Consider the following 576716-nt stretch of genomic DNA (forward strand, 5'->3'; position numbering starts at 1 on the left):
TGCCCGGCTCCCGCTAGGGTCACTAGAGGAGCACGGAGGCGAGGACGCCAAGTCAATGGACAAAAATAGAAGACAGCTTGAGAAACACAAATGGTCTGGGACATCGGGAAGCTGCTGATGGGGTGGTTTCTTCTGTATAAATGCCAATGGAGAGCCCAGGCAGAAGAAGCCTCCGTCCGAGTTGTATTGTGAAAGCAGGGAGGTAGCAGCGGCAGGGGTAATGAGACCCGCACCCCCTTCGTGGCTCCTGCCCTGCATCAGGAGTGTAAGAGGCGAGGTGCTCAAATAGGAAAGTAGCCGTGACAGGCAACCCCTAAACAGCCCCCTCTGGTGAAAGTTCATGTTCTAGGTCCTCTGAATGGGAACTGGAGCCAGGGGTGGGGAGGATCAGGGCCTTGTCCATGCTAGGCAAGTGATCTACCACTGAGCCACACTCCCAGCCCAAGAAGCAGAGACTTTTTTTTGAAGAGAAATATAAGCCATCTCTCTGAGTCTAGACTGTAGCCTGCACCACCCTATAAGAACCTCTGCCAGAAGAGGTTACTTAGTTCCTTAGGGCCGCTATAACAAAACCCCATATTCTGAGCAGCTTATAGGTGTCAGCAGTTCAGTGTCTGATGAGGGCCCACTTCCTGGTCTGCAGACATCACTTCCTCACTATGTGCTCACATAGTGGAGGCAGCAAGGTGCTCTGGGGCCTGTCTATCATGGCAGTATTCCCATTATGAGGGCCTCACCCTCATGACCTAATCACCTCCCCCACGGCTCTACTTCCTAAAACCATCACCTTCACAGTTAGAATTTCAACACACGAATATGGAGAGATGGAAATCAGGAGAGTCTGAGCCTGCTTAAAGATCAGAGATGGCTCACTGGAAAACAAGGCGTCAAGGGCTGGCAGAGTGGTGGCTCAAGTGGTAAAAGTGCCTGCATAGCCAGTGTGAGGCATTGAGTTCAAATCCCAGCACCGTCAAAAAAAAAAAAAAAGCAGTCAGAAGACAAGGCATCATTTGCACCAGGCCTTGTGCCCACCTTCTTCTAATGGTTTCTTTCCACTGTCCTGGGCCTGACTGAGCATTGGGCTGGATTGTGGGTTTTTCATAAAGTCCTGACGCTCACTGCAACTGGCCCGTCATCAGGCCCAGTGCCTCAGGCTGGGGACTAGATGAAGTGTGGCAGGTTTGGGGAAGAGGCCCACAAGGACCATGGCCCACCGTGCATTGCTCACCAAGAACGGGAAGACTGCCATGTTTATAACACACATCCCACTGCCTGGTTTGGTGCTTGCTTTTAGCTGAACCAAACCTTAATCAACTCAGTAAAGCAATCACTTGGCCAGCCTTTCTGTGAACACACACTTCCCCGGGGTGCTCAGGCCCAGCCTCTGCAGGACAGCATCGGCACACCATGGCAAGGAGCCACCAGTGGGAAAGCAGAGCCATCGGACATGGCTGGCTCCACCCTAACACATGACTGCTCTGCAGGCGGTCTTGGCTGTTTGTTGTTTTACTGCTGGAGTAACTAAAATGATTTTCAGAGGAAGGCCTCAAACCTAAAGAATCAGTCAGCAGGTCTCCCTAAATTTGATGTTAATGGTAGGTAACCAAATCTGATTGGTTATGCATTAGATAATGAAACTTGTAGCCACAGAGGACTAAAAATAAGTGCATTTCATGAAATTGTACCACAGGTTGCCAAACCAAGAAGTATTACGGCTGGTTTTCTTCTGTAAGTCGGAAGTGGCATTGTGGTCTTTGGACGTGGTGCCCTGGGAAAGGCAGCCTGTTCTCTGTGTCACACTTGCTGGTTTCCACCACCTGCACGTGGTCAGGAGGGATGAGGAGTGGCTCACTTTTAGCCCTAATGGATTTACACAAAACCCACCATCTTCATTCTCCAAAAACCCAAGACTTCATTATCTCAGTGGCTGGAGCACTCAGGGGTGCAACACCACAACACACAGCCCTGTGCTATGAAAATAATCATTGCTTTGGCTTGTGGGCTTGACTATGCCAGAATTTCCTGTCCTGCACCCCATCTTTGGGAGCCTATTGCCTTGGGTAGAGGCACCACCTACCGCCCAGTGTCCAAAGGTCTCCATAGGGCAGAACTGCTCCCGTCCACAGTGGGGACCTTGAGGGTAATAGGGGGTGGTGGGCTTTCATCATTTTGGGTTTCCTGTGCTCAGAAAGCTCCTGGGGACACTTAGGAATCAGAGTGGGCCAAAGTCGATCAGCCTGCCTGTGATGAAGGAGCAATCCTAATGCTTCTGTTTCTCCTGGAACTTTTCTAATCAGAATGGATCTGGCTGTCGGGAGGCGGAGGCATCAGAAGTGAGCTATGGCCACTATGGCGATTTCCTGGACGTTCTGTCTACTGGAGCTTGGGGCTCTTGTGCTGCTATTTTTTTTTTTTGGTGGGGGGGGTTCCAAAAGAATCAATATTTAAGATTATGCAATTCCATTCCAGTCTGAAACAGCTGCCAACCCAAGGACAAGGGCTGGATAATTTACAATGCAAGGAATCCATTCTTTTTGAGAGGGGGAAGAGAAAAAATCAAGATTTAAGCTTCTTATCCTGGGCTCAACTTTTCTCCTCCATTCTTAATGGCACTGGACGTAAATAAACCATCCATTTTGTTTTGTATGAACGGGCAGTACTTTGCCCAGACCCAGTGGAATCGACAGCTCGGGTTTAGATCCATGACCACAGGCCTGCACTGTGACTGTCTTGTAAACAACACTCATTTACATTTCTCCCAACTTACAGTGCTCATTTAGCCCCAACAAAATCTGCTCTGCTATTCTTTTGCCCCCACAATCAGCAGAGAAAGCCTTTTTATTGTCAGCTACTAATGGTTCTTCTGTCCCATATTTTTAATGTGAAGATTAAATATTTATAAATGCCTGTCAATAGCATCCCATAACCAGGTCCTCACGAAGCCACAGACCATGGGCCAGTGCTCACTCACTCGAAGTCAGAGGTCGCAGTCAAGTGAGCGTGGAGCAGAGGCCGCGGAGCACATCTGCTGTCACCAAGGTCTGGACAATTATTTATGGGGCAGGGTTTGTTCCTTAAAAAGCCCATATCGCAGCTGGGGGAAGTTTCCTTTGTCTCTGTCAAGCTGCTGGGCCTAGTGTTTACTGGAATTGAAGGCTCCCTGAACCACCCTTCAGGTGACCTGCATGGACACTGTCTGCAGTGCCCTTCTGGAGGAGCGAAGGAGACCGGAGTGACACTCTCCATGTCCTGAGGAGTGATGGGGAGAGGGAAAGGGATGCACTGGGTCTGTGCCCCATACTGAGGGCCAGGCTTGGTTGGTACCCAGTGGACAGTTTTAAACAGAAAGTGTCTGCCCTCCATTCTTTGGACACTAGGGTCGGGGGAACACGATTGCAGGTGGCAGCCCAGGGAGGCGCTGCTGGACTATGGCAGTGGAGCCAGTGAGAGGTGGTGCCAAGGGACTAAGCAACTCACGATAGCAGGACACCAGGGACACCGTCACCCCAAAAGGGGATGGAGGAATCATTTCTGCCAACCTCAAGTGCACAATTTCCTCTCACACAAAAAAGCTTGATGACCGCCATCACGCTCCCGGGGTCAGGTGTGGTCAACCTTCCTTCCTCAAAACGACCTCAAAACACCCAAAGAGAGACTGACCTAAATGAGCCAGGTGGAAGTCCCTTCGGATGGTTCACGTCACCCCTCTGCTCCACCAGACAATAAACCTCTTGAAAATAGGGCTGGTTCTTGGGGGTCTCCAGTCTTGGGACCCCATGAACGAAGGAAGGAAGTGAAGACGCAACCCTGGAACGCTAGTGGCAAAGTCAGTCGTCTTCTGAGCTTGGAACACAGGCGGCTAAAGAGCTGCTGGTGACAGTGATACATTGATGACCCGATATCGATCACTACTGAGACGGAACCGGTCAGCCCTTCGCAAGGAAACACAAAGCCAAGGGCGCAGCCGGGGACAGCGCACACCCAGGTGGCCCGGGCTCCGGGGCCGCGGCGGCAGAGCAGTTGTGATGATGAAGAACGTGGATTGATTCTTCAGCGCCGCTCCTCAGCCCCAGAGCACTTCAGGCACTTATTGGAAAGTGCCTGAGACCAAACTGAAGACAGGTGCAAGGAGGGCATTAATCCGCCGCCCAGGGCGTGGGAGGGCTTCCAGCAAAGGGGGAGAGAGAGCGAGAGAGCAGGTGTTCGGCTGCCCCGCTCCGAACACTTAAGGAAGACACTGCCCCTCGCCGCTCAATAGCTACTCCTGCCTTGCCAGTAAAACCAAAATTAAGAGGCCAGAATGGATACGGCGATGGCAGCTGTACCCGGCTCTCAGGACGGAGGTGAGCAGTCTGCAGTCTGCATGCACTAATGCGTGCCGGGCCCCCAACTGTGCTCACATGGCTTGTGCTGGAGCCTGGGAGCCTGAGGCCTTCTGAGGGCCACTTCCCTTCTCCTGGCTGGGGACCCGGAGCAGGCTCAGTGGCACCCTCCCAGGCTAAGCCCTGGCATCCCCGTGGCTGGGCTGCTCTGTGATCCTGCCATCTGACGTCCCAAGGCCAGGCTTCAGGGCACCCCCAGGCTGCCTGGGTGGCTTGCAGGAAGAGCATCAGGTGATACCCAGGCTCTCAGGAACCAAAAGCATTTTCCCCAAAACTGTTAACTTGGAAATAGCTTCTAACACACAGGAAAGTTGTGAAAAATCAAAATATCATTGCTAAGGACCTCTGTCCTTCATCCAGGGTCTGTGCTGTGGATGTGTCACCAATGAGCCTTGAGTGTATTTTTCTGAACCACTTTGTGGGAGCTCAACTCATCACAGCTTTTCACCCCCACTTTCTCCAGGGCATGTCTCTCACGAGGAAGGGCCTTCCTTACAAAATCCAGCGTGGCTCCAGCAAGTGTGATGTCGGCAAGGCATGTCCTGTACCACTCACATTCCGGCTTTGACACTGGACCCAACAAGGTGATTATCCCCTTCCTTCTCCAGCCCACAGCAGCCTTTGTAGTTAGCTGCTGTTGTGGTTGACTCGTGTGTTGAAGGATTGGTCCCAGCTGGTGGTGCTATTGAAAGGTAATGGGCTCACAAGGGTGTAGACCTCATCAATGGATTAATCCAGTAATGGAGTCATAATTTGATGGCATTGTTGGGAGGTGGTGGAAGCTAGGATGAGGGGCCTGGTTGAAGAAAAGTGGATCACAGGCATGACTTTGAGGGGCGTGTCTTGTCCTCAGCCCCTTCCTTTCTTTCCCCACCACAACCCTGCCCCATGAGGCAAACAGCTTTCCTCTGTCATGCCTTTCTGCCGTGGTGTCTCTCCTTGTCACAGAGGTAAATTTCTTGAAAGGTGTGCCACTGTTAGACTTTCAGTAGTTCACTTAAGAAGATGAAAGGGAAGTGTGTGTGTGTGTGTGTGTGTGTGTGTGTGTGTGTGGTAGGGGGTGGCAGGCTGAGGCTCTAGCATGTCATAGCAGAGTCCTGGAGCCACAGGGCACAGAGACCCCACTAGGGATCTCTGTGCAGGATGAACACATGCTGTGCTCCTCAAAGCTACTCCACCCTACAGGGGCTCCATGGTAAAAAAAAAAAACAAAAAACCCCCCAAGGAAACAGGGCTTTGGCAGTTCCGGTGGCAATCTTACAGCACCCTGAGCCTTACACAGAGAGAAGGCACCTTTGGAAAGTGACATCCCTCATGAGCATTCTGTGACATGAACCAGAAAGGGTACAACACTGCATAAAGAGGAATCAGTGAGATTCCACCAAGCCTTGGAAAGACCGACAAAATCAAACACCTGGTGGACTGTTCCTTAAAATTGCCACAAGAAGTCTTCCCTTGGTCTCTTTGGGCATGACTTACCCATGATTGCTGTGGGGACCACACCCCCTCCCTTCAATCTGGCCTCCCCTGACTTGCTTTCACCAATGATGGCAGGGGTGAAGCTGTGCAATGTCTTAGCTCTCCTGACACAGAGGTCTGAGGCCACCATGTGGGGAAGCCTGCTGGAGACGGGAGGCCACATGGAGGACTGAGATGACCCAGACAGCAGTAACCAGGAATGTGAGTCTCACTGACTGGACCCTGAGGGGGACCAGGTGGGCTGCGAGGGGGACCCACCCGCCTAGCCCACCTGTTGATTACGAGAAAGCAAACGACCGAGGGCTTGTGGCTTGTTACATGCTAGGACACCACTGAGATGGAAAGTGAGGTGCTGTGACAAAACCCTAAAGCACAAACCCTCCTTAGCAGGTGCAGGCTGAAGAGCACTTGGGGAGACCTTTGGTAGACTGGGAAGAGCTTGAGCTGTCAGGGCTGCTGAAGTGGGGGATCCTCACGAAGTACGGGCAGTTACCTTGGAAAATGGGAAATGTACCTGAAGAATTTGTAAAATAGATAAGAACATGTCTAGGTAGAAAGCTGAAAGTGCCAATTAGTAGGAAAAGATGTGAGGGAGAGAGAGGAACCAAACTCAAACTAACAGGCAAAACGGTTCAGCTCCAGGATGAGATGACAAATGTGAAAAGAAGGAACCATATAGCCGTGTCACCAATATGATACACAAATAGCCAGGAAGCACACAAATGGTGCTCAACACCACCAGTCATCCAGGGAATCCAAATAAATGGCTGTGCGGTATCACACATGTCCCCTCCATTGGGCTAAGATGAAAAGCAACACTGCCCCTAAAGGCTGTCTGACATGTGACAGCACAGCCTGCTGGTGGGTGTGTAAAATGGTGCAACCACTTTGAAAACCAATGATGTCTGTAGAAGGAAACACAGAGGTCTTCCCCCCGCCCCACTCTCCCGCCCCACAAGCACATGGGGACATGTGATCCCTGGAGAAAGGCAAATGTGTGCCCACAAACAGACATGAACGGGCACATTTGTAGCGGCTTCATTTAGAAAAACCAAGAGCAGGAGACAAGTCAATGGTGGTCAACAAAAGAACGAATGAAGACACTGTGGTCTATTCTTAGAATGGAACGTCAACCACCAATGAAGAATGTGGCTTTCTGATGTGGGCAGGGGCACAGCTGGGTCTCAGAGTGTCACCGAGTGGCTGGAGCCCAGTGCAGTGTAACTCCTTCTCATCCCACCATGCTCAAGGTCAACCTGAACTCATGTGGTGACAGAGGGCAGGACAGGGGTTCCTCCCTGGTGGGGGCAGGAAGGAGGGCAGATGAGATGCTCTGATGTGACAGAAAAGTTCTATACCTTTTTAAATTTATAAAATTCTGGTACAATATACTTAAAATGTACCATTTTACTACGTTTCAATGTCTGTGCTGTGGTGTTAAGGACATTCCTGCTATGCTGCCATCTGTAGGATTCCTCTGTCTTCCCACACCAAAACTGTCCACACAAACACTTACCTTCCACCCTCGCCCCACCTTTCTGCTCTCTGAGCCCATGGGTGTGAGGATCGAAGGACTCTCATATAAATGGGAGCACACGTATTTTCCCCTGTGGCTGGCTCATTCTGTGAGCTTCTGTGGCTGGACATTGTGGATGCCCTCAAGGTTCATCTAGATCAAGGCAGGTCTGAATTTTATTCTTTTTTTAAGGCTGAGTAATTTTCCTCTGTATGGAATTCCCTCATTTTGTTTCCATCTCTCTTTGGCTACTTCGTGTGGTTGCTCCCTTTTGGCTACTGTGGATGATGCTGTTATGAACACGGGTGTGCACACACGGAGGAAAGTTCACTGCGTCTTGACCTGATTGGTGACATAGGAGTGGGGAATACATTTTCAAACTCATTAAATGGTATGCTGACACCTGCAAACCACCCATTGTGTGCAAGAACTGCCACCTTTCCCTTGTGCCCACAAGGACGGGCTTTGGGGTGGGCCCCTACCCCTCTGTTCCATCTCTTCCCTCCACTGTCAGCCCTTCCTGCCTCTTCTCTACTGTGGGACAGGCCTTGCCTGGGGTCTCCTAGACAGCCTGACCTGTCTCTAAGTCAACCCCACTAAGCTGTCGTAGGAGTCATGTTTTGTGTGGAATCAGGTAGGTCCACAGAGGAGGCCCCAGTGGCTATCCCACATACTCACGGTGTCAGGGCCTGTCTGGTCACCACAGACCCTTACTCTCTACTGCTGAGCCCCACAGGCAGCCCATCTCCCACGTGCCCATGTTCAACCTCCTTGTGTGACCTCAGGCAGGCCAGGCCAGACCAGGTGGTAGCCTGTACTGCTCTGGGTTTTCCTGGGCTCTACAAATGGACAACACTGGGCTCTTCCAGCACACTAGGGGTGGGAGTGGGAGGACAAACCAACAATGGAGCTGAAATAGGCTTAAGGCCCTCTTGCTTTTCTTGGAGAAAGTTCTACCTTGCATTAATAATAGACAGTAGGAATCACAGCAAAGACAATAATAAAACAGGCCGGTTGGAGAGGTAGGGCTGAAGCTGGGAGCTCTCTCAGGGTTTGTACCTACTCCTGAGCTATTTCCTTGCTGAAATAAGTTTGATCTACCTTAATCGTAATATTTCCATGAAGATGGCCTGGATGGTGGGAACCCTGATGGTCAGTTGACTCGCAAGGTGGGCGTGGCTTCATTGCTGGGCATCAGCCTCGGAGCACAACTTGTCCCCACAGGTGAGCATGGACCGCGTTTCCCTGCCTTGGTGACGGTGCATGCCAAGGTCCTAGGACAGAATGGGTAACAGCAGAACCGAGGGCACCAGCATCAGCTGAGGGCAAGCCCCTCCCAGGACCTCAGTGCTCCCTCTAGGTGGCCGGTGTGTCCTTGTGTTAGCTGAGGGACGTGGACAGAAAGATGACCTGGGTGAGGTTGGCTGTCTAGTCTGTAGCCAGAGCCACCCGAAGGCCCCTGAGCAGCCCATATTTGACAAATGCTTTAAGTGGGGTGGGGAGGGGGGGAAGGGGAGGGCAATGGTGAGGGCGATCTAACCAATATACAATGTAAGGCTATTTGGAATTGTCATAATGAATTCCCCCGTACAAAGAATATGTCCTAATAAAAATGAAAACAAACAAACAAAAAACAACTCAACACAAAAACAGGGCTGGGGGTGTGGCTCAAGTGGTAGAGTAATTCCTGGCAAGTGTGAGGCCCTGAGTTCAAACCCGATACTACCTAACCCTCCTACAAAAAAAGAATGGTCATTTGATACAGAAAGCACACAATTTATCACTGGTTAATTAATTTGGATAACAGATATGCCAGCATTTTGTAGGTGTTAAAGCCTATACATAGGTTTTATACATTATTTTATACAGTAATAGCAAAATATTATTACGATCAATGCCAACACTATCAGAACACCTTTGACCTGCTGGACTGTAGCAGAATCAGGGTTCAATGTGGAAACAGTAGTGAACGTGAAAATAGTCCAAGGAAAGCCTTTGACTTAAGGGTAAGGATAGAGACAATCCAGTGTCATGGCAGGCTGTGCTGTTCCTGCAAACTCAAGAACCTGTTTTAAATTCACCAATTATATAGAAGAGGGTGGACACAAAACCGTTCATGAAAGTCAGAAACCTGCAGAGCAGAGGCGGGCACGGTGGTCCTGCCCCAGATGGGGGGGGGGCGGCTCACAGGGCTCACAGGGCCACTGGCGCTGCCACTGATGGGTGGTGGCAGAAACGAGTCTCAAACTCTTTAAATCTACAACTGCTGCTGTGGGTAGCCTCCCTGGAGGGGCGGGGGGCTTATACACCCTGCAGTCCCCCAGCGTCCTTGTCTTTTTATTTAGGGGAGGAATGCAGGACTGAAAGATGTGTTGACTTATAAGCTGATTTTATTTATCAGTATCATCATTTCCCCTAAACTTCTTTCCTTCAAATGACCCAGAAGGCCCCGGATTCTGTCTGGCTTCTCACATCTTACTTGTTTTTACTGTAGTGACCATGGACCATGCTGGGAAGACATGACTGTGACTTTGGAGAAAGATGTCAAGTAACAAAGGGTGCTAAGAAAGCAGCTCAATTATCCCCAAGTCGCCGTCCGATAGCATCTCCGTGGAGAGATTCCTCACAAAGGGGGTGGGCAGGCTCGCCGTTCGCCAGCAGAGGGGTGCTCCCGAGGGACCAAGGCCCAGCAACAGTGACACTCAGCTCATCGGACAGAAAACGGTGACTTTGAGAATTAGATTGAAACATTTTTGGAGAACACATTATTTCAAGTTTTGTACTTAACGTGAGACCTTATTAAAGTGTTTTATATTGCGTTATTTCTTTTTTATGTGCTAAACTTTAAAAAGATATCTTATTATGGAGAATTTCAAGCACACACAAGGTAAACAGAGTGGAAAAATGAACCCTGTACACCTATAACCCAGCTCCACACCAGCATTTTGCCTTCCTTGTTGTATCCACAGTCCTGCCTTCACTACTCATTTCCATCACCCTTGAGATAAAATTCACGTACTTTGAAATGCACAAGTCTTGTTGACTGAGTATGTTTGGCAAATCCTTAACCCATATACCTATCGGGAATTGACTTTACGATCAGCCCAGAAAGTTCCCCCATGTTCCTTGCTCCACCCATGAAACCATCCTTTGACATTTAGCTCCCCATGGGTCAGTTTTGTGTTGTCCAGAACATCACCTAACAAGATGAGCTGAGCAGGAAGAATCTGTACTGTCTGTGTTCTGCTGCTTGGCCTTAGCATCATGGCTGGGATTCATCCAGGCAGCGTTTCTAGCTAGCTCATTCCTCGTCTTCTATACAGTACGTCATGGTAGGAGTAGACACACATTGTTCGTCCATACTTCTGCTGGGTGCCATTTAAGTTGCTCCCAATTTTTGGTTATTATGAAGACAGCTGCTGAAGTTTTCCACTTTTGTTATTTTCCAGGGTTGTTTGACTCCCCTTTGTTCTTTGAATTTCCACATAAAACCTTTTAAATGCTGTCAATTTCTATCAAAGGCCTACTGGGATGGTGACAGGAATTGTCTTGAAATTTTAGGACAATTTTTAGAGAACTGAATCTTAACAATATTGATTTCCTAAGCCACGGACTTGGTGTGTCACTCCACTGGTGTAAGCTGTAACTTCTCTCGGAAATGTTTTGCAGCTCTTGGTAGAGACTTACTCACCACTGGTTGTGGCTCTTCCTAAGCACGTAGCATTGTGATGCCACAGTGAATCGTAGTGTTTTACAGTTCCCACTTCTTCCTGTGCATTTGCTGTAGTATAGAGACGCTACTCTTTTTGCATATGGGCCTTGTATTTCATGAGCTGGCTGAATTCATGTTGTCACAGCTGTAGTTTCTTTCTTGTTAACTCACTCAGATTCTCTATGTAAACAATGAAGCCATTGCAAATAGACACAGTCTTCTCCTTCCTTTCCCATTCTCGGGACAGTGGCTCCCCCACCCAGGCCAGCTCATCAGGCACACTGCTCCGGGGTACGGGGAGAGCAGGTGCCCTGGCTATCTGTGTCATTCCCATGCTTCACCATTCTTCATGGCCACGGTGAAGCACTTTTTGTACATTGAACAAATTCCTTTCTATCCCCTGTTGCTGAGAATTGCCACCACGAGTGAATGTTCAAGTCTATCAAATGCTTTTCCTATACCTAGTGAGCAGATCTATGGACTTCCTCCTTCAGTCTTTCACATAGCAAATTCTACTGATTTCCAAGCATCTAACCAGTCTTGCATTCCTGGAATAAGCCCACTTGTTCATTGCTTGATTTGACTTTCTTTACTAGTATTTTGTTAAATATTTTTGCATATGTGTTCATGGAAGATTGATGTATATTATTTTTCTCAAAATATCTGTCATATTTTGACCTCAATCAGGATTATTGAACAATGCTTCAAATTTAACTATATGTAACTTAACTATACACACAGACAGAAAGGAGAGAGGAAAGTCACATCGTATTAAAACAGCGATAGGTCTGTGAGGTCGGCAAGTTGTTCTGATCTGAAGGAGGGAAGATCGGATTAAGATGAATGGTTGGGGGTGTGGTAGAATGAGGCTCAGAGTTGATGGGGTGCTGCCAGTAGTTCTGGGGTGCTTTGTGCCCACAATTATGGTGCCTCTGACTTAACTTCACCACAAAAGTTTCCCCAACTTAATTTTTAGGTGTCATGGTTTTCCAGTTACAGTGGGAGTCACTGGGAAAATTATTATTTTTTTAAGAATTTAGAAATCTGTTGAAAATGAATCATATCAAATACTATTCATGAAACAGAGTTTAAAGGTGACCAGGAGAGTGTCAACACATCTGCATGGGTGTCCTCAGCAGTCACACATTAGGGACCTGCTGTGCATGTGGGGTGCTTCTTGGTGGCTGGGATCGGTGGGCAGTGACTGGCAGCTGGAGTCTGGCAGATGGTGGACCAAAGTCAGTGAGTCCAAGAAAGTGGGTCATAGTCCCATGCAGGACTGGAAGGGCAATGTGAGGGACGGGACCCGTGCAGGTGAGATGTAAAGCAGGGTGGCAGAGGAGTGTGGTGGGTCCTGAGTCAACTGAGGACTTGTGAAGTGGGCAAGGGCTTCGGGACCTCACTCAGCTTCTGGACTGGTCACTTGCCCTTCCTACACTTCATCAGATGGGCTTCAGAGCTCAGGCTGTTGAATGCAGACGCTGAGGCAACCCATCCACAGTTGCCAAGGTAACCACACTCAAGTACAAATAGCAGAGCAAAATTAATCAGAGCCTCATGTGGGCAACTTCCTCACACACCCACGCAGGCCTTCCTCCGTGACAACGTAGGCAAGTTCCACGCACTCATCCAATTAAAAGAAAAATCACAAACCCAGCTTTGTTGAGGACCCCAAGTCTCCTGTCTGGGATTAGGGTGGCTGAGTCCATGAGAGCAGGTGGAACCCTAAGATGGCAGACACGATCCAGCCGAAAGAAGACAGAGTTCATGTCCTCTGTGTTGAGCATTCTGTTTCCAGATTCTGGATCCCATCTTTAGAACTACACGGTGATAGACTCCAGAAATTTCCATGGAGGACCTCCACAGCACTCATCTCTTTCTTTGCCATGTTCTCCAGTAGAAGGGGACCCTGAGCATGGCCCAGGGCTGGACCCTCACATTGGCATGAATTAATCCATTGGCATATAAGACAATAGCTGTTGGATTTTTATAGGTTGAGGGTCCCTTTGAAAGTTTTCAGTTCAGTTCTTAAGACACCACTGAAATTCCAAGAGACTCTAGTTCAATAGCTGCATTCATACCCTCCCCCCTATCATCTACAGTAGTGGAGAAATTTCAGTTCCAGCCTCAGTTTCCCTGCTGTAAAGTGGAAGACACGGTCCTCACTTTGCAGGCCTCTGGAGGGTTCAGTGAGGATACATGTGGCGGATCCAGGACCCTGTGGTCTACTACCAGGGCGGCTTGCTGGACCTCAGATGTGATTTTTGTTATTTAGGGATTTCAAATTTTTTAGTTCTGACAATGCTAGGCATTAGAATTGCAGTTTGAAAACATTGCCTGGGAGAAGTGTTTTGATATCATCTATTTAGGAAAGCAATCTTTCTATTTAGAGTGACTTTCTCCCCTTTTATTTTTTAATTAATTAATTAATGTTTTAGAATGCCTTTTAATTTATACTAGCAACTTATGAAAGGACAGATATGTTAATTATTTCAGGATATAAGTCCAAAAGCCAACACAAAATTGGAAATTTAATTTTCATTCTGAAACCTAATTCATGAATTTGTTTGCCAGTGTTGGGCTTTCTTTTCTTAATTTTCATGTGACTTTGGAATACAAGCAGTTGCGTGGAATCATTAGTGTAAATATTTAGTGCTGGGGGTTGGCAGCTTTTAAATTTGCGTCTTGATCTAAATGTGTCTGCTGATTTCCCATTTGCTAAATACCTTCTTCCAGGGGAAGAGGATGTCTTTGTCATCTCATCCCTGCTTGACCTCTATGTCCCCTCCATCTGAAACAGCACCACTGTATTCAGAAAGGGAACATAGATAGGCAGAAACACAAACAGATGCACACTGGCAACCAGGCAACCATGACAAGTCTGGGAGCACCACTGAAGAGAACTCACTTAACCCAGGGGCCTTCCTTCCCTAAAACACTACCATGGGTGTCCTTCTGTCTCCCTGGAGCTAGACACCCAGAACACAACAGCAGCCTGGGGACCAAGGCCAGCATTAGAGACATTTGCCAGCCATCTGCAAGCATTGCAGCCTCAAAGACCAGGGGACTGCCCAGGCCAAGTGCATGCAGTGTCTGCTGGGCAGCCAGGTGAGGGGAGAGGCACTTGGGCTGCAGTGGGAAGATGCCAGCAGGGAGGCTGGTCCCAGCCCAGGCCTTGTGTCTCTGCAAGTCACCCACTGAATGTCCTTCCCCTCAGGGATGGACTGTTCGGAGTATGGCTTTGGTGGCCAGGTAACGTCTAGAGGCTCTCCCTGGCACCCCTCCCCTTGGGTCCATCCTCTTCAGAACCAGAGGTCATGTGGAGTGTCATTAGTGTACCCCCCCATCCCCACCCCATTCCTTGCGCACACTCTGGCCGTCAATGGAGCAGTGTGTTAATGAACTTGCACGTCCACCATGATAAGCTACTCTGTCTTTACTTTTAAGCCCAAGAAGGATTCATGAGCACCGAGTAGCTTCCTCTTGAGGAAATTTGGCTCTGCTGTCCTTGTGGGAACGCTGCTCCCTAGATTCTCTGGTTGGTCAGGTTCACCAGCAGAGCCCGGAACAAAGGACAGCATGGCCCCAAAGAGAAAGCGTCACATGTCATGCTTAAAATCAAGGCCGTCCCACGAGGAGTCGACCACAGGCACTTGATTGATGGCGGCAAATAATTACTCGCAGTGTTGCTACGAGCTTGCCTTCCTAGAAAGCCAGAGATGAATAAAATATATGGTAGAACATCAAAAAATAGTGCAAGGACAACATACACAAATAGTACATTAAGCATTATGGGGGGCAATAAAGAGAGCTGGAGAAGCAGACCCAAGTTAGCGGCTGGGCTCCGAGTCTGCGTGCAGCCCGCAGCCTTCTCCCGTGGCCCTGTGTTCCTGGGAATATTCCACTAGGTGGAAAATGTGAGCAGGTTCATTCCACCGCATCCCCCTTTTAAAGGACATGCTCCTGGTCCCCGGCGCAGGCCTGGACTTACTTCCCTCCACGCAGAGTGCAGTGTCAACAGAAATGCTACAGTGACATTTCTCTCTCTCTCAATTACTTGTAGGCTCCTGGCTGCCCGTATAAAATACATATTGTGCTCCAGTGAGATCCAGTGTACCGGGGTCAGCAGGAACTCATTGTCCTTTCGTTTCAGAACAAGACAATACTGACATCTGTAAGATTCGCTGTAAATAACCCAAGTGCTATAGGTACAGAGCAAGGGGCAGGGGAGGGAAGAAAGAACAGGATAGGAAGGAAGGATGGAAGAGGGGCAAGGAGAGAGGGGAGAAAAAGGTGGTGGAATTTAATGTCAAACCATCCAGAGTTCTGGTTTGGCCCGGGAGGTTTCACTGCCTGTGGACGATAAGTGGCTATCTGCCAGACACTGACCTCAGAGCCACTGCAGAGAGGCTCTGCCCATGGTGCAGGGTGGTCCCCAGAAGAATCCCATCACAGGGACCCAGGTGGGGCTCCCTGTGCCTGGCCCCTAGAAGTCACACACGCAGAACTCGAGGGCATGTTCTTGAATTCTAATCGGGATGGCAGAAGTCTATGGCTCTGATTAAGTGTGACACAGTCATTTACTTGACAGCTCCAATCGATACATTAAAATGGGGCGGGGGTGGGGTTCCCCCTGCACAAAGATCAGATGCGCAAAGAGGCCAGTAGGCATCAGGGTTGCCCAGCTGGTTGGCCTTCTAAGTCGACATTGTAGAAAATCAAAACCGTGTTTGACAACCAGTCAGGGAGACGCTCTTCTCTGAAGGAGAGATTTTTCATGGAAAGGAAAATTTGGAGATAGGCAGGGGACCGGGCCTGGGATGACAAACGAGGGAGTGACATTCTAAGTGGGAGCTCCCAGAAGTGCCACTTGCTTTTCTTTTCCACCTGTGTAGGAGGCAGCACGTGCACTGCTTGTGTGCACACGCATGCACATGTAAGCATAAGAGGGCAGACTGTGTATGTACACGTGCATATGAGGATCGAGAGGCTGAGTATGTGTGCATGCACACATGTGTGTGTAGGAGGGATGACAGCATGTTTGCATAGGCACGAAGTGTGTGTGTGCATATGTGTGTGTGTGCGTGCGTGCATGCATGTGTAGGAGGGACAGGCTGAGGCCAGTTGTGCAAGCTTGCACATGTGTGCAGGAGGTTCACAAAGCATGCCCGGGTATGTGTGCATGAGCATGTGTGCTGTGAGGAGGGACAGGCCGAGCATGTGTCCCAGCCTGCTCTGTCTCACAGAGCAGATGGTGAGGACCTGGCTTCTGCTGTGTCCGGTGCTGTGTCTCTAGGTGCGAGGGGCAGCAGCCTTCCCAAAGTCACGGGCAGTGCTGATTTCTGACTCTGGCCCAGCAACAAATTCATTTCCACTCGACTTTTTACCCTTAAAGACAAAAATCTCTTCAGCCTGTACCTTTTCCCTTCGGTCAGATCCAGAAAAGTAAGCATGTGATTTCAATTTGAAATTAAAAGTCATGTCTGAATAACAGAACTGCATTCTCATTTCCTAATACCCTGGTTTTTACTACTTTGCATTCAACTGTGAAAAGTCTTTTAAAACTCGGAACAGCAGTAAAACTTGAATGAATTTTTGACCCATTATTGCATAGCGGGTGCGCCTTCCAAGTCGGAGAGAGTGCCAAGTTCCCACCACCTAATATTTCCCTTTAATTGTGCCACTTGAGAAATTTACGTGCCTCAAAATATGGCATGAATCTTACGCTTATTGCAGTATCATTAGCAGTAACATTTAAGCAACATCTGTGTGCTATAGAACTAATTGAAGGAGCAGAAGTGGCAGCTGTAAATCCACAGGAAGATAGCAGTTCGTACCCAGCACTGCTGAGCTGGCGACTAACTGTCAGCCTGTTCCCGCAATCTGCCGCTGAGCACCACGGTACAGGCACACGGTGTCCAAAAAAATACAGCAAGAGGGCTAATGAGCCTATTAACCACTTTGCTGCACCAATTTGGCTGTTTTTCCAGCTTCCTTGTTGAATTTCATTATAAATTTCACCATTCCTGTAAAAAGTCCAGTGTGAGACGCGCGTCTGACTTTAAATTACTTACCTGAGCTGAGAAATGCTCGTCTGGGCTGACCAAGCTGAGCACCGATTTTGTTGTTGTTGTTATTTAGTAGTTCTGCTCATCGCACCCCTCCTCCCCGTTGCTTAAAAATTTTTATCACACATGCTTCTGCAAAAAAAAAAAATAATAACTTCTCAATTCCTTGTAATGTTGATATTTAAAGCAATGGCATTTTCTTCCCATGGACAGAACATTTTCAGTGATCAATACAAGATGGCAGCCGTAATTTATTATTGGTTGGGACGGAGGAAGAGGGTCAGGCTGCCGGGGAGAAGTGCGGTCAGTTGTCTGAGGGCCTGGAGCGTCTCCCCACTGGCTGGCCAGGTTTATGACTCCTGGCTGCTGAGGGAGAGGTCACGACATACTTTCTAAGACTCAAAAGCGTTGACACAGCGCCTGCCTGGCAAGCTCGAGGCCCTGAGTTCAAACCTCAGTACCACCACAAAAAAAAGTCATGGGCTGTTTCGCCCTTCAATATGAAAAAAAGAAAAGCCCAAAACCAGTACTGATTCTTTCCCACAGAGAGCAAGCTAGGTTGCGAGTGGGGAATGACCAGTGTCTCTTCTTGATGGAAAAGAGGGGGCTTTGGACCTCTCGTGTTTATTTGGAATATTTTCTCCATGGAGCACAGCTGGAAAAAATACTTCTGACATCTCCCGCAAAAGCCGGCCCCATTTTGCTTTTAAACTCTGCTCTTGCTAGTTTTTGTCTCGGCAGTGAATGGACGCCCCCCTTGGTGCTTGGCCCACAGACAAGGATGTCACGGGTATCTTGTGAAGCACTCAAGAGTGTTCGAAACGCACAAAAGAAGACCTCCTTCAATCTATGATGACTGCTGTGTTTGCCAACAACCTGACTTCATTAGAAAATTGGCACGTCCACCCAGCTGCCATGTGACATGCCGTTAACTGTGGACATTTGTTGTCTTAATGCTCAAGTACTCAGGGACTCAACTGATAAGGGAGAAAGTGTTTGGAATCTGCCGATCCCCACGCTTAGGGTGGCACGTCACTGCCCGGTATTGGAAATCAATAGTCATGTGACAGCTTAGAGGTCAGGGGTCTCTAGAATTAACTTCCTACTCCTAAATTACCATCCCTTGTTTCTCGGTTTATTTTCTAACAATAATACATTTTAAGGGGGCCTGGTTAAAAGCCACTTATGAAACCCTGCACTGAAAAAGCAGAATCACTGGCGACCAGCTGCCGTTTCTCCCACCAGCTCAGAGGACATCAGGCTGAAAGGATGCTGGGCGTCCCATTGGTCTGCAAGTCTGCTTGTTTTTTTGTTTTTTTAAATCTACTTCTTTTTGGTGGTGGTGTTTTCATCTTTATATAAAAAATAAAAGCTGCTTTGGAAGTTGTTCTTCCCAGACTTATTAAAATGACGCAGCTTAATACAAGTTGGGTGCTGTCTCTGTGTTGAGATGTCGCAGCCAGCACAGAGCAAAGGCATGGAGAGGGACACACTTCTGGTATTCCACTTCAGCTGAAAAACAGATTCCTGGCCTGACCTTGTAGCATCGTTTTCTTTGTATGCAACCTCTGAAAGCGATCCTCAGCACTTTATACCCTTGTGCTAAAAAATGATTGAGGTGTCCAATAGTAGATAACAGGGTGAGTTCTCTCAGTGCTAGCTTACTAACCAATAAAACTGGGAAACTGAAAAATTTCAGTTTGTTTAAAAATAAAAGCCATTCAAAATAACAAATATTCAGAAATCTGTTTTCCAGAGAGGGAGAATCTGTTTTCTAGAAGAGTGGCCTCGTTTTCCCCTCGTGCAAACCGTAACACCTGCCTCCATACAGAAAGCTAGCTGCTCACAGATCCACTCCAGCAAGCATGGTGTGTTCCTTTGGTGGACGCACGTGAGGGAAGCCTTACCCAGATTCGGAGCAGGACAGCGATGGTACTTCAGTAGCCTTTTGAGGAAATCACGGATATTCCTCTTTGATCCCACCCAAACTGGGCTCACAGGCTTTGCTCCAGGTCACTTGCAGTGGCAACTGGACCTTTCATCCTATGGAGCTCTTGGAGTCACCCTGCACCTGACAGAGCTCTTAGCCATGCGTGAGCATGATGTGTCAAGTGCCAGTCAATTGGAGACATTGGTTCTCTGTGATGCAGAAATATAAAATGCTGACACATTTTATCACATGATAGATGTTAAAAAGACACATTTATTAATGTCACCAGCCTTGGCAGAAAAGTCTTAATCTATTAAGAAACTCTGGAAAGCTGGTAGTCACGGATAGGGATTTTTCAAAAATTCTAATTTTTATCCAAAACAAAATTCTTATCTCTGGTAACAAAGACTGTCAGGTATCTCCTTGAAGGGACCACTTATTTCATCCTTGAGAAAAGGTGTTTTTATGGTATTAGGATTTCAACTCAGGACCTTGGGCTTGCTGGCTCTACACTTGAGCCATGCCTCCATCCCTTTTTGCTTTAGGTATTTTTCAAGTAGGAGCTGGCCTGGAATGTGATCCTCCTTTTTACACTTCCTGGGTGGCTGGAATATCAGGCATGTGCCACCATGCCCAGTTTTTACTGATTGAGATGGGATTTCATGAATTTTTTGCCTGGGTCAGCCTCATGCTACAATCCTTCTTATCTCTGTCTTCTAAGTAGCTAGGATTACAGGCCTGAGCCACTGCACCTGGCTTTAAGTACAAGTTTTAACAACTATTTGCTGGGCAGTTGGTCTTTTAACTTGAGATTGTCAAGGACTGTGGTCATCCAGAAGGGCCCTAAACTGTGGCGTTCCCCTGGAGGTTCCACCCGGGCCTGAAAGTGTTTGGGCCCTTGGGTAAGCACCACCTCATAAACCTCTGAGTCTGTGCCCAGGGTCCGTGCACTAAGCCTGGGAGAGGGTGATGGGTGATGTCTCTCTCGAGATTTGTTGTGTCATGCTGTGCTCTGCCATGGTCTGAATTCTGGTCTACGGAGCCAGGAGGAAAGAAAAATCCCTCGCACAACACTATATGGAGTGTCAGTGTGAGCTCCTTCTGGACTCACCCGCAGCACCAGCATGCTGACAGAAAAAGCACACAGCTGTCCTTAATGACAGCCCAAGGACCCACTCACGCTTTTTTAAAATTGTGGAATATTTGATATAAAAAGCAAATATGAGGCCAGAGGTGTGGCTTAATAGAGCGCCTACCTAGCAAGTGTGTGGTCCTGAGTTCAAGCCCCAGTACCATCAAAAAAAAAAAAAAAAGGAAATATGTGTAATGTGTGTGTTGTCAAATAATATTACAAGGACACCCCAAGACCCGAAATGACATCCTGCCAGGGCTGCCCAACCACACCCAGATATCCATCCTCCACCTCTGCCCCAGGCACCAGCTCACAGCAAGCTCCTTGGCTTCTTTAAAGTTGTCCATGCATATTTTGTGTGCTCATGTGTGTTCACTTGTTTCTTTAAAGGGATCTCTACAGCTCATGTGAGCTCACGTGCCTTCTGCCTCCGTGTCTCCCGCGGCTCACTTTGTCCCCACTCCTAGGTTCATCCATGTTTTGCACTCAGCTCCAGTGACTCATCCTCAATGCTGTGGGATTGTTCATCCCATGAACATGCCATTTTGTCTCAACTAGACTTTCTCCAGATGGGCTTGTGGCCTGAGTGCGATCTCTGTGATCACAAATAGCTGTGCTGTGAGTGGCAACTCTCTGTCCCAAGGCTTTCGAGGGGCAGGTGCTCAGGAGAGAAATGTCCAGCTTGCAGGAAACACATCTTTAATGTTACAGGATAACACCCAAAGGCCAGTCCAGAGTCATTGGTCCTGCAGACCAAGTCTCTTTTTCAATGTTTTATAGATGCTTTCCTGGACATTATCCAGAATTCATCCTGGGTATGTGCAGGCATCTGTGGGAGATTCTAGACAGGCAGGTACCGGTTCTGAAGCGAAGGCCTTGGATCAAGTCTGGGTTTCCTGATGTAAAGGCCGTGTGATCCGGGCGATGCACTTTTCCCTGGGAGGAAATACAAGGTCTGGCAGGACAGATTGGTCATGGGAGCTGCCCACCCTGTGATATACTTGCAGGCAACCTTGTGGTAGTGTTGCCTGTGTACCAAACTCTTGCTGAAGAAGCTGGGGAGAGAGATGTCACCATCACACAGACGCAGGGGTCATCCTGCAGAAGCAGGGTGAACCTGCATGTGCAGCCCATGGGAAGGGTCCTGGGCAGATCATCCAGGTAAAGAAGCAGTGTGAAGAAATCATGGCATCAAAGCAGAGACATGGAGGAGGCCCCCAGGTGCCAGCCAGTGCCCAGGGTTCTCTCTCAGGATGGGTGATATGTCCCCAGAAACCTGGGGATGGAGCTCTTTCCAGTATTGTTAGGGGAAAAACTTTTTAAAAATAAGTTAAAAACCAGTTATTTTCAGACACATCTTTTATACTTGGCTTGCCTGGACCACAGGGTTGGGTCCAAGTGCTCCCTCACCACTCACCCGCCAAGGCTGGGGTGCGTTCTGTGGACAGCAGCCGACCAGCTCTGCCTCCCTGGCCTCACCACACAACGCTGATCCTGTGCTGCAGCACGGTGCTTCTGGTCCTGGATGTGGCTTTGCTAACGGGCTGCGGTGTTTGCAGCCGTGAGAAGAGCTTCCCGGGGAGTTCTTCACGTAATCATCACCTTGATCTTAAATGTAAATATTGTCACCGTGGTTTAAAGAGAGATTAATGACTTGCTGACAGCTGCATACATCCCAAGGAAGCAGGGCCTACAAAAAACACACGCTCCGTTGTCTTCTTCCTGGTCACACCCACAGGTGGCAGGCACACCCCTGGAGATGGGAGCAAGCCAAGTCCAAGTCTTGGGCTGGGTGTCTTTATGAGTGACTTACCAACTGAGAATGAAGTTCTCCACTTATCCTGCATCTGCCAGGCTGTGCCCGCTCCCCTTCACCCTGGGGCCTCAGGTCACCCCTGCTCTAGATTCTAGGGTGGTGAGGGATGAGCCTCTTCCTGTCCCAATGCTTCCAACCCTGAGACTTTAGGACAGCTGGCTGGCTGGCCAACACCAGCACCTCCAGCCATCCATGTCTCCTGGACACAGCCAGGCCCACGGCTCTAGCAGGAATACCATGAAAGCATCAGTACCAGGAGGACCTGGCAATTAGACTCCACATCTGAACTTCTTATATTTGCAAAGTGTTCTACACTAATTAGTTAGTTCTGTTAGCTCTAAGGATTAGTAGCTTCTCTAACACGATATTAAGTGACTTACCTAATTATGTAAAACACGGGATGCAAGAAAAGAAGGCACACTTCCCTCCAGTGGGGCTCAGGTCAGCACTGCCTGCTGCGGCACCCACTTGCCTTCTGTTGTCCAGGAGACAGGGACAGCCATCAGGGGCTTCCTGACACTGTAGGGGCCTAGGCAAGTATGCCTACTTGGAGCCCCTGGCTTCTCCTCCTCACAGTCAGCTTCCCTGCCAGGATTGCAGGGACTCTGTGTGCTGCCTGGAGAAAGGAACAGATTAGGAAGAGAACCTGCCCCAGGGCAGTGACAGGCATGCTGGTCTGGAGGGCTCCCATGGGGTATGCGCAGAGCTTGGCCACTGTGTTCCCTCCACCCTGAGGACTCAGGAATGATGACTGCCTTGTGCTGTTCTCTTGTTGGTCACCATCTGAGATCTCACATGCTCATGGCAAGAGGCCACCTCTGCCCACCTCACCATCCTCTCTTGGTCCCCTAGTGGCTTTCCACATCCTCCTCTGGTCTTTCTAAAGATATCAGTTGTTCCTTCTGCTTACTGTCCTGCCAGCTCCCACAGGAGCAGCTCAATTCCCAGTTCCTCCAGGAAACCCCTCTTGATTTCTAGTTCATCCTCTCCATACCATGACTGCCCCTCCTGGGAGACTCCTAAACTCAAGTTGGTATTGACTTATATTGGTATTCCACAGCCCTTTTAACTAGAGTCTGACCGCTTTTGCACCCCGTGACCTCACCTGGAGTGCGCTCACTGGCTAACCCTGATAGAATGAGGGGCACCAACCACCGGTCCCCTTGGAACGTCCGTCAGGCCCCTGCACTCATCAAGTGCTGTGCCACACTTTCATGATTCCAGTCATGTTTCTGTTGCAAAATCTGGAATATACAGTCAAGCACAAGAAAGAGAAGATGACTATTCACAGTTGCCTTGTGCTAAAGATCACCTTCTCAGCTTCTTGTTCTGTAGATGAACTTTAAAAAAAAAGTTACATAATGGTTTTGAAACAGAACCATGGATCCTGTTTTCAAAGTGACAGCACCTACTTTCTTATAATACATTTATAAAAATCAAACATGGGAAAGTAATTCAACATACACAGACACACGCACACAGCCCCGTGCCCCCACAGCTCTCCCTGATTCTGTCTGTTGAGATATCACCATGTAAACATTTGGATGAATTCTCTTCTGCCCCTTGAGGGTTTACCATTTGTGGTTTTACAGAGCAACATGGATTCAACGGATGCCTCACCGCCTGCGCAGCTGTCCTGTCTGTTGTCCCCATCAATAGCATAAATCTATGTCTCCTCTTACCAGCAGAACTGTCCTATGCTGTGTGGACATCAGGATGGATTTGGTCAGTCCCATGTCCATGGGAGCCTTACACTGCTTCCCGTCATCACAGGCAACCATCCCTGTACCACAGCATTGTAAATCTCTTTGTAGGAAGATCCCTAAAAGTGGCGTGGCCTGGTCAAATGGTGCAGGCATTTGACACATGTAGACATGTTGCCTAACTGCCCTCTGAAGTTAAGAATTAAGTCTGTTTTACACGTTCAGCACAGATCGCGGTAAAACATTTCCTTCTAGTTCAACATGCGACAGATGCCGTGATCGCTGGTGAGGAGGGCTGTTCCTCAGGGGATCCCGGCAGACTCTCTGTGCTCCCCCTCTGTCTTCCCAGAGGCTTCTGGGGGCCGCTGCACACCTTTTCCTCTGGGTATGGCCTGCCTGTGTTCTGTGCTCACTTACCTTGCCTGGTTTTTTTTATTGTGATGCAGAAGTGTTTTGGGTTTTTTTGCGGTACTGGGGTTGAACTCAGGGCCTTGCACTTGCTAGGCAGGTGCTCTACCACTTGAGCCACTCCACCAGCCCTTGTTTTTAAAAAACATATCACAGATACACTTTCCTTGCTTTCGATGTGTTCTCTTATGTATCCCCTGTCTACTGTTTCCAACTTCTTATGTGGTCACACGAGTGAGTCTTTTCCTCTTTGGCTCCTTTCATGTCCTGAGATGCCTGTATTTTCATCTGGTATGATAGCAATTAAACACAAATGTTTAGGTCACAAAAGTCCCTGGAATTGTGTGTTTGTGTGTTTTAAAAGCTTGGCCAGCCATCCTGACACCATGGGATAGTCTGCTTCCAACCTGGACCGAAATGGCCTGATTGTAACGCTCTAAATTCCACGTCCTAGTGGCTCATCTGCAATTTGGCTCCATTGATCACTTGTCTGTGTTGACATCAGCCACACGTTGTTTACTACGGTGGCTTTAAGACCCTTCTGACGTCATTAGTATTAAAAACACACCTAGCTGGTTGGAGCCAAGATGTATCCTCCTTCCCTGCAGGACTGAGTAGGTCACTGAAGGTCCCACAGCCAGCAAATGGGGATGAGAACTCAGGCTTGTTTGACTTTTAGATCACCATCAGTATAGAGTGCTTAGTCCATGCAGGGCAGTGGGCTAGGGCTGCCCACAGCTCCCCCGCTATGACCTGGCACTGGCTTTGCAGCAGTGTTCAGGCACTCACAGGCAGTGGTGGTGGCCTGGGTGTCCTGGGACTGCTCCTGTGGAAGGCCACCAACAGGCTTAACACAGAAATTCAACCCCTCATGATTCTGGACCCAGAAGTCTGAAATCAAGGTGTCCATAGGCTGTGCTCCCTTGAAAGTTCTGGGGAGAAGCCTTCCTTGTCTCCTCCAGTTTCTGGCAGTCTTCTCTGCATCTTGTCATTGGGTTTAGGGCCTAATAGGATGATCCAGCATCATCTCACCTGGGGACTCTTTTTCACGGGTTCTGGGATTTGGATGTGGACATGTCTCTTTGGGGACTCCTTTCAATCCACAACAGAAATGCAGCATGCAGGCTGTATGGATAACACCAGGACATACTCTGGGGTGTGGATGAGCTGGCCTCTGATCCAACTAGACAACTGCAGACCGCTTCCCCCATAGCAGATCAAAGGTCCTCAACTAATGGAACCTCTGCAGAGACAAAGCCCACACATGCTCCTGTCCTCCGAGCACTGAACCCTAGAGGTCACAGTGGTCTCTGCAGCCCAAGAGTTCACAGTCTGTGTGACGGACACAACCGAGGTGGGGCAGGGGAAAGGGAGTGGGGGCAAGCCAAGGGCCTGGAGGAAGGAGTGGAAGCTCTGGGGACCTCCTGGTGGAGGAAGTAGGGGAGGAAGGGATGTGTAGCCAAAAATGTCCAGACTCACAGCAGCCAGCAGACTCAGGCCCAGCACACGACAAACTTCCATCTTTTCCTCATGGAAAGTCTGTTTATCTACATCTGAGACCGATTTGCTGGAAGCTACAGAATACCTGTCACATTGCTTCCTGGCACAGAAGTGGGATGTTTGCATGGAAGAGTACAGACAGCTACACACCTCTTAGTGTTGTAATATTTAGACGTGTCGTTCCGCATCTCACAGAAGCGGCTTTAAATTAATGAGTGTTCCCAGCTCAGTGCGAGTCCCCATTCTGGAGACCAAGCAGAAGCAGAAACTGCTGTGGGTTTGCAGAGCTGTCTTGTGTATTTTTCTCAAGTTCATTGCCAAGGCTGCCATGTGTCTCAAGCCTTTGGTTTTAAGTCACTTGAGGTCCAGGTGTTGGTGTGTTTGGAAACAGGACATGCAGTGCCTAGGGTCAGAGGGCACATACCTTGAAGTAGGCCAGGGTTGGGCTTCTCCATAGGCTGTCTACCAGGGAAAGACTGCTTCCCACCTGCTGGATTAGTTGGGTCCTGTGGCAGGTGCAGGGTGCCAGTGCCTCAGAACAGGGGTAAAAAGAGTGCAGGCATTTTCCCTTTGGGAGAAAGCGTGAGACTTAGCAACAGCTGCTCATGGCACTCAAGTTTTCTCAGCACTATTAATACACTTAAAATCGCTTTGTATTAAGTTTAACTTGACCTTCTTGTAAAATTATGCATGGTTTATCTCAACAGAATTACAGAACCCTGGACTGATTGCTCCTTTACATTTAAGCTGCTGACCCCAGGCTGCTTTGCCACTGCCGCCTCCCCTGGGCATGGTGATGACTCCTGCTTGGATGTGTGTGTGGTCACTTCCAGACTGCAGACATGTGGGCTCATGTCTGAAGGCCTCCCGTCAGGGTGGTAGTGGCCAGGGTGTGGCTGTACCTCCATTTCTGGGAACAGTATGGAATTCAAGGATGCCTCATGGGAAGAGGGGTGACATGTCTTCCATAGGTGAAAGCTTCGCTGTAGGAAGGCAGGAGAGGAGAAAATGGCCCCATCCTCATCAGACACACCGAAATAAAAGAGACTGTGACCATGCTGCTGGAAGTCCTGGCTTTCACATTTTCTGACCCCTTGCTGGCTTTGAGGGTGGCAGAAACCTGCTGACTTTGCCTTCTGTCTTACAAGAAACACATCCCTCCCCTCTCCGGCCTTCAGGTATCCTCACAAGGCAGAGATCCTCCTGCTCCGTGCTCTGAGCTCCAGGAGGCTCTGAGAAGAGGTCCTGAAGCATGGCCAGGCCCAGTGAGGGCCCACGAGGGGCCACCTGCTCCTGGACAACCCGAAGCTGTCCAGGAGCAGGATTGGATTGCCCGTGACCTCATGCACCCCTGACCCCACGCCTGGCATCTTGTAGAACTCGTACGGCTGAGAGACTTGGCTTCTGCCAGTAAGACAGCACCCAGGTCAGCCACACACAGGGAGGGAGCAGTGATTGCTGGCCAGAACATATTGCCATGTTTGCCCAATGCTCTTCCAGAATCAATTGAGAGTAAACGAGGCTGGAGAGTGATGTCTGGATTCCTCACCAAACATATTTTATCAATCTGAAATTCATAAGCTGAATTCTTAACTGAAACAACAGTAATCATGTAGAAGCAATCATTCAGCAGAAGCTACAAGAATGACTATAAAAAGCAGCCCTCCTTCCCCATTTCTTGAGTGGTTTTTGCGGACACATGCCAGGCCTCCATACTTCCTCTTGGCCTCACAGTGGTCACACAGCGCCCAATTGCTGATGTCCAACTCCACAGGCCTCTGGGCATCTTGACAGTAGGAGGACACTGGTGCCAAGAGAGAAAGGTCTACATCCTGGATGGCTTCCTGCATGGCCCGAGCTGCTGCTGGAGGAGTCAGATACAACCACGAGCAAACATGACAGAAAAGTCCAGTGTCGTGATGTGCGCACATTGCAGGCACACAGGTAAAGCCACCTCCTCTTCCCCCAGGATTGTGAACCCTAATGTCGCCCTGGGTAAAGGAGGCACAGAGATGGGGTAAATCTGCCTCAAGGGGTTTCTCAGCCCCCATAAGCCTGTTACTACTACAAGTGCACACCTCAGGTCACCGTAAGCCACAGACGTCCTAAGGAAAACAGAGGCACCTACCTGTCTGAGGAACTCGGACGAGCACATGATACACACTGCATGGCGTTCACTCTCTGACCTGGTCCTTTTCTACCCAGTTGGACATTGGCGTAAAAGCATCTCTTTTGGCAATACCCTACCACAATTTCCACCCCCAAGGAACACCACATTTTCAGAGGCTCAAACCATCCACCCTACAGCCCCAGTTGGCCGATTACTCACAAGCCAATCTCCTCAAAGCCACGCCACCTGCTCAGACCCATGGTTTTCCCGAGGAAATGAGCATCTGCTCTTCAGGTGGGGTGCTCATTTGATGAGCACAGGGTTGTCTGGCAACTTGGCTTCCATACCACCTTGATGATCCAGACCTCTTCAGCTGCCTAAAGCCAGATCCCTCGCATGCGAGCATCTTGGGATTCAGGATGTCCCCTGCACTTGGGGGCCACATAGACATGACCCTTCCTCTCTCCTGAGTTTTCTTTGCAAAAATCGAGAATGTCTTTTCCCATTCTTCCTTCGTAGCACGCATATAGTGTGATGAAGGATTTGCATAACGGATACACCCATAGACATGTTTACCTAATATTAAGAAGGCAAAATGCTTATAGTCCCCTCACTACATCCCTCTGTGGCCCTCAGTATCACCAGCAGCCAACAACGTCCATGCCTCCTCTTTTCACCTGTAGGAATATTCTGGATTTACTCTTGGACAACCTGTCTAAGGCTATATCTTCCTAAGCTGAAAAGTACTCCCTATGGGGTGGGACAGAGACACTCAGGTGTCCTGGTCCCTGGGGGAAACTCCAGGCTACAGACACCAGGCTTTTGGATCTAGTCACAGTCACAGCTGTGCTCAGGCCTGAGATAGTAGGCTCGGTGAGGTTTGGGACTGAGTGTCCCCAGATGGGCTGAACCTGCTACCATGGGTCACAGTCCTGCCTAAAAACTGGCTTCAAAAGGTAGCAGGAAGCCTTCAAAGCAAAACTGGGGCATGCCAAGTGTGGGATGTATGCAGAAGTTCTGGGAGTAAGGGGTTCCATGGCTGCCCCCTTGTCCCCTGCTCCTTGAGACTTCTTGGAGTGGCAGTTATCATTCTGAGTTGCAGCTGAAGGGCCAGAGTGTCCTGAGTGTACCTTCCCCACCCCCCGCCGACCTGACATGTCTGGAGCTTGTGAGGACCCAGACAAAATACTCACGGTGCAGGTTCTTTGGGGAGGTGACATGTCCCAGTTTGCCTTGGTTCCCTGAAGATAAGGATCCAGTGTGATGGTCTGGGGCGGGAGTAGAGGCAGTGTGTGTCCAACTGTGGCCACATGAGCTGCTGACCTGGAACCAAGATCAGAACTTGGGCTTTCTGACAGTGTGATTTGAAAGCCTCTGGTTGCTGACAGTATGGAACTGGGGACTGGATCCCCAGAGGCCACAGATGGCGGGTGCGTGGCCTGGGAGACCACCTGCCACAGCTCCTGTGGGCCACAGGAAGGTGGCCCTCCTGAGGCTCCAGAGAGAAACAGCACCAAAACCTTCTGGGGCAGCATGGGAAGCTGACAATGGCCCCTGGAAGAGGGGACTTCTGATGAGAGCTGGGGAAGGTTGGGTCCTTCTGGCCTGAAGGACCTGCTCCACCTGCAAGGAGTGGGAGAGGCATTCTGTGCACTGCTGTGCGGGCCATGCAGTTGCCTTGTCTGGGAACCCACAGCTGCACAAATTGACTTCCAAATGGGGTTAGTAGTGCTGACCCTGGCCGGTAGCTCTTCCCTGAGAGCTGGCTCCAGAATGATCCAGGTGTGGCCTAGGGCTTCTCTTCTATCAGCTTACTCCTAACTGGAGGATCCCTGAAGACTGGAGTCCAGCCTTGGGTGCACTGGACAGTGAATGGTCTGGCAGGAAGGAGCCCATGCTCCAGCCACATCAGAGGTCCAGTGAGGGGTCCAGGTGAGATGAGGATCCAGGGCAAGACCTCTGCAGCTGCCATCCAGGGCCACTGTGCAGGCTCCTCGAAACTTGGCATTAGAACTACCACTTGTATCCCATAAAAAGCTTGTCCCAGAAAAAGTGGCCTAAATGGGAGAAGACTACTAGAAAATGCTTATGTCCTGGAAATAGTAACTCCCAAGAAAGGACATTTTAGGAACATTTGCCGAGAACAGGCTCATCTGTGTAAAGCCAGGGGAGGGCTGCTCAGCCTGGTGTGCACGGTACATGCTGGCTTCAAATGCCTGCAATGCAGTCCCTTTGCAGGTCCTAGGGGCATGCCCTGACTGTAAGTGCTGTGCCCCCTTCCCCAACAGCATGGCAGGATGACTTCCTTCTACTTCTTGGTGATTGTGTGGCTGGGAGCTCTTGGTAGGGGCTCAGGTGAGCAGGGCTGTGTTGGATAATTAAGAGACATGCATGTGTTTGTGCTTGTTAAATGTGACTGCGTGGCGACAGGGTGGCCCTTGGAGCAAGGGACCTCTGCTTTTTCCTTCTAGAGGTTTGGGCAGTCTTACCCAGCAAGCCACATCATTTTTGCAAAAGGAAGGATTCCAAAGGCTGGGCAGAGGCACCCTGAATGCTCAGAAGGGAGCAGGTGGGAGACATTTGCACCGGCCTAAAGAAGCCACCATGGGCTACAGGGAAGTTGGGGCCCTGTGCCTTCCAGAAAACCACACCAAAGCTGTGTCAGCACTCAGGCAGGAGTGGGCGTCGAGGGCACAGGTGTGCTCAGCTCACTCCAGCGACTTAAACCCTGACTCATCTGACAAATGTTTTCCCCATTGCAAGCAGAGGAAACATCTCAGGAGAAGGGACAGCAGTACCTCTGAAACTGAGCTGAGAGAGGCCTTGGGGATGAGCAGGAAGGATTGCCCAAGGAGGGCTGTGGTTTGCATCCAAGGACATGATGGCTGAAGCCGCCATGCTTAGGTGGCAATGGCCAAGGTGAAGCCTGCCGCAGCTGCTCACCCCTTCTCTGCAGACCACTTGGAGCATCTTAGGCAACCTTCCTAGATGTGAACCACAGGGGTGGCATCTCGATGACGTGCCGGTCCTAGGATGGGGAAGAGCTCTGGCTGATGGGGCTGTAGCTCCCACACCTGGAAAAGGAGGACTTTTGTTTAGTAATAGGGGAAGATGCGTCCGCTATGGTTTCTGTCTGGTAGGCTATTGAGGCTCTCACCACATTTAACTCTCTGCAGGGAGAGTTTCACCCCCAAAGGAGGAGATCCGTGAGGAGTCACCAAAAACTGCCTTGCCTCTGTATAGGAACAAGACACAATGAAACACACTGAAAACTGTTGAGCAGTACAGGATGGGGAAAGGGTGAGGAAGAGTATAGAGGGGGTTACACTGATTAAGTTCAATATGTTTACAGGGAAAATACCAAGACAAGGCCCCACTTAATAAAGGACAGGAATAGAAAACAGGTCATGTTAAGAGAGGGCTCTAGCAGAACAGGGAGGGTAAATGAAGAGGGGGAAGGAGGGTGAATATGGTTGATGAATTTTCTACATGGGTGTGAATATGGAACACTGAAACCTGTTGAGGTCATTTTAATGAGGGATGGGGGAATAGAGGGAATAATGGAAGGGATGACCCAAACCAGGGTACATTGTGTGTACAGAAACCTTACATCGAAACCCCCTATACAACTATTATACATTAGTAAACAGGTTTAAAAAAAAGTGTGAGGAGCCCCACTCGGCAACAAAGCCCCTCTACCTGACAGGCACTCACTCACAAGGGGCCTCTCTGGTCTGGAACACCTCAGGCTCAGCGGTGTTTCTTGTCTATTAGAGGACAAGGAGGCCACAGCCAGGTCCCATGTCCTCTGGAGCCCTTCTCGGAGGAGCCAGGCCAGAGTGCAGATCCCCACAGAGGCCTAGGGAGTTGGACTTCAGGGAAGGGGCCGTAGGGCCAAGTTCGCGCCTGCTGAGATGGAACCGCAAGCCGCAGACCTACCTGCCAAGTCTCACACGTGCGTTCACTGCTCCCGTCGCCGTGGCAATCAAAGCGTGCAAAAGCAACACTTTTGTGCAGTATTACATGTTGCCTGGTGTTTGGGCACTGATATTTGCTCCAGCTGGGTTTCTCTTAAGTCAACAAATCAATCTGGAGGCACACATACTGCTCATGTGTGAACACGGAACAGAGATGACGTGTAACGGGAGCCTTGGGGGTGTGAGAGGTGCTGTGCATACAATGGGGGTGGCTCCGGCCCTGTTCAGCACAAGCGGCGAGGACACACTGCTTTCCAGCCCATCTGTTTCCCCTGCCTGGCCCCCCGACACACGCACCATATAGACCTCGCTCAGATGCGCTCTACAGAACTAGCTTGGAGCTGGCAGAACCAGCCAGCCTCTCTCTGGATGCTTCCTTCTTTCCTCCAACCCACTGGGTCAGAGGTCATGACAAAGAAGGCTTCATCCTCAGGCTCCCCCGAGGCTGGCCACCTTATTCTACAAACTGTGCCTCCCTTTCCATGTTCTCCGAGTCACACAGGGCTTCCTGAAGATGGCAGCCTGAAAATAAGTATTTAATAGGAGGTTTCTTTTTTAAGGTTCCCAACAACATGGGTACCATACAGTACAGGATCGATCTTAATTACCATCCATGTGGAATTTTTTCTTGTGGCTTTTTTCAGTGAAAAGAACATTAATGAGAAACTTTAAAGGCTTGTTAACAGTGTCCTTTCATCAATCAGAGAACTGTCAGGCTGGGCTCTGCTGTCAATTTGCACCTCGCCACACAGCATCCACTTCCTACTTTCTCATCCACTCCCCGCCCCGCCCCCACTGCAGTCCCTTGTCGGAGCCGCCCTGGGTGATGGAGGCCAGACCTTCTTCATCTGTCAGCAGCTGGAGCCGCAGGGTCCGGGGGACTCCGGACGCCCGCCCTCAGGCACCTGGAGACACGTTGGGACCTGCAGTTTCTCCAGGCTCAGGCCTTGGCTTTCTACTTCCACCTCCCCCTTACTTCACACAGACAGACAGACAGACGCTGCTGGGCAAAGTCCCATTTAAATCTGTCTTTCGAACTGATAAGTAAAACTGATGTGAACTTCAGCTTTTTTTTTTTTTTTTAAATAAGAGACAGGGTCTTTGCTGTGTAGCCCAGACTGGCCTTGAACTTACAATCTTGCTGCTTCAGCTTCCAGAATAGCAGGGACTACACATAAGTACCTCCCTGCTTGGCTAACTTCAGCTTCTTGAATGCAAACTTTTAATCAAACACCGATGAACAACAAAGAAAAACACAGCCTGTGGGAGGCCAAACAAATTTAACCTCCCACTTGAGGCCTCCAACCACCCTCTGTGACCCAGTACCGCAGCAAGAAAACCCATGCAAACAAGACACATGGAGACTGGCTATGTCCCAGCAGGTGGAGGCTGAAAGCAAAGGGCTTAGTTTCCTGACTAGGAAAATCTTTAGATAAAATAAACTCCCCCACTCGTGTTCTCCGTTAAGTCGATTTGTCTATCACTCCAGAGTCCTCCTGTGGGTCGTTTGAAACCCAAATAGTGCTGAGGTCTCTGCCTAGGTCTGGAGGGAAGTGAACAGTTTTCGCGTGGATTCAGCTGTGATTTCCTGCCTGTTCCGATGGTGGTGAGGTCCATGCTGGTCCATGGTCACAGCTGTGTGCACACTGGTGGACAGGCGGGCACATGGTCGATAGGAGGCGGAAAGGCAGATGTGGCTCCCAGTGCTGTCACATCCTTGGGGTTCCAATGGAATCTGTGCAAAATCAACTTCCTGAGTGTACTCCCGAGGTTGTCCCCAGCCACAGACTACCGGGGTCACAAGTACGGTGGGTTCTGAGCAGTGTACTCACAGGTTTGTCGTCTTAGTGTGGACTTTTCTAGGAAGATGCCTCTAGAGAACACTTAGCTCACAGATACACTAAAAACAAAGGCGGGTGGTTTCAGTATGAATGTATCCATGCTGGATGTGCTTGGCCCCTTGGAACGGGATGTAATAGGGAGTGGCAATAGTGGGAGAGGTGTACCAGAGACACTTGCATCACCAAGGGACTTGGATCTGTAGCACGATTGGGCCCGAAGGGTTGTTTAGGAAGCTCTCTCTGCTGCCTAGGAAGTATCTAAGCACCCCAATCATGCCACCCACAAGGCAGGCCTGCCACTTTCCCTGAAGTGCTGGCTGACTGCAACCGTTGGCTTCTAGAACTGCAGAAGAATTGACCCTCCATCCTGCAACTCTTCTCATGGGATCCTTTGCATTTCCAGATTTCGCAACAGCCATCACGACAGCCACAACTGTGGGTACGACTCCTCCACTGTGGCCACAAAGAGGCCAGGCTTATGCTGCGTCACTTCATCACTCCATGCAGACACAGGACACGGTGGTGTGTGGTATTTGCATCCCTGATGGGACAAGAACAGAGACAGGCACACCCGTCACCAGGCTTGGCCTCTGACCTGGACAAGGGTGGCCATTTCCAGGAATCAACACAGGCTCTGTGCCTTGGTCTCTGGAAGTGGCGAGATGGTGGCTGGGAGGGGCTGCTGTATAGCAGGGGCTGACATGCTGCTTTGGCCGTTCAAAGCACCTCAGCACAGGACACAGAGGCCTGACAGGTGAGGGGGACCTGGGGCCAAGGCCAAATAACACAGCCTTCTTGTTTCAACATTTCTTTTCATTTGGCAAATATTTTGTAATTCTTTATGCCTTTCCTCTTCCTCTTATTTTCACAAGCTGCGCTGCAACCTCGAGCCAGAGCGGCTTCAGGCGCCCGAACTGGCGTTTCATGTCGGCCTCTGCAGAGCTTGTCCTTGGAGCAGTACACGGCCATGGCAGTGAGTCCTGCTGCTCTGTCAACGGCCACCTCAGGGCATCTATCGAGCCTGTTATGACAGCACAGAGGAAACCCTCAGAGATGACAAGAGCAGACATGGTTTTTGTATGGCTCCAAGGGCACAGCCCAACAGGCCTGCATGTGGTTCCAGGCTACATGAAGCTGTTGGGCAGGGAGGGATGGGAGTAGGGGGCCACCCTGGTGGCTTTGATAGGGTGGGTGCTGTGGCCACATGTGGCTAACCCATGCCACAGGCTAGGTCCCTTTAGCCTGGCCTATTGGCAGCCTGCTCATGTGCGAGGGTGGAAGTCAGCTTGCAGGACAGGTTCAGAGCCAGCTGGACTCCACCCTGCAGCCCATCTTCCTTCAAACCCATCCTAAAGCTGAGCAGAGACTGGGGTCTCCCCACGGCACACTGCAACCACAGCGCCCTCTGTTGGAACACATGCAAACAGAAGGCACAGGCGGCAAGAGGGCCCAGAGCGGTGCCTGTGAGAGCCAGACAGATGCCTGTGCTGTGCAGGCAGAGGACAAAGGCAGCAGGCAGCAATTTCTGGTGAGTCGTGTGTGCGTGCATGCGTGTGTGTGTGTGTGTGTGTGTTTTGGAGGGAGGTGGGTTGTGCAGCACAACTCATGTGGCTCGATGTAGCAGGCACCCTGGCCCTTTGCACACGTCTGTCTGGCCATGTCACAGATGACTCCTCTGCTCTCTCAGTGACAGGGGGTCAGAAAAGGTGCAGAAAACAGGCGGGAAAGGCAAACAGGAGTATGCCGGCATGCACAGCCCTGGGCTGTGTCCGGAGATCACATGACTGTGTGACTTGTATTAGCACAACACCCTGCTTCATGATGACTAAGAATGACCAAACAGAAGACAGTAGGGGTGCTGGTCACTTTATATTTCAGGAAAAATCTCCAGGAATTAGCTTGTCTGATGTGAGACAGGACAGAGTAAGTTGTAGATGGGGAGAAAGGCCTGAGGATTGTTTTTGTTGGTGTTGATAACATTTTGCATTATGAGCATCTTCAAGCCGTGCCCATGAAGAAGCTGCATTTCAATCCGGGTTTCGATGACATGTGCAGAACAGTGGAGCTCCTGTGCTAGGTTCACACCACCACAGAGAAGCTGTGATGAGAACACAGCTTTCTGCTGCACAGTCAGTGCTTTGTCTTCCCCACACATCTTGTGCTGTTTTATGTATCCACAGCCGGAGCTACAAGTTTCCCTTTCCCTTTTTGGATGAGTCAATTTTAAAGCTAGAAGGATGATATGATGATGAAGTATCAGCACAAATACGGAAAAGAGCAGATCTGCCACTGGACTTGGACTTGCAGGCTCCAGACTGGGGAGCTGTGAGGCCCTTAGAGGCCCCTGGTTCTCCCCCTCCTACCCCACCCCACAGTGGCTGCATTTTTCCTCACCTGCTGCCCACAGTAGGAGGAGGGGAAAGAGGCTGGGATCTGTGGGTTTAGCTTTGTATTAAGCTGGACCAGCTCACCAAATCCATGTCCTAAGACCTATGCATTGTTCTAAATCTTTTTTTGGAAAATGGCTATTTTCCATCCAATTGATGCAGACCACAGAGGATGCAGGGGGCTCTCTGGCAGTTGGAAAACCAGTGGTAGAAAACCTTTAAGGAGCATCTCCTTCCAGCCTGCTCTCCTCCTCCAGCCAGACTGAGTGTGGGATGTGAAGAACTGAGTGTCACCATCATCTTGGCCCGGCAAATGGCCAGGAGGGAGGGAATGGTGATACAGGGGCCCTGGGGTGGGGTCAGCTGTTTAGGATGGGTGGTCTGGGGTGGCCAGCTGTTGCCTGTAGGTGCCAGATGCTTTTCCCTTCCCAGGCAAGGGCCCTAAGGCTCTCCAGGCCTTCCCTACTCTCTCATTCCCATTTTAATGGACATTAAAAATGGAACAATAACTGCGTTAGAGAAGGGACCCAACGACATGCACCATGGCCGGTCATCTGAACTCATTCTGCTATAAAATGTAGAAACAAGAAAGGGCAGACATGCTGCGTCCCCCAGGACACATCTGGTTCTTTTAATATAGTGGTGCCACCACACATCCTGCTTCCACCGTGGCATAACATTTATGTGTCACTCAAATGTTTACTCCGAATACAAACACTCAATTTCGGCTAGTATGCTGGGAGCAGGCGGAGTCACTGGCTGCACCCAGCCAGGTCCCGGCTGGACCCAACTCCCCACAGCCAGGCTTCTCAGCCTGGACGCCTTCATGGGCCAGAAGCCACTCTTTCACAGCCCGTCCTCCAGAGTAGTTGCCCATGGTTCCATCACTGCAGATCACTCTGTGGCATGGGATAAGGATGGGGACCTGAAAGACAGGAGGTGCCATCATTAGTCTGGCTCTGGGCCAGTGTGACTTTGGGTGCCTAGAGCAGGACTCTTTGACAAGAACTGTCCAGTGCCACCAGGCCGGGCTCAGGCCAGGCAGGCAGCTGGCATGGAGGCCGGTGCTGGCTGGATGAGGGACACAAGCCCTGAGGTGAGAGGGATATGGGCCTCTTGCAGATAATCACCCTAACACCAAGATTTGGGAGGAGAAAAATTGATTTCATCTGAGGAAGAATTTGTCATGTACACTGAGAGAAGCTAGAATTACATTTCTGAGATCTGTGTGGGATGTCACCTAAGACATTTCCAAGCGGAAACCAGAAGCTTCAGGTATTCATGCAGGCAAAGTCCAACCCAGGGGCTTGTCAGCTATGCCTGTGGGCAAGCTGCTCTCTGGTTTTGTAAATAAAGTTTTATTGGAACACAGCCATGCCTTTGGCTACATACTGTCTGTGGCTGTCAAATCCTAAAATAATCCCTGGCCCCTCACAGGAAGCACTGGCCTGGCCCTGCTTATTCCTCCCATGGATTGGGATGTTTTCTTTTTCTCTCATCTTCTGGGAACATGGAGGAATCTGAGGAGTACCAGCCTCCATGCTGTTCCCCTGGAAGCTCTTATTGCCAGCCCCGCCACCCCAGGACAGGCACAGTCAGTGGAGATCACTCCATCACAGCAAGGCCCAAGGTTTCCCTCCATCTCTTGAGAGCCAAGCTGAGTACTGACACTCTTCTTAAACTTCACTTAAACAGGGCGACTTCACTCAGAGAGAGTCCACCTCACAATGGAAACAAGCCATGCCCAGTTGGTTGTCAGAAGACTCCACTCATGACAGTGGTCAGGCACATGCATGAGCCTGGGCAGGGGTCTGTGTGCTCTGAGCCATCCACCTAAATTCACCTACAACACCAAAGATGCCCCACCTGTCCCGGAGGTGGGGCAGGGCTGGCATGATTCCAGAGAGTTCCCAATTACAGGCATTTCTTCCTACTGACTCTGATGAGCCCAAAGACAAGCCCCTGGGCACAGCCTCATGGGCCTCCAACAGCACCCAGCTCATGATATTCCTGGCCTGGAGCAGTACTTAGTGCACATTTGTGACTACCTGGACACCAAGTACTGGATTCTTGGGTGAGGGGCTCTGCTCACCTCTCCTGCAGCCACAGAGCCCATGATCCTCTATAAACCAGATTCCTTCTCTAGTCCCCAGCCACCAGGAGGAGGAAATGCTGTCCTTTGCAGAGGGCATAAGCTTCCTTCACCAGCGGCCCTCAGGAGACAGTCTGCCCTGGACCTCATGCTGGTAGCTAGGCTACGTGGAGGCTGGGGCAGCTGCTGCTATGGCCCTTCCTGCTTCCTCTGCCAGTCTGTTCTCATCCCTTCCTCATCTCACCCTCCCCCTGCCCAGGACAGGAAGGGATGAGAACAGCCAGCTCAGTACCTCACAGTTTCCTACAGGTGACTTGCCTGTCCCCTGGTGCTTGGTGCTCTGATTCCTCTTGAAAAGGAAGGCACACAGCTTGGCTGGCAGTGGGGGTCTGACCTCCACCAGCAGAAGGAAATTACTGGGAAGACGTCATGGCCATACCATCTCCTCCAATCTTGCTTTCACCCTGATAAATTAACATCTTGGCATCCTTACCCATTCCTCATTTTGTTCAGAGCATGGATAGCAAAGGCAGGCATGTAATTTATGACCCCTGAAGTCCAGAGCATGGAGTTACCTCTAGGTGCCCACCTCTCTCCCCAGGCAGCAGTGGGAGTAGTGCAGTGTCCTCAGCCCACCAAGGGCAGCTCCACACCTGGGCCACCAAGGGGCAGAATCCACTCACTACCATTGTCCTGATGGCTCTGTGTGCACTTCCTCTCCAGGAAGTGGGACTGACGTGGTGGTAGGACAGGTAATAGGGATTGGGAAGGGGGCACCTGGTTTCCCTCAGCTCACAAAGCTCACCCTGGTTTGGTTTGACTACAAGTTTGGGTTACCAAAGTGACACGTACAGAGCAGTCTAGGAATGGTGGGAGGATGCTCAGCAGGGTGATGACATGAAGGGAAAGACAGCAGAGCCTTCATCCCAGGGCCACATGGTGACAGTGGAAGCCTGTCACGTGCTGACTACAGCTCTGACCCTTGACCTCAGAAGCATCCACAGGAAACAGTAAGAATGGAATATTTTCTCTGATTGACGTTTTTCATCCAGTACAACAGTTGTGTTAACAATTAGTTCAAGGACAGTGTGAGCTAACACCCAATTCTCAGTTTTGACTGATCATTTCATTTTCCTACTAAACAGCTGATTTCATTGAGCTTTGATTTTCTTCCTTCCCGCTTAACAGGTTAAAAAAAAAAAAAGAGTGCTACGAACCTCTCTCTTTCCCATTCATTCTGGGTGCACTTTCATATGGCCCCTCTCATATGCACTTTTGGATGTGGTAATGGGTTCAGGCAACTTCCCAAACATGCACTATTTGTATCTTTTGAAATGGACCCCAGCTTCTGTGTCAGTTTGGTGGTAGGTTTCTGAATACCAGGAACAATGAAACCCACTAAAATTTATTGGGGCCCTACAGACATTTCCAAAGGATCCATACCCCCTATGCCCTCTTCTTTAAAGCCTGTGCTGCATAAAATGCGATTTTTATCAATAACCAAGCAGCTCATGATATCACAGCCACACTGAGATCTTCATGCTGTGAAAGCTAATTCATCCAGTACACGGATCCATCACTTCCGCAGAACCGTTCTCAAATGCTATAAAACTTCCAAGCTCATAGATTTGTCTCCAACAAAAATAACATGAAGGGGCCTTCCAATCAATAATGGAATCCCTCTGATTCTGGAACTGGCGGAATATTTTTTTCCAACTTCGCCTTTGTTCTTCTGGGTAGAGCCCACAAGGGAGAAAGCTTGTTTTCACTCGCAGCCTCATCAATACCTAAATCCTGGTGAACAAGTGACACCGAGAAGTTGTAATCAATAGCTCCCTGTGCGTTTTTTTCTTCTGGTCAAATGGTTCAGCTCCACTGACAACCCTGACACTCAGAACATGATGCTAAATCTTTATCACAGCCATCTGGGTGACTGGCAGAACAAGGCTCGGGGGTCATCAGTGCTTGTGGCAATCTGCGAATAAACTAACTCCTTAGGAATGCGTTTGTTTAGAAAAAGGTGGGAAAACTCTCCGTGCACATATTGATTGCTTCTGAACTGCATTTAGCAAATTCTGTCTGAGGATGAAGCAGAAGGGGGCATCGTGTGGGGGGATGGCCACGAGGAGTCTTCCATTCTGCATAGCAAGAAGCTGGCCATGCCCTCCCTCCTGATGGGGTCAGGGAGCCCACCTGGGAACTTGGGAGAAGTTAAGCTCTAGGAAGGAGAAGACCCCATACTTCAAAACCTGGTGGGTTCGTGCTACTCTGGAGGGAGTACAAACCCACCAGTGGCCTGAGGTGAATGGCATGGGACCACGTGTAGCACCAGCCACCCAAAGAATTGGTGCAGGGCGAGCTTTGTGGTGTTTGTGGCATTCTAAATCCACTTTCCACTCAAATCCATAACCACTCTGCCCAGCCTGGGCATGAGAGATGCCTTCTGTGAGCCCGTCCCAACTTGGCCTGCCAAGGCAGAGGTGATATTTGTGGCCCTCTGGCTGGGCCTTGCTGTCAATGTTGTTGCCAGGAGACACTCTCTGAGGACATGGATGCCACTGCCCCGTGTCTTTTCTCCCTCAAGTCCGTGCACCATGTTCTGACCCTCCCGCCCACTCAGGAGATCCATAGTGACCCTTGGTGGGGCTCTACCATCCCGAGCTGCTGTACAACATGCAGCCTCAGGTCACCCTGTGCAAGCATCTCGGCACACCCTTGGGCAATTTATGGCAGATCCTGGCACCACTGCAACCCTCTGCTCAAGGCTAAGGTTGCTGTAAGAGTCAAAGCCACAGAAAGGCCACCGAGGGCTTTGCCATCACCCAGGCTGCCCATGACCCAATGAGGATGTCCAGAGCAAGGCAGGTACCCATGGAGCCTGCCTTTTGATTTGGTGCTCCCCTGGGGGATGTCTGAGGTGCTTTAACACATGATGTCTGTATGTGCAGCTTATGGATACTAAGAGATTTAAACTCTGTGAATCCCTACTTTATTAATTTCAGCCACTGAAGTTGTATCTGAACAGAGACATTTATGGAGATAATAAAAGGAGATACAGGTGAAAGAGCCATGTTGGTTTTCAGAACAATAAATGTGCATGAGTGCTGTCATGAGCAGGTCGCTAGCCAGTGGCAGCATTTCCACTGCAGACAGAGAAAAACCACTGGTGTCACAGAAGAGGCATGGGGTGCTTACCGACGTGAGCACATTGGTGAGCAGAGCCAGTTATCAATGCACAGGAAGTGAGTTGCACGTGGCCGAGGGCACAGTGGTGTTGATGCACTCGAATGGCTTCCACCTTCAAGGGTGCACACACAGGGAACTGTGCACAAATTGAAGCAACTTTGTTCCCACTATAAATGACTAGCCAACTCAGACTGATGTGCTCAGTGTTCTACTGCAGGACTGACTGACCAGGGGACACATGGCCACCTCTCCTCTGATGCTGGAAAGAATCAAACCTCAGTGGGGGAGAAGAAAAAGACCCACTTGACTCAAGGAACATAAAGATGAGAAGTGCTGCCTGAAGAGTCGCTGCACTGATGTAGGAGGAGGGCGCAAAAGCCAAGAGCTTCCTGTATCTCTCAGGCCATTAAATGGAGCCCAGCGCGGCAGTGTTTGTGTGGCTCTTTGTCTACAGCAGAGTTGGACGGATGCCTCAACAATGCCACAGCCCAGGAGGAAGGTGGCCTTCCAGAGGACAGATACAGAGTGAGCTTTCTCAGGAGACCTCAAAAAAATTCTTCAGAAATTTGATTGGGAAGCACCCATAGACACTGTGACGAGGGCCTCAGAGCATGGAAGATGTTTCCAAGGGGGGGAGTGGCAGAGAGAAAGAGAGAGAGAGTGTCTGAGCACCCTGCAATTAACACACAACAGGTGCCACCAGCCACAGTCACTGAAACTCATGAGAGGAGCCCAAGTGTGGTGTGTGTCCGCACTGCCTCTCACTCTGGATAGTTCAGGGTATTCTGACATGGCAAAAAGGTTGAGGGTGCACACTGGGACAACACGGCCTGCTGCAAAGCCGCAGAGCTGCTGCTTCAAGGACAGCAGGGCAGTCTGCGCAAAGGCTATACAACTGTCATCTCCTAGAAATCAGAGGCTCTGCCCTGGGGCTGCCGGCACATGGCAGCAGCGGCTGTGGTGTGAAAAAGCTGGCTTCTCCCCTGTGAGCGGGATGAAAATGGTCCCAAAAATACAGCAAAGCCACAACAAGTTTGTAAGAAGTGGGGTTCATATGATTTATCAATTTCCCATCCCAGGATTCGATATCATCAGGTTCTCCTGACCACACTGCATTTTCCTCTGGTATTAGAGATGTCTTGCTTTAGGGAGAAGCCGTCATGATGTGACGGCACAGCCTTGCTGCTGACGTGTGGGAGCATGAGGTCATGCACTTGAGGTTGTATGGGTTCTACCGTGGGTTATGAGGATGAGGCACCCTTCCTGCCCACTCAGGGTCAACAGGCACACAGGGACTTGTGTGTGACTTCCTGGTTCACAGTGGATGGAAGGGGCGTGACTGGGGAGCCAAAGAGCCCACTGTGTTCCTGGACTACAGGCTGCACAGTGTACCCCATGTTGAGGTCTGATTTGTCCTTGGGAGCATCGTCTGGGAACCTTGTCTCAGTAAATCCTGATGACAGACTTGCAAGAGGGACAAGAACGCTGAAGAGCCTGGGGGAGGGACTGTCCCTGGTGACATATCCCCTGGTACTACCCAGCCATCTGTGTTACTAGGTCTCAGATGTCCTGTGCTCATGCCCCAGGGACCCAGAGAACCCAGGCCTCAATGAGAGAGCACAGCCCCTAGGGGTATGGGGTCACACTGTCTCGTGTACATCCTACCAGAATGTCAGTGCTGTGCTCCTGTTGCTGTGCTCCTGGCACCTGGAAGAGTGTTGGCACCTGGAAGAGCCAACAGCAGGCACCCAACAGAGGGAAGGCACAGGTATGTGAGTGGGTTAATGGAGGCTTCCCTCTCATCCACTCGCTCCTCCAGCTCCTCTGGGCTCCCTGCCATGACAAAGTGCCCACAGAGCCGGGGCCCCATGGGCTTTGACACTCCAACAACCCAGCCGCACAGACTGCCTCTGCCACACATTTAATCAAATGCCACTTGGCCCTCCCAGGGTGGGTCGGAAGCCCACCCGACAGCAGCTAGCCTGATGTCTGCGACTGCAGAACTTACGGGATTGCTTCTCATCGCTCCTCCCACAGCGCGGGCTGCTTTGGGGTTGCCTGCCAAGGCTGCTAATTGCTGGTAAGAAACCATTTCTCCGAATTTCACAACCTTCAGCAGCTCCCATAACACCTGTCTGGTGAATGAATCTGAAAGGAAGAATACAGAACGACGTTATTCGAATACCTGGCTCCAACAGCTCTGATCTAAGTAGCTGCCAGTCCAGGAGCAGAAAATGCAGCAACACAAATAGAAGTGTTATACTCAATTACGACACGCACACACAGTACCCTGCTGCCGTGTACAGGGAAAGAGAAAGGAGCACGAGGCAGCACAAAGAGGCAGCCCTTTGGAAGGTCTCCCAGAGTGCAAATTTCCTTTCTCCTCCCCACCTTCCATGCAGGACTACATGTGATGCCCTTCCCATGAGTGGGCAGGCGTGCATTCTTGCACAGTTGAATAAGTAAGCCTGGGAGTCTCTTCCTGCCTACCTCTATGGAAACCTTTTGGACTGTGGTTCATTTCTAGTTTCAACTAGGACACAGAAGGAGAAAGCAGTCTGGGATGGGCTGTGAAATCACACTAGGTGTCTACACTCAGCAGTGAGCAGGACCATCTCAGTGCCACTCTGCCAGACACTCTGTGTCAGGGTAAGTGGTGGCCTTGGCTACAGCCATCTTTAGTGAACAGCACTGCAAATATAAAACGATTTCTTCCTGTTTTCACTGACCAGCCACACTGAACTGCAGGAGCTCTGCTCTTGCTGTGGGAATGACTGGTGGATGCATGACCACCTCCTCTCTCTCTGCCTCTGGATTCTGGAATTCTTTCCTGGGTGTGGAGCGTGCAGGGCCAAAACCCAGGCACATGAAGGAGACCAATCTGAATTGATATCCATTGTCTTTCCAGAGGGGACACATGGCTCAGGAACATTGAGCCTGCGCCATGTCCTCCATCTTGGGGGCGCCAACACTCCAGGGACAGGAGTTTCTGAATGGCTACAGCAAAGGGGAGGACTCTACGGGCAGATGTGACATTCCACAGTGTCCAAAGGAGCACTTGGTACACTTGGTGCCATGCTGGCAAAGTGTGATTTGGTTCTTAAAGGAAACACAACCTTATATGCATGTTAAATAATAAAAATCACTTCTTAACTGAAGGGAACGATAATCACTTCACTGGGAAAAAAAATCTGTTTAGTCTTTATTATAACATTAAGCAAATTAAACATCAGCATAATCCAGGTGATACCAGAAAAGGGTCATCAAAGAAATTAACTTTGTTGTTCATTAATTTATGTGGATTAGCAGAGGGCGAAAAGATGGCAAATGTGCTCTAGTTTTTATGATATAATTTCAAACTGTACACCATTTGTGGCAGGAGGGTGACTTTGGGGTTAATCAGACTGATTTGTCCTTTTAATTGCTTTCTATTCAAAGAAAATTCATTAGATAATGTTCTCTTCAAAATTCATGAATCAATTTAACTGAAGAAACCGCATTAACAGCTTTGGGTTCATTAGCACAGGGTTGTGAGTGGCTGAGAGCTGGGAGGGTTTTGTAGGCAAATAGACTGTTTACTGTCTTGTCTTCAAAAAGGGGCTTGGAATCACAGTGTTAATCATTATTGTGGTTACTGTTGTTGCTATGCCTAACTTAAAACAAGGGAAGGGAAGGAGGGGAGAGAGGCAGGCAGCCTGAGGTCACTTGGAGAAGGTCTGGGGGCTGTCTAGGGAGACACAGTAAACCTGGCCCTGGAGGCTGCATGAAGCACAGGTCCAGCCCTGTCATCCTGAGAAGGTGCAGAGTTGGTGAATTGTCCCGCATCCTCTGACCCAGGGAAGGACGTGGTCAAGGTCTTCTGGGAGAACAGCGTGGAACTTCACGAAGCCTGCTGGCATGAAGCAAGGGGCAGGCTCACTGAAGTAGAGAGCGGTTCTGAGGAGCCGTGGCCCCCTAACCAGGAGGTGTGAGCGCTGCTCTCATCAAGGACTATGCAACTATGCAGTGCCTTTCTCTCCACATGGAAAAGCTTTGTGCAATGGAAGAATTACCTGTCCCTCCGTGTACGAGCAGAGTTCATCACCATGTTCAGCCTCCCTGTTGGTTTATCCTGGGAATCTGTGTCCTGGCGGGCACACTCCAGGCCATACACTAGGCAATGTGGCTCAAGCACCTCATTTCACAAATGCATCTGAAAACTCCATTTTACTCTGTAGGGAGCTAATGCATTAATTAGCGTGAGCAGATCTTTGAGGCCCAACCTGTGCTTAATCAGACCACTGCTCTGCACCTACCTGCAAGGAGGGGACAACACTTTGTGGCATCAAGGCTTACCCTAAGATGTATGAAAATCTACTCATAAAAATTCTTGCACCATAGTGGATGTAGCTCAGTGATAGAGCACTTGCCTACTACACACACACACACACACACACACACACACACACAAGTTCCCATTTCAGCAAACATTATGAAACATGTAACACACACTAATGTGGAAAACACAATTTCTTGAGGTTGAAGTGACCATGTCAAGTCCTCAGTGGCCGCTCAGTGATGGGTAGCCAAGGGACACCTGAAATACCATCCTTCTCCAGTATGGATCTCCCTGGAAAGCAGGCCCACAAGCCTAGGATGGTGGGCAGTGGCCTCTGAATGCCATGTCCTGTGTCCCTGCTAGTCCCTCATCTCTTGGTTTCTTTCAGATCACCCTTTCTCCAGCCTGTTCCTGGTCCCCCAGGACCTTGGCTGTGCTAATTTGCCTGGGGTTCAACATAGGCTCTTCCCAAGGCTGACATGTATTTCAGAGTTCCCTCATCTGGAGAAAATGGCTTAAACATATTCACTGCAATCACCTAACAGAAAAAAGACTTACTTTCTCACTTCTCTCTACATGGATTGCGTATCGTTATCTGAGAGGTTGGATGCCATTTATCCAATGCTGGCCCCGGGAGAGCTGTGCTATTTTGTGGACACCAGGTTTTCATGAGTGTTAGGGGAGCGGCAAGCAGAAATCTGGGGAGAGCGGGCTGTCTTCACTGTACTTGGACCAATTCAGCCAAACTGGCTCTTTCCTGCTGACCTTAGGTACCATCTGGGCCTCTATTTCCCCACTGTGAAAAACACTGTAAGAGCTGCTTCAACAAAGCTGTGCTCCCCTATATGCATGGCCAGGTGTGGAGCAGAGTCACCATGCAGGTCTGGTCTAGAAGCCAGCTCCGAGGCCTGGGCTCTGCCTCTCCCTTGTGGGGAAAGCACTGCATATCCACAAGCCTGGGAAGGATCTTCTTTTTCTTACGCACTAAGCCTCTTTTGCAGAGGCATACAGCTTCCAAGGGAGGGGCTAGCCTTCAGCAGCCCAGCCTTGACTCCTTCTCAGTCAGGCTGCATGTGGCTGCCACAGGGCCCTGCTCAGGAGCGTCCACAGCTCCTGGTTTAGCTGGCCATGGGGAACAGTGCACAGTTCCTGAAATTTGCCCATGGGAGCAGCAGGTGGTAGGAAAGGGGCTTCCCTGATGCATGGTCCCCTGGACCATGGCACGGGTCATGGTTATTTGCTCTCCTGCTGCCTGGCCATCAAGAGTAGCCAGAATAAGCTTTTGAGGAATTAGGCTGAAACACTGAGATGGAGGGCAGCAGGTTCTTGTTCCAGGTCAGTTGCAGGAGGCACTGGGTCCCTCCTAGTGAATGCTGTCACAGAACCTGGCAGAATGCAGACAGCAGCTCAGTGAGGGCCCTGACAAGCTAATGGAAGTGGCAGACGGAGAGGAAGCACCACCAGAATGATGGTGCCTGGACTTACTACAGCCCATGCCCTGCAGGGAGCACCCCAGGGGCTTTAATCTATCTGGGGAGGAAAGAATACCTACGGCATCCAGAGAGCAGGGGAATCACCCAGGCTCCTGTGTGTCAGTCCCCTGATGGAGTGACATGGCCTCAGGAGCCGAAATGTCCTTTTCTGATAGCTGGAGGTGTGGTCCCAGGAGGACCCTGAAAAACCCTTTGCTTTTTTTTTTTTGTCTCTATCTTTCTGCTGCTTGGCTCCAGATCTGGGCTTAGTCTCTGGAATTCCTTAACAGAGTGGGTTAAATAAAGCCCCAGTATTGTATATACTGAAAAAGGCCAGATGGAACTTAAGAACCAAAACTGACCAGGCTGATTGCCTCCTAGAATGGAAATATCCACATTATCTGTATGATTTATGCAGGACACAGAGTCTCATGACATTCAGGATGTTCAGGCTATGATCCCATACTACTATGTTTGCAAATAACGAGGGAACTCTCTCTTAACCTGGAGAAAGACATCAACTGTGCCAAGACTGAGCTGATGCAGAAGCTGGAATCATTTGACAAAAACTTTAAAGGACGTGTTACAAAAATGCCAAAAGAAGGGAAGACACTTTTGAAACAAATTAAAGACACAAAGTCTCAGCAAAGAAAAAAAAAACATAAATAATAATCAAGTGGGTGTGGCTGTGAAAGCCTGGAATCCCGACACTTCGGAGGCCGAGGCAGGAGGATCTCGAGTTTGAGGTCAGCCTGGCTACATGAGACCCTGTCTCAAAAAAAAAAAAAAATTATGTGGGAAGTTTAGTACTAAAAAGTAAATAACCTAACTTACAAACTGTTCTTCATAGAGCCTATACCACAATGGAGGTGCCAGAGAGAAGGGTCAATGGACTACAGATGAGCCAAGAGAACCCCTCTCCCCAATCTGAACAGAGAGAAAATGTTCCTAAGAAAGTGAGAAGAATCTTGTGGGTGTGTGGGATGACAGGTCAAAGCAAAGCTATCACATTGAGGGGATTTTCAACACAAACAGATGCAATACTAAGGTCTATATCCATATTGGAACAGGTGCACTGGGTCTGCTTCATTTGGCCTGGAACCACAATCTTATCTTCCCCATTTCAGGGCCTCAGCTTCATTCCTCAGAGACACAGGGTGTATATGGTGGTGAGGTTTCTGCACCTCACTCAAAGCGGTAAGACATCGATTCTAATTTCACTATGGAAATAAGATATACTTAAGTATTTTTCTTCAATCTGAAGAAAAACTATAAAAAGCGATGTAGTAAAAAAAAAAACATAATGGATAAACTAAACTGAGGTATGAAAGCAATGTTAAAACAGCCCAAAAGGAGGAGGGAGGAGGCCACAGGGAAGGAAGAAGGCAGAACAAACAAAACAAACAATAACATGCTACAGATTAATAATTGTGTTGAGTGAAAATGGTCTAAGCACATCAGTGAAAAGGGTACTGTTGAAAGATGAAAAAGTAAATAAATACTATATATAAGAAATCTACTTCAGATCATAGTCACAGATAGGCTAAAAGCAAATTCTAATATAAAGACAGTTAATATAGAAACAAAGCAGACTTAAGAACAAAGCAAACTTAAGGCCAAAGAAAGAGTAGCTTTGGAAAGACAGTGTACCAATTCTAAGCACTTCTGTGCCTAACCACAAAGTGTGAAAATACATGAGTTTTACACAAATTCACAATTACTCAAACACAGCTCTCAGTAATCAACAGAATTAGTTGACAGAAAGTCAGCAAGGATCAACAACCAAAAAATACCATCAACTACCCAGACTTTATGGATATTTATTTTGAACCACTCACCCATGCTCAGCAGAATGCATGTTCTTTTCAAGTACACATGGAACCTTTGACCAAGACACACCATGCACTATATTCTGAGTCATAAAAACCCTTATATGTATAAAGTACATAAAATCATTCGAGTTGTGTCTTTGGTTCTTATGGAGCAAGACTCGAGATGAATAAAAAGATAACAGGAAAACTGGATGTGGTGGCGCACATGTGCCATCCTGGAACTTGGGAGGCTGAGGTAGGAGAATGGGGACTCGAGGCCAGCTTGGAACACTTAGTGAGATTGGTCTCAAATAGGCAGTAAGAAAATCTCCATTCTGACAGTACACAAACCACTACTAAACAAACTGTAGATCAAAGAGAAGGTCTGAAGGGAAATTAAAAATGTACCGAACAGAATAAAAATGAAAATCAGATACTAAAATTCAAGAAAACATAAAGTTTATGGGACCCAGATAAAGCAGTATTTAGAGGGAGACGCTTGTATTAGGAAAGGTCTCAAACTAATAATCTAACCTTCCATCTTAAGAAATGAGAAGAAGAGAGCAAAATAAACCCAAAACCAACCGGAATGAAGGAAATAATAAAGATAAGTGCAGAAACCAATGAAACGAAAAACATAATTTGTTTTTAGGGGATTGCACATTAGAACAATGGCGTATGACTGCACACCTATGAGAATGGCCGCATCCCCAAATTAACCAACTGACAAGGATGCAGAGCAAAAGGGATGCTCCTTCATTGCTGGTGGGAATGCAAAATGGTACAGCCACTTTGGAAGACATTTGCTGGCTTCTTACAAAGCTGAACAGCATCTTACCATGTGGTCCAGGTACTCTAGGCATCTCTTCATCCGGTTTGAAAACCCAGTGTCCTCACAAAACCTAACCTGTTGATGTTTTTGGCAGCTTTATTCATATCGCCAAACTGGGAGCCACCAAGTTGCCCTTTCATAGGTAAATAGACAAATTGTGATATACCCATACAATGAAATATTAAAGTGAGTTATCAAGCCACACAAAGACACGAAGGAACCTTAAACGAGTTCAGCTCAGTGGAAGGATGAGTATGAAAAGGATACCCGCTGTGTGACAGTGGAGAAAAGGTAAAACTATATAAACAGAAAGAAGATCACGCTGCTTAAGGAGAGGGCTGAACAAGTGGAGCACAGGGGAGGGTTTGGGGTTGTGAAGCTATTTTGTGTGACACTGTGCCAAGGGAAACATGACATTACACACATGTGAAAACCACAGAACTGTACAGCATCAACAGTGACCCTAAGTGATGCATGCAAATAGGTAACAACGACACAATGCTTAGGAGACTGGGGCTCTGGGGAAGGAATTTCGACTACAAAAAGAGAATCTAACTGTATTGCAAACAGAACAATCTCACTGTAATAGGGAAATGATGGAGCTGCACACAGGCACTGTACTCTACCTGATAATGTTCATTTCCAAGGGTGTATGTGCTAAAAATTCTGACACTGCTATACATGTACACTGGACACAAACCATCAAGCACATGGAGCCTGGTTTCTTAGTGTGAATGAGAGTTCACAGGTAAGAAGGGCAAGGAGGGAGCATGGTCCACCTGGTAAGAGGCTGGAGTTATGGACGCCATGGGAATGACTGCTCAGCTTCATGAATGGTGCCCCATGGAAGTACATGTGCACACACATCCACTGATCAGAGGACAAGATTGGGAGCTTCATCTCAGCAGCAAGGAGCATCCCCAGTGTCCAGATTTTGGTTTCCGATAACATTTTATAATAAAAAGAACTAGGACTCTTTCAAGAAATAGTCTTTTTTTCCCCCTAAGACTTGAACAGAAAATATTCCTGATGAACCTAGAGTGTCAGAAAGTAAGGATGCACTAAAAACCAAAATGAAACAAATCAACAAAAATAAATCTCAAACCACAATGATGCGACTGTATCAAAGGGATAAAAGTTTAAGGATGCACTAAAAACCAAAATGAAACAAATCAACAAAAATAAATCTCAAACCACAATGATGCGACTGTATCAAAGGGATAAAAGTTGAGTGGATAGCTCCCAACAGCCAAAGCTGGGACAGCATGAGCAGCAAAACTCAGTATTGGATTAAAACCCAAAAGAAGATAAATATTCATGAGTCTACAATCATTGAGTAAATGAGTGGATAAGTAAATAAATGGAGGAGTGTAACTCCCCTTCCTTCTGGGAGCTAAGCACAGTGATTTCCTTTGAAAGAGGAGAAGGGGAAAGAGTGGCTATATGGAGAAAAAACCTGACAAATACTACCTCAGGTGACTACCATCCACATCAACAGAGATAGTCATGACATATGACTGGATGGAAGTGGCACTTTACTTCTGTGATCTTCCTCCATAAAACTTGTAACTCCAATCTAACCATGAGAAAAGTATCAAACTCCTAAACATGGCCATTCTACAAATAGTTGTCCCCTACTCCTCAAAACGCTCTAGGTGGTCTAAAATAAGGAAAATCTGAAAAACTTGTCATAGGGAAGACACTGCTCGAGCTGGTGGCAGATCATAGCATTGTTTATGTGATGTTGGTTTTGAAGGCGTGCAGAATGCAAGAGTTACAGGGTCATGGAGGTTTCCACAGAGATTTCAAAAGAAGGCCTGGGAGGCCAGATAATGTGGAGCAGGACCAGAGTCCCTGTCAGAGTGATATGTGAAGCTGTAAAGTGAAGCATAGCCACAGTGAAGATCCCAGGATGCTGGAGATTCCAGGAATATGGAATATCTGCCAGGGAGAGATGCAGGCAATGAGTGGAGCCATCTCAAGAAAGAGGCCATGTGAGCTCCAGTCAGCAAGGCCATAGAGGGAAGTTGTCTATGGCCATTGAGCTTACATCAGAACACCAATCCTAGATGCTGGACTTAGATCTACAGGATTTGATGTTTGTCCTGTTGAGTTTCTGTCTTGCTTTGGTCCCATTTTCCCTTTCTGTGCCCCTAGTCCTCCTTTTTGTAACAGAAATGTTTACTCCGTGCCAGTGTATATTGGATGTATATAATTTCCTTTCTGATTTTACAGGGTTCATAGCTAACAGTTTGCCTTCAGTCTCAGAGGTGACTTTGAATTTGGACTTTTGAACAGTGTTAGAACTGTTCAGAGTATTTGCACTCATGGAGATGTCTGCATTATGAGATGGACGTGAGATGGAGAGTTATGGTCTACAGGGATGTGTTTAGGTGTCAAGTTGACAAGGGGTGCACTTATGATGGTTAATTTTCATTGTCAACTTGACTGGGTTGAGGGATGCCTAGGGGATCAGTATGACACACCTATGGGTATGTCTGTGATGGTTTTTCCAGAGATGATTTGCTCATGAGTGCTCTGACCTAATGAATAGATGAGTGCCTTGATGGAGCGATAATGGGATGGCATTATTGGGAGGTGGCCAAAGGTAGGATGTAGGGTCTAACTGGAAGAGGTAGGTCACTAGGGTATGTCTTTGGTGGCCATATCTTGCCTTGGTCCCTTCCTGTAATCCTTTTCTGTTTTCTGGCTGGCACGACATGGGCTGGTCTATTGCACCACACCCTCCCTGCCATAATGGACCAAAATCTCTGAATTTGTGAGCCAAAATAAATAAATCCTCCTTTACATTGTCCTGCTCAGGTATTTTATCACAGTGGTGAAAAAAGACTAATACATCATCACAACAAATATAAATGGCATAATTAGAAATGGGTAAAATGGATAAAATGTATACAGGATATCAGGGGACTCTGTACTAACTTTTCAGCTTTTCTGTAAATCTAAAATTGCTCTAAAGTAGTCAATTAAAATTGACATTATCTACTATATTAATATTGTAATGAAGAACACAAATTCATATCAACTGAGGCAGAAAAATTATTTAAGAGTATTCAAATGTCATTCATTATAAGAGCTCTCAGCAAAATAGAAATATAAGTAACATCCTCAAGCTGATAAAAGTATCTACAAAAATCTAGCTAACACCATACTTAATTGAGAAAAGATGAATGCTTTTCTCTCAGGATTGAGAACAAAACAAGGGTATCTACTCTCATTCCTTCCATTCAGTATCTTAGTGGAAGTCCTAGCCATTGCAACAAAACAAAGGATACAAAAGTCATTCATTTTATAACAAAGAAATAAAACTGTCCCTTTTTAGAGACACCATGATTACTTATAGGAAAAAATCCAGAGATTCTCCCTCCCCCAGAAAAAGTCTTAGAAAATAAATGAATTTAACAAGGTCATTTGATACAAGGTCACAAAAATAAACTACATTTCTATGTGCCATAGATAATGGTGCCAACCAAAATTAAATACTCAGATGCAGACTTAACAGATATAACAGATTATATGCGAGACATGTTGAAAATTACAAAATGCTGACAAAACATCAAATAATACCGAAATAACTGGAAAGATATACCATGTTCATGGGCTGCAACTCTCAATATTTAAAGATCTCAATTCTTCACAAACTGATCTATACATATATTGCCATTTCAATAAAATCCTAGGAGGCTTTATATTAGCCACAGACCAGTTAATTCTAAAATTCATATGGAAAGGAAAAGGATTTAAAATAGCCAAAACATTTCACAAAGAACAAAGAAACCTGGAGAAATGACAAGGACACATTTTAAGACTTACTCTGCTGTTACAGTGAGTAAGTATTTGCAAAGGAACACACACCCAGATTGTTGCAGCAGAACCGATTTCTAAAACAGATTCACTGACATGGAGACAAGTGTTTACTGACAAAGGTGTGAAGGTATTTTAATGGAGAAAGAATGCTATCTCCAAAAAGTGGTGCTGGGAAATTAGATACCCACAGTCGAACAGTTTAACCCTGAGTGTAAATCTCATTAATTTAAAGTACATTGTAGCTCTAAATGTGAAAGATTAAACTAAAGAAGTGTAGATGAACTATCTATGAGAAATTCATGATGACCTTTGGCAAACCTTTGTTACCCAAAGCATGAGCTATTAAAACAAAATGGACTTTGAGGGAGGTTGAGATCAGGAGGATTGTGTTTGAGGCTAGCCCAGGCAAAAAGTTAGCAAGACCCTCATCCTAACTAATAAAAGCTGGGCGTGGTAGAGCCTGCTTGTCATCCCAGCTAGCTGGAAGTATAAAAGAGAAGGCTCTTGGTCCAGGTCAGTCTGGGCATAAATGCAAGACCCACTCAAAAATACCTAAGGCAAAAAGAGCTGGTGGAGTGGCTCAAGTGGTAGAGTGCCTGGTTGGCAAGGATGAGGCCCTGAGTTCAAACCCCAGTACTGCTTAAAAAAAAAGGCTTCATTAAAAAGGAAAAAAAATTAGCCTGTGAAAGTCAGTATAACGAGAATAAAAGACAATTTACAACTAATTTGGGGTATAATACATATATACATGGAAATGCCATTAGGAAATTTCCCATATAGATCTTAAACAAAGATACCTTCTTCCAAAACAGGACAGGAAGGTAAAACTTATCTTGTCTGGGGGTTGGTACCAGAGGGAGGAGGGAGGATATAATGAAAGGGTGAAGGAGGGTGAATATGGTGGAATATTATGCACTCATGCATGAAAATGGAAAAATGAGACCTGTTGAAACTGTTCTAAGAATGGGGGGAAGGGAAATAAAGGAGAGCGATGGAGGGGGTGAATCTAAGATATATTGTAAGCATTTTTGTAAATGTCACAATGTACCCCAGTACAGCAATAATACCATAATAAAAATTTGATAAAAAAAAACTTTACAGAATGAAGAAAATATTTGGAAACAACATATCTAATGAAGGAGTTATACCCAAAATAAATAAAGATCACTTCAAAGTCAGCAGTAAGAAAGTAAACCACCCAATTATAAAAGAGCAGAAGAATTGAAGTAACACTTCCTTAGAGGGGATAGACGTACTGGTCAGCAAGCACACAAAAAGATGTTAAACATAAGCAAGCCATTAAGGAAATTCGAATTTAAATCATGAATAACTATCTGCTAGAATGACAGAAATGAAAAATAAACACCAGATAAACAAGGTGTATCCACATAGTGGAGTACTACTCAACAGGTAAGAGGACCACAGTGTAGACACATGTGACAACTTGGACAAATCTCCGAGGCTGAGTGATGGAAAGCAGCCAGGATTGAAGGGCTAAATGCTGCCTTAGATGATAGTCTTGAAAACACAGAACCAAAACCTGTGGCAGCTAGTCTGGGGTGGGGCTAGGTAAAGCTATGACAGCTAGGGGGCAGCACGAGGGAGCCTGGGTGGTGGGAGGGACTCCTTTGCACTCTGATTACAGCGGTGGTCATAGAAATCCAGACATGCACACCACAAAAGCCAATTACTACTCTATTAATTTAAAAGAGCAAATTTTAGAAAAAGATAAAGGGAAACAATTTTTCCAGTCACATTTCCTTCAATCAAAGGGAGGTTCCCCTCAATCCAAGTTCAAGACTCCAAGAACTAGTACTTTCCACTTAAGATGGAATCTACGTCCAATTTCCTGCAAATTCCTTCCCTCTGTGACCTTCCCTCCCTCACCCAGTCCCTCACGTAACACTGTCACCATGGAAGGCTCTTCTAGACACACATTACGGAGGACAAGATGTCTGCCTTATGGTCTCCATCTTGACGTTCAGCACTGTGGGGACCAGCACAGGCTCCAACTGGATGTATAAGGGGTGTGTGAAGGGGTGAGCGGCAAAAGGCATGCAGTGGGATGCACCATCTTCTGAAAAAATGACCGGGGCCTGGAACTGAGCACCTGTGTGTTGATTCTAACCTGGCCAGAAGGGTCGACAAGACTTTTGCACATGCTGGGCTGGGGTGCAGGCCTGTTAGGACCTGCTAGTGCACGCCTGTAGCCTTCAGCCAATGCACACTGGGTTCTTTGTGCCAAGGCCTCTGGAACCATCTTTTCCACAACCATCTCAGGCCCAGAGCAGGCCCAGTGACACTGATGGCTGTAGTACTGGGAGCCATGAGATGGCTGGAGCCCATGAGACAGCTGGAGTACCATGAGATGGTTGGAGTACTAGTCTGAAGAGAGATCTGCCAGCCAGAACTGGCAGCCTGGGGATGGAGGAGCTTCTAAAACCCAGATCACTCATTCCAAAGTTTCTGAAGGTGGGGATCATGACTGACATCACACATATTGCCTGGGGCATGGTGACATGCTCTGCCCACTGTCATGGAGCCCACTCTGTGACAGCAACTGCCAGCAACACTGAAGCAGCTGGGGTGTGGCTCCTCCTGGGCCCCTGGTTCAGAAGACCAGGAAGTAGATCCTCTGTGCTTGCTGGGAGCAAGATGGGTCCACACTCATTGTCTCCAGAGGCCAGGCTTCCCCCAGCACACAGCAGGACCTTGATGGAGCCAGAGTACCTGATATGTAGGAGGACAGGTATGGTCACCATCTCTGATTTCTGGAGTGCATTTGGGATGAGTTTTCAAGCATGCTTGGGAATGAGCAGGCACAGTTCCTCCTGCTAGGTCGATGTTATTTATTCCCTGGGGAGCACAGGTGGTCCCCACCCTTCTGTGTCTGCAGGGCACCCTCCCCAGAGCTCTTGCAGCCCACACTGAGTACCAGATGAGCTCTCTTCCAGGAAGCCACACAGTTTAGGGGTGCGCTCCTGAACAGTTCACTCAGCTGGGGATGGGGTAGGCTCTTCCCCACCTCTAGACCAAGAATAGAGCAGGGACCATGCAGCTCCTGGGACACAGGACTCCTGCAGCTTAGCTGGTGTCTCCAGACAGGCAAGAGCAGGTCATGCTACACAGGCATGTCACATACTATTACACAGGTATGTGATGCAGTGGTTGTGGTATGCCATGTTGCTTAAGTGAGAATAACCAAATTTATTTTAACATGTCAGCGGTGACCTCTATGACCCCATAACAAAACAGGAAAAGCTAAGAGAGAAGAGCTGACAGGTCACTAAGGTTTCAGGAATCAATACCTACAGTGTTTTCATGAATTGGCCCTGCCAAGTCAGACCACATATGTTAAATGTGGGGATTTGAGAACGTCAGCTTACAGCACACGGCAGTGTGAGCTTCCAGAGTGGGGAGGGCAGCTCCAGATGTGCAGAAATGCATAAACCTCCCTTAGAATTGTGAGCCAGGTCAGGAAGGGACAATGCCACCAATGGCATACCCCTGCCACTAACACGGCTGCACCCAGCTGGGTCAGGCCCATAAGAGCAGAAAGAGATGCTTCTGACTCATAAAAAATGATTAGTGGCTACTATGGGTGAATCAAGCTTCAGGCCATCACTTGTTTCTGCCATACCATGAGATGTGCTGCAGAGAACTGGGTGGCATTGACTGGTCGGCACTCATAGGATCCCTCTGGAGTGGGGAGATGGTACAGGGCAAATGTTGGAATGGGATAGACAGAGGTTCTGGGTCTTGAAGGATGAGCAGGAGTTGGTAGGTGTGGAGAAGATGGGCATTCCCAACAGATCAGGGATGAGCCCCCAGAGTCCACTGTGCGCCACACAGAGTGGCAGAGGGACACTGGGAAAGGTGGCTCACTGGAAGTGTGTGCCGACATTTGCAAGAGCTAAACATCCAGCAACCACTGCCCAGCCAAGGAACCTGGCACCGTGGCCTTGTCTAGTTCCAACTGTGTGCCACCATCACTGTCAAGCATGTTGAACACCTGGATCTCACTCACAAAAGCAAGACTCTATCTTGGTGGTGGCAGCTCCTTCCTCTTGCACATGAGCCTGACATACCTCTCAGCCAATGGTGGGGTTAGCTGAAGCCATGCACACAGGCAGAACTCATGGCCATGGTCCGATGAGATTCAGGAAGATAGGGAACCATCTTACACTTCCATGTGAGGCCCCTGGCTATGGAGGAGGGCACTCAGGGCTCCCCAGTGTGGCGGTTATGCTAATTCCTCAGATGGCCAGGTTCCCCTTGACTCCCCCAGAGCACAGCTTGGTGCTCTCCATCAGATGGTGGGACAGTGGGACAGTGGCACTGAGGTGGCTGGCCTGGCCACACAGCTCTGGGAACCTGAATTCCACCACATAGCTGCCACTCCTCTGTGAGGATCACTGATGTGTCACTGCACTGAGGCCTGGTTCTCATATTGCAAAGCTGACACGCTGTTGTCATTCAACAAATAAGGAGACCTGGGCTCAGAGCCACTGCCTGACCTACTGGTCACTGGCTGCCTCAGGGACCATAGCTCCATCCAATGCTCTTAGGCTTGGAGGATAGGTGGCTGATGCAGGTTTTGGTTGCACCTCTGGCTGCAGGTCAATCCCAGTTTCAGTGGCTCTGCTCTGGGAATTTCTGGTCTAGATGAGTCTGTGCACTTGAACTCTTCTGTGCCTGGCCACCCTCCCTCTGAGAAACAAGCCAAACATGAATGATGACAATGGAAGGCCACCTCTGTGGTGTTAAGGGCAAACAACAACCATGCTGAAAAGACTAATTCCTGGCCGGCTGTGGTGGAACACACTTATAATCCCAGCACTCGCAAAGCTGAGCCAGGAGCTTCTCAGTGTCCTCTTGTGAGCTTGACGCTCATGTGAGCTAGACTATATGGCAAGATCCTGCCTCAAAAAAAAAGAAAATAAAATCCATTCCTCCTGAATGGAGTTTTCATGGGCGAAAGTGTGTTGCCTTTCAACATAACCTTTTGGGAAGAGCTACCATGTTTCAGAAAACAGGCCACTTCTTCAGGTCCCCTCTGCTGGGCCAATGGACATCCTGCAAGTAAAGGTGGCTGTGCTACTCTGGTCTCAAAAGAGATCAATTTCTGCAGCCTGGTCACTCAGAGGAGTAGACTGAATTTTGGACATCTTTCCAAAAGTCAAATCCATACTTGGGTAAGAAAATTTGCTGACACTGAGTGTTCCAGAGCACTTAACACAGGTGGCACTGGCTCACGAGGTCTATGCAGCACAAGCACTGGAGACCACTCTGAAACCCAAGTTCCTCACATGTTCTGAGGAATGCTGGAGTAAGAGGGGCATGTGAACATTTTAAAGAAAACATTACTTAAAAGGCAATGGTCACAATAGTACATGCAGACCTATTGTGTGCAGGCATTGCATGGTGTGATTTCTCTGTGTGTTCCTCAACACATGGTGCTACCATTTGTCCTTCCTGCAGGTGACAAGTCCCCAGGCCCAGAGATGGAGTGCCTGTCTGCGTCATAGGCGAGAGGGAGGGCAGCTGGGCCTGAAGTGTGCATGCAAGTCTGCACTCCCCACACCAGGCGCCCTGAGGATCTGCTTCTGCAGTTGTCCTCTTTCTGCATCTCCTGTACAGGGAGGTTTGAGCGATGGCACATGCTGCAGAAAGGTTACCTGAGCTCACCTGTGTGACAGCACTTCATGGGGATAAGGGCCACACAGATTTTAGGGACTGACTTTCCGTCCACACTCCTCACGAGGCATTCTTAACTTCAATGCAGCTGGGGAGAAGGTGGGAGGCCCAACAGACCTTTGTGCCCTCTCCCGGCAGAACTGTCCACAGATAGCCTCTCCAGGGATTTAGAAAGGTCTGTTCTCCATGGCTGCCACTTCTGGGACAGGCATTCTGAGCTGGTGATGTACTCTGGGCAGGGCATGGTGGCCAATGACACCACAGTGTCAGCAAGAGTAGGCGCCGAAGTGCACAATGTGTGTTAGCCTCATATAAAAGGGCCCTCTCGGGGACAGGACTTCCGCTCTGCTAACAAGAAAACATGGCGCTTAAAACGGTTGAACATTCCTCTGATGACTGATTATTGAAATTGGGCAGGGGGAGGAAGTCCTGTGTGAAAGGGGTCCATCCTGGCCTTGGTGGCCACAGAGATGTTCCATTTCTAGTCCTCCCGCCTTGGGGACATGTGGGACTCAGGCTTGGTTCTGAACTGGCCAATGCCGGGCTCAGGTCAGCAGGTGTGTGAGGTGGACACTGAAGGACAAACACCACAGCTGCATGCATCTCCAGGAGAGACTTCTACTGCAACTTCACAGAACAGAACAATAGGAAAACCAGGAGTTGCAACATTAGTCATTTTCAGCAGGTAAGAGATTTTTAATTTTTTAGAATAGTGGTCCTCAAAGTGTAGTATGGGAACCTAAAAGGGATTTGTGAGATCCAAATTATATTCGAAGTGATGCTAAAATGCTGACTTGCTCATTTCTCATGGTCTTCCAGTGTACAGAGGAATTTTGGGACCTTGACCTGCCACCACTACAGGTTAAATGGGACTCCGTCTTCCAGAAAAGCTGGCATTAAAGGGACACAAAATGTGGGAAGTAAAGGGAATGTGGAAAAATGCTGCTTTTCTCACGAAGTGCTTGCCTTGGAAAATAGTTTTCATAAATACAATGCATGGTGAGCTGCAGTGGATTTATTGCCGTTTCTAAGTAAGTTAACCCATTTAAAACATTCTCAGGTTTAATTTTCAATATGATAAATGTACATAGATAACACCTCATTTCCAAGGTCCTTCAGGGTCTTTGAGAATTTGAAAGTGGGCCACAGGAATCCACGGTCTCAAGGGTTAAGTCTGCTCCTTCTGAGCCGGCCAGGCTGTGTAGGGCCCTGACTCATGAATAGCAATGCTCGGCTCCCCTGTCTGGTCCTGGCGCCCCAGAACACAATCTCTGAGCTCATCTTGCAGGCGGATTACACCATTAGCTCTCAGAAATGAACCTTCTGCCTCACCGAGGAGCCAGAAGCAGCCGTGGGCCTTGGCAATGAGGCAGCACAGTCATGGGAGGCGAGGTGGGACACCCTCCCAGCTCCACCTGGCTCTATTTGCATTTACTTTTTCAATACTTAGAGCTTCCCAAACTTATTTAACAAAAGAATTATGCCTAAGACTTTAAGCACAAACTTAAGGAAGCCTACAGAGAAATGATTAAACTGTGAGTGTCCGGGTATGAATGTGAATAATTATATGTTAACACCCTCTACCATTCAAATAATTGTCATTCTGCTCAAAGCTGAATGACTGACTTGAACAGGGGTTAATGGTTTCTGAACAATAGCAGAAATACAGAGAAATACACTGTGTAAGAAAAGAAATCAGAGGGGAGGGAGGGCAGGAAGATGGACCCTGGGTACTTACTGTATTACTGAGGTTAACTTGCCAAAAAAGGGAGATCAAACCAAGTCTGAGGTTTCCTGTTCTAATTCACTTGACATTCTGGCCTCATGCACCCTGGTTCTGTTTGATGCTCGGACCATAAACTAGCCATTCCACAATAGGAACAAACTCATTTCACACTCAAAGGGGCAGTGTCCCCTCCAGACACACTTTTTCATCAAAACAACACACGGGCAGAACATCATCATAAGCATGTGTAGAACAAATGTTTTCTGCCACTGATGTCTGTCTTCCTGCCCAGAGTCCACAGCAGCAAGGCCACCGTCAAATCACACCTTCCCTTTGCAGGCTTCTGTGTGCCTCAGAGCAGGCATGATAGCTGGTGAATCTTGGATCCCTGTCATCTGACAGATAAATACACTAATGGTCTTAAGAACACATCAATGTGCCAAAAGAACATAGGTACGCAGGCCCCCAACACCCAGTCTCATGCCTTCCATCTAGAAGCCTTCCTAGCCTTCCCTTCTCCTTCACCTGGGAGGGAAGAAACCATTGCCGTGTGAGCAGAGACTCCATGTTGCTCCCACAAGTCTAAAAATAAGCTTCGTCTCCAAGTGGGGCAGTGCCCGACCTGCCCTCCCAGCCCTGCACACAGACACCTCACAGTCAACGTCACCCAACTTAATTTCCGGGAACACTGACAACCTAGAGGGGTAGGTGCCATGTGCCATCCCCACCCAGGTGGCTTCTCCAGCTTGTCTGGAACAGCCCTGAGGTGTGCTGAATAATTTTTCATTGATAATCATGCTGCCGTCGCCATTAGCTAACTTTTGAAGACCAACCCAACGGAAAGGAGCTGAGCCCTTAATTTCTTAATGAATTATTCTCTACCGCAGGACGGGGATTACGCCATGAAGCAGGCATATCATTACTGACAGAGCTGTCAGAAGGACAGGCAAAAGGAAAACTGGCAAGCTTTAATTTCTCTGCAGAGAAATGAGGGACTCTTTGGGGATTAATCTCAGTATCAACATTGAGCCTTTGCCTCAGGGCAGCTGAGGAATTCAAAAGAAGTTGTGACTGCATTTTGAGTGATGGAATCCAGCTCAAATTGTGCAGCTGACTTTGGTTTCTCACCTATTCAAATGAGGACAAGGCTGTGCAGGTGTGAGTGGAAGGGGCACACAGGGAAGGTAGCAGGCGAGTGCTGGCAACAGGGGTCAGAGCGGCTGGCTGATTGGGAGAGGGTGGCCTGTGCTACGAGCCCTGTGAGGCCCAAGAAAGCCCACAGCATGTGGGAGCAGGATTCAGGTCCCTCTCCCTCCTGACGGGAACCAGGGCTAGGGCGCAGAGGTCACATGCATGGGTGGCACCTCTGGTCTCTTAGCTTTTCCATCAGGCATCAAATCCATTCCCTGGGCAAGGGGCTCAACTTCCACTTGCACTTGAAGATGGCACTGGCTTCTCCATGGGGTCCTGTGGCTGTTGTAACCAGCTCACTGCTGCTACTGGGGAAAATATGGGTAGATCCTGGTCTCCCCACTACTCTAGAAGCCAAAGGGAATCACAGACGTGGTGTTCCCAACTGGGTTACCTTCCTTCTATGTGGGGAAACGGACCCAGTATGCATGTGCTCAGATTTATTAATTTCTTCCACATTTACTCAATAAACATTAAAAAAGCAGCTAGCACATGCAGACGGCTGGCAAATACTGCTCCTCAAGAAGCTGGGGTGTGGTGAGCAGTCCTCACAGCTGACTGTGCCAAGAGCAGGGATCCAGTGTACAAGGCATAAAGTTAGACTGTGGCCAGTGATGGCATCTGGAGCTGGGACCTGCAGGTAGGCAGTGGTGAGAGGGAAGGAGGGGCTTCTCAGGAGGCAGGGAGCAGATGAGACCTGAGGGGATAGGGAATCAGGCTTGTGCCCTAACAGCACCAGGAAGTGGTAGAGAGGATAAAGGGGATGAAACACTCAGTAAGGCCTTACAGGGGGCAGGGAGACATTTGCATACAGGTGAGAGCCCCAAGCTCCCCCAAAGGTGACCACCACCATCAGCGAAGCCTGCTTAAACTAGCCCAGAGCTGCACTGCAGCTTCCCTTATTGTCTGCTGTCCCAGATACACCACAAGGCATCTGCTGCTGGCCTCACTCACTCCAAGGCCACCTCAGGATGCTCCACCCGGCCAGGAAAGCCAGTGTCCAATAAGACCTCCCTTCAGCCCTTTCTCTTCCTCATTTCTGTGGGTCCTTCCATCTCTTCCACACCACTGACCCCACAATCTGTCTCCAATCCTAAACGTCCTACTTCTCTTTTTATTCTCAAGTGACCACTGGAATTTCCAACTGCCATTGTGTGCCTCTGGTGCCCCTCAAGGCTCATGGGTTGAAGGCTTGGTCCCCAGTCTATATAGTGTTTTGGGGGAAGGGGTCAGAACCTTTAGTTGGTGAGGCCTGGGACGAGAAGGTGAGGTCATTGGAGTATGCCCTTGAAGGGGGCACTGAGATCCTGGTGCCTTCCCTTCTCTCTCTGCTTTCTGGCTGTCATGAGGTGAACAGCCTTCTCCACTATGTACTTTCTGCCATGATGTCCTGAGCTACCATAGGCTCAAAGCCACAGGGTTGAAACCTCTGAGACTGAGCCAAATAAATCTTTCCTCCTCCTAAGACATATCAGGTACTTGTCACAGAGATGGAAAGCTGACTTACCACCAATTCTACATTGTCCCTGGCCCCACCCTCACCTCAAAGCCTGTAAGTCCGAGCTGCCCCAGATTCAACAAGTGCTTGGCTTCTTCTGGTTCACAGTCTGGCACCTCACTCAACACAGCACCCAACAAAACTCTCACCTTGACCCAGCTAGCTCCCCCTCAAATCTCCACCTGCACAGCAGAGGCACAACTACTCTGTCCCCAGACAGGAGACCCCAGGTCCACTCAGACTCCTGCCCCACCTGCGTTTGGTCTATCTGAAGTCCTCTGGATTCCACTCAGAGAATCTATTCTGTCCCCCTTGGCATTCATGGCTACTCTGCTCCCTCCTGTGGTCTCCTGACAACTCTGCCACCTTCCTCCCCTTTTTGTAGCCTGCACCAGCTGCAGCCAGGACTCACCCAGCATTCCATCTGACCACACGCCACCTGTCCATCACACTGGGGACACACTCTCCAGGGATCCCTGGGAGCAGGTCTGCTCCCCTCACCTGTGTCATCCTGGTGGCCTCAGCCCACTGGCACACATTGAGTCTGTGCCTGGCAGTCTTTCCTCCTGGATCTTCTGTGGCTTTGTGCTCTGGATTTCTCCTGCTCTCAGCCCTAGTGTTATCTCTTTGAAGCTCACTGATCATCTGAGACAGGTGTCCACCAGTTCACTTTCCTTTGCTTCAGGGCCCTTGGTACTAGTGGATGGTGTTACCTGCTTAAGGTGTGGAGATCTGTTGCCTCCAGAGCCCCTGAAGCCCCACCTTGTCTTGTCCACCTTCCCTGTATTACTGTCAACCTCCCTCCCCACCAGTCGTGTCTTCAGGGACCCAAGAGGCAGGAGCACAGATGACGCTATCTTCATAGAGGCCAGTTTTCATTGTCGTTCCCCAAAATTTGCTTTCCAAGAATAAAAGCCCCTCTAACATTTTATTACAAAAAGGTTCAAACATAAAGAACTAAAAGAATTTTACAATGAACACCCATACAGCTACTACCCAGATCGCATAACTAATGCTTATACTAGTTTCACCTCAATCTTAAAATTTTCACACATTTCAAGATTAGCTGTAGACATCAGCCTCTTTCCCCAAGTACATTAGCTCATATCCATCAATTAAGAGTTCAATGTCAATTCAGTTCCTTTTCCCTTTGAGGAAGAATTTATATACAATGAAAAGCACAATCTTCAGTACCCCTCTTATGAGTTTTGACAAACACATATACCTGTGCAACCCACATTGTTAGGATTCACGCCTCCTTCCTGGGTAGTTACTGCCTGCACAACCCCGCAGGCTCACACTTCTCATTTTTTCCACCCCAGTTCAGTTTTGCCAATTGTAGGGCGCCAATAAATAAAGCAGTCATGCTATGTCTGGCTCCTTTGCTTAGCATGCTGCTGAGACTCATCTGTGTGGAGTGGGGCTGCCGTCACTCCTTCCTACTGTGGAACATACAGATAGAGATGCAGCTCCATGTGGACACACCCCCATTGATGTAGCCATCCTCCCACAAGTGGGCACCTGGGCAACCCCATTGTTGACAATTACTTGTGCTATGGGGAACACTGTTCCTGTGCCTTTGTGGATACAGGACTTCATGTCTCCTGGGTGAATACCTAAGAGTGGAAATGCTAGGTAATAGGGTAGGGAGCATGTAGTATAAGCAGCTGTTGGACCTTTTACCAAAGAAGTTATAGCATCTTACACCCACCAACAGGTATGGCAGGTCAGGACACTGCACATCCTCAGACAAGGTATTTCAGCCTTTCCAATCTCAGTCATCTCAGAGCACAGACAGCCATGGTTCACTGAGATTTTAATTTGCATTTCCCTGAGACTGATGGCACACAACACTTTTTCATGTATATTCTTTTGTGAAGAGAGTAACCTTGACAGGTATTTATTGGGATGTCTCTTTACTGTGTGACTGCAGGAACCAGTCAGATAGTTTGCCTACAAGCCCTTTGTTTCAAAGATAATTTTGTAAAAATTTCTCTTATGTCTATTTATTTTCTTAATGGTGACTTCTGCTTCAATTTCCTTCATGGCTTTATCTTTACAGCTATCCAAACCACAAAAGTACTCATGTTTTCTTCTGAAAAAGCCTTACAGTTTCAGCTTTAAGTATCTGCTATATAGCTCAAGTTAATTTTTGTGTATGATGTGAGGTAGGGGTCAGGGTCAGTTTCGAAGATGAACATCCAGATTTTAACCACCATTTGTTGAGGACTTATTTTCCTCATTGATCTATCTAGCATCTTCCTCAAGCCTAAAATGACTACAAAATACAGGTCTTTGTTTAAGTTTGGTCCTCATCACATTGCCCTGATTACCATATGTTTTGCACTGTACACTTCTTCCTTTCAAAGTCTCTGTGTCTTATAAAAAATATTTAGTAAGGTCTGGCTTTTTTTAAACCAATCTATTTATCTCTGCCTTTTTACTGAATCTAAACATTTACATTTAGTGTAATTATCAATATGGTTGGATTTAAGTCTACCAGCTTGCTATTTGTTCCAACTATTCTTAGTTTCTACTTTTCCTACTTAAAAAAATAGTATTGTGCTTTATCTTCTTTAGTGAATTATGAGCTATACATTTTGATTTTTAGTGGTATTTAAAAATATGCATCCATGAGTGATTCTCAAATAATATTCTACTTGCTCACAATGATATTAGAAACATAGCAATATATTTCCATTTACCCAGTTGAGTCTTTTATGCTACTATTGCTGTGTATTTTATTTTTACATATAAAACCCAAAATACAAAGTAATACAAAATTAATTTTACTGTGAACAGTAATCAAGTTTTAAGGAAAATAACACTGACAAAATATTCATTGCCCTCGTTCACCTATTTTCTGGGTGTAATGATGTTCATTCTTCTAGAAATTGCTCAACACTCAAGTTCCCTGTAGTTCTTTGCCTAGCGTCATGTGGTTTCATAAACACACGTGGATTCTACAACAGGCTCAAAGCGCCACCACGCAGACTTCTGGAATTCTTTCTCTGAATAGCTCCCTCTTCTCCAGTGCTCTGCCCACAGATCCCAGCTGGCTGGAACACTAGGACACAGACTACAATATGTGCAGCAGCCAGCATCGATTTAAAGGTGAAAACTGAGAACATAAAAGTCTACTGACAGAAGGATAGGAAACAAATGATGGTTCCTTTGTGACATGGGATTCTGCAGTTGTTATGAGTAGTAAGTCATCTCTATAGTATTCAAAATGCCTGGCTTCTCAAGCATCTTGATCCAAAGAATCAAGTCACAGGGAGATACTGGTATCATTGCATTCATTTAACATGTGGGGCAGGACCCAGGGTGGGGTGAGGAAGGGAAAGGGTGGGGCTGGGTCAGGACCCTTCACAGTGCTGGCACAATTCCATTTCTTATACCTGATGCATGTATGACCTGTCATTTATTATCAATAACTCACACATCTATCATGAATTTGTCTGAAGTAAATAGTTCATAGTCAAAATAATTAAAGCATCAGCTAGCTAACTGCTCACTAACTACTCCCAGTGAAGCCCATGACTTCTGATAAAAGTGACACAACAGGTACCTTCATATGACTTTCTTGAACCCTATGATGTGCAGCACAGGAGTGGGGTACAGAGGAGACACCCATGCACTCAGAACCTATGCTCTTTGAGGGACCTGTAAGTAGGTGCCTTGGTCTGTGCTCACCCTCATGAGCACAGGTCCCAGGACATTCCACAGTGTTCTGAATGAGGGTGGACACTGCTTATTCATTACTCAGTGTCACATATTCATTACTTAGTGTCACACTCACAGGGATCTGCCATGAACTAGGTCCTGCCCTGGGTGCTGGGATGGGGGAGGAGACCCTCCTGTGTAAGCTCCTCTGGCAGTGTGCTCTTGGTGTACTTGGTGCTACCACAGTTGAGTCAAGTGACATTCAGTCCAGTACTGTTTGTCCCTCCTTTGCTGTCCCCCTGAAATGTATTCTGTCCACTACACACTGAAGAATACCTCTGGTAGGTGCTTAGGAACTACCTGTGAGTCAAGAGAGCTGAGAGCCAGGTGCAGTGGAGGACATGCAGAGAATGGTGACCCCCCCAGACAGGAAAGCTGAGTGTCCCGTGCCAAGTCTGGGAAGAGTGACCCCCATGCGTGGAAAAGGCCTGTGAGCCCTGCTCCTGCAGGTGCAGAAGCCACATGTTGGGGTAGCAGGAGGACTAAGCCTGGTTTCAACCTGCCTAAGTGAGCACATGCTGCTGAGACCTTCTCATCCCAGAGGCCTGAGGTCCCTTGAGGTAGCCAAGTATCATGGCCTAGAAGTTAAAAGTCAGCAGGCAGAAGAAATGGTAGGTTGAAAAATCTTCTTTTTCCAGTTAAAATACTAATTGGCTCCATTACTTATTTTCATGTGAGATACTACAAACCAAAATGCTCTCTCTGGACAGCTGTGACCTTGTGGCAGTCACGCTCCTTATGACCCATGACACATGGCAGAGCTTACACAGGGCGTCACGGCAAGGACACTGACAGCAGAGAGCAGCACTTCAGGACAGTGGCCGAGTCCACTCTGAGTTCACAAAGTGGCAGAGCCCAAAGCTGAGGGTGGCTGGGGCTCTGGGGAAAATGTGTCCCCCTGGATAAGCAGGTGTTTCTTGTTCTGAGCCTCTAGTGGCCTTATTTCACTCACATGACAACCTTGAACATCACTACTAACTACTGTCCACACTTGGGTTGGAGGGATGAACTGTGTCTCTCAGAATTCATAAACAGTAGCACATGTGATCTCAGAAAGTGACTGCATTTGGAGAGGTTCTTTAGGGAGGCCTTGAAGTTCACATGGGTTGTGAGGTGGGCCCTAGCCCCACCTCTTCTTATAAGATAAGAAGCTAGGGTACAGAGAGAGACACTGGGGATGAGAAAAGGCCCTGTGAGGACACAGCAAGAAGGTAGCCATCTGCAAGCCGTGGGCAGAGGCCCGAGAAAAAACCAGCCCCACTGACACCTTGATCTTGGACCTCCAGCCTCCAGAGCTGTGAGAAAGGCATTTCCCTTGATTAAGTTGCCTGGTATGGCAGCACAGCAGACCAACACAGAGGATGAGAGCGCTTCCCAAGGTCATAGAATAGCCAGGGACAATGCTGTCACCAATACTCCGTACCACAGCGTGGCAGCTTTCACAGGCTGCCTCCAGGCACCACACAGGTGTGGTGTACCACCCAGTGGCCCTAACACAAAGGCAGATCCTCAGGTGGAGACAGGGCCCTAATCTGCCACAGGGATAGCTCCCAAGTGCCTCGGAAGTCACCTGCCAGGAAAGGTCAAAGGAAGGACACAGGGCTAATCTGCCTTTATTCCCTCAAATACTGGAAGAGCCAGGGTACCTTGAGGTAAGGAGGCAAGGTAACAGTGGAGAGCCACAGCTGCTTGAGCTGCTCCCTGGTCAGCTGAATGAACATGTGCCCTTGACATCCGAGGGTGAGCAGGGCATGGGTGCTATCCTCGCTCCCCAGGAAGGTGGGTGCTGCTGCCCTGCACTCGGCAGGGCTATTCTTTTCTTTTTTGGGGTGGTACTGGGTTTGAACCTCCAGCCTCCACACCTCCAGCCCTTTTTGCTTTAGGTTAATTTTTAGATAGAGTCTCACTTTTTTACCAGGGCTGGCCTGGGACTGTGATCCTTCTGATCTCTGTCTCCCTAGTAGCTGGATTAAGGATGTGAGCTACCAGATTCATCACTGGTGGCAGTGATGAACCCTTTGGAATAGGGCTCTGTTGTAAGAGTTAGTCCATGGGAAAGGAGTCACCAAAAGAAAGGCTGCTTTCTTAGCCAAAGTCAAACGCTCCCCTAGAACTCTCAACAGCTAGAGTGGAGCAGAGTACTGCGGCTGGCAGCAGCCGTGGTCACGCAAATGACACACATTTTGGAGGGACTGTGAATCCTGACCTTAAAGCCAAGATATCATCACAGAAGTCAAATCAAAGTCAAGTGCGCCTGTGTGGGGGTCGTACTGTGGTCAGTCCGGTCAGTCAGCTAACACAGACAGAGCTCTGTGCATCTCCCTCACTGCCAGTTTACATGGAAACATCCCAAGAAGCAAAGCAAGACTGCTGCTGACTTATTCTATAGGCAGCCCCAGGCCAGCACCAGGAACAACTGTAACATCAACACTGGTGAGCCCAGCTTTTTAACACAAATTGGGCCATTAATAATATTTAAATGCATTAGCTTTAACACAAATAAACAATATCCCCAATGAGAAGTTGAAAACAAATCCTGTTTTTTAGAAAGGCAAACAGGCATCACCATCTCTCACTGTCCCCAGGTGAAGACTCAGTCCCCGGCCAGGTGTTCAGCATAGAGACACTGTGGCCAGTCATGCATGGGTCTAAGATGCAGGCTGTAATGTACATCAAAAGGTGTTAATGGTTTCAATATTTATCTGCTGCAGGGAAGCACTCTAAAAAGAAGACAGAAAAAAAATTCTGCTAATGGCTGTGTCTTTGCCATTAAAATGAAAAGCTTAATGCAATCTTATAATCAGAGAACAATTTGCAAATCATTAAGAGAAATGTAAAATTCCATTAAAATACAAATCAAGAGACTCTCCCCGGACTAATAATCTTTTTGATATTATTTTGCATTTCACCACTTCTGTTCCAATACCCAGGCCCCACAAATGATCAGCTCCTGATGCTATTTACCATAGCCTACTTCTTTAACGAGAGATGGAGAGAGGGGTAATCTGCTATTCAGAGCAGGTACTAATGAAGAATTCCATATATTCTGAAATTTAATTAAAACCCCAAAGATTTCAAATTAGATGCAATTTGAAATGCCTGGGGCAGAAATACATGCACTTGCGTGGCAAGGGTATCACACCGAAAGCTGATACCGTAATTGGTCTTGATGTATTTTTGTGTTGCTGGGCTGAAGCACAGAACTCATAACCATATAAAAATTCTCTGTAGATTACCTGCTCATTGAAAATGCCATCACTCAGGTAGTCCTCTACTAAATTACCATGCTACTAAAATGCACAAAGTGATTCGCAGAGTACAGTGGCACAGCTGGTCGACGCTGTAGATGAGTTATGCATGCGTCAACGCCGCCTTTTTTCTTAGTAAAATATGCTCAGTTGAATATTAAAATATAATTGGCATTCAACCTAAGTAGCTTAAACCATTTTGTTATCTTCTTTTAAACCGATTTGGCTCCTCCACAGTTATTTTCAAGGATGTGATTCACAAACTAATGATACCATCATATTCAGCTAGATTTGTGCTGTCTTACATTGGTCATGAGTAGGTAACAGTTTCCACAGCCTTCTAGGGACAGCCTTTCATATTAGCTGCTCTTGAACATCAAAGGCCCAATTCTTGGGGAGAACAGAAAAGGGGGGAGATATGCCATTTATGTTGGTTCTTGCATATTTTATTCTGAAACGAGGAAGAGATGTGAATTTACTATGAAAAGTGTGTCTTGGCGGCAATAGGCCTCCTGTCTCCTGAGTTCAGTTGCTAGGTCTTCCCGAAACCGTGTAAGTAAGGCAGACTGAAGAGAAAATCGCACTGGGAGAGCAGAGCAGCCCAGTCCAGGAAGAAGCATGCATTTTTTAAAAAAGCAGACAATGTGCCCATGCATGTACACACGTGTGCATGCGCACACACACACACACACAAGTTTACGAATGAGTTCTTTTCATACAATATGCATCTGTGCCCCAATTAACAGCAGTGGCCAAGAAGAAAAAGTAGTTTCCATAGTAACGGAGTCATAGCACATGTTTACACTGGCCAAGGGGCAGGGCTCACCTGAAATACTTCTTCCCAAACACTGCCAATGCCTGCCTTAGGATCAGAGAGGTAGAAAAACCCTCACCTGGTCCTAACCGAATGATATATTTAAGAACATGCAAAAAAGATGCCCTTTTCCTCTATTTTGTTCTTCAATTTTCTTCAGAAGTAATTTACCATATGACAGACATAAAAGCAGGACACAGGGCTAAACATGTCTTGCTGAGCCCCCCGGGAGTTCTGCCTCCTGGGGGTTTTCCCTGTCTCCATGTGGCCTGTCAGCCACTGGTGGCCATGCAACTCAGGAAGAAGGGATGGCTTTCCTCTATGTAAATATTTGATTTCTCCTTCTGCCACAACCTTTCGAGCTGAGGCTCATAAATCTCGTATCTGGAGTCAGCAGGTAAAGACCGTGTGTGCTAAAGCATTTAACACAGCCAGAGTTTCTGTACTTTTGGCTCCTAAAATCTATAGTTTTCTGCCATTAACTTTATACTGATTTTTAATATATGGATAACTTACAGTATGATTGCATGCATATTTTTTTATAATACCATTTTCTCTAGACATGTAAGGGATTATTCTTCCCTGCCTGGAATAATTTCAGATGCACGAACATTACCGATAAATGTGAACATCTTATGTGACTATCTTACGGCAGTGAAATATACTAATGTAAGCATTCTGTTTGGAAGTAGCTCATGTTGTGCCAATGACAACAGTGGGAGGAAAATTTAAAGTAAAACAAGTTTGTCTCTTAAAAATATAGACTTGATGGAGAATTTGTGTATTTTAGAACCTGTTTCAAATGTAAAACCATCGAAGAAAGTGGTGATGTAATTTACATCTCCTCCTGCAGGACCCCCCAATCCTTACTATTGTTGGAGGGGAGCTGCACCCCAAGTCCTGCACAGGGTTCTCCTAATGTGCTGACATAATGAGGGGTGAGTATTTTCAATAGAACCTTTCACAGGTTTATGTTCTGCTGCTAAGCTAGGGGTGGCTATATTTAATGTATCATCCCATAAAAGCAGCACTCCTAACAACTCAACTTCTGTTAAGTCCCTTTTACTGTAACAGAGGCCCTACCTATTTTGAACAGTGTTTGTACATAGCTGACTTGCACACAGTCCTCTTGGCTACCCGTCAAGCTTGGTCAGTTGTGCTGTGTGACCCCAGCAGACTAGAGCAAGCTCTTCTCAAACTCATTTCCCTCTTTCATGACCTCAGGGACTGAGGCTCTGACCACCTTATAGATGATTTCAGGTGAAACTTTCAGGTCAGTAGGCTTCCTGGTGCCCTTGGAAACTGGTGATTATTCAAATGAGGTCTGGCAGGCTGTGATTCTGTTCTAGCCACTAGTGTGGCTAGACCCTGGGCCACAATTCCTCCACAGGGAAAGTCATTTCACTACAACTCTCCCCCACCAAGTGTGAGGTGTATTTAAACTCTCAGCGACCTGGGACCGGGTCTATTTTGACAGGACTAGTTGACATCCAGTTCCTAAAGCTACCTCTCTCTGCCTGGCCACTTTCGATACTCATGTCCTCTAGCAGAGTCTATAGTGTCCCTCGTCTGCCTGTTTTAAGGACAGATGCCTATTGGCCAAAAGTACTGAATGCCCCCTACAGGCTCTTTGATGCCTCTTTTTCTGCAGGTGCTTTGAGAACTCAGAAGTGGAAGTGCGGACAAGCAGCACATTTGGCTCACTCTTCCCGAGTCCTCCTCTTGCTAGGCCAAGATCAGGTAGACACAGGCATGTGTAATCTAGGACTCGCTTACGTTGTCAATACACAGCAGCAAAAAAGTGCATGATGCACACAAAACCAATGTTTAGGAGTGGTGAATGCAGTGTGGGGTGAAGCACACAACAAAAACATTCTTAAGAGCTTGTTTGTTTTCTGCTCCCAGAAATCAAACCTGGTCCTTACACATCCTCCACCACTGATCCACGCTCCCAGCCATGGATCCACTTTAATAAATTCTATAGAGCAATAATTCTCAAAATAGGATGTGTGTTTGCCTGGCTAAGGCTTTGCTGTGTTCTGCGGGGGAGGGTAAGAAGTAGACATTTGTACACATAATATTATAAACAAGATTTCTAGAGGATTCTGATATATAACTCTCTCCTTCCTCGTAGCCCACAGACGACTGAAATACAAGAATAACTTCAAAAAATGTTGCATGAATGAATCTAAGTTGAAAAACTCTCTCCTAATCCAAGATATTGCATGGTACAAAGAACAGGACAAGTACTAATGACAACTGTCAGGCATTAAAAAAAATGAAACAATGAACTACTGTGTTCTGAGTTAGGCACTCTGGCCCACAAAATTCACCAACACACCAGTAAAGATGTAGCTGCTCAGTCAAGGTGATGGCCAGGACGGAGGGGCAGAATTCTTACTGAGCCAGAGGGACTGGACCTGCATGGACATGTGGAAGGGACCAGAGCAGGCTAGGAGAGCTGCCACCTCCTGGGGGCTCAGCAGGGAACTGCCACTTCTATGCTTTTCAGTGCTTGGGCTGGGAGCCCCAGCCCAGAGAAACCCTCCACCCAGAGCTCAGGATCTACCACCTCATTCTGCTGAAGAGCTGGGAGTGCTGTGGATATTCAAGTGTGAACTGGGCAGTCGGCCAGGAGGTGCTCAAGGCCTCGTGGGACTACTTCTACCAGGAAGGGATGGCCCAGGTTTGGGTTTGGCTTCCACAGGTGAGGGCTGTTCCCAGTGAGACCCTCTGGAGCAAGTGGTGTACTCCATGTGGACAAGGTTCTGAAGTGGAAGGGTGGTGGTGCAGACCTGGCCTTCCGCCTCTGGGGACGCCCTCCTTGGGACCAGGGTGTCCAAGCCTTGCTAGGTTGGTGATAATGTGAATGTTCCTGATGAAGCTGGTGGTTGTTCCTGCCTCGGTCACTCCAGTATTCACGCCACAACTCCACTGTGCACACCCCACGGAAACTTTGCTCTCACTCGTTCCTGCTCCATCATTGTCTTTAGACATCCCTACCACCTCTATCTTCTGTTCTGCTCTATATACGGCACAGGCACATGCTGGGCTCTATCTCCACAGTAATGACAGGGCTCCTGGCTGTGGCCTCCACTATGCATGCAAGACTCCTGAGAATGGTCCCACCACCTTCGAGTTCACTGATCTGCCATCTGCTCACAGGCTTCATGTTGGCTTTTTTTTATCCCTACTTTTCACATTTTTGGTCTCCGACCCTGATTTCCAGATTTGCTGTTCCTGAAAAGGAGCTCAGCAGCTGGGGTCGACAGGATCATCACATTCCCACCAGCTGCTTCTCCCCCACTTAACGTACGTGCAGTGTTGGAAGGAGGCCTACGAACTTCCAGCTCCATCAGGCGATATCTCAGCTAGGTTGACAATTTTTTACAAGCTCTTGTTTAAAATAAGGGAGAAGAGCGATGGCTCCCAAGCAGATTCTGAATTTAGAGACCACCCTCTGCTCATTGGCCATTAGTTTTAAAGGTTGAGATGAAACAGGGAAGGGCCTGAAAGTAGGAGGCCATCCTCTGCTGAGACCCACTGGAGGCTCCAGAGAAATGCCCCTGTGCTGGATGTGACTGAGGAGTACCACACAGTCCAGGGAACGCAGGTGGAGGACTTGCAATCTTCTTTCTCTTGAGACATGTGGTGTGGGATGGGGTGCAGGTCAGGGACACTCTTTCCCTGCCTTGAGGACACAAGAGCCATACTGCACCCATGGCAGGAAGGGGCTAGGAAGGTCAGCCCTTGCTTGCCCCTCCGAGGTGAATTTTTGAAGGCATGACTCCCCCACTGTCATCATCTGCCCTCCAGGACTCAATGCAGCTCCCACTGGGGACAGGTGCAGTGGGAAGTTCTTTTAGAACACAGTGGAAAACTAATTCACCCCAAAGGACCCCTCCCTAACTCTCTGGCAGGCTTTTGTGAAAAGCCCTTTTGAAATGAGGCACAAAGGGGAGACTGTGAGCCCTTCCCAAGGCTCTGTGCAGGAGTCACAGCACCCACTGCAGCCAGAGGTTTAGAGAGGTAGCTCTCACTGCCACCACACGACTGGCTTTCATAGCTACAAGCTAATAGCTGTGACAAAGGAGTTATTAAAGTGTTAAATATTTCATTTAGAAGGGAACCTTGCAGCCACTTTAGAAAGAAAACTCAGAACTCATCTGTGGAAAGCTGCCATCTGTAGAAGGCCCAGGGAGGACCAGCTGGGCGCTCCACTGGCATGGGTGTGGTAGGTGAGTAGTGCCCTTCCTGACCAGATGCCCCCAGACACCTGGCAGGAGTGGCAGAAAGGCCCAAATCCAGGCCCAAATTCAGTGGCCTGGGGTAAGCAGCCCCACTGCTTATCTCTAGGGTGGTCCAGGCTGTCCAGCCACACTGATGGGGTCTGGGGGACTCAGAGCAGGCACATCCTGTCCACACTCACTGTGCAACTGGAAGTCCATCTCAGTGTTGTGTGGGTCAGATGGTAGTCTTGGTATGACACTGCCTTTCTTACTTTAAATGGTCTTGCCAATGATCACCAAGCCAGGTTATACAATGAAACATTTTAAAATAAATACATAGACATCAGGAAGCATCCAGGAGAACAGTCCAAGTGATATTTCATGACGAAAGAAACGTTAAGATGTACTTCAAGAACAATGGCTTCATTAAATAGGCATTGCTTGAGGAAAAACGAATTCAAAATAAACACAGGGCTGACCTTTGCAGGAGGTTTATCGTGAGAAATTGACCTCCGTAGAACACTTCACTGTGTGGTAAGATTGCCAGGTCTCATCAGTGTAGTTAGGAAACTGATTCTGCTGAAACCTCTAGCAGGCCACAACAACAAACCAAAAAAATCAAGACAGAAAACTTGGACTAATTTATTTGATGACTACTGAATGGCAATCTGACCAGAGTGCAAAGTGCAATGAGTCCCATGGCTCAGTTTTTCTTTCAGTGCCTGTAACTGGAAGGGGCGCCTGACTTCAGGAGCAGGCAGTCTGCAGCCTCCAGACACCCAGCCAGGGAGAACGGCCTAACGCCCCTTCACAGAGAAACACCCAGCAACTAATCTTACAGCTCTCCAAGACAAGATGGTGAACCACACGAAATTTCCAAGGCTTGATAATTCTTTAGCTACAAAATATGAACTATATTTCATATAGTTCAACATAACACATACTTTTGAGGCTTGCTTTAAAGGCAAGCAAGATAGTCAAGAGGCACATGCCTTGCAGAAGGATCCTGAAAAGGACAAAGAAAGGCCTTGTCAGCAGACCGAGTGAGGCAGGGATGAGAGCCTGGCACCGAGGGTCCAACGCCTGACAAGCCAGGGCTTTAGGAAGGAAAGATGCCGTAGACTGGAGGACAAGCTCAGTTATAATCACCTTTAAAAAACTGTCCAGACTGCCTACATCTCAGAAGCACAGGATGAAGGAACAATGCATAAAAGCATGTTAAATACACCACCAAATTAAAAGGCAGAGAAAGTGGAGCCTGTAAGTATTAAGTTCATGTTAAAACAGACCCACTGCACCCACTCTGCAGAGGATCCACTCCTGTGGCCTCACCCACTCTGCACAGACAGTCTCTACTAGGGCTCTCAGCTGCTTGATGGCATTGAGATGTGGGAAGACTTCCTCTTTCTGGGACTTTTCCTCTCACTGTTGATGGTGCTGGAGTTATAAGATGCAAGCTGGACAGAAAGGGGGTGTTACACATCTGGGGTAAAACCAATTTGGTATGTGTCAGCAACTGTATTACAACCAGCCCCACCTCCTTGAAACTGTAAAATCCACACACCTGGCCCCTGCCCAGGAATAAATGATTGCACTAAATTAAAAAAACTTGACTTGCACATGCTGCTGCGTGGGAAATCCCAGGCCCAGCGGCAAGCACTGTCATAGGGAGGCCTGGTCCAAGAGTATTGACAGCAGGCCCTGGAGCTAAGCACCCTGGGTCCGTGCCAGGCTCAGGGTCCCCAGGGTACCAAGACACTGAGTCCTGCCCACCCCCAAACTGCTGGAGTAGATGTCCTTCCAGTTATTAGGGACCAGCTGCACTGCAGGGCTGGGGGGTAGCCACATGGCATCACCCTATCCTAATGGTTACTGAATGTCTTCCCCAGACCTACCAAGACCTGCTAGCACAGGACATGATCTGTGTGCAGGTTCCAGAGCCAGGGCTAAGTGCAGTCTCCAAGTGCTGGGGATGTGGTTCATGCATCCTGGGGGCAGTCCACTGGGTCAGGGACCAGTCAACACTGTGGGGGCAGCAGTGAGGACAGGAAGGCTCAGCACTGGTTCTGCTGATGTGGAGGGGCATTTTGCAGAGCACCGGACTGTTCTAGGATCACCCCACCTTTGCCTGTCAGCAGCCGCAGAGAGTTCCTTCTCCAGGTTTGGCCTGGTTTACATGAGGGCGAGTTGCTTTCTGGACCTTGGTGAATCTAGGCCAGCAGGCCCCACTCTATGGCTAGTACCACTATCCAGCTTGTAAAAAACCAGTGATCTCCTTGCAGCTTTGGCTTCTGCATTTTTTCACAGAGTCACACAACAAACCTCAGCCCCCAGCCATAAAATGATGTAGATTTTTATAAGTTTTCTGTTCTGAGACTTTAAGCCCCACTCCTCCTATTTGCCAGATTTAGGAGAAGAGGCCTGCTGGGCAGCTCTTACTTGCCTGGCAGGGCAGCAGCCACAGATGGACATAGGTGTTAAGAGTCCCCTGTTCCAACTTGCCCAGCCCCCACTTAAAAACCAAGTCATCTCTCACTTCCTTGGACTCCACAGAAGCAGGTCTGCCCTGTGCTGAGGAGATGCTGAACAAGCAGGGTTGCCTGCCCTCAGCCCACAACTCTCGTGCTGGATACAGGTGAGGTGGGGTGCAGCAGCAAGACGAGGTGCTGGGCAGGGCTGAGGTGAGGGGGCTGGGAAGCACCCTTGCCTTCAGTTCCTCATGGGTGGAGGATGGGAGGGTGTCTTTGGATGTGTATGATGCCCTGCAAAGCCCCACCCATTGGAACCAAGGACCAGTGTTTAGAAACTCTGGAGTCCTTGTGAGAGAAGCCTCCCAGAGACAGTTCTGAATGATACAGGGGAGACAAGGTACCCGGTTCATGACAGCTGTCATTTCAGTTCATTTTGCACACAAAATGTTCATGGAGGGATGGTTTTATCCATCCCTCGTCTGACCTCGTTAGTGAACTCAGTCAGGTGACAGTCAACCTCAGGAACCTCTGCACTTCCTTCGCTGAAAACTCAATTCCATTTCTCAATGTGATTTTGTAGGAAATAAGCAGCAATTCAGATGTCTTTAATTGTACTTTAAGCACCATTTCAAAATTCAAGATTCAAGATTGCTTTAAATTCACCATATCTAAAATCTCAAGGTAGTTTTTTTCCTTAAGGATATGTATATATCTACACATATACACCTGTATATTCATTTAGCTTAAAATGATTATTTATAAAAATCACCATGCAGAATAAATTTCTGGTATATGTCTAGAATAATGTCAGCCTTACAATTAATTTCTGTGTTGAGCAGATCAAGTAAATGCTTTAAAAGAAAATAGAACTTTTTTTAGGCTATTGGAAACGTTAAGTGCTTTTAGTATACTACATTTAAGCCAGAAGTTCTGAATTCACCTCTTCAGAAAATATCTAACTATGGTAAGTTTGAGAAATTAAATTTAAAATTTATCAGAGAAGATACACTGTGGCTACTGACTGTGATGTAGATGTCACCAACTGAGTTTATGGAACTGGCTAATTGTCTACATACAAGACTCATTTTCTGTGCTGTTGGCAGGCAGATAGTGTAAGTTAACAATAAGCTTATTGAAAAATTTACTGCCATTCAGATGAGTTCCTGTTTGAACCTTTCAGCCAGCACGAGTCAAGAGTCGATCATTTTTACTGCCTTTGCCAAGAGTTATGTGACCATGTGCCAAAACTAACACACTACTTGGAATGGGCGGAGATGGTGAGCTCTACTACTTCAGCTTGGCCACATGCTGCCTGCGTTTAGATGAGGTGAAGATACCAAGTCGGTGCAGTCAATGAGCAAGCTGTGATGTCAGTTAATCAGTCAGGGTCCCCAAAGGTAGCACTTGTGAGGCACGGGTACCGACCTTGCTGGAACACAGGATGGTGGAGAGCAGGCAAGGGGAGCTCTTCCATGGCCGCAGGCTTGTGGAAATAGGCATCCAGCCAGGCTGCGCACTGCATGAGGGGCTCTGCTGTTCCCTCTGGACCGCTGAGAACCTCAGGAGCTGATGGGGTCTCTGAGGGGCTGCGAAATGAATAACAGGGACTTAGTAACTTCTGGGCCTGCCTCTACACACATGGAAAGCACACTTGCATCTCACTGGGCACATCAATAGCTGCTCTCTGGGTGTGCACATCTCCACCAGCTGAGCGGAAAGGCCCGACTGAGGGAGGCCTGGCTCGAAGATGCTGGGGTCATCACACCCACCCTTCTACCTCCAGGCTTATGAAGCCCAGAGAGGTCCAGAAAGGGGTTCTGAGTATCCGCCGGCACAGTGTGGAGCATAGGCAAATGAGACAGCAGGAGTGACACACAGAAGCAGCTCACGTGAGAGCGTGTCCCCTCTTTTGAGGCTATGGACCATAATCATTGAGTAATTGTTATAAAATATTCTCCAGAAACACTTCAAAATAATTGTGGTGTTTCTCACCACCCACCCCAATCAACAGCAGAGGGTGAACCTCATGCCTTGGGTGGCTTTGTGCTGCTCAGGGGAGTGCCTGAGCAAGAATTCAGCCCACACACTCCCAAGCACCAGAGCGGCTGGCCTGTGCTGGAGTCACCACACTGAGTCTGGTGCTTCAATGTCAGCACTATGACTTTCATCCTTGGGACATCTACTTGGTCCTTTTTCGAATCCTCCTTCATTCTTTCTGGCACCATCTCCCCTTTAATGTGCCACTGTTCAAACCCAAACATTTCAGAGCAATTCCAGGTTGTTTTGGACGCCACTGCTCATCTTCAGTGGGGTCTGTCTTCTGGGGCTGAGCTCTGCATGTTTCTGTTAAGAGAAGGGTACTTCTGGATTCTGAGCCCTAGAGTTCTGTGGCAGGTCCAGGTTTTATTCCAATTTCCCGGGACAACTGGAAGCCCAGGCACTGGGTCTGCTTTCTTTGGTGACTTTCCTTCTTTCCTGACTTCTGAGGCCCTAGGCAGACAGCACACCTGAGTATAGCTTCTGGGCCTGGCAGGCCCAGCTTCAGAGGCTCTCATTGGGGAAGAGCTTATGCCATACAGACACAAGAGGCTCCTTGAGCAGTGAGGCCAACAACCCTCCTGGGCACCCATGTCCTGTGAGGCTAGAGTGTGCTTATGTTCACACATGACAAGAGGGGATGTCTTCATTCATCTGGAAACTGGGCCCAGCACAGGTGCAGCAGGTACAGCAGTGCAGGTGAAAGGCCCAAGAGCACAAGTGAGACAGGCTCCACAGAGAGGAGCCACCTGAGGCACCTGAGGACAAGAGTGTGAACAAAGACACAGAGAAATGCAAGGTCTGGTTGCCAGATCCAGGGGCAGGGCAGGAGGGTCTCAAGTTGCAGAAAGGAGGACATGGTCTGTGTGTGTGTCAGGGCAAGAAAGTTGCTTTGTACTAGGGGCAGGAGGGATCTCATGAGTGTGATAGAGAGGGGTGTCCTTGACCAGAGGCCAGAAGGCCCTGGCTGCCCCACACAGACTGATGGTGTTAAGAACATGGCTGGATCCAGAACTCCAGAACAGGACCACATCAAGGGTTCGGTGACTGCCCAGATGTGGGCACTGCCCAGATGTAACATATCCCAGGCTGGTGCCAAGAATTGCAGCCCCAGCTCAGGAGACCAGTTTCACTTTAGCTCAGGCAGAATGGGAGGCCGGGTTGGAGATGATGTAGCCAGAATGTGTTAGAGTACCCCCTCAATCTGGAGCTCAGGTGGTGTCCAATGGTTAGTCCTCACTCTCCTGTAAGGTGGAAACTGAGCTTGTGTCCATCTACAGTCAGGACTACACAAAGACTACACAATGAGGCAAGAAGTGGAAAGCACTCATACACCTTCCTTCTAGTCACCAAAGTGACTCTCTTTCAGTTACAGCAGAAGCAAAGCTAGGTGACGGTGAAGGTGCTCACACCTCCAGCCACATACAACCTCTGTGATGAAGATGGCACAGGCTTTGCAGGTGGACATGCCAGAACGTTCTCTGTCTCAGAAAAGCAGGTGCAGAGCCAATGGAAATGACTTCTGCATCCACCAGCAGCAGTCATGCTTTTTATAAGGGACCATTCAAAGTGGCAAACCTGGGTTCTGGGGAATCTGAGACATTCCTGTGATGTTTCACTGCCATGGGAACACCTGCAGTGCCATGTGCACAAGGCAGGGCAACGCTGTGGTCAAGGTCAAGGCTTATGGGGAGAAGTTGCATTTTTAGTTTTCATACAGAGCCATGCCAGTCCACAGCAGGAGGCTCTAGTGATCTGGGTGTGCAGGCTCTTAACTCTTCTGGGCACTGCAGATCTAGTCCCACAAGAGCAGCGCTGGGAGACAGTCAGCAGGGTCTTGCGAACAGGCCTGTGCTACAGTCCAAGTGCCCCAGATGGTATGTCTGTGAGAATTCAGGGTCTCTATCAAATCCTTAGAACTTTCCAAAAATGAACTTCCTTGATTGGGTTGCACACGGGGTCTCTTCACACTATTTTCAGAGAGGACAGGAAGTTGGTCAAAGACAGTCTAAGTATGCAAACACTAGTGACCATTATAAAGGAACCAGGGAATGGATGGAAGGAGTCATTAGCTCACAGGATGACCAGTGAGATGATAACTCAGCCTGAGAATTAATCTCCATAGAGCTGGCTAATCCTGTCAACATTACAGCTGGACAGAACAGGCCCAGGGCTTTGCCAAGTGGCCGCTGAGGCCCAGTGTCCAGAGCAAGGAGCCTCAGCCTGAGCTGCTGCCTGGAAACTCTGGCTGATCCAAGGCACAGGGAGGCCCCAGGGGTGCCGGGCCTCTCCACAGGTAGAGAATGGGCCTCTCTCGTGAGTCTCTAGGGGCCGGAAATGCTGCCTTCTCATTGCCCTGATTTCTTTCCCTATTAGCAATGTCTGATTATGGAAAGAAGAAGCTCTGCCCCATGCTTGGCTTAGATATTATTCAATTTTAGAAACATATTTTCATTCTATTCTTCCTCTGTTCCTCACTGACCAAATAAACAGTGTACCTCCAATATCTGAAAGGAAAGATGGAAAACGTGTAACATGCTTTGCCATCCTGATCCAGGGGATGGTGGGAGAGGTGGGAGAACAATGCAGCAGCACAGCGGCCTCTGGGGAAAGGCAGAGGGGCTCCCCCCACCCCAAGAGCATAGCAGACAACGTGGGACCAACATCGCCTCAGGGTTATCTGTGCCTGCTCAGGCAGCCAATGAAGCTCAAAGCCAAATGCACCGACTCTCATCCAAGGACACAGGAGGGTGGGGATCACCTCCAGACCTCATGGGAAACAGCCTGGACCTGTACTTTCTGAAGCAGAGCTCAGGTGACTCCTCACAGAGCCCCAGTGGTGGGTGGGACAGGTGTAAGTCCGTCAAGCAGGCATCAATAGGCAGTGCCTCAAGGTCAAGGTCAGACTAGCCTTCAAGAGTTGTATGGTCTGGTGGGTCCTTGGGCTCCCCAGGGAAGCCAATATTCCCCATGGGAGATGGGGCATTTTAAAGAGAGATGCAGGGGCTTCACTCAGCCCCGATCCTTCCACAGAGGCACCAAGTGCAGGGCCTGCTAGGCCTCCCAGACTGCCCTCACTGGCCTTCCCTCCACCTAGCTGAGGGGACTGAAATGTGAGCTATTTCTTAGCATTTCCTGATCTTAAAAGGCTATGTGAAGATTTTTATAATAGTAAAATTCATCTTAAATTGATTTTTTATGCTTGTGCTAAAGACCTCACCTCTGATTTGCTCTCCTTTTAACTCTTTCTCCATCGGCATCAGACAGCTAGCCATGGGTGAAATGTAATTAAACAGCTTTGATTCTGAAGCAAGGATTTATGGAACTACATTTAAAATGAATGGCATTAAACACACACATAAAACCAGATTTTTAAAGCCACGACACAAATTTCCATTCCTACAATAAAATGAAATTTATTCTCCTGCCCTGCCCTCTCCTGCAGCCTTACTTGACTCTTCCTGGAAGAGCTGTGGTGTGACAGCACAGCTAACAGCCGCTCTTATGACGGAGGAGTTTCTCCAGACTTTCCTGCTGACGAACCCTGAACTCCAACAATTACGGGCTCCGTGGCCTACACTCTTTTAAATCCTGCATTCCAGTCTTAACTGCACTTCGCCTGGAACCAAAATGCAAATGTCTGTGGCCTTGGGAAAGCACTGCTGCTCAGGACACAGTGGTCCAGCCCCAGGCACCAGCCAGCAATGTGGCCAGGATGACAGCTGGGCAGGAAAGCCATACTCCAACATCAGCTGGTGATGCAGGGGGGCACTCCAGAGTCACATCCCCCTAGGCCTCTCCCAGGATGTCACCTGTCACCATAGAGTCATCTCCAGGTAAAGATGTGACAATGGAGCCCTTTTGCCATTTAACCTGGCATGAGCTCATGGCTGAAAAGGCCTCCTTGAGCTTCTCTCCAGGGAACAATGGAGAGCAGGTGTCTTAACACAGCTATGCTGGGGTCACTATCACTTACTTGGAAGGACTGTTCAAGAAATTAGCAACTGTTAGCCATCCCAGGGTCAGCGTCCTTCATGGACAGACAGGACAACAGCATACAGCATACTATCCAGGGGCCTGGGTGAGAAAAGCCCCAACCTGCTACCCTTCTGGGACTTTGGGAAAGAAGGTCCCAGGGGGCACTGCATTTCTGATTGGTTTTGATAGAAATGTCCTTGGTTTGAGCCCCAAACAGAGTAGAGACAGTGGTTAAAACGCTACAACACAAACTTGTGCCATCTGAGAAATACTCTAGGGAAGCCGTCCTCCCTTCTGGCATAGAGACTGCATTTCAAGACACTGACACTGGGAGCTCATGAAGGAAGAGGGGTGATGGAGGATGACTTAGCCAAGTCCAAGTGAGATAACCCTGGTGGACAGGACACGCCTCCACAGCATGGAAGTTCTGCCTTGCCCTCGCGGTCTTACCTCTGAATTTAGCCAAGTTAGTTAGGCACTGGGCAGAGGCCAGAGAGAGCAGGTTGTTCACTATAGGCCTGACAGCTTGCTGGCTGGCTATGCTGGGTTGAAACCCTAGCCTTGCTCAGGGTCTAGTTCATTTTTTGTTTCTTTTTTTTGGTGGTATTGCAGTTTGAACTCAGGGCTTTGTAAGTACAAAGCTATCACTTGAGCTATGCCCCCAGCCCTTTTTGCTTTAATCTTTCAGTCAGGGTCTCATATTTTTGCTGGGCTGGCTTTAGACTATGATCCTATCTATGCCTCTAATATAGCTAGGATTATAGTACCCTACCATGCCTAGCTTGTTTGTTGAGATGGGGCCTCACTTTTGCCTGGTCTGGCCTCAAATTGAGATCCTCCTGCTCTCTAGCTGGGATTATAGGTGTGAGCTACTGTGTCCAGCTCAGGGTCTAGTTCTTCATTAATTACTGACATGTGCCAGCATGACATGAGAGAATAATAATGGGTGTGTCTGGTGCCACCTTCAATCCTTCCTAGCTTATAGATGTATCTAACATTTTAGAACATAACCAGTGGGGGGTGATTTGGGTATTAGATCTTGGAGTGTTTTGGGGTGGCAGGTAAGAATCACTAAAGGCTCATTTTTCAATGAGTTCTACTTTCAAGACACTAAAATATAATGTACTTGGCTTAAATTTGATGTAAGAAAATAGGTCACGGTTCTTTATAAGTTCCTCTTTTCTGCTTGGTACCATGAGTCACAGCTAGTGTCTGTGGGGAGACCGTGAACCATTCAGAATGAGGGACTACGTGCACACAGTCAGGACTTCTATGACCCTGGACGTCCAGTTTCTCTCTCTGTAGGATGATATTTTCATCTTACGGCTTGCAGAAGTTAATTGTGACACCAGAGGGTCACCCGACAAAAGCATACCACAGACTCGAGTTCCTCTGGGTTCCTGTAGAATCTGGTGTGGAGCGGACACAGGCTGTGTCCTTCAGCAAGGTGTAGTGGAGGCTGTGTGGAAATGAGCAGAGATCCTGGCAGGGCTCTGCATGGGAGAAGTCCCACACAGCATGCCAGACACTGCTAGATGAGAAATATTTCTCTAGCCGAGCTGGCCAGCAAACCTCGGCCCCTGTGGCTTTCAGGAGGCAGCTTGGAGGGCAGGAGAGGCCTCCAGGACTGAGCACCAGATTTCACAGGCTCACAGAGGTACACAACTGCAGTAGAGGTGACTTTATAAACACTGTGTGGAGACTCTTGCTCGGTCTCACTGGCATGTGCACAATTATGTCCAATTTAGAAGATCTCTAGCAGAGTTGCTGTGTTTGATGGATGTGCCCTGCATCTAATTACACCTTCTTGCTGAAGCTCAGATGTTTTTCTTTCAGGGTGGGATTGAAGACAAGAAACAAGCTATGCTACCTGCTATCAATAAAGACTACTCTTTAATGAAGCGAAACTGAATAAAGTCTTTTAACTCTTCATTCCAAACCAATGTAGGTTTGATTCCATTCAAGCACCGTGCACGATGCTTACTGGGGAGAATGTAGACCAGGTGGTGCCTTCCTCGGGCACCTAGAGCAGATAGGGAATGTGAAAGAGACCCATAGGACGTCAGTGACTTTCAAGTGACCCTGTGTTTGAAAGGGACCGTGAGGACCCCTCTTTCTCTGATCAGGATATTCTTCTGCCAGGTGATGATGAGCAGTGCATGCGATTATGGCAATGCCTGGTGGTTGCCACTGCCAAGGCAATTATCACCAGGTAGCTTGTATGATTTTTGCATTGTTTGCATATTCTAGAGTTATTTTAGGAAATAGAAGAGAAAAAGGAAAAATTAAAAAGCTGGTGGAAGTAATGAGAAATACTGACTTCAACAATGAACCTGAGTCAAAGATGAAAAACCAGAGGTACAGCCAGAGGAGTTCACCCACAGACACTGGGGCCTCACCTTGCTAACGGTGACAGTGGAGGTGATGGTACAGAACATGCTGTTCTCAATGGTTTATACGTATTTCCCTGATTTCTTACCCCACCCCAAGAACAATATTTTTGACAGTGAAAGTAAAGGGCGAAAACCTCAAATAACCATGTATGAAAGATTAATATACTTATGCATATATAAAAATGATAGGTGCAATTAAATTTTAAAAATGACACCCACCCACACCAGGCGAGCTTACTACTTTGAGGGTCTGGCTTTAGTAACTGCTATAGTTTGGCTCTGAAATGTCCTTCAAAGGCACATGTGTTAAAGGCTTGGTCACCAGCCTGTTGGTGCTGTTGGGAGGTGGTGGGACCGTTAAGAGGTGGGGCCAAGTGGGAGGAAGTGAGGACACTGAGGAGTCCCCTTCAAGGGGACATTGTCATCCTGGTGCCTTCCTTTCTCTCTCTGCTTCCTGGCTACCCTGGAGTGATAGCTTCCTCCACCTGTGCTTCTGCCATGATGCTCTGCCTCATCATAAGCCCAAAGTGACGGCTAAGTGACTGTAGACTAAAACCTCTAAACCATGAGCTAAAATAAATCTTCCTTCCCTTTAAGTTGTTTAGCCCAGGTATTTTGTCATGGTAGTGGGAAGATGACTAACACAGCATCCATCAGTTTCCTTTTATTTTTTTATTTTTATTTTTTTGGTGGCACTGGGGTTTGAACTCAGGGCCTTGCTAGGCAGGCACTCTTACTGCTTGAACCAGTCTGCCAACCCTTTTTTGTGATGGGTTTTTTTGAGATAGATAGGGTATTGAGAACTATTTACCCAGGCTGGCTTCGAACTGCGAGCCTCCTGATCTCTCACTCCCGAGTAGCTAGGGTTGCAGGTGTGAACCACCTGTACTTGGCTAGCATCAGTTATCAAAGATGCACTTTGTATACAGAGAAACAGGAAATGGAGGAGCCATTCCTTGCTCAAGCAGAAGGAAACAAGAGGCTGGGGGAAGGTGGCATCTCAGCTATCCCTGCAGCAGGGCAGGCCAGGAGCCCTGGCACCTAGTCAGCATGGCCTCATCTCACTGCTCCTGTGTGGCTCATGGCAAAGACTGACATAAACACCATCCCTGCCTTTATCCCTCCAGCCCACCCCAACATGCATTCTACATTTATGATCCTGTCACAGGCCACCAAATGGTTCCTGCCACAAGGTCAGTGATATGAGGGGAAAGAGGCAGGGTAGAATTTAGTGTGGTTCCAATGCATTCGCTTTCTGGGTGGTCGTAGGTATGTTGCTAAAATTGATATTAATTTTTAATAAGTATCCCAAGCCCTCAAAATTTAAGGCTCAAATTAATGCCAGAACCTAAACAAGACCACAGAGGAATTTAGTACAGTGCTTTTAAAATATCCACCAAAAATACAGAGAGAATTTTATATAAATATTAAACTCCTCCTAAGAACTGTGTATTTTTTCCTCAAAAAGTGATTCTCAAAAACACATCAGTAATAACACAATGTATTTTTAAAAAGACAATTTAAATAGTATACTTGGTAGACTGGAATGCTTAAAAAGGCCTATTTACTTTTACACCTAAATGTATATCATTAAAAGAAAAACTGTATTTTATCAGCACTTTAACATATCATTAAAAGTCTCTACTACTTGATAGATGAAGATAAAAACACCCCAAAACTATAGATGAATGACCAGGTCCCTAATGATTCCAAAACAATTACAGGATGCAGAGCAATCTAGTTAAATTTTATTCAAAAGCTGGCTACACTTGTGTTTTCTTTTATTTTTCTATCAAGAAACCCATGAGGCTTAAGCACAATTCATTATGCATGAGACCCCACTTGCGGTGCTCGACTGTTGATTAATAGCAAAGTTTGCTGTATGCACATTTGCAACATTAGATGTATACAGTATGCTAACTTATTCTTTCACTGAAACTAATTATTTACAAAAATGACTACTTGAGACTACAATTTATTAAATGCATGCATCCAGTCTCAATTTGGCCCCCAAAGACAGCCTGGAATGAAGATCTTTTACTTGATGTGACAACTTCTAGAAATGCTGTTATTAATATTGTAAACGTGGCAAATAAAGAGTTCAAATAGCCTTATGTCTATGTTGTCTTTGCTTCCCACCACTGAGCAGTGAACAAAGAGGCTTTTTAACGTTTCAGTTTCGACACATACAAAAGGTACATTCCTCACTTCCAGTTTAATTTAGCTTCTTAAAAACAAAATGCTTATACATCTGTAAAAAATATAACACTTCTAAAGAGTCCTTCCACTATTATCAAATTGTTGAGACTTCCAAAAGGATACATATTTCCCAAAGGACTTTTGGGACTAGGTAACTTTGTATCGGTCAATAATTCTCCTTTCCAGTCCTAGAAAAGAGGGAATTGATTTATAGATAGAGATTACTGATACACCTCATATTTGGATGTGGATTTCAAATGGGGCACCTGCTCAACCAGTTGTATCTTTCAGGCTAACTCAGTAACTCACATGACCACGATCAGCAGCCACCTGCTCTGAACTTGGCTCTCCATTCTGGTCTCTCAGAACAATCTGTACACATCCTGCAGTATCTTCTTCTGATGCTCATAGTCTCTGCCCTGGTCTTGCAGAAGGTCATTCTGTCTTTGAGGTTTTGCAAGGATACTTAAGACAAGACAACATGCATTTCAAACAAGGGCCTGTGCTGGAGCATTGAAGTTTAGCGACTGAGGAACTGAAACATCAGTGAGAGGACCTTTGCTCACTACAGTGAGAAGTGTTAAGAGAAAAAGTAAGCTTCAGAAGGATGGGGAATCCCAGGAGGGCTGGTCAAGAAAGATGACTGGTATAGTAGCATACAATTCCATATCCTGGCTTCCTTGGTGACAAAGCTCCTATCAGCCAAAGGCAGAGCAACTAACTTCAGAGGTCTCAGCAGAGTGGACATCCCCTTCACACCTCACCAGATAGAGCCATGCTTTGGAAAGGTGGGGTCCACTGAACAAAGCTGAGGATCAACTATGCATAGCTACTGAGACCTAATGTTCAAAAAATGCAATGAAAGGTTATCTTATTTATCCTCCTGATAACCCTTGAGGGAGGCAGAGGTTATTTAATAATTACCAAATGCACAAAGGATGGAACAAAGATTTGAAATAAAATCAAGTCTGAAGACCTCAGTTGGGACCATCTTTGTGAAACCAGACACTCTGGCTCATCTCTTTGAGATGGAAGCAAATAGTCACCTACTTATCATGAAAGTCTTCTTCACAGGCTCTGTTCTGGATAGCAAATATTATATACAGCATACGACTTTATTCTTTTTTACTTAGGTAACTTCTATATACCTCTTCTTAATCCACAAGACTATTATCAACCCATCACCTGCCTTTCTATTCTAAGACAATGGGAATCTGAGTATCTGACCTAGCTGTTACACTGTAGAATCTTCCAGACAGAGAGACTAGACGCCCATACTACACAGTCTCAGTCCCCCTGACAGCCGTCCACTTGCCCTGAAGAAAGGCCATGTTTGTGTTTAAGCAACCCAGTTCCCAGGAATCCTTCACACAGGTAGGAGATCTACTCCTTGAACACCTCAGGCTCAATAATTTCACAATTTTCAACCTTCCAGAAGTGAGGCCCAGAGTGACTAAACTACAACACTGTCGTGTGTGGCATGAAAGCCAGCAGGTAGGGTGGTACTGAGAAAGGCAGGGAAGGGGCTGTAGGAAGAAGTCTGATGATAGGCTCTGCATGAGGGCTGCTCCAGGCAAGGTATCTGAACAGTAATGTGCAGTCATGAGACTGGATACCACTGTCTCCCAGCCCTCAGGTCCTATATGGCAATTTTTCTGGGGGGCTGAGTTCTGGGGATTGAAGCCAGGACTTCTGAGCCACTGTGTCATTCCCTCAATCCCTTTGCTTTTTAGTTTGTTTTTCAGATAGGGTCTTGTGTTTTTGCTCAGTTGGCCTCAGACAGGGATCCTATTAACTCTGCCTCCCAAATGGCTGGGATCATAGGTGTGGACCACCATGTTGACTTGTTTTTGAGTTAGGGTCTTGCTAACTTTTTCCTGGGCTGGCTTTGAACCGTCATCATCCTATCTCCACCTCCTGATAGCTGGGATTACAAGTGTTTGCCACCATGTCCGGCCCCCATCTGTTATATTCTTGAAGCTCAATACCTGCCCATGGAATGAATGAATAAGGGGGATGCAAGGGTGCTGAGGTGGCCACCACAGCACATGCACTGGAAAACACCTGCATTTCAGTCTTCACTTGTCCTGTGAATGATTTGTTGAAAACCACTTCATAGGGAGAAAAACCCATACAGATTTTTTGAACAGCAGAAGCCACACTTCTTGGCCCCACCAGATTTCACTACAGACTGAGAATAACAGAGTTTCCTTGGCCCCGGGATGGTCTCACTTTCAATTTCACTTACTCTGATAGATGCTACAGTGAAAGTCTGGAAATGGGCCAATTTGAAGACACAAAACAAGGGGTTCTTTCCTTTGCCCACTTAATCTAAGGTATTCAACTGCATAATGATATGAAAGAAAAGAAAGAAGCTACTAAGAACATAACCAGGAGCCTAAGCTTCCTCCTATAACTGCAGAAACAGTGTCGGATTCCTGCAATTTCCTACATGAAAGCCACTTTACCACACCTTATCTTCTTTAGGTTTTTCAGCCTTTCAAGAGGACTGAAGGGATCCTGGTGGGGAGAAACCTGGCCACTGTCCATGACATGCCAAGATCAACTCTGCAGCATCAGCAGAGGACAGCTAGAAGACCAGGAAAATGGGCCAGCCTCTGGGAAGTATAAAAGGCATGCTGCATGCTTGTGTATGACTGTGTAGTGGGCAACAGGCAGGGAGCCCCAGATGCAAAGCACCTGCCAGGGGTGGAAGGACCCCCCCCCCCCGCCACCCAGAGTCCAGGAAGCCTGAAGCATCTCTGGGCTCCCTCCTCTGTCTCCAAGCAGGAAATCGTTTCAGAGTTGGTGCCCTCCTTAAGGAGCAGGCTTGCTTCGTCCTGTGAATCCACACAATGAGGAACCCTACATTTGGTACTAACAGGGTGAAACCCACCACCCCAATAAAGTTTAGAAAACAGATCTCCATACGGCTTACAGACTAACTCTGCCATCGTGCGACTCAGGAAAAAACATTTTCCATCTTTGCCATGGAGTATATAATTTTAATTTTTAAATAATCACTAAATATGCTGAAGACATGGCCTCTTTTCTTTCCAAAAGGCAGGGATTAGACGAGAATTGACCTCTGTGGGGTTTAGTCCCATTAACTTGTATACTGGGCTCATTAATAAATAATCCTGCCACTAAATTACCTGTCTTGTAAATTGGTTTGTACAGTTCTAAATAAATAATAGATAGTCCCCTATTATCAAACACAGTGGAGTCTTTACAGAAAAGCTCAGCCTATGATATATGATCGCAGGGCAGTTCTCCCTGGGATGGCCTTCTCTTCTCACTTCTGAGAAAGCCCTCGTGTGTCCCACGAACTGCAGCTGGGACACGTTAGCTGGAAGGCATTGCCACAAATACTGTATTTAATATCAGAGACGCAAACTGACTATGTGTTAGTGGCCAAAAATCTTAAGCAACTATTAAACGGAGTCAATGTAATTGTAGTTTAAAACACTGAGGTCATATTTAACTTTGAATTGAAACTCTTAAAATGCACTTTCTGGCAAGAATACAGAGTAATAAAACAACATTAACTACAGAAAAAAAATCTAAAACTCACATTATTAAAACAGATCTTTTTTCCAGAGCACTAGTACTTGCAAGAAGTAGATTACAAGAAGCAGAAAACATTTGTGCCTTTTCAACAAGTAGTGTCACTGGCCCTAGGAGATCAGGATTTTCAACCAGAGGGATGATATCACTCTGAATACGGGGCTCAGCTGTGTGCCCACCCTCCCTTTAGTCTTGGCGCTGGCTGCTCTCCCAGGACCTCTGTCTTCCATCCAGGGGCTCAAACTCCATTCGGTTACACCCTCAGCAGTTCCAATCAGAACTCCACTGGGGAAGAGCTGGGTTATGTTCCAAAGAGGGAAGTCAGAGTAAATGGGGTGGGAGAAGTCTACAAGAACAAATGAGGTTGAAGAGGAAGAGCAAGAGAAACACCCTCAGTGCAGAGAAGCCCATGCAGTCCCTTTAGGAAGATCCAATCCTACTTCATGCTGGTTGCGAAGCCAATTTGATATGCCTTTTCCTCCTCTTCAGACACTAGTGCAGCCCTTTGGGAGGCTGTCACATCTCAAGCAGGCAGGCTAGGTCTGTGGACTGTGAGCCTGGACCAGATCCCAGCACTCCCCAGGGAAGAGAGGAGGAGGGGGTCACAGAGCTTCCTAGCCAAAATAACCAGCACTTATTTGCAGGTGTTCTGACAGCCAGATAAGGAAAGGCTCCTGCATGCAAACCTTGAAGGCAGGGACAGTGTTTCTGAGCCCTCTGCCTTGCTTTGACCCTGAAACTCTGTAATTGGTGCCAGGGAACAGCAAAAAGGGAGGGGCGATCTGCTGAAAATAGTTTCTGGAAGCCCAAATGTGCATCAGCTTTACTTTCCTGGCACATATGCCTGGGTCTTACCCCTGTACCATAGCACTGGTGACATGGTTTCACCAGTCCCTAGGAGAGACTGTGGGCCTCTGGCCACCTCTGTGGGCCCAATCACTTGCACAAGAATCCTTCCTCTATGAAAGAATAAGGGTTGTTGGATGCTTAAGAATGTTCCAGCTTGAGAAACAAACACATAGAAAAGAGAATTCTTATATGAAAACATCTTTCAACTGAAAATTAAAGGACATTTTATCTTTATAATAGAAAAGTATTTCAGATTTCAGTTACAATGAAAACACAACTTTTACAAATCACACAGAATTCACAGATCCCTGGAACTGTAGGTTTTACCAGGAACAGACATCAAAAACAGGGGTGTGCCTGCTTATCTGTCTGCCTCCCTTCTAGGGTCCCAGGCCTATTAAAGCTGACTTAGGAGACCATAAGAGGCGCAGGTACAAGAAGAACCAGACAGTAAAACCCTCAAGGCAACTTCCCTTCTGCTGATGTGCAGTAATACTACAGCTTGGAAGTACATTGCTTATGTTTGTGTGTTAGACTGACTAAAGCTCACTCCTTTCCCTGTCAGGCTTTGCTAGAAAGCTGTTTAGTCTGATAGCCTACAGAGGTGCTGCATCACTGCCACACTAGGGACAGTGGATGAAGTGGCCACAAGATTGGGGTACTGCAGCCCTGTCAGCGCAGGCACTGGTTGATGCTACCCCACAGTGCATCTCCATTTATAGGAAAGAGACTTTATGATTTGACAGGTGAGGTTATTTTTATTCCAGAATGTGCTTTGAGACTTTCTTCTTCTTTCCCCTCCCTGTACCCTCCCACCTCCAGCTGGCCCCTGACCCCAAGGCTGAATGGGGCCAGTACAGGAGCTTCTGCCCATGTTCCCATTGCTCAGCCCAAGTGCTCTGAACCAGCATGCTGGCTCTCATCTGTCCCTGCACAGGGTTCTCAAGGCCTCTGCAGTCAGCATGCCCTCATGGGCCAAACCCACTGCTGCCTGCTTTTGTAAATAAAGTTTTATTGGCACTCAGCCATGCTCATTTGTTTCTGTATACAGCTGCAAGCTCAGTGGGGACAGATTGCTGGCCTGCAAAGTCCTGGATGTTTCTCTACTATCTGGCTCAGCACAGGACACAGCTGTGGGCTCCTGGTGTAGACTCACAGACCTGAGCTTGTCTCTTCCTGAAGACTGATGCTACCTAGGCTCCCCACACCCTTCCTCTAATCCAATTCAACCCCTCTGCTATTCTACATTTAGCCACCCCAGCCAGTGCACCAGGATGGCACTGAAGAACCAAGTCACTTCAGTAATGGCAGCTAGCTGAGCACTGGCCAGGTCCCAGACATCCCACACCCCCACAGTAAGACAGGATGAGCATCTGGATTCTGGTTGTACTGATGAAGACAACAATGCTTAGCATAGTCAGTACCCATCTGAGGTCACACAGCTGTGATGGGGTGAGCAGGGATTAAAATCCCAATGGTTTGCCTTCTGCACCTGAGCAGTGGCCTCCCAAACCCAGTCTCTACTACATTCTTATCAGGCCAACACATCACACATATCCACTTGAAATTTGCCTTGCTTCCGTCTGCCTCCCCGATCCCTGGCCAAGGCTTTGCAAGGATTTTCCAGCTTTGGGTGTAACTTGCTACAAGAATCCCTTGAGGACAGACACAGGCTTACCACCTTCAGACATTTGCCTCTGCCACCTGTGCTGAAGGCCACCAAGAAGTCAGCTATCACCTCCAACTTGAGAGGGACTACCAAACCCTGCTGCCTCCCAGTTCAGGAGCATCTCCTGGGCTCCCCGTTGCTGTAAATAATGGCCCTATATCTTGCCCCTGCCTACTGCTTCTGCGTTGTGATGTTCATCTCCCTTCCCTCTAGTGCCACCCCATACATTCCCAGACTGACTGATACCAGAGCCTTGGAGCCATCCTGTTCACACTCCAGTCACATCCAGAACAACTGCTCTAACCACACACATGTTCTAAGACCCTGTCTGGTTAAGGTCACTATCCTGCTCATCCTTCCATCAGTGTCTGTGTCCTCTGCAAACAGAGTCATCCAAACTCTGCATCTGACCACCAAGTCCTTAGTATGGCCTTGGACTAGGGTTCTGCCCTAGATGGATAAAAGGCTGAGGTCAATGTGGCCAACTTACCCTTCCCTGGCCTGCACAATACTTTCCTTCTTCCCCCATGCCTGCAATGAGTCTCCTCAGCCTGGCCTCTGCCAAGTGCACAGCACCCACTGGCTGATGCCTCCCAGCTCTCCTGTGCCAAAGGCTTGCTCAGGAGCTTGTAAACACCATTGATCTATCCATGGCACTCCCTGAAGGCTTAGCATTTGGTGCCTTGCACTGGTCTGCCTACCGTCCTAGGCTTCCACAAGTACAGCCCACCTCCTCGGTCAGCTCTGTGTCACTCATGGTAACGGACTCCTCAGTGCATTTTGTGATGTGCTCAGAATGTTTGGTGAATTGTCAGTGAGGGGATAGTGAGAATTTCAAGATGAGGAAAGGTAGGGGCAGAGATACTAGTGAATATATATAATGACTGAGGATTTGGAATAATTATAATTATTTTGATATATTTAGTTGCCTTATTGTATTCCTGTTAAGATTTTTTAGCGTTTTCAATTGACTTCTTCATGCATTCTCAAAAAGGCATAATAACTGAACTTCTAAACTCAGACTGGCTGAGTACACGCAAGCAACATGTGATGTAAACTAGCAAAGCTTCTGCTGCATGTCTCTGTGTTTTACTCAGAGTGAAACAGTTCAGAGCTGGCCATCTGAACTACATCCAAGGGACAGAGGGGAGTTTCAGTCCTATCAAGAGCCCAATATTCAAGACATTCATGGACTTGAGATCTGGGTGGATGAATTTTATAACTTAATCTTCTTATCTCTCTATATGCTGCAAGCCCAACCTAATTTAAATACTACATAGTTTCAGATTGGTCTCAGCTCATCAACTCTCCCCTCCTGGGCACTGCTTTTGGTCTGGCACAGAAATCACTGGGAGGCCAAGGCAGCCGAAAGCAGACTTGTCAAGCCCCACCAACTGACCCAAGAGCAATGGTGAGCTAAGCCAAGAATCTTCTAACCCCTCCAACAGAGATGGCCCTCTGCCTGGGAGCACATAATTTCCAAAAGAACAGCACAATCACCCAGGAAGACAGACTAATGCCATGGAAGGGGAGCATGTGCTGTGTCAACCTCAGGACCTACTTCACCACACCAGACTCTTCTTTGAAACAGCAGAACTGAGGACAAAATCCACAACTCTCAAGTCAGTTGTCTCAGTCCCAAGGTCCCTCCCTCTCTTAGTTTAAAGTGAACATCCTTCTGCTAATTATGCGTGTGACTAAAAAAAGACCCCAACTCCTAGTTTCAAGAATCAAACCAGAAATGGGGAGGTGTTGGGCCTGGAGCTGTACCACTAAGCTTGGAAAACTGTAGACTGTCCTGTTTGTCATTTCCTGGGTTTATTCTACAGGAAAAAGTGAAATAACATGCATAAACTCAAAACAAGTGACTTGATTATTAGTAAATGACCACAAGGAAACAAATGCTTAAAAAATCAAAACAAATCCCCAAATTATATACTCATGTGCATTCCTGAGTTGCAAGGCAAGGAGGCCCAGTACCCAAGTGAGATACTGGGCAAACCCTCTTTTGGCAGTTCTTGCAGAACTTCATGGATTGGCTGGGCTGCCTGAGGATGAGGATGAGGAGGATGCTGCATCTGGGGGACAGACCCACAGTCAGCGGGATTCTTGTCCCAAGGCAGATGCTACGAGCAATCTCTGGCACTGTCCACTCAGCTGCATGGCACTCACTGGCACCAGCCTGGAGGCCATACAGCTCACACTTTCTCGGTCTTCATCTGCCCTTCAAACTCATTACTTCTGTTTCCTGAAATAGTATTTGTTCATGAGATCTCCCAAATAGCAGGCATACAGAAAACATCAGTGAGGACAGGCAGTCTCCTTAAATTGAAAAATCCTCATTTAATAAGGGAGACAAGGGCTCTTGTCTTTCTCTCTTCCTCATAGAGCATCTCCTGGTCTGCTTGACAGCCTTGGAAGCCCATGTAGAGTTAGAAATCTGTTTTTTTGCTGACTCAATTTATTTAAAAAGTGAACAATTTTCTTTACTTTAAAAAAACAAAAACGTGTTTCTGTCCATTTATGCAGTCTGCACCTCCTAATGTCTGCTTCCACTACCTTGGACATTAAGTCTGAAGAGCTGCCAATTTTCTCAGAAGAGATTTAAATAACCTTCTGAAGCCAGAGGAGTAATTTTCTTTATAATTGACATTAAAAACTAGCATGAAGTAGATGAAGGATGGTTGTTGTGCACAGCTGCCACTGTGCATTGTCTTAAACTTAAGAATAATCAAGGGCAAGGGGGAAGAAAAGGTTTATGGGCTAGCCCTCAAAACTGGGGACCAATTAAGTACAACAGCGCATAAATAAGAACACAAGTAAAAAACAGCTCTTTTCAATTAGGAAGGCAGGTCAGAGAAAGCTGTGCACATACAGACAATTCCTCAGGAAAACAGCAGAGACTTCACCTTCTGTGAGGTCTACCTGCTCATCTCAAGAGCCAGGGAATGAGTTCTTGTCTTGCAATGATTAGGTCTTAGTGACACATGTTCTTTGAAGGGGCCCAAAGACAGTTGGGGGCTTGAAACTCACTATTCTGAAAACACATGGTATTAATTCATCTGCTTCCTGCAAAACAAAAACTCTTCAATGAATTACTAGTACGCATCATTTGATGGGGAGGGGCAAGCTGGTAAAACAGAGGAAGCACACTGAGTAGAAAGGACCCAGAGGAGGAGCCAGTATGTGGCCAGGTGAAGGCTTCCCAAAGAGCACAGCTGAAGGGGGACTGTGGGGACCAGTTCTGCCTTTGTCCCGGGAAGACTTGAGGTGTGATGCAGAAGTGAGGAGACAGGTCTGGCTCTCAGACTCAGGCTACTACAGTGCAAGAAGGAGTGGAGAACCTGGAAGGCCACCTTGGCCAACCAGGAAGCTCAGTGGACACTGTTAAGAGTTTGTATATGACCATCGGTAACCGAGACTAACGTCTTATCCACGTGGTTACTTGCTTCTATTTAAGCTGCTGGCCTCTTGCAAAGCACAATTCATAAATCCTATATAAATGGTAAATGGCATATGTGAAAGTCAGAAGATTGAATGTTTACCTGACTTTCAGTCAATCACTTGCTTCCCATTTAGTTGACCAACGACATGGGGTAGAGCTCCTGACAGAAAAAACATTCTAGAAACCTTCATGTGATGTCAGCCTCACAGACTGACCCAGGTGGGCGTGCTAAATCTTTTCCCATGTATCACTTCATCAGCTACGGAAATCTAGCTTCACTCCCAGGACTCAAACCCAGTGGAATAAAAAAAAATCCAGTTACTCCATCAACCTCTAAGAGCTGTGCACCTGGACTTCCCAGATGTGTCCTGCTGTGAACTGTGATCCATATAAGAAACCTAAGAACTATTTTTTTTAATTTTATTATTCATATGTGCATACAAGGCTTGGTTCATTTCTCCCCCCTGCCCCTACCCCCTCCCTTACCACCCACTCCGCCCCCTCCCTCTCCCCCCCACCCCCTCAATACCCAGCAGAAACTATTTTGCCCTTATTTTTAATTTTGTTGTAGAGAGAGTATAAGCAATAATAGGAAGGAACAAGGGTTTTTGCTGGTTGAGATAAGGATAGCTATACAGGGCATTGACTCACATTGATTTCCTGTGCGTGGGTGTTACCTTCTAGGTTAATTCTTTTTGATCTAACCTTTTCTCTAGTTCCTGGTCTCCTTTTCCTATTGGCCTCAGTTGCTTTTAAGGTATCTGCTTTAGTTTCTCTGCGTTAAGGGCAACAAATGCTAGCTAGTTTTTTAGGTGTCTTACCTATCCTCACCCCTCCCTTGTGTGCTCTCGCTTTTATCATGTGCTCATAGTCTAATCCCATTGTTGTGTTTGCCCTTGATCTAATGTCCACATATGAGGAAGAACATACGATTTTTGGTCTTTTGGGCCAGGCTAACCTCACTCAGAATGATGTTCTCCAATTCCATCCATTTACCAGAGAATGATAACATTTCATTCTTCTTCATGGCTGCAAGAAACCTAAGAATTCTTAACGCCTATACAGGACTGACGTTGAACCCTGAGGCATTTCCTGTGGTCAAGATCTATCTCAGTACCTTAAAAGCAACTGAGGCCAATAGGAGAAGGGGACCAGGAACTAGAGAAAAGGTTAGCTCAAGAAGAATTTACCTAGAAGGTAACACACACGCACAGGAAATTAATGTGAGTCAACTCCCTGTATAGCTATCCTTATCTCAACCAACAAAAGCACTTGTTCCTTCCTATTATTGCTTATACTCTCTCTTCAACAAAATTAGAGATAAGAGCAAAATAGTTTCTGCTGGGTATTGAGGGGGTGGGGGGAGAGGGAGGGGGTGGAGTGGGTGGTAAGGGAGGGGGTGGGGGCAGGGGGGAGAAATGACCCAAGCCTTGTATGCACATATGAATAATAAAACAATAAAAAAAAAGATCTATCTCAGGACACCAGCAAAAGGTCTAGGGGAAGTTATTTGCCTCATTTAAAACTCACACATCCATCAAACTGTGTTTTCTTCCTTTCCCCTTGAATCTTGTCAGCAGGAGTTACCACATGCACAATCACCTGTTTGATTCGGAGACTGAATGAGATGCTTCTTTTAAGAAATTATGAGATTTGAAGACACAGAAAGAGATAAACTTTGAGGAAGGCTCAAATCAGGTGAGGATCTGGGATTGTAGAAAAACAAACTTCATCTTGCTCAAGTGCAAGACCCTAACACATTTTTCCCATGGCCTGAGACTTGTATGCACCAGGACAGCTCTATGACTTCTCCAGCTACCCCAAATGAAAGTGGAGCTGAACGATATCTCAAAAATCCCATTCACTGCTTGAAAATGGGACTCTCTGGCATATACATTTCCTAGCAGTGCTTGATTTATGTGCCCAAACCCTCCAACCCACCAACACAACAATAACAATATAGGCCAGGGTGGAAACTGGCAAGAACACTTTCTCATTCCACACTAGGTGAAGTGGTTTAGATGGCTGTCACTAACACCAAGGGGTTTATTAATAGGCAAAAATTAATTGTATGCAGACTGAATTAATGAGATGGAAAAACATGCATATTTCAGCTAATACAGAGGGGACCGTCCTCTGCCGAGCGCTGGTAATGAAGTGCCTGGGCCATGGGAGGCAGCGAGGAGCAGCTACCAGCAAGCCAGGGTCCTTTTGTAATCACGGGGGCTGGAGGTACTGTTAAAAAAATACACTGTGAAATGTAAACATCAGGCAACTGTTTTGAGCACAAAGTTGACCCCCGACGCGTCTTCTGCAGACTGCCATCTACAGATTTATAAATAAATGATTAGATGGAAAATCTCCAGAGGATTTTCCTTTTCCACAGCAATTACAGGAGCAGATTATTACCATTCAAGTGGGGCTTCCAGCGGAAGTTCTTGACTGGCAGGAATCACTCACCGCTGTCCTCCTGCCGTAAGTCACCATGACAGGAAATTCAATGTTCGCATGTACCGTGAACATTTTAACAAGCTGAGTCAATATGCACTGAACGAACACATTCTCCAGTTAAAATATATTACTGTCAATAACAGACTGAATTAAGAAAGCAGAAGTTTCAAATGTGATCAATGTCAGGAAGAAGTTTTCCACATTTCACGTCTGCTCATTGTTAAAAGTTGCTATGTGCGTGGAAGTCTAAGATTCACTTGGACATTTCCCCTTTGGCTGTTCTTGGACAAGTTTTTAAGTCATTTAAGCACAAGGTAATGAGGCGAATCAAAGAATAATCAAATGAACACAGCAAGTTCAGCACACATTGTTCTAGTCTAAGAGCTTCCCTTCTTCCCTAAATTGCAGGGCTGTGGGGGTGTGAAACCATCTTCTACCTTTGGGATTCATGTTCATTACCAGAACCACCCCACCCATGACACTGATGGACACTTACATGCAGATTTCCAGGAGTCAGGCAGCACAGCCCAATCCACTCCCCACTCTTGACCATTTCCTTATTTTTTAAGACTGGTACGTAGCAGAAATGGGCTTTTAAAAAATCTTTATTTTTAAAAATTTCTTAAGAACCGTAAGAAAATATGAAAGTGGGTATGATTCCCATTTTGTCATGCGGTTTTCCCAAATGATAAGCTTTTATAGGATCACAGTATGCTGTCAAAGCCAGGAAGCTGACATGGGTACAATACTGCCAACTTAAATGGCCTATCTTGTTTACATGTTTATTTTTTAACTACATTTTTCATAAAATTAAAAAAATGATGTTTTTTGAATTAAATTTTACTGCATGTTTAGCTTCATATACCCACAACCCCAAGCAAGGTGCAAAAGCACTGCATCACACAGACACTCCCTCACACCACCCTGTGTGGCTATGTCTTCCCACTCCTAGCCCCTGCCATCCTAATCTCTTCTCCGTCCTTGCAAGTTTATCATCTCACAAGTCTGATATAAAATCCTGCCTGTAGGACTGGTTTCTCTCACTCAGCACAATGATCTTAGATCCAACCACATAGTATCAGGTATCAATAGGTCCTTGATTTTTATTGTGCTTTTAGAAGTATTCCATTTTATGGATGGACTACAGTTTGTTTTTTCTAGACTATAGACCAAGAGTGCAACTTCTGACTCAGCTGGAGACAGGTAGGTTGAGTTCATAAGAAAGGGCCATGTAATCTCCAGGGTGACTGGGAGGTGAGCTGTGGCACCACACCAAGGCTCTGAGTTGCCTTTCCCTGTTGGTCACATATGACACCCTTCCCTTGTTTGTTGTTGTACCACACATCCTCTTTGGGGAAGTGTCTGTTCAAATCTTCTGCCCATTTTCTAACTGGAATGTTTATTTTCTTTCTGTTGAGTTTAAACAGTTCATTATATATTCTGAATACAAGTTCTTTTTCAGATACGGAATTTGAAAGTATTTTCTCCCAGTCTGGCCCGTCTATACCAATCCTCTTTTCCAGGGTCTGTTACAGGAATAGAATTTTTAAAGTAATAGAAAAATCGACTCTTCTAGAATTCTCTAATTCTGACAAACGTTCAGGATAGGTAACATTTGTCAGAGCTGAACAGTCAGCCCTGCAGTTTGGCAGTGGATGTTGTCAGAAAACCCAGAAGCCCCACAAGAAGCCGCTTCTATGGGGTGGGAGATGTAGCATGCTTCTGAGGTGTAGCAAGAATGGCTCCTCACATCACGACAGTATTTCAAACAGAACTTATGTTACCACTCAGACGAACATTTACAATGCAATCCAACAAATCTGCTGAGAACATACTAATGTGAAGCTACAGTGTGCAAGCAAGGGGCTGTGACAGGATACCACACGGGTAATGACTTGGTCTTCATGGCACTTACTGTCCATCCATTTGTGGGATATGACATAAAGCAAGGGGATCTGCTCTGGGGGAGCAATTCTGGTGGGAATCTGGTGCCAAGGATCCATATCCCTTGGTGATGGAATGCTCACTGCCAGTCATTCAGTGAGTGCTGGTGGGTACCCCAAAGCATGTCTGGCATGGTGCCAGCTTCAAGTGGCATCCTTGTATGGGAAGGGATTAGAGAAGGAGTAGCCATGTCCCTGCAGGGGCGAGTGAAGGTCAGGAGAGGCTTCCCAGAGGGGAGAGTTAGAGAAAATTCTTGAGGGAGTAGGAGTGGAACCTAGACAGGGAGAAGACGGGCGGTCTTTCAGAGTCAAAGGTGAGCACCTTGGAGCTCCTGGCAAAGGGGTGTGAGTGGGCCTGTGGATGGATGGCCCCAGACTCGCAGGGTAGCGGAGAATTCCCTCAGAGACACTGGGGAAAATTAAAAATGAGCAAAGAGAAGATTCAACAGCACAAACAGCCCCCACCTTTCTGGCCAAGCAAGCTCTCTATTTGATAGCTGCTCAGACTGCAGAGGTCATGTACCTCTTCCGGGAGGTTGTCTGCACATCACAGCGGTGCCACAGTGGCCCTCTGACTGAAACAACCCTACTTCCCTCTTTGGAAGAATGCCTCCTGCAATGCCGGGGCCATAGGCAGAATCCACGGATGCCTGCCAGGACAGACACAGGCAATGCCCAATGTTCAGCCACCAAGGTAGAGCAGCAGGAAGAACAGCCCTTGGGATACTGATTCATGGCCACTCTGGCCACCAGGCATGGGACCAAGGTCTACAAGAGCTTCAAAGAGCCCAGGAAGGCTCTGGTCCTTGGTGTCTTCCTTGCACCTGTGGCTGAGCTGGTATGGAAGCACCTGCCCATGGGCCTCCAAGGATGGTGCTTTATTTCAGCAGGGAGTGCATCCCAGAAATGGCATGTGAGACGGAAACACAGGGAAGAGCACTTCCTGGGGCCAGGCTCCTGACTTACATGCTGCAGTGCTGGGTGTCTAAATGTGTAGACATGGGACACACACACCTAGCAGAGATGGCCTTTCTCATAACCCCTGCATCCCTGAACCAGCCCTGTTCCAACACAGCTAGCCTAGTCCAGGCCATGGTGGGAGTCTCATCCCATGGCCCACACGCAGTAGGTTTTGACTGCATTGGTGTGGCTTTGCTCAGCTTGTACAATTCACCAACATTAATGAAAATTCACAGAAAGTCTACAAGTCATACAGTTAAAAGCCCTCTTCCTTGTACTACAGGAGCATGTAATTACTGTCGCGAATCGATAGGACATGAATGAGGCAACACACAACGTCTGTGGTGCTGCCTCCTCGCTCAGCTCCTGAGTCACACCAAGGCCCAGTACCACTGCTTGCTGGCCCTGCCTTTCAATCCAGCCTCCACATGGGAACTGCAGGGTGAGGAGCGGAAGGAAGTGTGGAGAGGCCGATGATCTCAGTCACAGTAATTTGGGGAAATTCATTTTTAAAATGCTGTGATGTTTTTATGCCTCCACGAAGCATGCAGGACTTCTCTATGTAACTATGAAGATGGTGTGTTGTCTTATAAACACAACACTTCTGACTAACTGGTGAGGAAAGGCATTGGGCTCGTAACTTATGGCTAATTTTTTTGTGTCACCTGCACAGAGTGAACAAAAGATAGCTACAAGAGCACAAGGCACCAAGGCTAGGAAGATTACAACCTTTCATTCCAGGGTGAAAGTGTAGAATAGGTTTCTTTGCTAACTAGAGTACCCAGCCAAACACATCCTAGTACATCCCAGCTTTAAGCTCTTGAAAGGACATTTTACCACTTTATTAGAATGCTCAGCATCCAGAAGGTTTTACTTGTAGCAGAAAAGTTTTGGAAATACTTCTCTTATCTAAGACAAATTCCCACTGAAATAAACCCACAACTCTAAACCTACTTTGTAGGCCCCTAAAAGTGTATAGGATGTCCACGAAGGTTGGAAAAAAGAAAAAGGGTTTACTGTCATATGACACTGTGAGGCCTGTGGCGCTCTGCCCTCAGCCCTGCCCCTAAGACCGACTGGCCTTTTGGATTAGGTCTGTTCAGCTTTGTCTGGTCAACCCAGACTTTTCCAAATTGTTCTGCTTTAGAATCCCAAGGCACAATGGGATCTTACAAAGTTTTGGAAACAGAGACATCAAAGTGTGAAATTTACTCAAAGTTTTGTACAAAAACAAGAGGAATTCAAGTTGCTTTCTTGTGACAGCTTAAAATAAAATCATACAATCTTATGATCAACATTTCCTATACTGAGGATGTTATGCTTCTTTTGAAGATAACTTTATTTTTGCGGTACTATGGCTTGAACTCAGGGCTTTCACCTTGAGCCACTCCACCAGCCCTTTTTTGTGAAGGATTTTTCAAGACAGTGTCTTGTGAACTATTTGCCCAGGCTGGCTTCAAACTGTGACCATCCTGATCTCTGCCTCCTGAGTACCTAGGATTATAGGTGTGAGCCACTGGTGTCCATCTTGAAGATGACTTTTAATTGCCAATTATGGCTTTGCAGCTCATGCATCAATCCAGGTCTACATGTAGCACACACACCTGGCTGATCTGATTAATATACTTTACCCCACAGGTGTCATTGTAACACTAGGAAGTGACTGTCCCCCAGACAGTGTTTGATTACATTTTTATATACAGTTAGGGTTTGAGAGAAAAAGCTTTGTTCCTAGTGTCCTAGTTGAAAGATCTATTTCCTAGAAAAGATGCTTGTTTGGTAGGTGAAAAGTCTTTTCCTCATGCTGAGGTACTTGGAGGGGACACCTGCGATCTACCACAACCCTGCCACAAGGCATGACCAGCCAAACAAGACTGGCAGAGTGTCACACACTGTGCCATGGGACAGCCCTCTGCCTCTTTCAGCACATGCTCCTGCTCAGACAGGGAAACAGCACAGCCTTCCAGAAGAGCTCTCCCCCCAGCAGCCGGCTGGTTCCTGTACCTGCAGGGATTAAAAGTATACAAAGAAAGGGAGACCACGGGCAATGGCCCTACTCTGGGCTTTGTAGTAGGGCACTGCATTGTTCCATCCTCGGGGTTAAGATAGTAACCTCAAAGCCCTTTCTTCCTCCCACTCAGAATTAAAAATAATGGGTCACCACATGGAGCTATCACACATTCTTTGCTCCTCTTCTGAATTTTATGCCCAACCTCCCTGAGAGAAGTGTTTCCTGGTTGTAATGAAGGGAGATGTGAGGCAGCCTCTGGAGTAGTTATTGCAGGCTTGGTATTCCCAACCTGCCCAGGTAGCTTTCTGACCTCACAGACAGTTGCTGTAATTCCAATAATTACAGCAGACACCAAAAGAATCTACATTTACCATCGCCCCTCTTAGGGGCCTGGGCTCTGGGTAAGGCTCCAGCTGAGGTGGTACCACAGAAACCAGACCCCACCCACCCACTTCCCCTCGCCAGGCCCACACCCTTCATCCCTTGGTGGTAGCCCTGTTACTGTGGTGCTGGGGAGTCCCTCTTCTTGGTGGCCAGAAGCACCTGGTGGGCCATGAGCCACACAGATGCACTTTTAGGGAACACAGTGGGCAAGAAAAGGGTACTGACTGGCAAAAGAGTAGGGGCCAAGAGACAGGCATCAGTAAGGACTGCTTACTAGGCAGGGAAGCAGAGAGAAGGACATGGCTTACCAGTGGACTCAGAGGAAAGGCCAGGCCTTGACTCAGTGTTCACGTGGTCTTCTCTCACTCACTGTCAGATCCAGGTACTGCTCAGTGTTGCACCATGACTTCCCTTTCAGAGAAGCAGACAAAGGTGTGCTCTCAAAAGCCCACACCTGGCTGCTCTCTGCAGTGCAGAGATGGATACAAAAGTTGGGATCTGTGGATGAGGAAAACGTAACGTGCTAGCACAGGTCAAGTTGGCCAACTCAGAAGGAAAAGGGTATCAGGTAAAATCACCAAAAATAAGTAAGTATAGGTACGAGAAAATGATTTCTGTCTGCAAGGGCAAGAATAAAGCAAACACCATAAAACTGGAATGAAAACATGTGCATTAAAGTTGTTTTCTTAAAAAGCACATGTTCTGTAAATCAACCCCATCAGTCTTGTCATGAAGATCTGTTGTTTGCCCTGGACCATCAGAGATGCCCACACAACTCAGGGCCAAGGCTAAAGAATCAGCCGCTCTCCCTTGGGTGGTCACCATTAAAACACTGACAATGACCTTGGTATCCCAATGTAGCCACTGGTGAAATGATGATGATTTCAGACTTAAGTAAAACAAGGACCTTGAGGGCTCCAATTAACTTTATTTTTTTCAATATTTTCCCAAAAGTAAACCACACTCCCGATACTCAGAATTGTATGGAATGGAATGAATTTTCTGTGCTTAAAAAGTGAAGTTGGTGAAATCACTTCACTTCCACAGTCTTAATTTAATGCATCTGTTTGCATACTTACCAAGAAACTCCCAATGAGATAGGAAATTTCATTTCCTCATGCACTTTTTCAGCAGAATAGTCTTCTGTAATGTAATGGTTTCTTTCATTTAAGAGAATCAATTCATCATTTAAAAAATGATTATAATTATCAAATGGTTACTTTCTATTAAATATACTGTAACTCCAGCCGCAAACTGAGCTCCACATGCAGAGCCTGAGGTGGCCCAATCCCTCTCAGATCTGCCATACTGTTGATCTGAGCCCCTTCCACAATGACTTCACAGAGCAAGTGCTGAAGAATGGCCTTCATGGAGAGCAGGGTTGAAACCAGAGGCTAGCTGTGCTTGCTCTTTCTTCTTCTGATTGGGGAGATGGCCCCTCTACTTATCCCTCCATTGGCCAATGGTTTCCACTGGCCTGTCTGTGCTGATGTCTGAAGAAAGATCTAGTGGAGGGTGCTACCTGCCAAGCTTGGCCAACCAGATGCTCAAGGGGTTGGTTTACTTCTCTGCTGGAGTATGGAGCAGAAGCACCCTTCACCATGGAGACAAGGGCATGGGGTGTGGGAGGAATGGAGGACATTCAGTAAGAGCGAATTCTTAGTACTGTTGTACTCTCAGCATGGGTCCCAATGCGTCCTCATAGGAGGAAAGATTTGGCCCAGGGAGGGGCTCTGAAACAAGAAGGCACACTCAACACAGAGTTCAGAGGATGCTAATACTGTGGACATCAGCTCCTCAGCCACACCCTGTGCTGGTGTCATAAAGCCACTGAGGTTTTCCCACACTCCCTAGAAAGTTGTCTAACTTTTACTTTTCCTTGGCAAACTTCTTTCATTTTTCAGTACTGCATCTTATTTTGGCATTTGGATAGCTAAGGAGAAACCCATTTGTATTTCCATTAAGGCGCTGCCTTCAAAGACAAGCAAGGGGTCCATGTGGCAAAGGGACTTTAAGAGGCCAGACAGATGAAGCAAGGAAGCAGACTCCCACCACAGATATCCTGGGAGCCACTGGACAGGGGAGTAGTGGTAAGGAGAGTTTACTCAGATAGTGGATTTGATACCAAATTTGGCACAGTGGAAAAGAAATTAGAAAATTCAGTGGATCATGCAGATAAAATAATGGAAAATAATGAAGAGATAACATGAGATTCAGAAGATACAGGGAGTTCTACCAGATTGTAAATGAGTTGATGGAAGGAAATGAGAAAGGTGCAAAGCCATATCTGAAATAATAGATGAAAACATTCTAAACTGATGAAAGTCAGTGAGCTCTGGATTCAGGGAATCCTATGATCTCATCGCAGGAAAAGACTTAGTCTGAGGAAAGGCATTGCCTTGAATCAAAACTGCAGCACCTGTACCAGCAGCTGGGTTCTCAGGAATGCTGGAAGCCTGAGGAGAAAGGCACAGCATTGCTGGAATCAGAACAAAGTAACCACCAACCCAGAATCCATACCAAGGAAAAAAAAATTACCATGTGAAAGTACTTAGTGTGCTGATAAGTCCAGAATCCATACCAAGGAAAAAAAAATTACCATGTGAAAGTACTTAGTGTGCTGATAAGTGTGTCGTGGCATGCCAAAATATGTGTGCATGAAGATGTGCCTGCTTTTAAACCACTTCTTCTGATATAAGGGATGTGTAGCACAGAACTTATAAATAAAACCTGCCATACTCTTTACTGTAAGGTGCACACAGCTGTTGATTTCCAGTGTGTTTGCTGACTGCGGAACTCTTACCTGAGGCTGCAGGTGATGGTCTTGCAGCTCAGCATGGATGCTAACAGGAGGGGTGACCTAAGGGACTTCTCTGCTGAATCAGTTTTAGCAGAATAGCTCTGAAAGAACTATTTGATCTAGCTTTGGAAGAACAGCTAAACATCGGTGCCATTCAACATGCAAAGGCTGCACACATGCCACTCTCAACACTGTACCTTGCTAAAATCTCCCCTTCCATGCTTACATCTAGACTGACTGGAGGGTGCCAAAGACTTTCTTAAAGGGCAAGATGGTAAATATTTTGGGTTTTGTGGACATATACTCTCAGGTACAGCTACATGTTTCTACTATTGAGGCCTGATAGCAGACAGACAAGATACCCACAAATGGGTGTGCTATGTGACGAAAAAAGTATTCATAAAAAAGATGTTGAGACTCAGGCTATAATTTACCACTCCCCTCACCCCACCCTGGTTTAGACAATGAAATAAGTGAAGCTCCAATCAGTAGCATTTGCTGACTTGTGTTGTGTAAAGGCTCCCACAAGGGATGGCTTCTAGTCCAGCATTGTACCGAGATCTCAGTAGCACAGCAGGACAGAAGCACAGACAGTCACAGTACAAACAGGACAAAAATCAGGGGATGAATTTTGAGTACGAACTACCTCTCCAAATGTAATGCAGCTAACTGTAAATTTATATAGTTTAATTTCAAATAATGAATGTGCTGACAACAAGCTTTCAAAATCATTGCTAATTAAAGAAGTGACTCCTCTGAGCTCTTGGAGCTTGTGTCAGCTGGCCACTGCTTAAACGGTATTCTTTAGGCAGTAGGAAACTGATCAGAAAAAGAAGGTGAGAGGTATGAAAAGGATGAAAAGGAACCTGTAAATACAGGATGAAAGGAATGGTAAATACATATGCAAATCAACATGAATGTCGCCAGCATTACATGTTTTATAGTCTGAGGTACAATTGTCATATAGTAAAATCCTCCTGTTTCAGATGTACAGTGCCACAAGAACTGACCTAGGGAAGGAACATCATCTCCACAGCAACTAAGACGCTGACCCAGAGGGAGTGTGGGGAGTGTCTTCAATGATTCTGTCCATTCCATGTATGGTCCCACGCCTATTGGAACTCTTGCTTATAACACGTCCTTATTCACCTCTTAATGTCTGTAGGATCTGTACTCATTTCCCCTTTCAAGGTCAATTTGGGTAATTTCTGTATATCTGTTTCATCAGTCTGGTTCGAGTTTTAAACAACAACAAAATGAAATATATAGGATGTTTTGCCAAATAAAGGTCGTTATGAACTGGAGGAAGAGTGACAAATACTTTTGTGTTAACTACATAAAAATGACTAAAATACACCATTAATAATAAGCTATATTTACATGTATCATCAACCTAATAATAAATCTATTGAAATACATGAAAGACCTCTGTAAGGAAAAACTGTAAGTCACTTGAAAAATTAGCACTTCAATAAATGCAGAAATATAACATGTTTAAAGATTTGATAATAAAAATTTTAAAGGTGTCAATTCTTAAACCAATCTATAGTGCAACTCAAACCCCCAATTCAAAAAGAAAAGACATTTAAAAAAATTTACTCTGGCATGTGAGAAATCGATTTTGAAATATACACGCTAATGGAAATGTCTTGGTCAAAAATAACCAAAACCACAATGTCTTGCCAAAAGAACAAACTAAACACTTTCACTACTGTTATAAAAATATAGTAAGAAAGACAGTGTGGTATGGAGAAAGAATGCGTAGGCCTATAAAATGAAACAAACAACTCAGAAACCCATTCATATCTGACAAAGGGGTCATTGTACAGATGCAGAGAAATTAACAGGTAAGGCCATGCCTTACACTACAAACCAAAACAACTTGTGCATAGCAGCTATACATATGAGAGCAAATGACTGTTGCTTCAAGCTCAGAACAGCCAAAATACAGCCTGCAGACCAACTATGGCCAGAGCTTTTACACTTGTAAAGGCTGTTTAAAAAGAAACCCCTATACATGGATTATGTAACAGTGATGGTCTACAAAGATGAGTCCTTTATATAAAAGTTTGCCAATCTATGTTCTACAAAATACAGGAGAATATCTTCTTGTTCTTGTGGGAGAAGACTTCTCAAACATGACAAAAATGCACTAATCATAAACCAAAAACTGAGAGGATCAACCACCTTAACAGTAAAAACTTCTGCTCCACAAGACACCATTAAAGGAGGGAAAGGCAAGCCACTGAGTAGAAGAAACTTTCGACACACATGGCCAACAAAGGGCTCACATCCAGAATACAAAGAGCTCTTACATAAATCAGCAAAAAGGCAACCAACAGGCACATGGAATGACAGTGTTGTACAAACCCTTCAAAAAAAGCAAAACAAATGGCAAAAAAACATGTAACTATGGGGTCAGTGGAATTAGTGCAGAAATGCTAACCGAAAACACAATGAGATACAAGAACACAAACACAAGAATGATTAAAATTAAGAAGTTTCTAATACCAAAAGTTAGCCTTGGTTAGGGATACCAAGAAATCCCAGACATTGTTGATAAAGAGTTTGCTTGGCTAAATCACATTGGAAAATTGCTTGGCATTCGTACCACAGACAGGTATACCCACACTATGGACTGGCAACTCTTGTGCTAGGGCCTGCTCAATGAAATGCATGCATATGTGCATTAACAGCACACAGGGATGACCCAGGAGCATCGTTTGCAAAAGCAAGAAAACTGCAGCTACCAAATGTCCTTTAACCCTGGAAGGGACAAATAAATTACAGCAGACTCCCATGATGGGACACTACGAAACAACAAAACTGACTAAACTGGGGCAACATGCAATTGTGGATGAGCCTCACGAACAGAATTCAATAAAGTAAGTAAAAATGAAGGCCTATTTAATATAGATGATGTAGGATTTATTTTACATGCAATTAACAAAAAACAGAAGCAGAATTGTGGTGTTGAGAGTTGCATGCTTTGGTGATAAAAATGTATAAAAAAGCAGAAACCAGGATAGAGGTTGCCACAGGAAGAAGTGAAAAATGGCTATAAGGAGCACAAAGTGGGCTCCTGAGGGGCTGCCACGGTTGGTTTCTTAAACTGCATGATGGAAATATTCACGATTTGCAACTTCTTTCCAGGTGTACTTTTCAGTAACAACAGTCAGGGTTGCGAAGAATGAATGACATTTCAAAAACCTGATTCCCAAGAGAGTAGGGATAAAATTTCAGTCTTCGGTTAGAGTTCCATAATACATCAGTCTAAGTGAATCTTAATTATGTAAGTTTAGGGAACTTTTAACGTGTGATGATTTTCAATAAGTCATCAATATGCCTCGGTGGGAAGCACATGCTAATTAATATACTTGATAATAGCCAAACACCAAAATTACCATGACACAGTAATTCAACTACTGTGGATATATACAAAGAAATGACACTATTACATCAAAGAGACATCTGCACTCCCATGTTTACCGCAGCACTTTTTACAGCAGTTGAGACGTTGGGAACACACGAAGAGTCCATCAAAGGATGAAGGGATAAGAAAATGTACTATCTACATATGCTGGAATATTATTCAGCCTTAATAAAGGAACTAAATCCAATAATTTGCAACAATGTGAAATAGACAAGGCCCAGAAAGACAAATACCACGTGATCTCATTCATTTGTAGTAGGACACAGCAAAACAACTTCACAAAGAAGAGTAGACTACTTGAGGCTAGGAAGGGAGAGGAAAGGGGAACAGAGAGAAGTTAGACAAGAGGTACCAAAATATAGTTGATAGAAGAATTAGTGTTCCACAGGACTGTAGGGAAACTACATCTACAGTAATTTGTGATGTATTTCAAAATAGCTAGAAAAGTGTTCAAAAGTCCAAACAATAGAAATGATAAAAATTTGAGAAGATGGACATAATTTTACTCTGGTTTGATCATTACACATTGGCTATCAAATTATTAGACTGTGCCCCGTAAGTATGGACACATATTATACGTCTGGTTAAAATACATTAGGAATACAAACTTCTACACCTGGTTTACTCTTAGCGCTGTCTATGGAGAAAGTATAGATATAAATACTAGGAAGAAAAAAAAAAAGGTCTTTATTTCCAGATATGATTGCCTGAGAAAAGCAAGGAGAACTCACTGATTTTAGAACTACCCAGAGAACTCACCAAAATTGCCAAATACAAGATTCAACTGCTCCTGTGTCAAAAACTAGACAGAAACGCCAATGAGATAAAAAGAACGCAGTACAGTTCTAATGACTAAACTTAGCAAAAATACAAGAGTTGCATGAACTAAAGCATGGAATTTTATGAAGAACATAAAAGAAGTGGTAACTAAGGAAACAGTAGAGTCTTGGACAAAATAGCTCCTACAGCCCATCGCTGTAGTTGGGTCTGGACCATGTGTTGGAGGCTTGGTTCCCAGTCGGGGAGCTCTCGGGAGGTGGTGGAGACTGGAGGAGGCCAGTCCGAGTTGGAGAAAGTCGGTCATTGGAGGGGTGCCTTTGAAGAGGATGTTTTGTTCCCAGTTCTCTCTCTGCTTCTCAGCCACCTTGATGAAGCAGCTTTGTTCTTTCCTGCCCTCCTGGCCATGATGCTCTGCTTGCCACAGGACCAAAGCAATGGAGCCAGCCAAGCAACCATGGACTGGAACCTCTGAAACCATGAGCCAAAATAAGTCTTTCCTCCTTTGAGTTGATTTTCTCTGGTATTTTGTCATGGTGATGCAAACCTGACTCATACCCATCTCTCAATTTTGTGCACTCTATGGTGAAGGGTCTGTTCAAATGTTTTACCCATTTTAAAACCTGACTTACCCTTCTCTTCCCAGTTCTGGAATCATTATCTTTCTTCCTCTCATCTTCATTGTCATTCTCACCCTGGGCTCATTTTCTACCCTCCCCGCCCCAGTTGTTGGGAACAGCCATTTCTCCAGAGTTGCACAAGATCCTTGCAGTGGTGAACAGTATTTTGGAAATAAGATTGGGAAGTGGATGTGTTCTTTGTTCCCGGGGTATCATGGCTTCTATGCCTTTTCTATGCCCTTCCAGCTCAGAAGAGGCGTGCACATATATACGTGCTTCAGATACATGGAGATCATGCTGATGGCACCAGTTCAAATCCAACTCCACTAGCTTCTTCTGCAGTCTCCCTCCCATACCACACCAGGGTCTCCTCCTCTACAGGGAGGACAGGACCACGCTTCCCAGATACCAACAACATGTATTTAGTTGCTTAACTTACACATAAACACAAAAGTTTTATACCATAATGAAAAACAAATTATTACACAATTGAGTGTATAGTCAGAACATGCATTAGTTCCTTGCCTAAGGCATGGATACGACAGTCATTTGTCACACCATTAGCAGCTTCCTAATATTGGGCTGCTCCTGCATTCCTGGACATAAATCTGTCTTTGTCAAGGTATGCCATTCTACGAATGAAGTGTGGGAATCTGACCACTAATATTTTATTATTTAGGAATTCTGCATTAATATTCCCATGTGAGATTAACTTTTATTTTTGTTATCATGTACTATCTATCAGGTTAGGTTCCAATTTGTACTTCATAAACATTTTGAAGTTTCCCTCATTTCTTATGCCTTTAAACAATTTATGTAGCATTAAATCTTTCTGTGCAAAAGTTTTAACAGAATTCCCCTACGAAAGCAATTGGGCTGGGTACCTTTTTGTAAGGTAGTTCCTTGAAAATGCTTTCCTTTTCTTCCATGTAAATTGACGTACTTAAGCTAGCAATCTCTACTGGGGTTAATTTTGGTAAAACTGATTTTTTTCCTAATTATGTACTTCAAATATGTTTTCATATTTATTTGCAAATTAGTCTCTTGTGTTTTTTTAGAAAACTACTTCTATATCAATACTTATTTCCCTGTTACCATTCTTATTTTTGCATATCTTGGTTTTTAAATTTTTTCCTTAAATAAAATAGCTAATTATGTGTGTTTTATTTATTTATTTTTCAAGGAAACTGTTACTTTGATACTTTTCCCTGCTCTACTTCATTATTTTCGATTTTTATCCATATTATTTCCTTTTTGATAGTTTTTTTTACCTTCTCTTAATTTTTCCTAGTTTTCCCAATTTGGTATTCATTTTAAATTTTTCTTGACAAAGTGTCTTCCTTATCATTGCATTAACTATGCCTTTGATACTTAAGAGTTCTTATTGTCATTATTTTACAGAAATGCTAATAATGGTTTATAGCAGCACTTTCACACTCAAGAGTTTTCCTAGAAAGCTTTTAAGTCTCTATGTGCTTATGTTTGTTAAGAATGTCTAGTTTTATTGCATTGTAATTATAGAAAACGTTAATAATTTTGTATGAAACTTGTTTTTTTGTGTGACCTAAATTTTAACAAGATTTTGTAAATACTCCATTTATGTTAGAAACATTTGCATTCTCTACTTACAGCATAAATTTTAACACATGTCCACTATCAGACAAGTCATTGGGCTGTCTGTATCATTTCTTAGTTGTGGTTACTTGATCTGTCTTTTATTGAGAATGTTGTGCTCAGATCTCCTAACACTTCTGTGTTTTTATCTATTTCTCTTTGCATATGTTGTAGCTTCTGCTTCACATGTGTGGTTTCTGGGTTCCAAGTGTTCTATCTTCATCATGCATGTGACTTTGACATTGTAAAGCATGCTAAGTTGTCTTTTATTGACTCTCTGGCCTGGTTTGTACTTGATCTAAAGTAGGATATCAGTCCCTGTTTCCTGGTAGTTTCATCTGCATACTAATCACTGCCCTTCTCTTGTCTTTTTCCTTTCTGAACCATCGTGTTTCAGGTTTGCAGTTTCCATGTGCAGAGCTGAGCTCTGCCTTACAAGCCAACTTGAAATCTCTTCATTTTCACTGGCAAGTTAAGCCCTTGCGTTTACTGCTATGGCTTTACCTTTGTCAATCATTTCATTCCGTAATTACTGCACCATCACTGTTTCTCTACCTTAGTCTTCTTTGCTGACTATCTTTTAGGTCCTTTAACATTTGGGAAAGTGTACTTTTATTCTGGTAGTTGCCTTTGTACTTAAATCTTTCAGGGTGCCTGTAATCTAGGGTGACTGACTTGTCCCAGCTTATTAAGCATGGGGACTTTCCCAGCGTTAAGACTGCAAATCCTGTGTTCTGGGAGCCCCTCAGGTACAGGCAGGATGAGATGGTTGGTGACCTTGTTGTAGCTCCTTTTCCTCTTACCTAGTCTTGAGCTTTCTGGTCTGTAGGTTTGAGATAATTCCTTGGACTCCTGTCACCTATAAAGCAGTCTTTGATCTTATTCTACTTTTCCCCCTTTTAAGTTATATTATCTCTATTATTTCATATATAGGCATACTATCTGCATGCTATTCTTCCTCCTGTGCCCCTATCACTAAATAAATCTTTGAAAAGAATGACAGCCTACCCCAGACCCACATATGCAGGAAAGTCAAATAAAAGGAAGTGGACATTCCAGCCCAGAAGGTAAATGACAAATCCTATGGGTAAATGGTGTGGAAAACCTCATTGCCCACCTACCATCTAGTGTTTTGTTTGATAGCTTCTTATAGCAAACATATGATAGTAATTAAAATATGAGTAAATTAAAACTCTTAAAACAAAGCCATCAGTAAGGGATAGTAATTTTTGCAATCTTGCAGTAGTAATGACGCTTCAAAGCAAATCTCAATATCCACAGGCTCCTACTAGAGGGTTATTGAATGGACTGCATAAAACCTCAAACTCCAGCATACAAAAGGCTCCTTAAACAGCTAGAAGAGACAAGAACAATATGTGTCTTCTCAGACAGAGGGACAAAGGTCCATAACATACTATAGTTATTAAAATAAAAATGAAGAGAAACAGAAGAAGAAAACCAAAGGACATGTATAAGCAAATCAAAGAAAATGCAAAAATAAATCAAGAGCCAGCAAACATGAAAAAGATGCATGCCCTCAATAGTTATCAAAGACAAAGTTTTTGTAGAATTAGAAGTTATTTTAGAAACCACATGTTCATGTAAATAACGGGCAAGCTGGTGCAGCCTTTGTGAAGGGCATCGGGCTCTACCACCACATTTTAAATGAAGGCCCTCTGAACAGCGAGTCCTCTTTTCCAAGTCTAGCCCACAGAAGTCCTCACGTATGGATGAAAGACAGACACACGAGGCTCATGTCAACACTGTAAAAGCAAGAAAAGTAGGAAATGCAAATTTCTACTGAAAATAGAAAGGGTTAATAAAAACAGTAACCCAGAATACAGAACGATATTAGGCTAGAGGCCAGGACATACTAGGAAGGTCAGGTCCTATTTTCAAAAGAGGGTACCGTGCACTTTTCTGGTAAAGGTGGGTAAGAACAGGAGATGTATTTACACCAATAGAAACACACTGACAAGTTCCACGACAAAGGATTCAGGTTGTATTGTTATTCTACCATTGGGAGGTTTTAAAATAATAAACTCATGTTACTTTAAAAAAAATTCAAGCCAAAGAAAGGAAAAACAAAATCAGCATTGACCACAGCATTCCAAGAGGAGATAGTCCCCACCCCAGCAATGCAGTTGTTGAGGGGATTTTCCTCCCTGTGACCAGAAAAGGTCGTCCCCAGTGACCTCTGCAACAGCTTTGATTTCATATTATGGAAACCCAAGGCAGAGGCAAGAGAGAAAGGTGGATTCACTCAGACACTGGCAAAGGGCACTTCCTCTAAGCATGCCCAAGAAGAAGGGCGTCCTTCTCAGCTGACAATCTGCCTGTCCAGGCTGAACCTCCCCGCAGTTCTAGGTCCCTTCTGCGGTGCTCTGTACGTTTTCTTTAAATTGAGAAGGAAACCAGCTTCCCGAGGAACAACTACGCATGTTTTCCAAGAATGTTCCATGTTAGCTTCTTCTCTTTTCCCTTGCAGTACTGGGGTTTGAACACAGGACCCTGTACTTGCTAGGGAGGTGCCCTACCGCTTGAGCCACCCTGCCAGTCCAAGAAAAAAGTCTTTTTCTTTTCTTAGTTTTTGTTTTTGCAGTACTAAGGAATGAACTCAAGGCCTCATGCTTGCCAGGCTGATGCTCTACTGCTTGAGTCACACTCCAGCCCCTCATTAGCCTCTTCTGAAATGGCTACAGGATGCCCTCAACCAAGAAGCTCAGAGAGGTTCTTGGTTCTACTCAGAAGGGTATCACTACTCCCCTACTGAGACCATCCTTTTATCCTACCTACTGAAAATGTTAAGGTCATATTTCACCTGCAAAGAGTCACACTACTGTGTGCCCCAGAATTAAAGAGAAGGGTGACATGTGAATTCTCAAAAGAACCTATACTGGGCACTGAGGCCAAAAATCAGAATTGAGTAAAAGTGAAAAAAGAGAAAGGCAGGAATCACGGACTTAGTTCTGAGAAGATCAGTGGTTGTTGGAATGTGTCTCCCGAAACGCTGTGTTGAGGGCTTGGTCCCCATGATCCAGTCATGGGGATGCTAACTTAATCAATGGTTAATCCATTGATGAGTTCACAGCTGAATGGGCCATTAGATGGTGGGACCTGGTTGGAGGAAGCAGGTCTCTGGGGGTGTGCTTTTAGAGGTGTACCTTGTCTCTGCTCCTTCCTCTCCCTCCACTTCCTAACTATCTTGAGGTGTACAGCTTTCCTCCACTATGTCCTTCCGCCATGATGTTTCTGTCTTGGCACAGAATTAAAAGCAATGGAGCCAGTCAACCCTGGACTGAAACCTTTGAAACTCTGAGCCAAAATAAACCTTTTCTCTTTTAAGTTGTTTTTCTTGGGTATTTTGTCACAGTAACAAAATGCTGACTGACACAGAATGGGTTGCAAAAAGACAAGTGATGCACAAAATGGTTGTTCACGATTTCAGAAGAAAAGAACTGAAGGCCCATCAAAGTCCCTCACCCGATAGGCAATGAAAAAGAGAACATGGTCTCATCTGTTGGCAGTTTATGAAGCCATAGAAAGGTCAGGAAGGGGACAGCAAGGATATACAACCAACAATCCCTCTCCAACATGTGTCCAGATATCAGGTGCTGACCACACAGCTGTTTTTGCTGTTACTCAACTTCAAAGGCTATCTTCTAGTAGGACTTCAGTTCGATTTAGACTTTTTTGCTTGTTTCTATCTTCTAGTAGGACTTCAGTTCGATTTAGACTTTTTTGCTTGTTTCATGGGTCAGTGTATTGACACTAAAATACTTTTCCTGAAGTTTAATATCATTTCCAAAGAGCTTCACTGGCAGCTACTAATGGATTATTTTGGGCTAAACTGCTCTTCAAAATTTCATATGCTCATTCATGGTTAAATAAATAATGCTGGTAGCTTGGAGCTAAGATGCAGGATGTGAGATTTCCAGCTCTTTTCTCATGAGCAAGGCTGTCGTCCGTGCTCTCCAGAGAGCTCGACCAAGCTGCTCCGCCAAGCTGCCGGGCCAGGGCAAGACCTGTTCTCTCCCGCAGCAAATGCATTTGGAAAATCAAGCAGGCGGGGTAGCTTCCTGACACAGGAATTTAAAGGCATCACAAATAAGGGTTCCTGTTGTTTTTGTTGCAACCACAAGTCCAAAGCACAATAGTAAGAGAACCCTGAGTGAGGTGGATGTCATAGATGGAGCTACAGATCACTCAGGGAATCATGGTGACACGTGGAGGCTGCAACTCATACGTATATAGATGGAAAAACAGTCAACTTGCCGAGAGGGCCTGTGTAGGCCTCGGGATGGTGGTGAACAGAGGCTAGACCCAGCAGGCCAATTCTGTTAACAAATTATGACACGGAAATGCAAATGAATTTCATGTCCATCAACTAAACCTACCTTGTTTATGGATAAGTCCTTCTAGGACATGTAACACACTGTGAACCCCCCCTCAGTGAGTGTGTGAGGTCCTTGCCTTGGGAGCAGGTGAGCCTCAGTTCCCAAAGCTGGATGCATTTGGAATTGCACCAAAGTAACAGGAATAATGTGGACCATTTAAATAACACAGGGGTTAAAAATCCTGCTGAATTAGAACCAAGTAAGGATCCAGAGACATTTGAAAGCCAACCAAGCTCATGCCAGGTGTGCTGGGAGTCACCTGTCATTATCATTTTGGTGTCGATCCCAACACATACTTTGTGAAATAAGTGGAGTACCAGGTCCACACAGGCTACAGAGGGCAGGAGGAAGCTTGGTTATCCCTTACTACAGAGTGGGTGCACACTCCCTTCCATACCTGCGGGGCTGTACCTTCCTGCAACAGGGACAGCACAAGCCAGGCTTCCATTTGGCTTTCTTAGAGTCACAAAGAGGATGGGGGGGGGGGGAATCCCACGCTAAGGTATTAAAAAACCAGACACACACAAAGAAACAAAAACAAAACAGCATAATAGGACCTTTTGGTTTTGAAAGATCCCCAAACGTTTAATGAACTTTAAGGCAGAGGGAAAAAAATCCTACCAATTTCAACACCACATTAAATATACTTTATAAGAATTTTCTAAGCCCAGGTAAACAGTAGAGAGATGGCAGTTAGGGGAGGGCTAGCTCAGGCTCTGAACTCCTGGGGGAGGGCTCCTCATTCACAGCATGGGGAATGCCTGTTCTCAGCATCTCCGTGGAAGAGATACTTCATGAAATCAGGCCCAGGGTAAGAGGCAGCAGGAAGAACACCCCCCTACCCCACTCAAACCCGTCCTTTTAGGTCCTCTCTGTATAGGATGGAACACCTAAGACAACGCCCCCAATCCCTCATTCCTGCTTTGATTCAGGTACCTGGCTATTGGAACTGTGTGTGTCTATTCTCTTTCCTGCCCATCTCCAGACAGGATTCTAGGCAGTCTTAGGGCAAAAATGTTCTCTGTTTGTTTGTTGGAGCCCCATATCCCTAGAACACAGTAGGCTCTCATTAAGTATTTATGTTAATCAAACAAAACTGGTAGCTCTCTGGTCTACTTCACAAAGTTACTTGCCACTAAATAATTTGCCCCCTTCATATATTCCTGAATTTTCAATGGAATTTACTTGATAAGAAAGTCCTGACAATTTACAGTACTCAGAACAGAGGAGGAGAAATGTCAGCTCTAGGGCTGAGAGTCTGTCAACCATGAACAGGTAAATATGCTTACACTCCAGTACACGATGTCTGACCCTAGATGAGATAAGATTTGTATTCTTAGAGCCTGTGTAGTTACTTGGCAAGTCTTTCACCTAATTCACAAAGCTAATCTAACTCTTGGATAACTTAGAACCTGAAGTGTCACTATTTTTGCTTTCTTCTGGGGTAGAAACTCTTTTCAGCCAGCTGAGGAGCCACGCATAGGACTGTCTCCGTGGGACACTAGGGTTAACATTCATGTGTGGCCTGAGCTGTGGGAAAACTCCCTTCCCAGAGAGGAGGCACTGACTACTTTCTCAAGTGCTTGCGGTGAACCAGTCTCCCAGCCTGTGGAAGGTGGAGCGAAGCCTGCAGAGGAGACCCTCAACCAGGGAGGCTGTGCTCAGGGCTGACTGGAGTGTGTCCTGTGCCAGGAATGTGAGCAAGCACATGGCAGCTCTCGGTTCCTGATGTGTGAGGAAGAGACCATGTCTTGTGTGGGATGGCAGTACCCTGGAGTTCTGGAGGCCTGAATCCTGCCTACCATTGTCTAGCATGGTTTCCTGAAGTGGTTCATGCACCTCACTCCTGCCTTTTCAGGGCCCTCCAGCCAGCCAGGTGAATTCCATCTCATCTGTGTACCTCAGTTGGGACTGTGTGTAGCCATCAAAGGCTCAAGGTGGCAGTCAGAGGAATTCAAGCTCAGAGTTGCTGATAGTAAGGAATTTATATCCATTCAGTACAAGAGCAGACAAATATTTAGAGAACAGAGGCATTCTTGATTTCCTCCTATCTGACACAAGCTTCCAAAACAGCAAGGAACATGTGGTAGTTGCCAGTTCTCAAGCCCGTGTGCCCTGCTGGCCCCAGGCTCTGCCCCCTTCACTCCTCCTCCATCCTCATCCTTCATCATGGTTGATCTTTAGAGCTTCCTTTTCCAGTCCCTGAGTTCTTGCTGTCTTCTCAGGAAAAAGTCCACAGAAGAATGACCCTCCTTGTCCGGCGTCCTACCTATCTGTCCAGTTACTTGAAAAGCAGGGCAGGAAGCAGACTCCTTGACTGAAGAGGATGGAGGGAGGTCCAGCCTGGTGTCACCAGATGTAGCCCTTGCTCTAGGCCTCCACGCCAGCTGTGCCCCATCCAGGTCACAGCCTTGTCAGAGGTGAGGAGGTATAACACCCACTTTACCATACCCTACAGGACAGTTTTCTCTTCATGTCCCACTACCTGTGGCCCCTTTACGCCCTTCATACCTGTGTGCATTTGCCCCACATCCCAAACACCTTGGACCATGGGCCTGAGCAATGCAGAACAGATATTTTTTTAACTCCATGACTGGGCATCATGCTATCTGCCTGTGGCCTCACCTCTGCACACTGGCCTATGTTCCCAATTTGTTCTTGTTTGTCAGAGGCATTTCCTACCACTCAGTATACTTTATAAGCTTCTGGAACCTTCTGTGGCTCGTCAGATCCATAGCTGACCAGCATTGAGGACCACAATCAGGAGCAACTCAGATCATCCTGGCCACTAAGGGTGGCCAGCTTTTTTGCTGCCTGTGCTTCCCAGGTGGGCTGTCTTGGCAGCACCCCAGCCCACAGGCTGCTCAGTGTTTCATGGAGGATCAGCCTTGACCAGTAATTAGACACACTCCCAATTACAAGATGGACTATGGGTGGCTTTAGGATGAGTAGAACGGAGTTAGTACTGCTAACAGTCCAGTCTTTCCAAATCAAGGGGATACTGACCATGCTCTGGAGATGAAACTGGAAACACTGAGTTTCCAATGTGAAGGACAGACACTTGAGAGTATGGCTCTCAAGGGCTGTAATTTAGCTTCTCTGATTATTTTAACATTAACCCCAAAGAGCTCAGCCGATGGTAGATGGACCATTGCCCGTTACTATGTCAACATGAAGTTGCTAGAGAAGTGGGCTCCTGATGTTTGAAAGGTGCTTAGTGGTCATGACAACAGGAGCTGTTTTATAAACTGGGCCACTTTTATCTTTTGTCACAGTCGACTGCGTAACCAAGTGACCTGGGACAAGTTAGCACAACTCCATAGCATCTGGACAATGCTGTAGGTTTCTGTGAGGACGGCAGATCCTGGGCTGGGCATTGTGCTGGCGAGTCCAGCCAGGCCATCTGGGAAAGAGCTTGAGGACAGCTGACAGCGCTTCTCTGCTTAGTCCCAAAGCTCATGCAATCTACCAGGAAGAACTCAATGAATATTCAGAGGCGGTCAGCTCAGTGGCCACTGCTGGCATGAGTAGGTATACAGACCAACGTGGGACACCCTGGGCACCCTGCACCATTGGGCTGCCCTCTGGAACCCAGCAAACAGAGGTCCTGTTGACAGTGGGGTCCTCTCTCTCAAGAGCACTCCCTCCACACAGGACAGAGCCAGCTCACAGAGTGCATGCAGGGTCTTGCAGCCAGTATGCTTCTCACTCCCTCCTCCCCTGCAGAGGTGTGATCAGCTGTACAGAATTCTGCTCTGGAAGGGGAAGCTTGGGCTCACCTGTGAGGCTTTCCCTGTCTAGCCTGTCCCTTAGTCTTCTGAGGAGGGTGGAGTCCCCTGGAGCGTGCACAGGTGGCAGCTCACCTTGCTGTCAGCGTCCTTTTCTCTCCACTCTACTGGAACTCTGCCATCTCTCATGGCCACTGGGGGCCAAGGAGGGACGTCCAGGCCTCCCAGCCCAGAGACCTCACCTGGCTCAACAGCTGCTGGCTTCCCAGAGTTGACAGAACCCAGGCCAGAGACAGGCAGAGGTGTGGGGGAAAGACCTGGTATGCAGTCATCTCTTCCTATGGTCTTGAATCTCTACTTTATAATTCTTACCACTCCCCCACACACCATCACCGCTATTCTTGGAAACCACCCACATTTCCACCAGCAGCCTCCTTGGACCCTTTCTCTTGGACATGTGAAGCCATTACCCCACGCTGGATTCAGAAACTGACACGGTTTCATGCTGAACCCCCACTGCCATCAGCTTCCATATAACACCTACCCAGTTTTTGGTTAAGCCACTCAGGGAAATTTAGTTCAATGTGGGGTCAGTGCAGCTCAGAAACCCTTTTTCCTTTCATTTAGATTAGCTTACAGATCTCAAAACCTGGAATTCACACATAGCAGGGTAATTTCTTTCTTTTGATGAGTGAATTTCATCTTTAATCAAACCATATTCTAAATGAAAAACATCTGGGAAAACAATCAAACAGAGCTAGGGATGAGAAAGTCCTAATTTAAATGGCCTATATGAACACTATATGTGAAGACTCTCTCTCCATCAGCTGTGACTATCACATAGCTTCTGGTATTTCCATGTCTTTCAGGTTGCAGAAGATCTAGGTGGACAGATATATAAGGCTAAATGCAGAGAATGAGGACAACTGTGGTCTGAAAAGGGGGAATTTGTTTACTCTACTCAAAACCATTTAATATTTTACTTTGTCACTGAACATTTCTATAAGATACTTTAAAAAAAGATTTTTCTTAAAAGCATCAAATGACCTTTAAAAAAATTCACTCACACTACTGCCTTCTTTAACTTATTAGCCACTGGGGACCACCATGTTGCTAATTAATGTGAGGAAAACGCTATCCAAAAGAGCCTGTGCTGCAGGTTTAGATGAACCTTCAGAGGGAAGGGGGGCATGGACAGGATGCCTGCTCTTGGACAGGAGCCTCCTGAGCCGGGGTGCATCACCCCCTCAGGGGTTTTCAAGGGTGGCCTGCACAGACTTGCCTCAGATCATCCTCAGTGAAGGGCAGAGGAATCTCTGCAAGAGTGGACAAAACCACCCAGGAAGTACATCAGACAACCTTCTCTGGCCCTTGCCAACACACCCCGCAAATGTAGAGCACAGGAACCATGGCCTTCCTCAACAGTGCTTGTTAGGAAGGATAACTTAACTGGCACCTCCAAGGTCCTCCAAGAAGGTGGCACTAAGACCAGCGCTCACTTTTATAGAATCCTGCAGATGGTGAGGGATTCCAGAGTACAGTGGAAATCCTGGCTCCCTCACTTCTAACTTTCCAACTCCATTAACTGGCAATCCACAGCCCCTCCTTCCAAAAGAACAATGGGGCTCAGTAGTGGGGTTCTCTTTGTTTGTCACATTCTTCAAGTCACAGCAAACCGGCTCTTTTGGGACAGCTGGTGGGAAAGCCTTTGCTCTGTCAGGCACTGATTCTCCTGCCCAAGGGTAAGGGCACTGCTGGCTGGCAAGTGGCTTCAGGTGACAGACTGGCCTGCTTTCATGCATCCTTTGCCTTGATTGAGATCTGGGAAGACTGGCATTGCTTTCAAAGAGATTCCAGAGTTGCAGCAAAGTATGCATTATGGCTCAATGTGGTGAACTAATGCAAATCACAGAAGCATATCAAGGCTGGGAGGACTCCCCTGGGTAGCAGCCATCCTGAGTGAGACCACGTCCACCAATGGTCCTCTCACCACATCTGGAGAACTGCTCCCCTGGGACTCCTCATCTACAGGTCACTTGCAAGTAGAGCATGAGGGTCAGCTCAGGCCATCGGCCACTGTAGGCCTACACTTTTGTTTCTTGCATGAATTAACAATTATTTAATAATATAAAAAAATTTTCTCACTGAAACCTTCAATGGCTGCAATGCCAATCCATATAAGGAAAGGACTCTAGATGCCAAAGAGGAAAGAAGTAACATGAAGACAAAAAAAAAAAAAAAAAAAAAGAATCCAGGCAGACAGAATGCAGGGAAGATAAACAGCTTAAATATTGTAATTGCCACAATAAGGTTGACAAAATTCCCAATAAAATAGTCTGTCCCATTTAAAAATGAAGACGATGTGTCATTTAACATCTTTATTGGTGCCTTTTGCTGTGTTGTATTGACACATCTGTTATTACACGCTCATATTTCTCAAATGCAAATACCACCTCCCAATGCAACTTTAGCCTAATATCGTTCCTTTATTTACCTCTTCCAGATTTACAACTCTTGGCCCTGCAATCCTGGTCCCTGAGTCAGTGTCTTTCTCAACCAGAGGGGATTCAACTCCAGACCACAGATGCCAGTAGTGTCTTTGATGTGACCAATCACATTTCATAGGTTCCATAAAGAATTAGTCATTAGTATTTCCTGATCTCAAGAAAGCCTCATCCCCTTAACACCACTGACAAAAGCCATGCATCCTGTGTTTTCTCCAACTCTGGTTTTTAAACAATAGCTCTCCCCTATCCCCACCTCTGGTTGTAAAAACTTTCAGCACTATTTCCATTTTATTTTATTTTATCTTTTTTTTTTTAAGTTTGTATCACCTTGCTGCCAGAAGAAGAGACAGCAACACAGAATGTACATCAATCACAAAAAGTGGTCCAGCTGAAGCCATCCACTCGACACAGTTAAGGGGGCAGAAAGCTTGTTCCCAGTCCCCTGAGGTGACCTGGCTGCAAAAACTCAAACAGATAACAGCCGAGTTCAGTCACTTGAAGTAATCCTTTAGTGACTAAAATGACTGGAATGACAAAACAGGGGGCTGTGATTTATGCTTCTGGACATTAATAAAACTGGATACTGGAGTGTTCTATTGAAGGGCAGACATGGAAAAGGGTTTTGAAAAATCCCACAGCCACAGGAAAAGGCAGAGGAGCCACTGGAATGGAAACCTCACAAGCGTGACAACTTGACTCCATTTTCCATTGTGCTCAAGACACCCTCCGCCTAGACCACGGATGCTTTTAGCCATCTTAGTGGGGTCTGTGCTGTGGTGTCCATACTGTTAATTAATTCAAGAGGCTGAAAGTTTTCAGGAGGCCACAGCTTTGGAGATGATGTTTGGAGACTCTCTAAAGTGGTATCTAAATACAAGCTCAAGCTTAAATGTTATTCAGTTGCTTTTCCAATCCAAAGGAATACGCAAAAGTAATACAGGCCAATCTTTCAAGACTCAGATAGGAGGGCATAGTTTTTTCTTTGGAACACAGCAAGAGGAAAAAAGAAAGAGGAAAGTAAAAGGAAGAAACTTAGCTGCAAAGTCAGAATTATTTCTTTTAGAAATCAATGTTAAACCGAACTACTGAAGAGAGAAATCATTTAATTTCTTCCTTGCATATTTGTTATTAAGCTTCTAACAGTCACTGATTCTACAGACATACATCATACACATTTTATGAATCTGGTTCTGAGCGCAACTTAAGCAAGAAAGGAAATTACTTTCAACATAAAAATTTGAAATGCAAAGTCTGAAAATTGAATTATGGGTTCATTTAAAATGGTGTCTCAGAGGAATTAAGCTGTAAAAATTACCTGCAGTAATTTGGAAACATTTAGACGCTTTAAATGAATTGTTTTTTATGCATGATTTTACACAGGGAAAATTGTGCTACCTTGCACACTATATTCATTTGTGTGAGAATATTGAGGTCAAAATCTCTACAGACTGGAGTTCGCAGTGCAAGATGAAATATTTTCCCTTGACAGCAAAAGGTGGAAAGTGTAATAAATAAAATATTATGGAGATGTGTTTCTAATATTGTATTGTCACAATCAATTTCCCATTACCTATCTAGATTTTGATATATACTATATTATTTCTTCCAGAAATTCACTTTATGAAGCAACTGACTCCAGTTTACATATAAACTGCTCTGTGAGCTGAAAGCTTGAGGAAATGAAAAGCCTATGGCTATATTTATGGAATGAAAAGGGCATTTAAATTACAATTAAGTTAGTATGTAAACAGCACAGAGCATTTATGTTCCTTCACAGACTCGCAGGCTTTATGTAAAAGAACATTTTTGTCATTTTCAGTAAAACACTGCAGAGGGAAATTGAATCAAATGGCCTGCTAGAAAGCTGATGAAATGAGCCGTTCTGTCAAATCAAAAACCGTAAGACATGATTGTCATCTGTTGGTAGGAGCAGGAGAAAATCACCTAAAGACACTCGTGTTTCTGTTGCAGCTATTTAAATTGAACAGACACAAATTAGACTCTATAAAGGGAGATGAACTGTGTTTTCTTCTTGGATTTGCAAAGATTATTGTTTGAAATAGGCTATTATTTTCTATTAAGCCAAAAAATGGCCAGCATCTGCGGGCTGCTTAAGGGTTCCACTTCTTGGGTTCTGGCAGAGTCTGGCCCTTGTTACGTCCAACATTTGGAATTTGACTTTTTGCAAACTAACCAATGCCACAGGGGGACAGCAGCCAATCCCTCCCCCCTCATTTCCTAAGTGACACACACAGCCACAGTGTGTCAAACTACCAGCAACGCCATCTGGGGATCCTCGGCACTGCCTTTAATTTTATGCATTTAACATATTTCTTGATCTCCTGTGGCAAACGACACACTTGAGTGTGGGGTGTGCACAGAAGGGGCTCTGATTACTGCTGGACGTGTAGCCCTGGGTCCTCCCCAGCTGCCTGCAACCCTGGGCGGGTGAGCAGAGCTAATGAGAGCAACCAGCATTCCGCAGAGCCTCCACAGAGCAGGTGAAGTGCCTATTAGGGCCGTCACTAGCAGAAATCCCCAGTAAATGGGACTTGGCGTGGTGGCTACTGGGGCTGTGGAGCCTCGCAGAGACACCGGCTTCCAGAGGGCGGCAGACAAATTGACATGCGCCCAGATGGAATGGCCAGGAGGAAAATGAAAGGGAAACACACCTCATTTCCACATCTCAGGTCTAATCACAGCTCCCAGGTGTTCAGCTGCAGGATGGGGTTTGGAGGGGAAGAAGGCAACAACATCTACAAGTCATTCACCAACAGCCCAGCCTCCTTCACGGACTGCCTGGCTAGCAGCTATGTGGCATCACAGCCCCAAACAAAAAGAAAGTCAAGCTCTCACTTCCTGACTCCCTGGGGCCAGTGGACAAGACACAAGACAAGCCTCTGCGTTCTCTTCTGCTCTCCAGTGCTTCCCAGAACAAAGTTTCTGACAGACAAGCAGCTGCTGGAAGGGAAAGACACAGTTCTTGTTTTTCATTTCCAATAGTGCTGTAAGGATGTCACATATTAAGTGGAAACTTCTAGATAAGGTAAGCTCTGGTGCTTTACATCTTCCAACACAAATAGCCTAAGATCTATGCTGATACAGAATTGCAAGTGTTCTCATTTCTAGACTTTACAATGTGCCCAGTTGGGATTTTAAAAAAAGTCCTATATTTGACTTTTTAAACTTGTATTGTAACCTGTATTTGGTTATAGTTACACCACACAAGCTCTTTAAAACACAGAATACAGTATAAAGTTTGAGCTCTCCACAAGTGAATGTTCTGAGTACCCACCCTCCTTTCTTGGGCCCGGTCAAATCTCTGGCTCAGAAGTCAGAAAAAATGTCTTCGCTACCTCTACCTACTCCAAGATCCCAAGGTCATCTGCTCTCACTTCTGCCCAGTCAAAAGGTGATGTCTCAGGATAGCTTTGGGACTGGACCCCACCTGTCTTCCCTCCTGCCATGTGGACTCTTGACAGGCTCTTCCTGTGAAGACTTTGCCAACATACATCTGACTTATGACTCTCACATCCTGATTTTACATATCAGGTTAATGAATACCAAAGTCTACTATTAATAAGTGCTGAGCAAGCACTGAGACCAAAGAAGAGCTAAGGAAGCATCGTGGAGGCTGGATTAGAAGGTAAATGCAGAGATGTAGATGAGCCACAGCACCCAAGGCCAGGGTCCTGCTAGTCAGCAAGACACAGTGCATCTGTGAAAGATGCACTTTTTAGTGTGAAGAGAGGAACCACAGCTGACCACAGAGTATCTTTTGAGTGGATACTTTGAAGAGGGCAGTTTTTCTGGAGCAAAGAACACCTGCCATTCCCTTTCCTGGTAGAGACTACATACTGTCCCAGAAAGTCATCAACAGGCCAGAAAGCAACACCATTGCTGCCCCAGAATGGGTTAGGGGTGAAATAAGGACAAAGAAATGGCCAGGAATGACCTGTAGTTACAATATTGAGTTCAGATTGGAAACTTCCATCTGGGTACACACGAAGCCATTGTCTTCTACACATCTGCTTGGAGGACGAACATCTCAAAGAATGAAACATGGTGAGATTATAACAGACAGACGACTGCATTAAACACAGGTCTGGTTGAGTCTATCCTCTTCCAAGTCAACACACTTCATAGGGACTAAGCATGCCGTCTCCTAGATAAGACACCTGGGATGACGGTCAAACCCAATCTAAGGGGCATCTTAAGATGCAAACTGTGGATCTTCAAGACCAACACACAACAGGGAGAACAGGCATGAAAACTCCACTAAATAACAAAACTCGGGCCCAGCCTTAGTACATCTGTTCATTTCATGTTCATTGCTCAGAAGCCTGTTCCTTGCCTGACCTGGGAGTAGGGTGGATAAGACACCCAGGTTCTGCCTCCCTGGTACCTGTTGTCCAGTGCAAAGACATGCAAAAAGTAAAACCCACACAAGTTACAGCTACAACTTGAAGTAAGTCCTATAAGCCCAACAAGCAAGAGGCCGATGTGCAAGATGGGCTCTACTCACCAGAGTCCATGTAGGATGGGTGAGGCACTTAACAGAACTGTGGCTTTTTTTTCCTAATTGCATCCCCCCTATGAAGACAGACAAGGAAAGGAGGAGCTACATGCCTTGTCTAAAGTGAAGCAAGATTAGAGATCCATACCTGGTGGCCTCAGGCCTGGCCCTTCTACTGGCTTCCTGCCACCCTGAGGACAGAGCCCAAACATTCTGGATCAGCTTACAGGGCCTTTCCTGTAAGGGAAAGCACTTATTGTGCTCACTCCCTGCCTCTACTTTCCTTCCAGTCTCTGCTGTGTCTACTCCAACTCATATCCTCACTCTGACCTTTCCTAACTCTAGCCCAGAGGAGTTTCTAGACCTGAAGGCCCCCAGCCCAAAACTACAGTTTCTATCACTCCACAACCCTCTTAATGGCACTGCATTTTTAATTACCTGGTTCCTCAGAAAGTCATCATCTGTATTCATTCATTTCATCGCTCACTCAGTGTATACTTACTAAGCTTCCACCATGTGCTACATAGTGTCATAAGTGCTGAACATCAGGAGCCAAGATAGTCAAGAAATGATATCCCAGAATCATTTATTCTGGGATATAGAACAATGGAACGGACCTTAACGCCCCAAGAATGAATGAATGATACAATGTAGTGATGATCGCTACCAACAGGTGACAGGCTGGATAGTGACTGGAAGAGGCTGGATAATGACCAGAAGAAGTCCCTCTTCAGAGAGGGTGGTCAGACAGGGGCTCTTTGACCAGGTGATATTTGAGCCGAGACAAGCTCCCAACATCTAGGTAAGGTCCAGCGCACAGGTCATCCATGTCATCTGTGTGATGGAAACAGTGGGTAAACCCAAGATTGCAAGGCACTAATACACTTGTTGAAAGATGGAGTAGCTCAGGAAAGATAAAACAAAATCCTAATCAAAGTCATTGCTACATCAAGAATAGGTCGAAATTTTGGTTGTGGAATTCTGTTGAATTTCTAAAACAGCAACATAACAAGCCTACTCTCTACACCTTGATTTGTAGCTGTTTGCTAGGGTCACATACAGGGATGCTGTGAACTCACCAGGAAGAAATGAGCTACAAGTTTCTTCAAATGCTGAAGATATCACTGCTTCTGGATGCATGTAGAAGAAACTCATATCCTGGTACCCCTTCTTGATGACAGGACTCACAGAGCTGGACATGTGTGGAAGCCGCCTGGGAGGTGGAGGCTCAGCTCCCAGCCTGCTCAGCTGCTGTCCACCCTTTCTTAGCAAGTCTGTGCCCTGCCCCAGCTCAAACGGGTTCTCTGCCTTTGAACCTTCCCTCTGGATTTGCTAGCCCCCAGGGAGTTCCTGGCACATCAAGATCATGAAACTCAAACCACTGCAACTCAAAGTTACATTTCCTTTCATGTTTTAAACATCTGACTTCTCCAAACTGCTTACTCCAGTTTTTCTTCCTGAACCAAACTTTCTATTCTCTGTTAGCTTTTACCTGCAATTGCCAGGCCTCCACCTTCCCTAGCACACAGCCTTACCTGCCCAACCCCAGGGACTCCCCAGTTAGTTCCAGCACTGACCAAAAGATGAAGATGACCGGAAGTAAGCAAGATGAAAACATGACAGGGACTTTTGGTTTCTAACAGGTTTCATTCAGCTACAAAGCTCCCTTCTTGTCCCTAAGTCATCAGTGACCAGTCAAAGAAACCCCTCTACATTCTAACAGTTCAACTTTCCCTACTAGTCACAGTAGGCACTTTAACTAAGATGCCTGATGTTATTAGTCCTGTGTCACTTAATGACAGAGACACAGCCTGAGAGACGTGTCATTTCATGCTTTTGTCATTGTGCAAACATCACTGTGCAATTACACAAACTAAGACAGCTACATCACCACTATGTGTCAGGGACTGCCATGGCACATGCAGTCCTTTGCTGACAGAAACAATGTTGTCCTGTGCACAACTGTACTTTTCTAAGTTGCTGACCTGTGGTTATCAGTCAGGACATGCGCACACAGCTACAGGATGCCTGGAGAAGCATGGAAGCATTTGAATCTCAGTGACGGGGGCAGGCCCTGGCATTAGTGAGGACACAGCTCAGAGACTGACTTGTGTGGCTCACATGCCTTGTGTGTGTCCAGCGAAGCCCTGAAGCCAGGCAAGCCAACTCAAGAGGGCCACAGCAAGGTGATTCAAAACTGCCCACATCCCATGAACAAATGCTTCTGGTGCCAATTTAAGTCACCCACAATCTCAACAGTCAGAGACAACTGCGATAAACAGCATATTCCTTTCAGTCTATTGTTCTTTTATTGCTGTGCTGGGTGGGGATACATTGTGGCTTTTTCAAAAATTCTTACAATGTATCAAAAATACCATACTTGAATTCACCCCCTCCACCACTGGCCTGGAATCATTTTTGCATTTACATACATGTGTACACATTTTTCAGGCGATTATTTTTAATGATTTAATTTTTTTGGATAAATTCAAGTGGAATTTTTTCAATAAAGATCTTCCTTTGCAATAATGATAACTAGGAAAATCATTGTTAAAAATGGAGAATATTGCCATATGCAAATAACCCTGAATTTGCTTAAAAATTTCCTGTTTGTGGGCATTTGAATTGTGTTATTTTTCTTAATAATGCAGTTCCTAGGAATAAAATCCTTATCACTGCCCGCCTGTGTGTGAAGGTGCCATCCTATAACTAGTGAAGAGCTGCAGGCAGCAGGCACCTCTGGCCTGCAGGACGTGCCCAGAACCAGGTCTGCCTGGTCCCACTGCACTGGCTTTGCACTGCCCTACAAAGGTCTCATCTTCTATTCAAGGTCCTATTCTTCAAAAGTGGCCTTAGCAGAATTGAGAGCAGAGTGCCTAGGAGGAAATGAGCCTTCATTTGTCTTGCAAATTAAACTCTATTAACCCCACAGGCTGCTCCTTGAACATGCTTCTAATATTAGCTACGCTGCATACATTATGCGGCTTTCATGTTTTCAGTACTGCATCAGATACAAAATATTTTACAACTGAAAGGCTCCTAATGTTCCAACAGTGGGGAAGTTTGGAGGAAGAATATGTTGGTTAATTCTGAGGATGCTCAGTACCAGACTGTAATTGTCAACCAAACAGAACAGCAAACAAAATAATTCCAGTAAGTAACTTCTTTGCTTGTTTCTTTTTCTCCCCAAGATATATCATGCACAAAAGTGAAAATCGCCTTAATCTGAAATTTTTTAGCTTCCATCTTTCAAGCTATGACCTAAGAGAAACTGTGAAATCCTTATATAGTACAGACTCCTGAAGGGTCACTGGATAGCTGCTTTATCATACATTTATCTATTCTCTAGCAATGAATGGTCAGAAACAGTCTTGGAAACATTGTAAAAACTAGAACTTTTCCATATAAATTTCAGGGGAGCACATCAATTTCTACTGTGATTTTGATTTTGATTTCATCGAATCTGTTCGATTTTGGGACCCTGGCCCAAGACTTAACAATATTGAGTCTTCCAATCTAAGGCAGGTGTGATCCCCATTTACTTTGGCATTCTTTTCTTTCTCTCCTTAAGGCTTTGCACTTTTCAACTTATGTACGTGGTAAATATCACTAAATACAAACCTATGGCATGTGCTCTTCTACTCGGGTAGAGCACCTCTTATCCAAAATGTTTGCACCATAAGTGTTTCAGGTTTTAGAATTTTTTTTTGATTTTGGAATATTTGAATATATTTTACCAGTTGAGCATCCCCAATTAAAAATTCAAAAAATTTTCTATTATGTTATTGTTGCACTGGAGGTACACTGCTACATTCACAATATTTCTTATAATACATCTTAAATTTACCCCCTCCATCAATCTCCTTTATCCCCTCTCTCCCATATAACAGGTCTCGTTTTTCCATTTTCATGCATGAGTACTAATATTTCCACCATATTCACCACCTACACCCTTTGCTTATATTCCCCTCCCTCCCACTGGTACCAACTCCCAGACAGGACCTGTTTCACCTTCCTATCTATCCTCCGGTTTTTTTTGCAGCACTGGAGTGTTCCCCATTTTTGAAAAAAGACACTTTTGTTTGTTTAAGGTAGCTACACAGGGAGTTTCCTTGTGACATTTCCATGCATACTTGTATTATAACCTGAATTGGTTCATCCCCTTTATTTCTCTTCTTCCCACCTTAGTCTCCTTATGGTGATTTCAACAGGTTTTAAACTTCTATATTCAATCCTGTATAGGAAGTACATCAACCATATTCACTTTCTTAACTTCTTTCTTTTACCCTCCCTCTTTGGTTAGTGACCTCCCCTTAGCATGATCCATTTTTCATAATATTGCTTGTATTTATATTAGCTCTATCTTCCATATATGAGAGAAAATATGTGGCCTTTGGCTTTCTGAACCTGGAGATGATGTTCTCCAGTTCCATCCATTTACCTGCAGATGACAAAATTTCATTCTTCTTTGTGGCTGAATAAAATTCTATTGTATATAAATACATAAAAAGCCCAAAACCTTAAATGGTTTAAAATCCCAAACTTTTTGGGCATGATGTTGGTGCTTAAATAGTTTTGGATTTTGAAGCATTCTGGATTAAGTTTGCTCAACCTGTATTGTAAATGGAAATAATACACCTAAAATTTTAATTTCCAACTTTCTTTGCTAGTATGTAGAAATATAATTTGTTTTTATATATCGAGCAGTTTTGTAGATTTTTCAGGGGTTTTCTGTATGGACAGATGGTTTAAAAATAGATTCATTCCTTTTCAAAAAATTTTTTTGTCCTTTTTCTTGATGTACTGGGATAACCAGGACCTCCAGTTGGAACAGGTGAGGTAAGAGTGGATATCCTTACCTCGTCTCTGACTTTAGAGGGAGCATTCAATCTTTCATCATCATGTATGATTGTGACTAAGCATATTTGATTTGTTTTGCAGATGAAGACAGCTCTTTTTGAGATCACTGCTTATGCTCACTTTTCCTGTTGACATGGTGAGTTCACTGACTTAAATATCGAAGTCTGGTAAGATAAACTCACCTTGGTCATCATCTACTACCATTTTATAGACTGCCTGCTTTGGGTTGCTAAGGTTCTGACTTTTGCATTTATGTTCATGAGGGATGTTGATATGTAGTTTTCTTTTCAAGCCCTTAACTTGGTTGTGGTATCAAGGTTAAAGCTGATGTAGTAAAAAGACTGGGTATTTCCTATTGAACTGGTATTATTTATTCCACAAATTGTTTTATGGAATTCCCCAATGAGAAGAGCTGAGTCTGAATTTTTCACTGTGGAACCATTTCTTCCATAAATCCAGTGCATGTGATAGACAGGACTACTGAGGTTCCATGTTCTTCTTGCGTCAGCTTTCGTGGTTTGTGCCTTTCAGTTCCATTTATCTAAATGTCAAGTGTAGGACTCCACTGCTTGTGTTATGTATGCCCTTCTCAGTGTTGCTAGGATTTGTAGCAATAGTCCCTCTTTCCCTTTTATTGTTAATTTTTTGCCTTCTCTTGGTCAACCTGCCAAAGATAAAAAGTTTAATTGATTTTTTTTGACAAAGCAGATTTTTGACTCATTGTTTTTGTCTATGATTTTCCTGTTATCTGTTTCATTTACCTCTGTTCTTATCTTTACGTTTCCCTCCTTCTGTTTGCTTTTATTTTCTTGGTTTCTGAAAGCAGCTTAGATCATTGCTTTGAGACATTTCCCCCACATCAGGAAAATTTAACACTATACATTTTCCTCAGAGCGCAGTGTTAGCTGCAGCTCACAGCTTTGCATACTCAGGAGAGCAATGTCTCCTAACAGTCTCTGAACTGAATGTAGAACTTTCAGATACTGTGGACTTTTCACTCTATTGTTGAGTTTTAATTCTACTGTGGTTCGAGAATAAACTGCATAATTTGAACAATCAAAAATTTATTCACAAAATATGGTCATCTGCACATGCTGCAGATATTCCTACATCTGCACTTAAAATGAATGCGTCCTTAGCTTTTGTTGAATGAAGTATTCTACAGCTATCAATTACATCAAGTTGGTGGATGATGCAGTTTAAGTAGCCTATATTCTTATTGATTCCATCTTTTGATCACCATTTGTAATCATCACTTTGAAATAGTAGACTTACCTACTTCTCCTTTCCATTTGGAAGTTCTATTGTCAGATTTATAACCATTTGAGACTGCTCTGTCTTCTTGGTGGGCTGATCACTGTCTCACACACAATGTCTCTTTTTCACCCTGGTAATGGTTTTTGTTGTGTAGTCTACTTTCTCTCACATTAGTACAGCCACTTCAGATGTATTCTGATTAGTATTTGCATGGTGTATGCTTTTCATTCTTTACACTTTTAACTTAAGACAGCATATATATAGATCTTGGTATTTTTCCCTCATCACAATTTTATAGTTTCTGTGGCAAGTATGCTGACAGCACTTAATACTTGATATAATCATCAACATGGTTGGATTAAAATAACTTCTTGTTAGTTTTTCTCTGCTTGTATTTCATTCATTTTTTTGTTCCTTTTTTTCCCCCTTTCTGCCTGATTTTGGATTAATTTTTCTTATGGTTCCAGATTATCTCCATTCCTGGGTTACACTGTGCATGCTCTGAGATCCTTCATGTCATTTCCATAGAGATTTTGTGACACGCCCGAAGCAAACCTAACTTTTCCACATAATGCTAGATTTGTTTGCTGATTATGTTTGACTGTTTTCATCTATCTTAGTGAATAGACCAGACCTGCTTCTTGGGCCTGCCTTCCAGGTGAGGGGGCTACTGACCTCCAAGAGAGCTGGGGGAAAGTCCACACTCACTCACTCCTTTTACTTCTGGGAGTTAATGTGAGTCAGGATAAAGTTCTCCAGACATGGGAGGGGGGTCACCGTTAAAACTGAGCAAGGACTTTTTTGTGGGAGGGTTTTAATCATTGCTGAACCACTCTAGAGTTCTGGGACACAATCATTTTTTTATGCTACACTTTTATAGAAATTGTGTGAATTTTGTGTGGGTCTTCAAAACTTTAGCATAAAGTGTGTTTTGTTTACTTTTTAATCTTAAACTCATAATTTTAATTTTCATTAGTAATATTTGCACAAGTCTTATTTTTCTTTAATGATTTGTTTTCCTTTTAAAGAACTGATTAATGGCTTTTGGATAATTTTTTTTTTTTTTTTTGGTGGCACTGGAGTTTGAACTCAAGGCTTCATGCTTTGCTGGACAGGCACTCTTACTGCTTGAACCACTCCAACAGCCCTGGGTTTTATTTGTTAAATTTCTGTTTCATTAACTTCCATTATTATGTTCTCTACTTTTAACAAAGGTTCATACTGTTGGAATTCTAACTGCTTAGAGCAGATAGTTCCACTGCTGGAGGCCTCAACAGCAATAGCATTTACATATTATTTTACTTGTCCTTTATAAGCCATCATATTTTGCTGACACTGTTGCTCTGTTTTACTTGTCTTATTACTTAGTGACCCTTTGTTCTAGAATCTATTTAAAATAGCACCACGGTTAATCCAGCCTTCTGTTTTGTGCTTTCCTGCTTTGCTCCTTTCTGTTTACTTATCCTCAGAGCTTGGATGCCCCTAAACTTGAGGTAACTGTTGTAAATGGAACATAGTTATATTTTATTTTGCAATCAATTTGTCAATCTTTGTCTTTCTTACTTGTTAGTTTAGTTCATTTACACTTATTGTAATTATTAAGGTCTAACTTTTTTAAAGTTTAAGTTGCAGCACATACAGCTGTGTTCTGTTTCTTCTCTTGATACTTTGAAAACACTTCCACATGGAGTGAAATCAAGATCACTATCCCTTTACCTGTGCTGTATTGTTGTAGAATTTTCTATTTTTAAGCTTCTCTGAGGTATGTCTAAATACCAATTTCTCCTGCCTTTAACTCTTTGGTGCTTTTTTAAACCTTCTATTATGAGATATTTCATGTTTTCTTAATTCTATGAAATGTATATCCATTATTTCTACAAGTATTTCTTTCTGGAGGGAGTGTGAGGCAGGACACCTCAGTCTGTGATCTGACCATTGTTCTTTGGTTCTCATGGGGTCCTTGTAAGACAAGTAGCCCTTCCCTAACAGGGAAGGCAGAGAACCCTAGGCTTAGACAAAACTCATCACACACTGCTATAGCTCAGAGGCTTAAATGCAGGTGAGCAAAACAAGTAACCTGATTCCTTTTGTAAATATGCAACACAAAAAATACTGGGTGACTGCTCCCCTTCAGCTGGGGAAACATCTATCTAGAACTTGAATGAGACTGGAGGGTCACAGGGTCCTCTCACACCCTCGGGTATCCAATTCCAACATTAGCACTTGCTGTATGCACTTTCACAAGCCATCATAACAAAGTATGGATGCTCCTTAATTTATGATGGGTTACATCCCTTGTATGTTGAAAATACCCTGTTGAAAATGCATTTAACCAGCCAACCTCATTTAGACATGCTCAGAACACATTATTTTAGCCTATGGTTGAGAGAAATCATCTAAGACCAAACCTACTTTGTAATAATGTGCTGGCTGTCACCTGTGGCTGACGGGGATCTGTGGCTCGATGCCACTACACGGTATCATGAGAGCACTACACATGTCACTACCCTGGGCAGAGATCCACATTCAGAGTTTGGCTTCTACTGCATTCCTGCACTTTCACATCACCCTAAAGATGAAGAATCATGAGGTCTAGTCATTGTAAATTGGGATCATCAACAACAAAGACTATGTGGCTTGAACAACAGACATTTTCTCAGTTCTGGAGGCTGCAAGTCCAAGATCAAAGGCCAGCAGGCTTGGTTTCTTCTGACATCTTTCTCTGTTGCTTGCCAGGGGCAATCCCTGTGTGCACACTGAGTCTCTGTGTCCTGACTTCTTCTCATAAGGAACAGCCAAGATGCCCCACCACTGACGAATGGATTAAGAAAATGTGGTATTTATATACAGTGGAATTTTATGCAGCCATAAAGAAGAATGAAATGTTATCATTCGCTGGTAAATGGATGGAATTGGAGAAAATCATTCTGAGTGAGGTTAGCCTGGCCCAAAAGACCAAAAATCATATGTTCTTCCTCATATGTGGACATTAGATCAAGGGCAAACACAACAATGGGATTGGACTTTGAGCACACAAGGGAGGGGTAAGGATAGGTAAGACACCTAAAAAATTAGCTAGCATTTGTTGCCCTTAACGCGGAGAAACTAAAGCAGATACCTTAAAGCAACTGAGGCCAATAGGAAAAGGGGACCAGGAACTAGAGAAAAGGTTAGATCAAAAAGAATTAACCTAGAAGGTAACACACATGCACAGGAAATCAATGTGAGTCAATGCTCTGTATAGCTATCCTTATCTCAACCAGCAAAAACCCTTGTTCCTTCCTATTATTGCTTATACTCTCTCTACAACAAAATTAGAAATAAGGGCAAAATAGTTTCTGCTGGGTATTGAGGGGGTCGGGGGGAGAGGGAAGGGGCGGAGTGGGTGGTAAGGGAGGGGATGGGGGAAGGAGGGAGAAATGACCCAAGTCTTGTGTGCACATATGAATAATAAAAGAAAAAAAAAGGATACTAGTTAGATTGAATCAGGGCTCACGCTAACAACCCCATTTTATCTTGAATTTTTTAGTGGTTCTATCTCCAAATACAGTTACAGTGAGGTACTGAGTTCCTAACATGAACTTTTCGAGACTCAATTCACTCGTACAGCCAGAGAGCCTCTATTTTTAAATCTTGCCCCCCAGACAGCTCTGGCCTCACCTCGTCCCAGCCCTACTAAACTCCTTATAACAATCACTTTTTATGATTACAGGAGTGCACCACCACGCCTGGTCCCTTTTTTTTTTTTTTTTTTGGTGGGACTAGGGCTTTTGAACTTAGGGCTCTGAGCTTGCAAAGAAGTCACTCTAACACTTGAGCCACACCTCTAGTCCATTTTCCTCTGGTTATTTTAGAGATGGGGTCTTGCAAACTATTTGCCTGGACTAGCTTCAAATCATGATCCTCCTGATCTCAGCCTCCCAGGTAGCTAGGATTGCAGGCGTGGCCCACCATTACCCAACTCTCTGCTTTTAGTTGGCTCATTCTGCCAGAAAAGAAGAAGTAGCTAGTATGCATGAAGTCCCTACATGATGACTGTGTTGGGAAGTCTGAGCCCAAGTCATCTCAACAACCATGAACACGGAATCCCAACAATGAGGGAGGAAGATCAAGGTGGTCGGAGGGTACAGCAGGCTCCTGAGACACATGTCTCTTTCACTTACCTCAAGGTCTCTTCAAGGTCAGGCAGTCTCCTGGGGAATGACAACCCCATGCTCAAGGCCCTCCCTCAGAGGTGTGAGCATCACAGTTACCCCCTATGCTGCTTTTCAGGTAAGCCCTACTTTGTTGTTACAGCACTTCAATTAGTGCAAAGCTGCTCCTGACTATGCAGGTCATGGTTAATGTATGGGAGCATCGATACCACCTTTATTAGGAGAGGGTGACACAGGCTCTGGTTTCAACAGCTGGAGCCAGCTGCTCTGTGGACTTAAAGCTGGCTCTGGGATGAGAAGCCAACTTTCCATGCTCACTCAACCACTTTCAAATCCAAGTAGCTACCTTTTCAATTGCAGTTTCTTAGTTGTTCAAAAGATGACCTTTTAAATTTCTTTCATTAACATATGCTTCCCATTTTCTTACAAATGCAAATGTGAAAGCAGCCTTATTAAAAAAAGAAAAAAATAATTTCAAAAGGACTTTCATTTTGGGATGTAGATGGGCACCTCCAAAAAATCAAGATTTACAGTAAACAAAAGTGAAATGGTTGAAGCTTTTTTTTTTTTTTTTAATTTAGCAAGAAGACAAGAATGCCTATCATCACAAATTCTAGTCAAAGCTGTGTTAATGGCCCAAGGCAGAGAGCCACAAGCACAGGAAACAGCAATGCCCAGTGAAGAAGCACTAGCTCCAAGCCTGCTTTCAAAGGTGGTGCTCAGAGGTGCTACACAGGTGTGAATCATTTCCTACAGGCCTCTTTCCATGGAATCACACCAGGAAAGTCTCTTAAGAGTCAATGTTGTATTCCATCCCTACAACAATCTGGAGACCAGGTCACCATGCCAATGTTCCAGGCTAGACATGGGTGAAAAAACACCCGGCACTTTGGGGGCTTTTCCCCTATAAAATTTATAATCACAGAGGAAGACACTGTGAAGCTCAACAACTTATTTAGAGATGAATTTCTGAGGAGTGAAAATGTTACCAATCCTGAACTAAAAAAGAAAAAGTGAAAGAGGGTATCTTAGAAAATTGGATCTACTTTCCCTCAAATAGATTGTCCAAGAGTACAGACTATGGACCGAGAAGAATAGGTAAATTTTCCAGTCCCAGTTTTTGGGGTATAGAGAACACAAATCCACTCTTGACACGTGCTTTGGTACTTCACAAAGCACGCACACAGTGTGATTCCCTTGTAGCCTCTGGGTGAGAAACAGGCTCATTCTTTTCTCTGAGAAACACAGGTCTGGTCTTCACGCCCCAACCCTTCACATGGTGGCTAGTCTGTACTACAAGAAACATTTGGAGGCAAAGTGATATTGGTTGACAGAGATGGCTACTCTGCCTCAGAACAGTGCAATCATCAGAAAGTTCAGCATATTTTCTTTTAAAACTTCATGTAAACACCGTAATAGCACAGCTTTAAATTTAAAATTTATACCTTAACATTATTTTTTTCAGACACTTGAGTACTTCGGTTCCAGAAAGACAGACTAAGTAACAGGGACAGGACTGATCAGCTAACACATCCAGAAAGAAGAACACAGATAAAAAATAAACACAGCGTCAGTTTTCAAGACAAAAGAGGGCCAGCAGCTTCCAAGTGCAGAGGGCCACTGGAAACCTAGAGCAGACCCAGGCAGGAGGAGTTTGCAGGACAGAAGCCTGGAAGGAAATACACATCACAGAAAGAAGAGACTCCAGAGATGCTGTGGTGGGCTCCTGCAGGTGTTCAGCAGAATGCTGACGAGCATATCATGTCAGAAAACTATCTGAGTCTGAAAAGAACATCCCATGGGGATGACAGAGCAAGGCTAGGACCATGTCTGCTGCCAGAAGCCAGACTGGACAGCCTCCTTCAGGGAGCACTGAGGTAGGGAGAGCTCCAGAAGGGCCTGTTCACAACAGGCTGCCCTGATTCTAACTAACAAATCTTAAACCCAAGACCCACAAGAATCACACTCTTTCCAAGTGATTTAACTGCACCCCAGGACAAAGCTCAAGAGTATTTACTGGGATGTAAAAATAACTAACACCCAGCAGGGTAAAATTTACAATGCTGATATCCAGTCAAAGGTGACCAGGAAGGACAACACAGCCCATGGTAAAGAGAAACCTCACCCCGCTCAGACCAACCTGCAACTACCAGGATGCTACCATCAGCAGACCAGAACACTAAAACTTACTATTATGGATGTCTGAAAGGTAACAGATTACAATTTCTACCTAGGTCTATTTGTTAGAGATGAAAACTTTAAAAAAAAATCTAAGTTGAAAGATACATTGGATGGGAGTAACAGTTTAGACATTGCAAAAGAAAAGATTAGAGAACTGAATGAATATACACAGAAGCTGTCCAAAACGGAGGTCAGAAAAAGAAAAACAGAATCAAAAAGGAGGAAGGAAGAAAAGAGAACTGGTGAGCTGATGGACTTCCTGTGTAACTGGAGTTTCTGAACATGATAGGGGGAACAAATATTTGAAGAAATAAAAGTCAAAATATTCCCCAAGTGATGCAAACTGTAAATGCATAGATGCAAAATGTCAACAGAACTAAGCACAAGAAAATTAAGGAAACTTCAGCAGGATATGTCATAATCAAAATTGTTCAAACTATTTTAAAGAGCTACAACCAGCCAGAAGAAAAAAGACAACATGATAAAACGACAAAGAGAGAGGATTCCAAGATGGCAGCTAGAGGGAGGAAGCAGAAAGCATGCTTCCTAAAGTAAAATCTTGGAGAGATGCTGGAGATACACCTTACAGGAAAAACAACCTAGAAGAGGCAAAACTTTGACCCCTCCATACCTCCAGCCTGCACAGAGCATCTCAACTTCACGTTAAATGGAGAAACCAGGAGGGCCCCCAGGCCACCACCAGACACCAACGCCCAGACGGCTTGAGAAGACGTGGACCACAAGGTGAGCTAAGCGGGATGCAGTACTCCTACAGACAACCCTGGGCCGGATCAGCATAGCCCCCTGGACAGACTGACCCCCATCCAGGGAAAAAAGAAAAAAAACTGAATAATAAACAATAACAAAAAAAAGACACATAGCAAAGATGGCGGGGTGCCCTGAGCGTCGAAAGGGGGGGAGGGGAATCCCTCTCAGAACTGTAAAAAAACAAGCCAGCCAGAGAAGGCAGGAGCAGCAGCACCACCCAGCAACCAGGAGTGGGAAAGCTTGTAAAAGTGGAGGAGGGAGGAAAACTCCACAGGAGATGGGGGAAGACCCACATCCCACGTGAGCTGTAAACAAACACGCAGGCCTGGCAACGAGGGGCAGTGTCGCCTTTCCCAGTGCTTGGAAAGGGGAAAGCTTGTAGCAGTGGCTCCCACACAGGAGAAATTGAGCAAACAAAGCCTGCAGGGCCAGGTGAGTGCTAAGCTCACCCTGAGATCTGCATAAATAACGCCTCCAGCAACAGCAGGCTGACAGCAGCGGGCAGGCAAGCCACAGCTGCAGAAACCATTCTCAGACCTGTCTCCAGACTCTTTTTTTTCTCCCTACCTTTGATGAGACAACAACCGAACTACACCTGCATGCTGAAAAACTTACTGAAACTGTATTGCATTTGAACTTGGGACACTTTGTGGGGTTTCTTTTTGTTTCTTTTTGGTTTTTTTCCCCTTTGATGAGACAACGACAGAACTACTTCTAAGACACCATCTCCAGGATTGGAGGCTGACGGACTAACACTAAAATTAGGAAGACTGAAACTTTATTCCATTTGAACTTGGAGATTTTTAAATTTTTAAAAAAAATTTTTATTTTTATTTATTTTATTTTTTTTTCTCAAATCTGTCTCTCTAATGCCTGTTCAGGTTACTGTTCATTAGTACACTATCTCTCCCTGTTTATATCTTTGAAACTTTTGTTTGTTTGTTTTGTTTTTCACTTTCTTTAACTTCTTTGCTTTCCATCTCCTCTCACGCTTCCATTCTAAATATCACCATTGTTATTATTACAAGCTAGAAAATACTTAATTGCACAGTACAGGGACAATAACAACACCAAGGGCAATGACGGGAAGACAGAAAAAACAGGGAAACCAGTTTCCCCTCAGCAAAAAATTAGTACAGGAACCAGAGGGGAATGAAGAAAACAGATACTTAGATCCAGACTCCAACAAAATGAAGATAAACTATGTCAAAGAACCCAATGAAGCCCACAAGAATAATCTAAAAGAATACTACAAGTAATCAATGAGAATTTTATAGAGATGATACTGGATAGGGTCAACCAAAATGTACAGGAGACACTCAAGAAATTCCAAGACAACAAAAACAGAGAATTTGAAAAAGCACAAGAAGAAATAAAAGAAACCATAGAAGCATTGTATAAACACCAAAGTGAAACAGAGAACACGATTAATAAAGAGATAAATGAACTCAGGACGAAAATAGACAACATTAAAGTGGAGACAACTCAAGATATGGAAAACCTCAGAAAAAAGAATGAAACAGAACTGCAAAACAAAATGGAAGGCCAATCCAGCAGAATAGAACAAACAGAAGACAGAATCTCAGAACTCGAACATGAAATGGTAATTAAAGGAAAAACCAAAGAACTATTAATTAAACAACTCAAGACCTGTGAAAATAAAATTCAAGAACTCACTGGCTCCATCAAAAGACCAAACCTGAGAATCATGGGCATCAAAGAAGGAGAAGAGGTGCAAGCTAAGGGAATGCATAACATATTCAACAAAATAATAACAGAAAATTTCCCAAATCTAGAGAAATCTATTCCCATATAGAAGCAAGAGGCCTCCAGAACATCAAACAGACCAGACCAAAATAGATCTACCCCATGGCATATTATCATTAAAACAACAAATACAGAGACCCGAGAAAGAATACTGAAGTCTGTAAGAGAGAAAAAACAAATAACATACAAAGGTAAACCCATCACAATCACAGCAGACTTCTCAACAGAAACATTAAAAGCAAGAAGAGCGTGGGGTGAGCTCTTCCGGGCACTGAATGAAAATAACTTTAACCCTAGGATACTCTACCCATAAAAACTATCATTCAAAATAGATGGAGCAATAAAAGTCTTCCATGATAAGCAGAAAGTAAAACAATTTGTGACCATAAAGGCACCACTACAAAAGATTCTTCAAGGGATTCTGCACACAGAAAGTGAAACCCAACATAACCATGAAAGGGCAGGCAGTACCAAATCACAGGAAAAGAAAAAGCAAGAAAGTAGAGAGTAACCCCAACTTAGGTACACACAATCAAACCTTCAAACAACTAAGACAACTAAATGACAGGAATCACCACTTACCTGTCAGTACTAACGCTTAATGTTAATGGACTTAATTTCCTCATCAAAAGGCACCGTTTGATGAAATGGATTAAAAATGAAGATCCAATAATTTGTTGCTTAAAACAGACCCATCTCACCGACAGAAATAAGCATAGGCTTAGGATGAAAGGCTGGAATAAGATTCACCAAGTCAATGGCCCCCGAAAACAGGCAGGAGTAGCAATACTTATCTCCGACAAAGTATACTTCAAACCTACATTGATCAGATGAGATAAAGAAGGACATTCCATACTAATAAAAGGGGAAATAGACCAAAAGGAAATAATAATCATCAACCTGTATGCACCCAATGTCAACGCACCCAATTTCATCAAACATACCCTGAAGGACCTAAAAGCATATATTAATTCCAACACAGTGGTTGTGGGAGACTTTAACACCGCATTATCATCAATAGATAGGTCATCCAAACAAAAAATCAATAAAGAAATCCTAGATCTAAAATATACAATAGATCAAATGGACCTAGTTGATGTCTATAGAACATTTCATCCAACCTCTACACAATATACATTCTTCTCAACAGCTCATGGAACCTTCTCCAAAATAGATCATATCCTAGGGCACAAAGCAAGCCTCAGCAAATATAAGAAAACAGAAATTCTACCATGCATTCTATCTGATCACAATGCAATAAAATTAGAACTCAACAATAAAAATAAAGACAAAAAACATGCAAATAGCTGGAAACTGAGTAACTCATTGCTTAATGAAAAATGGGCCATTGATAAAATAAAAGAGGAAATTAAAAGGTTCCTGGAAGTCAATGAAAATGAAGTAGTCCTAAGAGGAAAGTTTAGAGCCATGAGTGCATATATTAAAAAAGACTGAAAGATCCCAAATCAATGACCTAAAGAAACATCTCAAACTCCCAGAAAAACAAGAACAAGCAAATCCCAAAACAAATAGAAGGAGAGAAATAATAACAATAAGAGCTGAAATCAATGAAACAGAAACAAAAAAAAACCATATAAAGAATTAATGAAACAAAAAGTTGGTTCTTTGAAAAAATAAACAAGATTGACAGACCCCTGGCAAACCTGACTAAAATGAGGGGAGAAAAAACCCAAATTAGTATAATCAGGAATGCAAAAGGGGAGATAACAACAAACACCATGGAAGTCCAGGAAATCATCGGAGACTACTTTGAGAACCTATATTCAAATAAATTCAAAAATCTTAAAGAAATGGACAGATTTCTAGATACATATGATCATCCAAAACTGAACCACGAGGATATTAATAAACTGAATAGCTCTATAACACAAAATGAAATTGAAGCAGCAATCAAGAGTCTCCCCAAAAAGAAAAATCCAGGACTTGAGGGATTCTGTGCTGAATTCTATCAGACCTTTAAAGAAGCACTGATACCAACCCTCCTTAAACTGTTCCACAAAATAGAAAGGGAAGGAAAACTGCCTAACACATTTTATGAAGCCAGTATTACACTTATCCCAAAACCAGGCAAAGACACCTCCAAAAAGGAGAACTATAGGCCAATCTCCTTAATGAACATTGATGCAAAAATCCTCAACAAAATAATGGCAAACCGAATTCAACAACACATCAAAAAGATCATTCACCATGACCAAGTAGGCTTCATCCCAGGGATGCAGGGGTGGTTCAACATACGAAAATCAATAAACGTAATAAACACATTAACAGAAGCAAAGACAAAAACCACTTGATTATTTCAATAGATGCAGAAAAAGCCTTTGGTAAGATCCAACACCACTTCATGATAAAAGCTCTAAGTAAACTAGGAATAGAAGGAAAGTACCTCAACATTATAAAAGCTATATATGACAAACCTACAGCCAGCATTATACTTAACAGAGAAAAACTGAAACCATTCCGTCTAAAATCAGGAACCAGTCAAGAATGCCCGCTATCTCCACTCCTATTCAACATAGTACTGGAATTCCTAGCTAGAGCAATTAGGCAAGAAGAAGGAATAAAAGGAATACAAATAGGTAAAGAAACTGTCAAAATATCCCTATTTGCAGACGACATGATCCTATACCTTAAAGACCCAAAAAACTACTCAAAAGCTCCTAGACACCATCAATAGCTACAGCAAGGTAGCAGAATATAAAATCAACATAGAAAAATCATTAGCATTTCTTTACACTAATAATGAGCAAACTGAGAAAGAATATCTGAAAACAATTCCATTTACAATAGGCTCAAAAGAAATCAAGTACCTAGGTGTAAACCTAACAAAGGATGTGAAAGACCTCTACAAGGAAAACTATACACTTCTGAAGAAAGAGATTGAGGAAGACTATAGAAAGTGGAGAGATCTCCCATGCTCATGGATTGGTAGAATCAACATAGTAAAAATGTCGATACTCCCCAAAGTAATCTACATGTTTAATGCAATTCCCATCAAAATTCCAATGACATTCATTAAAGAGATTGAAAAATCTCCATTAAATTTATATGGAAACACAGGAAGCCACGAATAGCCAAGGCAATACTCAGTGAAAAGAACAATGCAGGAGGTATCACAATACCTGACTTCAAACTATATTACAAAGCAATAACAATAAAAACAGCATGGTACTGGCACAAAAACAGACATGAAGACCAGTGGAACAGAACAGAGGACCCAGATATGAAGCCACACAACTATAACCAACTTGTCTTTGACAAAGGAGCTAAAAATATACGATGGAGAAATAGCAGCCTCTCCAACAAAAACTGCTGGGAAAACTGGTTAGCAGTCTGCAAAAAACTGAAACTAGATCCATGTATATCACCTTATACCAATATAAACTCAGAATGGATCAAGGATCTTAATATCAGACCCCAAACTCTAAAGTTGATACAGGAAAGAGTAGGAACTACTCTGGAGTTAGTAGGTATAGGTAAGAACTTTCTCAATGGAACCCCAGCAGCACAGCATCTAAGAGACAGCATAGATAAATGAGACCTCATAAAACTAAAAAGCTTCTGCTCAACAAAAGAAATGGTCTCTAAACTGAAGAGAACACCCACAGAGTGGGAGAAAATATTTGCCAGCTACACACCAGACAATAACTGATAACCAGAATATATAGGGAACTTAAAAATCTAAATTCTCCCAAAATTAATGAACCAATAAAGAAATGGGCAAGTGAACTAAACAGAACTTTCTCAAAAGAAGAAATTCACATGGCCAAAAAACACATGAAAATATGCTCACCATCTCTAGCAATAAAGGAAATGCAAATTAAAACCACACTAAGATTCCACCTCACCCCTGTTAGAATAGCCATCATTAGCAACACCACCAACAACAGATGTTGGCGAGGATTCGGGGAAAAAGGAATCCTCTTATACTGCTGGTGGGAATGTAGACTAGTACAACCACTCTGGAAAAAAATTTGGAGGCTACTTAAAAAGCTGGACATCGATCTACCATTTGATCCAGCAATACCACTCTTGGGGATATACCCAAAAGACTGTTACTCCAGAGGCACCTGCACATCCATGTTTATTGCGGCACTATTCACAATAGCCAAGTCATGGAAACAGGCAAGATGCCCCACCACTGACGAATGGATTAAGAAAATGTGGTATCTATACACAATGGAATTTTATGCAGCTGTGAAGAAGAACGAAATGTTATCATTCGCTGGTAAATGGATGGAATTGGAGAACATCATTCTGAGTGAGGTTAGCCTGGCCCAAAAGACCAAAAATGGTATGTTCTCCCTCATATGCGGACATTAGATCAAGAGCAAACACAACAAGGGGGTTGAACTTTGATCACAAGATGAAAGCAAGTGCACACAAGGGAGATATGAGGATAGGTAAGACACCTAAAAAATTAGCTAGCATTTGTTGACCTCAACACAGAGAAACTAAGGCAGATACCTTAAAAGCAACTGAGGCCAATAGGAGAAGGGGACCAGGAAGTAGAGAAAAGGTGAGATCAAAAAGAATTAACCTAGAAGGTAACACACATGCACAGGAAATCAATGTGAGTCAACTCCCTGTATAGCTGTCCTTATCTCAACCAGCAAAAACCCTCGTTCCTTCCTATTATTGCTTATACTCTCTCTTCAACAAAATTAGAGACAAGGGCAAAATAGTTTCTGCTGGGTAGCGAGGCGGTAGGGGGGAAGAGGGAGGGGGTGGGGGGTAAGGGAGGTAGGGGGTGCAGGAAAGGGGGAGAAATGACCCAAACATTGTATGCACGTAAGAATAAAATAAAAATTAGAAACAAAAAACAGAAAGAGAAAGATAAGGGTGTAGGCAAAATTCTTAAAGGAAAAAGAGAAGTTTTCCAACTATTAAAAGAAAAAAACCCTGCTAATTTACATTTATATACCCAATGAAAATACCTTCCAACAATCAAGGAGCAATAAAGTTTGGTGGGCATATAGAAAATGCAATAATTCATTTCTCCCCAAGGACTAGGTGTGGTGGTACAACCCAGGAGTCCCAGCTCTTGGGAGGCCAAGGCAAGAGAACCACAATTCAGGCTGGGGTATGTGGTGAGATCCCCGTCTCAAAAAAATAAAAATCATTTCCAGAAGACTAGTGGTATTAGAAACTTTCATTTACATTTTTTTTTTTCTGTCATCAACAAGCAGAGTAGTGGAGACATAGACTAAAATCCTTACTTTCTGGCCCTTTGCAAGCAGCATTTGCCACCCTTGTATCAGACAAATCTATTGTCGTTTGAAATGATTTGTGCTTTATAATTTTTTTTTATGCATCCATCTGCAAAGAGTGAGTTCAGGGTTTAGGAGTGATGTCCACCAAACTTCAGCACTGCTTATTCCACACTGCGGGGCAGGAGGCGGTTTGCTGGCAGTGCTGGGGTTTGGAACTAAGGGCCTTGCATTTGTCAGGCAGATGCTCTACCGCTTCAGCCACACCCCCAACATGAGTTTGTTATTCTTTACTTTTCCCATATTGCTTAAAATTTAAAATAGAATTTGGCATTTTAATAAAATGAAGCCATTAGTTATTAAAAATAATAAACTCGCGTTACACAAAAACTTAAAAATACAGACAAGGGAAGTAGAAACTACCCAGTCTTCATCCTGGAAGGGCCACAGTCACCATTTCCAGCCCGTGCTACCTGCTTCTCCCGCACGGCTGCACCACAGATCTGTCTCCCACCTTGCTCTGACTGCCTCGGTCAGTGAAGCATCTGCACACTTCCCTCTGCACAGGCTCACGGGCGCTTGCACTAGGTCCCTGTTGTGGACATTTTGTTCTGTCTCCATTTTTCACTGGAAGAGAAGCTGGGATGCACAAAGTTTTTCTATATTTTAGATCTTCTCTAGAATATTCTTTCTTGAAATGGGATTCTCAAATCTTGACAGTTTTAGCATTTTTTGCCTGTAGGACAGCAGTTTATAGCAGCAGAAAACTCCAGTTTCAGCCAAAACAGTTCAGATCTTTACTTATGCTTCCCCCCAACTCAATGGTTAAAACCCAACACTTTGTCTGGGTTTGCATCACACTTTGTTCAGAAAATTTTGAGCTATGAAGTGTAAAGCAGTTATTTCTCAAAGGATGTATTGAAGTGATATTTCGCCCTTTATTCTTGCTTATCCACTGTATCTGCATATTTCTCCACAACACATCTCCTTCTCTTGGCAGCAAGAGGCAAGGAAACAAACGTGGTTGAGGAGATTGTTAATGACCTTTAAAGACACCCCATGATGTTCAGAACAAAGGCAAGATAGAACCCACCCTGCAATGGGACTGGATGCACCACTGTCTTCTCCAAGACCCAACACGAGCACAAGCACCACCCCACCCACCAAGAACCATCTGCCCACCCAGTGGAGTAGCACACAGCATCTGTCTTGTTCACTGGAACCCAGAACAGTGCCTGACAAAACCATGGTTGAAGAAATGAAGGAAACAATGCTGTTAAGGTAAAATCCAGCTTGGCCTTTGATCAGGGTAACTCCAAAAGACTATCATGTGCTTTCACCCATATAGGGGAAGATTATATTTTAAAATATCCACTGTACTCTTTCCTTTGTGACACAGATGACTACTGCTGTCCTCTCTGCCCTGCATAGGACCGTTGTGTCAACCACTGACAGATGACAGTAGAAGTACTTCATCAGATTAAAGCAACTCAGGAACAACTCACTTCTAGAATGTAACAGCCACAAGATTTGGTACAACTAAAAGTGAAGATAACCTACATAATTGCAGAGTCTTAACGAGTGTCAACTAGATTATGATACATCCATAAGGTCAGCAGATCCAATAAAAAATCAAAAGGCTTGCTATAATGTATATATTGGTGCAGGAAAAGGCTTGTCACGTTATAGTAAGTGCAATGACAAGAGGCCCATGTTCCCAGTTTGTATGTTGTAGGCACAAAGATCAAACTACCAGGACTGACAAAACGTAAGAAAGTCAAATCTGCAGTGGGGATACAAATACTTACTTTCTTGTGCTTTGATTTTCAACCTAGAACATGAGTACCTATGTAACCTTCAAAATGATCAAGCCACATAGGCAAAGTAAACAGTCATTAACAATACAGTTTCAACAATCTTGAAACAGGGCAATTTCCAGAACTGTACGTTGTTTGAGTCCTTTATTCTTCTTTTGTCTCATTATTAAACAAAATGTGGCAGGATGGGTGACACAGAGTCAGTCAACAAATTTTGACTTGACTTTTTACTGGGGTACATGAAATCAGAGCTAGCCCATCCCCATTTCTTGCCCTTAAATGGGAACTTATAAGCCCTAAGCCATGTTGTTACAGTGGAGTTAAAATTCCTGTGAAGTGGAATCTTAGCTACTTAAAAAAGAAAACCAAAATCAGATTGACCCCACTAACATAAATGAGTCCAGAAACAGCCCATAACCTAGGAACGTGGACAGGTGAGAAATACAGAACAACCTGCTCTCCTTGCTGTGCTCCGTAATGCTGTGGGATCTGATGAGGTTGGGGACTTCAACGTATTTTTCCTTCACTTTTTTCATTAAAAACAAAACATGTCTATGGGCCTCACCCATCCACATGTAATCTCTCAGGCACTGATGAAGTCAAGACAATCCCAGTCTCTGGATGTATTTTAAACACAACAGTGAGTCCATCTTCAAGGGTTGAGGAGTTTTCTGAGAATGAAAATGTTTCTCCTCTGAAGGCAGAAGGAACAGTAGCAGGTAAGCTCAGTCTGCAAGACAGTTTGTTTCAAAGGAAGGGTTAACATCTTTCTGCACATCCAGCCATGAACTACACCAAAGAGCTCTTCACGGCATGAGATAGGAAGACATTTCACTTGATGTTGCTCAAATCCAACTTTTAAATTGCCCTTCAGAGGAATCTCCAGGCAGACAAGCCGACCTTGTACAAGGAGATCAAAGGGAAGAGGAATCATAGTGGCCAGGCCCTTTCATCTGGACGGACAACACCAGTGCCGGGTACCTGTTGCTCCTAAGGGGGTACGATGTTGGGAGAATTGCATATTAACAAGGCACGTTGGGTACCTGGTGCATGCACAAGGTGGATGCACTGCGAGCAACCAGACAAAGAACACACTTGCCATCTCTCCACGGCTTCTAGTCGACATCCTTTCAAAGGCCACTGCTCTGGTGCAGATGCAATCATACGGGGTGTTGCAGACATTTCTGACATGCTACCTAACCTCTCTGTGAACAGAAACAATCACTTTGAAGTAGTTGCAACAATAAACTGCATTTTCCTTTTCAAACTTTTGGATAATTTCATGTACACAAAGTTATATAGGTGGAATTTCCCGAGATGAGTCCAGGAAGGATGCGTCCATCTGGCTTGCTACACCTTCCTCTTCAAGCCTCGAAGCCAGGCCTCCCTCCTGTGAACATTTCCACTTGGGGCTAAGCCAAGGTCACGAATGTGGTTTATTTGTGAGCAGGAGTGTGGACAGACTTAACTTTTCTCCACAGACATACAATGTGAAGGTATAGGCTTACAGAACCAGGTGACAGTGCTCAAACATGGTGTCAGTCACACACAACGCCACCTGCTGTATCCTTACAGTGAGGGAAGAAGACCCCATGCTCCTCCAGAAAAGCACTTGAAGGAAAATTCGCAAGTCGAAGGTGTGGCATTAGCCACGAATAGCCTATAGCATGCGATACACTGGAAATACATGGGAAACAAAACATTCCATGAACAGCTACACAACACACATGCACATTTTGAGTACAAGTGTGTTTATGTAGATGTGGCACTAAAATTTAAAGCAAATGATACCTGTTTCCACCAAAGTCAGCACTCAGAAAGTACTTCCACAGCCTCAGATCATGGAGCACTGAGAGTTGACATGGTTTGTTTCATAGGTAAGTGATCAGTCCACTTAACCTCGAAGCACTCACCGTACAGTACCTTCAAATAATGTACCCAGTTGAAAGAGAAACTCCTTCTTGAGGACAGAGGCCTGGGAAGGTGAATGTGGTGTGGACCAGTGGCCCTAGGGGGGTTGATGTCCAGGGGAAGTGGCTGGGAGGTATGTGGCATATAGGGACAGGTAGACACACGTGCCTGCAGGAGACAAGTCTTTAGGCCCACCATCTTGCCACTCTTCTGGAGGAGGCATGGCAGTGGTGGTCTTTTAGGGTAGGGAGAAGCCTTGGGTGGTATGTTTGGGTTCTGATTGTTTCAATGGCTCTTATGCTTCTTCTGAGGAAGGCCAAGGTTCCACCTCCTGGAGATGACAGACTCCAAGTGCCATCATCCTTTTGTATCTTGAGAAAAGCCAGAATGAGCAGAAGAAAAAAGGGATGAGGGAAGTCACCTTAAATGGGACTTTGAGCAAATTTCTTAGAGTATTTTATGGGCCCAGTGAGTCTCAGTTTTCATCCCATTGAGACTCCTAAAGGTCAGATTTTGCTTTTCCTTGGACTTACCCTTCCAGGTGTACTCCAGCCCAACCCTGGTGTCTTCCTCATTTCTGGAAACGGTGGATATCATGGGGTCCCCCACATTAAGCCCCACATTTTGCCAGATGACTCAGCTTAGTGGCTAGGTTCTAGAAAGGTAACATGGTAAGTAGAGATACTCCGAGGGACCCTAAAGGTCAATGTCCAGGGCAGCAGCAGACCTGAGGGGCAGGACCAGTCGGGCAGAAAAGCCACCACTGTTACCACACAAAGACTGAGATGCAGTTTGACAGAGTCTACAGAACATCCTGCAGCAAACAAGACCTAGTTGTGAAACACGGAGAAAAGGATGGCTCGCTGAGGTTATACGTGTTCCCTTTCACTCTTTCCAAAACATATGGTGTCTACCACGAATGAAGCTTTTTGAAAAATAACTTACAGTTAGCTCATCTCACAGAAGCAAACTCCATTAAGTTACAGCTGTTGATGAACAGAACAGCACGAAAAAGAAAAGCACGACCACACTTCTACAAAAGCGTCTCATGGGAATTGCCATAAAGCACCCCAAAACTGCTTTGAAGGTGATGTTTCCGTTGTGTGCATACTGAAATTCTTCACTAACCAGACTCAAATGTATTCACGACCAACAGGAATTTAAAAAATTAAGTCTGGCATTTCCAGACTCATTATCAGGTCACCTCTGCTTAATAACTTTCAACAACAAATGCAAGCTCTGAACGCAAACGAGGACATAAACACAGAATAAAGCAGTCATGACTTAATCTGACCCCTCAAAACCTAACTCTTGGCCACATCACAAAATTCTTTCTGTACTTTCTGCCAGCTATAGGAATAAAATAAGCCACTTAAAGGACAACAGAGTGTCTCTAAAATAGGCAACAGCTAAAACTCCTAGTGGAAACATGCCAACATTCACACAAGAGCAAAACACGAAGAAAAATACAGTTTATCTTTAGAGACCATTCCAATGAAGTTACATGGCCACAGGAAGGAAGCCTTCTGTAAGGCCCCTGGGCACACGTTTCTTCTTATACTCACTGTGAGGTGTCAAGAGCCAAGTGCTAGATGAAGACATGAAAAAATAAAAACAAACAGACCCATACTAGGAGCACCAAAGCTCACTATGACTGTAAACAACTCTCTCTTTTTTTTTTGGTGGCACTGGGATTTGAACTCAGGGCCTCACACTTGCTAGGCAGGCGCTCTACCACTTGAGCCACTTCACCAGCATCACTATGACTGTAAAAATGGGGTTGATAAACAATTTTTTAAGGCAAGAGCTACTATATTTGGTTATTTGGGGTGGGGCATGAAGACAGGATAAATTCTGTTTTCTTCAAGGTTTTGTTTATGTTAGAATGGTTCCAGAAATCCTAGTCTCTCCCTGGGGAACCTCAGCTTAGTTTAGTCTGTCACCACCTTCAATTAATGAAGTCACACAAACCACACAGATCCACCTGAGGAACAGTCACTGGATGCTTCAGCCATGCCTCTCCCTGAGTGCACACATCTTCCAACAAAGGGGTTTTCCACTGACCACTCATCATAAGGCTGAGCTATTAACTACTCTAAAACCCAGTGGAACCCAAGGGAGGGCATGTGTCTTGCAGTCCTCCTTCCCTTCTCCAGGTCAGGCAATGATTTGTGCAATCTGCCTCTGGAGTCCACTGAAAGCTGTTTTGATATCTTCCAAAGCTGGGGATCCTAGAGTCCCAGTCACCCACCCCCCGCAGAAGCAGATGGCACCTGTGGACCCTCCTTGGCGGGGGTTAGGGGAACACTTCTGGGAACCCTACCTCCTTTCCTGGCCTGTGTTCTACTACCTACCCAGAGGGAAAGTACTTCCTGTCCTCCATAGTCAAGTTTACAAAACAACTTAGATGTGATTTTGTTGGGTTAGTAGTCCCAAAAAGAGTAATTTTACGCATGTTGAAAAAACGCTGTTACTTGACACAAAAAGCAGTTCTCCATTCAAAGCTGAGTGTGTGCTTTGTAATGTCCTGGGTAGAGGGCATCTGTAAAGCTGGGATGGGGCCTCCTTCAGTGACTCCAGTAATGACTCAAGTTATCACTTGTACCTGGGGCCACGCAGCTGGCCAGGCCTGAAGTAAATTAAATCAAGGTAGGACAAGCATTCCAGAAAACCCAAATATATCCTAGCTTGTACTCCAAAACTCTGGGAATTCAGATTAAGATATTCTTGACTAGGAAACCAGACGTGAAGGCTAATACCCTGCAGGCTTCACTGAGGGCCACTGGAGACCAAAAGTGGCACTGGGCTGTAAGAGTCTGGCTCTTGTGCAACCAGAACTAGGGTCTGTCTCCAGCTTAGCTTTCCATATGGGAAAGGAAGAGCACCTGAGAGGCATCCCAGAGAGAGTGTGATAGAGCTCTCTGCCACCCCCTAAACCCCACCAGCTTAGGTATTGGTCTGACTGCAAACCTCAAAAGGGGATTTGGAGGAAGGAGTGGGGATGATTTTGCCCAGAAAATGTGCTAAAGGTATAGTATTGGCAGTTGCCAAAAACAACCAACCCTGATTAATATTAGAGAAAATATGGAGAGAAAAAGACAAACTCATGGGGATAGACATGGTCATGCCATGAGTGGATGTTGAATTGTGTCAAATGCTTTTTTCCTGGTAAGTACTGAAACCATCAAAACTTCCCTCTTTTTTGCTCAGTGAACATGGAAATTTTCAGTTTTTGAATGTTAAATTCAACTGTGCATTTCTGGGACAAATTTCACTCAAATAATACGTATTTTTCTTTATCATGGACCTGACAACCTAGTTTTCAATTAGGATTTTTTATGACAGCCACTGGTCTCTGGTTTCCATTTCTTGTACGTCAGTGCCTGATCATGGCACAGGGTTCTGCAGGACTCAGGACACAGCTGGGAAGCAGTCACTCTCCGGCTCTTCCTCGAGCGCTCATATGAGATCGGCCTCACTCTTCCTTGTGTAACACATGGGCCTGGATTCTTTTAATTTTCAATTTCTTTAAATTAAATTGGTAATATTTGGAAGGCAATTCTCATTCTGTCTAGATTATCAATCTTGTCAGCATAAAATTTTCAATAATATCCTCTTATTATCTTTCAACACTTGAAGAATCTATATATAGTGAGGTCTTCCTTTTCTTTCCTATCGTTGGTTATTTGACTTTTGTCCTCTCATCCCCATCAGTCTGGCTAGGAATCTTTTCAAAGAGACATGTTTTGGGTTTGGTGTCTCTGCTGCGCCATATTCTGTTATCCTGACATATGATCTTACTTCTCCCGTTTCCTTCCTCTGCCTTGTTTACAGTGACTTTATCAGGTACTCACTCAGTCACACCAGCCATTTGACAGGTGGCATCTGCCCAGCACACCTTTCACACTGTGCCAAAGGTGTGCCTCTTCAGCATGCGGCCGGACTCTGTTCTCACAATGTGACTGTCTCTGACTTTTCAAACAAGTCTGGATTTAGTCTGTTGATGTTAAAGCTGTTAGGGACATGACCAGATGCCTTGCTACTTAGGTTCCACTTGTCTCTTCTGCCATTTTTGCTTTTGTCTCCCTTTCTGGTCTTCTCTTGGATAAACCAAGTTGTTATTTCACTTTTTCCCTCTACTGATGTCCTAGCTACACGTTTTTGTTGTTTGATTTTTCTAGATGAATGATATAGATTATAATCTATACCTGCAGTCTATTACTGTCTTAAAAAAGAAGACTTATCATCACTTCACAACACAAAAGCTTCACATCAGCATAACTTCATTTATTGCCTCCCCACTCCTCACCTTTCTCACTGTATTTTATTTTGCTACAGACCTATATGTAGTTTTCCAAAGACCCTTGGCCTGGGGCCCTAGCGCAGTGAACACAACAGGGAACTTTAATAAGCCCAGTTTGCTTCTCTTAGGTGGGCTCTCCTACTTCCACTATGAGATATAAACTGTCCTTTGAGGATAGAGGACATTTCATGGGGCTGCTGGAATTTGGCCTAGTTGGGGTATGAGAGATGTGAGATGCAGGCCCCTTTCCTGGTTAATCTTAAAGCTGATCAGTAATTAGCAACCCACGACATCCCATGAAAAATGACTGAGGACAGGGAAGGAATATCAGGGAAGGTTCCTGAAGGCTCTTAGACTATGTACCTCATGAAGGTGGATGGACCTTGGAGCCTCAGTAGCCCAGATTGGCAGGTGCTGGAGAGGCCATAGAAGGAAGACTGCTGTAGGAGTCAGCAATGATGAGGCACCTGGGAAGAAGCAGGTGCCCCACTACCCTTGACTGAAATATCAGAAGAGATGCAGTTAAGTAATTTCTTGGGGAGGAGAGTTTGGGAACCACCTTGTCCTCTAGTATGCAAACACAAGTACCTGTTTAAAAGGAAATGCATTGGAAACTGCAAAGAAAGCAATGAAGGCCAAGCACACACCACAGTGCCCAGGTGTGAACAGGATCCACTTCCTAGTCCTAGAAAGCAGTTAGTCCAGTAGACGGGCAACTGGCCCCACCTGTCCCATCTCATCAACTGACACCTCGGGCCTCTGCTTTAGCATTTGCCCTTCTCTTCTTGGTGCCAATGCTGAGCTGCTGCAGCTCTGCATTTAACTGTTTGTGATAGGTGTCTGTGTCCTCCCTTCAGAGAGAGATCTGATGGTCCTGAAGTGCAGGATCCACAGTGTAAGCACTGCTCATACCGGAATACACTGCTGTCTTATTTGCAGATTTAATACACTTGGTTTTGACCAAGTATGGTAAACAAAACAAGCAAATCAAAAGAAATTTCAAAAACAAAAAAGTTCAATTCCCTAGTGCATATCATGCAGCTCAGCTGACAGGGAGAAGCTCTCAGTCAGTCCTGCCTTGTCAATGGCTGTGTTTAGACTGTCGTGTGTCTGCTGAGTGTTTCCCTGTCCTGCACTTTGTGAAAATTTGCTTCCGTCCGAAACAAGTGGTGCCCATTCAGCAAGAGAAAAGTTATGGCAACCCTCCCACGCCAAACAGCGCCTGTAATGTGCTTGGATGACTAAATGAAAATTTTAGATTTGTTGAAAGGTGGCATGTCTTCAGCAGAAGTTAGGTGGCATTGTGGGAAAAATGAATCAAGCATCCACAGCACAGCACTGGGCTGTGCATCCTGAGTGTGTGTGGTCTTTTCTCAATGGTGTACTCTTTGGAACCATACCTGTGGACACCAAGGGTCTCCTGTATCTGCACAGCACTGGTAAGTTATGTGCGCCATGGTGCATACTGCATTTCTCCACTGAGAGGTATGGAATGACAAAGTAAGCAAGTGAGGATGGGAACCTAGGATGGGCTGGTTCACCAACGGAGGAGAAGTCAGGGACAGAGTCCGGTCAGTGGATGCCCCTCACAGAGCTGCGGATGTCCTGCCAGAAACACAACGGGCTCACTCACTTGTACAGGTCAGAAGTTGCTCAACATTCTGATGGCTATAAAGATCTCATTCGATCCTGCAACCAAGTCCCTCAACCTACTAGTTCAAATACTGCAAGAAAAGCATTTATTGAAAGTCAGCATTACGTTTAACCATAATACACAATACCATCTTCCTAATGAAACTGTAGCAAATCTATTTGGATACAATCCAGAACTTCAACAATGAAGCACACACAGGAAAAAAAAGAAAAAAAGAAAGCAAGGATGGATAGAAAGATGGAAGGGAGGACAGAAGGGAGGAAGGGAGGGATGGAGGGAGGGATGGAGGGTGAGAACGACAGGACAAAGAAAGAGCAGAAAAGGTGGCTCTATAATGTTTGTACTGGACATTAAAATAAACTTTCAGTCTGGTATCAGCAACTAGGAACTAAAGTCTCCAACAGCAGTTGGCCTGCTTCCCTGAACAGGTAAATACTCATCTCACATGTGAGGCCACAATGAATGCAGACAGTGGGGAATATTACATTAGAATCTGCTCTACTCACTCTGCGTGAACTAAAGAGCTTCAGGTTCCACCACTCATTACTCCACCAAAAGCTGATGCCACAGTAATTCAACTTCAAGTCAAACATTCTGGATTTCAAACTTGAGATAAACATGTGATTGAGAATTACTTCCAGAGCTTTCAGGGTGGAGCCACATCTCTGCTTGAACACTACAACATGGTAAAAACTGGTGCACAGAGGAGCAAACACTCAACTGTGCAGGGTTTTGGGGCAGGATAAGCAATCTTTCCACTCAGATGGTCAGTGGCAGAGAAGCTGATGAACAAATGAGAAAGCTTTCACTTCTTGGTGTGAAACACTGTCTGCTCCAGAAGATGGAAAGGGGAAGTTAAGTGAGCCTGTGCCATAAACCACTGCTCCTAATCAAAGGCTGTAAAACAAATAAGCTGTTCTCTCTAAAGGGACAATGAATAAATACAAGGATCCATAAAAATAATCACCTCTACATTACATTTTGTCTTCTCCTCTTAATAGGTTACAAATTCTAAGAGTTAGATGGATAGCTGTACTTACACACAGATGACTCACAAAAGTCACTGTCAACTGACATTTTCTAATTCTGATTAGACACATGGGTATGATGTTTTTAATGTCCAGCAATTTTTGAAAAGCAAACTGAAGCCAGTGAGGTGGCTCATGCCTATAACACCAGCTAGTCAGGAGTCAGAGATCAGGAAGATCACAGTTTAACACCAACCCAGGCAAAAAAATTAGCAAAACCAATAAACTGAGTGTGGTGGTATTATCTCAGAAATGCAGGAGGCATGAATAAGAGGACTGAGGTCCAGACCAGCCAGGGCAAAAATATGAGACCCTATCAAAGCAAAAAGGCTGAGCATGGCTCAAGTGGTAGAGCAGCTGCCTAGCAAGTACAAGACTCTGCATTCAAACTTCAGTATCACACCAGACAAAAGAAGGGAGAGAAGAAAAACAAGTTGAATTGGAAATGGGATGACAGAGTAGGGTAACTTCGGACAACCACATCTGATGTTGATGTAGAGCTCTGCTAATACCAGCTAGGGCATCACTGCAAAGATAACTCAAATTCAACTACTTCTTAACACCTGCCCTCCCATCTGTTCTAAGCCACTATCACCTCTACCCATGAGGCCACTTCAGACAACCACTTACTGACCACCTGCTACCCAGGTCCCCTGTCCCCACCTGGCCCATCTCTGCCTACAAAGCAGCCATCCCTCCTCTGGCATTCCCATAGGTTTAGAACATCAAGATGGGTAAATAAAAAGATTTTCTCACTTTTAAGTTCATTCTAAATAACTGTTTCTAAACATTGATTGTTTAAAATAAAAATAACAATAAATTTTGAAGTTTATAACACGTAGAAATAAAATATATAATACTCAGCAAAGGACAGTGAGGAAGGAGCAAATGGAAGCTTAGTGTTTCAAAGTTCTTGCATTATATGTACATCTCAGGACAGCATTTCAAAGTAAACCGTGAGAAGTTACAGGGGCACATGGACACCCTACAGTCACACTTCCAACATGGTAGCAAACACTACTCCCAAGAGGAGAGTTACATTTAAAGTACTTGACATTAAACATGATCAAGTGCCGAGCCCAGGTTTCCTTGGTTGCACTAGCATGTGTCAACTGCTTGAGAGCGCCTGTGGCCAGTGGCGGCCACACTGGATGATAGCACAGGGACAGCACATCTCCCCACTGCTGGGATTCCTAGTGGACAGTGCTTCCAGGGCCCAGCCACTCACAGCAAAGGTGGTGCTCATAAGGCAATGTGCTGAGTAAGTGAATTTCTCAATCCAAAAGGCACCAGTAAACCGGGGAAAAGGCAACAGAACAAAAGGTACAAATGGAAAACAGTCAGCCAAATGGGATGCGAAGCCCACCTACATGGCTGGCACATCAAATGGAAGTCAGAGGCTGCCACCCCGGGTAACTAAAGAAATGCTTGAGAACTGAATGAGTAAGTGTGTCAGAAGCAAAAGGACAGACAATGCAAAGACAAACCACAGGACAGTCGGAAATATCAATATCAGATAAAGCTAACTTCAAAATAAGAAAAACAGCCAGGGATAAAGGAGATATTTGAAAATGTTACGAATTTAATTCATCAAGAGAACCTAACAACCTTACTGATTATGCATCTAATAACAAACCTTCAAAATACAAGGGGCAAAGATTGACAGCACTATAAACAGAAAGACAAATCTGTTTTTTTCTCTCCTCTCTCAGTGGTTGATAGAACAGGGGGACAGAAGGTATGAGAAGATATGAAAACCTAGGAGACACACTGCACCAACTTGACCTAATTTCACTACTGAACACTGCATTAAAATCTGCAAATGTGCCTGGTACATGTGCCAGCATGGACCACATCCAGAAGCTGAATGACATGTTTCTAAAGTGCTTCCAGGTCAAAGAAGAATCACAATGGAAAGTATTCAAATACTAAATTATTTCAAAGAGAATGGTGGCAACAAATCACATCAAAATTTGTGGGATACAGATAAAGCAATGCTTCGAGGGCAATTTATAGCTTTGAAGACATATATTACTAAACAAGAAAAGTTCAAAACAGTGACTAAAGCATCAACATTAGGAAGTTAGAAAAAGACTAAAATATAAAAAAAAAATGGAAACTAAATCAATAAACGTAACACTGAAAAAGTTTTAAAAAATTCAAAAAATGCCAAACTGGTCTTTGGAAAAACTGATAAAATGGATAAACCGCTGAGATGACTTACTTAGAAGGAGGATGGAGGGAAACACTAAATTGTGGATGAAAAAGGATAAAGACCTTAAAAGGATAACAGGATGGTCCCTAACCCTAATGACAGGTATTATGAACAACTAATGCCAACAAATTCAACCACTTGGAATAAATTAACTCTTTGAAAGATAAACTACCAAAATTGAGTCATGAAGAAATAGAAAATCTGAATAGTAGTGTATATAGTTTTAAAGTTGAACAAGTAATAACTTCAAAGAAAACCCAGAACCAATGCCAAATAAGTAATTTTAAAGAGAAAGAGAGAGAATACTTCTTCCAAGAAAACTGCAGATCAACAGCCCTCTGAACACAGTGTTCTTAAGAAATTACCAAGTACATGACAATATTACTTATTACTTCTATGTATGTAGAATTAATGCTGAAATTCTACATACACATATACAAAGAAATGTATAAGTGTATTTATTTTCAAAAGTGAGATCTATGACAGTCAAGGTTTGTTTAAATATTATAAAATCAATTAACACATTTTCCCATATTAGCAGCATAAAAAAACAAAAACCACATAAACATTTCAATACATACAACAACAAAAAAAAAAGGTACCTGATGAAAACCACAAACCATTCCATGATAAAACTCTTGGCCTTCAAGAATACAGGGCAACTTCTTCAACTTAATTAAGGGAATTTACAGAGGACCTGCATTACATTTAATCTTAAATTCTGAGTGTTTTATCCCTTAGGTAAGAAACAGAGGAGAAAAGACTGTTGTTCAATACAGTATAGAGACTCTAGCAAGTGCAAATAAGGCAAGAAAAAGGAAAAAAGTGTATAGATATTGCAGATGAAACAGTCATCATTTTCAGATAAGCTGATCAGTATGCGGAAGACAATAAAGAATCCTCAAGCTACAAAACTAATGACTGTTTTCAGCAAACTCACAGGAAACAAGACACATTTACAGAAGCTCCTACTCACTTGCAAGGAAATCTTGGAACTTGAAACTAAACATGTTTCTAAAAAATCAAAAACACGAGTAAAGCTTATAAACTTAAGAATATATTTAAAAGCGTTGTATTCCAAAAATTTACAAAAACTGTCAAGGAATATTAACAATGACAAACATTGAGACCATCATCACAGATCAGCAAGAACTCCAACTATAAACTTATCTAATTAAATAGATCTATAGATTGAATGCAATCCAACCAAAATCATGAGACACTTTTGGCACAAACTAATGAGCATATTCCAAAATGCGAATGCAAAAGTCTAGGGACATCAAAAATGGTTTTGAAAAGAGGGGAAAGACTGAAGGTTTTACACTACAGGACACCAAGACTTATGATAAAGCTATGGTGAAGAAGACAGCGTGGTGCTGGTGAATGAGTCCTTGGATGGAAGCATGGGATTTGTAATCCAGGACAGAGCTGTGCATACAGGGCCAATTTGACAAGGGCACAATATTCCTTGAAATGCTTGTGTTACGTGCTGGTGTCAAGGGTCCTTGCCTTCATAGGCCAGAGAATTGGCTCTTGAGGCAGCTGAATGATAAACCAAAGCCAGTATATAAAGTGGGATTTATTAGAGAGAAAGGAAAGGCTACACCTAGGGAACTGCAGCGGAGCCTGGAAGCCGGTGGCTTGCTGCACAGGTGAAGGCTGGGGTTTTTATGGAGGTTTTAACTCTGGGTTAGGTGGGTTTTTCTCATTGGCCTTGCGTATCAAGGGCTTTCTCAGGTGAACTGGTTTGGTTAGCACCTTTATTGGTGGAGGGGAGCATTTTGCTCATCAGCCCTGTGGCAGATGTGTATCTCTCCTTTAGGATGCAGGAATGCAGGCCTCCATCTCCTCAGGATGCAGGAATGATATTGCCCTCCATGGGGGATGGGATACTCACTCATCTGCCTTAGGTCTCTAGACCAACACTTGGACTTCCCAGCACTCAAAAATTTGATCAATGGAAATCATGTATCAGGAAAATAAGATAGAAATCCAATTTTTAAAACATTCTCTTTTAAAAAGGAAGAGACATTTTTAAAAAGCCTTGTAAGAATACCAGGAAATTCCTTAAACAAAACAAAACAGAGAAAATCTAGTTTCTCTTTCTCTGAAAACAAGGGCCTGACCCATTCTGGATGCAGTCCTTACCATGCCCTGCAGCAGGACTCACACAGACAGGGAGGGTGGGCACAGCTGGGGTTGGGCAGCAGCTCTAAGCTAGGGAGGGCAGCTCACAGCACTCCTATGCCTATGCCTCAGGGGGTGCTGGTGAGCTGGGATGGCAGAAAGCTGACAGGAGAAGCAAGGTTGGCTTTGTGGATCTGCTCAGCAAGGGGCAGAAGCACAAAGCCTTAACTGGGGAGAGGTGACAGACCAGCATCTCTGGGAGCAACAGGGACAATGGGAAGCACACACCCAGGTTTGTCTCCTGATCTTACCATTACACACAAGTAGCCAAAGAGACCTGGGTGTTTTCCCTCCTGAAAGACTCACCAGAAAATATCATAAGGAAAACAGGGGCTCCCCAGAAGAGAAAATGTATGGAGACTCACTTCTGTCTGCAGGAACAAGATGACTCTTCAAGACCTTAATTGGAGTCCTGTACAGTTCCTGGTTTCACCATTGCCCCACTGAGGAGGGAAAAGCTGCCCATAAGGGTACTCCAAGATTGGGGGTGGGGAGGGTGGGCTGTGCTAGAGAGGTGGGTGTTAGGGAGTAGGCCTGCCTTCCATCCCAATCCTCAGCTTCCTTCTCCCACCCACCTGGAACATCCTCCCCCGAGACTACCTGGAAGGGACCAATACTGGCCCTCCTGACCGCTGCCCTTTCTGGTGGGCAGAGCTTCCCTGCAGGCCTGCAGTGAGGAGTTCCTAGCACCAGAGTGGTGCAATGTGTGGCATGGGCAGGTGAATGAGGGTGTGTTTGCTGCCAGGCTGAAATGTCAGTGGGACAGAACCTGTTCTCTCCTCACTCTCTCTCAGGGAATGTGTTGTAAAACTCCACTACCAACTGGTTCCTGCTGCAAACCCAACATCCATCTGCAAACCAAAGACATCCTCTTGACATGTCATGGCAGAAGCCTGACCCCTCCCAGCCTGGAGTCCATTACCAGAGGAAGTGCCTTCCTTGGCAGTCATGTCCCCTGCCTACATGTGGACCTTCTGCACCTGGCCCTTCACTCTTCTGTCTCCGGTACATTCCTGGTGAGCCCTCTCCTCACACAAATGCATTGTATCTGAAGGCCAGGTCATGTTGCTGTGTTGGATCCAGGAGTCCTACAGAAGCCGTTCCTATCCCCAAATTCATGGCAGCGTACGTGGTGATTCTCTCAAGGAAACTAATGCCTGGCCAGCAGATAAACACGCAGCAGTGTGGCACATCTGAGACTGCCCAGCTTGCACAGGAGCTGAGAAACGCTTCTCACAGGTAACAGGTGTTCCCATGAGACAGGCTGTGCTGGTCTGATACCAAACAGACTCTCCCTCAAGGAAAGGGCAGGGGATATTACCAACACCAGACGTTTGCGGGCCGCCTCTTGGATGACGTCAGATATTATTTACAGAAAGTTCATTTTACAGCTTAGAGTTCTGGATAAAATCGCCCTCCCGGTTCCCACTGGAAAACCAGCATGAAGAGAAAGAATAAAACTCTAGCTCTTACACCTGCTGGGCCCCGCCCAAACCCACACAGGGCTGAGGCAACAGCTAGAGCTCCTCTGATACTGTTTCTTCCCTTATAACGAAAATCACAACATGCCTAACTTCTAGGAATTCCAAACAACCGAAAATGACTTTCACTGAAAATCACGGCTGCCAATATAGGCATTTCAGTCTATTATGATAGAAAATGTCACTTATGGCAAAAGGTAAGAAACACATAACCATTTTTTTCCTCTTCCCCATTCCACACACACACACACACACACACACACACACACACACACACACACACACACAAATTCCTACACAACCAAAAGCATTAAAAATCTCCTTGAGAGTGAGGCTTAAGATGGAAGGGGTCAAGAACCCCACATAAGCTGGGAATGTGGACACTGTGCAGGAGAATATGCAGAAATGCTGCAAACTGCTTAAAAGGAGCTTTACTAACCACACGTTTGAACGAGAGCCTCCAGCGCGGCCTGAAATGAACAATACACTGAAGCCTGGTGTCAATTTAAATGCATTGAACACCAGAAAAATGCCCCCAACCAAGGCTTCAAACTTGTACAGCACATTTCCACTCAACCCAACGAGATTGCCTGTCACAGCTGACACGGCTCGTCAAAAGTTATCCTTCACTGCTCATGGGCAACATCGAGGGTCAAAAGACCAAGTACAATGGTCCAGCCCAGCCCTGTTTTTTCCTTCAGAGCAGCAGAACTCTAAAATGACAAGACAGAGCAGGTTGAAACGGCTGCCAAAGAAGCGGAAGCTGTCCAAGGCCGCTGATCTGAAGGAGAAAAACTACCCGACGTGGCGTGTCAGGGCTGGGACCACACTCTGACAATCCACACAAAGAAGCCTCAGCAAGCAGGGGGACATTGCGGGGACCTTGGGTCCTGGCAGTACAGTAAGCCTACATGCCTGGAAACCTGCAGATGATCACTACAAACACTGGGCCATGCATCTACTCTGCACCTGAGGATAAGAAGAGGGGTGAAGACAGCCTCCTCTCTTACAGAGGATTCTTTCAAAAAGCCATGCAGCCTGAGAAAGGAAGGGGACTCTGACCCACGCTATACCATGGCTGAGCATTGAGGACATCAGACCAGCAAACTGAGCCAGGCACAAAAGACAAATACTGTGTAGCACCCTTAGCTGAGGTTCCTAGGATGGGCAGACTCACACACAGAAAGCACCCACAGTTGACGAGAGCAATAGGGGGTCACTATTTAATGGGAACAGTTTTGATGTAGGATGAAACATTCTGAAGGTGGATGGCAGGAATGGCTACAGGACAACGGGAACATGTTTAATGCCACAGAACTGCTTGCTTAAAAAACAGCTAGCGTTCTTTCAATATCACATGTTCGTCATGGATTTGGAAAGTAGAGGTCCTGACCTGATCTGTAGCTGGGTCCCTCGTGCACACCGGCATCCAGGTTTCTAGAAAGTGGTAAGAATCAGACAGGAACCAGGCTCTGAGCTGGAGGACCTTGTGACAACAGCAATGTTCTGTGCTGAGGGACACTGTGGCTAGAACAATGCTCTGTGCCAGACGGCCTTGTGACGAGACTGAGACCAGGCCCGGGCCTGATGAAGCCTCAGGAATCGGAATGAAGGGGCCTGTGGAACAAGATAACTGACATAGCTCCTGCTTCAGACCTGTCTTACTAGAACACGAATATTCAATGGAGCTGGGCAGGAAGCAGTCATGATTTCAAGGCAGATAATGACACTCCCCAATGTGACAATGTTCTGGGGGGTCAGCCAAACTACCTGCAGACCCTAGAGGCAGTGACCTTCTCGGACTTGGGGACCTCAGGCATCAGTTGAACATAGGCTTGCCCCTGCCTCTGACAAAACCTTCCCGAAACACAAGGACAGGCAATCTCTTGGGAAGGACCCACCTAGAGCCCAGCCCAACTAAGTCCCAGGGTGAACATTCAAGCCACCTGGAAGAATGTGGGTCAAATCCTGGGGTTTGATTTGTTTCACTACTTAGCTGGCAGAGAGCACATGCACCTATCTGATCACTGCAATGACCTCCTTCTGGCTTTCTTCTTCCAACAGTCCTCAGGGACCAGCACTTCCCTATCGGACCCCCATACTAAAAAAGAAGTTTCTACTTTCACTTGAACCTTCCAGAAGAGATCCTTGGGTCCTGGCTGATTACGCTCTACCTTGTATTCTAAAACAGCCATGGGAGTCGACAGAGATTAAAAGGAAAATGTTATTTTTTGAGGCAGACCAGCCTCAGAAGGTCAGTGGCCATGTGTCTGGATACAGCTATGATATGTTGTGTAACTATCTTACAAAGTGGTATCACAGGATGTCACCACAACTCTGACTGGACCACGTGGGGACAGAATGAGTGCTTGGCAGCCTGATCCCGAGATGAGGGTCTCCCTCGATAAGCTAGGTGTTGAGTTTCTCCCTGGCACTCTCACCCCACCATACCACAGCAGCCTGATGAAGCCCTCCAGTACCTGCATTGCACATTTCCAGCGAGGCTTCATGATGAACATGACTGATTCCTTCTAGTAACTGTTGGTGTCCACAGGGGGTCACTACCCAGCAGGGTGAGGGGAACAGGACCCTCTGCCAAAGGCCCAAGCCTACCTTTAAATTCCTGAATGACCTAACATGTACCGACTTGCATTCCTGGGCCTCCGCATCGCTTCAGTATAAAAAGGACTGAAAACACTTTTATTCAGTACTTAAACTGTGGAGCCTGCTGGACCCCTCCCTCCTCAGGTCTGCACTTCACACCCCAGCTCTGGGGGTTGACAGGTACCTCCTTCTCCAGAACCCTTGTGGAGTCTGGCCCTGAACCCACTGTCTTCTGGGGCTGAGGTCTGGCTGATGTGGATAGCAGGCCAGGCTCCTGGCCTCAGTTTGGGCTGACTTCTAAAGGCCTCTTCAGGGAGCATCTGAGCTCCCTGCAGGACTGGCAGGATCTCAATTGCAACCAAGCCACAAGGCAAGACTCACCTCTCCTGTCCAATCTTGGTGTCTGTCTCTGCTTACAAAGGCAGCTCAGCCTCTGCCACAGTCATCTCCAAGCAGGTTTGCATCAGAGCCCATTTCTGGGGAACTCAGAGAAGCACCATTACTTCTAAGATTCAATGCATTAATCCATTCTGTGGACCATAAAGATTGCAGAATAAGGGGTCAGGTGTGGTAACTCACACCTGTAATCCCAGCTACTTGGGAGGCAGAGATTAGGATTGTGGCTTGAAGCCAGCCCAGGCAAAAAGTTATTAAGACCCTATCCAAAGAAACAAGATAGGCATAATGGTACATGTCTGTGATCCCAGCTATGAGTGAGGTCTTAGGTAGGATTGTGGTCTGAGGCCAGCCCTGGGCAAAAATGAGAAACCCTACATGAAAACTACAGCAAAAGGTCTAAAGGCATGGCTCAAGTGGTAGAGTGCCTACATTGCATGCATGAAGCCCTGAGTTCAAACCCTAGTACTGCCCCCTCAAAAAAAAAATGCAGAAAATACACCTAAATGCCGAAATAACAAATGCAAGACAAGATTAGAGGTGAAGTGAGCTATAACCCACCATCCCACTGGCTGGAGCACTTACATCCATTCACTTATTCACTCAGCAAATATTTCTTGAGAACTGTATCATGCCAGACACTTGTCCTGGGCCCTACAGAGAAGGCAGTGAGTCAAACGGACAGAGGATCTGTCTGGCTGAAGGATGATTCCAGAGGTCCACGGAGGCAAACAAGTCAACACATTAGAGCTAATTTAAGGGTTTGCAAACTTTCCGAAAGGACCAGACAATACACATAGTATTTTAGGTTTGTGGGTTGGACTGTCTTGCTGCAATTATCCAATCCTGATGTTGGAACAAGAAGCAACCACATGGAATCAAATGTTCATGGTTGTGCTCCAATGAAACGGCATTTACAACAGCAGGGGCCAGTCTGAGCACCAAAGCTGCCCAAGCCCTATTCTAGAAGTGGACAGCAGACTGGGGAAAACAGTGAAGAATTATATGGTAGGGGTGAAAGGTCACTTGCAAAACCCAGAGCCACAGAAGACAATGAAGAGCCAGCTGTGAGGATGGTTGGGGTAGGAGTTCCAGGCAGAGGGAACAGTACATGCAAAGGCCCTGGAATGGAACTTGGTAAGTTCTAGAAACAGCCAAGAGGACAGCATGGTGGAAGTACAGGGGCTGGGGAAATGGGAGGAGGCAAGCAGAGAGGAAGGTTCCTTGTAGTCAAGGTGGCCCATCAGGCATTTCCAAGGCCTTTGGCTTTAATCTAATCATAATTTAATCTAATTTAATTTAATCACGGTGAGCATCACAAAGGCGAAGGAGCAACTGTTACAAAGGTTTCAATGTCTTGAATAATCAGTATCTTCTAACATTAAGTTTTCTTTGGCAGTACTGGGATTTGAACTCAGGACCTGGCACTTGCTGAGCAGGTGCTCTACAACTTGAGCCATGTGACCAGTGCCTTTTGCTTTAGTTATTTTCCAATAGCGTCTTACATTTATGCCTAAGTAGGCCTGGACCTTGATCCTCCTATTAATGTTTTCATATAGGTAAGATGACAGGTACACACTACTACCTCCAGTTTGTTGGCTGACATGGACCCTTGCTAACTTTTTGCTTGGGTTGGCCTTGAGCCATGATCCTCCAAATCTCTGCCTCCTGAGTAGCTGGGATTACAGGAGTATACCTGCATGCCAGACCTAAATAACTCTTAAATATTCTAAGCCTTTGAAAAATCTTCATTCACGTAGAGACTATGTGGTCTCCCTAGCTGGAAATCTACTGAGAGAAGTCCCATCAGGGAGAATCTACAGGGAGTCCAAACATATTCCTAAATCACCCAAACAGTGGTCTGTAGCTATCACAGAACTCCTTCCACTCAGATGCTCAGTACTGCCTGAGGCTTTCAGTTCTCCTCCTTTGCTTTCAACAGAAAACTGCAAACCAAACACAAGGTGCCCAGAGTCTCAGGCCTCTGTTATTCCATCCTGGTTCTACTGCCTAGCCTTTCTCAGACATGGCCTGCATCCTGACCTGCACCTCTGTAGCCCCTTCACACACATGTGAGATACCCCTCTTCTGTGCCCATTATGCTCTGCACCTCACTCAAGGAAGTGCTTTCACGGAGTGCCCTACTCAGGCTCAGTTCTTACTCACCCCAGTACTGAGTCCAAGCACCAGCTGAACACTCCAAACCCGACCTAACCTGACGCTCATGTCACCATCACTTGGCAGAGAGTCACCTACAGAAGGACTGCCGAGAAATAGTTCACTGTTGCCACAGGCAGAGCAGCACTGTGCTCAGTCCTTCCACAGAAGACATGATGACAGACAGTGCTGTCATCAGGCCTGGATGGGGATCTGGATAGAAAAGGGTGATGAAAGCCAGGTGATGTCCCTGCACTGTGCACCTGACTTGCCTCAGAAAATCATCTCCTGCTGAAGCTGTCACTGTGGTCACGGGCAGAGCCCATCTTTCAGTCATTTGCTCAGCCCAAACCTGCCAGGAGAGGGCCTGGGTACTTTGGCGTGGGGAAGACGCGGGGCTCCTTATAGCCACCAGCAGCTGACATGAGTGCAGGCCCCACAGGGACGTGTGTTAGTTAGGCACGCTTTTTTCACTTAAATCAACTGCTATGTCTCATTGTAAACAGACAGCCCAGGAGAAAATCCCTGGACTCCAGAGCCATGGCAGGGGAAAGTGGAAAGCTAGAGAATGGAGCCCCAGCCAAGGGGCCAAGGTGTGTGTGGGGGGGTCTCACCTCTTCTGGATCTGCAAAGTTTCTGTGTCCCCACTCCCACCTCCCCCATCAAAAACATTACTGAAAAACCACTGAGATAATTCCTGCATTTAATATTTTTATGGAGTAACAAAGAAATAGGCAAAAAGGTGAAGGAATAGACCACTAAATAGAAAAACTCAATTGGAGTGTGCATAATTTTAAGCAAAGAGATTACACCTTGTTTTAATATAAATAAAACTTTTTAAGCATGAGATAAGAAGCCATGCCTCAATACACCAGTTTTCCAACAGAATAATTCAATTTAAATGATTCTCATGATTTCAAAACAGTGTTATTTGCTTTATTTGAGAAGTCTTATTATTTATACATTTACAACAGGCAAGAGTAAAAAGGTTCAGTACATTTTGTAATGAGAACTCGGGCCCCCACTGACGTGGCTGCTAACTCAGAATTTCTCCCTTCCATTACAAATCCAACTCCATGGCTAACTTCAGCATGCCCCTCTGTGTGGAGACTATTCTACACCCTGCTCCGGGCTAAACATTCTTCTGTGTATATACTAGTGAATTCAACAGCCTCTTTAACATCTGAGAACGAATTACTGACAAGTCATTTTTTCGCTCCATATTGCAAGTCAACGTGGCAACCCTGTTTTTTTTCTATTATAAACATGTACTATACCCCAGCTCCAAGTCGTTTTGGATGCTGATACAAGATTCATAATGGCTGTCAGAATCTGCAATTTTCCCTTTTGTTTTATGAGGTCAGGCAATATTACATGCACTGATATATTCCATTTTCCCAGCTGAAAACCTTCTCATTTGAGCCCGACAGGTTGAGGGAGTCATGATTTTGCAACCTCGCATGTGAAGCACGGTATGAGGGGGCAGGTGGCTAACCCCACATTCTCCTCTTGCTGTTGTCCACTGGCAACAGTAAATTAAACTGTCAAAAATGGAATTGTCCTGTCATCAACAAAGCTATAGCTTCACAAGTATTGCAACATCAGATATATGTCTAATTTTGCATTTCCCTGCACCTGTAATTTCATCAGAAATTCGCACTGGACCATGGTGAGAAGCTGTCCAAGGGACACTGGCATTGTGAATTCCTTTAGAGGTCTGACATGGCATTTCAAAGACAGAAATTAATGAACAATTCTGGCAATTTGTAATATATATAAAAAGGGTGTTCAGCGTGAGGGCTTGACCTCCAGCAGGACCCTTGAAAAGGGCAGAAATGCTAACGTGGCTATGACATGCCATGTAGCACAGTGAGAAGAAATTATACACAAGTTACTCTGCAAACTAACAAAGCAAAACATGAACATCCTGGCAACAACAACCCACTGAAATTACTCAATGGTCAGAGTCTGGCTGCTGGCCTGGCCTGCTATGAAAATTGTTTAGGATCAGGGATGCAAGAAGACTGCCTTTTTGATGACATTTTTGTGAGAGGAAACTGTGGCCCTTAAGTTAAAATGTCCTTGGACAACCCATTTTAACCTCAGGTATTTTGAAACAATCCTGATTTCTCCTGGGAGATCCTTGAAGCGCCAAGCTGCCTCTCTTTCTCAGGATTTAAATGTGGTTCCAGACTTCTTTTCTTGATGACCTGCCTTTACTGCCTCCACCTCCCTAGACTGCATTTCCAATAGTTTCCCCCTTATTAGTGGAACAGAAGCCAGTGCGCCGCCCTCCCCACCATGTGCTTTGCCCCACCCCAACAGACAGCTGTGGAATCCTCTAAGCGCTCCTATGAACTCACATAGTAAAGAGGGCCTTGTTGGTGCTTTCAAAAGCAACATACAGCCATGAGTCTAGATGTTATTAATTAAATATTGGAATCAAATATTGGTATATATTATCCCTACAAAAATCCATTGCTTATCAATCATTCTGCTCAAGACAGAAAGTTAAATTGAGATGAGGAATCATTTCACAGCTTAATACAGTCAAAGTGACTCAATATTCCTTTATTAATTCTCATTTAATATCACTTTAAATTGCTGCCATTATTATCCTACGGTAGACGAAAGATTCTGTGTAATTAGTCTGTATTAAGCCCTTTTTATTTATAAGGAGCCAAATAAACAAACCCACTTTAATTACCTGGGCTCCACAATATTGATCTGAGCATCAAAATTTAATATGACTTTATTTCAAATTTCCATATGACTAGTATTTAAATTTGTTCCAGCAATAACAATTTTGCAGGCACAAATGACTTTCATTCAAAGTATGTAAATGACTGCCCGCGCAAGGCTCAGGCTGTCTGTGTCCACAGCATGTTTACAGAGACCTCAGGGGCCTCGCTGCTGTGCTCCAAATACTGCAAGAAAAGCCACCAATTACCAAAGGAGACAAAAGTCAACGAAGACAGGGAGTCTTCTCCCTCCCAAACCGTGTTCTCGCCCACTTCAGTACACGATGTTAACGACATACAAATTTTGAGGTCATTAAGTATACACAGGAGCGGAAAAGCAGACAGGCAGGACGGCGCGATGTGCTCACGTCAGCACCTCGAGTACTCCCTAATCCCACAATGCAAGTTTCAGCATTATTGTCTCAATTTAACTTGCATTAGTACCTAGCACCTTGATTACACTGTTGGGTGGTAATCTTTGCCTGCACATGCCATCATTACTTATGTCAAGCCTCTTGAGTTGTTATGAATACTATGTTGTTTTACGAGAGAGAGGAAATTAGAGCCAGTCCCCTAGAGTTTTGGGTGCTTAACACAGAAGCACTGCGCGGCCCTTGCAAATCCCACAACAAATCCTTGTTTAGTGCCACATGGAGATAAGGACTTTGCAGCAACACTGGAGCATAAATAACTCATGTCCCTCTTTATTTGTAAATGTCAAAAAAAAAAAAAAATCACCATTCTTTAATGTTGCTTTTCACACAAACACAGCAGACTGCATCTTGCTCACTGTGCACACACCAGTTGAGTGAGACATTCTGTATTAGACCGCAGGACCACGCTAACACACAAAACAAAGAGATGTCCACAACATGCTGGAGGATTACTGTAAAATGCTGTTTTGGATGTATTTTTAATAAAAATGAACTTATCAAATCCAGGGAAACGCAGGGTAGCAATGTGGGCCTTTCCTCTGGAGTACAATAAAGTAGAAAAAACCGCTGCTGTATACACATTGCCTTTTCTATGTATTTTAGACATGATCCACTATGTTGTTGAAAAGAATTATTTTCTGGCATTGTAGGGATCTTTGCATTGTCTGATTATTCTGTTTACACAGCAAATGAAACCTACAATATGAATAGGTGAAGTCCCTGGAGAGAAAAGGAAATTCAGGAGTGATATACAGATGGGGCAGGGGCCATGAGGAGGGAGGATAAATGAAGGCCGTCGGCAGACACATCTGGAAGGGAACGGGCCAAATAAATAATTTTGACATTAAAAGAAATTAAAAATCAAGCACTGCAAATAGGAGAATAAGTTTTTCAAAAATATCATTAGTTTACAATATGTTTGAAATGGCATTTAAAGTAATCAATATACACTCCAAAAATGGGGCCTGGATGCATTTTCTCTGAAGGGCTAGTCATAACCTATGTAAAATATCATTCCACAAAAGTCCATGTTTTGCCTTTTCAAGCTCCTTTTTTTGAGTTTGGAAATAAAATGTACTAAAGTTTTACATTTTGAACTTGCTTGCGTTGAATTTAGCAAAATATTAACAGAATCACAAAGGCAAACAAATATAACCCTATGCTTGCTACATGGTGGGGATGCTGGGGCCCAAATTCAAGGGCCCGACACTAGGGCTGTCCTTCTGCTCCCTTCTTCTTTTGACCCCTTAACCACTTTTATTTCTGCAGCTTGAGGCACAGTAAACAAAAGAAGAGGGAGTCTTTTGAGGCTGGAGTCCAGGGTGTACTGGGTACTGCATTATGAAAATGATACAAGACCTGGAGGTCACAGCCTGAAAACCAGGATGGCAGACTTGGGGTGCAGATGAGCCTGCTGGGGGTACCCCGATCCTCCTAATGAAGCTTGGTAGCCACCCCCACTCATATACACCCAGGGCGGATGCTCTTTCAGGAGCCACTCTGAGAAAGTGGGCGCCTTGACATGTCCGCAAATGAAGCCAATTTTGAAAAATGGCTTCTGACAGCCCTATAAAACTTGCATGAAGTGACCAAGTGGGTGCTCAGGAGCCCACGGACTGACCAGAGCCGTGTGTCTGAGTAAGCACACATTAGCTCGGCTGCGCTCTGTGCATGGGTCCTTGGCAGCCTGGCGAATCCACTGCCACCAAGACTTCACCGTCCACTGCATATGTAAAGAATGTTTTCTTCAGAAGGTAAAATATTTTTCCGAGTGTAACAACAGGCATGACTTATTTCAGAATTAAGTGCTAGGCTCTCAGGTGCTTGGGGAAATGTAAAGTACAATTTTTACTCCAAATCCACAATCCACTTCACTACCTGGTGCTCTCCAAAGGCCCCGAGCAGCCCCTTCAGATGCTGACATTGAGGAGAGCGCTTTGGTAAATCATGCAAACAAGGAGGAGCAGGGAGACAAAGCCATTTCTCTCCCCATTTCATAAAATCAGTAAATTGATTTATAAACTGCTTTGGGTAGAAAATAAATACCAAGCTACAAACGTATAGCACTGAGTTTTAAAAACCCGACCTCCAGCGCTTACAGAGACATGGGATCAGACAGAGGGCACCAGCACCCCCACCCCGCCACCAGGCCTCCACTGCACACTCGGCAACAAAGATAAGGCACCCTCAGTGCGGGGCACAGTTATCAGCTGCAATCTGGTAGTGTGAGCGGCACCTTTCAGACTGCAGAATCGTCTCGGTTTCAAATTACATAAAAATAATTGATGATTTCAACACAGCACTTAAATAAAAGAAAGTTTGATGCCTCACAGTGTAAGTGCTGGTATTTTTTGTACCCGACAAGCTGCCCATACAAGACGCAGTCGGCCTAATATTCTTGCCAACAAAGGCATTTGAAATTAGCAATTGCTTTTAGAAACTTTAATTACAATTTTAAAATGCTATTTCTGCTCTATAATACATTCCGATTGTTTCAGTATTATCTAGCTTGCAAATAAAATCCACAGTAGATGACAATATTCCCAGGATTAATCACTCTTGAAATTCTAATATGCTCTTGAAATACCAAATAAAAAAGGCAGCAGTGTTGTTGATGTGCTGAAAGCTTCTTGCTTTTTTGCAGTTTGGTATTATTATGCATATCCAGGTAGAAAGTTAATTAACCCAAAGCTTAAGCTAATTATGATAGCAGAATGCTATCAACCCAGCGCGCTCAGTCAGACAGCTGTCCGGAATTTCATTTGCTAATCATTTGTCTTTTGGCTGAGCATATGGTACATTTTCATGCTATCAGAGGAACAACAAACAGCTGAAAATCATTAACTAAAAACAATGTGCATAAAATCAGAAGCAGTTTTTTATACAGCTTTGTGTCAGACAAAAAGCCAGATCCTTGCCCTATAAAAATTAATGATTATTTTGGTTCTTGTCACTTAAAAATTTTAGCTGATAGTGCAATAAATATGTGACAAGAATTTCAGTTGCGTCAATTACCTGTGCATATGAGTTTGCAGAAATGTTTTATAACAAGGGCACTGTAAGAAATAGGTTGGGATATAATTATTATTATAAAATACATCCGTTACATGCCAAAAGGTTTAAAACTACCTTCTAAGAATGACCTCTTTGTTTCATGCCAAACCTGGGTCTCAATGTACTGGCATCCTGAAGATGACTTTTGCAACTGCAAGGTAAAATGTATGAAATGTACTCACACACATTTCTGAAGCAGTATGTGACATTTCTGAGACCATCCAGAAATCTGTGTAGGCACCAGAAAAGCTCATAAATCATGGCATAAAGTTCGCCTTGGTGTTGAAAGTGACAAGAGGGAGGAGGAGGAAGAGAAGGTGGCGCCTGTGAGAGGCCAGGCCAGCTCTCCTTCTCAGTATCTACCTGCCAACCACTTACCCTTGCGTCACAGCAATAATTACCTGAAATCTGGAAGAAAAGAGAGAAATGCTAAAGCAAACAGCGTGTCTGCTTGGCTCTGTGTGGCCACTTTGACACACATACCTTCTGATCACAAGACTTGCAAGCTGACATGGCACAATAAACTCCCCAAATCTGAACTTAATCTGATGAATCTGCTCAGAGAAGATGAGCATGCAAACGACCTTCACAAACGACCTTCACTCTTCCTGAGCCACTAAGCTGGCTCATGCCACTTTTAGGATAGTGTGTACCAGTGTGCCCATTGCACATGGAGATCTTAGCAAGTGCATTCCTCTTCAGCAGTTGTCACTGGGGACATCTTCTACAAACCAGTGTTACAATATTACTTTATTTCTTCAATAGCAATCAAAGTGATGATTCGAAATGTGCATGATTCTGTATCTCACTTACTCAGGTGAAATTTAAATCTTTCTCCCCACAGAAGGAGTGGGTCATTTGATGAAAAGGTAAATGGCCTATAATGTGAAAGTAAACTTTTTTCTTCTTGGGGATAGCTGAGCTCTAACTTTCGCATGAGGTGACATGTGCAACTGCCTCCAGTCAAAGGCTTGCAGAGCCTGATTAATTGTTGGCCCTCGGGGATTTCTGCTGGTCACAGACCGGTGAGCCAAAGGGAATCTCCATGGCTGTAACATTGCACTTTGACAACACTCCACTCTGCTCTTACTCAGGGTCCACACAAGGAGCAGGAGCCCTCGTATCACATTTCCCTGCTGGGAAAACTCAAGAGGCCTTGGATGCCACCCAGTGCTTCTCAGGACTGAAGGTGACATGGGGGGAAGTCTCACTGGTGGTTTCTCCAAGGACTTGTATTTTGGGCCAAAGTAAAGAGAACTGGAAAGGCCACGACACCTCTTCCCCACCTCCAGGAACCTAACCATCCTTGGGTTATCTGTCTCTGCTGGGGAGGCCTGGGAAGAAGCCCGCATGTAGAGTCAGGATGAGGGCCTGTACCAAGTCCCCACACAATGGGCAGAGGGAGCCAGATGGGCCCTTGTAATTACACTATTAGTTAACCCCACATGGGGAAGGTTGGTAACTCCTTCCAAGGACAGCTCTGAACCACTGAGGTCAGTGCCACGGCTTCAGACACCTCAGGTTAAAGTCGTCAAATCACTAGAAAACCTTGTCAAACAAAAAAAGAAGCCAAGTCCAAGCAGCTCTGGCAGTGCTCATACTACCCACTCAGGCCTGGAAGGAAAAAGGATCAGAGGTAGACCACTGCTGCTGTTGGCAAGCTAGGAAAGACTGCCCAAAGCTCCACTGGGAAGATGGAGCCTAACCTATTACTTCAGTCATAAAGGCTTCATCACTTGGAGTTCAGATGCTGACGCCTCTTCCAAAGCATTGGAGTTTTACATCTAAGGTTTTGAGTTAAAAAAAAAAATGCTTTCAGATGAAAAATGCTGCCGCCAAGGGAAGGCACGCGGGGGCCACTTAAATCTGGTCCTTAAAGCCTTCCCTTTCTTCCCAAAGGCTACACACTCAACACTGATATTGATATTAATATTAATTTGTCATTAATACTAATGTTTCACTAACCAACTAGGAGTAGTTTGAAATAACCAATTTCTCCGGGTAGCTAAAGCTCAGGTTCCACTATGAAAAATGTTTTCTAATTACTGACTTCTAGCAAGCCATCCGACAATGCAGCTAGCTTTCCTATTAATTCAGTGATTTCATACTTGTATGGAGAGCCGGCTGCATCTGAGTTGGCCACCTTGCAGGTCACAGCCAAACTCTGCACTCAGGACACCGTGGTCCCAGCTGATAGCCAAGAGGCTGAGGCTCTGAGGGCAGCCTGCTGGGGCGGCAAGAAGAAATGCAGATGTTCATCTAATTTCATTAATTTAATTTAGAAACAAGCAATCCAGTTAAAGTAACTGGTGTTTTTGCTAGCTCACTGAGCAAAAAAATAGGCTTGTAAACTACCTGCCAACTTCCCTCCTTGCAGAGCTGGCTCCATGGTGGGCATGGCCACCCATTCCAGTAGCTCAGTGGGTACCTTTACATCCTTGGCTGTACTTCCAGGATAGGAAGGAGACTGTGGAATGCCACCTGCCCAGTGCTTCCCTCCCACTCTAAGAGAGGAGGAAAACATTTTCAACTTGTTGCCTCAAGGTCTTCTACCTAGAGGACTTTCGAGCACTGATTGTGGTTTCCCTCAAATGCTGGAGCCTAACAAAGACGGCGAGAGGCTATTCCAGGACCATGGTTGTGTGCAAGATAGAAGCCACGAGTGGGTGGACACAGCAGTGCAGGCCAGAAAAGTTGCAGCCACAGTAGATATGAGGTATGTCCTGGAGACCTTGCTGAGTTAGAGGTAATTCTGCCTGCAGTGTAGACAGGGCCCCAGGCTTTGTTCCTAGATCTTATCCTGATGTTCCCACAGTCTCAGGGAGAGAACCAACATCCAGAAAGACCAGTGGCCACATAAACAAGCAGCCTGACCAGGGACAGGCAGGCACACTAATATGGCATCTTCTCCAACACTGTCAAGTTATCACACTGTTTTCCTGGGGAGGAAAGGGTGGGGAGATGGGAGCTGTTGATGCTCTCTTGCTCATGAGAACTTACAGTGAACACAGGGGTGTGTGCATGTGCAGTGTTGTCTGTGGGGTGGCTATGAGGCTTATATTGTTTTGGGTGAGAGAGGGAGGGAAAATAGGACAATGGTTGGAAATACTTTTACAGCTACACCTTGGAATATTAGATGACTAGGAAAAAGCATTGAGTAAAATCTGGAACACTGACTGGGAGCGATGATATATGAGAAAAACAAGAAACAGTGTGAAGACAGCACAGTCCTACAAAGCTTTTTTGTGAACCAATGAGGCCATTAACATTTGCTAAGGAGACAGGGAAAGAGGAAGAATAGGAGGAAGGAGGGAGGGAGGAAATAGGAGGCAATAAGCCACACTAATAGAGGATCTTTAAGAACAACTCCCCCCACACACAGACTCTCACTGCTGCAGGGGCTCCAAGGCCGAAAGGGGCAGTGGCAAAGCCAACACTCTTTACTTTGTAATACTCAAGAGCAACGCATCAACACCCATTAGAAGCAAAGGCTGACATTTTCGTGTAGAAGCATCTGAGACAAATGGAGCATGGTTTAACACTGATTCTGGACTTGACCCATGTCTGGCTTCCTTGTTTGTGGCTTTAGATCCTTCCAGTTGTTCATTTCAGACAGCAGTGTCCATCCTCAACTTATGGGTACACAGTACCACTGTGGGGGACAAGGCACCTTGATGATGACTGAGCCTCAGGTCACAGCAGGATAGGTTGAGTGTGCCTCCTCGGGACTCCTCTTACCCAACCTACAGTGTCTACTGTCACCCTTACAGATGACAACTGCAGTGCAGAAAGAACAAGGCCAAGGTTCCAAGGCTGGGGTGTGGCTCAAGTGGTAGAGCACTTGCCTAGTGAGTATGAAGTCCTGAGTTCAAACCTTACCACCACCAAAACAAAACAAAACAAAACACCAGCCAAGTGGTGAAGTGACCTAGCCAGGGTTCAGTCTCAGGTAGCCTGGCCCTATGTTTGTTGAGAAACACGCTGGCTTCAAGACACACAGAAATCTTGAACTCATCTTGGACTACCAAGGATACCCTATCCCATCTGCACCCATCCACAGTTGCACATGAGAACAGGGGCCTTGCCTTTCTTCCAGGCTGTACCAACGACACTGGGACATGTGGTTGGCACTCAGTGCACATTTGCTTAGTGCACACACTGAGTCTCTGCACACCTCTACAGAGTCAAGTGGGCTGCTGAGCCCTGGGCCATGCTGAGCTGCTGCTGGCCTCTGCACAGCCTGACCACTAGACAACTCCTCGTAAGGCACACAATGCCCACACCATCTTTCAAAGATGAAAACCTGTACCACTCCTCAGTCTGTGTTCAGCCCTGTGGAAAGGCCATCATAAATGACGTTCTGCAGAGGGCCAGACAGGAAGTGGGGGCATGCTCCAGGCTATACTCGGTCTCATTCCTTATTCTTTGTTTCCTACAATCCTTTACAAATGTAAAAACCAACTTGCTCAAGGTACACTATGTTCATCTGTAGAATTATCAGGATGAAACCCCACTATTAATGCTATTAATGTATGCTAAATTAAAAAAAGAAAAGAAAGGTGAAAGCCACACTGAGAGTACTGGCAGACTGGAGCTGGGCCAATGGGCCTGTTACAGGGGAAGGGTCAAGCCCTTGGAGCACTGCCATCTTGGGTCTTGGCTGATTGAAGACAAGAGGGGTAGGAAAGGCCACCCGGTCTGCCAACTCCACACGGGTTCCTTTTACAGAAGATTCAGAGAGGATCAGAACACAATGACAATGGCACTTCTCTTTCTTGTTTCTCTTTTTAGAGCTACCTGACAAGTAGGTAGTAAAAACAATGAAACTAAACTTGAGTTTTTTCTACTCACCAAAATCTGAGTGAACAGAGCCCAGTGCATTTCACTCAATTCTGACTGTGCTGTCTGGGAACTCCCCAAAGGTCCCCGGCTTTCCAGTGGCAGCTCTGCAATTTCACGCGAGGGTGAGATCCAGATGAACTTGCCAGCAGAACACCAGTCACAACAATGGCGCAATTTGTGAGGATGGCCCTGTGTGGCCCTGGAGCTCGGGCGTGCACTCCCTGGGCCTCCAGACCTCTGACACCCAACACAGATGGCCCTGTCCCCATGCGCTGCCCCCTCTACAAGGCCAGGCCAGGCCGCAGTCAGCTGAGCAGCATCGCCCGGCCTATTCCTCTTCGTAGGAGAGGACTGGACTGAGGTTCAGAGACAGTTCCTGGTCCATGCCCATGCTAGAGCCTTTGACTGTGGCCTTTCCTATCCCAATGCCCGTGTGGCTCGCAAGAGTGATATGAGTCCTAAGAACATTTTACCTGTTCTTCTGCCTCCAACCCACTGGAAATCGGCTGTGGGAGCCAAGATGGAAGATCTATTTGACTCCGGAGTGGGATCAGAGCCTAACGTGAGCTAAGGGACTCCCAGGGTCAGCAGAAGCTCCATACAGCCTCACCTCAGCGTCCCTCCCCCAAAGGATTAGTCCTGAACAGAGATGCGAAACTTTCATGCAGTAGGCACCTTTCAAGCTCATTTTGGTTATCTTGGATATTTTTGTATACACAAATTCTAAACATTAAGTAAAATATAAAAGTTAAATGTTTAGCTAATGACTGTAATAAATGACAAAGAAACCAACTATCCACATGCAACTTAGTGGGGAGGTAGATAAATTAAACATTAATTATCCTACTCTATGACACCAGATAGATATTGGTTAGCGTGTTTTCTGTTACTGTAACAAGATCCCAGAGGCTTGGCACTTTATAAAGAAAAGAGGTTTATTTAGCTTACAGTTCTGGAGCTTTGAGAGTGTGGCAACAGCACCAGCTTGTCCCTGAGAGGACCTCCAGGGTGATGCCATCACAAGGGCCAGGGAATGTGTACAAGGAGAGATCACAAGGCTGGCAAGACAGGAAACCAGAGGCTGGGGTCCCATGAAATGAGGCTCAATCCCTTCCAAAGGCTTACCCCAATTATCTAATGACCTCCTGAGAGGCCCAACTCTATAAAGGGCCCATATTAACAGTTCCACAATGGAGCCCCAGCTTCCAGCACACGAAGCTCTGAGGTCACACTTGAACCACAGCAATATCCCAATGCAAAAGAATCCCACCAAAGAGCAGAACTTACCTCTCAGATGTGCTGCCCTTGCCTAGTAGGGAGAGGAAGGATGGCAGGAAGATGCCGCACTCGGGGAGCTCCTTCATGGCTGCACTCTGACTCCTGCTTATCCTGCTGAAGCAGGTTACTTTCATAAGTCCCTGCACCACCTCCCCCAGAGAAGGCTTGGTAGAAACTTTCCAGTCTCAGAATTAAACTCCACAGTGTTCGCCTCATTCTCCCACTTGAGTGCCAAGTAGGTGGCACTTCCCAACAGCTTGTTTGTAACAGGTCATTATTCCAATATTTACCTGCAGGATGGTAGACGATTTTAAGTCACCTGACATGCCAGCATTAGAGACTTACTCAAAGGACAATGTAAGCTGCTAACATTGTGATTCTAAACAGGATTACAGAGACTTTGTGAGTTTCTAGAAAGCTATGCACCCTCTGAGATCACGGGACTGCTACTGATTTCAAATTCATTGAAAAATACCAGGCCTACAGGCAGAAACACTGTGGCACTGGTGATAAGACACTGGTGTCACAGGTCAGCCATGAATGCCGTATCACCTGTGCCAGGTTTACCAAAGTGGGTTTTCTTGGAGAAGTTCCCTCCAGGTTTCACTTTGGAGCCCTAGCTCAGAAGAGAAGTTCCCAGGATTTGGTCAGTGTGAAGATCCCCCATACTTAGTAGGAAGTGACCATGCCATAAGACTTGTGGATGCTCCCTGGGTTTGCTGGCCTTTCTGCCCCAGTGGTCCCACAAAAGGACTTGAAATGACATCACCCTTGTACAACATACAGAATTAACTGACACTGACCCCAGCACACTGGTCAAGATACAAGATCACGGGGAGAAGTCATGCACAAGGATCCTGCAGACTCCACGGGTGAGTGTGTGTGGGGTTTCCATGGCCAGCTTCCCTGCCCTTGTACAGAAGATGCAGGGACCTTTTCAGCTTATTAGGGAAATGGGTGCAGGCTGAGTGGGTGCTGCCAATGGCTCTCAAACATCATCTGGATGTATACAATCAGTAGGATTTCCCTGTGTTGGGATTGAAGGCAGACTGGTAGAGGAGCATGTTTGCACCAGCACATCCCCCAAGGTTCTCGCATCTGCTGCCCCCACTGCTCCTCGGCTGGTGTTAATGGGAGCAACTGCTTCCGTTCCTCTGGATGTCAGCAGGACAGAGGTGAGTCCTGGTGGAAGTTCATGCCATCACAAACCATTTGAAGGGCACTGGTGCTCTCAGTCCACTCTGTGCAGCTGTAGCAGAATGCTTGCAACTGGACAGTTTAGAAGCCACAGAGTATACTGGACTCACAGCTCTGGAGGCTGCAAGCCCAAGAGCCTGGTGCAAATACCTGGCAAGTGCCTCTGTGCTACATCCTCCCATGGCAAAGGGTAAGAGAACATGAGAGAAGCGTATAAGATGGGGCTGAACTTGCTTGTATAACAGGCCCACTCCTGCAATAACCACCCCTCCTGGACACCAACATCCATCCACTCAACAAGGGCGAGGACCTTGTGTGGCCCCCTCATCAGGCTCCACCTCCCAGCAGGGATGCACTGGGGATTAAACTTCCAACACATGAACTTCAGGGGCACATTCAGACCACAGCAGATGCATTTCAAAGAGCTGTGTAAGACCCAGCTCTCCAAGGCAAACCCTCTGAAGCCTTTTAGGAGAGGAATTCAAAGTTTCGAAGGACACAAGAGAAAAACGTAAGATCGAATATCTCTAATTACATCTTAATGATCTGATTTTTTTTTTATGTCCAAGAAACTTGTCACTTGAGCTCCTTGCACCTTCCAGGTGCAGCTGCCACCTGGTTTGGAATCAAGGCTGTGTCCTGGGTGGTGAGAGCTCACCTCTGAAGCAGAGCAGGATGGCATTTCTGCTACTTCCCAAAGCTTAAGAGAGTGGTGGGATGTGATGTAACATGTCTGTTCAAAGCAACGGCCCACTCATTTTTGAGGTTATCACCTTTGCGATGCCAGCCAACTGTGCTACAGAAAGGTTAAAGGAAATGAAGGACAGGAATGTAAAACAGGTCATTTAGGCGAAGGTGGGGCGTGGGGAGGGGAATGAAGAGGGTAAAGGTAGGTGAACATGGCTGATGTACTTTCTATACAGGAATGAATATGCAACCCTGAAACCTGTCAAGTCCCCTTAAAAAGGAGATGAACCAAGTAGGGTATAAAACATGCATATACAGAAATGTCACAACAACCCCCCCCCATATAACTATCATATACTAATATAATATTTTTTTTAAAAAAAAAAAGGACAGGAAGGCAAAACACGTCTTGGCTTGGGGGTAGGGTACCAGTGGGAGGGTGAAGGAGGGTGAAGATGGTGGATGTATTTTGTATTCATGTATGAAAAAAGAACCATGAAACCTGTTAAAATTGTTCTAAGAAGGTGGGGAAGAGGAATGAGGGACAAAAATGGAGGGGTGAATCTATGATATATTGTAAGCACATATGTGAATGTTGCAATGTATCCCCATACAACTATTATATGTTAACTAAAATAAATACAAAAGGAAATGTTAAGGAGTCAGGAGAAGAGCCATCAACCCAAAAGCAAGAGCCACAAATACACCCCAAATAGCTGCTCAAAACCCACCTTTCTCAGCTGTGGCCTCTGAGCCTTGCTAGCAATTTCCCCTACAATTACGACTTCCAAGATACCAGGAAATCCCAACAAAGCTCATAGTACACAGGAGGGAAATCTTTCCTGACAAACCATCCAGGGGATGGCCAGAGCGCCACAAGTCTAAAGGTCTTCCCTCCAGACTGAGGAAGGACACAGGAGTGAGAGGAGCAGGGGCTCTGGGGCTCAGGTTGAGACCAGCACTATAGAGAAACTCAGCCTGGGGCGCAGCTCCAGTTCCGAGGCCTGCTGGGCCAACGTATCTGTTCAGAGCAGTGGCTTCCACGCTTTTTAGTCACACCCTTCAACATTACTGAGGACCCTAAAGAGCTATTTCATCTAAGTTATGCCTACTGAGAGTACCCTACTAGAAATTAAAACAGAAACTTTTAAATATTTGAGTAATTCATCTAGAAATAATTATAAACCAATTTTATGTTACCACAAATAACAGTTTCAGGAAAACTTTTTAAAAAATGTGTGTTTTAGAAAATAGCTAAGAGTGTTTTTGTTGTACTTCTTTGAGAATCTCTCTGCTAGCTGGCTGAATTAGAAGCAGGAGGGTTCCCCTAGCTGCTCCTGCCTTCAATGTCTCCACACAGGATTCTGGCTGAAGCAGATGAAGAAAATCCCGTCCAGACTGTTGTGGGTATTCTCTTTGATCCTAAGTCAGGACTCAACAAGGGCAGTTCCCAAAAGGCCAGCTGCCATATGATTGTCAAACTGTACCAATGAATGCCACACAGTGACATTAAAACCCAATAGTCCATCTTGCATTTTTTGAGTTCTACCCAGAATTTGCAATATCAGGTAGTCATTTGGAAAACACTAGTTGGCTCAGTTATGCATAACTTCCACATACCTATGTATTTCAGGAGTTTATACCCAAAATTTATGTCAGTTAATGTAACGCTAACATCATTCAAGTATTTTTAAGTACTGAAAGGCCACCAATCTCCTGGTGGCAGATACAAGTTCCCCACATTCTCAGGTTCTATCATCTGTCACTGGCCACACATGTGGTCAGCTAGTCTTGAAGTGAGAGGGTCACTTTCAAGAAAACTTCTGCTGAGACTCAACAGGCCATCAGTGGCATCTTCAGTGGTGGGAATGGTGCTCCAGGAACAAATGCTCTTCTGGCTGGCCCTCGACCCATGTACTCTTCCTCAGGGGCCCCTGCTTCTAAGTATGGCAAGCACACTAACTCCTGCACGCCTGCCCTTAACAAGGGAAACACTCCAGAGGCAGCATTTCACATAGGTAGTGGAGGTTATTGTGCTCGAGAACATTCCTACAGGATGTTCACTGTCTTCACTCCCACCACCATGTCCTGGTGAGGAGCAATGGGACCGGACAGTTGTTACCATGCCTGGGTCTGAGCTCCGGTGCAGCAGCTCCTCACCACTGCCTGTGGACCAGTTGTGTGAACGCCACCGTGAAAAGGCGGGCAAGGTCTTAGTATTGTCACAAGAACAGTCTGGGCTAGTAAACCCTCCACAGCTAGGGGACACCTCACTGAAGAGCCGCTCTTCCAGAATGTTCCAGTAGAAACCCATGTCCAGAAGCAGTGACGGGGGACATCTGCCCAGGCACATGGAGGCCTCAGAGGAGGACCCAAAACACAGGTTACTATTTCACTCCTTCCTCTGCTTTCAGTCTGTTCAAGATCATCTTGAAAGAACTGTTTGCATATGTCTGAGGGACAGCAAACCTGCCTTGCACATTGTCACAAAGGGATGTGTGACATTCCAATGGGATGAGAAGGATGCTGTCCACAGTGCACAGCCACAACCCAGCCCAGTCTTCCTTCTGCTTGGAGCACCATGACAACGACCCTAGCCTCAAACCCTCCACCAAGAGGCTGCCTCAGCTTGCTTTTCTATTCCCATTGATGGCCATAGAAAACACAGTGTTCGACCCACTTGTGGCTTATTCACAAACACCTTCAACCAGCACCTCATTTTCTGACACTTTCAGACAGAGCGGTCATTTTGTGGGAGCCAAGCACCCCTTCAACTGGGGCTGTAATTGAACCACTTTCTTCAGTTGGCATGGGAGGCGGTGGCCTGCACACAGCGCCGACATATTCCTCATAAGGGGGTCCCTTTTGGTAATAAAATCAAGATTGTGATTGCTAGCACAAGATTCATAGCATTTAGAGTGCCAGTAAACTGGAGGCTGTGAATCCCTTAAATGCGTGTATACCCTAGCCTGCTGTATCCTAAATGCTGATATCAGAATTTTTATGGAGAGTTCCTACCCTCTCTCAGTTTTTCATTAGACTGTGAATGGTAAATGACACACTTTTCAAAGTTTACGTTCTTCTCTTTGGCTGCATCCACAAAAGTAAGGTGCTTGCTTTCTCGCCTCTGCCAGTAATTCCATGGCTAAAAGCTATTCAATGCAAAATAGAAACAGATCCTTATTTTACTCTGATACAGATTCACCAACTATAAAGGCAAATTTGCTCACATTGAATCCAGTCTCTTTGTTTATTAAAATTTAAATAGTGCTGAGTTGCCTATCTAATGACTCCCAGTTTCAAACACAAAGTACACAAGACCTTGCATGGAAAACCATGGGCCTCAGGAACTTTTCGGGGAAAGATACGGAGAAGAAGCACATCTCTGCTTACTAAATGTGCTCAGAGTAACTACAAGGTGAACTCTGTTTCGACATTGCACTTATTTCATATATGGAAGGTGGGCTTCCCAGCAGGAAACAGCCAGATCTAGCGACCTGAGAAGGGAACAAGCAGGTGCTCAATGCCTGCTCGCAGGTTTGAGTCCTCACCATGAACAGGCTCTGGGTGAAGCTGTACCCCAGGGTCATGGCTGTTTTAACAGATTAAGCTCTGGGATACAAAAGGCTACTTCCACGGTCAGGGGACAGGCAGTGGAGAAAACAATGGCAGAGAGAACTCTACTTGTTGGGAGGGGTGAGAAAAGTGATACACAGGACATGGGATTGGGGACCAGGGGCCTTGAGAAGGGACCCACAGGCAGAACTGGCCTGGGGCGAGGGTGGAAGAGGCTAAGCACATACTGAGACTTCAGGAGCATGGGATACTGGCCAAAAAATGTCTGCCTTCCAGGTCACAGTACATTCTTATTCTCTATCTGCCATGTTAATCACTAGGAAAATGCTCCACAAGATATTCCAATCTGGCTGGGAATAAAGAGAAGTTTTCCTTTGGAGTATTTTATACATTTAGGAAAGGCAACACCATAGTCTCCTAAATGTTGACATTTTTTTCTCACTCTATGCAAACCACAGTGTGAGCAGGAAACCAAGTTCCACCTGAGTTTGCCTACAAACCTCAAGAAGCAGGGGTGGGCAACACCCATGCTCTACTGTGGCTTGCATGGGTCCTCTTATGCCACTGCCTGGTGGTGAAGTGACAGCATATGACAGGGACACACTGCTTGCACCCCAGCTGGCACAAGGAGTCAGGCTGCACTGACATAAAGTGTGGTTCACTCCTGAGACAGAAGGTGGTTGACACACAATTCTGGCATGTCCAGTGGTGGGCCCGATTTCTGTGAGAACTGACACTTGACCCCTCCTCAGACGCCACTTGCAGCTAAACACAATGCCTAGTGCTCCAAAGAACCTGTCTACTAGAAAGAGTGGTGGTGGCTTCTTCTGGCCTTTGCAGACCTGGGCAAGGTGATTAGAGCCAGGAGTGAGGCAGCACCAGAGCACTAGGTTGAAGGCTATGGCTAAAGACACAGACAAGACAGTTTTCCTCGCTGACAGTCTGGTAAGCACATCTTAAGACTTCCTAGCACATCTCCCTGCTCACTGAGCTCTGCACATGAGTGAGTATGTATGTGATGTTTGGCACAGGATGTGCCAAGACAACAGCCCCTATTGCTGAGCACTTCTCAGTAGTTTGCAGGATGCTGGATGTTTTCCAGACACTCTGCAGCCATGGCTCTTTCCAGAGGATGGAGTGAGGGCTGAGTGGGTTCACCGTACAGGCAGGGCTGCAGTGCAGGGTTCCCGACTCGACACACTACTCACGCAGAAGCATCATGAGCAAATGTGGAAGGAATATGACAGAAGTTGTAAACAAGCTACTTACAGAACAATATAAAGTCAGAAGTGGCAAGGTGTAAGGCTGATTTTTAAAGTTTCTAAATGATGCAAGAAAATGCACTTTGCATTACCTCTTCTGCTGCGTGACATATTGTCATACACCTGATGGCTTAAACCACACAACTTTGCTCCGTAATTTCCACAGGTCAGGGGTGCACACACAGATCATTGGGGTCTTCTGCTCAGGGCCCTCTCCTTAGCTCACTGTTTGCCGGCAGGGTGCATTTCCTTTGCAGCTAAAGGATTAAGGTTCTGTCCCTGATTAGCCTTTCACCAGAAGCTGCCCTTTCAGCCTTACCTCACTGGTGTGGATTAATTAGTCTCAGACTAAATACCACTCCAGTTCCCACTGGTGAATCTTAAAAGGAAGATCCAATGGGTCAAACCATTTCCCCGTAACTTAACCCGCATCCCAGAACAGAAGTTGATAAAAAAACAAACATATCTAGGGCCCAGTCATGTAAAAGTTCCCGTTAAGTCATCTGATCAGTAATGATAGGGACAGTTTGGGAGGACCAGCAGGAGGGAGGAGAGGGAAAGGAAAGGGTACTGGGAGGGGAAGAAGACTGGAGTCCATTACATACATTAGGGACAATATACGTATGTAATATACATGCCATATGTGCATACAGAATATATACTGTACATATATGAAGATAGCAAAAGAACCCTACCAAAATTCTGTTGGAAAAAGGGGAGAGGAGAAAGGTGGTTAGAGGGAGTTACCTTGTTCAAACGACACTGTAGTACCCATGGAACTGTCACAATGAAGCATATTTGTACTACTAATGTAAGCTAATACAAGTAGTAAAAAAGAAAAAACAAAGGTCAAAAAATTACCATGGAAATGAAACACTACATAGAGGGGTAAAAAAAAATCAAGACAACCTAAAGCTGACAGAGATGGTAGGATTAGCAGATAAGGACATTAAATCAGTCTTTACAACTGAATTCTATACTTCAAAAAGGTAAGAAGGGAACTATAAGATGTGAAACTAACACAAATGGTGCTTTTGGAGATGATGGCTATAATGTCACAAAAGGAATGGCACTAACAGTGGACTGGACACTGCAGAAGGGAAACAAGAGAACCTGAAGACATAATACAAACTACCTGAGGGGAAACAGAAAATATTAGAAAATAATATTAGGGAGCTTTGAGACAACTTAAAACAGCCAAATATATTATGTAATTGGAAGCTGTGAAGGGCAGAACACAAAACCCACAAGAAACATGAAGAAAACTATACCAAAGCATAAAACTAGGTAGCTATCAAAAGCCAGTAATGAAGAAAAATATCTAAAACTCAACCAAAATATGGAAATGGTACATATATGAACAAAAATAAGGATGACAGCAGATTTCTGGTCAGAAACAATGCAAGTCATGGATAGTGGATAGAGATCTTTAAAATAGAGGAAACTCCCAACTTAAAACTGTATACATAACAACAGTATCTCTTGGATGTTAAAATTAAAATACTTTGTCAGACACAGAAAGAACTTATCTTACCAGCTGACCCATACAAGAATGTGAGGTCCTCCAAGCAGAAGGAAAATGGCACCAATGTGAAAAGGAAGAAGGTGAAGAACTGAGATGCTCTCAGCTGTTGGAGGTAAGTACAATGGTGCTGGCACTATGGAAAAGTTTTCAATCTGTTAACATGCTAAACATCCACCAACCACATAAGCCCTCCTAGATGTTTTCCCAAGAGAAATAAGAGCTATGTCCCATACAAAGACTTTCTGATGAATGTTCACAGCAGCATTATTTGCAATAGCCAAAAATTAATGGAAAAGTCCTCAATGCACAACTGGTGAATAAGTTGTGGTATGGCCAAACAGTGAAACACCACTGAATCAAAAAAGTAATGACCTGATGTTGTATACAATAACAAGCCAATGCTGGGAGAAACCAGACAACAAATGGATTTTATGATTCTGCTTGTGAAGTTATAAAATTATGCTTATATAATATATATAATCCTTATATTTATTTTCATAACACTGTATAATAATTAACGCATGTTGTGATGACAGATCAGAGATTGCCTAGAGATAGGGAGGATAGCAAAGGAGGGAGAGAAGGAGACACAAAGAAGCAAGGAAACGGAGGGTGATGGAATGTTGTTTTAATTGTGGTCACACATGTCAAACTTTTATCAAATTGTATACCAAAAATATTCAGTATTCCATTTACATCTAGTAATGCTATTTTTGACAAAAATAAATCACACCCAGGTGCCCTCCCACTCCTGTCACCTGTCACTATCAACCCCATCAATGCCCTATATTGAATAAATACCCTGCTCACTATTCTTAGCTTGATGTACAATGAGATGTTGCTTCACACTCATTAGGATAATTAAACTAAACAGGAAAAAATGCACAGCGAGGGTATAGAGAATTAGATCCTCTACACTGCTGACCGGAATGCACAGTGGCGTAGCTGCTTTGAAACTAGAAGTTTTTCATGACGCTCAATATGGAATTATCTCAGACCAGCAATTCTTCCCCTAGGTGCATACCCAAGAGAGATGAAGACACACACACACACACGAATGTTCACAGCACCCTCATTCACAATAGCCAAAGGTGGAAACAACCTACATGTCTATCAGGTGGGGAGTGGATCACCAAAATGGTCTGGCCATCTCATGCAACATGGTTTAGCCACAGAAGAGAGTGAAGTAGTGACATGATACGATGTGGGTGAACGCTGAAAATGCTCAGTGAGAGAAAAGCCAGTGTGTAGCCAGTTTCCAGGGCTGAGGCAGACCTGATAAAACAACTTCAAGAGGAAAGATCATGCTGGCTCATAGTTTCAGAGGTTTTGCGCCAAGGTCAGCTGGCTGCATTGATGTAGCTGAGGTGAGGTGGAGCAGCATAGGAGTGGGAGCGAGTGGTGGAGAGAAGGCTGCTAGTCTCATGGCAGCCAGGAAGCAGAGAGACAAAACAGAGAGCAGCCTGTGCTAGTGACTTCCTCTTCTTTCCATTTCCACTCCATCCAGGGCCTCAGCCTATTGGGTGGTGCCATAAACATTCAGGACAGATTTCCTCCCCTCAGTGGCTGTCTAACATATCAATCCTATCTGGAAATGTCCTCACAAGACACACCCAGAGATGTGCTTTACTGATTCCTGGGTATCTCTCTATCTAGGCAAGTTGCCAGTCAAGATTACCTATCACAGCCAGTTACAAAAGGTCACATATTGTGTGATTTGATTCATGCAAAATGTTCGGAGCACACAATCTATTCAAGCAGAAACAGACTAGTGGTGGCCTGGTGCCAGAGAGAGGGATTGAGAAATGGCTGCTACATAAGTACAGGGATCCTTTTTTGGCGGGAGGTTGTTAAAGTGTTCTAATTTTAACTGAGGTGATGGATACAAACACGCTTGTAAGGAAGGCAAACTCCACTTCCTCCTCCGCCAACCACAAATGCAACATGCCATCAGATCCAACGTAGGCCTGCATTTAACAAAAGTCAGTAGCTGAAAAGTACCTGCTTCACAAAAGTACCCGAAAGATAATTAGCTTCCTTTGTCCCTTTATAAATGTCCTTGAGAACCCCCCAAAACTGTCTCTAAACACAACAAATTAGGTACTTGGACGTCAATGAGAATTTCACTGCCTTTATTTTCTTGTCAATTTTAGAATAATTGTTTTTGTGAGACTGGTTAAAACATTTAGCTAGTTGAGTTTCCACCTGATGTTAATTAACTTATTACTCTAAGTTAGATCAAGTGCACCCAAGGTGGTTCCACAGCGGCCTCCAATTCTCAACTTACTATGCTTTCTCCTTTCTTGCAGACCTCTCTTCTCCCTGTTGTTATGGAGGGAATCAAGACATCCTATCAGAAAGACATAAGTTTTTCCCCCTGAAGATCGTTCATCTTTCGTGTTGGCAATCTGTCTTTTGGGAAAGATGGAATGAAGCCGCTGTTTAGGGACATCAGCACAAGCATCTCTCAAAACCATCATCGATATTCTCATGTTTTTAGCACTGTTTTCAGTCATAAATACCCTTCCTCTAAAAGAGAAGTCATTCTCTGCTCGGTTGACAGCATCTGTTGTTGATATGCAGGTGGCAAAGTGGCCTCACAGCCTGGTGAGCCTGGGCACCTGTCTGAGGAGTCAGGAGCCCACTGTGGTGTTAAAATCCGCATGACTGCTTCAAAGAAGGGAAAAGGTAGGAGCCTTTAGACACCAAAAAAGAAGAAAAAAGGGAGGAGGTGGAGCCTGAGCCAATCATTTAGAGAAAACATGCAATATCCTCTAACAGCTGGGGCAGCACTGAGATGGAAGTTTAAAAGATACACAATGACATGTCTTAAAAAGTAAGCGCAGCAAAAGCTGTCCAGGAAAGAACTCCTAATGTTTCAAATGCTGTCACCCCCATCACCAGCACAGCAGGCAAATACCTGGTGCTGTGGTGTTGGGACTGTGACTAGAGGCTACTCTGGACAACTCAAGGCAGATCATCAATTCCTTCAAATCCCAAAATGGTGGTCAGCTTGGCCTGCAGCAGGAGGCACTAGACAAAGCTGAGCAAGCGTCCAGGTTGAGAGGGACATCAGGGACACGTGGCCCACAGCGAGGTAAAGGGCTTCCCATTGCTTTAGAACAGATCTCTTGTGATGCCTTCATACAAACTAGCTCCAAACTCTCCTGTTCAGGAAGGAACAGTTCTAGGTGACAGCTAAAGTGGACACTGAGTCAGGGACACTTGATCCTGGAGGCTCTACTGACAGAAGCAGCTGGGCACATGCTGTCCTCTCAGAGCCTTAATGCTGATGGCAAAGTGCCTTCCACAGAAGACCAGTCACGCACCACTGTGTTGACAGAGAGCTGACCCACTAATCAATGAGGACTGACACTGTTGAAGATAAGTTACTGCATTATAATACTTCACCAGGGGACCCCAGAAATGCCTGGGCCAGTCCTCAGAGGACCCACCTGGACACCAAGATGCAGGTTGAGCATTATTATAAGGACCTCCTTTTGTGGATAGGCTGGGACACCCAAAGCCCGGATTTGATGGGCTTCTGATTTTCCAAACAGCCTGAGAAGTGACAGCACTCAGGCAAGCAGCAAACATGCTGACCCTGGCCATTTCTACTTGGGTGTCCAGTTGTCTCCGCATGCGTGGCTCATGGGAGGGTGAAAACGTGGTGGAATGTATTTGCTTATAAAGAATAAACAATTCAGATACAGGATGCAAGTTGACCCCAGGTCGTGGAGAATCAGAGGGAGTCCTGTTCTCACAAACCCCCACCCTAAGGAGCAATGAAGTGACCAACATCATGGCACCAGGACTGGGACCACCCCCACTTGCTTGCAGACTTTGGAAACACAGGTGAGCAGTTCACTCTCCCAAAGGACCACAGAGGCGGGAAGCCGAACTCAGCCACATGGAAAAATGGAGGACATGTGCTAGTGCTGCCCACCCAAGGTTCCCAGCCTGCCAGTGCACACTGAGTTGCCCTCAGCTTTACACCCACAGCAGCTGCCCCATTAGTGCTTGTCCACGAACACTGTCTGTTTCCCCTTCTTGGTCCTACAAAATAGCATCATTATTTTCTCAGTGTCACGTACTGACACTGCTTTGTGGTGGAACATAAATTAGCCACAGACCTCCTGAACTTACTTAGATTCCTCTGCCCTGTCTTCCTGGAACTCAGCAGTGGCTCCAGAAGACAGTCTGCCCTTGGCCCTGGCCTGGGTTTGGCAGTGTCAGGAGAAGCATGGCTGAGGAAGCAGCATATGTGTGGTCAGCTACTTACATTCATTTTCCTCTACAGCCCACAAACTTCCATTTATAAGGCTACTAGGCCTCAAGCAATTTAATCCGTCCAGAGACAGCTGTGACCTTTGGCGAGCAGGTGAAAAAGATCTGCCCTTCAGAGCCAGAGAACTTTAAAAGCCAGGAGGAGGGAGCTAGCCCTCACGGAGCCATGAACCTTGAAGTTAAGAACTGTGGTGCTGGAGCCCTCCCTGAAGAAGAGACCAGATGCTGTGTGAGGTTGGGCCTCACTTATCCAAGAGCCGGGGACTCCTGCAGACAGGAGGACAAGGAGCAAGAGCCTGCACCGGTTTCCATACCCACCCCCATGTCTGCCAGCTGGGCTGCTGAAGCCTTACCACCTGCCAGCATTTCAGGAACTGATCTCTGTAATTCAGACTCCACAATAGATGGTGCGAGTCAAATTCTGTCCAAGTTCATTCCGATTAGTTCAGGGAAGTACAGGATGGAGGGAGACTCATCCACTTTCACTTTCTCAGTGGCTGGACACCTCCAGGAAGTCATGGCTCCCTATGCACCTCTGTTCACTTTAGATCTTTGTTGCAAATACTGTCCACTGATAGCTTGGCACCCCTGGCAGACAGTGACGTTTCTAGGAATGGAAGCTGTGTCCTGAGGGGAGCATCCTCACTCTACAGGTCTCACTCTGCCTCCTCTGCAGGCCATGAGCACAGGGAGCATTCCATCTACTGTCTTTTACTTCTGACAGTCACCCTATGAAGGAAGCATAACTATTCCTGTCTCATAGAGGGTCCAAAGCTTGTATCCTTAACCACAATCTACCCTACTGCCAAGGACTAAGTGCCATTCTGATGTAGGTAGGTTATTAACATACAATACTAAACCTCCAGAAAAAGAAACTCAAATTGCTAGCTGACACCTCCAGCATCATCCCCTTAAAGCACGGGCACTCAACTGAGTTAGCAATGCTACCCTTCAGAACAGAGCTTGTTCCAATAAAGCTGTCCTCCCAGAATCTCCCTGGGACAGGGTCCTTCAGAAATGACAAAGGCAGATATCAAGGGCAAAACCTGGTAAACACCCCCATGTTAGATATCTATCAGGAAACAGAAGGCCAAGCTATACCTGGTGCAGTCCTGATCCTAAAGAAACTGGTCTGAGAGGAGCTGGAGAGCTCTGGCCTGCTACCCACACAGAGCAAGCTCCATACCCATGGACTACAGGGGCCTGGCACAGGTATAGGCCTGGCACAGGTGCAGGTAAGCATAAAATGGTGGTAGTGCCACACGACTGCTAATGAGAGTAGTAGTTTTGCATTTTCACTATGGTTGCATAATTAGAAATCAGAAACTATGGCCATTTTTTCTTCCTAAACATTTTTAGAAAATGTTTAGCATATCTTCATCTATCTTAATTCAATGTGGAAAATTAGTAAGATCTGAAATCCTCCTGTTTAGGTCATCAGGTAAGAAATCTTTGAGTTTTAGCATACCTGGGACACTACCAAAAATAAAATAATTGCTCCTAATACTAGCTGCCTTGGTGCAAGTTCCTGCCATGTGGAAGGCAGTCTACAAACTCTTCTACCCAGGACAACTTTGTGAGTTTGCCTACTACTCCCAGTAACAAGGGGCAGGGTTGCAGAGTAGGGTTGGGGAATATGCCATATCTCCCATCCCCAGTGACCTCCAGTTAGTCAGGGAGGCCACAGGGCTCCACAGCCAAAAGCCACAGAATCCCAGCCTAGTGCTTTTCATCTCCAGGCATCAGAGGGCTCCAAGGCCTGCCACTTCCCTCATCATCTATCTGCTGGAAATGAGAGTCTTAGACTTGAGAGAGCTGAGAGGGAAACTGGTTTGGAGGCAGCAACATTTTAGCCGTTTTTAAGGCGGGAAAACTTAGTAGAAAAAGCTGGCTTGTGTCATAGACACAAGAGCCCAAGTACCCGGCCCTGATTAAAACCCCATGCTGAGCTCCCATCACAGAGGGGCCTCTGGGAACCTCCCAAGTCAGTGATGTTATTCCTTGTATAGGCACCTTTGGATCACACAGGTAGAGGGTGGCAGAGCCAAGATCAGAACTCATGCCTGTATGCAAAGCAGTACTGCAGAAAACATTTTAATGCTTCTTTTACCCCAAACTATGATTTATGCACATGTATTTAAAGAAAACTAAACTTATTAACAAAACATGATAGTGGTATATGAATCAAAAATGCTGAATTACTTAGTATCTTAGCAAAAGTTTTCTGATTCTTAGAAAACGGCTCAATATATGGAGTTTGTTATGGACTAGAAGCCAACTGCAGAAAAGAAGAGCTATGGGTTAACAGCTAAGGGCAGACAGGGCTGCCCTGCCTGAGGCCACACCTCGTCCAGGGATCTTCTCTGAAAGGCTGTGTGATTCTACTTGGCATAGCTTACTCTTTGTAGAGGTCTTTCAAAGTGAGGTTTTTTTTTTTTCCCCCCAAAAAAAGTCAAGATGCCATGGGTGGAGCTCAAACCATTTAGTGAAAATTCACCACATGAAATTCTCTACCTGAAGATAATAGGTGTACATAAACACCAGGACCCACTATGTCAGACCAGCAGTGACAAAATCAATCCCTGACTTCAGGGATTACTTGGTGTTGGGTCAGGGACAATTCTGGTCTCCATGTATCGCTGCAAAGCTCAGTGTCATGCTGGCTTAGGTCTTTCTAACTCCTTCAAAACAATTTGGAATTATTTAATGATATAAAAATACAACTGCCATAATGACAGACACATTTATTTAAGGATCTAGGAAAATATTCTAAATCCAGTAATCTTAGAAGAATTTTAATATAAGTATGAAATGACTTAGATGTTACACTATTTGAAAACTATTCGTATGTTAGATACCCAAAGAGAAATGAGACGGTCAGGGATTAGTTACAGTCAAACAAGTCAGCAGGCAATCTTTTCCTTCTTAAATTTGCAGATATGTGTAATCAAAAAGTGTGTGATTCAAAATATATTGAAATTTAGCTTATTATTTGGATGAAAATAAAAATGGGCTTTTACCCAATGCCTTGAAGAAACACAATTCAAATAAACCAAAGATGAAAATGTGGAAACTGGATCAAAAAAGTGGTAGAAACCTACTTTTTGATAAACAGCATCATTTTCAACGACAAAAACGTTAGTAGAAAGAGCTTTGTGCAAACTGTCCATGATCCTAGAAGTCACATGAAAAGATGAAGAGACTGGATGACACCTGTACCATAAGTCATGAACAAGCACTACCAATGTCTTAATTTTGACAAATTTGTACCATGTTACATAAACTACATTAGGACAAGCTGAGAGATGGATGTATCAGAACTCTGTACTATCTTTACAACATTTTGGAAAATTTAAAACCATTACAAAACTAAAAGTTTTAAAACTCTGGCCACCTAAACAGTATGGGAAAAAGATTCCATGGACAAACTCAAAATAGAAAATATGACCTTTCTTTAACATGTGAAAAGTTCTTATAAATCAGTAATTGGACAAAACAACCCAAGAGCAAATAAGTAACTGTTTTGCCAAAGAAACACAAGACACAGGGTAAAATGCTCAACCTTACTGAATTAAAACACAAAAATATAAGATCACAAGCACAGCAGCAATCTCAATTTTAAATGCTCCTCAGAATTTATTCTGCATATCCATGCACAAGTTCAGAAAGATGTCTGTAGCAAACTATGCATAATTAACTTGGCCTTGAAACAGCTCCACACAACAACCACAAAAGGGTCAATGAAAACCTAGAAAGCTAAATGTCTGCTAACAGGGGCTTGTAAAGATAAATGTTGATGCTTTTGGGTATACACACATACACCATATATACAAAATATAAGGCAGCGATTTGGAAAAATAGCTCTTTTGGTCATGCTATGGAACAACTGTTAGATGACAGTCTCTGTCCCAAATTGTCATAATTAACCATGACTTGTGTTTCAAGATAGTTTTCCATATGAACACAATTTAGTGTTAATACCTACATGAATCTAAAAGATTTCTGATTTGTCAGTTTATTTCCATTCATCAGAATCCACAGTAATTTCAGCATGCCCTACTACTTTGCTGCATTATAACTTCTGATAAAACTGGAAAGCCCCCCTCAAGCATGTAGCTCAGAACCGTGTCTCGTGAACGGTGGCCAGAGACTCATCCACACATCCAGTACTCCTATGTAAGGTCACTATGGAAAGAGTCAATCAAAATTAAACCAGGGTCTCTGTAAACCAAATGATTTAAATTGACTTCTCTGAAACATACCTTGTTTGGAAAAGTAACCTTAGTGAGTTATCTAAGATTTGAAGGAAAAGTGTCAGGGAACATAGAATAATCATACAATTACAGGTTTTCCAGGACAAGTTTTGCTCAAATTGTGTTTTTGCCTTACAATTAACTATTCCTCACATAACTCGATCCTAACAAATACCAACTAAAAAATTTTAACTGGGAATGAAATCAGTGTTCTTTATTTAAAGCTCTCATATCTGCACCATTTTTTTAAAAAAAGAAAAAAAGCAACCCTTGGATTATAAGCACGGTTTGGATGTGTTTATCAATCCCAGATGTACTGACGGTAGGAAGATTATAGCTTAATTAAAGCCCTGGCAGGGTCAGTAACGTTCATATGCAAGATGTTTCTACAGAGTGTCACTTGGGTACAATCAATTAAAATGCACCGTGAATTGTTAAATGGAAAAACCCAAAACAAGAGGCCTGTCGTCACACTGAAGGTTCTCGCATGCATTAAGAGGTTAATTTATATTTGGTTCCCATGCATGCATATAAAAGTGATATTTATATCAGATATTCATAGCTTACTTAGATGATTGATGTCAATTTCTCTTCATAATATGACCAGCAAATAAAACATACGGTGGTTCTAATATAAAGAAATAACATGTGACAAGGTGCCCTAAAACATTTCTACTTTGGACCTCACAAGCTAAATTGCTTTTGCTGGCCCCTTCCACCTCTCAGCATGGTTGACAGACAAATTGATCGAAACATTGGAAAATAATATGCTTGCAAAATTTCTCTGGGTGAGTTTTCAGTCTTTTGAATTTTTCATACAAGAACAAAATGAAAGATTGCCTTCTTGATTTTCCCTCCATTATGCGGCCCGTCTTATACTACACGAACATACAATACTTCAAACAGCAGCAATGCGTTGTAAACAAAATGTATAACATTTTTCATAAAACACCCGGCCCTGTGAAGTTAAGAGACTGGGAGCAGGCATCTTTGCCCTGAAGATTATGTTGTTCAATTATAATGAATTCATACATTTGAAGTTGCCTCAGGGTCTCTCATTAGACTTAGGGGTGTTTATTACAGGAAATATGGCCTGTATCATTTGAGAAGTAAGAAGCCTGGTGATTTGATTAGAAATGTGACAGGTGAGGTGTGTAAAGAATGTGTCATTCACTTCAGCTCTCCAACTTCAATATCAGGAGCCTTTATTCTTCATGAATTCTTTGCAGCCCTCTTTGAACCCAGACACGAGGAACCAGAAAAACTTCCCTCAACAAGCCCTGCACTCACTCACCGTGGGCCCCAACTCCTGTGTCACTTGCTACTCTGAAGTGTACTGGTATGTGTCACAGGCACAGAGATTAACATATCTCTAGGTCCTAATCATGCCCAGTCACATATAACCAAAAACACAGAGAAAACATAAAATGACTCCTGTGTTACTGCAACAGGCCTTGCCCACCAAGTTAACCACCAGCACCGCTCCGCTTTCTGTTCCTCAGACACCCTGGCCCTAAGGCTCTTATAGGATTTTTAAATTAATGTCTACGGTACCACAGGACAGGCAGAATCCTCATACATTTAAATTTACACCTCATGAAAATTCTTATTAAGTAAATTTTTTCCTCAATACTCGCAGGTCAAGAATCAATGAATAGTCAATTTTTTTCAGTCAAAATTAAACAAATCATAAAAAATGACATAATTCTCAGCATTGCAGATTAGATTTAGTGGGTAATATCTGCCAGATATGAAAAACAGAACTCATTATGTTGCACTAAAATAATTTTCACTGCAGTATTTTTATTTCACTTCATCAGTTTCAGTTTTGATAAGTTCACTCCAAGATTTTACGAAATAACTTCAGTTGGTAAGACTTTGTGCCTCCCCCCAACTCCTGGTCCTGATGCCTCAGCAGGTGACATGTACCACGTGGGCACTGACCATGGCTACAGGTGCATGTGGGTGGGCCCTGGATCTCAGGCTGGTCACCCCTTGATGAAGCAGTGCTCCTCAGTGATCTGCGGACGTCTGGCTAGACCCGGCAGGTAGATGACTCACAAAACACCACAGGAATAAGGCAGCAGGATTCATGGCTTTTTGTTTTTGACAGAAGCCATGTTTAATAAGACACAGGAACATAACATCCCTTTGTGCCTACTCAAAACCTTTCATTCTTGGACCAGCTAGACTCACCTAGACTCATTCATTACTTAGTGACCTAAGACCAGTGGCAATACTGCAGTGGGCGGGCACTTGGGGGCACCTGGCAAGTGGTGTGGCCTGGGGAGACAAAAATACCTCGGTAGAGAGAAGAGGAAGTGTCCCCTTTCAGAAAAAGGAGACATGTTTCAGTGTAAGTTCTAGAGTCAGTGCACAGATGGAGGGCAAACTGTGTTCAGGCAACAAAGAAAATAAGAAAATCCCCCGACAAAATCAAAAGGAGAAAAAATTTTGTGAATATTTTATTGTTTTGAAGGCAAAAACCAATACAGCCTATACACCCACCCTTCAACCTGCAGTACCTACAGGGTCCCCTGCGCCAGTTTGGACCAGGTGGTAATGAGACATTTCCTATCTGAAGAGGCTCTGCCCACCAGGAACAGTTGGTCTTAACTCGAAAACAGTCCAGTTTCATTCCCTCTTGTCCCCTTTCCTGGTGCTATGTGGAGCACAGAGCCAGGAAGCAAAGGAATGTTCCGTTAATGTATCTATGGCCCACCAATGTCACCAGCTTTGGACCCAAAACAATAGCTCTCTCATGGTGGAGACCCAGGTATGACAGACAGATAACTCACTGCTCAAGTCAGCGCCCAGTTAAGAACAAAGGAGGGTAAGGTTCACTTTAGGGCCTGGCAACAGCAGGAACTGACCTTAGAAGGCTGGGATGAGTGGGATCTGACTCAAATCTCTGGAAAATCAGTAACTAGTTACTCCATAACCCTTTAAGAGTACAGCTAATCTGGAAGGCAATCTGCTGGATTCATCTTGAGTCACGTGCAAGCAAACACCAAACAGGATGACCATGACAGCCACTGCCACTATTACTCCACCACCGCATCAGGAAACTCACAGCAGGCACCTATAGACCAGACGCTTCATACCCATCAGCACATCTCAACCTGGGGGCCAATAAGGAAACCACTGCTCAGGGAAGTCAGACAGTCAGATGTAAGCAGCAGTCTGGAGTTGGGGCCCAAGAGCCAGATGTAAAGCCCATGATTCAATACACTGTGGGGAGATAAACAGCTACAAGACATGACTGAGGCCTGCTCCACTCCATCAGAATGGAACACAAACCCAACTAAAAGCAACCTAGAAGGACTGCCCAGGAAACGCATGTAATGTTTATAAAAAACAGAGCCCAGGAACCTGCTCTGGTCCACAGGATAAGGGGTGCTGTACTGACCTGCTGCAGACAGGAGGCAGGGTGCAGACTGGGGTGACAGTGGAGCCGTATATCCTGCTGTAGAGACCCTGGCCCCCTCCAGGCCCAGGCGAGCTGCTGCACAGAGCAGCTCAATCAGTCACCTCCCACAGGTCTCCCAGTAACTGCGGACTTGAAAAGAGACTTGGCTTTGGTATTTTTGCAATGGTCTAAGAATTGGCCACCAATGGCCAGTATCTAGACTGTCTCCCATGCATCCCAAAAAGTCCCCTGTTCTTTAACTATCACATAATCAAGTTTTGGACTGGGATCAATTTTTTCACTTGGCATAGAGCATAGGAGAAGCTCTTTGGTGTCCTGCTGGAAACATCTGATTCTTCCTTGCCTCTCAAATCCCAGGACATTTGTTCCCCTGCAGAGCTCCCTGAATGAGGCTTCCTGACAAAGGGGGATGCCAGGATAAAGAAGGCCCAGGAGGCCTGTGACATTACTATTGTCCTGAGCTGGAACCTTGTCCCTGTCGGGATAGCACCACTTCAGTGCCTTGAATGTTGGGAATAACATGATAATCACAGACCTTTTTAACAAAGCAAAAACCTGAAGTGTATGCATGAAACCCACAATGCCAAGTTTCACCTTTTAGATTAACTCAAAGGCTCCCAATCAAAAATTAAAGCAAACTGAATATGGCATGTCTATGTGAAAACAACCAGGGCTTCTCAGCCCGTTCCTGACTTGTGTTTTTAAATGGCTGGTTTGCATTTAAAACATGAGTATGTTTCTCTCAATGGTTTATTTTGTTTTAACGTGCCATACAGTACAGCACTGCCTAATATCTTATATAAAAACTACAGCGTGGAACAGTAGAATTCTTAAGTTAGGAGTGACAAATCCGAGAAAACCTCTACAATTTGGCTTCCATATCTCTGAATTGGTATTTCAATGACAGATGTTTGTTGCGGCAAAAACCTCTGTCAGAACAAAATTAGGTGATCTATCATTTTAAGATATGGTCTTCATATACTGTTTACTCGGAGATATCACTTGCCTCAAGCCAATTTTGACCAAGAACATTTTGTGATATGGAAGTGATTTGTATATCATCATTTTTGTGATAAATGTAGCTCTTGAACACAAAATAACCCACCATTGCACGGCATTACAGTTAAACCCCACACCAGTAAATCTGTAGCAGCTTTTATTACTACTAAGATACTAGGCCTGGACTCCAGGAGGGTTTTCCTTGAATAAGGTTGCCACTTGCTGCCTTCTCACTGGGAACAAGATTTTTAGTCTACTCTGGGGGCACCCCAGCCCCACTACTCCCAGTTTCTGAGTCTTCTTGGGGACACTGTTCTTTCTGGGGAGCTCCTGAAGTCCCAGGTATCCAGTTGTACTAACAAGGCACCCACTGTTTTTTGGCAGACCCACACGCAGGCCAACAGAGCCATTGGCTACCCAGAGACACCTGTCTGCCTGTTTCTACTGTGGTGACGCGGCATGGAGTGGGTGGCTGACACCAGTTGTTTTTTTGGCTCTTGGAACAGGGAGCCATTTTCCTGGGTGGCCACAAAAGCTGGAGGTACCAGCCATATCTCTAAGCACAGGCTTAATAGGGGTGGGGCCCAGTAGGTCTGTGGTGGCTGAGACACACTCACATTTGTTGCTGTTGAGAAAGGAAAGCATTCTGGTTCCAGGCTAAGAAGACTGTTTCATAAGACCCAGAGATAACACCAGCATATCAGGGCCTTCTCCTGCCCTGTGCCCTCAACACCTATGCCGGCCTAAGAGCCACTGAACAGTTGTGAACCATGGAGTAGGCTCGGTCCTGATGCTCACCCTTGTGTATGCACACTTTGAAGTTGAGCACCAGCACAGAATCAACAACAGGACACATTACATACCATGTACTTCGTGGTGCCTCCTGTAGGCATGTCGTTCTGTGGAGCACTAAGCCTTTGCCTCTACAGAAGCCACAGCTGGCCAGCCTCTCCCGGGCCCCAGCTGAGGAGTCACAGATGATGGCAGGTGGACATCCTGCGGTGCTCAGGGCAGCAGGGAGGAGTGGGAGGACCCTCGGCTTCTCCCAAGCCTCTCATACTCTGGGGCCAGCATGGGTGGGCTTCTTCATATGATAGTCTCAGGCTTCCAACAAACAATCTGCCAAGATCCTGTGCCACTTCTGCCACCATTCCCTAACCAAGCCAAGTTCCAGGCCAGCCCAATTTGCAGATATAAACTCCATCTCTTGATAAGAGGCACAGGAGTTCACAGATGAGCCTTACACTGCCATCCTCAGAAAAGTCTCCTCGGAAGAGCAACCATAGCCGGAGTCGGGCACTTGGGCTTGAACAGGGCTCCACGGTCCACTGACAAGAGGAGCTCAGGAAGCCCAGCTGTTGTACGAGCCATGTGCCTGACACCGAACCCTGGTGTTGCTCCTGTGAGTCTGATTTGTGGGACATGCCGTGCAGAGAATGTCTGCACCAGCAAGTCCTGATGAAAATCCAGGTGATGAGTCACCCAGCAAGGCCTCAAATGTGCTTCTGCCACCTGCTGCTGGGGAGCCCAGCTGCGTTAACAGACAGGACTCCAGAAGCTCTTGCCCAGCTCCCTGACTTCCTTCCAGGCACTTTTCCCTTTGCTGTAATGACAGTATGGGTCTGACCACATGGGGGTCCTGTGATTCACTGACAGTGGGGGAGATCTTGTGACCCCCAGGCAAAAAAGTCGGGGGGAAATCACAGTCCAAAGGGGATTTATGTACAGAACAGGAAAGGCTCCGGCCATCTGTGCCACACATGGCCACACAGACCATCCAGAGAGACAGAGAAACTGGGATGGGAAGGAGAAGGAGGAGCAGCTACCAGGAGGGGACAGGAGGAGAAAGTGGGGTCATATCGCAAAGCTGGGCAGCTGCAACTCACCCTGCTAAGGCCAAGTGAGAAAGGCAGTGAGTTTGTATGTTAGCTTTCTCATCACTGACAAAATACCTGACCCAAACAACTTAAAAGGAAAAAAAAAATATTTAGGCTGATGGTTTCAGTCCAAGGTCTGCAGGCTCCATCACTTCTGGGCCAGTGATGCAGCTGAACACCATGGCTGGAGGCATGTGGTAGAGTGACACAGCTCACCTCATGGTGGGCAATTAAGAGAAAGTAACAGGAAGAGGTAGGAACAAGGTATATCCTTCTAGGTCACACTCCCATGACTCACTGCCTACAATCAGGCTCCACTTTGCACAGTTCCACTACTTCCCAACAGTCCAGTCAAATTCTGAGTTCATCAATGGATTAGTTCATTGATGAATGCAGTGACTCCTGATCCAGTAACTTCTACAAAGCCCCACTGTGGTAGGCTAAAGTAGAGAAAGTTCAGGATTCACAGAAAAATATTATATCTCAGATTCACCAGGCTTTGACTCAGGAACCGCCCACGCCCCTACCCACTCATTAATTAGTGGGTGGGAATCTCCTTGTTCTCCCCTTCCCTTAGGTTATCCTAGGGTTTAAAAGCACCTGAGGGGCAGAAACACGCTCTCTTGGCTTCCAGCTTCTACCTGGGCCTCACCATGCTTCCCTTTGTATTTCCCTTCCTTAACTTTTAATAAACTCCCTTTACACCCACGTGTCCTGCCATGGATTCTTCCACACAGGACACAAAGTATTAGGAAGTCTTCTGATCACAGACGTACCAGCACCATTAACACCACCTGTGAATGCTGCTTGCACTGAGGACACCAAGCCTTCAATGCATGAGTCTTTAGGGGGTGGGGAGGACACTTAAATTCAAACAATAACAGGTTGGAATCCCAGAACAAGAGTGCCTGACAGCAGGAGGAGCTGGAGAGGGTGCAGAGCTGGCCCTCCAAAGAACTGAGAAAGATCTCAGGCCTGCAGTTCCAATCCACTGGGGACCCAAGCAAAGGGCTAGTGTCAATCTAACCTCAAGAAAACCACACCCAAAGAAAAAATAGTGAAAAAATAGAAAAGCACTAGGCAGTGCGGAGGCTCCAGGTCTTCTGGATGGTGACATCTCAATGGTCTAAACCTCAAAATGAAGATCTTGTAGCATTTGAGCACTAAATTATTTCAGCATCTCACATTAGGGCTACATTTCCACCAGGAGACGGGCTGCATTAGGCTCTCTTTCCCATGTCACATTTAAAACTCGGGACTGAGGCAGACATGCATCAGCTGCATCAGAACTTACACCACACGTCATGTGTGGCACCAGATACAGGTGCGTGCCTGCATCTGTATAATTAGCAATGTGTCTACAATATCCACAGGAACAAGAAATTATGGCTGGGCCTAACAACTTCTAAATTTCAATATTTTACATTCATTTTCAATATATTTCTCTCTCAACCATGAGATATGTACAGTTGAAACCTAGAGAGCATATTCATCATTCAACAAGATATATTACGACACTCATCAAAGAGGCAGAGGGGTCCACACACCAATGCTACATTTTCTAACGTCTCCTGCATATCATTCAAAGTGATGCTTTCATGGCCTTGTAGATCAGTTCTCACGGTAGACTGTGTCTTTCACTATTTTTTTTACTTTAACTGTCACTAGCTCAAGATACCTATAATTCTTTAAATTCCACATGTATGAGGAAATTACACCACATCATGACATGTTCTTTGCAATTCTGTTGCCAGCTATGGTTCTGTCCAGGTTCTGGTCTTGCACCAGGCCAGCAGAAATTCTCGTACCAGGCACTAGTTTCTGTGCTGTGCTGCCCAGCCTGCGCTCTCTTGCACCTTCTGTGCACACAGCCTGTGTGGAGACCACTACACTCCTATCCAGAAGGCGGCAGTGTTGCAGGGAACCTCGCAGCAGCCCAGTCTTTCTTTATGATAGCTCTAGTCTGGGAGAGACAGGGAAGATGAGGCAGCCTTCAGCCAAGTGACAGCCTATGATAGGACATTCTCTAGCACAAGTGGGAGGAAGAGACCTGAGAGCAGTGGTCACCAGCAGGAGCTGGGCAAGTCAAGACGGTGATCCAAAAGGGCCAGCTCAGCCCTAGGTCTGCAACAGGATAGAATGTGGCCTGAAATAAAGCTCCCAGAAAAGTTAGGGCACTGTGAACAGCATGAGAGAGGAGGTGGTGAAGAGATGGGAACACAAAAAGGAAGAATATGAGGAAGTGTCATGGGGACCCCTGGAGAGCTGGGCAGGGTCCTATGGATTGGAGTGTCTCATCCATCTATCCTTGATCTACCCAGGTCAGCCACAAGACCTACGGCCACCCTGTCCACTGGCTCACTGCTTCTGGTTGTTTCCCTGCAGGAGGCAAGAGGCACAGCAAGCCGGACAAAGAGTGAAGACTCCACCTTCCCTGGACTTGCTGCAGGCCAATGCAAAGTGGGAAAGCGCTGAGCGACAGGGCTTTCGGATCATTAAGACGGCCTGTGCCCAACGGCACCAGGATAGTCCATCCTCCTAACCATCACAGGGACTTTTGTGAATCACAGGTTCAGTCACATTCTAGGTAATTTTAAGGTGATGTATATTTAAATGTATTGTGGTCCACAAATATTAGCCGTCCATGAATGACAGAACTCTTTCCATCGGTACTCTGATGTCTGACCTTGCTGCCCCATGGGATTCTGGATGCTCACATGGCCAATTATTTAGATTTTTTTTAAGAATTTAGTTTCCATGGCAAAATTATAATGTGTAAATTAATTGCATATAGCAGTAAAGAATTTTAAATACACAAATGAGATAAAATCCTCCAGGGATGAGAACACAGGTGACTAGAAACAGAGTAGTGAGGCCACAATACTGACCTGGGGAGAGACATACCCCCTAGAGTCCATGGAGGACTCATTTCAGGACAGTGGCGGGGTGGAGTGGGCCAGGCACAGCAAGTGTCCCCTTGGGTAGTTTCAGAAGGTGGCCACCCACACCAAGCATAAGTTCAACACGTGCACCTGTGTTCTTACTTGCCTCTCTCCAAATATAAGCAGACCCGAGGCTGGAAACATGACCAAGGTCACATGACTGGTAAGTGACAGAGGCAGCACAGGCTTCTGGGGCTGTAAGTTGGCGGCATTCCCTTCTCTAGCCAGAATCACTGCACGGAGAAAAGTGAGTCCTATTGCTGTCAGAAAAATTAACTCCCAGCCTGGCTAACCCCCACCACTGCTTTCAGGATTCAGGTTTTTATGTCTGTCACAAAAATGCCCATCACAGTTAATGTGGTTATCCCAGGAAGTTTTCTTTGCTACAGAATTGCCCATGCAACTGTACAGAGGAAATCACGGCTGTGATGCTCCATCATAATCATGTGGGTCACCAACAATCACAAGACAGGATGAAGCCAAAGGTAGGTGAGATGCCAGTATGGACCAAGCTGGCCAATAAATACTATTACATGGAACTTTTTTTTTTTATAATGCTGTATCAAGAGACCCACAAGGTGCTTAAAACTTAAGCTTATAGGGTTCAGAGGGGAATGGTGGCAGAGTGTTTTCAAGGATTTTGGTCATGAAAAGTATGTAATTTTTTACAACAAGTCTTGCTCCAGTAATAAAATACTTTATTCACCCACGCCATCCCCCTGGTTGGAACATATAGGAGGCCTCTGCTACAACAAAGTGCTATTTTGCATCCTACCAGCCTCTTATCTGCCAGCTAAGCTGCTCTTGGAAGCTGTGCTCTTCTTTTACATTTTGTTGGAGGGTCCGTATTATACAGCTCATTACAAGTGTTCCTAACTCTTAGACAATGACTCCGTGGAGTCCACGACGTGGCTAATGAAGTATAAAGCTGTAACAACAAATCATTTACAAGTCCTGGGTGTTGTATTTCTAATGGAGGAAGTTTTTAATCATAAGCAAATGTAATCATTTATGTTAAGCAACCCATAGACCTGGTCAATGTAGCACAAACAGCCATTAAGCAAAAATTACGACAATAAGGCAAGAGCACGGTAACATTGCAGACATAGCAGTTTATGGTATTTGTAGACTCTTAATAAACTTTGTCTTGGTAAAATGGAATGGACCCGTCCCCAGGCATAATTCCACGCTTCAGGGTAGACTCCATGTCTCCAAAGATGACTGTGACTTTGGCTATCTCAACACCAAATTGATCCAACTGTCAGAATGGCAACATGTGACATGTGGCAGACCCTTTAACATCTTGGAGCTTCTGACCCTGAAGGGATGGGAACAGCAGCAGCCCACATGGGGGCTGGTGGAATGGGCATGGAGGAAGCACACAACCCTTACCTGGGCCCTAAGCTCTCCACAGAGCAGGCTCCGTGTGTTGGCAGGACAGGCCTTGGCCTGGGACATACTCTGGCCACCTCTGTCTGAGGCCATGCCAGGGTCCCTGTCATTGCACAGCCTAGGCACATCCTCTCCTCCATCATAATTAATCACATGGTGAGAAAATCAGGTACATGAGATCCACTAGTGGGAGAATCGCTGCATGACAATCCAAAATCATCAACTGCACACAGGGTGTACAGGACAGTCTCATGCTGTCCCCATGTGAACAGAGGGCCACAGACATTCTCATGCTGTCCTTCTCACAGAGACCTGCAAATGGAGCCAGATGAGAAAAGAAACATACTCTTTCCTGAAACAGGCTAGAAAAAAGAAAAATGTCTGAAAAGCTCTGTTCCAACAAGAAAGGCTAATGTTCTATGCTGCCCCCACATTTAGATCTTCCCATGAAACTCAGCTGCAGCAATGAGGACAAAGGAAATCCAGAAACAGACTTCAGCTCCAACAATATTGTGTTTTAGTGGCAGAATGAAGAGCATCTGTTGACAGACCACCATAAAAGATGCTCCACTGATGAGTGCATCACCGGTTAACTGCTCAATAATTTATGTTTGTTTTGAGCTTTAACACTGAAGTGGCGGGACACATAAACACTCAGATAATTTAATGCAAAATGTCTGACTAAGCTCTGTGCACAAAGTAGGCACTGTGCCATTTGCTCTAACTTATAGAGAGTTGGAAAGTAAACTATGCCTTGTTTTGCAGATCGGAGTCAAAATGCATAGTAAGTTCAGGCATAAAGTGAGCGCCAACAAGACAGAAGACATCTCACCAATATTTTCAGATGATGCATGTGGGGACTGTCCCCTCGGAAACCCACCACCACCCCAAGACAGTGTATGACTCAGACAGCTGTACCCAGAATGCCACCATAACTCACCGTACAACTAACAGGTGTTTTTCCTATTTCAAAATAGGGAAGCATATTTTCCGAGATTTCCTGCTACATCATATGCAAGGAAAGCATGTCCTCGAAACATCCGAATGTACATTTAAATAACTCCTGTTTTTCTATGAAAACTTCACCATGCGCTCTGAGAACTTACAGTGCAAGGTCCACGGTGTCGGTCAGGAACCCGCCGCACCCTCCTCTCGGGATGATTAATGAAGGCACCTTTCTCACAGAATGTCAGGCTCTGCCTTTTTAACAACTGACCTTTCATAGAATACTACTGAACTCATAATTCCACTTTTGTTCAGTTTCTTATTAGTGGAGTTAAAATTAATACTTAAGGGAATGACGGCTGAGGAGTGCACAGTAAATCCTCGGCACGTCAACCTGCCGTGCCGCTGTCTGAGGGTCCACACCATCTGTCTATGGCGGAGTGCGTGGATGTGCAAAACCCTTCTGTCCTTTCCAAAGACAAATGAGGACAGGCCACAGACCTTCTTTGAGAACAAAGATGTATATTTTGAGAAAGACTTTAAAAGTTTGTAGGGTTTTTGAAAGGACTTAATAAAATTGCTAATTTCAATCATAAATTTAAAAGAATTTACCCTTACTCATTTTTCCTGAAACAGCCCTGATGACTAAGATGATATATGGCACAACATACTCTACAGCCCACATTCATCTCTGAGGAGTGACAATTTAATAACCCATCAAGGCAACACAATACGCCCAAACTACTTACCTTACAGAGGGATCACATGACAAGGAAGAGTATCAACTGCTAATACCTCATGAAATTGCCCCAAATAGTAAAAAAAAAAAAAAAAAAAAAAGAAAGAAAGAAAGAAAGAAAAAAAGTGGGTGGGGGATTGGGAAAAGAAGCTAGAACAGGGCTTTCTTCTAATTATCACTGGGAATCACAAATTACTTAAGAACTCAATTTTTTTCACCATCTAGCCATTTCCATACTCAGACATACCTAATTTCTATGGATCCCTTAGGGGCCCAAACTACTTTTAGCTTCAAAGATCTTATGGGATCGCAGGGCAAGGTAAGAAGGCTTCCGTGCATTCAATTATTCATTCTTATTAAATATTTGAAAGCAGTCATTTTGAATAAATATTGGAAATATAGAATACAGGAAAGCCTGGGGTCTAAGTTGACTCACCACGTGCCATTGTTTTAACCACACTTGCTATCAATGAGAGTAAAAAATTTAGGCAAAAAGACAACGCCTCCAAGTAAACAAAGATGCCAACACATGGGCCATGCCTCATTCTAGCACAGGAATAACACCCTAGATATTGGCAGTAGTCTGGGAGAGTTGGGGTACCACCTCATTGCTCTGCAAAACACCTTGCAAGACCAAGCACTGCTTACCTGAATCCCAAATGCCAAATCTGATCAGGGCTGCCACCACAGTCATGGTTATAGGAGTGGAGTGCCAGCACGCAGTACACCCAGCAGATGGGCAGGGCCAGCATCAAGCTGAGAGTTCCTAAGAAGGGTGTCCAAGATCAAAATGAAAAATAAGAGAAAGTTGAAAGAAAAGGAGAAATGCAAAAACGATCAGACACACTTTATGAAAACCGCCAAGTCAACTACATTTTCATAAAAGAACAAAAGCCAGGACTGTAAGACCAGAGGCACCCAGGTGTCTCTCCTGGGCATGGCGCAGAGTAGCAATAACAAAAAAGTCACAGAAGATTGTCACAATAACTGACAATGAGCTGGAACATGATTTCCAATCTCAAGAATGAAGTGTCAAGGAGAGGGAAAGCTATCACTTCCATTTTAAAGGGAAAAAATAGAAATTAGCTGACTGGGGCAAAAATAGCACTTCCATACCAGGCGATGGGGCCCATGGCATCGGGAAGGCGATGCTGGGGCCACACTGTGAGCGTCTTGTAATAGACACAATCGACCTGGCGAAAGGCCATAAAACATTGATATTCTTCACTTCTGCAAAGAGAACAACAAATTCATGAAGGAAAAACACCCACAAATCTTCTCATTTGCATTCTGTAGCATCTTTCCTAAGCTGTGGCTCCTTCTCCTGTTAGATTTACTCAAACAGGCAGTATTTCAATACAGCTTTCCTAGAAAAGCCCATCTTCCATTTCATCACAGCCTATTAACCAAGGTGTTACCATTTATATTTGGCCATTTATCAACAGTGGATCAGCTTACGATTTTAAAAAGACTCCAAAGCCCAAGTCCCAGAAACGCCCCTCCCATATACATGGCTGGCTTGCACAGCTCCCCGTGCATGTCTGAGGAGGGGCAGCCTAGGCAGCAGAGGCCAAGTGGAAGTCTCTTCCTGGAGTGCACACAGAAGGAGGTCAAGGACACCTACCAGAATCGGGGAAGGCACCTTAAGACAAGTGGGCATGCCAATCCTTTATCATGTGCAATTTCACATCTGTGCACTAGTATTTTGGAATATGTGCTCTTTTTGCATATATAGCTTAGTTCAGTTCAACTAAAAAGTTGAGAACAAACCCACTCATCCAACCTAATGGTTCACTCCTGAAAACCTGAGGGAAGGTTCCCATTACTTCAAGTGGGAAAGATCGTGGTAAGTTTCTTTTATATCTTAAGGAAAAAAAAAAAAAAAGCAAGCAATGATCACTAAGATACTTGTCAACAGCTAGGTAAAAAGTCAGACTTCTGCATAATCTGAATCATTTGCAACACCATTTAGCTAACAGTTACTAAACTCTTCAGTCACATTTGTGGGTAGTTCTCAAGGTTATGGGATAATGCTGGAAGCAGATTACTATTTATACTATGGAAGAAACACAGACAATATAAATCAACATTCAAATACCATTTAAAGATCCTAAAGAACCACTGAATCCAACCTGGATTCCTGGCGGAGCAGACAAGGGGACACAAGGTAGACTAAGCCCTAAGAAAATGGGGGTGAAGATGCAGAGGGAAATCCCCACCTGTTTGTTCAAGAAAAGGGTGTCAGGGGCATCTAAGGAAGACACACGCAGAACATTCCATACCAAGGGCAGCCTGAGGCCCTTCTCACTGGCCTGCTAACACAGCAGGCTTTCTGATAGGAAAGAGAGGCTGAAGGAGAGAGAGGAATTTTGTGATTTGTTATTGTAGTTGGAAAATGAAGAAGTGGGGGCAACCCTCTCTACCTCAGGGCCATGGACTAATAAAGACAGAGACTATACACCCAAGAAGAAATGACTGAGATGGAGGAAACGCACTACCCATGTGTTCTGCAGTCTGTGAACAGTCACAGCCTCCTTCTATAAAGGCCAGTTGGGGAAAACTAGCCTCCTAGGCCACAGGGTCACAGAGACAGCCTGTGAAAGTGGTGGAGACTCAGAGCCAACACTGCTCACCAAAGCTAGCTTTTATTATGGTTAAGCTTGTGTGTTTTAAAGCTGGATGACTTCTCAAACTTCACTTTTCTTGCTTAAAATTCATAACCCATGTCCTGAAGTTTCACATCATTTTTGATTCTCCAAACTGGGGGTGTCTAGGAACACAGAAGGCCAGGATGACCGTCACCTTTCACCACACTGCATCTCCACACAATGAGAAAGTGACTCAGGACTGCACAATAACTTGAGATGTGCTGAAAGTGTTGTACCACGAGTGAGAACTTCTGTGACAAGGACAAGACTGGGCGTGGCCATCCTGGAGGCCAAGTCTGACACCAAGGTATGCAGGCAGGGCAGGGTTCTCCTGGGGTCTCTCTCAGTGGCTTGGACAAGGGGTCCTCTTTTGGTTGTCTGTGTGTGTGTGTGTGTGTGTGTGTGTGTGTGTGTGTGTGTCTGTGCCTGTCCCAATGTCCTCTTCTTATAGGGATGCTAGCCAGATTGCATGAAAGCCCTCCCCAACAACCCTTTGTAAACTTAGTTGCCTCTTTGAAAGACCTCATCTCCAAATACAGCCACATTTTGAAGTCCTGAGGGTTAGGACTTTAACATATGAATTTTCGGGAATACACCTCAGCCAATACAAAGTGCTCCCATGGGACCAGAGTGGACGCAAAAACAATGAAACACCTCTTGTCCCAACTGATGAGACAGTGTGGAGGGTCAGACAGTCACAGTGCACAGCAAGACTCATAGAACGTGGACTCTCTGTTTAAGAAATTCAAAGTCCCATGGAAGCTGCTGACATTTTAAGAGCCAACTGTCCTTTCTGAGGATGTCCTGTCCTAGGGCAGAGCCCCTGAAGGTTCTTGGAGGGCCTCCCTTGAGAAGGTGCAGCCACCATGAGGCTTCCTGGTCCCAGGTATAGTTCTCACTGCCTTTAGAGAATCCCAATGAATGTGACAACCTAGAATGAAGAACATGCACTTCATTCCGGTGGCACTGGGTAAGATAAACCCGAGTTTTAGGTTGTTTCCTGCCTTCAAGCTCCATAGCTGTGTCACTGCTCAGGAAGCACACTGAGGCCATAGGTCCCCGACCCGACACTGAGGGAGTATCTCAAGGTCTTCTCGGCACCCCATGGGCTCTACACAGTGATGAGTCTTTGGGTACCAGCCTTAGAAAGCAGGATGGTGAGGACCCTGACTTTGAGGAGCTCAAGGACCAGTAGACACAGCAATGAAGGAACCAGGTGAGGATGGATCAACTTCAAATTGCCAGAGAGGCTCACTCAAGGGGTCCTGGTCCAAACCGGGGTGCCTGAGACAGTCCCATCCCAGCACAGGACATCTAAGAAGCCAACAGTGAAATGTGTGAGCGTGGTGGGGGAGGAGCTTCCCAGGTGGAGAAGGAAGCTGTGAGAGACTGGGCTATCTTAGGATGTGTGGTAACAGCACTCTTACTGTCACCATCAGTTGGGGGACTTCCAAGTGGAAGCAGCAGATAGCACTCACTGGGTGCTCACTACCCAATGGCTGATGGCCATTGTTCTCAAAGTCCATGCGGTTCCCCACCAATCTTATTGGCAGATATTATGATCCCCATCTGCTACCCAGGGAATGTGGTTTGCCCAGGTACAATTGTGAGTTGGTGGAGCAGTGACTCAAAACCCAATAACCAGCCCCCAGGGACAGTGTGCAGAACCTGGAGCCTTTTGGTGAGCATCAGGAAGCACAGGACAGCCAGAGCTGGCACTGAGGGCTGGGAAGCAGAGCTCACACTCTCCCGTCTTTAGAATGAGGGTAAGGTTGGATCTCAGGACAGCTCTGCAGCAGGGAGGGAATGGGAGGAAAGAGCCCATGCTAAGGAAGCATTCCCCATGCTTCCCAAACTGTTCCTGGGGCAGGGGGGTGCTGACCACAACTGATGGCAGCAAATGACAGTGAATATTCACCAGGCCAGAAACCACAGCAGGATGGACACAGACCTTGAAAATGTGTCATGCTTTAGCAAAATTTTAACATCAGAAAGTTCTTGAAAGGTGAAGTTTTAAAAGAATTTAAAACTGATTTTGAACACATTGATTTGAAAAGCTAGGATTTACATTAAAAGGTTATCTTGTGGTGACAGAATTGAGTGGATTTTATTTCCTCTGCATTTGTTTCTGCTTGCTAAAATGAGCATAAATTTCTCAGACAGGTTGCCTCTGGCTGCAGCCATGTGATAAGGACACATATCAGGTGTTCAGAGGAATATCAACCAGTGGCCAGGCCGTGGAGGACCCAGCTCTTCCCTTATTTGTGAGCAGGAGCAAACTGTCTTCCAGTAGCCCCAGCTCTATCTCCTCATGGTCAGAAAATGACTGTCTCTGCTCTAAGAATCACATCTTCACATAACTGTGTCCAAAGATTGGAGAGCAGAGGGCATCTTCTTCATGTTACTCTTTTGATGAAGGAAAAAAACTGTCTCCCAGGAACAAGCCAGTAGGCCCAGACTTCTCCTGTCTGCAGAAAGACCAGAAGGCCAGCACCTGGCACTTGGCTTTTCTAGTGGGAGACAGGAAGACAGAATGGAGAGGGAGGGCAGTCTCCCCAAGAAACCCTCCCCAGTGCCATTTATACACAATGCTGGTCAGTCGTTCTGTTGCGCACAGGTGGCTCTTTGTATCCATGGGCTCTGCATCCATGGATTCAACCAGCAATGGATGGAAACTATTCCAAACTACTCCTTGTTGGGATTCCCTAAACAATACAGTGTAACAACTATTTACCAGGCATTTGCATTGAGACAGGTGCTTTAAGTCATCCAGAGGCAACTTCAAGTATGTGGGAGGGTGCCCATAGGCTATGCACAAGTACCATGCCATTTTAAATAAGGGACTTGGTATCTGTGCATTTGGATGTCCTTAGAAGGTCCTAGAGCCAACCCCCATGGGCACGGAGCAATAGCTAGCTTAGTTCTGTTCTCACTCTGTCATCTGCGTGACTGCTCACCAACATGTCCGTCTCCCCTACCAGACAGCATTCCTAGAGGAGAGGCTATAACTTTTTATTACTCACCCCAGGCTACCACAGACCGGATGCAGAAAAGCTCAAGAGTGTCCACTGAGTCATGCTCAAAGTTTAACCCATTTGTCTGCTGAGTTTATTCAATAAAATTATTCTGTGTGCTGCATGGGTCCTCAGGTTTCCACACTCTGGGTGAACACTGTTCACCAGGTGTTGGGACCCCATGCTCCAGCCAGGACACATGCCACCTCCCGGGATGGCCCCTGAGGATGTAGCTCCTAGTACTGTCCTCTACCAGCTGGGCCTTCGCCACGAGTGAGGGAAACACAGAACTCTGACAGTGTGAAGATAATCTGTCTCTCTCACTTCACCTCAACGTAATGAGTATCACTAGTACTAGATTTAGCTCTAGAAATATCAGCCTCCCAAACAAAGAGTCTTTGACCCAAAATATCAGAGGATATTAAATTGAGGAATGATCTACTGATGCAAATCATTAAATCTATTTGCATCTGCCTACTGAAGCCCATCACAGAAATTAAACGACACGCGGCGGGGAGACTGGCTGTGCATGGTTAAGGGGACACATTGTGGAGGATCCCAGCTCTATGTCATTAACTTTCCACTTCCCCTCATTAACAAGTAAAATGTTTTTACTGCTTGAAAAGTTTTAATAAATAGAAAAAAGCAGGGCAGCTGACATAGTTTTTAATGTAATATACAAGGGCTTTTAATATTTTTACATACGTTAATGAACAGCTAGGAACGAGGCTAAAAGGTTACACATATGTGGAGAATGAGAACCGCCTACAGAGAAGGTTGGGGGTGTTTTCACTCCCACACTTCAGATTTCAGCATCTGTGTAGTGTCCTTAGTGGGTATCCAAAGAAGGGGCAGCTGAGGGTCCTAGCCTTGCAGCCTCTCACGTGCCCAGTACCAAGGTCTTGGGAACCCTGGTGTGGAGACTACAGAGCAGTGCCACATGTGCCCAGACTGACCGGGCTACTTGCATATAAACAGAACTTCCCCCAAATCCAAAGCAATCAACAGACACAGCTATGGATGCACAAACTACCGTGTGTGTTCCTCACAGCTGAGTGACATCCTTGTGAAAGTGCCCTTGGCTTGGGTGAAGTCTCAAACCTTCACCAAGAATCAATGAATGTGTAGCCACACATTGCACATGGACATATTGATCAGTGATGGACCCTGTATGTCACAACGGTCCCTTATGAACACAGTGGACTGAAAAATCTACTTCCTGGTATTTTCACTGCCTCTTTTCTCCTTGAGGTAACACATACTTACCTTTGTGTTACAGTGGCCAGCAGTACTTGGTACAGAGCAGGCTGTGCAGCTGGGTAGGTGTAAGCACACTCTGACATATGATACCTATGTGTAAGTATACTAAGGACAATGTCACCTAACAGTGCACGTCACAGAACATGTCCCCATCAGCAAACCACACTTGACCATGCAATTATCAGTGGGCACTGTTCTACTCTGCTGGTGTACCTCAATTGTGTGTGGGAGGCATGCTTGCCTCACAGAAGTGACTGGGCATTATTCCTCACTACCGTCCTCTATTTGAAGTTAGTTGTGCCATAAGAAGGGTGTACTTGAGCTGGGGATGATGGCTGCCAGCTACTCAGAGGCAGAGGTAGGGAGATCAAACACAGCCTAGGGACTGTGTAAAAAGCAAAGTATAAGCACAGGACTGGGGCGTGGCTCAAGGAGCAGGATACGTGCCTAGCAAGCATGAGGCCCTGAGTTCAAACCCAGTACCGCAAACAAAAGAAGAAGAAGAAGGATAAGCTCACTGTTACCCATTCAGCTAATGTTCATCTGACCAGACACCACAGTGACGGTGCAGCCACACCCGGTCCAACTACTCAGGCTGGCCTGATCAGTCTTCTTCTGACTGGCCACTGCCAGGGCTCACCCTCATTCTGCAACAGTACAGCAGTCACTGGCCTCTTCCTGGTGGCCAGTGCTCACACCCTGGGGTGACAGGCACCTGTGGCTCCTGCCCACAGCACTCATGGTCCTTGTCTCCTGTACATGGGTACAGTGCAGGCTCTGGTGTTTCTCTTATGAGATCCTTCCTAATGGGTTGACTTCCTTTGTTAATTTAAAACAGCGAGCCTTTTTAAACACATAACCATCAAATAGAAGAGTTTCTCAGTATTTCTCATTGTGACCCTGGTCATGACTACCAGCCTACTGATAATCGCCCCACCTTAAGAGTGCTGAGATGGAACATATACATTGAGCCTAGACTTCTGGGGTCACTCTCAGGAGGTGAGGGGCAGCATTTATACAGGGAACCAGGTCTTGCCAACACATGCTCCATGAATCCCTAGAGGCATTCTGGGCTGCTCTGTTCCTTCATTATAATCACCACACCCAATAGTGGTCTATTTAATAAACAGAGCAGGAAGAGTTAAACGTTAGTACAGATGAAAACACCTTGGAGAAACATAAGGAGCTGTTAATCAGTGTGCAGTAATAACCCCCGAAACTATGCAAACACCCTAAAAATGAAAGAGCAGTCCAGCTCCACCTAGAATTGCCAGGCTGGGGGTAGGGCTCCCAGAGCGGTGGCAGCAAGCATGGGGCCTGCTTCTCTTGGAGTCCTTGGAAGAAGACTGGGGCTCATGAGTGAGAAGCAGGGCCTTTCTTCACATGGCACACAACTGCCCAGGCATGCAGAATTTCACACTTACTCAGACCTCCCTCCCATTTGTCACATAGATCTCATTGTACTGGCTGCAGGAGAAGGAGGTGCCACTGACCCTCAGCTCTGCCTCCCAAGAGGATGGAAAGGCCTGGTCTACAACCTCCTCTCATGTGTGGGAATCCAGTGTCAGCACAGTAAAAGGAAGGTGGGTGCCAGGGACTGAACAAGGTGGGGAGGGGAGTACTTGTGCCATGGGGACAGAGTTCAGCATAGAAAGGCAAGAGGGTCCTGGAGATGGATGGGCAGATGGCAGCACAGCAGGTCTGTACTCACAAGCAGCTGAGGCATAAGTCTTACATGCAAGTGCCTTGATACAGAAAAAGGTGCAGCTGGGTGGAACCAACACCAACCACGCAGGCCCAGGAAGCAATCGGTCCCCTTTACCAGCTGCATCTGTGTGACCGCACTATCCCAATACAACCACCCACTGAAACGCACACGGGCCACTGCCTGACCTGGGCAGGAGAAAAGTTCCTCTGATATAGGAAAGTGTCTTCTGTACCCACGGTGGGCACAGAGCCTGAAGGCAGATCTTAAAAGTAATCTCATACATATTTCGGTTTGGTCCATTCAAATGGCCATAATGCCCCTTCTAACTGACCTTTCCAGGCTCCTCTGTGGCCATGGTCCTTTTACATACACCACCAAACTCAAACTTTGTCAAAATATTTTACCACCTCTAAACTACTTAACAGCAAAGTGGTCAAGTTTGCAGACACAAGTAACTTTTTTGGGTAGAGGCGGGTATGGAGGTTTGAACTCACACTTGCTCGGCAGGCGCTCTACCACCTGAGCCAGTTCCCCAACCCCATTCAAGCAAATTAATATCCTTAGACACAATTTATCAAAAAGAGGAAAAGAACCTATCAACACCATGTGCTAAAGTAACTAAGCCTGTAATAACAGATGCAGATAGGACCCACCTTAAGAAAACTGCATTGCATATATTTTAAATTCAGGAGGTTCACAACTTTGAACATGCCTCAGGCCCTCAGATATTAAGGCTGAAATTCTAAGTTGTTTGTCAATCTCTTCCCCAGATGGCACTCCACCTCTGATGACCCCCCCTACGGCACATGGATCTGTCAGCAATTGAAGACTGGGAGTTCTCAAACACTCAGAGGCAGAAATCCAAGATATCACACAATTCATTAGCCCTTTAAGAAGAGGTTCCAGGGGATAGCCTGGTAACATTAGAGAAGAAAGGCTGCAGAGAGAAGGAGAAACTTATGAAATGGATAACTAAGTCTGAGAAAGAAACTTTGTCTTAATTCTGATTCAGCTTAGGAGGCAGCATGGGAGGGAGGAGACATAAGACCGTGAATGACGTCAACACTGTGAAATGAGAAAAACTCATTTCTTTCCTTCAACATATTTGCTAAACTTGGGAAAGAAATGAATTCTAACAAGAAGTCCACCAGCTCTGGCTCGTCCTGCTAATCACAGCAGTGACTGTGCCTCCATGCTCAGGCCCCACCCATGCTGGGCTCAGGCAGCCACTCCCAGCTTCACTGCCTACAAGCTGCTTGGTACCTGGGTCCACAGGTCCCAGCTAGCTCTGCTCCTTTCCCTCCCTGGCCTCCCTGCCATTCTCCATCCTCCTCACAGGGGCACAGCCAGCCAGTCACACAGCACACTCTGAGGGTGACAGCCCTCGGTCCCCATAGGCTGGCCATCTGTCCTAGATTTTGCTGCACAGCACCACCTCTCATGTCTCCTCCCACAGTCAGGGAGAGCAAGGAGAAGCTAGTGTGGAGAAGCCACAGAGGCCATGTGAGGTGCACCACCCTAAGCAGACAGAACAAGAGCTGTGAAGTCACTGAACCCTCATACCTGTGGCACCCACAGTGACCAGAACAGGATCTGCCTCTGGGGCACAAGCCCATCTAGTGAGGGCCTCCTGAGAGAGCAGGAAGGCCCCCTGGCACAACCTCTAGGCATGGCCAGCCCGTGACTCTCTATGCCCTGGGCTCTGGCTTCCTCACCTGACTGGCAGCTGGATCTGCCACAGTCCTTCCCCACCTGGCTGTCTGGGGTCTAGGAAGCTCTAGGGTACCCTTCGGGGACATTGGACTGCCACCAACTAGAATCCTCAGCATGTGCCTGGCACCCCTGGTTACTACTGATATAAACAGCAGTGTTTTCCATTTTCCTAAAAATAGCTGACACTTGCATGGGAGGTGAGGGATCTCTGAGTAGACCCAGGAGCCATGGGTCAGCCCAACCCCCATGATGGCCTGAACATCCAGAGGCACTGGGTGTCCTTCCTTCTCCACATCCTTTCCATCTCCACACTGAGGTTAAGCATCCCCATTGAGCAGGGGACCTCTTCAGATGACACCACACGGAGACCCAGTCTCTTCACATGTGTCCATGGTGAATCCCTTCCATGCCAGACAGGAGACCGAAGCCCTTCCCCACAGCCAGCCCAGCCCCTCACAGGACCAGCACCCAGCATTCTCAGAACCGCTGCCTGTGCCAAAGGTGTCACATCTCAAAATATTATTTCCAATAAAAGTTTTGTTTACCTAGGGAAGATTTAAACACACCAAAAACTTTGAAGGAAATAAGTGGCTAGTTCTTTTTAATAAAAGCGGTGCTTGGCTATACAATAACTCTTCCTGGTGGAGCTGGTGAACTGGATGAAATAAAGATCAGAAAGCTCGGCACTTTTCCAGGAAAAACCTCTGTTCGGGAGGGGCAGCTTTGGGGGATCTAATAATTCAGAAGGATGATAAATAATTCCTTCTGCCCTGTGTATTTTGAGTGGAAGGAACATTAAAGAAGCAGAACAGAAATTTCTAGAATGCACTATTAAATGGGTACACACCCCCAGATACACTCCACATGAAACATTTTTCTATGTGAGACACTGCACACCTCAAGTTTACATTCCTGTTACACCGGGCTGTGGTAAGAGCACGTTTGTCCTCATAGTTCCATCTTCCTACAAGGGTTTACATTTCCTTTTCAGCTGTCTAAACACCCACAGGAATCTGCAGATGGACTGTGGGCAACCCATGCAAGGAAGCTCCCATCCAGAACCCGCACCAGCACTGAGGGAGGACTATGACAGGAATGACACACGGCTTCTAGAGAATGAGGACGACTGTCGGCTCCTCACTGTGCCCTCGGCCTCCGTCACTGTCCAGTCCACCTGACTAGCACAGGCTGCTCTGAAGTCACCTATGGGGGGAGGAGAAAATTGCTTCACCAGCCCAAGGTTCCCATGCTGTGCCATCAGAGGCCAAGACTGTGCCCCAGGTCACATGAAAGGAACCCCGGAACAAGCGTTTTTTAAGTGCTCCCTCCTCCTGCCCCTGACAAGGAAGGAGGCAGGGTGACTTTCTGGAACAGCTCTGAAGTGATGACATGACTCCATCAGATAGCACCTGAGCAGGAAAATTGATCCCACACTCAGAACAATCCCCACTTGTCAACAGATGGGACCAGCCCAGGAAGACAAGGCCTTCCACAGAGCCTCTGACCAGCAGGTCACGCCACTTAGCGGGTGTGGTTTGTAAGGATCCCAAGGCACTGCTTATAGTTCTTAGGGACACTGAGCCAAGGCAGAGGAGTCCTGGTAAGAGAACAAGCATTAAGAAGTCCCAGTCAAGCCACACAGAACCCTGTAGAGAAAGATGGGGCCGCTTCTCCGTGGCCTTTGAGGTGAGACTGATTTCAATTCCATTTGGAGAGAGTAGCCCAGGCTAGAAGGAAACTGAAGTCTCCCGGAATGGAGGAAGGTGAAGATTCTCAATCGTAAAAAGCTGCTCTTAGGGCAGACTCTCCTTTCCTCCGTCCCTCCATAGTTGCAGCCCAGCTGTGGGACACTGCATGGGTCCATTGGGTTCTGCCTCCCCACAGGAACACCCCCACAGCTTGCCTCAGGCCAGGCACATCAGATTGTATATGATTTGGTTTGGGATGGAGCCCAAACCATTTCCACATCAGACACATGATGAGAAAACACCACTTGGCTGGCATCCAAAAGCCAAAGCCACGAAAATAACTAGGTACAACACGCAGATCTCAAAGAAGGCTGGTGTCAAGAAAATTTCATCCTCAGGACATGAAGAAAACTAAAAGTCATAGCACACATCCCAGAGTCCACTGGGGGAGCACAGGCCTCAGAGCAATGCTACACGACACCACCTGCCCCTCTGCTATCCACCACCCTCCACTCTCTCCTGTCCTCTACTGCTATCTTTCTCTTTGGTCCTCTCTGGCACCTCTTCTTGGCCAGCTCACAGGTAAACTGTCCAAATCCTTCCTGAGCTCTCTGCTGTTCCCTGCCTGCCTGTATCCCCGGCCTGGGAGACAGGGCCACACCTTATCAACTGTCCTACCCAGAGCCCACCTCCACTATACACCCTCTCCAACACCCACTAGGTGCAGGGCTACTGAGTGTACTGCCAAATGGTGTTCCAGCTCAGTTGGTCCTACCTGTTCTACTGCCAGTGCCCTGGGCTCAGGTCAGCACCATCTTCCAGCCTGGTAAATCCAACAATCTCTAGGTACACATGACAACCCATTTTGCAGTTCCCCACACCAGTCTCCCTACAGGCTAGGGCTGTACACATTTGTCCACTGTATCTCCAGTGCCAAGCCTGGGACATCACACAGCCTCTCACACATGGCAGGCACCTCATGTTTACAGAAAGAATGAGTGAATAAAGGATGAAATCTAACTGAATTCTTAATTTATTCACTAATGTTTTTATGACAAAAAGATCTACTTCCGTCACTTGATACAGCAACTGGAAATAAAAATTCTGGGTAAATCTGCCACAAGACAATGCTTCAGTTCAACTCAAAAATTAAACTCATTTAACCCTCAGTGCAATTTAAATTCTGAACTGATTGCATGCAAGAGCTATCCTGTACGTTAGCACATGAAGCCAATCCAATTACTGATACAGTTTTAAAGGAAACAATTTAACAAACCAAGTACACTTTGAGTTTAGACCTTCGATGATATTAACGTCTTCACAACAACTGAAGCTTATTCACTAGCTGTCAGCAGCTGAAATGGCAGAACATATTAATGACATATGAATTAAAAAGGTTTCTGGAAGCCACATTCCAATGGCCTTAGACAAACACAGTTGTATTTGACAGAAGCCACTGTGGTTTGGAGGGGGAGTCCACAAAGGTGGCTGAGAAACTGTGGAGTAGGGTGTCATCCAATGAGCTCTGTGCACATCGTGGCTTTACAGTGACACCCACAGCAGACAATCACTGTATTCCTTTTTTCTCATGTTGTTAAGTTTGGGCCTCAATTTCCCAACTGGACATTCCCTGGAGAGCTTCTTTCCAGTCACTGGCACTCCAGCACTAACTCGAGCTCCCAACAGGTACTCAACATTTAGGGGACTGAGGCAGAGCCTCACCTGGGGTTAGGTCCAACTCCATGAGTGGCTGTCTGATACAAAATTTAAGTAGGTAGAAGGAAGATCCTTCAAAATCTCCTCCTGAGACCCTTCCTGCCTTTCCCGGGCCCTACCTCCACTTCCTCTTATTGGTAGTGACTAATGCCACTAAAGGTTGCTGGGCTGGGATGGATGGAAGGAGAGCTCCTGGATGGGGCAGGTCCACTCAACAGGAGTCTGCCCACTGAGTCCCTCCTCTTGGGTGGCTGTAGCCCTCTGCTCCCTGCAGAGGCCCCAGGAGAAAAGTGGCTGCAATGTCATAGTATTGTCATCACCGCCTCTCTGCTCTTCTTATAATCAGAACAAGCCTGTTAACCAATTTTTCAAGTCCACAGCTAATTAGAAGCAGAAATTGGGATGCAAAGACTGTGAGTCAGGACAAAGGCAGCAATGGGATGAAAACAAGCAGCCATGGGGCACCAAGAGGATGGCCACTGACCAGAAGGACAGCAGGCTTAGGTGGCAAGTACCAGGGACCAGCTACACAGGTCCCCCGGGCCATCAGGCCAGAGCACTGTCATCTTGGCCACTTACATCAGAAATGACCAGAGCCAGAGATGCCACATGGTGGCACGGTCCTCCCTCTCAATTCAGCAGACATGTTTGTTCCTTTATCTTACCCAGGCCTGGAGCTGCCTGCCACTCACATGCAGGCCTCCTGAGCAGCCCAGCTTGATTCCTCAGGACCCTCACTGCCTGGGAACAAGGGTCCCTCATGAGGATCAGTGGGACAGAGAAGGAACATCAGGCTTCCTGTGTTGAGCCGTCAACGTGAGGGACAAGGCCACCATCTACTACTGAAGGACCTGGGGCTGTCAGAGTGAAGGACATGCACAATTTGTTACTGATTATAAGTCAGGGGAGCAGTTCCCTGTCCACTCCTGGTAACTCACCCCTAAATCAGACCTGGGAGGACTGGTCCTTTACATTGGTGGCCTCACCCCCCCCAACCGACCAATGGGGATGCAGGAGAGGGCTCAAGACAGGTGGGCCCAACTCCCCAGGGACTTCAGCTCCCCTGATGATTTCTGTAAAGCCAAGAGGCACTGGCAAAATCTTTCTCACAGAAGCATGCTTAACTGACTCTAGAGATCTCCTTAATGACGACTCTGTAAGTAAAATCATTCTTTTTTTGGGGGGGGGGGGTCATACTAGGGCCTCATGCTTGCTAGCAGGTTTCACACTATATAGTTTGGTTAGACTACACAATTTTTTCAATATTGTACTGCTATATTTTATTAAAAGATTTACATGAAAATGGGGGTGTCAATCTTTCATAAGTGGAAGATGAACCACATATGGCTCCCTCCTGTGTCTGAGTTACAAAAGTTTACCTGCTACTGTTTTTGTAATGTTAAGTATGACCCAGGGCCTACAGTCCATTCTTTCAAGTAATTAAACACTGCAGTCAACTTTATGGAACACTAAACAAGCCTCAAAATAACATTAGGAGAATAAACATATGCCACAACCCTTCTCACTAAATCTAGACATTGCAGGGCATACTGACGAGGTCAAGGCCCTGTAGCCACAGAAAATGGCACAGGGGAAACTGGTCAGCTTTTGCAAGGCCAAGTTCTCTTACATATGACAGTCATTAGTAGAAACTTGATGCAGGCAGGAAGTTATTAAATGAAAACCATTGTACTGCCTTACAAACTGATGCTCTTCACCCAAATATTTATGCTCTTCACCCAAATATTTTAGGAAGAGAAAGATGAGCAATTAATGCAACGTATGCAACGTATACAAGAGAGAAATCACCAGGTAAAGTCATAGGTACAGGTACAGGTAAAGCCAGGGCACAGGTAAAGCCACAGGTGCAGGTAAAGGGACTGATGTGGGAACAGGGATCAGACTTATACAGTAGCACAGGCAATCTCACTGAAGACAGGCATCAGTGGCCAGCCTTTAATTTACCTACCAAAGGAAGCAACAGGGCTTTGGAGGAAATAAAGGGCAACAGGAGGATGGTCTGCTCAAGATCCCCTAGGGATCCCCTTGGTCAGCATCCAGGGGAGCCTTCTGAGAGCAAAGCAGGAGTGGGGTAGGAGTCCTAGAGGTAGACGATGGCAGCACCTGATTGTTACAGAAGGAGCTCTAAGAACAAGCACCAAATCCAGCCAGCATCACAGGTGAATTCATCCAACAGTTCAAGGGAATCAGTAACACCAATTCCACACATTACACTTTCAGAAAACAAAACGAAAGCTTCCAAACTCCTACCATGTCATCAGAACAACCCTGATTCTAAACTGTGACAAAGACATTTATACACATAAAATAAATAAAGTGGCTCAAAGGGACACAGCCCAACCTTTCAGAATTAGTTTAACATTCAAAACTTAACATATATCACATTTAACATATAAAGGAGAAAAAAATCACGTGGCTGTGTCAGTACACACAGAAACCGTGTGACAAACTCCAGCAAGTTGCAGGACTGTTCTCAGGTTCTCAGTCTAAGGAAGGACACACAGAAAGCCTAATAGTGTTGCCCTGACTGGAGAAATACTGGAAGCACCCCATTTCTAGAGCCAGGATGTCCACTGACACAGTGTTTACTGAAAGTCAAACTGGTAGGTTCAACAGCACAAGTAAAAGGCATAAAGATCGCAAAGGGAGAAGCATATCATCTCTATGCACAGATAGTGGTTTTTACACAGAAAACCCTACAGAATTGAACAACAACCCCTAGAAATAGAGTTGTCTTTCCCTGTCTCCCAAGGACACTGGTTTTGGGACCACAAGGACACTAAAACCCAACTCAAGCCCCTGGTATGAAGTGGTGTGGTGTTTGCATGTAACTATGCACACCTTCCCTAATACCACAAATCACCTCTAGATTGCTTCTAATACCTAATACTCTGTAAATGGGACATGAAGAGTTGTTTTGAAGCATTGTTTAGAAGATAACGAGAAGAGAAAAAGTCTCACCCTTCTCCCTGTCATGATGCAGGATACTTAAAGGATACTTTAGAGCTTCTCTTTGACGTACCTGCATTGCCCAGCTCACTACTCTTGTGATTTGGGGCTGACGGTCCTTGAATACAAGCCCTAGAATAATTTCAGCAGTCAATGTGATAACCAAGACAGCTAAACATATACAGAGTGGACATGCTGGACTCACAGAAGTGTATGAGCATGACAGAGGTAGAGCATGATTTCATTATTCTACACAGAATGGCATCAACTTAAAACTTGGGAAGTGTTTCTTTCTTGAATTTTCCATTTAATATTTTGGAGCCCAGTTGCTCATGGGTAACAAACAGTGGAAAGTGAACCCACCAGAAAGGGAGGTGGGTACTGCTTATCAGTTTACCCAAGATTGCAGATGGAAGATCAACATACAAAAATCAATTGTTATGACCAGCAGCAATAATTTAAAAGTTAAAAAAGTTTAAGCATACATGGAATACTATCAAGAACAAAGTAGTTAAAAAAATCAATCTTACCAAAGACATGCAAGGTATCTATGCTGGAGACTACAAAGCCTGCTGAGGAAAATGAAAGAGAACCCAAACAAACGCAGAGATAAGTCAAATCTCAAACTGACCAAGTCAACATTGAGAAGATGTCAACCTGCCCAAAACTGAAATAGACAACTCCCAGTCAAATCCCAGGAAGCATGTTTGCAAAAATGGCCACCTTGACTCTAGAGGTAATATGCTAAATTAAGAAACCTAGAAGGCAAAACAATCTTAAAGCAGCCAGAGGACTAGTCCTACTTGATCCAGACTTTGTGCAAAGTTCTGTGGCCAACTCAGTGTGGAACAAAAAATAAGGGAACTGGACAGAGCACGCAGCACAGCACCTACACATGGCCAGCTGAGTTCTAATATAACCACCAAGGTAATCCAATGAAGAACGGGAAGTTTGTGGAATCTTTTCCAACAAGTGATGAAACTACTAAATAACTGTATGAGAAAAATTAACTGTGCCTCACAATGAACTTGTATGCAAATGAACTGTACCAAATGGGTAGCATATCTAAACACAAAAAAACTAAGGATAAAGCTTCTACAAAGGAATTATAGGAGAATCTACTGATGAAATTACAGCAGGCAAATATTTCTTAAAGACAAAAACTGCTAAACGCGAAAGGGAAAATTAATGAACTGACTGCCTCGAAGTTAAAAACTTCTCATCAAAAGAAACTACTAGAAAAAGAAAATGCAAAGAACTGTGAAAAGACATCACAGTCCACAGCTCTGACAAAGGACTTATATGCAAAATCACAAACCAGGAACAATAACAAACATAAGAAAACATGCCTTAAAATGGGCAAAACACAAGTACGAATGAGATGACCCTTCACACCCACCCAATGAGCTAAAATGTTAAAAACGGACACCACCAAGGACTGGCAAGAGGTGGAGCAACTGAACCTCTCATATGTGGCTAGAGGAAATGTGAAATAACAACTCTGGGAAACATTCTGGCAAATTCTTAGAAGTTACACACACATCTGCCATTCCAATCAGTAATTCCCCACTGTACTCAAGAGAAAGGAAAGCAGAGATCTACGAGAGGCTTGACCACAGACCCACAGCGGGATGGACTTTAAAGAGACACAAGGCAACTGTCTGGAGTGTTGTGGATCTCAGTGGGGTGGTATCTATGCACCTGTGTTTGCTTTTGTCAAAACTCATTGGCTCGTACACTCAAAATCTAAATTTCTCTATGTAATTTTACCTCAGTTGTTAAAATGACAAAAATGTTGAAAACTGCTACTTCTGAGTATAGTTTTTATACTGGTCTCAAGCTTTTAAGTGCTCCCTCAAATTAATACACACACACTGCTTGTCCCAAAAGCCCAGTTTCCACCTCTCGCTCACAGACTGCCCAGTCTCAGCCATGCCTAACAGCCCATCCTTCCTTGCAGAGTCCTGGGCCATGGACAAGAGCCTGCTGTTGGGAGGCGCACTCCCTCCATTCTGGCTCCTTCCACCTGCAGCAGCCAGCTAGCCTGCAGTGCCAGGGCTAGGGCAGAAGCCTCAGTGGAGAACAGAGGACAGCTGGATGGTGTGTGAGTCCCAGAAAACCATTCTGGGCCAGCCCTGCCTCCACCGTTCACCCAGGAGCTTGCCTTCCTTCCTGAGGAAAGTTAGCTGCCTCTTATTCAGGTCATTATTTGGTGACTGCGTCCACTGCCAACTCTGCTCCTTGATACAGAAAGTTCATAAAGTAGAACAAACTCAAAATTAAGCCCCTTACTTGTTCACATGACCCATGACACGCACTTGACCAAATGCATCTTACAATGCCTGTTTCTGACTTTTTCTTTCTCAAATTTGCTGTAAGGTCTGTTTTTTTTTTTCTTTTAGAGAAAGAAAAAACCCCAGTACATAACTTCTATGATTTATTGTGCAACTGAACACGCTAAGAGACAAAGTGACATTTTCCCCTACAAATTATTTGGTGCCTGTGATTTTCTGAACAGCACAGCCAGATGGTTCTCATAGAAACTGAGAGAAGCGTATTCATATAGTTCAAAGGTTTGCTTATTTTTTAGTCTTAAGAAAGAAGATATTGATTGTAACACACAGCTCTACAGGAAAAGCCTGGCAAAGGATATTTATTACTACACTGTGCTCATTATGACCATCTCTGACAGGGGTCCATTAAAATCAATTTTTATGTTTCTTATGTATTTTCTTTATCTAATGTTCTTGGCATTGTGTTTATTAGTCAGTTAAGACAAACACTGAGCACAGGAGTGGGTGGGTTTTTTTCCCTGCCATCAGAAATAACAAGAACTGCAATTTTAATACAACTACGCACAATCAATGAATGGGGAGAATTAAATGTTACATTTCAGAACAAAGTACTAGGGACGGCTTTAATTTTTTTATGCTTTTACAGTTAGAGACATATTCTGAGGAGCATGCAGAGAGACACACAGCTATTTGGAAACAGTGGTCCTAAGTCCTGTAGGTCGGGTTCAGCTGCACCCGCAGACCCAGAAAGACGCCCCCAGGAAGCAGCAGAGCCCCTGGTAAATGTGGAGCAGCAGATGGACCCACCTGGTGGCCCTGACACACAGTGCAGGCCTGTCCTGCTTGAAAAACATCAAGGGGGTCCCACAAGTGCTGGCCACCAGATCTCCAGTCATCCCCGGTGCTCACAGGCACTCAAGAGCTCTGTGACAGTGCACAACAATAAAACCTCTGGAGTTGCCCTGAAAGGTGTGTCATAATCAACAATGAAGGGTGCCTGGGACAAAACCGCTAACACCTAAAGGCAATCGGCAGACTGTTTTCTGTGGTGCTAATGTTTGTGGTTGTGTTACCCGTGACCAATGTGTGCCTCCCCCAACTGCTTTCAGCACCCACCAGGCACTTGCACTTACTCAGTGCTGGGGCTCCCCTTGCCAAGGAGCTTGATCCCATGCAGGCCTCGCTCACAGCCGGACAGCTCTATCTTCCCCAAAGGGCTGGCCAACATCTTGTATTGCATTTTGCAGGTCTTGTCCATTCTGCCAACTACCTAAAGAGAAACAATTTCTAAGTCCAATAGGAAAGTGTGTGTAGAAGTGTTTGGTCACCCATCAAGCACAATACAAATCACCAGTCATTTACCACACAAAATATATCCCCAGCTTTTCCCTTACTGTTGGAATTTAATCATATGTCAATTTTACAATACAGTCACTTTCAGGACAGAACATTAGACAATTATCTAGAGCAGCTAGCCAATAACTCTTCCTTTATTTCCTTAAATTCCTACACCTCTGCTCTTCTCATCCATCTGTAACCAGTGCAGAGTTGGAGGAAGCTGAGCTGGTGAGAATTCTTTTCAAGTAATACCTAGAGCTCAGCAAGACAACTGCCAGCCAATGAAAACAAAAAAACTATTCTGCATTTTGAATAAAGCACATTTAAAAGTGAAGTATGAGGTTACGGGTGTAGCTCAGTGGTAGAACACTTGCCTAGCATGCGTCAGGCCCTGGGTTCTCTCACCTGCACTGCAAAAACAGAAAGTGAATCATGTATGAAATGCCCTACAGAAATGGTGCAAGACCGAGCCCATTGCTAAGTCAAGGGCATTAGTGTGAGCTGGTCACTTTCCCTACAAACTTAACTTACACTAAAAAGACATGCAAGTGCTGCCAGTCAACATAGCAAGAGCTAAAAACAAAAATGTACCTAAGAGCAGTGAGAAACCTGTAATGGGGTTTAGACAAACTGGTATCTTACGAAAGACACCCTGATCCAGAGGGAGGGAAGACAGTGTGGGGGAAGCAGATAGAACCCTTCCATCTCCTCTTCCTTGTAATTCCTTCTCCAGTTGGAAGGAAACAGAGGGTCACCACCTCCTTGAATACCAGCGATTCCCTGAATTCCACCTGTAACCCCACCCACCAGGAAAACCTGACACCTGGTGCTCCACCACCACTCCCCGCCCCAAACTTATTAGTTGGACTGCTTCCTACCCTCGCTTCTTTGTTCTAGAACTACCTCAAACGATCTTGCTCACAATCATCACCCGGCAAAAAACCAACCTCCTACATGTAGTGTTTTACCCAGGGGCACTATCCTCCCCTGTTCCTGCCCTTCTCAAAAGCAAGACGAGGAGCTTCTCTCCCACCTCACCACTTTACGCACCTGTGCTGCACAAGCCCGGAATCTTGCTGTCATCAGCTTGTAAGCCCACCCAGTCCTCATGGACAGCATGGGCAATGCCTTCCTCCTGGCCCCATTTCACCTGGGTGCGTCCCTCTCTGTAGGACCAATCAACCGCTAAACCACACTAGGGGCAGAGCAGAGTCAACAACCCTGGCCAAATTGGGTTCACCATCTGTGTGCAAGTCAAATTCTAGTGAACACAACCATGCCACACATTTGTTCACCTACAATTTGCTGCTGCCTTGGTTCTGCGATGGTAGAGATCACAGTAGGTAGGGATGGAGGAAGGCGGTCTCCACAGCCCATCACACTTGCTCCGCCCCATCACAAGGGTTCACCAGCCCTTCTAAGGCCTACTAATTGGTACCACTGCTGTCCTAATCCCATTGCAGCCTTCTTCAAATACGGTGCTCCTGGGCCATCAATGGAGGTCCTCCCCTGCCTGTCCACTGCTGGACTCTGGTCTACTCTGCACCATGCTGCCTAGAATCTCCTGCATTGTCAGGCCATCCTCCATCATGGCATCCCATTAGTCTTTCTGTGCAACCCACATGCTTCTAGTGGCCTACACTGGTTCTCCCTACTCTCTTCATTAGCCAGAGGAGAGAGGCACATCTATGCCCTTTGGGGAGGCCATGTCACACCCACCCTCAACCACAGGTGCTTTGTAAGCATTATGCTCAAGACTCAACCCTAAGCTACCAGACCCCAGAGCTGTCCAGAGCAGCACCCCTGGTCTGAGCACACTGGCAGGAACTTGAATCCATTCTCCTCCAGGGCCCCAGGTCTATGGGACTTGTTGGGTGACCACAGCTTTGGGTCACAGGGAAGAGAGGGCATCTGACCACCTATTGGAGCTCCCCGCTGCCTGCAGGATAAGCTCCAAGCTTCCGAGAAGGGAAGGGGAGCCATCTGGGAGCAGCTGCCCCCTGCCACTTCACCAGATGAGGGTGGGGTACAATCGTGGCCTCCTACCCCTGGTCTATTTCTTTGAGAAAGTCACTTAAACTACTTGCACTTAAATAGTGGTTTTTATGTGTAGGGTAACTAATACTAAGGTGGAGAAGTCAGCACAAGGGTTAGAGGGGATGTATGCAAAACATCCTCTAGAGGATGTGTTACTGTCTTGCCACAATCGACCTTCTAACAAATGACCCTTGGAGGACCTGCCTTTTCCCCAGAATCTCATGCAACAGCTGCAAAATCCTGCCTGTTCTCAAAGGTGACTGTCACTCCTTATCCCACCACTCTGGGGGGTCCCTCCTTTCTTTGGTTTGCAGATGCTTCAGCACAGCAAGTGGTCATCCCGCTGAAGGCACAGGGATCACTTCCCTAAAGGGGCCTGTGGTACATTTGCTGAATGAATTCCCTATTGGTTGTGTATGCTGGCTGGATTCTGAAGTGCCCCCGCAAGAAAGGCTCAGATGTTGAAGGCTCTGCTGCCAGCTGATGGAATTTTGGGAATTGATTGATGATGAGGGTTCTGACCTCAACAGTGGACTAATTTGTTGATGGATTCACAACTTGATGGCATTATTGGCAGGTGGTGGAAACCAGGAGGTGGGGGGATCTGGTTAGAGGAAGTAGGTCACTGAGGGCATGACCTGGAAAGATATACCTTGTCCCTAGCTCTTTCTGTCTGTCTCTCTCTGCTAAAAGATGAGCAGCTGTGCTCCACCACACACCTCAGCCATGATATGGGCCCAGAAACGATGGAGCCACATAACCATGGAAACAAATCCTTCTTTGAGTTGATTTTCTCAGGTATTTTGACACAATCATGCAAAGATGACTAACACATGTCCACCCTCCAGGTCAAGTGTCCATGCCAGCATTTCCCAAAACTTGTCTACTGAAGACACCACTCAGAACCAGAATGGGGTTCTGAAACAGTGGAAAGCCTGCACGCTCTCCCCTTTTGGAAACTCCCCTGTAGGAAGTAACTTAAAGTCTGCAAGTGGTCTTATAGCAAAGAACCCAGTTGACTTTTGCTTATCTCAGACGCAACTCACGATGAAGCCATGTTTTCTATCACTAACCCATCCAGGGCCCAGCTAAGGCCTATCTCCCAGCAGGGCTGGAGGCAGGAGGCCTGGGCTCAGTGCTCAGTTGGGGCAAGACCACCACCAGTGCCAGTGACAGGAAGTGCTCTTACTGGTACGCAGCAGAGGCCGATCCCACCCAATTTCAAGTACAAAGGCACTTCACTGAAAGGCTATTCCCAAACTCACAGGACTTCTGGGAAGGCTGGAGGAGCAGGCCCAGAAAACAGTAGGAACCATGACTGGCCACTATTCAACCTGAGCCAAAATGGAACCTCAGGAAACATCTGTGAGGCCAACCAGGACATCAGACATGGTGACTGGCACTGTTGACACTGTTGCCTTGGAAACAGGATGTGGCAGCATGGCCACCCTCATGCTCTGCTTCCCTGCTTCCAGTTTACCAGCTCCTGATTCAAAGTCCAGGCAGGAGACCAACTTGAGGCTGAGGCCAGATCAGCACAAGGTGAACATCAGGTGGGGGAAGGTGAGGGATCAGAGATCCCTGAGAGATGGGAACACCAAAGCTGTAAGCACTGAGTCCCCCAACTGTGCCCTGCTACTACACATGGGTGAGACAAGAAGTGCTTAAGGTGTTTCAAGTCGGTGTGCTGAGCTAAGGAACTCCTGTGCTCTGCTACCAGAGTCATCCTAGCTGACCTGCTCTGTACTTCCAGCACAAAGAATAGTGTCTGCCACTCCATAGGTGCTCGACAGATATCTATTGAACGGTGATCTGACTGTATGAACTATGCAATTGTGACCAAGGTAGGAGCTCAGGAGGTAACAGTAAGATTAATGGGAGCCTTAGTCAGGGGCTGATAGCCTGAGGAGCACAGGAAGGCTTCCTAAAGGAGGTGCCAAGTCAGAAGGAGGGAGCAGTTTACCAGGTACACTGAGACAAGAATGGGGAACCTAGGCTAGGCAGGTCTGCAGGGGCAGAGGGAGTTTGAAGAACTTAAGGAGGCAGCCTGGCCACCAGGAAGGGAGGCCCCATGTGTGGGATCGGCTGTGGCAGTAAGGACCACGTGGGAACACAAGGGAGAGCAAAAATGGTGGCACGATTCCCAAGAATGCCAAAAGCAGGTAGGAAGAGGTGTTGGGAGGTTGTACCTAAGCCATGAGAACAGGGTTATGGTATGCACACAATTCACGGTTGTGACCTGCTGCGGCTCAGAGAATGCTGTGAGCTTTCCCAGCCAGAAAGAGAACTCAAGGCACCTCCACAAGCTCAGGTTTACAGCTGAGGGAACCAGTTGCCCTGGACATAGGAGCCTCAGGCCTGCCTACCTGGAGGCCACCAAGGCTGGAGGGAACACACCTAGGGCAAGCAGTGTTCTCTCAAACCCAAAACGGCCAGTCTCCAACTTGCTGCTGGGGATCACATGGAACACCCAGATGTGCAGGGCCTTGGGGATCAGAGCAGAGGGTCTGCTGCAGCTCTCACACCTGGTGCTGTGAGTGTTCACCAACAAGTAGGAGCCACACGGCAACCACATATAATCTTTCCCACAGTCCTGAGCATGCTACCTGGGCTGGGGTCCAGGTGGACACCCAGTGAGTCAGCCTGGATGCCCAGGATACAGGCTGGGCTTCTCACTCCCCGCTCCATAGTCTGGTAGCACCATTGAGCCCCGTAGGCTTCTCCCTACATCATCACCATGGCATCCACCTAAAGCCACAAGAGGGGCTGACATTAATTGGTGGCAGGAAAAAATTGATTTTTCATGGCTATTTGGAGACCTCTGAAAAATGAAGTGAATTTCATTTCATCTCCCTTTTAACATGAATGGCGTTTAAATAACAATGTTCTGAATTAAGCAGCTGGCGCCAGAGGCCAGTTCCCACTGCATTAAAATGGAGAGGCCAGAGATAGTAACTGTCTTCTTTCTCCTCTAAGTGCACTTCTCCAGGCCTGCCACACATGCCTAAAAACCGACATTCCAGAACCATCTCTGCAAGTCTGTGCCTTTCATTTTTAACCACTTCCATGGTCAGGGTCCTAAGCCATGAAAAAGCTCAGAACTGGCCAAAAGGAAGAAACTGCCCACTTTCTCTAGAAGGTGCAACAGGGCCCAACCCAGTAAAGGGACAGTCACCTGACCCCACAAAGCCAGTGGGGAATGAAAGCATGTTGGCAGGTTCCCCACTGAACAGGGAAAAATAAGAAGTAAGAGGAGGCGTGGAGAAGGAGCTTTGTCCTCAGCTTTCAGGACCTCAGGCATGGGAGTATTGTAATTAGGGAAAAGCAGATGTCAAAATACTAGAAGACAGAAAAGTCTACATTCCCACTACCTGATCCTAAAGATGGCCTAGGAGGTGGGAGCAGAAGTGAATGGGACTGGCCCCACCAACTGTGAAGTTCAGAAGGAAAACACTGGGTAGAAGCAAGTAATAAGGACTAAGAACCAGCCCGCAGTGCCTTCCAGGACATCCTGAAATCGCATGACATCACATTCAACGGAAGACAGTAGCACTGCTGTCTTGGCCATCACAAAACAGACTCAAAGGTGCTCAAAGACATCGCTCCAACGTCACCTGCATGGTCTTGACAGACAGGCTGCTGCAGAGAAGGAAAATGATCCCCTGCTCTGTTGCTACATTTCTGGGCAGCCACGAGCACACACAAAAAATGCTGCATTAGAACAGTATAATGACAAGGGGTTGTGATGGCGAGGTGGCTTGTGTCTAAGCCCCTTTCCATCCACACACATCCTGCTTAGGCCTCACACATGTGGACATCCAGGGTGTGGCAGCAGTGGGACCATGACATATGCCTTTTGGTGACTACCACCGGAGGCGGCTCTCACAGCAGTGCACCTTCCTGACACTGGAGCTTCAGCAGTGAAGGACCTGAAGCTTTGAGGAGAGGGCAGATCAGGTCCTTGCAGCAAGTCCCGGAAGCACCCAGGCCCAAGAGTCTTGTTAAAGAGCTCCAGGCAGTCACAAAGAATATGCTATGTGTAGCACATGGTAACAGCACATGAAAGCACCTGCATATCCAAACCAAGATGGAGAGGGACAGCTGAGGAACTGGCTCCCCAGCCATTAAGCCAAGTGCATCTAGACATGAACTGGTACTGCCTATGTTTAAAAATCATACTGAAGATAAACCTGGTTTCCCTCCCAACTTTTCACCAGGTTAAAAGCGTCTGTGGAGCAAAGTGCAAATGATGCCATGGGGACGTGGCACAATCAAGAGAAATCAGGGGTGGTGAGAAACCATGGCTGAGTATGTCTGAGTGTATGTGTGCAAAACAAACAGATCGCACACAGAGAAAAGGGCAGAACACATATGTGTGTGCAGATTTAACAGATTGTGCCACAAATCCCCCGGAACTTCAAGCACTTTGAGAAATGCTTCCAGATGACAGCTACCACTCACATACCCACCCCAACAGTTCAGTTTAGCAGTCTTTGTCTAAGGAGAAACTGGTCTGTAAGAAAAGAACACGATAGAGAAGGGCCTCGGTGAGTCTTCTGGGAGGTGGAAGAGGAAATTCGCTTGTTTCTTAAAGGCTTTCCTCCTGTCCACAGCCTGCAGGACACAGTCCACATCTAGAAAACCTTGAACTCGATGTCCCAGAGTTGGGGGTATTCACGTCCACCATGCACATCACAGGGGCTCGACAGTGGGTGGCAGGAGACAAAATCACTGCATAAGCACTGTCAATCCTCTTGCTGGTTACTCATATAGAGGAAAACATCTTTATACCAAAAGGCAAATAAAATGGAAAAATCACCAGATTTTTAAGGTAAAACAGGAGACTTGCTATGGGCAGCTCCAGACCCAGTTCTTGGAAGGAAGTCACTTCTCTTTGCTCAGAAAGTCATTTTCGAAAAAAAATGGGCAAAGTACTATTCTAAGGCATTGTGTGTTAAAGTAATTTTGCTTTGCTTACTTCTCGGTAATTCACTAAAATAAGAAGTTGGAGTACTCAGTGAAGCAGAAACTATCATTAATAGAAGATGTGCCCTCTGCTAGCCAAATACCCAACCTGCAGATGAGAGGAGGAAGGCAGGTGACAAAAATGAAGAAACCCAGACCTCCAATAACAATGCAGATGGCAAAACAGCAATGCATCCACGGACTGCCAAGCAGTTCTGAAATGAAGCAATGAATCCTTTGCTTGGCAGAACATCCAATCTCCCTAGTCAAAACCACGGGGGGTCTCTGACTGGAGTAGGTATGATGCAGTCGTCCACCAGGGACCTCCAATGCTAGTGGAGCTGCACTGCCCTGCTCACAAGGGTGGGTCCAGCCTGTGCAGCAGGACCCCTCCAACCTGCTGGCTAGGCTCTGAAAGCCAGTGCCAGCAAGGCTGTGGGACCTTGGGAGGGCCCTGGGAGAACAGGTAGACAGAGGAGACCAGCTCAAGCCTTAGAACTTCTGGACTTCTCATAGCAGAGCCAGCAGGGGCAACAGGCACCAGCTTTTGGTTTTAGCAGCTCCCCGGCTGTTCTGCCTTTCCTACACTCTAGGCTCAGAGGCTTGCGAGGAATGGTGAACCTTCCTAATTGCACCTTGTCCTCAGCCCAGCAGGTCACAGGGACACCTGTCCATCAAGAGATGCTCCTGACAGGCATCTGAGTGATGCCCAAATCCAGACAGTCTGTCGCAGGCTGAGGAAACCTGTCATAGGAGCCCCACGCTAACTCCAGCACTTGGCTCCTGGTGCTCGTGATGTGGATAGACATGGTCCCAAGACTTCATCTGGGGCCTGCAAAGTAGGAGATGCCACAGCACCCTCCACTAAGAACAGGAGGGCGACCTCCTCTTGTACTCCTGACAAGTTAGTAAGACAGTGGCCGCTTTGTTTACAATGAAATAGTGTTCCTCCACCTTTGATAATGGAGCCGTTCAGAAAAGAAGAGCTTCATATCCTGATCCTCGGGAAGGAAACAGACTCCAGAGAGAGCACCCCATTCCTGCAAGACCAGGGGAGCTGTGCGCTCACTCCTACACTCCTGGCCAGCACCATGGATCTCAGGAGTAAGCTGACACCCATGCTCAAGATCCCGCCTCCCCCTCATTCCTGCATGGCAGGTTCACATTCTGGACTTCAGTTTTGATCACTGATGATTCATTCATAATTTTCTGTGAAAAAAAATGAGAAAATGCCATATTTTCCCTCATTTTAAATTACCCCTGCTAGAATTCCCTGTGCTGGCACCAGAGATAGCACTGAGCATCTCAGGGGAAGGACAGGACATTCCCTGGCTGTTTGGTCTGGAGGGACAGTGTGCACCCCAGGTTACCCCCACATGGTCTCGCGTCTCACACTGCCAACAGCACATTCTTTCCTCATGGGCTGGAAACCTTCTAACACTTCAGTTCCAACTAACTACGGTGCTGCGTGTGACAGCCTGTCAGGAAGAGAAAGAGGGTGGCATGCTGGTGCTTGACGCAGTGTCAGTTCTTACAGCTTTTACGACTTGGGAAGCTTCAGCTTAAATATGACACAGCAGCAAGTACCTGTCCTGCAGAGCCTCACAGGTCGGGAAAGTTAATGACTTCCTAGGGAACCTTGTGTAAGGCACAGGGCCAAGTGAGGGCTGAGGGAGACGCCACCTTTCCCAATTAGGACAGCACCAAAGCCAGAGAGCCCCAGCAATGGGCAGGTGGCAGCCTTGGTTAAGGGGACACTCCTGGGGCAGACAGCAGGGCAGGTTAAAATCACCCATCACAAGAGGGCTTGTGATAGTCACATATCCTGTGCTTGTCTTCAATTACACCATGGGGGTAAGTGGCTAGCAGAATTGTCCACTGTGTGTGGATAGGATACTTCATTAAAAACTTGGCTGTCCATGTTGAGTGCCTCATTAATACTGGGGACTCACTGGAATGCACCTTTCCAGGCTCAATACCCAGACTTTGTAGTTGTGTGCCAACTCACAGGGCAGTAAGCCCCATTAGACTCCACCATGAGCCTTGGGGCCATCAATCCCCAGCAATGTCCAGGGGAAACAGACTCCCTTTGGGATGGGAATACACTGCAGCTTTTAGAGAGGCCCACAGGTACTTCCTGCTGCCTGACACAGGGCAGATGCAAGCTTCTCCCCTCCCCCTGGCTTCTGCAAGGCCCCCACTTCTTCACTAGCACCTCTTGGGTGTGTTCCTCAAAACCACTGAGGAGCTCAGGCCAAGAAGATTGAAGTAGCCTGGTGTGCTTCTCTGTGGCAACACCTTAGCAAATTCTCCCCCTACACAGCATTTTGGTGGCTCCTTTACTGTTACCCACCATCTCCCCAGACTTCCAGCAGACTCATAACCTACCACACACAGGCGCATCCAGTATGCACTGTCCTGTTTGTACTGAGTCAGGCACGTCTTTCAGAACACAATGCCCATCTGTGTCTGCTCAGCCCTAGGCCACTGGTGAGTCCATCATCCTCCCAACTCAAGGCCAGCAGTGAGCAGTTATTTCCCACAGTCCACTGGCATGCTTCCTTCTGGGTACACAGGCCCCAGTCTTCACATGGGTCTCTGTGTGAGGCCTCCCAAATCCTTCTATCCCACCTGTGCTGATGAACAAGTCCAAAGTACTTGGCCATGTCAGAAACTCACCCACCACCACCTCTGACCTATGGTCTCAAAAAAGATGCAGTCACAAAAGTTTCCTGGAATTTCCTCAAGCACTGGTGTGAAGAGCTCTCCTGTCCCCTAATGCAAAGTGATGCTGGCCTGCCACTGTTGCCACCTGCTTCCTAGCATACAGCCAGCAGAGTCAAGTCCTCCTTACCTTTAATAAAGACTAAGCTCCACGACAGTTCTGTAGTGAAGGATGCTTGGGTGAGGAGCGTGCAATGATTTATGACTCGGCGTCCTGAATGGAAGAGCCTGATGTTCCAGACACGCTCGGTCGGCCTTAAGCATGCCAGGCCTTGACGGCACCAGCTCTGATGAGGCCTGTGTTCTTGGAGAGACAGCCGCCATCCGACACCAAGGCCACCCTGTCACAGAACTGGACTCACTGCCAAGTGATTAACCCAGGCTCCAGTTCACATGACAGGAAATTCTATATTCTAAATTAGTTACATTATATCCAGAGCCTATATAAATTAGTTACATTATATCCAGAATCTAGCAGCCACTTGATAACTTGAACATATAATTCTATACCTTTTACTCCTTAAACAATAATTCAGTCTGGTCCTGCAACTGAAGCCAAGATTTCCAGACCAAAAGTGCACTTTCCATTTGATTAAATACTAATAAATGCAAGAATAAGGCACCAATCTTTTATCTTACAGTAAATTCTTCAAAGACCATATACTCTAACAATTAATCTCTCCGCTGTAGCAAAGGGACAGGTCCTTCCCCTCTCAGACAGCCTTGCAGTCTAAAGTCTTTAATTACAACAGTTAAAACATAATTTATAATAGTCCAGGGCTTATAGAAAAATGACATCATAGCACATGTTCTTGGATTCTAGAAGTGACCAGTCAGTTCCCAGGCCTCTGGTGGGGTACCCAGGACAATTGCTGATTGACAGAAAGTATCAACACGGTCCTCTCTGTCGGTGCTGAGATCTGCCATGTGCACAGAGCCACAACCCTCAGCAAAGCGTAAGAGTTACCATCATCCAAACAGAAGATGCCTATGAAAAACTTAAAGTGTTTTTCTAAGTGTATTTGATTTTACATTTTATAAAATATCTTAGGCGCAGTTTCACACACTTGTAATCCCAAATGCACAGGAAGTCGAAGCAGGAGAGCTGTGGTCTGAGCATGGCCCTGTGCAAAAGTGTGAGACCCTGTCTGAAAAAAAATAACTAAAACTAAAGGGATAGGGGTGTGGCTCAAGCAGTACAGCATCTGCCTGGCAAGCATGAGGCCCTGATTTCAAACTCGAGTACTTCCAAAAAAAATTATCACATATCTTCAGGTAGTTCACCCATTAAGAGAGTAAAATGCTATCAAAGAAGGTGGCAAATTTCACAGAACATTCTATTTGTTTCCTATCATAATGACAGTATCAAGTCAGGACATAGAGACTAGACCATGGAATATTCATTTTGCACATGCATGAAAGTGGCAGGTGGTAAAAGCAGCATGGCCTGCCACATGCCCTATCCATGATAAAGGACGGAGTTCTCCTCCAACAGGACACTACCTACTGCAAGCTCATAGAGGGTTTAAATAGCTCCAAATAAATAAGACTAATATCGTTTCTGAATAAGGTCCTGTTTTCAATTCAGGTGACAAAGAATCCATCCTATTTGAAAATTGGGAAAACTGTTGTGAGAAACCCAGGGAAAAATATTCATTCAATGAGCAATCCTGGGCTGTGGCACTGTACATTTGGGAATATGCTTTCACATAGAGTAGCAGTGGGACAGTCAGGAGTTGGAGAGAGGCAAGCCCAGCCCAGGCTTCAGGTCACCATGAACACACAGAGACATGTCCTCCCTGTAAAAGGGAAACTGATGGCCAAAGACAAGAATAAGATAGCACCCAGCAGCCCTCATGGGCCATCCAATCATTAGGGAGCATTCTCTTGTATGTTACATCATCAGAGATCAGCTCAAACCACGCAAATGGTAAAGGAGCATGAAGGTTGATTGGTCTCTAGCAGCCAAAGGGTCGACTGAGGTAGAGAAATTGCCAGAGCAGCTAAATGGACATGTGCAAGCACTAGCTGAAGGTGACAGAACTATGAGAAGCAGTAGGCAAGGCAGGGAGGAAGGTGGCCAGCAGGAAGTGGACATCATAGAACAGATGCATAGCCAAGCAAACTCATGAGGTCCACTGGAGACCTCATCTGAGGCTGGGTGACTGGTTTACATTTCCTTGTAAGAATATAGAACACCATCCTTTAGCTATTACTGGAAATAACAGAGCACTATCTTCCCACCAAAGCAACACCAAAGGATGTTGAGCATACACTGGAGTCATCAGAAGACTGCCCCTTGCTGTCCAGAGTGTGGACACAGCCCATCTGAGCTCCAGGCGAGAATCACCTCAAAGATCCTCAGATGTCCTGCCCATGAACTCAAGGCACTGAAGACTTCTCCCCTCTGTATCCACACAATGCTGTTTACCTCCTGAAGCTCAAGTTGGAAGTACAGACATCCAGAAAGCTGACCACTGAGCATATACAAATTTATTTCCCCTAAAATCCCATGCTCCAATCCTGTTCAGGGAAGCCCATCTATAGTAACCCTGACATTCAACAACAGCAGGTATTTCCATTTTGGTGCTTTGTGAATTCTCAAGTCTCCACTTTCGTGGACAGCTTATTTCCATGTTGCTATGACTGCATATAGTATTAGTGACCCATCAAACTAACAGCAAAATTCTGGTAGAGCTCCCAAAAGGGAAGAAGATGAGTAAGTATCAAGAAGGTTGCTTCTTGGTAACACACATGCTTAGGAAATTAATGTGAGTCAACTCCCTGTACAGCTATCCTTATCTCAACTAGCAAAAACCCTTGTTCCTTCCTATTATTGCTTATACTCTCTCTACAACAAAATTAGAGATAAGGGCAAAATAGTTTCTGCCAGGTATCGAGGGGGTTGGGGGGAGAGGGAAGGGGCAGAGTGGGGGTAAGGGAGCGGGTGGGGACAGGGGGGAAGACAGTGGGGAGAAATGACCCAAGCATTGTATGAATAATAAAACAATAAAAATTTTTTAAAAATTAAGAAAAAAAAGAAGGTTGCTTCTTTGATCTTATTATGAGGAGGAAACAGTGGACATGAATTTGCAGAATGTTAGTGAGGGGATGGTGGTTATTTTTCCACATTGATTGGAGCTCTCTATTAAAATTAAACTGATGAAAGCTGGATGTAGTAGATGTCCATTTAGGAGAAATTCTGTACCATTCTGGGGACTGAACCCAGGGCCTCATACATGTTAAGCAAACATTCCACCACTGAGCTAGTAACCCTTCCTACTAACCCTTCCTAGCTCTGCTCAGTAAGGCATGAAGTTCCAAGCCACAGCCTCTAGAAAGAATTCTGTACTTCATCATTTCAACTATGAATGTGCTGCCTTACAGCAACACATCTCCCACCACAAAGCTGGATGTCAGAAATGATGAGAGCCCAGGAAATTGACTTGAACTTCAAATGCAGCAATAAAAACAGCAAGGGGGCTGGGAAGACAGGGTCAAACATTAAAATATTTAAAGAACTAATATAAAACCTGTCCAGAGATCTTCCTTGAACATTAAGCCAGGAACTAACATTGAGTTAGGTTGCCCCCAGCCAACATACAGGACCATTCAGAGAGCAATAGTTTAAAGACCATGTTGGAATGAATCTTGTGTCCTGGGTGATCATTATTCATTCATTAAAATAAAACACAATATCAAACAGACCCTTTAAGGAAGGTCTGCCTTACTCTTTTAGCTTGCTGTGGATTTCTTAGTAGGAAGCAGTGATATTTAAGTGTACATTCATTAATACAGATAACTGCTCTTGTAAGTCGCACCTGCTGTGAACTACCCACAGGCTCATCCTATGCACACTGAGGTGTTTTGGCTTAGAGGGGTTGAGGGATTGAGACAGGGTCTTGCTATGTAACTCAGGCTGGCCTTGAACTCACAAAGTTCCTGCATGAGTCTCCCAAGTCCACCACACCTGGCTTAATGCTGAATTTTTACCTGTTATGGTCATACCACTCACAGGAAGATATAGAGACCTCTAACTCTAACTTAATGGTGGCCACCACACTGAGTCTGAGCCAAATCCAAAGTCTGGTGCTCTCATCCACACATGAACACAGAATATTCTACCAGGGGACTGTCACTATCACTACAGTACCAATTTTCCTTTAATGAGCCAACTTAAGGACTCACCTTGATACACGGCTATAAAGTAATGAACCAGGAACTGGGCACAGGTGATCTGTGCACTTGACCTAGAGGAAGAAGCCCTGTTTTGTAGCAAGTGCTCTGAAACCCCTCGTACCTAGGACAGTGCAGATGGAATCACCCACATGGCACCTCACCTGTTCTGACCACCTCCTGGCTGGACCATGAGCAACCAGAGCATGCCAGGGCCACAGCTGCCTCTCCTGAGGGGGTTTTGGCATGAAGGGGAAGAAACAGCCATAGACCATGAAACTGCCCTGTGTTCATGTCTCTGAGGAAGAGATGACAGGCTATGCTATGTCTGTAGGTGGAGTTGCTGCCGGACAGCAGCACAGGTCCTCAATCTCCTTTACTCATCTGTCCTTAACTGTCACGTGGCAAGAGAGAAGGATGGATGCAAATTATTCCTCAGACTCTGCCAGTCTTCTGGGCGCAGGTCACAGTAAGATGGCTCCTGATAGCAGGCCAGCCTCAGGGGATTTTGGGAACATGAGCTGCTGTGTGCTGATCAGCACCAAAGGCAGGGCCCAGCCTTCTCACTGCTCACTATTTGAGTCCATTTGGGCTGCTTAATCAAATACCATAGCATGGTGACTTATAAACCAGAGAAGTTCATTTCTGATAGTTCTGGGGACTGAAGTCCAGGACAAGGATAGACGGAGTGTCTAGGGAAGGGCCGCTTTCTCATAGGAGGCATCTTCTTGCTGCATCTTCACACATGAAGGCACTACTCCCATTCTGGGGACAGAGCACTTGTGACTGAGGCACTTCCCAAAGGCCCCATCTTGAAATACCATCATTTTAGGGTTAGTCTTCAACTTGTGAATTTTCGGGAGAAGCAAACATTTAGAGCACTGCACTCACTACATGCAAAAAAAAGGATGAAGGTACCAGATTAAACTAGGAGGAATTTTATTGGTTTAAATGAAAATTTAATGTTTAATATAGAAAAATCATTTTTGTCTCAAGTTATTTGATTTGAGATACTTGCTATACACAGGGAGAAGATATACATAAAATCCACGTTTATACACAGAATCTGTGCTTCAATGAAAACAAACACCAACCTGTAACCAATTTATCCACAGATGACAAAGTATTGTATGAATATTCTTCCTTGGAAATAAGACATTATTACAAAATTATATGTGAGCTATACCCAATCTTTGTTCAGATAATTGAGTAATATAATTATTTCTCTCACACTGATATATTCTTACTACCATAAGGAAAACCTCGATAGTATATTTTGAAAACCTTGAGAATGTTATTACACAATTTAGCAGGTACATTTTATCTAGATTATAACAGAATGAATTCTTCAACTAAAATCCACAGATGACAGTCTTATGGATCTGAAAAGCTCATTTCAAAGGTAACTTGAAGTAGAATGGAAATCCAGACTGTCAAGAATGAAAACACTTTGCTCCTTGACTGCTTCTTTAAGCTCGATGCTGCTGTGTCCTCCTTTTCAACAAGACCATCCAGAGGCCCTGGCATGCCATGGGCACAAAGGCAAGTGTCAACAGTCACTATCAGGAAGGCAGAAAGCACTCTTGAACTGACTTCCAGAGGTAAGGACAAGGGTCCTGGAAGATAGCTCTGAGCTGTCACTTCCCCTTGTTTACAATGTCTTTAGAAAGTCAGCCATTCCATGTCTCACTGTTGCTTTCCTACACAGAACACCAGGCCAGGATGCTGTGGTCCTGGGGTGCAAAGAAGCCCTACTGGCGATACGCCCACCTTAGATAGAGTAAACTGTGCTATGGGGGGGGGGGCTGTCACAGAGCCACATCTGCCGTCATAGACACACTGTGCTCCAGGGCCTCTGCTCTCACAGACACACACTGTGTTCCAGGGTCCCCGCTCTCACAAGGATGGGGCTGTCCTCACACTGACACACTGAGTTCCGGGACCCCAAACCAGGGCTATGTGTTGAGGTGACAGTCCACCCAGCTCTCCTGTCCAGAAGACTGGGCAGTGCCATGCTAAGTGACTAAGTACATTAGACACAACACCCCAAGCATTCCTTTTGTTGGAAAATTATGATATAAATTTTAATTGTGGCAAAATACATACAATATTTATGTTAACTGTTTTGTAAGTATACAAATTCAGTGGCATCAAATATATTCACCATGTTATATAATCACCACCTGTGTCCATGTCCAAAATGTCCTCGTCACCTCCATCAGCAAACTGGTCCCCTTAACAGCCACTGCACCCTGTCCTGGTAACCACCAATCGTATCTGACTCTGCCCCACTTTAGGGACCCCAAATAAGAGGACTCGTACAGCATTTGCCCTTTGTGCCTGGCTTGTTTCTGTCAGCGTAATGCCTTCTAGTCTCATCCATGTTGTAAGCATATGTTAGAACCCCCTATTTAAGGCGGCAGAATGCTCCATTGTGTGGACAATCCACATTTTATCCATTTGTCCCCCAATAGACACTTGAGTCACTTCTGTCTTGGGCAGGAGTGATTAATACTGCTGGGAACATGGGAATACAAATGTCTACTCAGGACCCTGCTTTCAGTTCCTCTGAATATAGACCTAGGGGTGGAATTCCTGGATTGTATGGTAACTCTTAACAGTCTTCTCAGCAGCTGTACCATTTTTCACCCCACCAACAGTGCTAAGGGTTCAGTTTTTCCACACCCTCACCAACACTTGCTTAGCAATCATCAGATATGCTTACATTCAAGCTCTGGAATTCTTGAACAATTCAACTTTTTTTTTTTTTACATTATTAAGCACAAGTCCATTTAATTACAACTGAGTAATAATCACTGTTTGCAGGCTTTTAGGGCACCTCCTGTGTTCCAGGCCCGGGCCAGTCCTCCAATGGTAGAGATCTAAAACTCAAAGGCAGGAGAGTGATTCTTTCAGCCCCGACATGGGACGCTCAGATTGCCACTGGTGGTGACATTTGTTCAGATACTGGTTTATTGGTCATGGATGTGAATCAACATAAAATAAAATGAGCATATCAAGCACTTGTTTCCACTGTAAGTAAGAAAGGAGTTGCCATGAGGAAAGCATGAAGTCGGCAACAGGGCTGGCTGTCCATAAACTTGGGAGACCTGGGGCTGAGCCAATGTCACCTCAAGTGGATGAAGGGAGATGATGCTGATCCCTTGCAACCCCCTCTACAAATGTGGGTGGGCAGCATCGAGGCCTGCTTCTCCTACCTCTGCTGCAGCCCTGGCAGATCTAAGGACACTTGGTACACTGAATTCACTGCCCTTTCTCAAACTGCCTGAGCTAGATGGTGTTCAGTTGGTGACATGGGATGACAACAGTCAGCCTTCTCCCCAGTAAGGAGCAGAAGATGGCCTGGGGCAAGAAGACCCCTCCACCCAAGAGAGTGCTGTGGCCCCAGGGTGACCAACAGACCAGGTGATGCTATGTAAGGAGAGGTCCTCTGCCCTGGGGACATGACAAACCCTTTTCTGGTCCCCAAGTATCCCAAGAAGGCTTCCATCTTACCCTAAAAACTTGACGGTTGGGTGAATATGGTTTTGTTCAACAGAATCCACCAATTAGAACCTAAGTGGTTCTAATTCTTAAAGTGGATAATTTGGATCCCATCCTTGTTGCCCACTAACAAGCTAATTCCTGGCCCAGGTCAAGATGTTTTACAGAAAACCTGTGTCAGACATTTGGTATACTGCACTGACTTTATTTTTCTGCCCTTAGTCTGAGCCTAATTATGTCATCTCTTTCTTGTGCATTTTTCATTTTGATCAGTATGTACACTTAAACACCTAAAATTCTTCCTTGGTTCATATTGGGTGCAAATCAATAAAATTACTAAATTAACTGAAATAACCAGTAAGCCTGGGATGTACAACAGAGCCTTAGATCTGCCGGCCATATTCCCAATATAGCCAATACTATATCCCCACACATCAATCCCAGAGTTTCCCTCAAGACGGCGGCTCCCATCAGACTTCCCAGCAGCCTCAGCACTTCTCTGAGGGTATCTGCAGGCTTCTTGCTATGCCACCTCCCAGGTGTGCTCTGCTGTGGTGCAGCCCTGACATGTTGCACCACAGCTACTCAAAGTCTTCTTCCACCCATCGTACACCTGGCACCATCCCCATCCCCATCCCCAAAGCCAACACCCGCCTTGTCACACGCCTGAGGGTAGGCACAGGGGAATGGCCTCCAGTATCTCACTCATTCTCACATATAGGTACCACAGTCTTCTCTCCCAAGGTATGTGGTATCCTACAAAAGCATATATTTTTAACAACTGTATTCTATTTTAGCCCCTAGGAAATACTCAATAAATATTCTCTAAGGGATGGCTTCTGTGTTGCCTCATATCAAAGCTTCCTTTTCTTACATGAGTCCCACTTGGCACTCCTGGTGTCCTCTGGTTCCCTGTGGTCCTTCCAGGGGTCAGAAAAAGAACCACTGGGCAGAGGGCAGCACATGAGGGGGATGGGAGCCATGCCAAGTCATCTGAGTAGACAGCATACCGGCCTGGCCGACAATCGACAACTCTGCTCCCTCCCACCTGCAGTCTACACTGAAAGCTCAAGCACCACCACCCCCCAAACACACACACACACTAAGCTCACACATTTGGGCAGGCCTCGCCCTACCTGGGCACACGGGCTCCCAGCTGCTCTTCTTCCCAACTGCTGGTCCAGAGCAATTTAGCATCACACCATTCATGGGACAGGAGAAGCTTTTCAAAACCAGAAAGTTAGATTTTTACAAAAATATGCAGAGAGATTTCAATGAACCAGGCAAACTTTACATCCCAGGATCACATAACCACGGAAAAGCTAAATTGGCAAAAGTCAGAAAATACACTGCCTGGCAAAGCAGAAAGACTTGTCTGAAGTCACCTCTAGCAAAAGTAGAACACATGTGCCACACAGTACCTTGACATCATCCTGCAGGGGAATTTCAGCTGAACACCTGGTTACTATCAACTTCCTAAGTAACTTGGAACTAAAATAACTACCGTGATTGTAAGTTGCTTTCTCCTGTGTAAAACACAACTTCCTCTACAGAAACTGCAGAGTGCAAGGAAATATTAATGTGCCAGGCAAACAGGGCCAGAGCCAAGGACAGTGAAGAGGGAACAGCGTGTGTAGCTGAGGCTGTGTGTGGATGCGTAGGCAGAGGCAATTTTGAGTGTGATCTCCAGGGACAGGCATTGCCATGTGTGTCATGTGAACAACAGCTAGCACACTATGAGAGCGCAATAAAAATTAAGCCATCACAAGAGGAAACTTTACCCCATAGCTTAAAGCACTATCTATGCTACACACTTTTGGGTGGCAGTAATAAACATGTCATAGAGGAAAGGCAAAACTTTCAACCCAAAAGGAAAAACCACATTGCACTCTTATAAATCCAACTGAAAACTGGCTACCCAGGGAGCTTGGCAACCAGCACCACGCCCCAGCCTGGCAGATGTCCTCACTTGGAATAACTGCCCAAGTGATGAAATTGTGCTGACTATGTCATTCAAACAAGTGAGCAGCACTAACCACAAACCGTCTTCATGACAGCAAATACTACATTCATTTTTGTCAAGCACATAGGCAGTCTGGCCTGAGATGTGTATTTAACTTGGATTTCCAAATTACCTAATTGTTCTACACTGAGGGGCCAGTGCAGCTCATCCCCACGCACTTGACATTTCCGTTCTGGAACCCAAATCTGCGTCTTCACCTCCCTGATAGTCACTAACTTCCCTTGTAGTGTTCTGCCCCTCCTCCCTCTGTCAAGCCCTCTGATACTCAGCAGTACCATCCCCCATGGATGCCATCCACACTCATCACACACGGGGCTGTTGTCAACGGCAGGGCCTCTAGGGGTGGCTGCCAGAGCCACCTGGAAGATTCTACTAAATGTCCTTTAACACTGCAACTCTGGAATTCTACCCTCTTGGCATCTGGCCATGAGAAAGCTACTGCCACCTGCGGGACAGGCAGGCTGAGAGGCACTTCTGGGCTCACTGCAGACTAGAAAACCTAGGGCCAAAAACAAACAACAAAAAAAAAGGTAAACTTGATGAGAGAAGCAGAGGGCAGATGATATCTCAAAAACAAAAATCCCACAGAACTTCCAGAAGGGATTCCCACCCTGCAAAAGACTAATATCCCACCCAGAACCTAGTAGCTTAGTAAATGTTTTATCTCAATTTGAACTCTAAAGATCTGGTAGAATATAAAGACAAGCTTTAGGATTGATTCCTGCCTGCTAAAGTTTAACAGATAAAATGTATTGAAAGCAGATCCATATTTATTTTGTGGATGAAAGGTTTCTCCATCTCACAAGTAACTAATACAATCAAAGCACTCACAAATACAGTGGTTCTCAGAAGAAATACACTATGAGAGTGGACAATAAAAAGTTGCACAGAAACCATTTGTCATTTTGGCCCACTCACCAGAGGCTCTGTGCACATGCTTCCAATGTCTTGGGTCATAAATCCCCATCTTGTGCCCACTCACAGGACTTTCTTCCCCAGACACCAGAAAGGAGGACTTTCTAGCTACTGGAGCACTCATTCCTGGGGTACTAGCATCCCCAACTCAACAAGACCCTCTTCAGAGGAGGACTGATGACCATGTGTCTTCCATCAGGGCCTTTCCTTCCAGAAGCCTGCCCTAGACGTGGCACCTGACTCCAGGGTGGCAGAAGCCAGCTCCAAGCCAGGTGGTCTTCACCCAACAGGGAACATCTGTCATCCACACAAGAATACCCTGCATTGCTAGTCCAGCTCTGTCCCTGATAGCATGATGCTGCTCCACGTACACAGTGCCAGAGATGGAAGTGTTAAGTCAACAGCTGGAGTAAATGAGTATAAAACAAGGGGACACTCACTGCTTGCAGGGAGACAAAATCAAGGGCTTGGGTTTAGAGCAGAGATGGTAGCACAGTGAAGGTGACACAGGGAGGGCTGGCACCAAGGTATCCTGCCTGCGGGCTCGCCATAACACTAGACAGGGCTCTTCCCACCGTGTCCTCACTGACCCCTTCTCGCCTCGTCCTCACTGACCCCTTCCCACCTTGTCCTCACTGACCCCTTCCGACCTTGTCCTCATTGACCCCTTCCTACCTCGTCACTGACCTCTTCACGCCTCATCCTCACAGGCCTCTTCTTCCCATGTCCTCACAGGATATTTCCATGTGGATCTCCACTGTAAGCCTCAGTACACGACAGTACCAGAAACTCATTGTAGAAATAGAAAAGTCAGGCTGGGATCCTAAGTAACTGGACCCATGACACACAACCACTAAACAGCAGATTGAAGATGGCATCCTATTTTGCATACAATGGCTAGAGGCCTATGAGGATGTGGTGACATGCCTTCAGGACCCAATTCAGGTTCCTCCAATTAAGTCCCTATGTTTCATGAAGATTCCCTGAAGAACAAGATATTCAAATTCAAGGGCCAAAGAGAAGTTTAATGGGAGGAATATGAATAAGATTTAAGAGGAGTAGATAGGGTTTTTAAATGGAAGGAACAAAGTATGCAATGTCACCAAGAAAGAAAAACAAGAAGAATGCAGTTCTACCAACTGCAAGTAGACTCATGGATGGAGCAGAGTCTGGAAGACAGCCCCGTAGGGTGCCAGGCTGGCTGGTGATGTGAAGGAGGTCTGAGGATTAGGTACTAGGCGGTCAGCAGTACTGGCGTGAGAGCGATGGTCCAAGTGGATGCTCAGAGATCACCCGGAACTGTGATTCCCACTGAATGGATATTTCACTTGGCCTATATAGCTTTAAAAGGAACAAAGAGGTGGTGGATTCTCAGAAACCCACAGAACTAGAACGCTCTATTGCTATGAGGGGTCAAAAGGGGTAAGAAAGAGATGGAAAATGGTGCCACAAGGATGCTGCTTGAGAGGATGGGAGGTCATCAACAGAAGTAGGGTAAATGTGGCTGAGAACCATCCAGGCTTTGAACAACTTACACAGAGAACAATGAGTGGCCTCAACTATGGCTGATATTTGGGGCCAGATAATTCTTTGTTTAGTGGGCTGTTTTGTGCAATGTGAGATATTCACTGGTGTGCCTGTCCTCTACTCTCTGGATGTCAGTAGTGATCCCTTATCTGGGACAACCAAAAACATCTCCAGTGAGAACAGACTCCCCCCGACTTGCAAAGAGATGCAGAGAACAGTGAACAGTAAGGAGCGAGGCACAGTGGCAAAGGTGGGCAGATCCCGTAGAGCCAGGCCACAACCTCCGAAACTTCATGGTGCCTGCTTCGGTTGGTGGGCTCAGCATCCAACTGAAGGGAACACAACTGCTCCAGACCAAGTACAACCACCTCACGATTCCCATCATGCTTATAAATTAACAGTGATGGTTTCTCAAACACAATGTCTGGTACATTCGAAAAGAAATCAAGAGGGGGAATGAGCAAAAACAAACAAAACAGTGACAGACCCACAAAAATTGAGACTTTGGAATTGTAAGATACAGACAAAAAGTTATTCTTAACGATTTTTAAAGAAATGGGGCTGGGAGTATAGCTTAAGAGTACCTGCTTAGCCTGCAGAAGGCCCTATCCAGGCAGTGTTGGGGCTGACTCCCTGTGCACAGATGGGATGGCCCAGAGACCTTATTAAGAGTCACCAGGAAAGAAAGCTCCTGATCTTCTCACAACATGGATGACATGGGAACGCCCAGAGTCTTCTGCAGTTCTCAACAGGACATACTGGAAATGCTGAGGGATTTTCTGGTCGTCACAAAGTCTGTGGGAGCTATTAACATTCAAAGGGCAGGAATTAGGAATGTTCTGGCATATGTCAGACCATCCGGACTATGGGATCATCCTACATCCTTGGTCATTTTCAAATATCCTGCAATATATTCCAGTCTAAAATTAATCAGACGCTAAAGCACATCTCCATTTAATAAAGGGAAACACAGAATTGTTCGCAATTTTACTATTCATGACTTTCAGGAATGCAACTACAGAGTAATTCAATGGAAAGATGGACTTCACTTATTTTATAAAATGACCAAAAGTTGTTTATCCACCGTTGTGGCAAAATGATGCCCCTAATGTCACGCAGCTCAGATGAGGCCTGTCCCATGAGGGAGCTGCCTTCACATGTAGATGTCGTGTGCTTCTAGGTACGTACACCTGACGACCTCATTAGCTCTCCTAGCACAGCCCTGCCCAAGCACTCCTGTTCTAAACCTGGGTTATTATAAGTTATGCTCTTTTCTTTCTTTAATTTTTTTGAATTGAATAGCAGGTATAGGAGATGCTATCCATGAATTTCATTTTAGTATTATAAGGGGAAGGTTATAACACGTATTACCTGACACTGTTGAAAACCATCTGGCTACAATGAGAAAGTCCCAGCACACAAACTCAAAGACAGGAAAACAATATACACTTTGAAAACAAACCTTCCTTAAACTTCTTTTTACTAACTGTAATATCTAGCCTTTCATATCTAAGTGACTTAATAAACTATGGGAAAAAACAAAGAAAAAGGCCCATTCCCTTCAGACAAGGAGCTCTGCTACAAAGAGAATAAACCACCCAAGCCCCCGATGGTCAGAAATCCAAGTCTGTTTCTACCTGTATGTTGGAAAAGCTGAAGCCAGAAGCCTCTAAATAAAAGGTAATGCAACTAGACTTAACACAATAAAAGATATTACCTTCAAAATGCATTATTGTTGCCAATTATAAGAATCACTTCAACTTAATTTCAAAAGCACAATCACCCTGCACAGAAACAGTCTCTTTTTTAAATTTCAAAGAGTATTACATTAAGGCAATAACTCACCTTCCAGCCATAATATCGCTCTCTCTTATTGCAACACCACATTTCATAAATACTTCTCATCGACAAGTCAAGCTAATTCAGGTTAATTTTATTGTATTTTGGTGCTATCTCACATTTGTGTGCAATTACCTTTATCACTTTATTGCCAAGGCAGAAAGTAATCAGAACAATTATTTGGAAACGGGGGTTTGTAAATTCTAAATCACAGATGCTGGCATTTTTGATAAAGCAGCAGCTTTATCTCGGGAAGTGGCAGGGACAGGGGATAAATCATGTATCAGTCAAGTGCAGCTGACCCCCAAGTGCATCGCACAGTATCAGAAGTGCTTCCAAAGAAACTTTCCTGCATCATCCATCACTCTTCATAATGCTAAAATAGCTAGCTACACACCTGAAGGATAGAAGCTAGAGGGTAATAAAAGAAATCCAAGTAGTGTAGGCAAAAGCCATTAGCTGCTCTCCTTTCACACTACAAGATGTGGCCTGGAAACGGGGCCACGCACATAAACAAATATGACTTCACAGTAACTCTAAATATCTGTATTCATAATTGTCAACTCACGTTTAAATATAAGTGAAATATGGAGCACAGTCATAAATAGAAAAAGTACATCTCTGGACTACAGGCATTTTTACACGTTTGGGGATGGCTGCTTTTTCAACTCAGCCATGGCTCTTGGGTTTGCACAGACCACGCATGTGCCCCCACGCACACTCACCTGGTATGCCCTGGCATCTTCTCTAGTTCTTGTTTGGTCCTATAGTTTATTACTCAAAAAAGAATGCAACTTGATTTGAAAGAAAATAGTAAAAGGAGAAATCCCTAAATTCCAATATGTAGTTTCTCCCAAGTTAAATGACATACAACAGGGGTGTGGGATTTAGGAAGGGAGGTCACCCATTCTGGTCACCCATCATCACCCAGGACTTTAGCTGCAGCTTTCCTTGGGGACAAATACATTTCTGGCATACAGTCCTCAACCTGTTTTAACTTGTTTTTATAAGGCCAGCTGAAATAACTATGTGATCATTTATTTCCTTTTCTTATCAAAAAGCAAATACAAAAAATTCTGTTCCCTTAGGCAGGTGACCTCATGCCAGAGGGCTACTGGAAGGTCCAGCTGTAGAGGGGTGGCCTGGCCCTGGACCAGTGCTTTACAGACATTGTCTCATTTACTGCTCACAGCTAACCTGACACAGATCAAATTATCTATAGATGAGAAAGCAGACAGGAAGGTCAAGGGACTAGTCCAAGGACACAGCACAGAGTGGCCAGTGGGTATTCAAGGTCAAGTCAGCACACTTCAGAGCCTGGATATTGGCCATGACTCTCAACTCTCTCCTGGGCACAGACCCGTCCAGGCTGCATTCCTGCTAAAAGCCAGTATGGGTATGGGTTAACCTCCAGCCTTCAGGTGGTGGCTCTGTCACAGTCTGCTTCCATTTGTGGCATCTCCATCTCCTTACACAGCAGCAGGAGGACCAGGGCAGGAGAAAGCATGGACAGCTACATGCTGGCACTTACATACTCCTACCACCCAGCTCCAAGGGGCCACTTCAGCTCACACTGCACTGGCAAATCTAGGTGGGGTCCCACCACTGCAAGGGGATGGTGCAGTACAGTCTTCCTGCATGTCCACCAAAGGAGACGTGAGCAGATTGATCAACACTACCTCCCAGGACTGCCACAGAAACCAACGCTGCAAAACTCTAGTGTACTCTCAAAATAAACTACTTTGTGTCAAGCATGGTGGCACGTGTTTGTAATTCCAGTACTTGGGAAGCAGAGGCAGGAAGATTTGTGAGTTCAAGGCCAGCCTGAGCTATATAGGGAGTTCCAAGCCAGTCTGAGCTACTTAGCCAGACCCTAGTTCAAAAAAACAAAACACATCCTATGCTCCTTTGCGAAGCTGCCCACCACTCTATTCCCTTTCAATGGAGTTGGAATAATCTTTGTTTTTTTCCTAAGGAAAAAAAAAAAGACAGAAAGGAAGGAGGGAGGGAGGGAGGAAGGAAGAAAGGGAGGAAGAAAGGAAGGGAGGGAGGAAGGGAGGGAGGGAGGGAGGAAGGGAGGGGGGGAGGAAGGGAGGGAGGGAGGAAGGGAGGGAGGGAGGGAGGGAGGGAGGAAGGGAGGGAGGGAGGGAGGAAGGGAGGGAGGGAGGAAGGAAGGAAGGAAGGAAGGAGGAAGGGAGGAAGGGAGGAAGGGAGGAAGGAAGGGAGGAAGGAAGGGAGGAAGGGAGGGAGGGAGGGAGGGAGGGAGGGAGGGAGGAAGGGAGGAAGGAAGGGCCTGTAATTGCTCATTATATGGCAGATGGAAATGTAAGAATGAAGAATGGGTGGCTGCTGATAAATGCAGAAATTCATGAGGTAGACAAAAAGGAACAACCATTGTAAAAGCAGAACAGGACACACCAGTCCACTAAAGTAGTTAAAAGCCTGTCTGAGACTGAGAAACTGTTGACATTACCCCATGGGCCACCCTAAGCACATTTTCCAAAGCACTGTAAAACAGACAATACTTTCTCAGTTTGAAAGTGATGGTTGCTGTCCCTCATACAGGAGACATGGGCCAACCCCCAGCCTGGAGAAAACAAAGGGGCCCTTTGCCAGCCACAGGCAAGACAGAGCAGAGAGGAATCAAGAGGCCAGAGCCAGAGTGGAGAAGAGGCAGTGGTGCTGAGCCCTGAGTACAGAGCAAACCTCCCCTTGAAGCCCTTGTTGTTCACGAGCACATGGACAGAACACTGCCCAAGTCAACCTCCACCAGCGGAGCTAAGCGCAGGAAAGAAGTTTATAACGACTGTGATGCAAGGGGGAAGGGGCTCTCAGAGCCCCTTTATGAGCCATCAGGGAACCCTGCCACCTGGAAGTGACCAACCCAAAGTCACTAGACTTACTATTGTTGTGTTACTTGTCTCTCAAAGTCTGTTCAACTCCAGTGTTCTATAATTCTACTTAAATTTATGTGAAAGCTGTCAGTGAAATAGGAATCACACTGATGAGAGCTACCACACTGTCTGGGTAAGGTTATAGTATTCATAAAATTGATCCTTAAGATAATCCACCAAGAGATGTGACATAATCCAGACATCACAGATGAAGAAGCAACACCAAACACAGTAATTTCCCTGAGGTCACATTTCTGGTAAGTAACTGAAGAGCCTAAAATCAAAGCACTGTATTCTAACACAGGAGCCCAGCCTCTCCATCACTACGCTCTCCTGTCACCTACAAATGACTGAACAGAGAGCCTACCAGAGGCATGGCTTGCAGGGCTCCACCAAAGTGCACACATCTGCGGTAGAAAGCTAGGCAAAGCCAAAACTAGGAGCAATGAGGACCCTCCTGAATACATGCCACTGGTGACCCCACATAGTCTGAGGAGTTTTAAAACCCCAGTCAGTCTTAATGCGGTTTCCAGTACCAGCATTTACAATATTGGTCCACACTTAAAGATTTGTGCCAAAAAGAGTATAAGAAAAATGAAGATATGCTTCAGAAAGAATGAATTAGGGAATACCTAACCTATTAATATGCAATAAGTAAATTTTCAGGACAATTAACTCCAAATTATTTTTCTACTGTATTCAAAAGCAAGATCTAGTCATGTCGTAAGTACCCCCACCAATTGCAGTATTCCTCTGATGAAGACTGACGGTAAATCTGTATTTTCCTTAGCAAAGTCTCCTAGTCCACTGCCACCAGCAAAACCCTTTATGAAGCCTGACTCTGGTGATAAGGTTATGCCTAATATAGTATCAATAAAGACAGATGACACTTCAAACCTGTTCACCGTGAATGCTACACAGCACGCCACACCATTCACCTCCTGACATATTAAAGTAAAACCGGGTTTCTTAAAGGGTTTTATGTTAATCTGATGATGTATTTTCCGTATTTCTGATTCATGACAAGGAGAATTAAGAACCATAATGAATCACATGTAGGTAAAAATTACAGAGTCCATAAAATGGAAATCCTAAGAAAATAAAATGTATTAAAGAAAAAAACTGAATTAATGAGAATGCTATGAAAAGTAATTGTTATTCTTCACATAAAATAAGAGGACTGTCCTTGCTTTCTTTTTATTTGTTCTCAACATGCAACATTTGGATATTTGAGAAATAAGCTAATTAGCTAGTACATCTATTTGGAAACATGCCATCTAGTTTGAAACAAAATGATTTCATTTTTCTCTCCATTCTAGTCCAAATGTCAACTCTGTGTTCCTAACCATGTTTACAGAAGAATTCTGTAGAGTGGAGCCTTTTCACCAAGGAAGAACAGGAAACACTCCTTCACAAGCAGATCTTCACCTACCAGGCCATCTGCATCTAGAAACAGGAACAGAACTGATGCAGGTTTCAGCAGCCGTTTAAAAGAAGCCTTTATCTGAGTAAATACACTGCAGACTGCCAGAACCAGGTTTCTCGCTTGCACAAGAAAAAGGGCAGAGGCTGGAATCTAGAATCCTCTGGTGCTGAATTCAAATTAGAGGCATCAGGATGAACTCCTGCTTGTTAACATGCATGCGGATGACAGAAATGAAGACCAATGCTTGTGAACACACAGGTCAGCATACAACATAAAGGCCTAGTCCTGCGCCCCACCCACTGAGGAGCACCAGGAGCCACAGCACCTCAGCACCAGCAAGCACACCCCTCACCCAAACCTTGGTTTCTAAATATCATTTTCCAGTTAAAAGGCACTGAGACCACTTGGAGAAGGAGCTGAGTCCAGAGCTGGGAGGGGAAATAAGACAGGCCCAGGTTATACCGTGGTACCGGAGAGTAACAAAATGCTAGGAAAAGGATAGACACAAGAGCCAAACTCAAGAGCTTCTCAAGAGGCAAAGTGGCAGTCATTTGAGTGACCTTCCATAAGATAAACATTCACAAGTCCAGACTGGTGTAAATAGTTCACTGAATAATTGAATAAACAGAGAAGCGGGAACAGCTCTTAAGAGTAATCTCAATCAGTATACGAAGAGAGTGAAGGAAATACAAAACCTTCACCAACAACACAATAATAACTGTTGCAGGTGGGATGCACCCATGGTGGGTGGATACCTGGGGAGACTCAAAATATATCCCCCCAAAATATTTATTAATCTCCAGGGAAGAATAGTCATTTTAGTTGGAGAATTGTGATAGTGTTTACCTTACCCAAAGGACCAAGGTCAACAGCAGCAACGGACAGACAAATGGATGCATGCATCCCATTACAGGACACCTGAAGAGGACACATTACTGTAGTGCCTTCCTACCAAAACCTCACAATGTGATCATGAGACAGTATCTGCAAATCCAAATGAGAGACGGTCCATACAATAACTGGCCAGTGTCCTTCAAAAGAAGCCAGGTCAGCCATACGCCAGTGGTTCACATCTGTAATCCTAGCTACTCAGGAGGCAGAGATCAGGAGGATCACAGTTCAAAGTCAACCCAGGCAAATAGTTCACAAGACCCTATCTAGAAAAAACTCAATACAAAAAAGGGCTGGTGCAGTGGCTCAAGGTGGAGGCACTGAGTTCAAACCCCAGTACCAAAAAAAAAAAAAAAAAAAAAAAGGGGGTTGGTGAAGGCAGGTCACAAGAGGAACTGCCACAAACCAGACGTCTTAGTCCATCTGGGCCACTATGACACACGCCTTAGACCGGGTAGTTTATTAACCACAAAAATTCATTCTCACAGCTCTGGAGGTAGGCAGGATCAAGCTAAGATCACAGACTGGGAGAGTCAGTGTTTGGAAAGGGTCAAAAGTATCCCGGTTCATGGATAACACCTTCGTTCTGTGTCCTCCCTAAAATCACCTCCCAAAGGCCTCACCTCCTAATGCCACCACATTAAGATGAGCACGTCAACACACGAATTTCAGGGGACACAAACATTCAGATCATCACACCAGAAAAGACAAAGGAGAGACAGCAAGGTTTGCAGTGGTACCAGCATGTCAGTGTCCTGGATATGCTAACTGTGCTCTGGACAGGTAAGGAGCTAACACTCAGCAAAACAGGGTGAAGGTTGTTTGTTAAGATTTTCTGTACGACTGGTACAACTTTCCCAGAAGTACAAAATTATCTAACAATAAAAGTCCAAAAAAAAAAAAATATCCCGTCATCTGTGTATATGCAGGGTCTATTCTGACCCCATATCCCTGGCTATTCAGAAACCAGAGAAATGACAAGGGATTGCATGAGGAATCTGCAGACCCGTCTCATCCCCAGAGAACCGCAGCACAGCACATCTGATGGAGAGGATGGAGCCAGGCATCAACCTGCAGTGAGAAGCCCCCCAACTTGTGGCCCCAGACCCATGACATTGCATGTCTGCCTGAAATAGGCCGAGGCAGAGCTGAGGACGAGTTGCAGCAGGGAAATAAAAAGGTTAAACAGATCATAAATTAGGATTAGTGTCTGCTGGTCAGCAGCTTTATATCTCATTATAAATTACATCAAGAAACGAGGCTCCCCAGTCACAATCAGAAACCGATCCCAGTGTCTGCTTCATAGCCTCTACCCCAATAGGCCTTTCTTACAAAAACATTAACTAATTAATAACATGCAAAAAATGAATATATCAAGACCCCTTTTAACATACAGTAATTAAGAGGAGAAAAGGTACAGATTATGTATTATTTTATTAAATGCAACACTCAACGCTAGCTACCTTGTAAGGTGCTTCTCCCTGTATTTTCCCCAGAAACATCTAGTCCAGTACGGCTGGCCTCTGGAGCCTCTTCTCAGACTATCCAGCTGCTCAGCTAAAGTGGCTAGAGCTGGGGAGACCTCGGTCCAGATCTGCCCACCCAGAGAGGGATCTGGGTCAGGCCATACAGAGCAGATGGAACTCACAGCCAGAGACGGCAGCCAGTATTTTATTTAGACATTTTTATAAGGAAGCCAGAGGTTGCTAGCACCGCCAGAATAGCTATACAAATTTTGATTTTACTAAAATGTTATGTCCCTTGAGCCAAGCTATTAATCTTGTTATAAAAGTAGTCTCTCCTCTTGCTGGCCATTCATTAAACTTTCATAAATTTTAAAATGTACTTATTGTTATTGGCTCATATGGAAAAGGCAAATAGAAAGTGTGTGGTGCTAAGGTAGCCGGCAAACCAGATCTGGAGAGGTGGCTGCAAGAAGAGACACTTTCATGAAAATCCCAGGCACTGGGGATCCTCAGGCATTCAGAAGACACAGTTTTCAGTGTGCAACAATGTTTCATCTCAAAGGAAGACATTATCTTCTTTTTTTAAGAACGAGGATAAATTAACAGAAAAATATCAAATGGAAATATTAAACCAAAACCACCTCCCATAACTATACTCAGAAGACAGCCGTGTGTACAGGGAGGTCTGCAGTGCCCATTCCCAGCCATGAGGGACCCCAAAATGCCTGCTGCCACATCAATCTTGTCAGCTGCATGCCACTGCCCATAGCCCACTGGACACTGGGGAGGCCACCAGGCTCTGGCCTGTGAACAGTCTGCGAACAGCAAGGGAGCCTCTGTGTGCAGACCAGGTGCATGGCTATTTCTGCAGAAACTCACAGAGGATGAAGCTCCGATGTCATTTTAACTATGTGAAGCAGCAACGCCTAGAAAACAAGGAAGAAGAATTCTGGCGCGAGGAGATAAGCCCATGCCAGGCCAAATTCCATATACGTTTGACAGGGAAGGCATGTCCGTGTTATCATTTCTCCCTCTTTGACTATGTGATACAGCATGAGGTTATGATTATATAAATGGTTGCAGAATTTTGGAGTAGGCTCTATCAAAAGAGATGAGAGTTTTCTTTCCCTACAAGCAAACAGGAATTTAAAAGTTCAGGAGGCCATCTATCATCTGAGATGAGTCATAGTCAGAAATGAAAGGTGCACTTTCATTACCACTCGCCCTATAAAAGCTTCCAATCCACAGGGTAAAAAAACACACTGAACTTTAATAAGCAGTCCATTATAACAAATAAAACCAAACACCTAATTACCAAGTGACTATTTATAATCTCTAAAATAACTTAACCCAGTTTTCTAAAGCAGATATTTTAAGATTCAAAGAAAGGTCTTCATGAAACCAGCATTAGGTACTACATCCATTCTGCCTAGACCCAGAGGACCAAGAGCCCTGTAACTCTAAATTGCATTCCTTGTACCAAAATAAAAATTAGTCTCATTTACAAACAGCAATTATTTATAGTAGAAAACTGGATCATAATTTAAATTAATTTTGACAAAAATTTGAAATGTGGTTAAAGGAACATTGCAGAGCAAACACAGCAGAGTGCATCTTTATGTAATCAGTTTTGCAATGCGAGCTATTGCCAACAAAACCTTTTATTCTTCTCTCCCTCGGCCTATCTTAATTGTTAGCATCTTGTTTGGGCAAATTCCTCTCCCCACAGAGTGCTGTCCTTATTGACACAGCAGAGGGAAAGCGTGAAACCTGGAACTGCACAAAAAGGCCCTCAAAGCAGTCCTGATAACACTAAATGCATATAAACAAGCAAAGAAACCCAGATGTCAGACTTGGACTAGACTCTGAAGACCAATGAACACCATTTAACAAAAAACACTGATGCTTTGGACACTACATTGCCCATACAGCAGCAACTGGCCACGAGGCTTCTCACTTAAACTAATGACGTTATCCATATTGGACAGCACACACATAGAACACTGCTATTTTGGCAGAAAGTTCCCTCGGACAGCCCTGTGACCCTGTAATTGCACCTACTCGGGTAACTGAGGCACAGGAGGTGTTGAGGAGTTGAGTCCCTTGCTATCACAAAGCAAGTGACCGATCACTGGGCATGTGCCATTCAGTTCAGCCCAGTATAAACCTGAACATCACAGAGTTAGGAACTTGTCTGTCCAATGCAGTCGGAGCCTACACACCCCACACCTCGGAGGCCCAGGCATCCAAGGACACCACAGAGGCAAACCGAGACCCCCGACCAGGCAAGAGGCTTAAAAAGGGGGAGACGTGAAGACACCCCATGTTTCCAGGCAGAGACAAACCAACTGCCCCCTGGAGGAGGGCAGAGAAGGCATCATTGATTGAGCTCCTCAGAGGTCAAGCAGATGGAGCTCCACCCAGAAGAGCTCATATTCAAACAACTCACCAACCTACGGTACCAAGTTGTCATACATAAGAGTCACAGAAATGACAAACAGGCAAAAAGTACAAACCCTACATGCCACCATAGGGTTTCAGATATTCCAAGATGCTGGTAGAAAACATGAAATAAGTACTTATGAAATATATAAATGAATAAAAGTTAATGACGGGAGAAAGAACAAGCAAGGAGCAAGAGGAAATGAAAACTGATCATTCATATTAAAGAAGAATTGGATTTCCACTGCATACTATAACAGAAATTAATTCCAAATGGTCTACAGACTTGACTATGAAAAGGAAAAGTGATCTTTCTAAAAGGAAATACAGAGTGATATTTTTATTGCAGGGAACAAGGAAAGGCTTTCTGAAACAAGATACAAAATGTGCAAACTATAAAGAAAAAAAAATCATAAATTCAATTTCATTCAACTATATTAAAATTAGGAATCCCTGTCCATCTTAAGACCCTATAAAGAAAATGAAAAGGTAGGACATGGCCAGGAGATCACTGTAGCCCAGATGGCTGACAAAGGATGAGAATCCAGAATATGCAAAATGCCCCTACAAATCAGTAAGAACAGGACAACCCAACAAAACGGTGAGCAAAAGGAGGCACAAAAAGATATCTCACAAGAGAATAGCCGTGAGTGAACGTGAACTGACACTCACCCTCAGAGATGATCAGAGGAACACAAACCAAGACCCCGTAAGTTGTGACATTCTGCCCAGTAGCTTAGCAACTATTAGGAGTTGGTAGCTCCCCGTTTTGGTGAAGATGTGATCAGCTGATAGGAGTCTAATCTGCTTTAGTCGCGTGCACAAAGCGGTTACTGTCCTATAACACTGAACACTGACAGTCCGACAGTTCCACCCTGGAGAATACACTGAGGAGAAACTGTCATACTCATGCACTGACAGCCTCATACAGTGATCACAGCTGTAGATCCCAGCACAACCTGGGACCATCCAAACAGCCACTGACAAGACAGTAAGAAAGCTTACCATCAAACTATCAAACTGCACAATAGCCACACAAGGAAAAGCCACTGCGCACAGAAAGCGGATGGACGACGGCCAAGGCAGCAACTTGGATGAGCTGAGACACAAAACTCTGAAAGCAAGAGCAAGTCTGAGACGCGCAGCACAATTGCCTTTTGTAAAGATCAAAATAAGCAACAACAAGTGGCCTGCTGTTGAGAAACATACAGGTATACAGTGAAATATGGGAACTTACAAGGCAAGAGAGCAAATGGTGAATGCAAGTAGCAAATTTCAGGAGAGTGATAAAATCGGGTGTAGACAAGTAGGAAAAGTCCAGGGCTAACCAGGAGAGGAAGCCAGCTCACAGGACCTGCAATGCGTCGGTCTCCAGTCAGTGACCCACAAGTGTCCATCCTGTCATTTTACTTCATAGCTTGTGCATCCCCACGAATCCTTTATTGTGTCTCAAACAACATGTAATTTTGAAAGGAAAAAAGGAAAGGACGGAAAGAAGAAATGAGGGAGGGAAAGGAAAAAAAAAGAAAGAGAAAAATACAGAAGATCAAATTCATACAGTAAAGGACACTGAAGTGAAAATTCTGTAAAATGAAAATTAGACATAACCTAAAAATGTGTGTCAACAATTAACAGAGTAAAAGCAATAAATATTTCTCCCAGAGACTGAATATTATGCTCAGATAAACTTTCGGAATTTGATCATTTGAGACTGAGAAATAGCTTGTTTTCCTATCACAAACTATATATATTCTATAAGTATAGTTCTATAGAGACAGATATTCCTTTTGTGGGGAGGGAGCAGGTGGTACTGGGGTTTGAACACAGGACCTTGAGCTTGCCAGGCAGGTGTTCTACCAGTTGAGCCACACCCCCAGCAGTTTTGCTTTGGTTATTTTTGATAGGGTCTTGCTTTGTGCCCAAGCTGGCCTGGATCGTGATCCTCCTATTTTTGCTTCTCTTGTAGCTGGAATGACAGGTGAGTACTACCACACATGCCTGTCATACTACTATACTGGTTGAGATGGGGTCTTGTGAACTTTTTCGCTGGGCTGAGCTTGGACTGCCACCCTCGTAATCTCCACCACCCAAGTAGCTAAGATTACAGGTGCAAGCCACTGCAACCAGCCAGTAATTTAAAATACTATTACACGTATATAGATGTATATACACACATCTACCCCTTAACACATCTGCCCCTCATCTATAATAAGAATTACACTTAGCAAGCTGGCTGTGGAGCAGTCAGGAGCACCTGCAGGCCTTATGCTTACGTGGACACCACAGAGTAGGACAAGCCATCCAAGAGGGCACCTGACCCTGCACACTCACACAGGACATGCACTTGTTCTTACTTTTCAGTGTGCTTGTGGCTGCACTGGTGTGCTGCTGGCTCACAGCCTCACTCAAGGAGGTACCCAGGACCAAAGACAGCTCTGGATGGTTCCTTCCAGGCAGACAGCAACTCAAGGGTTTAATGCTATAACTACCTTCTTAAATTTAACTGATGAAGTCTGGGCAAACTGCACAGCATGTGAGTTCTGGCAGGAAAGAGCCCACCTTTCTTCCATACAGTCTCATCTTGGAAAATGTGAAAATGACAGCAGAGAAAGTTTCCAGTGATGACACTCCAGACTCAACAGCAACAAGAGAAAGTAACCTGAATTAATGAGTTTTCTTTGTCCTCTCAGTTTTGGATTCCCTTCATATGGAGTTGGACTGTTCCTTCCTTGGAGCAAAAATACACATGAAATTCTTTATATTTCTGGACAGAAAGTCCACTCATACTAAAGTCATCGAACACCTGTGATCTAGAACTTAATTGCAACTTCCTCAACAGATATGAGGAAGGGGAAGACTAGCAACCACCTGAATTACTGGAAGGTGCACAGGAAATACAACTACAAATGGATCTAGTAAAATTGTACCAAATTTAGAAGTAAATTATTTTTCTTCTTTAACATTGTTTCAGGAGAAACAACAGTGACAACAAAGCTGTCTACTATATCAAGTCCAATGAGGAAGATGTTGATTTTGACATCTGTGAGGGCCACAATTAGCAAGCAAGGAGAATGCCCTTAGAAAACAGCCAATGAGGCTTTTCACCTGTGCCTGCCTTATGAGCCCAAAGCCTGGGGTGTGGACCAGAGGACTGGGAACATGAGCAACTTCAGTCTTGTATAAGTGCAGCTGGCATTCCTTCTGTCACAAGGCTTGTGTTAGAAACTTTGTGGGAATTTACACTTCTAGCCATGATGGAGTAGCTAGGAGAAAACTGAACAGGCAAAATATAGTTTTCTAAACAGCTCTACCAGATGTAAGAAGCTCAATGAAATCCAAACAGAAGAGATGAAAACTGCTGAAAACAAATGACAAACAACCAACCTCAAAGGTGGCCAGGATGGAGACTAAGGGACTGCAGAAAGAAATACTACATTAAGGTACTAAGTTTAAGAGTGACAGCCAACTGCTCCTCAGAAGCTATGCAAGGCAGGATACAATGGAACATCTTTACAGCACTGCGAGCATTAAAAATGACCAACCTACAATTATCTAAATAACAATCTACTTTCAAGAATTCAGGTGAAATAAAGGCCTTTTCAAAAACAAAAGCAAGACAACTCATACATCAGCGGACTTGAACTTAAGAAATTTGGTACCAACAGTTATTCAAGCAAAAAAAAAAATTTTTTTTAACAATACTAGATTGAAATTAGGACCTATACAGGGGAATGGAGAGCTCAAAAAATTGAAAATGTGCAAATAAATAAGTACTGAGATTTCTTTTCTAGTTTTAAACTCCTTAACTGTCTACAGCAAAAATAACAACATATTTTGGAGTTCATTATTTATGTAGTAATAAAGTGAGTAAGGTAAAACCCTACACAAAAAAGGGCTGGCCGAGTGGCTCAAGTGATAGAGCATCTGCCTAGCAAGACTGAGGCCCTCAGTTCAAACCCCAGTACACCCCAAAAAAAGTGGAGTGCAAAATAAAGGCACTCCAAGTGAATTACATCACTGCATGCCAAGTGTATTATGTTATGTGAATATAGACCATAATAAGCTAAGCATGGACATTACATACTCTAGAGAAACCCTAAAAAGAGAGGAAAAATCCTAATGGGCCAGTAGTGAACATAAACTCTGAAATTAGAATCATAAAAATATATTCAAGAAATCAAAAAGAAGGCAGGGAAAGGGGAGAGAACAGAAGAATAGGATGAACAGAAAACAAACAGCAAAACGGTAACCCTAACCCCAGTCATGTTAACAATATATGAAATGTAAATGTATAAATTTTCTGATTTAAAAATACATTGTTAGAATAGATTTTAAAAATTTTTTTAAATGCAAGAAACCCAACTGTATCTTTTCTACAAGAAACACACTGAGTGTCAAAGAATAAAAAACATTAATGATGGGAACCGATCAAAGGAAAGCAGGAGTAGCTATCTTCACATCAAACAAGTAATTTCAGAACAAGGACTATTACGAAGGCTGAAAAAGACCTTTTCCTAGAAGGAAAGGTAGACAGGTAATCCTCCAAAAGGACATAAAATTCTAAATTTGTGCATTGTGTACCTAGCCAAAGAGTCTGAAGCAGACAAAGCAAGAACTGATAGCATTCAGTGGGGAAGTGCAGAAATCTCCAGTGATATTTGGAGATTTGGAAAGAAATAATAAAGACCATAAATCAATAAAATAGAAAAGAAAAAGAGAGAGAAAAAAATCAATGATAACAAAAGTTGCTTCTCTGAAAATAAAACTGATTAAACCTCTAAATAGACCAATCAAGGAGAAATAGAGGAAATGCAAATTACCAATGTCAGGAATAAAAACAGATGCATGAAAATCCTACTAATCTTAAAAAGATAACAAAAGAATATTAAGATATTAAAGAAATAAAGCCAATAAATTTAACAACCTATATGAAATGGTCAAATTCCTTGAAAAACACAAAATCTCAAAGTCACTCAAGAAGAAATAAGAAAACTAACAGTCCTATATCTACTTAAAGAAAAAGCTGAATTTCTGGTTAATGATCTTTTCCCAAAGAAAACCTCACATCCATTGGCCCCGTTGTTTTGGTCCTGTAGCAGGGCAGCACATCATGGTAGGGATCCCGGATGGAGCAAAGATGCTCACCTCATGCTGGGATTCAAGAGAGAAGAAACAGGGGGCAGGGTCCCACGTTCCCCTCCAACAGCACGCCCCAATGACCAGAAGTCCTCCCACCAGGCTCTACCTCTTTAAAGTTCCACCACCTCCCAAAAGCACCACACTGGGGACCCAGCCTCCAATGCATGGGCATTGGGAACACCCCAGACTCAAACTATGCCAGGCACCTACGGAAAGCTATGGTTAACAACATGCTGAGTGGTGGAAGACATGGTGGGAACGCCGTGGTGACAACCACTGTCACCTTCGCAGAACAAGCCAGTGACCCCAAAGCACAGACTCACTCTTCCTCCCAACACACACCCAGCTGAGGGGAAAGCCAGGCTCCTCAGAAATGTCCTCTTGAAGCAACTAAACTTGTACCTCAGTCATTGTTAATACTCTGAGCAAATGGGAAGTTCAACAAAGCACTTCTGCTGCAAACCCAGGACAGTCATCAGGATAGCACTGTGCCTGGTGGGGACTTGAGATTACTTTTTTTAAATTTATTTATTTATTTTGCAGTACTGGGATTTGAACTCAGGGCCTCACACTTGCTAGGCAGACACTCTACGACTTCAGTCACTCCACCAGCCGTGGTGGGAACTTGAGATGGACTAGCCAAGTTCTCCTTAGAACAAAAGCCCCTCTTGTACAAGTTACTAACTAACGATGGTTCTTCTGACTTGCATATCTGCAGACATCCCTCAAAATGAACAACGTGAGGCTGTCAACATGAGCAACACAACTGACAGCCTTTGCTACTGCTGCTGCAGAGGTGAGGACTTCTAGCTGATGGCCTAAGGGGAGTCTGAACCCACCACCATGGCCCCCAACATAGCAGACCCTCCAAGAAGAAAGGGAAGTGGTGCTATGGACAGATCTGATCTCAGTGCTGTGTTATGGAACATGCCTATATTTGGAACTCAATGAAGCAATGTTTCCCACAGACAGACAAATGGCATTACAAGACCATTCAAGGGGCTGGGCACACCAGTAGGTTGTCACACAGCTCCTGACTAAGGCTCAAGCTCCACACTGCAATGGCCTTCAAGAAACTGCCACCTGGCACTGGGCAGAGTATGTACACCTATAATCCCAGCACAGGGAAAGATGAGGCAGGAGGATCACAGCTTTGAGGTCAGCCTGAGCCACAGAGCAAGAACCTGTTTCAAAACAAAACAAACCAAAATAACCTGCCACTTGTCCAATTATGATGGAATATCTGAATAACCATACATATCTGAAAAGGATTAAAAGATTAAAGTTCTCTTTTCCAGCTACTCATCTTAGTGAGGTCAGATTCTCTTGAAAGGTTTGAACCAATGCTACATATCATGAGTGACTTAAGACAGAAGCAGGTGTGAGAATCTAACTGACTTCTATTAATCCAGACACTGAAAAGATTTGAAACAAAGGAAAACTGGTAACACCCTTCTCACTAATTGCTGTTTATGGAAATTAAAGCTACTTTTCATTTTAAAAAGTTATTTACAAAAAATCTAAAGGTCTATTGTGATTTACATGAATAAACATTTTTTAATTTCACAATGTTAATTTTTTTCATCCTAGAGATTGAACCCGGGGACTCGTGCCTGTTACACAAGCACTCTACCATTTGAGCCCAGCCCTTTTGTTTTTATTTGGGTTTTTTGGGTTTTTTTTTTTTTTGATAGGGTCTCAGATCTCACTACCTTTGCATGGGCAGGTCTCAAATTTGCAATCCTACTGTCTCTCCAGCTGAGATTGCAAATTTCCAATTTCTACTGACTAGCTGAGATTATTGGCGTGCCACCACACCAGTTCCCAATATTGATTTTTAAAAGCCATACAGTTGGGTGTCTGTATCTTCACATTCAAGCACTCAATCTACCATGGATTGAAAATCTGGGGAAAAACTATGTCTGTACTGAAGATGTACAGATTTTTTTCTTGTCATTATTTCCTGAACAATTGTGTTAGGTATTATAAGAAATTTAGAGATGATTTATAAGTGAGGATATGTGTAGGTTGTGTGCAAACATTATGTGTATTTATATAAAGAGTTGAGCATCCTTGGGCTTTGGAATCTGGGAGGAGTCCTGGAACCAGTAACCTCAAGGAAACTGACAGACCACTGTATTAACACACACAGGCTCTTTGTGAGTCTTTAAGTTTTAAGCACAACAAGCTCCAAGACCAAACAGTGTGAGGATCTCCAGCTTGGGGGAGTTTACCAGCCATCTCTAGGATTCTGTAACCTGCAGACCTCTTGAGGACCTACTGCCCCAGCCACACACGTGACCACCTGAGAGGGACCTGAGGGCCCTGTCTGCTGACATGGGAAGACAGATGTCCATTGTCCTATTTTTTTAAAATGCTTCTCACTACCTCCACCTATAAAACCACCTGCACAAACCTTTCCACAAAAATGTGATTAAATCTCTCGGGGCAGGGGGGAGGGCAGTTGAGGCGGGGAGGTGGCCCAAATAATGTACACACATGTAAGTAAATGCAAAAACAATAAAATAAAATAAACCTCTCTAGGAAACTTCCTCACCAAGCTCCACTGGACAATTGACACTACATCACCCCAAAGTTGGGATTGGAAAAAAAAAGAAAGAAAGAAACCTATGGCAGAGCAAGTCAGTATAGGAATACAGTTCCATATGAAAACATTTAAAATACAAATATTTTGGTCAAGATGAAAGACAAAAAAATAATCAAGCAATCTATTCTAATTGGGTTCCCATGGTAACTGAACAATTGGGTTTTTTAATATAACATCCCAACGGCCCAATGCACACTTGTAAAATACACTTCCAACAGCCCACATTGTTTTTACATTACAACACTCCCAGGAAGATCAATTACTATACATCCCCACCCTAACCATTAGTGGCAGGAGACTTTAATACTGTTGGCCACATTAACATAAGTCACGTAAGGAACACTACATATCACAGTAATTATATAGAACTAATAATACACTTCGGATTCATCCAGCATGTTCTGAGTAATAAACCGATAGGAAGGTTGTCACGGAATCGTGTTTATGAAATGCGAGAAATCAGGCCCAACTACATACTGAGCCATTATGCCTCCCTTATTGATTCTGAGGATAAGCAGAATCAATCATTAATAATTACATTATAAGATGACCCTCGAGGTTAATCATATTCTTAGAGACTCTCCTTATGGAATTAAACAACAAACAGAGCTGCTAATAAATAAATAAATAAGAAAATTGAGAAGAATTCAAATCCACACCTTAAATATTAAGAGCATGACCCAGGGGATGCCCTGGGACTCTGGCTTTACCACCCTGACCACAGCAGTCTCTCCCAGGCCACAATGGGCTCCCTAAGCAGTGTCCAAGGAAAGTGGTGTTAGTCTATAGTGTGGGGGACAGAGGACCAGGGTACTCAGAAATGGACAAAGATGACCACCCCAGTTCTCTTTGCAACAACCCTAAAAGTCTCCATGAGTTAGATACATTTTGTAGCTCTACAACTGGTGAGTTGGACAGAAGTAAATTTAACAATCTCCTAACTATTTAGGTTGCCCATCAATGGCTAGATGTAACACAGGCTGAACTGGTACACGTATGAGCCAGCAGCCTTTCAAGAGGAAAGGTTTGATAGGTCCCCAACTTGACCAAGATCTATGTTTCTGGGAACTAAACCTGGTCTCTAACAGGATGATCACATGGCTGTGCCAGTCCTGGATCCAGTACTCATTACAAATATCAGGTAGCATCCTGGTAGCAGCCTCTGCCGGCCTCCTTGCTGTGACCCAAGGAGACTTGGTCCCACCGGCACCCACCAGTGCTCAGAGTCCCGCTCAGCATGGAAAGTGACGGCAAGAGAGGTGCAGGGAATGTGTTAATCAGCACATGCAATGCCCACGCCCAACATCCATCTGCCTCGACAGCTTAATCTGATGCTCACACAATGGTGACAGAAACAAATTTTTCTGCACAATAAAGAATAGTACACATGGGTTTTCTCGGGATAGCTAGCTAAATTCTGTAACTTTTTGAAATATATCATTTATTTTCTTTGCCCATTACTCTAGAAACTTCCCCTTGAGTGCTAAAAGCCTTACTAATAAGAGCAACGGTGTACTCTGAGCACATCTCCTATCACCACTGTGCTAGAGACATGACACGTATTCTCATTTGATTCCCTGTCACCTAACACAAGTGCAGCCATCACTGCTGGCATTATTTTAACTAGATAGCAATCTCAAAACACTATGACTCTGAAGCTCCACTTCAGAGGGACTTCCCTGAGCTCTGGCTTTTAACCACCATAGACCTGTCCAGGCCAGTGAAGACAGGTGGCCTCAAACACTCCCACTTTGACTTCATGCTGGGTCCTTCTGTTTTTCCTTCCAATACACTCACTTGTCACTCACTGTTCAGGACCCCTCAGCTGCTGTTCCTCCCCAGATCTCCTGTGGCTGCCTACCTCTCATCCCTAAATCTCTACTTAGAAGTTAACTTGTTCAGAGGGGTCTTCAACTCTGGCAAGGTTTGGATATGAAGTGTCTCAAGAAAAGGCTCAAGTGTTAAGGCTTGATCTCCCACTGGTGGATCCAATCATTAAAAGGTGATTGGATCCTGAGCACTCTGACCTAACTGATGATTCCATTACTACTAGAGAAAGTATGTCACGAAAGTCATGCCCTAGAAAGATATGCCTTGTCCCCAGTTGTATCTATCTCTCTCTGTCTCTCCTTTTTCTGCCCCCCACCCCCACTTCCTAGCTGCCACGAGGTGAACAACTGCACCATCACATCCTCCCCCCATGATGCACTCCCTTACCACAGGCCCAGAAACCACAGAGACAGCCATCTCTGGTCTGTAACCTCTGTGAGCCAAATAAATCCTCTGTCCTTTCCAGTGACAAAAAGCTAACACACACTGAACCATTAGCTAACCCCCCAACAAAAGCCAAATTCTCTTCCAGACACCTTCACTAGCACCTGAAATACAAATGTATTTCATCTCCCCAACTATGAGAGAAGCCCCTGGAAGACAAGATCTGTGCAAACCTGCTGTGGCTTGAGTGAGTTTCCCAAAAGTACATATACCAAAACCCTAACTCCTTGGTGCAGCAGGACTGAGAGGTGGGGTCTGGTGGAAGAGGTTTGGGTCATGAAGGAACAGATTGCTGGCTTTATCATAGAGACTGGTCAGTAATTGCAGGAGTTCAGCCCTCTTTTCCCTCTTCTGCAGGTGCTGGGTTACCCTTCCACTCTCTACCATGAACTGAAGCAGCACGAGACCACTCTAATCTCAGACTTACCAACTCCAACACTGTGAGCTGAAATAAACCTTTTCTTAGAAATCACCCAGTCTCAGAGAATTTTGTTACAGCAACAGAAAACAGACTAAGCCAGAGTCTGAGGCTGGGAAGGAGGCTGACTCAGGTATCCCTCAGAGATTATCTGCTGCCCCAGGGATACTGGTAAGCCCCTGCAGAAACACATTCAGGTGTGCCAGCCAGCTAGAATTTTCCATGGTCTTTAGCAGGGGAAACGAAGCACACACTTTGTTTTTAATTTGCATTCTGATGTGACTGTACACCTAAAACTTGACGATGTGATTTTAAAGATTGCATTGCTACCTGCAAGATGTACAGAGTACCCCCCATGGAGTGCAGGCTGGGGGTGGAGGTGCCTCTTAATGAGCTGCCTTCCTGCTGACATTCCTGCTTGAACGAACAGTTACAACAAGGCAATCTTCCCACCTCAGAGCCCAAATGCCAGGCAAGGCAGAGGGGCTTACTTACCCTTCCAGAGCCACACAATGCTCCCTGACTTCCCCCAACATGTGCTTTCTAATATCCACACAAAAAGCAAATACACCAACCATTTGCTTCTTTCTCTATAAGAAAAATGATGCAAATGTAGTCATAACATTTCATAACTAGCCTCTACTCTCACCCACATGCACCACTCAATCAGCAGCCAGCCAGGCTGGCACAGCAACTTCCACAACACAGCCCCCAGCCCTCTGTCAGTCCTCCTCTTCCCCATCTGGCCCACACTTGGGCCAAGTGACCAGTGAGGTAAGCACTGATAGCCTGGAGTCCCTCAAGCACAAAGAGCAAGCGGAAAGACCATTCAGCATGTCACTGGGGTCCTCCAGGGACTGACCGCCCACTGCTTCAGCCTTCCTCTCTAGCCAATGTCACTCCCTACTCAAACTGAACTACTTGCTGACAGGTCCCCATGTACCCTAGAGTTCACATTTCCACAGCTTTGCCTGAAATGCTCCACCCTTGGGCCACTCGGACAACTCTCACAGCTGCCCCACGAATCCGTGTATGCAAATCAGGCAAGAGCCCCTGGCCCACAGGGATGAGGCAGGTGCCTAAGTCCTGGAAGGTGGCTACACTTGGATGCTGCCCAGCCTTCCTCTGGCCCTACAACACTGGTCCTGTACTCTCTAGTATATTGTGGGGAAGACACAGCAACAAAAGGCAAAGAACCCACAGGCAGGGTCTTATCATCACCAAGTCTGCACTGTGCTCACCCCAGTTATAGTCCTGCATACTCCTCAGCGGGGTCCTGAGCACTGTCAAGCAGGGACACACTTGTATGCACTGTTTTTCCCACAATGATAGGGAGGCTTTAGACCTCCCTATCTTTGCAAAGGTGGCACAAATGATAAAAAGCCTGCATTAAGTTACCAAATGAATCTGGATTAAAAACAAAAGTCTACTCCATCCCCTGTATGCCTCACACAAGTCACTCACTCTCTGAAACCCAGCTTCCTCACATGCAAAACAGACACTAACAGTCCTTACCTCGGCAGGTGTTCTGCAGGATTTAAAAGGATGGTCTGCCTAAAACAACACACACCATGAGCCTTTAATAACACTACAGGACAAAAAGAGCCACATGAGCACAGACACCCCAAATAAGACCCATTTCCCCTCACCACAACACACAAATTACTGCAAATCACTGAACTTTGACCAAGGTTACCCAATGGGCCTGAGCTCCCCCCTGCTGCTGTGGCATGAGCTGTCACACCAGACAACACTGCCACACCCCCGTGTCACTGCTGGCTCCTGGCCACTGCCATCATGGGAGATTCTGTGTCGGGTCCTTTGGGAAGTTCTTTTAATTTAACAGACTAGTAATGTCAAGCCCCCTAAAGACAGTGCCTGGGGCTGTGTGGGACTGGCAAGTGCCACAAAGAATGCACAGGAAGCCCACCTGCCTGCTCCAGGTCACAAGGCACTAGTTTGCCCTAGGCAGGATATGCCTTTACAAAAAGCACTTGACTACCTAAACAGGAACACTTTGAGGCCAGGCACTTCAGCAGCTCTCAATAATGCCTTCTCTTTAAAAAAAAAAAACAGGAAGCAGAGCAAACCACCTACCACCTATATAGACTAAAAGAATTTAGAAATCTAGCAAACGGCTGAGCAACGCCAACTGTCATTATTGCTAAGGGCTCAACAGTGCTGGGCCTGGTGTAGTCCCTCAACACAATGCTCTCATCCTACACAATGACCATCGTTAGCTGTACCTTGGGGAAAACCAAGTCTTGCAAGCTGAAGGAAATGTACAGGTCACAGGTAGCAACCAATGGAGCCAGGTCCAAACTGGAGAAGCCCTGTCTCCATGGCTACCACCCCATGTGAGGGTTTGGAATGTGTGAACCTACAGAACAAGGTTTCTGATTGGACTGGAAGAAAACAAGGATGCTCACTAAGGGAAACAAGCATGCTGATTGGGCTGAAGGGAAACAAAGATGTTGAGTGGATTACAAAGAAACGAGCATGCTGATTGGACCAAAGACAATGAAGATTCTAATAGTTCTTCACTCTCTTCCAGTTTCATCTTTCTATGAAACTGTGGCTTCAAAATAAGATTTCTATCCAGGAAAAACTTTTTATCTGACAAAAAAATCTTCATTCATTCCGCCAAGTGCTTCTACTTCCCCAGGTGGACAGAATAAGCTGGCCATCTTCATTCAATAGATGAGCGTAGGGTGGTTAACAGTAACCCAAGTCACCCAGCTGGTGAGTGGCACTGTCAGTGTTATGCCCATCAAGTCTGGAACTTGTTGTATGAAAACCCCATATAATTCCACACACAAAAAAATTTTATTCACGTATGTATTTGAAAGTTGATCCCCACCTGAGATTGGAAATGCTTCCACCAGACTGGAAGAAAAGCAACACAACCCACTGCAAAAGACAATGGGGAGGGGAAGCACACTGGCTATGCATGCCTCCCATTCCTTCATAAAACTGACGCCAAAGTCTTGGTAACACCTCCATCTTTTGTCTCAACCACAAAACTGAAAACTACCATGCTATGAGAACAAGTTTGGGTTTGAATTCTGAAGAGATTCACATCTCTAAGAAGTTACAAAACCATCACAGATACACACACATGGGTAACTATGAACAAATCCAGCTGGAAGGGGGACTCAGTCTGGGCTGGAAGGCGCTCCTCACAACTGATCATAAAGACTTCCTGGGGTCTACCGAAATCTCCTAGGAAGCTTGAAAAGATGTAGGTCTCCAAGCTCTTATCCTGCAAGTCTGTGGCCCTATGACCTGCTGTGGCGCCAGCACTCTCAGAAATTCTGATACCTGCAGAGCTCACACCACCTTTGGGACAGAGCTTCCTACTGTTGCCGGTGAACGTCCCATCACACAGAGAGCAACCAGTCCCAAAGGCTGGCGCATCTGGCCTTGCTGGAGCCTTAGTGCAGGAAGGACCCTTACAAACTACACAGTAGCAGTCATACCTGAAAGGGACCATCCTGGCTCTTGCCTGTGGTCCTTTGGATTGGGCAATGAAACAAAGCTACAAGTTTACAAACGAGAAATGACTACCTGACACTTAGCCCATCTCTAATGTCCCATTTCCTACTTCTCCCTGAGACTCATCCCTCTCTTTACCCATCTCTGAAGTCCAAGGCTGGGATTACCCAATCCATCAATAAGGTAAGAGTTTCCTAAACTACTATGCATATGACTCACTTTGTCAGTAACAACTACCACCAGTGCTGTGCTTGCAGAAAAATGTTCATAAATGCATTATTGCAACTGGCAGATCAATGTCTATAATAAAAACAAACAGATTTAACAAGTGCCTGCTTTTACAAGCCACACCATCGATGGACTCTGCATTCAGTGTCACCCAGACTTCTGGGAACGGACCAAGGGCTGGGATTGGATACTGTGCAGATTTCACAAGTGTTATGGGCCAGAAATTATTCTAACAAGAGAATTTTAGAAGCAGTAGAGTGGACACACTAGGCAGTTACTGCTCTTTCAAAATTCTTCTCATGGTTGCACACATACATACAGAACAAAAAATTTAACAGCCATAAGAAGTTGTTTTTGTAGAATTTTTAACTGCTTTTACAACACCTGCACTCCAGGCCAAATAAGCTTAGTCCAGCTGGAGGTGTAAGGGGCATGAGACTACTCCTTGAAGACAACTCTCTCTCCGAGGAGCCATTAGAAACAACTCGGGGTGTAGAGAACAAGTTTCAACGTTCAACATGGGGCTGACCATGTTGCTATTGTGCTTTTGGCCCCCAGGGCCACATTTAGTTATCTAGCTGCGACAGGCTGACCTAATTGCCAGAGATGCCTGGTCACTTGGCAAGACATGGTCTATGGCCCCTTTACACGAGACCCACATCAGCAAGGCCAATGATCCCTTCCTTTCAAGGTCATAAAAGGTCACAAAAGTGATTTACTTCTTATCTTAAGACAAAATACTTTAGCGGTTATATGAAGGAATAAGTCATTTGTCACAGTCCATGTATTTATTCATTACCTGATTTCCACAAAACCATGCAGCCCTCTTCTGTAAGTTCTTTATTATTGCTAACGTTAAGTCAAAAGAAAACAAGACTTTCCCATGAACCAGCAGATATGCAGTGCTTACTCAAATGCTAACAACACACACCACACAATATTAGGCCACAACAGTGGGTCTCCAATTTTTATCTACTTATGCCCAGGACAGGCCTCCAGAGCAAACAGAATGGAAAAATCATGTCAAAGAGGACCCAGCCTCCCCCAAGGCTCTAGCCACGCCCCTCCATAAGCCTTTCCACTTTCACTTCAAACCAAAAACAGGGTGTTTATTTATCAGAGTGTCTATGAACAGGCTAATAGAGCCTATGCTCACCCAGTAGAATGCACCGCCTATGTCTCTGATTTAAAACCTTCAGGTTTTGTTTAAGTAATTATCTGAAAGAGGCCAGCTCTTTCAGACAGTACTGTACTAACAGCTACCCCAGAGCACCAGGGAAGGCTGTGGCAGGGCCTGACGAGCTCAGTGCAGACAACTGGAATGACCAGAGACCCAACTGGAAGGCAAAAGCCTGGGGCTTCTACAGGAGGGTACTGGACAGGTCAGAGCGAAGTGTGAAAAGAAAGAGGACGGACAATCCCCAACTTACATGATCCAACTCGCAATTTCTCTGCTCTACCATGGAGTAAAAGGGCTATGCATTCAGGAGATGGCATACTCTGGATTTTAAGTTTGGATCTTTCTTGGGTGAGCAGTATGGGATATCATGCAAGCCGTGGTCTCACAGATATCAAGGCAGCTCCCAGCCAGGAGAAGCAGGAGACACTGTGGTGCACTGTGTTTCTGAGCTGGGATGCTCAGGGTCAAGCATGTGAAATGCAATTTTGACCTAAAGAATTTTCAATTTACAACCAGCTAATCAGGGATACAGCCACATCCCAAGTGGAGAGGCATGTGTAATATTCACAGATGGTCAGAAGAAAACAGAACTCAGACAACACTGTTTGGCTTCCACGGTTTTCTGTCAAGGAAAATAGACAGAAAATCTGAGAAGGGCATTAACACCAAAGAAAGGGAGTTAAAAGTCTGGATGGATTGAACCACTCACTGGCTCCTAAATGTGTGTCCTTTACAAAACAAAAAAAATAACAATTAAGTGAGTTAATTTTATTAAGGAATGCAGTGAAGAAAGTGTTTTGGTTTCCCAGAAAGGATGAAGGCAAGTTCTTCTTACCTCTCCTTCCCCTGCGTGAGGGTCACAGGAGGTTCTGGAGCTCTGAGAAGGTAAGCCAAGGGAGGAAAGGCAGGTGTGGTCCCAGTGATCTCAGAGCAGGACCGTGACAACCTCTCCCTTCTGTCTCAGAGGAAAGAAGGCTTAAGAACCTTAGCAGCTGAATAAGACAAGAGCTAGTAACCAGTGTGTACCCAGAGTTCTTTTTCTTCAAACCTTGATAATGGTAAGACCTTTCTAAAGTAGCGCCTCATAATATTAATTAAATCCAGCTACTGTAATACAAATTTTTTCCAATGAAAAGAATATTTACATACAGAAGTACCTTAGTGTAGCAAGTGTTCTTGAGGCCTGGTTCCTCCAGCCCCACACAGACTGTAAAACTAGTCTCTGCTGTCAAATTCTAATACAAGATTGGGAACCCAGAAAGAGAGAAGAGACTACCACACAGACCTACTTTCCTGCCACTTGCGGGCTCTGGGTCTTTCCTGGCAGATACCCTTAGGATGATGGTGACTACCAGGTGGACTCCTGACATGACTTCCTTCCACAGAGTTCTAAGCCTTTTCATCTCCTTGAGGGTTCTAGCTATTAAAAGACCCATGAAAACAAGGGGACCATCTCCTGATCATCTGTCACCAACAGGGGAGATAAAGAGGGGGACCTGTCCAGCAGAGACTCCACAGCCTTATGTTTGGGTTTACATTTGAACAACAAGTTTTAATACTTACCTCTTCAACATTCTGCTGGGGACAGAATGTCCCCCCCTTTGGACCAAGCTGCTTCCCTGTACCTGACAGGGTATTTGTATGAACACACTCATACAAATCTTGCTTTTCAGAACAGAAAGCCAGCTAGTGGGCTGAGGCAACCCAGTGCAAAAACCATCCTGAGATCTCAGGAAATGGTGAACCCAATGAGTTAGGAATACAAAGTTTAGAATTACTCTACTGTATTATCGCCGACTTGGGGATCATAGTGCCAGGTGTAAATGGCTCTCCAGCTACACTTGTTTACTCTGAGTGTTTGTGGACGCAATTAGGGTGTAATGTATACAGACAGCAGCCATGATAACCAGAAGAACTTGGTGTCCTATCCTGCAAAAAGGAAATACGGGATTCTGCACGAGTTGCGCACGAAAGGCTTGCTGCCAGGGTCTGGGGGAGGCTTCTGGAAGTTCCCCGAAAGACAGGCGGGGCAGCACCCAAGGCACAGGGTGGGAAGAGACTCCGCAGGGTCCAGGCCAGGGTCCAGCAGAGCCTTCAAAGCGTTGGCCATCTGGAGGTGTGGAGGGGGCTGCCACGACCCCCATGCCAGGTCACTCTCACCGCAGCACAACTTGTTCTGGGAACCGAACCCCCAGGCCCACGGGCAGGTGAGGCACTCCTGGGGCCTGTCCGAGAGGGGTGCCCTTGGGCATGCCTGCTCTCCGCAGACCCCGGCACCATGCCTGGAGAGAAGCAACTCAGTCACGCAGTCACTCACCAACTCGCAAACGGTGCAGACGACTGGGCGCGCACGCGTGTGCTCAGAAGCGCGGGATGCCCGGGCAGCACGGGCCGGGGGCGGGGCCGGGCGCGCGGGGGCGGGGCCTGAGAGGCGGGGACGCAGCAGGTTTGCGGACGGCGTTGGGCGGCGTGGGGGCGGGGGCGAGGGGCGGGGGGGGGGCGAGGGGCGGGGTCTTGGCGGGGCGGAGCCAGTCCGAGAAGGAGGCGTGGGCGGGACCTGCGAGGGGCGGGGACGCAGCAGGGTTACGGACGGCGCCGGGCGACGTGGGGGCGTGGTCGAGGTGCGTGGGGCGGGGCTTTGCGGGGGCGGAGCCTGAGGCTGCCGGAAGTGGGGCCGAGAGCTTGGGGCGGGCTCCGGCAGTCCGAGCATGCCCAGTGCGTGGCGCCCGGCCTGCCAGTCTGCGCAGCCTCACTGGGCATCAGCTTCCAGGGCTGGCGCTCCTCCCTCCAGGCCGGGTGCTGTCTCTTGTTTGGCTCCGGGCTTCTTCAAAGCCTGTCCTGCGTTCCTGCCCCCGCAGCCCTTCCAGCTGCTGGAGCTGGGCTGCGCCTTCCTGCCTCGGCGCCTTTCGGGCTTGCTGCCTCAGTTTACCCGCTCGTGACACAACCGCAGGCTCTGTGAAGCGTGCTGGAGAGGTGATGGCGTTCCAAATGCACCCAAGGAGAAGTCTGAACCCGGGTCCCGGGGCTGTTCTGAACCCAAGGCAGTAGCTGCACCTGAGGGCCATTGCTGCACACCCATATGGCCAGGCCAGGACAGGCTTTAGTGCATCTGGCCGGTGCTGGCGGGTCTTCCTTACCCTGGCAGCTGGGATTGGCTCAGTTGCTCCTCAGTGAGGACAGGTGCCAGGACATAGGAAGCTGAATTGTGTTCACCAGAAAAGCCATGTTGTCATCCTAACCTCTGTACCACAGAATATGACCTTGTTTGCAGATGGAGCTTTCACAGAGGTTTCAAGTTAAAAACGAGGTCATGAGTTAGTGGCACCCTAATCTTATAGGACTGTTGTCCTTGTGAGCTGAAGGCCTCTTGAAGACCGCTCTTGGAGGAACGCATGTACAGGCCATGCACACCTGAAGCCACCAGAGGCTGGAAGAGGTGAGGACAGCTCCTTCCCTAGACCCTTCAGAAGGAGTCCACTCCTACCACACCTTGATTTCAGATTTCTGGCCTCTGGAACTATGAGACAATAAATTGTTATTTTAAGTAAGTCAATTTGTGGTATTTCATTACAGAAAACGAATACAGAATCCATTGTGTCTAACTTGATGGGTGTAACAGCCCTAGGGAGTAGGATCATCCCCAAAGCTTCAGGGAGAAGCACCTGTTGGTGATCCCAGGGGTCCCATCCCAGCCCCACCACATGTTCTCAGCACCATGCTATGGGCCGTCTAGATTCTGGGCATTTGTTTGTTTGTATCTGTGTTTTGGGTTTTTTTCATGGAAAGAGAACTCTACCTTCCCAGCGTACAACTCCCTTATGGGGATTTGGCTAAAACTCCTACACTGCGTCTATGACCTGCAGAATCCAGCTTATTAACACCATTAGTAAAGGTTGCTCAGAGGAGAGCTCAGTAAGTTTTCCTTCGCAATGAGCAAGTGAAAGCCCAGTGACTCACAGAGGCCATCCGTGCTCTGAAGGTCCTCACTCCGGCAGTACCTTCTCAGGCATGTGTGGAATAGCTGCTGGTGGAAAATGAACTAGGCCCTGGGTAAACAGTGACGATCAAATCGAGGCTCACTTCTTCTCCAGTGAGCCTAGATACAGCCTCAGAATCCTTCTCAACTCTGTGCTCCAAGCAGCCACAGCATTTGAACTCATATAGGAGGCAAGATAAATGCAAGGGCCATTGGTTCTGTTCTTTTCTCTTGGCTCACTAAGAGACTTTAGGAAATTCATCCCATGTCTCTGATCTTCAATTTTTCATCTGTAAAGGAGTTCTGTAAGAATCTGCCCTATGTACATAGAGACTATCCTTGCCTATTAGGATGCATACATCAGGGTAACAGCAACAACAAGCTACGAGTAATGACCACAATATACCAGGTTTCATAGTCTGTTACTACTGGGGCCCAATTAGAACTGTGATCCTAACAGTGTACTCTCAGATAGTTACATTAATACACAAATCTTACTCTAAAAAATGTGAATAGCATTTTAATGTGAACTTCTGAGTGTGTCAGTCAAGGATTCTTATTGCTGTGATAAATGCCTAAGAAAAACAACTTAAATGGAGGAATCATTTATTTAGGCTCATGGTTTCAGAGGTTTCAGGCTGGCTCCGTTGTTTCAGACTTGTGGTGAGGGGGATGTGGTGAAACAGAGCAGCTCACCAAATGTCAGACAGGAAGCAGAGACAGAAGGGAAGGGGCAGAGGACAAAATTCATCTTTCCAGGCCACACCCTCAGTGACTACTTCCTCCAACTGGGATCCTCCTTACTTTTTTACAACCTTCCAATAATGCCATCAAATTATGAAACCATAGAGGTCAGAGCCCTCAGGATCTACTCACTTCCCGAAGCCCATCATATGGAAACCAAGCTCCCAATACATGAGCCTACTGTGGTCAGTTCATATTGAAACCATATCACTGAGCTACTCGAAAAAGGCAGTAGCTGGTGTTAGCTTCTGAGTCCCAACCCAGGAAAGCTAGGTCACTGTGGCAAGCAAGGCCCTTAGGGTAGATTCTGTTGGATCTGGAGGGGGAGGCTAGAGAGACTGAGAACAGTGCTGATGTCCAGGGTAGGTACACAAATGTGGTTCTGCTGACAGGACTCTGTCATCCTTGCTGGAGAAGAGGTAAAGGACTGTGTGTAGGGGATTCAGGATCAGGAGCCAAGAGGAACAAGAGGGAGAAGGAAGCTACCCTTGACCACCAAGGACTGGTCCTAACAAAGACAAAAATTCCAGAACATGATTTCCTGGACTTTGTTGTGAGGAGAACTGAAACCCATCCTTCCTGTCCTTGTGGCCACTGCAAGTTCTGCCCATCTGTGGGGTCATGTCCATCCAGAGCTTCCCACTCTTCTTTCCCTGGGCCCATTACATGTTTGTCCTCACTTGCATGCCCTCCCTGTTATTAAAGGAACACAGGATGCTCCAAAGCAGCAAAGTGACCTGATGTGGGGAACAGTAAGGAACGCAGGACAGATCAGATCTAATCCGCAGTTGTCATCCTGTCCCTTGCTAGCCTCCAACTTCTCGGCAGGATGACAGCTTTAGACTGGAAAGGTGGTTTCCCATCTTCAGATTAGCAAATCATGTTCCCCATTCTTCTCTGGGCCAATATTCCCCTAAATAACTTCTTATAGAAGAGGTGAGAAAACCGCAGAAGTTATACTCAACTCTAGTCTGCCTTCTTCCAGAGGCTCCCTGGATTTTCTTTAAAATCATCCAGCTTTCTTGTGGGCACTGGGAACAACGTTAATTTGCATAGTTTCTTTAAACATCCAAATGGATACCTTTCGGGTTAAGCAAATGAACATGACATGTGATTGCTTCTAATGACTTGCAACCCAAGAAATTTGTTTAATAAGCCTCTCTTTCCAAGCTACTTTGTGACATTAGAGACCATTTACAACAAAGCTGTCTTCAGTAGTCAAACTTAATCCTTACTACCCTACCTTTGGGAAATGAAGGGATTTTATAACGATCACATAAAACCTTATGTGGTTTGAAAGCTCCAAACTCCGGACAAACGTGCAGTGGTCGTGTAACAAAAGAAACACATTACAGAGCTCCCCACGTAAGTGTTTTACATGTGGTTTGCTTTTAGGAAAGCATTGCCAGTGGAGCACTCCCCATTTACACAATTGATTTTCTTAGCCCCAGTGTTCCTGTACAGGTTGGAGCAAAGTGCGAGTCAGTGCCTAGGAGCATTCTGGAGGTGGAAGTCTGAGATGGAGAGGGGCCTCCAGGCCAGGATGGGCACTGCCTCTGGGTATACCCCCCTGTCCCAGCAGCTTTCCCCAGTCTAAAAGACACCAGGGTGTCATCGCAGCAAGATAAGCAGGAGGAAGGCTGGGGCTTTGGGCTCTGCCCTTGCACAGGTGCGGGTGTAGACTCCTTAACTCTTGCAATTCTTCAAAGAGGCAGAAAATCCTTGTGTCCAGGATCTCCTGGGAGCTTCCACTGAGCTCCTACACCCCTTGGCTCTTGTAGGATCAGGAAGGGCAGGGAGCAGGGATCTGCTTACAGAAAGGAGCCAGCTAGAGGGAACCCAAAGACTTTCAGAAAACTCACTGCCACTACCTTTCATGCTCTGGTTGGTAGGCAGACTGGAAGCATTTTTAATGAGACTTGTTGCAGTACCTTGGAGCTGACGATTTGAGTCGTACCCAGACAAGGAAATAGAACCCTCTATGCATCTCCCCACAGATATGCTGAAGGGGTGGGGGTTGTGGGTGCACTGGGAGCCCCTTCCTGTGGCAGAACTCCATCAACAAGCCCTTTCCCCAGTCCCTGTGTGCCCAGCCCATGCAGTGATTATCCTCTTTCCCCACAGCACACACACAAAGCAGACGTGCTGAGCAGCCAGGATGTCTATCTAGCTTGGAGGACTGATCTAAGGGGCAGTCTTCAAATGAGAAACACCCATAGATCAGAGCCACTGGAATCTGAATCCAGTTGCCCAGTACTTGTCAGACAAAAGGCCATCCTAAACCTTATCCAACTCTTCCTTCCAAAATGTGCTGACTTTAGAGTTGCAAGTAAATAACAGCCAGTTCTTCAGGTGTATTTATCTGGATAAGTCAGCTTAGAGAGCTACTTCTGCCAGTAGGAACAGTGTGGGGATAGCTTTCCCAACCTGTATGGGGCCATTTGAGCGCCAAGCACTCAGAATTGGGAAATTTGTTAGATGTTGGCCCTTTTGAAACTGGCTCCTGCGTTCATTACAAAGTGTTTTTGATCCATTTTCGGGAAGGGCTTTGTTTGTAACACGTTGTTGGCAGCTTGGGCAGAATCTTTTAAGTGGTGTGAAGTACGGGGGGGTGTGCACCTGGGCGCCAGGAGGAAGTGAGTCTCCCCCCAGCCCTGCCTTCTGGGATGAGCTAGAAGTGCCTATTATTTTGTGACTTGGAAATTAAAACTGGAGACATGGGGATTTTGATGCTGAGACTGTGATTTGCCATCATTCACTTCTGACTGGGAACCCACAAATGAGAATTAAGAGAGAACAAATAGCCATGCCGAGTGTTCTGTCTCAGCCACCAAATAGGAACGGAAGAAGTGGTGTGTTCTCCCTGAGGGGAGCATCTTCAATCTAGCCCTGGTGCATTGGGCCTTTTCTGCCAAGTAACAGAAGGCAAACAGGGGAAAGGCAACAACCACCTGCACAGAATTGGAGAGGGTGGTACTGCCCGTTGTCTGTGAGCCTGAGACAGACTCATTCTACCTGGGGTGTCAGGATGGTAGAAGGTGAGGTCCAAGAACGGTCCCTTGGTCTGCCTGACTGCAGTCGCTGGAAATGAAGCCCTCCTTGGCTCAGGAGTTGAGAAGCTTGAGTGGGCTCACTCCTTGGAGAGGGCAGTGCAGTCTGCCTCTACAGTGAAGGAAGCCCAGCCCAAGGTACCCCAGCCCCAGGGCTTTGATCAGAAGGTGAACCAAGACAGTTGGAAAGGACCAGGACAGCAGACACCCGGGCCATCTCTTATTCTCTTCGCCCCAGGCTGGGCTTCCCTTTCTCCCTTCTCCGGCTCCAGGCAAGGTTTTTCCACTCATGACCCAGGGTAATATCCTTTCAGCTCTGTGTCCCATGCTTGAAACAAATGCAGCTCTCACTGGATAAAAAGAGCCAGAGAAGGGTTCTGATTGGCTCATCGTGGATGATTGTAGCAAACCCTGGACCAATCACAGTGGCGAGGGGCATGAGGTAATCCCAGCCAGTCAGTGGTCAGGAGTAAAGAGCTCGGGATGGGGTGGTAAGGTCAGGGTCATCATGAGGTAGGTGGCCACCAAGGCTATATCCTCCTGGTTCACCATGTGCAGCCCCCAAGCACTGTGTGCTGAGCACCTCACACTCAAATACTGTCTCTTTGATCATCACAACTACTCATCTACTAGCTGTGTGGGGGGCACAGAAAGAGGTGGCAGTGAGGAATGGGAGACACTCTGCTTCCTGCAGCCTACTTCCCCCCAGGTACTAGAAGTGTCTCTGGCCAATAAGTCGTGTCTTGGTGGATGCAACTGCAGTAGAGCTTTTTACAGTCTGTTGACAAGGTGACAAATTTTGTGAGGCTGAACCTTGAAACAACATGGTAGCAGCCCAGGGTGCCCCCGAAGGTTGCCCACCCCCAGAGGCCAAGCAAAGCATTGCCAAATCTGTGCTTTGGCTCTTGGTCTTAGGGATTAACCTCAACTAGCACCTTCATTGGAGAGTCACTAAGTTGCTAAGGAACTAGAAAGACATTGATGCTTATTAGATGACAGATCCTGGGTGAGGTGCGTGACACTCCTTGTCTGTCTTTCTGAATCCTCAAAAATACCACCTAAGTTAAGTAATATCTTTATCACAGTTTTATGAATGAGAAAACAGAGCAGCCCAGTAGCTTGTCGAGATCACACAGTGGAGTTGGAATCATTTACACCCCAATTTACTGCCTCTGCAATTTGTAGGAGCTATAGGACACTGAGAGCTGGTATTCCCTGTGCCTCCTGGGGGACATTTGTAGTTTTTCCCTGTAAGCTCTATTCTGTCTTCACATATGGCAAATCTCCCATCAGTCACAGCAGTGGACAATCAGAGTTCTTGCTCAGATGGATGTACAGTTTTTCTGAGAGGAGCCTTTTCCTGCTGGGATGGAACCCAGGGCCTCACACATGCTAAGCAGGTGTTCTATCTCTGGGTCACATCCCTAGCCCAGGGAGGTGAGCCCCACAAACATAGAAAGAAACGGAACCCAGACCATGGGACACAGCCCTTGTCAGGGTCTGAAGGCAGCCAGGTCTGGGCTCCTCATTTCTCTGTGACAATAAATTCTCTTGTTGGAATACATACATTCTTTGGTTTGAGTTGGGTTATTCAAAACCAAGACCATGAAGTAGCACAAGGGTCTCCCATGTATGGACAACGTCACACACTGTCCTTTAAAAAATTCACAAGTTTGTGAGATGAGAATTGTGACGCACATTTTACGGGTGAGGAAAGTGGGGAGTAAGAGTTCAAGGTTACTCAGCTACGAATCCGGACTCACCTGGAACTATTGACCCCCAGGCACCAGTATTCCTAAAAATATTCCCAGTTCATAAGAATACAGGATCAGAGAAGAGAAGCGAAGAAGCATAAAGGAAGAAGAGAGGAGGGAGGAAGGAAGGAAGAGGGAGAGAAAGAAGAGAGAGGGAGAAAAGACTGTTATTTTTTCTTTCTTAGTGGCACCAGGGTTTGAACTCAGGGCCTCACACTTGCTAAGCAGGCACTGAACTACTTGAGCCATGTTCCCAGCCCTCTATTGCTTTAGTTATTTTTCAGGTAGAATCTTGTGTTTTTGCTGAGGACCAGTCTCAGATCTTGATCCTCCTACCTACAGCCTCCTGAATATCTGGGATCACAGTATACTCCGTTCTGTCTGTCTTGTTGTTTGAGATCAGATCTCACCAACTTTTTGCCTGGAGTTGGCCTCAAAACACAGTCTTCTTGACCTCTACCTATTAAGTAGTTGAGATTACAGGCATGAACTACCTTGCCTGCTTACAGAAATGTAAGCATTTCTGAATTGAAGAATTTAAAAATCTTCTGGTGGCAAGTTATGATGGTATATTTTTAAGACTTAGGAATCTTATCTTGCTATTTGTTCTTCAAATAAAAGAATCGGAGTTGCTGACTTAGTTGAAACCAACTCCATGGACTGCAGAGTTGACAGCTGATTAAAAGCTTGTGTTTCTTGGTTTGAGAAGAAAATAGTAGCTATGGTTCCCCTGAATGCGTTGCCTCTTGCAAATTTGATTTTTGTTTGGAGCACGTGAGAATGTGGGTGATTGCAAAACTCTAACTTGATAATGAACAAGCTAGAAGTAGTAACAGAATTCACTTTGGCATCTACCCATGAGTGTGAGATAAAAATAAATTGAAGAAGTCTAAATGTGAGTTTAAAGGTGATTCTGAAATCATTACTCTTGCAGCTTTTCTGGTTTCCCCATGCTAGGGAGCTCATGGGCCACATCCAAAGTACAGTGGGCTCCGAGATGAATAGAATTTCCAGATTCTAGGAACGAAAGGGAGATTTTGGTCAATGTTCTTTGCCAGTGGTGAACCGAGCTTGAGTCTTTTTAGAAGTAAAGATATTCTAGTGACTTTTCTTCTGCATTCTTCCAGAGACGTGCAATCATTTCTAACGGTTAAACCTATATTAAATTGCATTTTTCAAATCCTCGTTGTTTCATTTCCTTTCAGTTCTGCTATCTAAAATTTTTTTCCACCTCATTTTTCCTGATCGTGTGTTGCTTCATACATATTCTACCAGCCAAGTGCCCGTGGTTGCCAAGCACTAGGGACAGCTGATAACAGGGACCCAGTGATTTTCGGGAAGGAAGGAGTCAGTCTCTCCTAACCTTGTTAGACACGAAAAGATTTTAAGATTCCCATCAACCGAGGAATGAAACTATCAGAATTTGGCTCAAACCTGCATTCTTGCGTCAGGAAATGGGTATTGTGATTGCTGTGTTGAAATGTGGGCTCAGATGCATTGGGAGTGGGGTACCATGATGCAAACTTCCAGAGAGATAATGTCAGAATATTTCTGAAATGGGATATGAACATCAAGATATACTGCTCCAATCAAACACATCAGGCAAAGCGTAGAGCAGGGCCAGGCTTGGGAGGCAACTAGAGAATTCACATTTCCTTTGTCTGTGTCTTCAGCCTGGTAACTTACCTTCTAGATTGCTGTATGGCTACAGGAGAAATTCTCAGTAGAATTTCTTGTGCTATCCTCAGCTCAATGTTCAAAACCAAGGAATTAGACATTCCATAGTTTATGAAACTGCTTATGAAAGGATCTTTTTCGAACTGATCAAAAGTCCAAATGGATTCTAAACTTTGACAGTTTAGGATGACAGCATGAGGGGCCGGTGGCCTCCCCTGTGCTGCTTTGGCGTTGAGGCTCTCTGGCTGAATGCAATTTCTTTCCCAAGAGTTTACTTTTGCCTTCTTGAAAGGATTTCTTCACTACAAAGTAGCTGACAAAGGTCACATTATGAATGTGTTTCTGGGATGATAACATTTTGATTAGATATGCAAGAATCTTCTATCCTTCCCTAGGATGTCAGATTCGAACATTTTCCATTATTTTAAGAAAATCCTTTAGGTTGATACTATTCTGCAATAAGAACTTGAATTTTGTGGCTTATTTTCTTTGCTGTAATGTGCCCGCACTGTGGGCATCATTTCAGGGAACAAATGACTCTTCCCCAATAAACCAAATGCCTAAAGAAGCCCCTGGAGGAGGAGGGGTGTCCATAAAAGTTGAAATGGATTTCATAATATAGCATTCAATTTAGTATAATAAGTAGAATTCAAAAATAGTCTAATCTTCCAAAAGAAAATACCTCTGCTGCTAATCGAAGGGGGGTAGGCTGAGTTTCTACCAGAGGCAAACATAGACAGCTTAGTATACACCAAGATGTATTTATGACATTATTTCCTCTCCTCTCTTTAAGTCATTAGTTACCTGGAAAATTGAAGAACTCTCTCTTTCTTCTCTCTCTCTCTTTAAGCTTGAAAAATTAGCCCCTTAAAGACAACTACGAGAACGCGTTTGTCAAAAGGCCAGTCGTGTTTCTGCACGTTATTGAGAAAAAGTGCATGTGTGCCCTTCCACAGCTCCACCTCCAGGATTCCCTGCAACAGAAGACATTTCATGGATGAAGCAGTGAGCTGACCTCACTGCCTGTTCTCCAGTCCTGGGCTTGCTGTGAGAAATAGCACCAGGCTCCACATCAGAAGGCAGAGCGAGGAACTGTTGAAAAGTCTGAAGGGTGACATCACAGTGTGCAGAGGTAAAAGTGGGTGCTGGGAGGGAGGCAAAAACTCCCAGAGAAGCATTCCACGGGTGCCAGGTCCTGTACCACTGGGTTTGATGAGAAATCAGCACAAAGATAAGAGAGCAGAGAGAATGAAGAACGATGAGGGACCCTCAACCCACGAAGGTGTTAAACCGGAGTTTTGACAAATGTGATTCTTTAAACGATGTCCCCAGAAATCAAAATGATCTAATAAATGCCACAAAGTACATATTTGCCAACATAAAACTTTAAATCTCATTTTGGAAACTGAAGGTTGGGGAATTTATTTTAAATTTTTTTATTTTATCCCTAAACTTTTAATAACATAGACATGAAAATAATTGGCACATAACTTGATACAGCTCAATAGTTGCTTTCATAAATCTTGTGCATTTGCATCTTATGTCATTCTTAAACAAAAAAAAATCCCTAAGCAGTAAATAAAATTATTTGAATGTCTAATTGAAAGGATATTTTGAAAATAAGATTTTTTTAAAATGCTTTAATGATCAACCAAGTGCTCATTTTCCTAGACACGTCTCTTTCCTCCCCACCCAGGGTCCCCAGCTACAGCCGTTGTTTCCAGGCTGTGCCTGAGTTCTTTGTTTAGTGATTGGAGCTGATGGATTGTAGTTTCCTTTCAGCCAATCTCTGCCAACAGTCTCAAACTTGCCCTTTGTTACTGAGCCAAAAATAACCTTTAAGAAAATTCCTCAGCTTGTTTTGGTGACAAGGGAAGACAAAAGTGACAGCATGGTACCCCAGAGATGACTCTAGAGACCACTTGAGTGTCCCTTACTTCTGGCTCTGTGGCCTTCTGCAAATTCCTTACCCATACCAAACCTCAGTTTTATCATCTGTGAAATGGAGATAATAATTCCTACTTCACTGGGAAGATTTGCAATGGAAGGCGCTAAGGTCTATGGAGATACCCACCACAGTAACTGCCCCACCTGAACCACCCCCACAGGGGCCCATGGCTTCCTCTGGAAAGGACTTCACAGCGCTGGCTGTAGATTCTTGGAACACTCACGTTGTTCCTCTCAGTCGTTCAAACATTTTCACATCAGCCATTGATTTTTCTCATAATAACTTCAAAGTCAGTGTTCGTCCCTCTCCTGACCTCCAGGCCTGGTATCTAGTGACCTGTTTTGTATCTCATTGAACCTGCCTTCCTCTGGAGTGCCAGGTCTTTTATCCCTAGCATCCTGGCAGCTCTGTGCTGCCTGATCCCTGGCACATAATACAAGCTGTTCTTTGCAGACTGCACACTGTCACGGACTCATTTCTGCAACTAGACCATAAGTTCATTGACAGCAATAGTAATTGTAATGTTGGAGCTCTAGCCTGGGGTCTGGCATATAGCAGTAGCAATAAATAAAAATAGTTGATTGACTATTTGATTGCTTACAAGAATGAACCGAAGGAAAATGGTCACATTTATGGTAAGACAAAATTGAAAACAAACTCTGGTAGAAATCCTCTTTTTTCCTGTTCTGATACCAGCTGTGGTTACTTTTTTTTTTTTTTTTAAACTGTAGTACTAGGGTTTGAACTCATAGCCTACACCTTGAGCCACTCCACCAGCCATTTTTTATGAAGGTTTTTTCCGAGGTAGTGTCTCACAAATTATTTTCCCAAGCTGGCTTTGAACCATGATCCTCCTGATCTCTGCTTCCTGAGTAGCTAGGATTATAGGCATGAGCCACTGTTACCTGGCCCTGGTTGCTTTTTAAATAAATATGAGGAGACATCTGGGGAGCGTTCTTTTCTCTGTTCCTACCAGCACCCTTTTTTTTAAAATCTGGATTGCTACAGGGGATGCTTATGGTCTCTGCTGCCAGTTTTCCTCTCCAGACCATGTTACTTGCACCCATGGTTCACCTGATGAGCGCTTACTCTCGGTAAGGATCCAGTCCTGTCCTCTGCAGGTTTCCCCCCTAAGCCTGCCCAGAGCCTCAGGGCTCCAGCCAAACCCTGAATCAAAGCAATCATGTGTGGTAACAGGGTGTCCCTTCCCCACACCCATGCTGTGTGGGAATGGTCCAATCCTCTGAAAGTTCAAGGCTGTGAGTCTTTGAACAACATCTGACACAGTGCTGAGTTAACATTGACAGGGAAACAGGTGGGCCAAAGAGCCAAAGAAACCACTCAGAACTAATGCTGTGACAGAACTAAGCGATGAACAGCATAGGCTTGGAGCAGGAAGGGAACTGGGCTGGAGGAACAGAAAAGTCAGGCAGGGAGGAAAGTGGGGATTCTGGGAGGGGTGTCTGCAGGGATTGGGATGCCAAGAAAGCACTTGGGCTCAGTGTGGCAATCAGTAGTGAGCCAACACAGGTCCCTGAGGCAAGGCCAATGTGGGAGACAAGGGGTGGGTGCTTGGCGCCTATGTTTCCAGTCTAGGGCAGGGCAGGTTCTACAAACACAGGGACGAGGGACAATGGCCAACTCATTCCAATTAGCAAGGAAAACCTTCAGGCTGCCAAGACTGGGTATTGTTTATATAAGGGCTGTTTATCTATGTATTGATCTGTCCATTCATCCATCCATTACCTATTTATCTATCTATCTATCCATCATATATCTATCATCTACCTATCCATCTTCTATCTTTCTATCATCTATCTATCTATCTATCATCTATCAACTATCTGTCTGTCTGTCTTTCTCTCTGTGCCAAAGCTGTGACATACAGTAGTTATTGGACTTTACTAGTTTATTTTTAATTTTAATTTTCTTTGTTTTTTAATTAGGACTTAACTCCCTCTGAAAATGGCAGTATGCCAAGCAGGGAGAATTTCCATCAGAACTGGATTCTCCTGTCTATCACTGCACTGCCCGTAGCTCCAGTGCAGACTAAAGGGCAGAGACTCTCTTGGGAAAATGTCTCAAAGCTGCTGACAATATCAGAGAAACACCCCTGGCTTCCACCCGTGGGTCTTACCTAATTCTTGAACTGGAAGAGCTTACAGTTAATATGAGACTCTTCCTAAATTCCTAAATTCTTCCTAAATTAGAACCACCACTTTTAAAAGAAAGCTGTGGCCAATTTTCTCTATCCTAGAATCCGTTCCATTCTCCAATCACCAAGTTTTCAAACAGATTTTGTAAATGTGCAAAAACTCAAAGCAAATCTTTTTTTTTTTTTAAATGTCAAGCTAAAAATAAGGAAAATCAGAAAGGGAGATAGGCAGACAATTTGTCAATGCCCCACCAGTCTTCACAGTGCCCAGTCTTATGATTAACCTGCTCTTGTCCCCATAAACTCTAAATCATTCTCACCTTCCCAGGAGTTTGTAAGCCAGACAGTTGTTAAGGGGAGCAACTCATAATATTACTGCAAAATTTCACAGCTGAAAGTCAAATAGCAATGATTTTGCTTTGCCAGCCTGACACCACCTTGACCATGTGGAAGAAAGTCCCTGGGCAGTGGAGGCACTCTGCAAAGCATTGAGAACCATGTGGGTGCAAGTGACTGTTCAGCTGAAATGTGCTAGGACGGGGTCACCGAGGGCCTTTTCTTAATCAAAATTCCATACATTATGGTAACCAGAGAATTAAAGAACACAAAGGCCCCACTGATCGTGCTGTGTGTGAGGCTGTATTCACCAGAGACAGAGTCAGTATATATACCCCATTCTGTTATAAGAAATGTAGCATACACTCATACACAATCTATATTTTTATGATACACATGTGGGTGTGATAAATATCATAATATGAGGAGTTATCTCATGTGATTATGGAGGCTGAGAGTTCCAGGATTGACAGTTGACAGCTGGAGATCCAGGAGATCCAATGCTGTACTTCCAGCCTGAGTCCAAGTCAAAGTCAACAGGATACCAGCACCCTAGCAGTGGCTCAGGTTTGTGTGCCCCGCTATTTCAGAGGCTGGGGCATGAGGATGGTGACTTCAAGGTTAGTATGGGCTACAGAGCAAGAGCCTGTCCCCCAAAAAAGAATTCCTTGTTACTCAGCCTCTGTTTTCTTTCTTTGGGCCTTCTATGGTTTGGAGGGCCTGCCCACGCTCATGCCCACATTAACAAGGGCCATCTACTAGACTCCAGCTACCAGCCACGACTTAATTTCATCAGAAATACCCTCACAGACACGCCCACGTGGTGTTTACGTAAATATTGGGGTGGCCCGGTCAAGTTGACACACAAAGTCATCCCCCTTCCTGTGCCGGTATGTAAAGGCATAAAGGATCCACACAAGTGTGTTGACTACTTTAGCTCACATCTCTACCATCTGCAACTCAGCCCGAACGTCTGACACCCTGAGTACTCTGCAACTATTTATTTATTTTGGCAGCACTGGGGATTGAACTCAGGGCCTTGCACTTTCTAGACAAGCGCTCTACCACTTGAGCCATGCCCCAGTCCCTTTTGCTTTAGTTTATTTTTCAGATGGGGGTCTCATTTGTTTTATTTTGTTTTGTTTATTTTTTTGTCCAGGGCCAACCTCAGACCATGATCCTCTCAGCCCCACCTCCTACATAGCTGAGATTGTAGGTATGCACCATCATAACCAGCTTGTTTATTAAGATAGGGTCTTGCTAACCTTTTTGTCTAGGCTGGCCTCAGGCAGCACTCCTCCCATCTCCACCTCCCACGTAGCTGGGATTTCGGGTATGCAGTACCACACCCAGCCCTATAACTGTCTTGAAGGTGTTCCCGCAGGCCTAACTCTGCCCCAGGTTTTTTGCACTGACACTCTGAAGAGAACTAAGGCTTCTGTTCTTTTCCCTGCATGTGTGCCTTAATGCAGGAGCGCCACTCTGATACTGAGCAGCATGGGGGTTGATCTCTGAGAGCATCCTGGGTTTATCTTCGAGCCCCATGCTTGCTCTCTTCTCCCGTGCCTCCCTTCTCCCTCTCCATCTTCACATCTCACCATCATGATCAAAGAAGACATGAGAGGAAGGGGGAGGAAACTGCTTCCTGGTGTACTGTCCCCTCCTTCATTCATTCATTGTCCACCACCTCCGCTGGCTCACACCTCTTTAGAGCTGGGAAAATCACCTGTCCTTCCGTGGACAGGAGGAGATGGCAAATCTGGACACATCAGAGTGGAGAAAGAGACCGAAGCTCAGAGTTATTTGTATGCCAGTGTCAAAGTGGCACATGGGGCGAATGAGGAATGGCTAGGAATGGCTATCTGGCCGCGGAGGGAGGAGTGGGTGTGAGGTACCAGGGCTGAGGTCCCACACGGGGAGCAGCCCAAGGAAAAATGGTGACCAGGAGTCAGAGAGAGGCTTAGAGCACCGGGAAGGAACACCAGGGTGTGACATCCCCGCCACATGGAGCTAGATGCAGACTGGGGACTGCTGTGGCTTGAGCCAAGGCACTGTGGGCCCCTTCCCCTTCCCATCTCCACCAATGGTTCTCCATCTTGTCCCCAATTCTTTCAACTCTTAATTTTAAATCTGTTTTTTAGTTTTCAAAATGGTGGTAAAAGATACATAACACAGAGCTTACCATTTTAGTATTTTTAAAGTATTCAGCTCAGTGTCATATGTACATTCCAGCTGGTTGTGTAACCACCACCAACCTCCAGAGCTTTTTCATCTCCCAGAACTGAAACGCCACACCTACGAAACACTGACTCCTCGCTTTCCTTCTCCCTATCCCTGGGCAACCTCTATTTTCTGTCCCTTTGAATTTGACGCTCTATGTCCTCACGTAAGTGAGGGTTTGTCTTTTGCAGCTTGCTTATTTCACTTAGCATAGCGTTGTCAAGGTTCGTTGGTGTTGTAGCACCTGTCAGAATTCCTTTCCCTGTTAGTGCTGGACAGCGCCCCGGTGTGTGGGTGCGTCATCTTTTGCTCACGCGTTTACCGAGCAGTTGTTCGGACCCAGGCTTGTGAGGGTGATAGGACATACATTTATCTAAGTTCTGGTTTTCAATTCTTTTGGGTCTATACCCAAAGTAGAGTTGTTGACTCACATGATAACTATTTGTTTAACTTTTTGAGACGTTGTCATATTATTTTCTGCAGAGATGGCACAATTTCTCCACCTTCTTGCCAACCTTTGCTATTTTCCTCTTTTTTGTTAATAGCCATGCAGATGTGTGTTGTTCTCAATTTTGTTCCCCAGCATCCAGGCTTGGATTCTCTCCTCCACATCTACCCTTGTCCCTTGGTCGTGCCATCCAATCACAGGGCATTACAGAATATCTGTTTGCTAATGACCTCCAGGTCTGTACCTCCAACTGAGATATCTCTCTTGGAGTCAAGACTCCGTTGCACAGCCATCTACCTCCCATAGCCAGAAGACACCTCCAACTCCACATTTCCAAACCCAAATTCCTGATCTTCCCACTCTCACCTCCACCCCAAACTACTTTGCCCACAGCCTCCCTTCTCAGGGTGGTGAGTCCATCCTTCCAGGGAATGCTGCCCTTAGACCTCAGCCCTCGAGACACTTCAGGGGACTCCTTCCTGTGCCTATGTGCACACACCGTTAGTCACGAACACATGGGTTTTGGGCTGGCAGTGCTAGAGCATCTGCAAAGCTCTGAGTTCAAACCCCAGTACTACCCTCCACAAACACACAACAAAATCCATGGGTTTCAAGGCTTGGCATTGGTGCACAGACACTCCCCCCACCAACCCACTGCCTCCCAGGAGCACATCCACACTACCGGCCTCACACAGTCATCACAGAGGTTTGAGCTGCCTCCAAGCTGGAGGCAGACACTGCTGCTAGGTATAGGGGGATCTGAGCAGTGAAGAGAAAGGTGAACATGCAAGTGTGTCAGACCCTCTTTTAGGTGGGCATGCAGTAGGCTCTTGCATGGTGAAGTGTAGCTTCCCACGAGCACCCATTTTCTTACTTGTTTCAGGCTCATGCTAGTGGTTGCATAGGTCCTGTGGAGCAGTGTGGCATTCCCAAAGTGTCAGGTGGCTTCTGGGGAACCAGGGCTTGCAATATTAAACAATGCCTGACCTCAAATTTGCATGTGTGTGGGTCTAGATGTAATCCATGCAAGACGAGATGCCCTTTCTTTATAGCAGCAGCACAGGCATGGTGTATGTGTTATGTATTTTGAGCTGTGGCAAATGTCTGAGAGAAACAATTTTAAAGATGGAAAGATTTGTTTGGGCTCATGGTTTCAGAGGTTCCAGCTCATGGTTGGCTATCTCCATTGTTTCTGGGCTGCTGGTAAGGCAGGAAATCATGGCAGAAGGGCGTTGTAGAGTAGAACTGCTTACCTCATGGTGGCCAGGAAGCAGAGAGAGACAGAGGAAGTGTCTCTAGGATGAGATCTAGCCCTCAAGAAGACACCATCAGTGCCCTGATATGGAGGATAATCCATAATTATCCTCCTTGTCCTGACATTCCCACCAGCTCTCACTAATGCCATCAAATTATGAATCCATCGATGGATTAATCCACAGATTAGGTCAGAGGCCTCTGGATACAATCACTTCTTAATGAAGGGATGTACTAGCTGGGGACCTGGTGTTTAACACAGGAGCCTTTTAGGGGACACTTCCTATCCGAGCTATAGCAGCTGGGCTGTTACACTGTCCAGAAGAAACACAAATGTGTCACTTCATCTAAATATTTCCCATGACTTAATGAAACTTTCAAACATTTAAATAAAAGTTTCAGTTTTCATTAAACATAATTCCTTAATTCAAATTAGCGACATACCTGGCAGAGTGGCTTAAGTGGTAAGAGAGCTTGCCCACCAAGCCTGAGGCTGAGTTCAAATTCCAGCACTGCCAAAGAAAAACAAAACAAAACAAACTAGTGTTATGCTTTTTTATTTTCACAGCCAATTTCAAATGTTTTAGAGGCAAAGTATTTTTTGTATTTACCTTTAATTTACATTTTGACAAAAATACTTTCGATATTGGTATGTTTGCAATTTTATTTGTGATCCTTCCTATCATTACTGTTACTAGAAGACAAATTATGTGATAATCTTGCGTGGACAAGAAAATTAAGGATTACACTGAAACAGGGAAGAAAAATAAATTTTATGGAAAAAGTAGATGCTAATTGATGAGTTATGGATGTCTTTCTTTTTTTACTTATTCGGACATTGCTGGACACGTGCACTAAGCATTTAATTCTCTTGTTGGTGTTTTGCTACCTTTCAGCCCCATGAAAACTAGAGCTTTTCTAGTCTGTTATTATGGAAGCAGGAGGACAGTCAATATTTTATTTAAGTTTGGCAGCTCAACTTCTGCTTTTTAAGCATTTAGACTTTCTGTTGGGGGCCTCCAAGTGTGTCCTGGTCAGGCCCCTTGTGGATCAAGGGCAGAGCTGCTTGCCTGGGCTGAGCACAGATGGGAGTCACCATTGGCTCTTCTCCTTCTTCCACACCCCTTACTGGATGGCAGGGAACCCTTCTTCTGGAGCTCCATGTCATCTGTCATCAGGTCATTGCCTCCACTCCTTCCTCTCTGAAGCCAAGGTGGACCTTCAGGGCAGTCAGCTGGCACCAACTCCACTCTGAGCTCTCTCTGTGCCTCTCCACTCCCATCCTAGCCCAGTCTTCTGCTCCCTGTCTCCAGCCCACAGCCACCCTGACAATGTCTTCCTCTTTCTTTCTCCCAAAACTCTCAGGAACTCACCCATGCCAGGGCTCACCTTCAAATGTTCCATGCGCACCTGCACCCCTCCCTGGATCCGCATCCACTGACATCTGCTCCAGTTTTTCCCACAGCCCGTTCCATCTTCTAAGAGTCTCTGCAATTGACTTAGTCAGTATAGGTATTTTCTGAGCCTTCTCACTAGAAGAAGCTCCATGGGGGTGAGGGTTTGTGTCTGCCTCCTTATTGGAGTATCTGGGCATATGACGCTTAATAAATACATACTGAAGGAGCAGAAGTAGGCAAAAAAGCATTCTTCAGCAGGGAGCAATGTCAAAGCCTGCAGAAGGGGCTTCAAGGGAATTTGGGTCAGTCAGTTCAGTGGGTTGCAACAGAATCTGAGGAGATGAAGCACCTGTCTCCAAGTTGGAAGTCCAGGTGTAGATAGACCGGGCAGCGCTAGAATGGTGACTCAGGAGGCAGGCACATGAAGTGCTGGGCTGGTCCCAACCCCCACACAGCTTTGAAGTCCAGGAAACCCGAGCATATTGGCCGAAGCCCGGCGGTTGCTGCCACAGAGCCCTGTGGGCACCTGGTCTGACTTCCCGTGTGCTCTTTCTGCTCCCCTTCTGAGGCCTCCATGCTGGACCCCCAACACCACACAGCTGGGGAGCCCCATAAGCCCCCAGTTCCGGTGCAGTGGAGGAAGATACTTCCAGGACTTGCTGTTCAGGCATCTCAGGATGGAGAAAGACAAGAAGATTCTCCCCATACCCCCTCCTCCAGTTTTGACTTGATTGGGGATCATTCAGGCCCAGGGGTTCCGGGTAGCCAACCCTGTTCAACACCCTAATGGGGCCTCCCAGCATTGCCAGATTTAAAAAAAAGAAAAGAAAAGAAACCAAGCTGTCTAGTTACACTTAAATTTCAGATAGACAAGATTTTTAGTATAAATATGTCCCAAATAATGTATGTATTGTTTATCTGAAATTCAAAATTCCCTGGATGTCTGGGGAATTGTATCATGTTGTATCTGGAAATCCCACTTCCAGACCATTGTGAGGGGGCAGGGCTGGTCTCCCCAAACCATCTCCTTCCCCAACTCTTCTTCAGCCCAGGTAAACAAACCTGTCTCCCCTCCTTCCCCTCCTTCTCCCGTCCCCTCCTCCCCTGTCCAGGCTCTTGCTCCCACTCTTGGGCTTTTCAGCCATGGTGGAGTGGGCTGGAATCCAGGGCAAATTCAAGCATGGAACAGAGACTGTAACTTTTCCTGGAACAAGGATCCCTGCTCAGGGATGACTGTTCTTCCTGAGGAGAGGAGAGAAACTTGGACTCTCTTGTTCATCCATAGCAGTGGAAAGACAAGATACCAGTTATTTCACCAATAATTGACCCCATTACACTGTTTTAAAGAATTGGGCTAGAATGGAACATACTTAGAGGGAAGTCCTGGCTGATTCTGAATGCACGGTGTGATCCGACCTGACCCATTATTAATTTGATCGCAGGGCAGGTCCACAGACAGGACTGCAGCACCCCTCCTAGGAATATGGAGTGGTGGCGAGCTTACTCTACCAGGAACACCTTGTGATCAGATGGCTTGTGTCTAGCTAGAGTCCAGTGATAAAAATGAATAGTTTCTTTCTTTAGCAGGAAAAAAAAAAAAAAGCATTTTGCTAAGCAGAAATAAGCTCATGTTGCACCACCCAACTGCACCTTGTCTCGTTCCTGGGGGGCCAGCTGCGTTTTGGTCAGGCCAACCTTGACTGATGAGGCTTTTTCTCAATGTGTGGCCTACTTAGCCGAATGAGTTGAGCGCATCTATAATTAGAATTACATGCAAAATGAAAAGACTCTTTAAGGAACATTTCTGGGTCCTCACCATCTTAAGCATCTGTTGCCATGGAAGCCAGTGAGCAGCTCCAAAATTCTGGAGTATTAAGTGACAATTGCCCACTTACCGCTGAAGGGCTCCTTTAAATAAAGTTGCCTTTTCTCTTTGGTTTCTGAATAAACATCAACCTGGTTTTTAGTGAAAAATCCTGATTTCAAGGTTATTGATGCCATACTAAATTAATACAGTCTGTGCAACAGCACACACCACCCCGCAAAGCCGGGGATGCTCCTGTCTCCTGAAAGCTTGACATTTGTTTTTCATCGTGAACTCAAAGGTCACGAGCTACAGATGGATCAGGGTACCTGCCTGAGTTTACATTTACATGCATTTTATTTTATTCCCACACGTGCTTCTTATGAGATCCACGACTGAACTAAAACTGTAGCTGTTCTGTATTCTCCAGGCTGGCTAGACTAGGAGAGTTGTCAAGCCCCTGTCTCTACATAATTTGAATTAAAATAAGAAATAGAGGCTGATTTGATATTTCAAATGCAAAGGCTTTAAGTTTTACTTTGGCTAAGTCTAAGTCACACAAATTTCTTAACAATACTTAAGCATCACCTGAAGGAACACATCGACAATAGAATCTCATTCCATTGTATGCTTTTTATTTAAGGTCACAAACCTCTCACTGTCCTGCTAGCCCAAATTTGATCAGCCAATGATCAATTCACTCATTCTCTCGTCTTCATAAACGATTTTTTTTGGTTACGTGTTTCTGTTCAAGCATGACACTTGTGCTACTGTATTTTTTCCATGCCCCCCACCTTTTTTTATGATACCAAATAACATTTTATATTTTTGCCAAAATACCTGTGGAGTTGACAGAACATGATGCATCCATTTTCCTTGATTTTGTAGTGAGGGAAAAGGCTAGCATGAATAATTCAAAAATAATGCTGAGGCTGTTAGGATTCTGTATGGGAGAGGTCATCACAGTTGGGAGGAATGAGCTGGGAGACTATTACTGTTCCACGATCTTTGAATCTCAAGGTGACATCATTATTATTTCTCTATATCTATATTGTGGTACTGCAACCAGCTTATTGCTGTGTTTCTCATGTAGGAGAGAAAGATCAATTACATACAGACCTCAAAATGTGAACCATAAGCATAGTACCCAATAAAACTGTCGTTAATAGTCCCCACGATCTTAGCGGCATGCTTACAGGTCAGGCTGCTTTAAAAATGGTAACTGACACTGAAAGTTTGAATAAAAAGCATTCATTCTAAAGGGAGCCATTTCTTAGCCAAATAATGGGGACTCCTTAATAACCCGTGCTAATTTCCATCTGAACCGCAAAAAGCACCCTCATGATAAGCATAGCATTGAGGACCCTTGGAAGAAGGTGCAGAAGACTCAGCGTCCACCCTTGAAAAATAGGTTTGTTACAGATCAGACATCAACAGCAAGCACTCTCGAGTAAGCACAAAGCAGTCCCATGCAATCACATTTAATTTGTTCCTATTTTCAACCAGAAGCAGAAAGAGATCACCAAAAATAAAATGCATGCTAGAGTAGTGTTTACAGCGTTCCCCTCGCCATTCCTTACTGTTACACAATCAGCAATAAATCTCTTTCCCTGCAACAGGATTAAAAAACACCTCTACATTCAAAAATATTAAAATGGAATAGAGCTATTACTATTGCAAAATCCCCCATTTTTTCTACCCCCAAAGGGTCCCTGCATGTTTAAAACATCGTCTTTACTTCACAGAATTTTACAAGCCTTCCCACCAGCTTACTTTTTAATTAAAATGTTCCTGTGAGTGTCAGAACCCTGGAACATCACATTTGGTTTAAAAGCTTAACAGTTTGTAGCATTTGCGATTTTTTGTAAGAAGGATACAAAAGTACTATAGATGTCTTCTTTTAAGAGATACAAAGCTACTATTTTATGCCTCCTGATAAACCTAAGAGGCACATCTGGTGTACTTGTCCAGCAGTTGGACCTTCTGGTTCCTGGAGGTAGCAGCTCACAAGGGGTTCCTAAACTCTACACCCAAAGCCATGCAGGGTTTTGTCTTTGTTTTGCTTTTAGGTAATTTTGATAACGGTGAGTTCTAGCTGTACCTGTCATCTAGAAGCTAGTGATTTTCTGTCTTATTTCCCTAAATTTTATTTAAAAACTTACATTTTGGTTTTTATTGTGGAATGGTGGTCTATGAGATAAAATGAAATATGTGTGTAATTGTCTCGGCTGGCTGACTTCCTAAAAGACATCTCTCTTCTTCCTCCTTTGTCTTCCATCTCTTTTTCTTCCCTACTCTGTTTTCTTTTCTTCTTCTTTCTTTATTCTTCTGTTATTTTCTTTTTGACATGGGGTCTCACTATGTTGCTTGCCCAGGCTCGTCTCCATCCTCTGGGTTCAAGTGGGTCCTCTTGCTGAATTCTCCTGAGTATCTGGGACTACGGGTGCACACTGCAGCACCTGGCTCTCCATCTTCTCTTTGGAGCCACACAGGATTGCTGAGAGCCAGCCCAGGGCCTGCTGTCTGAGAATGCTCTGCTAAAGGATAGAAGGACCCACCCTGAATTCTGTGGATGTTACCAAGTTCCTGACCTACCTCCTCTAGAACTGTTCTGGTTTCCTTTGTGTGTAGAAGAGCCCTCATCACTGAGCCACTTTTAACCCATTCCTAGACCTTGCATTCAGTTGCATCCTGAACGACAGGGCATGGAAACATGGCTACACTGCATAAGGCCCCCCCAGATGAAAGCATGGTCAGTCAGTTCCTGTGGCAAGGACTACAAAGTGGATGTGGCCTAGGGAAGGAAGGCAGCAAGGATGGCATGAACCACATTCTGTGCGCTTGGCTACATGGGTTGAATGTGCTGCTGGTTGGTAATGTTTAGTGGTAATGAAAGGGTGAATTCACTCTTTTGAAAGCATCAATGGACAATTAATGACTGGTGTTCTGGGGGGCTGAAGATAAAGGCATAACAGAACAGAAATATACACTCACTGCACGCAGAGTGCATGAGGGGTCTTATCCACAGACAATGCTGTAACCCCCTGTGTCCTGACACCCAGACTCTCAAAAGTCTTCCCCACTCTGAGAGTATTGGGTGGTTCCCTTGCTTGTCATTTCTCTCCCAGTCAGCTGTTCAGTGGACCCCACAAAATGTCACTTGGTCTCTGTATTGGTTTCCAGTGTCTGCCATAACAAATTGCCACAAACTTTGTGATTTAAACAACAGAAAATTTGTTTTCTACCAATTCTAGAGGCCAGAAGTCTGAAATCAAGGCATTGGCAGGGCTGGTTCCTCCTGGAGACTCAGGGGGAGAACCTGCCTTAAGCCTGTCCTAGTTCCCGGAGACTTCCAGAAGTCCTTGGTGTCCTTAACTTGTAGCTGCGTCTCTGTAATGTCTGTACCTGTCCTTGCAAGGCTACGCTCCCCATGTCTCTCCTACACATTATGTGCTCTGCTCCATGTCTCTGGGCCCCAGAGGGACCTCCCTATTTCCTATTCCAATATGATGCAAGATTCTATCTTCAAATAAAGTCATATTCACAGTTACCAGGAGTTAGAACTTGAATATACCTTTTGGGGGACACAGTTGTACTCACCATCATTATTCCTTTTCAAGTAAATATGTAGCTTGTAGTGCTGTAGGTTAACAATGGGGCATCAGAAAGCCACCCTGGCATGCTGTCTTGGTGTCCACAGCTGTGGCCTAAGTGTTCAGCATCCTAGAGAGGATTCGACAATGTTGAGTAGGCTTTGAGCTTCTTCCACCCCTTCTCCCCAGTAGCTGTGATTCTGGGTCCTGCTCTGGGAGTGTGGCTGGAGCAGAGGGGTGGTTGTAGGTCTGTGTAGATTTTCTGGACCGGGTTGGGATGGGCAGCCACCCAGGAGCCCAGGCTCTGGTCCCACCATTGGGGTTGCCTTTGAAGTTGGCAGTAACTCTTAGAGCACAGGGATGGAGCAGAGGAAGGAGACCCGGCAGACTCTGCTCTCCCCACAACACTCTGTTCAAAGAGAATAGCTTGGGCAAATAGCTTAGCAAATAATGAATGAGTGGCAGAGCCTGGGCCAGCCCAACAGGAGACCTGCTTACAAGGCCCATCCTTCGACAGCTTGGGCCCCCTGCCTGAGCCAGGCAATGTTTAGGACCAAGCTAGACAGGGAGGCAGCCCCTTGTCTTTTTCTTGTTAACATTTCATATCTGCCTTGCTGCCCTGAAGATGCTCAGTAGTGGTTCAGGCAGTGTACCAATGGGCAGCACTGGCCTTTGTCTTATGTGCTCACCTGTGCCTCAATGAAACTAGAGACGGACCAGGTATCAGGAGCCATGGGTAGGGAAGGCTTTAACACACTGAAGGCATCTGTCTCCAGAGGCTGTATCTCCTTTTGGTCCATAATCATAGCTAATGGGCTGGCCACAGAGACATCGGGGCATAAAATGGTCTTAACACTACATTGACTGTAAATAGCAAAGCCATAAGTGACATTACTTTGCAGATAAGAAACAATCATATCATTAAGCAAAGGTGTTTAGTGTATCAGTCACCCTAACTTTTATTTATTGCAAGGCATTTGTCTGTCACCAGCACAATGGAAGCTATAACACAGCTCAAGGGCTTAAAGAGAAAATTAAGATGAATATTGCTGCTAGCACTTTGGTTTGCACAGATGCAGAATGGGTGGGCTTCCCTTGCTGCCTGCAGGGCTGGCCTCAACCCAACTTCCAGGCCCGGAGGCTAAAAGACTGCCTACAGGTGGCAGAGAAGTTAGCCCCAGGGGCTCAAGGCTGGGGCTGCCCAGGGCAGAAGGCAGTGACAACCAGGAAGGAAGAGTCCCCACAACCTGGGCTTCTCCAAATGGAATAATGCATTCCAAATGCCAAGGCTTTCCCCTTCATTGCAGTCCTTACACCAGAAACACGGAAGGGAGGCAAGACTGGAGTTATGCTGAAGAATGTAATGTATTAAAATGCAGGCTTGCTAAACACAACTCCTATATCCAATTCAATTTTTAATCCAGCAAATAGTTTCGGAAACCTGCTGTAAGTCAGGCACCGAGTCAGGTCTGGGAAGTCCAATGTAGGTAAGTCAGTGTCTGTGGACTCACAGCAGCACATGGCAGGCAGTTCCTGTGGGATGAATGAACTAGGTGGCTGATGAATGGGTGAGACAAGAGTGAGGCTGCTGAAGTGATAGGGGTGCCGTGGCTAGGGGCAAGAGGGGTCACAGTAAAAGGGATGTCCCTCTCCTTGGGGAGGTTGGGAAAATAGGGCAAGGTGAAGGAGGATCTCAAAGAACCATTGGAGGCTGGAGAGATTCTGGGCCAGAGAGACGAGGATGGAGGTTTTCCAAGAACATGGTGTTGCTTGTTCATAGATGTGGTGTGTACACGTGGGACCAGCTGGGATGCAGAGTTCCAGAGAGGTGAGTCTTGGAAGAGAAGAGGCTGGGAAGAGTTGCCTGACATGTGGGAGGTCTTGGGAGTATGGGTGAGGAAGCTACCCTTTCTCTGATGGGCAGCAGGGCTCCTGAAGGCTTCCCCCCAGGACTAAGTGTGCAGTCTGACCTGGAGAGTGATGACACAGGGACAGGGACTATCATAGGCTGAGGATCATGTTCCAGGAGGGGCAAGGAGAGGCTGGCCAGGTGGGCTTCCTGGACTGTGTTGGGGGAAGCCCCACCCTTGAGGATCAGGCAGCTGGTGCTGGGGTGCTGAGTCAGTCCCTGGCTGGGCTGAGGTTGGCACCTAGTTCTCAGGGGTCAGGTGCTTCAGGTGCTGAAAGGAAGCTTTGTGAGTTCTGCCATGGGATGGGACCCTGGGTCTGGAAGTCATCTTCTCAAGGGTGGACTATTAAAGAGAGAAGAGAGAGAGAAAGAAAGAGAGAATAAGGGCTGGGTGTGTGGCTCAAGTGGTAGAGCACCTGTCTGGCAGGTGTGAGGCCCTGAGTTCAAACCCAGCACCACCAAAGACAAAGAAAAACAAAACAAAAAAGGAGAGACTATAGAATTCATCTTGGTTCACACTGTGGTTATTAAATGATTAAATGTCTCATTGGAAATGAATGAAATGCTAAAGTAAGTGAAAATATTTCACTTACTTTAACAAAAGAATTGATCAATCATGAGTAATAATTAAATCAAGCAACTGTCATTAGTAATCATTAAGTCAATCAATATTCTATCAATCAATCAATCATGTATACTCCCTACTCTGTGCTTCACCTCCAGGGGCCCAGTGGTAGGTGAAGGAGTGGACCTACTCAGGCCCCTCCTGCATGGAGCCCCCAACCTCATCCTGCAGGCACCTCCTTCTTCTGTCCCCCCCACCCCCCCACATCAATTGCTCCACAATGCCTGGAGCTCCTTCCAGGAGACTCCTGTGCTCAGGAGACATTGAAGCATTACGGCACTGCACACTTGTGCACAGGGTAGGTTAGAAAGTCTAGCACTGACTCAGGAGGAGGGTGGACCCATGCTTCCATCTTGTAGGTTTGGGTTGGTGATGCCACTGCTGTGACAGTCTCTTAACCACTTTCTTGAAAACACCATGGAAATCTGAGCAGCCTCAATGGCTCATTTTCTGTCAACAGCTGTTTCAAAAGAGACTCATTTGATTTGATTTGCAGCAAGGTTACAGCAAGGCTAACCCAATCTCTCAGCTGGTGTCACTTAAGCCATGCGGGTCAGCCCAGGATAGAGAGACCCCTCTGCGTGATGCACTTAGTGTTTAAAAGAGGCCTGGGGTGGTGGGCTCATCCAATGTGCACTGCGAAGCCAAGCTGAGGGCCAGGCACATCCCCACCTCTCACGGGGAGTGTCCCCTTCCTTGGGGTCTGGAACACTGTCGTGGGGTGGCAGGACAAAGCAGGGATGGGGCATGGGGAGCCAGGTCACCACTGTTCTGCTGTGTCTAGGTCCCTCAGCCCTGACTTCAGGTGTCACAGCTGGAAACATATCCGTCAGCTACCCAATATCAGGTGAAGGGTGCCTCCTACTCACACAGAGCCTGGTGAACAGGGTGGTGCACCACAGCGTAAGGCCCTTGTAACTTTGGCTGGTATCTATCTCAAGAATTCATTCAGGTTTTTGGTAATCTGAATATCCATTTTCCCAGTAAGCCAAAGAAGGCCTCAGACTGGCAGGATAGTCTTCAAAGCTGAGGGACCTCTGACAGCTGGGGAGTGAGTCCCGTTCTATTCTGATCATTGCACTAGTTGTTCTGTTGAAAAGTCTACCCTCAGTGCCTGGCTGAGAGCCACGGTGTCACCCTTCTGATGTCCCCTCCCCTTCATGGTCTCAGGAAGGGCTGCCTTAAAGGATTCCTGGGTCTCAACTCTCCCCGCTTTGCTACCTTAAGCAGCATCCTGGATCTTCTGCCATTCCTGGAGGTGTAAGCACAGCGTGGGCTTCCTGGGCCACCAGTTGCCCTAGATAACAACTTCCAGCCAACTCCTGAAAATAAAAATTTACAACTTTGTGATTAAGAGGACTTGTTCCTCGGGGAGGCATGGAGGAGGAGTGGATGAGTGAATGGCTGCCCTAAGCCACTGAACTGCAGCCTGGAAGATAACCGTTGCTCTCCCATTGGCTGCAGTGGAGAGGCTGGGGGCTCACTAGCATCACCTTTAGAAGGTGGCACTCACCAGCATTCAGATGGAAAGGTTTACCACCATGCCAGAGTGACACATCTGGCTGGTGAGGAAGCCAGAGGAGATTGACTGCAAGCTGGAACCAGGAAGAGGGTCAGCAAGGATGTATTTCCTTGGCACTGCTTCAGCCCCAAGAGTTCTCAGAGTGGCTTCTGGGAGGACATCCATGCAAGTGCAATGCCAGTCTCCTCAGTTCTGTAGAGAAGCAGGTGAAAGGCATGTCCGGTGGTGATGTTTCATATCACCAGTGATTCAAATTAATGTTTGCTTTCCTCACTTGCTTCTCTTCTAATTCTACAAGCCGACTTCATACCCAGTAGAGCCTACATATATTTGTAATCTTGCTGCTTACACTCCACTGAACAATAAAAGAACAATAAACTTAATAAAAAGCCCAAGTGATTGGAAATTGCTTTGGGAATGGCAGTCCAGTATGAAAGCTATAAATTTACTTGTGTGCTCCCATGACAATGTCAGCTAATTTTTATGAAAAGCCTATCACAGAACATGGCACCCAACACTGTGATCACTTGTGTGTCAGCCCCAGACTTCTCCTGATAACAAAATGGAAAATGCATCATAAAATGATGTCGCAAGTCACAAATTCATCCTGAAACGCTCACTCCATCCAGGAACATTTCTCTTCTGACCCTGTCTTTCATCTGAACTTTCAATTAATCACTCCTTTTCTATATCGTGGCACAATACCCACTGGTACCATCGTGGGGGGAGAACACCTAGAAAATAACTGTCAGAGATATCATCCCACGTGACGAACTCGGTTCTCGAACATTAGTAAACCTAAAGAAGATGTAATTAGTCCACGGGACAATAGCAGTCATTTGAAGGCTGAGGACTTCATCTGAACACCATTGTCTCCAACAGCACACTTTTAAATAAACCTTCAGGGGCCCATTTCTCACCGCGCAGGCCCAGCGGGAGTACACAGTTGCTCGGTTGTCCTGAGGGAATACAGTGGGTAAGAGATCGGGCTGCCTTTTGGTGTTTCAAAATATCCTTTTTGCCTAATCATTTATGATGGTTTCTAACCCAGACTTCAGATCTCAAAAATATTTCTCGTGTTCTAGGAAATCAGGTTTGGTAAAGTAAAAATACTTTGGCCAGATGATTGAGAGGAAAAAATAGCCATCCTGAAGAAAAATGCTCTGTGTAAATGAGCAAGGTATCAGCCGTGGTCATTTATCCCCTGGCCGTGGAGAGTTTGTAAACTTTATGGCTGTGAGCTGAGGAGAGGAACCTATCTGTCCTGACTTTGTATGATTATAATCATCGATAGATAATGCTTTAACATTTATGGTCACCCAGGGACGAAGGGAAGGGCAGAGGGAAGAGCAGGGAGTTTAGAACTAACCCAAAGATGGTTGCTACATGCCGAGTTCCCCACAGGGGTGGCTCATTCATCTCAGTCTCTCCATGAGGCACTGACTTGAGTCAGGGTGGGGACATCTCTGAAACACACTTTGCTGAACGATAAGGTGGGTAGGTTCCAGGCCTCAAAGGAGCCCTTGCTGGGCAGTGGCCTAGGCTAAGGATGTAGTAGGGGAGGTTGGGGGTGATGGGAGTGTGGACAGAGGAGGAGGATGTGCAACAGAGACCCCAGCCCCCAGTGCTCCCTGTCCTTTGTGAGCTCTTGGCTGGCACATAGCCTACAGACACACCCTGGGGACCCAGTCCAAGGGTTGCAGAGCTAACTCCTCTGCCTCTGCTGACTCTCCTGTGGGAAAGTGACTATATCTGGAGCCATTTCCCCAAAGCTGTGCCTCTGTCCATGACCACATCACAACTCTTAAACCCATAGGGAGCAGGAGAGGGCTCTGGAAGTGGAATCAGACCCTCGTCGCCTGCTGGAAAGTTACAGCAGTTTGCGACAGGGCTTTGGGTTTCTGGGGGTCTGAATCTTCCAGGATGTGCAGAGTGGGGGTGCCTGAGAGGTTTTTTTTTGTGTTTGCAGATTTTGCTGCTTTGCTGTCCTCCCTGAGGATGCTGAGTGCCCCATCCTTCCCCAACAACCAACTCCTGCTCACCCTTCAAAGACCAACCAAGATGCTACCTCTTCTGCAAAGCCATCCTGGACCATTCCAGGTAAAGCAGATCTGTCTAGTCAGTTTGCAAAGCTCTCAAGGACATCAGATTTCAGTTACCTGAGTCCCCACCTGCCTCCCACTCCAACTGTGGAGAACCTGGGCTGAGGCCTGCACCCGAGCATCTGTGCTCTGTTCCCAGTGCAGAGCCTGTCACAACACTGTCCTCTTATACATTTGTTTGCACAGTGTAGTGAAACACATTGTGCATGTTGTGTTAAAAAATGGAAATCTATATCTTCTATAAAATGACACACAGCTTACAATTTGGATAAGGAGTATTTGGTGAACAGTCTGCTAAAAAAATATACTTGGTGTTTATTTTTCTGGAATGCACTAGCATCACACAAATAAAATTAAAGTCACTTTACTAATAGCTAAAAGTTAATTCTAAATGAATCAAGCCCTAATGCTTAGCAATACAGCATTTTTTTTCCCATTTAGAGGGTATTTAATACTTAAGAGTTGGTGCCTCTGTGTGATTAATTACCAGGCTCTGCAGCACTGGAGTCTTAGGACAGTCCATTTATTGCAAGGAGGTAGGCTACAAGAAAGAGTCTCTGTAGACTCACCAGCTGCAGCGTTTCCTGATTCCTGTTGGAAGCAGGGCTGCAACTCTACCTGCCAAGTGAACCTGACCAAGGGAGGAAACACAGCTGCCTTCACCTTCTCCAGACACATCGACTCTACAATGCTGCACCATTTCATCAGCTCAAGACCACAGTATTATTGTGAACTAGATGCATGTGGCTTCATTTCGTCCTCCAGGCTGTGGAATTTCGCAGGTCTTAGAGGATCCAGTAGGATCCACTTTGGTCTTCTGGGTACAAAGATAGGCATTTAGCTGTAATCATTAAAAAAAAAATGAACATACAGAGGGATGGGTGACTGATTTATCATCCATCTCTGTGTAATTAAAACACAGCTTTTGATTTCAATGAAATGACAATTGCATAATGGCTTTTGAAAGCAAGATAAGCATGAGGAGGAAGTGACATTTATGAAGTACACAGGGAGAGAAGTGGTGAGATTTATTTTACAAGTGATAAAACATCATCCAGCCACAATATTCGCTTTTATGGTTACAATTTGCCAAATGATCTCAAATCTTGTTAATTAAAAAAAAGAAGGAGGGGGTGGAGAATGACATGGCTAGAAGCCTAAAAGATGTCTTTTGTGCTTTGAAATGGAAGGACGCCCACTGGTTTTCTTAGGACCAGCTCACCTAGAGAAAAGCAATTGCTCAGAAATATTTAACCAGTGAGTATTTTCCCCACTATTGATCGTTCTTCTATATACCTCTAGTTATTAAAACTTCATTTATAATAGACTATCAAAATATTTGAGCCTTTCTTTTTTAAAACTTTCTTCTTCTCAGTACTTGATTTCCAGAGTCTTAAAAAAAATGAACTGGTGTAAAGCAACATGATTTTTTTCACATACAGTGCAGTTAAGGGAGCACTCTGCTTCTTACCCAATGCTTGGCTGGAGTTTTTTAAAATTAAGCGTTTTTATCTTGCCCGCAGTAAGTAGAAGGGTGAGAGGAGAACAGAGATGTCTATTTTGGCTTAAAGCCAGCCCAAATTGGCCAAGAGACAAGTTTCCTATAATTTGAAGATCTGCAGTAAAAAATGAACCTATTGTTTGTGCCAGCCTTTATTTAGCTGTTTGCAATAAAAAAAGTTTCTATATTGCTTTAAAGAAAACCATTCTTACAACTTTTCAATTCCACGAGACAGAGAAGTTAGTCACGGTGAATGACTGAATGTACAAGGTTCCTATATGAGATTTCTGCCTTGGTAGTTCCAATATCCCGCTCTGTGTTGATAAAACTAAGACTGCTTGTCTGCTAGAATCTAATGCCCGCCCCTAAAAAATAAAAAAATATACTCAGATTCACTGTGATAAAACCCAAGAAAAACACAAGTGATGTTTCCTATGCAGTTCCCTTGTGGGAGTTGCCACTAGCTTGTTTTAAATATGGTTTACGTAACTAATCTCTGAGCTGAATAAAAATCAAGATGTAATAAAATAAAATGCAACCTAATTTTAATATAGAAAACATTATAAATGCACTGACAGATGCTGTGACAGTTTTATCTTTTGATAAAACTTGGAGTCACACATCTCACTTAGGGTTGGTGGCAAAGATTGATTCCTCTCCTCCCGTACCTACTGTCACTTCCTTTGCCAGTGATGACATTTTAGGGGTGCCTTAGTGCGTGGAATGAAGATGGCAGCTCCATCCGCCTTTGCTGCTTATTGAAGCCACATCAAGTCCCAGTAAATGGGATGTGGATAGTTTCCTGGATCTAACTGTAAAGAGAGAGTTAGGTCCTCACCACCATGATAGTTTCCATAAGGGCACAGCAAGGAGGCCCTCGGGACAGTGGAAGAGGGCTAACGTTTGAGGGATGGCTGTGGCTGCTTGTTTGGCACTTCCTGCCTGCCAAACACTCTTCCAAGTGCTTCAGTCCTGCCATCTCACGACAGCCTTAGGACATAGGCTCCACCACACCCCCATGTTACAGATGGAGAAGCTGAGGTACAGAGAAACTGACACAACCAGTAAATGGCAGAATTGAGCCTTTAATCTGGGCAGCCTGGAGTCAGAGTCTGTGCTCTTGACTGTTCCAAGACTGCCTCTGTAGAAGGGAGGACACTGAGAGCAGGGCCTGGGTCCCTGCACCCCGAAGCCAGCACATCAACCCTGTGCCACCCAGACTGTTATTTTGTTCCCCCGTTATGGCAGTCAGACCCACATCCTAACAAACGAAAAGACGATGACAGTGCTCATGATCTGATTGGTTAGGAAGTGAGGCATATCCCGTCTACATGTCTACCTGAAATGGTGAGGCAAGAAACCCACAACTAAAAAATGTCCACACAATGCAAACCCACCCTTCACTTCCAGGAGCTCCGACACCCAAGAAAACACATGCATTATGTCTTGGTTCAAATCTTGCAAGACCCTTGGATCCAGGGTCTTGCTGAGAGGGAGACTATGCCTTCCTGAGAGAAAATCACCTGTCAAATAGTTTTTTTCTGGAATTTATCTTTTATCATTTTTTTCCTCATGGGTAGTAATGTGTCCTCTACTTAACAGAAGACTAACCCTTCTCCATGTAAAGGTAATATGATTGTTGCATGGTTTTTTTGGGGGGGGAGGGTATGAGGTAGATTAAAGTAATCTTTGTTACTATGATTTTGCAAATATTGTTTGGAGCTTTTTACTGTCATTATTTTTATTTTATTGTATTTCCTGAAGTTAGCGACTGCATTTTTTTTTTTTTTTTGTGGGACTGGGGTTTGAACTCAGGGATTCATACTTGCAAAACAGATACTGGAAAAGCAGGCACTCTATGGCTTGAGCCACACCTCCAGTCCATTTTGTTCTGGTTATTTTGGAAAGGGCGGGGGGGGGGGTCTCATGAATATTTGCCTGGGTTGACCTCCAACCATGATCCTCCTGATCTTAGCCTCCCAAGTAGCTAAGATTACAGGTGTGAGTCACTGGCAATGTGCCGACTGCCTTAGTTTTAAATTTCCTATTTGCTTCATGCCTCAAATCTGCCTGGGTTATAAAACTACTTTTAACACCGTTACAAATTAATCAGTCCCATTTTTTTTTAGTGACACACATTTTTTTTTCCCCAGACTTCTCTCTCCTACTGCAGCTTCCCAGTCACGTTCTAGGAAAAGATACCTCAGATCAGTCTTTAAGACCTCGCAGAACTGCACATGTTGGCTCTACCCTCACACTGGACCAGCAAAGCCTATACCACTTTAGGTGTATATAAAAATCCAAGCTGTAAATGACCTTAGCATTGTGAAGGCATTATTTCCTTGTCACTTAGCATCCAGGGTTACCCTTGAGAAGCCTAATTCCTGTTTGTTTATCTTTTATCCGTGACTTATTTCCTCTTCATCTTGGCAGGAGAGTTTTGGAGTCAGTCTTTTATTCCTGGTATTCTATAAGCTCACGATAATGGACTTTAGTTACAGGACTGTTGGTGGCCACCAAACTTTACATTAGGCGGATAGAAATCTAGTGGCCTATGGCCTTCAGTCCTAAGGACGTTTTTACAAAACACTTGTTAGCCATCCGCTCTGCTTTCTCTCTATGATGCTCTTGGCATGTCACATCTCCTTGAGTAATCCTCTTAAGCGCTTTTCTCTCCTATTTTTCACCTCTTTAACATTCGCCCTAATTTTTTATCTCTTCAATGTTATCTTCTGAATCTTCTATGGCATAAAAAACTTTTTTAAAACCATGCTTTTTAATTTATAAGTGCTCTGCCTTATTTTCTGAATATTCATTTAAAATAGATTTACATGGTTTTGGTACAAGTCTCTCATATCTGAGAATATTAATTGCATATTTATTTGACAGTGGATTTTGCTCACTTGGTCCTCTGTTTCTTAAGAGCTCTCAGTCCCACTGTTTATTTTGACCTTAGTCTTTCAAATCAGTGGTTTTCCTCAAGTGCGGTGCTGGTGTGAGGCACTGCCAAACTGACTGGAAACACTGTCCATATATGAGTGGGGCTTCTTTTTTTTTTATTGTTTTATTATCCACATGTGCATACAATTCTTGGGTCATTTCTCCCCCTGAGTGGGGCTTCTTGATAATGGCTTACCAGCTAGTAGTCAGATCACACTGATGTCATGCACTGGACTGCAGAGGTCTTCCTTTAGGACCATTTCTATTGGGTGGGCCAGTTTCTTCAGAGAAAAATCTCCCACATGCCTATCTGGAGACTGTAGGGTTGCAGAGCTGAGAAGAGAAGCCAGCTGGGCATCTTTGTGTCCAGCACGCAGATATTCACCTTCCTGCTTTCAATATGGTGCCTCTTTATCACCCTGGGATGGTCTGGCATTCTACATCCAGATCGACCAGGGTGCAGCCTCTCCAGAGACCAATCTTCTGCCACTGTGGAGGGGGAAACCTGGTGGGGGAGAGGCACCTGTGGTGTCAAAAGGGCTCTTTCTAGAGCCTTCCAATTATTTCCACCTTGCTGGCCATTTCCTGTACTGATGCCTTCAGGGCTACCAGGTGCCTCTCAAACTAAGCTTTTCTGGACTTCTGCAGCATAAATTGACTTAGTGCTTATTAGGAAAGCTGGTTTTGGCTATCTGTAATTTCCTAAATGTTTATATACTCATCCATCTGCTTTCTGTCACCCACCACATGATATCTTTCCTTATTGGCTGTCATTTCCTATCCTGTCTTCTTTGACCTTATTAGTTCACCGCTTTTTCTAATTCCAGTACTGTCATTTCAGTGGTCTTTCAGGAAGGGGCAAAGAGACAACAATGGGGTTGTCTTCCATAGTGAATGAGAAGTTTGGTGTTTACTCTTTATTTTTATTGAATAATTATTATTTTTAGTGGTGAAAAATGAAAACACATGAAAATTTTTTTAGAAATAAATTAATTACTTCTGCAAGGTAGAAAGAGAATATAATGAGGTTCTGTTCTGATTTTGTCTTTTTTATTACGCTAAAGGAAACACAGCTATAGGGACAAGAGCAGTTCCTACTCCAGAACAGCTCCCCACAGAGATGTGCCCCTTTACTCACCAGCGTCTCCTTGGGTGCAGCGGCGTTTGTACCTGTCCTCAGGTGGCGTCATCTCCTTTTGTCCAGTCTGGATGACCCTTGAATGTCAAGACTGCGTCTCACAAGAGTAAGTTTGTCTACTTGCACCTCTGACCTATGCTGTGTTATTTCACATTTCCATTTTTGAACTGGTAATATGACTTGGGCCAAATGCTGTCATGTATTTAGATAATTCTTTATATAGGATTCTCAGAGAGCCTACAGAATGTACAACTGTTTCCCTGAAACACTTGAAACATTTCTGTTGGTTCAGGTGGTCAGCCAGGATCAAAGGGCAGGTCTGTCCCCTCTTCACATTGGCTGGGTGGGAAGGCCAGGCTTTTCCCAGGGTGGGTGATGATCCTCTTCACCTGCCTCAGCAGCTGTCCTGGGAGCAACACTGGAAAATGCACTTTCACTCAGAAAACAAAACTTCCCTTTAATGATTCTGCATTCTCAGATATGCCATCTTAGGTACACTTTATTCCAGCATCCTTTTTGTGTCAGGAAAGAGTTCCACATTCTTCCACAAAGATGGGGCCATAGGAGTGTGAATTAGGGTCTCCCCTGGTGGACCCAAGTTCTAGGAGCTCCAGAATTTTAATCTTCATTTGGATAACCTGATAAAAAGTGCGTCCACCCTTCAGAAAGTGGCCAAGCCTCACCCGCAAGGGAAGAAGGCCTTCTGGTAGGTAGCACAGCTTAGTTACTGGCAGACCAATGTTCATTCTTCCTTCAGAAGCCATCTGTCCCCAGTGGCAGAAGCACAGGGAGGAGACTCGACACAGGGCATGAAAGCAGCTGCAAAGAGGAGGGAATGCCATTCCTCATGTTCTTCACAGTTCCTAAGTTCTATAAATAGCTTCCTTATCACTCCTGACTTGGGAAAGGCGCACAGAAAGACTTCTCTGAAAACATTTATACACAATAAAGCTAATATAAGACACGACTGGCTTCCTTTTATCATAGGAATGTCAGAAAACAGGATGCCTGTTAGATGCATTGAACCCTCACAATTTGTGTAACTGTCACGTGGGTGTTTCAAGCCTTCCAAATGTTTTACGTCGTTCTATCATTTAATATTTATGATCAAAATGACTAGACTTCCTCTTCCAAGTTCTCTGGGCAGTCTGCCACCTGCCTTGTCTCTATGGATTCTTAGGTATTTGTGTTATTCCAGGTCACCTCTCACTTTGCTGCCACTTGCCCTGAATCCTTTATTTTTCACTTTTTCAGTGTTTTCATTAGCACATATTAATTGTATAAAATAATGGGTCTCATTGTGGCATTTTCATGTATGTATAGCATGTATTTTGATCATATTTACCCCTTTATGACCTTCTCTGTCTCCCTACACCTCCTGCTGCTCCCTATCCTTTTCATGAGTTGTCCTTCTAGTTCAAGTCTCTTTTTTTTTTTTTTTTAAATTTAGATTCCACAAATGAGAGAAAACATGCAATATCTGTCTTTTTGAGTCTGGCTTATTTCACTTCACATAATGATCTCCAATTCCATAATTTCATTCTTCTTTGTGGATGAATAAATCCCCATTGTGAATAAATACCGAATTTTCCTCATCCCCATTCATCTGCTGATGGGCACCTAGGCTGATTCTGTAACTTGACTGTTGTGAACAGAGCAGCGATGAACATGGAGATACAAATATCGCTATTGCATTCTGCCTTTGATCCCTTCAGATACAGGCCCAGGAGTAGTATAGCAGGATCACATGGTAATTCTAGTTTTCATTTTTTTGAGGAACCTCTGTATTGATTTCCATACATTGCCCTGAATTCTTGCTCTGGGCCCATTCCCAAGGCCTTCGGCCCTGCTGGAGAGCTGTCTTCTCCTTCATCTCCCCAGAGGTCTCACTCTACAGTGTTGTGACCAGCTGGCTTGACTGAAGATTAGGACAAAACAGACTGTAGTCACCATGAGGACAAGGGAACACGTCTGTTTTGTTCTCCTGTGCGTCTACAGATTTGAGGTGGCGGTGGCACAAAAGTGACACTATGTAATTTTGGTTAAGTGAATAAATGAATTAATTTAAAGGACACATAGATTATAACTCATGTGTTTCTCTTTATCATTTTTTTTTTATGGTGCTGGCTTTTGAGCTCAGGGCCTCATGCTTGCTAGGCCTGTTACCACTTGAGCTATTCAACTAGCCCTTGCTTTATCTTTTAATAAGACAGCCAGACATAAAGGTGGATCTCTAGAGTCCTCGAAACTTTCCTGAACAGTGCATCATCCCAGAATGTCACTTTGCTTCTGCAGAAACTGACCAGGGCTTACCAGGTCCATCCGATAGATGATGACTCTGGTCCTGTTTCTTAAAATTCTTTGGAGCAAAAAAGTTCATGAACTTACTGAGTTTGAGAACTTTTTAAAAACTATACCTACTTCTTCAAATTGTCACCAAAGAGCTTTTGCTGTGTTCCTGCTTTTTGTGAGGTGTCCCTTGGATTTAGTTATAGGATATAATTTTATTCCAATGAAATAAAAACAAATTTATACTGCCACATAAGTGTTAAATCTTTCTCCCCGCCCAGAGTTCCTCAGCATAGTTGTATCAACTTGTTTAATGAAGCAGAAGAAAGGTGCTCTTTGATGAGAAAAATTTTAACATCAGGATGGATGTGTTTATATCAGCAATTATAAGGTCAAATGCCTTGTCGCATACTCTTGGACCCTGGTGACACTCACCTTGCATTGTGTTCTCCTCACTGAGAAACAAGCATGTTCACTGTGCCCATTTATGACAAGTGACTCAACTGAACTTCAGTGAAATTAGTTGGTTCATGACATGGAAAATCCCAGCTCTGCATGGCTGGGTCTCTCTCTCTCTCTCTCTCTCTCTCTCTCTCTCTCTCTCTCTCGATCTCTCTCTCTCTTCCCCCCACCCCAGTCCCAGTCTGGCTCTGTTCTGCACAAAGCGCCCTCCACAGGACTTGCACAGGCCCTCAGCAGCAACCAGCTCCTACGTGTGGCCCTTAGAGCTTGAGCCACAGGTCGCAGAGGGAAGAGGGAGAAGGTTCCAGATGTTGTGCGTTGGATCTTTGGGAACCTTTCGTTGACCTATTCACGAGCACGTCTGAACCAGTAACCATCCCAGGGAGCAGAGAAAGTTCAGGAGGAAAAAAAGAGCTCACAGCCCAAGGATGCATAGTGGCACTGGCTACCTCTGTAGCAAGCGGGGCTTCGTTTGCCATGAAAAGAATCTTAGGGTAGACTTTCAGGCGACAAAGAAGGAAACTTTTCTCCAGTGGGTTCTTGTCCTACTGGTCAAAGGTGGCTCCAAGGAGTCATCTGCATTCTCACAGGCAGTGCTTGTGTGAGCACAAAGCAGGTCTTCAGAGGCAGCCTGGGGCAGGAGGAGAGAGGCGCTGGGTACAGACCGAGAGGTGATGCTGTCCCCAGGCATAGCAAGGGTGGTCACAGCTATACACAAGTGGATGGGGCAGCACTGGCTGGAATTGTGCTGGGAGAACATACAGAGGGAGTATGTGGACGGGGACACATTGTCCAGTGGTCACTTACTGGAGACCCATGCCCTGTCTGGAAGCCTGGCCTCTGTATCACGAAGCCTGTCTCTGCTGAAAAGAACAGAAGCGCATAAAACCAGAGAATCTTCCTGTTTGGATGTGCGCAGGCCAACAGACAGCTTAGTGTTGACTAACCTTTTGTTGACTGTGTTCTCTTGAGTGGTATGTACATAGAAGAAATTAACAGAGCAGGTACAAACACTAGCAAGGAGCCAGTCCAGAGAGACTTCACTAAAACCAAGGATTCTGAAGGTCCTAGTCATTCTACCTCCTAGCAAAACCAATACAACCACCATCAGTAGCTGTTATAGTTGGTAAAACTGCATAATGTTCAGAAGTGTATACAGAAGAAACACACTAAATGCAGCTAAGTAAAGTACCTGAACCCAGGAGGGAGGGCAATTGCTTCTGCACTGCAGGGTTCTTCCATACCAGTCAGAGCTCAGGCCAAGACCAGGGGAGCCAGGCACTTATGGGTACAAAATTAAAGGGTCCTCTGAAAAACTAAAAAAACAAGATTTATAATAGTTGAATGCAATATTAAAATCCAAGATAGTGTGAAAAACTCACTATGAATCAAAGATCAACATTTTTCATAAAGACAGTAGCAGTATCTCTGATGTTTTCCTCTATAGATTTAGATGTGCTGGTTAAATGCATTGATTTTAGTTGTTTTTGTTTTGTTTTGTTTTGTTTTTTGGTCAGACTGAAGTTTGAACTCAGGGCTTTATGGGTTCAAAGCAAAACAGGTGTTTTACCACTTAAGCCACTCCTCTAGTCCATTTTGCTCTGGTTATTTTTAAGATGGGGATCTTGTGAACTATTTGCCCAGGCTGGCCTTGAACCACAATCTTCCCCATCTCAGCCTTTCAAGTAGCCATGATAACAGAGTGAGCCACCAGTGCCCGGCTTGATTTGGATTTTTAAAAACATTGTGTACTAATGGTAAGCTTTTTGATGCACGAAGAAATTGTGTGCCAAAGCAAATGGCTCCCTCTTCACCTCACCCTGGCCTTGCTGGGAATATCACTGGGAAGCATCTAGACCTGTCACAGATGCTTGGCTGCTTGGACCCATGGTGTCATAGGGTGTATCTGGGATTAGTCTTGGTATTTGTATTACTCATTATTTCATTTTGACAAGCTCTACAAATGAGTAGAAACTTTGATCTTCAAAATGTCCACTAAGGTGTTGTGATGCTACCACAAAGGTAAGCAAGAGGGAGAAGTTGCAGGTGGCATGGACAACCCTGGGCACATGGCCCCATGTGTGTCCACCTGGTTGGGTCACCTTCTACCCATCAGGAGATGGTGGTGGAGAGGTGGTCCTGGGCTTTGAGTGTGTGCTTGGATGTCCTCGAACCTCAGGCATGAGCGTAGGAAGAGGCCCATGGGGAAGGCAGCAAGTGATTATACTCTATATAATTGTAATTTTCCTACATTTTCTTTTGGAGACAGGGTCTCATTGTGCAGCCCAAGCTGGCCTCAAACTCATGTCCTCCTGCTTCAGACTCCCAAAAGCTGGAATTACAGATGTATACCACCATGCCTGGCTGCCAGTGGTTACAAGTATCTCTCTGATGGGGAGATGATGCTGATGGAGTGACGTCACAGAGACGTCAGCTGCAGCCCGGGTGTGTGGGCATGATTGAAAAATGAGGATTCCCATGTGAGGAATGGGCCTTAGCAAAGGGCACCTGGCACTTGCCCCGCATGTCTCCCTATGAGGAATGGAGTCATCTTTTACCTTCCTGCCTGAGAGGACGCTGCAAGCACTCAGGCCTGGCTCCTTGGCTCACCCCAGCCATGAATTTGCTGCTTCTTAATGTAAAACCTGCCTTTTCTGGTCATTGTGCCATTTTATTTATGGCCTGTCTTTGGGGGGCTCTTGATCAATAGATTTAGTCCCGACGTATATTTCTTCCTTTCAGTTGTTCTTGGTTATATTTTTAAATTACACGGGGCTACTAATGACTGTGCTGCTTGCCCTTGAGTGAGCCTGGGCTCTGGCTGCCAGGCAGCCAGCTTTTAAAGGCCTCATGGCTGCAGATTAATACTGGCTTCCCAGATGAGCCCGTTCTGGGCTTGGCTTCTGCATTGTTAGATCGGGGTGCTGGCCGCCAGTTCCAGGGTGGGCAGGGAAGGAGGCAGGCAGTGATGCTGGGATTGATCCCCAATCTCAGGTTTTCCATCTCTGTCTTTGCAGTCAGAGTTGAGTCTGGACAGTTAGGATTCCTGAAGCTGAGGTGTTGAGGTCTATCTGTCTGGTGGCCCAGGTCTCCCCAGGTCTGAATATTTCCAGGGCAGACTTGCAAGAATCTCCAAGCTAGCATCCACAAAGCTCATGTATCCAGGGGAAGCCTGAGAGCATCACCTTTGGGCACGAGCAGAACCCTGGCACAAGGGGCGTTTCCCTAACAACTGTTAGGGACCACAGTCAAAGCTATGATTTCAGCCTAATTTGAGTCCAGACAACCCGAAGGCAGCTGATTTGTGTGATTCAATTAAATTATTGTTTGCATTTTCATGCAAATGAAGGTAAGTTCTTTTGGCTTGTGAATTGTATGTTTAATAAAAGCTGCAGTTTTGGGGCTGCAAACAGAACCCTGTCAACTTGGGTGGCTGGGGGTGGTCCTGGAGCCATACACTTCCAAGAGCTTCTGCCGATGGGAGCCTGGCAATTCCCACTGATTCAGTAATTCATGGGCAAGGTATTCTCACACCTCCCCTTCATTTTCCTCTCAGTATTCCACAGAGCAGCCTTATCTCCACCTATCAATTACGGCAATATTAATTTATTTCCCTGTGTCTTTCTCCCTGTGCGTGGTGGGGGCATGCTCACTTAAAATATATATATATTTTTTTCTCCCCTTGCTGGAGGCTTTCATGAAACAAGGCTAGTATTTGGCACTGGGGATTTAAGCCGTTGCGTCTCACAAAGTTTGGTTGTATTAATGAACAAAAACAAGAGGCCAGAGAAACTAGAAAATTAGCAGCCAGCAGAGAGCATGCAAACAGGAAGCTGTCTGATTATGTGCACGGGTGCAAAATTAGTAAAAGAATTCAAAATTGTCTGGTGCTCGGAGATGCTATTGTTCTCAAGGAATAATTCCATCTATTTTAACATTTTCAAGTGCAAGTCCATTGGTAACGCTCTTCCTTTGATTGTGAGGGATGTTAATTGAAAGGTGTGGCTTAGCGTCTGTTTTGGCAGTTAGACTTACAGCTTTTGTTTAAAAACTCCAAGTGCTGGCTTTCCTGCCAGCCTCCCTCCGTGTTTCTGTTTTGGTGATGTGATGACAGGCTTACAGTGTGTTTCCTTGTGTGTATGGTAACAGATGTTTATGTGAATAACAGACTTTTTTATGAAGGCATACACTTTATAGCCAAATACTAATTAAAAATAATTGCATGTAAGCATTTTTGTTTATTCCCTGTTGTGCGTCTTTAATCATTCGAAATCACCTGCAGTTGGAAATTGAGGCAAAGATTTGATACTGCAATTATAAGAGGCCATCTGACTATATATTAGGTTGAAATAGCAACATATTTGAGAAAAAAATATTAGAGGAGCTGAGTGCCAGGTCATTCTGAAGTCTCTTGTATATTGGGTCAAAATACTAATACATTACTTTGTTAAACTAATAGGATTTTAAGGCATCATTCAGGCCCCCAAACAACTGCTTCATGAATAATATCCTGTACCTGACACATTTTGTGCACTAACAAGCCCATTACAAGTAGGTTTTAATTAGAGGCGTAACAGATGGTTCCCAATAAACGTGGGCAGTGGCAACTCCCTGGCTTTTTTTTTTTTTTCCTTTCCTTTTAAAGATAAAAATTTCAAGTAATTGAGAGATGAGACCTGAGTTTGGGTTTAAAAGTATGTGTTCAATGAAAACAAAGTGTCAAGTGCCAGCAATATGGCTTAGATAGTTGAACCAGGATAAAAATCCCAGGGTTGGAAGTGCTTTCTCTGCCGGAGTGGCAAGGATGAGCTGAGCAGCCACCACCCGGTGGCTCTGCTCTTCTCGGGCTTTGTTTTTGAGCCTTGCTGTCAATGCGTTATGAAGAATTAACAAGATGTTTGAGAGTGGTCTTGAACTGCAGCACCGCACACTCTCACCACTGTGACATTTAGCAGACACTTTTGAGCAGAAAGTAAAAGAGATGGTTCTAAAAGCCACCGTGCATCCCCGCACCAGCATTTTACTACTCTGTGGGGGCTGAGAAGGAAGAGGGCAGTAAGTTCCACTCGGAGAGTTTTCATTTTAAATGAGCAGACTTGACATTTGTGATCCGGATGGGGTAGGAATTTGGTGAATCTTGCATAGGAAGAAGGCTTATGTTCAGAAGTGAACTCACATTCTTAAAAAGCACCTGGTATGAAGAAAATGCTTATGTATAAGGAAAACTCCAACACACAAAAAAATTAAGTTTAGGAATAAATGTGTAAGAATTTAAAGAAAGCATCAGTTCATCTACTTTTCTTTTAAATATGCACCTTAAAAAGAAAACAAAAAAACAAAGGTGAGTGCTAACTTGAAACTGCTAATGAAGGTTGGTGGCTCTGAGACCTTTCCTTTCTATCTGAATCCGTCCTTTTTGGAACGATAGCATTGTCACCTCCAGAAGCAGCTCGTCACCACTCCGGGTCCACAAAAAGATTTTTTTTTTTTTTGTTAAGAGAACGCTCCCCCAGAATTTCAGAATTAGCAATTCCGGGAGGAGGGCATTTTCTCTGGCTCCATCCCCCTTCCCTCCACCGTGTTTTTCAACTGCATTTCTCCCTGCACACTCAGTGCAGCTGCGTTTCATGGTATGCCATTGCCTGGAAATAAGGCCACTTCAGGTATAAAATATTCCGCCCATATTCCCCGGGGCAAAGAGCTGACATGCAGCAACTCTTCAGACGGGAGCCACTAGGCCGGCAGACGCGTGCAGGTAGTCACTCAGCAGCGTGGCGCTCCGAAGCCCAAAATAGCATTGGTGAGACAGTGCGGGCTTTAATTTCATTAAGAATTTTTTTGACAGCATGACACCCCAGAGTCTTGTTCTAGTTGTTTCTTATCACTTGAGGGGTGGGGACTATGGAGGAGGGAAATAAATCCCCAGGCTGGACTCTTAAATTTCAATTTAAAGGTGAGGAGTACTGCCTGATACTCATCAACTCATACGCACTTGTTTGGAAATTCCGTGGGCATCTGTGGGAAAGCTGAGCTGCTTGGGCAGGGCTGGAGGCCACCCCGCTTGGAAGGTGGGCACTGGAGGGTGTGCTGATGAGATGCCTGGTGTCTGAGTGTCACCAGAGTGGCGTGTTGACTAAGATGTATAGAAAGATGGGCTGTGACATTCTGTGTGACTGCGGAATGGAAACAGCCAAGCTTCCATTCAGCAGATGGAATGAGGACGTGCTCGTCAATAAGCCAGTGAGCCATATTAGATCTGGCAGAACCAGCCGGGTTCTGATAGTGGGCTCCACGATCTCCAGCGACAAGGTTGTATTTCAGCTGCCAGGCCCTTCTCGCTTCCAGATCGTGCCCCCTGCCCTGCTTAGGACTGTTGACAAAGACTACACGGCTGGCCCTTGACAGTTAACGACCAGTCCTTATGGCTGAGACAGGCTGTCCTGCCTCCAGTGACCAGGAGGCCAGCGGAAGAGTGAAAGTTATTTCTTACTCTTGAGATCCCTGAATCGCAATGCCCCGAGGACCTCCAGTTGTCAAGGCCCCTAGGGCTCAGGGCTGTCACCCTTCATGCTTAACTAGTTCCTGGGGACTGTAGTGAAGATTAATAGATGCCATGGCCTTCATTGTCATCAGGGCAGAGATGAAACCCAGCCACACATTTGACAAGGCGAATGGCCTGGTGACTGAAGAGCGCTGGAGTGGAATTCAGGCGGTCCTGGACCTTTCCGGGCGTCACCATTGACTGGTTTCCCTCGGAAAATCATTTATTTCTGTCCGGCCCAGCTCTGTCTCCTGCTCTACCCCTCTGTCTAAAGTGAGGCTGTTCTACTGGGTTTTCTGATGGCTTTCAGAAAGTGCCAGTGTTGGAAACAAATGAACCAGAGGATGGCAAAGGAGTTTCCTTTTCCTCCTCACAGGCTTTTCCCTGGCCAGTCCCACTTCCCACTATACCCAGGATGGGCTCTTAAACTGAGTGCTAGGCTTTGGATATTTTAGGTTTCTCAACCATGTCTAGACACAGGGCTGATACCAGTAGTGCTCCTAGCGATCTCATTTCCAGCTGGAGCATCTTCCTTGCAACTCCAAGGCAGTTCTTCCCAATTTGGTCCCCTCAGCCAGGCTTGTGGGCCTTGTGTTTAGCTGAGATGCACTGGAGCTGCCATAACGAGCAGGAAAGTTGAGTCTGGGAAGAGGTTCACAGAAGCCTTTGTCCTTTGCTCTTTCAGTTTGTAATTTCAACTTGTTTTTCATGAGATTTTTCTTCTGTTTCCCCAGCATGCAGAGCCCCATCTAATTTATCTGCCCCACCAGCCAATTAAAAAAAGAAGTGCCAACAAATCTCTGATTTTAAAAAGGATATGGGTTCTATTTAAGGAGCTTGAAAAATGACAACGGTGTGGTTCATTTCTTTAAGAACTGACTTGGGTTTCATGTTCTGTGCCTGGCTCTGTGCACAGGCTGAGGGCAAGGAGGAGGACAGTCAGGACCCCTGCCCCAAACCACCTGTGCCCAGCAGCATACCATTGCAGTGTCTAATCTGCACCAATACTACAGAGATGCAGGCAGGCCTGCCATATGTAGTAAGTTGTGCTTTAGGTCCACAGTTAGGTACACGCACACACAGCGGATCTGCAATGTACAGGCTTGCCTCATGCATAGCCACTTATTCATGCCAGAAACAGAAGCCTGTCCACAGAAACTGGGTGGAGTGGGGATCTCTCTGGAGTTGCCTGGGCTCCCCCTCCTCCCATTTCTCAAACCCCAGCAAGGCTGCCTCACCTCTCCAGCTAACTCATCCAAGAGAGTGGCTGCCTCACTTCAATTAAGTTTGAATTAATTCTTGCTGGTTTCCTTTACAAAACATTTAGGTTTTAATTGTTTCGCCTAATTACTGGACTGCGACCCAGATCCAAGACCTGACACAGGTGAGAGGAAACGATAGGTTTCCTGGGATTATATTCACTCTTTGTCTCAAGAGCATTTTGGAGCAGAATATTCCCCCCTTTTCTACTACTCATTTATGTGCCTGACCCCCACACTCTCCAGCCAGATGATATCTCCCTATCAAATGAACACCTACTCTGCAAAAGACCATACCTGACATTTAGGATCAAAATTGACTTTAATTGCCCTCCAAGTCAGACTGCAATTGTGTTTTTTCAAGTGAGAAGAGTCTGCCCTTCGATCCACAACTTTTGTATCTACCCAAATTATGCAGGAGGCTTAAAAAACAGAGACCCGCAAATTCTGCGGATGCTAATTATAGTCTTCATTTCTAGCTGCATATTTGCATGCAAATATCAGCCTGTATAAATCTGGCATTGGAAGTACCCCAAGGCTCTAGCCTGGCAGATGGGTATTGGATCACAATGAAACTTAACAGTACCTGGGGGCTTTGGGGCCAAACAGAGGCTCTGAGCAACAGGAGAGCATCCGTCTTCTGTCTTCCGAGATGACAGTGTGGGCTTTATACATTGTTCTGGCCAGAAAATATTTAAGAGGTGGTTTGAAAAGACACTTTGGGCACCTAGCCAATTTCCCTTAATGTTCTGCAGACAGTCTGTAGATCTTGGGAAGTAGGGCATCTTTAAATCACTTTATTTTGCTTTATTTTAAGTTGAGGAGTATCAGCCTAAGCCAAGGGATAGCACAGCCCCACTCCACGGCTTCGTGGAGCCTCTAGTGGGAGGCAGGAGGCAGGTGCCAGAAGAGGGCTGCATAAACCCAGGGATCAATTTTCCATCTTTTTTTTTTTTTTTCCATGAGGAGCATCGCAAAGCTTGCGTGTCCTTATCCTTCCTTACTTTGCAAAAGAAAAACAGTCTTCCAGAAAATAAGGTGAAATTAGTGCTTTTCAGGGATTGAGAGGTTTTTGAGACCCTGTGGACAGGTAGGTGCCCTGGCTAGGGCCTGGCCTGTGAACAGACATCTCATCGTTTCTTTGTAGAGAGGATGGAGTTTTGGATGAAGCACAAGGCATTTCTTTTCATGTTCAGCTGCAGATAAGGGCATGGATACACTCAAAATCAAATGCAAGAGATTTAAAATAAAAACAGGAGCCAAGGAAGAAGGTGTTTGAAAAAGCAGCCTCTCCCCACTCCATGTCACAGGCACTCAGAGTTGGGGCATGGTGGACTGACCATCACACTAGAGCTTATTACATACAAGGAGGACCTCTTTTTCTGCAGCCTTGATTTATATACTCATGCTTGTGGGACGATTTCAGTATCTGTCCCCATGTAACTGGGCTTAAAGGGTCCTTTGAACCATGAAGGCAGTCTGTCTGGGCTTCTGAATTGCCATCCTTTAAGGTAGTGATATGAAGTTAGGAAAACAACGCCCACCAGACTTGCAGCTGCCGGGAAATACAGCACTCTGTGGCCTTTGATTCTGTATCATTTCCTTGAAAACTTCCTTGCCTCGAACTGGCTAAAGCAAACATCTCTGGTTTTTCCAAAGTCTTGGGTAAATGAGTAAAACTGGGTAAAATATCAAGTGTACGTATTTTAATTTGTCACAGTGTCCACAGCAGTTCAGAAGAAAGAGCCAAGTTCCTGTATGGCCCAGGATGCCCTGCATGATTTGAGAACATCCTCCTCTCCAGGGTCGTCCTGATCTTTCTCCCCACCCTGATTCTTCTAGTGTGTGTTTCTGCTTTGGAACCTTCTTACTATGCTGAGTAGAATATTAAAAAAAAAAAATTACAAAATGAAACAAAACAAAACACCCTCAAAAAATCCTGTTTTGAATTCTCTAAGGGAATACCTTTTAAGACACAGAAACTGGCTCCTTACCCCTCCATCCTCATCCCAGGCTCCATGTTCAAATCCAGCCCTAGTACCACCTTAGTCATCCAGGGGCCCAGCACCAGGGGACCACATAACCCTTTCTAGGTGGGGTGGTCTTGTTCAATACGGGGCTGGTACTTTTGTTTTGCTCATTTTGCAGACAAGGAAACTGAGGACCAGAGTGACTCAGGGAATTGAACCAAGGTCACCCAGCCAGAGTTGAGGGCGAGGCTGCAATGCCCACACTCCTCTCAGAAAACAGAACCACTTGTGAAGCCTGGAATAATTGTGCCAGAGGCCACCAGGGAGTACGGCCATTGCCACTGACCCTTCCTCACCTTCAGCTCATAATGATCTCGGTTTCCAGGCTCGTGGTTGTAAGCAGCATCAGGCTGGAAGGAATCTGAGAGGACTCTGAGAAGATGCCATGGTTGACAACAGAAGTGATGGCTGACAGCCTGACGCTGGGGATGGAGACAAAGCTCAAAGGCAAACTAGGGGGTGGGTACTATGTAGTCCCAAAATAGTTAAGTCCTGCCTCACTAAGAAGCGTACAAATTCTTCCAGATCCTCCCTTTGAGGAGCTGAAAACTCTTGGTGAGTTAAAATTGCCCTTTGTCTTTACAGGCATAAATGACAGTCATATGGAAAATTAGTTTCTTTGTAGCCAGCATAGGAAAAAGCAGGACCCATGTCTGCCAGGTGTGCCAAAAGGAAGTCTCCACCCCGGGGTGGATCCAAGGCCACTGTACTCAGTGTCACTTGCCTGAACTCGTGCCCAGGGACTCATACTTCCTACTGTTGCCCATCTCAAACTCACTCTTTAATTTTCTGTGGCTTCCCCACACTTAGCTAGGATACAAAGTCTGTGTGTTACCTTTACCTTTGTCTTCCAGAACATTTATTTGTGGTCCTTTTAATTAAAAATAAGCAAAATAACATTTTATTCATGCCCGGTTATCTAGAGATATTTTAGAGGCTCAGAACACAGAGTATGATAGAGAATCATTGAAGGAACAATTTTTTTTGGCAGTACTGGAGTTTGAACTAGACTTTATACTAGCTAAGCAGCTGCTCCATGGCTTGATCCATGCCTGTAGCCCAGGAATAAATTCTTGAGAGAGTTTTCAAGTGATGCTACTGATTTTCTCTTGAAGCACAGGAAAAGGGTTTTTGTTTGTTTTTAAGATGTATTACAATTAAAATGGGTTTTGGGTTTAGATATTGATAAATTTTATTTAGTTTTTAGTCATTAAACTTATTTTATAAATTGGGAAGTTTTCACAGATTCTGAGGTATCTTTAGTTGATAAATTGTTACTGTTTTCTAGTTAACACTGGGAGCTTAACTACTTCAGGTGGAAGGTGTTGTCTTGGGGTCTTAGACAAATTCACAGTGGCTTTTAGGATTTAAAAAGGGACAAACCATAGAGACTCTTAACCAGCACTGTCACTAAAGGCCAGGAGCCTGGGACACTGGCTGGCCTGGGACCCGAGGCCCCGGCCTGGTCCTGACCTTTCTTCTTGGGCTCTTCCCACTAGGTGTCCTCCTACTCATTGTCTCCGGAAAACATGCAGTGGTCAGTGTCTTCAGTACCTATTGCGACTTGTTAGGTCACAAACAGTTATTTCCAAGTGGGGGAATAGAAGGACCATCCATTCATTTTTCAGTGATCTCCTGGTACTGTTTTCAGAACCCATCTCTTCCTTCTGCTTCCTGAAAGACCCTGATTTCTACTGGGGTCCCTGCAGCACAGGCGTCTGGTACATAAGACCTAAACCAAGCCATCTCTACATTCATGTCAGGGCCACAGCTGTTAGAACTGAGGCAATCAGGTGATCTAACCATCGTCAACAGAGCGCCTTTCAAAAACATTTGCTAGAAAATCTGGGATGTGTACAGTGTGGTGTGAAGACAGAGGCCTGAATCCTTTATAGCCACTTTGCTGTCATGAGGCAAGCCCACCAGGGGAAGAAGTAGACTAATAGAGGTGACAGGGCTGGGAGCCCCACCACTAGACGAGCTCATGTGGTCTTCAAGATCAGTAAGACAGGGTGCTGTGCCCCTGGCTGTCCTGGGAGATATCTGAGATGCTAGACAGGGCCACAGCACCTGACCAAACCAACACCAGCTGCTCACCTGTGCTACTCCTGGGTCTAGGACTTCATCCCCACCAAACGTAGCTTTCACATTTCTCTGCTGCATGCCCCGTTTTCTAACGTGAGGTCCTTTTTATTGATCCGAGGATAACCTTTACGTATTAAAAATACTCAAACAGATGTTGCAAAGAGGCTGTTGTCAGTCAATTTTTTCTGTTCATGAGAGTTTCTGTACAGGATTTTTACTTTTTGTGTAGCTAAACTGTTTAAACAAAAGAGAAAAATGATGATATGTGAATTTCAATTCAACAATGGTAATAACAAGATTTAAAATTGACAGCATGTTTTCAATTTTGAGAAAGGAAAGCAGTATAGAGAAGTACCAAGACTAAGCGGGATCAAGAAATAAGATTTCGCATCATTGTTCCAGGCTTTTAGAGCTGTAATAACATTAAAAGTGGAGAGCGAGGATCCTCTGTCACCATCCCAGGCTGACACACCTGTCCCCCTGTGCACAATCTCTGTAGTGAAACTTCCCAGGATCCGAGGAGGTTGTCTGACATTGGTTAGAAGCACAGTGAGAATAAAAAAAATCTAGATTTGCTTTGTTTGCATGTCACAGTCAAGAACGGTATCACACTGTAGCTCGAGATTCAATTTACTGATGCATCAGTGGACACTTAGCTTGTCCTGTTATGGCGACTGCAGGTGAAGATGTGGTCAACTCCAGCCACCAGGAAGCGCTTCTGCAGGCGTTCTGTCAGGAACGCGGGTGCCCTTGGCTCTTCTGAGAACTGACATCCATTTTCCTCAGATGCTGCGGCAACGGTCTGTGCTGTGTCTGCTTCCCAAGTACCTGCCAGCATTTGATGTTGTCAGACATGCATTTTTTTTTTGCCAGTGTGGAAAGTGTATTCCTTCCTTCCTTCCTTCCCTCCTTCCCTCCATCCCTTTCTTTCTTCCTTTCTTTCCTGCAGGGTTTTGCTATATAGCCCAGGGTGGCCTGAAACTCCTTATCCTCCTGCCTTAGCTTCTGAGTGCTGGGATTATAGGTATGTGTCATTAGGCCAGGCTTTTGTTTCTCATTCTGATTTAGTTTTAAGATCCTGCAGTATTAATGGAAATGAGCAACTTTTTCTTTGCTTAATTGACTTTTTGACTTTCTTCATTCAGGAAGAACCTGTGACATGTTTTGTCACACTCATCTATTGACTTGCTTGTCTTTTCCTTATTGATCCTCAGGTGGTCTTTATATAGGTGAGCTCCTAATCTCTCTGTGCACTAAATCTACTTTCCCTTCTTGACTTCTGGATTTATAAAACTTCCTCAACCCTAAAATCCAAAAATGTCTGTCTGGCTACTATTATATTTTAAATTAGTTGAACCTTGTAAACATTCAGAATTAAATTTAGTGAATGATATGAAGCATGTATGTATCTAAATACTTTTTGTTCAAATCAAGAGCCAGTTTCCACACCAGCACTGTGACAGAGTGTATTTCTTTCACTGAGTTCGAAACCACAGTAACAGGTGCCTCCTGTGCATCTCTGAGTTCTTGCCATTGGTCCATCAGATCTCTTGGGATAATGTCACTACTTTCCATTGACACTGGCTTCTGATGGATTTTGACTTCTTATCAGACAAAGGTTCCATTATTATTATTGTTTTAAAAAATTTCATACCTAGTCTTATTCTTTTCACCCTTCAAATGAAATTAAAAGCCAAATTGCCCTCTTGCCCTGTTGGGATTTTGGGTGGAATTCCCTTTTATATTCTTGTGGTCATTGAGTCATTTTGTTATCTTAAAAACAGAAGACTAACAAATTGTTACGTTATTTTTATATTTTGGTGCTGATGCCATGAACGCAACATGGGGATGTCTGTTTTGGAGGAGTCCACTCGTGCCTGTGCTGGTGGCTCTGAGCATTTGCCCCAGGCTGAGCAGGGATAGCAGAGGCAGAGGGCTGGGGTTCGGGAGATTTTCTGTTGGCTCACTTCGGCGCCTCAGGAACACTAGGGAAGGGAGGATCTCAGTTTCTGCTGTGACTCCAGGCTCCAGCAGTAGATTCCAGGAAGGATCCAGGGAACGTGTGCAGCTCGCCTTGGGAATATGGCTGGTGCAAACAAGACCTTGCTTCTTCCCAGTTGGGAGCCCCTTCCCTGCGTGCAAGACCACCGGGATGCTGCCTTTCCTCCTTTCTGCCCCATCACTGCGGTCCCTCTGGAGGGCATCTCTGCCCCTTCTGCTTCTGTCCTTTGTGAAGGGTTCCTTCCCTAGACTCAGTGCCCCTCGGGCAAAGTTTCTTTCATAGATTTCCCTTTGGTGGTGCATTTGCCCTGGGGACAAACCCATCCAAAGCCTTCCCAAAGATGGCTTTCGTGAAATCCTGCGCTGCTGGGGAAAAACAATGACAAGGACACACGACAACCAAGACCCTCAGGCCGGCTAACAGCACGATATCACTCTCCTGAGGGCTGTGCTTCCAATCCCAGCTGCCTGGGGGGACTGCAAGGCCGGCATGCCTGATTCCTGGCCATCAGGAGGCCCTCGCAGGACTCTGCTTCTTTGTGGCTTGGCTGACCTGTGGTGAGTCTGCTCAGTTGCAAATTACAGCCAAACTTCCTTTAGATGTAGCTTTGAACACTGGCCTTCCAGACTCTTCTGAAACATCAGCCTTGTGAAACAGAGACCGGCCCACACGCTAATTCACTGCCAGCCTTGCTCTTCAGTCAGCTTTGGCAGAAGGGAGAGGGCACCTCTAGCAGTGGGTCTTTCTCACTTTTCAGGCTGTGCACTGTGGGTATTTTGCAGCTCCTGAGGAGGAGCAGGTGCCTTTCACAGACGGACACACTGTGACAGCGCTCTCAATGCCCTTCAGTTGTTGTCTCTACTATGAGGTCACAAAGGTGAAACAGCCCCTTCCCAGCTTCCTTTGCAGCTAGGGTGGTCACAGGACCATGTCCTAGTCAGGAAGACACAGAAGGCGATTGCTGCCCCCTCCAAAAGTTTTTGTTTCTTGTGTATAAGTAGATCAGGTGTCTTTCTTCATGGATATGATGTCTGGACCTGAAGCAGCTATCTTGTGATCAAGAGGGAGCTACCAAGAAGGCCTCAGGTTCTTGGCTCTGACAGGACTGAGCTGCCTTAGCAGGGCTGGCCCAGCACTCAGTACCCGCGGGGCAAGTCTCTGTGCTTTAAACAGCTGCTGTTTGTTGGATGCAATTTGAAACAAAAACTTCCCTAAATAATATGCAAGTTGAAAGGCCTTCAGATAAATGTAACCAGCCGACCAGACTCTTTCTTAGATAAGTATTTGCAAATTTAACCTCCACCTCTTTCCTAAAAATAAAGGAGAACATCCAAACAGAGACCAAAACCAAGTTCTGTGGGTTTGAACACCACCACCATGAATGACTGGACACTGGAAGGAGAGGGCAGGACTGTCCTTCCAAGGCTGGAGAGACAATGGTCCCTGACCCTGACTCTGAGCTCTTCTGGAGTCTCCTTGTTGACCTCGCTTTTGTGTTTCGGAAATGGCTCTCCTCCCTTTGCCTCAGAGCAACCAAAGAGAGCAGATGACAGCCTTAGTGTGGGGTGAAGCTGAGTGTGAAGTAAATGAAATTCTCTCACCTCACATGTGCTTCCTCTGCCAGGTAGCCTTTCTGGATTTTCTCAGGCAGAAGGCATTTGTCTTTCTCCCACAATCCTGCTGTCCGCTTCCTCCTGCCTGCTGGGACCTGCTCTCAGAGGAAAGCCCACAGGGCTTCATGGCCAGTTGTGCGCTGCAGATCCTTATTGAATGGATGTGGGAACCAGGGATGTCTTATCTTGACGCTTGGTAGATTTGTCAGGCTCTATCCACTGCCATCCTCCTCCACACGTTCCATGCCACACGTCCTGGACATATGATGCAGAGGCTGTGACTTCTGACCCACCTGGCACAGCTCGGCACCCAGCTCTCCTCTCCCCTGACTGTGGACTCCCACTCATGCCGCTTCTCTGGTGGGGAGCATTTAGCCTTTCTCTGGCCGCCCACCCCACCCCATCCCTTGCTGGCTATGCGTCAGGCCTGGCCTGTAGTCCCCAGCTGTGGCCCAGGGCAGAAAGGCAGCAAGACTGAGGTGTCTACAGCAGTGTCTGAAGCCATGCTCAGCTATTTCCTTAGCATCGCTTCAGGACTTCTCCTCTAGATTCTGTGGTCTTGGGAATTGAGGCCCTCCCCAGAGCCCCTTAGAGCTGTGATGAGGCCAGCTGTCCCCAGGAGGACAAATAGATGAGCTGGGGACATCGTAGATGAAAGGTAACTAACAGAGTCAGTCTTCCCTATCCAAGGGTTCTATGGCCATGGATTCAACCAGTCTAAGATCAAAAATATTCGGAAAAATTGTGTGTGGATTGAACACACAGACTGCTCTTGTTCTTATTGTCTACCCAATGTGGTTTAATGACTACCCAACTATTTGTTGCTCATTCATTAGGTATTATAAGGCAACTAGCCAGGTGCCAGTGGCTCACACCTGTAATTCCAGCTTCTCAGGAGGCAGAGATCAGAAGGATTGTGGTTCGAAGCCAGCCTGGACAAATAGTTTGTGAGACCCTATCTTGCAAAACCCCTTACACACACATACACACACACACACACAAGGCTGGTGGAGTGGCTCAAGGTGTAGGCCCTGAGTTCAAACCCCAGTACTGCTAAAAAAAAAAAAAAAAAGAAGCATCTAGAGATGGTTTGAATTGTCTGGGAGGGTAGGCGTCGCTCACATGCAAACACTACCCATGCTCCATAAGAGACCTTAGTTATCCTGGGCTTTGCTGCCCTCGGGAAGACTCATAAGGCAACTCCTTAGAAGACACTTTAGGCATTAAGGGTGAGACGAAGTGAAGCTAGCAGTCGCCATTCACAGAAGCCTGTTCCTTTGGCAATGCTTCTCCACTCTCTTCTGTCCCCCTGGACCCTGTTTGTGCGGTGTGACCCTGTCCTCATCTCCCTCCCTCCCTCCCAGCCCCATTTAGTCTCTCGAGGCTGACTTTTGGGGTCTCCTCTTCCCTCCTTCCACTGTCATGGCTGCAGCTCCCCAGCTGCCTCCGCAGCCGTCCTCTGGAGGAATGGACCTCTCTGCTGTCACCGTCCTCGTGGCCTGAAGACATGGTTTTCCTAATAGAGCGTTTCATAGCAGCAAAGTGGTTGTCGATAAACCCTTCAGGTCGAGCAGATCTTGCGAGTCAAAGGCGATCGGCACATCTCATTGAGCACTGAATGGCTTGTTTCAAACTCAAGTGCAAGCCCGGCCCGGGAGATTATTATTACTGATATTAAGTCCTCCTGAACTTCTACCGAACATCTTATTAGCAATTTGTGTAAGCGTCTGCTCGCGGAGCCAACTTTGCTCCTACCCTGTTGACTCTAATCTTATAAATGCGTACAAAGTGAGTAAATTAAGCGGTGTGAACCCTGCCGGGGCCCTGACCCCACAGCCTGTGTGCAGACCCCGGCCTGCTGTACGGCATAATGATTACATTACAATCTTGTGATATTATTCAAAATGACTTCAGATAAATGAATGATAAACTAGGGGTTATAATAAGCTGCCTTTATTACAGAGCTGATACGACAGCTAATCAGTGTCCCAGTGTATGTTATTACATAAATTATGAAGCTGAGTTTGATGTGAATTCCCAGAGAGGCGGCATTGGGACATTGTGTGATCGAGACCATGGGCTGAGCTCTGGATTCTGAAACAACAGCCCGTTGTGCTCTCATCATTTCTGTAAATTACTAATAGATACCGTGGGAGGCCTGGGGAAGACATTTGAATCCACTAGCAGACTTTCTCCATGGTACACCACCCACACTTTTCTCTTTCAAAGACTCGTTTCAATCCTTGTGAGAACATCCATTTAGCAGGAAGGGTTTCTTATTCCTTAAGCTGGCGTGTGAAGAGGAATACAGACTGGGGAATGACTGGTCAGTATGAATAAGCACAGAGCATAAAGCACCAAGTTCTAATTCTGCAAAGCTACTTTAGGGTGGAAGTCAGGACTTCAGGGTGGAGGACCAGGACTTACCGGCTATGGTCTTAGAGTGGACACAGGCTGGTACAGGAGAGGCCTCCCTGCAAGTCTGTGGGTAGATGAATGAATGAATGAGTGACCTTGTCATAGAAATAATGCTCCAGTTACAGGGTTTCCACTGGAGAAATTACCACAGAGCCAGGGGACAGCAGCTCAGTGCCACAGAGGTAAGCAGGTTGGGTGGGAACCAGATACGCCGGCTCTCAATCTTGGATCCTGGCACAAGTTGCTTAAGCTCTTTGACCTGAAATGTCTTTATCTACAGAATAAGGAAAGATAACACTCACGTTCACCAGTCGTGAGGGTTTCCTGAGACACTGGGGCACTCTGCCAGTAATTTCTACATTTAGAGTATTTAATGAGCACTCCACCACTGAGCACTGCTGTTATTCGTGTCGTTGTCATTGTCTGTGGAAAAGGCATGCAGTTTTAGCTTTCAAAGGTTTCTCCAGAAGTCTGCAATAAGAACTTGATCAGGGAAGTTGTACTTCTTGTCTTACGTCCCTACTGTTAGATGTGTTAATGTATAACTTATCAAATTTCAGGAATAATTGTGTCTTTTCTCTTTGCATTATAAGATGATGTCATATAGGATGACATGGTCTAGGAGTGCCACTTCACCTGCAGAAGCCAGGAGACCCCTGCCCCAAGTGCCTGTGGGGAAGGCAAAGAGCCCTGACATGGCACACCAGTCAGGCAATGCCACCAATGGACCCTGTGACCCTGAGGGCATCTTGTCACCTTTCTGAGCCTCTGTAGAGTGGTGCATGGTATGGTAGGAGGATACTGAAATGTCCTTCGGCTCTGCCAATTCCAAGTTTTTAAACAGGTTTTTATAGTGACTGCCTCTTCAGGCTATGCGTGTGACTTTTAGAATCATACATTTATTTCCAACAGATCCCAAAAGAACCAAACTGGCATTTCACCAGAAGCCCAGTGGCTATGGGGTTGACATAAGGAATGAGGAAGGTAAAGCTTGGAAGATTGGAGAGGAACAAAGTGCTGGAGTCACAGGGCAGAGCCCAGTGAAAAGACAAATAAAATGGGGGACAGTAAAAAGGTTTTGATTGAATTTGAGAAATCAAACCAGGTGGGAGAAGAGACTCAACCATATTAAGTTCACTGGAAGGAAGAGGAAAAAGAATGAAGGGAATTTGTCACATCCAAAGATGGCAATGACACAAGGAAGGAGACTAAACATGCTGTGATGCTTCCTGTCTCACCAAGGAGAAGCCCTCCCGCCACTGTGCTAATCACTGAGTATTTGGGTGGACCCATCTTGCACTATTCATTCATCAAGGGGCAGAAATAGAGCTGGCATGATATATCTTAAAGCAGTTTTACAGTTAGACCTATATTGCTTTTTTATTTTATTAGAGACAAACTTAAGACAGTTCCCTGGTAAACTGTGTGTGTTGATTTCCTTCCTCTGTTGCAAAGTATCAGCCAAGAGTGCTAATAAAAGATGGGAAAGCCAGGCACCTGCTCACTCAGCACAACCTCACCTCATCCGGTCACCACTGTCCCAACCCTGGTGTTGGGGGACAGGCCATGTGTTTGGCTGTGATTGCAAAAGTATTAATGAATCTGGATATTCCAGATACGTAGTCTGAAATACACCCTAAGTTTAATTAGTTTACCAAATATGTTTTTGGAATGACTTGCTAAAACACTCAAATATAGTTTTTGGAACTCTAGAGATTCATTAATATCCAAGAAGTTAGATTATAAAAACAATAAAAGATAGTTTTTAAGAAAGTTTATGATTTTTCAGGGAGGCCAAAGGAGAAAATTAGATCCAAGAATTATCGTCCTCATTTATGGAGTTTAACTGGGTTTAACCACTACTGAGGCACTAGGCAGCCCTAAATATTAAAACGCAAAATGCCCGGGTCTTACATGGTATAAATGCTCTTATTTGTCTAATAATACCATCAGAAGGAATCAATCAAGAAGTCACCCCACATGCAGGTTGAGACTCAGTGTGACAAATTAGTGCATGTATTCTATATACACTGTGTATCCCTGTAATATGATTTTTACAGATTCAATATGCTGGACCACATGGTGCCGTGTGCGGGATCAGAACTGTGATGTCTGATTACGCCGTGGGGTCCATTCCCAGCTCTCGCCTTGGCCGGCCGTGAGCACCGAGAGGGACTTCCCTGAACAACTCCCCGCTTTGTGTCTGTTTGTGGGCTGAGCCTAAGCACAGATAATTGTACTCCCCAAAGATCTTTTTTCTCAAATTTTGATAAAGTCAAAATAGAAATTAAACTGGAAATCTGTAGCCAATGGTATTTATAGTAGTTTTTACTAACACAAATGTTATGATATTTTAAAAATGAAGAAAATTGGCTTTTCTCCCAGAAAGGCAATGCAGGGAGAAACTGGCAGCTGTTGAAATGTACATTTATAAAATAAAAGCAAGCAAAGCAATGATCCCACTCCTCCTCACACACACACACACACACACACACACACACACACGCAAACACACACACATGCACACACATATTCACACTTTGCTTTGGAATGTTCAATGATTGAAAAGCTCTCTTTCTCTTTTTTGTGAAATCCCTGAAGTTCAATTTAACAGAATTTCTTAAATCATTGCCAAAGCTGAGTGGAATTTGCAAGTGCAGAGTTGAAATGTCTCCAAGTGGCCACAAAGCTGATTTCTTTTCTAAATGTGCCAGGCTGTTGTGTGAGTGTGAGTGAGTGTGTGTGTGTGTGTGTACACATGCACACGTATGCCTGATGGATGCTTATTTGTTGTGTTTTCAGGAATCCTTGATCTGATGTTTTTGGATCTTGGTGCTGAGTTTACCACACACACCAGACCACGTGACATGATGGGACAGTAATTAGCTTAATTGTGGCAGCCATTTCACAGCGTCTACCTGTACCAAAACATCATGATGTACACTGTAAGTATCTACAATTTTTTACTTGTCAGTTGTACCTCAGTAAAGCTGGACAAAAAAAAGTTATAGTAAAATGTTTAGGTTGAATTATCTGTGTCTATATAGACCAGACAAATCACATTCATTCATTCACTGAACAAACTGTCCTGAGGCACTTGTCCCATTGCCAGCCTCCCTTGAAGGGCAGAGGGAGATGGCAGAGCTCTGATCTCTGGAACTCACCACTTGGTGAGGGATGCTCCCAGGAGGCAGCACCAGGAAAGGAATGCTGGGGCAAGGGGGTAAGGAAGGAGTGTGACCTGGGATCCCATGGGAAACTTCCTGGAGGAAGCGACATTCGAGCTAAGAGCTATAGTGTTACGTTCCTGGCCAGGGATCTAGACAGCATCTGTCTGGGGGAGAAGGGCAGAGCCCTGCACAGAAAACAGGCCAGTGAGACTAAGTGCAGGACGTGAAGAGGCGTGCCTTGCAGGGACAAGCCAGGTCTGTGGCCCTAGGTCACGCAAGGCTTTGAGGTGTGTGCTTGGTTCTGCAAGGGACTGGATAAATACAGAAACACGAAGACTTGCCAAATTCCTGCATTCTGGGGGTTTGGTTACCTTTGGCTGTCCCTTTGGGGACCCCAGAATCAAATGTCCATGAAGTTCTGCCTCATTTCTCTGTGTTGGCCAAAGAAGCAGAACGCTGTCAATAACAAGCTCTCTAAGTGCCTGTGCCCTTTTGCTCGCCCTAGCCTGACTCCCCCTCTCCTCTGCCCTTTCAGGCCCCCAGGATCCCCCTTGAAACAGCAGCCTAGCGCTGGGGATTCTGTATTCCCTCCTCAAAGGGCATCCTCTCCCAAAGGATGGGCACTAATGGCTGTAGGAAATGTGAGAGGCACAGCCATGCTTAGCATCTCTGAAGCATCCTTCCCTGTTGACCATGACCGTGGGTGAACCACAGAGTGGGGGAGAGGGCCCAGGTGGGAGCCTGGGGCTGCCTGAATGTGGATTAGAACCCTAGCTCTCCACTTACCACCGATGGGACCTTGGGCAAGTTACTTTTTAGAGCTCTGGTTTCCTCACAAATAAAATACAAATAACAACGATCTACCTCAGACAGTGTTGTCAGGATGGGAGGAAATTAAGCAAGCACACAATAAATTATAACCATACATATGATAATGGCAGGGTGCTATAGGACAATGACCTGATTTGTATTATTCAGATGAGAAAAATATAAGCATGTTTAGGAGCAAAACTGCAGGCTCTCTCACACACATAGTGAACACAAACTTACCAACAGAAAATGAAAACACACACATCTCACAGTGTCCCAACAGTACCGATCCTCCGAGCACATTAGGAAAAGCAGGACGCTCCCATCATTGGAACGCTTCCTATTTGTTTCCCCTTTGGATGATGATAAAGTACACGAGCCCGCACAGAGACGGGCCCCTTTCCCAGTAACGTCTTGTAAGTAGGCAGTAAAATATGGCTGGAACTTTGGTTGGTTTCCAATATGAGCACCATGGAACCTGCGGGAAACCTTGGTGACAAACAAAATTCAGGAAGGGGACGTGTGGCTCCCCCTGAATAATCGCTCCTGTGTCTGTAATCTGTGTTCTTCCCGTGACTTCCATTAACTGATTGCCATAAACAGGCATCACGTGTGAGTCCGGCGTGGGAAATGGGGTCTTGGGAAAATCATGTTTGAATATTTGTTTCTGCATTTACATGCTCCATTGATGAATGAAATAGTAAATATTTAAAGCCCGAAACTCTTTTCATTTCTCCTTCAAAGCCCGGCTCCGAGCCTGTCTTGTCGACGTGGCATTCCTACTCACCAAGTCATTAATCACTCTTTGTTTGGGCCGGGTTTTATTGTTCGGAATTGTCCAAGTCCTGCACCGGATGGGAGAACACGGAGGCATGGAGTTCTTTGTTCCCCATGCGGGTCCTGTAGACACACCTGGGGGCCCTGGGGCTTGCGTGAAGGGCAGCGCATGGCGGCTGTGTTGCGCATCTGAGCACAGTTCAGAAATCGTGCCTACCTTTCAAAATACGAAAGGCAAACATGTAAACAGATCGCCTGCAATTATGTGGCTTGACAAATACCTCGCTGTGATTTTTGAGATACTATCATAGGAATGATTGCTTCTTAAGAACTCTGCCTAATTAATTTTAAAACACATCTCAAAATCGAATGAGAACGTTTTATTGGTGACCGATAATTTCTGAAGATTTATTTATGTACTGAACAGAGGAGCAGATCGATCTGATTGTGTGATGTGCTGAAATAAAAGAATTACCAAGAGCACTTGATGTTTGCAATTTAATTCACAACTTGGAATTATACAGTTAAACTCAGGTCCTCAGAGGCCCTGCAATACGATCCATCATTAGGAAATATTTAGAGACATTATTGGAGAGCTGTGATAGTGTATGGCTTTGTGGCTATGTTAATGTGATTTTGGAATAAAAAATAATAACTTTCACCCCAAAATCATATAACGTGAAATATCTTCTGTCAGCATATGATTTGTAGGCTAGCATCCCGTGTGGCTATGTGGGGATAGGCAGTTCTTTATCAGATGCATAGATTTTTATTTTGTTTACCAGGATGTGAGGTACTAAAAAGGGTTTTATTTGAAGCACACACTCCAGATTTACAATATGATATTCGAGTATATACATTTCCTAGTAACAACAACAACAAAAACCCCTCCTCCTTTGTATCCACACCAGTGGCAAATCTGCCAGGAAGTGACTAGTTGATATGCCTTTCTACTACCACAGCTGCCATGTGTTTTCTACTCAAAATAAAAGAAAATCACAGGATCCTTAAAGTAATAGCTGGCAGCAGGTAGTTACTGGGAAATGCATGTCCCTGACTCTTCGCTTTGTAGCATCCATCCGGATGGCAGATTAGAGGCTGGGATCTGCGGGTTGGTGACAAATACACCGGTAATAGCATTCAGCTTGCCTAACTGTAAAAGTGAATTCACTAGTCCTCTTTGTTTGATTGTCGACCTGACATGTCAGATGAGAAGGGCCCTTTGGATAACCTGACAAAACAACAGCACAAATAAATGCCAGACACCGTAGCTGCTTGATGTCGAATTACAAACATTGCTCCCATCATCGATTCAAATGGAGCAGATATGTATAAAGCCCGAGCTGTGGCTGCCTTAGATGGAGGAGGCTCGGCCAGCCCAACTGCACCCAGTGGGGTGGGGCTGGCGGGAACAAAGTGCTTCTTGGTACCAGGCTGCTCATTTTCCTTGGGCGAGATGGGAGACGGGGCTCTGCAGACAGGATGGCAATATTTAGCATTCATTGGTTTTCTTATAAAAGTTCTCTGATGGTCTGATGTGACAGGCTCAGGCACTGGAGACGCTGCGTCTCAAATTGCCTCCTGGAGCATCACTTGATTCCAGCGAGCGGCAGTTCTGGGGAGGAAAAGAGTCAGAGGCATGCGTCCTGTGGCGTCTCTTTCTTCCTGTGCTCCCTTTGCAATAGACGGCGCCCTTGCTTTGAAGGTGGCGATCATGGGGAGGGGGAGATATTTATTGCCTGTGTCATTTTTAGGTCCAAAGACAAACTTAACAGGGTTCTCACTACATTTCTGTCTTATGATGAAAACAAATCCCTACAATTAATGGCAGGCTTCCTTGTGTTGAGGGTTGTCCTGTTTCACCGGATACATGGTTCTTCAAAAGCAAGTAAAAAAAAAAAATTATTTCTTAAAATATAGGAAAGCAATCTTTTGTGACACTTTTGAAATTTCGTGCCAATCCATGATTTTGAAGTACTCCACTTCAGAATGGGTATGCTAAAATTATATTGTTTGCGCACCTATGCAGGCATGAAAGCTGCAGGGAAAATGAGTCACACAGACTTGCCCTGCATTTGTGCCTCTGGGGTGGCACTCTCCAGGGCGTAGGGGCTGCATCCCCACTGTATTGACCAGTAGTTAGATGCCCGCTGTCACGGCCTGCCTGCCCCTGTCCTGCCATCTGTACCAGGCTCCAAATGACCTATGAGTCAGAGTCTGGGAGATATCTTAGACCCAGTATCTAAATGACAGTAGTGCTCAGGGAAAGACTGTTGGTAGCAGCTTTGGCTCACAAGATGGCATTTAAAAAACAACGTGCACATTGAAAATACACTGTGATTTAAAATACATACTCTCTTTTTATTTAACCCTGGGTTTAAATTTCCTCCCAAAAAAAGTTTTAGATGATTGTAGAATATATTTCATTGATCTGAATTCCTCAAAATGTGCATCAGGAGGACATGGATGGTGATTTCAGGTCAGCAACCACCCCCAGCAAGGTGCCTGGGACTCTGATTTTTCCAAAAGAACACCGCTGGGGTTTATGGGTGACTGTTTGACATCTACAAAAATCTCACAAATTTCTTAACACACTTAATGATATGTCCCTTTATTTCTATCTAAGGGGAGACTTTCAGCATCCCAGTGACATCCTAATTTAGCAAATAACCTTCAGAGAGCTACATTTAGGTCTTTGCAAGGAGGTTATAAATGCTAATTTTTCTGTTGCCAATATTGGTGATTAAATCACCCTAATTTTCATTGTCTGGGCCAATCATGGAATGATTTATTTACCTGCTATGTTCACATGAAGTAGATAGCAACAATTAAGTTTATTTTAACTGTAGTTATTAGAAATACAGTAAATGTAATACATGCCAGAAGCAAATAAACATATTAGCAGGGAATGTTTAAATGATCTAAGTCACCCTACGAGCCTGCATAGCAGGTGGTGACATCCTGTTTTTAAATTACATTTCAGCAAGTGAACACAATAAATCCTCCCGTGTTACACATTTTGCTGGTAGCGACTTAGACTCACATTATTCTGTTTGACCTCATTCCTGCTAATCACCCTCCCAGTTTTAATAGCTGCCACAGTGAGTGAGACAGCGAACGCGGTATTTCTTGCCGAAAGAGTGCCTGTCAGGCTATTGATGACAAATTAAAATTAATCAAGAAGATCTGTGTTGAATTTGAGGGAATGGAAGAACCCTGTGTCCACATGACGGCCGCGGCCTCTGGGGTGCTCTGTGAAGAATAATGTTTTTGGTGTTCGTGCATTGTCTTGAAAGGAACGTTAAAACTGCCAAATCTTTGCCTGGAAGACTTCCTGAACTGGAGCTGTATTCTGTTAGCCCTCATCACATGTAATTCATCCCTCAGAGGGTTATTTCCTGTTCTGCTCACCTTAGCTCTTGCTGTAATAATAATATGTTTCCAAGGTTCTACAATTTTATTTACCTCGGTAAGAACCTTTACAAGAACAATCACGTACACAGCGGAGTCCAAAAACACAGTAAATAAGTAAAAGTGCAATACAGCTTTCTGCCTAAGCATCTGCCTCTGTCGCAATGGGGGCCAGCTGCCTCCTTAAAGAACCAGTGCCGTGGTTTGTTGCAAAAGCATTATGTGTTTTGGGGTCACTCTTTCCTTTCTTACAGAAAATGAGGTCTGATCACAGTGAATTTATCTTTTCAGTGTTGCCAAAACGATGAAGCAAAAGTCTCCAGAAGACAAGACTAAATACACTGAATGAATTTCCCACAGCTAACGTGTTTGTCACATCTACTTATAAATAGCATGTTCATTAAAAGGAAAAAGAGATCCCGTTGGGAAAATGGGAGGTAGTGGAAGGTGCTGCACCACCTGGGGCTGTTCAGAGAACATGGCAAGGTGGCACCATTGCACCTGTGCAGACAGTGGCTGACATCCCTCCGTTGGCAGACAATAGTTTGACTGTACCCCGAGGACTCACTGCAGGAGCTGGGCTGCCTCTTTCCCAAAAGAGATGGTTTGGTGGGATCAAGGTGCAAGCTGTGGGCAGTGGCTCAGCAAGTGCACAGCTGTGGAAGGAGGAAGCAGAAGAGAACAATGACTTCCAGACTCCTGACGATCTAGAGAGCCCCACAGTCATTGCCATCTGCCACCAAGGAGGTATCATAGAGCTCTGACTCTTTGGGAGTCAGGAAACACAGTTCATACCTGGGTGGCCTGGGACCCATCCAGCCCCAGGTGGAGACCAGATTTCTTAGGGTGTCCTGTCTCTGGGCTGCCAGCTCTAGGGTTCAATGGAAATGAAGAATAGTGGAGAGTGGTTCTTTCTTGAAGCTCCAGGGTCTTGAGACAAAGACGTCCATGCACAGAGACCCCTTTGGGGCTACCCTGTCCCCTCTCCAGCCTGCCCTGTGCTCCTGATAGAGAGTGCTGTCTGGCCTAGTCTCCTGGCTACTCCCTGACGTGGCCCTACTGTACTCATCTTTCCATGGTTCAAGTCCATCAGCAGTCTCTGTGGACCACCCACCCTGCTCAAGTTCAGTGGGCACCGGGAGCCTTAGTGGATGGCACTCCGTCCCTGAACTGGAATTATTTTGGGTACAGATAATCTGAGACTTAGCCATTCACTGAAGGGCCTGAGCACGTTGCATGGACTTTCTGTCTATGCTTCAAAGAGCAGGCTCTGGGCTGCTCCTGGCCTTGATATGATTTCAGGCACTTAATGTTTAGGACAAGGATAAAAGGAATTTTGAGTTTAGTCAGATACCACAGCCTCCTACCAAATTTCTAAACCTCTGTCTCATTTCTGTAAAAGCTTATGCAGGGGCTCAATCTGAATCTGGCATTGCAAATTATGATCTGAGGCAAGCTAAGAACTTTTCACCCTTTGCCCAAACATTTAATGATAGTGTGATATGTTGTGTGCCTCGTGTCAGTGCATCTCACTCTTACATCAACGGCCATCCATTAACAGGTGTGCAAATGACGCCACACATTCATCTCCGTCCTGGAATGTGGAATTGTTTTAATATAGGATTAAGAAGGCTGACACCTTGAATAATTGAGAGGAGGTCTTTGCAATTCAGAGGGTTGACATCTACTAGTCAAATTGCTCTGTCTCTGAGTTGTAAAATAAAAATAGAGAAAATGAGGAATTAATTCAATTAAATATTTCCCCCCCTACGTTTTACCTTTCTTCCCTGCTCTGGGGAATAATTTATGAAATGTATATCACCAGAAGACTTATTTTTGCCATTATTTTTAGCTTAATGAATATACCTTGCACATCAGAGGGAAGGAACAAAGGTTAAATTTTACATTAACGGCACATTGCAACATGGTGTGGAAATATCTGTATGCAAATATGAAGCCCTTGGAAGATAAATGTGTTATATTTTTAACCAGTTAACTATGACTGTGAAGTATTGTGTGAGATATTCAGTGGTTTCATTTTTATATCTTTCTTGTAAATAATGCATAAAGTATGTAGATGGTGTCAAAATATGATTAAGCTATTAGCTTCATAGTTTTCATAGTTAAGAATGTGTTCAGCATGGAGCCCTAATAACTCATTTCTAAAGGCAGCCACCATTATGAAATATTTCTTGTTCAAGTGAGTGCTATCATGTGACATAATGATTTTGCTTAAAACCAAGTTAAATGAGGAGTAAAATTAAACAATATTGCATGAATTGTGTTTGACTAATTTTGTGTCACATTATATTAGCCAAGCTTTCAGAATATGTGTTAATGACAAATAGTGTAAGCCCCCAACAATACTTTATATGTCTGTATAGCCACCCTTAAGTCATTAGCTCTTTAAAGGTTCATTTTGTTTGCAGTTTTTGTAGCCGGTGGCTTTTCCTGATTACTTTTGCCCATAAAAGTAGATTCAGTTCAGAAATAAATTTTACAAACGTAGTGGGGACTTAATTTTAATAACAAGGGCATGGTTTTTACAAGGGAGCCACAGCCAGTCATCTGAAGGCTTGAGAACACCGCGGACTCTCAGTGGGGCAGGTGGGAATGCCTCCACGAGGTGCTGCCCTAAATTAGATGTCATAATGACTTTTTAAGTTAGGAGTGACAGTCTTAAAAGGGCTTTCCTGTCACGTGGTGGAAGGCTGAAATATAATGTGTTGAGAAGGCAAAATGGTTATCAACTTTGCAACCCCCTGCGCCCTCTTCCAAGGATAACAACGTCTTTAAGCCGTTATTACCAGGCTGACCTCTTTGCTGTGGGATGTCGGAGGTGGCCTGAGGTTGTTATTGGTAAATTCCTTGTGATTTGGCCTGCAGGACCCCCCCCACATTCCACCTGCCGAGCACAGGGGGTGAGGGGGATGGTGCTGCCTGGCGAGCCTGCCATCAAGGAAGCGAGGCCTGTGTCCCCTGAATGGCAGAAAGGAGGGTGCGTAATGTTTACCCTTGCTGCCTGGAAGGAGAACTTGACCTTTACCCAGATCCGTGGCGACCCCCCTGTCGTCCTAACTATGATCTTTGCTGCTCATATAAAGGGATTTAAAGTGTTGGGAAACACCATGTATGGGGTAATAAAACTGACCAAGTATGAAACAAACATCGTGTAGGTGTCGCCGCTATTTTCCCCAATGTTTGCCAACTCAGGCTTTCACGACAAGCGGTGCGGCTGACAGAAATGGAGCACCTGCTCCCGTGCGTGTGTGAGTGCGTGTGGCAGAATCGGGGCTGGGGGACACAGATCAGGGATGCACGTGCTCCGTGACAGGATGAGAGGTCTGAGGGACAGTGGCACTGTGGGCCCAGAATTTCCCCGGGCCACCATGTTACTTCATAACAGCTGCAGTGGAAGAGCTCCTTGGTGCCTCAACAGGCCTCACTTGCAGCTGCTGGCCACACTTGCATTTCAGGCTTTGCTGTGCTTTACTAGGTGTAACCAGAGGAAGCTGGTGTTAGGAAGCGGGTGGTGACTGAGCCATGGCTATGCTTGGTGGTGGGACAAAGGTGACCCGCAGGCCGGGTGGGACCTGGGACCTGTAGCATCGAGGACTCAGGAGCTGGCAGAGGACAGTGCTGCACAGAGAATGTGAAGAGGAGAAGAAAGACCCATGTCCTCCCACTGCATGCCTTGCTCAGCGGTCCAGAGCTGGGAGACTGAGGACTCCGTAATGGCTGTGGTCACAGGTGGGGACAAGATGAAACACGGTGTGTAATCTCCAGGCTTTCTTTCCATGGGAGGATGACTCTGGCAGGAATTGGGACAGCCGCCTGGGGGAGAGTGTTTATTCAAGCATCTTCATTTTCTGCTGCTTCTTCATACTTAGCTTTGCTTTATTACACGGAATTTATTCATTTTATAAAATTGAGATGAACAAGAGAAAAATAAAATATCCCATTACCCCAGCATCCAGATAGATAGATAACCTCTGATGATAATAAGGAAAACAAGTTAAAAATAACACATACACATGGTTGGAAAGTGAACAAAAATGAAGCATGGAGGCTTTACTCCTTTATTCCTCTCCTAGAAATAATTGATACTAACTTCTTAAATACTTGTGTAAAGATAGCTCTGCATATCTCAGCACATATATGTATAATTTACACATAAGGAATCGTGAGATATAAGCCATTTTGCTTTTGTCACGTAGTGTATTTTGGATGACTTCCCATGTTGGCATAAATGTATAGACCTCCTTTTAAATGTGTTCATGTGTTATCTTTTTAGCCAGGCCTTAGGTTTTGGCAAGTCCTCACCCTATGTTAATTTTATAATCGGTAATAAACACAAAACTAAATGGGCTGGGGGCTGTAGCTCAATGGTAGAGGACTTGCCTAGCATCAGCAAGGCTTTGGGTTTCATCCCTACCATTGCAACAAACAAAAACCAAAAATCTAAAAACAAAAAATCCAATCAATATGGGTTGCTTTGAGAGCCTGTACAGGATTCAGTTTCTTTCGATTTGTAGGGCACAGATAGATCCTAATAGCTCTGGCTTTTCTTTGGTGAATCCCAGATCCCTCTGTCTTCTGTGGGTCCTTCTGCGGGTCCTTCTGCATCAGGTGACCCGGACTTGTGGGGAAAGCAGTTTTGCACTGCAGCTCAGAGGCAGGGAGGCACACACCCTGTGTCTGCACCTTCATGTGTTTGTGGATGGCCTTGGGCAAGCCACTTAGCTTTCCAGGTTTGGGGACTCTGCCTGAAAAGGAAGGGCGTTGGTACAGTCCATGTGTGCCTGCCTGAGGGGAAGGAGAGTTCCTGAGACCTCTGAGCCAAGGTCCCAGTCAGTGCTGAAGAGCCAAGGTCCCATTCACTGCCAAAGGAGCACTTACCTGTCCTGGCCATTGAGAGTTTCCATGTGACTGGGCCCTGGGATTCTAACTGTTCTCAGAGGGTGACTGAACCACTCAGGATACCTGCTGTTCCCCTGCAAAAGCTCCATGTGCCTGACATCGGAGCTCTTCAGGCCTCTTGTGTCCAAGTGATTGTTTTTATTTTAAGAAAAGTCAAAGGTGCTCACTCTGAAACATTAGGCTATATGAGGGAAAGGCACCCCTGTATCCTCTCCTGAGGGGACCTCCGTGAACAGTCCAATATGTCTCATCAGACCGATCCTAGCCTAAGCAGTGTGCACACATCTATCTGGGTGTGTGATGGCTTCTGTTTGTTCAAGTGGGCCCTCGTCAGCAGGCTTGTCTTCTCCACTCTCTGTAGCACATGTGATACCTACCCTTGCCCTGTTCACAGCTGTGGAGCGCTCCTGAGGACGTGCAGGCATTTGTGTTTTATGGTCTTTTACTACCATAAGCAAATTCACTGAAACCAATACCCACATATGTCCACATAAATGAGGGGTTTTGTGAGAGTGTTTCTGTTGGCTAACATGGGATCACGTGACCAAAGGGTTGATCATACTGAGTTTTATTGTATATTGCAAAATACCCTTCAACATGGTTTCCAGATGGAGTCTAGCCATCAGTGATCGAAATTTCTGGATCCACCCCAAACCTCTATCAACACTGTGTTTTATCAACCCTTTAAACCTCACCAACATGATTCATGCACACGAGTGTTGCCTGTGACTCTTTGAAGACTCCTTTCCTGTCTCCTTGTGTCCTGGAGGTGCTGGTTTCTGGCTCTTCTTCACTCCCTGACCTGGGGGGCTCTTCATACCTGCTGACTTCCAAGTCCATACAGGGAGCCCTGGTCTCTCCCGTGGTTCTGACATAATTTTTGGAGGCTCTCCCTCACCCTGCACCTCACTGCTGCACACTCCACATGTCAAACAGGGATCTTCCATCTGCCACATAATCTTGATTTACAGATGTGGACACTTAGCAAGTATTCATTGAATGATTACAAAAATAAATGCAAGGATATCAGGACACAGAAGAGGCAAGATTTAAGTTTTTCTACTGTATTATATCCTGTGTTAGATGAGGTATGATGTAACCAGAAAGACGTGAGAACTGCCTTTTGCTCTTACAGAGCCAAATTGATTTGGCACAATGAACCATTATTTAACCAGTGCTCATTTAAAAAACTCCCTCATGCTAATTTAACATTTAGAAAAAAACCCAAGTAAATAAAAAGTGTTGTTTGTAAAGACAACACATTGCACACAGCTTCCCTTCCTGTGTGGAGGGGAGGGGCTCCAGGAGTCTGTGAGCCTCATGTCTTCTTTTCTGCAGGATCTCAGATTTGAGACAAAACTGGCAGTATTTGGGTAAAACATTTAACTTTTGGAAAATGCACAAATATGTAACAAAGACAGGAATTGTGATATCACTCAATCCAGCAATTGAAATGAAAAATCAAGCAGAATGATATGTAAAGTAAAAAAGTGCTTAGTAAAAATTGATGCCCAAGAGTAGAGTGTTGGTTGCTTAAGTTATGATACAGCCACCCAGTGGATTATATGCAGTCATTGCAAATGCATGTATGCATGATTGTGCTGTGTACCACACACAGTTATTATTAAATGTATAGATACGTATAGGTACATATATTAATATAAGAAACGTTCACAATATGGAAAACGCAAATTTTAAAACATTATGGAGCATGACTCATTTGCCTGAAATCCATATTATTACGAGTCTGTGCACAATAAGTCTAGACAGATGTATACAAAAATATCAATTATGGTTACCTGCTAGCATTTTTTAATATAGATTTTATAGTCTTTCTATTTAGAGACTATGCAAATTGTGTAAATAATAAGTTATTGATTTATATAAAAGGTGCCCAGAAAGTATATTATCAACAAAGCCCTCAATGTTTTGGCCTGCTGCAGGGCTGCACTGTTAACCCTGCCTGGTCCCCAAGGTTGAACAAAAGAAAAAAGATGTCACACCCATTCTTTCCTCAGTCTTGTGTTTGGTGCCAGCCAGTGTGCTATTTTCCTCATGCCTTTATGCACTGAGGCAGGATTTTGTGCAAATGGCCTCACCACAACCTGCGTCTGCTGCCCTTGGCTGAGGATCCAGTAAAGACCCCCAGCTGTCACACCCCAATCCTTCTTTGCAGCCTCATCTTGCTCTGTCCCCTTGGCAGTGGGGACCACTCACCTGTAGTTTCCTTGTCCTCTGGTTGGGTTTAAGCACATCCCTCCCAAAAGATGTGTTGAGTCCTCACTTTTGTCCCTGTGAATGTAGCTTTGTTGGAAAGAGTCCTTGCCCAGATGTAATCACGTAAAATGACGTCATGTTGCATCAGCATAGGCTTGACTCAATGTGATCGTTGTCTTTAGAAGAAGAGGAGATTAGGACACAGACAAGCAGAAGGAAAATGGCTTTGTGAGGACAGAGGCAGAGCCTGGCGTGATGTTCCACAGGCCAAGGAACATGTGGGAACACCGGGAGCAGAGACAGACTGGGGAGGGTCCTCCCCTTGAGACTGGAGGGTGTGCGGCCCTGCAGACACTGTGCATTTGGATTTCTGGCCTCCAGAACTGTAAGAGAAGAACTGCCTGTTGTTGTAAGTCCCTGGTTTTTAGGAATTTGCTAGAGCAGCCACTGGAACTGATACAGCTCCTGAGGCGTGGATGATGGTAACACCAGTCCTGATGGCCTTAGGTCACCTTTTCTTTGTGCTGAGTATATAGGAACACATGTAGGCCCCATTTCCATCCACATGTTTAGGAAATTCAACCTTACTGTGAATACGAAGTAAAACTGTCTTTGTCTTTGTCATTTGGCCAAGGCAAGACCTGTGTCTTGGGCATCACTATCTTGGGAGGACCATGGGGGAAGCTGAGTCACCAAGTCTCACCAAGAGCAAAGAGCTTGCGGGGCACAGCAAAAGGGTCTGTGGGGAAAACAGGCCCTGTCTGAATTTAGGCTCCATCCTGCAGCCAGAGGAATGCAGGCCATCAGGTGAGGCCCAGGAGCAAGGAGAATCAACAGAGAATAACAGGGAACCTTTTAATTTTGTCTGGATCCTTGTTTCCCAAAGAAGGTCCCTTCCTGGGGCTGACACTGGCCTTACTCATCGTGGTGTCCCAGGAATCTTCACCCAGTGACATCCCCATGAGCACAGTGGAACCAGTGGAGAGTGATTGTTGAACACTTGGTGGAACGACAGGGGCTCCAAGCCTGCTTCAAATATTGCATCCTTGCAATAAGTGTTCATTTAAAATGACAGCAATGGTTATTTCAAAACTGAAACCATACTTCAATTTTCAATAAAGAAAATTTGAGCAATGCAGGAAGACACAAAGCTCCTTGATCCTCCCGCCTGCAGCCCTCCTCCAGACACCAAGAGAAGGCTCTCCACCAAGCACCTGCAGTCCTCTGCTCTGTGCTGCTGTAACCACGAGGTCTTCCCTGAGCCCTGTGCCACCATGGTATCTCCCTCCACCTGCTACTGCGAGTGACAGATGAGCCACTCACCTCCCTTAGGAGAGTATAAGCATGAGAGTAGAAATGCAGTTTATTTCGCTTTTGTTGTGCTGTTACTATTTTGCAGTTGGAACTTAGAAGAGGAATGTCTAGGTCAGTGGTTCTCAAAGTGTTCTCCAGTGGTCCTGGAGTCTCCAAGACCCTTTCAGGAGTCCATGAGGTCAAATCTATTTTCTTCACACCAGGTCAAACCTTGTTTTGAAACAGCTAAGAGATTGTTTGCTTTCTTTACTTTCACTCTGTCTTGAGTACACAGTAGTTTTCCAGTGTCTACATGAGTGTGACACCATAAGAAACTGACTGCTGAGGTACATATGAGAATCCAGCTGCCTTCCATTAAGCTTGACTTGCAGAGATTTGCAAAAATGTAAAACAACGCCACTCTCTATGTGTTCTCCATATTAACATGTGGATGCATTGTTATTTATCTTAAACAGGAATTAAGGAAGAAATATTCTTTAAGTTATCTTTTTTTTGTGGTACTGGAGTTTGAACTCAGGACCTATACCTTGAGTCACTCCTCCAGCCTTTTTTTGTGATGGGTTTTTTTGAGATAGGGTCTTGTAAACGATTCGCCTTGGCTGGCTTCAAATCACTATCCTCTTGATTTCTGCCTCCGAGAAGCTAGGATTATAGGCATGAGCCACTGGCGCCTGGCTCATTTTTTGTTTTTAATATGATGAATATCAATAGATAAAATCCACATAAACAAAAACTCTGTGGTTCTCAATAATTTTAAAAAATATAAAGGAATCCTTGAGGCCAAAAAGTTTGAAAACTGTTGGTCTAGACCACTGCTGTTGCTGCAAAGTATTTGTTATTAATTATGTTATTAATGATGAAAGACTTGATTGAGGTCCTTTTTCAATGCCATTTCCAGTTTCCGTCACATGGATTTAACATTTCTATATTTTTTCTTTTGCTTTTTTTCACTAAAAATTGAAACTAAAGCCTATTTTCATGATATAATAAATTCTATACAGTTAACCCTGGGTGTCCCTTGGTGATTGACTCTAGGACCCCCAATAGATATCAAAACCAGAGTCCTTTATATAAATGTTCACACCCCTTACATAAATGGCTTAGTGTTTGCTCAAGACCCTGATATGGGACCCCCACTAGAATGTTAACAGTGGTAATTTTGGTGTAAACAGATAGCCCCCACCCCACTTCAAGCTTCTACAATAAGTATTTACTTTCCTGAAATCAACATGACTTAAAAAAAATAGACAATAGTTTTTAAGGCCCCAGGTTTTAGGGAAGACTGGTAACAGGACAGGTTAGAGTCACTAGGCAGTGAAAGAGCAAAGAGGTTGGAAGGATGGAGGAGGGTATTCCTGGAAGAAAGAGCAGGTGCATGAGGCTTGAGGTGAGTCCACTTGGTGTCCACGGTATGTGAGGGCTCAGCACTGAGGGTATGTGTGCAAGGTCTGGCCTCCAGGTGCCACAGAAACCTATAAAACAAGTGTCAGCAGAGCACTGCCTCAGGCTGAACCCAGCCAACCTGTTCCACAAATAAAGTTTTATTTAACACAGCCACACCTGTTTGTTTGCAAAGCACCTGGGGGCTGCTTTGGAGCTGACATACAGGACTGGACTACAGAGGCAGAAACAGCATGGCCCACTGAGCACAAGACAACTGGGCCCTTTGCAGGAAAAGTGTGCTCACCCCAGACTAGAGAAATCTGATTTCCAGATGTTAATGGGTGTTTTCAGAAGACCTTGGTTCCTGCATTCCAGCATGGAAGAAATGGGTGTAAATGGGGTTTATTAAATGCTGGTGGCTCATGCTTGGAATCTTAGCTACTCAGGAGGCAGAGATCAGGTTCATGGTTTGAAGCCAGTCCAAGCAAAATAGTTTGTGAGACCCTATCTTGAAAAAAACCCATCACCAAAAAAGGGCTGGTAGATTGGCTCAAGGTGTAAGCCCTGAGTTCAAGCCCCAGTATTGTAAAAAAAAAAAAAATTAGGAAGGGAAATACAAAGGGAACATGGTGGGCGCACATGGAATCTGCCAGCAGAGGGAGCATGCTTTTCTTTTTCAGGTGCTTTTAAAACCTATGCTAACCCATGGGGGAGGGTGGACCCAGGAGATTCCCACCCAATGATGAATGAGTGGGGAGGGGCATGGGTGGTTCCCAGCCAGGTGCAGGTGGTCTAGACAACCTACAGGAGCCCCAAACTTTTCCAACTTCTAGCTGACCTTGGGAAGACTCCTGGGCTGTTCTCTGAAACTGGGATGTTGTCATCAAGACTATGGGGGCCACTGACCAATGTTAGGGAGGAGGGTGACCAGAACAGATGTGTACTGGGGAAGATGCCTCTGGATATGTGAGGAGCATAGCTCACCAAGGACATGGTGAACATGGGGTTCACCAGGAGTGTGAGACTATCATAAAACAGAGCTGTCTGGTTTGGGGAATGGACTATGAGAAGCCTATGAGAACGTGACATAAGCACAGCTGTGCTCGATGATCTACAGGCTGAGTTTGGCATGGCCCCAGCCACAGAAGAGTGCAAAATGCAGCACAGCTGCTTTTCCTAAGTTGTTTAAGTTCAGAGAAAGAAGTAGGAAAGCAGGTTTCTCTTGTTGCAATGTCACGCCCCTCCCTGAGAACTGTTGCTCCACCTCCTTGTTTACCCCTGGGTAGAAAAGACTTGCTGAAGGAAAAAGGGGAATTTTGATTGGCTGGCTGTGGGCTGCTTATGACACTGTTGCTGCTGTTGGCTGTGTTTCCACCACAGCAGCTTTCTGCACTGAGAGCTTTAGAAAAGCTACGCTGGAGAAAAGCTAAAGAGAACTTGGGACAGTGCAAGTCTGAGGATGGAGACTTTAAAAAATAGAAAAGAAGAAAGACTTTAGAAGTACGGTTTTAAAGAATAAGAGAAAAGAAGCAAAGTAAAAGAAGAGAGTAATAGAGAAAAGAAGTAATGAGGCTATTGTGCGTCTCCATCTGAGCACCCAGCGCATCTGGCCCCAACTTTTTGCATGTTTGTCTATCCTTTGTCTTTTCTGTATCTCCAGTCACCCTCAGTTAGGTCAAGAGGACAGAGCTCAAAAAACCTTGCAACTGTCTTGGTCAGAGGAATCTCTGTGGGATAGAGAGGCAAGGCCACCAGGGACCGAGGGCTAGACCTAGCATCCCTTGTGTGGGGTGGTCCAGCTGAAGGCATGGGATTTGCTGAAGGGTGCTCAGAAATAAAAATGGGTCCGGGCTTAGAAATGAGAATGGGTCCGGGACACAGGAGGAGGAGGCCTTGGCATGGGTGTGGTGATAAGGATGAGGGCTCCAGGTGACCATGTTGAGTGTGAGGCTGCTGGAGATTGAGCCCGAGATTTAGGGAGACACTTGACTGAGAATTCAAAAGATGGCAGATATGAACACAGAGGAGGGGAGCCATCTGGCTGGAGCCCTGGGGATGTTTGTGAGAAGACAGAAAAAAGGGGATTGGGGAAATGTGGATCTCAGAAGCCAGGAGGAAGAGGGTACATGTGTGCATTCTGTGGAAGTGGAGAAGGAGAAAAGATATTGGTATATTGTTTTAGCTGCCAGGAGGCTGCTGCTGGTAGCTCCTTGGGGAGATGTGAATCTGTCTATCCAGGGATACCGGCACTCAGCCCTTGTGTTTTCTTACCGAGTGGGCCTTCTTTGCCTCCAAGGTTGTTGGTGGACAGGGATCATGAGGCCTCTGATTTGGCTTAGGCTGAGAGGTCTCTGGTGACTTTGCCAGCTTGAGCAGGGATATAGCAGGGCCTGGGCACAGCCTGCCTGTGGAAACAAAGAGAGGAAACTGCTTGCCAGCAATAAAGCAAGTCCTTGCCTATCTGCAGGACTGGTCCCAGGCAGGGCAGCCACAGGCCACTTGTAGCTGTTGAGAATGTTCCTTGTACAACTGAGGAAGTAAATTTTACACTGGGTTTATTTTGAGCTCATTAACATTAACATTTAAATAGCCATATGGGCTTAGTGTCTCTCCGTATTGAATGGCACAGATGCAGACACATTTTTTAGGGGTGAGAGTTGTTTCTTTAAGATAAGAGTATATGATGGTAACTTCAAGTAATTACTCTTGACATGCCTCCTGCAGGGTGCTGAGGAAGTACATGAGCCTGACACTCAGGTGTGCTGCACAGCAGAGCAGCTATGTCGCTCTGTTTGTCTAAGAGGTCATTGAGACAAGCTCCAAGTGTGAAGGGATTTGCAGGGAGGTTTTACCCTGCAAATCAAGTTTTTGCAGGGAGGTTTTACCCTGAATTCCTTGAATCAACCTGGAAGATGGTTACAATCATATCTGAGCACAGTCTCTATCATGCAATGAAGGAAGCCTGGATGCCTGTGGCCTGAGCCCCTGCACTAGCAAGGTGGCTGAGGTCATCAGAGATGGACATGGTGACCTTTCAGGGGCTGCCCTGGCCCTGTGCTGGGGATGCACAGATCCCTCCACACTCGGGGAAGGATGACGAAGAGGCCCATTCTTACCATCTTAGGGGCAGCTCTGGTTCCTTATCATCCTCCGAAGCTGTGTGTTGGGCCTTGGGGCAGTTCGCATCTCCCCTCCGTGGGCCTCTTTTTCCCAGAGACCCCAGGACTGAAGTTCCTCTTCAACTCCAGAGCATGGCTAACTTGGCAAAGAAGGCCTTCTAAGACGTCTTCATTATTTGCCTGTGGTTTCCCAACGAAGTGAATGCTGAAGGGTCCATTTTGCCTGCTCTGTCAAGGTGGGGGAAGGAGGGAGACTGCTGGCTGGGTTTCAGAGAGGTGAGATCCCTTCCCTGTGCCCACCATCACACTGGCACACACCTCCTCCACCTCTTGAACTCAAATCTTAGTGCTCAACTCTACAAAGCTTGGGAAACAGAGTCCTTTTCACATCAGGCTCCCAAAGTCATTGGTGACCCAAACTGACTGGAACTGGCATGAGATTCCTTATGGCCTTTGTGGGTTCACCTTATCAGTACTCAGATAACTGCAGAAGTATCCAGGGTCACTCAGGCCTAGGTCTAGAGTGAGGCTGCTGAGGTGCCCAGGGCCCGGAGGCTCCTTAACTCTCTTCCCCTAAGCACCTCTCTGGCCTTATGCTGGTCCCACCTGGTGCCTGATGTTGCTCTGGAGTTCGTTAGGATATTCATGCAATATGTTAAGGTATTTGTTAGATATTACATACACTGTCATATCAACATACTTGATATGACATAAGGTACATGCACTACTTTACCTTTTTAAAATCTGCAAATTTTGAATTTCTAAGCCCATTTGGCCAAAAAGTTTGGCTTCATTCATATCATCTTTGCCCGTTCCCAGCATGCACCAGTGTGCACAGCACACAGTAGGTGCACAACAGTATTTGGTGTATGTTGGTGGAGTGAGAGCATGTGTTCAACCTGTGTCTAGGGACTTGGGTGGCATGGCCCACAGGTGAAAGATCTCAGCCTGACACAAGCATGGAATTGGAAGGGTGGAGGCCAGAGCGCTCTGATCGAAGGCCCCTCTCCACCAGGAAATTACCAGATTCGCTGAGTACTGGCAGCAAATTCAATAGCAAGCAAGGTCAATACCCAGAAGGTTCAAACTCAGAAAGTTTAAGAAAGGTACATGTAAGGCTGGTGGAGAGGCTCAAGTGGAGAGTGCCTGCCTACTGAGCATGAGGCTCTGAGTTCAAATCCCAGTACTGCCAAACAAACAAACAAAAAGACGGTCCATTTAATCAAGACAACTCAGGTGACAGTAGGGAAACCAGAAACCAAACTTGGTTCTAGGAAGAGAGTCTGGGGCGGGGTTGCCAGATTAGTGGAGAATAAAACAAGACAGTTAATTTGAGAACTTTTGAGTATAAGAACATTTCAAACACAATGCATAAATAAAGTACTGAGCTACACTTACAACAAAAAGATTCATATTTTATTTGAGGTTCACATTTAACTGGAATCCCTTGTTTTTTGTTGGGCTGGAAGGGCAAGAGGTGGCAGCCCTGGAAAGGAGCCCAGTGGTCCAATGAGGGAGTGGCCTTAGGCCTCTAGAGCCTGCCAGAGGCTCAGACCACACTGGGCTCCCCCCATGCCCGCTTCTGCCCAGGTACGAGCTGGAAGGTGCAGAGGTTCCTTCTCCATGTGCATGGAAGAGGGGATTCAGGTGCACCAGGCCTGCTCCATGCTGGCCCAGGGCCTGGACAGATGAGTGGTCTACATGTAGCATCTTGATGGTCAATTATGGGGACAGAAACACACCTGCAGGACAGCTGGCAGAACTTCAGGTGCTCTGCACAGGTTGGGAGACAGGGCTCACCCCTCACAGACAGCAGGGAGTATACCCGCTGGAACTGGTAAGGTGAGGCCAGAGACATCCAGCTCCTGTTGCCTCTGCCCGGAGCACCTGTGTACAGGATTCCTCTAGTCTTTGCCAGAGCTGAGCCTGGCCCACTTAAATTAGCTGACTTTACTCAGCTAACTTAACATTGTGTGTGTGTGTGTGTGTGTGTGTGTCTAATTCCCATGTTCTAGGCAAATTCTGTACAGCCAATATCGTTAGCCTGAGAACCCGAGATTGACTGCACCTGAGCATTTTCCTCTCTGTTGCAGAATGTAATTGCAATGTTAAGTCAAAACTAAACCCTCGGCAGAGTGTGTCTGTCAAGCTGTTTTAAGGCTGTCCTCAGAGCCAATTTAAATGCCTTTGCAAGTTACACGCAAATAGTCTGGGTTGATTTTTCCAGATGGTGGTAGCATTTTTCAGAAGCACCAATGTTAAATTGATATTGTATGACATGGTACAAAACCTTAGGATGTCTTCATTGAAGTTACAGAAACTCAGCTTACCGTGGGGACTTGATTCTGCCCAGAGCAGCGTGGAGCAGGCGGCCATCGTGTTTGTATGAGTCTCCCAGGCTCCATAGACAGAGGGCTGCTCTTTCACGTGGCGAAAGAATGGGCTCCACTGTCTCTGCTCTGGGCATGAATCTAAGACAAATGAACAAAAGCCCCATTCCCTATGATTAAACCACATCCTCGGTCCATCCAAAGCCACTTCTGGGATGCCCTCGACGATGCATCTCCACCTGACTTGTACGTGTGGTACCTGTGGGCTCAGCCTGGCAGTACCCAGCACGCCAGAGAAAAACCCACTGCTCTTCTGTGCTCCAAAAATGCATCCCACCGTCCCTGTTTTCTACTACCCCGCTCAGGATGGAAAATGTGGCTCTCAGGAATAAATTACTGTGCCTCGCATACCTCTCAAACCATGGTGGGGACAGAGATTCCTCTGACGTGTTGTTTTTATGTGTCCAGGAACTTCCTGCATGTTGGGGCAGTGTCCTCCTCTGGGATGCAGTGACATTATGATTAAATGGCCAGCCTGGTGTGAACAGGAAGCATAAGGCATTTGGAGTCGCTGCTTACAAACCAAAGTGTCCCTGGGTGAGACCTCACCGAAGAAACACAGGCCAGGCTTTGAGAAGGAAGAAAGGCCTCAGAACATGGCAGTTGGAGTGGTGAGTCAGGTCTTGGAAGGGCTGGGCCTCACTGGAAGGGCACCTTGGCGTTACAGTGACAAGGTCCTTCTCAGAGCACTAGCCTTCACCACCAAACTTGCGGCCCTTCCTCTCAGCCATTCGGCCTGCAAGCTGTGCTACCCTGTGCAGGAGGCCAGGTTGTGTGTCCCACACTGCAGTCCTTACTGGCTGCCAAACACACACTTTGTCACAGGTGCACCTGTGAGGGCTTGAGGACACATGAAGAAACCCCTCACTGCATGTGGCCTGAACACCGCGCACAGCCATGTCCAGCTCAAACCTTTGCCCGCTCCCAGCTAATGTTGGCCATTTCCGGGTCAGAACTCTTGTCTAGTCCTCATGGATGGCAACCCTGCCATGTAGCTATATGTTTTGCAGATTTTTCTTGTAAAGCAACTTTTGGCTTACAGAAAATCGAGTGGAAACATAAGTTTTCCTCCCTTAATGGAGTCTTTCCTGTAATTAACACCTTGTTTTGGTGTGGTGCATTCTTGCAATCCATTGATTGGTTGTTAAAAGTCTACATTAGTCTCACTCTTGGTGTACAATTGTGCAACATTGTGTCAGACACAATACTTTCACTGTTTTAAAGAATTCCCTGCCCATCGCCTGGCTATCCTGCTTTCCTCCACCCCTGGTAACCTCTGACCTTTCCTTTTCTCCATAGTTCACCTTCTCCAGAATGGTAGAGCCAGAATCACTCAGAACCCTTTCAGATTGGCCTCCTTCCCTGAGTCACATGCATTTAAGACTCCCTGGTGGCTTTTCGTGCCACCAGAGTGTGTCTGCTTTCATTGCTTATGAGTCCTCTGAAGGGATGTACCCCAGTTGTTTATATGAAGTAGCTATTTAAATTTTTATTTTATAAGTAAGGGAACTGAGACTGACTGCCACGCCATCCTGGAGAAATGTGAGATTTGAACCCAGCCCAATTCTCTTGACTCCAAGTCTCCCATTGTATCTCACTCCATCCTGGACTGGGGAAGTTGACACTTGTAATTTTTTCATTTTTCATCATCACTGTTGAGTGTCACTAATGGCCATCAATATGCCTTTTTATGTTGGTTTTCTTTGTAAGATTGGGTATTGGTGGCACTGCCAGTGCACTTCTAGGGGGTGAAGAAAGTGTGGGGCCACCAAGCATGCGCAGGTCAAGTTAGTTTCAAGGGTGAGCCCTTCTATCCCCCTCCGTGCCTCTGCCACCCCCAAGGACCCGTGTGGCAATGACACAGTGGCAATGACCATGAGGGACAAATGACTGCCCGAGGGCAGCTGTGTTTCCCCGTGACTGCTTTTATGTGATGCACGGGGGCAGAAGATGGTTTCCTCTCACTTAAGCCTGAATCTCATGAATTGGCACCAGAACGTCCCCTTTCCCTTTATGGAGAGCCTCTGGACTCGTTTTGCAACACACTCTCTCTCCTTTCATCCCGCTTAAGATTGGCGTGGTGACCACCACCTCTGGGAATTTGTATCAGGGACTCAGATTTCACCACCTAGAAAACCTCTAAGTATTTTAGCAGAAGGCTCCTGATTAAATTGATCTCAGCACCGCAGCCTCCCCCCTCCTGCGCTGAGCCACAGAGACGCTCACGCTGGGTAGCTGTTTGTGGATGTCTTGCGGTGTGTGTTTCTTTTGCTTTGCTCAACCACCCAGATATAGCTATTTAAGTTTCCCTCATAAATCAGCCACTCTGAGCACCTTAATCATCTCCTTCCAGTTTGTCTATAGCTCCCTGCCCTCCAAGAAATAAATTACCCGCAATTACTTAAAGTTAGTAATTGAATTTATTTTAGTGGTAGAGAGAAAATTTATCCATTTTGCTAGTAATTTGTAGTCATTTTTAGTAATTGATAGTAATTTTCTAGTAAATACTAATTAAATGTTTTGCTAAGAACAAGAAGTATGGAGTAATGTATTCACTAAGCATTAGTATTTCCAATTTATCTTCATACCAGCAAGTGATTTAGGTCGAGTTGATAGAATCTAGTGAAATTGTTCTCATGTGTTAGGCTCTAAAACAGACATGAAGAAGCACAGGATGCATGCTATCGTGTTACAGATGGGGAAACTGAGGCAGAGAAAGACCAAGGTTCTAGTCTGGAATTAGCTACGTGGTCAGGGGAAGGATGAGGCAACCAGGCCTCAGACTTTGGCTCCACCCAGACTCTGAGAGCATGGGATCAGATGCAAAGAAGTGAACCCCAAAGCAAGGGGTTCCTGGTACCCTGCTGGAGACTGGGATGGCCCACACCTTGAGGCCTGTATCCTGCCCACGTTGGGCAAGTCTCGTACACTGTGTATTTATCTGCGTCCAGGTCCAGAGGAACTTCAGTGGTATTTTGGGCTGCTGTGAAAAGGTGCTTATGTTTTGAGTGGCTTGGAAAGTGAAATTGATGCTGTGAGCAGAAGTATTTATTTCACCCACTAAATCCATCAATCCTTGATACATGGCAGTTGCTTACTTTTTAACCAGTGAGTCATTTTTTCCATCTAAAATGAGCCTTGGTGAGCTCTTCAGTGAAGCAAGCATGGTACACCCAGCATCACCTATGTCACATATTTGCTACGCACTCTGCAATCGTTTTTTCCCTTCTCTGTTTTTCTGGTAGAGGCTCAATGCATGTTTGTTGGGTGAAAGAGAGAAGTGGTGTTTTCCCCAGGACGTGCTCCTGGTTAGAAAATAATATCCCTCTAGAATTAATTAATTAATGGGAGTGTATACAATTAACAAACACCGAGTGACAAATTCTACAGAGGCGCTATTCTCTAATTAGAGCTGTGGCTTTGAGCTGTGCAGTCTCTTCCCTTTCAACCCCTGACCAGGAAACGAGGGGTTAAATGAAAATTCCTGCTATATTTATCTTTCTGTTTTTATTCTGTAAGTAGGAAAACATCATCTGAATGTGTTTAAAAAACATATAATACACTGTTACGAAGGGTATTTTGAAAACTAAACAGACAAGTAAGGTATTGAAAACATCCCCAAATGGGACTAAAATATTAGCTTAATCACATTTTGGACTTATTTCTACCCATAGGTTAGTTTTCTTGGTTATAAACAATCAGAATATAAAACTTCAACTGGTTTTATTTTCCTGTACCGATATAATACTTGAAAAAACTATAATCTATGTAAATACAGTTTTTTTAATGATTTCATAATATTCCATCAAATGAAACAACTATAATTTGTTTAGCCATTCTGTGTGTGTGTTTTTTAAAATATTTAGGTTGTTTACAAAATTATCATTATAAATAACACTTCTGTGAACATCTTTATAAAGCTCTTTATTTTGAATTGTTTTCTGTGGTTAGACTCTCAGAACAAAATTATGAGGTCCAAAGACTTAAATATTCTAAGACTCACTTTTCTTTTTGCCAGATCATCTTACAAAACCATTTTCCTGGTTTATCCTGCCCTCAGCAATGTGAAAGTTCCAGTCTCACCCTTCCATCCTTCCTTTGAACAATATCACTACAAGTTTCTGCCAGTTGAATGGGCATAGAATCGTGCCATGTTTAACATTCACTTTCTGATGAATCGTGTAGTTAAATAGTTTCTTCAGATTAAAATTTATATTTTCTTCCCTTGGAATTGCTTGTTTCTGCTTGTTTCACATTAGTCTAGTGGGTGTTTGAATTTTTCTTGCCCATTCTTATGAGCTATTTATATTACAAAATTGTCAACCCTGACTCAGATTTCTGCACATCCTTTTCCTAACGGCAATGATTTCTAAGTTGGTTTTAAGATCATAGCAATTCTTAAAAAGGACAATATGGCCTTTTTAATTTCTTCTCTTCTGTTGAATGCCAAGTTTAGAAGGATTTAAGCCAACAAGGCAGAAAGCGCTGTAATAGAGACATTGGGTGTTTTAAATATCCATGTGAACCTGGCTTTCAGAAACCTTTCTTTGCTAGCCAAGGAGTCCTCATATGAATTAAATATGAAACTTTCTTCCCTCACAAAGTAAACATATCGTGATATACTTCTTGTCCCCATTACAAATCTGAGGGGAATCTGCTCTCTGATCTCACATAAAACAGGTGACTCTTCAATTAAACATAAATTTTCAATTAAAGCACATCCCTCTGGGTGGTGGATTGTAGTCCCCACCCCAGCTGGGCAGAGCCTGGCTGGGCAGCCTCTCAGTGTCCAGCTGCTGCTGGAGAAGACAGGCTCCCTGGCGACTCCCAGGAGCGTGGCTCAGCCAGCTGCCCGCCAAGCCAACGCCTGGGCAAAGGGGCCTACAGCCCTGCCGTGATGCCCACTGTGCAGGGCAGAGCTGGAACCTTTGAAGACCAAGGGAGAGCTCGCTCCTTCCACCCCTGCAGCCCAGAGTCAGGTCAGCTCAGCATGAGGCTCTGAGGTTACTTGCAAATGCTGCCTTCCTGGGAAAGATCCAAGGGCTGCAGGATTCTTAGGGCACATTGCATAGCATTCAGGCCAATCTTGGACCCTTCTCATTCTTTTCAGCAATAATGATCTGAAAAAGAGACACGTTCTTTTGTACAAGAATTTTGAAAAAGTTCTGTAAACTAAGAAACTTTCCACAATCAAATTAAGTCATATCCTCCTGAAGCCTGTCTGCCTCCCTGATCTCGTCCCTGGGTCCTTCTCTGAAGGAACTGCTGACATCAGTTTTCTGTGTGCCCTTTGCTATGGTAGGTCTTCACATGAGAATATCAGCAAACCTAGAAATACTGTCTATTTGCCTGTGCTGGTATGTGCCTAGCAGGGTGTGTGCAAGCGCGTACGTGCACGCAGGTATGCGTGCTTGTGTATGTACATGTGTGTATTTGGGGATGTGTACATGCATGCATGTGTGTTCACATATGCACAAGATACATGCACATCCACGTGTGATGCACGCACGCACATGTATGTACACATGCTACACGCCAGTTACTTAACCCACGTGGAGACCTGTCCACTTCACATCCAGCCCTTTTTTGTTTTTTGAGACAGGGTCTTACTGTCTTATGTAGATCAGATTGCCCTCAAACTTGTGATATTCCTACTTCAGCCTCCTAAGTGCTAGGATTGCAGGCATACAATACCACACCTGCTCTATCTAGCCCTTCTGTGGCTCCTGTAGGGCTGAGAAGTCCAGGTTGGCTTTGGCAAAAACAGAGCATGTGAGACCCTTACTTGGACACTAGACTCTGTAATCAAAGGTCCTCTCTCCCCTTTTGTATTTTAATGTTCTCATCTCTGTAATGACTCGAAGGCATGTCCAGCTGTGTGATTCTAGATTGCACATAGTAGTTTCATGGCAGAGTTTAGAGAGTCAATTGTCAGGGAGTGTTGAAAATACAGATGGTCCCAACTTACAATGGTTTGTCTATAGTTTTTCAACTTTACAGTGATGCAAGAACATACACACCCGTTATGTTTTTCACTATTGTTGCAGTATTGATTAAATTACACTTGTTATTCCACTATTTATTATAAAAAAGCTTTGGGTTAGATGGTTTATCCCAACTGAAGGGTAAGGGTTCTGAGAACGTTAAAGGCAGGCTATGCCTCTGCAAGTCACGTGTATTAATGCATACTTGATTTAGGATATTTTCAACTGGTGAGGGGTTCGTTGGCAACCTAACACCATTGTAAGTTGAGGAGCACCTGTATTAGTGGGCTTATTATTTTAAGACTAAGAATGACAGCAATCACAATGTACCATGGGTAGCACTGATGGACTTTCCAAGTTTTGAATCAGTGACCTGTCATGCTACCCACGACAGGAAGCAGTGGGCTCTGAGACAGGGCCAGAGGGAGACTGAGAGGACCAAGTTGGAGCTGGGACCTCCTGCTGGTCACGTCAGTGGACGTGGTCCTTGTCATGTCCCTCTCCCAGCCTCAGGTTCCTCATTCTGGTGATGGGAAGGTCTCATGCTGGAAGACTGGAATGAAGTGACAACCAGTGCCTATGTAAACTCTGAAAAAGTACAAATGACAGCAATTACTATGCAAAAGCTGCAAGTCTCAGCGTGTGTGGTGAGGAGGAAATGAAACTGACCAGCAATTGGGAGTTTCCTCTCACGATGCTGCAGGAAAATCTCAGTACTTCCAGTTTTGGCTGCCTGCATATCTGGCTGCCCAGAAAGTTCCGGGGTGACACACTTGCCTGCCATCAGCCACTGTGTTCTTGGAAGATATGTTCTCACTGAGGAGCAGCACCAGGGAGCCTCTTTTGAGATTCTGAGCACTCTTGGTGTCTGCGATGGACGCTATAGCTGTGTGGCTGGAGGAGTGTGGACTTCACACTGTGGCCCTGATTGGGTCAGGCCTCTTGAGATCGTCTGCTTTCAGCACAGATGCTGGTGGGGGCTGAAGAGCCAGCAGCCTTCCTTCTGGGATCTGCTGGCATGGCAGTACCCAAGCAGAGTCATGGTCCACACTTGCCCCATTTGCAGGGTTGGTTGTCTCCTGGTCCATCACTCAGGAGCCCCAGGTGGTGGCCTGGGGACTCTGAAAAGTAGCTACTGTTCCCATCAGCAATTCTCTCTTTTCTGTACAGATTTTCTGGTTTCAGTGTTTTTTGTTTTTTTTTTTAATCCTTGGTACTAGGGATTGAATCCAAGTCCTCGCACATGCTAGGCAAGTACTTTACTACGTAAGCCATAGTTCCTGCTCCTTCTTGTTTGCATGTTGTTTTGGAGACAGGGTCTCACTAACTGCTCAGGTTGACTTGAACTCTTCATCCTCCTGCCTCTACCTCCTCAATAGCTGGGATGTCAGTATGAGCTGCCACACCCCACTATGGTCTCTTCTTGTGATCACTTCAAAGAATTTATTTTAAAAAAAGGTGGTGGAATGGGGATTGTGTTCATTTTTTCTTCAGAATATTCTGTTATATGTAAAGAAAGTCAGATCAGAAGGCAGGGAAGATTGACATAATTGCAAAAGGAAACGTTGAAAATGCACACAAGGAAGTGCTCTTAAGAGCTCAGTGGGTTCTTAAAAGGAGCTGAACACTATGAAGATTTGAAGGTTAACAAACGAATGTGCACCTTAGCCTTCCTGTGAAGGCAGTTCTTCAAAATTGAGCCTCAATAAAGTGTGGCGTTTAAAATTCAACAAAACTCATACAGGATGGGCTGAGGCATGTCTAAGAAGATCTACTTCATATAAAGATTTTGTATTTAATTAAGAAAAACTAATATCAAAGCAGGTTTTTTTGCATTTAAAATTCGTGTTTAAACTTCTCCTAGATTAAGTGAGCTTAAACCGTCACAATTCCCGACTTTAACAGCATTATAAAACACATTAGAGATTGAGAGGATGAAATTCTGCCGTGTTAGGTTGTCACCTAACTGCTATTCGCTGTTGTAAGGAGTACTAATGGCGCAGAGACAAGATTTATTGTCGCAGAGACATTTTGCCTAACATTAGCCTGTCATTCCATTAATAATGACCGCTTATGGGCTATCTCCTTAGTATCTCTGTTGTCCTGAAAACTTAAAACTCACAGCACAATTCTTTACGACGTGTTACACGGCCTCCTCTGGGCATTCCTGACCATTACTCCATTTGGTTATATTCAAAACTGCTGCCTCCGGAGAGAGCATTAGGGCGACCTTTCACCTTCCAATATTCTTGGTTCAAATGGCGTAATAACATGTAGTGAATATTTACAAGCACACTTATACTCTAATAGAGTACTGCTGTGAACATTAGCACATATTTTCTGCTCAATCAGGCTTTGATGTAGAGCTCGCCGCGCACCCCAGAGAAATGCCGTTCCCAGTAAGCTGTGCTAGCGAAACACCCTTGAACCTAAGCCGCTTACACAACATGACTGACTAGATGGAGATCAGCAAGGCTACAGACGGCTGAGATCCTGAGGATCCGGGACAGCCCAAGTCCCATGTCGTTTGACCCACGTGCAGACCACTCCTGGCTGCAGGTAGGGGACCTGGGTACCTGGAATTCCGAATGGATTAGCACAAGCTTCTCAAGATTAAAGGCCATGAGTCATGCTGACATCAGGTGGCCTGGCGACTTTCCCCAGGACTTTCAATTTTTTTAATTAAAAATTTTTATTATGAAAAATGAGATACCCTATTCTTAGGATAAATTGTAAGGTGCTTCTGCCCGGTACCTCCATCCCACATCAAGTGTGCCCCCTGTGTAGCCCCGCCCCTCCAGCCCCATTCCTCTAACCGGTCCTCTTTTTTCGCTAACTTTACCCCTTAATTGTGGCCACGCCCATTGCCTTAGCCACACCCCTTCCACAGTGGGCTTTCGTCTCAAGGAATTTTCTAGCTCCTCCCCGTACACCTGACCACGCCCCCCAGATATCCCCACCCCTTCGCCGCAAGCCCATCGTCCTGTCTTCCTGAAGCTTTGATTTTGAACCCCACCTTTCTCACTCAGGGGAGCTAGGCTCTCCTGCTCCTCTTCTCTGACACTGTAGGACTAGACATGTCTTCATGGAGCCTGCACCACGGGACAGAGGGTTGTTGGCTTTGTGTGGCCAGCCAGTTCTGGCCTGAACAGCCTTCAAGATGAGAAAGGAATTATGAACTTGAACATGAAATGCACGCACATGTCTGTCTGTCCGTCTGTCTGCTTATAACTTACTTTTTTCCCTTTTTTTTTTTTTTCAGCGCTAGCATAAATAAGAGTATTGGATTTTTCAGGCGATTTCTGCCTCGCAAATTCAAGAGGTCAGAGGCTTCTAATAAGATTCCTATAATTCAAAGGAACCTCGTTGGAAGGTCGGCCGTCAGCAGTAATTGCATAGCTGTCGCGGGGCCTGTCTGTCATGCGCTCTTTGAGATATACGTTTAAATTTGCCATTGCCGGAGGGGTCTCCTTCCTGCTCCTGTGATCATGAATAGGGCGGGACAAGGGGTCTCTCCTGCAGGCCTGGTCTTGGGAGCATGCAGACCGTCAGCCTTAGGTAACTTGGAAATGAGGTTTTCTGCTTGGTGCTTTTAGGGTGGGCAGGACTTCAGCCTAGATGAACAGGAATTTGCCACCACCAGTGGGACCCAGCTTGACATCCTTTTGGTCCGTATCCAGCACCACACAGTGTCCCTATGTGTGTGTGATAAATGCACTCTGGTGGTCCATGTGTGTTGCAAGTCATCAGTACAAATGGCAGAGTAGACAAGAGACAACCTCCTCTCCTGGAAATGGTTATTTATGGTAGGAGAGAGTTACAATACAAGTCATTAAACAGACTTAAATTTACCACAGGTTAAGCCATGCGTCCTCTTAAACAACTATGTATAATGAAAAGCTGATATGTATGGTTAGGTTATAACACAGCATTACTCTGTCTCCTGGTTTTATTGCTGGGTCAGCGTGAAGGTGGGCTGAGGCATCGCTCCTTGGTGGGAATTAAGAAAGCCTTTTGGCATTTCCTGTATTTTATCCTCGTGTGGTATAGGGCGATGCCTGTGTTGAGTTTCCTCCCTCTCCTTGCCTCCTGTTTCTTTTTCTTAATTTTCCTGCAGAGTGACTTCCCTATCATTCATTCAGTTCTTTTTATGTGCCACATGCTACCCTTAGCATTTGAGACCGGACATGCTATTTGGTTTTTTGATGACTCCAGGAGGGAGCTGGCCTTCTCCCCACCTGGTAGTTGAAGAAGCTGAAAGTTCAGGTCCGTTAAGGCTCTGCACAGGCTCCCAGGGCTGGTGAGCAGCACAGCTGTAACTCCAACAGCAGAATTGCGCTCGGTGTCCAGGATCTTAAAGGTCATCACAATCGGTTTTGATAACATAAAAATATCTCGAGGTTTTGATGAGACAAAGCGCAATTATCAAAGTTTTTCCTTTCGGAAGTCCTGTTTAGGTCTTGTGTCTCCTAATTAAGTGCCAAGTACTTAACTATCGAGGTCATTCTTGGGTCCAAAATCATTTACCAAGTAACTACTGTGGAGCCTTTGTTAGCTGCCAAAGTGAAGATGGTCTAATTCCCACCAGACCTGGACAGAGACCACTGAAGGTCTGAGTGTTTGCATCCATGAAGAGGATTTATTGGGGGTTTCAGAGGATGGAGTTAGCCTAATTCCTCCAGGGGACTTCAGGAAAGGTAAATCCGGCTGGTACTTTATGAACAAGGGAAAAGACTTTCTCATGAACCAGTTTTTCCCAAGGACAACACCAACAATACAGATGGTACTTGAACCAAAGGCAGGTGAAAGATCACCTAGGGTGAGAGGACCAGGTGGGAACTGAATGGGTCTTGGGATATGTCAATACTCAAAGGAGAAAGATGAGGGATCCAAGTTGTGTCAGAAGAAACCAGAGATGTGAGAAGGAAGCCAGAAGATGAGGGAGGACAGTGGTACAAGAGGGAAGGAGAGGTTAGAGGAAGGATGCTCCCAAGAGGTTGTGGATGAGGATGGCTCTGCAATGCCCATCGGACATGTGAACTGGATGACCATTGCTGACGCTGCTGGAGAAGTGGAAAGCCAGGGGGCAGAGCCAGGATGTGAGCCCCGCAGCCTGAGGCTGTAGGCAGCACATGCAGACTCAGTGTGAAGGTTAGGGATGTAGAGTCAAGAGTGGGTTTTTGTTGTTGTTGTGTTGCACATTTATTCAAGGCAGAATCTGGTAGAGAGATTAAAAATACAGGAAGGAGTAGTAATGATGTCTGTATGCATTAGTTAGCCTTTTGTCACTGTGACAAATACTTAAGAGGAAAATTAAAGGGAAAGGAAGGATTTATTTGGGGTCATGGTTTCAAGGGTTTGCATCCATGGTTGGCTGGCTCTACTGTTGTGGGTCTGTGGTGAGGCAGAGCATCATGGCAGAGGGTGTCATGAACCAGAGCTGCTCATCTCAAGGCGTCCAGGAGGCAGCAAGAGAGAGAGAGAGAAAGAGAGAGAGACAGAGGAGAAGGGTCAGGGACAAGACACCTTCAAAGTTACGCCCCCGGTGACCTACTTCCTCCATCTGCGCCCTGCTTCCTAACAGCCCATGCATCTATGAACTCATCAATGGGTTAATCCACTGATGAAGCTGGAGCCCTCATTATCCAATCCCCTCTCGATAGCGCCACCAGCTGGGGACCCAGCCTTCAACACATGGGCCTTTGGGGGTGCTGCATATCCAAACCATATCATGGCACAAGGATTCTTAAATCAGGCAGTCTTTTATGATAAACAATACAACCGAGAAAAGTTTCATGTATTGAAACCTCTTCCCTAATGCAGAGTTGGCCCATTGTCAGCATTTGAGAAGTGTGTAAGAGGTTTTCTTGGTCATGTCCACATGGCCTGGCTCTTCTTGCGTGGCCAGCTGTCGTGGGCGTGTCTCACTGGCTGCATCCTTTCTGCCTCTTCACCCACCTTCCTGGTTTGCATTGACAAAAACCCCAGCGCCCATCCACTCAGCCTTTCCAACCTCCTCCCTCAGCATCCCACCTTCTGCAGTATCATCGATGACCTTCAGAGTGAGGCTGTGCTGTGTTGTGGTTTTGTTTTCCTGTTGAAAAGCTTGTCCTGGAAAGGACCTGATATACAAAAAACCCCCCCAAAACAAAAGAAATTTCAAAAGCAAAAATTTTAAGCCTCCCGCATGTGTCACGCAGCTCAGTTGATGCAGAGATGCTCTCAGTCAGTCCTGTGTTATTGTCACTTGTGTTGAAATCCTACCATTTCTCTGCCCTTAAGTTTGTGAAAATCTGCCTCCCAAAAGCAGTAGTGCCCCCAAAGCAAGGTGAAAGTGAACGTGCTTAATTGAAGTGATAAAGTGAAAATTTGAGATTGTTGAAAGACTGTGTGTCTTTAGCAGAAGTTGGGCTCCATTGTGGAGAAAATGGACCAAGCATCCCTAGTACAGCTCTGCAGCCTTAGCATTCATGGATTTTCCTCCATGGAGATCTCCTTGGAACCACAGTCCTGCGGATAACAAGGGGGACATTTTCTCTCCTCTCTGTGACACATTCTTAGTCACCAGTGCTCAGCTCTGCCCCAGAGAGCAGTCACACATAACACACATATGCAAGTATTTGTGGTTCTGTCCCCACAGAACTTAGTGATAGACACTGAAATGTGAATTTCATGTAATTATCACGTGGTGCAAAGTATTCTTCTTCTTGGGACCTTTTCAAACATCTAAAAATGTAAACTATGCCCTTAGCTCCCAGTGATACAAGATGGGCCATAGGCTGGCTGCATTTGGCCTATGGACAGTAGTTTGCTGTCTTTCCTAAGGAGAGAGTATGTGATGTCTTTGGGGTGGCGTCCTTCATTTGAGCTTTCCATTGAGTAAAAAAGTGAGTGAATGATTGCTTATGCTAGTATTTCTCATTTCTAAGATGTACTGAATGGTGGAATTCCTCTAAGATGTAAGGTTAATTTTCTTCTGGTCTTCTCTTGGCATATCTTAAGGGAGTACACGATGTATCCACATAATGGATGAATGGTGGAGAACTCCACCCTTTCTGACATCAATCAGGCTCCAATCAAGTTGAGATACCTTCCGCAATAGAAGACAAGCTTCTGGCCTCCACTAATTACCCCACAAATATAAGCATTGAATAAAATTTAATTGTTCTTCCTGTTTCTTCACCAAGCATTAAAGAACCTCTGTGTATACAGAAGAGGTATTTGTATGCACGTTTTGAGTCTTTTCACAAGTGAACAGTGTGTCCTCTGCTCAGTTCATGGACGTGCTGTGTGAGCTGACTGCACAAGGTTAAGGCCTTCCCCCAAGTCGGCATGCCACACCTGAGCACCTGCCCTGCTGGTCTCTATTTCCAGGCCCTGCTTGCTTTGCACGTCTTACTTGTGAACAGAGAGACTTGTGACTTTTCCCTGTCTCCCTCCTTCCTGAGTTAAATTCTAGACACAAATCACTTTTCACTAATTTCCTTTTACTATCAGTATACCAAGAAGTTTTTTTATACTAACGAAGTATTTTTTATTTACCTGAAGCTGAAATCTGAGTGGCTGCCCTGTATTTTACCAACCAAATCTCACCATATTGTGACACTTTTGCCCTCTTGAGTGACTTGTGACTCTCGTATTAGATCCTACCCCATTTTTCTTCATTTCCACCTCCCTGTGTACACGTAGGCTCTGGGTGATGCTTGGAGGGAAACCCAGTCCTCTTTCATTACTTGCTGAGCAGGAGGCTTTGTCCTGCAGGCGCAGAGACTCCTACCTTTCCAGTCCACTTCTCCAGGGGCTCCACAGAGCGCCCTGACCCACAGCTGTGAAGGGCAGCCCCCTCCAACCCCAGCACGCCACACCTTGCTTCACTCTTCTCTGGAGAGCCCCTGAGGCTAGTGACATCTGAATATGTGGGCTAAATGCATCCATATTTCAAAGAGCTTGGGAGGTCACCTCTGGGGTTCCACAAAGCAGAGGCAGCTCGGCTGTAATATGGCTTCAGTAAATATATCTCCCTCCTTGCTCAAGGGATCCCCTGAGAAGTTTTTGGACACAGATCATTATTGATATATTGGAAGTGTCTTCAACCATATCAGGTGGGGGTGGGGGACCAGGATGCCAAATGGCTGATGTGTCTAGGCCAGTCATCTCGGTGATTGATGCCCAGGCCTCCTGCCAAGGCAAAGCTCGGCTGTGCCCATTTATCTAGCCTAAATATGGATGCATATTGACGTACCCATTAAATGATGCAGGCTTCGGAGACAGAGGGTCAGATTAGATAAGCCCCTAAATTTCTTCTTCTAAAATATGCAGAGCACAGGAGTTCAAAATCCCAAGTGCTGATGAGGACTGAGAGTCTAGGAGGAATTGACAAACATTGTGGAATTCAGAATTAATGCTTTAAACTTTCGGCTTCTTTGGCAATCAATAGAAACACAAAACCTCATTAATGTTCACAGGGAGAGGAGAGGGGAGTTAACACATGAATATCTCAGTGGCCCATTTATTTCCGAGTCTTCACAGGGGTCGCGTGCAGGCTCTGTTCTGTGGAACAGACGGGAGGCAAAGAGCAGGACATTGTGTCACAGAATTTCATCTGATTTAGGCTGAAGTGGCTGCATTTTTATCTCCGACCAACTGCCCCTAAATCTGTCTACTGCCCCAGCTGACAGCAATCCAAAACAGACCCCAGAGATTTGCAGCCTCCTACTCTCACCTGGTCCCTGACAGGTTCAGGGGGCTCTCCGCCGTTCCGTGTCTTTCTGATATGAAAAGAGGGGGTGGGAATGGTGGGCGACTAGCCCCCTGCCAGCCCCAGCCCCTGACTCACAGCCTCTAATTTATCATAAAAGGTTACTGGCTTTCCTCAGCCCACTCTGTTATTAATCAGAGGGCTTGGGCGGTTTGAATTTCGTGACCCTATAAATATTCATCACACTTGAACTGCCTCACAAACAACACATTTCCTCCTGTTTCTAGAGAAACCTTTGTATCATCTTGACTTCCTGTCCATCCTGGCTGAGGAGTAAACTAAGCTGACGTCCTATGAAGAAATATGGGTCACTTTGTCAGTGGTAGAGTTGTCTTTGTGGTCACAGGGTGTCTGCAAATTCAAGGCACTGGGTGTGAGTAACAGCAGAGGGACCAGGCTATAGACAAATATTCCCACCAGACAGACTTTTTAGTCCACTTGATGAAAAAACACTTCTTAAAGTTCGGGACAAGAACAGGAAATATGGGACAAGTGTGCATATACTCACCATCTTCATCAACCTTAGCACTGTGGATGAAGTGGACTTGTGCCGTCTGTGATCACAGCCCGCTCCACCCTCAAGCAGCCAGATCGATAGTCACGAGTATTCATCACTCCTACTGAAGCCTTGACTTCGTGTTTGTGTTTCAGCAATCTTATCTGAGAGTGATTTGCAGGGTTAAAACCATGTCTGTGGGCACTGTTTCTATGCTTGGTTGTTTCACTCACATGTTTCCAGGTTACACACATAGCTCTAATTTATTTAACTGCTCTGTGCTGTCTCATTGTAGGGCTGATACAATGTATCCATCTCCTATCAATGGGTACTATTGTCTTTTCCATTTTCCTCTAGAATGTCGTAATAATGGACATTCTTGAACTTGCCTCATTCAAATTTGTACATGTGAGCAAGAGTTGCTGCAGCAAAATCACATTTGCTACGTTGTATGGTTAAATATGGTCAACTTTGTTAGATACTCTTGAATTACTCCAAAATTTTGTACCATTGTGCCTTCCTACCAGTGGGTTTGAAAATCCCTCTTTTTTTTTCTCCCTCATATGAGGCCAATAGTTGAAATTTCCAACTTCAAAAATGTTTGCCAATCTGATAGGTGAATTGGCAGTTTCTGGTTTAATTTGCACACTTCCTACTACTCAGGAAATAAAGCAGCTGTTTGTCTGTTGGTCACTTGGTTTCTTCTTTGGCAATGTGCCTGCTCATCTATCTGGTCACTTTTTATTGGGCTGTCTGGTTTTTTTTTAATTTGAAAGAGATTTAAAATGAAACATGTATATTTAAGTATAGCAATTTTTCTTAGTGTATTATACATATTTAAAACAAGGCTATGCCTTTTTGTTTTATTTAATTAATTAATTTATTTCTTGAGATTGGGTCTTGCTATATAGCTCAGGTGACCTGGATCTTGCTACGTAGCCCCAGCTAGCCTTGAACTCATGATCTTCCTGCCTCAGCCTCCTAAGTCCTTGGATTACAGGCATGCCCATCTATGACATTTTTACTGTGCCTTTTGAATTGCAGATGTTTAATATCCATGCTCTCAAATTTATTTATTTTTGGTGCTGAGGATTGAACTCTTGAATGCTAAGCATATACTGTACTACCAAGTTACATTCCCAGTCACAATATAATCAAAGTTATTAATCATTTGCTTTACATCTGTGCCTTCTATGTTGTAAGAAACATTTCTTTCCCATAAGACCTTAAACACTTCTACCGAATGTCATTATACAATTGATAAGGTTTGCTTCCCAAACTTGGATCATGGATACACCTGTGATGTGTATCCTGCACGCACAAAGCAGGCGGTAGTCTCAGTGTCCAATTTTATGCTTTTCCTGTGGATAGTGAATCATCACAGCTTCATTCAAGTCCACCATTTTATGATTGTAATTAAAATGTTTTGTTGTAAGATTTATACAAATATAAGAGGGACACAAATACACACAGTAGGGGTCATCATTTGGCAGTTGGGCAAAATAATAAATCAAAGCCGTGCTACCTACAGTACATCCAGCACCTCAGCCATTTCCACCGGTCCTCCTCACCTCATTCCCTCCTCTCCCTCCTCTTTCAACTTTATGTAAATGGAGGTATACTATACATATGAGTTTTTGACTTTCATTCTGTTCCATTTTTACCTTTTATCTTTCCCTTTGGCAAGAATTCATGCTTTTATAGCCTTTATAATAGCCTTGATACCAGAGAGAGCAAGTATACTCACATTGTTTAGTTGTTTCAAGATTCTCTTGACTGTTCGTATCCCCTTTGCCCTTTCATTTGAATTTCAAAATAAATTTGTAAAATTTCATGAAAAAACCCTGTTGGTATTGTAACGGTAATTACACTGACTTTATGGGTTAGTTTTGGCAGGTTTCATATATGTATGACATAGGTATGTCATCCTTATCCATGATACGCTCTCTCTTAACTTAGGTCTTGTTTATATTCTTTGAAAATATCTCATGTCTTTTTGATAACAAACATGTTTTAGGTTTATTTTCAGGGGACTTTCACATTTGTTGTTTTACTATAGCATTTGTATTTTATAATGGACATGATTCTTGCTTGTTGATTTGTGGGTTTTTTTTCCCCTATTGATACTGTAAAGATGTCACAAGCATGGTGTTTTAAAACAATACGAATTTGTTATCTTGCAGTTTTGTAGGTCAGAAGTCTGATATGGGACTCAGTGGCAAAAGCAAATGTGTGCAACTTCTGTGAGACTCTGGGGAGAATCTGTCTCCTTCCCTTTTCCACTTTCTAGGAACCACCTTCATTCCTTAGCTCCTGGTATCTTCCTCCATCTTCAAAACCAGCAGCAGTGCAGGTCTCCCACCTTCTTCCATGGTCACAGCACCACTTTTAAGGACTTCTGGGACTAGACTGGGGCCACCTGGATCCAGAACACGCTTAACAACTCCAGGTCCTTTGCTTTGATCACACCTGCAGAGTCCCCCCCACCCCCCCTTTGCCATATAAGTAAGCAGAATCACGGACGGGTCTGGGGATTAGGGTATGGGCATTTGGGGGCCTGTTCTGTTTCCTACAACTTCATAGCCAATTACTATGCCATGTTCTCTCTAACGTGTACCTTTAGTTTTTTTTTGAATTTCCAAGGCAACTGTCAGATCATCTTATCCTTTGCTATTTCTAAAACAATTTATTTTTCTTTTCTTACTGCATTCACTAGAACCTCCAGAGCAATATTAAAAATATGTACCAACAGCAGGAATTCTTTTACAATCTTTTATTAAAGTGTACTCTATGTTGCGGGTTGTGAGTAAGTGCCCTTTGTCATGGTAAGGAAGTTGTTTATTATTTCTAGCTTATAGTTTACAAATATTTTAATCATGGGTTAAAAAATTTATCCTTGTAATGCTGCCAGTTTTAAGGCTATAAGATATTAATGTCTTCTTGATTTTTCCACTATGATACAATGTCACTATTTATGGATCTTAAAACATTTTGCCTTAAGTAATACTTTCATTGTATTAATATAGCTAGCATCCCATTTTCTTTTGGGTAACAGATGCATGTTATATACTGTTCTTTATTTTCAAATTTTCTGGGTGATTTTGTCCAGTCTGTGATCCTTGTCACATATACCTAGGTTTCTTGTAAATCCCCCAATTTAATTGGGTAACGTGATCTTGTAATGTACAAATTTAATCCACTAACATTTATTGTGAATGATGAATATATTTGATCTTATTTGTGCCATCTTTTTTGGTTGTTGTTAATGTAAATATGAATTTCTTTCTCTTTTTTTTTCCTGGTTTGTTTATCCTTCCCACCCAGTTTCTTTGCCTCCTTTTCATTGTCTTGAAAATTAAACAAAATGTTTTAGGATATATATTTTTTTCTTCTACTTTGGAAGTTATAGGTTGTATTTCTATTTTTGTTGATTATCCTTAAAATTTTAAAGCTATTTAACTAAAATATTTCTACCAGGGGCTAGAATTGCTTAGTATCGCTACTACCTATCTTCTGAGAACAATAGGGACCTTGGCTGATGGGGAATGAGCCTTTATCTTGTTTATTGCTTAGAGTGCTTTACCACTATTTTTTAATATGAAGAGCTGACATTTTCTAGGTGATGGTTACTTTGCTGCTGTATTTGACCCATTTTCATGCTCATGGTGGCATGCCATCTTCCACGATTTCTTTCTGCATCTTCTTTTTCTTCCATGAAGAGCATGCTGTCATAGACTTGTTTTTATTGATGACTTACAGATTGTAAATTCACTAACCTTACTATGTCTTAAGATTTCTTTATTTTGCTTTCATGCCTGAGTGGTAGTTTGCTGGTTTGAAACTTTTGGTTGAAGTTATGAAAACCCACCCCACACTTTACCGACATTACTTCATTGCCTTATGGACTTTTGTTGCTGCTGAAGATAAATCTATTGACATTGTAACTATCATTTCTTTATGGGAAATCTCTCCTTTGGAAGCTTTTGGGATTGTTTTCTTATTTTTGATGTTCTGTGTTTGTGTACACTGTGTAGGCATAGATATTTTTATTTATTCTGATGGATTACTATTGAATCTGAAAACTCCTTTCTTTCTCTGTTTCTGTAAAATTCTTAGGAATTATTTATTTTAAATCACCTAATATCTCTTTATCCCCCACTGTCAGCTTCAGGAACTCCAATTTGATGAGTCTTAGAGCCTCTCAATCTTTCTCTTTGTCTAGAAACAGGGTTTCAAACATATAATAATCATCACTGCTCTTTGAACTTGGTGTCATGCTCAGCTTTTCCCTCCGTTTCACTGTGTCCTGGACTACATTGCTGCTAGAGTTCATCCCATTGGGCGCATTTAAAACCTTTTTTGTGACAATGAACTTATTTTAAGCTGTTTTAACTGGACAGGCTGTCTTTCCTCTGCTGCTTTTCTTACTTCCTTTGGCTTTGTACGTTACTTATGCAGACGTGAGATGTGTTACTTATCCTTCAACGTTATAAACACACTTATTCAAAGTCTTTGCCAGGATCCTTTGTAAGACTCCTCTTAACTGCAGTGGGTCCACACTGATGTTTTTATTATGTGTCCTTCCTTGTAAGAGGTTTGCTTCATGTGTTTTGGAATGGTGGTGTATGCTCTTTTGAGTGAGAGGCTTATGTTTTTGCAGCATGCATTTCTACGCTCTGTCTTTGCCTCTCTATCTTTCTCCTTCCTCACTCTCCAGTGTTTTGGCCGTTTTCTGGTCACAGCCCATATCTCCAATGCAGAAGGGGAACTCTGCTTTGCTTTCACTTGGGGTGCATTGCTGATGCAGTCACAAAGCTGAAAGTGTAAGATTTGACCTTGATCCCCTTCCAGCATCCTCTTATGAGTGGAGGGAGAGGGTGTCCTACCCCACCCTCCTGTCAACAGCTGGCATCTTGGCTTCATGAAGTTCTGGGCCCTGTCACTTTTTTCAGTCTCCTTCATGCCTCTGGCATTTAACTCCTGAGGGCACTGCCCAGTCCTGGCCTGGAGCCTGCAGCCTTTGTCCTCCTCCACTCTGCCTCTCCAGTGTTTGTCTCGTGAATGAGCCTGCTCTGTGTCTTTGGTTTTTGTTGGGGTATTAAGTGCTATCATATTGAGCTCCTCCTAGAGGGCAGCTCCAGGCTGTGGGGCTCTTTATTTGGTCAACACAAGTCCTGGCAGGGTCAACTTTTAGGTTGAGTTTGATATTCAAGTTGTCTTTTCTGTAGGAAAAGTAATATCTAATTTTGGCAACTTATTTTTCTGAATTCCTGGTGATCATCTCTACCATCTGTATTTACAGCTTTGTGTGACTTTTGCAGGTGCTCCCTGCAATGCTGGCCTCCCTGGCTATGTGTCTTTCATGTCCAGTGGTTTTCTTATTTGACAACTTTTTAGTTTTTTACTGACTATATCTTGAAGGCATACTATGTGCCACACAAATGGGCACGCCCTTGCTTGTGCTCTCATCAGAACTGCCAAAGCCCAGCCCCTCCCCAGCCCTGCTGAACCAAAACTGCATTTGCAGCAAGATTTCCAGGTCCAGGTGGTTATGAATGCAAAAGTCTGAGAAGCATGCCTTATGTTTGGTGTAGCTATACTTCTGGCTTGTACTCTGGGCCTCCTGTTGGCTCTACATGTTGACCTCTTTAGAGAATCAATGGTGATTAACCTCTTTATGGTGAACCACAGAGACCTCACCTTCTGAAGTCTTAGGACTCCACTGAAGACACACCTGCATTGTTCCCTTGGAGCACAAGGAGAGACAGACTTAGGCTGGAGTGGTGGTTTGTACTTATGCACACACAGAGGCAGAAAGTGCTTCACTGTGGCCAGAGTCTGTCTCTGTTCTGTCCTCAGAGAGACCTGTTCTCAGCTTTGTTTTTGCCTCATGAGCTGGACAGTGCTGGACTTGTGAGGGGGCTGTCATTCATTTTTGAGCCAGCAGGAGGGCATTCCTCAGGTGGGCAGATGCAGAGCACTCTCTCCTTTTGGATGGAGCTGAACTGGTGATGCCCTCAAGGGGCCAGGTGCTGCTCTCAGCAGGCTCTTTTCGCTGTAGTATCTGGTATCTGTAAGAGTACCTGGTGCCTGCTGGAACAATTCACCACAAGCTGGTGGCTTAACACAGTGGGTGATTCCTCTCCCAGCCCTGGAAGCCAGAAGTCCTTCAGAATCAAGGTGCTGGCAGGGCTCCACTTTACTGGTGGAAGATCCATCCTACCACTTCCAGCTTCTGGTGCTCAGCACTCCTGGCTTGTGGCAGCATCACTCCAGTCTCCGCCTCCATATGCACACGGCCCTCTCTTCTGTGTCACATCTCCTTCTGTCTTCACAAAGGACAATTCAGAGTAATCACTTTATTTCAAGATTCTTAATGGAATCATATTTGCAAAATCAGGGATTAGGATGTGACCATCTGTGGGGGACCATTTTCTAGCCCCCCATGACATCCAGAAGGAAGTGTGCGGTATCACCAGGCTTTTCCTATCCTGACAAGCGATATGTTCACGCATGACTCTTAACGAGAGTTTTAAGTTTTTTGGTTTGGCCCTCTGCTCATGTTGGCTCTTCCCTCCTCCTTGCTGTGCTCCTATTTTGTGCCTTATGTCACATTGCCCCACAGAGCCCCACAGGGGTCCAGTGCTATCTTCTTATCCTGCAGGTGAGAAGACACAAGGCTGGAGCCACTCAGCAACTCACCCCACACACCCTGCATTTGGTTGGAGCGGCCAAACTGACTAGAAGTTAGGCTGTTTCCCTAAGCAGGACATTTGGGTTGCTCAGGAAGAAGGAGGGCGGTGGTACAGGGTAAAAGGATGGTGGCAAAGAGGGAAGGGGGTGGGAACTCCATGAAGGGAAGGGTGTAGACTGGAAGCTGGAGGACTGGGGTTCTGACCCAATTAGGAGAGGCTGATTTGGGGCCTTGTGCAAGTTCTTTCCTTCCCTGTTTGGGTCTCATCACCTGTGAACTGAGGGCTTTATTCTGGATACCTGTTGTGTTAATCAGCCTTTTGTCTCTGTGACAAATTACCTGAAATAAGGAACTTAAAGGAGGAAAGACTTATTTTGGCTCATGGTTTCAGTCCATCATTGTCTGGCTCCATTGTTTCTGGGTCTGGGGTGAGGCAGAGCAGCTTGGTAGGAGTGCATTGCAGAGAGATGATCTCATGGCAGCCAGGAAGCGGTGAGACAGACAGAGAGCGCTGGGCTGGGGACGAGATACACCTTTCAAAGGCACACCCCCAGTGGCCCACTTTCTTTAACCAGCCCCCACTCCTTATAGTCCATTCAGCTATGAATTCCTCTGTGGATGACCCATCACAAAGTTAGGGTTCTCACGATCCAATTGCCTCTCAAAAACCCATCAACAGGCAGCCATGTCCTCTCCACAAGAGCTTTCAGGGGCATTTTAGATTAAAACCATAACACCTGTCTATGGCACATCCTGTTATAAGGGCAGGAATTTCTTGTTAGGGTGAACAAAAAGGCAGTCATGCTAGAACTGGGCCCCCTCCCCCTTGAAGGTAGCTTACTGGAAACTCTCCACCTTCCCATAAAGAAAACTAGACATCCATCTTTAGTCATTTACTAGAAACTCCCCACCTGGCTCACAAGAGTGACCTGCCCTAAAGCCATCATCTCAGGAGTGTCAGTGGGCTGTTGAGGATTTTCCCGCCCAGTGACCTTCTTGGAACTTCTCCACCAACCTCCTATATCTATCTCTAGTCTATAAGTAGCAGAGGGCTCCAGCTCTCTTGCTGGGGACCCCCTCCTTTATTTCTTTCTGAATAAACCCTGTACTGGTGTTTGAGTCTGTCTCCTGCCTATCTATTTTGTGAGCCTTTCAGCCTAACGCTTCTCTTGGGACACTTAGCTAGCATGTGTGTCCTGCTGCCCACAGGTCATCCATTCACATTGGAACAGCCATCCCACTGTCTTCCCAGTCTTCAAGGAGGATTGCTGAGCTTGGACAATTTCATGTTTTCTCCCTGCTTTCCTCTTTTAGCATATGAGAACTTTCTGGGGAGCTCCGCTTTCATTGCCCCTGGCTTAGGGATACTCCCTTCTCTAGGACTGCAGCAGATTAAATTAGGGATGGAGTGAAGGACACATTCCAGGGGATTTCTGGGGTGTATTCTGAGGGCAGGTTTTTGAACCACAATAAACATACCTCTGCATTCTCCAGTCCAGGTAGATGAGGACCTGTGCTAAGTTTTGTGGTTTAGTTCAAAATGGAAAACCAGGATGTAACCCAGGTCCTAGGGCTGCAAAAGCCATGCATTGAAATGGGAATCTAGGTTCTGGCATGCTCCCACCTGGCACTGAATGCAAGCTGGGCTGTTCTGTCTGCTGGGAAGAGGCTCAGAGTTTGGAAGGGGCAGGCTCCTGTCAGCCACCTCCTCTGAGACACCAGTCTGGGGACAGAGTCCCTGGGACAAGGATCCCTTTGCCTGCCCCTTGCCTTCCTCCTGGAGATGCTGTCTGTTCTCTGAGCTCCTGAGTGAGCCCTGTAATCGGCTTAGAAGGCTGCTGCACATAGCAGGGGTCAGGGTGCACCAGTCCCTAGCAGGACAGGTCCCTGGTCTGTGGACAGGAAGGGTCGGCACTGTCCTATCCCCCTCCTTCTTGGTTGCTGAGCTCCTTAGAGCCCGCACTTTGGCAGCTGGGCAGACGCATGGCTCCTCCTCTGAGGACGGTGTGGACTATAAATTGTGTAACCCTGGAGAAAGGTTCACTTGATCACTGTGTTTTACACTTTTCTCTGTAGAACTTGGTGACTTAATTAACCTAGTTGTAGACGTAGCAGTTGAAAGATACATTTCCTGATGCATCACCGTCTCTTTCTCAGTCATCATATACTTAAATTGCAAATTGTCATGAACTGTAACCCAGTGTCTTATGGCTCTTGATTCTACATTTCCCTATAGATCTTCCATCTTCCAACGTGTCAAAGTTAGAGCAAGTGGCTGTTAGTAAAAGGTATAGCTATATTAAGCCTCACAAAAAAACTTCAATTGAAATAAAGCTAAGAAAATGGCTTAATCTCCCTAACAGCAGACAAGTCTTAGTCTGGGTTCAAGGCCTGTGGTTCATCCAGCACGACTGTGTCCTGGTATTGGAGAACCACTCAGGTTTAGGTTTAGAGGAATGGACATGTCATCCTTGCATGCAGGGTTCATTCTCAAGCAATGTGACCACTTCACGCTCTCCCCTTTCCTTTCTTTTTCAAACCTCTGCTCCCTCCCCATGCTTTCACTCTTTATCTTCTGTCTCCTACAGACCCTCTATCTGTGATGTTAGAAAGGATTAGCTTACAATTTAAGGGTTTTTTTTTAAATTTAGAAATAATTTGAGGACAGAAAATATCTGACTTGTGATCAAAACCAACAATACTGATTTGAATACAATTGTTTTTACTTAAGACAGCTCAAGTGATATTTGCAAATTCTCCCTTCTCCACCCCGTCCCGCCCACAAATTGGATCTTTTGAGTTCAAAACTTGTATCATAAGCACATTTTTTTTATGGCTAAGAATTGGGGCTTACAAAGCGAAAATGACAAGCTTATAACTGGCACACTTGGTATGAAAGTTTGCTTGCATACAAGAGATTCATGCTCGCAATTTCATTTTAGGAAAACATTGCAAGCATCTCGAGAAACCACAGGAGGACAAGGGCTGTGGGAAGTCTCTCCAGAACCACCTGGCTTCAGATTTCATCCATAAAAATTGAACCACATGCAGTTTCATTCTAGTTCTCTGAGACCTGTGGATATTTTCCCCCAACTGGAAATGAAATTCCAAGTGTAAACATGTAGCTGCTGGCATTTTCTGAATGCATTCAGCATTGTATGAGAGTTGTTGGGGTCTGTATTCGGGGTTCCTAGCTATGCTTGGGCCTTTTGATTCATGTGCTGGGTGTCTTTGGGGCTCAGCCACAGCCTGGAACATCTCTCGGACACACAGAGGACAGCGACATAGGGTTAACCAGAGCGAAACACAACTCAGCTTTTTGTCAGTATTATCCTCATTCTTTCTCCCACTACCATCACTTTGGTTATCTTCAGAAAATTTCCCTCTTTGTTAGTTAAAGACAGGGACAAGATTTTTGCTTTGACTGTTGGCAAATATTCTTCTGGCTTTAAATCTTAAGTGGAATATTCAAACAACACCAAAGTTATAAAATGAGGTCAAGCATGATGGTTCATACCTGTAATCCCAGCAATGTGGGAGGCAGATACAGGAGGATTGTGGCTGGAGGCCAGCCCAGGAAAGTTAGTGAGATCCTATGTGAAAAAAACAAGCTGGCTATGATGGTTCATGCCTATAATTTCAGCTAGGCTGGAGGTGGAGGTAGGAGGATCACAGTCCATGGCTGACAAAAAGCCTAAGACCCTATCTGAAAACTGAAGTGAATGGGTTGACATGTGACCGAGTGGTAAAGTAGCTGCACAGCAGGTACAGGATCTGAGTTCGAACCCCAGTCCCAAAAAAAGAAAAAAAAAGAACGCAAGAAGGAAAAGGCTACAATTAAGCTCATTTTCTATCTCTGTACGTGCGTCTGTATACCTGTCAGCCTCTTTTGGTCTCTCTGAACAAATCTCACACACACACAGTGGTTTGTAGGCTGCCTCCCTGCTCCCCCTGCCATGGGCGTTTTCCTAGCTGCCTCGTGGTTGGTTTGCACTCATGGACGCTGCACGGCTTTCTCTCTTCCAGGCCCCTGATGGTGGCTAGCTTGCTTGCACTCCTTTGCCTGCGTTAACTGAGCCCAGGGCTGTAAGTATTGCACTGGCTTGTGAGGGTGTTTCTGCAGGAGGCGTTCGTGGACATGGAGCCTCTGGATGGAGGGACCAGGAGCAGGGACCAGGACTAGGGCTGTCCCTGGGGTTCAGTTGCAAGGCGTGGTCTGTACAGTGGGCTTGAGGAGACACAGAGGGAGAGCTGGGCTTTGGGCTGGAGTCTTCCTAGATTATCTCACTTAATCCTTTTGTGGTCCTGGGGGTTGGGAGGTGTGGTTTGCTTCTTACAGATGATGAGCTTGGGGTTATTTGTCTCAGGCATAAAACATGGAAATAGCTGTCCTGGCATTGGAAGGAACACCTTGAAGACTTTTCACACCTTGTATGGAGTTCTTACTTCTACAAAACCCATCTTTGCTGATGGCCTTGTATGGTTCAGAGATATTCTGTGGTTTAATCACAGCAGCCTCTTACAGGAGGCCCCTCAGAAGTCCTCTTCCCTGGGAAGAGGCTGCGTGCGTCAGAGCTTCATTCCCACAGAGAGGATATCTGGCACCACTCCTCCTCACACAGGGCCCTCACTGGCATGGCATGCAAGTTAGCCGTTGTCCTCAGCACCGTGGCACCTCCTTGACTTAACTGGGGCTGTGTCTGTACAGAGTACTCCTGGGGAAATACTCTTTTCTCCCTGCCTGGCCTTGGGATTGAAGCTGCAGGAGCTCGGGGTTCAGAGAGGGCGGTGACCTGGGACACATGGAAGAAGGGCTCACAGCTGTACAAGTGCCTGTGCCATCAGCAGAGAACCCAGAGAATGGTAGAAGACTAACTATTCAAGGTGCGTCCCTCCAAGGTGATCAAGGACTGCCTATAGCTTCAGAGCACTCCAGGGTTGGGGAACGTCTGGCCCTTGCCTCCTTCCTATGCTTACTTTTCTCCTGGGGTCTTGAAGCAGAAACCAAGCCTTTTACAACACTTAGCAGTAACTTACAATTGGGTGTGACATGACTTCAGGTTCTCCAGTGTAGGACACAGGGACACTGAGGAGAGTGAGCATCCTGTGTGGATGATACTATCTGTCCTAACTCTTAGTGTGACCAGAGTCTTAGCCAGCATCCCTGGGGACTTTACCCCAGGTGGTCCAGGCCATCATAGCTTTCCAGGACTGGTCCAGCTTTCCTATCCACCCGCTCTGCCGACTCGCTCTCTCAGGTGGAGGTCTGATGGGGGGGGGGGTAGGTGTTCCCACCCAACTTGGAGGCTCAGGTGGCCAGAGGCTCAGGCCAGATCTTCTTAGCTTATCAGCCACTCTAGTGCCCAGCCTACCCCTGGCACCCATAGTCAGTTTTGGCCTGAGTGGTGGGGTAATGAGGCAGACACCTCACCTGTATGATGAAAATCTGCCTGTTAAGGAGCAAGCCAGGGGAAGACAGTGTGTAGACTTGGGTGAGGTTTCCAGGTACCCACTAGACTCTGGGCTCTCTTCTTCTGTGTGCAGCCAAAACGTTCTCAGATATTGGAGGCTGGAGGAATTGCAGCAGTATTCACTTCACTCATTTCCCAAGTTTCTATGGAATAGCCACTTGGTGCTCACTTTGCGGCAGACTGGGGATACACAGGCTGGCAAGGCAAGGCTCCAGGACTTCAGAGTCACAATGGAGTGCATAAGTCCACATGCAGGTCAGTATGGTCTCCCAGTGAGTGGGGCTGGCTTCCCTGGGGAGTGGGGGCCTCACACTGGCCAGAGGGGGTGGTTTCCTGGGACAGGTGGTCCCCATAGGCTAAGTGAGAGGCTAAGGTTGAGACAGCACCCCCTCACAACTCTGAAGACCTTGGCAGGATGATCTTTATGGATTCCTTTGATTCTCACAATTTATGGTTCCAGGAAAGAGCACTTTCAAGCACTTGATGAAATGGGTGGCACTGGGCTCAGTGATGATGAGCATGCAGTACCCAGGCCTCAACTGTGGGCCCTACTGATAGGAGCTGGGGGCAGCAGGCATCTGGTGGGACCTGGGAGGAGGAAGGCAACTTGAGGGTCAAGATCCTGGCTTCTGGAGCCAGCAGTCAAGGGGGCCCTGCTGCTGCCACGCCGCTGATGGGGAACTCCTGTGACAGCCTGGAGGATGGAGTTTTAGCTTCATGGGCAGAATTAACTTTCTCTGTTTCCTTTTTTTTCTAGACTCGTAATCAAGTGCATACACATTTGCCTTTTCTTTTTAAAAAGCCATTGTGTTTCAATTTTTTTTGCTTTTGTACTGTCATTCCAAAGAATCAAACAATTTTTAATAATCAGTGTTAGGAGTTTAGGATAATATTGGTTGAATTTTTTTACATCTAGAGACAAGGTTCAGCCTTAAACATTCGCCAAACTTTAGTTAATTTATTTCCTCTTTAAGGACCTAAAGGCAATCTGAATCATTTTTACTGTCATGTAACATCCCCAAACAATATTTTATGAGGCTCAGTTTAGTTAGTGGTTAATAGATTCAGGCTTAGTTAAGACTTGCAAGCAGGCAGCTTCTTGTTCTAGAAATGTCTGTTTATTATCAGTTTAATGCAGATGAAACTACTTATTCACTCTTCAGAAACCCTTTATGACTCCTAATTAAAGTCTTTGTCTGAACACAAAATAATTAATACATGAAATGAAGCCACGGGAAAGAAGCAACTGTGATACAGTCTCTCGCTTGTGTGTGAGCAGTATTTAATCATTAGAGCAACACAGTGTTTGCACTTTTGGAAGGAAAACAAGGCTCAGACTTCATGATTATTTAACACTTTGAGTGGTTCTTCTTGGAGGTATGAAATGAATCCTATGGAGTGCCACAACCGTAAATCATATGTTCTGGAAATTACAGGGTCTTAAACAGTAGTGTCATTTTAAAACTAAATAGTTTGGTGGTGCTCCAGCATATAAAACTGACCTCTTAGAACAACTTGAACTGTTTACCCTGGAACACAAGGAACGGGAATAAAAACAAGACATAAAACACAGTGCTGCCGGGATGTCGTTTCGTCCGCTTTGCTTTCGGCCTGAAATCTGATGCTTCTGAGGGGCAGGAGACTGTTCGGTGACACCAAAGAGGCGTCTTGTTTACACCCCGTGGAGCACCCCAGTCTCTTCTGCCCCATGAGAGCTTTTCTGAATGGGCAGAAAAGCATGGGTCCTTCAAAAGGTGTCCATATCAGACGGGACCTCATTTGTGGGCACATGGGGGCACATGAGGCCTCACAGCAGGCTCTTTTTGCAGACTCATAAATAAAGGAGCCTGGCCTGCCTGGGGATTGGCTTTGGATTGGTCCTGGGAAGAGGAATTTTCACCTCTGGGTCACCAGCCGGACCTCCAGGGAAGCATTAAGTTCTCAAGAGGGGAAGAAGAGGGTGTGAAGTGAGGAGCTGGGCTCCAGGGCTACTCACCACTATGTTTGCATTTGCGGGTTCAAGGTCAGGCCTTGGAGGGGGATCATACAGGCAAGGTCCTGTGATTTTACCTGTGACCTTTGGCTCAGTTTGGGCTCTGAGTTAAGGAGACTGGGACTGAAGAGCAAGAAGGAATCAAGGAAGGCAGAGGACGGGGTGTCCAGGCCCCTGGCTTCTCTTTGCCTTTTGTGTGACAAATATTATGTTTTGCTCCTGCAGGATGTCATGTGCAGCTTCTGGATCCTTGGCTGTCAGTGCACTTCAGCGTGGAGCAAAGCGTCCCTGTGTAGTGTTCCTAGTGCCCAGTAGTCCTGTCCTCTGCCCACCTTGCATATTCAATTTAGAAAAACTGGGCACATAGAAAAGCAGAAATTGTAAAATAAAAATCACCTGTGGTCCCCACCCAGTCAGAGCCATGTGCAACACTGTGGTCACACGGCACGTGCTGCCTTCTCTTTCTCTGACGGGATGTCACGATATTGTTTTGAGGGTTGGTTGCATTCATATTTAGCCAGTCCCTTACTGTTGGATCCTTGTGTTGCTTCCAGTCTTGTGCATCTGTAATTCCAGGCTCTTTTTGGTTCACCAGCTTCTCCTCTGGGACATCACCCCTGCTACCTGCCACTCTCTCTCTTCCTACCCTCATGGCTATTTCTGCCATAACCTTTAGGCACTGCATGTACCTGCTACTGACTGTTCTGGGTAGAGCACAGGCCTTTGCAGTCCTCACTTGGATCTCCGAGACAACAGGCATTGTCTCCTACTTTCTGGGTACCAGGCTGGGGGTAGGGAGGGCACCGAAGGGTGGGACACCAGTGGCTCCAGAGAGAGAGGAAGGTGGGGCCTATGTTTGTGACCAAGGTGACTGCCATGAAGGAGCTACCTGTCTCTGCTGGTGCAGAGAAGGTGTCACTAGAGGGCTTGAGATTGAGGGAGAAGGATTTTGGGGGCCAGGTAGTGGTTTCATTAAGATGTGCAGAAAGAGCAAGCATGCGGAGTGCAATGAGAGCTGAGGAAGGGTCTGCTGGGGAGTCCTCTTCATGTCAGGCTCTGAGACTGGAAGATGCACGTGCATGTGGCAGCGTTTGTGAGGTGGAGCTCAAAACAGCGCCGGGTCCTGCATGAGGAGGTCTTACTGGCTCAGGTAAGAAGGTGACACTGCCACTGCTGAAGGGAAGTCCTGAACATGCTCGGGTCACCTGGGAACTTAATCAAAGGGCACAGAAACCTCGATGGAATAGCGTGACTTGCAACGATGGGTTTTGTTTAATCCTTTCATGGTTCCTAAGTACCAAGTCATTTTGTGAATTTCTTTGGGTGCTATCATGGTCTTTCTTGGCCGTCTCATGTTTACCACTTAGGAGACAGTGTCATTCCTCGAGGGCCTGGGACTGGAGGTACATGGTGACAGGCTGGTATATCCTGTTGACTGCTGGACTGCAAACGAGGTGGAGACAGCCTTATTTGAAGTCAAGGCTCGTCCTAGGTAGCTCTCTTTCGAGAGACCTCTCCAGGGCTCCGTCAGGGTGGACTGCTCTTTCTATGGGAGAGAGCTCAGGAGTTTTGCAAAGACGACAGGAACCCAAAGGACCAAGTTTCCGAGTAGGTGTCCAGGAGGCCGAGAGGACCTCGATGGCGTTCACTAAACGTGGACAGGGGCACTGCACGGCTACTTATTAATCTTAGGGAAACTTGACCCTTCCATTAACTGAGTAATCATTGCATTGTGGACCGTGAAAACTCTGCATTATTAATGAACACTTAAGGTCAACACTCATTCGCTTCACTTTACTGTCTGTGATATTTATCACTTGTAATATGACTTCCTGGTTAATTATACAGAATCATGCAGCATTCACTTTTGATTAATGTGGAAAGTTCATACAGACTTTGTTAAAAAAAAACATTTATTATGTGTGATGTATTGTAATAAACCCTTTTTTCCCGAGATTTGTCCTATGTACATATGTTTTCAATATTTAGAAAATTTTCCTGTGCAGAGGAACTTCCTAATACATGAAATTGAGAAAATTTAATAAATCATGTTAGCCACCTGTGTGATGCATGTTTTTTTTTTATTGTGATACGATCTTCTTGTGGGAAGGACGGGGTCATAACTTATGCAAGATGATAAATGCATTTTAAGTCGAAGGAGCTGCTGTGCAATCGTATTCCGTTCATTGCACAGGGGACAGCAAGGGGGACTGGAAGGAGCATGTTCTCGTCGTCCCAAGACTTGGGCCGTAATTAGCTGTGTGACCTTGGGCAACTTACTCTGCACCTCGTCATCTCATAAATTAATCTGTATTCATTGATTAATACCTCCCCAGCCTCCCGTACAGAGTGAGTTTGAGGATCAAAGACTCCAGAGCCTGCAAGAGGGCTTTGTGCAGTGAAATATGCCCACCAGGTTGTCGTGTGCACTTGGGGTGGAATTCTCTCCAATTCCTCCAGTTCCTGACACATTGTCACTTGTCATTTCTTGGCAGGTGTTGTTTCCAGTTGAGAAAGCCAGTTTGGTAATGAACTTTGTGTGTCATAAATAAGCCAGAGAACTACTTGCTCCTAGAAATGGAGCTGGGATGCAGGATGCTGGCATGGTATAGGATGAATGGCTCTCCACAAATCCATAAGGTGAAGAACTCACCCCCAGTACCTGAGTGGGACTGTATTTGAAAGTAGGGCCATTAAAGAGCTAATTAAGGTAAAATGGGGTCATGGGGGGCCCTTGTCTAGTCTGAGCAGTGTTTCTGGAATAAGAGATAAGGACACAAGTACACACAGGGCTCAGCCAAGGAGAGGCTTCAGAAGCAACTGACCCTGGCGACATGTTTACTTGGACATTGAGCATCAGAGCTAGGAGACAATGCATTCCTATCGTCTAGGCTGACCCTGTCTCTAGTATTGGCCATGGCAGTCCGCTAATGTAGTGCACATGAGTGGGAACCATCTGACGGCTGCTGTACCAGCACAGATAGCCTTATTTGGCTCTGTTGGCACAGTTAGAAGGCATGGTCGGTAGGGAGCCAGGAAGATCCGGATATTTTTGGAGAAGGACATAGAAGACAGTATACAGGGGTCTCCTGTGGATCTGCTACAGGTACCATGGGGTGAGGGGGAAGAAGGGTCCCATTCCCCACAAAGGCTGCCCTTCCCCTGGGCTAGGTCCAGCTGGGGAGGAGGTGACTGTGCACAGTGTGCAGTGACCTGGGTCAGGGCCGGTCATGGAGGTGAGGCCAAGGCTCAGTGATCAATCTACAGTCAGATGTCTCATTATGCTGGCCTTGGGGACCTGGGCACTTGTGAGCATTGAGGACCCAGTGTGCTCATTGCTGCAAAATTGTACAGGGCTTTCAGGCACAGACACTCCAGCCAAGGGCTTTATCCTGTACCCGTTCAGACAATGACAACAAAAGGGTTCCCAACTCTGATCTGCAGCAGCAGGACTGACAGTGAAACGATGGCTGCCATGGTCACTGGGCACTTGCAGGGCAAACGATCCCTACACGGGCCCCCTGAGCACGTTACTTGCATTGTGGGAGGGTGGAGGGAAGTGACTCTTGTTTTCATCTTTGCAAAGGCATGCTGCTTTGTACATTCACATGTCAGAGGAGGCAGAAGACATTCTGAAAGAACTGACGTTGAAAACTCTATTTCTAAGGCTCTTAGAACACAAGGACCATTCCAGAGCATTGTGCCCAATCATGTGTTTTATACGGGGAAGGAGAGCTCCTGAGCGGTGACCTCCTCTCAGCCATCTGCATGAAGGAAGGTGACCACCATAAGGACCTGTGGCAAGTCTTCTAATCACATTAGGAGCAGCAATGTGAATTTTGGTGCCATTGGCTAGGAAGGGCATGGAGGGTGGAGTCTCGATATGTAGGGTTTGTGGATTTTTTGCCAGTCAGGGATAGAGCAGTAGCTGTGGGATTAGAAACAAAACTATATGGTAAAGAAGGACTCAGTGTATAGAACACAATGGAAACCAGACACTGGAAATGGAAGGCCTGATTGGAAGAGGACAGTCAAGAGGGCTGTGCTCTGACACAGGACGGAAGTGTGTGGGGGTCTAGCCTTCCTGGGTGTGCATTTCAGCACTTAGGGTAGTAGACCCGAGGACCATACTCAGAAAGAGGGGCCTTATTCTTTTGAAAATCAACTTTTCTGGCGTGAGGAAGCTGAGAGGCATTGAATTGCTGTGTGGAGGGAGTCCCTCAGCACTCCCTTGGGCCCAGCCCAGCTGGTCTGCCATACTGTCTTCCTTCCCCTGGATTTGGGTCCAGTTGTCACAAATAATGCTCGACCTCTTTCCTTGAAGGTATCTGTCCTGTGGTTCAAAGGATAATGGCTAATTTCCTGAGCTACCTCAGCCACAAAATATGTTGTTATTTAAAACATCTTTTGACAAATTATCTGTCAATAGTAGATGAAGTTAACATTTCTTCTGATCAATAAACTAAACATTGAGGCTATGAGCTATAGACTGCCTACATTTGTAAGGAGTCTTTGCAGGCTTCAGTGGTGTTCATTTTCTTCTAGCCCATCTGCTTTAACAAATTCTAACAGAGCTGTTAAAATTGTCATTCATAATATATGGTGGGTTTGTGCAAATTTCCTCCTTGTGTGAAGCTTACTTAATGTCCACATTCTCAAATTGGACTTGGTTATAAATAATGCAGCAAGAAATGTGAAATGGTGCACATTATTTCTCTGTGTTGCACCTGTCAGGTCAGCAGTTGCATTTCTAGTATTTGTCAATAGTTGTGCATAACTTGGAACCCAGTTCACTTCTGGCAAAGCAAAAGGACTCTTTATCTCACTGTGTGCAGATGAAAAACCTTTAGCCAATCTGCGGTCAAAAACTAGGTAGTAGAAAGAGTTTGTAGACTACATGTATTCTGCATGTGCATTAGTGGGCACTTCCATTTTTCCTGGAGGCCAGAATCCACTTGGAAATTCATGTTTGATAAATTCCCTGGCTTTCTGAGTAATTTAACTGTCTATAGGGCAGTTGATTCTCTGAGTGTATCATTGAACCTTGGGGACTTGTGCACCATTTCTGCATATCCAAGTTCAAATATATGCTCAAGATTGGTTTAAATTTTAAGTTGTTGATCTTATTTCTGATAGATCTGTTAGCTTATCCTCCATTTCATTTCTCAAACCTGCTCCTAATCCTCAAACACTCTTCTTAAACACATCTTCGCTAAATTCATTGAGTTTGTTAGTGAAATGTATATTGCTGACTTCATTCTGTTGGTTATCACTATGAAATGCAAGCTGGGTCTATTTAAAACAAATTCTTGTTATATTTAACTTTAGAATTCTTGACATTTTCTGATTTAACAAATGTTAGGTTTTCAATTAAATTTTTAACCTGATATTACTGATAAAGTATTGTAAATGAATTTTTTATCCCCAGATCATTTTTAAAGGGAATTTTTAGCATTGACACTAAGTGACTTAATTCAGCAAACACTGAATCTGAAGTATTTGTTATGTTCATAAACTATTTCTCATAGCACGTCAAGACTCCCAAAGCCCTTTCTGAAATTGTGACCTTCTCGCTCACCTTGTACTGTGATTTGAGTCTTATGGATGAGGAGACTGGCTCAGGTGGTTAGTGGTTGATAGTTGTAAGGCAGAGAAGAGTCTAGAAGCCAGCTGATGACTGTTGAATGACATTTGTCTTCCCAAACTGGATTGCTTTTATCCTTCTGAAAGCTTCTCTTTCTATGTAGTACATTATGATTCAGATCCCAGAATGCCTTGTGTTTCTTCCCTCCTCTGCTGAAACCTCCCTCTGCAGGGAAGCACCTGAGTGACCCCAACTCTGACTTTGCTGCCTTCCAGCTCACTTCTTCTCATATGTCAGCTCTGAATTTTAAGGCTTTCTTCCTTTATTTTTTTTCCTCTCCATGAGGAAATTAGTCTAAAGAAAGAAAAATCCTTCTGTGTGGCCTGTTTAGCAAGACTTAGGAACTTCCTTTCCTTAGTTTCCAGGCCCAACCGGACCTGCAGTGCCAGAATTCCAATTCACAGTCTCTGGGGCAACATTTTAATAGAGTTTTTGCTGGTGTTAAAGCTTAACTCTGGTGTTACATTCATGCTCCACCATGGAGGTTTAACCACCCAATTTTATTAGCAGCAAAATAAAAGTATCAGGAAAATGAAATCTCAGTGTTTGTGTCACGGGAGGGAGCAGCCTTGCCCCCTTTTCCCAATGGTAATTTATATCTTCTTGGATCATGGTGCACGCAAACTTGGAGAACAGTAAAAAAGAAGCCATTTGAGAACATTTCTGATTTCAATGAATTATGTGCAGGAAAAGAATACCCAGCCCACATTATCTTTGCCTTTTAAGGAAATGAAGCTTTGATAGCAGGAGAATTCCATACAGTTATGCACCCTGGACAAAGACTATTTTATCAGCTCAATTAATAGATCTGGAAGGGGACTAATGAGCCTATCTCATTTGGAAATTTCTTTTCAAATTATTTCTATTCGCAGCTCTCTGGCCTTCAGAAGGGTCATGGGTTCTGCACTCCATGGGTTCTCACGGGGCATCCTCTTGCTACAATGGGCTTCTGTGTTATGGACTGTGTGGTCTACCACGCCTGGAGAAGAAGAGACTGATATCGCCTGGACCACTTTCATTGCCATGCTGTTGGTTTCAAAGTGTGAGAAGGAAATTGCAGTTGTGGATTTTAAGAGCAGTTAGGTATGATCAGTTCCATGGCTGAAGACTTGTCAGGGCTTAATTTCTCCTTTGAAACAGAGAGTCCTGGACTCAGACTCAATGTTCTCGCCTTGGCTCTGTCACTAACTTTCTTAAGTCACTTCAAGCTCCATGACAGACAGTTTCTTCTGTCCATGGTGTGGGGATAATGGTGCCCTAGTTCTGGAAGGAGGATCTGGTGAGAGAATGAGAGAGAAAGTGCTTGCAAAAAGATAAATGCCTTGCAGTGCTCTGCCTCTGGGAAGGGCATGTCACTCAACATTTCTCACCTGCCCGGCAGGCTCCTCCCCTGCCTGGGGACAAGATGGAAAGAACCATCACCCACCTACACTAGGGATGCTGGATAACATATCAGGCACCTGTTACATTGGCCTCTCAGAGAGACAGGAAATGTTTTAGTATAAGTGTGTGCTACCTGTTGCATGGGATAGACTTATACTAAAAACTACTGCTGCTTATCTGAGACTCACATTTAACTGGGCACCCTGTATTTTCGTGACTAGGTTTGGTGCTCCTGGCCTTGTTGATTTTGCTCTGGCAGGGCTCTCCATCCTTACTTTTGCATACTCGCAGGACAGTGGCACAGGATAGGTGGCACCTGGAGGCAGGGAGAGCTGTTTAGTTATAGATATTGATTCACACTAGCACATGCTTTTCTATGTGGGTCCCCAGCAGGTCACTGAACCTTGTTGAGGTAAAGTGATAGCTATGAAAGTGGGTATCAGAGCTCATGTAATAGACTGCTGGAAGGAAACAAGCAGCTGATGCAAATTTGGGGAAGCCCAAAGCCCTGGACGTGGTACTGTTTCTGCAAACCTTGCTCTGGGAAGCATAGTAACACACACTTGACTGCTGGTTATGAAGGGTGGTCAGGTGGTCATGAATCATCCCCAACCCAAAGTGGCTATGTCCCTATTCTCTCCAATTCAAGCTGTCAGTGTCGTTCCTTGGCTTTACGTGCATTATTAATGAGTAGTTTTTACTGGCTTTGTCTGTTGTTTACAGGAACCAGATTTCTGGTTCCAGGTCCGGAGTAGTCACTGAGATAGGTGGCGTTTTAGGGAAGAGCATAGGAGTGAGCCCCTCCCTAGACAGGGCTGTGTGAGTTCTCTGTCCCCAGCTGTCACAGAAGCAACAAAGCATACCTTAGCTAGTTCTGGAAGATGGTGGCAGGGAACCTGGGCTGGGAGAGACAACCCTGGCTGGGCACATGTTCGCAGTTGGAGGACAGTGACCAGGCTAGTAACTAGTCAGGCAAGATGGCAACCAATGGTGGCAGTGGCCAGGCATGGCTAGTGCTCCCCACCTGTGGGTTGTGTCTTTGCCCTTTGCCTCAGCACTGTGTAGATCCCCACAGCCCGACAAAGCTCGAGTCTTCTCCCTGCTTCTTTGTGGAGTCAGAAGTCACTCTCCTAGTTCCTTCTCACTCTGGGTGCCTCCTTTTCATTTCCTGGGAAAGAAAAGCTTGATGTGTTTTCTCCTGACTGCAGTAATCCTCCCTGTCGAGTGTGAGTCCTCTGCCTCCACTCCGCCGGGTCCACGTGGACCGACACCTTGTTGACTTTCTTATTGGCTCTTCCTCTCAGCTGCACTTGGCCTTCTGATGCTTCTAGCTTCTTCTGCTCTGGTGGGGCTATTTGTAAGCCTTCCCCTGGGTCCTCTGAAGTCTCTGCTGTTTTTCACTTGCTCCATTCTCCTTACTCTACTCTCTCTGTTTTCAGTTGTTACAGAGGTTTTCCTTGAAAGGTTACAAGTTTTCTTTTGTTTTTTGCCTGATTTTGATTATACTCACCAAGGGTAGAGTTTAGTTATTTATCGTCCTCAGTGTCTGATGGAAAAGAACATTGCACCATTTGATTGAGATACAAAAGAAATTAGTGCCTCACCATAGAAAAGCCAAATTAGCCATCAGAAGTAGATGCAGAGAGTATTTTAAGAGTTTTTTGATTAATTCTCATGATGCAAGGCCTTGTGACACTAATTTTATGTGCTCTGATGTGGGAGGAGGAGGAAGTGGGAGTTCTGCCACTTTCACTTTTACCCTGTGTGAATTTATTGGCCCACTCTTTTGTAATGAAATAAGGGCACTGCAGATCTGAGAGTGTCTCCTTTTGGAAGGAATAATTCCCGTGCGTGTATGTTTGCATGTTTTCTTGAATGGGGCTCAGAATTTCAGGATCTAAGCCAAAAAAACAGTAGGATTTTAGTCAAAATGCCTACAGTATGGAAACAAAAGAGCCAAAGGGAACCCTTCTCATTCAGATAGGTGTCACTCAGCACCTGTAAGTGACAGCCAACCAATTCTTTGATCCTCCATGCAGGAAAAGAAAACCCTAACTTAACAGAGTGTTGTTAGTAGATAATTATTAACAAGAAACATTTTTGACAGGGACTCATTTGTTCTAATTTTTAAAATATAGAAACACACTCTGTTCTGCAAACCTGTTCCCATATTGCATCATTCAGGACTTAGTTTTTTTTGCAATCTGAAATCTAACCTGCATCATTCTGGCAGTAACTGTTTACTTCTTGTCTTCTGAAAGATGTGTGACAAAAAAACACTGCCATGCTGAAGGGTAGGCTTGTGGAAGGCTTCCTTGGCTAGACTCTTGAATTTCGACTTTAAAAACAAGGTCTTTGTGAGTTGACTGTTTATGCTGAGGTTTATTTGACCTATATGGATGAACACACAGCTACCCTGAATTCAGTGTCCTACCTTATAGACAGGAAGTGGTGTGGTGTAGGCACTGAGCTTGCTCCATGATGCTGCAGACATTTTTTTTTCAGTTAGTGGAAATTCTCTTAAATGTCTCATGTTTAAATATATATATTTTCTCACTGACCCTAATTTACAAATGTTTGTAATCAGAAATCATAATTGACAGAGTTGGATGTAATATTTCCTTGCAGTCCCAGGGAAGGTCTGTTGCTATTTCTGACTAACTTAGCTGGGTGTCCGGAAGTTGGGGTTTTCTTTGTCATTTTTTCCTCTGTGATGAGAGGCTTGACAGATATACACATTGTGCATTTTCACTAATCTGTTAATCAAGTTTTAACTTGAATGAATCATCTGAAAGCAGATTAAAACAGTTGTCCATTTCTTTTGTTTTAAAATTGCCCTGACAGTGTTTTCTCTTGTCTCTTCTTTCAGGTTAAAAAATCCCAAGGTGCACAGGAAACCCCATCCACTGCTTCCTGGTCTTTACATACCTCTCCTTCCCACCCATCCCCCTCCCTGTTTTGGGAGAAGGGGTGCAGAGAGCAGTGCCATTTGCCACAAGATGGAGCTGTGTAGATGACGTTTTGTGAGCTTTGTGGAATAAGATCTCAGTTCTCCGGGGTGCAGAAAGCTCCCCATTATTTTGCAAGCCTTCCTTGTGCATGCTGTAGGTGGGGGTTCCTAGCTGTGCTGCTTGAAGTTCACACACACAAACACATACAAAATATGGCCCATGGAGAAGGAAAGCCCTAAGAGGCCAGGGAGCAAGTGTTGCTGGGGCTTTGATAAGCATTTTCACCTAGAATCCCCATTGCCCTGGGCGGTCTAAGCAGTGATAGGCAGCAGACTGGGTTTCCTGAAGACTGATTTATCCTTGTTTTGGGTTGAATACTTGGGAGTGGATCACGTCCATTGGAACACATTTGCCTGTGAGTGACACATGGATCTTGGTCACAGAAGGAGAGCGGAGGCTTCTTTACTTGAGCCTGAGCTCTGTTTGGGCTTGGTGAGCTGGTGTGTTGGGTGTATACAGCTTGATGCTCCCAGCGGCCCTCCCACAGTCATCCGTGGTCCATGCAGTGTCTGGGTGGGAGCGTCCCCTGCACACCAGAGCTGAGGCGAAGAGGAGCGTTCAGCGGGCCGGGCTGCTCCAGGCATGAGTCGTAGGGCCTGGCAACACTGACTCATGTCGGAGGGATCAGCTTTATGGCCACAACCATGGGAGTAAATTCCTTAACAAGAGAAGAGGAAGCCAGCGCCAGCCCTGTCCTTCTAGACCCAGCCTGTAAAGCACCACCGCTTCACTTCTCGGCCCTCTTTCTGAGGGCAGCATGGGGAAGCCCTCCAGGGTGCTATCCCTCTGGGGGAAATTCTTAGCTGCAGAATTTATGAGTTGCACATTTATTTGATTTGGCGTTTGGTTAATTCTTTTTCTCCTCTTGTCAACCTGACAATATGAGGGCAGACGGACGTGGTCCCCACAGAAGAGGCTGTAAATGGCACTGCTGGAGGCTGCTTTATGGAGGCCTTGGAGGCTGCCCTTCTCCTCCCCTCCTGTTCCCCTTCTCTTCCTCCTCTATTGCCCACTCAGCAAGGCTCACACAACCAGAATGCTTCACTCTAAATAAATAAATCCTGAAATAAATATGGACACAAGTCTCATTAACATTACTTGTCAAATCCCAAAACACAGAACCCCAAATGGCCTCCTGGGCCTCCCAGTAATTTCTGGAAAGCACATAAAAAAAGACCATCCATGGGTATCTTTGTAGAAATCATTAGTGGAGTGGGGGGAGGATATGATTATAAGTCAATAATTCTTTTTGACATGGCCTTAGCTCTGGCTGTATGGTGGCTCTCCTTATTGGAGGAAAAGACATATGGCTTGAGTCTTATGACAGATGTCAGGAATCAGGGAAGGCGGCACAAGGAAGATCTTGGTTATCTTTTTTTCCTTTAACCGACATGGATGTATGGGATATTTTGTCAACCCGATGACTGTTTCTTTTGGTTCCTCTGGTCATGCTGTAGCAGGAAAATATAGTGACCTCCTTTTTAAGGGTGGTCAATATAATTGAAGGCAGGATTTATGTGAGAGCAAACACTGAACCTGAATCCTTGGAATCCTATGGCATTGGATTTATTCCATACCGCCTACACAGTGTGTTAATCCAGAGCTTGAAATTCAGCCTGGGAAAGTTCCCATGTAAGCTCTCTCTAATGGAATGTTTACGGCTCATACCTTGTTTGTTCTGGAGATGGTGGAGTTAGTGGTTCTCTCCCAAGGAGCTTTCTCTGCTATTTTGCATGTTGGAATTCCTAAGTAGACCCTCAGCAGATGTAGTCACTGGAACCCAAGAACAAATGAACTGCCAAAGTGGAGAGGTGACAGGCTAGCTGGTGACGAGGCACTTCAAAACTTCTTCGAAGGGGTGCTACCAAGTAAGATGGGGCAGAACGCAAGAGAGCTAGTGATGGGGTTGTGGGGAGAAGGCTGAGGGAGTATCAGTTTGGAGAACACAGTGCTAAGGTCCAGCCAAGGAACGATGGTGCGGGCATGCAACCATTTATTACTCTTGGAAGGGGCCACAAGGCCCTTGAATTATACTGAAAACATCAGCTGTAAATCAAGCCATCAGCAAGGAGTACTTTTTGGCAGTGCCCAGTGCTTGGTTGGAAGTGGCTGTGTTCTGGTCCTCACCTTGGTTTGTTTGTAAGTAGAAAGGATTTCTCAGCCAGCACCATGAAGCAGTTCATATTCTCTCTCTCTTTCTCTACTCTCTCCCACCCACCGTTAACACTGAGGCAGCACTTACCACTTTCCCCTGGCAAACATTGTCAAAGTGACCCTGGCTACTATTCAGTCAAGAGCAGCGTTTGAGCACTTCTAACGGTTGGCTGTTGACGCCATAACTGACTTGCAGACTAGGTTTTATTTACTTATTTTTGGCAGTGTGGGATTTGAACTCAGTGCCTCATACTTGGTAGGCAAGTGCTTTACCACTTCAGCCACTCTGCCAGCTCCAGGCTAGGTTTTCCACAGTGGCATGGGACATCTCTATTTGAGCCTTGTTCCTTCTTTCTCCAGCATGATGGCTCACTTTCTTCCCAAAGGCTGACTTGCCTCCCACTAACTTATCTTACATGTCCACCTCCAAGGGCTGTTCTCTCGGTCTTCACCTCCACCTGATTCATTTCCTTTTGGTCTTTCATTGTTCCAAGCCTTGCCAATCTTTCATCTCAACAGTGCTGCAGAGAATGACAAGTGGACTTGGGTTTTTGGAATCCTGATGGCACTCTGAAGAATGGCAGCACAAGGATTCTTAGGCGGTGGGAGGTTGACCAGATGTCTTCCTGCCCAGCCTCCTCTTTGCCATAGTTGGTTGGGCCACAGATGAGCTGGATGAAACAGAAAAGTTGGAATTGATTTTGAACCTCTTCTAAGTTGTTGAGAGTTTGTTGAGGTTTTCACAATTGCCATCAGGGTTTTGGGTACAGTAGTAACAGTCTTTAGCAACGAACAGTAAGAATCCATTAGCCTCTCAATTTAGGGTTTCTACTCCCAGAATTGAGGTTAACTGGGTCATTTGGAATGAGCAATCTCAACTGAAGCTTTACATTTTATGGGGTAATTTTGAACATGTAGCCAACTATAAGTCAAAGGGCAGTCGAGACTAGAAATTCCACTTAAATTTTTATTTTCTAATTCTATTCAGGTTCCCACTTCTAGAAAGTTTACATTCTACATTTTACTTGCTCACTTCAATGGAATTAATTTTTTCCCCAAAAAGAACAACTTTTGTTTCTTTTTAAGTGAATGACTTAGCTATCTAATGGAATTTTTGATGTAAACCTTCTGTAAGAAATAGGAAAGAACTTAAGTCAAATGGATAGTTCTCTTGTTATGAGAAACAGTTCTACCCGTGCAGGATGGGTCCTTTCCCAGCTTCCAGGCAGATGCTCACATCTGCCATCCTGTACACTTTCAGTGAAACCTAGGTTAAATGACCTGCTTTGTTCATTGTGTAATTATGTTATTTTACTATTCCTGAGAACCCGACATAAGGCAAATTTACATTACCATGATCCTAATTAGCCAATAGTCCTCAAGGATTTGAATGATACATACCCAAAGTAATTTTCTTCTTCACTGTAATATGAATTTTCTTTCATCCGGTTAAGAAGATGGGACAATGACAGAAGGCATTTTGGTGATGACAGCCCTCAACAGGTCTGTCCACTGAGCCACAATGTAGTTGGTGAAGATGGGCTTCCTTGTTCATCAGATGACAAAACCCCTTGTAGATATTTCCTCCCATTTTAAAATGAAAACAACTGTGCATTTCTTTGTTTGGAATCCATACTCTGCCATATCTGCTTTACACTTTTGGTTGGAAACTGGTTCTTGTCATCCAACATAGGACACACAGCCATTCAATTGGCACCTTGACTTGCTGGGTTTACTGCAAAGCCTGGCTCTGAGTCCCATCTCTGATCTGTCGCTGTGACAATCATCTCCCCTATCTGACAACATCTTCCTCATCACTTGCTGTGTTTGGTGGCTTCCATGTGGCCAACTACTGCCCCTACTTCTTCCTTCCTGACAAGACTTTATTTTGTCCAGCTCTCCCTGGTCATACCCTTTAGGGAAGGTGGACCATGGCCTAGAGGAAGGTCTGGATTAGTCTCCATCTCTTCAGAGTTTCTTCTCCAATTCTTTGTCTCTTTATCTAGATAATAAAAAAATTCATCCTATGTCACAGCACATGCAGAGTAGGTTTGTGCATGCTCACATTTTCATTTACATATGGACTCAAATTTTAATTAAAAATGCTACTCAATTGATTTTGCCTATTTCAGTTTACAATTCATAGTCTAAGCCAATCATTACAGTTCCATTCTCCTAGCTAGATTAGGTAAAAACATGTGATAAGATTCATTCCAGCCAATAACAAATTGGGGAGGGAGCTCTATGACAGGTGAGAATGACTGACAAGGAGACAGAGCAGTAAGTATCCCTTTCTGGGGAGATGACCTGCTGGCTGCATGGTGTAACCGAGAAGTGCTCAACCACAGATGGCAGAGGGCAGGGTGACTGCAGCTAGGTTCCTTCCTTATGTTAGAGAATTTGTGCTCTGTGAGGCTGGTCTGAGGATTCTGGTTGTAAGATAAATGTCCCCTTGTTTAAGCCAGTGCCACCAGTGTGTTCTGTCATTGCAGTCATCTTCCTGCTGCACTTCTCTCTTTGCAGGGTGTAGGAATCGAGGATTCTCAGCTGGAGCCTGGGTAACTTGTCAATAGGCCAGGGTCATATTTATAGTTAAAAGAATAGGATGAACTGGAATTCTTGTTGACATGTTAAGTTGACTGAATATTTGTGGCTTTCATGGCCCTGGGGACTGGTTCGGGAACCTGACTCTGCAGACCACTGGAATTTGTGCTTGACCTTTGTGGCTTTGGCTATTTCTAGGTAACCCGAAGGTCCATGATATACAGTCATTTGTCGTTTTGCCGATCCTCCTCTGTGGATTGTGTATGGCATGAAATGGGTTTTGTAGGCCACGAATGCATAACCACCCACCTAGAGAACACACTTCAGCTTTACGATGGGGCTTTGTGGTTCTCCTCTTGTCTTTGTGGACTCATTAATTCTCAAAAATTCTCCCACCACACCACACACACATTCAAAGCTGTTTGCTAATGCTGGAAATGTAGAGAAAGTGAGGAAAATGGAGATCAGGAGCCAGGAAATGGAACGCCAGACAAGTTGCAAGTGAAATGCTGGTGGACTTGATGTAGTACTTGAACAGTCCTCAGCTATCTGGCAACAAGCAGAAGTGACCTGTGATGTTGTGGCAACCACCCTTCACCCAGGGACATTACTTGCTTATGAGGGTGAGCATCAGCCAAGTTGGGGGTGAGTCAGCATATGATGTACACAGACTGCAAGTGCACCTGTAGAAATTACATCCCTTGATGTCACCAAGGGATCTGCAAAGGCCTCAGGACATCTGTATACATGCCAACACCTGCTGGGTGTGAGTAGGGTGGCAAAGGCTGTACTTTACAGGAGATGGAAGTCACTCAGTGTTAGGAAGTCATGGTAACTTTTTATTCTAGATGGTCTTGGGTAATGGTCTTCCCACAGATTTGCCTGAATATTCTATCTGTTCTCCTGCAACTCATCTTGGCTCTGGGACAGTGTCTCAGGTCTTTCAATTTGCATGGTGTTATTGAATTACAATGTATTGGACTGACTCTGTAGAATAACAGCAATCAGAGACAGAAGGTGGTAGGTGTGGAGGGGGCATAGTGAATCCTTTGGTGATGATTGTGGACTAAATGCTTGAGTCGGGATCCCGCCATGTGCCCTAAACACAGGGCATCACTTTACACCATAACTCAAGTGCTCTCACAGTCAGAACTGGAGCCAGAGACAGCATCACAGCCTTCCCTGTAGACTGAGAAGTGAGTTAGGGCTGATTCCACCCCCAAGGGGAGTGGGAAGGTTTCAGACACATGGCTCTATCTGGGGTAGTCTCAGTGGTCATGACCTATGTGCTTGCAGTCCTAACTGTAGTGCAGCTGGTGTCCTTTAGGGACACAGCAAAGAAGACAGGGACAGAACAGCTGACAAAAGCTCCATGGGAGGAGAGAGGAACATGGAAATTTCAGGAAAAGTGCTATCAGAAGACTTTGGGAAGGATGCTGCTATTGACTTTGTGAAACAGGTGGAAGGTGGTTGCCTTGTGAGCTGCCAGATACAAGAGAAAGGGTTGTTAATACAAGGTCTTAACGTGTGCTCTGGTTAGGACACCGTTTGTCTCTGTGAAATTCATGTTGAAATTTGGTTGCCATTGGAGTAGGGTTGGGAAGCGGGGTCTTTGAGAAGTGATTAGGTCATTAAGAGGGACTGATGCCTCTCCAAAGTGGGGCTCACTACTACCGGTAGTGAGCTCTGCAGTACTAGATTAATTACCTTAAGAATGAGTTGTCATAAATTCGGGCCACACCTTCTGTTTGCCTCTTCTTCCTCTTATTCCCACTTGCCCTGCTTTTTGCTATGTTATGAAGCAGCATGAAGGCCTCACCACACGTGGCTGTCCAATACTGGACTTGCAACTCCCAGAACTGTGAGCCAAAATAAATCTCTTTCCTCGTAAGTTACCCAGTCTCAGGAATTTTGTTATAGCCACAGCAAACTGACTAAGATGATGCCCTAATCATGAGTGGCAGCTTCAGAGTTGCAGATCTGGAATTTATCAATTGCTTATTAGCAGAGACATGTAACCCTCTGGTGCTATGCTCAAGTTAATTAAACTCAATCAGAAATTGGTTATTTGATTTTGAATAGAAAAATTGGCAGCTGCTCCTGATGAAGGCCAAACTGTTCCTAGAAGAGTCCAATCAGCACCCAAAGCACGGACTGTACACAATGCCTCAGTGTCAGCATGTCTGAACATGGGACTGTGTTCTCACAGTCTGTTCTTTATGCTTCTCACCTCCCCTGGGGGCGGCTTGTGGGTAGTGGTCAGCTACAGGAGTCTCTGTCACAGAAGCCCAGACACCAACAATTTGAGGTTTGTTGAGCATTATTTTCTCTGATGATGCATCTGAAATTTCTGTGAAAACCCTTGGTACTCCCTCGAGGTGCTGCTTAAGCTATAAAATCATTTGCTTTGGGGAATCTTATTTCGTTTATTCATCTTTCAAAACCGAATTGCCAGATCCATAGGCGATAACAGTTGAACATAAAGTGTTTTGTAAGGACTTCAGCTGAAAGTTGGAAACATGTATAAAAAGTAAGCAAAAAGCCTGGAGGAGTCATAGCTTCGAAGCTAAAATCATTCCCATATGATTGTTTGAACTTGCCTTCCTTTCAGCCTTAAAGGATGGGAGTCCTGCCAAGATGCTTTCTCTTCAGGATGACATGGTAAGTGTTTTGGACAGGACAAACTTAGGGAATTTCTTTAAAAACACTCTCATAGGTTCTAAAATATTCAATGGCCTTGATTTCCTAGATATGTGTTTAGGAATGGTAACTGTGAGCCAGATGTGGTGATGCGTGCCTGTAATCCCAGAACTTGGGAGGCAGAGTCAGGAAGATTATGGGTTTGAGGCCAGCCTGCAGTACAGCAAAAACCTGTCACACACACAAAAAAGTGACTGTAGAGTTTGATGTTTGTAACACTGATCACTCTGTACGGTGATAGGACTCACGAAATCCAAATGCTGTCCCCCTCATTCCAGCCCCATCCAAGTTTCAACCCTGCAAACTGACAACACTGCCATTAACAACTCAAGGTTATTGTAGAAGACAGCAATTTAACAGGATGAAACTTTAAAAAGTTAGAGCTGGTGAGACAATTGTTGACTGAAATGGTTGCGAGATGTAATTTGGAACTTCCTTATTTAAGGGCACTGCTGCCACTGTACCTGAGCTGCATGGACGGCAGGAGTCTGCTTCCAAAGCGGCTTGCTGACCCCGAAGGTTTTCAGTGTCATTTGCAAGTTCTCTGAGCTCTTGGAGGTATTCAAATGCTTGCACACAGTCACCAGGCAGAATAAGAAAAGATGAAGTGTGAGGGGCAGAAGCAGGTGACTGTCATTCAGAAAGAAAGCTACACCGGGTAAGTGCAACCCTTTACACAGAGGTTGTAATTTCTCATCCAAAATTTAGGCAGCCAGACGGTAATGGTGCAATTCTTCCTAGCGTTGCTACAGAAGCTCTCTAATGGTAATCACGTGCTGAACTTGAAACCACCCCTAATTAAACTGTCTGCGTCCGCCAGCGTTTCCCGTAATGGTGTCACACCGTGTAGCAATTAGTTGCACCTCTATGAATGTAAACACTGTTTGTAAATCATATAAACTTAACCTGGTTTGCTTATTGAAAAATCGCCTAAAAAGGAATTAATTAGCTTTGCATGTTTTGGAATCGGAATTTATGACACCATTTTGGAATCTTTCGCTGAAAGTCAAGTTAATTTCTTTTTCCTTCAGATGCATCAAATGGGCCTCGCTCTCAGACTGCAAAGGAAGGAGGAGAACAATTTCCTTCATCTCTGTGTTATTTCTGCAAGAACCGCTCAAGTGTGGAATTCAGGACAGGGGTTTACTGAGTTAACCCAGTTTTCGGAGATTTTTCTCAAGAGGAAGGTGTACATCATGTGAAGGTTGAATCTTGCTGGGATTTTCTGCTTCTCCAGCCAGCATGGAGGGTTGTGCTCTCATCCCCACGTGAGCTCCAGGCACCAGCACAACCTTCGCAGTAGCGTGACGTCTCCGAAGACCCCAGCTCCAAGCTGCGTGGTGACAACCTGGGAGCAGTTGTCGATGACGAGGGAAGTGGCCAGTTCCAGACAAAGAAATCGAGCAATCGAAACGAACACTCAAGTGTTTTAACTCAGTGATCTTTCCCCTGCCGACAGGGAGCACAAAAGAAAAGGCAGCCAAGTTCAACGCCAGCAGCCTTTGTTGCCGTTTTCTTGCTGAAACCTTGGCTTTCTTGGCAGTGGTTCACCTGCGAGTCAGTTCCCCGGCACATTTATGGTTATTGTATTTTACAGGTTGATAGATTTTTATATTCTGTCCAAGCCAGGATCTTACACCACCTGGTTTATTATTTAGTAATTTACAGTGCAGTCAGGCATGTTTGCCTTAATGTAGGATAAACTTATAAATCTATTGTTCGTTCAGTTGCCGCCGCTGGTGTGCAGTGAACTACAGAGCTGACTGCGTACATACATTTCAGCTCTGCTTTTCTCTTTGATACGGAAGCAGGCAATAGATAACACAGTGACAGTAGCATCCCAGGGGACAGCCGAATGTGAGAGCAGCACCACGTCAGGTTAGTAGGTCATTATTGTACGAGCCGTGAACCATTAATGGACTGCTACGCCCAGCTCAATCTGTGTCAGATTATGGCTTGGCAGGAGAATTGTAATCTAATAGCTAACTTTGCTTCCTCACGGTCATCCTATTAGTTCCTCTGATAGAAATGTGCACAGGTATGTATTAATAGGGGACTTCATTGGGGAAAGGCAAGATCTGGGATCCCCTGTCACCCCCATCTCTGGAAATGATGCTTCTATGCTGATTGAGCTGGGTAGTTCTGATGGAATAGAGTTCTTTCTCAGGCTTGTTTTGACCTCTTATAAAACAGATAGCAAACATGTAGTGTTAATTACTGCAGAGTCTCCAGTATTAATATATCGTGTTGATCATGTAAAATGAAATAGTGGCAGGGAAGGAGAAGGTAGGGAGGCTTTACCTTCTAGTGCCACCCTAAGTCTGCAGATGAGAACACTGACATACTTTTAAATTCTGGCAATTAAGACCACCTTTCTCCAAGTAATACCAGAAAAAAAGCACTGACTGTATGATATTATGTAATTTTTATTATTTGTAAAACAGAGAAGAAAAACATTGTTGTGGTGTGATTTCAGATAAAAGATGCATTTTTAGGAAGTGTAGGAAGTACCTGGCTTTTGAGTTACAGTGGTAAGAAGTTTATAGTGTATATTTGGGGCATCTATTTAAGAAGTAGGATCAGGGCAGTTTGTTTTTCTTTCTAAGCCCATTTGCCTCTGCTTCAGGGTGCATCCCCACACAGAATTAATGAAATGAATAGTTTCAAGATTTTTTCCAGCATGGACGAGCGTTTGGTGAGTTTAGACTGAGATTACCACCTTAAATGTCTACCTGTGATTTTGCAAATCATTTGTGGAGATTCTCTGTGATGTCAAGAACATGAAAGGCTATCCATGAAAATGCTAGAGAAATTCTTTTAGCCAGGTGGGTAGGTAGCAGATTAGCAGGGTGATGGTGCAGAGGGAAGATAGGAGTGGGGGAGACGCAGCCATGTGTGGACTCAGACCGTGATCAGTGCTGCCACTGGCCCTTCATGACACATGGCTGGCCTGGGCCGACGAGCAGCCCAGGTGGCCACAGCTGGTTTGTTGCCCCCTCTGGCTTGTACACTTGACACTTCCCAGCAGCAGTGGCTGAAGGAGACCATGTTTTCAGCTTGCTGAGAATCCTGAGGGCATGGAGTGTGCTTGGCAAGGTGGTCAAGGTAGGTCTTTGGTCAAGGTAGGTCTTAACAGTACTGCTTGGTAAAATGGCCTGGTTTGAAAAACACCTACATAATAATTAATACCCAAATCCGTTTGAATCCAAAGCCAGTTATTCGTCTTGAGTGCATTGTGCATGATATGTGTTCATATTTTATGCAAAGGATAGGTTCACCCTCCCCTTCCCACAAACAGACACTAGCCAGGGAAGCTGGATTCACCTGCATTTCTGTACTGGCCTATGACCTGGCTCTGGGGTCTCCCTCCACTTCCTTCTGACTCAACCATGGATTTGAGTTTAATAAAATGTGGAGCATTGTGAAAAATTACACATAATAATAATTAACTCCTCATTTGCCTTCTTGGATAAAAAACACTCAAATCACTGTAGTTCACTATGAAAGCTCGACTTGTTACCTCTATAACCATCTCTTTGGAAGCCAGAGATCAATTTAATTACTGGACACAAGGAATTTCAGGAGTAAAATCTTGGTCATAAGGAAGAAAGCTAATATATGAATTGGAATACTTTAAAAATTCTGTCAGGAGAAAAAGAGAGAGCCACTGTCCACTCACTGAAATGGCTAAAATTCAGAAATCGACAACACTGAGTGTTGACAAAGACTCAGGGCAGCAGGAATGCTCACCTACAAAATGGCGCCGCCATCTAGCGAAACTGGGCAACATTTTGCCAAGTTAAATATACTACCCACTATCCCATTTCTTGGAATTTATCCCCAAATGAAAACACATGTTTATGCAAATGGCTTGTGCACAGATGTCCATAGAAGTATTCATAATAGCAAAAAAGTCATACTAACACGAAAAAAAAAAAATCCAACAGTAACAGCAAAAACCCCAACAAAATTGGAAGCAACTAAATATTCAGGATGTGAATAGACAAACAGGTCCAGTAGATGCACATCTGGAATGCTACCCAGCAATAAAATGAAAAATGTTGCTGCTGCATGCAATACAATGAACGAATCTCAAAAATCTTACAGTCAGAGCAAGAAGCCAGGCACAAAAGAAAGAAATACGTGAACTCATTTACATGAAATTCTAGGAAAGGAAAACCATCAGAAGGAGACAAGAGGAGCCCTGGAGTGGGACGGGGAGGATCTGACTGCAGAGAGGCACCAGGGAAGTTTCTGGGCTTAGGACAGTGCAGAGGTTGTTACATGACTGAATAAAATTGCCAAAACCCATCCAACCGTCCCATTAGGCTGGAAGGCTGGGGGTTATTATATAAATCATACTTCAACGCAACTGGAAAGGTAGAGGCGATGAAATATTTAAAATCAAACTCATTCTTTAGAAAGAAAATCACCAAGTCCAGGAGCTGTCTTGGAAGGAGTGATGGTGTCTGACCACATCTTTGAGACTGAGGTAAAGTTAACAAAACAATGGCTGGGGATATTTGAAAACTATGATTGTTAAATTTCTACAGACCTAATACAGATACAGCAACATTTTGAATCCAGTCACGCTAAGGGGAGGTCACATATGAGAGAGGCAGGGTAAAAGAAGGAAGTAACAAAGGTGAATGTGGTTGATGTACTTCTCATACAGGAATGAATACCAAACTTTAAAACCTGTTGAAATCACATAAGAAGGGGACTAAGGAAGAAGAAAAACAGAGGAGATGAACCAATTTGGGTTGTGTAACTATCCTAAACAAACAAAATGCCATTTTTTTTTTTTACAAAATTGGAGAACAGGTGGGTTGGGGCAGGGCTGGCACCAGTGGGAAGAGGAAGAAGGTGGGGAAAGGTGTGGGAGGGGGACTATGGTGCACATATTGTGTACACATGTATGTAAATGGAAAAATGAGACCTGTTGAAACTGTTCCAGGAATGGAGCATAGGAGATAAAGGAAATGATGATGAGGGAGTGAATTCAAGTACGATATATTTGATATATCGTAAGAATTTTTATAAGTGCCACAATGTACCCTCATCCAGCACAGCAATAAAAAAAAATACCTTACACACACAAAACTCCCTCATTTAAAAGAACATGACATGAACGTTAAAGCAGTGGAAAATATCAGATGAAGCAATTTACCTGGTGGAAAAGCATCTGGTGGAGAACGTGATTGCAGGGGCACTCCTGTCACTCTCCGTGGAAAGTGCTTTGTATGTCAGTTAAGGTGTGACAAACACACGGTACGTTGTACCTATTTAAGGTAAAATTTGATAATCTCCGACAGTTATATGTTGCTAGAGCCATGCCCTCACCGTGCTGAGTGCTCATGCCCCTGTGTTTCTTCCTCCCTCCCTCTCCTAAGGCCACCACGGGTCTCTTTGTCTCTTGATACATACCAATTTGCATCTGCTAGCCTTTTAGAGAAGTGGAGGCACACAATACCTGCTTCTTTAACTCAATGTGATTATTTTAGACATTCACCCACATCGCATGGTTGTCAGCAGCTCATTTCTTTTATGTAAAAAAGTTCATCCTTTTTTGTTGCTGGGTAATACTCCATTGGATGTGCATGACCCGATTTGCTTATCCATGCACTTGAAGATAGAAATGCGGATTCATTCAAGTTTTGGGTTTGTGTGGACTCTGTAGATCAATCTGGGGAGAAATGACGCCTTCTCAACTCATGAGCACACAGCATCCCTCTGCTTAATGGAGGTCTCCTTCAGTTTCTCTCAGCAACGAATTTTGATTTTCATCCAGCAGCTCTTGTCTATCTTTTGTCAGATTTATCCCTAAATATTTAATGTATTTTGATGCTGTTGTAAATGATGCTATTGCTTTTAAATTCAAGTTTTGTTAGTTGCTAGTCTACTGAAATATAATTGATTTTTTGTAATTTTGAATCCTGCTACTTTCTTAAACTCACTCAATATCAGGACTTTTTTGCAGAATCAGTTGGGTTTTGTACATAGAATAAACACAGTTTTGCTTCTTTTTAATTGGACTTACTTTTTTTTTCCTGCTTAACTGCCCTGGATAGAACCCTGGTGCACAATGGGTGGGAACAGACAGCCCTGACTTGTTACTGGTCACAGGGAAAAGAGCCCAGTTTTTCACATTAAAGAATGTCAGCTGTAGGTTTCTCCCAGGTGCTTTTACCAGATTTAGGAAGTTTTCTTCTGTTCCTGCTTTGCTGAGGCCTTTAGCAGTAAGGATGCTGGATTTTGTCACGTGCTTTTTGTGTTTCTTGATTAATCTGGTGGATTTTCCTTTGTAGTTTGTTCAGATGGTGAAACATTTGTTTTCAAATGTTACCCAACCTTGCATTCCCGGGATGAATCCTACTTTGCCATTCTGTATTGTCATTTTTTAAGGGCTTTGCATTTATTGTTTCATTTAGTTTAGTAAGAACTCTATGTGATGTGAATATTATTTTTATTTGTTTGAGGATATTGAGCCATGGATGGCTTTACCCCTGGACCAAGCTATATAACTAGTAAGAACTTGGGCTTATTTGTAGTGGTGGTCTAAACCTAAGGGTCAACTCCTCTATTTCTGAGTGGAAATGCAAACTAGAGTACTGAGGACAAATTTTGTTGTCTTCAGAGCCATGATGAAGCAGAGTAAGAATATGTAGTGCTAGGAAAGGAGTGGACAAAAAGACACTTATTAACTGCCTATAAGAAGATGCATCAATACATCCATACAGGCTTTTAGGAGAGACTTTATAGGAAAATCTTTCAATGCCTTTTATTGCTGCCCAGGAAACACTTTTAAAATTTTGAAACATGAGTAGACAGAATACTATGGATCTGTTAAAATGATGATTTTTTTTTCTCCTGGATTTTCCCCCTTTTGTTAAATATTATGAAAAAAATTAGACTTGTCAGCCAATGTATATATAGTACAATCCCACCCTTATTAAATGAATCGAAATAGTTATACTTACACATTGAGTTAAGAGAGAAACTGGAAAGAAAGGACCCCCTAAGTAACCACAGTAAAGTTATTTTTGTGTTTGGTGGGGTAGAAAGAGGGAAGGGGTAAAAAGGAAGCCAGCCAGAAAGGAAGATCGACAGGTGTCGGAACTTTATACTGTTCCCATCTCACAGCAACTATGCCATGACTTCCAAAGGATTGGAGTTCACCGTCGCAAATGGCACCAAGGCTGTCCCAGGTCCAAGAGCCACAGGGGAGATGCAATGTGGACTCTGGGGTACCAGGATAACATAAAGAGAATGGTGGGGTGGCCTATTTGGAGTAAAATTTATCCTGGAAAAGAAGGACACATGTTTAATAAAGTCACATACTTTTTGTTTTGCTGTATTGTGGCTGGACCACCACTGGCTGTAGACACAGAATCTTCAGTCCTGACGAACATTTCTTAAAGTGGATGTCCTCACCACCTCCATGAGATTTCCATGACAAAGGGTCCCCTGGCTCCTGCTCAGCCACTTCCAACAACCCAAGCCTGTGGTGTTGCTGAGAAGGACCCACTGCTCAACCGTTGAGTCAGGTAACAAAAAGCAGTTTCCCCCAGAGACAACAGGAATCTGCATCCTCCATATTTGATCCATGGTTAACCAGAAAGACTCATCTGACAGTCTGACAGAAGAGACTCTTCAGTCATCTTGATGGTTGGTCCACTTCCTCTGCCCTGCCTGTCTTGATGGAACACTCTCTGTCCTTCCATACTCTCTGTTCTGGTTTTGGAGCCTTTGTGTTGCTTGGGTTGCCTCTTTGGGAGGGAATCCCCAGGATTTGTTGATGCTCTGAACACAGCACAGAGGTATAAGTGTCCTCTGATCTGGGCCACCTGATGGGTTATGGAAACCAGGCTTTTAACCATGGTGCTAACTCAGCTCCAAATTTCACGAACCTTCCAGAATAGCTCCTGAACCTCTGCATATTGTCTACAGTGGATATCACTAGAAGTTTGTGTCTGTTTCTTGTGATCACTTTCCTTCTTTCTATTTGCACTATGGGAAACGTTTGCTTTTTCTCTTTAATTTTTTTCCAAAAGCTCCATGTTTACACATAGCAATCTGCTTTCACTGGGTAGATCTTCCTGTCTGACACATATTTTGAAGAACTACTATTCTTGTAGCTGTGAAGGTGACTCAGAGGAACAATGGGGGAAGGACTGATTCTTCTCACAATTTTAGCTAATTTCCTTTGAGTGTCTTGTATTCACTTTTGTGCTGGAACCATGAAAAACATACCTGTAAATTTCTGTATGTGCTAAGAATAGAGGAATTTTGGGTATGCCATAAACATTTGATTTTTTTTTTTAGGTATCTGATTTTATTGTTTCTGAGAGTCTCTTTGTTTGCAGTAATAGGGTTAGTATTTTGAATGTAGTGAATTCACTCCTTCCCTCAGAAACACCTTCTAAAGGACTAAGTCTTCAAGGAAATTTGAGTCTTATCAGTTTTGAGTACCTAAATCCCCAAAATTTAGCCCAAATATTCTAGTTTGCATGTATCTTCCAATAAGGATTCACAGTGGATTAGGTGTGAATAAAGAACTCAGTGTCACTTACCTGGAACTTTCCAGCTTGCCCTTGGCGATGCTAAGTGTACAGCGTGTGGCTGGCTGATGGCTTCTCCACTCATGCCCCCCATCCTCCTGACGCTATGTAACACCCCTGCATTTGCCACTGGATGGACAGCAGCTCTGAGAGCAGAGTTATATCTTCCTCCTCTCATGTTTCTTGGGCCCTGGGGTGAGTTCTCTGCTCATAGTAGGACCTCAGTCCTGGGCCACACAGGGGAATGGTGCTGCCAAGACGGCTTTCAGTGAGAGAGTCAAGGGTGGCTGATACACACTGACCAGCTCCAGGGTCCTTCACTCAGAAATCCCTCACCAAGAAAGGCCCGCCATATTGGTTTCCCTGCAGCTCTTTCCTGGAAGGGTTGCTGGAGCTGTCCCATGGGGAAAGAATGCCACCAAACCATTATTTATCTGTTTATTTGTTAATTCTCTACTTGGGAAGAAGAGTGTAGCTGAGGAAAAGAAAATCAGTTCAGACTGTGACCCTTGGCAGTTGTGCTGTATGAGAGAGCTGCTTCTGCCTGGGCCACGTATGATGCTCTGAGTGCTGTTGATGTGGGATGTTCTCCAGGGACCCCGACCCCACCTCATGAGCATCTTCATAAAAATGCAGAACTTCTGGGTAGGCTACATCACGCATGAGATCCATGAGCAGGTACAGTCTGAACTCTGTGGTATGTTCTCTCAAGTCTTTGATAGTGAATTCCTGTGGTGAGATTTTGAGCAAGTTTCTTCAGCATAGGGATATTTTATTTATCAGTGACACACACTGGTGTTGCATGAATGGTGATGTTTAAAAAAAAATCAAGTATTAATTGGAATAAGATTTAGAGAATGCTATTACTTTTGTGCTCTGCTCATGAGAACAGGGGCCAAGGAGTCTCCCGGATGCCCAGGACACCACTGAACATTAGGGCTCTGAGGGAGGGGAGCATCTTTGGAGCCAGACCTCTTATCCCTCTGTGCACCATACCTGCCCTCCTTGGCTTGAAACTCATTCTAGCTGGCAGCTGCTCCCAACAGCAGGGATGAGGTTGGCTTCTTTGTGACTTTTACATTGAGTCTTCACAAGCAGTACACCAAGGCTGAGCTAGTAGATTCCACAAGACTTCGGGGATACCCTGCCCACATAGTGTTCAGTGCATCAGTGACTCTGTGTGGCTGTGGAATGGTCCACATTACTAATGAAAAGACCCCCCCCCGCCACCCAACAAACCAGTGCCCTCCTTGTTGGGGTCAAGGTGTGGTGAGCCTGTTTCATTCATGCATACCCATCCAGTATGCACACATGGCTCATCTCCCTCATACACTGTATGGACAAATTTCCACTGCAGGTGATTCCAATCACTCCATGAGCTCGATTCTATAAAGAATCCTCATACAGATACATGACCACACCCCTATTTATCTACTTTGTCATCTCTGGTTTTCCAAGGTGGCACTGACCAGTGCACGTGCATGGGTACCTTCTCGGCTCCCTCATTTCTTCCATGGTAGGGCTAAGGGCAAAGAGAATGCAACCATGGATCTTGAGTTTTGGGGGGAAAATATGCTATTCTCCCCTCCACTAGCAAAACCTTATTTGTTTTTCATTTAGCTGTTATAAAATAACCTCTTTGCCTCAAATTCACAGCTCTGCAAGCATGTAGGTGGTTGAAAGCCACTGGCCTGGAGATCCATGGGGCAGTGATGGGGTCTTCTTGGTGAGGTTGGCCATGCCCACCAGAGGGATCCAATGGTGTTGCTGTATAAAAGTCAAGGGGAGCCAGGGCCTTGGCCCTGCTTTCTGCAGTCTCTATACTTAGTCCCTCTTTTCCCTCCCCCTAGCTCCTTCTGCACTGTGTGCATGGTCCTAGGTGACGATGACTTTTGTGAGGACCTGGCTGTGTAAGGCTCATGCGTGTGCCACACAGGCCCCTCATGGATGCAAACTGTCGTTGACTCAGAAGGCAGAAGAGATGTTTACAGTGTCTCTCCATCCTCCTGTAATCAATACCCCTTAAGTTGTTTAAAGAAAGAGAGTACAGTCACCCTTTTGAACAGGGTTACAGCAACATGATCTTCAGAAGCTGAAAAACAGCTGGTGCTGTTTGAATTCTAAATGCATTAAAACAAACTTTGAAGTCAATAATCTGAGTTTCTGTTTTCATAAATTACAGTGATAACATGTAAATTTCTCCATGCAGCTATCTTGAACATAAGCCCTTTTGTGTTTCCCTCTCCAAAATGTGAGCCTGTTAGAGATGCTTTCAAATAAATTGTAAGTATACTTCTCTTTCAAAGGAGAGGCAATAAATCTAGCTGCATTTAGCTAATATAATCACACAGCCCAGAAAATGTGCATTGCTTAATATTGCCTGCAAAAAAAAGAAAAGAGAAAGAAAGAAAAAAAATGTAGCCAAGTTCCCCCCCCCCCTTTCCCTTTAAAAAAAAAAAGGCAACATTAACTGTTTCACAAAAAGTTACTTGTTTCCTCTGGAAGGCCTGTGACTGAGCTTGGGGGATTAGGGCTACATTTCACCTATAGGTTACATGAGCTCTTGTTATTTGTTTTCAGACAAAATAAACCGCAAAGCTCTTGCTAATGTACAATTGTGCAGAGTTTTGGTGGGAATATTTCAAAAGTAGTGTGTATTTTCCCTTGATTATTTCCCCAGATCCTCGGGGATACAATTCAACGGTGGTGTACTCCCTTAGGAAAGTATGTTTCATTTATAAACTTCTTTTCCCCTATGCAATGCAAACAGCTTTGGCTTAGCACGCTGTTCTGGCCAAATGACGTGACCAAGTTCTGCGGAAATGCCGACGGCCCACCCTCAGACAAAGCAGTGGTTGGGCTCTGAGCGCCCCTGGTGAGGGGAAGAAGAGGATTCCTAGCCAGACTTTTACCGCGCGTGCCCTTCCCCACTATACCAATATTTAAATCTTGGAGTATTTCAGATTGAGCATACAACATATAAAGATACATAAAGTTGCAATGAGCAGAGCCTAATAGCTTTTTTTAGACTCCAGAGAGATACAAAAAGACACAAATATAGATAAATGATCAAAAAGGAATAATTGCTCTAACAACCCTTTCCCTTGCAGTAGTTAACATATATTCCTCTTGCTCCGGGTGCACGTGGTTCTAGAATGTAAAAAGTAATTGCGTTTTCCATTCTTCTTCCCTCTTCAATACACAAGCACCTCTAGAAACCTACTTGTAGAATATTATGTAGGTTTCTCTGCTTCATTTAGCTGCTTTTCTCTTAGGAAAACACATTATGACTTTGTACACGCCTTGATCGATTTCTTAAGAGGCCTTATCTGATTGCTTTTATATCCTATTGATTTTTCTGAATTAAGTTTTATGGCCCTCAATTATTTTCTTGTATGATTGTTCACATCTACGTATGGCGTACCATATAATTACACAGTGGCGTGATTATGTTCTAGTTGATAATCCCATTTTAATATACGGCACTTTCCCTTTTTATGGAGATTATCTTCCATATGCAGACCGATCTGTTGAATTCCGTGCAATGAAGATAAACCCACATTACAGAAGCTCTTGCTCACTGTAGAGGCCACGATCGTGCATTCGTGACATCTTGACAGAAGCGTTTATTGCAAAGTGTTGTGATCACCAGCTTCATTAGGAAAGCATTTAGCAATCACAGGAGATGATTTTTATAAACCTGCTGTTCTGCTGACTGGGGGATCCCACTATCACAGCACAATTAAGTTTCAAATGGGTTTTGAACGCTGATGGCTAATATAATTCAGCCCTAGCAGTAGACTGTTGCGTTATACAATCATTTATCATTTGAGGGGAGACTCTGACAGTGTGTGCACATCGAGGCCTCGATTAAACTGTCTCCTTTTACATAGTCTTTTGGAAACAAGCACAGTCTCCTCAGGTGATGTCTGCAGAAGAAGTTAAGACAAAAACAATTGGTTGAAGAGAAGTTTAATCAATTTATTAAACGAGTTGAGTGCTAGAAGATATTTTTCTTATATAGTACATGTCTATCAAAGCTGTCATAAGTGACAGTGCAAATGTCGGAATGCTTTATGGCAAATAGATGGCTGCTATTGTTCTAGGCGCTTGGAACCCTTTATGAATATAAATGTATAGGGAAGGCATCAGAGGATCTGCTTGCCCTCCTAAAATAATTTATATTCTGCACAGCACATGGCTGACTGATTTCCTCCTAACATTACAAAGTGGTTGTGTTATTTCATATTGCTAAAATTTGTATTATTATTTTTTTACATAAGAGAAGTCTTTTGATCTGCATTTATTAAGGAGAAAGAGATGCCCGAGCTTAACCCAATCTGACGTAAATGCTGCAATATGTTCATTTTCTTCCACTACAAATTCAATACATTCATATTCAGAATCCTTTATCTAATAGTGTTTATTAGATTGTTTTGGCTACAGCTGAAAAGCAATATATCACTGAAAAATAATAGGTATGTCTTTTCCAGACAATGATGTGATTTGCTTTAGCCAGGCTAGCATGAAAATCTGTACCATTTATTAATAAAAGACTATGTTAGATGAACTAACCTGCTTGACAGTCCTGAGAACAAAAGAGCTAATTTCTCTTTTGTTTGTTAGTACACTTCAGTGCTATAACAGGGTTATGAAGGGTCCTAGAGTTCGAGGCTCACAACTGCTTCCTGCTTAATGATTTGTTTTACAGTGTCTAATAAATTTTCAGACATGCATCAACATATTTCTGGTAGAGAATCTGGGAATGCAAACACAGATGATTTCTTGTTTAAGATGTGATCAAATTTTTATTATCGAGTCCATAGTCCAACCCTTTAAAAAAAAATTTTAACAAGCAAAGCTGGGAGGGGTGGTGTGTACAAGATCTTATGTGAAATTCAAGGCTTCTCGAAGTCTTTGAGCTTGCTGTAAACAGTTGTAAGTTAATGGTTGCATGGATTTTTCAGTCATTGTTCAGATACCTAAGATGCCTCATGCCTAATGATATATGACACTATTACTTTCCAGGAAAAAACCCAAAGACCTTATTTCTTTCCTTGTAAGTAGAGTGAATCTTTATAAAGAGACTTTTTTCCTTGACCCGGGGAAGTCACATAGACTTCCCACCACGAGACATCTGTTCCCAAAATTCCAGGACTGCTACAGCTCAGTGTATGCAGATGCATCACATCTGTGGGGCCACAACCTGGGTGGTTGCTAGCGGGCCTCATGGTGGGGTGAACCCTGGACCAGCATGGCCCTGGGTTGTTCACCTCCTCAACTTACTATTACTTCATCTTCCTTTGCAGGCTAGCAGAAAATCCCTGCTGATGGAGCACTTTTACGATGGCTTTTCTCAGCTGCATGCTTGGTGGGGATTTGGAAATGACTCTGTTGGAGGGCAGAGCCACCTCCTTCCACCAGGGCCACATGACCTGCTACCAAGGAGGCATCACTCACATGCAGGAAGCTTTGCATGATGCTTGGGGAAAGACTGCCCTCGAAATGCTGCTTTTAAATGACTCAGAAACAAAAGTGAGAGTCCTCAGGAAGAAATTCTTTTCTGGATTAGGCTTGGAAACCAGATCCAATGCATCCTTTATGTGCAAACCAGCTTTTATGGCTGGGAGTTCACTTGGCTTTCTAGAGGCCAATGAAAACAAATGGAAGCCTCCAATAAAAGCTGTGTCGAATGGTGTTAATATTAAATACACTTAGGCACATACCAATAATGAAATACTGAGGGAGGAAAACAGTTGCTTAAATATATATCCTTTCTATGAACAACAGCTGTGTAATTTCTTTAAAAAAACACAGCAGAATGCAATGCTTTGCTGATTTTCCAAGGAGAGTGCAAAGTGCCAGATCTAACCCCCATGAGGGAGGGATGTGCCACGAAAGCCAGCGTGCACAGGGGTACAGCAAGTACGTTGGCTTTTGCTGCTGCACCGTCTTGTCTTTTCTCTTGAGAACCATTTGGTTGCCTCACTTCTCCTGAGCATGATGGAAGGTGACTTGATCTGATTTCCTTTTCTTCAGGAGCTGTTATGTCATGAGGGTTTCACCCTTGATGAGTCCTTAGGACAGCTGAAGTCTGTTGGGCCACAGTGCACAGGTATGGCAGAAAAGCCGGCTCCTTTGCCTGGCTTTTCATGTGTCTCCACGTCTGAATTTTGAAGGGTGAGCATGTTTGTCCTCATTAATTAACAATTTAAGGCAGATAGGGTTAGCTAAGAAGGCTCCACCTAGATATGTAGTTCTCTTATCATCTGTTTCCAACAAAAATTCTGGGTAGATTTGTGGGGAAGAAGAGATTGAGCGAGTAGTCTCTGAGAACTGAGCTGGAGTGGTGAGCCAAGGGTGCGCCTGAAATGCAACAACCATAGATTCACCCAGCTGTGACATGAAGCAGCAAAGGTGGATGACATCACCTATCCGTGTACTCCACTGAGGCATTTTTGGGTGTGTGTATGATGATGTTTAAGGTGAGGCTGAAAACTGAGAGAGAACTTTGACCCGGGGGAAGCGTGCAAGTGAGCGCAGTTCTGGCTGTTGGTTACTGCTTTCAAGAGGTCCAAGGAGAGCTAAGGAGGTGCCCAGAGGTCACACAGTACCCTGGAAAAGTGTCTCCTGGGTTGGCAGTGGAATGCCCACCCCCATGGACCAGTGTCCTGCCATTCTTTCTCCGCAGTCATCAGCCATTGAGCAGCTGCAAGCTTCCCTCCTCCAGGGTCTGCCTGGGTGTAGACAGAGGAGCCCTGTGTACGCCAAGGCTGATGGGAATGGTTTGCTCCCAGGAGTGATGGGAGAAGACGTTGCGTCTCTTGAGTTCCCACAGAGGATCTTTGAGAGGTTGGACTCTGAGCCAGTTACTACAGCATTCAAATATTTGGAATAAATAAATGATATATGAGTTTGGCTCACATTTGTGGTAGAGAAAATTTTATTGCTAGATCAGGTCATTTGGAAAACATGTGTTGAGATTCTGTTAAGTTAATCTATGGATTGTGTGTGTGTGTATTGTTCCCCTTTAGAAATATGTGTTGCTAGAAACTGGGAAAAAATAAAATTTGAATTTGTTCTGTTTTCAAGTTAGTATACTTGATTATAGTAATTAGTGTTTTATTTAAATCTATCAAAACCATAGATTATGGGGACTTAAAATACAACTGTCCTGTCATGCTTGAAACTAATCAGCAAATTTATATGCATTGGTGTTGTAATGCAGCTAGCTTCCAAGTAATGAAATCCTTTTTTCATTTAAAAATAAATTGTGATTGCTGTCATTTTAGGAAGCAAAAAGTCACAGTTAAACTATTCCATCTGAAAATCTTCCAAAGAGGCCAAAAAGTTAGAAAAAGAAGTAGGGAAAGGTTAGGGATGAGGCCAAAAAATCCTGACAATAAAGGGACAAAAGCACAAAGTAGCAATATTCTGACTTTTAATTAGGATGGCCTGAGGAAAATGCTTTTAGTCGGTACAAGTTCCTTGTCCATTCACCATCATGAGGCAATGGTATTTCAGGTGTGAACACATCATACTTTTGCCCATTTTGGGCACTGAGAACCCTCCCAACTTTTGTCTGTCACAGAGAGGACTGAAACGTACATCTGTGTAGTTATTTTTTGCGTGGTCACTTCCTTAAGACAAATTCCTATATGAAAACTGTTGGCCAAAGATGTAAACATTTCCGAGTCTTTGGGCCATTTATCAAGTTGCCTGTCATATTATATCTGTTGCCTCAGAAGAGGTGAGGAAATTAGAGTTCTTTATCTCTGACCTCCTTCTCCAATCCACTTCCTGTTGTTTTGTATCAGGAGACTTTTAGAGTGAGTTTGTCATGAAATTATAGATGCTTTCACATCTTCACAGTTTCACTTTTTGTAAATACTATTTTAACTTCTGTGATTATCTGGTTTCATTGTTTATTCTCTTATCACTCGATTTTAGAATTCTTTCCTTCCATATTATGATTTATCTTTTAGTTGGCTGGAGAGATGTTTCTGAATACAAGTTTTCTCTAGTTTTGTAAATAATATTCTTTCTAAGTGCTTGCACATTTGAGATAATTTTCTTGTGTTGATTCTGTCCAATTATTTAAGGATGACTTCTTGTTACTGAGTTTTAAGAGTTCTTTATATGTTCTGGATATAAATTCTTTAGTAAATAGATGATGTACAAATGCTTTTTCTTAGACACTGGCTTGTCTTTTCATTTGTTAATGTCATCTTTAGAAGAGTGGAAGTTTTAAGTTTTGGTTAAATCCACTTTATTGGCATCTTATCTTTTTGTGCCTTTGTATTTTGTCTGCACTGTTTTTGTCTATCCAAGGTTTCATGAATTTCATCACTGGATCTTTGGTTCATTTCAAGGTATGTTTGTATATGGTATTAAGTGAGAGACTGGTCATTTTTTTCCCACTTGAACATCTGCTTGTTTTTGGCCAACTGATTGAAAAGGCTGGTCTTTCTTCAAATGGTTTGTATTTGCCCTTTGTTAGAAGCTGATCCTAGAGATAACAGTTTATCTCTGAACCCTCTTCATTCCGTTGTGTCTACTTCTACACTCAGGTCAACACCCCCAGTGCTTTCTTGTAGCTTTCTAGAAATCTTAATATCAGGTAGATGAGTCCTCTCACTTTTTTCTTCTTTTAAAAACTTACTTTGACTATCTTAGATCTTTTGCATTTTTCTATAAGTTTTAGAATCAGCTTATCAATTTCTCCAAAAAAGTCCTACTGGGATCTTAATTAGTACTGCAATGAATTTATAGATTAGGTTGAAAGGAATTGCCATTTTAATAATGAGTCTTCCAGCCTACCGATGGGGGGAGGGTAGCTCTCCATTTATTTAAGATCTTCTTTAATTTACGTTGCTAGAAACATATAATTTTTAAAGAAAAGGTCTTGCATATATTTGGTTAAATTTAACCCAAGGTAATTTATGTTTTCAATGTTATTGCCAATAAAAAACACTTTAAGTTTTTAATTGCTTGTTGCTAGCATTAAGAAACACAGCTAATTTTGGTATTGTTTTCTTTGTACTTTGTGATTTTCCTTAGGATTTTCTACTTCCTCCTTGCAATGGTTAGGATCCCAGTACAGTATTGTACTGGTGAGCATTGTTTTGTCCCAGTCTCAGGGGGAAAGTTAGTAAGTACTTCAGCACAAGTGTGATGTGAGCTGTAGGGTTTTCATGGAGGACTGGCATTGTCTTTCTGCTGTGTACAAACCTAATTTTGTTAATTTTAATAAAACCTTTTCTTTTATGCTAAGTGTTTTTTTGTGTGTCTGTTTAAGCAATATGTTCCTACCTTAAAATATATGCTTCTATACTATTTCCTGGAAGTGTATTGTTCTACCTTTTCCATTTCTGTGGTTCTAGTGTTTGAACTTAGGGCCTTGTGCTTGTTAGGCGGTGCTCTACCACTTGAAAAAAGCCCTTTTTTACCTTATTTATATTTCAGGTAGGATCTTTTTTTTTTTTTTTCTGTGACCTGCCTAAAACCATCTGTCTCCTACCTGTGCTTCCCAGTAGCAGGGATTATAGGCATGAGCCACTAAGCCTGGCTTGCTTTACCTTCTGCATTTACATCTATGAGCTATCGGGAAATGATTTGTTTCGTCTCTATAGTGTGAGGTGTGAGGTATAGGGTGAGATTTGTTTTTCCATATAGATGTGTGAGTGATGCTGTGTTATCTATTGGGTAAAGTACCACTCCATTAGCATGTCTCTCGTATAAAAGCTGTGGCCACGAACGTGAGCACTGATTTCTTCATGTCACTCTCTCCACTGAGCTGCTTGTCTGTTCATGTGCCAACACTTCACTAGAATTAAGCAAGATGCTCACAGAACTTCTTGACTGATACTTCCGCTGATTTTGTTTTCCTTGTACAAGACTATCTTGAGTCCTCATAGCCTTTTGTCTTTCCATAAACATGTTAGAATCAGTTTGTCAGTTTCCACAAAAACAGTTTGGATTTTGATTGGAATTACATTGACTCTTTAGATAAATTTAGGGAAAATCAATAACTTTTAAATAATATCAAATAGTCCAAGTTATAACTCTTCATGTGTATGGGCTGGCACCAACTTCTCTCAATAATGTTTTTAAAGTTTCAGTGCAGAAATATCACAAGTTTTTGTTAAATTTATTAATATTTTTGTATTTACTGATGCTACTTTAGTACCTTTATTTTTTGTTTTATACTTGTTTCTTAAGTGTATTGAATGGCATTTGATTTTTATTGGCTGAGACATGTGAAATTATTCAACTCCAAAATGGCATTTCATATGACTCGATCTGTATGGCGTCCCTCAATCCGTTATTAATGCTAATAGTTTGTGTATAGATTCTTTTAGATGAAGCTCAAAACCATGACATATGAAACAATAACAGTTGTATTTTTCTTTCCAATTCCAACATTTAATTTTTCTTTATGGTTTATTGCTCTGATTGGGACTTTTGGTGCAATATTGAATAGAAGCACTGGTGGCAATGTTTGTTTATGATCATAATTAGAAACACAAATTGACTCATGGATATTTATTTTATTCCCTGAGTTATAACCCAGTGCTGTCCTTGTTTATTTGTTGCTTAAGTTGTCCCAAGTTTGGTCAATGAAAGTCTTCTATATTGGCAAGCGTGCCCCTTCGCTGTGCTCTCTTCCTGGTCTCTTCTTCCCTTTGAGTACTTATTTCCTTGCTTCCCCAAATGTCTCAAGCTCATCTTGGATTTCCCCAGCCCAAGCTTAAGAATCAACCATGCTTCCAAGGAACCTGGCCTCCACATGCATCTTCCATTTTGCATTCCCACCCACAATGCAGGAGAATTTCAGTTACTCTGTATTTTCTCCAGCACTTGTCACTGCCTGACTTTTCTTCTGAAAGAATATCTGTAAGTAATCCTGTTGAGACTTTGTTTGGTACTGCACTGAATCTGCAGTGCAGAGAACTGACACCTGAACAGTAGCAAGGCTGACAATCCTTGAAAATATGTCTTTCATTGATGGAGCTCTTTTGTTTTGCTGTATTTTAACAGTGTTTTGTAAACCTCAACATGCAGAACTTGCATAGAATTTATTAGATTTATACCCAAGTATTTCGTTTTCTGGTGTTATCTTTTTTTTCTTTCATCAGTACTAGGGTTTGAACTCAGGACCTCATGCTTGCTAGACAGATACTCTACCACTTGAACCACTCTGCCAGCCCTTCTTTGTGTTGAGCATTTTTGAGCTAGGGTCTCTAGAACCATTTACCTGGGTCAGCTTTGAGCTGTGAGCCTCTTGATTTTGCTTCCTGAGTAGCTAGGATTATATGTGCCTGGCTCTGGTGTTATTTCTGATGGTGCTTAAGAGATTCAATGTCTAACTATTCATTCACAGAACAATTATGTAGAAAGAGTTCATTTTGTGTGTTAACTTACTGTTCTGTGACCTTGCTGAAGTCAGCCGTTATTTCTATGAGCCTCTTTGTAGACTCAGATTTTCTTCGTGGACAACCGTGTCTTCTCTGAATAGAGGGACTTTTTCTCTTTTCAGTTAATCTGTATTACTTTTATTTCTTTATTTCTTTCTTATTACTTTTATTTCAGTTGATCTGTATTACTTTTATTTTTTTCTCTTGCCGTATTGTGCTGTCTTCTGTTATGAGGTTGAGCTGGAGTGGTAAAGAAGACATCCTGGCTGGATTCCAATCTTGGGAAAAGCATTCAGCTTTTCACTCCTTTGGCTGGAGTTTTGTTTAACTTTTTAATTTTTCAGGTGCTGTTTATCAGTTTCAGGAGCCTCTTTTCCATTGCATTCTTTAGCAGGCATTCAGGCTGAATATTTTCAATTGCTTTTCCTGCATCTATTGAAGTGGTCATAGGGTGAACTAATTGCATTGTTGCAATCTCAGTTCTGATTATATAAGCCTCAACCTGAGATACACACCTGTCCTTAGGCCTCAGGAGTGTGACCTTGATTCTCTGCTGTAATTGTGGCCTTAGTGTGTGACTCTGCTTCTCCCCCAGTATTTAGGGATTTAATAGGGTTTTCTCTGTTCCTTTCCACCAGTGGTATGGGGTACCTTTTCCCACACAAATTAAAGCTTGTATTTCTCATGGAAAGTGGGAGATCCCCGAGGACTTTCTTGACCCTTTGCACTTCTGCATTCCTGTGACCCAGGGTTGCATACATAGTCATTTTTTAGGATGTTGGGACCTCTTTTGGGTGAACACAGGGCTTGTGAGAAGCTATGGACATTGGCACCCCAAACTGCACAATCCCCCAGCAGATTCATACTGTCACCTGCTTGCACAAAGACCACTAAATTGCTAACTGCTCTAGCTCATTCCTCTTGACAGTTTTTGGTCACCTCTGTTCAAGTCATTCCAGACTGGATGCCTTCTTTTCTGCCTGTGGTTCTGGCCCAAGTATTTGTTGTTTGACCTTCACTCTCTGAAGGGCTCACAAAGGCTGGGATTGAAGTTTGTCACAAACAAACTCATTGCTGAGAGTGACAGCAATGCTCCTTCCAGCCTCTAAATCTCAACATGGAGCTGTAAGTCTCTGAAAGATTTTTAAAGAAATTATGAATGCATGTAAAATGTTGTCTAATATCCATATTAGACAAATACATGTATATATGCATACACACGCAGTGTGCATGTATGTTTTTATCTACTTAGAACAGGAAGGAGGTCCTGTCTAGGGGTTGGCACCAGTGGGTCAGGGGGATACAAGAAAAGGGTGTGGGAGGATGAATATGATGCAAATATTAGTACTCATTTTTGAAAATGGAAAAATGTGGCCTGTTGAAACTATTCCAGGAATGGGGAAAGGAGTGTAAAGGAGAATGATGGAGGGGCGAATTTAACTACGATATGTTGTGAGAAACTTTGTAAATGTCACAACTTACCCCCAGTACAATAATATGATAATAATAATATAAAATTTGACACAATAACAAACTTACAGGAAAATGAGCGGTAGCATTTGAGGAGCTCAATCACAGACATGCTCCTCCCCATCCCTGAACATTTCAGGTCAATTTTTATAACTGAAACTCCCTTCTTTACAGCATTAAATCAAGATTTCCACATGGCGACTAGTACTGCCTAAGCCTGGCAACCTACCCAGGCTTTGCAAGTATTTCAGTGACGCCTTTTATACACAGGATCCGTCTCCATCATGCCATGGCCTTGCCGGTGTCTTGATCTCCTTTGTCTTGGGCAGTCCCTTGGTCCTTCAGTGCCTTGGTTATTTTCACATCTTTGCAGGTTGTCACGTGGTGTCCCCTGTCTGGATTGCCCAGTGTCTTCTCATGATGAGATTGAGGTTCTGCCTCTCCACAGGAACACTGCTGTGTCCTGTAGCACCCTGTGAGGTGACCATGGCTCCACTTTGCTCATTGCCACTGATGTTCACAGTGACTACCTCACAACGCCATGTCTGCTGGGCTTCTCCACTGTGCACATAACATCTCCCCTTTGTCATCCTAAGCACTTTTCAAGGAGATGCTTTGAAATTCAGGATACCCTGTTCCTCATCAAGGCTTAACTAATTTCTTAACTGGATTCTGAAAGGCCCATGGTATCTGGCTCCTCTTAATGGGATAACAGCTCCTAACATTATGTACCTGACTGATCAAAGTGTCCCCAGTCTGCCCAGGGTGAGCTCGCTCAAGCTGGCTCAGACGTCCATTGGCTTGGCCCTCTCTTCTTGGAGCACTTTCATGCAGTCTGGATAACAACTTTGCCTCTTCTAGTGCTTTCTCTGCCCAGGGCACAGAACAAACTGTTTTTCTGAGGACCCCTCCTTTCTTGTAGTGGAACATGGTATTTAGAAGCTAAGGTCTGCCATGGGGTGTGCATTACAGTTGGGGTGTTGCTGGCCCCAGGCCCTCTCAGGCAGAGCTAGGTAGCATGTGCACATTGAAGATCACATAAACTACATATGTGTTTCTGTGTATGCATCTGTCTGCATATGTCTACATACAAAGATACAAATGCTGTGGATTACGTGCCCATGCTTGTCTTAATGTATCTGTGCATCTGTTATGCATCTAACTCATCTGTCATCTGATCTGTCACACTCCACTAGCTCACACCAATGCCCCTCATTCCACCAGCACCTCTGTCTCCTTCATTTTCTCCCTTTCTGTATTTGTAGCCCTCTCTCTCTTACCTTGGGAGGACCAAAGCTTTTGTTTCCCTTCAAATGTTATTTCATTTGCCTAATTCAGATGACAGAACTGGTCTGTCATTCTTGCCACCTGCCCTCGCCAGGGTGGATGCCCTCCTAACTGCCTATGTCTTCCTCCTTCTCTGGCACCCCCGAAGGACCATCTGGCCTCTTTGTGGATTTTGTCCTTGCTCCTTCAAATAGCTGCAGGACAGAGTTGTTCAAGAGAGGAGGGGCATGGAAGCTGAGGCATATGTACTGATTTTTGGATGTGAACAGACCCCTTCTCCCGTGCATTGTTTGGATAAATCCCACTTGGAATTAGTGTGCTTTCCTTCTGGTCTTTGGTTGGATTATCAGTGTTGCAATTCTGTTTAGTGTTTTGTGTCTGTGTTCATAGGGCCAGTAGACCAGTGCTCTCCTTTCCCACAATTTCCTGCTTTATCTGATTTTGGCATAATGATGGAAATTATCTCCCCAAAATGAGTTGGGAAGTGCTTCTTTACTTCTAGCCCTTGGAAATGTTTCTGCAAGATTGATGTCATTTTCTCAAAAACATGTAGAAGAATTTAATAATAAAACCATTTGGGTCTGGAGATTTTTTTGGGGGAAGGGAATTGTGAGGAAGTTAGTTTACAAAGTAAATTTTGTAAATAATGTGAGACCATTTACATTTCTACTTCTTCTCTGACCAGTTTTTTGTGCTGTGCTTCTGTTTCATAATTTCCCAATCAAACTGTAAGAACCTAACCTACATAGAATATCCTCTCGTTAATTACCTCTGCCATCCCTGTAGCTTCTGTGGTGATATTCAACTTTTAATTCTTTATTTTGATGATCTGTGCTTTCTTGTCCTGTTTTTGTCCAGAGTAGTCCCTTTAAGAAATTGTCAATTTACTTAAATCTTAATAGGAGAACCATGTTGGCTTTATTTTTTTCTCTCTGGTTATTAATTTGACATTGAAAGTGTTTTTTTAAAATTTATTTTGCTTTGTTTTTACTTCTTTTACTAATTTACCCTTCTTTTTTTAACTTCCCAAGATGGACACTTTTATCATGGATCTTAAGCCTTTTTATTTCCTTATATTAGCTAAAGGCTATTAATTTCCCTCCACACATGGCTTTAGCTGCATCCTATAAATTTTGTGTATAACACTTTTGCTATCCTTCAATGCAAATTTTGCTTTTTTGCTTCATTGGCTATTTAGAAGTATATTGCTGAATTTCCAAATATTTTGAGGATTTTCTATTTCTATTTGTATTATTTATTTCTTAGGTTATTTCTTTCTTGGTGTGAGGCTGGACTTGGAGTGATTTTCATCTTTGTAACTTTGCTGTGGCTTGTCTTATGTGTTAGGACACAGCCACACACCATTTCTTTTATGTTTATCTCTTCTGGAGTTTTAGTTATTGGATCTCAGACCTTTATTTTCTTTCTTTAAAGTCTGTAGTTCTTCTCATTCTCTGGTTGTGTCATCCCTTTCCTTCTGTTTCTTATACAGTGCCTCAAGTTATTTTTTGATTTTTATGCATGTTCTGTTTGGCATTTTACTGCTTTTAAAGCATATCAAATTGATTATTGGATTTTAGCTTTTAAATATTATCTTATTCCCATTCCTACTCCCTTTTCCTTTTCTACACACTTCTCCCTTTCCCAGACTGTTACCTAATGTCTCTCACTGACCAGTACCTCATCCTACACTCCCTCAGAGAACTGCAGCCTCAGGGCAGCTCTCGACCCTCAGAAATGAAGGCTGTCTGTGAGCATCACGTGAAGTGCAGGCGCTGCCATTAGTGACAGTGGTGCTCTGCTGTAAACACGAAAGCCTGAGAAGCTGCAGTCATGGGAAACTAGAAAGTCACAAAAGCCACAAGTGATCCGTGGCCTATGGCTTTCTCAGGGGCACAGGTGTGTCTTGTGATTGTTTAGATTTTTATACATATTTGGGGTTTAAGCAGGAAAGCAGAGAGGACTTGGAAACTTGAGGGTTGAAAATATAGAGGTCTTGCTTACCGGATTCACGGGAGGCAGTGCTTGACCGCTCTGAGCAGAGAACGGGTGTGTTGTACGGTCATGGAAAGTGGCAGTTATGTAGCAAATTAGCAGACAGTTTTCCCCTGTAGCCAGTAGGACATTTGTGTTTCTGCGTGACATGGCACTCTTCTGCAGACAGCATGTGGTGACACTTAGCAATGCCACAGAGTGGAGTAACTTCAGCAAGAAAGCCATTCTGTAAGAAGGGACAGGGTCTCTTTATGTATCCCAGGCTGGTCTTGAACTTTGGATTCTCCTGCCTCAGACTCCTGCGTGCTGGGATTACAGGCATGACTACCATGCTGAGTATAGTATTTGTCTTTTCTTATTTCAGTGTATTATGTAAAATTGTTCTTTCAGTTCTTCCCCCTGATTTTCTCATATTTTTTCTTTTAAAATAATATGTCAATTATTATGGTACAACCAAACTTAGGATCTAAATAAAAGGAAATAAGAACCCTTGTATTGTGCAGGATTATCTGCTTTTTTCAGTAGGTTACCTAGCTCCCCCATCTAAGGTTCTTTGCTTTATATTTTCTCAGTTGTTTTTTGCTTAAGTGAAATCATGCCAACTGGTAAGGTTACAAACTAAATTAGGTTGTAAATAGATACATCAGGGCCCCATCCTGTCTGTCTGTCTGTCTGTCTCCATTTTCAGTGGAGGTCTTAGTGTGCATGTAGACTTGGAGCCCTCTTAGTCAGAAAATGAGACTGGATATACAAATATCCAGTCCAACTTGATCCCATGGGGAAAGAACCCACATTCTTTCCCCAGTTATTTCTTAGACCCAGTGCAGTGCAGGACACAAAGAAGATGCTGTCACCTGTGTCCCCACTTCTGGATGTTCTGATTGTCATTCTTTCTCCTGTGTGTTTCCTTTTCCCTTGTCTTTTTATTGAAGGACAATTCTGGTTGTCTTCATCCCTCCTTCTCTCTCTCCTTCCTTCTGTCCACTTATTGATTTAGCTTATTAATGTCCTTGTGACCAAATGGTCCTGGGGTCAATTCCTAAATTTGCTTTGTACTAATTGTGTAGCTTTGGAAAGAATAGCTAAGAAGAAGAAGAATGCTAGCAGCAAGTGGAGTGCTAAGCCTGGTTTTTCATCTGTAAGTGAAGATGCTCTGAGCTACCCCACAGATTCTGACACATGTAAAGAGCACAACCCAGAGCTTGGCACATGGGAAGAGTTTAATAAAAGGTAGTTGTCACTTTAGCAAAGACTTGATGAGCTCTGGGCCTGGGACAGTATCAGGTACCATTAAGAAGCAGAACTGTTCACCTGTTACGTGGACTGGAGAATTCTGTCCTCCACTGTCAGGTCCTGCTGCAGTCTTGTTTGGAAGTGTGTTAGGAAGCCTTGGAGCACCAGGTGCTTTCCCTCCATCACAGTCAGGAATTATTTCTCTTTCCCCCTTTGAAATGAGAAATATGACTGTACGTAATGTTCAGCTGGGGCCCTGGGAGGGATCTGGAAGGGTTCAGAAGCTGGTCTGTCTGGAATGTGAATACTTGTTTTTTCTTTTACCTTTATTGGAGTATAATTGATTAGCAGCAATTGTACGTATATGATTTAAGGTGTAAAACCTGATGTTTTGATATATGTACACATTTTGAAATAAGCACCATAATCAAATTACTTTTCACATCCCCACCTCCTGTGGTTACTATTTTCATTTTTTGTGAGATGAGACTACTTGAAGATACTCTGTCAGCAAATTTCAGGTTATAGCACAGTTAACCACGGTTGCCATGATCTGCCCCGGGTCCCCAGAACTCACTTGTCCTATCATGGAAACTTTGAACCGTGGCTTTCTCCCTTTCTTCTCCCTCTGTTCCCAGTAACCATGCCTCTGTTCTGTTCTATGAGTTTGAGTTTTTGGGGGGCTGTAGTGGGGTTTGAACTCAGGGCCTTATCTTTGCTAGTCAGGCAGTTTTCCACTTTGGCCAGACCCTCTCCTTTTTTTTTAGGTTATTTTTCAGATAGAGTCTGCCATCCCCCTAGTCAGCACTGGATGGTGATCCTCCTATCTACGGCCTCCCAAGTCACTGAGGTCACAGGCAAGTGCGACCAGACTTGTTTGAGTTGGAGGTTTCACTAACTTTTTTGCCTGAGCTGTCCTTGAGTTATGATCTTCCTGTTCTCTGCCTCCTGAGTAACTGAGATTGTAGGTATGAGCCACCATGCCTGCCTTGTGTTTGACTTTTTTAGATCCACTTATAAATGAGATCAGACAATGTTTGTCTTTTCTGTTTGGCTTATTTCACTTAATGTAAATGCCAACATTCCCTCCATTTTTCAAGGCTGAATGATATTCCATGTATGCTACATTTTCTTTTTTCTGTTCATCCATCCACAGACACTTAGGTTGTTTCTATGTCTTGACTATCGGGGATAATGCTGGCATGAACACGGAGGTGTGACATCTTCATGAGAGGTTGATTTTATTTCCTTCGGGTATCAGACAGAATTGTGTTTCCTTTTATTTCTCTCTATAAGGCCGAGGACAAATTTAGCTGGGCCTCCCCATGTCAACCCTTCCTTTACACAAAGACCAAGACAGGAGCTTTCCTTTATGGCTGGGTCACATTCTGAAGTTCCTGCAGTGTGTGTCTGTCTCAAAGAGGGGCCCCTGATGACACCATGGTCTACAGAGCAGAGCAAGCAGTCCCTCGTCCTGCCCTCTGCCAGGGCTTCCTTAGGGACACATATAGTGTGATAGCTTAGTGACAGCTATTGTTTGTATGCAATGACACCTACAAAGACTTTCTGTTTAATTTTATCATCTGTCTCATTGGGTATGCTCTTTCTTTGGGGTTGGCAAATATTTTATCATCAAATAATTCAAAGGGTTTTTTTTAAGTCATCTTTGTGAAATGAGTTATTGGTTAATCTCTGAGAATCATCATCAAACTACCCCTTTGCTCTTTATGTCTCCCTGCAATATTTCATACTAATAAACACATCTCAAGGAATCTTAGAAAGTTGTTTAACTAGTATGAGTTTAACTTCATTAATTGCTATGTACTTATACACATACTTGTAATCACTCTGTAGGTTTATAGTAATATAATTGTATGCTACTGATTACAGAATGAAGTGCAAATTGCATTAATTATTCTGGTAAGGCTCAGTTCAGCTTGTCTGTCATGAGCAGCTTTAATAGTTATGAACTGCATGGAGTTAGGACCTTTAGGCAAAGGCGAGCTCTGGGTGATGTTGCTGGCCTGCTTCTTCGTCAGAGCCTGGCTGTCCTGTCTTCCTAGAATATCACAGCTCTGGTCCTCCCACTCCCTCTCACCACCGCCATCAAGTTAAAGTCCCGGTTCCTTCCTTCCTAATAATCGTCAGCTCACATGCCACCTCTTTCATGAAGCTGCTCTGGTGGTCCAGATGGAATTAATCTCTCTTGGTTTTGTACTTCTTCAGTATTTTGTCTCTATTGTATCAGGTTTCTTTTTCTGCTTTGTTATAGTTATTACCATCTGTCTGCCTCCAGTTGGGCAGTAAGATTCTTGGAGATGGGGGACAATGTCTTCTTGTTCTGTCTGTGTCCCCTGGGCCTCCAGGACCTGGCACCATGCCTGCTCAATAAGGGAATAGTTGAAGGACCCCCAGCTGGCCCCTTGGTTCAGCCCTTCCCTTCAGGTATCAGTGGTGTGTTTCATAGATGAGCCACCTGTGCCCATCCAAGAAGTCAACTGACCTGCATGTGGCAGAATTAGGAAGTCCAGAGAACTATGGAGACCTTGTACTCAACCTTGACTTCCATTTTGTTTGTATACCTTTGGACAGTTTGCAATGATCAGGTCTTTCTCATGCATCCTGGTTTCTGATGTGTGGATTACTACTTGTATACCTGGAAATAATTTTTGATGGCTACTTGATATTGAACTTATCCCGGAATGGTAGCCATCTTAGAAATGATCCCAACACAGTGGTGTTGGGGGTTTAGTAACTGACACTTGACATACTTGAAAAATAAGAAGCTCCCAATTTGTCCTTCCTTCAGTCACTGAGCTGAGATTTCATTCCTGACCTTGTCTCTGGAAAGATAATTTTGGTGTGTCACTTGGTCACATGATCCATTCATTAGGGAGTGACGGTGAGCAGCCATTCTCGGAGGACCCATCTCCTTGTCTGCTCTGCTCTTTTCTTTCCCATGGTGCCTTTGATCATGGCACATGCCACCTGGCCTGGAGTGTACTGACATTCTGATAGTTCAGGCCACCGCCTGTGTTGCTGGGTGAGGGCCATGTAGACCCCAAGGGCCCAGCTGTGTGTGCAGCTCTCTTTCCTGTGACGAGCCTTCATGGATGAGTGAAGATCTGGAAATTGCAGTAATGACCCCTTGTAGTCAAGGCCATTTGGGCTCCTACTACCTTTGCTTTGGTCCTGTCACCTGTAGCTTTAGAACCCCCACTAAACGAGCAGAATTATCTAAATTTCCTTTTGACATTTTCTTTTACAATTGTTCTGACATCTCCATTTGTAAATTTCTTCTCTTGTTAAAGGTAGGTTGGAAGAGTGAATTTTTAGGGGAGCTCACCTGGCTGGCAGCCCAAGGACTGATGCTCAGCCTGTTTAATTGGAGAGCATTACATCCAGTCTCTGTCCATCAGAGGGGAGGACAAGTCAATGGAGCTCTGCGTCCCAAATGCCATTCTCCCGGGCAGATGCTGCTGTCTGCCTTCTTTCTGCTAGCTTTTGTTGAGGGGTCAGGTAAGGCCACACACCTGAGCTCCACTGGTTCTGAACCCCCATTCCACCCAAGTCCCTGGGGAAAGTTCTACTGGTGTGATGAACACTGATACAGGGCATCTCGGAAACAGCCACACAGGTGGCCCTGTTTACATGCCTTGGAGGACACAAACCAATGTCCTTCTGTCCTGGTCATAAACACCTGGATTCCATCAGCTGGCTTAATTTTCTTCCAGTAAATTAACTACATTTAAGACTTGCTGGTGTTGTCTGAGTCTGTCCTTCCTACTGCTGCGTAGAGTCTGTGCTGCTGGATTCTAAATGTGTCATCCTCTTCAGAGAGGATGATTTTGTTCTTCTAAAATGTTGTTTTTATATAAAATCACATTGCAAGAGTGGATATTTCCACAGCAAAAGGAGGTTGGTGCTCAATTTAGGTTCACAATAACACAATTATCTTTCCTGCAGGAATTTCAACCATAAAATTAATTCTTCTCACTGTTAGTGTATTTAGGCAAAGCATTGGAATAGACTGCCTTATTTCTTCTCATTCTTAACATGCCGAATTACTTTTCCACCGGAAGCTCACAAGTTTGTTCTCAGCAAGGAGGACCCATGGCTGCTTCTCAACAGTTCTTTAAATCACTGTACAAAAGAAACAGTCTGGGTCCCTGTGCCTCCAAAAGTCTTTCTGTTGTCAGCCTGCCAATCATTCTTTTCATTCTTTTTGATAAATTACACTCCCCCACTACTAATACTGATACTTCGTATACTTCATCTCCCTCAACTTCCCCACTACTGCGTGTGGCAGGTAGCAGAGTCTTCCTCGCGTTTTATAGGTGAGAGGAATTACTTAGAAAAGCCGACTTGTCTAAGCCAAGTGGAAGAGCCAAGATTTCAGCCCACAACCCTTTTCTTGAGTGCCCCAGTCATTAGGTCACATGACACCAAGACTTGTGTGGCAGACTTGGCTGTCTTACACAAGTGTGCATTTCTATTCTTTATTGCAAATCACAGACAGTATCGCTCTATATAACCATCTGCTATTCTATTGATTATGACGTCTGAGAAGCATTCTGCTCGGGGAATTATCACCTGGTTTGAAAAGTTACGAGTACTTTCTTCATCTGTAGCAGTATCACTGAATGTATAAGCCAATTCAAATTTTTGATAGCTTAGTATGGAACATTTCAAACTCATACAAAGTAATCAATGCTATAAAGGATCTCCGTGCACCTATGGCTCAGTTTCAACCATTATGGACGGTCTGCTGTCTTTGTTCCACCTTGCTCAAATCGCCCTCTACCCTGACTGAATTACCATTACTCAACAAAAAGGTTCTGTGAAGTTGAGATCGACACTGAAATACACACGTTTCAACCACACAGCCTGAGACTGGCTCTTACTGGCTTTGTCCCTCTCTTGGCAGTTGTCCACACTGCCTCCACTGGACCACATTCAGGCTGCCACCCAGGTGGCCTTTCCCACCTGATATCCTGCCTATTCTAGAACCTCCTATGAGTGGAATCATGGCGGTGTGCTTTTGTGCCCTTGCTAGCTTGTGTTGATGCTGAAACGTGGCCTAGCTGTGAGTGTCGTAGTTCTTCTCCTTCTGTTACTGCTCAGTGTTTTCTGTTCCACATCTTGTCCATCCTTTCAGTGAGAGATGATAGGGGTTCTCCAGTTTCTGTTCACCACGAATACTTGTACTCTTATTTTCTTTTCATTTTTATTGGATATATTTGTTGTACAGGGGGATTCATTGTGCCAATTTCAAATAGCCTTACATTGTACATTGGTTAGATTGTCCCCTACCTTCTCCCAGACCCCCGCAACCCCCCCTTTGCCTTATTTAAAGCAATTGCGGGAGGTTTCATTGTTCTATCTTGTATATGTATATTAAGCCTATCAACCATATCCCCTCACCTTCATCTCCTCCATTCACTCTCCCCCGCACCAAGTACTACTCCCCGCAACAATGCCTAGTTCACAGTCCTGTCTTGTTATTAACTAAAGTCAGTGTTCAAAGGGGTTTCTCAAAGTATCCCAGCTGTGAGTGTACTTTTCTTTGGTCAGTTCAACCCCTTCCTTGCTCTCCCTGACCCCTTCCCTCCCAACCCCGTTATTCAACACTTTCAGTACACATCACCACGCCCCCCACCTGCACAGATGTAATGTATTTCGATATTGTTGACGCTCTATCATTCCCTTCTCCTTTCCTTCCTCCCCTGAGTGCCACAGAGTAGTTCCACTGTTACAAACCTGTTCCACATCTGAGTCTTATATGATCATGCTTGTTTGTGTGTATGTGTTTATCTTTTGGCTCTATCTTCCACATATGAGGGAAAACATGTGGCCTTTGTCTTTCTGAACCTGGCTAACTTCTCTTAACATGATGTCACCCAATTGTATCCATTTACCTTCAAACCCATGTCATTCTTCCTCATGGCTGAGTAAAACTCCAGGGTGTTTTCTTGATCCATTCATCAGTTATAGGGCATCTGGGTTGTTTCCATAGCTTGGCTGTTGTGAACACTTATTTTGTACATATCTTTTAATTTCTCTTGGAGAAGTACCTAGGATAAACATACCATTAACCTTATCTGAAACTGCCAACACTTTTTTTCCAAAGTGGTTGCATTTTACACTTTTTTCAGACATGGTGAGAGCTCAGGTTATTGCTCTGGTTTTTGGTTTTCTTCCAACATTTGGTTTTGTCAGCTTTAGTTTTGCCATTCTTGCAGTGTGTGGTGATGTCACATTGGGGTTATTACATTTCCCAGGCGATAGCGATGTTGAACCCAAGTTTGTATGACTATTGATCATTCATGTAACTATTTGAGAAGTGCCCGTTCAATGATTTTGCCTGTATGTTATTTAGTTAGGTTTGCCTTTCTATGATTAAGTTGTAGGAGTCATCATATGTTTTGGATATAAATATTTTGTCAGATGGGTGTTTTGCGAATACTTGTGGTTTGTCCAATTATTGTAATGGCGTCTTTTGATTGGTATTGGTTTTCAATGCAGGTGTATCTGCTGCACCATCTTTTTCTTTAGAGCTATTAATTTTTCTGCTCTGTCTGAGGAACTTCGCCTGGCTCCAGGCCACATTAGGGTATCTTACATTTTCTTCTAAAAGCTTTCTAGATTTAGTTTGTTTGTGTAGGTCTCTGATGCATCTTGAAATGACTTTGGATGGTGTGGTACTCTTAGGGAGTCAGCTCGTTTTCCCATGTGCCTGTCGGTTGCTCCTCACCACTTGCTGCATTTATCTCTCTTGCGAATTGTCTGGTGTCTTTGTTAAAAATCACTTGAGTACATCAGTATTGGTCTCTTTCCATTTTTTGATTCCCTTGATTTGTTTTTCTATCCTGGTGACAATTCTATGCCATCTGGATTACGATGGCTTTGCAGTGTGTCCTGACTTACATAGTGAAGCTCGCAGCTCAGTTTTGCTTTTTTGACATTGTTTTGCTATTCTTGAGGCTCTGCGTTTCCACTTAAATTTAGGATCATCTTGTTAATTTATATACAAAGACTGTGAAATACATGCACAGGATTGTATTGAATCAATGAATAACTTCTAGAGAATATGTCTTACTAATATCAAGATCATAATTTCTAATTGTTTACTTCTTTTAAACAATTTTCAATCTGGTGTTGTGGCACGCACCTGTTATTCTAGGTGTGTGAGAAGTGTAAGTAGGAGGATCACAGGGTGAAGCCAGACCCTGGACAAAAGTGCAAGACCTTATCTGAAAAATAACTAAAGGAAAAAAGAGCCATGGCTATGCCTTAGAGCACCTGCCTAGCAAGTGCGAAGCCCTGTGTTCAAATCCCAGTACTGCCAAAAATTTCTTTTTCACAACAGAATTTTGTTTTAGTTGTAGAGGCTCTTTGTGTCTTTTGTTAAACTTGCTCCTACATAATACTTTTGTTTGTTTGCTTGTTTTGCGATACTGGGGCTTGAACTCAGGGTCCACACGTTGAGCCACTCCACCAGACCTTTTTTGTGATGGGTTTTTTTCAAGATAGGGTCTCGTGAATAATTTGCCTGGGGTTGGCTTTGAACCAAAATCCTCCTGACCTCTCTGCCTCCTGAGTAGCTAGGATTATAGGACCGATGCCAGCATAACATTTTTGAAGTTATTGTGAATGGAATTATATCCTGAAACTTCAATCTGTAACAGTTGCTGCTGAAATATAGAAACTGTAATGGTTAGAAGATGTTATGGAAGTGCAAGTGACATACAACAAACCACATATACTAAAATTTGAAAACTGTGACAGATGTGTACCCGTGGCTTCATTCTCAGGATCAGGATAATGAACACATGCATCGCTCTAGAAAGTTCCACTGTGCCCTTCGGTAGTCCCTTCTTCCCCCTTCTTCCGCCCCCTCTTCCCATCTGGAGTGACCTCTGATCTGCATCCTCTGGCATCACACACGCACATTCCTTTTTATCTGGCATCACTCACATGGCAGACTTAGTTTGAGATTCATCCTTGTGGTCACCTGGAGCAATGGCGTGTCCTTTAAATTGCTGATGGTTCGGTCATCCCACAGTCTGTTGATCCATTTACCTGTTGCTTGGCATCTGGTGAGTATCACAGCTAAAACTGCCATCCACCATGGCACAGAAGTCTGTGTAGCTCACGCTTTCAATTCCTTTAGGTAAACATCTAGAAGAGGAAAGACTGGGTCGTGTGAGAGGTGTGTGCTTAGCCTCTTAAGAAACTCCCAAACCGTTTTCCACTGGTTGCACATTTCTCATTTCCACCAGCACCGTGGGAAGGTCCGATTGTTCGACAAAGTCGCCAACATTTGATGAACTCCGATTTTCAGCCATTCCAGTAGGTATGTGCAATAACGCACAGAGGCTTAATTTAAATTTCCCTTATGTCTGATGAGGCTGAGCACTTTCAGTGGGTTTAAATGCCTAACTGCCACCCGTAAATCTTCTTTGCTGATGTGTCTGGTAAAGCTTTGCCCAATTCACAATGGTTTGTCACTGGTATATGGAATAAAACTGATTTGCTTATAAAGAGCTTATATGTTGAAGCTTTCCTAAACAAAAATTATTAGTTCTTGTGTCTTTTTTTAATTGGTAGGTTTTATGGGGTCTTCTACATAAACAATTATGTTTCCTAAAAATAAACATTATTTTCTACTTCTTCCTTTCTAGTACATATGGCTTTAATTTCTTTTTCTTGATTTCACTGGTTAGAAAACTCTATACCTTGAATCCTGCACACTGAGCAGAGAGCACAGAGGAAGTGCTCTGGTGTCATTCCTGGTCTTAGCAGGAAGCACGTGGCCTTTCATCATTAAGGATGATGCTGTAGCATGAATGCCTGTGGGTGGGGGAGAGAAGTCCTTTTTATTTCCTCATTTCTTAAGCGTTTGTAACAACGATATATGTTGGGTTTTGTTCTACAGCCTGGGGATGACTTCAATTTTTCTTTTTCAGTCTGTGAATCTGGTAAATTACATTTGATTTCCAAACGTTAAACCAACCTTCCCTTTCTGGGCTAAGTTCCATTAGGCCGTGAGGTACTATTCATTTATCAATTTTATACTCACCTGTTAAAATTTGCTTAAGAATTTTTGCATATTTATTAATGAGGGACATTAGTTCACAATGTGTTTTGTTTGTCTTGCTCTGTTTTTCTTTTTAGGGCATTATGGGTTTCTGGGCAGTTGAATAAACACAAGTCCATGGACCTGGGCTCTTCTGAGCTGCTCTTCAGCATAGTCAGTTTCGGTATCTGAAAAAAGTGCTCATGTCATTTGCTTATCATTCCTTTAATGTCTGTAGGATTTCTCTGCCATCGAGTTTATTTCTAATATGGGTAAGATCTTTTGTATTTTTCTCCCTCAATCTTTTGATGAGTTTATCAATTTTATTAATCTCTTAAAAAACAATCTTGACTTTGTTAATTCTCTTTATAGTTTTTAAATTTCCATTTTATTGAATTTTCTCTTGCTTTTAGAATTTTCTTCTTTTAACTTACTTTGATTTTAGGTTATTTGCCTTTCTCTAGCTTTTTAACATAGAAACATAGATTCCTAATTTACTTTATTTTTAACTCCAGCATCAGCATTTAGGACTATAAAGTTTCCTTTTATGCCTGCTTTGGCTGTCAACCACATGAGTGATAATCTAGCACTTTCACTATCACTCGGTTTAAAACCTTTTCTAACCTCCCCTTTGCCTTTTTTCTTCATCCATGTGCAATGTATAGAAATACACATACATACAGAAGTATATCCAATTTCCATGTAATGGGAAATTTGAAAGCAATCTTATCATTCTATATTTCAAATGAAATTCTATTGCATTAAAATCCAGGCTCCCAGACAGCCCATCCTCAATGCGGTTGAAAAGGTTCTGTTGCTGCTGACTTTATTCTTCAATAAATGTCAAGCCATATTCTATGTGAGTGAAACCTTGTTTTCTGCCTTCTGCTGGTCTTGTGTCATCAAAAGGATGTTGTTGAATCTCCAACTATGGTTTTTATTTGACTTTTTCTCCCATTTTTTCTGTCAGGTTTTGTTTCTTATGCTTTAAAGTTCTGTAAATAGGAGCACACACATTTGTGATGGCTATGCCTTCATGATATGGTGTCCTTTTATAATTATGAAATGTCCTTTTAAATCTTTGGTGATGCATCTTTTCTTAAATTCTATGTTGCCAAATAATTTGTCATATTAATATTAATATGACAAAAAGTAACTTATGGTAAAGGATATTTTGCTTGGTATAGTCGGTGCATCCTTTTATGTTTATTATTTGTATGGCTTATGTCTTCCCATTTTTATCTTCCACCATTTGTGCTTTCCTACTTGTAGTGCATCCATTTTAGCCATAGTATACTTGGGTCTTGGTCTTCCCTTACCCTTGTCTTGTAGAGCTACATTTTAGTTGGAGTTTTTAGTCCATTTACATTTAATGCAACCATTATATGGTTAGATTTAGGTCTGCCTATTTTGAAGAAAAGGTGGGAGCAGACATATATTGGTTTCTAGGTTCAGTGATGGGAAGATGGCAGAGTGTGGATTTTACTGCTGCATCCTCCATGAGTCACATGATAAGGTCATCAGGGAGAGAGTATAGAGGAAAATGTGTCAGAGCTTGAGAAAAGAAGAGACTTATGAGACTTACTGTGATGAGTGAGAAAGACAGCCTTCTAGAAGTCAAAGTAGGTTAAGAGATGTTTTGGTTGTCATTCCTTCGTTGTACATTAATTCAACAAATCCACGAGTGTCTCTTTTGTTGATGAAAGCAAGCTTCTTCCCAATCCCAGAGAGCGATGAGACTGCTTTCATTGACAGATATTGGTCAGGTAATCACAGTAATATGCACACAGGTAGAAGTTAGAAAGCAAGTGCTGTGAAATAGCAGAAATGGTTGATTCTACAGGAATGACTCTCAATGGAACTTGACCTTGAATAGGTGGAAGGAAGAGAATGTCAGAGCCACTGGCCTTTGAGTTGAGAAGTCAGTGTGGGGTACATTGGCGGAGGGACTGTTCATGCTGCAGAAAGCACATAGAGAATGGAGAGGGGAGAGAGAGGGTGACAACCCAGGATGGGATGACACTGGGACATGCTAAACTTATTACAGTCCTTTACCAATAATGAACTTGAAATCAAACCAGTTTGTTATGTGGTATGTTTCCCTTTAAATGGAACCTCTCTTTGATGTAAGTTAAGTAGAACTGATGAAATTGGGCTAAAATGAATTATCAGAGCAATCCACAAAATGAGTCATTGCCAAATTTTCTTACAGTCAATTTTATTTCTATTTGAGGGAAAAGTAGGTAATTAGGGAACATCAGGCTTTGCTTCCAGGTTTCAAAGTGGCTTCCATCCAGCCATGGGGAGGCCCACAGCACAAAACCAGATGTTCAAATAAAGAACTAAGTGGACAAATATGAACGAGGTACATCACACAAACACGTTACAGAAATCTTTCATGGTGGTTAAGAGCAACATTGATGCCTTTAAAGAATTTGTATGATCACCTCATCGTTCCAGAAGCACTAATGGGAGAAGTTTAAAAGCATTTGTTGGGCATGTTTGTGAGTTTCTATCTTCAGTGTGAGCCAATGTATGTGGAAAATGAGAGTAATGGGATTATTTGCTCAGTAGACATTCCCTGAGTGCTTTCCAGGTGCAACCATTGTGCTCAGTACCTTGTACTTGGCAGTGAAGGATGCAAAGCTGAATTTGACAAAAAAATCTCTCCTCTGTGCAGGGAAGCCAGACTTCATAAGAGGAAATAGTGAGTCTGGTTAGGAAGTGCAGAAGCAGAAGGGAGGTCAAGGTAGACCTTAGACAACTGAGAAAGGAAAGGTGCCCTCAGGGGTTGGAGGTGGGGGGGAGACTGGAACTTTCTACTTCTTTTTCCTTTTCACATTTAACTATTCTTTTTATAATGTGTGTGCATTTTTTAAAACAGGAAGAAGGCCTAATTATGAAAGGCAAACATGATTTTTCATCTCTGCTTTTATAGGTTTTTGATTCAGTAAGCATTTCCTGAGTGTGTGTTTTGTGCCATGTCCCATGCATGTCCTATGCTATTGATGACGCCAATTCCCATTAACATGAAGGAACAGGTCGTGAGGATTTGGGAAAAAGACAGAACCTTATCCACAGCAGTTGTCTTTGTGGTTTTGAAGCATTTCAGAGAAACGTTGAAAGGCCTTGGACCACGGTCCACTTCTTCAGACAAAGAGGCCCCTCTGGAGCCGGGTGCTCACTATGACCTAGCTGCCCCACACGCAGTCCATGCCTGGGAAACTCTGCAGACAAATTCTTAAGTTGAAAATGCACATTGCTAAATTCTTTAATACAAAAAAAATAACGTTTTAAATTGTACTTTGGACACAATGTCCACTTTTTTGGCTCAACAAACAAACCCGAAATTGTTTTTAGCTTTCTGCTCTGGCACTCACAAAGTTTTGCCTAAAACCCTTGGAGATTTGCTGAAAAAGATTTATTTGTGTGCATTCTGAAGAGCGAGCCAAAACCCTGCTGCCTCATGTTTTTCAAGACTCCTCTAAATTAAAAAGCTGGTGTGTGCACGAGGGTAAAATGTTGGTTTAGCTATTGTACGCAGTAAATGTGTTTGTTTCCAGGAAGGGAAGAGTGGGGACTGGATGGGATGGCAAGGAGACAGCCAGGCAAAGGATTTCTGCCTCTCCAGACTGGGTGCTTTGCTCTCCACCCAGTCCCTACTTCTACTGAAGGAGAAGCCAAAATATGTACAATCTCTCTGTTTGGGGGCTGCATGTCGTTGATTTTACACTAAATTCTATGGGCAGACTACAAGTGGACAGAGCCACCTACCTACTTCACCCACAAAAAGCAAAGAAGAAGTCATTGCAATGACAAAGAGCTAAAATGACCTATTAAGTTCCAGGTGGTCGGCAGCTCAATGGAATCATCCAGATCAAAGAGCGAATGTTTGTGCAGAAACACGAACACACTGAAAATCTCAGATCCATTTTCCCTGGAAGAACTCTGTTGATTATGCTTTCTGTGACCATGGAGCACTATTTACATCTTTATGCATTGAGTTTGCTGATTGGAATACTATTTATAGTGTGATATAGATTACCATGAGATACCTAAACTGCACTGGGGTCTAGAAAAATGTTAAATAAATAGTTTTCCAAGATACAGACAGACCGAAAAAAAAATACTAACTTTTGTTTAGTTTCACTATAAAGCCAGTGACAGGTCCTTGGCTTCCAGCAAAGTCAGAATCCCCCGTGTGCCCTCGCTGAGCCCCCTCTGATGGCCCAACCGCCATGACTGATAGTCCCTTCTGTAGCAGGATTTCCCCAGTGCTTATCTGATACAGCCACTCTCCTAATCACTGCACTTTTTATTTATTTATTTACATGTGGTTATGAATATATATTACATTGGAGAAATGGGCAGAAGAAAAATAAGGTTTCAAAGTGTAGAAAAACCAGAGACTGCTTGTTTTCATCTCTGCCCTGATCTTATGCAGTGACAGGCAAGTTGGAGCCTGTGGGGCTACAGGTTGAGAAATGCACCAGGGGCAGTGACAGAGCCTAGGGTGCTTTCTTGAATTACATGTGTTTAAAAGCCTTTTACAGAGTGTGATAGTGTAGGACTAAGCACAGCTTTGTCCTACAAAATTATGCTAGGTATTTCCAAAGTCGTCAAAGGTTTTCAGGACGAGTAAAAATAATACTCTAGAAAAGTACTTCTCTACTCTAGCCCTCCACTCCCCTCAGTAACAGAGGCATCAGTAAGTCCTTCTGAGGTACACAGCGGTGGAGTGCAGAGAGGGTGATTGATAGGGTCACAGAATACTGATGAAACAGCACTGTGGCTTGAATGTCCTTTGCATCTAATTGGGGAGGGGCAGATGGTGTTGGAGACAGCACAGTGTGAAAGAGCGAGCACTCCTTCCAAATTATGGTCAGAATGACTAAACACAGGCCAGGCAAGTAACTGCACCGGCATTTCAGCCTTGAGTGTTGGCATGTCATCCACAGTGGTACCTGAGGCTGAAGTCAAGGCAGAGCTCATGGTCTCCACATCCACCCTTTTCTCTTGCGGGCTCACCTCAGCAAAGTTTGCCCTCTGCCCAGGAATCACACTTAACTCCTGCTGCTTCATGGTGCTGTCAACCAGGCAGCGAGATGGCTTGCAGACTGAATGTCTGCACCCCCAGCTAGCACCCAGCTCATCCGTGTGCTGTCATCCCCACCACTATGAATTGTCCAAGCCACCGGCACAGCTTGCAAGGGGGCTTCTGCCCAAGGTGCTTCTCTGTTCCCCAGTCATTCTCCTAGCAGTCAGAAACTTTTGCGAAGTCAAGTCCAATGTCACTGCTGAAACCCTCTCCTCAGGATGAACCCTGAACGTGACAAGGTCCCCATGGTTGTCTTGGCCACATTCCTCCCCTCTTGCAGTTTCTCTAATGTCTTTCCACTGTCCCTCTTGCCATCTTGGATTAGCTTTGTCTTTCATGTCGTCTGTATCTCCTCTGTTCCTTGCCAATTTCTATTCACTATTTGAATCTCAGACCCTTAGGGGTCTTTTTCTAATTCCTCCCACCAAAACTAAGGTAAGCCTTTTCCTCATACAGCTTTCTGATCCGATTTATATTTTAATAATTATTTATTTGCATCAAATAGCCCTTCTAGACTTACTTTGTATCCATTAATTGTATGGTCAATATTTATAGAGTTCAGCTCCAGCACAACATAGATTTGTTAAATGAATGAATTAAATCCATTTGTTGAGCAAATTTTTTTTTTATTGAAGGTAGACCATTAAACAGTATCGGAAACTATTTGAACACAAAGTTAGAACAAAAAGTGAAGGTCTGTGTATAAACAGTAGCCTGACAAAAGTCACAGCACAAAGTGTTGAATTGGTGTAAGTGCAAAATTCAGTGGTAGGAGCTGACAAATGACAAAGGCTTTTTCTGTTGTTAGGATACTCTCTTTGGTAAGCTAACTTGCCCTTGCTTCCTTAAAAAAGGAGCCTCTATGGTCATAGGGGTTGGTATACTCCAGTAATTCCAGCAGTACTCTGTAGGCTGAGGCAGGAGGATTCTGAGTTTCAGGCAAAACCTGGACTACATAGTGAGACCCTGACTCGAAGAAGAGGAAGAGAAAAGGGTATGTGTTGGCAGTTGAGCTGTGGTTGTTGATCCTGTGTGTGGTGGAGATAGGGCTCACTACAGCCATCCTTTGGGTTTCATTGAGATGTGGGGTACAGGTTGAGTTGCTGAGCTGGCAGAAGAAAAAAGTATCCCCAGCGAGCTGCTCAAGAGGTTATCTAGTCTGTTTTGAGACAATATGTGACCTTTTGAATTATTGCCCAACCCAGACATGTTTGAGAGTGGAAGAAGGCTCTGTTCACTGCATGCTGGATCAGTAGGCAAAACCTAGATTTCCCTGGAACACCATATGCAGAGTTACTCCCAATGAGAGAAAGACAGACAGAGGGATGCTTCCTCGTGTGCAGAAACACAAGGCACAGGGTTTATGGATCCCGGTAATGAGGAGAAGTGGGAGGAAGCCAGGGAGAACAACCCAGGGTCTTTTCCCAAGCAAGCTGTCACAGTGACCCCCTACATTAATTTAAAGGGTCAATGTAAAGAAGTGGGAGACCATTCATTCCCTTTGGACCAAGTTACACCTACACAGCTTATTCTTGTTCAAAAATAGTGCATTCCTTCACTGTGAATTACAAAAGGTTCCTGCTTAGTGACTTCTTCACAAAAATTTTGAATTGCCTTCAACAATTTTAAAATAGCACTTTCTGGGCACTCCCTGGAAACGAGATAGATTAATGCTAGGGGAAGTTCCCAGAGTAGTGGCTGGGACAGAAGTGGCTCCCAGGTGCAGAGGGATGGGCCTCTGGTGATGGCTTTGGATGCTTCATGCTGAAGGTTTCCTGAGTCAAAACTGCAGAACAGAGATCTGGGGATGTTATGTGCTCTTTAGAGAGACTCAAAGAGGTGATGTTGGGAGAGTATGCAGATAAACTAAGAATAACCTGGATCATGCCTGTTTGAGGCCCAGGCTAAAGTGAATGCAGATGGTGAAAGTGGGTGGGTGAAAGCTGGAGCAGATGGTGCCCTGTGATGGGGTCCTGTTGCTCAGTCCTGGAGGAAGGGCTCCTGTGGATCCTGTGGGGACAGGGGAATTGCAAGTGACGATGACCATGTAGAGTGACCCAGATGGCAGAAGAACTCAGGACACTGACCCCAGGGTCAAGTGCGGGTTTCCCCAGGGCTCACGCTGCATTGTGCAGGTGAGGACCTTGGCCCGCTGGACCTCCCGGACTAACTATTGGGCCAGAATCACAGGTCCACCTTTCATAGTCTGAGTGTTACCTTATCCCTGTTTTCTACAGCTGCAGTTACCTGAAGCCAACCGTGGTCTATTCAACAGAAAAATTCCGCAAGTAAACAATTCATAAGTGCTACATAACTTTTCTTACAGTAGATTGCTGTTACCTTTTATTATTAATTACTGTTTTTAGTCTCTCATAGTACCTGACTTATAAATTAAATTTTAGCGTATGTGTATGCATGTATAGTAGGAAACATAGCGTATGCAGGGTTCTGGGTTGCTCATGGTTTCAGGTCCCTCGGAGGTCTTGGAAAGTATCTCCCATGGATAAGGGAGGACTACTACACTGAACAAGTGAACTTCTTTTTTTATTCTTTTGAATGGTGCTGGGGAGTGAACCCAGGGCCTTGTGCTTGCTGGGCAAGTGCTCTGCCCCCAGCCTGTTTTTTTGTTTTTGAGTTGAAAGATTCTGCTGTGTGCTAAAGAAATGTCTTGGGATCTAGCTCCTTTGGCCAAATTCATTTCCTGGGAGGTCAAAGGCAAGACACAGAACACTCTGCAGATCCCACCAAATATAAAAACCCTGCATGCTAACAGAGCCAGGAAATGACTGCAGTGTGTCTATGTCTGATAAATTCTATCCCTCATGTGATATAAAAGGTCACAAGGTCAAGTTGGGGACAAAAGATAGAAATGAATCTGTGCAAGCCCACCTGGAATAAGTGGCACAGGTGCAACACTCAGGGAACTTTCCTCTGTGACTCTTCTGACTGAGGCCTGAGGGGGCCTCTGCCCTCCTCTCTGGCTCACCTTGCACTCAGGTCCCGGTCGGTCTGCTGTTCCCAGTGACTCTCCTGGAGGAGGAGAGCTCCTGTGGTTTTCAGGGGGATCAGTGCAGATGACTTCAGTGACAACGACTCCACCTGAACTCTTTGTGCCCTGGGCCACTGTGCATTGTCTCCAGGAGTCAGATTGTCTCTCCTATAGCACTCAGCTAGTGCCAGCATCCTCATCTCCCCCAGCATCACCTCTGTCATCACCTCCTGGACACGTGGATGGGGGCGGTAGGAGTCCTGTTTGTCCTGTTCCTGCCCCAGCCTCCTGCACATCTGCTCACAGACCCTGCATTGCCTGCTTGGGGAGCCCATGCCGAGCTCTCTCCCCTTCCTTCCACCTCTGCCACCATAGCCGTGGTGGTCTCAGTTTCGGTCACTTTGGTGTGACATAATTAGGAGGGTGTCCACTTGGTCCCCTACCTGTGCACTCAGTGTCGGAGGATTACTGCTGAAATACTGCTTTAGATGGTGAGTTTCCTCTTTTGACTCCTGCCAGCTTCAAGATTAGGATCAGGATCACACTATGCTCTGCCCTATTTGTTTCCTTCCCATAGATACGACCATACCCTCTTCTGCAGACGCCTGGCCCTCTCGTCCTAAGGATTCTCACTTGCTCCTTCCCTCTGCTTTTCCTGACCAGCCACACTCCAGGTGACATTAGGGACTGTCAGCCAGGACTTCACACGAGCTTCTAGTCGGGAGGAGTGCTTCCAGAGCACTCTCCATCCGTCCTTCCCTCAGCCTTTCCCACTCATTGCCATGTTTTGTTAGTTTCCATTTCACAAACATTTTGTTTGCCCTACTAGATTTTCAGTATTTGGAAGACGGGCATTATGTCTTAACTCCTAACCACAATGGCTGTTGTGACACTAAAGAAAGCATTCCTGTGGCTTATGCAATCCCCATGATTATGCTTGTTAGAACAAACACACCCTCTTTGAGGCTGTTAGTACCCAAAGCGGGTACAGTGGGGGAGTTGTAGAAGATCCGCATGGGATTTTTAAAAAAAGCAAATTAGTTTTACAAAGTTCTTATATTTCAGCCCACAAGTTCATTTTTCTCTAGACGTATACAGATTCCCCAGTGTTCCAGGAAGAGCACATCTCTGGAATGGGGCAGCCTATGTGCATGCGTCTTGTAAACCTAAAGCACTATAAAAGGATGAAATTTATTGCTATTGATACTAAAATTCCCTTACATTAGCAATAACCCCAGAGAGAAGAAAAAAATTAGTAATTATGTCATGTCATTCATATAGCGGGAACTCATCTTTGCTGGACAGTGAAGAGTATTGTGTTTGCTCTTTTCCCCCTGATTCCCCCTTCTGGGAAAGAAGGTTCTTGCCAAAATCATGATTTGTGTGAGAGCAGCGTGTTTTTGTTGCCTGTTGATGGAGACTGGAGTGGGTTTTCCTGGCTGCTGGCAGCCCTCTCATTATTGCTGTGTTTTGGGGAGTTATTTGAGTATTGCATGAAATTGACAAAATAAATTATTGGGGTCCTCTCTATTTTTTTATCCACTGTTTAAAAAGTTGAAGTTAGTTGTTTGCTTAAATTCTCCAACCCAATGAGGCATTTCATTATCTCACCATTAATACGCTCTGTAAAATGGAATCATTGGAGAACAGAACTCATTGAAGTGTAAACAAGTGAATAATTTACATTTGCAACTGGTGTTAAATAAAAGGTTTAATCTAGACAGGGATCTGACAATAAGTACTCATTTCTAATTTCCAGTGAGTAAACTTTATCTCTTTTTAAAAGCCTTTTCATTTGATTTTTTTTTCCTGGAAGATAATGACAAATTTGACATGGGCACATTTGGGTATAAAAATTCCCCTCTGGTCAACATAGCCATGAGAAGTTATTATGAAAATCGAAATTTGAAATAATTACAAACATTATAATTAGTAGCCATTTCAGGACTGTTACAAACTGCTACCCACATGGCTTCCGGCACAGTTTTCCTGGGGGATGTGACAGGGAAGTGGGGAGAGGAACCCTTCTCTCAGTGGGCACAGTCTCCTGGATGCTTGCCAGGCTGGACAGATGCCACCCCAGAGACAGAGGACTGTGTGAATTTTACCCACCAAGGTCCATGTGAGCCCAACATAGAAGCAAGTGTGACTCAGGACTCAGACATACCAGGACAGGGTACCAATGGACTCTGGATGGTGCAGCCCTACCTGTCCCCAGCACCCTGCTGTCCTCTCCTGTTTTCCCTTCTGTGAACATCAGAGAACCAGCCCTACTTCCCTGTTCATTTTTTTTCTATTTTTAAAAAATCACTAGCATATTGCAGTTGCACTGGGTACACTGTAACATTTACCAAATTGCTTACAATATTTCTTAAATCCACCTTTTCCACCTACCCCTACCCCTTTCTTAGAACAGTTTCAACAGGTCTCATTGTTCCATTTTCATACATGAGCACATAGTACTCCCGCTATATTTGCCATCCATCACTCTTGCTCCCTCTCCTCTCCCACTGGTACCAACTCTTGGAGAGAATCTGTTTTAAATGATTTCCTTGAGATATAATTTATATTTCCATATTTATTGCAGCACCATTCACAATGGCCAAGAAATAGCAACAACCTAAGTGTCCATCAGCAGATTAATAGACAAAGAAAATGTACTACATATGCACAATAGAACACTATTCAGCTCTAAAAAGATGAAATCTTATCATTTGCAACAGTGTGGGTAGAACTGGAGATCTTTATAGTGTGTGAAATAAGCCGGGCACAAACGTTACATTGGACTTACAGGTGAAATATAAATAGTTGATCTCATAGAAGTTGAGAGTAGAATGGAGGTTACTAGAGGGTGGGGAGAGTGGGGGTGGGTGGGGATGGGAAAAGGTTGATCAATGGCTACTGAGATACAGTTAGAGAGGAGCAGAAAGTTCTGCTGCACAGTAGGGTGACTGTGGATCACAGCAATGTATTGTAGTTTTCACAAAGCTAGGAGAAAGATTGTTTTTGTGGTACTGGGGTTTGAGCTCAGGGCCTCATGCTTGCCAGGCAGGTGCTGTACCACTTGAGCCACTAAAATAGTTTTTTCTATGCTTTAGCATTTCTCAGGGTCTTGTGCTTTTGTCTGAGGCCAGCCTCACACTACAATCCTCCTACCTACGGACTCCAGCATAGCTAGGATGACAGTGCTTATTGGAGGAGATGGGGTCTTGTGAACTTTTTGCCTGAGACTGGTCTCAAATGGTTGTCCTCTCAATCTCTGATTCCCAAGTAGCTGGAATTACAGACTTGAGCCACTGCACACAATCTAGAAGAAAGGTTTGAATGTTTTCACTATAAAGACATAATAAGTGTTTGAGGAGGTAGATGTATTTACACAGACTTAAATATTACACAACATGTAAGTATGCAGAAACATCACATAGCACCCCATAAATATGTATAATTTGTTTTAGGTACTATTAAATAAGGTTTACAAAATTCTAAAGTAAGATGCATGATTTCAAACATGTGTGGTTCCATCCCGATGTTTGAAGGCTTCAGGATGGCAGAGCTGAGTGAGCCAGGAAAGCTCACCAGGGAAACTTCTTGGTTTCAAGTTGAGAGAATGACCTCAACTCTGTACCACGTGGGTAGTGGGAGTTAGCTGGGCCTGGGATTCAAGGGAGATGGAGGCTTCTCAGGCCAAGAGGAGGCATGGGCTCCAACAGAGCTCCTTGAGTTGCTTCTGGATTCAACATGAACCCTGAAAGCTTGGCCCTGGAGGTGATCTGTTGGCAGCTGCTGTTGTTGGAGTTGTTCATGGCTTCATTCAGCTGTCCACCTTAGTTCATTTCTGTAGAGATGAGGCTGTGCCTTGTGCTGTCTGGCTGTGTGTACCACTGGCTTATACACAAATTAGGACCCACTGTTGCCCTGTTTTATCCCCTCCTGTCCTCTGTTGTTCACTCTTGGTCACACCTTAATTTTCTTTCTGTCATCTGCTCTAGAATCAACCTCCTCCCTGCCCAGACCGGCTCTTCTCAGGCCACCCTCACTTCCAAGACAGCAATTCTGCAAGGCAGGCACCTCTGGGTCCTGGGAGCATCCTCGGGGCATGCTGGTCTTTCTACTGGGTATCAGAGAGCCACACCCACCTTTTCTGACTCTTTCCAATCATGATGGAAACAGGTAGTGTTCGTTCATCTGACCCAAGGTATGTTTTCATCATTCCAGTCACAGAATTTTCATGATCAAAACTATGCAAACTGAGTTTCTGAAAGAATTTCTTTTTCTAATATGCAATCTTTTGTTCATAGTCCGATACCAGATTATAAACAGATACATTTTCTCAGAACATCTCCAAAGGGGCCATTTACAAGCTCTCACTCAAAGAGCAAAGTGTTATTACAAAGAATTTTGTCATATTCAAAGATACTTCAGACCAGTGGATCAAATCCTCACATAATTATCCTGATTAAATTCTGCTGACTAAATCAATTGTGTTTATCTGAAGACGATGAACACAGACCATAAAATAAAAAAGATCTTTGTATTTAAAACTTGATCATTAAACTCTCTAACTCCCTCCTCTGACATTTCAGGTCACTGAGTAAACATGTTTGATCTCGAGCTCCTTGCTAAAATCTATTATGTCTCTTATCAAGCCAAGGAAATCTATGCTAAGTGTTCTGGTGGTCCTAAATAAATATATAAAAGTCAATAGTAATGTTGCATCTTTGACATAATCAACTTAATTAGTAGAAAAGAAATGCCATTCACAAAAATGATATAGAATATCAAATATTTAAGAAAGATATTAACAATTTCCAGAAGTTTCTTTGTTCTATTTCATATAAGTATATGAAGTACATCAACCATATACCCTCACCTTAATCTTCATTCACCCTCCCCTCAAACGAGTACCCCCACCCTACTCATTGTACCTACAATATAAACCTAATTGGAATTGCCATTATGAGTCCCCCCATAAAACAAATATATCCTAATAAAAATTTATTAAAAAAGAAAAATATTAGGAAGATTAACAGGGAACCAAAAGGAGAAGCTACAAAACTGATGCAAGAAAGAAAGATAAAAAATTATTAAAGATAAGATTTTAACAAATAAAAGTCATATACTATGTTTTGGATGGACAGACTCAATGTGGTGACTATCAGAGATAAACTTGCCTATGTTCTTAGGTAGACTACAGTTTAGAGCATGTCTATCCCATTTAAAGATCTATCAGACTGTGGTGTTTGAGCCACAGCCTTGGTCAGCCTTCCCAAAATGCTTCCTGAAGTCCAAGTAAGTGAAATAACGTAGTGGAGGATGAGAAAGCCATGGGAAAAACAGATTCTCTGGGTGGCAGAGAAGCTCCTGCCAGACCCCAAGCACAGGTGGCTGTGGACAGAGAGCCCTCAGCACAGGGGAGAGGTCAGCCAGCAGGAGCTGCTGTCTTGCCCTGTGACCTGGGGAACTGAAAGTCGACCCAGGGCAAACGCCTCCCTCTGGATGTGCAGGTCCATCCACACCAGACAGACTGAGTTCTCCAATATGCACAGCTGCTGGGGACCAGAAATGGCTGCACACACGGGCACTGGGGTACCCAGTGACAGTTCAGCGTGGGATCTCAGAAGGGACGAGCAGATGTGTTGGGAGAAGGGGAGTCGATCCCTCCAACTGAGGGAAACTGAACTACAGCTGTATAGGGCAGGCACAGAGGGAGAGAGTGGGGCACTTAGCAGAGAGGAGGCCCCAGGATCCAGTGCACATCATTCAGCCAAACCCGACATCCCCAGGGAGGGCACTGACCTGAAGATCAGACCTGCAGTGGGGTGTGAACCCTGAGCTGGAGCACAAGCTCCCTACACTAGGCTGGACCTGAGACCACCTGGTGGCTGTCTAGATGCCTGGCTCTGACAGTAACAGCAGCCTGGACATTGGTGTGGTGACTGGCTGACTACCTGTCTGAATCCGGATAAAGCATCCTGTTCCTAACAGGCCAGAAGAAACCACCTCAGCTAAGTAATTTAGCCTCAGGCAACCTAAAAGGGATGTGATTAAACTCTTTTCCAAGAGACGCGGTGACACACTTGTGACTCAGAGGAGAGAAGATCACAGTGTGAATGCACTACTGAAAATTAGTGAAACTTAATTAAGATAACGACAGGAACTTTGAAAGAGCATATAAAACAGAATTATTAGATCGGAGAAATGAAACAGAAGAACAAAAGGGGATAGAAGATAAGAATGATGGATCTCAGGAAGGATTTAGAAGAAAAAAAAGAAAAATTTCAGAAATAAAGACTTAACTGGAGGAAATGCAGCAATAAGTATGGACACAGAAGGCTCAGAAACTGAACAGAAGAGAGAAATGTGAAGAAAGCCTAATGGAAATTGAAAAGGAGGTACAAAGTGTCTAAAAGGAAATGACAAAGGAGCCAGACAAAGGAGATCCAAAACACACTTAACTGGAGACTCCCCGGACCAAAATCAAAGTGACAGTGCCAAATGAAGGTGTAAATTATAATTTTAGTAGAATTGTCTTGCGATAAAAGAGGTTTTTATGTATTCTAAGGACTTTCTATACATGTGCAAAGTGACTCAGGATAGCATCCATAGATAGCACCTAGAAAAGGCATTGAACTTCACAGATAAAGAACACATTCTTTGCGAATTCAGGCAAAATGTCCAAATAACTTATAAGGGAAAGAAAATGAATGTGACCATCCTTCATCTCAGAAAACATTTTCTGCAAGAAAGCACCATTTTAAAGATTATCAAGACAGGGAAATGTGATTGGAGGTTTTCCTTCAAATATAAAGGTCATGAATTACTACAACAAACATTCTACGTCTAGGAAGCCTTCCTGTGAGCCCTTCCTGAAAAGGAACTTCAGACTGCCATGAAGTGGTTAGAAAACCGCAAAGCGCTGGAGTGGTCACGGGATAGGTTTAGCTGCAGATCTAAGAATGGAAGAAAGGTGGCAAAGTATTTTGTGATGCACATAAAGAGGAAGGAAGTGTCCAAGTCTTATTCTGCATTCATGGAGCGTAACATCGCCTATGTGCCGCTGTCGGTCAAGGTCAGGAGTCTTGTGTGTGTCAGGAGTACAGACACGAACACGGATACCAGTAACTGCTAACCTGGCGGTGGGGAAAAGGGAGAGGAAAGGAAACAGTTCACGTCTGTTTTCATAACACACATCAGGCATCTTAAGAAATTCAGCCACACAGAAAATGATTCAATTTTCTTCCTTCTGTTAAGGATGGTATTATCCACATGCTAGCTTAAATGCTTAAGAGATGTTATTTTGTTTTCTAATCAAAGCCCCGTGGCCCAATTCTCTTGCCAAATTTGGTTTGAGATTGTTGGTCAGTTGATAAAAGAAGAGATGAAAGCTGTCATATAAAGATCTTAATAACAAGAGAAATGCTAGAAGAAAAAATCTAAGCCTTCCTAAATACCAAAATAAATACCAGAATAACGCATGTATACCTACCTACATATATACAGCTATGTGTCTATAACATGACGTAGAATTACAGGAAGGAACTGTAGTCTGGTATCAATAAATATTGAAGAATTTATTTCACTGATTAAAAAGGTATCAGATAAGCTGATAAAGCAAATCAATGCTCAAAGGCAAAGTAATTGACAGGGATGAGCCAGAGGCTGGGTGGAGATGCAAACACTAGCAGAAAGAAAGCAGGTGTTGCCACAGGCAGGACACAAGAGGACATTTTGTGACTCTCAAAACTACAGTTTACAAGGCAGATATGAAAGTTATTAGTATCAGGGCAATGCATGACACAGAAGTGGCCCTTATGTGTCAGAAACTATAGGGGAGGGAAGAAGGAATAAAAAGATACCCTGGAGTAGGAGAAACAGACAGTACAGACAGCAAGACATTGGCTTCTCAGTCCTCAACAGTCTGCTCCCTTCTGGACAGACTGAGAAGGAGAACAAGTCGTCTGCCCTACTATTACATAGCTGCCCTAAGCAGTGTAGAAAGAAGACAGCTTGTAGATGTGACCCTCTGACAGAGAGCACTTTCCAAGTGCACATTCATGAAAAGTGACCGAGTGTTAGGCTACAAAGAAAACCTCAGATGCCAAGAATAAAATACAAACCACCCTTGCTGAGTAAATGCAATCAAACCAGGGGTTAAAAAGAAAACAGGCACATCTACCTGGGGAAACAAGACTATCTATTGAGCAACTCTCTGATCAAAGGGGAGATAAACAAACTTGCAGGATTTCTAAATTGTAAAGAGAACAACATGTCAGAATCTATGGGTTACAGCTAAACTAGGGCTAAGAAGAGAAAGAATTATACCATAGTGTGCCTATGTCACCAGAAGTTGAAAGAAATGAATTGCATATGGAACTCAAAGACCAAGAAAGAGTAGCTGAAAACAAAAGAAACGGATGAAAGGTGTCTTCTTGTAGTGTTGGCGTCCATTTCTTCCTATGTCTGGGTGCAATCTCAAGGGTACGTTAAGGACTCATCAGACCCACAGAAGATGAGGTGGGTAGGTTTGGTGCCTTTCTCCAGTTCTTTTGTAGATATCGGTGTATACTGGTTTTCTACATTTTTCTTTAGTCAGTTGTGGAACATTCAGAATTTTGTTGAAGAAAGAAGAAAGCTCTCCATTTAAATAAAAAATTTTAACTGTAAAGTTTTTTGGTCCAGTTATACATTGCATTGTCTTCATTGGCAGTGTGTGGATTTATGATTTCCAAGCTCTTTGTCTTTTTCCTTTTTTACTTGAGCAGACTTAAAACATCTTGGCTATCTTATTGGCCTTTTCTAAGAACATTTTTGTCTCTGTTGTTCCAAACTTCTTTGAGCATTGACGTATTTTGTATTTTTTCAATTACTTCTTAACTTTGCCCTCTTTTGTATTGTGAAAATTATACATAGATGAGTGAAAAAAAAAACACACCACACATATAAATGTACTTGCACTGTACTGGGCAACTGACTAGAACCTTCCAGCCGTCAGAATTTCCTGCTCCTTCCTCCGGAACTCAGCCTCTTCCTCCCTCCAGAGGCAACCACTTCTCTGACTTTTGTGATAATAATTTCCTTGTGTCCCTGGAAAATGCCACGCATATTTACCTGGTATTTTGAGCTTGTATTTTGGGATTGGAGTCATACTGAATGTCTTCTGTTTGTCTTTGCTTCTTTCATCAATGACATATGTGAACTGTATCCATGTTGAGTGTACAGTGGTTTTGGGATCATTTCTGAGACTATATATTCCTCTACTGTAAATATTCTAAGCTATTTGTTCTCCTATCACCAGGCATTTGGCTATGTAACTTTTTTTGCTACTAAAAATAGTTCATTTCTGCACATTCTTGCTGCTTTTCCTAGCGTAGGGGTGTGTGAGCGTCTGTGAGAGCAGAATGGCAGGCAATTTACTAAATATGGATGGGGGTCCTGGCTTCTGATTTCTGTCCCACCTGAACCTCAGAGGTCCCCAAACTATCAGACCTCTTAGTCTAAAAGTAATTTTGGTGCTCTGGGGCCTGGCTTAGCTCTCTGAGTTCTCTTTCCTTAGATTGGGCACCGTTATTTACTTGTGGGGTGGGTAACTTTCTCACTCCTTTAAGGGCATTGAAGTTACCCATGACTTTTACATGGTTTTGTTTTTCTGGGGGAGGGGTTGATTCTTTTGATACTAGGAGCACACACCTCTGTTTTTGACAGTATTAATTACTTCTCCCTTTTACTTGAGAATTTTGAGGGTTTTTTTTCAATTTCTTGAGTTGAATGCTTAGTTAATTTACTTTGTCTTTCGTATTTCCTCTGAGGCTGGCTTTGCCTGTGCCCGTGGGTTTCACGTGGAAGGATGTCGTTATGAACCAGTTTTTATTTCCTCTTGCATTCATTGGTTGTTTTAGAAGTTCTGGCCTACGTTTTTGAGTAGGTTGACATTTTGGGGCCAGACTCATTTTTAGCTTCACTGCTGTGGGTTCAGAAAATGTGATCTCTGCTTTCTGCATTTGTGGGATCTCCTGCATTTGCACTCTACTAAACCATGAGCACATCTTCCGGTAAACATTTTACAATTGTTTGAAGGACGCATAGACTCACCATTTGTGTGGACAGAGCTTGCTTTCTACCCTCCCATCAAGATCCAGTTGGTGTTCTTACCTTCTTGTATCCTTCTTCATCTCTCACTTTGCAAATTTTTAAGAGGAACTTAAAAGTCTCACCCACGGTTGTGAACAGTTTTCTTGATTTTAAAAAATATATTGTTTTATATATTTAATATATCTACATATTTTAATGTATCATCTAATATTGTGGATTCTGTTTTACATACTTTGAATTGTGTGTTTAATGTTATATTATTCAATGCAGGACAGCACATACTAGTAATCAAACACATTTATATGAAATATAATTTCTTGTCTCAAATGTCCTTCCCTAGTTTTTTGTCTAATATTAAGTCCCAACTTCCCCAAATGTGGCAAGGCATACTTGTGGTTTCTCTCCCTTGATTTTCTATACTGTACTGAGTTTTAGTTCTGTATTATTATCTTCATCATACAGTTCTAACTTTAAATATCATACCAACTGCGGCTCTAAGAATTACAAAATAACTCTAATGTTTAAAAGTTGTATTATTTGGCTACTTCACCTCTCCATTATTTCTTGTACCTGTCATCTTTTTTTATATTGGATTCACTTTTCAAAACTTCCAGTGTTACTCTTCCAAAACGCTGGTAAACTTTCAGAGTCACTGAATGAATGCCTGTACGCATCCTCATTTTACCTTACTTTTTCTGATCTGTAGGCTGACTGTGAAATTCTGGGAATGACGTTCTTTCTCTTGGTCCTTAGACATTGCTCCTGTTCTGCCGCAGACACAGCTGAGGTCAGCCTGGCCTTATTCCCGTAGGTAATCTGCCCTTTTCTCTCTGGAGATTTGTAAGGTGAACCTTGTAATGAGTCTCTTCATTTTTCTTGTACAGCACACGATAAATCTTTTAATAAGACAAGACAAAACAAAATGCAAGATGTTTGTCAACAAAAGGCAAAGTTCTTCATGAATTTTTCTCTCTTCTTTTGCATACTGGGGTTTGAACTCAGGGTTTGCACTTGCCAGGCAGGTGCTCTACTGATGCCATGCCCCAGTCCTCATTAATTCTTTAGCTTCTCTCTTCCATTATCTTCCTTTCAGCCCCAAACTGTAGGTGATGTTTTCTGAGCTCAGTCAGTACTGTTACCTATTTTAGCATTTTCTTCTGTTTCCATTATTACTCTTCTCTTCTCCTTTCTGAGGAAGGTAGTTTTCTTTCATGCTGCTTTTTCCCAGTGCATGAAGAGTCTTCATTACTCATTTCAGAGATGAAATTATAAGACAAATGGTACTGATCATTCAGGGCAATGCCTTGGTAGTGAACACAAATTCTGACTTAGTATCCCTGATTCTGGGGCTGCCTCTCTCTAGGGAAGTCAAGCAGTTGGGGTCCTGGGGGACCTTCACTCTTGGGACAGCACTCAGTTCCCTGAGGTGACTCCCAGTTTCTGTGGACAGAAATCTAACTTTGAGGACCTCCTGGCCAGAATTCCCACTTGGGAGAGCCACATTTTCTTTCAGGATTCTGAGTGTGCTGGATAGTTCTGCTCCCGAGGCTGTACACTGGGTCTGCAGTAGTCTTGGATCTCAGCTGAGCTGAGATGCACGGGATGGTCCATTCACACTCAGTGCTCTGACAGGGCTGGGCTCAGGAAGGCTAGGTCCTTTTGCTGTCCAGGTGGCTTCTCCACCTGTGCTCCATCTGGGTGACTGCTTCTGCAGGGTAGCTGGATTTCTTCCTGTTTCCTGTTGTTTAGTGTGAGTCACAGGCTTCTCCAATTGAGTGAGGGAAGTATGTACAGAAGAAAGTGAACACAGGGAGATGTGGGTTCTTGGGGCCAACTTTGGAGATTAGCCTTCAAGTCAGTTCTAGGTTGGCCATTTACAGCCAGATCTTTTTATTCCCTCTGATCTTGAACTACTTGAGAATCTTCTTGGAAAACTTATTTTCGTGTTTCTTCTTCTTCTTCCTCTTCCTCTTCCTCCTCCTTCTTTTTGGAATTGCTTGTACTTTAGCTTACTGGGATTCACCATGGGTCAATTACCATGTATTCTATATCTTTTCAGAATTTCCTTTTTATTGTGTTTGTTCACAGTGCTTCTGTGTTCTTCCAATACTGCGATGGATTTCAAAATATATCTCCTCTGTTTCTCCACAGGATTGGAGAAGAACAAGAAAATCATGTCCAGTTACTATTCCAGTCAGCCATAGTAATTGGAACCCTGTTTCCCAGTTTAAAATAAAGACCATCTGGTCCTTTAGCAAACCAGAAATACAAAACAAAAATTTAAAACACAGCTGTCCCTGTACTTGTGTTGCTGCATTCTTTTCTCTTGAAACAGTTAAGTTTTTGTCTATTTATTTCCAAAATTCTGTGTATAAATTAGACAATTTAATTTTTAAATTGTTTGTGACTCCTCCATCCCTCCATTTCCCAGTAACTTTTGATGTGGTTTTATCCCCCTTCCTTAAGCCTGTGAGACAAGTTCACGAGCACTTGGAAATAGAGTATTAATGCTTTGTGAAGTTAGGTTTGGTATATGACTTGCTCCATAGAGTGTGTGTGTTTTGGAGGTTTTTGAGATAGAACACTTTTTCGTGGAGCCTAAACAACAAACAATGTGATAAATTTGATCACATTGCAAGATATTTTTTTAGTTTATGTCTAAGATAAATGGCTTCTGTGAGTCAGGTTAGCATGGGATTCTTGCTCTTTTTGTAAAGATGGCTTTACCAAGGCTCAGCCTAGCGAAAGTGTCTGTAAGACTATCTTTAGTAGGACCCCTCAGACAGGCACAGTCATCGTAGATAGTGTTGTCAATTGCACCAAGTTTAGATGGATGTTTCTGTGTCTAGGCTGCTGGAGAAAACCCCAGCACCCTGCAGATGAAAGCTCGTGTGGACTTTGGGGGCACCTCTGTGGGCCTAGGATCACATGATTCCCCAGTGTGTGCTCATCAGAATGCCAGGGCCCTTTGGAACGGCATCTGACATGCTCTCCACTTCCCTCAAATTGTCTTTCTCTTATTGCCTAATAAAATCCCTGTGTATTAAGACTATTAATCACTGACCATATCTCAATCTTCTTCGGATTTGTTTGCCTTCCATCTAGGCATTTTAAATCATCACATTAATCCATATCTTCTTTGGAATTTCTCCATTATTTTGGCATCTTCATATTCATTCATTCATTCTACAAAGTAATTGGTACAAAAAAAGACAGAGTGTGTTCCCTCTGATGGAATTTATAGCCTAATGATATAAAAAATAAAGTCTTACTTTTAAGACCCTATATATTTATTTTATACTTACTTGCTGGAATATCTTTATCCATCTGGAATTTATTTTGTTCTACCATGTGCCAATAACCTAGGTCAGTTTTTACTTAACAGATGGGCATTTTTCCTAACACTGTTATTTAAATAGGGCTTGTGATTCTCCCTTTAAAATGGAAAAGTCATTATTAAACCAGAGACTCTGACAGTGAAAGTTTCCCCTTATTGTTCTTTTGTCTCCCGAAAATTTCTTAGCTGTTCTTTGTTCTTTCTTTTTGGTATAAATTTTAGTATGGCTCTGTCGGGTGCCATAACAACGTCCATGGGGACTGTGACTATTCTCATTGGTCTTTTAAATTAATTGGGAAACTGTTCATCTTTACTGTATCCAGTTTTCCCATCAACGACCATGGCATATTTCTATAAAAATGTTAATGCTACTCAGGAAATAGCTGTGGTTTTCTGATTGCAAATTTTGTGCAATTCTTGTTACAGTTCGTCCTTGTATTTTCTATTCTTACTTGTTCTTATGAAAGTGATCTTCGCCCGTTATGTCTCTAATAGGCTGGAATTCTTTTTGCTGTATCTAACTTCTTTGGCTGCGTAACACAGTAATTCTCAGTCCTGTGTACATGGTCTTATCGCTCACACAGAATGATTTCTGTCATTGATGGTAGCTTACTTTCAGTGTGTCTCGTGCTACTGAATTGTGAGAATCTTTCAGAATATTAAACAGTCACAGTGTTAGATATCTTTGCTTGTAGAGATTTTAACAGGAATAAAGTCAATGTTTCTGCATAGATTTCAATTTCAATTTTCTCATCTGAAATGATGATTACGATGTCCACCAGGTTCACACGGGGAAGAAGCAGGAAACTGAAATAACTGTAAAACCCTCTGTCAGGTGGTCATATTATTTTTAAGCTAGGCTAAGTTAACATTAATGACACGAGGACCAGGCGGCACTCGTCTTTCTAAGAACCACCATCTCTGGCTGCTGAAGTTTAACACCCAATCCTGAAATGCAGCTTTTCTTTCTCTGTTAACTGTTGACACGTGGAATCATTTTCGGGTTGGCATAGAAAACCAAAGAAAAGGACCATAAACTTTTATGAAAATATTCTCTGGTCTTATTGTCCAAATTTAAATTCATATGTTTCTTAGCCTAGTCACTTGTAGGTAACGACCAAAGAGTTACTTACACTGCTCTGGTATTCAGTTTCTGCAGAGCAGTTCCTAGCTTTGGCCTTTTGGCCTGGGGCTGGAAATTGTAGGTGAGCAGGGTCAAATCCCCTGTCTTCAGCCAGTTTGATGTGGAAGATACCTGCTCTGTGTAGGTGGCAGACCTTCCCTGTGCAGGTCCGGTGGAAGAGATCCCATGTGTGGTGCGGGACAGCTGGCCCTGCAGAGCTCAGCACAAAGGAGGTGGAGAAGCCAGCACTTTCCCCTGGCCAAATCTGTCCTCAAGCAGCTGAGCAGACTTCCCTAGAACTGCACACCTTCTGCTGTGATGAGAATTCTCCCGCACTTGTTAGATTGCTTTGCTCTTCTTAATGCTATTTTTCAGCAGCTCAACAGATTTGTTCTTGAGTCATTTAGACACCAGTCCATGTTTGTAAAGGAATATTTCCAGGCAAAGTCTCGGGAGAGGTATCGAGTGTGTGACCGTTTCGTGATAAAGCAGGGAGGTGGCCATCAAGGTCTCATGCATTTACTTCCCTGCCACCTGTGCAATCTCGTTGGTGCCACTTTCCATGTTGGTGAGCGGGTTGCTCTTCTGCTTAAAAATGAGCACTGAACTCCCCAGCTTCTTTGTGGAACCAATAAAGCTAGCAACAATAAAAAGAGACAATGCATACTGGTCATTATAGTGCTGTGTGGGGAGTTTGTTTAAGACTTGAGCCCTAAATGGTTTTTAATCCCCGGATGCACTGATTGTGATAATGCAAGAGAGCCAAACCGCTGTCCGTTATAAAATCATTGCAAATGCCAGCAGAATAAAAAAACGGTTAAGAGGGTCTTGTTACAGATTCTGCTTATTCCAGAAGGATTTGGGGAAAGCAAATCGGCCGTGATTCTGTTTGGGAGTTGTTCTTGAAAGATTGCCTTTGATGTAGGTAAGCCAAAAGGTTAAAGGAGTAAACAGAATTTAAATATAGCTGGTCTTAGTAATTTTTCTATTGTTTGATTTAACTACCTCCTAACAAAATTAAAAACAAAACAAAACAAAAACAGCCTGCCGGAGCTAGCCCAGAGTGAAAATCCTTAGGACATAAAAGCTGTAAAATCTTGCTAGGGCTTACCTATAAAATATCATTTTGATTTGGGTTCCAGAGAAGTGTTTTAGATCACAAATTACAATAAATCTCCTGGTCTCCAATAGTGCCTGTGCGTGTAAAGGACAGCCAAGCAGCACCCGAGGATGCCATGATTAAGGAACTGGGGAGAAGGGTGGAACCGATTCTGGACTTTATTTTGGCACCTCGCCGAGCTCCATGCTACCACAATTATTGGTTTTCTGAAATATGTCCCTATGTATTATTCTGATAAGATTACTTGCATTGCACAACTCTCTGGTGAATAAGGGAACAATACCAGAAAATAAATCTCTCTCTGAAATTTAAACTCTGCGTCTGTACACTGTTAAGAAGAACATCTCCAGTTCTCTGATAAGAGTTGTATATCTTCCCTAACTGAAGTGGGTTTTGTTTTTTAATTATCCATAATAGAAGCCCACAAACAGGCAAATGACCGCACAGCTGATGTTTATGTAATGGACAGGGTGTTGAAATATAGCTCATGTTCTCACAAGCCCTGAGTGATGAAATTCTAATTTCCTTTGTAAAAAAAGCCACAGTAGATTGGCTTGGGGTGCGTAACCCCAAGCATCACCTTTCCATGGCTGTAGAGTCGCTAGTGTAATTCTTTTAGAAATTTTACTAATGGTTGGGGGGTGGGTGAACATAAGGACACATGTGGTACCATCCCTTACAACTCTCCTGGTTCCCTTTCCAGCTCTGTGAGGTGTTTCATTTGAAGGAGGTAAGCAGGGCTCCCCCGCCTTAGAATTCCTCAGAATGGGTGGGTGACATTCCAAGCAGGAAAATATGAAATACTTGTGCCACGTTTAGAAAAGTGTCCCTACCGCCTGTCTGCTCCTTGAACCGTGGAGCACGATCATGCTGAAAATGAATGATGTGGGGAAGAAGTCCTATAAAAATAGGACCAAACTCCTGACTTGGTCCCTCGGGGAGCAGGATATCCTAAGACCCTCTCTGTATAATGGCCAGCATTGCATTCAAAGCAGGACCTGAGCTCCGGCTGCTCCTTGTTTATGAGGAAATGGCCCATCTTGAAGTCATTTTTTTCCTCCCTTTCTAGAGCCCGTATTGTCAGAGTGTGGCCAGCCCTCCTGATTTGGGTGTGTGCCTCTTGGAACAGACTCATATCCTGGGGAAGTATCCAGGAAATGTTTATTCTTTATTTCAAAATTAGCTTTTTAAAAAATTTAGAGAAGAAAGACATGCTCATAATTGAAGAAAGCAAGAAGTACAAAATACGTTAGATTAAAAGTTAACACCCCTCCTTCCACCATCAGGCGACTTCCCACTTGTGCACCCCTTGTCCCCATCTAACATTGGCTTTCTGCTGCACTGTGTCCAGACACACGAGTGAGCAAGACTTGTCACCTACTTCCCTGTGTCTTGCTTCTTTGCCCAACGTTTCTTGGACATTTTTTTTTTCATTTCTATACATAAACTCAGCCCAATGAAAATTAGTCCTACTTAGAATTCCAGAAACTAATTTACCTAACTTGTCCTCCATGAATAGACACCGAAGGGCTTTCCGGTTTTCCATTATTGAAAAAGAAGGCGAGGTAAAAGCTAAAACTTCAAGAGCGTGAGCTCAATGTAAAAGAGCTAGCTTTGCCACTCCCCTGCGATGATCCCTGCGTAACTCTGTGAACTGGTTTCCTCATCCGTGACATCACGACAAAAAAACACGCCACAGGGCTGCTAAGAGAACAAAACAGCATAAATAAAGAGGACTTGGCACGGAGAAAGATCCTCTCTGTATGTTATCTGGAACAAACACTGAGTGTGTGTGCATGATTTTGTTTGTGCAAGGTGTGAGAGAGAAGAGAGAGAGAGAGGGAGAGAGAGAATCATTACACTACTAAGCAAGTGTGTCTATAAAACTAAGTCTCCTCATGTGTAGAATTGCTGGATTGAGACAGCTGCACAGGCTGGGGACTTGCTCAGTGGCAGGAGCACTTGTCTAGGAAGCATGAGGCCCTGGGTTCAATTTCCCATACTGAATGGAAAGGTCTTGGCTATCTTTCTGTATGTGTCTTAGAATAATTTTGCCAAATTCTAAAAAAAAAAATTGGGTTTTTAAAAATCTACTAATTTGGGGAAGACTGGTTATTTCCACTGTCAAAATGTGTCCTTCTATTTACTCATTTTTAGGCCCCTTAGATGAGTGAAATGCTTTTCTGCTGTGGTTCTGCACATTTCCAAAGTTGCCATTCTAAGGCTTTCATCTGGTTTCCTGCTTCTGTGATAGCTTCCAGTACATTTGGATCAATTTATTCATATAGAGACAAGCTATTGATTTTTGAATAGCAATTTCATAGCCAACAAACTTAGTGGAAATGTATCATTTCTAGTAGATTTGGACGTCTTTGTTGTTTAAGAGATGAACCCTACTCTGTCTTTTACTAATCTGTGTTGTCTTCCTGCTTGCTTTTGGTTTATTTTTGGTTCCTATTCAACTTCTGATGAGGGCAATTTAGTTGTGATGTTAAAAATTTCCTTGTATGTGCACTGAAGTCTTTACTTTGTCCCTAAGGATCACTTTAGCTGTATTACAATATTTCATGTGCTTTCTTACTGCTCAGTTCTAAATATTTTTATATTTCTAATTTATAATAAATAATTTTAGAAGGTGGTAACAAATAAATGATAAAAAATCACAATGACAATTTCTTTGACTTTGAAAATTTTTATTATCATGTTACTGCTGTATTGGGGGTACATTGTGACATTTACAGAAGTGCTTACGGCACATCTTAGTCAAATTCGCCCCTCTATTGTTCTCCTTTATCTCCTCTCCCCCCTTCTTAGAACACTTTCAACAGGTCTCATTTTTTCATTTTCATACCTGAGTACATAGTATTTCTACCATGTTCACCTTCCCTTACCCCTTCCCTATAACCTTCCTTCTCTCACTGGTACCAACCCCCAGACAGGACCCTTTTTTTTTTACCTTCCTGTCCTTTGTTTTTTAAAAAAAGATATTTCTGTTTGTTTAAGATAGCTATAAGGACTGGTGCCAGTGGCTCACACCTGTAATCCTAGCTACCCAGGAGGCAGAGATCAGGAGGATCATGGTTCGAAGCCAACCTGGCAAACAGTTCTCTGAAAGAAAAACCCATCACAAAAAAGATCTGGTGGTAGAGTGGCTCAAGGTGAAGGTTTTAAGTTCAAACCCTAGTATTGCAAAAAAAAAAAAAAAAAGATAGCTATACTGGGAGTTTCATTATGACATTTCCATGTATATATCTACTATATCCTGAATTGGTCCAACCCCTCCATTTCTACCTCAGTCTCCTCTTTTATTTCTCATTTTGCCTTCTGTTCGAGATCTCCTTTTCACGTCCCCTGCTCTGTTGGTCTGTAAACATTCTTTTTCTCTTTGAATAATTACTTAAAATTCTGTAATTTGCACAGTCTATCCTCCTCTAGAAAAATATGTCTCCTATTTCCAACAGATGGCTGAATGTTAATTTAATATAAATATTTTAGTAGGTAAATTTATCCCATTTATATCTGTTTTCTATAAATGGTGATCTAATTTCATCTATTCTTTATTCTTTCTTATGTGTTTATAAAAATTGCTATGCATAATGTTTTGTTATTGTTTCTATAACTTTCTTATGTTCTTTTGTTTTTTATCTTTTGTTCACACTGTGTGTGGGGGAGCACCTGTCCAGTACTTAGAAGGACTAAAATTTATTTTAATTCTTCTTGTAGCCACTTTTATAACTATAAGAATTGCTTACGTTTCTATTTCTTGATTGATCAACTCTAAATAGCATTGATTAACCCAAGTCTGTGAAAGGTGGAAAAATATGTGGCCTTCCAACTTCTCTCCCCTCCCTGTTTCTGTATTCTCATTAGTTATAATTTTAATATTGCTGATTTAGAAAAAAGCCGATATTTACATTCTGCTTCCTCTCTGTTATTCTCACTCTACCTTGATTCTGTCTTTAAATGCATTGAGCCCTTGCCACAGCACTTGCTCCCATTCTTTTCCTCATTTCTTTCTTTGTTTCCATGAACTGAATTAGCTTGGTTCCCCTGGGAGGTTCATGCACGCCATTCTTAAGGAAATGTTTTCTGCTCACTGTAGATGCGAAGAAATCTGGTGGGATAAAGTCACGAAGTACCTTCCTCTCCCTAACCTTAGAGCAACGGCATTACTCAAAGTGTGATGCTTAGACCTGGCCTCGGAATTCTCCCAGACACTTGGTTACCGTGTGGACTCCTGGCTAGTAGTCCACCAATCCTCGTGGTGAAGTCCTGTGCCTGGGGAGAAGCTTCCGGGACCACCCATTTGCCACTGGAACAATCTGTGTGGCCTGGATCATCCTGTGGCCCCTGGAGCTGAGCAGCATGTGTGAAATTCCCAGCCAGCCAGGATTTTCCCCACTAGCTGATTTCCTTTGTCTGCTTTGCTGACCTTAAAGACTTAAAAAAAAATCTTAAAAAAAAAAAATCCACTTCCTCTGTATATAGCTTTATGCTAACAGCTTTGTCCCTCTCTTTTTGCCGTAGAGATGTGTCCTTCCATCAGGTTTTTGAATGACTTTATTTTTTTGATTTTCTGCTCCATGTTCTCTGTCTTCTTGCTCCCCTCCCGCTCAGCCACCCTCTTGCTGTGCCTTGGATTGTTTTCTTCATTGAGGTTAATGTGCATGAATTTTGCTCCTTCTTTGCTTCCCGCACTGCTATAAGCTAAGAGTCATGGGAACTGGAACTAATATTCAGGGTCTAGGAACAGCGTCTACCCAGGGTTAGGATCCAGTTATTCAAAGGAGTTTAGAATGAATGAATGCATGACCAGGTGAATGAGGGAAGCCACTGAATCTGTGTTGGAACCGACCGAGTTTCAGTTGGACCCCTTCATCTTCCTTTCATGTCTGTCACCTTCTTCTTATAGCCCATGTTTCCTCACCTTGAGCTGTGGAATTTTCCACAGCCTTCTCCTGCCTCTCCCTCTATTTTTGGCACTGTTGGTTTATACACTTGCTGCTTTAATTTGGGTTTTCACTTCTATAACAGTTTTGTTGTTATCTTAAATTTCAACCTCTGTTGCTGTTCTTTAATTTTATCTTTATTTTGAAATGTACTCTCTTTTATCTCTTGTTGCTCTTTGAGGAGATTTTTTCTTCCATTTTCTGTAAATTTACTGAGACTATAAATCAGCAGGTGTCATAAGGACTTTGTTTTGCACTTGGGAGCAGTTCTTCAAGTATCTGTTCTGTACTGGCGTTTTCCCTGCCATGTTCCCTTCTTCACACCTTGAGAACTTTATTGGAAGAGTACAGCTCACTGTGAACAGGGACAATTCTCTGGGTCCTCTTTCTACTTAAGAATAAAGTGAGGCAGGTGGGGGAGGGGGACTGTGGCTGGCTTGCCTGGCTTTCTTGTGCATCCCATGCAAGCACAGTCTCCACACCTTTAGGGGACACCTTTGCTCACTTGTTGCAAACCTCGTCCTCCCTGGGGCAGGACCTTGGAAGTTGGCAAGACTTGATGTGCATGGTTTGTGTTGTTTCCTTACTATTGGCTCCTCCCATTCCTGGCAGGTGGGTATAGAGCTGACTGGAGCTTCTTTCCTATTGTTTTCTCAGCTCTGGGCTCTTCCCAAGAAGGACTTCAAGATCTGATTGTGTTTTCCCAGGGAACCCATTCTACTTTTTCCCAGAACCTCTCATTTCTTGTGACATCTATCCCTGTATTGGTCAGTGGCCCTGGTGACCATTGCAGATGTTGGTGTATTTCTGTTAGAGAGGTCCTGGTGGCCATCACAGATATTGGTGTGTCTCTGTTAGAGGTGTCCTGGCCCTGGTAACCATCACACATGTAGTCATTTGTTTCTGTTACAGATCATATTACTTTAGATTGTGATCATTTCCTATATTTCCTGGATTTGGAGTTCATTTTCCCTTACTTTTGCTTTCTTTGGTAGGTTTCCGAAAAGGATTCCTGACTTCCTTTCTATTGGATCACTTCAGAAAAAGTGGAGTGAAATCCATGGGCCATTTTGGGTGGCCCCAAAGATGGCACTCTGCCTCATTCCTATGAGCCTCATTTAAGATCCACATGTCTTTGCATGGTCCTGATACAGCTTTGCTAAAATTGGAAGGAAGTTACAGCCAGCACGATTTTGCTGGCCATCGTGTTTTGTTTTGAGTAACTTCCTGGTGTTTCGGGACTCAGAAAATGCTGATAATTTGTGAGTAACTGCTGGAGGCAGAGAAAACCCACATTAATGGATACCTCCTCCGTGACAATCATCTTACCTCTGTTACCATTCAAGTTCATCTTTGCAGCAGTCCTGATGTCTGGGGACAACGATCTCCACATTGTACTGGGAAGCCTGCTGGAAGCTGCCTTCCTGGTGGGCAGGATCTTTCAAAGCAACGGCTGGTCCGGTTACCCAGAGGTCCTGTGTGCTGGGATGTCACCATCACCATTTCTGGCCCTTCTTGGTGAAATATGGCCGTGTGGAGGCCTAAATGGATAAGACGTTCTCCGTGAATATCTTAGCTCTGAGGTGACTCATCTCATCTCACCATGGGTTAAGGCTGTGGGACAGAAAGGATTGAGATGACAGTGACAACCGGTGATTCTTCTTCATGTTCCTTGTTACACAGTTGCTAACTCAGCCAGGCTCTGGAGAACAGGAGGATGGGGGGACAGGAACCTCCTGCCTGCTCAAGGTCCTGGTGGGCTTTCACCTCTCCCCACAGGCTGCATCATTAATTCTTCAGGACAGTGGACAACTCCACTAACCTTAATCTGATGACTTCCACAGCCCACAGAGAACCTGCTGCTCAGTACCTGTGGGTTGGGTGAATTACTGAATGATGATGGCAGGAGAAGTGAGCAGAGGCTCTCTTCACACGGGCTTGAAAGCTCGTATGTTCTCTTATAACTGCTACCATAAAGCTACGTCTCAGATGTGGTCCTGTGTCTCTCTGGCAGGCAGAGAGACACAATTACCAGCCCCCCTGAATCCTGAAGAATAGCTTTTGCTAGAGGAAAAGTTCTCCCTCCTACGAAGGAGAGAGTAAGTTTTACCCCACCTCAGGTGTTCTTATCCAAATCCTCAGAAACTATGACTGTGCAGGCCATGGTGAGGGGAATTGAGGCTGCCATTCATCTGGCCTTACAACGGCAAGGACTCTATACCCTCTCGGTGGGCACAGCATCATCAACATGGTTCGAGGGGCGGAGCAGCAGTCGGAGTGATGTGTCATGGGATGTACCCAGCCTCCTGTCTTCTTCCTTAATTTGTCTGTGGCTTTGGTCACTTGTGGCCATTATTATTATTATTATTATTATTTTGAGGCAGGATATTGCTATGGAGCCTAGGCTGGCCTTGAACTTGTCATCTTCTTGCTTCAGTCTCCTGGGTGCTAAGGTTACAGGCATGTGCCACCATACCTGGCTTGGGTTTTATTCTTGAACTTAGGAAGAGAGTCTATTTCAGTACAATACCCTGAGGCCGTGGTGTTACTACTGAGGCTGTGAAAATTGACTTCGGTATGGGAAATGATTGAAAATATCTCACTAGTCATTATAGACTGTAATAAACTTAGGGAAAAAAATGTAATGACCGTATATGACTGCTGCTGCTTTGGGCATTGTCACTCAGAGTGTGGTTACTCCAGAGTCCATCTTTCCATGGTGGCATGCAGGTCTCAGCCCCACTCTCTGACTGTGAGGGCACAGAGTGGCCTCCCCGCCCTGCAGTGTTCACAGGGAAACCCCAGATGGGTGCAGAGGATGGGGAGAACAGAGCTTTGGATGGTCAGCAAGGGTGACAGAAGGCCACTAATGATAGACAGCTCCTATTTCAAGATTACACTCTTTGCCTTTGCTTAAGAAAATCTTCACTGTATTGGCTTTCAACACCCTTCTGGGTGAAATCTCCAAACTGGGAGATTGCGTGCATAATTACAGCAGCTTTGCAAATTAGCAGGTCGTGTGGACAAAGCAGCTCAGTAGAACAACTTGTGCTCACCCCTAGCATCAGTATTCTGTTTCTGGGACAGAGGAGGTGGGTTGTGCCTCCTTCAGCCAAGTGCAGTTCTCTCCTCTTTAGATGACCTGGCTGTGCACTCATCTGAGGAACTCCGTGAAAATATTTTGAACATTACAAAGACACACTTACAAAACTTGATAAGAGGAGTCGTGAGTGTCCCCACCCACTGGGAGTGCTGAGTTATAAAGAACACGCTCTCATCACCTCCTGGACTTGGCTGCACGGTTCATTCAGGACACACCCCAGAGATGGCTTCTTCAGTTCAAAGTCACTGATGTCATTTTGGTGAAGAATAAGCTCTCGGAGTCCAGTGTTACTCAGGCCAGATGGTTCAGAGTTTTTGGAATGTAAGAGTTCGAACTGGTTTTGTTGGAATGTATTAACATCCTAAATAAAACCTACAGTTACCTAGCAGGAAGAAACCCGTCTTCAGGTTGTGGTTCTCAAACAGGGTTCCTAGACCAGTGGCATTGTGTACACTTGAGAATTTATTTTAAAATGCAAAGTTTCAACTCTCTCCCTGGGCCTACTGGCTCAAAAATACTGGTGAGGGTTGATGGCAGCAAGATGTCTGGGGGGGTGAGAATGCACCCACAAATCTGAGAGCCATCATCAAGGGACACCACAGCCATAAGCAGAAGGTATCGTCCAGCCATGCCTGATGGCAAAGAATTTTGTTCTTTAGACTCTCTATTTTAAGTGGATCATTCGATTTAACATTATTGCATTTTGTCTTCCAAAATATAATCTTTTAAAATCTATTTCAACTGTGTTCACTTTTCAGATGCCTTCAGCTATGTCAAGAGATGTTTCATAGTCCACTCATGGTAAGGATATTTAAAAATGAAAATTACTAGGTTATAATAGATGGTATTACTTGTGTTTTCCTCCTTACAATATTTTCTATAGAGAAAATAAACTGTATGTCGTTGCCATGTAGATGGTTTCATCTATATTCTAAGCATAGGCAAATCTATGGGCTTAAGATGTGCTGGGATGGCAGGGGCCCAAGAGGGGACACACTGTTCTTTAACTAAGGTTGGCTGAATTACTAACACCGCTTTAGCATTAAAAGGCGACATGTAGCTCTAGAGTTCTGTGCTTGTCCTTCACAACTTTGCTGGAAGTGAGAAGTCTAAACCTGGGTTGACAAGAGGAGTTTTTAAAAATGTACTCACTCATTTTCAAAGTTGCATATAGAAAAATGCATTCTTTGTGGTGTGCAGTTCCATGAGTTTTGACACACTTTCAAAACTTGACAGGAGGACTCTGAGTGTCCTTTCTTCCCTCCCTCCCTTCCTCCCTTCCTCCTTCCAGCTTTCCTCCTTTCCTTCTTCAAGACTGTCCCTCCCTCCCTCCTTCCTTCCTCTTTTTGGTTAAAAAAAAAAAAGGATTATTTGAAGTCCCTGCATGTCCTTTGTGGAAATGAACAAAGACCACCCACATGAGAACAAGTAGAGCTGATGTGGCAAGGTCAGCGCCCTCACTGCCTTTGGCAGAGGCTCAAAGGCAGGAGTGGGAGAGCTGCATGGTGGGAGAGGGCGGGCTTCCAGAGGGCCCTAACTAGAAGGTGGTTAACCTGAAGCACAGCATCCCCCGTGGCTGTCTTGAGAAGCACACTTGGCTTTCTCCATTGGCTCTGAGTTGGAACCTGGTAGAGGCAAGCTGTCAGCTACTGACCAAGTCCTGGCTATTCTGGACTGGCTGCTACTGAGGTGATGGGCCAGAGGCCCATCGTCACCTATGGCTGTCCACTGTCAGTACATTCAACCTCTCTTCTTATTTAAGGGAAACACTGTAGATTCTGTTGCCAGTCTTTGAATAAGCATGAAGCTCCCTCGGGAGCTGAGAGCTGGGGAGATAGCCAGAGAGACATTGCAGACAGGGCTGGACTGGGCTGGGCCAAGCTTCTCTATGGAATGCTGGGGACTTGTTAAGTGTGGTCCCAGTTGGTACTATGGTGGCAGAGCAGCTGCTAGTGGCCTGAGAGGCTGGTAAGAGCTGGCCATATGAATTGTCCCTTGGACTGGCCTCTCCTTCAGAGAAAACTCTGAGCTTGGTAGATGAGTTCTGCTTGAGTAGTTTGATTTGCTTCCCTGGGGTCCAAGCTAGGTGGTGCAGGTCTTCTGATTATGTTTCTGTGCAATGGCTACAACATCGAGCAGGGTGAGCTTTACCCCAGCTCAGATGAGACAGATCCAGCCAGGGAGTCCAGATCCAGCCCAGACCCAGTGGTTTGGCTGAGGGAAGTGGACTCTGGTAGCTGGCAGTCAGTTGCAGAAGTGACTGTTTGCATCTGCAATGATGTCCTTCAGTGGCAGGGGTTCATGGTGTCAGCATGGAGTGAGCAAGGGAGGTCACCTGCTCCCCAGCAGGAAGGCTGGTGAATAAGAGAGTCACCAGCTGAGCCACCAGATCTCCCATGGACTCTGGGGCCAAGTGAAAGGCCCTGTCCAGTGTTTTTTCCTTCTTCTATTCCACTGGGGACATGGTAGCTATCCCAGCCTTCCTTCTGTGGAACACTTCTCCAGCAAGTTTTTGGGAACATTTGAGCTGATTGTGTACCTGTGCATAAACTGAATAAAATTCTAGTTATTCATGTGATTTTAGGGGAATCTTTCTTTAGTTTGAGACTTTGATACCCTCCAAAATGTAAACGAACTTAGAATGATTACCCTAAGTTACTTTCACCACAAAACAATGAACACCAAAGCCCAGGGCTCTTCCCTGTAGCATTTTTGTTGTTGTTGTCGTTTGAGATGGGCTCTTACTATGTTTCCTAGGCTGGCCTAGAACTCCTAGGTCCACGGGATCCTCCTGCCTCAGTGTCCTTAGTAGCTGGGATGACAGGTATACACCACCATCCTATCTCAAGGTGTTTTGCGACTGTGAGATTTGAGACTGTGCAGGAACATGGGTGAGCTTGAGACTCTCAGGCCTCATGGATCTAGACAGGTAGGTCAGTGTTCCAATGAGGCAATGAGCCATCAGGAGATAAGCAGAACAGGACATTTGAGATATCTGGGGCTCCTTAATGATCTTATATAAAAGGACCTGTTTTTTCTTGTTTGTCCCTTTTTTGTCAGGAGAAGGGGTGAAGGATGCTGTGAGGAATAGTCTGAGGAGCCTGCGTGCCCCTTCCTCTACAGTGAGGCCCTGGGCCTTGTAGTCAGAGGCCCCTCCAGCTGCCTGCACTGGTCTTGTGCAAAGCAAGCCTGGGATTGCAGCCTGCATCCTTATGATTTTCCTTAGGTCTGTAGTATCTTGGGGTCTGCAGTTCATGGGAATCCAGCTGTCTTCTTGACACAAATCACTGTGCGGTGTTACATCTTAAAGCCCATATTCGGTTGTTCTTAAAAATCTTTAACATGAGGTCAGTACCTCAAGAGAAACATTTGCTGATGGACAGGCCGTTCCAGGCTCATCCACCAGCCCTTGTATCTGACATGGTGCCGAAGCTTCTGCAAGCTGCTCACAGTACAAGGGTGTGTCAACACCTCTGTCCTTTCATGTCCTTCCTGCAGGAGCAGGTGTCCTAGGACCTGGAAGCTCTTGCAGCAGTGTGAAGGTGAGGGCTGCGGGGTTGGGGATAACCCTGGGCACTGGTGAGCTGGTGAAGATGCTTCTGGTGTCCCTGACCACCTGCACTGTGTACAGTCCATGTCCGGCTTCACGCCATCTCTACGCTATGGGAAAAGCAACATACATTCGAGGTGAAGATATAACCCTGGATGGTTCTGTTCTAGAGAAATACTTTTCCTTGTTCTTAGATGACGCACACTGAAGTGCTCAAAGGCAAAGCGAATTATCACATGTGTCATGTGTCAGTTTTGTTGGTCATTGCTAAGGGGGACATTTTGTCTTCAAACCATAATGGCGGAAAAATGTTAAAACTGGTGACTCTACCTGATGAACTTATAGGTGTTCTTTGGTACTGTTGTTTCAACTTTTCCTTAATTTTAAAATTTTGTATAATGAAACATAGGGGGAAATAGACAAGAAGAAAAACTTACCAAAGCACAAAGTTATATATAAGAGTCCTTTTGATAAGCTCTTACAGAGTGATGTGTGTCAGCAAACCCAGGCCTAGGCTCAGCCTGATTCTCAGGCCTGAAAACCCAGAGGGCAGGGATAGTCAGCTCAGTTACATTTTCCAAGGGAGTCCTAACCTCAGTGGGGTTAGGACTAAGGCTATAGGAAGGAACATAAACAGATGTGGGATTTCTGAAGAGAAGGCTGGATTTCCTTTGTTACCGCTTTGCTTAAAGGCAAGCAGGCCTTTCCTCATGCCCTAATTTTTAGCCCCAATCCCAACTCCAGGTGGTCCCAGGATGTGTGCACAGAGAGTGTCTGTTTATGGGGCTTTCAAAAAATGGGTTTTGATGGAGTGGAAAATAATGACTCTTCTATACCTGTGTAGCCCTGGACCAGACAGGAAGCAAGTATGTCTTCTAAAGTAACTCCTTCAAGTGGAGTCCTGCTTACAGGAATGCAGGATTTTCCCCAGCTTATCTGAAAAGCTTAGAAGCCTGTTGGACTACCTCGAGCTGTTACTTAACAGAGAACGGCTACTACCTCCATGACACACCACTCCGCCCTGTGTGGGTCTGCGTGCTTCTCTGTGCAGCTCTCTACCTGGTTCATGATCTAGGGAGTCAGGTCATATGTCGGGATGGACTGTGTATCCCTTCAGGAGGTTAGTCCCCACCCAACACACGAGAGATTTGTGGTGGGAGCTCTGGTCTTGCTCCTTGCTAAACTCTTGGGTGAGGTCTGCCCAGCTCAGCTCTCTGCTGCTTTCTCTTCTTCCATAGCACAGGGAGGTGGGGACAGGGGAGTGTATAGAACCAGGCCGAGTGAGGAGATGAAGATGACCACATCTCAGCTGTGAAATAAGAGGTGCCTCACTCATGGTGGAGACAGGCTGAGAATGTTCCTGGCCTTACAGTGGGCTGTGTGTTTGTCCTGTACTATTTATTTATTGATACTGGGGTTTGAACTCAGGGCCTCATGCTTGCTTGGAAGGCATTCTACCTCTTGAGCTATTCTGCCAGCCTGTGTGTTGGGTATTTTTGAGCTGGGAGTCTTGCTTTTGTTGCCCAGGTTGGCCTTGAACTGCAATCCTAGTGATCTCTGCCTCTCAAGTAGCTAGGATTACAGGGATGAACCACAGGTGCCCAGCTGCCTTGCACTTTCTAAAGAGGGTCTTTTAAGGAGCTCTCTGGAGGGGAAGAAAAGGACGAGTCAAGTAGAGAAACTCCATTCCTAAGGGACAAGCTGTCCAAAATTCCAAACGCTTTAGCTTCTGCCTGCTGCTTGCATTTCCACAGGTAAGGGGGCTACTTGCCCTCTCCACCCTATTGGTGACAGTGGCCACAGCAGTGTGTGGCTAATGTAACCACAAACTGCTCCTATGGAGAAAAATTCTCTTCTGCTCTGGAATCTCATAGCTTGCTTCCAAATGGGCAGTGCAGAGGTGCTACTCAGAAATGTATTTGCATGGGAAGTGTGCAGAGGCTGGGGTCACCTGTTCTCACCAGCTGGCCATTGGTGGCACTTGGAGAGGACTGCGGTCCCCAGGAATAAGTGCCCTTGAGGTCAGGCTCCTTGCCTCTCCATCTTGTGACTTGGTGCTACTTGTGGGTCCTCCCAGGCTGGCCCATGTGATGTGGCTGCCTTGGCTTGGTTGCCTTGCACACCACAGCTTTCTTGCTGAATTCTCCCTCTCCATCCCATCCCAGCTCTGGTCCTGATACCAAGGACCAATGGCTGCTGGTCACCTGCAGGCTCTTCTTTCCTTCGCTGGCATTGCTTCTCACAACAGATCTAGCAGGAGCAGGTGTGTGTCTGTACATTTCTTTTCCCATTGTTGGGCTTTCCCAGGCCTGCCTTCCTGCAACTCCCCTGCCCACTCACTGGCAGGACCTGGCAGGAGGGTTGGTTGGTTCCAGAGTGGCCTAGAAAGAAGTGCCACATTCCCAAGAGGAAGGAGAAACAATAAAGAGGGCCCCAGCTCATTCCCAGGCCAGAGATGCCACTAAATTTAACAAAGTAGTTGAGCTCAAGCACATCATGTCTAAGCCCCGCCCACTTCACACCTGTCCCTGGGAGGAGGAAGTCCAGACTTTGCCATTTGCTCTTCACTTGGCGGGATGGAGCTGTGAGGCCTCAAGTCTTCCCCTTTCTCATTGCCTGCAGGGGCCGGTGGTGTGTGCAGGTTTTCCTTTCATTGTTCAGTTTTTCACACAAGAGTCTTTGTTTGGGGCTGGATCTTCCCATCACTACCTAGGCTGCAGATGGAGATGGCAGGGCAGGCATCCTGGGGCTGCTGTGCACCTCCAAAGGCTGCGTGGCTGCTGGCTTAATGGGATTTGGTGGTAGCAGAGCTCTGGTGTCCAGTGACAGGGAACAATTCCACCACACATCAGACACAGATATTAGTGGCCTGACTGACTTCCTCTGCTTATGTACATGTATCCCTGCTCCCTGTAGATCTTCTGTTTGGCTGGATGGCTACTTTGACTGCCAGATTCAAAGAGGAAAAGCCCATAAAATTCACAAATGCACAGTCACATGTGTTGTTTCCTCTCAGTGGCTCCTAGAGAATGACTTAAACATGGGCACTGGGGCTGTCTCAGCTTTTTGATTGTTTAAGACTCAGAAATACCCGATTTTCAGAGCACACTATCATCCCGATTCAAAGTATGGGACAAAGGGCCTGGAAATTTGGCTAATGAAATTAACGTATGTCAAATGAATCGTTAAGACATATGCATTCTCTTCAAGCCCTTTTCAATAGGATCCATGGCACACACCCTTGAGGATGGTATGGTGGATACACAATTCCCTACATGTGGCTTGACAACAGTGGCCAAAGTCTGGCAGGTCAATCTTCAAATATTGTCCCTCTCATCCTGTCAAAAGTCTCAGAAAAGCCTAACCTACAGTTGTGGGGAAGGGTTTGTAACCCTGTTCCTATAGGTTGGACTGTTAGCTCCCCCAATCACAGCACAGACCAATGGCTTTGATGCTGGTGACTGATGATCACAGCTTCTGTGATCAGTCCGAATGTGGACTCTACAATTACAGAAAGGTGGCTCATAAGATCCCAGAGTCTCTTCCATGCAGGCATGATGGACTTGTGTCACCCACATGTTTGCAAGTATCTTTGGGTCTGTCCCTTTTCTTCTGTGGCCTGAATGGGTCAAAGCAGATTGGGCCAGCCCTCCTCAAATGCATCTATCAATCTGCCCTGTGGGTAGACTGAATTCTGGCCACCCACCAGCCCAAAGAGCAAAAGTCCTCAAAAAAAAAAGTGCTTGCTCTTGCAAGCTTACTCAGATTTGTTTCCCGTTGCATTTCTCCTTGTCGCTCTAATATTAAAATGCTCTAAATGGTAATGGATTGCAATTAGAGCTTTCAGAAAATGCACTGGGTTCTCTCTCTCCTACCAAGACCTGCTACTTCTTGGTAGGAGAAGGTGCCCAGCTTCATGAGCCCAAATTTGTGATTCTGTATGGGGTGATTGAAGGACAACGAAAATCAATCCAACATTCTCTTTAGTATTATGGCAGTAGAGTGTGCAGGTGACCAACTTGCTCCCTGGTGGCCTGGCACTCTCTGTTTGTGAGTCCTGGCAAACCCCTAGGTCCCAGCAAACCTGGACTCAGGCTGGCCTGACAGAGGGGACCTGGAACACCTGTTCCTCACACCAGGTCGACTCCGTTGCAGGAAGGTTACTCCTAGGCTCAGGCCAGTGTGCAGGTAGAAGTCCTGTCTTCATTCTCCTAGTGCATCTGCGCTGGGAGGTGAGTTTGGAGGGCAGGCAGCCCATGAAAGGCTCACAGACCCAGGCTGATGATAAGTGTTGACTTAATACAGTGAATCCATTGCTCATTTTTGAATTGAATAAATATAGCTCACTCTCGGTAAAGCCTCCTCTGTCATGCTGTCGGGGCCTATTAAAACTGGGATCATCACTTGTTGATGGCAGCTTTAGCTTCTCCAGTTACTTTTTTCTAATATTTTAATGTTTAGCATTCATAAACCTACAGCTCTTCCCTATTCCCCATGCCTCCTGTCTTTTTTATATTCCCTGCCTGCCCTATTTAGGTTATTTTAGCAGCCTTTCCCACTCTGCTTGCCTGTGTCCTTGCATAGATGAAGGGGACACTGGGGTATCAGCAGTCATCGGGTCTGAGGTCATCAGCATGACCACTCTCTTAGTAACAGTGTGTGGTTAAGTCTAATCCTGGGGAGTCTGAAGGCCCTCGCGCCAGCCTCTTCTACTCAATTTTTCTTATTTCTCAGAAAGCAAATCTACTTTCAATTAATGAATTTGTAAAAGTGTAAAGTTTTTTTTTTCTTTTTCTTTCAGAGTCTTCTCTATTTCTTTATCAGCTACGTGCATAAAATCAAGCAGGTGAGCAGCCAAACCACACTTTCTTTGCATCACCGGTGAAAACTTGAAGACCATTTGACGATCTCTTCAGAATATCCAGCAAAGAAGGGAAGAAAAGAACAATACCTAAAGCACCCAATTCCTGCGTCCAAGCAGACAGTTTAACCCTTGGGTCATGGTGTGTGTATTTCACTTACTGGATCACTAATAGATTTTCTTCATTTGTGCGAGATGTGGAGAAAGATGTGTCAGGACCGGCCGGTTCCTCCAGCGCGGGGATCCCAGGTCCACCTGTAAGGAGATGGTGGTAAAAGCTGCTGGAGTGGCTGCCTCCTGACAACATCCCAGCTGTGGACTAGCAATCGCAATCCTCGGGTGGCAGTTTTAATTATCGGGACGGCGATACCATCAGCAAGTGTGTAATTACGTGTCAGTTTCCTGGCTGTTGGGTATGAAAAGTGGATCCAGTGAAATGATTGTAGAAACTGTAGGCTCACATTTAAACAATTCCAAATGTGTAACTGGCAGTGTCATTAAGCAGAGAGAGCCTGACCCCAGCTGTCACTTACTTTTCCTTATGCAGATTTGTTCGTGCAGTCTGTCAAGAGAACTCCATGGGCTGAAATGGGACGGAAGAGGTGACATAATTCTCAGAGCAAAGGGGGCTGCTCTCCTTAACTCACAGAGGTGTTCTTGTAGCCTAAACAAATAGGACCGCTGAAACTGTAAATAAACCAAGACCATTACAGGAGATGATACAGACTTTCTCTGATGAACACACAGAGGCGGAATACCAGGCACCCTACACTTAAACATGCAAAGAAAACCTGTCCTGCCTGTTGCCAGGCACTTAAAACATAAGTGCTGTGGTAATTAGGAGGGTTTATTTTTGAAGCAGAAAAACAAATGACCCTTTTTATTTTGGACTAAAATTTGGGGTCCAAGATGAAAAAAAAGTGAGGCTTATTTTGACCAGTGCTTCTCATTGTATGAACAATGAGAAATTTGATTGGATGAAGATATTAAACTCCAGTATAGCTTAAGTTATAAGTGTGATGGCCTCAGATGTTTTGAATACAGTTGGGAAAACTGAAATACATATGCTAAACAAATGAAGTTAAAAATAGGCTCGAGCGGCTTTCTAAGGAGGGTGGGCTAAGACATGAGGAAGATTCAAATTTCTGCAAATGTAATTACACAGTTCTGCAGCGGACTAACTGAACACTCCTGGGAATGGGCTCTCAAAACCCTTCCTCTGCTTGGCACATCCCCAAAAGAGCTGGGTAAGCAAGGGTTAAGTCTGCATGCATGCAAAAAGAAATGCAGAGAGCGTTTCTAAAATGAACTGTGGGGGTTAAGTGTGGAGTTAAACTAACACAATGAGCTATGAACACAAAGAAAAATGTTTCTTTAATTTTTAAAATGTTTCCATTTCTCATAATAAACCAAACTTGCAGTTGCATACAAACAACATTATTTCATACCCTGAAGACACTGCAATTTAAAGCGTTCAGAGCTGCGATTGATTCTAGAAGCAAGGCTGTAACTGCAGAGCTTTAGCAGTTGTGTCAGTGCACCTCCGTGATCCCGGCTGAAAGTCAATGCCTGCACACACGCACACGTGCAGGTAGGAGGCACTTAAAACAGGGTCAACTTTGCATTTATTCCTAGTTTCAAAGGCAAAGTAAGTGATTTTTCTCACAGGCTAATGGAAGCCATATTAATTGCCATGGTACATTCAGATTTGAAAGTAATAAATAGGCACATATTAAACCCTCTAAGGATTAATTTGTATTTTATCAGCTGTGAAAAGGGCAATTTTTTTACATATCTAGACTTAAGAGGTAGCCTTATTAGGCGTTCATTGGAAAACAAATTCTGCATATATTTTGTAGCTAGGTTTTTTTTTTTTAATTTAAAAAAAATTCCTCTTTCCCTCTCAAAAGCTGCACAGTGCAACCAGGGAAGCAATTAATGTTTATACACTAGACAAACACGGTTTTGGAATTTTCTGGCTTATAAATATTTGTATGACTAGTTAAAGGGAAGGAAGGATGGGAAATAGCACCCTTGCATATTTTGTCATATTGAATGTATGGGGGACTTGTGGCATTTCAGACTGTGCTGTGCATCAGTGTGAATTATCAAGCCATGTTAATGATTCTTTGGCACTTGCTGAGAAAGAAGATCACTGGACACCCCAACATGTTCCATAGAAGGCATGGGTACCCATGCCCATGAGTCTTTCCTTTGCTGCTCTTCTAGAGGCCATGGCTGAGGGCAGTGGGGAGCTGGGCTCTGCCTTGCTGTGCATGGCTGGTGGCCTCCTGGCTCTTTGTGTCTCAGGGAAACAAAATGGGGGAGGGTCCCACTTTGCTATGTCTGGGTCAAGGGGGGTAAGGAAAAACTGACCTAGTAACCTGTGCATATGTGTCTGTTTTCCTTTCAAAGGAGACTCGTTTCAGTGCTGCTTAGCTCATTTGCACTCGAGAAATGTGAAGAAGTCCAGTTACATCAAGCCACCTGGAGGGAAAGAAATGTCCTCTGCTATATCCTTCCTCCAATAGGCTGTCTTGTTTTATTTGAAAGGTCCCCAGGGAAAGCACTCTCCCAACTCCTTTTGGAAGTCTATTCTGCAATCTAATAGATCTTATTGTCAAATGCTTTGTTAAACTTTCACTGGAATGTGTGTGTCGCACTCAGCATTGGTGAATCTTGCAATTCCATCAGGGAGCCACAATCAAATTGGTCTCCCATGACTTGTTCTCTGGTTGATGTGAAATAGCTTCCTTTTGGCCTCTGGTCTTTTCCAGGGAGCTGAGCCCCTTCCCTGCTATCCCAGAAGTCCCTCATTCCCCAGCGGCACCTCACTCATCCCAGTGAGGCTGTGTCTGGGACCAGGGTGGCGGGCTGGGGTTCAGTGCGGAAAACTTGTACCACATGCATTTCTGTGTTCAGAGATAGCCCAGGCCTGATGCTTTGCTGTAGCAATTCCGCATTTGCCATCGCTCAGCTTTCACACGGTGGTTCAGGTCACGTTTTCCTCCGCAGACGACTTTGCAACTGGATTATTTTAAATAACTTACCCTGCATCCTCGCTTGTATCTGAAATGCAAAAGTTTTTATTTGAAAATGAATCGCTACTCCTTGTGGCCCTCCCAGAGATGTTGGCAACTTCCCCAGACTCCCTTTCCTCTGGTAGCTCAGATGGCCTTTGACTAATGAGGTGACCTTAAGAGAAGTACTTGCTGAATGTTCCTTGTGGCTGGCCACGGTGGTGACAAGCGTGAATTGCACATAGAGCAAATGGTCTCAAGCAGTCACTGCTGATGTTACTGGCTTGCTAGTATGCTGGTCCTGCCAGGCTCAGAACCCAAATAATTTTTATTACCAGATATTAACGGGATCCAAGCTAAGTGCTAACTGTCCATTGTCACCTGTCACTGTAGTTAATCGTTACCAAATACTGATGATTTTAGGCATAGGTATTTTATTCGTTCTTTGTAACGAGATTATAGGTTTAGAATTAATCGAATTAAACTCAGTGATTTTAAGGTAAAATCCTACCAATCTGTACAAAAGGACCTGTAGCATATGTGATAATTGTTCTCTGGAAGATTATATATTAAACAAAGGATAAAGCGAGGATGAAAGAGCCCTGATAGTTCATCTGTAAGCTCTAGACGTTCTCAAAGGGCCATGGGCTCCTAGATGCTTAGTTGTCCAGGGGTGACCCAAAACTTCAGCTCCACCTGGGGCTTATCAGAATAGCAGAATCAGTGCTGGGCATCAGTGGCTCCCACTTGCAATCCTTAAATACTTCGGAGGCGGAGATCAGAAAGTTTGCCAGCCTGGGCAAATAGTTTGAGAGACCATATCTTGAAAAAACCCAACACAAAGCAGGGCTAGTGGAGTGGTTCAATTGTTAGAGTACTTGCCTAGCAAGCGTGAGGCCCCAGTGCTGCAAAAAAAAAGAGAGAGAGAGAGAGACAGAGAAAGAAAGGAAAAGCAAAGCAGAATCTCAGTCTTGCCAACTTAACATTCCACAGCCCTGTCCGGACCGTGTGATCTCTTTAGCTCCACCTGAGGTGTCCAGTGGACACTCCTGGGTCACTCAGATTTATGGGGTATTTCATGCTGGAAACAGTTTTATTTGGGAGGCCTCCAAAGGTCCCCTTGGACTGGGGAAGAGGGCAAAGCCCCAGTCTGGAAGGCCGAGCAGCCGGAAGTCTCTGACCACTTTGTGGCATGCCAGCTGGCCGGGCCCATTGGTTTGGCCGGTGGGGCTCATGGATGGAGCCTCTGTGGGACCACTTTGTTTCCTCCCACTGCCTGGAAGCCCCAGGGGTCTGGACCTTATCCTCTCCTTGCCACCAACCTTTGGCTTTGCAGACTTTTCAAGTTTGTGGTCTCCTTAGTCTCTACTTGTGTCTCCTACACATGGGGCTCACGCTCCCGGCACTCTCTGCAGTGTGGCTCTTCCTGCAACCCAGGCAGGAGGCAGAGGGAGTCCAGAGGCAGTAGACTGATGGGGATGTGAAGGTCCTGCTGAATCCTGCAGCCTCTGGAAGCCTGGGTGCAAAGGCTGGCTGCTGAGGAGTCTCACCAGCACTATGAGGCCCCTTAAATACTTTCCTTGAATGAGAAGTCAGCTTAAATACGGCCATAGATGTTCTGTGTGAACACTAGCTCACCCTACTGGAGCAGAACAGGGTTGTAATGACATTTCCTCTTGCTCCATATGTGTTTTGAGAATCCTGAAGATCACTGCTTATCAGAGAGTCATATGACATTGTGCATCTAAAATAATACTCACCCATGTGAACCAATCATGTCCCAAACTTCCTGTGAGCGATCAGCATGAGGGTGGCACTCTGTCACCACAATGCCCTGCTAGCCACAGTCATAACTCCTCTAGAGATGATTGACAGCACAGAGCACGACACAGTGGGATATGTTCAATTACTGTGCCATTTTATAGAAGGTGCTTGAGCAGCTGTATCCAAGGAGGGTCCTAGAACCAAGCCCAGGATACTGAGGGATGGCCATATGTACTTTCAGCTGTTGCAATACTTGGTCAGTTGTGCATATAAACTCGTCACTGTCCAGTACAGATGTGCATGTGTTTTGAGTTATGTATCGTTTTTATTTCTGTATCAAACAAGACATTTGGCGTCTAGTCTACTTACTTGATGGGATAAAGCCAGATCCGTTCCGTGACGATTTGCACACCATCTTTCTTTATTACTCCTCATGCTTTGACATGGTATATGTGCTTCCTCAGAGGACAGACACAAGTAACCACCTTCTGCAAGGACAAGGTGCGAGTTGAATGGATTTTGATGACTGACTGCAGTCAACACTTTCAGCTGTGAAGCAATGGCACGCCAAAACGACACAAGCAGCGTGCCCTCAGGACAGGCAGCCACTGCATTCCTTTGGTGAGTGCAGTATTTAGAGATAAATGTTCCCTTCCTAGAACTTTACAAATTTCCTAAGCAAATAAAGTCACTGTTGTCCCATTCTGAATGTGTATCATGGGCCAGTGTGCTTGACGTTCTCTTCTCAATGCACTGACTCCTTGGTTTTGCTAATATGCTATGTTTAGGACAGCTTTGAAATTTGTTTTAGTGTTTTTGGTTGACCAAGAAAATGCGGGCTTCTCCCAGAAAATTCCCAAGTTCGAGAAAGTCTGAAGAAGAAGCAGGAGCCCTGACCCTGCCAGGTGGAGGTTCTCAAGTGGAGGGCTGGGTTTTTTGGCTAACTTAATTAGGTTTTAAAGTTCTGAAGAGTGTCTCACACGTGTATGGGTTTTATTCACCCATCTTAACGTATTTACAAGCTTTCTATACGATTGATGAAGGGCCCAAGATTTGCTGGTGATACTTTTGTTACTACAGCTTCATAGTCTGAGACTGCCAACATTGTTCCTTACATCAGGAACCTGGCTGTGTTTAGCCTGAATGCAGGGCTGGTGGCTTAGGACCAGATGAAGTGGAAAGGAGGGGCTCAGACCAAGCCCTGAGACTGGGGGAAAGCCGCAGCTGGGGACAACTGAGGTTGACAGCCCAGGAGGCTGAGCCTGGAGACAGATGGACTCCAGGCTGAGCAGGGTTTTGGTTGTTATCACTCCCAATCGCTGACTATACACCTGATGCATCTCAGGTAAGGATTGCTGTGTTTTTGTGTGCACCTGAGTTTCCACTGAGTTCAGAAGGAATCGTGGCTGATCAAAGACGTGGGTTTCCTTTTCAAGCACATTTGAAGAAGCAATTTGGATGAAAAGGAGTCCTTAAAAATTGTTTTATATTATTTTCTTCTTTTTGTGTGATACTGGGGATTGAACTCGGGGCATCACACTTGCAAGGCAAGAACTTTACCACTCGAGTTAGGCCCCCAGTACTTTTTGCTTTTAGTTTGTTTTTCAGATAGGGTCTCACATGGTCCAGGCTGGCCTTGGACCATGATCTTCCTGTCTCTGACTTCTGAGTTGCAGAGATTACAGGCATGTACCACTACACCTGACTCATTTTAATCTTTTAAATCATCTACCCAAACACTTTCCCATCAATTGTTGGGAAATCTAAAAACTCAGATCTACTAATCTAAAAACTTAGATCTTACTAAATCTAAAAACTCAGATCTACCCAAGAGTCAAGCTCACAGGAGAGTTGTGCTGAAGTTGTATATACATGAAGTAGTCATGCACAAAGAACAAAAGTCCAGGGGTTGGCAGAGTGTCTCAGTGGTAGAGCACCTGCCTAGCAAGTGTGAGGCCCTGAGTTCAATCCCCAACACTGCGAAAAAAAAAAAAAAAAAAAAGAAGAAAAAATGCAGTGGTCCACAGCAGCCACCTGTAGGTTTGTTGTTGTGGGCTGTATCTATAGCAGGTGCACAAATGGGGCTGGCTACAGGGAACTCAGTATATGTGTTCTGGGTAGTTATCCACTTTCCTTTTGGTCATCTAGAAGTGATCACTTGGACTTAGGATTGTGCAAGAAAGAAGGCCGTTTTTAGGGAACTTAGGGGCAGAGAGCAGGAAAGTCAAAGCTTGTGTGATTTCAGGATCAAATCCGGGCCCATCCTGGCTCTTCAGCCTGGCATGTGAGGTCACAGATGCACACTCATGAGCAAGCCGAGCAGAGAACAGTCCTGGTCACCAGAGGGGCTGTCCATGCTTCAGATGCCCAGTGGTCCTGAGCCATGGCTAGCCAGTAGGAGCAGGGTGAGGGAACCCTGAGAGCATCTCCCCAATTACTAGACAATAATCAGTTCTTGATTGACATCATGCTTATTTTAGCCTGTTAGGAGATGTGGAAGGGGCAGATTTGGGCAACTGATGCAGTTGGGTACAAGGAGCCCAGGGGACTGGCCAGGAACCCAGCTTATGCGAACTATAGAAAAGACAATGAAAGACAGACCCAGGAAGTAGCTGAGGCACACGCTGGAGGGACTTGTGTGCACGTGCACATGGAAGGGACATTTTTATACAAATAAGACCAATTCATTAAGACAAGAGAACTGCTGCTCCCTCAATGTCTTCAACTTTGAGAAGGATATGTATTTGTTCTAAAATAAATGTGTCATCCAAAGAAACCCTGCTAATAAAGCTTGCATTTGTCTCTCTTCAACATCACACACCATCCCCTTCCCTCCAGCTCTGACTCTGGGTCCAGGCTTGGCAGCTCAGCTCACGGTTGTGCAATAGCTTGTACCAAAATCTCATAAACTTCCATTGGACTTTACTTTCCACTTCTCTCTGGTTCCCAAGATTAATTTCCTCAAAAGGAACAATCAAGTGAACGCCATGCAGACCTTCAGACATCCTGAGGAATCCATTCAGTAAAAGTGATTCAGTCACTTTCCAAAGTCGACTTGTAATGTTCTTGCCTGGTTCCAATCTCTTGCCCTACACTTCAATGAATAAGGTATTATTTCCTTTGCAACCCTGGCCTGTGGGTTCCTGTTTTTGAATTAGTTGTTGAGTGTAACATTGGACAGGCAGCCATTCATTTCTCTGTCTGTGTTTGGCTTGTGAATGCTTAGAACCTAGCAGCTCTGGGGCCTGCTTGAGGGGAGAGTTTAGGATGAAACTCACCCATCTGTCGCCTTAACCTTGCCCCAGCCCTGGGTGGTTCTGGTTTCTCTCCCCGCCTCTCCCCACCTCTCTCTGCAGCAAAATCCTCCAACACCCTGCAGATGGGCAAACTGTAACAAAGACTTCCCAGTGCCACATGGACTGACAATTTCTTCCTACAACCTACTCTCTTCTTCATCACTGGGACAACAAAGCAGCTGTACTGGAGAGTGGCTATAGGCCATCTCTCTTTGGGAGATTCTGTGCATTCCAGGACCTGCAGCCTCTGTTTCCTGATATGGAAAGCACAGAAGAGTTAGGATTCCTCTAACATCCCTTCCTGGTCCACTGTCTCCCTTCATCAAAGATCAAATGCTTTCCTGCAAATACACCCTCTGGAATCTCAAATTTGCACAAGTTCTCCACTTAAATCAGTCTCAACTCACAGTGATTGTTCTGTTAAGATTTGATTTACTTTTAATTTCAATTTTTATGAACACATATTTGATAAACTGTCACGAAAGGTAACGCCTCTTGTTATTTACTGCTCACCGCTGCCAGCTCTCCCCTGCTCTGGTTAAGAAATATGTTTGCTTTTCTTAGTGGTTATTGCTGTAAATCCAGCTGCTGCTTTTAAGAAAGGTGGGTGAATTAAGTACTGAGTCACCAAAGAGTGTGTGGAATAGTGAAAGAGTGAGAGAAAGAAACATTTGTGTAGGACAAAATTTTGCCAGGTTCCTTTCCATTGCAAGTGACCGAGCTGCCAGTTATAACTCCTTACACCAAGCAGGAATCCTATGGGACCTGTCAAGGAATCTGGTTGGATCAAAGATGTAGGCTATGTGATTGGAAATCTCTTTTGCCCGGCTCTTTCATCTCTGGCTTCTGTTTTTTTTCCACATTGGCTTCATTTGTAGGCAGGTTCTACCCATTGACAGAAAATCTGATCACTGGCACTGTGGCCAAACCATGATAGTCTCAGTGAAAGGAGAGCTGAGGTCACGGAGTGGCTCTGAGTAACCTGACTGGGGGACATGACTTTCTGGACACAATAAATGGCTGGGATCTATAGTTTAATAACCTGCATCAGGGGCTAGAGGAGAAAGGGGCAGCTCCCTAGCACCCATAAAATGTGTCCCAAAAGAACAAAGAGTTCTGGATTCAGAAGAAGGGATTGTGAGAAGGGTTCCTGGATAGACAGCACTCCAGCCTTCCTGGATGGGTGAGGAGCAGACTTCACACAGCACAGGAGATGCTAGCACGGGGCAATATAAGGTTTAGCTCTGATTCTCATGCTAAGTGGAAGTACGTAAAACTGTGCACTTGAGAAGCCTCTATCTGGTACTTGGACGGCACCTTTATTCATCTAAATCCTGCAAACACTTGGTTGCGTTTTACCACATTTCATTTTGGCTAATGGTACCTATTCATTATCCTCTCATTTGATTGAGTCAATAAACAATAGACTACATTACAATAACTCCTGAGAAAGTCATGTTTTCTCTCATAAAATCTTGGAACATGAAATTGTTACATCTGCCATTATAGACTGAACATAATCCTGTGTTAACCCAGCAGGTAAATTTTCCTGCCTTAGCAGGTTGATCTGATATGAAATCAATATCAAGTCAAAGGATCCCTTAGCAACTCCTGCAAGTGCTTTTGGTTACTGAGTTCTTCCAGAGCCTGTTCCCTTCCGGGACTCCCACCTGAACATGCATGTGGATTCATGCATGAACACGTCCACGTCTTTACATACCTATACAGGTGAACTTCAACATAGAATTGACAATGTTTGCATCTTAATAGGGTTTGTTTCAGAATTTTGCAATGCTATGATTTTTTCCCTCCTTTTACACAGAGAGGTGGGTTTCCCTTCCCCTGCCCCTGAGCTGGATTAATAGTTAATGATAGCTTGGGAGGAGGAACGAAGTCTGGTGGGTGTGACCAGAGATTAGTCTTTTAAAACACAGCTAAACCTTTTGTCCTTGGTTCAGCGGCTCACTGGCCTCCCACTGGGCTTCCTGCAGAGACCACGTGCTGGAGTTCAGGTTTGACTCTGCCCTGAGCAGCTAAGCAAGATTCCTGGTAGCTGGGATGGGCTGCTTGCTGGTGCTGGTGCCTTTTGGGACCAGATGGTGACTAGGGTCTAATTTCAGGGGATGACTTTCCTTGGATGAGAAGGGTGGCCTGGCCTGGCCACAGGGGCAGGTCAGAGAGGGGTGCCATGACACCACCTTCCATGAGGAGCTCCGGGATAGGTCATGAACACTCAGCTGGGCCACTGGGAGGAGAAGCATTAGTCTTCCAGGGACAGGAACCCCATTATCTTCCTAAAAAAAAGGGCAGATTGGCAGAAGCAATATGACAAAGGCCTGGAACTTTTAATAAATTCAGAGAGATCCCATGCTGGGATGTGGTGGAAGGTGGGGAGGTTGGGGGCTCCAGCTCCTTCACTGCTGGACTCTTGGGGACACAGCTCTGCAGAGGACTCAGATCTCCTCCAGGCAGTTGAACCCATGTGGAAAAGGACACCTGTATGATCATACAGATAGAAAAAATGCTGGGCCACCAAGGCCTCAGGCAGGTTGTGGTGAGGGGAAGGGCGCTCTACCAGGGCTCTGCTTCCTTCGGTTGCAAGCAAGAGAAACCAGCTCTGGCCCCTAAAGCAAAACAGGTGATTTTTGGCATGACCTGGAGCTGGTGGGAAGGTGAGGATGGAGCTGAGAGTGGGTAGCAGTCAGGCCTCCCCAAAGCGCAGGACAGGAGGCCAGGTCACAGCATGCTCTCCCTGCAGGGCCTTGGGTGGGAGGGAAAAAGCCCAGCCTGGCCTTTGGGGTCCTGAGCACATCGGTTTGACTGCTTGTTCATTTGTTGAAAGATCCCAGGTGCTGGGTGTGCGTGGTGCTCACCTAGCGACAGTCCTCTGTTGTGCTTTGCCATGAGTGCCCTGACTTTGACCTAGAAAGGTGACTGTGGCTGCAAGGGACAAGCCCAGGTAGGTCCATGCTCACTTCTGGAGCAGTAACTTTCCAGAATAACCACCATGGGCTGGGGTCTTCATAAAGGCTGATTTCTACTCCTTGCTAGGTTTCATCACCATTTACGGTGTTCAAATAGCAAAACATTACCACTAGTTATGATTCCTCCCTCTATAAAATGAAGACTCTTCCAGGGGAGGGTCAGGCGTTGGGCTTCACTCTCTCACTTGTGGCTTCCCAGCCTTTCTCACCACAGTATGGGGCAGAGATGGAGGGAGGGAAGTACAAAGTTCGAGAATTATCAAACAATCTAGTCCTGCTGGAGAAGAAGTACAAAACTTCGTTTCTGAGCAAAACCAAGTGTTATTCAACTCCACCCAGTGATCCTGTGATCACGAGGACAATAAGTGGCCTGGATGCTTGGGGTTCAGATTTAAATAAATAGATGCCATCTATCATATGTCATCATTTTGTCTCAAAGACACATGAAAAGATTTGTGCAGGTCAATAGATTATGGAACGAGGCAAATCTTAAATCACTGGCCTCTGTTTGAACTTGCAAATAGTTTTAATTCTGAAAGTATTAAAACCAGTCACTTTCATAAGTGAAGTTGCAAGTGTTTGGCAAAAATGGAGGAGTCACCAAGCTGGACAAATATTTTCCTAAAGCTTTTGCTTTTTTCATTCCTTTAAATATCAAGTAATAATATTTTTTAATGTTTTTGTAAACATGAGATGTTTTAATGCTTGAAAAATCGTATCTCATAAATAAGCTTTATTGTCTGTCAAAAAGGATGAAAATATAACTTTACATTTCTGTTTTAAAGTAATTTTAGTGCCTATTAGCTATAAAGTAACAGTTATATATAATTTAGAGTATGTAGTCACTCGAAACAACTTGACATTTTCACACAAACACAGAACCATAATAATAGTCTTGGGATTTCATTGGAAGTATGCACCACTACAGGATATTAAAATAACTTATGGTGCACTGTAATTCTTGTTTTGTATTTGTCCAAGTAGTTGTGAAGCAGGCAATAAAGTACTAAAATAAAAAGCCGAGCTCCAACTCCAGCTACGCTGCCTTCTTGAAGTTGAAGTCATGTTTTCATATTAAGTGTGATTAACCTAGTTGACATTTCTCTGTGTCATCTTTGACTTTTTCTTTCTTAATAATGTTTTCAGTTTCGGTGACAAATTCCGTTAATCTTAGCTTATTATTTAAGATACCATAATTGCTTGGCTAAGATAAAAATGCTGACTGTATCTAGGAGCTGTTCTGCTCTGAGGTGACAAAGAGTAAATTAGTTGTTCTTTTGAGAGTATGTGGAGGTGGAAGGAATTTTTGCTTTGGCTAAAACCAATCATCAAACAAACAAAAATGGAAGCTGAACTCTACATGGTGGTTTTGTGCTTTGTTTGGAGGAGATAGTCGAGACACACTGCATAGACAGCGTGAGGGTGGTTCAGCAAGCTGAGATGCACGTAAAGGCTGCGTGTCACAAAATCCAGCAATGCGTCACATCCTGCTGGCTTAATGGGGAGATGATTTGGACGAGGCCTGTTTAAAGTGTATCTTTGAGCAATCGAGGAGAGGAGTGAATTTGTAAGCCAGACGTAAGGACAATATTTAACCTACTTAAGAGAGAGGGCCATCAGCCTATCGTCTGGAGCACTGACATAATTATACTTGCCTCATTAAAGCAGGCCTGAAGTTACCCTCTTCCTGGCGATGCCTGTGTCCGTACGCCCTTGAAGAGAATGAAAAGGCGTCTCTTTAAAATACTCCTTAATTGTACTTTTGCATTAATTTTGATTGGCCTTTTGCCCACTGGTAATGGTCCCAATATCGCTTGGGGCAACCACACAATAAATAGAAATCCATCCACACGAACCAACTCCAACTTTACATGAGTCCTGAGAGAAAGGCCAAGGAAAGAGATAATTTTTGTGTGGTTAAAGATGGGCCCCATTTATAATCTACATATTGCAATTAAAACCACTCAAGGATTTGACTTCTGTTAATTTTAATTGAAGTGGTGTGCGGGTAGGGATTAGGTGAGAGCACAGATGTGCACAAAATTAATACGAACCCGGAGAAATGTCTTTTCTCCATAAAAGGGCTGACCAAATGTTCACAGACGGATTTTGAGAGACCCTTATTGAATAAACTAGTAGGGCTCACTTGGGTCATTTTTGCAGTGGTTTCACACTTTATGTTGGAAAAGAGATGCCCCTTTCTTTTCCTTTCTGAACTATCCTCATGGCTGATTAGTTAATGTCTTTAATTTGCATTCGTGCACTTAAATGAAAGTAAAAACAAATTTTTATAGAAGATAGTTGAGGACAATTCTCAGCTAACCGATATTAATTAGGAATATTAACCATACACACCTCTGGTGTCAGCTGAGATGCTGGGGAAAAGTAATAGAGAAAAAAAAAGAAACCACGAGCAGACATGTACTTTTCAAATGTAAGACATAACATGAGTTTGGAACCGAGGAGAGGAAATTCTGCACAAATACTCACAGGCAGTTCTTTCTGGTTTTTCTGAAAAGTCCTAGTGATTGTCACACAACAGGTATGCAAGGGAACATTTTGAATAAACAAAAAGCTGAATTTGTGCATTACATTTTTAACTTGAATGCAGATTTTCTAATATCTTTAAATAAATAATGACATGCACATCACCTTACATGTCAATAATTCAGAATTTTTACAGCATATCTCATTCTCTGCAGAATTTCACTTAAAAAAGAGGCAAAAACTGAAAAGTAAAATAAAATCCTACAATGTGAATTAATTCTTAAAGTGGATCTGATAAAAATTTGAAGATATGGAAATATCGGATAGAAGCCTGATAAAGATAATTGCTAATAGCTTTCTATAGAGTGAGGCCCTGTTACTTCTAGGTCCTCTTCCTTGCTTTCTGTAATTCACTCATCAAGCAGATGGCTCTGACCACAGAGAGGCCCCTCTATCTGGATGAACTCTCTGACCAGCACTTGGAATGACACCAGGTGCTGGATAGAGGCTCTGTGATTGGCCCTTTGCTTCTGCCATGCCACCCTCCTGCCTCTGCTGCTCAAGGGTACCTTCAACCCAGATGCAGATGACCTTCCCTGAAGGACAGAATCAGTGCTGTTTCCATGACTTTTAAAAAAGCAGTTTCTTCTAAGGGTTTTTAGGCCACTGAAAACCCACGTCTTAGCTGAATTGAAAGGGCACGTTCATGCCCAGAAAGAACAATACCATCTAATAATCAACTACAGCCATGTCTTCCCTGGTGTCTGAGTTCTTGCTTCAGGCCTGGACGAGGGGAGAAGGCTGAGGCTCCGTTTCAGTAACTTAAGACTTCTGGATAAACTTTCTGACTCCCTGGCCAGTGCTCAAGCTACTGAACTAATTAACTTATCTGATAAAAACTACCTATTCTCATTCCAAAATACAAGCACTTCTTAAATCAAGATATACCCAACATAATTATAAAATCTTAAATATCTCTTTTATGAATTTCACAATGCTCCCAAATTCTCAATTTGAAATATTATTAACTGAGACACCGGAGTCTGAGTTGGTGGGCTTGACATTGGCAGACAGGATGAATTGAATTCCAATGGGATCAGAGAAAGCAGAAAAATTCAAAAATGATTTATCATTCCTACCTTATATTTTACTAATTAGATGAATGTTTTAATTTGATTTTTTTTTCCCCTGAAATTCTATTACATAGTGATCTGATGAAGATGGTCTTGACTTTCCTGCCACCTACCAGGACTTAGGTGGCCCTCCTTACGTAGCTCTAGGATATGAGCAAATCAGACTCAAATAGACAAATAAGTGCTCCCTCTACACCCCCAGTGCCGGGTCAGGTAACATGGGAGACTCACCACAGCTCACTGTAGCACCAGCACAGCCATGTCTGCTGAGTGGTGTGTCTCACACTCTCTTCTGCAGGGCACACCTGGCTAGTGATGCCACACTGCATCCTTACGACTCCTGAGTGTCCAACACAACCCTTTCTGTCAAGATAGCATGAGAGGTCAGGGAGAGCCATAAGTTCTGATCTGCTTGAGTTTATGTACCTTTCGTATCCTGTGTGTGCTTCAGTTTTGATCACTGAAGATTTTGGTCCAACCTCAACCAGAGGTAGACAGTCAAGGGTCACTTGAAGCCAGCCATGGGTGTGGGAAATTTGCCCTCCTTGCCAGTCTTCACTTCAGTGTCATGAGGACAGAAATATTACCTTTACCTCTGTATTAGAATACTCAAGAAAAAGGAACAATTATTGTGTTCTTCGCTGGCTCCTGTCTAACAATCTAGGCAGAGCGATTATTCTTGGATTTAGTAACAGACCTTAGCAGATTTGTATGTTATCTTTTCTCAGAGAAAAGGAGACTCTGTAAGAACACACTATTCTTCTTGACCATTGGCCTCTTAGAGCTAAATTTATTGATTGTGTTGCAGTAACAAACAGCCCCCAAATCTGAGTCGAAAATGACTAAGGTACATTTTTTGCTTATGCTAAATGCCCATCTGGAAGGGCTAGGATGGGGGCTGACACAGAGTCTCCTCTTTGGGCTCTCACAGAAAGACAGAAGTGCTCACTCCTAAAGATTTGGTTGGGAGTGACTGGCATGTCACTTCTACTGATGTCTCATTGGCCAGAGTAAGTCATTTGATCTGCCTTAACTTGAACAGGGAGGAGAGCGCAATCCCACCGTGTTCCCGAAGGAGAGGGCGTCAGGCCTCTGTGAGAAGCCCTGCTGGAACTGTGACTTCCTCTCCTACGGGCCTCAGTGACCGTGGGATGAGTTGAGCGCTTTGCCTGCCTATGTGCAGGCTGCAACAGCTTCCCTTCCCCAGAAGCTTCTAGCTCCATTCCAGCTCCCAGAAGGCTGCTTAGGTCCCAATATTCAGAAAATTGATAACACAGACTACCACAAAAGTAAAGTGAGTTTTGTTTCCCTCTATAAAAGCAAACCATGCTCATTGTAAAGCTTCTGAGGTTTCAAGGGGGAACAGAAACCCTGGATGTCCTCCCGGGGCTGGCCATTTCTCCCAGTCTCCTGATCAAAGTGAAATGGCGTTTCTTCACTTGGTTCTGTTTTCTAATCTACCCTCTGCACTTGACAGAAGTCTTGACCATGTCCCAGGTTGAAAACCCTGCAAGTTCAAACGACAGAACGCACGCTCGTCCAAGAGAAGTGACAACATTCATCTAGCTTGCCCCATGCAAACATTTAGGGCACTTTAAATTTTCCACCATTGTAAGTGTCATTGTGGTGAACACCCAGGCACATGGTTATTTGCAGTGGCTTTTGCCTGTTTCCTTGGGAAGAATTCTTAGAAGTGGAATTCCCTGTTCAAAGGTTGTGTCTCGTTAAAACATTCGGACACTTACATTTCAAATGATGTGAAATCCTTCACTGTGTGACAGTGCCTGACTCCCCAGTCCTTACCCACACTAGGCATTCTGTGGTCTTCATTTTTGTAGATTTAATGTTATAGAAAAGGCTCTTTGTTGTTATTTAATTTGTATGTTTTTGGTTACCAAGAGACAGGGACAGGACTTTTTATCCTACTCATGATGACTGTACAGCTCTCTTCCTCTGTGAATTGTTTATTTCTGGCCTTGGCTTATTATTATTTGGGATATTTACTTTTTTTATTATTAACTTGTAAGAGGGTTTTTTTTTCGTTTTGTTTTTACAGATTTTTAACACTCTTTTCATATATCTTGTGAATATTTTGCCCTTATTATTTATTTTTTCTCTTGCCTATAAGGTATGTGTTTAAAATTATCCCTGGTTTTTACAGCATCCTTTAATCTCTGTGTTTTTATGTGCTGTGTTATAATACTATGTTTACTTTTTCTTCCCCCAAGTTCGGATATTTATTATCTGTATTTCCTCTTCTTTTGTTTCACTTTTTAAAACTTTATTTAAAAAAGTCTATCAGAAAATTTTAAGGACATCTGAGAAGGAGAATGTCTGGTCTGAAGTGTCCCTGGAGTGTTGAAGGCCAGGTCCCCAGGCCACGGTGCTATGGAGAGGTGGTGAACCTTTAGCAGGTGGGGCCTAATGGGAGGAAGTGAGGTCATTGGGGCATGCCCTGGAAGGGGACATTGGGATAGCAGCCCCTCCTTTCTCTTTTGTGCTTCCAGCTGCCATTAAGTAAACAGATGGCCCTACAATGTGCTCCCACTTTGTGCAGGTTCACCACAGGCCCAAAAGTAACTTTGCCAAATAACCATGGACTGAAACCTCTGAAACCACAAGCCAAAATGCACCAGTATTTTATCTCTAATATTTTGCCACAGTAATGGAAGTCTTCATTTTAATTTTCTAATTAGCTGTTTGAACCTAAGCCACTAGTTGAATTAGACTTCAGTGTTTGCTCTGAACCACTGCCTTTTTTGTGCTGAGTTTTTATCCTCTCTTCTTCTAAGAACCTTGTTTGTGCCCTCTGGTCAATGGTTCTCTTGCCAGGCCCTCTCTGTTTTACTCATTGTAGCTTTACAGGTTGTTTTACCGTCTGGTAATACAAGTCCCTTCTTTCATTTTAACAATTTCTGATTATCCTTACTAAACATTTCCAAGGTTAATTTTGGGCTATTTTATGAGGGAAAATATCTCATTTGGGGTTCAAAAGTAATTAAATTAAATTTTAAGACTTACTTGGGGAGAGTTGACATTTTGTATATTTAGGTTATTGGCATTTTTCTACTAATGAATATTACATGACTTTGATTTGTGGAAATCTTCTGTTTTGGATTTCAAATGATTTTGCAGTTGATTGTAAACACTTTTGTTTAAATCATTCTTTAGAATTCTGTATTTCTCTGTTACTAATGTGAGTGCAATCTTTTTTTTTGTTGTACTTATCTTTTTATTTTTCCTGCATAGGAAAAGATATTAATCTTCTATATTTATTTTTATCTCACCATCTCTGACCTCTGTTGTTCATTGCAGTAATTATATGGTTCACCTCATTCTCTGTGAGGTAGACCATCCATGAAGAATGTTCTTTTTCCTTACCTTTTCCAACATATACTCTGATTTTTTTCACTGGACTCGTTGAATTGACTTAAAAGACATCAATGCTTCTGACTTTGTTGAAAATTGCTGTGGGTTTTATCACTAATTGATGATAATACATGTTTCTTACGTGAAGGGATTACCCTTTGATTTCTGTTTTATCCAAATCATGTTAAAACTACTCTTGAAAAAAATACATTATTTTTCTCTTTTAGTATGCTGATTTGAGTAGCTTTGCTTTCTTATTTTCTGGAGTTAAGCCATCCTTGCTTCCCTGGAATCACTGCTCTTTGGTCACTTGTAAAAGGTATTCATTTTACATTTCCTTTAGATTTTCAAAGCTATTATCCTAGGTTTATATGCAGCATGATCTCTTACTGTTCCTTATATGAACTTATTTGGGGTTGTCTCCTTTCTTCTTCCAAAAATCATGTATTTCTGTTTGCTTGGTGCTTCATATTTTAAATTTTCACTATTAAATTAGAATAGCTAAAACAATCTAAAAATGTCTGAAGAAAGAATTGTCTTCCCTACTGCTTCTCCCTGCCTCTATTCTTCCTCATAGGTAATCAGATAATCATTGTCATTAAGCAGTTTAGTTTGTATTATCTATCTTCTATTTGTTTGTCTATCTATCCATCTATCATCTATCTATCATCTCCATCTACCTACCTACCTACCCACCTATTTATCCATCCATTAATCTATTATCTACCTGCCTATCCATCCACATATATGTAACATATACATGTTGATTTTGTTTTGTTTTATAAAAATTGAATCATCCTACAACCTGAGGTGTCTAAACTAATGATACATTGTGAATATCCCCCGATTCCCTAAATAACACAAGGCACACTTTTTAAAAGACTGTTAAGTATTCTATAGTGTTTGCTTATAGGATAGTGGATTTAAGCCTTCCTTTACTGATGGTTGTTTTGGATTCTTCTTTTTCAAACAATGTTTAACAACTTTGCAGATAAATATGCATGTTGGAATTTTTATTGTTTAGGGTGAATTTCCAGAAGTAAAGTGTCTGGTTCAAAGAAAACAGGAATTTTATAGGTAGTACTTGCTCACTCGCTGTAAACTACATATTGGTTCATTCCTCACCGGCACTGCATGAGGTGACCTTTGCCCAATGCTCTCCTCAGCCAGAATGTGACAATATGATTTGTGCCACTGTGGGGTGAGAAGAGAGGGATATTTTCCTTGTTCAAGTCACATGACATTGACTACATGTTGACTAGTTATTTGAATTTTCTCTCCTTTAGCTGCCAGTCTAGAAATTTACCCATTTTCTCTTGTTCTTCACTGCCTGCTCACACATCGGTCAACACTCAGTGTCCTCGGGATATGGTTACTTGTCTATCACACAGGAGGTGGCAGAAGTTTGTGATTCCCTCTTAATTTTGTTTGTGGTATCACATGGCTCCAGAGTTTGCAAACACTATTTAGAAGGTGAACTACGTGTTCCATTTCCTAGTGTTTCTGGGTTTTACTAGAGCAAGCTTTTCCAGCCTCGCTGCTGTACAAACATTATCTCAAAATTTAGCAAAACACTCCATGGCTTGGTTTATTTATTCATTATCAAATGAGATCAGCCAAACCAGTCTACCTCCCTCATATCTTTTTATTTAAATTTCAAATGGCTTACAATTTAAAATACTAATCTCAGTGAAGAACTAGATTTTGAATAAATCATGCTGTGTTTTAATTCACTGATATCCCATTCATTTGGAATATGAGAAATTTGTTCTTGTTTTCTCATTTCTAAGTAAAAAGCCAAGTTCATCAGTTTTTATGAATTTGGTTTTAATAATTAAGTTTTTAGGTTAATAAATTGCCCTTGGAATAGCTTCACCAATGGCAAAGAATTTGACTGGGTTGTAGGTCCGAGTTCTTTTTCCTTGGATGTGTTTAGATGTGGCCTCCTGGCTGGATTTCGCGTCACACAGCATTTGCAGCCATGTTTCTGTATGCCTTGTGGAGATAAATGCTGGGTTGTTTTTTGGTGCACTTTTTCATTACTGGCTGGTGGATTCGCACCAATTCCTCTCACCCAGGGCATGCCCAGGGGACACCATGACTGTCTTCAGTCAGCACAGTCGGCTAGGGGACAGTTAGCTCTTCTAGACGACAGAGCACTAAACTTTCAGACTACCGATTTGTTCTGGGATGTATAGACCGTGCTCTGTCCTTATTTCTTAAGTTCATGTCTTTTGTCAGTTTCATTTCTTTGTCCTTTTCCTTTGTTTTCAAAGGAGAATCTGGACTTTAATTGCACATCAATGTGTGCATTGCCCTTGGTTGTGGGCTCTGACCTGTGTCTGGAGTCTGCTGTATTTTGATCTTTTTGTGTCACTTTCTTACCTCCTTTTTCTCTCTCTTCATTACCTTTCACACTTGCTTTTTCACCCTGCTTCTTTGGCTTGTCTCTTCTTTCTCATGGAAGCTAAGTTCAGTGTTTCAACTGTCCTAAAAAGTGAGCTGGGTGGGAGAGGGAGGGTAGCTGGACACAGGTCCAGTTCAGACCTTAGCCACCAGTGACATCACTTAGTGTGCCTCTGTTTACTACGTTCCCATCTCCTGACCGAGCATGCTAAGTGAACAAAGAGCTCAGAACACCCATGCCCAACCTGCCCTGCTGCTGGCAACCCACCCCTGTCAAACATAGCAGGTACCTGTGCCCTGGAGGTCCTGCACACTGCCCTGTCCCTTTGGGAATGCCTGTCTTTTCGCAGTCATTCAACAGAAGTCTGGCCTTCCGTTCGCGTGTCCTGGTTGCAGTAGAAGGGTGGCTCTCACCACGTTCTTCCTTTGTTGTGCAGCTGGTGTCTCACTTTGTTGTGCAGCTGGTGTCTCACTCATGAACCATAGCCTAAGTCTTCACAAGGCAAAGTCTGGAGAAGGAGGGGCAGACTGTTTGCTTCCTTTCAAAATAAAGATCCATTTTGTGTTGATCCCCCCCATTCTGCCAGTAAACTCTTAATTGATCCAAATTTTCAGTTGTAGTGTTGTGATTTTTTATTTTCAAAGTCACTTAGTATCTCCATAGGCATACATCATTTCTTTAATAGGTATTCTTGAGAATTCCTCATGAGGCTGGTTTGTGGGAATGTAATCTTTTCAGGGCAGGGTTAAAGATTAGGATAAGCTGCACTGGCACCTAGCATGGTGCCATTTTAATTAAACCAGAAGAATAAAGAACGAGTATACTGAAACACTACTGAGGCAGAGCTTGTGTAGACTATTTTTGTCATTCTCCATTCCCGGCTGCTTTTGTCCATGTGCACAGGGCAGACTTTGCATCCCTTGTAGGTGCTGGTGAGCAGAGAGGAGAGAAAGCACAGTGTCCACAGGACAGTGTAAGCCGGCAGGGCGTGTCAGCATCCAGGTTCCTATTCTGCACCAGTGACTGGAGACTCCACCAGTGACAGACACCCTGGGTGTCACTGTGCTAAACTGAGCCACAACTTTGAAATCTTCTCAGAGAACACCAATAATCTTAGGAGCTTTTAGGGGTTAAAAGGGAGAGAATCAAGCAACATCAGGCTCGATCTCTTCACATCAAAGAGTTTCAACACAACAAAACCCGAGTTAGTTCTGTTTAAGTATCAAGTGAGAACACGGATGGAGCGAGGCAGTGCTGGGAAAGAGAAAGTGGCAGGCCCATCGCTAGCCACAAACTGATAAGGGAACCGTGTTTTTAAGATACGGTGTTGTAGTTCCTACAGGCAGGAGTTAGATAAAGGGGAGGATGGAGACAGGATCCCCTTGGGGATTCCCGATGACATGTAACAGATGACTCCAGATGACAATGTAAGAGGGGGATGGAAGGAATTATATTAACAAACTGTTGTTGATGGTTATAACACAATTTAAGCAACCAAATAACCGAACCTGAAAGACCAACATATTTTTCAAGATGATTTAGAAGGGATCTTAACGTCGGGGATGTCAAAAGCTGCACTTACGTCTGGATTCATTTCAGGGGGGACTTCCTGGCACCAGCTGCCCAGGGTGTCATCCCATGTCGCCACGAGGACTACACTCCTCAAAACACATAATTGCCGTTTAGATGCATTTCCTCCATACTGCGGTTACCAAGTCGAATTAGATGTGTAAAGAAAAACAGGATTATCAGTTTTTGAAAATCCAATACACTTAAAAGGAACTATTTTTAGAGAGCCTGTAATTGCCCATAGAATAGATATATTTATATCGCGTCGAATAACAACACAAAATATAGAAGAGCTATACAATTTAAAGATATTTTAATCTTCGATTTTAAAATCAGAAGATCATAGAAAACAAAAATGTTGACTGATTTCCTTTTTCAATTGGGCATAGATATGTATCAAATTTATAAATACAGCGCTTGTTTTTCTACTATGTACACACCATCAACCCTAGCTGGAAAAATCCTTTTGTTCTTACGTTAGAATCCTGCCTTGCCTTTTCATTAATATTTGTTGCCTTCAGCCTTGAAAATGATAAGAATTGTGAATTCTTACTAAGCTCGTCTATGTTGTCAAGTTAAATTTCTTTGAGAGTCCGTGTTTCACCAGGTGGTTGTTAAAAGTCAGTTCCTTGGCTCCGGGTTTCTCATCCTTGACACGACTAGCATTTCGGACAGAGGGCTCCTTGTGTGGCACTGTCCTGTAAATGGTGGGGTATTCGGAGCTCCTCCCCCGGGATGTTAGTAGACTCACTCCCCCAGGTGTAGCAACAAAAATGTCACCAGACATGCCCAAGTGTGCCTTGGAAGGTCAAACTCATTCTTGGTTGAGAACCTCTGGGGTCACTCTGAGGTTTCCAAATCACTGCTTGCAGGGCAAGTGCTCATGTCCTCCTTCCCCTCCCTGCAGGTAAGAAAATGGTGCCCACGGTTTAGGGTCCCCTTTCTGACGCTCTTGGCTGTTTAAATGTTTAGCTGTGCCACTAATGTTCCCTTAGCTTAAGTGAGAAAGTTTTGTAACCTTTACTTGATACAATTTCCAGCTTATAGACAAATTGTAAAAATTATACAAAGTCTCCCACATTCTGTTCACCCAGGGTCACAGACTACTGCTGACATCTTGCCCAGCTGACTTTTCACTCTTGTCATGTATTCATACACACTAACATACACGCATGTACATATACATGGTCAAATGCATACATGAAAACACACATAATGGCTTTTCCTGAGTGATCTGAGACCAGATAACATGCCTCCTTTACTCCCAAATGCTTCAAGGTATAGTTTTTAAAAAGAAGAAAATTCTGTTACATAACCTCCATGTAATTATCAAAACGAGAACATTAACATCCATTTTTTCTTATTTTTGGCAGCCCTGGGTTTTAACTCAGGGCTTTACGTTTGCTAGGCAGATACTCTTACTCATTCCATCACCTGTTTTGGTTGGTTGTTTTTTTTTTTTCCAGATAGGATCTTGCAAACTCTTTGCTGGGGCCTGGCTTTGAACCACAATCCTCTTGATCTCTGCCTCTTGAGTAGCTGGGATTACAGTTGTGAGCACCAGTGCCTGGTCCCTAGTCCATTTTCAATTCCTATCAATCACCATAGTGCCCTTCAGCACTGCATGAGTTTCCTAAAAGTGGGTCCAACGTGTTCACTTTGGCCTCAGCAGTCCTTAGCCTTTCCTTGTCTCCTTGACCTTAGCGTTTCTGAAGAGTATCAGTCAGTTATTTTGTACAACATCCCTTGATTTGGGTTGTCTGATATTTTCTCGGTGCTTTGGTTCTGATTTTGCATTTGGGGCAGGAGTACTGCAGAGGCGTGTGGTGTCCTTCTTGGCATGTCATCTCGGGAGAGGAGGGAGCACACTGCCTGATGCAGGTGATGTAAGCGTGGTATCTGCCAGGTTCTCCATTAGGAAGTGATGGTTTTTCTGATGGTAATAAATAATTGGGGGAGGATAATTTGAGACAGTATCAATGTCTTCTTCCTTATTCAAATTTACTCATTGGCTCTAGCACCCATTTTGGGGTTCCTACTGAAAGCAGTTGTCACTGAGGGTTGTAAAGTCACCGGCATCGAAGAAGCTGTCCTTTTTGCTTAGTTCCTTACTCATTTGTTTGTATGAAGACATACTCACGGAATCTTATTTTAACCAGTGGCTGTTAGTCTGTTGCTATTACCCTTTATTCTGTGGCTCAAATTGTCCCACATTTGGCTGACGGGAGTCTGTCCACACTGACTGTGGGTTGCATTGACAGATGCAACCCATTTTCTAGACACTTCCTGACTTTCCCGCATGAAGTCTGTTCCAGGCTCATCCTTCACCATTCCAGCTCTGCAATCAGCCTGTGGTCCAAAGCGCCCTGGTTCCTTTCAGTGAGGGAGAATTTTTCAACCCCAGTCTGCGTGCTTAGTGCAGTAAGTGATAATCCTAAATAAACTCAAGGAAAAGGCTAGGGATGCCTCCACTATAAATCAACAAAAGAAAATGCCAGTTTCAATGACATGGCAGGGAGGTCTTTGGAAAGTTGGGCATCTCTGGAGTTTGCTTAATGAATTGCCTGATGCAGATCTTTCACCTTGAGGCTTCATCTGCAGGCATGCACTGCCTTCTTGCTTAGCAGAGTGGACTCAGAAGCAGCCTGATCAGGGGCTTTGACCTTCACGTGGACTGTGCAAAGTCCTTGCACCGTCCACCTTCTGGGCTGCTGAAAGGAGGAGCTGAAATGACAAGGCAGCTTGAGGCTCCCCTGCCCGGCTCAGAGCCCCTTGAACTTGGCGCGGTGATTGACTTCTTTGGGGACCCAGAGCATTGGAGAGGAGAGGCCCAGCAGGAGCGCGTGCCTCACTAATTGCATTACGATTGAATGAGATATTGCAAGGTTTACCAGGAACTTTTGGCTTCAGAACACAGGCTGGTGAGCTCCAGGAGCAGTTGGCAGCAGGAGAGGAGGGGAAAAAAAACAAAAAAAAAAGCGACAATCATTTGAAGTCAGCACCGCGGTGAAACCAGAGTGTGCGCACTTGGCCCGCTTGGTGACTTCTGGCCGAGGTGCGCGCTCAGTGGAAGAATCACGAGGGTTAAAATGCGGACAGGTTCCAGGAGGTTCTTCTCCTCCTTTTGTCTGGTTTTGATTGCAATAGTTTGGGAAGCTGGCAAACAGTTTGGTTTTGTTCTGAATGCACTGGCCTGGAGCCTAAGCCATTTTTCTTTTTAGTTATTTGAACTTGGACCAACCTGCTAGTTCATTAAGATAATATATCAACTCACAACCACGATTAAAAATATTAAGCATTCAAAGCTGGCTTTTGATCTGATTATTAGACCAAGTATTAAAAATAGCTAAACCAGCACATAGATGTCTCTTCTGACAGCTTTATTGGCAACCACTGCCTGAGGCATGGCCCACCACCCTGAGGTTGTCTGTTTTCAGTGGCAGCTCTGAGCTTCCTAAACAAGAATTTGATCCAAGCTGACCAGGATGCTTCCTTGATAGTTGCAGCGCTTTTCACTAAGCTAGAGAACTGTGTGCTGTTGCACAGCTGGGTAAGAGAGATGTAGACAACCCTCTCTATAAACAGGCAGGCCTCCAGCGTAACCTGGGAGTCCTTGCCCTATATATTTTTACCAGATACAGCAGGGTGTAGGCTCTTCCCACATCCAAGGACTTTGTATCCATGGATGACCTTTAGCTATGGTCCAAGGAAAATCTAGAATGGTTGATCTTGCTAGACCCAAATGAGCATCTCATCTCATTTGAATACTTACCTCAGACCTTGAAAAATTATTTGAATTTCAACAAATGCGCACAGTAACTGTGGTAAATTTAACAATGGCTCTATGTTAGCCTCATGCTTTACATCTTTATCATAAGTTGAGAAGCCAGTGTGGACTCCATTACGTGCAAAAAAATGAGGAACTTGTAGGATGCATGATGACATTCTCTGATAATTTTGTAGATGGAAAAATCTTAAGGTCTTGCCAGTGAACCAGATGTACTCTTGCTGGGTTTATGAACAACATAGGAAACAGAATAGCAATTCTGATTATTCTGAAAATAAGGAATAACAATGAAGTTGGTAAACTCTCAGATCAATAAAACCTTGTTTTTAACTTATTCCTTTATTTAAAATATCTAATCAGAAAAAAATTGACAGGTCACATCTCTACAGCGATGGCTCAGAGAGAAAGAAATATGAAAACAGTAATCCATTGGGAGCCAAAATGTGCAGTACGAATACAATTGTGATATCCTCGTGAAAGTTCCTGGATATCAGATATTCAGCTGTGCCCCACCCAGCTCCGATGGAGTTAGGGCAGGTCCTCCATGACTAATGCAGGAACACTCGTGCCTCCAAAGACACAAGATGCCAGCAAGATAATTGTCTAATGGTACTTTATGTCAATTATTTCATTTTTATTTAATTAACAGCAGTTTAAGCAGTTGGCTGAGGTATGAAAACTCCCTGCAGCTTTTACATTGCCTTGAGAGTTTTGGTTACCACGAATATAGTTGGGCTTCTGGAATAACTTGGAATCTCTTTTACAAGCAAATTGTTGCCTATAATATTTCTTTGGGGAAACAACTTCACACAGTGATGCTGTATGATTCAGTCACATGGTAACCTGACTAGTGTTTGAGACAAGTTCTTAAGCAACAGATAGTCTAAAGAGAGCTCTGTGGAGGAACATTTTCAGGTTGATAGCTAGTGATGGAGCCAGTGAAATAGGAAGAACCATTACTAACAACAGCACAAAAAACATAAATATTGGAAAGAAAAAAACCAGAACTGACCTTATGTAAAGATGACATGACTGTGTGTTTAGAAAATCCAAAGGAATTTGCTACTAACTAGAAGAAATAAGTGAATTTAGAAAGGTGCCGTTAAGGTTTTGACAATAAACCCAAATTGCTTTTATATTCACACACCAGCATGGCACACTAAGAAAACAAAATTTAAAAAATGTTCCATGCTGGCCTAAAAGTTGCTACAAAATTAGGAGCTTACAACGGCACACATTCACAGCCTCACATTTTCTGTGAGTTAGGATGGGGCAGCACTCAGTGTGGTGGCCAGGGCTGGGCTGTCACCTTGGAGCTTGATGGAGAGAGACCACTTTCAGGCTCACCTAGAAAGCTGGAAGACCTCCTTTCTTTGTGGTTTCAGAACTCGTGGCACTGTTCTTCTACAAAGTCAGCCATAGGAGAGAGATTGCTGGGCCAGTCTTCCAGTAGGACAGAGATTTAGGTGGTGTCACAGGTGCAGAACACCTTTGCCATAACCTGTTGGTTGTAAGTAAGTCACCGAGTCTAGCCATACCCAGATGAGATGGCCATCCCAGAGCCTAGCATCGGCTGGTGCTATCATCATGATTGGCTTCAAGTTTGTCTGGCAAATCGTTTTATTGCATCACTCAGGAATGTGTGCTAACAGGCTTGCAAGAAGTTTACACTGAAATTACACAGTCTTATTTACAATGCATAGAAGATAAATAGTTGGAGGAAGGTATCATGCTGATGGACTGTAGACTCGAAATCATCAAGATGCTTACTTCCCCAAAGAGGTCTTTTCTGGGGTGGGCACCAGTGGGAGGTGGTGGGCACAAGGAAAGGGGGAATGAGGGTGAATATAGTGGATGTATTTTGTATCCATATAAGGATCTTAATATCAGACCCCAAACTCTAAAGTTGGTACAGGAAAGAGTAGGAAACACTCTGGAACTAATAGGTATAGGCAAGAACTTTCTCAATGGAACCCCAGAAGCACAGCAACTAAGACATAGCATAGATAAGTGGGACTTCATAAAACTAAAAAGCTTCTGTTCATCAAAAGAAATGGTCTCTAAACTGAAGAGAACACCCTCAGAGTGGGAGAAAATATTTGCCAGCTACACATCAGACAAAGGACTGATAACCAGAATATATAGGGAACTTAAAAAACTAAATTCTCCCAAAATTAATGAACCAATAAAGAAATGGGCGAGTGAACTAAACAGAACTTTCTCAAAAGAAGAAATTCAAATGGTCAAAAAACACATGAAAAAATGCTCACCATCTCTAGCAATAAAGGAAATGCAAATTAAAACCACACTAAGATTCCACCTCACCCCTGTTAGAATAGCCATCATCAGCAACACCACCAACAACAGGTGTTGGCGAGGATGCTGGGGAAAAAGGAACCCTCTTACACTGTTGGTGGGAATGTAGACTAGTACAACCACTCTGGAAAAAAATTTGGAGGCTACTTAAAAAGCTAAACATGGATCTACCATTTGATCCAGCAATACCACTCTTGGGGATATACCCAAAAGACTGTGACACAGGTTACTCCAGAGGCACCTGCACACCCATGTTTATTGCAGCACTATTCACAATAGCCAAGTTAAGGAAACAGCCAAGATGCCCCACCACTGACGAATGGATTAAGAAAATGTGGTATCTATATACAATGGAATTTTATGCAGCCATGAAGAAGAATGAAATGTTATCATTCGCTGGTAAATGGATGGAATTGGAGAACATCATTCTGAGTGAGGTTAGCCTGGCCCAAAAGACCAAAAATCGTATGTTCTCCCTCATATGCGGACATTAGATCAAGGGCAAACACAACAAGGGGATTGGACTTTTTAAAATTTTTTTATTTTTATTTTTATTTATTTATTTTTTAATTATTGTTTTATTATTCATATGTGCATACAAGGCTTGGGTCATTTCTCCCCCCTGCTCCCACCCCCTCCCTTTTCCCCCCACCCCCTCAATACCCAACAGAAACTATTTTGCTCTTATCTCTAATTTTGTTGAAGAGAGAATATAAGCAATAATAGGAAGGAACAAGTGGCTTTGATCACATGATAAAGTGAGAGCACACAAGGGAGGGGTGAGGATAGGTAAGACACCCAAAACACTAGATAGCATTTGTTGCCCTCAATGAAAAGAAACTAACGCAGATACTTTAAAGTGACAGAGGCCAATAGGAGAAGGGGACCAGGAACTAGAGAAAAGGTTAGTTCGAGAAGAATTAACTTAGAAGGTAACACACATGCACAGGAAATTAATGTGAGTCAACTCCCTGTATAGCTATCCTTATCTCAACTAGCAAAAACCCTTGGTCCTTCCTATTATGGCTTATACTCTCTCTACAACAAAATTAAAGATAAGGGCAAAAAAGTTTCTGCTGGGTAGCGAGGGGATAAGAGTGGAGGGGGCAGGGGTTAGGGAAGGGGCGGAGGGAAGGGGGGAGAAATGACCTAAATATTGTATGCACATATGAATAAAAGAAAAGAAAAAAATAAATTAAAAAAAAAGAAAATAGAAATTGTTCTAAGAAGGGAGATGGGGGGAAGAGGGAGAATGATGGAGGGGGTAAATTGAACTAAGATATATTGTCACACATGTAAATATCACAATGTATTCCTCTGTACAACTATTATATGCTAATAAAATTTTTAAAAAAATAAGAAAAAGATGTTCATTTGCCCTAAATTGACCTATAGGTTTATGCAATTCCATGAAATCCCAGCAGAGTTTTTTATTTTTAAAACTAATAAAATGATTCTAAAATTGTATGTTAAATTCAAAAGATCAAGAATAAGCAAAATTAATTTTCTTTACCAGGAACAAACAAACAAAAATTACTATATACCAGCAACAGTAAAACATACATACATTTAATGGTAACAAAAAACATCAACTGAAGAGCAGATTGAAAATCCCTAACCTTCAGCCTCACTTCCCAATGAGTCATAGAAGGAAAATTTAAAGGTGAAATCTTTAGAAGAAAACAGAAAGAATGATATTATGACTTTGGATATTTCTTAGACAGGACACAAAAGAATTAATCATAAAGGAAAATGATAAACTGGACTACATTAAATTAAAACTTTACATGTGTGAAAAAAACCTCATGTCCAAAAATCTATGGAGATTTTCCACAAATAAGTAAAAATGACAGTTGACCCAATAAAAAGAAATGAGCAAAAGTCTCACATGAGCCCCTTGCCCCAGAGAAAATCCAAAGGGCCAACGTGAAAGGGTGTTTGTTCACTTGCAAGGGGAGGAGGAAGACAGTTTCAGAGTGCTGACGAGGGTGTGGAGCAAACGCAAAAGTGACATGGCAGAAGGAGGGTAACTGCACAGGGGCATTGGAACTCTGCGTGGTGGTGCGGACTGAACCTGGAAATATGCGTGCCCGTAACTCAGCAGTTGGGCTTTGTGGTCTATGTTCAATGCCATGCATGTGTCCTTTGGTTTAAAGCCATCAACAAGAATGTCTACGCAGTAACATTATATCCCCAATCCGAAACAACAAGGAGGGCATTCGTAGTAGGAAGAACAGGACAGGAATAAAAATGGAAGAGCTACAACCTCCTGTGAACAACACGGATGAATCTCAAGAGCACCGTGAGGAACGAAGTGAGTCTCATACCCAAAAGTGCATCTAACTGGAGACGCGTATTTTCTGTCTTTTTATAAGAAGGCTCCAGTCCTGTTAGTGTCTCGACTAGCTGCAACTTGGGCAGCTTCCAGGTACCAAGTGTGGCTTATCCATGGTGACATTTCATTCACACGGCTTACTTGTGTCTCCCCCCACCCAGTCCCTCTCCTCTTGTAAAGACCAGCATCATTTAGATAAAATCCATCCTTTGAAACTATCTAATGCGGTGCTTTTTAGTTCTGCTCATAGGATCATGCAGCCATCACAACAATCTCACTTTAGAGCACTTTCGTCACCCCCAAAAGAAACCCCATTAACATTTACGCCTTATCCCCCGCCCCGTTCTGCAGCCTGGGAACGAATAGAATACTCTGTTGTTACACACTTATCTATCCTGCACATTTCATATAAATGGAATTAAGCAACACGGGGCTTTCCTCGTTACATCACAGTTGCAGAGTTTATCTATTTTGTGGCACGTGTCTGTACTGCATCCTTTTTATGGCCAAGAAATATTCTAGGAATAAGTATGATACATTTTGTTTGTCCATGCTTCATTCAGTGGACATTGGGTTTCCATTTTTGGTAATCATGAATAATGCCAGTCTGAACACTCAGGACCAGGTTTTTGTGTGGACACACCCAAGAGTGTAATTGCCGGCTCCTTTAATAACTCTGTGTACGACATTCAGAGGAATTACAAGACTGTTTATAAAACTGGCTGTGCCATTTTACAGTCCTGCCAGTAACCTACAAAGGTGCCAATTTCTCTGCATTTTTGTTAGCACTTGTTATCATCTGCATTTTTACTTTTAGTCATGCTATCAGGTGTGAGTTTATATATCATTGTGGTTTTGATTTTAATTTCCTTGAAATATTAAGAATATATTTCATATTCTTGGCCATTTGTATATCTTCTTGGAAAATGTGTGTCTAGATCCTTAATGTATAAAATTACGTTTAACTTTCACTCTTTATGTATTCTGGATGCAAGGCACTCATCAGATGTATAATTTGCAAATATATTTTCCATTCCATAGGTTGTTTTAAGCTTTCTCAATGATGTTCTTTTCAATTTTAATGAGATGCAATTTACCAGTCTTTCTTTTGTTGCAAAGGAAATGGAATTTCATATCTAAGAAATCATTGTGTATTTCAAGGAAACTAAGATTTGCTCATATTTTTAAAAAGTGTTTTATCATTTTAGCTAACATCTATGTCTATACTGGGAGTTGATTTTTGTGCTGGGGTTAAGTGAAGGATTTAATTTCATTCTCTTGCATGGAGATATCTAGTTTTGCCAATCCCATTTATTGAAATAACTGTTCTTTCTGAATTGTATCTTCTTATTCTTTTTTTTTTTTTTTGTGGTGCTCAGGGTCTACACCTTGAGCCACTCCACCAGCTCTTCTTTATGTTGTGTATTTTTGAGATACAGTCTCGTGAACTATTTCCCCAGGCTGGCTTTGAACAATGATCCTCCTGTTCTCTGCCTCCTGAGTATCTAAGATTATAGGCGTGAGCCACTGGCAACCATTGTATATTGTTTGAACTAATGTTGACCATAAATGTCAGTGTGTCTGTCTGGACTGATCATCTATTCCACTCCAATGCTCTGTAAGTTTATCCTTAGGACAGTGCCACATTGTCTTTATCGCTGTAATTTTGGTAAGTTTTAAAAGGAAAAGTGTGAATTCTCCAACTTTGCTCTTTGTTTTTAGATTGTAGCTTCTTCGTGTCCCTTGCATACCCATATGAATTTTAGGACCAGTATGACAATTTCTGCAAAAAGTTCAGCTGGACTGTGATAAGGATTGCATTGAATCTGCACATCTGTTTGGGTAAGATTGCCAGCTCAGCAATATTAAGTTTTCCAGTTCATTTCTTTAGTTCTTTAAATTTTTTGTTTCAGCGTTGTTTCATAAGCTTCAGTGCATAAATCTTGCATTTATTTAAAAACTTATCCCGAGTCTTTCATCCTTTTTGGCGGTATTGCAACTGGAATTGCTTTGATTCCATTGCTCAATAATATCAAGAAGTACGATTGAGTTTAAAAATGTTTATCTTGTTGCTAGAGCCTTTTGCAGCCCTGGTCCAGTTTTGGAGTTGAAAGCAGGACTAGTTTAGTTTGTGGGTAACCCAGCATGTGTCACTTTGTCCCAGAAAAGTGTCTCTTGAGGAGGTTGTCACCTCTGGAACTCTGCAGAACTGCAACTACCACAGGCCAAATGACTTGAGCAACTACTGTCTCTGGACATTTATTTAATGGTCATTTTAAATCAGATCCCCTTACACACAAAAGAAGCAAACAAGCAAACGCAACCAAAGGAAGGGGAAAAAACACCCAATCACTCGTCCGGAGGGGTAGGAGTTATAAAATAAAACTCAGCCATGTTGGCATGTGTCCTGGCTCTCTTTTGTAAGTTTCATGATTCTTGGCTCTTTACAAAAGCCCACCGTAGGAGAGAAAAAGATTAGTGTAGGCTGTACACAGAGCCTCTGAGTATCACCTGTATTTCTTAGGGGTCCCTGAATTATCTGAAGTTACGTTTGGATGCCTCTTTCTTTCCTTCCCCTAATTTTGTCTTTTGAAAGTCATTTGATACACATAAGATTGCACAAAACATTTGTACTGCTCACAGCACTCGATCCTATATGATCCCAGATCCTAATGTAAGAGCCCTGGCATTCCCCAAACTTACCTTTCCCTCTGTGCTCTCACTGTCCCATGCTCCAGCTCCTCGCTCCAGAAGGTGCACTCTCTAAATGCGAAGGAAATGGAATTTTAAAGTATGGTTTTATTAGAAATGTATACATGTTTGACGGTCTATTATTTAGTCTTGCTTACTCTTGCGTCTGTAAAAATGGCGGCATCCACCTGCAGCCTTCTGGGACTAGCTTTTTTACTCCAGCTCCATTTCAAGATTCATCCACACTGTTATGAGTAGCTGCAGCCGGGTCATTTAATTTCTGTATAATATTCCATTGTGTGAATATGCATCCATTTATATGCCCCCTTTCCTGGCCACAGTCTGAAAGGTTATTTCTAGCTTTTCTATTATGAGAAGGGCTGCCTTGGCCATTTGTTCACAAGTCTCCCAGGGACATGTGTCAGAGTTTCTCTTGGCTCCAGTGCACAGACGTGATTGCTGGGCCATGGACTCTTATTACCCATCTTTGCACAAACCCTCTGGTCTTCTCACCCAGTGCCTGCTGCTATTGTTTGCCTTTGGTCTTCTGCTGACCAGTGGCCCTCCATGGGCTCTGCCTCTCCTCCCTGGTTCTCTGACCATGGCTCCTCTTTGCTGTGGCTCTGGTCTTCGTCAGGCCTCCTGAGATTGCTCATGCACACTACCCGTGCCTATTTTGTCTTCCAAGCTGCTCCAGAGCCTCCATGGGCCCCAGAAGGCTAGAAGCGTGGAATAGGCATGCCTTCTATCTCACGTTCAAGAGCAGAACTTTCAAGGTGAGAAACTGTTAGAAAATGGGAGTGGCAGACAGAAAGCATGGCTGAGTCACACGGGGCACAGGTGGAGCAGCCTGGAAGAGTTCTGAAGGGCACCGGCTTCCTGTGTCACAGCTGCTGAATGGACGGTGCTAATCTGTCTTGTACAGACTAGAGAATTATCAGTTCGGCCCCTGGTGTGGTCTTAATGATAATGACGATGACAATGACACAAACAACAAGGCCAGATGTAGCTCTTGCTACAGGTACTTCACTTGCCCTCAGTAGCTGAACTCTAACTCCACAGCACCTCTGTCAAGCGGTGTCTCCAGATTCTTCAAGGCAGAGGGCTGCTGAGAGGTGAGGAAGCTGTCCTGGGAAGACCAGGCGCCACCGCTCCTTCCTCTGCACTCCTTCTCATGACTACACATTGCCCTCACGTTAGGGACCACTCCATGTGCCCTCTAGGACAGCCTGAAGCATGGTCCTTGCCCATAGAAGACTAGACTTTGTGAACTGGAACCCTCACTAACAACCCAAGGCCTGGCCTCTGGTGACCTGCAGAGGAAACCTCTGCAGAGGCACAGGATGCCTCATTCAGTTGGAGAGGTGACCATCCCAGCCTGTGCTGCTGGCCAGTTGCATGGAGTGTTTAACCCATGAGTCTTGGAGGAGGATGTGGAGTTTGAGTGGGAGGCTCAGGACCCTCCTGCTGTGGCTGCCTTCTCCAGATCCTCTTCTTGGACTCCAGGGACTTGCCACTCCCTCTTCTCCAGGATGCCATTCCCAGGCAGGGACTGGAGCTCTGCTGTCTTTGACTCCTTGGTTCAGTGCATGGGTCCCAAGTGTGTTTCAGGATTCAGGCAATTGTACGGGTTTGATCCCACTTGGGTGCAATTTGTTCTTCCTAAATTAGGAAGGAGATACAAGTGGCATCTCTCTGGCTAAGACATGTTTCCTGAACAGTTTTCCTCCAAGAAAGTAAAATGGAATCCCACAATGTTTGGAAACAAAGGGGAAAACATCAGGAAATCAAAACAACAAATGGTAGGTGAGAAGTTTTCAGAGCTACTATGTTAATCAGACTTTCGTCACTGTGACAAAATGCCTGACATCAGTTGTTTAAGTGAAAAGAGGAAAGGTTTATTTTGGCTCAGGGATTCAGAGGTGTCAGTCACAGTGGGCTGGTTCCACTGCTGTGGCCTCAGGAGATGCAGAACCTCCTAGTAGGGAGCACGGAACAAAGGCTGTTCACCTCATGGCAGACAGGAAGCAGAGAGAGACATACAACCCGCAGCACATACCTCCTCAGTGACCTACTTCCTGTAGCTCGGCCCTGCCTCCTCGAGTTTCCAGAACCTCCCAAAATAGTGTCACCAGCTGGGGACCACGTCTTCAGTATATGAGCATTTTGGGGAGACATTTCACATGCAAGCCATAACGTTGCTCGAGAATAACATGAAAATCTTAGAGAGTCGTGGACTTCACCATGCTTTACTAACTTCATGAGGGCTCCACCAATGCCCAGTTTGGCACAGGACATGGAAGAAACTTCCAGAAGCTTAGCCCAGGTCACTTGTATTTGCTACCCTGGATATATTCACTCATACTTGTCCAGTATCTCTTACTCACCTGCTGTGCAAGACTTCTCATATAGAAGTTTCTATACAATTAAAAAAAAGTAACCAAAATTAAAATTAAATAGAAATTTACATTTCCATGTTGTCTGTTGAGCACACTGTGAACTATGGTTTAAATACGATTTTGAAAGCAGCACTAGGGAGATCCTTTTTCTTTTGGCCCCGGTGCACAGGGACCCATGGCACAAGCACAAACAATGCTCCCCACCTTTGGTTTCTTACAAAGGTATCGTGTGTAAATTATTCTTGTCATGAGTCCACTAGAGCAGGGATCTGGTATTGTTGGATGTTTGTGTAAGAGCTATCATCATTTTTACCATACTCTCCAAACCCCTAAGATGTGTGGATTGTAGGAATTATAAGTTCTGGTATCATTTCCAGTATGTTCAGCTGGAGACATTTAATTTTAATTTTTTCCAATATCTTGAACTTCTGATTGCTTGGTTCTCTGTTTGAAAGTGCCCATTAGCACAGCAGAGGGGACACCATTTTATTAACAGCAGGCCAGAGCTGAGATTGGACCCAGGCTGCCTGTCCAGGCCATGCCCAAATGACTATTCTGTGCCACCTCCCGGTGAGCTCACACCAAATTATGCTTCTCTGCCCACTAAGCTTTTAGCAACTGGATGTCTCTGGCCTCCTGATTTTTAATGCAGCTAGTTTGAGCCATCGTAATCCTTGGAAGTCATTTGTGATATATTTACAGTAAGCCATCATTCCATCGCGATCTGAATTTCCTGCTTGGGATGCAAAGGAAAAAGTCATTAAACATTAGCAGTAATAGTATTTTCACTGTAATAAAGTGTTAATTACTTCCACATGTTAATAGAGTTGGGGGGAGGGAGTTTTTGCTATTGTTACCCTGCCTAAAATCATTTCCATGTGATAATTTTCCAGGATATCAAAAATGGAATAATTATGCACTAATTAAGAAAGTAGGGCCTGCTCTAGGAGTTAAGACTACATTAATTTTAATGTTTTTACAGTCCTTTAATTGGGGAAAGGGCTGTAAATTGGGAGCCAATGCACTGTTCCTCCTTAAGTAGGCCTGCCTTTGCAATCTGCCTCCTATATACGGCAACCCAAGGTCAACACAAGTTTGCAAAATCCCTCTGCTCTTCACAGGGAATGTATTGGTGGTGAAGCGTGCATCGATCACTCTGACAAGCATTTAACTCTCCAAGAGCACATGCTCTCACTTCTTAAATTATTAATTGCATTAAATACATTTTCATATCGTGGACGGTTTGCTACAAACTGTTTCCTGGTAGGGAGGTGCTGTTCCCCCTGCAGTAGGGCTGCCTCACCTTCTGTTGCTACAGAGGACTTGGGGGTAGGTTGGTGAAGCTTGAGGAGGAGTGTGTCTGTCAGTCAGGTTGTCCAAAGGAAGCCATGATGGTGGGAGTGATGCCCTTTTCCTCATGGTTGGCTAGGTGCTTTGCTGTCTTGGCTGGTGCTCCTTCTTTGGCTGGCCCTACTACCTTGTGGCCAGTTCTCAGGCATCTTTCCCTATGGACAGTCCCTGGGGATACTTACTTGAAGTCACAGCAGCTGTAAGTATTGGGCCAAGAAAGACTGGGGAAGGCCAAAGGGTCCACCATTTGTGACTAGAAGCAGAATTCAGTGCATTGTGCTGACTTTTTCAGGAACCTTGTTGTGATGTCTCACACAGCCATTTATTTTGTGTGTAGCTACATGGTCTAGACACCACAGCAAGAAGAAGTCCTCATTACCAGTTGGGTGGATGAAGTCCTAGGATCAGCCTGCCAGGGTGGAAATACACTGTGGAGGCCAAGACTGCCCAAGGTACATGCAGTGAAACCAGTGTCATCTGAAAAGCTAATGTCAGAGCTGGGCCGGTGTAGGGAATGCTGAGGAACTAATGGCAAGGAGCTTGGGGCCCAGGGTGACAGGACCAGGACATGGCAGGGGAACAGGGGATTAAGTTCACTGACCTTGGTCCTCAGACAAGCTTAGGGGCGCTGTAGATGTGTCTGTCATTTCAAAGCTCCATCTCCTGCTTTTCTAAGGCCTCTGCTTTGCCGGTCCTAAAGCATCTTTGTTTCCTGGCTCCCATTTGAAGGTGACAATGACAGATCTGGGTTTGTACTTCTCACAGTTAACATATTGAGATGTACTTCTCCAGTTTTGTACTCTGTGGATGTCATGTTAGGGGCATTGCTGAAATTCTAGAATTCAGTCTCTATAAAGCACTTGCTTTCAGGCAAGAGGAATGTTGAGCAGAAGCATTTGATCCGTAACCCACTGCGTGTGGGCTTGGTGTGAGTTTGCATGACAAGCTTGGAGCGAGGAGTCCTTCCCCAGGGGAAAGAAGAAGCAACATACCATGGTGGCGATTCATCGGTCAGCACCTGAGTCACTGACATTCTTCCTTAATATTCCTGTGGAACTTTGATTTTGGTCAACTTTCCTTCTCCTCCCTTCTTCTCCTTCATTCTCCTCCTCCTTTCTCTTCCTCCTTATTCTCTTCATCATTCTCCTCCCTGCCCCCCTTCCTACTTCTTTTATCATCTGAACACAGAATGCACATTTCTCTCTTACAGTGACTTTCTTTGCAGAGTTGGGTATGGAGCCCAGGGCCTCCCACGTGCTGGATGGGTGTTTTACCACAGTAGCCTCAGACTTGTAAGGGCTGTGGCTTAACTGCTGGATATGGACAAGGTGACCCTGGCTTTTTCAGAGCATCTGGACCCCACAATGGAAGTCTTCTTGCTCTGTGGACACCTCCCATGGTGGAGTATTCTAATGGGAAGGTGGCCTGCAGTGGGATTCAGGTCCTTTCAATGCAATGAAAACATAGGGCATCTTTTGCTCCCAGGATCCCCATCACCAGTTTACCACAGAACATCTGTCAGCATCAGCTTGGCCTTCACATATCAGTCTCCAGCAACTTTGACATGGAGCTTGAAGACTAAATAGTTCAGAGGGAAGATGCTCATTCATCTGACGTTAGAGTATTCGAGATGTGCCAGGTGCTGGCCTAGGTGTTGGGGACACAGAAGTGAACAAAGTGAAAGAGTCATGGGAGGGAAGCACAGAGGTGACGGCATCAAGAGTAGAGGTCCTTGGGAGGGACACACCGGATAAGGAGGAGCAGCAGGGTGTCGGAGAATGAAGGACATGCATGTTGCTCAGGACTTCAGTCTCATCCACAGAGAAGTGAGAGCAACTGGAGTTTTTAGCAGAGCGGAGTCGCCATCCGAAGTGTGTTGAGCTCCAACTGCAGAGAGTGGATGATGCAGCTTCTGGGGACCACTTTGCCTCTCCAGGACAGGGTGTGGTGCTTCCTCCCAGGGTGACGGCGAGAAGGGTCTCATCACGCTTGTATTTTGTGACAGGCCAGATGAGCTTTTGGTGGTTGGATGTCAGTGTGTGAGGAAGAGAGGAAGGGAGGTCCTCCATAGCTGTGGCTGGAAGGCAGAGCTGCCCTTGAGGTGAAGAGCCTGCTGGAAGAATCAGGCTTAGAGAAGGCATTGGAAAGGGAGTTTAGTCAAGTGTAAAATGCTTATGCGACAAGTAAGTGGAGATGCTAGCGAATCTGCTGGGTTTTGAGCCTGCAGCTCAAAGTTAAAGTGGTGAGTCTATTTCTTGACTCTTCACCATGGACTCAGCCTGACACTCGGCACCATTTTTGAAGACTCCACACTGGGGTCATCTGATCATCTTGTCTTAGAAGATGAGTACCTGAGTGGGAAGTAAAGCTGTCCTGTTAACATTGGTATTTAGGTTCAGATTAGGACAGCGCTACCCAAAATAGAGGGCTGGATTAGCCAGATGGCTGACTATACTTACCCACGAGTGGGCTGCCTAGAGGTCTTTCCACCGTCTATGCTCAATATTTCACTTTGCCACCTGGCAATGCCACCTTCCCAATGGCAAAGTCCTGTAATTGCCTGTGCTGTCCGTTACCTCAATGCTCATGTTGGGGCTTATAAACTGCCCTCTAGAAGGCAGGGATCATGTGACACAACTGCTATTTTATTGTTTCCAGTGCCTGGCACAGTGACCTGTGAATAGTGGGTGAAAAATGGTTGGTTAGTTGGGTATCTGAATGACTAAATGACTATAGCCATAAAAATATTGATGAAGAATCTGTCCTAGAAGAAGAAAAAGAAAGACAGGTGTGCACCTTTTATGCTTAGCAAAGAAAACCACTCAGAGCTCAGGGCTCTTTTGGTTTTAGGGTTAATGAAAGCAGAATTGAAAGTAAATGTATCAGAGAGAAGATGTGGTTTGGGGTTTGGCGGTGTGGGCTCAGATTTGACAGATGACTTGAAAAATCGATTATTGGTTTAAATGGAGAGAGAGAGAGAGAGAGAGAGAGAGAGAGAGAGAGAGAGAGAGAGAGAGAGAGAGAAAAGAGTTTGTGGGACATGAACATTGCAAAAGTCCTACAATAAAAAGCAAAAAGATGATTAAGAAGGACCAGATCACCTGTTACAACTCCAGGGTTTTGATTTTTCTTTTAAAAAGAACACACCTGTGGTGCACAGAATTGAATTTGTAATGGTCTTTGGTTATGACCCTCTCTCATCATTTCACCATGCAGAGCCTTATTTTACGTATGTGTGCATCTGTGTATGGATGATGTATTGAGAATGTAACGAACAGTCGTAAACTCATCACTGACTGGAGACCTGCACTGCAGACCGATGACGACAGCCTCTGTGCACCTCTCCTGTCCAATAGTGGCCTCCCTGGCTTACCCTGCAGTCCAGGTATATTTATCCAGTGCCTCTTTGAGTCCCGGGGGCCCAGTGTAGATGACAAATTGTCTATAGTCACCTATTTCACCCTCGCCCTAGCCATGTTCTCCTGATACACATTATCTTGAATTGTATTTTCATCCTCTCCCTGCTTTTTCAAGAACAATTTTCTTCCAGAACGGTTTCCTGCTGTATTCCAGATTTCCAACTGTTTCCAAGGCAAGAGAGAAGGGGAGAAGGAGGCATGAAGATACATTTCAGTGTTCTTGTAACAAGCGGGTGGGTGACTGGAAGAGAAAATTTGCAGGTCGCAGTCCACTGCGACACACCATTTCACAGAATTCATTTTAACCTGGTGCGCTGGAGGGATTACCAATAGTAGTTCTGGAGGAAGAGCCATCCAAATGGATCTGGAGATGGATGACGTGTGTGCTCATGCTTGCTCTCGGAGCTGTGCATGCTTCCTTCCTCATATCAGTCCTTGGTGACTCGGCTGGTTCAGCACCACTGGTCAGCACCTCCCCAAGGAAAAATGAATCAGGCTTCAGGTGGAGGTGTAGCTGATAAGGCCACGTGAGTGCAGAAATGAACACTGACTAACAGATGAGAAGCTTGCGGCAAGTGGATCAGTGGCTCGTCTTCCTCAAAGCTGGAGTCAGGAGGTATTAATCCAGAGCTCTGTGTGTCTTATGGCAAAGACATGCCACGTCCTATGGAAGTCCGCTAGCTATTTTGGTTTCTAAGGAAACCTAAATAGAGAAAGTGGAGCTGGAGTAGTTTCTGAATGGGTAGGATTACCTATGACCTTGGCAGTACAGAGAGAACTCTGGCCATAGTGGTGCTGCCCAGGGGACCTTCCTTTCGTCATCAGGGTATGGAAGATGGAAAGAACTCCATCTCTCTTGCTCAGACTCTGCCGTGGCCCTATTGCTTGTGCATTCTGTCTATGTGAAATCATGCCTGATTTCAGCCAGTGGATGACTTTCGGAAATGTGAAGAGTGATGCATAAGATTCTGCTAGCAGCATGTTCTGGATTTCTTGGATTATTCTTGGTAAGCATGCATTATTGAATAATGGGCCAGCGTAGAGAAAGAGTTCAATGTCACACACTATCACAAAGACCTCACACATTGCCACTGAGTGCCACTAATGAGTGGGCTCTAAGATGCTGAAGCTTTGAGATACAGAATGTGCTCTGTCTCCAGCATGCTCCCAGGATGCAGGTAGAGACAGACAAACAGACAACAAGGTGTCACCAGACTTATTGGGCACACTGGGTCTGTCTGGAGAGAGAGGTAAAGAAAGTCCCAGGTGGAACCGCTTTGGCAATCTGGGGATTCCTGTGGATTGTTCCAGTGTGAGAGTTTGCTTCCTGTGGCCAGGACTGGCACTGACTCCACACTGGCTGTGACTCATCCTTTAAATTAGAGATATGGGGCGTCAAGATCACATCTAGGTCTAGCCTTCCAAGTGTCTTTAACACCACCACCTCATTGACTTCTAACCTCATGGCCTCCAAATTTCCTGAACAATTACACAAGTAGACAATTCCATACACCAAATGCAAGCGTGTGCCCTTGCATTTGACTAAAAAACAGAGGGATGATGGGATTGCTGGGAAACAAGGCTGAACTTTCCTTGGGATGCAGTGGAGGCTACAGACACCATCTCTGGTCCAGAAATGGTCAGTGACTTTGATTCACTGCACAAATCAGTCACCCTGGCCAAGAGCCAGTCAAGGTCCTCAGGCTGCGGCAAACTTGAAGGTGCCAGCAGGACACAGCACTGAGGAAGCCTTGGATCCATGCCCACCCTGGTTAGTGAGAACCAGCCGGGAGCACCTGAGGCCCCGGTTGGCAGGGCTCGTGAATGCCTTTTTAAGAAAAGGCAGACTGCCAACCACAATGAAATATGCAATTGTCCATCTGTTGCTCAAATTAAAAATTTTCCCCTTCCATTGCCAAGAATTTCTCTAACTACTGTCCAGTGGTCTAACCTCATGATTGGGAGGGGGGACAGGGGACTAAATAGGTTATTATCATTTGGGGGGAGCAGTTGGAATGGGGGAGAAGGACTTTCACTGGCGTGAAGGAGGCAGAGGTAGGAGTCCAGATGAGTGCCAAGAAAAATACCATCATCTCTAAAAAACAATTCGAGAACTTAAAAAATTACTATCTGTATCTTGTCAAAAATAGACCAGAGTCCTAAGGGGTCATTTTCCTCCTGCATTTCTGGTGAGTTCTTCATGTTTTTATGGCCCCTAGATAAGCTGGCACTGGAATTTGCCTTAGAGATTTCCTTTTATTAATAAAAGTGTATATAAAATAAACTGTTATATATAAGGGCTTTATTTTATATATAGGAATTTCCCCTTTCTTATTCCTAAAATGAGATTTAGCCAGGGGCAGTAGCTCAAGTTTTAACCCCAGCTACTTGGGTGATGGAGATCAGGAGGATTGCCATTTGAGTCTAGCTCGGGTAAAAAGTTAGTGAGACTCCATCCTAACAAACATGCCAGGTATGGTGGTGCAGGTCTGCAACCAAAGCTACAGGAGGCAAAAATAGGAGGATCAAGGTCTGAGCTGGGGCCTTGGAAACTTGGATGAAAACCTGAGAACCTATCCAAAAAATAACTGAAGCTAAAAGAATAAGGGGTGTAGCTCAACTGGTAGAGCACTCACAAGCTCAAGGTCCTGAGTTCAAATCCCAGTAATGCAAAAAAAAATCACATATCATACTCTTAAAACTTTAAGAGACACAAATGCTAAGTTTGTCTCATTTCCACCTTCCTCCTTTTTTTGTAGTAGATCTTACCCCTTGGTCAATTAACTCTCGCTCTCTTTTTTGATAGGTGCATATTCATGAATGAGGAATATTTGTGAACATTCCAGATGGAGGTCAGATATGTCAAGTAGAGTTTCCAGTCTTTGGTGTGGGGGCGAACTTATGAGCACCCCCCCAGCATCTTGATTCTGTTGTGCAGAGCCTGGGGAGCGCCCCTGCCCTGCCCTGCCCTGCTGAGTAGTGGAGAACTTCCAGGGCAGATGAACTCAGGGCCCAGAAGTAGGGGCTGTGACAAAGAATTTCTTCTCCCTCCTGCATTGCTCCCCACTGCATTTGGGGCAGGGAAAGCCGGGGCTCTGTTCAGGTTTTCTCTTTCTTCTTAATTCAGTCTTGGAAAGCCACGTGTGTGCGGGAACTTGTCCATTTCTTCCAGTTAGCAGACTTGTTGGTGGAGAATTACTCATGAAAAGCCAGCTCTGGCTTTCTGTAATGCTGGTTGTAGTGTCTCTCTTTTCATCTCTGATTTTATTTGAGCCCTCTCTCTTTTTCTAGTTAGTCTAGTTAAGGGTTTGCTAATTTTGTTTATCTTTTCAAAGAGCCTGTCTTCATTTCCTTGATGTTTAGTCTCTTGTTTATGTCAGAGAAAACTTGCAGCTTTCTTCCATTCAGTGTAGTGATTGCTGTTGGCTTATTTAATGGCCTTTATTATATTGAAGTATGCAATTTATTTGCATTGAGTCTCTATTTTTTTCCTTCAACTAATTTCAGGCTTGCTTTGTTCTTATTTTCCTAGTTCTTTGAGACGCAGTGGTAGGCTATTTGTGATCTGTCTGAGTTTTTGTTGTTTTGTTTTCTGATGTAGGGTGTTGACTGCTAGAGACCTCTCTCTTACTGTCACTTCTGCTGTGTTTCATAGACTTTTGTATGTTATGACTCCATTTCATTTGGGTCAAGAAATTTTTAGTTTTCATTCTTGAGTCCTTCCTTGATACATTAGTTGTTCGAGAGTAAGTTGCTTAATTTCCATGTATTTGTACAGTTTCCAGAGTCTTTCTTGTTAGTGGTCCTTAGTTGATTGCACTGCAGCTGGTGAGACTTGTTGAGGCATCACACAATCTACCCTGCAGGGCGCTCTGCACGCTGATGAGAAGGACGTGTGTTCTGTGACTCTTGCACAATGTTCTAGCGTCTGTTAGGTCCATTTGGCCCAGGGTGCAATTTGCCTCTGCAGTTTCTTCGCTGATTTTCTGTCTGGATTATCTGTCCATTACTGACAGTGGGACATTAAGGTCCCTTATTATTACTGTATTGGAGTCAATATCTTCTGTTAGGTTTATTAATATTTGCTTTACTTGTTTTGGTGCTTCAATTTTTGGTGGATATATTCAGAATTGGTATTTCTGCTTGCTGGATTAACCCATTTATCACTATGTAATAACTTTTGTTTTTTGTACTGCTTTTTAATTAAAATCTATTTTATCTAAACCAGGCATAGTGGTTCACACTTATAATCCCAGCTACTTGGAATGTGGAGGCAGGAGACTCATGAGTTTGAGTCTAGCACAGGTGAGATTAGTGAGACCTGAGCTCAAAAACAAAATAAAACCAAAAAAGGATTTTGGGGGAGTCATAGCTTAAGTAGTAAAGCTCTCGCCTAGCAAAGAAAGTGCCCTGGGTTCAATCCTTGGTACTGAAAAAAGTCTATTTTATCTGACTGATATAGTGTAGCTTCTCTTCTTTCCTTACTGGTTCCATTCACATGAAATATTGTATCCCATCCTTTCATGTAAAGTCCAAAGAAATTTTATTTGTGCATGTTTGCTTTACATCTCCTGAGTTCTGTGCTCACTTTTATTATCGCCTTTCTTCTTGGGCTTAGTTTGCTGTTGCATACTTCTTGAGAAAAATGCTTAGTGCTGGATATTGGCTCTTTCATCTTGCTTTTAATACACAAATTTAAGATGACAATTTTTTTCTCTGATCACTGCTTTAGCTTTACAGCATATATTGTATTATCATCTCCTAAAATAGTGTTCAGTTTATAGTCATTTAAATGGTTATTTTTCAGAGTATTGCTTTATTTCCAAGTGGTCAAAGGTTTTCTACATTGTCATTGTTGTTCTGTTACTTAGTGTACTATGGCCAGAGAACACAGTCCTGAATGGTTTTAATCCTTTAAAATCTATTGAGATGTGCTCCATGACTTGACATCTGGTCTATTTTAGCAAATGCTTCATTTGCACTTGAAAAAAATACTTATTCTGACACAATTGAGTACAAATGAGGTCCAGTTTGTAGTCATGTCAAATCTTCTGTCATTACTGACTTGTGCTCGTTTTACCAGTTACTTAAGAGGTGTGATGAAATCTCCTTTATCTCTCCCTTTTCTTCTGCCAGTGCGTATTTAATGACTCTCAATGCTGTTATTAGGTGCGTACACATAAATCACTGCTGTTCCTTTCAGATGAATTGACCTTTTGAGATGATGGTACATACCTCTTTAGCTCTAGTGGCAGTATCTGTTTTAAGAATCCGTATTTTCTTAAATTAACACATACATACTAGTTTTCTTTTAGAGTTTTTATATTGTATACTTTTGTATCCTTTTCTTTTATGCTTTCTGTGCTCTAATATTTAGAGTGTATTTCTTGAACTAGCACAGATTTGTTCCTTTGTTTTAAGACAGCTTGACAGTCTTCTTTTCCTTTTTATGAGAAAACATTCACTTAAATTTATTTTATGTTATTGCTATGTGTTAGAATGTGAATCTACCATGCTGATTATCATTTATCTTCTTAAAATTCCCTCCCTTTCTGGTAGATTCAGAAGAACTTCACTAAAAAACACTCTTATAGTATTTTTGACCAATTTTCTTTTTCTTGTAACCCTATTCTAACTCAAATATTGGAATGTGCCAACCACTTTTTCCAAAATTCTTCTCATGACTTATCTACTACTCAGTTTCTTTGTGAGATTTTGTGAAAGTTTCTTCCTACGACTGATCCTGAATGTCGATCACTTCTCCTGATCTTTCCTTGACTTTTTGCCCTCTGACTCTAAATTACCCATGGCTAACTTTACATGTGCCTTTGGATTCTGCTCCATTACTGCTTTAAAAGTGATATAAACTCTAGACGTCAATCCCCAACTGCCTTGTAGACTTCTCTATCAGTATGTCCCCACAGCACACAAAAGTCTCTATGAGTAAATCTCGTACAAATTCTCCTCCAACCCCTGCCAAACCTGGCCCTCCTCCTCTGAAACCCCTCTTCTTGGTAAACGACTCAACTCTTAACCCAATGACCTGAGCCAGATATGTGGAAGTCATCCTAGGCTTCTGCTTCTTCCTTGGTCCATATCTTGGTCAAACTACTGCTCAGCCTCCTAACGGTCTGATTGCTTTTATGCTGCTGCTCCCGATCAGGCTCCCTGTGACTAACTTTTGACTTAATTGATGTTTCCTTTTCCCCCAAAGTGAAGTTGAACCTCTTTCACATGCTGCCCAGGCCTTCCCTGACATTGCCCTTGTCTCTCACAAACCCTGCATCTTGGCATGGCATATGCCGTGTGCTCGCGCGGTCTCACACTTCTGCACGTGACACCCACTTCTATGCCCTTGGTGGATGTTCCACTGGAACGCTCGTCTTTTCATTGACAAGTGTCTAGTACTTCTTTCTTCAAGTCTCAATGCAGGTTTTGCTCTTCCATGAGGTGTGTCCTTAGGTATGCTCCCTAGGTATGTGCCATAAGTATGTGCCATAGGTATGCTCTCTAATACCACCATGCATTTTTGTCTCTATGTCATGGACAGTTTTTTTTTTCAAATTTGCTGTCTTTTTTCTCACTAGGTTCTGAGTTCTGGGCTCCATTTTCCCAGTATTCTTATACTCACAATATAAACACATATTGATATTTTTCTGAACATTGAAAGAATGGAAATATGTTAGAAGCTTTAGTATTAGAGTTATCTCAACTCTCACATTTTACTGACAAACAGGTACAGATATGAACAAAATTTCAACAAATATTTTATTGTGCACTCATTATGTATGGTGGCTTTTTCCATCGACAACCTGTGTGTTCTGCTGGTTTTCAAGTTATATTTTATAGCACGTAGTCTTTCTACTTCATAGAGAAGGAACACAAAACAAAGAATTGCTAAACTATGTAACCAAATTGCAACCAGGAAGTAGCAGATTTAAAAGCTGATCACAAGCTACTTCCGCTTAATCTTGTTTTCCCATTAAATGACTCTGTTTTGAAGTCTCAGCACTTGAGTTGATTAATTAAGATAATAGTGAATGGCAGCCCAGTGCTGAAGATGTCTTTCAGCTTGGTTTACTGTCAATAATGGAGTCTTGCCTTGACAGCACTCATGGTCACTGTCTAATGAGCCTCTGTCGCTATAACTGATGTTTATATCTATATATCTGTTATCTCATTTAATGCCTTTAGGAGCAGATATTTTCATCCCCATGTTGACAATTATGATACTGAAATTTGTATAGGGGTGATTTTTCCAATACTGCCTAGACTGGAGCTGCTTTGCCCCCAAATCAGAGGATTTCTCTAGGAAGTGCTGCTTATTCAGTAACTCCATCCTTCATGGGAGAGACAGCTCAGCTGCCCTCCACAAAGTACAGCCCATGACACTTCCAAATAATAAGTCAAGACTCAGACCAAAGCGAGGGCCGTGGACATTGGCAATGACTGTGTATTTGGTCTGATGATCTTTGAGCCAAAAGAGGACTAGAGGTCCAACTGCTTGTTCTCACAGGTTCTCTCCCTGTGACTGTGGTCATCAGTATTTGTTCTGCTGGATCTCTGGCAGGCTTGGGATCTGTCACTGGTGAGGTCATATGGTTTTGACTCCAAAATTTACCTGGATGGATGATGTTACTCTTCAATGGTTAAAGCAATTTCTCTCCAACAGAGACAACTTTATTTTTTTAAATGGGTGGTTGCTCTTCCTCCCTGAAGCAGCTCAGCTGTGGAGTGAGTCTGGACACACTCTGCCTCTCCCTAATGGGAAAACCTACACCAGAGAGAACTGGAATAGGTCCTGATAACTCTCTATTGCCTTAATGTGGAGAGCACACTTGTTATCATCAAGTGACTGACAGAGATCTGGGTGGGCTTGCGCCCCATCTCTCATTAGACTCTGGGATGGGTGAAGAGTAGGAACCACATGATAGGGTGTTTAGTTTTTCTAGTGGATGGATTATCCTAATGTTTCACGATGATGATTGCACTACTCATCTGTGAGGATCACCTTTGCTTAAAGTGTCATGAGATGCCACCCGTTGGGGAGAGCAGGGAAGCACTGACTGGGAGGAATTCCCATGCAGGACTCTCTTCCATTCTCAAAGTGCCTTTGAGGCCCTTGCCCTCTCCGCTAAGCCTGCTTATAAGGGAAAATTATACTTGTTCCCTTTTTGGAAAAGTATCTTTTCCAAGGTGGATTATTATTTGTCCAGTCTCACCCAGAGCACTAATCCTTTAATGTAAAGAATGATTAGGATGAGTAGTGAGGATAAAATGAGATTAAGAAATAAGGCTCGTGACTTAATTATTAACAGTAAAACTATGAACAGAATCGATAAGACCACACGTTATCATAATGAAGCCAAGAATATTGACACCAGTGCTAAGCTAGAGTTTCACACGAAACAGGAACCGTTACCCATTTATGCAAGACAAAAAAATAGCTTCTTTATGAAAATACCATAAGTGGATCTTGGGATTTAACTGTAGGCTTCAGGCCCAGAAACGCAACTCTTTCATTTAATGATGGGGAAAGAATGTTTGTGTTTAGCAGTGAGGAAATGAAGGGTCTTGCTTCAGGACTAAGGTTTTGTAAGTACACACCTATTTCAATAACTCTTCTTTTCCAAGGAACTTTTTGTTGCCAGAAAAAGAGCAGGCGTGACAGACATGTCTGGAGGATGTCGGCACTTTAGTGGCATGGTAGAAAGAGCTAACTCATCCTGAGTCAAGTCCTGGCCTGAATGCAATGCTCAGTGACCTTGGCAACAGGCCTGTCATCTTCTGATCTCCACATCTCATTCTGTGACATGGAACAACACCTGCCACAGAGAGTCATTTTGAGAATCAAATAAGCTACGCTAGTAAAGAAGGGGACCTAGTGCCTGTTACCTAGTGACAATATCAGGGTGATCGTGGTCATCTTGAATGATGACCACATCCACTTAAGGTCTAGTGTTGCAAAAAGTGCCCAAGGTCTGGCCAGGAAGGGACCTCAGCTGGGGGCTGGGCAGGTGGTATTGGAGACCTGCCTGTATTCTTCTAATTGTCCACATAAGCTTGGGCTTAACTCCCTAAGTCTCATTTTCCTCTGGTAAATTGGAGGGTTTGGACTGGATAATCACTTTTATTGCTTTAATATAATACAGTTCAATGATTTTAAAAAAATTTGCACTTCCCATAATAATAGCAGCATTTGGCATGTTTAGTGAAAATGAGTAAAAAGGCTTTTAAAAATAGGCACTGCCAGGATAGCTTGCGATAATTGAGGCTATTATAGGTAGAAATGAGTCACACGGAGGAAGAGATTTTGGTTATTTTTCACTTAACAAATGAGAATTGTCCTTTTCTGGAGTCGTTGCTGGGGTTTAGTAATTAGATTTTGCCATTGCCAATCTTCTGTGACAAGAAGTCCAGTCTTCTAATCAAGAAGCTCCCTTTCATGCTTCTTAAGCATGTTCACCACTAGTGACCAGAGAAAGAATGCAGCTTTCCTTCATGATCCCCTTTGTTAATTAGACAATCAGAGCTCCTCCAGGGGCAGGGGGGACCGAATCGGTGAGTGAAATGCATGGAAGAATTTCTGTGGGGACCGAACGTGGTAAAAGCATAACAGGAAACTCACAAGAGAAGTTCAAGTGAGAATGAAGGGTGACCAAGAGTACGGACTCACCAGCCACAGTACAAATGGAAATTAAAGCAAGGGGAAAGGGTCCGGAAGATAGTATTGTGTAAACAGTGTCATGCGGAGAGGTCACTAGGGTGGGCATCTAATCCAATGTAATGATTCCCTTGTGAAAGGCAGAAATGTAGACACACAGATGCTGTGGAGGGAAGACAGTGTGAAGACATGCAGGAAGAAGATGGCAACGAGACTGAAGGATGTGTCTATAAGCTAAGGATCATGAAGGAATGCGGGCAACCACCAGAAGCCAGTATCAAACAGGGAAGTGTTCTGCCCCAGGGCCATCAAGCGGACACTGCCCCTTTCCACACCTTGACTTTGAACTTCTAGCTTCCAGAACAGCCGACAATGTAGTTGTATATCCTAAACCACCTAGTTGGTACCACTCCTTAGGGCAGCCCTAGGGAAAGCACAGAGGCACGAGGATGTGGGAAGATTCCACACTATCCTCCAGAACACAAAACGATTTATTTTTCCTTTCTAGAGAGCTGTATTGACACACATGACACAGCACATGCCAAGAATCTTAGAAGTGATGATTGGAAGGAAATCTGAGAAAAAGTCCGTGGTTACTGCATAAGGAGGCGGTCAGATAAGTGAGTGGACACATAGAGACCCTGGGGATGGGAGAACAGGCATGGCCAGTGAAGAGAAAGGGGAGAGCAGTAGTAGGAAGAAGAACAACCTGAGTGATGGCTGCACAGCTGGGAAGGCGCTCCTACTGGAAGACATCGTGAATCCAGTGTGCAGAGAGCAGAGGGCAGTGTTTCAAGAAGGAGCTAGAGAAGTCAGAAGGCAATGGGTGACTTTCCAAGCTCACAAAGACTACTTTGGGAGTTGAGATTTTATTTTAAAGTCTCTATGATTCCTAGGAAGGGTTTTATGCCAGAAACAATAACACCTTCATGCTTACCTCTAGCATCCTTCCATTGGATAAGGGGTAGAAGGACAAAAGTCAGGTAGGGAGAGCAGTAACAGCCATTGTGGAAGTTCTAAGACACAGTTGGCAATGGCCAAGGCTGGAGTGTGGCAGGGAATAGGAGGACTGGATCTGCTTATAAGGCATGTGGTAGCTATTCTTCTGGTGCTTGCTGGTGGTTTGGATCTGAGCACAGGAAGTCACAAAGCAAGACATGGAACTTTCAGCTCGGAAACTGGGTAGATACTGTTATTACTAGTGTAGGAAAACCAGGTTGGGGCCACAGAGATTGGGAGAATGGCGGGAGGTTGAGAAGTTCCTTTGTGCACGTGTAAAGTTTAAGTAGAGATCCCAAAGGAAAGGTAAGTTAGTACTGACTGGGCATACAGTTGGGAGTCATTAAACCACGGGTGGTATTTAATGTCATAGAAGTGGACATCCTGGGCTTATGACAGAACATGCAGAGGAGAAGAGAAGACAGAAGGTAGAATGAGGACTAAGTGATGTCACCCACTGTGCTTCCCATTAAATCGGTTTTGAGAGTTCTGACCAAGACTTAAAATATACCAGCTCTAAGGCAACTGAATACCTGGATCTAGAGAATAAAGAGGGCACTGAAAACTGGGTCCACTCCACACTGTGGGGTTCAGCATGGATGCCACATTTTAGAAAGGACTCCAGAGATTACTACTGACTACTTCTGAAAGACTAGGAAAACTTGGCATTTAAAGGGACTGTTATAGGATCAGGAGTGTGTGGTTAGAGGAGAGGTGATCCAGCCGTGCACTTGGCTGCTCCCAGATACAGGTGAGTTCCTGACTCTGATTCCACAACCTGGAAAGGAAAGCCACAGAGCCATTTTTTCCTGCGACATGATGAATTTCTGTCTCTTCTTCTTACACTGAACAGCTACCGTTTATAAGGCGCCACGTTCCAGCCTCTCATAAGGTTTTTCACATACTTCATCTTTCTTAATCTAGTCACTGACATTATCACTACAGTGGGCTGCTTCACAAACTACTAAGTCCCTTATCATCAATGTTAGACTCCACAGATATTTTTCTCCAGGATATGACTTTTTTCATGTAAAACTAAGGTCTGTAAAGTCTAACACATTTGGAAAATGGTGAGTTAAATACCTTCCTTTTCTGAAAAACTCAGAATCTTCCACGTACTAATGTTCACCGTTTCTTAGAAGGAAAGACAGCATGGTCTCCCCATTACTAGATTTACTTTTTCACCAAGCATTTCATGGAATTGTCATTCTAAGGAACGTGCAATGGGAAATGCTGTTTTCTATGATTTTAGCTTCATTAACATCAGTCATAATTATGTTTCTGGAATAGGTATTTACCTCTGTTTTCAAGAAATTACTCAGCTGTCCCCAAGGCTGAGTGTGAGGACATCAGTGATAAGAAGGTTGTTTTATAACAGTATATAAACCCAAGTACTGGGTGACTTATTGCACACCAAAGGTTTGAAACGAGTGATCTCACTTCAGGTTCAAGATTATCATCTAGGCCCCAGCACTATACAGAGTTGCACAGATGTGGCCAAATGTCTCTTCTACTCAGTGACGGGCAGAAGTCTGAATTCTCCAGGAAATGCCACTGGATGGAAGTCACCTTTTGGTGCAATGGGGTTTTGTGGCCCGTTAAGACAGCAGTGCTCCAGTTCCTGAGGCTCTGAGTCAATGGTTTCTATTGCTCACTCCTGTTGAAACAGTCTGACATCTAGATGGTAATCCAGTATACCTACTGTGGGGGAAACAGGGAGGAAGTTAACAAAGACAGATTACGCAACGGCTAACAGACATTTTTCAACTATTTTTTTTTTTTTGCCTGCTCCAATTTCTCTTTGCCACAGCATTAATTAGAATTTTAGGTAAATGACACAACTGCCCCCATTTTTTATATCTGCCAGGAGAACAATTAGGCCATTAGAAGTAACAAATGGTCTGGACTCATGTTGACTGTTGAAAATTTTCAAGCTACATTATTTCTGACAAGAAAAAAACAAATAAGAGTTGTTTGGGCCAATTTTTACCGTAAGCAGCTCCGGCATAAGCAGCTGCAGCCTCGCCCCGGCTCCCTCCCCACAGTCATGCTTCATTACAGTGTGCTGACTCTGGTGGGTTCTCACTCCTTTAGGTAAACAGTTATTTACATGAACTGCGACATTTTTCTTGGGTGACAATTTCTAATTGTTCAGGCAACCAAGGGTGATATATTAAACTCTCGGAAAAAGGCTTCACCTGTGAAACAAATTACTTTAAATTAACTATCCTTTCAAAAGAAAGGCAAAATTTCAAGATGGACAAATTAGACCCTTCTAGTGCACATATGGTAAGTGCTTCCAACATGTCCCGGCTGGTCCCCACTCCAGAGAACCATTCTTCATGATGGAGTGAAGACTTCCTGGCTCATTTGGGGGTCCTTTCCATGCCAGCATTTGCCTGTGCTGTGCTCAGAAGGGATCTTGCAAGGCTGAATGCCACACGGGTCCCTCGGCATTTGCAGCATCACAAACTCTGTGGCCCTGGCTTTTGGAGCTTAACTCTTTCCGGGGCACATGCTGATAAAGGGTACTCTGAGAAATCTCCTGTCCTTGGTTACATGTTACATAGGATTTCTGGCAACATAAATGGCCACTGAGTATCTTTGGAGTCCATCAGTTGGCCACACCCATGTGTCTTCCATGCTTGGTCAATTCATATCTCCATCCCTGAGCATTGACAAGATAGAGCACATTAAAATTAGTCATCCACACTTAATTCTGTAATATTGCTCAGCTCAGGGGACTGGGCTAGGTGCACTGGCAGCAGAATATCAAAAGCCAAGGTGAAATCACTACTCCACAGGGACAGTGTTCCCTCCAAATTTCTATGCTTTCTTGGAACCTCGGAGTGTGATCTTCCTTGGAAATAGGAGTTTTGTAGTGGTCATAATGGAGTAAGGTAGGACTGTCATGCAATGTGACTGGCATCCTTACAAGAAGAGGAGACAAGAACTGGTGACACACAGGGGACAATGCCCCTCAGAGATGGAGGCAGACATTACAGTGATGCATCTACCTGCCAAGGAGCATCAGGGATTGCCAGCAGCCACCAGACCTTCATCTCAGACATCTGGCCTCCAGAACTGTGAAAGGGTAAATTTCTGTTGTTTAAGGGCTACCTGGTTTCTGTCACTTTGTTATGGCCACCTTAGGAAAAGAACACAGCCCTTCATATGGACTTAATGGGGACTAAGTGCCATTCCCTGCCCCTTGAGTACCCTCACTCCACACCCAGCAATGCTAAGGTGGGACAGACAGACAACGCTGGTCCAGAAAGGTACATGCAGGTGGTCAAGGGCAGAGCAGGAAAGAGTGGGCTCAAGGATGCTGGGGAGGACCAAGGGATGGCGCTGATACAGGACAGTGGCTGGATCAGGGGTGTGTGTGCTGAGCAGTGACTGCAGTGAGCCTGGGTGGCTGTCTAGTCATAGCCATGAGTGTTGGGGCTCACAAAACACATGTCCATTTGGGTACATCCCAGGCAGAAGATCACAGTTTCCCATGGATCGTCAGGCCTGTTCGGTCACCTTTCTCCACATACTAATGTCACTCAAATCCTGACTGGCGTCATTTTTAAAAGAGGTCCTGTTGGAGTAGACACTTCAAACATGCAAAACCAGGGTATACTTTCAGTAGTGTTGGAGCAGTTTAATAGGCACCGTTCTTGCCCCTGCTAACTTCGAATGTTTAAAACCCAGTCTGGCATCTGCTTGCCTTTTTCTAGGGTGAGGAGAGGAGCCACAAGGGGATCTGGCCTGGGTGGGAGTTGCTGGTTTCTGAACTATCTCTGGTAGTCAAAGCTTGGGTGTGCCATGTCTCCATTTCTTCCTCTTGAGTTGGCAAGTGTTCTCTGTGTTTTATGGCTTCCCATCTCACCTCTCAAGTGAAGCAGCCACGACTCTTCCTAAGTCTCTGTTCCCTTCACATGACAGTGAGGCCTTGAGCTAGGAGCCATGTGCCTTGAAAGCTGAGCTTGGAGACTCCTTATTGGAGGGAGTTCAGTGTCACCTGTGACACTCGGATAAATATCAAGAGGCTGGAGGAACAGGTGCTGATGGTGCTCTTTCCTCTGCTGTCCTAGTGCCCACCATAAACCTGGGAAATGCTGTCCTTAATGATGGGTACCACTTTGCTTGAACTGAGTAGTCACTGTCTGTTCAGCCTAGGGACTCAACTTTCTACAGTGGGATTTTCTCTAGCTGTCCCATGAAAAGATGCATCTTTCTCAAAACCAGGCTCCTCATGCAGCTGTGGGATGTGCCTTATTTGCTCTCTTGCTTTGAAAATTACAGAGTGCACATGTGAGTTTGCACCAGATAATAGACAAGTAAGAGGGAGTTGTCTTAGGGTCTGAGTAGTTCCCCAGAATTTTTGTCCTATTGCTCAGACAGAAACAAGTTCTGCTGAAACAGCCACAGTGAGGGTTGGATTGTGACTAGATTTCTGTTGGGTTTTTTAGTGGATTTACAGCTAAGGTAATAAAATACTTTTCCTTCTTGCTTGCTCAAACTATGTTGCTTGGGTGAATTCTGCATTGTAGTCACCTAGAACTACTGCTGATAGCTCTGAACTCTGTGTTTTTTATGAGTACACAGTTTAGGTGCTAGCTCTGATTGTACATGTGATTTTCATTTTTTTCCAGGGTTTTGGTATACTTTTCTAGACACTAGTGAATTTTCTGGAAAAAGCTGTGGGTCATTTATTTTATTTTCATTGGTTATAATTTTTAAAGTGAAAATAGTTAGTACTTTAAAGACTTTATATATATATATATTTAAAGACCTAATATATATCTCTCTCTATATATAGATATATGTGCATCTATTTCTACCTGAATATTTGAAACCAAAGCTCATTCAATGACATACATAAATATTTATGTGAATATTTTTCTTTTGTGGAACTGAGATTCGAACTCAGGGCCTTGCATGTGTTAGGCAAGCACTCTACTACTGGAGTCACAACTCCCTCCTTGTATATTACTTTTCATTCAAATAATAAACATACCTTTATTAATACCAATAACTAATTTGTGGGTTCTCATAGAGAAACATTTGTAGGCAGTCGACTCTCACCACTTATTAACAGACTGGCATCTTTGATCATCTGTGATCTGTGTGTCTGAATTACTTTTGGTTCAGTAGAACTCATTGAAAGTTACTGTTTTCTTTCTTCTGCAAGAACTTTGCTACTTATGAATCAAGCTGTAATTAATACCTACTCTTCATACACTATTCGTGAGCATTGAAAAGAGGGAAATCTTTTCAATTCATTTGACAAGGTTGGGAGGTTATTGACATCAAAGCTTGATAAAGATATACAAAGAAACCCATAAATCAGTGTTATCTATGAAAATAGATAAGAAAACCCCGAATGAAATGGTTGGTGCACCTAAAGGGAACAGCAGATTGCACCTGATTGATGCTGACTTTTGTTGAACCTGTGTCTGGGCAGGTGCTTTGTGCACACAAAGCTCTTTTAATTCTTGAGAGTCCTGTGACTTGGACGTCAAAGGAGATGATCATTGTCACACAACTAGAAGTGGTAGAGCTGAGATTTGAACTCATGGTTTTCTGGGTTTAGACTGGGCATGAGAAAGGAGCACTGTGACTTTGTATCATTCACAGTTGGAAGAGTGGGCCGTTGTGGAGAAATTGGTTAGTTTCTACCACATATGTAGGACACGGGAAAAAGCACACATGCACATCTCGTGTGACACTGAAGAGCGATTTGGTAACACTTAACATGGTTGTGACAATAATAAGGAGAAAGGGAATGTTTCTTTAACACGGACACAAGATTTTATGCTCCTCACTTTCCAGGTCTCTCTCATAGGCTGCTCTGTGCTCTTTCAACAACGTAAGACAAAACACCATATTAACTGTTTTAAAGTGCCATTTTGTAAGTTCTAGGCATTTTAAAAAAAATGTAAGAAAAGTGTCACCTAAACACTGGAATGAAGGAGATAAAATCACCCTTGTTTGCAATGATGTGACTCCATTTACAAAACATGAAAACAGAGCCTCTAGCACATTTTCAGCTATATTTTTCAGATAATTTAGGGATTTTAAAAACAATTTTAACTGAGATGATGAGTTTTAGCTAAAATTAAACTGATGTGGAGAAAACAGTGGGGTTTTCCTTCAACACAAAAGAAACAAAAACATAGTGGCAGAAACTTTTAAAATAGCAACAGAAATTAAAAAAAAAATTCATCTGAATCAACTTACAAAATGTTCCTGGAAAAGTATTAAAAATATAAAAGTTGGCCAAAGGACATGGAAAAAGGGGCTTAAATGAATAGAAAGAATAATGTCCCTGTGAGAAGATTTAGTAGCGCTGATGTCAACTTTCGCCTAATTCATCTACAAATTCAATGAATATCCAATTCTAGATCCCGTGGGGCCTGGGGTGGAACTTAGCAAAATGTTGTTAAAGTTCATCTGGAAAAATAAATGGCTGAGAGGAGCCAAGGAAATTTTGAAAAATAAGAATAATGAGAGAGGACTTGACCTACCAGATATTAAAATACTAGAGCGATTAAAACAACGTGCTCTTGGTGCAGGGACACACGGATCAATAGCACAGAGAAGAGATTTCAGAAAGAGACATAAATAATTTACTACATAATAAAGATGACATTTTAGGGTACCAAGCAAAGGATGGATTATTCAGTAAATAGCTTGGGTAATAGGTTAAGCATTTTGGAAAAGTTTAGATTCCTACTTTACAATCAGAACAAAGAGAAATACCAGAAAGATGAATATTCTAAGGTTAAGAATAGATTTGCCTTCGTGTTAGCAAACACCAACATGAAAGTTTATCTCTTCTTTCTGTGGCAAATGCTTTTATAAGTGTGGAATCCCACACAGAAACTAAGAAACAAAAGCAGATGGACTGGAATTCACAAAAATGCGCTTGGAAGTGGGAAAAGATTGTAATATAAACAATGCATTATGACTAAATATATGTAACGTGTAGGTCAAGTGTCAGCATCTCTAAAACAGAAGGAATTCAAATCGCTAAGGAAAAGAAAATGGAAATCCCCATTGCTGGAATTCATTCCTACACTCATAAAAACTCTCTCTCTCTCTCTCTCTCTCTCTCTGTCTCACACACACACACGCACAATTTTCATTCTGATGCTGCTAAAATTGAAAAACAAAACAAATCAAAATAAAGAGAACCAGTGAATCCAGCACAGAGAACAGTTAAATAAGCTGTAGCAACATAGTGACAACTGTGTGCAGCAGGGTGGAGCACAGCCTGTGGTTATTTGAAAAGTCTCTAATCTGTGATTCACTACGAAAGCAAACTGAAGACCTGAGTGGGTGCTGTGGGTGTGTGTGTGGCTTTCATGACAGAAGTCAAAGGACACTATTTTCAGTGACAACATTTGAGAGGAAGGAATAAGGTTGGTTTTGGGATTAGGAAGGATACTATGGAATGTTCTAGTTCTTTACAAGTGCTTTAAAAGATGAAATGTCAACAGACATAATTGGGGTGAGATTAAGTACAAGTTTAGTTTTCTTTGTGCTTCTCTGTAGTTAAAAAACAACACGCTAATAAAATAAAGAAAATAAAAATGGCTGATGAGCACAAAATCTTTAAACTTGACTAGTGATAGAATGCAAACACAAACAAAATATTGATTTACTTACAAAACTGCATATATAAAATTTTACTTACAAAAACGTTTCCATGACAGTATCTGGTGTTGGAGGGTGTAAGAAGTAACATTGCCAATGGTGGATGTTAGTATACACTGTCTGGTTGGTGTTTTAAATCCCATGGAAATAACTTTAGATGTTAATAAAGATTTGGCCTCAGAGATTTTTATTACAGTGTCTTTGGTGATGCTGAAAACCGTATGAAGAGTAGCACATTCATACCACTCATACCACGAAGTACTAGTCAATCTTTCAAAACTGTTGGAAGAGACATGTTAAGAAAACTATTTGATATAAAATGCTTAGTGTAAAATGTAGATAATAAAACAGTCTGAATGGCTTAACCCAAAGGTTAGTTTAAAAAGTGTGAATTCTCATGGAAAAACGAGGAAGGAAATGTACCCAAGGGTTAAGATGGATTTCTAGATGATAGATGGTTAGCCATTTTCATTTTTTCCCTACTTGCTTTTTCTTAAATCCCTGTAACTTGGATTCCAGAGTGGGTTCCAGGAAATGGAGCACCTCCTTCATTCTTTAATACTGGAAGCATTCATGATACACCTCCTGTGTCCAGGAGGTGACCGTCTAGTGGAAGGCACCCAGCAGCAGAAAGCCATCCCCAATTCCAGAGAAGACCACAGAAGAATGGCTGACTCGGCTTGGCTTGGTGTAGGCAGGGAGAGGGGAGCTAAGATCTGAGCTCTCTCTGCCTCTGGATGAGCCCGGAAAGAGTGCTCCATGCATTTCCTGAGTTCCTGTCTCAACGTTTCAAATGTTCTGTAATCCTGAAGCACAGAAGCCCCAAAGGGGTGTGAATCTCACCTGCAGTTTCTCTTCCTGCATACACAGGCTTGCCAGTCTTTGCTGGAGGAGGCCGTTGGTTGGTCGTGGGACATCACCTCACAATGACCCCAGCTTCAGATACACCTGTCTGAGGGCACACTGCCAACTGTGAGGTCCATGCTTCTGTGCTTGCAACACCTCTCCTGGGTTAGGCAGCTGAGAAGATCAGACCCAAGATCAGAGAGAACCCACATGATGATCGTAATGAGATACAGCTCTTCTCCTTGCCACGGGTAATAATTTCATTATTTCTGGGTATTTTTGAAAGGCAGCGAAGGTCTGGCCAGTTCTGTAGAAAATATTTAGGAAGAGAAAAGGCTAATACCCCAGGTCCTTGCACCCTGCCTGTTCACAACCAATGCTCAATAAACAGTCTATGGAAGGTGACCTGGTTTGCTTAACACCTTGGCGCATTCTCACCTGGCCAGGTACCTCTGTCTCAGCCAAGATACACGTCACACCCTCCACAGGTGGCAGGACTCTCTCAGTCCCATATATAAATTTCCCAACTCCTTTGTAAACTCTGACTTCCCTTTGAGGACTGATCTTAAAGTGTCAGTTGCCTTCCATGTAAGTTGCTCTCTCCCTGCCTCCTGGCAGGCTTGGGGCTCCTCACCTACCTCCTGTTTCACAATGGCCCTCCGTGCTGGACCCTTCCTGGGGCAGACACTTGGTGGCTACTCCAAGAGTCCATGTGTGTTCTCCTGTTGTTCTGAGCTTTCAGGGTTTGTATGCTTTTCTTTTTAAAAACTAGTGTATATTAATTATACAAGGGAGAGTCACTGTGTTTCCCTACATGATTACAATGTGCTCTGACACATTTACCCTCTCTACTACCTCTCTTATCCCCTCTTTTTAAAAACAACTTCTTATTGGTTTGTATCAAAATAATTTTCTGTATTTAAGCATAATGACTTAGCAAGGTTTTGTACCCTGAAATAATACAGTATTTCTCCAAAACTGCACATGTATGTACACATGTGTGTAATGTATTTCACAAATCTAGAATTCTTAAACAACCTTCCAGGAAAATGCAGTTTATTGCAGACCTTGGCAGACAGGTGTCAGGAAGCAGCAGCCCTTAGCATTTCCTCACCTGCCTTCTCCCATGGGGGGCGGTAGTCCTTTAGGGAACTCTCCCTGCGAGGCTGGAGTCAGTATGGCTGCCCACTAGGAAAGCAGGCATACTTGGTTCTCTTTGTCCCAGGACCCAAGGTCTTCATGATGCTTTAACCTTGCCAAGCAAGCTGAATGAAGCGCTTCTGTCTTGGAGCTGGGTCAGCTTTGCCATCTAGCCTTGTCCTGATGAATAATTGAAGCCCGTTTTAGTTTTTATTTTGTTGCTAATTTCATGCCTTATGCTAAGTCCATACTGTGTACTTCATCTTGTTAAGAAACCACCAAGAGATATATATTACTGGGGAACTTATTTTATAGGTAATTTCATCATACTTTAAAAAAAACTTATTTTATGTCTTTTTGTGAAATAATTAAAAACATCATTTTAGTTTTGATCTTTTGGGGATTCAAACTATATTTAATCATGTAATTTTTTTTATTTTTGTTCTTTTTCTACAGCAAATGTGGCATGGTTTTTATCTCCTCTTTGTACTTGCAATAACATTGTTTGGCCATGAATCACTTTAATGGATTGAAACATAAGCATGTGAGTTGAAAAATAGATACATTAGTCAAATCAATAAATAAATATGAAAATATATTTCTACGATGAAAAACCATCTTGGCTACTGTGTCCTCCAACTTGGACAGAGAGCGCTGAAATATATGGCCATAAAATATAGCTTGCCATGTCAACTAGCCAGTGCCTGCAGCCTAAAAGGAATTTTGAGCACTGGGTAAGTAGTATTTCATCAACAAAATCATAAAATAAAGACATTAAAATGAAGGGATGATGGAGTGCTATAGGACGTTTGTAAAATCACCCTTCAGTCTGGGGCTGGAGTAGTTCTGTATTAGACATTGCATACTTTTCATATAAATTTGCTTACAAATAGCCTTAACAAGCAGCATTGCAGGCTGATCCTGTAGCAAATCTATTTCTACTACTGCTACTAAACAAACTCTACTTGCACTTGAGAGTATAGCTAGGGTAGAAATAAATAATTCATCCCTGGTCTAAAAAAGTACAAGGATTACAATCTTCACACAGAGTATTTGTCTTTGTTAATTAATGACTTAACATTGCTCTTTTTAGCTATTCAACAGCCAGCTACCCGATTTTTATATACTTCCCCTCATGTGCTGTCTTTATTGGATGAAATCCCCTATTAGTCATAATCAATGTTCAATCTCTAATTTCATAAGATAATAAAGTGGGCTGCATGGATTATTAGTAGTTACATTGTGTAACTTATCAGTTATTGTCAGATGAATGTTGGAATATAATTAACATGCATTATTTTAACAAATACAACTGAGAAATAAGGATTTTAAGTGACTTGCCTTTCTTGGAAAAAAGGCACAAAATACAGTAAGGAAATCTGAATTTGCATTTATTTACATATCAGTGTGATTTTTTCCCCTGTAACGCATAGCATTAGTTAATATCTTTTTATTGCAAATTGCTATAATTTGTTGTTTGATTATATTTTCGTACACATTAAGAAGATCAAACAGTGCTAATTAAAATCTGTAGATTCTATTGGATGGAGGAACTTTTACACAATAGATGTGAAATGAGGTAGAATAATTCTAGATTTAGGGCTGGATGGATGTTCCAAAGATTCTGTGACCCATCCAGCATTTCTGGTTGTCCTTCCATCAACTGTCACCAAGAGCTGGGCACAGGAGCACCTTGGAGGAAATATGGAGTATTTCTTTAGCTTCCCCCAGAAGTGCATCTGCCCTGTGCCTCCAACCGCCGGGTCCTGGTAAAACCCACAGACGAGAGCCTCAGGGACGAACTTTTCATGCACTGCTCTTTGGTTTAAGGCAATTGTTGACCTGCTCTGTGCTCATCCAACGTGGGAAACAGACAGCACCCAGCTGGGATTTTAATTTTCATTTTTCTCCTTCCCACAAGCTGTGTGGTGTGGCTTGTCCCAGGAGTTGGGTTCTGGAAAGCAGAAGTTGGAGTTCATACCCACACATGCTCCAGGGATCCCACCTGGTGTCCATGTGTGGCAGACACTCTGCTCTATGGGCTGTTTGGGGACAGTGGAAGGAAAGATACTCTCCCAGGAGGAGGTGAGTCCCAGGGGCTCTGAGGCAGGACCAGGCAAGGAATCCCTGGGCACCTGCTTTCATCTTTAGTCCCTATCCCTGCTGGTTCACACCACCTGGTTCTGGAAATGGGTCTGTAGCCAGCAGTAATTAGAGCCAGTGTTAAAAGCTCTGCGATAAAGGGTATGATGGCTGGTCCTTGCCTCCGGTGCCCAAAGCCAGCCCGGTTCCTTATCACCCAGACTCTCCTAAGGCAGTTTTGCTGTGCACTTTTTATGAAATGCGTTATTTAGGGCAACTGGTGTGGCACCAACTCTGTTCTTTTCTTTCTTTCTTCTCTGTGCGCCCTGGTTTGTTTTCTGCCCAGTTGTTTCTGGTTATGGTGTAGCCACCCACGTGCAGGGTGCAGAGATGGGTGAATAAAAGTCAGAAACAATTCAAGGTAATTGTGCTGAAACCTTTGTAGAACACCTACAGATGGCTTGCATTTGTGGAAGGTACCCACAGATGATTTGGGGATCAATAGCTCAACTTCTTTTTCTGTTCAATTTTTTTTTCTTAATTTGGTGGTGGTGGTAGGAACAGGGAGATACACAGACACCTATCAGAGTAAAAATTATTTTTGAATCACAGGTATGTTAGCACTGTTTAAATGCCAAGTGGGGAATACTGTATGCACATAAACATTTAAAATAATGCCAGTAAAAGTTATAGTGACTCATTGTATAGACCACCCTGTACCAGCAACCGTGTGCTGATTGAGCAGGGAGCTATTTCTGGATTAACATCCTGCTTTATTTAATACAGCAGCCTCAACATACTGTTGCTATTAAGGTTACTAATAAATGTGATTTAATTTTTAAACGCAGTAAATTGTTTATTGTACAGATTCGGTGTCCTTCTTTGGGGGAAATCTTGGGGTCATTTCTTATACAAAGCAGCATGTACTTAGAAAACAGCCAGACTTGCAGCGTTAGCTGTATTTCTTGTGTCTGTGTCCTCATTCCCCGAGTGTGAAAACTTTATTGCTCATTATCTACTGGGCTGTGATGAAGTGACAGATGATTTATTGGGAGCCAAAAACTGTGTTTCAACGGTGAACATTTTTATCCTTTTGTGTTGTGGCCCTGCCAGCCTTCCTCCCCTAACTGCAGAGGCAACAAATAAAGAAAAACTCAGTGCTGGAGGGGCCGGCCTTTTCCCTCATAAAGGTTCACATTTCAGATCACACTCTGGTCCTAATTCCATTCAATTCCCCTTTGTTGCTTAAAAATTCAATTTGTTTAATTGAGCCGTGTGACAGTAAAATCTGAATTCCATGCATTTTAACCATTCATATTAAATTTCCCTCTGTATAGTACTTTTATTAATGTGCTTTATAGGTAGAGGCTTAATTTAAATTTGGTGACCTCACAAGCATATAAAAAGATCTGAATTCTTGTTTTCTTCCCTCCCTCAAAACGAAATTAAAATGAATAAGTGTAAACCAATGGTATAGTCATGGTTTCTTCACTGGGTTTAACGAGTTAGGGGAAGGAACAGAGGATAAAGTATGGAGGATGAGGGACTGTGTGTGCATGTACTCTTTAGGGTATTTTCATATTTCAGCAGATGACATAATACTATGGTAGAAGAGTGAGTCTAAATGACCTGCCTTTAACAGTTAAGAAAGCAAGTCTCTGTCTCCTGTGAAAATAATAGTTGGGCCCTGTGTGTGTACTGTGTATGGGATACACAGTCTCTGCAGTTTACAGGGTTGCACATTTATTGACATTTAAATAGCTGAGCATCTTTTTCCTTCGGGATTATTAAGATACACAGGAACCAACATAAGATTTTTGAGGTTTACTAAACTTTAATCTGTAAAATTTAGTAGGAGGATCTGAGTCGTTATATGTATGTAGAAGGCTGTGTGACTTTGCAAACACTTTTAAGCAGTGAATTATGTTACAAGAACGGGCTGACGGTGTATCATTATGTCCAGGTAAATGCCAGCATGATGACATAATTGGTAGTTGGGAGTAAAATACAACCCCTGTAAAATGTTACTAAGGTGAATGCAGAAGGGTTGTAATTCATTACACACAAACATGGCTCCTAGGTATTTATCATTTTATGAAGTGTAGACTCACTTGATCTCACCAGGCATTGTTTTTCCCTTGCCTTTGTTACTTCCTTCGGCAGTGTAACACGTCCTGGTTTCAAAATTGCTAATTCCTTTCTATTCAACCATTTTCCAGGGTCCCCCAGTGGATTTTAAGTCTCATGTCATGCACTAGAGACTAAGAATTCTGTAAATGCTAAATCCTGAAGACTGGCCTTAATAAGAATGATAATCCACCAATTTCAGACAATGATAAATTTATGACTTTGGATTAAAGGTCAGATGGCTATTTCAGACATTAAAGCAGCCCAATTTCATGATGCCCAATACCTTCAGGAAAGACATTTTTGCACCCCGGTGCCTGTTAGTTGGTGCTAAAGACATATAGTAATAGTTTGGAAGTCGAGAAGTGCATTTTCTACCTGTGCAGGGTGCTTTCCCTCAGCCCTAGGCGACTGTTTAACTTTTAACCCTCTTGTTCACACAGCGTACATGCATAAAGTGCCAGGTACCTCAGAAGGAAGCAGGTCTTGCAACATTTGTTTTATGCTGTTTGCTAGAAGACACATTACTCATGTTTTCAGACATTTTCTGCTGTCTCAAAGTAAGGAGTCATTTTCTCTGAATGGCCTCTTTGCTTTAAATCTGTTCGGTTTCAGGTCATCTTGTCCACCCAACATCAGTAAGCATCTAACTAAAAAGAGTCTGCCATAAAAACGCCCTTGGGAAAGGCTTGTTTGACCATCCCTAAAGGGTGGAGGGTGTTGATTTTACAGATTTCTTTCAGCCTCTACTCTGCATACAGCTCCTCTGTGTCACATCTGAAATGCACTTCATTGTGACCGTGAGGCACAGCTCCCCTTCCCAAGGCTCTTGGGCTGCCTACCACCCATGAGGCACCACACTTGGTGCTTTCTGCCCTTGCTATCAGGTCCAGCCACATCCCAGACCAGGTGTGGCAGGACTTCCCCTGTGCCATCTGTGCAGCCCATGGGTTAACTAATGGTACAAGAGAGTATATCATGGAATCATGAGGAATGGGTGCTCTTTCACTCCTGGGTCTATTATTCCAAGCTTGGGGTAACCACACCATGAAGAAAAAGGCCATACAGACAGAGGCAAGTGAGGCATTGCCCAGAGTCCTGGTGAAGAGATGGAACATTCCACAGCAGACCCATCTGGTGTCCTTGTGAGCCTCTGAGGCAAGGGGGAACCGTGAACTGTCCATACTCGCTTAGCTGTGTGTACTTTGTATGCCTGTTGAGTATTTATTTCCCTTGTTTAGACTTTTTGCAAAAGGCTATTGCCCCAATTTACACAGTGACAAAGAATGAATCTGATGGTTGTGATTCTCTCCATGAACTCTTCAGAGTCAATAAAGAGAGTAGAGCTTCCTCTCCGTTCCACCCAGGGCCTAGCCAGTGGGGAACTGAGGAAACCAGGGAAGAGCTCATGTTTCCAGAGGGGAATCAAGCACTCAGACTGAAAGATCAGTAGTCAAAGATCTTTTGAGATATGAATGAAAAGTGCTCCTTAAAGAAAATAAAAATTACCTCTATTTAGTCACTTTTTGGATAAATTTCAGGTGGAGGAGATGCTTTCAAAGTCTGATTCTATCTAACAGTCAACTTTTGCAGTCCTAACACAGAGGCACAGAGGACCAGGGCCATACAGGTGAAGATTGCATAGAGGGGTGAGAGAAATGTGCAAGCCATTTTCTAAACCTCCTTTCGCTCTCTAGACCCTGTTAACATCAAGAGACTGTTCAGGTCCACATTTGGGAGCCTAGAGGAAGCAGATAGTTAACTGTGGGAAGTTGTGGCCTATTTCTTTGGGTGGCTTTGGGGTCTTGAACTCATGGCCTCATGCTAAGCAGGCATTCTACCACTTGAGTCACTCCACCAGCCCTGTTTTGTGTTGGGTGTTTTTGAGATAAGGTCTTGAGGATGATTTCCCTGGGCTGGCTTTGAATTGATCTCTGCTTCCCCAGTAAGCTAGGATTATAGGTGTGAGCCACCAGCGCCCAGCAAGATGTGTTCTTTTTGCCCTCACACTCACCTGCTGTTCTGTGAGCAGGATAGAAGAAATCTGGACCCTTCCACAAACCAGAATGGTGGCTTGAGACTTTTCGTGTCCTCCCTGAGATCATAACCTAGGGAGATGGTATCCACTTTGCCATTTCTTCTTTAGTTCCTTTTCCATTATTCTCCCCCACCCTAGAAATAAGTTTAGGGACAAAGCCATGTTTTAATTTTTGGTAAATCTCCTTAATGTTGGCTAAGTGATGCTTACATAGCAGAAGTGCAGTGGAGTGTTCTGACTCTTTTGTCCCAGATAACTTAAAGTTCACATTAAGAGAAAATGGTCAAAAAAAGATAAGAGGGTCAAATGGTAAATCTAACCTCAAAATTTAATATAGGTCCTGAATTTTTGGGTAGGTGTAATGGTACATGCCTATAATCCCAGATAGTTGGGAGGTGGGCATCAGGAGGATGGCAGTTCAAGGCCAGCCCAGGCAAAAATTTGTGAGATCCCCATCTCAATCAATAAATTGGGCACAGTGACATGCACTCCACTCTCAGATACACAGGAGGCATGGGTGGGAGGATTGAGGACCTAGGCCTAGCCCAGGGCAAAAATTTGAGGCCCTCAAAAGCAAAAGGGCTGAGAACGTGCCTCAAGTGGTAGAGCATCTTCCTAGCCTGTATGCGAGGCCCTGAGTTCAAACCTCAGTTCTTCCAAAAAAAAATCCCCAAAATTCTAAATTGACCATTATTAATTATTTAGACTGTCCTGGGCCCCTAAGTAACAAATTGTGTTAGACAACCGAATGACAGAATTGTTGTGTGGTCCTGAGCTGTGGTGGTGGGGGGAAGCTAGGGTTGGTCGTTCCTGGTGGGAAAGCACAGGTGTTACACACCAGGTGAGTCAGGCCTGGAACGAGGAACATTTGCATCCCCAGAGATCAGAAGACAAGACATTTCGGTCTGAGTGGCTTACCGCACTAAGAATGGTCTTCTTTTACAACTTGGTGTCAACAGTGTGTAAATATTTGTTGTACGTAATAAACACAACTCACACTTTAAAGAGGATCTCTTTGAGTCTGAGAGCCGGTGGCAGCCAGGTTCAAGCTCTTTTGCAACTTTCTAGCTGTGTGCCCTGGGTCATTTTTCAGTTTTCCCCTTCTTAGAAATGGGGCATAAAATCTCTCCCTGCCTCCAGGGCTGTGGTGAGGCTCGAAGGGCACAGTGTCACCCACAACGTGCCATGCACTGAAGCTGCCGTCTCCTTCCTCTGTTAGTGAGGGCGCCTCCACCCAGCCAGCGTCAGAAGTAAACTTTCTAGATTTCTGCATGTGTCCTGAGTACAACCAGGAAATCGATTCAGGCACAAAATGATGCTCAAAGCTGGTGCCAAAACCTGGAGTGCAGACTCTTTCCTCTCTTTGTTTTTTTAAGATGTTATTTTATTACTTTTAAGAAAATGATAAGTGTTCTTTATAAAAGACAATATTAGTATACCTCTACACTCAGCCATGTCATCTCCACACAGTTTTAATAAATTCTGTTATTTTCCTGGTGTTTACATTCATTGTACTTCTGCACATTACCTGATTAATCAGCTTTAAAGACGACTTTTTGTTTTTCTGATGTGAAAGGTGAGGAAAATAGTGAACACTCTTCCTCTTTGTGGTGGCAGTTGAAGTGACTGGCATGTTAGCAGATTTGTACATTCATACACACACATGTACACACGCATGCTTTTCCTCTTACAGCAATTCTCACACTGGTCACAGTTTAATACTACAGATAAATGGGCTTGGCATGCACTTCTATCTTTGCCATTGGTCTTTGTGTTCACGTCCTGAAGGGCTGAGGTTGGCCCTCCAGGTGGTTCTCTAAGAGTATGTAGTACTGTCTTTGTCAACTTCTTGAGTCTGTGTTCCCTCTAACTTGAGGGAACTTGAGTCTTTGAATGGGTCTGAAACTCTTGGGTTAACCCATTCTTTCCCCGAGGACTTTCCCCGAGGCCTGGAAGTTCCATTGAACTCGAGTGTTCAATGGAACACAAGAGCTTACGTGTCTTCTCTTGGACTCCCAGAGGAGTCTTTCTTGTTTTGGAGGATCAATAACTTCACTAGCATGAGTCCTAGCATCCATCACTCAGTATCATTTTGCTTGGTCCACAGCTTACTCTTTCTGTCTATAGACTCAAGTTGCATTTTATTTCTGAAAAGTTTTCTTAAACTATATCTAAGTTTTTTCTTTTTAGCTCTAGTCTTTCAGCTTTCTGCTTAAAGGAGAAATCTTGACGGTTTTTCTGTCAATATGGCCCTCATTCTTGGATGGTTTTATTTTTTAAACTACTCTTTTTTCCTCTTATTTCTTCTCAATGTTTGCTACTTTCTGTATTTTTGGAATTCTTACAGCTCTGCTTTGAGATTTTCATTAAGTTTAAAAAAATTCATAGGGAATATTTGGTTAAAATTTTCATCTGCTCCATGGAAACCTTTTCTTAGCGAAAGTTCTTCATTTACTATTTGTCTTCGTGTTTATTTTTCCCTTTTATCAAAGCAATTTAAATATAGTGTGTTTATTTGCTTATTCATTTAAAAGTTATTACTGACCATGTGCCAGTGGCTCACACCAGCAGTCCCAGCTACTCAGGAGGCAGAGATAAGGAGGATCGCAGTTCCAAGTCAGCCTGGACAAATAGTTCTGTGAGACCCTGACTCAAAAATAACCTTCACAAAAATGGGCTGATGGAGTGGCTCAAAGTGTAAGCCCTGAGTTCAAGCCCTAGTACTGAAAAAAAAAGTTATTACTCATTTTATAATGAGGTGAGTGGCACTCTGGCAGAGCAAACCTCTCCTTGACCATTAGAGCCTTTTTTGTCAAGTGTCAAGGGTCGCTAAGATCTCCCAAAGCGATCAATAACCACAAGGCCACCTCACATCTTCAGTCTCTCCCCATCCTCCCTCTCCAATGATGGCTTCCTGCAAATGCGGCCAGTGGGGGTGCGGGCTGGGAGAGAGCAGGCAGGTGGCGGGAGCATTTGGACCACGTCATGTAATTTAATTTTGTCTTTAGAGCCTGCTTAGGCTGGATCATGTGTAAAACACTTTCATTTGATGCTGGATTGCTACTGTGCTCACCAACTTTATGGCTTGATGGGTCCATCTTACTGAGAAAGAACCAGTGCTCACTTATACTTTCCTCTATGTGGTAGATGGGGTATTTGTCCAATGTCTGAGATGGGAGCTACAGAGAAATAACTGCCTAAGTAGGTACATTTCAGCACGGCTTAGAAGACTGGCAGGAAGTCAGTGGGTTGCCCACATGGGTTTTCTCACCGTGGGAGCAGGACTAACCAAGGAGCTGAGTTTGGACAAAAGCTTTCTCAAAGGTCTGAGCTAGAAAGGAAAGAAAGTAAAAGGAGTTGACGTCAATCACTGTCTCATGCTGTCTGTTTCTTCTGTGACTTCATGCCCAAACCCCAGAGTCCCAAGAATCACTCACACTTTATGAAGGTGTCCAGAGCCCTTGCAAGCTGCTCTGGGTTGATTCTCCCACTTTGACTCAGGCTCTAACTTTGTATTTCCCTCCCTCACTGGGACACTCCAGGGCCAGTGCACCAACTCTTGCTTCACTGCTCTGTGCTCTTTCTGACCTTCGTTATTTTGCATGTCCTATTCCTCCTGCTTAGAATAGCTTTCCCACTTCCCTACGGAAATATTAATTATTTTAAAGTCCAAAGTAAAAGTTACTGTCTCTAAAGACTTTTCAGTCTATTGAAGTCAAATTTAACTTCTTTGCTGGGCTTTCAACAATAGTTTCTCTATACTCTAACATTTTGCTTTCATTTGACTTTTTCCCTCTAGTTAGTCTAGTAAGATATAAATGTTGTATTATGGGAGAGAGTAGACAAGCTTTGACATCAGGCTGACCTAATTTTGAATTCAGGTGTCATCACACACTGGCCATATCACATGGGTGTTATTAAATATCTTTGAGCCTATTGTTCATGAATAAAAGAGAATTTATACAAGTGCCTACAGAAGAGTATCATATTTTCCTGAAGATTATAAGCTCAGAAAAGGCAGGTGACTGGTCTTTCTTTTTTTGGGGGTATATATCACATAAAGTTTTTTGTGTTTTGTATTTAATTATCATATTATTATTATCATATACATATTGCAAATATTTATAAATATATTGTAAATATGTATATTGTAAATAATATATATAGTAAATATATTGTAGATATTATATATTTACAAAAATACTTACAACACATGTTAGTTCAATTTACCCCCTCAATCATTGTCCTTTATCCCTTCTCTCCTCATTCTTAGAACAGTTTCAACAAGTCTCATTTTTCCATTTTCATACATGAGTACGTAATATCCCACCATATTCACCCTCCTTCACCCTTTCCTTATATCTTCCCTCTGACCCTCTATTACTCTTTTCCTTTCTCTCTTCCCCTGAGTGACACAGTAGTTCTACTATTACAAACATCTTCTATGTATTCATGTTTGTTTTTGTGTGTACATCTATGTTTTGACTCTATCTTCCACATATGAAAGAAGACATGCAGACTTTTTCTTTTAGAACCTGACTTATTTTAACATGATGTCTTCCAATTGCATCCAAGCCACACAGACCACATAGTTTCATTCTTCCTTATGGCTGAATAAAACTCCACTGTGTGTGTGTGTGTGTGTGTGTGTGTGTGTGTGTATGTGTGTGTGTGTGTGTGTGTGTGTGTGTGTGTGTGTATGTGTGTGTGTGTGTGTATGTGTGTGTATTTATATATACCACATTTTCTTTTTTGGGGTGGCAGTACTGGGGTTTTTTAACTCAGGGCCTATACCTTGAGCCACTCCACCAGCCTGTTTTTGTGTTAGGTATTTTCAAGATAGAGTCTACTTAGCCTTGATCCTCCTGATCTCTGCCTCCTGAGTAGCTAGGATTACAGGTGTGAGCCACCGGTGCCTGGTCCACATTTTCTTAATCCATTCATCTGTTGTAGGGCATCTGGGTTGCCATCCATAGCGTGGTTAGTGTGAGCAGTGCTGGCATAAACATGGGTGTGCAAGTGTCTCCATTGTTCTTTCAGGTACATGCCCAAGTATCGTATCACTGGGTCATACAACAGTTTTATTTCTAGTTTATTACAGAATCTCCTCTTAGCTTTCCATAATGGTTGTACTAATTTATACTCCCACCAACAATGTATCAGGTTGCTGTTTTGCTGCGTCTTCACCAACATTTGTTGTTGTTTGTGTTCTTGATGGTAGCCATTCTAACTGGGGTGAGATGAAATCTTATTCATGCCTATATCCCCCGCACTTAGTACAGTACCTGGCATATAGCAGGTACTCATCAAGTATTTGATAGATGAATGTATGAACAAATTTGTGAAATTGTTGTCAGCAATGAGAAAGGTAATTAACATGAGGCTGGCACATGGCAGGCTTTTAGTGTATAGTTGCTATCTTTGTTCAATTGACTATGGCTATTGCTCCAACTTGTGAAGTTTTTTGGAGGATAGAGACTAAATTGTGTTCATTTTGTTCTCAGCTAGACCTTTCCATGTGGTAAGTCCCTTGAGCCACTGAATATAATTTTATGATCATTGCAGCAGAGAACAAACCTCAGGCAGGAAACAGAACAGATGAGCTCTCTTCCTTCTTGGAGCTTTTAGCTATCTGTTTCCAAATGGTAATATTATAAACTTGGTAGACATTTAATGTGGACATTGTAAAGATAGGCTAATAGGCTATGCTTACTGAGAACTTTGTGAGAGGCCCTGTCCCTATTTCTCTTTACTTTTTAACTACTTTATTTATCCTTATAGAAACCTCTGAGGAAGTCTCTATTTCTGTTCTGGATAAGTAGACAGGAAAGCAAAGCTCAGATGGGTCATGTAATTTTCTTAAGGTCACATAGCCGGGAAGGAAGGAGCTGAGATGAAAATCCAGATGGGGTGATGACAGGATGTGACCAGGAAGGATTTAGCTCCTTGCTAGCAAGTTGGACGACACTTGAAGATAAGTCTAAGAGTATTTGCAAAAATCAAAATAAAAACAAAACCTTTAGAATTGTGCTTAAAATGAACTAACTGCATATTGGTGGAAGGCAGGTACAATTGGAAAAACCTGGGCTGTGGAGTTTGGAGTCTGATATGCTTGGTTTTGTTCAGTATTTGCCATGTGACCTTGGGCAAGTCACTTCTAGCTTCAGCGTTCTTATTTCAGTGACAGGTCTGGTATTATCTTCCTCAGTGGGTGGTGGGAACACATTTTGAATGTGATTAGGATGGTGGTTCCTGGCCCAGAAAAACGGACTCAATTCTTATCAGAAGTCTGTAGGCTGATGGAGTCTCCTGTTCCTGGGAAAGCTTAGGTCAGATGCCCCAGCTGTGTGTCCATTTGGACCGGACTGTCCCCTTCCTTCTTTGCAGAACTTACTCTCATTGTCTCAGGGCTGTGCAAAATACTAGAACTAGAGAAATATTTTCTGCATGTTTTAATTTATCTGAGGGGTCTTTGCCCTGTTTACGCATGGGAGGATCTCGGGATATTTGGCCACCTTAGCATCATGGGCGATCAGGACAAGAAAATGTTTGCCATCCTTCAACCAGCCTCCATAGGTCCCCACGAAGGGGGCTCAGCACTGTCTCGCCTGGGGTTTGGCCCCCATCAGGGAGAACTCAGGATTAACTTTTCCTGATGGAGAACATGCTTGTAGCTTCTTTCCCTTCCTCTAGAAAAATGGTTCATAGAAGATGTTTTCACATATGAATCAACCAAAACAGTGCTTAAATCCAAATCATTAGATCCTACACCCCCATTAAATTCTCAATCAGTAGATTTGGGGTGAGGACATGGCTCTTTGGATTTTTGATGAAGGAGCACATGCAGGGGGTCTGAGCATTCATATTTGGGGAGTGTTCTGGATACTGATAGACTCACTGACTGGTCCTGCTTTCCCACACTTTCTTATCTCAGCGCTGAAAATCCTGTGTTTCAGGAATTTTCTTTCCCTGGCAAATGTATGTCCATCCAGAATCTTAAGGACTCCTGGGCTTGGAGGCAGGGCTGAGTTCCCAATCTCTGTTTGGCTAAACTTCCTAGTGTCACCTGTCATCAAATACCTTAATGCAATGCTTGACTCGTGGGTAGGGACACACAATGCCCAGGTACTACTGACCTCAGCTGCTGCTTAGGATGTAGCCAAAGACAGCCATGCCCACCATGCTGCTCATGTTCCATGGCCAGCAGGGAGTTCTGCTCCTCCAGGCCCCTGCTCATGGCCACTAAGTTAGCAATATGAGGTCATCTGGATGGGCAGCACAGTATGACCTGTCCTGTGGAGAGCAGGGCCAGAGCTCCTCCAGGAGCCCTGACTTTCCAATTTGAGCTATTGTGGAGCCTGTAATACCTTCGCCCTTGTCTGAGAGTCACTGCTCTGCTGTATCTAATTCATTACTCATTAAGCAGTTTGAAATAAGGCATGGTGTGTACTAAAAGGTGCTATATAAAACCAAATTAAATGTATTTCAGTACAAGTGCACTCAGCCAGTTGTTCCCAAGAAAACCTGATAATTAGGACTCTAACTTGGTACGATGGTATAATCTAGCCCAGAAAAGATGCTTATTATAGCCTTGCCATTCATTCAGACATTCATGAAAATGTTTCAATGACACAGAAATATTTTAGGAGTATACAAGTTGGCTCTAAAAATTGGTTGGGGAAGGAGGCTGATATTCAGCATCTCCACCTCTAGCTCAGTATAAATTGTTTGGCACTTTCCTTTTGTTCTCATTTTTTTTGACTTCCTGTCTTCTCTCTCTCTCTCTCTCTCTCTCTCTCTCTCTCTCTCTCTCCGTCTCTCTCCCTCTCTCTGTCTGTGTCTGTCTGTCTGTCTGTCTGTCTCTCTCTCCCTCTCCCTAAAAGTCTGTTTTTCTTTTTAAAATTTTAAGCACAAAAATTGATGTTCCTGCTTTTGGGCTCCCTGAAATAAAATAGCTTCCTTTTGTAGAGTTGTCATGTGAGTCAGCTTAGGCTGCCACGGCAGACTGTGGGGTGGAATAATAGAAATTGCTTCTTTCACAGTTCTGGAGGCTGGAGCAAGACCAGGGTGCCAATATGGCTAATGAGGACTCTTTGTAGCTTGAAGATGGATGTCTTCAGAGAGAGAGAGAGAGAGAGAGAGAGAGAGAGAGAGAGAGAGAGAGAGAAAAGAAGAAGAAGAAGAAGAAGAAGAAGAAGAAGAAGAAGAAGAAGAAGAAGAAGAAAGAGAATAAGAAGGAGGAAGAGGAGGAGGAAGAAGAGAAGGAGGAGGAGAAAAGAGGAGCAGAGAAACAGGGAAAGAAGAGAAGAAAGAGAGCAAGACAAAGAGAGACAGAGAAGAAAGATAAAGAGAAGAGAGAATGAGAACAGAAAGAGAAAGAAATAAGAAGGAGGAAGAAGAGTGGGAGGGGAGGGGAGAAGAGAGGAGGAAGAGACAGAGATAGAAAAGAGACATAGAGGAGGAGGAGGAGAGAGAGAGAGAGAGAGAGAGAGAGAGAGAGAGAGTGCCTCGATCACAGCACTAATCCTGTCATGAAGACTAAAATCTAATGACCTAATCCAACCCTAGTCACCTCCCAAGGACCCTTCTCTCCAAATACCAGGACATTTGTAACATTAAGTGTTCAACATGAGTGCTGGGGATACAACATTCAGTCCAACACAGTTACCTTTTAAAAAGTATTTTACTTCACTCTAGCCGATTTCAATCAGAGTTAATAATGGCATATCCAATTAAATTATTTGCCATATGTATATAGAACAATCGAGCAAAAATGCCAAAAGACCCTTCCTCATGTGGATACTGAGGCATAGGTTGGAGATTGCCCAAGTGATTGGCATCACCAGGAGCCCTCAGACTCCCTAAGCATGAAGGGGAGACCAAGCCAAGCTATGCTTGTGACACCCTTAGTGTGGCTTTTCCAGAGGTGGGCTTTACCGTGGAGTCGTGGCCAGGTGGAATCATTTCTTCCTTTGTCCCTGGGGTCTCTCTCTACTGTGCAGAACGCCCGATGGTCTGCATGCCCACAGTAATCTGCATGGTGAGTATTAAAAGTGGATCCCATTGAAAGATCAGATTTCACTTAGGAAATTTCTGAAAACCCACAACAAAGACATAGAGCTTTTCACTCTAAGGAGCCTTTGAGAATACAAAAAATTTCCACATGTGGATGAAAGATTTGTTCTGACTCTTAGGAAAACAGATCCACTAGGCAGTGTATAGGAAATGCCTTGACAAGAATGGCATTTGAAAGTGACCTGCTGACAGCAGCTCTGGGTGTCAAGCTCCTTCCATGGTGTTTCAGACATGTCACCAAGCTCTTCCCAGTTAGCATTCTGTGCTTCTAGGACTCTCCTGGCTCAGAACAGGTGCCAGACCCACCAGCTGCTGCAGCCTTGGTGGATGGATGCTTGATCACTTGTCTATACCAGTGGGGATTGGTCCCTCAGACCCCCTTGATGCCATCCTTCATATGGTGAGCTCTGTGCTGAGTTCTGATGCTCCATGATAGCCCACAGGTGGCTCATGCTGTAGTGAGAGAAGAAGGTCCGTTTAGGAGAGGTAGTCCATGCATGCACAGCTACAGGGAGAACCTTGAGGACAAGGGACACAACTCTCCCTTTGTCACTAGGCTGGGTACATGTGGAAGCATCCAGTGAGTAGCAGGCACTACTGGTGAAGGCTTCTACTCTATTCAGAAGAAATGGCACCTGGCCTCATGTTCAGGCCACCATTCTGAAGTGACTGTGACCTAGCCTATCGTGATGCCAGGGTGGTCTAAGGGAAAATGCCCAGGTTAAAAATTGCTCCTGGGCTGCTGTGAGTTATTTTAACTTGAAAATTCTCCGAATCTATGAACTGAAATCAGACAGATCCACGCCTGTCTTTGAACACCATTTTTGTTTTATTTTTTTTCTTGTGTGTGTTTAGTAACAACAGTCTTCTTAAATCATAGTGGCACATAGCCAGAGGAAAGAGGTGTTAATGAGACTCTGTCTAAATTCGAGGGGAGCAGGACTGACAGGTTTCTGGAATGCAGTTGGCACTGGATCGAAAAGACAGGTGGTGGCACAGAGCTGACCGATCACCTTAGATAATGATGAAAGAATAGTGACAGGGGGAAGAGTCAAGGACCTCTGTGAGTCATAGTGGCCGGGGAGGCGGGGCGGGGGGGCCTGCGCGGGCCTGACACATCATCGGCTCTTCATCACTCAGGTCCCTGGGTGAAGTAGGAGGTGCAGTTAGGCAGACCCAGCGATGTTGGTGCCAGGATTTGCGAGTCATAGACCCTGGGAATGGCACTGTGTTTGATGGGGGGCGCTGGGGTGGGGGGAGCTCGGTGCTTCTGGGGCAGGGGAAGGATGGAGCAGCAGCTCAGGTAGCCTGGGAGCAACCAGGTCTTTAAGAAGGACGTCTGCTCTGCGCACAGACGACCACTGGGATTTTTGCAAAGCCTCACTTATTCTGTTAGTGCTAGGCTGAGTGGTGTGTTTTGAATATGTAGGATGTGGTTTTCTGTGGCTGGATTCTTGGGCCCTGCTTTGGCACTCTCCTGTCTCCTGGCCATTTCACTGCTAAGGAACACATGTTCCAGAAAGCAAATAAAAATTTAAAAGGTACTCTATCCTGTCACTTTGGGAGGTGGCCAGCGGATATGAGGGCACGGGAGGAGGTCAGGTAACCCTGTATTCTGAATGTCTGTGCTCTGTGGCAGCTGAGAACAAATTTCACATTGTCCATAATGCCAGAGCTCAACTGCTGGTTCTACCGACCACGGAGAAGACAGGGAGATAGGGCGAGGTGGAATAAACTTACACCCAGTGGCTGCAGAAATAAAACGTTACTTCTAATGCTGCTGGAGAGCCCAGAGACTCATGGAGGCTTCTGCATTACCAACAGACATATAGGGCCTCTGTCCAAGAAGACTCTTGAGGACCAGGGGCCCTAGGAGCGTGTGAACAACCTGACCGACATAGCGGAAATGATTGTAAAATGGCAATTTCCAAATTACCAAAAGGCTTTGCACATCCAGGATGAGAGAGAAAGGGATCCTTCCTATCACTGCGACCAGGTGACACAGTCACCTTTTAGCATCCCTGCAATGTGAAATGGAAGACAATAGCGCTCAGCCAGCGCGTGGCAGAAAGGCTCAGCCCCACAGGCCTCCCGGCCCTGTTTACCTCTGAGGGATGTGATTTCCATGGGGTTAGCTTCATGGTTTTTGTCTTGGCTCATCGATCAAATGGAGCTTATGGAAGATTGATCATTTCAACTAATGTTAAAAATTAGTTCAAGACCATTTTGGAGAAAAATAGTCTTTTCCTGCTCTTTCCTAGTAATGAGCTGAAATATGAACAGCAATCCTGTTCTTCCACTTAGACTCTTTGGCTTTTGTGAGAAATTCCCCTAATGGGCAAGCTTTAGCATTGTCACCCTTGAACTTAAATGCTGGTGCTTAAAACTTCATTTTTATAAGAAGAACTTGACATCAGTAATTTTATATCTTTGATTAAATAACCAAAATACATTATTATTGGGTTAATAATTACTCTAGATATGGGTAGGTTTTTGACCATTTTGTTGCATTATTAGAGCACAGAAGCAAAATTTCACTCATATATTTGACTTAAATGACAGTCTTTGGGGATTTGAATCAGAAATTATAAGTTCTACTGCAATTTACATGTTAAGTTCTGTAACCCCGTGATAGTTCAACCATTTGTTAAAAAAACAGTAGGTGGCCTATGGTCTGATTTTCAATGAATAATTTTATTTTACATCCAGCACAAGGTCCAGCTGAATGTTTCATTACATTAAAATTTCACCAAGTGACATAAACCTTATAATTAAAGAAGCGTTAACTTTTTACAGAGTGTCCAGGTAATTTTCAAAAACATTTCTCCAGATTGTGGTTGGATAACGTGCTAGAATTGTTGTCACATCACTTCCCAGATGTGTTTGCATTTAAATTATTTTAGCTGTGATTTTTCCCCCTCCCTTTCCCAGTGAGGAACCTTAAGAAATTTAATGGAGATTTCAAAAACCTTCCTACAAAATGTAGTTGGTATAGCACCATGAAAAGTTTGTTGAATAACATCCTCAGACATATTTTCACTTAAATTATTTAAGCTGCAATTCTTCCCCCACTCCTTTCCAAATGAGGACCCTTAAAGAATTTAATGGAAATAGGGAATTCAGTGAATTCTTAGCACCAGCTTCTGAATCACCCTTGAAAATCATTTGAACCTGGTTTATGTTACCGCATTGAGTCTTTCTTTGGATGCCTTTTATCATTTTAAAATAGCTCGCAATTCATTACTGTTGCCACCTTAGTCTCATGTTTGTGTAAGTAGTGGTGTTTCTCTGGCATGTCTTCACAAAGGGAGAAAAATCAACATTACCATGGCAGTTCCCTGTCTCCTGCAAGGAGAAAACCCAGAATTACTCATGCCATTCGCAGTCCCAAAATACCCATCTTGCCCCCGGGCACCTGTAGGGCCTGTAGGGCCTGACATTATTCCTAGATACACTGCCTAGACTTCTAGGAACCGTGTCCCAGCAACCACCAATCTGGTCCACTTGCGATCGGTGCTACCATGTACATTTGGGTGGGGATTACTACGTCTGGGGAACACAGAAAGAGAAAGGAAAAAACCATGCCACCCTCCATGTTCAAAGCTGAGGGGTCATGAAATAAATAGCCATCAACGCCACCTAGGCCTGCACAAGTGAAGAGGGCCCCGGGGAACACAGGAAAGTCTCCCGTAAGCTCAGAAGCACCACTGGCAGGTGGAGTGGTCCTTTGTGGTTCTGAAGGAAATGCTTGGGTTCCCTCCCTGGGTAACAGACAGAAGTGTGTTTTCTGATGAGGAGAAAGCTAGACCTTTGCTGTTCTTCTGGGATTCTTGGGACATTGTTGGTTCTCTCACGTGTGTGTGTGTGTGTGTGTGTGTGTGTGTGTGCGCGCGTGCGTGTGTGGGTGCTTACGTGCACATGTACAGTGAGAATATTTTTTGTCCTTAACACAATATGGATTGTTAGTACATGTGGCCTGGGGCTTTTAAAAGCGATATAGTTGTGTGCATTTAAATCCATAGACATAGCTCAGACAGGCCATGTCGCTCTCTGGGATGGGTTGTGTTGTCTGGAACAGTCCACAGACTGTGGATCCTTGATGCACAAACCTGCACAGATCCACCAGCATCCCCAAGCCTCTGTTTCCATATGCTGTATCCTTGCCACCACTAAACTGCTACTAATTGGGGCGTGAGTTCAAAGGGAAGTGGGAACAATGAGAAAGTCATGATTTCTACCAGCATGAACAGAATAAGGCCCATCATGCATTCAAACTAGCAGCAAATCAGGGGAAAACAGGTGGGTACTTCCCCAGATGAGGCCTGGCATTCTCAATGTCACCAAAAGGGTGCTACCTACCCAGACTCAAAAAGAAAACACTGGAAAGGTGTGAGATTTTGCTCTCTCCTTCTGGCTGTGGAGGTGCTCCTTCTGTTTCTCTGAGATGTTTGGTGGCAGATCCATGAGTCCTTTCCCAAAGACACCATTCTGCCTGGGCCCCATGAAGCAGAAGACAAGCACTGAATGCTAACACATGGCAGATAGCTCACATGATTCTTGGAAATGCTGGTCCCAGGAATATGGGGCCTGTGGGAATACCTTGAAAATAAAAGTTGAGTGTGTTTCTTTGTTTTAATCACAAGAAAGAATAAAGGGAAACTTCCTTTCTACGATTTGAACCGAAGTATCGGGGCAAAGCACGAAGCTCACAAGAGATAAGGAAGAATCATCCCAAACAGGGTTGCAGTCATGCCCCAAGCCAGCCTTGAGCAGACCAGCGTGAGGGGAGGAGGCCCTGTGTGCTCTAGGGCTTCATGGGAAATAACTCGGACAGAGTGTGAGCTGCGATAAATCTGGGCTGTTGGATTTAAAACTGTGAACTGTTGTCCATTTCTGGTCACTTTTTAGTATTTTTTTTTTGTCACGGCTACCTTCTCCATGTGAAAACCATCTTTCTTTACTTCTGTCCTTCACTTTCCAGGCCTCACGTCAGGACAAATTTAAACGTCTCTACAGAGTCCACCAAGGGCAGTGAGATGTCTGTGCCCAGTTGTAGGGTCAGTGTGATGCCACCAATACACACACAGCAAGTGGTGAGGACCAGAGGATGCCACCCCTAGGTGCGGTTTACCTACATTGGAGAGAGAATTGAATCTGTCCCATATTGAGTCTTCAGTGACAAAGGGGCTTGAAACTTCTGACAAAATGCAGGACTACACAAAACTTTTCTGAATGCTTTGCAAATACTGTGGCCTGTCATCAGCACAGGGACATGAATGAAAGGTCAGTCTCCCAAGGCTTTCTGTGGAAGCCCTGGGGGACCCTGGGATGTCTTCCCTTAGCGTCAGTGCCTTTGTCTGGAGAGAAGCTCCTTCCCAGAGTGTGGTCCTCTGTGGAAAAGGACACAGACAGAATGTAAACTTTCGCTCTTTTAGCAGATTGAGAATATTTTATGATTTTTTTTGACTAGTCACTGGGATTTTAGGAGCATTATTGGTTAGTAAGAAATAACTAATGACAGCAGTACTTTAGAATACTGTCTGATATTAAAGCTAGGATCAGTTTAGTGTTGGGGATGATTTGTTAAGAATGTACCTTTTTTTGAAGGTACTGGAGTTTTGAACTCAGGGCCTCATGCTTGCTAGGTAAGTCCTGTACCACTTGACCCAGGTCCCCAGTCCCTTTTCCTTCAGTGGTTTTTCATATAGGGTCTCACACTTTTTGCCCAGGACTGGCCTTAGATGGAAACCCTCTTACTTCTGCCTCCTAAGTAGCTGGGATCACATGCCTGGATTGTTCTTTGGGATAAAGTCTTGCTGACTTTGTTTTGCCCAGGTTGGCCTCAAACTACGATCCTCTCATTTCTGGAGAATTTTACCTTTTTAACCCTTTTAACTTTCTTCCTTATTTTCCTATTTCCCTCCTTCTGACAACACTTTTGTCTCTACATAAAATTAAACAAAGCTATGAATGACACATGGGTGAACCATCTTTTCAGAGACATTTAATTGAATATGAGAAAAGCAATTTTCAAAAATGTTTAAATTTTTTCTGTTCTATTTTCCTTGCTTGGAATATTTCAGAAAACCCAGTTCTAATGGCTGAGAGTCACCTGATCATGCTACAAAACTGAAATACATTTTTAGGTAAATCACTGTGCTGTTTCATTTGAATTCCCAAACGCCATGAGCTGGTTCTGAGGCTCAGGCAAGATATGGGAAGTGTGATTAGGGGGAGAATCTAACCCTTAAAAACAGTGAATAAATTGTCACTTTAAACCTCCAAAGGTCCTGCTAGCTGATGTGCCCTTATGCACAAGAGAGATTTTGATTCATCCGGAAGTTTCTTAATAAAATACTTCCTCAGTTTCACTGCATACCTTTTCCTAGGAAAGAGGGAAAAAATATCCCGTAGACCAAGAGAGGCTGATCCGGCCGTGTTCGGAAACAGTTTTGGTTATGTGGTGCTCTGTGTGTAAGAGTATCCCCTTCCCAGCCCCCATCAATCTCCCCCCAGGCTAACAATTTTATATCCAAAGTAAATCTAGGTAAAATTAAGAAACAGAGCATACAGCTGCCCTTACTCGTGGCCCACAGATGTTACCAAAATCTGATTAAAAAGCCCTTAATCTCCTGCTGTACCTTTTCATTAGTGCAATAATGATTTTTGCCAAATATCTAGCAGAGGGGGAAATAGGAAAAGGAGGAGAAGTGACTGGATCATCAGGATACCTGCAAACATGCATGGAACCAAGGGGGTGGGGTGGGGGGCAGACGAGGAATTGAAGTAATCCATGTGCTGAAATATTTTTGCTTCTTTTTCTAGAAAATGTGCAATTTGGTCAGGCAGAAAAAATTGAACAGAGCCTTCCAAGCAATAAATCACTGGATTGCTGGTGACACTCATACAATGCGGATATAGTGTTAACTGTAGGAGTCAGACAGCCCCCCCTGCACTCAGCCTGTCCCTAGGAGGTGACCTTGTGACGGTGCGGTAATCAATCATCCTGACATAGGACACACTGTTTTTGTTTAATATTACACTATTGGAATATATAGTAAACAAAGTGTAAAGGAAATTTGGAGCGCAAGGACTATATAAGGGAGGATGTAATATGTTTGCTGCCTTGGGAGAATCACCCTGGTCTCTGCGGCCCAGGAATGGCTCCTTCTGCAACTTCATGGTGTCAGACATCCCACACATCTGCACTGCTGGGTGATGTTTCTGGTGTGGAGCTCTGAGTGCAGACAGCAGTTAAAAATTTAAGGGAACTAGAGTAGAAGTTTGTAGGGGCTGGTGCTACAATTTACAGCCTTTTTGACTGGAATAGATTTTTGCAGCTTGGTTTTCATCTCTTTTTCGTGTTTCTTTTCTTTTTTCCTTTTACATGTTCCCTCGGTGTTTTTCTGACCAAAGTATGTAATATGGTTTCAGAAATACAGAGTCAGGCATGCATCTTGCCAAATCCGTATCCCCCGAAATATTCTGGAAGGGAAATGAACCAGGAAGTGTGTTCTGCGTCTTGGGCGGTAATGCAGGCCAGCTCCTTCAGGCCCCATACCTTCCATGTGCAGCATCTATTGTCTTAGAAGCGAGTTACACTTGTGAAATGGGAACACAGGGCCTTACCCAGATGAGTTGTTATTTTCCATCTGGCCCACGCTGATCCACAAACAACTTTCATTCATTGCTACTGATGACATCAAATTTTATTGAAGAAATTTTCAAGGAGAAGTTGGTTCAAATAAATTAACCATAGTAACTAAAAGAATGCTTAGTCTTTCCTTTGCTCTGGGTGGTGAACCACGACAGGACCTCACAGGGCATTTTGGTTCTTTGTGTTAGGGACACATGCGTGCTTCCCCTCAGAAGTGTCATGGATTCACTTTGTTTGGGTGTGGTATCATCTGCAGGGATTGCGAGCCTGAGCGGAGGGGAATGGGGCTCTGAACACATAAGTGGAGAACTTGCCACAGTCCATTGAAGTGGCACGGTTTAGTACACCTCACACCCAACCGTTCCTCCCTGACATATCTGAATTTCCCCTGTTTTTCATGGGAAATCAGCAAGTCAGAAACAGTCAGTTGATTTTTACAATGTGAGATGTGGGGCCTCTAAATGAGTATTATAACCATACCATCCCGAGGAAAGCAGTGGCAGGGGCTGTAAACCAATGTCGTGGAAGGCATTTGAAAGTGCGGTAGCCCTCCTGCGCCCCATGGGAGCACGGCTCATTGCAGTCGCTGGAAATGAGGTTCTAGGAGAACACAGCCAAGGGGCCCCCGCAGTCTGCTGTGATTGGCATCACTCTGGGGGCCGAGTGTCAGAGAAGCCCCCCACCCAAAGAGCTCGGGATGGCAGGAGAGGCCACTCGAGAGAGGTGCTGGGTCTGCCGGAAACCTCGGGACCTTCAGGGAATGCTGAAAAGAATCTGGAAAAGAAAGGAAACCAGAGGCCCCAAAAGGCACAAGATTGCTTGTGCCAAAAGGCACAGCACAAGATTGCTTGGTTCAGTTGATGCAAGTTGCCCATGGTCTTACACAGACTGAGGTGATTTGGTCAGATCAGACAGTGAGGCAGTCCAGATTTTGTGTGTGTGTGTGTGGAAAGTTTTTTTCTAAGTCAGAAGGAAACCTCATTCATTTTTACATCATGCACCCTCGGAAGAGGCAGCACACAGCATATTTTCCGGTGGGAGAGAGAGATGGAGGGACAAGGAAACAGAGATAAATAGCCCCTTGTCTGGGACCAAAATTGCCTCTGGGAAGCAAGGACAGAGACTGGGGAAGCAGAAGGCAAATGTGTCATACACACACACACACACGCACACACACACACACGCACGCACGCACGCACGCACGAGGCCCTAGCACTGGCCAGTAGAAAGCACCTGAGACACCTTTTCTGGAGCAGCAATGCATCCACTTTTGGTAACTCACACATTAAAAAAAACATCAGCTGTTGGTAAACATGGGGTCTCCCAAAGTGTCCTTGAGGAAAGAAATTCTAACCCATGAAATATAAACTTTGAGGAGCAAAACCTCTTGAAAAGCTCTCTGTTGCAATCAGCAGTATGTAGTTCTCTTCCTTGCTGAAACGTGTGGCTGCGTGCTCTGAGTTCATGCTGGGAGCTCTTCCCAGCTCCACAGTTTTGTAACTGTGCTCTTCTCCTGCCCTCAACCGTTTTCTTGTTGCTAACCTTTCCTGGGGCGGAAGTTTTTCTAGGCACCATGTTTCAATGTATAGCATTATTCTCGAGGAAATGCTACCATTCTCCCCAGCAGGGGAGACTTTTGAGAGCAAGGGGTCTTAATATGCAGCCAGAAGTCTACACACAACTGAGTCCAATTTGCATAGCTTTAGCTGTGCGAAAATTCTAGTCTCCAAAGGATAAATGCAAAAAAAAAAAAAAAAGTAGTCTGTTTTTAATTATCTGACTTTAAAGTAGATAAGTTATAATTGCTGTGACGAGTATTCTTTTTAAAAAATGTGGGCAAAAGCAGTGAGTATTTGTCATGTTACTGGATAAGGCAACTGAGTGAAAAAAACAGAAAGAATAAAGAAATTCATTTGCTGGGGTGAATGAAATTAGGAGTGCATATATTATTAGCATTTCATGATTCTGCTTAATTCACCAACATTCCCAGAAGTCCTGTAGTCCTGTAAGTATGTTTATGTGGTTTTTAGAAACACAAAGTTAGGAATAGCATCTCCTCTCTTTCAAGGTGATATGCATTTATTTTGTAATTAAAACTGTCCAACATTTATTTGAAGGGCTAATGATATATTTCAAAAGGAAAATCAAAGTACAAAAGTCATTGTTTAGCCTGGGAATTCCTCACAAACAATAAAGATGGAGTGTTTATAAAAAATGTATTGTTTTCAACCTTAAGGGGAGAAACGAATACAATCCTTCAAATTCACTTTTCCTAAAAGTGTGGAAGGACTTGGTTTGTGCGCACTTCACTCTGCAAGCAGTCTATTGATTTAAAATAATAGTAACACTTTTAGAATTTTGCCTCCGACGTCCTTGAACTCGAAATCTCCAAATAAAGTATCAGGCAGGGAGACGTTGCTGCAAGCAATTTGAGTGTGCACGTTATTTCAGATTCATCTTGGAGCATGTACCTTCTAAATACCTTCCACGATGGTCTGCTCAAGGAAAACGATTCAGATTTCTGCCAATTCTGTTTCAAAGAATGAGCACAAATTAAGGACTGGAGAGATACTTGTAGTCTTGAGAACCGGGCAAAGAGGACAAGGCAAAAGGTTTAGATTTGATCTTTTGTTTCAGTAATTTCTACTGTACAGCTTGGGACCTGCACCTTCAGAGAGAAAAAGAGCATCCTGCAGAACGGTTTGTTTGGTATTATAAAATTCATTGATAAGCTTCATCAGCTATCTGAATCTTCAATAGTTTTTCTAAATGTCAAAGGCATTCCTTTTGCATTAAATAAAAGCGAGATGAGAGAAAAGTCCCTGACAGGTTCCTGGGAATTCAGCACACAAATTCTATCACAGCCGAGCGGGGTCCTTTGCAGAATCACATCACCTCCCTATTGCAAAGCCCGGCCTCTTTGGGGAATGTTCATTTTCGCTCCAGTACCCTTCCGGAGTGCCACCTCCTGCAGCAATCACGGGTGTCAGGTAGAGTTGGACTACACAGGATTAAGCTATCACCCCTCCCGCTGTGTGTTAATTTATTGCTTCAGACATTTTCATATCTGATTCATTTTCACCCACTCCACCGCGGTTGCACAAAGTTCTCAGTCTCTGCCAGTGCAAGTGGCACCGGCGTGCGAATCGCTGGCACCGTGAAATGGCTTTCTGCACAGCGCACGCCCAGGTGCGTCCTTGGAGAGCACAGCTGTGCTCGCCCTGCAGAACCGGGAATAGGACGCGGCGCGCGCAGGCCAGCAATATGCTTAGGTGTGACACCGAAGCCAAAATCTTGGCTTTTTAGTAAACAAGAAAGGAAATTGTGATGCTGCCGAGGTCCCAGTGCGAGACGTCTTAAGGAAATGGTGTTATTTCCTCACGAAAAGACAGGGTCACAGCTGCTTGGAATTTACATCAAAAATACCTTCTCCCTGGTTTTCTTTGGTGATTATGTAGAACCTGCTGGAAAGGTGTTTGCTTCTGTTTGTCCATGGAATGCCTCTTTCCCCCCTCCACTCCACGCCAGTTTTGCCCCAGGCTGCTGATGTCCAGCAGAGTTAGATGCTGAAGGAGACCAGAAAAAGGAGCTGGGCTTTGGTTATTCCTCTCAAAAATTCTCTGTGCCGACTAAAAAAGAGCAATAAATAAGACTTAATTTGGACAGTTAAATGGGACAGGGGAAGGAAGCAGTGTTTGCAAAGGCGACCTAAGCCTTGAGCAGCGAGTAAGGCACAGTGATGCTGCTGAGGGGTCCATCCACACCTCCCCAAGGAGGAAAGCGAGTTTCTGCTAAAGGCACCTGGTGGGGCTCAGGGCTCAGGGAGGGGGGCGTCCTACCACCTGCAGTGAGGGACCACTGGGGGCTTCTGAGAATAATCACAGAGCCTCCTGCTTCTGCCAGAGCACTGCTGCTCTGTGCTGATCCTTACATCTCGCCTGGGAGAGCCAGGCTGGAAATCAGCTCAGCTTTCTTTATATCCAAGGCTCTCATTTAAAACGCTGGCAGGTAACGGGAGCAAATTCTTCCTCTTTTTTCCTTCAATGAGCAAACACAAACCCTCGTCATTCCAGCACAGTGATGCATGGCCAGTGAGTGTCTTCTGGGCCCTTCCTCTTGGGTGACCAGTTTCAAAAACCAGGCTATGACTTTTATTGGCACAACCTGCCCTGCTTGTCATTTAGGAAATCATTGTCAAGTCACATGTCATCAGCGACACAGACCAAGCACTGCCTGACACTTGCAGAGAAAGAAAAGGGCCTCAGAGCCCCATTTTTGTTTTCATTAAAATTAAAATGCCACTGCAAATATATTGAACGACACAGGACAGATGCTGATAGCTAACAGCTAACACACACATGTACGAAAGCGTCTGTGGATGTGTAGAGCTGGTCTCCCTGATAGTGCAGGTTACCCAAAGCAAGCTCGGAGAAGTAACTGATTATTTAAGGACCTAGGGCATGTCCCTGTCTGGGTGAGTGTGGTGCCTGTAGGAACTTGGAACAGGCTCATGTACACAGAAGTCCTCCATTCTACTTTATTCAATTCTGCTGGGATGGCAGAGTGAAGTGATTTGAACACTTACTGATGGGATTTATGATTTCTGTGTCATCTACCCTGGTTCTGACATCAGGAAATGTTCAACAAGAGGGAATCATTCAATGATTTTTTTTAACTACACTATAAAACATTTTAGTCTTCTCTCTTTCTGAAACACATAAATGGCTAATGTCATCTCAGAGCTATCTAGATGGAATCAGAGTGTTTCATCTGCTAATTATTTGGCACCATTTTGCTGCTTTAAATCATGATGACATACTGTGTGAGGAGGTTAGCTACCTGAACCCTAGAGATACACCCTGGCCTGTTGTTCTGCGCTTGTCTTGGGTTTTTTTTTTGGGGGGGGAGGGGTTAAATATACAATCTTTGACTGAAGGAGTGACAATTTGAATAAGGCCACATTCAGTGAATGCTGGGTGTATGGGTCCAAAATAATGCAGCAAATTTGCCCATGGGATACGGGCAAAGCAAAGACCAAGAGTGTGGGAGTGGTTCATAAGCATTTGGGAACAAATTGTAAGGAAATTCTGAAACAAAACAAAACAAGCTCAGCAACTCCTGTTTAAAGTATTTGAAAGAAAATCTTTCCACCATTATTTTCCTGCTGAAGACACTGTGTCTCAGTTCTAATCCTTTATCATCCAGCAGGAATAAAGAAAGCAAAACAGCTCAGGTCTGTTTTTAAGCCGGAGACACCTCACCTTTCAAAATTTGATAACAGATTGAATTTGAGCAGCATTCATAAATTCATTGAAGGAAAGTGGATGAGAGCAGATATTTGTGTGTGTGGAAACCCATTTTTTCTCCCCTCCTCTCTCACTCTTGGGCTAATTAACAGTGTGCCTGTTAGCTGGTTATATTTTATCTGCAACTTCAGGGCTCGCTGTGGTTTTCTGGAAGGTGGCTGTGATGGAGCCCAATGTCTGTGTCTGGTTACAAGGAGACTGCTCACACAGCAGGGCCGCCTGTTGTACCTCCCGTATCGACTGTGCCTGGGCCATGGATGCTTTGGGCCATATATCATTTCCAACTCACAGTGCTGTTTCCTGAAGTCAAATAACCCTCGCCTTCACTCCCATTATCACAAATCATTTTGTAATCCAACTCCCCTAGTTGCGTTAGCTGCAGACTGAGCAATCCAAGTCACAGTGGTGGTGGAGTTACTGGGATACTCCATTCCAGATTCAAAGAAATGTTTCAGTTCCCTACCTGGAGAAGACATTGATACCACAGGCCTCCTAGACTGTGATGTCTTTTTAAATTTTCATTTAAAAATGGTTTGGGTGAGGGGACAGAGAGTGAGTGAGCTCAGTAAGGCCTCCACTTCTCACCCTGAGGGCTCTACAATCTTTAGTCTCCAAGCCAGCAGCAAAAGTCAAACTTTGAAAAGGCAAATTTGGGGGGGGGGGCGTGACCATCTCAACAGGCCCTCCCATGGTGCCTGCTGACATCTAAGTCTCCCACCGTCATTGCTCTAAGTTGGTAGTTGTCACTGCTACAGTGCTGGGGCTGTGTTAAGGGAGGTCCATGACTCCTGGGACTTGTAGAAAGCTACCAATGTCCACCATCGTGGGGGCTGTACAAAGACACCTGTACTCCGTGGTGGAGGGCTCTGTGATGGGTAGTTTCTCTGTTTCTATATTTAGTTTTACTTTTTTCAAATATAGTTTTCACAGAAGTATTTGAAGAAAAACATTGCAGAGTAGAAAGAGTGAGCCTTTCATTCTACACTCATCAAACCTTGTGAGTCACACTCATATCTGTTTATTTACAAAGTCTCAGTCACTCATGCATGGTGTTGGAGGACTGTAAAGTCACAACAATGCAAGC

At 44.6% G+C, this 576716-nt stretch overlaps 1 protein-coding gene and 1 long non-coding RNA gene across 5 annotated transcripts; one reads left to right on the forward strand and one right to left on the reverse strand.

Annotated features, from left to right (window-relative positions):
* Nucleotides 1–36557: 36557 nt before the first annotated feature.
* Nucleotides 36558–284754, reverse strand: Mgmt (O-6-methylguanine-DNA methyltransferase). 4 transcript variants are annotated; one of them, XM_074078049.1, is made up of 5 exons: nucleotides 284644–284754; nucleotides 233951–234087; nucleotides 79526–79686; nucleotides 43248–43387; nucleotides 36558–36886 (listed from the first exon to the last, which is right to left on the reverse strand). In XM_074078049.1, exons 2-5 carry the CDS (start codon nucleotides 234073–234075, stop codon nucleotides 36680–36682), a joined length of 633 nt encoding a protein of 210 aa, XP_073934150.1. In that variant the 5' UTR covers nucleotides 234076–234087; nucleotides 284644–284754; the 3' UTR covers nucleotides 36558–36679. The 4 variants fall into 4 exon arrangements, with proteins under 4 accessions (XP_073934150.1, XP_073934149.1, XP_020022916.2 ...); XM_074078048.1 differs by having other exon boundaries at nucleotides 233951–234083; nucleotides 284644–284737; XM_020167327.2 differs by lacking the exon at nucleotides 284644–284754 and adding an exon at nucleotides 279120–279414.
* Nucleotides 284755–478255: 193501 nt separating this feature from the next.
* On the forward strand, nucleotides 478256–488052 carry LOC109688778 (uncharacterized). Its single transcript, XR_002212648.2, has 3 exons — nucleotides 478256–478632; nucleotides 479070–479112; nucleotides 486663–488052. It is a non-coding gene; the product is annotated as an uncharacterized lncRNA (long non-coding RNA).
* The last annotated feature ends 88664 nt before the right edge of the window (nucleotides 488053–576716 follow it).

Source organism: Castor canadensis, chromosome 7, assembly GCF_047511655.1.
Source record: "Castor canadensis chromosome 7, mCasCan1.hap1v2, whole genome shotgun sequence".
Taxonomy (NCBI): Eukaryota; Metazoa; Chordata; class Mammalia; order Rodentia; family Castoridae; genus Castor; species Castor canadensis.

Coding starts and splice junctions, on each gene's coding strand:
- Mgmt (XM_020167327.2), bottom strand. CDS start 279,155: ATGCCACAGCAGCAGGGGGGAGCTCAGGCCCATTGG. Junction 234,088..279,119: donor GGGGAGCTCAGGCCCATTGG/GTAACCTTGGTC, acceptor GTTTCTCTTTAG/GTAGTTGGCAGAATGGACAA. Junction 43,388..79,525: donor CCATCCTGTGTTCCAGCAAG/GTCGGTACCCGT, acceptor TCTTCCTTTCAG/ATTCATTCACCAGACAGGTG.